Source organism: Thermobia domestica, chromosome 6 (genome assembly GCF_964235325.1).
Source record: "Thermobia domestica chromosome 6, izTheDome1.hap1.1, whole genome shotgun sequence".
NCBI lineage: Eukaryota > Metazoa > Arthropoda > Insecta > Zygentoma > Lepismatidae > Thermobia > Thermobia domestica.
The window spans coordinates 122,409,956-122,919,255 of NC_137459.1; the positions used below are offsets into that span (position 1 = coordinate 122,409,956).

Below are 509,300 nucleotides of genomic sequence, written 5' to 3' on the forward strand. Positions count from 1 at the left end.
AAATTGAGGCCCGGAGAGAAGGCTCAGGATAGCATGAATGCTGGCTATTTAGTTTAATTTTGAATGCTTGATTCATATTCAGACTGGTGGACGAGTATCGAACCAAAGATAGCAGAAGTGAAGTGTACGGAGTCAGTTCTCTCTCTTGTTCTTCCTGTTTTGAATATATTGAGTCTCTGAATGAAGAGATATAGCTGTTTTACTTTGATAGTATTTAACGAGGCTCTGGAGTAAAGGGCGGATTATATCGAATGGGAGCTAATTACCTTTCAAATCTGAATTTCTTTAAACTTATTTTAGCTAAATTATGATTTTTTAATAGCAAATTTCTTATAATGAAGGAATTAATTTTATAGAGTTGACGGGCCGGGATAAGTCTTCAGTCAAGACATAACATTTAAAGTAAATATAGTGATAGTAGACAATGAAGGGATTTTAACGTTGCTGAATCACATTTAAAAATATTATGGTTCCTAACACAATCAATTTACCTCAATCATAACCTTAAATTAAAAAAAAAATAAAGTTGAGAAATTGAAGCATAGAAACTTAAAAACACTGTAGAGAAGCCAAACTTACTACAGCAGTTATTAATTAATATGAGAATTTTAGACAATAAAAGGATTACTGTGCAGTGTTAATTCTGGAATTTTCTTTCCTGTAAAATTCAAGTTAATTGGTTTAATTTATTATTCCCTAGACTGATTAATTTCCATAGATTTAACTTGATTGAAAATGGCATGACTGCATTCAGTCGGTATATTAATATTTTCATTATCTTTATATTGGGTTAACACCTCAAACACTAAATATCCCTCGTCGAGTGCGCGTAGGCAAAACGGGAATACCCGTCTTACTTAAAGATAAGGTGAGATTGAGTTAATGATATAAGTTACTAGAAGGTCTGTAGGCGAAAGGGGAATAGGCCAAACGGGAAGACACCGGCTGAACTATCTCAATTGGAAAATACAAATCCTTCCATTTCAGGTTTTCATGTCTGGAGTTTTTTTTTTTTTTTTTTTTTTTCAGCTTAAATCAAAGAATACATTTGCATGAATTCCGGTTGATCAGGGTTTAGATGAGATATTAAATAAAGATGCACGGACAGCAGGTGGGTCAAAAGAATACAGTTTAAAACTTGGAGCAGTCAGTAAATACTACTTAACCGCAAAATATCGAGCTTCAGCCCTTGGGAAGATGCGAGAATTTGTAGAAATTATTCCAGGCAAGAAATACCAGCATCTAGATCTTCAGAAGACTCGTATTTATAAAGACGAAGAACAAGTCTTGGCCTTAGTTGAGCTTCTGCAGAATGAGTGAACCAATCCTTTCGATAAAAATTCCCGAAACATGTGTACATTTCAGCAGGCTTAGAAGCGACGACAGAAGTTCAAAATGATTTATTATTGGCAAGACAGGAACGGAGGAAAAGCTTACGAAGACTTCAAACATGATTGTTTTGAAAAGAACAAAAGTTTCTTTGACCCTCTTTAAAAATTCAGTTGTAAACATTCAAAAATAACCAAGAGACTAGGCTTAACCAAAAAAGAAATAATTTTAAAGACAGACAGAAATATTTTCGGAAATATGATTTTGATAGCAGAAAACTGTAATCTAAACATGAAGAAAGTTTTCAGTCATCCTATGGGTCCTTTGTCATGGAGACTAGCGAATCCTCCTGATGTTACCTTAAGGAAAACTAATAAAGCCGCACTAGCAAACTTTCTTGAGGGTATAATTTTATCTACTAACCATCCGCAATGTAAATCTGGACCAGTTATTTAGACAATGGAGCTTATTCGTAAGTTACATGGAGAAAAATGCACTTTTGATGAAATATCTCATTTAATACTGCTAGAAGTTTTGAGAGACCGAATAGATGTAGTTTTTGATACTTATATAGAGAAATCAATGAAGTCTACTGAAATAATTTTCAGAGGTGCTGAAGAAAGAATATAATTTCATTTTTTGAAGAGTACACATAAAGTACAAAACTGGAATCGACTCTAAAAAAGTAATGACAGGAAGAATAAGCTAACGAGATTCCTAGCAGAAAGTTGGCAGCAAAAGAAAAAATAAATGGATTTGAAAAAAAAAAAAAAAAAAAAAAAGTGTTCGTAACGTATGGGAGCAAGTGTTTAAAAATTACAGCAGATGTCAATGAAGTGCCAGAATTGTCATCTTCAAGAAGAAACTGATACGTGAATAATATTACAAATATTAAACATGCCTCACAAGAGTTTTCAAATGTCATATGTAAATCAAATGACACGGATGTGTTCGTTCTGTATGCATATGCGTCTGTGCACATTGAATATGAAAGTAATATTTACATTAAAATTGGAACAAACAACCGAAATCGACTTATTGATGTAAGGAAACTTGTCTCAATTTTGGGATCTCTTTTAGTGTCTGCTTTACCTTTCCTTCACACAATGACTGATTGTGATTCAGTTAGTGTTATGTATAGTCAAGGAAAATTAAAGGCAATTAAACTGTTGCGAAATTATTATGAATTTATATATTTATTTTTTTCCTTTGGAAGAGACTGGAATATAAATAGTAAATTTTTCAGCCAACTACAAAAGTTTGTTCACTTCCTGTATTTGACATATAAGCGTATTGATCAAGTAAATGAAAACGCGACCAATTATTTCGAAGCAAACGAGATGTAACCAATTCTGTTCAACTTCCTCTCTGCGAAGATAACCTCTATCAGCATGCTCTTAGAGCAACTTACCAATCTGCAACTTAGAAACGATGCCTGGAGAACTTTCCTGAAATTATCGAGCCTGATTATGGTTGGACAATTGACGAGATTCGACGTTTATCTGTTCAGTGGATGCCCGAATTACCAGCTCCGAAACCTGTCTATAGCCTTTTGATTGCCCTTGTTCTCATTCCTGTATGCTACCTAGCTGTTTTTGTTTTTTTAATAGACCCTAACATAAAGTGCACACCTGCTTGTAAGCTTGCCGAGTTTGACAACCTACCTCAAGCTGATCCTGAGGAGTATACAGTTAACGAAGTGATTGTGTTTTCAGATACTGAAGAGAACAACTAAAATTTGCAAGGTAAGTTTACATTTTAAGAGAGTAAAATAATATAAAATGTAGTTCATGTTACGTGCTTTTTGCAGAAGATAAATTTTGTTTTAATACTTAGATTTTTATTTGAGTTTCCTGATAGCCGCAGACCTTTGAACATGCAAGTGTTGATATTTCCGGCTGTATTATTGTTAGAATGTTCATAAATATATCAAACGAAAGCTAATTTTTCTTTTACCCAAAGCATTTTTTTCATAAAATCTTTTGTTGTCACGATTAATATAGATTAAATTAAACTTAAAGCGCTTCGAAATTCATTTTTTATTATTTTCCTCACATATCGTCAAGGATACGGCGAGAATGATGAGAACAATATTTGTTGCAAATATAATGATCTATCGAAAAAAGAGCGTTAAAGTCCGATAATCAGGAGCCGAGATATTGTCAATTTTATAAATAGACTCGGGCGCCAGTTTGATTCGATGCTATCTTGAAAAGCTACCGTTCCGAGACGGCCATCATAGATTTTCGTGGTCCTCAAGTACGAACATAATTGTGGTTTGAAGGAAATTTGGTACTCCCAAATTATACTCGAATCTTGTCTGGCGCATAGTCTCCTATCAGCACTGAGGATCTTCTGCCAACGTTGTGGAAGACCATGGATTCCATCGCGCTAGAACTTGGTGGACCCCGAAGAGAAGAAGGTATCAATTGCAGTTTGCACCTCTACTAGATTTGAACTGGCATCCTCTAGAATGATTGTCCAAGAAATGAAACAGGTGATCATCGGACGGTACAATGTCCAGGGAGTATGGTGGATGCAATAGTGTTCGCCATTCAAGCGTAGAATGGTGTCCCGGGTCATCCTAGCCACGTAGGGTTTCGCGTTCTCCTGTAACAGGACGACCCCTTTCGGATTCAGAATTTTGAGTTTTTCTCGAACACGTGATTATTTTGAATAGTGTCATTCTATATGCAACGAATTGATGTACACTTCTCCAAATCTTAATTACATGCGTGAATTTTTGTGAGTTTCTTTAAATAGAACGTTTGGCAGCAACTAATTCGAAGGGGAAACTTGTAGGAAACAAAAATCGAGACATCCGAACATAGCTTACAGTTCGCTGATTGAAATACTCAGGTCTCCTCTTGTTGCTTAATGCAATGTTACTTTCAGGGGAAAAAAAAAGTACTTAGCCAAAAAAGAAATCTTTGTTGAAATTAAAGAACACAAACACGCTTTTCTACTACATCGTATTAAAATATATTTTAAAGAAACAGTCATTAGGGAGTTCGTTAGCTACCAATATGATTGAAGGAAAACTCTACAGTTGTTTCAATAGCCATGGGTATTAAATTGTTTCTTTGTGTTGGGATTCAATACTTTTATATCTGGTTCGAATCCCACTGTGTGATCTTATTTTTTTTTCTATATTTTCTGTTATTCTTGCTTTCTTTTATTGTATGTATTACACAGGGATAATTGAGCACTTTCCAACCTAACCAAATATAAAAAGTCGCACAAGCGTGAAATCTTTTCTACATTTCCCAACGTAATTTCTTCTTAGTGCAAGTCCCTCCTTAGTGACCCATAAGATCTTCTTAAGCCTGAAAAAAATCCGGAGTTGTAGTATTCAGGAAGTCACTATCAGCTATAATAACTCCTTCATCACTAAAGAGCGTAATTATTATTATTATTATTAAACTAGGAGTAGAAAAATGTTTGTGGGTACTAAATTTGGTGATGCAACATTTTATTTCTTCGAAGTTTGCTGTTACATCGATAGCCTTTTTCTTTGTTGTCTTAAGTGTATCAAAGCGATTTAAAATAGCTTTTCATGGATACATTGCTATTTTTTTTTTTAAACTTAAACGCCTCTATATAAAGTAAGTTAAAAGCATTGAGGCTTTTGTACACGAGACTGCGTTAGTGTCCTAAATTTCAGAATATATAAGTCACAACGGGTAAAACCTAATGTCATTTGACATCTGACAATTAAAGCTAGCAGGTGTGCAAAAAGTGTTGGAATTCTTATAATTAAAAGTATTGCGCCGTGAAGGTGAGTGAAATTTCTGCAAAATTGCACTACATTTCACAATTGTATTTCGATAAAAGCACAAATGCTCCGCAGACCAGTGAAGAAATTTGTGCTGTTTATGGGCAACACACGTGATCGAAAGCAACAGCCAAAAGATGTTCAGTCGCTTTCATTCAGGAAATATCGATGTCCAAGATCCTCATCACAGTAGATAAATAATGACAGCAAAAGTGGATGATATTCTGGCTAAAGTCAAGCAAAACGGTGGGTAAGCAGTCATGATATTACAATTGGCCCAAACACTCATCACTAAACAGTGTTAAACCATTTGAAGAAAGCTGGTTTCAAAAAGATCGATGTTTGGGTGCTACAAGATTTGACTCAAAAACATTGGCTCAATCAAATTCAAATCTGCGAATCTCTACTGAAATATAACGAACTCAAACCATTCTGACGCATTTGATCATGGATGATAAAAAGTGGATAGCTTACAACAACGGTGTGCAAAAAAGATCGTGATCGAAGTAAGAAGTAGTTCCACAGTCTGTGGCAAAGTTCACACTGATGCCTAGAAAGGCTATGCTGTGCGTTTAGTGAGATTCAAAGGGCATCGTGCACCACAAGCCATTGCCGCTGGGCAGAACAATAGATTCGGATCTGTACTGTCGTCATTTAGTGTGAATGCACCTAGCAAATCAAAACAGGCCGAAACTGGTCAATAGAAAAGGTGTCGTATATTACACTGACAACGCCAGACCGCATATATCCTTAATGAGCACTCAGAAATTGAGAAAACTTGGCTGGGATATTTTAACCCACTGTCCGTGTAGCACAGACCTGGGGCCGTACAGACTATTATTTGTTTTGGTTTCTGCAGGATTTTCTGAATGTTGAAAAGTTAGTTTGAAAACAAACATGTCAAAATAAGCGTCATAATTTTTTAAATTAGAAATCACAGAAGTTCTACAGTGACGGAATTATGGTGTTGCCGAAAAAAATGTCAGAAATCATCAAACAAAATGGCGCATTGTGTGTGTTTCAGAATTTTATTTTCAACAATACATCACAATAGATATTTTCAATCTTGACCTCCAAACGGTCAAAACTCTTTAAACAACCTGATAGTTTGCAATCGTGTATTTCACTCACCGCAGTACCGTTTGATAGAGAATCCATCCAAAAAATTCGTTCACAGTTAAAAAAAAAAAAAAAAAAAAAAAAGAAAAAAGAAAAAAAAAGAAATCACTTTACCCAGAATGGTCTTACGTGAAGTATTTTGGGAGTGTGGATGAGATTTATTTTTATCTGCTTTGAAACCTCCCTGTATTCTCTTTATAAAGCTAAACGACGTGCTAATAAGCGAGTACTCCTGTCATCTTCCAGAAAAGTTAATAAATCCAAACGTGTTTGGGCTGTACTGGAGGAATAGTTGATGTATCTTAGCTTCGGCTGAGAGCGATTGGTAAACTCTGGGAAGTATACCTGTAAAAAAGCATTGCACTCGCTGCTGGCTATGTCCAGTATTTAGAACTTTGGGAACCTGTCTGGCCGATACTTTCCTCATGCTCAGCCACAGATGTGCGCTCAGAACTTCGCCAATGTATGTTGTAACGTCTTACATATAATGCAAATAGTTCCTCTAATAGAACTAGCACAGATACCAATGAGGAGGCTATTGGAGCTAATCGAAAACGGAGGGACAGAAAAATACCATGTGGCAATATACGTAGATATAAGGGAGGTTTTGCCAAGCTATGGTGGCAATCACTATTCAAACAATTTAAAGAATGGGAGTACCAAATACCTTGCATGAATTAATGATAGATTACTGTACTGACAGAAACAACATAAAAAGCTCCAAATAAAAATATAATTACATACAATATAAAGAGATGCACACAAGGATCCAATGTGAACCAACAATGTGGAATATGGTAACAGATCCATGCTTGAAATGTCTCGAACAACTTGAAGAAACAGAGGGAGTGATACTGTATGCTGATGACATCGCAGTGTTTTCAACATCAAGGCGAGAAATAAAAAGAAAAGGGATTTAATATTCGAAAAACCACAAATATGGTTCTTTACAAATAACTTAACTCTTTCAGAAACAAATACGAAATATACAATCTTGACTTCTTCGTATCGTAGGCTAAAGAATTCTTTCGTTACGGAATACAATCGCTGGCTGAGCAATAGCACACGGCGACTATTTTGATTAACTAGATATTGTAGTTTTCATTCCTGGCCTTTGGAGATGATAACTTGATCGAACACTTCATTCGCACCAAGCTAATAACACTATTATATTTCTGTTTTGCGTAGTATTATTATTGAAAATAATTATAGCAGAGTTCAAGGGCATCATCCCCAATCGGTTTGCATGATGGCAACACTAAATTTGCAGTTTAGTTTGCGACATTCGATATGACACCTAGATTTTGCGATATGACGTCAGTGAAGCAAATTTTTTGTTGTGGAATCATCTAGCCCTCGTATATATATTTCCAATATACTCATCACCATAATACCTTAACGCATAATTTACATTGCGCTGTGATCAGTTACTTTTGTGATTACTGATACGGAATGAGGCCCCAAGTTAAATTTACTTCGAAGAATTTTTTTGGTTGACTACAAAACGAGTTAAGGATAAGGAAAAAAAATAATAACAATATTTCATTCAACAACACCATAATATTTTATTACTTTACATTAATGTACAAAATTTAACCCCCTAACCTTTAAAAAAAATTAACAGGGGGTTAGGTGCTTCTAAGTTAGTTCTCGTCTATTCTGCTAATTTAAATAAACTCATATTCAATTAAAACACCTCCCCACGACTAGAATGTTCCTAACCTACAGGACCAAGCTCGGTTCCTTTCTAGGTAACTGGCACCGACAGCTTAGCATGACTGCTGAAGCCTTCTTCTACCTTCCCAGAATTCTTTGCTAATAATAGTTGTGGCACTGTACAATTTCATCCACAAAAGTACTTTCCGAACATATAAAATCAAAACATCCAAATTTTAAATTTTAATAATTCTGTATAAAAGAAAATCTCTATATAAGCCTTTTTACACAATTTTTTTTTCACTTGATTTTTTTTTCTCTGAAAATGAGATGAAATGTAAAATACATTTAAATATAAGTTTACATAACTAATAGAGATGATGTAAAATTTAAAATATGTATATTTGTATCGTTAAAAATTGAAATGTTTTTAATTCACTTCGAAGTACTGGGAAAATTTAGATGAAACTAAAGTGACAGAAGTATAAATTCATATTCATTTTCTTGTAAGTGCGAAAATGTCATTTCATTGAAAAGGAAGATAAAAAGCAAGTATAAGGATTTTCAAATACAGCATTATATTGTTCTGTGAGAACTGGAAGAACTGGTACTTTCTAAAAGCAGTGCAATCATACTCTACAATGGCATTTTTTTAAATATATCAAAACATGAATCTCATATATTTTTCTCACACTGCATTTTTTCCCTTTAGCATACACATTTAAACACAATGAATCCACATTCATATATTTTATTTGTATTTGAAAAAGCCTCAGTCAGTCCAATTTTTACTCAAATTTTACCCAAGGAACATATGGAATGAAAGAAAGAAACAAAATAGTGCCACACTAAAAATCCACTGAAACGATAACCTGTTTGTCTTCTAACGTATTTATTTAAACACTCAAACAGTCTGCGGCTGTCCTGGTGAATTAAAAGGAAGAAAAAAAATAAAACAATATAGCGCTTTTAGTGGTCAACAGTCCATAAAACTCAATTTACGGAAAGAAGACAAACACAATGTCAGCAAAGTCATAATGAAAGAGAAAAAAAGGAGCTTCTATAACATTAACACGTCTAAAAAAAGTAATAACATTATAAAATAATAACTGATTTTAAACATTTTTGTAATATGGCAAATTATTTGAGCATATAGTACACTGGCATACTTCAAAACATCCATAATTCATTCTCTCATACAACACATAGTACAAACAATGTACATGACCAGATACTGATCATACAATAATAATAATGAACACGTGAAATCTGTATTCAGGGAGGCCCATGAACACGCACTCATTTAGACATTATCTTTCATGATCTATGCAAAAGAAAATTATATTACAATTAACTCATTAAACAGAATATAAAATTTCATTTCATCAGAACATAAAATTTCAAAATGTCTTTGTGTGTGCACGTAAATGCATTTTGTGTGTGTGTGTGTGTGTGTGTGTGTAATATGAATATTCAAAGTTCTGCGTTACAGTATGGTGAAAGGTTTTTTTTTTTTTTTTTTTTTTTTTTTATGTAGTGTGAGAAACTCAGTTTCTCTTGTAATTAATTCATTAAATCTGGAATGTTCATGCATATAATAGGCCAAATTTGAATTCTGTATAATACAGTAAAAGGTTGTCCTCTATTGTAAAACAAGATGTTAATAATGTTAATTTAACGAACCTTTGATAAGAACAAACTTATTTGTATATCAGTAACAAGTGACAAATGCATACTAATTAATAATTCGAAAATGATTCGGACTTTCACTATGATAAAGGTGTCACTCACCGCAATATTTAAATGACAGAGGTATGTTTACATTAAAATATTATCTATAAAAGTACACGTAACATAAATGGTTACTGTTGTGTAAAATACACATGGGTATTCCAGAATTCCTGCTACAACGTTAAAAAGGCGATTATGCCAAAACCAAAATGTTTACATGAAGAAAACTTACTGACCACTCAATGTTACAAGTCTTACAATACCTAGGAAAATAAACTCTGATTTTATTTTTTTTAGTTTAAGTCTCATAATTATGCTCCAAGGATAAAGGAGACTGTGACGATGACTGGAGAAAGTGGGAGGAAACTGAAAAATCCAGAGAAAACCTCCTTGCACCTTCTTTGTCCACCAAAACCCAACTTGGGGGGTGGGGCTTAAATCGCACCAGGGACCACACAAACCAGAGGAGAGCGCTCTATCTCAAGCCACCGCGACCCCCTAACGCATTTGGTGTTTCTGGTATATAGAGAAAGCAGTTTAGAAAATCTTAAAATCACACTTTGAACTAGTCGATAGTGTCTAATTCTGAACACTGTAAGAGAAATTGTTCATATTGATAGCTGTATGTGGGAGATGATTTGAGATTCTCTACCTCCTCTGAAACTCATCACACACTGTTCTGCATCCCCCAAGAGTCTATAAATTCGTTTGCAAGGATTATTAACTCCGAAACAAAGCTGCTTTTCTACTTCTCACATTTTTTTTTTCCTCTGTGTGAGAAAGAAAGAACAGAATCACCTTCCATACAGTACAAGAGGAATCTCGAAATATCCCGGTATATTTTTCATTACAAATTTTTGCATTTCAATATGGTATCTAACAATTTTTGATGTAAAATATACGAAAATTTATTTTTATTTATTTATTTATTATTTATTTTTCTTTCTTTTTTTGTGACCGATGTACAATTTGTCCTTTATTTATATGTATGAAAGTAAACTGACATTTTGTTCTATCTAAGCCTAGAAGACTTATGATCAAAGAATTTTTAATTGGGGAATGCATTAACTAAAGAATACGCGATTCCTAAATTTGTTATTAATAATATAACTCTGGGTAGCAGTGAAAAGCCGACTATTATCAGTGATAAACAAATCAAATGATCAAAAAACAATTGTATCCAATGATCAACGAACTAAAACTGTTCAATAATAGGCGTGTTCTTAAGGTGTTGAAACCTCCATAAGTCATTTAAAAACGCAAGACAATAAAGATAATTCATGGAATAATAAGAACGCTAGAAAATCACCTTATTGGATTGCTATATAGAACAATCAACACACAACAAAACAGTGTTCTTTACACGTAACGAAAACGAACGAAACTAAATGTTGACCAAAGTGGAAATTAAAAGTTCTCGAGAGAGGTCAACTTGAACAAAGGCAGTCTCACACATTCACACATCGTAAATTCATATAACACTATATTCATATCCATGTGGTAACTGATGAACGAACTGGCAGCATCACAAAGTAATTATATCAAGGTGTCAACTTGGTTCCACATCTTTCTATAAAAAAGCATATAAGTTTTCTTTCTGCCTTTGCTTTTTCACACACAAATCAGCATTCTAACACATGAATTCCGAAATCACAACTCAGATGTCCCTGTCAGTGCTGAAAGTGCCGGATACAGAACTAAAACCACACACATCATTATTAACATTAATGGTATGGCACTGCAGATTATAACCTGCCAGAGAGAGAAAAAGTTATTACACAGTGACATCACACATAAAACACATATATACAATTCACTATGAATATTACATGTGTTTTACCTCAGCTAACTTTCTTTTAGTAAATCTGCAAACAGTCAAAGTGTACTACGTGATAAATAGTAACTATATGTTCACACAGATTATTACATTAACGTTGAAAAAAATCAATTAACTATCATAAAGTAGGTGCATATGCATAAATAAACTTTTAAAGAGAAGCAAGCACAGGATATTTAGCTAAAGCAGTGAAAACTTACAACTTACAAAAAACAGAACACTAGTTACGAACTCAAAATTACACTAGTAAAAACAATAGTAAAAGTTCAAGAATTCACGTTTACATTGCTACAAGTTGTACTTTAAATTAGGAAATAAGTCTGGGAAAAGATTGACCATTGGATGGATGAAAATATCCAAGTCAATAATACCGTATTATATTTCTGAAACACTTACCAATTAGTATTCTCTAATACAATTAAAGAAATTTCAAGATTTGCACCATGACATACAGTAGCTCTGTCAACTACAGTAAATATATTAAATACTGTAGTGAATAAGTACGCAAAGCTTTGACACGTAATTCGAAGAACGGAACCTCTTTCGAAAATCAAGGGGAAGGGCAATTGCTTCCCTCCTGCCCACCGCTAGGGGTACCCATGTATGGAAGCATGCACCAATATATTGTATATATATATATATAAGCTTTATAGTAATACATTCGTCTAAAAACACCTTAACATTAAAATATAAGTTAATCGCCAACATAGAAAGTACTTTAACTTACAACATGAAAATATACTAAATGCGTCAAATTACATCTTACAGTGTTGTCAGCGCGCACGTCAACTCGAGAACGTTAAACTGTCGATTTTAGTCATTCGAATTAGGATTTAAAAACTATCCCGTGTTTGTTCAACTACCTCCGTTTCTATTGCTACTCTAATAATAAAAATACTTTAAAACATTATTTAGGTGGTTTTATCATCAATGTTTTTTGATAAGAGTCTTAATCGAGAAATTAATGATTGGAATATTAATACAGCTTTGCTTGGAAAACAACTGAATCCAATTTACAGTTTTATAAAGTCATATATCTTTTGATCAATTGGAACCAACGTTTAACTTCATACTAAAATTTATGTTTAGGTATCCTCATACGTATATATATACTTATAAAAAAATAAATAAATCTAAGTTTGCGTTGGTTATTAAAACTTTACCATGTGAAATCACAAGAACTAATATGTCAGTGTTATTGCTTTTCACTGACTTTAAAGATGACCTCTGACAGATAGCTGCATGTGTTGGAAACGAGACGAAAAGCACGGTGGTTCTCCAACCACTGCAGTATTCTTTCACGCTGTTTCTAGGCAACCACGGTCACATGACCGCGCTGTTGCCGGTTGAAAATTTGTCAAACAGTTGTTTCTGTTATGATATAGTAGGGTCTGTCTAATAGATGTTTGAGTATGTGCTGATTTTAGTGTTCTTTCCGAATTATTAGTAATAGTTGATTGTGAATAAGTTTCTGTGTTTACAAAAGAAAGATAAATATAAAGACTGAAATTACTGAAATAACATAAAATATAAAAAAAAATGCTTCAACAAGCAGAAGTCAGTCACAGAAACGAACGGTGCTATTTCGAGACGAGAAAGGAAACAAAGGTACCCTTTTCCTCGTAAAACAGTTGATCATGCACATCTCGAATGTTTTGAATGTCAGTGAAAGAACTATTACAATATCCTCGTCACCGCCGGAAACCTCGGAGGTACAAACAATAATTATCTTTCGGTATCACAACACCTGGTACAAAAAGGTCACGAGCAAGTCTAAATTCAACTCTAGATGAGTTCACGAAGAATGCAATTCGATGTTAGCTTATAATTAAAAACTTTAAAATCTTTCCTTAATTCGTTGCAGAAAGATAGTTTATTCACAGGTGGGAACACAACTCTGCACAAAGTACTTAAAAGATAGGGTTTCAAGACAAGAAATTTTTAGGAAGGAAGTTTTTATAGAGGGAGGATATAGTTGTTATGCGGTTTCGTTTTTTGAAGGAGATGGCAAATACTGAACCTGAGAGAATAGTATGGTTTGACGAAACATGAGTAAAAACTTATTACTCCAACAGCAAATACGACTGATTTCACGCATACCAGTTCGAATTGGCAAATGTTTTTTTTTTTTTTTTTTTCAAACATGCAGACAGGTGAGAGGTTTCATATCGAATTGTCTTGTCCTGTTTTATATGATGTAAGAGAACAGAAATTCCGGATTTTGTGTAAACTCAAAGTAAAACCAAGTTTATTGATCTATTATTTATTTTTCCTCTAGATTCATGAACGGAGGGAGGGATTCAAAGCACTCAATCTCATCCTTTCAGAATATGTGTGATTTTTATATATTTACATTAATACAGTAAATGTTTATTTTTCCATACTGTTTTGCTCTAGGGGGTTAAATCCCGAAACCCACCCCTAGCATACGGCATTGTTTTGAGAACTATTGTTGGTTTTATTTGGAAATCATCCTTCCTATCAAATTACTACTATTTTAGAATTATGACTTGTTAACCGTCCTAAGTTTGCCGTAGGAGCTGCTACCTCTCTGGATGCAGAGCCGTTAGCAACAACGTCTTCAATACACCACGTGCTTTCTCGAACTGTCAGAAGCCAGCAGCTTTTGTTAACTCGAGAGTAGCAAATGCAAAAAACTTACCAAACTGCGTTGTCATTTATAAATTAGAACTACGAAGCTAAAAACAACACACAAATTTGAAATGTTATTAATTAACCTAAGAGACTGATTACAATTTAGCAATTACTGGTGCATAAAATCCGACAAAGGTAATACATTCTCCATTACTGACAAGAGGGATTACAAATAAATTCATATCTAAAGTTAAGAGTACTGATTATGTTTTTCCATCAATCCACTCAACAGGGAATGTCATTAATTTATTACGTGAATCGTGGTTGACTACTGACTAATTAGCAAAATGCCACGCATTGATGCTCCCTCAACTTCCGGTCAGATTCGACTTACAAAAGGTTCACAAAGTTGGCGTTCCGCTCACGCCCATCATATTAGGCAGAAGACACTAAACATGTGACACAGAAAGTAAAGTCACTAATAAGTTCAAATATTCGATCAACAATAGCCAGGACTTACAAACAAAACTGTGCACTTTGGTCAATAGATCAATTGAAAACAGCCTTAACAGATGTAGTCGACATATTTAATTTTATACCTATAAACTTGGCAATAGAATGCACCCAAAGGTGTTAGAAATATTATTTCAATGATTTTTAGATGTTTATGAAATTACAAACCTTAGAATTATGCTTCTTCACCAACTGTTTTACTTTTGAAACAAAATCTACAAACGGCTGAAAGTTCGACCATAGACAAACAGTTCCCTTCTCTAATAGCTAACAGTTATGGACAAATTCGAAAACATAATCCTACAAAACATTAGTATAAACACAGTACGTCACATATTATACATATGGGTGATACCGCTTCACATGCACAAAATGGATTAAGAAGATTTACAGAATCTACAAGGGAGATTCAACAAAATCCACCCGAACAGTATAAATTTGTGTCTGAGCTAGAAAGCAACAGTGTTTTTTATTTATTTATTTATTTATTTATTTGACGATTACCATGCACAACAACAAATTCATCACAAAATTCTGAAGAAAAGCTAACGCATGCGACTGTCTTTCATTCATTACAAATCAGACCATTCAAAACTTGAGCGAACATTGGATTAACTTCTTCTTGAAGATTTACAGAGTAGTTTCACATGAATAAGATCTTCAAGACGAAATTAGTTTTGGTTTTGAATAAAGAACGGGTATAAAACTGAAACATTTCAGAACTTCAAGAAACAGGCCTCTACTATTTTCATGAACAACCGAAGAAAACCTAACGTAAGAACAACTTTATAAATGGATATAATTTCCCTTTGGTAAGGGTTGGCTTATAGACTTCGAGAAATACTGTAGAACATAAATTAGGATTTATAGTTCCCATTAAATCTCTCAAAAGTTTGGACAAATCATTCACAGATTATGAGAACTATTTTGTTGACAATCTGACTCACTCGGGAGTTAACCACGCCTGTTGCGAATCCGATGTCATTTACATAGCTACGACTAAAAGAAATGTTGAGACGAGGATTAAGGAATGTGTTAGGAACGTTCAAGAGGAAAAAGCTGCGGAATAAGAACTATCGAAAAATCCCAGCGTGTTTTTAGCACAGGATTAAGAAGTAAAAATCATTCACAAAACTGATTCGTTGGTTAAATTTAAACAAACAAAATCTGGATAAACACTAGGATTACTATTCAACAATTTCAACAGCAAGTTTTAAGAACATATAATTTACCTATATAAATATTTTACAAGAATTAGAACGTAGGTCATAAAATGTTACGTACTACAATAATAGAATATCTAGAAAATTCTATATACATTATCTACAAATTCGTGGCAGTTTTACCTTAAAAATTGCACAACGAAAATTGCAATTTTCTGGTTATTCAGCAAATACCTTCTTAATGTTGAATCTGGCAATGATGACTTCCTATGCATATCTGTGGTTATTTTGTGACCAGTATAGATATCAAAATTCACCTTACTTTTTTTTTTTTTTTTTTTTTTTTTTTTTGTGCGAGTATGTGTGTGCGCGCGCTTTTTGACCTATATTATATTTAGAGAAAAATTATCGGCTTGTTGTTCTAACAACAAACGAGTATTTTAATAAATGAATTCGAAAGACTAGAATGGTTCATTAACTTTAATACACATCATTTACAGCAGGAAAGTGAATATACTTTGTAAATGAAATGACGACAATGATATATATATATATATATATATATATATATATATATATGCATGCTTTAGGGATGTAAGTACTTTTTGCGAGAACATTTGCTGACTGATGAAGTTGGTAGCGTCCATCGAAACTGCTTTAGCAGTAATTTAAAAACCGGTGCAGTGTGATAAGCTCTATTTTTGTTTTCTCTTTCTTAATTTAGCAGCATGTGCCAGTTGCGTACTTCAACTTATTAATCAAACCATGTAAAGCTTGCTTCAAGTAGTCCAGCAAATAACATTCTAACTGCAATTTGTAGTTCTTTTTCGAAGGTCCTCAGACAAATGTTACAACTGATGGCGTTTAATGAGAAGGATGTATGTATGTAAGTTGGTTGGTTGAATTCGGGTGTAATGTTCCCCTTTCAGCACCGACACTATAAGACATGGACCTAGTTTAACGTAATCCGAACCACATAAGCTCCCACTGGCAATGGAACCCGGTATGCTATTCACACATTAATGAGGAAACTCTGAGTGTATATCATAACTAATAAGTGGGAGAGTACACTACAGAATGTTGTTAAGCATATACAACTTCAGATTGTACAACATCAGTCTGTACTAAATATGGTGTACAATTTATTTATTTATTTTTCAAAGACATTGTATTTCAAATAACTAGTTTCAAATATTATCAAACATAAATAGCTAACTCGGCAAACACATACGACCTCCAAGCCACACTCACACGACCAGTCACAAAAATGTGTAACAAATTAACACTTCCAAATTCATCAGAAAGTATGCAATACTTATAAAAACTTGGTACTTGTGGCTACTAATTTCAAAGTTTTTAGTAAGTGTTGGATGTGAATGCAACATCCAACTGGTGTTATTATATTGATTAATTTTATGTTTTTATATTACCAAATTTTCATTGTAGTGTTGCAAAATCTGAAGATAAGAAGACTGAACAACTTGAATACATTCATTCATTCATTTTCATACACAAACTACTGCTTCCTATACATCTATAAGGTAACTACTCCATGTGATAAGATTGTATGAGGTATTCGAGGCAGTAAGGGTGAAATCAACAGAAGTTACATGCAAACTGAATGCTCGGAAATTACATTTGAGGTGTTACAAAATGTAATGAGGTGTTACAAGTAGTAATACAAAAGTGCTCCATTGCAGCCTGTTCTCGTGTCTAATATGTATAGTTTACAGGAGTCGTTCCTTTTTCCCCTTAGAAAATACAGTCGCAAAATACTTGGTCCGTTCAGAGTGATTTTTCAGGAAACAATTGTTTGTTGACTTCACCCTTACTACCCGGAATGCCTATGATTCAAAATGGTACTTTAGAAAATCAATTACATCAAATTTTATAAAAATGAGTACATTCAAACGCTAAAGTGCAAAAAACCTTTAAACGCAGTATATTACGTCCGTCATTAACACTGAGAATCCTATTCTTGTAATACACGTATTTCTGAATACACAGTAGTATGTATTACAAATTTCGTAGAACTTGAAAAAGAAAACCGAGGCAAGACGTTACAAATACATCTAGAGCAATCCAAAGAAATCATAACTGACAGTTACAAACTACAGCTTTTAATATGGAAGTGTGTGTATCAATGGATGAGTCAAGCAATTTTGTAAACAACGAATATAAAATGTTCCAAACTTGCATTTATGATTCCAAACACAATGGTTCCTTGTTAAAGAAAGTTTCTCTACCTTTGATCGAGTTATTCTTTAACGTTTTTTGTTTCGGCTATTTAGACAAAACTTCCAATTCTTTCTTACATTATTATAACATTTATCAGTCAATGAAAAAAAAAAAAAAGAAGAAGAAGAAGAAGACTGCAAGTCCCATACGTAACACATTTGTTTGAAACCTAGCAGAAACAATTGATGGCGGAAAGGTATCATGCTTGACCCATCCATTATGAATATTAACTATTTCGAGTTGATTAATATAAATATGTTCTGAACAATTATCAAGTGAAAATACTACATTACTACTGTGGAAATGACTGATGTCAGTGAAGAAAAGAATAAAACGTGCACATGCCGAGACAAAAAGAACAATCTCCGAACAAACTTAGTGATACATCTTGATGAAGCATGCTCTGAAACTTAGAGTACATGAACACATAAGAAAAATGAGTACATATGTACTGAGTAAATGAGTACTTAGAGTACATGAGCGTAAACACATAGGAAAAACATAGTCAAAGAAACATTAATCTTTGTAAGTTAAAAATGGAGATTATCAACTACATACAGATAAAGCGATTTACGAATTCAATGAAGCGGGAGCTTATACAGAGACACGACCGGTTAAACATCTCTTAATTGTATTAATATGGCTTTCCAGAGGAGTACTACAAATTCAAGGAGCTTTCTTCCAATCATACATGGTGGGTAGTCAATACGGATATTCCCTTCTCTTAAGAAAATGAAAACTCAAGCCTACTTACTGTGGAGGGTGTGAGTGATCAGTTGAAGGAAACTCTGTGACACAATTCCCCAAACATATAGTCAGTATCAACGGGATTGGTTTCTGCCTTATCTACTCGACAAGACAATAGAAATGTGAAATACAGTGTGGAACAAGTGAAACCTGAACTCAACTACGACTATAACGAAAATCCATTTTGTTTAGGTAAAATAACACTGGGACTTTCTTTAAAAATAATTCAATAAGCCATTATTTAATAATAATAATAATAATAATAATAATAATAATAATAATAATAATAATAATCTCTTGTAAATTCTGCTAAAATTTATACTTTACCTAAACTTGTAAATTGTTTAATAATGTGTAAAGCCATTAATTTAGCAGTGTATAAATTAAAAGTATACATTGAAAAAATAACAAATTTCAGCTTCGTTTACATGAATAATCCAAGTATGCATTTACATTTTCTGTAAAATATCAGTTTATATTTATTGTATTTTATTTTGAAGAAAGTGAATACAAATGCTCCTCTTGATTGAAAAACAGGTAAACACATAGCCGTTCCACCTCCACATGAAATGGATATCACAGTATTTGCGATAATAAAAGTGATTCATGTAGGTTTCAGATCCCTGAACTGGAGGCAAGTAATACAAATGTTTTTATACATACTTCTAATGAAAAAGTTACGAAAACAATTAGATGCCAATAATATCTGAACTCCAAACTTCCACCAAACCACACTTTAACTGGTTGCCACTTGAAATTTACAAAACTAGATTACCTCAAATTGTAAAATGTATATGAGGGTGGCAGGCAAGTTTAAGTTACACAATGATATGTAAACAACTTCTTTTATACTTCTATTAATTTCTACGTGTGGTCTGAGAATAGTAATGGCTTGTTGCTAAAATAATTACCGCATTTAAAAAAAAATAGAAGACACCAATTAGTAACATTCTTTTATTCAGATTAGTGATCTAATATTTAGAAACATTTCTAACTTATTCCTGAATTTTCGTTAATTTTTCTCTCAGAGAATACTTTTAATTTTTTGTTATATATACAGGGTGCTAATGAACTATACCGACAAACTGTAAGAGGTGATTCCTCACATCGAAATAAATCAAAAAGTTCCTATGGATCTGTGGGGAAAAGTCCATAGTTTCAGAGCTAGGGCTGTCCAAAATCGCGAAAAAGCCGAATATCAAGAGGTCCTATTTCGAATTCGAGAAATGGTGGAGTTATGGTCCTTATCAGCGTAAAGGAAGTCACGCACACACAATCCAAAAATGCATATTTCATTAATGTTCAATGGGTGTGCAGAGTATTCCCTGCCCGGTGAAATTCCCAGCCATGCCATCAAACGAATCTTGAAATATGCTCTGACTTTATGATTGGTCCAAAGTAGGCAAACGATATGCCTTCACAGCAGTGAACACGGAATCCTTTGGCACGATGTCGGAAGTGTTACGGATCGTCAACAGCACGGTCTCTCGTACTCGGGAAAAAGCATGCTGCGGTGTTTTCTTTCACGCTTGTAAGTAAAGAAACCGTGAAATATACCGCGACGAAATACATCGCATCACATGTTATTCCGAACACACGCACAAAAAAACACCATGGAGCTGCCGGTTCCTAACACTTCCGACTTCCCTCCGAAGTACTGGATGTCAATTGTTGTCAAGGCTTACATCCTGCCTACTTTGGACCCTTCTTGAAATCAGGATATATCTGAAAACTTTATTGAGAGCATATTTGATAATTATACCCTGTACAGAATACCCTTCGCACACATTGCACATTAATGCAATATGCATTTTTGAATTGTATATGCGTGACTTTCTTTACGATGAAAAGACCAACATCCACAGTTTCTGGAATTCGAAATAAGGCCTGTTGAAATTTAGCTTTTTCGCGATTTTGGACAGCCCTAGCACTGAAACTATGCACTTTTCGCAATAGATTCATATGAACTTTTTCTTTTATTTTGATGTGAGGAATCATCTCTTACAGTGTGTCGGTATAGTTCATTAGCATCCTGTATATATATAAGAAAATTGTATTTCTTGACATTATATCTCACAAAATCACATGAAAGCAGCGAAACGTAAAACTCAGTGATAAAGTCACCGCTCATCTCACGCACAGTTGCAGACTCGACCTTACGGCATGTCAACTCGTGGCAGTTTTCTTCCACTATATTATTTATTATTTTCATTACCATCACCTATTAACTGCACTTTCCAGCCTTAATTTAATTTTTATTCTCAAAATTAAGTTTGTTTAGCTAGTTATTACGGACCTCGTATATGGAAGCAAATATATAGGGTGTTTCAAAACAACACCGACAACGTTTGGGAGGTGATTCCTGACACCAAGATAAGACGAAGAGTATAGAGGAACCTGAGTGCACAAATGCTTCCTTTCGGAGTTATAGGCTTCCGAAAACATGAGAAAATGAACTTTTTAAGGTCCATAGCTCCAAAACTATGGGACCTACTGTAGTCAGGTCAAGACTTCACTTAGAAACTAGGACGTACCTTATCCAAATATCCAAGTTTCGAAATCCTGCGATACTTACGCAATAATTTTTATAGAGGGAGTTGGTGAGTACTTTAGGATTCTGAAATATGTATTTTTGGATAGTCCACAAACTAGTTCCTTAGTGAAGTCTTGACCCGACTAGGAGCTAAGGACCTTTAAATTTCGGTTTTTCATGTTTTCGGCAGCCTATAACTCCGAAAGGAAATATTTGTACACCTAAGTTGGTCTATACTTTTTGTCTTGTCTTGGTATCAGGAATTACCTCCCAAACGTTGTCGGTGTTGTTTTGAAACACACTGTACTTAAATGTGTATATTCGTTTCCAGCTTCACTTATGTAATAGGAATCACCAGACATGGCAAAAATTAATTTAATTAATTTAAATGTACACTCCTCTTATATATATGCTAGTTACTAATGTAATGTTAGTTACTTCAAACACACTCATTACCCAGTCAGCTGATTTCGAGTTAAGTCCGACTACCACACCAATGAAGACTTGTATTATGATTCTTTTACATTTTATCTGCTTATAATGCTTGTTTAATTATTATGGTAATTATATATATTATTTTCTTATTACAGCCTTACAAAATTCCTACGTTTGTTTACAATTTTGTAAACATGATAAACTGAACTACATCCAGAGAAGAAAAATTCTTCATCCAAAAATCAACAACAGAAGTCTAAGCAAACGACTTCACGTTGACTTTTCATTTAGAGTAAGGTAAATCTCCTGGGTTTACAAACTAGAGCTTTCTCCAACAATTTTACTAGATTCCTATGTAGCAAGTTTTACATTTAGCGTGAAATATAAAAAAGGCTTTTAGTGATTGCACGTTGACAACAGCTTATATCTAGAGGTGTGCGAACACCGACTATCCTTTTCGAGATGAATCAAATTACTGCTCTCGGATCATGACTGTACATTTGTGTTCAAAAAACACTGTTACCTCTTTTTGACAAGCCTGTATCATGCAAAATGGAATTGAAACAAACAAGCGTAAATCGTTTCGGGCTAACTGAGCCTAAATATTCCAGCCTAAATATTAAAATCTTCCACGTGCGATTGCGGGAATATGGCCTTTAACGAATTTAAGAATGAGTGTCCAGGATGTTCATCTTTTCCGATAATAATATGAACTATACATGATATTGTGATTTTAATTTTTTCTCCTTTTTTTTATTTGATTTAAGTTTAGTGTTTCTTTCAGCAGCGAGACTACATGAGACGTCAGCCTACAGCTTAACCTGTGATACGAACCACATGAGCTCCTGCTGAAATCGAACCCTGGTCTCCCACCCAAAGGCGCATATGCTAACTGATTAGCCATGAGGGATATATATATATTTTAAATGACGAAGGATAAAGTCACCGTGAATATTTTAGTCAATAGGAGTAATGGTTTAGATGGAACGGAGAGCATACAAAACATTTTTTCTGTTAGTTTGGCTTGGTATTTACGCTACGAGAATTATTAGGTATACTGTTTCTCGTCCATTTTTGCCTGGGGTCAGTAAGTTTTTACCTGCAGGAAAACGGAAGAATTCAACGTCAGAAATAAAACAGCTTTTAAATAGTTTCCCAGTTATCATCATCCCAGAACTCCGATAGTCCAGTGGCAGGGTGCTCATTTTCGTAGTACAGATTCCCTTACTGAAACTTTGGTTGTTAAGTGACTTTCTCGGGGTAATCAATCTTATTCCACTTTATTACTTCACAAATTGTTTCTTTATTTATTTGCCTTATTATTGTTTCTGTTTGCTTGAAGGCTATACAAGTGGATCAAGAGTCTTCAGAAGATATTATTCTAACCGTTAGCACTCTGAATTGACAAAAATTATGTGTGGTTGTTATAGCATTATGATTTATTTTAATAACTTGTAATAGTGAGAAACCTAATATGAAATTCTACAACTCGATAATTCATTAGGTTTTAAAAATGCAGAAACTGCGTTCTTTTTATTATATACCGACTAAAAAACCAGAGAACTTAATAGCTATAATAATGCCTGATAAACATAAGCAACGGTCTAAAAGCTATGAAAATCAGCATTTTTCATTCCGACGTGACAGTATTTCTAGTTTCAAAGGGACCACGTAAATTAGCCCCTCCCTTCCCTCTCCAAAAAAAATTGTCTTTTAAAACACTGCGTCATTTAAAGAAAAGATTCGAATGGATCTGAAATATAAGGCATTAAGATTCTATTATTTAGAGCGATAAGCAGTGGCTACCGACCGTAGCCATAACTGGCAGATACTACACGCACGCCGTGAAGCATTTCATCAGAACGAGCGAAAGCAAGGCGATATATTAATAAATTAGTTCGTCTTTCTAACTCTTGATTCGCGCTGTTCACACACCTCTATATGCAGCAAAATTTAGCTATGTACTACAGCGATAAATTATTTGGCTGTACATTACAAAAGAACACAGAACAGTATTTAATGTGTGAAGGAAATATTACTAAGCAGCAGAAAGTGCACGTAAAGGCGATATATTGTACTGCATAGTTACATGCAAGCCATCAGTTTGTATCGCCAATGAACGAATGAAAAGAACAAAGAAAGGGTTGTTATTGTTACCAATCTCGATTACGAATCCTGTTGTGTAAGCCCACTATGATTACTAGCGACAGGTTGGAAGCAGCTCAATTTGTTGAACGTTTCAATGTTACCTTCATTTCGCAATCCCTCCCTATCCTGCAAAAGGTGAATTATACGTGCGTATGCACAATTGTTTGAGGAAAGTGTCATGCTGCTCATATATGAAGCAGTTACTGTTTCCTTCACATTACACTGACAAAAGTGAAGTAGAATTAACTCTACCACAATTAATGTCAATAGCTATTTCTTCCATGAATTTCCGACGAACAACTAGCAAATCGTAAGTGATAGATAAGAAAGAAAGAAAAAATGAAATGTACTTATTCATGAAGAATAAAAGTAATGAAAATAACATCAAATATGAATGGAGAATGCAGGGTAATATAGGACATGTCTGTAAGAAGTTCCAGTTGAATAAATCAGAGAATACACCATAGATGGCATTGTACAATGTAACATGAAGTAGTTGGAAAAATTAACGGAGTAATAAAGGGTTCGCGTGTGACTGTATATGCACGAAAACTTGGATTTTTCTCGCTATGTTACGTCCATGTCAAATGGAAGTTGTACGAGTAATTCCACACATTCTCCAAATCGAGAAGAATGCCCAATGAAGAAAGTTGAAGCAGACGATCAAGATATTCCAAACAACCCAGATATCCAAAATGGCTGCTATGCCATTACCTTTCCTTTCTCAAGTTTAACGTCCCACGACTATTCACCGAATCTTAGAGACACAGTGATGATGAGATGGAAAATAATGGTGGAATGACCAAAGCGAGAGAACCCCAAGGAAACACATGTACACTGAATTTGTCCATTACAAATCCCACTTAGCGGGAGTTGCGGTCGAGTATGTCATTACTCGTATAACTTCTATTTACTCTGGTCACTATAGTGACCTACCCTCTAATGACAGAAATTTGTGAAAATAGTACTGGGAGAGGCTCGATAGCTTTCTGAAGGTAAGAAGCAAACACATCAGGTTACATAGCAGTGTGATTTATTGTTTTTTCTTGAGCTGAAAGTAGTTAAAATATCTTGATAATTATATTACAATACTCACAACCTGCAACCTTTGACCTACTAGTGTTGATGTTGGCTAACCTGTGTCATGGAACTTTTCTAACTGCTCTATCTTCCATTTTTTTTATTTTTTTTTTTATTTTGTTAAAGTTAGGTTGTAAATCCAGAGTTGCAAGACGTATGGTAATCTACTGAGAATACTACTTTATTTCAGCAAATGGATCAGCAGGATTACGCATACTATTCGGCTTAATGGCACAACTTCCATTTAGACACGAGGACGTGCAAATTCACTGAACTGCACATTTACACGGTATGTAAATGCCTTCACCTAGACACAAAAAAAAATTGTGTCTGATTAAAATAAAATTATTGATTGACAACTATCTAATATGGCAAAATTCCCCCTTCTGAAAATTCAAAGTCCCATGACTGAGAACGAATTTGGACTTGAATTCCTAACCATGAAAGTTTTCAGTCTTCAACGAATAACACATAAATATAGTCTTGCCTCCTTTACAATGTCTACTTTATATTTACAAAGTCTCAATGTCTGTTTCTGTATATCTAAGCATTACATATACAGGGGGTAGACAAAACATCTAAAAACACTTCATACAGGACACGTAAGTTTGGCCCTCCACTGTACAACACGTGTTGTGGTTGCCGATCGTTTTTTGTTTTCAGTGCGTCATGTAGACCTTCCTCTTCCGTCAGCAGTAACCAGTTCACCTGTGTGTGTCGTGGTGCGGCAACATGGGCGACTTGACAAACTTCCAAAGAGGCATGATCGTTGGTGACCGTCTGGTTGGAGCTTCAGTGGTAACAGTGGCGAACATTGTGGGGGTATCGAAAGGCACTGTGTCCAATGTCACGAGGGCATACACAATTCATGGGCAAACGACGTCTGCAAAGCACAACAGTGGTCGAAAGACAACCCTGTCAGATAGGGACCGGAGGGCATTAAAACGGATTGTAGCAGTTAAAAAGAAGACCACTGCAATGAAAATTGCGTCTGAACTCAATTCCGGCCTACATAGCCCGGTCTCATCGAAAACAGTGCGACGGGAACTTCATAAAATGAAAATTCATGGCAGGATCGGTAGCGCCAAACCCCTGGTCACAGCAGTAAATGCGACTAGGCGTATCCAGTGGTGCAAGGACCACAAGGCGTGAACTCATGAGCAGTGGAAACACGTAATGTGGTCCGATGAATTGACGTTCACCTTGTTTCCAACAACCGGTCGTGTTTACGTATGGAGCACACCGTCCCAGGCCTATGATACAGACTGTCTGCAGCTCCCAACTGTAAAGCACGGGAGTAGTTCTGTTACAGTATGGGCAGTGATATCGTGGTTTTTCGCAGGTCCCATCATAGACCTGCATGGAATGACGAATGCTAAGGCGTATGAGGCCATTTTGGGGAGACCAGGTTCTACTCATGGTCCAAATACTGTTCCCTGATGGTGATGGCATCTACCAAGATGATTTGGCACCCTTTCACGCTGCAAAAACGGTAAAAGCATGGTTTGAGGAACATGACCAGGAGCTATCACACCTCCCCTGGGTCCCACAATCACCAGATCTGAACATCATTGAGCCATTGTGGTCTGAGTTCGAAAGGCGTGTTTGGTCTCATTACCCTCCACCAGCATCTCTTAAGGAACTGGAGCATGTTTTGGAGGAACAATGGTACAAAATTCCACATACCACGATTCAGGAGCTGTATACGTCCATTCCACGTCGGATCCAAGCTGTTTTGGACGCAAAAGAAGGCACCACACTAAGTATGATTTTCACACTTTTGCAAACGTTTTAGATTTTTTTTTTTTTTGTCCAACCCCTGTAGGTCATTGCTTTAGTGTGTAGCGACCTTCAGTAATCTACACATAAATTCACAGTAATCCAACACCGTTCTTCCCTCTCAAAGGCATTCAGTGAAAAACAGTGTTCTTCGATCAGAAAACGTTACCAACTTTTTCCAATAATAAATTTATCAAACTGAACATTGTTTTTCACTGAATGTATACTTTTGTTTCTATACTGGAAATCGCATTATGTTCATGTTAAACTTCTCCATCTTCTTCAGTCTGCTTTATTCTTTTAAATATAAAACGTGTTAGTACTAATTATGACTAATGAATTTTGAATCACTATATAAAGTAAGTCTTTTGTGTTCCTTGTATCATCCTATAATTACAGTTCTCGTAGATTCGAACCCTTAATATCCTGGATAAATTCGTGTTCGGTTCCTGCAGACCATAGTAATATTTTTAAGGATTCCTGGTGACGCCTTGCGTGTTTTATTCATTTCTTTTATGGTAATGAGAATCGAGTTTGGACCAATAAGGTCCAAAATTTCTGCAGTTCATCGCAATTGAATCTACTTTGGATTTTCAGCTTTTGGAGACTCCAGTTGAAATGGCGTCATATGTCAACCTCCGCTAAATGCCTAATAGACAGCATCTCGGTAGTTATGGATTCGATCCGCGAACATCCTTTAATATTTGTGTTGACCAGTGATTTCTAATACGTTTAAGCGAATTGAGTGCAAATTATATTGGTGTTAGAGGAAGGAAGAAAATATACGCAATATGGTGATTATTACGAAAGTTCTAAGCCTAACTAAAAAATGTTATAACTAGACATTTAAAACCTTTAGCACATATTGAATAGTCCTGGGATATACAAAATTCGGTGATATGACCAAATAGAGGAACTGAAGGCAAGAGTTGTTACTGAATATCTTCATAAGGAGAGTTTAACGCCCCAAGATATCCAAACCATAGTTACTACATTAGGTTATAATGCCCTTCGTACGCTGCAATGAGGAAATGAACAGCTGAGTTTAGGAGGGGAAGGACCAGCATTTAACATGACCCTCGACCAGGAAGGCCCAATGAAGAAAGCATTGGAAAAGTCCATAAGCCGAGCAAATTTAGATTCCTTCTTATTAGATACATAACAGTTTGATTGGACGTGAATTCACAATTACCAACAAAAATCACTACAAAGTTCCAAGCAGTGGAAGCGGCCCTCATTCCCACCCCCAATGGCCAAGTCAGTCCTTTAGAAAGAAAGGTGATGATACCAGATTACTATCTTCCAAAGGGTTTCGGAAACTCATTTTTGTGACTAGCAAAGATTTCCATAGAATGGGTCGAATCTAAGTTTTCGGATGTGAGGAAGTTATTTAACTAAATCTGATCATAACAAAAGGGATTTATGCTATTATTACTATTATAATAATTAAAGTAGAAGACAATAGTGTGGTTGTTGAGTGCGTGAAATTTCCTTTTGGAGGGAGAGACAACTAACGATTTTCCCTAATGATTTGCATTAAAATGTGAATCTATGATTGTTGGGTACGAAAATTAATTTAAATAGTTCTCGATGCTGAGAAAAGGAATTTAGGGGCGCTTTGCAAGAGGTTTATGGAACTCTATTGAATTCAAACTTGCGTTAATAAGCTGAAATTGGAAGTTTGTTTAGGTTCCATTTTTCATTAAGCTATTTTCGATCTTCCTGTACAAGAATTGGGGCACTTTTGTTTATGCTAAATAACGACATTGTGCACCATCTACGGTGCAGATCCACACAGCTGCAAGTGTACATAAAGAAACAGTGCATGCTATATATATCCTTTGTTTCCTAATGTGAAACTTACTCCAAGACTGACGACAATGTATTAGTTATCTGAATATGCAAAGTATACTTATTGCTATCTCCAGAAAAGAAATAAATGATTTCGATCGACGATCTGATATAATAGTTAAGCTACTAACAAACGCCTACAGATGACCACGATATCTTTGTTTGCTCCATTGATTGCTCCTTCGAAGAAAGACAAATGCAAGAACTGGTTACGTCATACGTGGTCTGACAAAAGTTTACAAGAATACAGTGAAGCTCACAGGCTCTTCTTGGTTCCCTAAGTTAACAAAATATAAGATATAAATGATGCTGATTGGTCGCTCAAAAGTTTGAGCAGACTTTTGTAAATTTTACTTTACTTTTATTAATTTATTATTACTATCATTTTGCATCAAGTACTGTAAGTTGCAGAGATGTATGCCAAGTTTGAGGTGATAAAGCGCAGAACGCAGTGTATATTCGCTGCCCTCTCACAACTGTCACTGTTGAAAAATGATACTTTTTGTGTTTGCATAAGGATGCCAACTGGAGCGTACTTTGTAAAGTTAACCTAATAAAAGTATCTGAAAGTCACTCCGAACCTTTGTGGTACAGAAGAGGACCACTGTGGTTGACTACATAAAAGAGATTGATAATAGAGTATACAGTAGTACGCTACCTTGCTAACGTCCTCGTCTTTGGTGTGACTGGACCCGCGTTCGATTCCCGGACAGGGAGGACAGTCAGTCGAAAAAGTATAAAAGCTTTTTCAGGTCAGCCATTCCAGGTAAGGTTTTTCCTGGGTTTTCCTCATTCACACTACGCGAATGCCGGGATGGTACCTAACGTAGAAGTTCCAGGTCATTTTGTTCTTTCCATATTTCTCTTCAGGTGGTGTAATCGCCGAGGGACGTCATCCCTCATATGTGACGTGCTAAATGACCATTGATGCCGAAAGCCCATAAAATATAATTTTCCTAAATTCCACAGCAGTATCCAATCAGGTATTCTTTAAGAAAAGTTCGTCAGGGAGGGAGCAAAATCAAAATATGGGGATGGGAGGTCTGCACTAAAACTATATTAAAGAACGTACCCTGGGCACAATTTCATAACTAAAAAGAAATGGAAGTCTTGCTGTGAGGGTTTTACTCCGTTTTGTTCTTTGCAAAGCCAGTCAAATGTGCTCTAATAAAAATTCTAGTTGTTCAGTTGTCAAGCGAAAGCATTTTTTTGATTTTAAAATTTAAATAAATTGACACCGTAGATCATCATTCTGACTTTTTGCGGAATGTCACCCACACTTGATGAATATATTAACCAATAAAACATTTCATAAATTACAATGGCTTTACTCAGTCATTCAAGCAAAGCGAAACTTCTCTTTACAAAATACGACGACACAACTTTGCACTCTTGCTCTGCCCTTCTCAATTTTAAGATGATGATGGAACATATATTAGAAATTTTTGAAAAACCTTTGCAAGCTTCCGCTTTGCACTTTTTCCTTGCAGAATTTATTTCTCTTGGAATCGAAGCCTTGCTGCAAGCAAGGCGCAACGTGAAAATTTACAAACTTTAATTATGAAATAGGTCCCTAGTCTTGCTTAAGGGCACAAAGCCAAAGAGAACGAAATAGATGTAGCGTCCCTTTCCAGAACTGAGACTATGGTACACGAACCTTCATTTTAGAGTGGAATTCTAACCACTGACATGCGTTCAAATTTCAATGCTCTCTCACCGAGAAGCGAAGTCAAGAATAGGTACACCACAAACACTTGATCGCCCTTAGACCAGTGGGGAAGACCAACAGAACTTACTATTACTAGTTGTTCCCCCAATCTTTTGTCTCGCTGTACACTACAGGTTAAAATCGTCCTTAATTAAAAGTTGTAACTGTTTGCATTTCACTTTTTTTAAGTTTGTCCAACAACTAAGTTGCAGTTACACAAATATTAATGCTCAAATATTAATATGGTTACAGACCTTGTTTTAATAATAAACAAGAAAGCACGTCCATGTTCAGCATCATCACTATTCATTTTCAAATAATTAAACTGAAACAATACAGTTTAAGTTGCACTTAAGTCGTTATAATGCATTATTGTAGAAATCTTATATATATATATATATATATATATATATATATATATATATATATATATATGTATATATATAATGGATTATTTATATATGTATGTTCCATCAAAACTCTGGAATGACTGGAGCAATTTTAACTAGACTTGATACCCATATTATTTGCAGTCTGGAAAAGAGTAATGTTGTGGTAAGACCTTCTGTAACACCTGGGAGGGAAGCGGGGAGAGACATATAAATGATCAAAAACAACCGAAATTAGTATTAGATCCATAGTTTTTGGGATCACTAAGTTGATTGGTGAAAATTTCGACGACCATCAAGTTCAAGTTCAGTCTCCAGTAAGGGTAAAATCTCCTAGTGCACCTAGAGAGAGTGGAAGGGCTTAATAGTATAGAGTTCCTATTTTTGGGGTAGGTGAGATGAACAGTGACATTCCCAATGACGTTTAAGTCCTAGTTTAGCCCCGGTTAGTACTCCTGTTTGGGAGGGGGAGGGGGGAGTGGTTACATGCAAAAAAAAAATCGAAGGCAATCGATATTAAATATCTAATCCGTAGTTTTCGGGGTCCTTTAGTTGATTGGTGACATTCTCTATAGCATTTAAGTCTAAGTTTAACCCCTATTAGCACCCCTATGGCGGTGGAAAGGGTTTGACATACAAAAACAATCGAAAACGACCTATATTAAGTCTAATCCATAGTTCTCGGTGTCGTTGAGTTTAATAATTACACTCCCGATAATATTAAAGTTCAAGTTCAGCCCCTATCAATATGAGGGTGAGAATAGCAGAAAAATAAAATGTCTCAAATGACTGAGATTAATGTCGAATCCACAGTTTGGTTTGTCATGCTATTAGGTAAGAATCGCGATGGCATTTAATCCCAAGTTTAGGCATGAACGAGGATGTCAGCTGGATTGGGAATATACAGAGGCAGCGCCAAACGCGTTGCGCGCACGCACACATACACACACACACACATATTATATATATATATATGGGTGTATGTGTATGAATGTACAGGCAGTGGACACTGAAACTGAAACAACTGCTAGAAAGCCATAATTTGTGTTTAATAAGATGTTGGGGCACCTTTGGCGACCAGTACAGCAGCAACAGGACTTGGTTCTGCACAGAGGAATTTTCAGTTATTCCTCTTGAGCGAAGTGACTAGTTCAGCACATGCACGCGGTGGAGGGAAACACTCGATCCTCTAACAAACCCCATACAGGGTCAATCATGATGAGATCTGGCGATTGAGCTGGCCATAGCAGATGTTCAACCTCACTGTCTTGCGCATCGAGCCACTCAGTGACAAGTTTAGCAGTGTGAATGGGGCAGCTGGAACACTGTACCACCGTCCGGGAAGAGTGTTCGAACCATAGGGTGTAAATGGTCCTTCATAATGGTCCTATAGTCCTTGGAAGTGACATGACCCTCTAGAACAATTAGGAGGCCTAGAGTCTGCCATGATATTGCACCCAAACTATCACAGATCCGACTCCATGTTTGACTCTAGATACCAAGCAGTCTGAGATGTATGAATCAGAGGGGCTTCTCCCAATGCACCCTCTCCCTGTTGTTTGGAAAATAGTGTAGTTGGACTCATCCGAGAATATGACACGTTTTGAATTTGTGCTACTGACAAAAGGTTTCGGTATCGAAATCCTGTCATAGATATTGGCCTTATGTAGGTATCGATGGACTGTTTTCGCGCACACAGGTTTTGTGAGGTGTGTGTTCACTTTCGCGGTAACTGCCGATGCGGTAGTTTTCCCTTTTCGTGCAACAATCCAAGTCAATGTCCTGGCATCCCTTTCAGACAACTTCAATTTTCCCTTGCAGTTGTTCCTGGATATAGTGCGTCCTGTTCATATGCACACACCACCCTGGGTATTGCAGCTCGTGAGACGTCACTAAGAGTTGCAGTTTTGTACACAAATGCATTTGCTCTACCTGCCTCTATAATGTGACTGAAGATGCAGCATCTTGGAGACCAAGTTGATTTCAGATGGCCATTTCTAAGATAGTGACTATTTTGAAGTCGGTTATGTTCCCGCTTTACACACAGGATTTGACGTTCAATGATGAACCTCTTCTACTGGAGTGACTACCAAGGACCCACATACGTGACTCATTGCCCAAGAGTACGATATAAACTACCAGATGGCTCTAGTGAGCCCCGCGAACATCCTATGCTATTTGTGCACGTCTTCCAGTTTTAATGTCCACTACCTGTATACTTTAGCATAACCCCGAATAGCTGGAGGAATTTTAATCAAACATGGCAGACAAATAGCGTTCAACCTGGAAAAAATACTGTGGGAATGAGAGATCCTACCGGATGGGAGTTGGAAGAAGTGACATGTAAAAATAATGAAAAACGACTGACAGTGTGCAATTAATAGTTTTGGAGGTCGCTGAAATGAACAGTGACGCTTGTAATGTTTAACTCCAAGTTCATCTCCATCGGCAGAGGGGTGTAGGTGAAAACTAAAATGTCAAAAATGACTTAGATTTGTTACGAATTTATAGTTTTTGGGGCGAGAAAACGTTTGACCAGTTTGAAATGACTTTTGTAAGATACGTAATACCTACTTAAAGTTGGGATTTTTATTCATATGAATTTGATTAAAGGCGTATACTGTGAGGGTAGGTTACTTCATTATTTATGCCAAAATTAGAGTATCTTCTGTATTTTTAGCATTACACTTTTATAGAAATTAGTGTTACTCACAGACTGAGACGTTTCCCTTTTAATAGTAAAGATTAATTACACTAAAGAAGTTTGCCTAAAAAAAGTGAATTCAGCTAATGGAAAAAATAATTTTGGAAAGAGCTATCTCCAACTTCAGATAAAAAAAAGTCGTTTACGTATGACTTACATCTACAGGATGGTCCAAACGTGTGGAAACACCCTAATAAGTGGTAAATGCTCTAAAATATAACCAAAGTAAGAAATAGGTGGGGAAAGATTGGGGAAAATGTTTGAAGAAACATCACAGTGACGCCCGTCATCTTGAATTTCACGCAATTATCTTAAATGGAAACCATAGTATGATGTCATTTTAATAGAAAATTTTCCTAGAAACTGAAGACACTACTATTTTTTTTGCTCTAGCGTAGACCATTACGAAGTTATGACTGTTTCTTTATTTGTATCGTCGCAGGTCGCCATACTAGCAGAGGATGACCTTGACGCAGGCAGAGTGCATAGTTCGTCCTTCTTGTTCATATGCGCACATCACCCAGAATACTGTAGTAAGTTCAACTAAAAAGTCAAGTGCTTGCTAAATTTATGGTACAATTTACACCTTTTTTTGAATCAAAAGTGTTCCGAACTCAATGAAGCAGTTAGTTTCAATTCAGAGTTAATCTAATCTATATACACTTTCATTAAATAAATAAATAAATAAATAAATAAAAAAGGTCAATATGGCTAGATGAGAGCGCTAATTTTATTACGGTTTATCAGATGAAAAATGTAACTGAACTTTCAAGAAAACAACACCGATTGTACGAATAAAATTTTTGTTATCACATCATACGTTATTATATAACAAAGAATTCAACCTGGTATTATCACCTGAAAAGTACATTGTTAATCAAATTGTACCTAATTTATTAAGTGAAAAACACACAACTTCGGATTTTTAATTTCAAAGGGTAAGGAAGTTATTCAACATCACTACAAATCAGTACTCGTCAGTAAAGACTAATAATTACGAAATTAATATAGGTTTATCTTTTTTCTGTTTTAGTAGTTAAATTTGTTATTCGTATGTTAACAACTTTTGTTACACAACTTACAATGTCTTTTGCATGAATACTGTAGAAACTTCAAACTATCGGTTGAAAAACAGAATTATTCAGTCTCACTAGTTGATGTGAGCTGCCAATATAAAGATGACGTCACAAAATTCACTGACTTTGCTGAGATCGTAACATTTCACGTTTATATGTTGTAATAAACCAGAACTGCTATGAAGGCAAAAACAAGTGGAACAATAAAGCGAAGAGGCACCTGAAAAAGTGATAGGTAGATAACAAGTGCAACATTAAATAAAGAATAATAGTACACAGTCAACTAAAGAGCACACTAGCAATACTTCAAGCAAGACAAGAAAAGAATATACTTAAGCAAAGAAAAACTACTAAAACACTAATATATGCAATATAAAGAACTACTGTAACTCAATTACTTAAGATATCACAAACAACACTAACAGAGAAAAATAAGAAGTACTACATATGCAGCATATCAACATCAAGTTTGTTCCACTTTAAAGTCTTTCTAACGCATACTTTTACTCATAAACTACGTAAGATGATCGCAAAAAGTTTTCCTTCGAGGAAATAGCTTTAAGGTTCTGAAGCCAGTAAAGAAATCTTCATATATTTCCCTTCAGACATAATTTTTAAAATTACGAAATAAAACTGTTTTGATTTAATCTAGCTGCAACTAATATAGAAAATAACAAGCGGCTAGAGTTCAAAGCAAAGCATGCCACAACTAACGAACACAGTTAACTCTACTATTAATCTTCTTTTGGTATCTTTATTTTTTCCCCCGTAAAGTTAAATTACGAAAGACCTATAATGGTTGCAATGTTGCTTACCTTAATATTGAGCCCTCGCAACTAATCCAGTGTCTCGCGCGCGACCTTTGGTGCACGAAGTCTCGGATTTGATTCCACCTTAAACTGTATGTACATGTTTCATATAGCCTCAGTGCTGAAAAGGACGCTAAGCCTCAACAACCCATCAATTTAATCTTGCTATACGTATTGAGTGAATATAAAATGTCACGTAGGGTATCTTATTTCCTACATACTGTAACACGAAATAAGAACCTAAGCAACAATTATAAATGAACAAAACGCTGAAAAATTGAAACACGAAAACTTAAATCGTATTTTTGTTATTAGAAATTACGGTCAATTCGTTATCTTCTCACTACTATATTGAAGATACGTATTTACCTGAAACTAAAGTGAAAATTTAAGAACTCAGTATTACTTCACATTGTGAAATCCAAGTAAATGCGCACATTCATAGTTACGACGGCATACCACAATAGGAATAAAACAAATACGAATCTATTTTTGAATTCTGTTACTTGACTTTTTTTTTTTTTTTTTTTTTTTTTTTTTTTTTTTGCCTGTTAGTCATCCGCTCTCTTTCACACACTACCAATGGAACAAGCACTGGGATTGCCGATTACATTAAATTATTTCATTTTTATTTATTTATTTTTTGCTTTGAATACTCTCTCACAGTATCATTTCACGTTGATTTCATCCTAATTATTTTTAAAATATATTTTTAATTTACGTTTTAAAGAAGTGAAATATTACTTTGGTGTGGGAATCTTTGGTTCGATTCCCGGATATATTCCGACCTTGCTTTATAAAAACTTTAGATTTCACACAGCCTAAGTTATAGAAAGGCTCATCGAGAGGGAGGAGTATCAGATTTTTCCAAGTATCTCATTAAATGATAATAATAATAATAAAATCTCCTTTGCTACATATACAAAAGGGAACAGGGCCATAGAGAGGAGAGAATACTTCTACGTTCTTATCTAACTTAATTATTCAAAGAATTTACCGGAGAAGCGGAAAGAAAGAAAAAAATAAAATTTTACTTAGCTCATGCAGTAATATCATCTTTCTGCATGCAAGAAGATAACTGAAAATACATGCTTACTAATACTAGCGTGTCAGATAGCTTGACAAGAGCATGTTGTGATCAGATCTCACATTTTCTGTTGAATGGGAAAGGAAGTAAGAAATTACTTGTACACTGGTCTTACACTACTCAAAGATTTTCCAGAATTATTAAAATAGTTTGGTATTTCTGTGGTTAATCGATCACTTGAACGAGTATCTTGGAACAAACTGCATAACACAACAGACAGGATTTCTCATTGTTTTCTCTTAAATCTATCATTTTTCAAAGTCCTGCACTTATATCCTAGAGGATAAAAGCTATCATCGTGTCATATTGACGACGATGTGTAATATGGAGATACCTCATTACAGCCGTCGTGCACTGCATAACATGGTATTTTGAATTGAGAACATGCTTGTTCAAATTGTTGTACAATTTTCACCGGTTTTTAGATCTGGGGAAAAGAGTGGTCAAGTACATGGAAGTCTAACATAAAATTTCGTTTAAAATATTACATTGAGAATATATTTTTAAAAAATTATTTACTGCAGTAGTCAACTGAAATATGGCCGAAGTTGCAGCAACCACTTACAGTACAATAGCATAAGACCTTTAAAGTATATTTCAGATTGGCTGCAAATGAAAGACTACATTTATATCATGTTCGTATTCAATCATGTGACTTATATAGACAAACGATTGTTTTCGAGTTTAACATCTCTTTCCAGCACTGAGGCCAGAGAAGACGGACCCTACTGCTGCTGAAAACAGAGTCTGAATCATAACGGTTTGTACGCCCGACGAGGATTGAACCCTGGACCACGCGCATTAGAAACTTGACCATAAAGGGGCACTTTATAAAGAGGGCTAAGAGCTCGGGTAGTCATGTTACAGCCCAATCAACTCGCTACAAGATGATCATTACAGCGTGGATATTGTTGCACAATGCAGTGAGTTCGCAAAGCGATCAGGACGAAATGTGAAAGACAATCTGGTTCGAGAGTTGTGGTTAATGACTGTACCGGTTTATACGACTCGAATTAAACTATTCCTTTGTTAAACAAATTCCGTTAGGAGTAGAACAGACCTTCAATTATGTGACAATTATCTGTCCGTTACACTTAGAAAGAACATTTGACGGGTCAACTTGCTTCGTTCGCACACTGAGGTGTACAACAGTGTTACGGATTGGTTTCTCTCATAGCCTCAAGATCTTGAATGAAAGCGAACATCAGGCTTTGAACCAGAGAGATCTGTGAGTCCAGTCTTACGAATGAAACGTCTGTATTGACCCAACACGTTCACAAATTTTTCATTTAAAAATACCAAATATTTAATACTACAAACATAACGTAAACTAAATGTATATCGGTGGTTGATCGATACCTTCGTATTTTACATGTAACACAGCTTATTAAATATTCAAATCTAATCTAATATAAATAAATAAAGAGTTTGTTTGTGTGTTTGTCTTTCTGTGTGCGGCCTGGGGACCAGGCAAGTGGACCGAGAGTTACCAAATTTTGGTCAGGGGTACCTTGGCTCAGGCCCCAGATCAAGTCGAAGTCCTTTTTTCAAATTTCGAACCAGGGGGGTCTCAGGGGTCGTTTACCGGAACCGGCTTGGAAACCAGACAAATTGACCGAGAGTTACCAAATTTTAGTCACGAATACCTTGGTCCAAGCTCCAGACCAGAGTTAAACGTTTTTGTCAAAATTCAAACCAGGGTGAAAATGAAATGAAATCGTTGAGTTTTACGTCCCACGGTTATGCCGGTTAGGCTAAAAGAGACAGTGATTATGAGAAATGAATGAAGTGGTGGAATGAAGAAAGTGGGAGGAAACGGGAGAACCCCGAGAAAACCCACGCACACTCGAACCAGAGGGGTCTCAAGGCGGCGTTTATCGGGACATGTAAAAGTAGTAGAAAATGACCGATATTAGTGTCGAATTCATAGTTTTCGCGGTCGCTGAGATCAATGGTGAAACTCCGATCGCATTAACTTCCAAATTCACCCTATTCGGCTGCGGGCCGGGGGTCACTGGGGGGAAACCGAGACATGTTAAATTAATCCAAAATGACTAATATTAGTGTCAAATCCATAGTTTTCGCGGTCGTTGAGATCAATGGTGACACTTCCATTAGCGATGGCTTGCAAATTCAGCTACCATTGGCTGCGGGCCGCGGTCAGCGGGGGGGGGGGATACTGAGATATTTAAAAATAGCCCAAAATGACCGATATTAGTGTAAAATCCATAGTTTTCGCGGTCGCTGAAATGAATGGTGATACTCCCACAGGCGTTGACTTCCAAATGCAGCCCCCATGCGAAGAATGGGTATATTCAGCTAGTAAATAAATAAATAAGAACTGTAACTGATTATTTCACTGACTAAAAATATTCCTTCAAATAAACGTATATTCTTTTAGTTCGATTTTGTCTGCAACTGTTTCGAAACTGTTAACAGGAATCGCCTGTGAGACCTATTTCAATTACTTTGCAATTTTAGGAAAACCTGGTACATTAGGAATATTAAATCACCACGATTCATATAGACTTTAGAACTGACACTAGTGAAGAAACGAAAGAACAAGCGGACGATGGAAGGAATACGACGAATTTTGATCGATATCAATAATTTGTCTTTCCACCAAACGTTCAAAATATTCTTAAAACAAACGAAAGAATCAATATTCTCCGGATCCATTAAATCCACAGGATTGAGGGAAGTTCAAATTTTGTGATCATTGCACAATTGGGTTACAAAAATCAGTTCTTTCCACCCATTTCTCAGATGTTCCAGCCATATAGAGAATTATAGTATTTAAAAAAAGCTCATCAAAATTTTATGTTTCTGTATCGCATAACTGCTTTTTGGTACTGGAATTTTATAAGATCTATTGGGAGTAGTATTTTCTGTACATAACTAGGTACTTCAAATTAATTCCTCCACTCAATTTTCAATTTTCACCTTCAAGTATTATTTAAACTTGACATTTATTACTGTATGACGTGTTCGTCACTAAGCAACCTTTTGAAGTCCATCAACAACATCCTTAGGTTGAATACCTATGGTTACCTACAAAGATATTAATCATATATTCAAGATACAAAATATACCCGAAGTGATCTGGAGTACAAATTTCATCCTCTGCAACTGTTAGCGAACACGTATTGGATTCAGAGTTTTCTAAAATAAGCCTCAAATCTGTTGGGGGTGAACCTCGTAAGCAGTCCACGTCTGGTTGTGAAACTTTAAAACGTTGTTCGATTACAAATCAAAATCTGAAAGGGATTACTTCATAATAAATTTACGGAAGTTTTGTAAGTTTACACTTACATCATGATATAGCAAATATTCTTGCTGAATGTTCGAGCTCTACCGATTAAGGTACTACGAATAGTTCATACAGGGCTATTCACAAGAAACGTGAGATATTGCAAATGGAGAAATTATCTTATTACACGATACCTGAGATTAAGAAAATCGCAGTCATTGTTTTTCATGTTAGTGGAACTGAAAAGGAACGATTTTGAATCCATCTACTCAAATTGCATTGCAAACGAAAGTAAAGTTCGACTTGGTCTAACTAGCGGTCAAGGTTTTTAGGTAAGATGAATATAAATAATAATTAATTCCGAATTAGGCTAGGGGGCCGCGGTGGCTCAGTGGTAGAGCGTTTACCTCTGGTGTTTGGGGTCCCAGGTTCGATCTCAGTCTAAGCCAAGTGAACTTTGTGGTGGATAAACACCGTGTGCGCGGGTTTCCTCGGGATTCTCCCGTTTCCTCTCACTTTCTTCATTCCATCATTTCATTCATTACTCATCATTACCGTCTCCTTTAACCTAACCGGCATAACAGTGGGACGTAAAACTCAAAGATTTCATTTCATTTTTTCCGAATGAAGGTGGTATGGCATATTCAGTACAACGAATCCACAAACCGATCCAAAAGTTAATACTTCGAATAGTCATTTGCCTACGAAACTTTTTTTTAACACATTAAGATTTTAATATTTACTAGACAAATTCAAAATGTATTTAATCAATACAATCAATAGATTGCGCTAGTTTTTGGTTCAATATTCAAGACAAAAACATACTAAAATTTTAATCTTAGACAGCAAACCACAATTCATTCTTTCTTCTTCCTTTTTCCTTCTTTTTAAATACGTTATTATCTACAAGGATTCGCAGTATATGGACATAAACCAGTTTATTTAATATTTCGAAGAAAGGCGATCACTACATTATAATGGTCTCAGCAACATGAAGTTCAAGAACTTTTCAGCTCTACATTTTTTTTTTTTTTTTAACAATTTACATACTTTCTTTATCTATACAATTTTGATACTGTAAACAGTATTCATATAAGAATGTGTAACACTAACTGGACTGTTACATTTCAAAAATATATTAATGAAACGTGCTAAGCATCACAAACGAACACTTTTCTCGAATAATTTGAACTGCATTACAAGCTTGAATGATACGTGTCCTTTAGATAATTGTAAAACTACGATTGTAAAGAATAAGGTTGTAACATTTCAAACCATAACTGGAAATATATATTAATAATATAGTACTGAAATATACATACTGCGTATGCCTGGTCTTTCAAAGTTCTGAAATCCTCCTTTAACGACTCGAACTCTCGAGCAATAACCTTCTTTTCGTCATGGCAAGCTGCGTACTTCAATTTTATAGTTACTAATTCCTCCTCCAGTTCGCCCAACTGTAAACACAACACACCCAAATGAGTTAGTTCTACAAGATTTTAAATTTGAAAAGCAAGTTGTATTGTTCAAGTAAAACATCTAAAATTGTTTGACAACCTTCTACCACAATTTTTACTAGAACCATACAAAATCGTATTTCTCTGTATTACAAGTAAGCTCCTCTGTTTTATCCCTATCAATAAGATATCAAGTGCCAATAAGATAATTTATAAACAAAGAGATTCGCTGTATTTCAATAGCAGAATTATTTTATTCATTTATTTATACACATTTCTGGCTATTAGCGGCATCTACGGCCTTAAGACTGTCATGTATAACAAATGACGTCCCTCGGCGAGCACACTATCCGGGTAAGGAAGGTAACACCCTGGATGTTGTATGTTAGGTACCATCCCGGCATTTTCCTGGTGTGAATAAAAAAAAAAAAAAAAAAAAAAAAGGAAAAGCTCACTCAGGATGGCTGGCCTGAAAAAGCTGCTATATCTTTTCGACCGAGTGTCCCCATTGGGAGTCGGATCCGGAACCGCTCACACTAGAATTACTTGAGAAAACAATATAATTATCATTACCATTATAAGTAAATTGGAACTATAATCATGTATAATAGGAAGAATTTTTTGAAAGAAATTTGACTAGGGCATCTCTCTCACATATGAATATACAGAGTGTCCGTAAAGTTACTGTGCACTATGAACGCATGATTCTATGTAAGTAGCCTAAGACCTGTAAGCCAAGTTGAATTTGTTCATATCCTAAGAAAGATCTTCGCTACAATAACATGCAGAAATGTAAGCAAACATAATTGTACGTCCGAAAAGATCCCTTTTCTGAAAATCTTTTATGTAAATCATTTCAAAGTGATGTTACTTTCAGTGTACTATTTTCCGATTGGGTTCGTGAAATTAAAATGTTCGCCTGACGTGTGTCACTTTCAAAAGCCACAAGAAAACACCCAGCTCCAGTTAATTTCATAATAAAATGATGCCTTGGCTGATGAAGAAAATTTGGTTCGTTTTTTTTTTTTTTTTTTTTTTTAATCAATGCGTATTGTCAACAGTTCTATCACAATCAAGATATTAAGCGACTGACGCCATATAATATTTTTTACAATATCTCTGTTAATTTTTCCAACATAGTTTTGACCATTTCAGACATTTATTTTGAAGGTATATTTCGCCTAATGGCATCCATATTAATTTGGCATGACCAATTAGTGTTGACAAAAATATGAATACATTGACTCATAAAATAATATACAAATCATATTTTCTTTTATAAATTACAAGAAGGAATAACAAATGTTAAATGAACCTACCTGCTGTGCGGCACTGAATAATTACGGAGACGTTGAAAAGGTCCGGGTCCCATGTGCAGAACGGTGATGTCAGAAATCGGGCCCTGGACCCGAGACCCCAGAAATTGAATCTTGAAGTTTTGGGCTCGGCTTTCTTCTATTCGCTTATTAAACATGAAGTTCTTGGTCGTCGATGGTGAGTTGGAAATGTCTGAGTCCCCTTTGCATATTATCGGTGATGTCAGAAATGGGAACCTCGGACCCGGGAACCGAAGTCCCAGAAATGGGGTTCCGAAACTTTTAGTTCGGGTCTCTTCAACATGGAGCTGTTAGATGTGGGCGGTGGTGTTGTAAAGGTCCAGGTCGTCTGAGCACAGCTGTAATGTCAGAAATCACGTCCTGGTCTTGAAGCTCCAGAAATGGGGTCCTGAAGTTTTGGGCTCGGGCCCCGTCCTTTCCGTTTTTAAACAAGGAGCTGTTGGACACGGGTGGTGGCATTGGAGAGATCCCGGTCGTTTGAGCACAGCCGTAATGTCAGAAATCACACCCTGGCTTTGAATCCCCAGAAATGGGTCTAGAAATTTTGGGTTCGAGCCCCTTCTGTTTCTCTTTTAAACATGAAGTTGTTGGATTCAGGTTGTGACGTTATAAAGGTTCGGGTATCCTGAGTACAGCAGTGGTCAGAAATTGGGCCTGGGCCCCGTGGCCCACAAATGGGAATCCGAAAGTTTGTACTCGTCTCTCTTTTATTCGCCTATTAAGCGAAGTTGTTGGACGGAGAGGGTGGCGTTGGAAAGGTACAAGTCGTCTGAGCACAGCCGTAATGTCAAACATCGGACCTGAGCGCGAGGCCCCAGAAATGAGGACTCGAAGTAGTTTTTTTTTTTCTCTTCCTCGGATCCGTTCTATTCGCCCATTAACCATGGAGTTTTGAACGCGGCTGAGGCGTTGCGAAGGTCCGCGTACTTAAGTACAGCAGTGATGTCTGAAATCGGGCCTGAAACCCGAGACGCCATGAATGGGGTTCAAAGTTTTAGGGTCGGGTCTCTTCTATTTGCCTATTAAACATGAAGATTTAGGACGCGGGTGGTGGCGTTGGAAAGGGCCGGATCTCTTGAGCACAGCGGTGTTGTCAGAAATTGGGTCGGGGCCTCGAGGATCAAGAAATGGATCTCGAAGTTTTAGGTTGGAGTCCCTTCTATTCGCCTATTAAACATGGATTTGTTCGACGCGGGTGGTGGTGTTTGAAAGGTCCGGGTCTCCTGAGCAGAATGGTAATATCAGTAATCGGGCCCGCGACCGGAGGTGCCAGAAAAGTATCATGATTTTTGCTCGGCTAGCATCAACTGTGGACAAAACAATTCGAGGTAGCAAGGATGATTCAATAATGTCGAAATGAGCAAGTGGACACCCAGCCACGGCAGCACTTACTAAATTAGATATCAATTATAAAGTATTACTTATGCCACTAGTTGCTTTGTAACATGTGCAAACGCCGCAGCAATAATAATAATAATAATAATAATAATAATAATAATAATAATCATTGTGTCTATTTTAACAAAAAAGGACTTTACTTTCTTTGCTCTGTTCTCTGCAGTAGCATCAACAGCCATTTCATTTGACTTACGACGACGTACCCAATTATGCTGAGTGATATTGAAGACAAAACAATTAATGGTCTAGCCTGAGGTCCTCAAAGGAACCGATTTAATGAAGGTGGCGAAACATATCCACATGTTTACATGGGCGATGTCAGATTTTGATATTGTGGTACAGATACCAAAATACTGTCATGATATTTGTACAACATCCGGGAGTCCTTGCACCACTGCCACAATTACACCAAATACTTGACCACTCTATCAATTGTAGCCAGGCTGATGTCCGAATGGAACAGCAGAAAAATCTTTCGTGGTTTGTTTTCGAGAAAATCGAAAACAGAATTAATTTTATGTTGCTAAAAAGTATATCGTTCGTTGTCAATAATTATTGGCAGTTTTTATTCTGCTAGAAACATTGTTTATTTACTCATGCACTGTCTACATAAAAAATGCATTGTTAACGAGCAGATTGTGTCTATTGTTGGGTACCCTAATGCTGATGTGTTCCTAACAGTGATGCAGATATGTCTTATAGTTACGCACATACTACTATAATTTTTCATTTTTATACAACATATTCAAAATGTGTAAAAAAAAAAAAAAAAAAAAAAAAAAATAAAATGTCGAGTTTCGACTTGTTAATTCGAAAGGTTAATATTAATTGAAGCTAAAGAAACAACATATACCATCTATTATATATTCTTACCCTCAGACTTGTGTTTTGTTCTAGTTCATCTTGGATATTTTTTAGTGCGTCGATACTGCCATCAGTTTTTGGCGACGCTAGTTGTGCTTTCAACAACTTCAATTCCTTTTCCGCCTCCTGTAAATGTTTGTTGTCTTCCTGAAGTACACAGTAGTCGGCTTTCAGCCTAGTCACATAAAGAAAGACCAAACCAATTCAGAAACACCTTTTATTATTCATTTCTGTCTATGAAATACCAATGAAAAATCAATATCCGAAACAAAGGATTACCCTTAGCAGAATGGAAAATTTAAACGTATTTTTACTGTTCATTTAATGATAATAAGCTAATAATTAACAGATGGTTTATGAGGCGACTACTTGAGACAAATCTTAAATTTATTTAATACTAGCATATATCACCCGCTTGGCTGGGTTGAAATAAATAATTTAAATGCACATTGATATTGCTAATTTTCGATCATTTTAATGTATGTGACCCCTCCTCATCCGCAAGGACTATAGATTCAACGCTAATATCGGTCAGTTTTGACCATATTATATATATATATAGTTTCCCCTCACCCATGTTGCGGGTCATGGCATCGGAAGTGTCACCGTTCATCTCAACGACCCCAAAAAATGTGGATTCAGCACTAATAACGGTAATTTTCTATGATTTTTAAATATTCTTTTCTCCCCTCCCCCAAACTGCGGGTTTGAATTTGAATTTAAACGAGGTCGAAAGTATCACTGTCCATCTAAGGGACCCAGTAAACTACAAATTCGACACTGATAGTGGCCATTTTCGATCATTTTTATATATAAATCTCTTTATCCCCCTCCCCCAAGTGGCGGAGCTGATTTTGTATTTAAACTGGATCAGAAATGTCACTGTTCATCTGAATGATCCTGAAAACTATAGATTAGATACTAATATTAGTCATTTTTGGTCATTATTATATATAGGTCACCCTCCCCCACCTCAGTGCTGCGGCAAACGGCATTAGAATCGTCACTGTTAATCTCAGCTACTCCTAAAACTATGGATTCGACACTAATTTAGTCATTTTCGATCCTTTTTAAATGTTCATCCTCCTCCCCTACGTTGTACCCCCCCCCCAACTATCAGACCCGAACTTGGATTGAAACAGCATCAGAAGTGTCGCTGTTTCTCTCATCGACACCGCAAACTATGGATTTAACACTAATATTGGTCATTTTTCATCATTTTAAAATTTTCTCTCCCCCTCCCCTTCGTTGCATCGTCAAAGTGAATAGTCTAAAGTAATTCCTGCCCCTAAACTCGTGTATGTTGAAAATTTGATTGAGATCGGTCGGGTGCTTCAAGAGTGATGAAGTCACAAAGACAGTCATTTTGATTTTGACTATTTACATATATTTCATCCCCCCCCCCTCCTCTACGTTCGCGTGTCAAAGTGAAACGATAAAAACAATCAAGGCCCGACCCTCATCTATGTTGAAAATTCGATTGGGATCGGTTGGGTGGTTCAAGAGTTATTAGGTTTTATATATTTTTATATATCTGTCCCCTCTCCTCCCCCTTCCATAAGGTCTTCCATCAAAGTGATATGGTAAAAACCAGCCCAGGTCCAAACTTCATCCATATTGAAATTTTTTTAAACATCGGTCGGGTTGTTTAAGCGTGGTGAAGTCACAAAGACGGTCACCTTAGTTTTTATTCTTTTTACACACACACACACACATTATATATATATATATATATATATATATATCCCTCTTCTAGGTTGCACCGTAAAAGTGAAATAACGAAAACATCCCTGGCCCGAACCTTATCTATGATTAAAGTTTGATCGAGATCGGTCGGGTGGTTCAAGAGTTATTAAATTTATTTATTTCTATAGATTTATCCCCTGCCCTGCCCCTCCCCTAAGTTCTACAGTTAAAATGATATGATAAAAACCACCTCACGTCCGAACCTCATCTATGTTGAAATTTTTTTAAAGATCGGTCGGGTGGTTTAAACGTGATGAAGTCACAAAGACAGTAATTTTTTTTACTTTTTTGACACACACACACACACACACACACACACACACACACACACATATATATATATATATATATATATATATATATATATATATATATATATATATATATATATATATATATATATCCCTAACCCTTCCCCTTGATTGCACTGTAAATGTGAAATGAAGAAAACATCCCAGGGCCGAACCTTATCTATGCTGAAAGTTTGATCGAGATCGGTCGGGTGGTTCAAGAGTTATTAAGTTTTATTTATTTTTTTCTGTCCCCCTCCCCTAAATTCTACCGTCAAAGTAAATAGCTAAAAACACTCCCAGGCCAGAACCGCATCTACGTTGAAAATTTGATCGAGATCTGTCGGGCGGTTCAAGAGATTAAGAGTCACAAACATAGTTACTTTCAATTTAGATTATATTGAAAGAGAAAGAGTGCCTATAAATTCAATTCAATAATAATTTTTAAGTTTGTGCATTTTCACGTATATTTTAAAAGTAGCTGGATGCTCAAGATACAATTTGGCGCAGATGATATAAGCTGAAAGCAAACCTTGATTTTGATGTCTCACTATTATACTCTTATAGGAAAAGAATACTGTAATTAATGCAAGTGAATGACAGTTAGAGAACTGGTAGAATGATGACAAGGTGCTGAAAAAGTCCGGAGCCTCTGGATAAATCTCACTGTCTGAGATCAAAAACACAAACACCCCTCTGCATCGGCGTTAAGTTCTTCTTTTCCATGGTCATCAAACGTTTCAAGTTAATTTAAAGGTAATTTTAATAATGAACTTACATAACTTCCCAAGTACAAGTGGCGAGAAGAACTGACAATTCTATACTGAAAAATCCTTGAACTGTACATGTAAGTTAAGTCAGTTCTTCCTTTCAGTTTTCATTACAAGTAAACTTCGTACTGCACTATCTTTACCAAATAACTGGCTTTAATATCAGTAAACATCACTATCTAAAACTAGTAAACAGAACAGTAGAATAAAAGGAGTACATCCTTTCCCTTGCTGATTTTCCCTTTTATACCTTCTCTACGTTAGCTTTCCTTCCTGAAAAAATATAGCGAACTACATAGCATATACAACAGATGAATATTCAGATAAATATTTCTAGTTCGTAAGTTATTTAATTCGATTTTACTAAAGTAGAATGTATACAATTAATGATATTCTGTGTTTCCATCATTTCATGTATATTTTTCAAAATATTTTACAAATAATAATAATAAAAAAATATTCGCAATAGATATTTGCACTAGATTTTTATTTATTTATTTATCATGCAAAGGAATCCTTTAGGCTACAGAAAACACTTCATTTTAACTAAACAAATTTTGGAACTGGATTTTGATCTCTTACTCTGCGTTTAAAACAGTAACTACCATATTTATGTCATCGGTCTGTTAGAGAAAAGCTGTTAGCTACTTAAGAGGTAAACAGATTATAGAAAGCTATTATGAATATTTTTCAAGTGTGTCTGGCATTGCTAATAAAATGAAGTATAAAAAATAAATAAAAATTAGAAACCAAGTATTTAATAATATATTGAAGTGTTACTCGGTAATAACTCAAGGTTCTGCATTTACTAGACTATTTATAAATAACAAGAGTTACTTTATTTAGCGATACATCTCAATGAGTGCAAACAAACATCTAAGTTTTGAAAATCTTTTCAAATGCATAATATACTACTCATTTAGATACAGAAAAACGGTTGTAATTGCAATATTATTTAGTGCCTTGTTAACGTAAATGGGTTCTTTCCACTGCGAGTAAATGCACTGAAAAACGCCCTCATGTTTCTGTCACCACCGACCTTCTGAAGTAATTATTCATGGTTTTAAAGAAAAAGCTACACAGTATTTTGATAGTAGAAGGCTAATTTCTGAAGTGAAAGATCTTCGTAGATTCAGTAAGAACCACAACAAATGATCCGAATTCCCCATTGAATTCGTTACTGGAACACAAACTTAAAACGACAATTATGGTTGCGGGTATTCTGGGTATCTCTAGTACGTTATCGAAGCATGTTTATATTGTATCAATAATTATTTCATCATTTCTCGTGCTTATCGCAGTCCCTTTTAGCAAATAGAGCATATCGTGGACTATTTCTGGACTATTCTACTCATATGTTTCGTCTATCAGTGAAATTATGTAACTGACAACGAACTTACACATTTCTTCATTCATGTTTCTAAAAGAAAACAGTAAGGGAAAAATAATACAGATAACTTAAAATAATTGATAAAGTTCGATAAGTGGTAGTCCATCTGATAGTTTACAGATTGAAGCGTTTTGAACATGTAAGTTACCATAGAAATCATCAAAAAATAAACTGAAAGGTTAATACAGTAATGATACCAAACTAATTCTAATTTGCTTATTACTGGAAGAGCACAAATGTTTGTCTCATGCCATGAAGCGTAACATACGTAATATTCTGTTCTAACGAAGAAAGCAATGTAAAGGAAACTAATCACACTAACGAAACCTAACGAAGTAACTTTTAAAAAATCTGGGTTTATGGAAACGTTTTCCTTTTGAATCTCAGGAAACATATGAAACGCAAAATTTTTCCAGTGTAACCTTTCGCAAATATACCTCTACCTGCCAATCATTACACAATTAACGACCACACTCACGGATGATTAGAGAAAAATTATAAATATATAGGTATGCTCAGAACACTATCGGGTACCGTTGTTGAAATGAAAACGAAGTCCCAAATAACACATTTAATACATAGTGCAGTATTTTTGCTAAATCAACTGTAACATGCTCATTCTCATTCGGTGGACTAATCCTCTGCTCCTTGGCTGCCTTAGTTCGCTTTCTCTCTACCCGCAGCTCCACCCCGGACTTCCTGGTGAATTAAGAAAAGCAATTCCGTTTCGAATTACAGTAACACTGTGAAGTTGTTAATATAATACGAGTTCTTAAGGTATTAAGAAACGAATTATGCACAAAAAAATCAATATTTAATACAATGATGTGTACTGACTCATTGCAAATAAGTACAGTAAATAGTACAAAGATTGTAAAGGAGCTAGCAGAATATGAGTTTTTAATGCATTAAGACATTTTGTGTGCTGAAAATCTGTAATCACAGGATATTATACCATAATATATATGCCGACAAATTTTCAATGTATACGGTAAAGAGTATAAAAGTACTAGATGTGCGTTTCAATCTGGGCATTATTTTTTAATTTGAATTGATATAGCAGATAGTCCTCATGTTTCTAGTTTAATAAAATAACTGTTGGTGTATCTAAAAATTCTTATTATAAAAGTAAGACGTCTCAGTCTGTCAGTCACGATCCTAATAGTTTAGTCAGGCCAATAGCTGTTGCTAGCTGTGCTACCTCCGACCTGACGCAAATATATGACGTTAGCGTGCAAGTGATTTGCAGATGAGCCGAAGGCTCGGGGGAAAAACTAGTAGTTCTAGTGATAGAACACAACAAGACATGTTATTGAATCTTCTATTTTACTAAACATGTCTGTAGTATCAAACGAAATCTTTCAGTTTAACATACCACGATTATGCCATTTAAACTAAGGAAGATGGATGATTACGGCAAGTGAATGATGATGAAACAATTGGCGGAATGAGAATGTGAGAGGAAATGAGACAGTTTCGAGAAAACTGACGGACACGTTGCTGTCCCCTACAAACTTACTTGGCCGGAAATCAAACCAGGGACCCAACACATCAGAAATAAGCGCTTTACCACTGAGTCACAATGCCCCCAGCAGTAGTGTCAAATTCACGGCCACCGTAACTTCTGTAGAAATACATTAAATAAGAGGGAAGTGCTGTTCACATGAAGAAAAATGAAAGAAAAAGTTAACTCTAACAAATAGTAATGAACACTGATACTTTAAACAAAAGACTGATGATATAACATGAGTTTGGAATAAATAAATAAATTAAAAAAAAAAAAAACTATACAAAACAGTTAACACTATCTTTGTTGATAGATGATTCACACATCACTCATTCTCTGAACCGCTACTGCTGAGGTCATTTGGCGACGAATCATCTGACGGAGTTCAATGTTTGTTGGAAGTGTGCAAAGAAGGCTTCTTCAACAAATCGAATACCTCTCTTTCGATACGACTATGTTTTGTTTTCGAGGGAAATCAGAAACTTCCAATGACTGGATCAGAGGTAATTAGAAAAAAAAAAGTGTTTACTTCTGGCCTCTGCTGGTTTCTCCGAGAGATGGCTAATAGGGAGAATACAATAAAATATAGTATGTACACTAACACCATTGGGTACCAAGAGTGTTTCTTCAGATTCAGATTCCTCGTGATCTGCGCATATTGCTCAAATTTGCCAGTATTAGTCTGGAATCCAGAGCTTAATACTTCCAAGTTGACATAAAAATGTTTGATGATAGCAATATCAACATCAGTTATTTATGCAGATAACCCTCATTTCTGGTAAATTTTGGAGTTGGATTGCCGTCATTGGTGTTTCCTGTTTGCTGTCTTGGGAAGTCAACAAGTAAACCGAGCTCTCTTCTAAAATTGTTTTTGAAAAAAAAAAAAAAAGTATTTTTCTCTGGACCTCCTGCCTGCCAACTTGCCTGTAGGTCAAGTCTGTAAGAAATGTGAAAGATGCATTCAAAGAAACGTAACGAGACAGGTTAAACGGAAGTTCTTATTTACGGCCTCGTTTGCAACTGAGCACAAATCACTTATTTCACTCGGCCTAGTCCCACACAAATAGCAAGTCTGAGTAAAAAGCACATATTGAAACTGCGTTGCAAACTTTACCGTGTATCATGCACAAAATTCGTGTAGGCTTCATAAAAACATAATTTCGCAGTTTGATCCTGTATTTTTCCTACTTCTGCAGTTACTACTTCGACTGCCTCATTTACAAAGACGAACTTTATAGGTTGGCAGAGTCATCCTGATAAGGGCGCAGGGTTATTCCATAACACTTTGCTATCTTCTGTACGCAATTGGATGGGAACCATGGCAAAAGAAAAAAGGCTTTTGTCAGTTTGGCATTCTTCGGAAAATTTTTGTCTGTATCTGGTTTCTTCAGATACATCACAACCCCACTTCACTACAAGTTCTAGTACACTGGTCAGAAGTAAATTTGCATGTACTAAAACGTCTTTCTGTATATCTACTAATCTTTTGGTAATGTTCTTACGGTGATTGTACAGAAACTTCTGTAGACACGTCTATAACAAGTTTTCCTCATGGATAACATTTCTTTTTGGAAGTTTTTACTTTATTATATGAGGATACAGCCTATTCATCATCATTTTGGCCTGGTCACGAATAATATTGTACGAGTGAGTTTGAGAGATTTGCGTCCACTATTAAAGGAACAGCTTGCCCTAGAGGAAGTTTAGGTGACCTTACGATTCGGACGACCAAATGACGAGACTTCTTCACCCTAGTTTCTCTCCTGAGAGAGGCAATTAAAAGTTCATTCATAATTGAAGCAGAATTCCTCTTTCCTTCTTGTCTCATGGCTTGTTTCTTCAACCAGACCATTCACTTTACTGTTTTTTTTTTTAATGTATTTACTTATTTATTTTTGTTTGCTCCCAGTTATAGTCATTAATGGAATGGTTAACTTTTTACCATCATCTTGGGGGGATTTACTAGGCTGCGATGTCATAACGTCAGGAAATTAAGGATTTCCTTCAAGCCAGGAGGAATTATTTTGCAGAAAATGTTCCCGATGTCTTCATGTTATCTTCCACCTCAATTCAAGGTTGTGACTAAGTCTTAAGTGATGCCTTAGTGAAAGATAAAGCATCGTTAGGAATAATGGGCGGTGGCCAACTGATTTTTTTAACATGCGTCACTAAGGCATAAAAGCAAAAGTCCTTTAAGATCGCAAATTTGCGCAATAACACTTTTCAGTTTCAAAGTCTGATATCCCATCTGAGACTTGTGTAAAATGTAACTCTGGAATAATGCAAAATAATGTACTAACACTCACAGTTTCTTTTTACAATAAAATTTAATGTGTTTAATACTCACAATTTTACGTACCTCCTTTCAGGACAAACAGAATGTTATGAAACAAAACACTACAGTACAGAAGAGACGTAATACAACCACCACTACATGCTCACTTTCAACTGCCATTACACGACTCGTGCGATCTACACTGGGCAAACGAAATTACGTCACTGATTTCCGAGCGCGCACTGCCGAACCACTGACCATGTGTTCTGACAAGTTTGAGCTTGTCTCTACACTAGGTTAGACAACAGAATTGGAAACAAGTATTACTTGGATTAACTGTGGTTATCCTACTCTTGGAATCACGGGTAGTTGTCGGTATATTGATCATTCAACAAAATGGATTTTGTCCTAGAATGTCAAAATCTCGCACTGTTTGGTAGTTACGGGCACTAGAGATTATAAAGACGAGAGCGGTAAGCGATGTTTTGGGCCGCAGCTTCTGGCTACGCAAGATTGTAGGCAGCAGGGTTTTGGCCACGCGCAATTTTGGCTAGACGAGATCTCGGTCCGTGAGATTTCTGGCGGCGAGTTTATGCCCTACAGGATTTTGAGCGGCGAAGTTTCGTACTATTAGGCTGGAATCGGTGCCGGGAGTCGCCAAGAAGATTTCATATACTGTCTTTCATTTATTTGCACACTAAATGTACCGCTAAATTTCACTTACTTTTGTGTTCTTATAGGATACCTGACAATACATCATATTCAAAAACTAAACTTCAATGCTAAGTTCAACACCAAATAGAGTCGGAGGATATCTGTTCTTGATATCTATTTGGTAGGCCATTTTGTTTTCAAATTATTTAATTTTTATGAAAAAGGCATAGAATAAAGGTTGAAAGAACTGACATTATTCGGAAGATCTCAAGGCGTTCTGCTATCACAGAAGAAAATTAAGCCTCGTACACAACCAGATTCTCAAAGGAAAAAATCCAATCATATTGATGTTTGCTTACCCCCACAGTTTGAACTACGCAATATATATAAAAACAGACATATATGAAAAGCACATATTATTTATGACCTCCCACTCTCCGCAATGTGCGGACTGCGTGGATGTCCGGCACGACCCTGGTCATAATTAATTTGAAGACTTCTGAAACATCTCTAAATAGTAGTCAGTCGTAAGCATACATGATGACTACAAAGCAAATCTTATTGACAGAAAACAAAATATAAATTAATTTCTTTATATTTATCCTACCATAAATCGGTACATATGCTGACATTACGACCACCACTGAATCTTAAATATCACAACAATAACCAACATATTTATCATTTTGAGTTGATGCCAAATATATCAAATCCAACTCAACATTTATAAATAAGATCATTGTTTGAATTGCACTTTAACTATATCTTGTTTGGCTTGGCCAGCTTACATTTCAAGCCTTATTGTCATCCATTCTATTGTTGACTACATGTATTCTACATAAATACGAGGACTTATAAAAAAAATCACACGTCTGGTAACAATAAACATTACATACAATACTTTACATTTGTATACTTTAAGGGCATAGATAAACTTTTCTCCCGGCATTTAAATTCCTGATTATTACACAAATCTGATTGCAAGAAAACTGAAAACTACTTTCAAAGCGTACAACTAAGCACACTTCGTTTGTTTTTTTTGAATTATTACATCAGTCTAACGGTCGGATTTCCACTATTCGCCTTACAAAAAATAAATTAAAAAAATCATGTTTCCACGGTGTTTTCCAAGGTGCTTACAATCTTAACACAACCATTTTCGGCTTTTCGTTACATGTCCGTTTATTTGATTTTATTTTATTTTATTTTATTCTGTGATCGCCTCTCACCTGTTCTCAACAACCTTTTATCAGCTACAAGAAAATCATGGTAGCTCAGTGGTAAATCACTCATCCCTAGCACAAGGGCTCTCAGATTTGATTCCAGGTGAAGTGATTTGATGAAAATAAAATTTCTGGTTTTACGTCCCACGTTATGTCCAGTAGGCTAGAGACGGATGATCAATGAATGATTATAAAATAACTGGTACAGTGAGAATGTGGGAAGAAACAGGAGAACCCACGAAGATATACTACACACACACACACACACACACACACACACACATCCACAAACTTACATGGGCGGGGATCGAACCAGGGGCCCCTCAGAACAAAGGTGAGCAGTACCACTGAGCCACTGCTCCCCTCCAGTGAGTTGATGTATAATATCGTGTCAGTGGGTTCTTAGGGTACTTCTTTCTTCTACACTTTCATTGCACTAAATTTCCCATAATTATAATAATTTATTTTTATTAACCACTTGTCTTTTTTAGTCCACAGAGCGTAACGTACTACGTTAAACTTACGATTTTGTTTACTATGTCAGCTGCAGTCACTCCCTACTGTACTTGTAGTATGCGACCACGCAGAACATGCAAATAAATATCGTTATCTTGATTTTATTCGAGATATCAACGCTCTCCACCTTTCCTAACGGAATATCCAGAATTCCCTTGAGTTGTCATTAAATGACCCTGAATCCTACATATTTTTTTTTTTTTTTTTGATAAAACAAATTACAATTCTAGAAAGATAGCATGTTGCGTTACTTATTGCAGCTAACAGTTTTGTAGATATTCAGTTTCGAAGTTCATTTCTCTACGCTTTCGGAAGCCTGTATCACTGAAACAGAGCAATTCCGAGCAAATGTATACTCGATTTCTTGTTTCTAAGAAGAATCATTTCCTCAGTGTTGTAAACAATCCTTCGAAACACCTATAGAAAGAAACCGAGGTATTTTCGAAAAGAACGTCAGTTACAGTATGCGCGATTTTTTCTATATGGCTATACATTGCCAGAATGAACAAAACTTGAACCTGAGATAATCTTATCAAGGCCTAGTAGCAACTACATAAACAACCCTAAGCGTAGTTCTATGCCAGTTTTATATAGTTTCACAGTTACTACAAAACATAACAGTTTATTATATACTATATTGTTAGATTTAGTAACATATGAATGTCAGAAAAAAAAAAAGAATTGTAAAATTATTACGAAACATTTTACTTACTTCTTCATATCGGCTTCCATAACGTTGATCCACGATTGAAGAGAATTACATTCCATTTGTAACCTCTCGATTTCTTCCTGACTCTTATTGTCATCCCGTTGTGTTACTGCTGACGACCGATTTGTAGCTTCGATTTCATTTTGAAGAGCTTTCACTTTATCCTTCATTTGTTCAGCCTCATTTTTACACTGTTTCGCTTGTTGCTGAGCTTCCATTAGCTGTTCTGCAAATACCATAAAGGATATAAAATCTAAATATAAAGCAAGCACCCAAAAATATATCTTTAGCATTAACGGAAAGATATGTGCATCGATAGTGATTTATTCAATATTGATTCAAAATATGTCGATACTAAATACAACCAGAATTTGCACAAATGCACCTAGCCCAAAAAATTTAAATTCAAAACCACTGGACTTTTGAGTTTCTGATTAGTATAACGTTAGTACAACCAAGCTGTAACACATTGCGAAAACTTTTTAAGAGATCTGTGGACAGTTTGGACGAATTAGGCACTTTCCCATGTTATTATGGTACACTACAACACATAATAAATAGCAAGACTATTCTAAGGCTATCGTGAAATTCTGAATCTACTGAATTAACATAATTAATATACAGATTATATTTGAAATAACCTACGTAATTTTTCATTTAAACAAACAAACGAACAAGAACTAAGAGAAAGGGTGTAACAAAAATTCGAGAATATAGGAAATTATCGATTTGAACTATTCTTGACACAAAATTAAATCTGAAAATAGTTCTTTGTGTGTGTGTATTTTGATGTGGTGAACAGAGGATGAACGATAGAGGGGCCCGAAATTCGAGCTCAGCATCAGGCAAAAAAAGTTCTGATCAATTTATGGCATTTTTGTCACAAGGCTAATCTTTCAACTTTATAAAATTTATATTTATTTTGGCGCAAGGGAGGGTGACAAAGAGGTGTGTCTTTGTGTGTGGCAACAATCATAATGATATAAGTATTCATTTCGGTGTGAGAAACAAAGGTGGCAGGCGGTTAATGATCAAAATTCAAATTTAACAATATCATGCAAAACTGTTGGTCCAATTTTGAGCACTCTTAGCACACGGGAGATCTCTGTATTGGAAAAATTCGTAGGCGTATATATATATTCACGTTACAATCCAAAGGAATCATAAGGGTACAAAAAACACCCTCAAAATTCAATTCAGCATCATCACATAAAACCCATTTGGGCTATATCTGGAACAAGAACAGATCTTCGACGTTGGAAGATTTATGTATTATCAATTTTAGCAGAGTCAAAAGATATATATATATATATAAAATTCAGTATTCTCCCGTTTCCTTAGACTTTTTTAATTCCACCATTTCATTCCTTCTCAGCACCACCGTCTCCTTTAGCCTTCACAGTATAGTCGTGCACGTAAAACTGAAAGATTTAATTTCACTTCCATTATGAAGAGGTCTTTATTTAGATGTGCAGTTATCTTGATCTGGAGGTGTCTTTTTAATATTTTAGCTCCAAAGTAAATGAGTCCAAAAAATAATAAATAAGTGTTTTTTTTTTTTTTTTTTTTTCAAATTCTAAACACAACCCTCTCACATGATAATAGATCGCAGATAAAAATCACGCGTACAATCGATCAAGTGACAACACAAACGAATTGCCAGCTAAATGGGGAACAGTAATATTCTCCATTATAGCAGCTTAGCCTTTTATATGTAATTAAATACTAAACTAATTGCTGAGTTGGCGAAACTGTCACAAGTTATTAGTTTTACAATAAAATTAGTTTGCTTTGCTCAGCGATTAGTTTATTATCTAATCAGGAACAGTATTTCAAATGAAAGAAAAAAACCCTGGGAAAACGTACGAAAAGAAAATATAGGTTTTGACTATGGGTGAAATAATAGTTATGAACTAAAAAGGACAAACTAAAAATAAAACAATCAGGAAAATGAAATTACAGTTAGTACATAATAATAAGAAACGAACTAGAGAAATTACTGTGACGGATAAAATTAGGTAACACGTTATTTAATCAAGGTTTGCACTCTAAGGAAGGCATGGAAATTCGAGATCTTTAAAGAAGCAGGTGCAAGCTCTATCAAAGACGAACATTATGACGGGTCGTGTGTTCGAGCAAGGGAAGATGGCGAATTTGGAAATTACACGTGTTGTAGTGATCCATAGTACGTTTAAAAGACAATTTAAATTTTACCAATTTAGACAGGGCAGAAGTTAGAAAAAAAGGTTGGAGGAGTTGTAAATGTCTAAGTAATAAAATAGTGTTTTGTTCGTTCATGATGTTTAAAAATAAAAATTAGCATCACCAGAAAACATTTAAGTATCTGGCTAACTTGGAAATCGAAAGTATTAATAAATTTTGTTCTCATTAGTGGGCTTTACAAAGTAGATGTTTCTCAGCAAATAATATTCTAATGTAGACATTAATGAAAGAGGAAACAACCAATTTTTTAACACATCATATCCTCTTTAGATGTGAATTCAATAACGTACAAAGAGTGAAAAAGTGACCGACTGAACCGGGACTCGAACCGGTCACTTTTTCACTCTTTGTACGTTATTGAATTCACATCTAAAGAGGATATGGTGTTAAAAAAAAAAAAAAAAATCTTTCCTCCTTTCATTAATGTCTATATGAAATCACAACCGTCATAGGTGCTCAATATGTGGACACAGGGATTGTCCAATCACAGCAGGGGGCTGTGGTACAAACCACGTGGTCCGAGTGGAGAGAGCACCGACCTCGAGAGTGAGTGGCTGTTCTAGGAAGCGGACTGGGTGGCATAGTAGTTAAGTCATCGGCACGATATGCCGGAGATCCCGGGATCGAGTCCCAGTCTAGTCGGTCACTTTTTCACTCTTTGTAGACACGGCGCACAACAACTCTGCACTTGAGTGACGTAATGCTGTTCGCGATTTGGCTCCCATCTGACCGTGATTTAGGAGGCAGAAAAGTGAACTTATCAGCGTTGCCAACTGAAATAAATATTCGCCATGAATCTAGAAATGTGAGGTATTATTCATAACTCGTGCGTTGTACCTTTTCATCTATGTATATCTAAATCATTACTATTAATAGTAGATGTTGGATTCCATAAATAAAAATGAAATGTCAAATATTTTTCATCTACCTGTATGCCTACATTTCTTTTATTTCGGATAAGTCACCGTCAGTATCCTCTTCTGAATCACTGTTGCTATCACTATCGACACAACCGAGACTGATAACGACCTCTCACTAATTTCATCCATAATTCCTTCTGCTTCCCAGTACTGAGTTTCAATTTGTTTCACGTGATTACAAACTGATATCCATTCGTTCCTCCCGATTTGCCCGAACCTAATTTCACATTATTATTTTTTTTTTTGAATATCATTAATTTTGAAAGTTGTGTTTCATGACGTAACCCATCCTTGGGATCTTTTTGTGCTTCACTTTGGGGTTTATAACATTTATAGTCACGTTAAATTTACTACAACACACACCGAGACACCTACAAACTATTACACTAGCCTATCCACACTACACTGGACTGGAATACGATAATAACACCCTCGTAACAACAAACACCTTATTTTCTATCTACCAGCATACTACACGAAACCCAGCCAAAGAACAAAACCTCGATCAGCATAGGAAATATCTAATTTCGAGGGGTGAGTGAGCCATGTCTCTTGTTTTAGACCAGTGGTGTCCAATTAAAATGAGCCTGAGGGCCATAACCGTCTTTACTAGTAAAGTGGAGGGCCGCAGCAAAATAATAATAATAATAATAATAATAATAATAATAATAATAATAATAATAATAATAATAATAATAATAATAATAATAATGAAAGAGGAGTATAGTATAATATATAGAGGAGTAATAATATAAAAAATAACATAGTATTTTTTAAATTATTATTATTATTATTATTACGCTACAAAAGAAAAATATAAAAAAGTTATTTGAAATATTACCTATTCAATCTGTGACAAATGAGTGACTAGCAGCCTTTACAAAGGCTGGGATATCTACATCCATTCCTATTGTTGCGAGAAGCAGGAGATGTAAAAGAGAAGAATCTCCAAGGCAGTTTCTGAAGCGATTCTTCACAATTTTCATGGTGGTAAATGCACTTTCACACAAATAAGTATCAAACACTGACCCTCTTTTCCGACCAAACTCACAGTTTTTAGGGAAAGCTGTTGCCGTGGATGCTCGCGCCCTTTTTGTTGTACAGAAGCGCTAAATGGATGAGTTATTTCAAAAGAAGAGTGGAAACATTAAACGATTGAATAAATATAAATGAAAATACTATCAGTAGTAAAAATTGTGAATCGTTAAAGTTTTGTGGGCTGTAGAAAACGGTTTGGCGGGCCGCCATTTGGACAGCGCTGTTTTAGACCCTAAGTGATTGACCACCATATGTGTGGGAGGTTTCCATTTTCTTTTTTCTTTTCTTTTCTTTTTTCTTTTTTTCTTGGTGAGGTCAAAATAAGAAGGGTGAAAGAATGTTTTCCACCCAGCATTACTTAGCATTGTGTTATAGTGGTAATAAAAATCTAAATTTTTGTGTTTTGTAGAACTAAAATACTATGTGTATATATTCTTTTGTGTGGATATATTTGTATGAGTTCTTTACGCTTTTTTTATGCCGGCACCTTCAGGTGTTTGATACATTCAGTTATTCTTAATTTTAATAATTGATTTCAAATTTTCTTATACTTTGGTTAATTAACGCTATGATATGGAAGATAAAAGATCTTTTTTTAAAAATTCGGGAGCAGCACTACGATCAGAAGTCTTAAATAGGGAAATGATATATAATGTCAGAGATTACTTTGAGAAAGGAAGAGCAAACGATGGTCTATTGTCAATTGTACCAATTGCAAAAATAGTAAAGAGGATGTGTGATGCTTTACAAAGAGGCAAACATTCAGTAATAAACAAACTAGTTTTTTTTTTTTTTTTTTTTTTTTTTTTGTAAACGATTTAGAATCTACTACTGAGAAGTTTGGATAATCGCGGTTGGCATCTTGCGCATGCGTAGTATCAACCATTTCCTCTCATTTTCATCTCAGTCGCTCGGGAAGTAACGGTTTCAAAGTGCAAAGTTAGCTTGCGCCGTGTCTACGTTAATATTCTAATGTGTTGGACTGGAAAGGAAAGGAAATGAAATGAAATCTGTAAGTTTTACGTCCCACGTTTATGCCGGTTAGGCTAAAGGAGACGGTGATGATGAGAGATGAGTGAAATAGTGGAATGAAGAAAGTGGAAGGAAACGGGAGAATCCCGAGAAAACCCACGAGCACGGTGTTTGTCCACCACAAAGTCCACACGGCGCGAGCTGGGATCGAACCAGGGACGCCAAGCACCGGAGGTGAACGCTCTACCACTGAGCCACCGCGCCTCCTGATGATGAGAAATGAATGCAATGGCGGAATAAAGAAAGTGGGAAAAAACGGGAGAACCCCGAGAAAACCTATGCACACGGTGTTGTGTTGGACTGGAAAGTCTTTTAGGTTTTGAATAGGACAGTAAGTATATGATATTCACTTCTACATAAAAATCAGAATGTAATCTTTAAAATAATGTCCTGGATCACAGAATCGAGTGAAGGATCCTTCATATTAATGCCAAGCAGTATGCCACTAAGCCGACGGGCGCTCCTGTACAAAATTATGTAAACAATGTGAAACGAAAGGCAAGACTGCAATTTAGATTCAACCGAGGACTAAAATTTTTACTGGTGGTGGTACAAAGAAACAACAACAGCACAAGAGAAGAAGACGTAGTGATCAAGCCCAGTAGTTGCAAGAGCTGTTATGAAGTCACTATGCATTTTTAACATTTTTCTGTAATTTTCAACAAATAACTTCCTTATTTTACTTTTATTACTGTGGAAAGTAACATGTTACCATGCAATACCCGTGCAGTTGTCAATGTGGAATCCTATCGACTGTGTTGTCATAACATGCGCACTTACCTTCTGGGCTACAAAACTAGTTTCAAAATGACTACTTACAGGAACTGTAATGACAAATAATGGGAACGCTGAAAAGAGCCTTGGACACCATACATTCACAAACGTAACACAAATGTACATTAATTTGCTATAAAGGAAAATCCAAGATAACAATACATACTTCTTAAAGTTTCAGCTTCTTCGGCGCTATTTTTACTTCGTTCCTGTTCTTCATGTAGTCTTTCCTCAAGCTCTAAAAGCTGTGCCTTCAGTCCATCTGCCGATATTTCTAGCCTCTGGGTTACTTCCTGTAGTTTGTTGGCAACACTTTCAGTGTTTTCTCTCATTTGATTTTGGGCAATCTGGAGAGAGAAAACAAAGAGCTTAATTTTATGTCCAATAGAACAAACATTTTAGTTCAATTTTTATGCACTTATGGCTCTATAGACAGTCTCAAGTACAACCTTCGGTGAAAACAAAATTAAAATAGAATATGTAAAGGAAATTAAATTATCTATACAGAACATGAATAAGGAATGAAAGAAATAAAGACAAAGTAATGCAGACGATTCTTTGCACAAAATCAAGAAAACAAACTAATAAACCGGCAGGTCTTAAAATGCACATTGTTACAGGCCAGACATACGAAAAGGGCCTGTGACACATCCATAAGGTGTCTGGGCCACAACAACCGATTTTGATGAAGCTTGGCAGATTGCAAAACTCATGTAACTAGCAGGAATTCGTCGAAAAAGCTGTAGTTTCTGAGATACAGTCGATTCATTAAATATGACATTTGTCGTGATATCTCGGAAACGGCTCCACCGAGATCAAGCTAACTTTGCAAGCCATGGTAGATACATAGCTTTAAAACGAATTATCTGCACCTGCGTAAATAATTGTGCGCATGCGCATATCTCGAAAACGTGAAGACCGATAATTTTTTCTCTTTCTTAGTTTAAACTACATGACGAGTATAACATAATGCAAGAAAAAAACTTGACTCATAAGTGAGCGTTTTCAAGCAACTGAGGTGAGAAGATGTTGAGGGTGGTCTGTCCCCGGATACCCCTTCTAGTTACGGAACTCTGTCTGGCTTCTCAGTCATACATTTCAATTATACCTCTGTAAAAGTCATATAGTTAACGTTAATAGTCGCAATATTCGGGTCGTAGTGATATCAAGGAATCAATGTTGCACAACAGTAACACAGTATTAAGAGAGTAAGGATAAACTATTAGGTTTATGGTCGGGGTCTATTGGAACACATCAGTGTGATGTAGACATCTATGCTTCAAAGAAACTTGCAAAATCATAAGCCACTGGGTTACCTATATATAGTTATTGTCGTCATGAGACGAGACCTTTGGGGTTGTCTCATCTCGTCGCAAAAAGTATAGCCTGGTTCCAATTAGGGATGGCCAAAACTGTTTTTATAAAAAACGGAATCCGAAAAACCGAAATTTCGGTTCTCAAAAAACCGGTCCGGTTTTTCACCTAAACCCGTTTCGTTTTCTCCAAAATCGGTTCTTTTCTTCACCGAAATCGGGTTCGTTTTCTCCAAAACAGGTTCGGTTTTTTCACCGAAACCGAACCTGTTTCGATTTTCTCCAAAAACCGGTTCGATTCTTCACCAAAACTGCTTTCTGTGAAAACTTTTGGAAAACATAAAACTATTTCTGTAGAAACGGAATCGATATCCGCATAACAACGCTATTCTGGTCAGAAATAGAACCAATTTTGAAAAAAAAAAAAAAAAAAAAAAGGTTTGAAGAAAACCGAAACCGGATCCGGTAAAAAAGTCAATCTGCTTTGGAGAAAACGGATAACCGGTTTCGGTAAAAACCGAACCGATTTCGGTAAAAACCGGTTTCGGTGAAAAATCTGTTTTTTGAAACTTCTCAAAACACGAATTCGTTTTTCCTAAAAACCGAAAAACCGGTTTTTGTGCCTACCACTAGTTCCAATAGATCGCGACTACAGGCCTCATAGTTTATCCTTATCCTCTGTCTTAATACTGTGTTACTGTTGTGCAACATTGATGACTTACAGTACTTGATATCACTACGACTCGAATATTGTGACTATTAACTTTATGACTTTTACAGAGGTGTAATTGAAATGTATGACCGAGAAGCAAGACAGAGTGCCGTAACTAGAAGGGGTATCCGGGGACAGGCCACCCTCAACATCATCTCACCTCAGTTGCTTGAAAACGCTCACCTATGAGTCTAGTTTTTTTCTTGCATTATATATACTCGTCATGTAGTTCAAACTAAGCAAGAGAAAAATATATCGCAGTCTTCAGGTTTTCGAGATACGCGCACAATTATTTGCGCATTATGCGCAGTTCTGCGCAGGTGCAAATAATTCGTTTTAATTTCGTTTTAAAGCTATCATCTATCCATCTGGCTTGCAAAGTTTGCTTGATCTCGGTGGAGCTGTTCCCGAGATATCACGACAAATGTAATATTTAATGAATCGACTTTATCTCAGAAACTACAGCTTTTTCGACAAATTCCTGCTAGTTACATTAGTTTTGCAAGGTGCCTTATTAGTCTGCCAAGTTTCATCAAAATCGGTTGTTGTGGACCAGATACCTTATGGATGTGTCACAGGCCCTTTACACAAGAATTTCCAGAAAGCTGTAACGTACACATATTAGTGTACTAATAGCTGGTAAATGTCAGATACGACAGAAAAAAAAAAAAAAAGATCCACATACTTCACTGAAAGTACATACACGCTTCTTAATAACGTAGACCTGATTCCCGAAAGGATAGGAAATCTTTCATTCTTTCCTTCGTCAAGTTAACAAATTTAAAGCCTCTTGACGATTGGTGCGAACCAATATCATGCAAGTGGGATGTTGTCATATCGCGCTTCTCTGTAGGGTAAACACAGATACACTCCAGTATGCCACAACTTTAACACGTGATATAATCTATTATATAAAAGAGAAAGTCATATTGGTATGATCGAATCACGGAAAACGGCTGAACTGATTGAAATGGCTTTTTGTATATAGCTGTCAACTACGTCAAGCTGGGTTTTTATTGTTACTTTGATTTTCCTAAGGCGTAAGCGGGAGTTCATAATTTATACGAAAAGTTGAGTATCTTACGAACTCGTCAAATTAGGAAGATGAAACTCTGTATATAAACTCTTCATTAAAAATATAGGAATACGTGTCCCAGTGCTATTGAAAATTGCCGTTTTAAGATGTGGGGAGGAGGGCATTTTCTATATAATTAAGAATGAAATGAAAGAACGTTTGACGGCCAACTCCTCCTACATTACTGCACCGAATTTGATGACTTTTGATACATAGTCTAGCATATGTTCTCACATCATTGGCATGAAGGAGAGAAGGGGTGATGGGTGTCATATAAAAATAATCGAAAACGACAGATATTTACGTACAATCTTTAGTTTTCGGGGTCGCTCAGAGGAACAGTGATATTTCCGATGTCGTTTAAGTTCAAATTCATTCTCTAACGGTATGCGGGGCGAGAAGAGGTGACATTACGAATATTTAACTTTTCGATGAAATGCGTATGCTAAGAGGGGAAACAGGATTCAAATACTTTCCACAAATCTATTCTCCCTGTGCTAAGAACGGGTATCTCAGTAGTCTAATAAAATAGATATGCTAACATTTTTGCGTAGAATTACGTTTTCTTTTTTTTCATGTGCTAAAAAAAGTAATATCTCATCCTAAACATACCTGGAATCTTTGTATCACGTAAACTTTTTTGCACGCAAATAACTTATTCGTCAAGGTTTTAAGTGTGGAACATAAATGCTTTTATTAGGAAATAGAGCACGCCTACTATTGACCATGTCCAAGGTGACCACTCCTTAAACATCGAGAAGCTTGAGTACTACTACACGCTGAAGTCTATTTCACAGTGTCAATACACTGAAAATCTTTAAGCAAACGTACTCTGAGAATAAGATTTCGTATAAACAATACATTTGTTACTTTTCAAGACAAAATGCTGGAAGTTTATAGTTCTGAATACAGTAAACTATTAAGCAAGGTTAGTACTTAAGCTTTTACAAGTGAGATATAATACTGAGGTACGGGAATATTCAATATCCACAAAGCATCATGTCATTGAAGAAACTCCCTACCCTTTACAATTAATTTGAAATTGGTGATCATTAGATCCAGAATTAAGTTTTTAAAATCTATTTTACGGTAGAATTAACTCCCTCAAAATTTTATACCGAAAATAATAAAAAACAAAAAAAATTCTGTTCATGTATCTACGAAAACAAACAAACGAATACCTACCTGAAATTGCTGTTTCAATAAGTTTAATTCATCTGCTGTCTTTTTTGCATTGGCTTTTGCATAATCAAGCTCTAGCTGATACTGTGAAACCTGCGCCTCGGCAACTTTCTTCTTATCTCGAGCTTCTTCCAACAATTCTGAAGAAAAATAAGTTAGTGTAACTAGATGTAATTTATAAGAAAATTTTCAGAATTCATAAGAAATCCTTTTCCCTTATCGATGACCCTCAGAAATCCTAATGGAGACAAAGAAACCGAAAAGGAATTTACCTCATGTAACGAAACATGAACGTGAAGTTAAAAATAGTTTATTTGTCGGTGTATTCCTCAATGAGTTCTCATTCAATAATATAGACAATGATCTAATGTATGAAGATCTTTTTAACATGTAAGCAACGACCTTCTAAGGGTACAATCAATTACCATGACCAAAAGTTGATGGCTAATTTTCGCAACGAGCATACCTAACAAATTAAAATTATTCTGTGTTTTGGGAGAGAAGTATGATTTAAAATAAATAAAACTTCAAAAACAATATATAAGCTACTTTACATCTGATATTATAAATACAACAATCAGTGCAAAATCAGAAGCAACTTTCCGCTACACACGACATGTATGATTACCTCACACAAATGACTGCTACAAGCAACAACTTCGCAAAACAATACAGATAATTGAAATATTATATATATATATATATATATATATATATATATATCGAGATCTGGTTAAAGAAAACTATTGACAACAGTGTTGTCAGAGAGTTTTTAAAACTGAAAATTAAACTTAAAGCACACGAATTTATAAAAGTATTTACATCATTCAGCACAAGAGAACAAATAAACAAAATGCAAAATAATATAAGCAAATATTTTTAATCAGCAAAATTCGTATTAAGCAAAGAAAAGGAAGGAAACAAATAGTAAAGAGACTGTTTTCAGTTGGTAAATATAATGAGATAAGTAGTATGATGAGAAATATAGAAATAAGTAGATTTAATATGAACAAGTTCTACACGAAGTTAAACATTGAGCATTCACATTATTCTATAGAAGTACCTCTCGAAGACTATATTATTTTATCAAGTTTGAAGAGGATATGCTCATACAATATAAGTACAGTATAGCCCATCTTTTGCTCGGTAAGACATAAGATTAACCCCTTAACGCCGGAATTACGCAATGAAACCAATATTCAGTTAAACATTCTACATGAATTAAGGTTACTAAAGTTGGATCAACTGAAAAATATGCGAAAAGTTTTTTACTACTATCTATTTTCATTACATTGCGAAAAAGTGACTAACCACATTACTGTACTATCTCGAGAAACGTTTGGTCCAAAATGGGCAGCAAGTCCCAGAACGATAGGAACGATCATAAATGTCTGTAATTTGTTTATATGCTAAGCACTGATTTCCAATAAAATGATATATGAAACAAGTAAAAAAACACGTTCTGTTGCCGCCAAAATTCTAATGCGCACAGAAGTAAACAAAAATCGTCAATAGATAGCAGAGTAAGCAAGGATGCGTTGAATGGATACGTCTCGATTTTGTTGCAATCGGCATCTGCAGCCACCACTACACACCGGCTCGTAGATGCACGCGTAAATAGTATGTCGCGAATTCGCGACAGTCAGTCAAAAATGAGTTTATATATATATATGAACGATATCCAAACTCCTTTAGAATAGAAAGCTACTTGACGCAGGTCCGCATTCACTGGAGCTTCGGACTCCAGTTCAAAATCGCATCTAAATCAATTTAACCAAAAATGGAGTAATAGCTTAATTGGTTTCTTGTGCCCGAAAACGGCAGGCAGATTTATCACATTTGATGAGAACTGTTAGACTGTTCTAAAAATAAGCTTTAATGGAAATGCGTTCCCAAAGTACATTTTTTCCGAAGCCTAGTTTAGCTACATCGGTTTCTCATAACTAGAAACGGTTGATTTACTCCATTTTATGGAAATCGTTACAGAAAGTCAGCTAATTCACTCAAGTTTCACTGATATCAATATATTTATACCTTCGCTTCCTTTAAATATCGATATATTTCAAGTGATGATTCATATATCTTTGTAACAAGATCATAGGTATCAAGTTCTGTGGTGTTGAGCCCAGTGGTTCAAAAATTATGTCCGAAAGATCAAAAGAGAAGCCCCCGCCTATAATTAAAATCAGGTAAATGAATGACAAATTCATATACTCTGATACGAAATGCTTCCAAATATCCAATTTCGTGCCACTAAATCAGGTGGTTGAAAAGTTTTGTCAGCGGGTCAATATTAATTCTCAACCGTCTTACAGGTTGAGTGTTTTAAAATATTTTCTCAGCGAGTACCTATAATCAACAATACAGTCAGTTGATTGGTTGATTTGTATTTACGACCTTTGTCAACAATGAGGCTATATGGACGAGACCACAATTTAAAGTGGATCTGAATCATTGTAATGCGTTCGATACTCCTGCATCGGAATCGAACTCGGGACCTCGTGCAACAAAGGCATATGCAGTACCTACTAGATCACTGGGGGAGGGCAACAACACTGACAAATTTAATTTCATTTGGTCACGATACAATGATGAGTCAGCCAGTCAGTGGATTTCGTATATATATATATATATATATATATATATATATATATATATATAACCGGACAAACAACAAAGTTTCTCCAACTGATGAAAGACTGAAAAACATACAACACGCTTCGTATAAGAAGTTGCAATGTATGTATAAAACAGTGTACTTATCTATAGCTGCAGAATGAATTACATGGCCAACTAACTGCAAGATCAACATATTTCTAAGTACGAGGAGCGTCCGCAAAGTAAGTTTTCCTAGGGCAGTAAACACAAAGATGATACGGTGAACTTGAAACATTTATTACCATAGATACGTCATAGGTGACACTAGTTTTTGACATATTTATAACCGGAATTCAGACACTTCTCATACTGTGGGATCAAGTTTTGTATTCCGGTGTTGTAACAGCCAATCACTTGACAGCTGTCTGCACTTGTTCATCACTATCAAAATCTGACAGGACGTTCTTGAGGTGTAAGAAGATATCAAAACCAAATATGAGAAATATTCGGGCTATATGGTGGGTGGCCAACACGGCTCTGTGGAATGGCTGCAGAAGATACGTTGTCACCTGCCGTATAGCTTGGTCTTGCTCCAAGGAATTTTCATGTCTTCTTACACCTCAAGACATTCCAGTTCGGCATGCACATTGTTAGTGATGAACAACTGTAGACGATTAGCATACACTGATTCCACTAGCAGGTAGCTGACTTTTACGACATCAGAACACAAAAGTTTACTCACGGTATGACAATGTCTGAATTTCGGTGGTGAATATATTGAAAAGTAGTGTTACTTGTCCTGTATATGTGGTAATAAATGTTTCAAGATCACCGTGTCTTCCTTGTGTTTACTGCCCTAGGGAAACTTACTTTCTGGATGCATTTCGTAAGTATTTATCCTTCATTGCCTTGAACTGAGTTTATATGAACCTATCAAAAAAATTCCAAACCAGTGATTTCAGTAAGTTGCATTCTTGTAAATACCTATTTTAAGAAATGACGTCATTTGTTTTTGATCTGCTAGTGGAACGTAAAACCGAACAATTATCTTTTTCAAACAACCCATACCAATCAATCAATCAATCAATCAATTAATCTATCTATATATCTATATCTATTTATATATATGTGTATGTGCATTTGTGTAGTTTGTTTTCTGATGGTTTAGCAAATTAAGGATACATTATTCAGACCTTGATGGTACATATTTTGAAATTAGTGATGCCGTAAATTGATACCTTAAGTAATTATCCATAAATTTAATAATACATATAGTTCAGAATCATAAAATGATCTCATGCTGGTACTTCGACGCTTCACACAAATGCAGTTTACTTATTTCAGTGTGTATGTCATCTTAAACTTTTCATTCCATGAATTATTCTTCATGGTCCAAAAAGCCTCGTCATCTCCCCCGTCCCAAAGAAAAAGTACTACTAATACAAAAATCACCATCAAATCACCAAACGAAATTCGGATTATCGAAGTCACGACGGAAGAATACGTTAACGTAGCAACAACAGGAGTTACACGATCGACCGATTCACGCAAAAAGGATGTGCATTCATTTGAATTCACACTACGCAATTAATGATCACCTATTGGGAGTCCTGTTAAGAGACTTTCCCTATTAAGAGAGTCTCTAGGAGATCATTCAAAAATGAAGTTCGCTATGTAAGAAATACAACATAAATTTGCGAAGCAGCATAGCGTAATGAAGACTCCACAAGGCACACCAAATATTAGGCGCAAAGCAAAAAACAACTGAAACCGAAATCAAACCTTTTAGTATTACCACCATGCACGCATACTGCTCAACATTCAATTCCAACATATGGCGCTCTTCTAAAAAAACAGACACAAAACATTAGTAAAACTAACAAACAAAACGAATAAGCATCTAACATTTAACTTTCCACCACAGACTACATTACATAAGTGCATGTTCAACTCATGCAATGCTTCATCTATTGCATCTATTGCTTATTTAAGTGTAATAACTATATAAAAAACAATAACAAACTAGCAAACGCTTGCAACAAGATAAATAATGAAAGGCAACTTAAACCACAAAGCACACTAATAATCCTCAATTGCCAAAATGGTATGCTTTTTACTATAAATTCCATTACTCCCCGGTTTTAATTATTTTTGAAGTACAATTCAAAGGTGGAACACAATTAGACATAAAGGGAAAATGATTGCTTGTGCAATAATAATAATAAACAACCTCTCGGTGCAACTTGATATTTTCACGAATTAAGCACTGACAATAGATCGATGAAAAGAGCATCTCTTTCTTTTCTTTCTCTCCTTCTTGTAACTCTTATTGAAAGAATGGTCATTTCATGATATCCTAATGTTTCATCTTTTTTTTTTTTTTTTTTTTTTCGATTTAAAGATGTATGGATTCTTAAAATGACAGTCTCTTATTCTAATTATCTTTTATTTAACTTTGCTTTCAGAAATATCAAACTCTGACTCATCTTTCGGTTAGAAGGACGGTAGTTTTCTGGCAAAAGCATTTTCATGTTAGACGAATCAGGAGAATTAACAAAGGAATTTGTCTCATGCGATTACTAGGATCTTTAGTTAGGAGGCTGTCTGAGTAGAACTCAAACCCACTCAAGCCTTTCCACTGCCGAACATAAATTATAAAGCAGCAACATTAATCAGCAGACCACACAAAACAGGAAACAATATTTAATTATTAATTATCTCTTAATACAGTATTAATGATCATATGTAACATTCGTTACTGGTAGCTAATCAATAAATATATCGTACATTGCCTTATCACCATGCTTTGCAAAAATCAATTAATGAAGTGTTACAATATTAGTTCAATGACACTAACTCGCAATAAATCAATGAAATATAACGTTTTCATATTCGCCAAAACTGAAATGTAGTTCGAATAATTATATATATATATATATATATATAAAAAAAAAAAAAATCCAGTATGAATAACACAACTGTTAAATTTTTATGAACTGCAACCATACGGTTAACCGTCAATCCCTCATGCTTAAAAGAAAATCATGCACAAATTTCCAAAATAAACGTACATAATGTTAATGCTACACCATCAAGTCTAACTTGTTTCCTTTTTAATTCATACGACTACCACCACCTTCAATTGTTAACAGCCTACCGCGGTACACAGGCAGTACCTTTAAGTTTGTTGATCTCTGCTTTCAACTTGTTTTCGTAGGTTACTCCTTGCTGTACAGGCGTCACAGTACTAGATTGAACAGGAACCTAAAATTGAAATTCATTTGTTATTTTACATTCAAAAAGATTCAATGTTACAGAGACTAATAATAACGCATAGCTATTTCATTAAAAACATTTATTGCTATCCTGATTTATATAGACATACTCTCAATTTAGTGCCCATTTTTATCCGAACATTTTTGTGTCAATTGTTATCAGAGTTAACTCCCGAAATTACGCATCACTTTCTACTTCCTAGCTTATGAGCTCCTACAAAAAGCTAAAAAGAGGCCATTACACTCGCACCCACAAGTTTTTTTTTTTTTTTTTTTAAATACGTTTTATGTCCCACGGTTATGCCGGCTAGGCTAAAGAATACGGTGATGATGAGAAAATGAATGAAATTGTGGAATGAAGAAAGTGGGAGAACTCCGAGAAAACCCACGCACACGGTGTTTGTCCACCACAAAGATCACTTGGCGCAAGCTGGGGTCGAATCAAGGACTCCATGCACCAGAGGTGAACGCTCTATCACTGAGCCACCACGACCCGATCCACAAATTAAGGAAATCACAAAGACAATGTTACATTTGCATATACTGGCTACTACAATAACTGGTGTGTCTACGATGATTGATTTTTATTCTTTCTGTCTTTATTCAATATCGCAGTTACGAAGGACGCTACCGGTAGAAGCAGACTCAGGGACTAACGTATTAACACAAAGTGTTTTGTCTGCTATACAAGACCGTCTTGCATTCAAGGATAGCTACTATATGTATTCTCCTAACAATCAAAAGTATATACGCCCGCTAAGTATGGTTTAAGAAATATAGCACTTGGACATCACTGGAATGGGATTGCACTCTGTTTACTAAGGAGTCTCGTTACAATCAGAACAATGATTTCAGGGCGGCCCAAGAATCTTACAGCACAGTTACTACTGTAGAAGAAGATCGAAATAAAGATTACGGAATTTTGTATGGGGTGGAATTATGTAGGACTCCGTTCTGCATTTAGACCTGAATTCCATCTAATGGACCACACTGCAGGTCCGCATACGATACTATGGTGAAAGGATACCTGGAAACCGAGGACATAACAGATCTTGATTTGATCTCTTGATCAACTCTCTATATACAATGTCTGAGTATAGAGTTGCAACAAATTATCCTTAACTACAGACAACCGTCGAGCTCAGAATGACACTAGTTCAAAAACAGAGTTCCTTTTACTTGGAAATACTCAATAACATTCTTAACTGAATGAATAACCGCTTCGCAGAATAAGCAAGAGAAAATCACGCTCGGTATCACAACAGGCAAGGTCATATGACAGGCGAGGTCCTGCCGGACAACTCTTCTCGGAAAATGGTGTTGTTTCCTGATGTGTGAACTCTGATGATTTTACCTGTTACCTTCGTCCTCTACACTGCTTCACATTACCATATAACATAGGCTATCCAATCTGGCAATTCACTTAACTTACCGGTAAATGCAAACCTGATTTAAGTAGAAAGGTTTCAGTTACAAAACCACGAAATAACATGTAACTGACAAGTATTTGTAAGAATCGGCGAACGAATTCTAATATATTTCTTTCATGTTTGACAGATTAAATCAGCGTACTTTTTAGTGATCATTATTCTTACTCAGTCTGAAATCAGATCTAACACACTTACGGCTTATCCAATTAAAAATTTGCTTTCCTACACTCTTCACGCTGAAACTTGGTACTTTGTGAACTATACGGAAGGAAGTTTTCCCAAATATTTTTAATAAGTTCCTATCTTTGCATTCATCTTATATCTGACTGAGGAAAAAACCTAACTATTATCACTATTGATGCACGAAAGTGTAGATCAGAAGAGAGCATTATCACTTTCCAATCATAAAGTTGTAATTACACTTCATATACCTATATACTGTTCCTCAAAATCTGTGTTAATACCATATACTAAATAAATGGAAAATGGTTTATTTATTTCGTTCATACACTAATTAACATTTTCTCAACATTTACTTGCAGTAAATTTAATAAACGCAGTTGATATCTCGATTTAATGTTTCCGAGTTAAATTTTCACACTGAAGTGCAGTGTAAGACGAGCACGATTCATACCTGCAAATTAACTCCAATAATAGTTAATTAGCACAAGCAAGTGAAAAACACATTACAAGCCTTAGAACGCTACATTGCATTTCCATATAAATACTTTTTTAGCTATGTCGGGTGCTCAAAGCCAACCGGACTTGTAATTTCATAACCACAAGAAGGAATGCAATAGTGATGACTTACGAACAGTGGTAAGTGACATATACATCTCATATCACTGCTAGATAGCTGCTATTATCTGTCAAGAATCGGCAGACATTTACAGAAGACTTCAAAAACAATACAGTAGTAAGACAAAGAACGGAAAAGCATCACCTGAATGTTGTGAACAGTTACCGATGGCTAACTTTTATTAGTGAAGATTCCAACTGTGGTGGCTGCAAATTCACATCAGTCATTCTCGCGACCACTCGGCGCAGAGAGCACATCACCTGAACAGTATAACATGTCATAATCTTAGAACAGAAATAAATTTTACAATGGGGACTATTAGTATATTCACTCAGGGAGCTCGGTATTTCTGGTAGCCTATCCACACTGAATACGGAAAGAGTTGAGGGTACATTTTGATATACAGTTTGAACCTCACTCCAAGTGATTTCCACCTTTCTGAATCTTTAAAAGAACTTTGCATTTTAACAGGACGATAACGTGAAATAGTAAAAGCAATCACTCCGAATAGACACTTTTTTTTCTATGTTGATGGTACCCAACCATAAATTAAACGTTGGAGAAAGTTCACGAGGTCAACAATGAGTTATATCGTGAAACAAATGAAGTTTCCACTCGCTAAACATGTTCTTTGACTCCCACACAGTTCATGTTTAAAGCACTCACTTTCGTTGCGCGTGCACACATAGACTACAGTAAAACGCGAGCAAATTAGTTAGCTTTAACTAACGACTTTCACGATACGGAAGAGCCTACTGTTTTCAGGTACGGCAAAACGATTTTCTGGCCTCGACTTTGGTACAACCCAATCAAAGGCAAATTCGTGAAAATTCATTCCGGGGGCTGGAGATATTTCCTAGTGACTTCCATGCAATGGAAAAAAAATACTGTTCTTCGGACGGCAAAAAAAGATTTAGCTACCTATCGATCGAGACTGGGTAAAAGTCATTTAAGGTGATTTTGAGAAGGTTAATTCCAAGATAAATGGCTAAGAACTTCGAGTTCAATTTCGTTTCAGGGTAAAAAGAAAGCACTTTAACTAGATTTCAATTTTAAGAGAACCCTTTTAAGGAGTTTCTGCTCTTGCCAACCATGGCGATTGATTACTCATGGTCTCTACGTGTTTTGTGCCGAACTGTAAGAAGGGGTAGTAGGAAGAAAGTATCAAGACACTTGGTGACTTTCCAATTTCAAAATACTGGGGAAACCATCAATCTCACCACTGAAGATACTCATCTTGCAAGATCTACAGGAGACTGAATATTCTCAAACCCGAGTAGCTATTAATTATGGACTTGAGATTTCATATGTTAGAAAGGGTGTAAAATAAAAACTTACCATCAGCTACACCACTACTTGCGAATTGTTATCAACCTTATTTTTGCTGATTTCCTTATACGTCACTTTCATTCAACATTAACTTGAATTGTGACTCTCACTTATTATCAGTGACTTTGATAATGAGGACGAATGAGCTTGAGTTCGGGGTTTATGTAAATTGTATTGCTTCTGATACTCCATTTGCCACTCTGCTTGCGATACTTTATTTTAACCCATGATGAAGACTGATCCGCTATTATTATTATGTCAGCATGGAAGTTCGAGCAAAGAATTTAGCGTAGAGGCTAATGTCGGTACTTCAAATTTGCCTTGAATCAGTAATGTCGGTACTTCAAATTCGGTATAGTTCGATATTTTGGTACTGATCCAACATTTCGGTATATTGGTATTTTTGACAGTACTAATACATAAATGTACGTCTTTTAGGAGTACGTTTAGGAGTACAACCTATTAGATACAGCTGCGAGTATCGGTTCAGGTGCCACTTCAACAGTAGGTATTATCTTTCATGATCTCTCTAATATGTAAGAATTCAAAGCAACAATTTCTCACACACAACATATGCGCATTCCAAAAGCCTTAATTCAATTAATCGCCCCTCGAACTTGTCAAACGTAACAAACTCCCTACCATTAATTACCTCGTGAATTGTAACTCAGAAATATAACGACACAAAGACTTGACAATTGACATCATCTGCTTGGGCCTTCCCACGCATCCACTACGCAAAAATGACATCTTGGACTAAATGCGAAAGAACTAACGAACCTTCAAGCTGATATTTGTTTGCATTTCCCTAGAATTATGGAACACGAATAAGGATTTACGGATTCAAATATTAAAATTCATTTGATCATTACGTAAGTTATATTTTTCTTCAGCTTACTTGTTCGTGATTATAGTCCATATTGTTTTTCACATTTGAAGACCACTCCTGTTCGCTAGCCTCTTGTATCTTATGAAGTTCATTCTCCAGTCCATTGATTCGCTCCTCTAGCTGCCTGGTTAATTCCGAGGTACTGTCTTCTTGAGACCTAGAGTCTTCCAATTGCTCTGCAAACACAACACAAGTTCACAGCCTCAAACACAATTCAAATAGTGACACAGTGACACATTTACGTAAACACGAATTTATGTCTTGAACACGGACAGCACACTAGGCAGTAACATTCATAATAAAGCAATACACACTGTTTTTGTCTAAGATCATTTCTAGCATCAGAATCAAAAGTGGCCTTGAAAAGAAAAATAAACAAACCTATTCTTATCAAACAATATAAAAGTGTACATTACTACAAGGAAGCAATAACTTTAATGTACTATACATAGACGGAGTTTCCATGAGCTTGGGTAAGACTTGGAGGAATAATGGACAATGACAAAAGAACCACTTGAGATACGGAATCACGTCCGGCGAGAAGTCAGTTGCAAGGTGTAAACTGTAGAAAATTAGTTGGAACGCTACAAAAATGTTTATAACTGGATAAGGAGTTGTTTTATAAATCTATAAAAATAAATAAAATTTAACTCTTGAACCACCCAACCGATCTCGATCAAATTTTCAACGTAGATGACGTTCCGGCTTGGGATATTTTTTATTATTTAACTTTGACGGTGCAACGTAGGGGAGGAGGACGGGGAGATATATGTAAAAAAAAAAAAAAAAAATAATAATAATAATAATAATAAATAAAAATAAAACTGATTGTCTATGTAACTTCACTCTCGAACCACCTGACCGATCTCGATTAAATTTTCAACATAGATGACGTTCGGGCCTGGGATGGTACTAATCTATTCTCTTTTACGATAGAACTTAGGGGAGGAAGTAGGAGGGGAAGATATATAAAAATAAGTAAAACTTAATAACTCTTGAACCACCGGACCGATCTCAATCTAATTTTCAACGTAGATGAAGTTCGAACATGAGATAATTTTTGTCATATCACTTTGACCATGTTAACTTAAAGGAGGGGAAAGGCATTTACAAATGATCGAAAATGACCGATATTAGTGTCGAGTCTATCGTTTTTGAGGACGCTGAGATGAACAGTGACACTTCTAATACCGTGGCTCGCAGCATGGGGAGGAGAGGGGATATATAAAAATCATTGAAAATGACCAATATCAAGGAGCGCGTTAGTAATAGTAAAAAGTGTGACTGACTAACGAAACATATTACTATTTTTTCTTAATTTAACCCAGCGAAGCGGGTAATTGATGCTAGTATTGTATAAATGTTTTCCTTGCACTATAGACTGTAATTAAGAGAGCACTTATTGATATACGGTCCCCGAGGTAAGGGCGGGGCTTGGACGATTTTTTGCCGTTCGTCAGTTCTCCAAACCTATTAGTTGTAGAATCTTGAAATTTTGGATTAATGTCCTCATTCCATCTTGTGATTTTTTTTTTTTTTAATTCGGCCCTTAAGAAATAATAAAGATGTTTGAATTATTTTTTTCCGTGAGTCATATCTCCGAAACCATTAAGCGTAGAATCTTGAAATTTTTCACAAATATTTTCCTTCCTCTCAAGGTTGTAGATACTATGTGATTGTTTGAAATGCGGTCCCTAAAGAAGTGTAAGGGGATTGAATGATTTTTTTTGACATTCGCAAGATCTCTGAAAATATTACGCACAGAACTTTGGAAATTTGTACAAATGATGTTCTTGCACTTTAAGTTGAACACGATACGGGACTTTTCGAAATCAAGCCCTTCATTAGTGATAAGGGAGTTTAATGGACGTAAGGAGAGAAAGGGATCAAAAATATTGTACGCAATATGCTAGTTGTAATATAATTTATCCTCATTGAATTTGGACCTCTCCCGAGATAAATTCCTGCATATGTGCCTGTGTAGGACCATCCCAACTTTGATCCCAATCGGATGAGTTTGGTTGAACTGGTATGATATATAGTGCCCTTGATTTTTCAGGGAAGAATCAAATGAAGGACGTAAAGTGAAAACACTTTCACACTGCACTAAGAAAATACTACGTGATAATATTTTTACTACTTTCTGGCAATGTAGTTCGTTATATATTAAAAATACGTGTATCAGAAAAGTAGGAGAATTATTGCATATTTTCTTACACACGTTACTGTTTCAGAAATAAGGTTGGTTCTGGATTATGAAAAAGAAAAAACTACTTACCATGCAATTCATCTACTAATGCACACTTTTCTTTCAGCTGATCTTCGGATTTCTTTAGCTGAACTCGAAGGTTTTCTATCTGTTCCTGAGATAATTGTAATGCTTCCTTAACATTTTCTTCAATATCCGGGTCAATCCTCTCCAATATAATATCTACTTGAGTACCTAAAGCATTAGGAAAAGTCTGCATCAACCACAATTAACGAGCTGCGAAAATCATTAACATTTACAGTTTACTTAACAGGTTACTCAAGTTCATTATCACTGGTACAAATTTTATACTACAAAACAACCAATGGATTGCACTGAACTATACTTTCACTATAGGCAAAAGTAGCTGACTTTTAAGGAAAGAATCAATGTGCTTAAGACGATTGTTCAATGGACCCCACAAGTACACCAATCCTTTCATTGTAAGGATAAGTTAATTGAACTAAAATAAAGAAGAAGAAGAAAAAAACAGTTGGATTTTTTTTTTTTTAATGCTCAGCGTAGTATAATGACTGAACAGTTAGGCTTTAGATCACAAGTTATGTGAGCCCGAGTTCGAATCCCAGAAGGATTGAATGGGTTGTTGTCAGGCTTCTACAAAATCAAACTAATGAAAATTAAGAACTAATACAAACTAAAAGTTACACTTAACTAACACTCATCTTTTAGGCGCCCTGGAAATCCTAATCGAATATTGTTTTAGCATCAAATTATGTTGTCTTCGACAGCTGAACATTAAGTAAAGAGCATCGGTTTCACAAATACTTTTACATGTTTAACTCAGTGCTTTTCCTAAGAAAACACTAAAATTGGCAGTAACTTTCTAAAACGTCAATCACTACACACACTAGTTTACAACTTCGTGGCACTAATATAAAAACAATCAAACAAGGAGGAAGCAAACTTCGGTAAATGAACTTCGAGGCTATCGTTTTGCGAGGTAGTAGTGCACATTTAGTGGTAATATTACAAACTAGGAGAGCGCAATAGCCAGAAATAGCCTAGAAAAAGCGTCTTAAAGTTTCTGACTCGCCGCATATATGATACGACGCGTAAAATTATCAAGTGACGGTGTGGCAGAGTGGGAACCATCTATGGCTCACATGCAACGGGTTTCGGGTTCAATTCCCGCTCGAGTCAGCTTTTTTTTTCTTTTACCAATAAAGAAGCCATTTGTAACTACAAGTAAAATATTAATTCACCATATGTTTATAATGCGTAAAACAATAGAGATGTTCATATCAGTTGTAAAAACCTTCAATGTTCCATGTTAACCAGCAACAGAATGTAACCTACTCCGTAAATATATTGATATCACGAGTTATATTACAGTTACCACAGTCGTTATGTAAAAAATATTCTTGACGCTTCGTGTCTATATCTGTGGACAGTGTGCGAATTACAAGGGAGATGAGGGGGAAATCCCCTTTGGGAATACTGGATGTATACTATAGCCAGCTTTTTCTTTCTTTTCTATTGGCATTCTAATAAGACAGTAAAATGGGAAGTAATGGCAGTAGCCCGAGGAAACCTGCTTTCATTCTAATAATCTTTTCTGTTTGGTGTCAAGATAAAATAACTTTCATATCCATTAAAAGAATTTCAAATACATATATAATTTAATGGTTATACATTTTCTATTAAACTGTACTCTTTACATGCATATCGGGTGTTGTATAAATGGCATCCACCGACAACAGAATGCTATTCTACAGGCCAAAGTAGAGCGAAATGATATATAATGGTACACCCTCCGGGGCCTCCTTCAACTGCTATGGGGAATGAAAGATTTCACTAAGTGGCAATGTCGTAGATTAACTTGGAACCATTAGCACTGATCTGCGAATCCATCAAACAGTTTCATCGATTGTTACGATAACAAGTGGTACTAGTGTCAACGTCTATTGACTTTAACTGCCATCTGGAGAGAATCACTGTAACTATTTGATTGATTGGTATATTTATTCTATGATTCTTTCTGTGTAATGTTGCCACATAGTGCAACTTGCATCTTCAGATGAGGACCCAAAAGGTATACAATTATATGTATTTTTCATATTATTTTGAGTTGTAAAATAGTGCTCTATAGTCCATAAGTGTCATTTTTAGAACACCTTATATATATAAATAGCTTACTCCAAAATGATGGCATCCGCACGACTTTTTTTAAAAAACTCGTACTCTTAAGGACGAAATATTTGATCCTGAACCAAATGAATTTTTAGGCTTTTCGCTAAGGTCAACCCCACTTTCCTGAAATTTAGTGAATAATTTAATGACAATAATATCATCAAAAATACAGAAAGTGTGCCAGGTAGAAACTACAAAATGCTATTAAATAAACCAATAACCGTTTCCAGACCTTTTGTTACAGATCAGAAATTCGAGTGCGCAGTTTATGATATCATAATTGTTGAGCACCCAAATTTATACTCTATACGGAAGATGCTCAAAACAATCATTAGTTTATAGGACATCGTTTTGTAGACACTATTTGGCTCACTTTCTACATTTTTGATATTCTTAACTATATTTAAGTTGTTCACTGAGTTCAAACAAGTTGGGGGTGAGCTTAGGGAAGAGGCTGGAAGTTTGAAACAAAACTTCGTATCGTCCAGTCCTACTACTAGAGCTTTAAAAAAGTTGAAAACCATATACCTCGATTTTTATTTCGCTTTGAACCTACTTTTATTGGCTTATTAGGTTTAATTGAATCATATTCCAATAACTATTCATACTGCCCTTGTTGTTATCCAGTCCGCTTGCTGAACAACCACTAACTCCTTCCTTTTGATATTGGTGCTCATTCTTCCACGCTATATAGACTGTATCAACTTCTATTATGCTTGGACATCCCAGTGTCTACATCAGTGCAAACATGACGGTTGAACTCTGCATTATATAAGGAGTTCATATAGACAGAGATGTGCAGGCACAACAGAAGCTAAGGTACATTCCATGGGGTCTGAAAGCACGAGCAGCAATATGACGATGGAGGAGAGAGTGGTTATTCACGGAACGGATTGAGTAGCTAAGTGGTTTGCGTACAAGCACATTTTAGATTCCCGGCTGAATCCTGCACTTTTCCACTCTGAATTTTCATCGAATCCACACCAATAAAGAATGTGGTGTAAGAAAAAATAGTTAATCCATCTCCCACCTAATTTCTGGATCAAAAGATACAACATATTTCTATCAAAAATTTTCTTGAACGCCTTATATCTGAAGAATTACATACAGTGTAGTCAAACCCAAGTGCTTATTCCGTAGAAAATACGGAAACTCGATTTAGGGGTCGTTCAAAAAACTAATTATTGGCCAAGATCGCAATCTTTTGATGCATTTTTCGGATCATTCCTAAAAGTATTGTCCAAGATTGCAATCTTTTGATCCTTTTTTTTTTTTTTTTAAATCATTCCTACACTTCTTGTTTCAATAATATATGTCTAGCGCAAGTACAACAGAATGTAAAGCAAGAGTACCATAGGCAATTACCGGCACGAAGGAGCACAGTTCAGTGAGTAAAGAGAGATACAGTGTTACTACAGTTTGTAATTCTACAAATTTAAAAAGACGTCCCCGTTGTCTTTCCATCCACTGGTCTTTGTAGTTCAGAAATGGTTTAAACCAACATTTGTTTCATTCCACTATATTACTTTTTATCATTTATTAAAGTTTATTATTACTATTATTATTACATTTCATCAAGGACTAGAATATCGTACACAAAACGAAGATGATATAAATCACCACAGTCTTTGAAACAGCGTTTACCAGAATATGACAATAGTTTATTGAGGAGAAAGATATTTTAAAATATACTGGTTTCTTTCTTTCTTTCTTTTTTTGAAAGTTTTCTGAAATATAATAGTTTATAGAACACCATTTGCTCTATGTACGCTATTCATGTCAGTGGCAATACAATGATGCATATCTCCTTGAACGACTATTGTTTCTTTTTCTTTCTTTCTTCCTTTCTTATCTTCACAAATATTCCCCTTAGAAGATAGTTCTTGTATTTTTATTCTACAAATAAAATTCTCTAGCAACAGAAGTACTTTCGACGCGCTAACTAACGGGCCACGATTAAAAGGATGAACATTCACAAGGCAGAGGGATAAAAAGATAAGAATCAAATGATACATAGGGAAATAGGCTCATAAAATTATTGAATAAAATAAAAGAAAATAGGAAAATTAATAAAAAGGTTTTTTTTTTTATAAAGAAAGAATATTATTTTGGAAGAACAGAACAGCAGTAATTAAGAAGAGTTGTCTCATATTGGATTTTGTTATACTCTGGATACAATAAAAAATTATCAGCTTCTGGATATCCGTACTGCACAGCTCTTTAGAAATGGCATTATTCAAGTTCCGCGTGTTTGTTCGCTAATTAAAGGGTTAATTTAAACATAAATAAAAATGACGAAACGATGAAAAATGGAGTACATCAAGAAAAAACACAAACAGATTCATTCATAACACTGCACAACCAGGACTCGAACTCAATACCTAATTCTGATATATGAATAATCTCAATCACTGAGCTTTTATGGCCCCCTAAGGCCTCATTCTGTACCAGTTTACATTAACACAACTTATAATTTGCGTTTCAGTTTCCGACAGTCGGCATATTTGCGTTGTGTTATGAACAGTATTTTTTGCCAACACCGTTATGGAATGGGGCTTTTAATCTCTTTAATTGACTTGAAACTTCATACAAGTTGAGCGAATATATGATTTGCGATTTAAATAAAGCAAACCACTGCTAATAAGTGGATCGAAACGTATAGAAGGAAAATCACCTGTGGAGTCCATCTCTGTAATTTTCATATTTCCTCCTAGGTCGTAATATTTCTCTGTCTCACCGTGTCGTTCCTGAAGTTCTCGCAGATGTGCCTGAAGAGAGGACAATTTTCTTTGGGTTATATCACTCTCAGCCTGCAATGCCTCCACTCTCGCTTGCAAAGCCATTTCCGCCTGGAGATGTTCCTCAAGGCGAGCTTGCAGCTCTTGCTTCTCCTGCTCAAGTCTTTCACGAACTTCACGATGCTGCTCTTCGGTCTCCTGCAACAACAACAGAAATCAGTTTAACATACAGTTGAAAACAGTTTAAGGATAATCAGTACAATTAATAACACACTAGAGAGACAAAAGAAATTACTCAAAATCTTAGTTTCTTAAATTTCTAGTTTATAAATGACTTTGCCTAAATGTCAGGTCCACTCTGAAACAAGGATTTCAAAAATTAACAGAAAATTAGTTAATTAAATAATAATAATAAATAAAACGTGGCACTATTTACAAGTAATGTCGGTAGCAAACGAAAGTACACAATCCTGAGCATTACCTTTGGACATATTTGGAACAAATCAGCTTATTTGAGCTTAGTTTCGGTAGCGTTACTGGAATTGCTTTCTCTTGTGTTACAGAAAACTGATTCTTCCATTTGAAAGTTATTAACAATACAACACATATAATAAAGGTATGTGCTTTTGTTGGTAACTGTGTAATATACGGCAACAGCTGGCTATTCGCAATAGATGAAGGTTTTCCTCGCAGCGTGACTATTGCACACTTTAATATTTCCTTTGACATTGGCAAGATATCCTTATAGTGTTAGCTCTTCTCCAGTGAACTCTTTCCATTTTACATTTCCGAACACGTTTCTATTTAATGTTTCTCTTTTTGCTATCCGTGTTAGATTCTAGGTTTGGCAAGAACAATATTCAAAACGAAGAATGAGAGTTGACTATAAATAAATACGTAATGTATATCAGTAACTTAAGTTTCATTCCATTAACAGACATTCTGTTGTTGGTTATGCGTGCATCAATTTTAAATTTCTTACCTCTCTACAACATTCCTAAATGATAATATACCGGCAAAATTTCTTTGAGACATCCTGGAAAATACTTTTGTGAAAAGTATGAAACTTCTGCTGCTAACTGTACAGAGTTCCAACAAGATTTAGGAAAAACCTTTTTTCTTGACTTATTTCAGAAACATGTAAGTAAACTTTATTTAAAAAAAAAAAAAATTAAAAGAACTTAAGACTATTAACAAAATACGAGGGTCACCGCAGGTCATGTTATTATTATTATTTTACGAAAATAGGAACGAAGCAAGAAATCTATATTATAAAATTGAAAGTGACTATGTTTGTGACTCTCAATCTCTTGAACCGCAGGACAGATCTCGATCAAATTTTTGACGTAGATGCGGTTCTGGCCTGGGAGTGTTTTTAGCTATTTTCTTTGACGGTAGAATTTAAGGGAGGGGGACATAGAAAAAAATAAATAAAACTTAATAACTCTTGAACCACCCGACCGATCTTGATCAAATTTTCAATGTAGATGAGGTTTGAGACTGGGATAATTTTTATCATTTCACTTTGACGGAGTAACGTAGGGGAGAGGGAGGGGGAAATGTATAAAAATAAAAGTGAGTATGTTTGTGAATTAATAACTCTTGAACCACACGATCGATCTCAATCAAATTTTCACCATATTTGAAGTTCAAACCTGGAAAATTTTCTATCATTTCATTTAGGCAGTAGATTTTAGGGAAGGGGGAGGGGAGGAGAAGTATATGAAAATGAATAAAACTTAACTCTTGAACCACCCGACCGATCTTGATCAAACTTTCAACATTGGTAAGGTTTGGGCCTGGAATGTTTTCATCATTTCATTTTCACGGTACAACCTAGGGGAGGGAGAGGGGGGAGATATATGTAAAAAGAATAAAAATAAAAGTTACTGTCTTTGTGACTTCATCACGCTTTAACCACTTGGCCGATCTTAATCAGATTTTCAATATGGATCATGTTCGAGTCTGGAGTGGTTTTTATCATATTTTAACTGTAGAACTTAGGGGAGGGGGAGGGCAGGGGATAAATCTATAAAAATAAATGAAACTTAATTATTCTTGAGCTACCAGACGTATCTTGATCAAACTTGAATCATAGATAAGGTTCGGGCGTGGGATGTTTTCGTTATTTCACTTTTACGGTGCAACCTTCGGGAGGAGGAGATATATATGTAAAAAGACTAAAAACAAAGGTGACCGTCTTTGTGACTTCATCACGCTTAAACAACCCGACCGATCTTTAAAAAAATTTCAATATGGATGAAGTTTGGACCTGGGGCGGTTTTTACCATATCACTTTGACGGTAGTAGACCTTATGGTAGGGGGAGGAGAGGGGACAGATATATAAAACCTAAAAACTCTTGAAGCACCCGACCGATCTCAATCGAATTTTCAACATACATGAGAATAGGGGCAGGGATTACTTTAGGCTATTCAATTTGACGATGCAATGTAGGGGAGGGGGAGAAAAATTTTAAAACTGATGAAAAATGACCAATAGTGTCGAATCATAGTTTTCGGGGTCGATGAGAGAAGCAGTGACACTTCTGATGCTGTTTCAATCCAAGTTCGGGTCTAATAGTTGGGAAGGTGGAGAGTATAACGTAGGGGAGGGGGATGAACATTTAAAAATGATCGAAAATGACTAAATTAGTGTCGAATCCATAGTTTTAGGAGCAGCTGAGATTAACAGTGACGATTCTGATGCCGTGTGCCGCAGCACGGAGGTGGGGGAGGGGGACATATATATATATATATATAATAATGATCGAAAATGACCAATATTAGTGTCTAATCCATAGTTTTCGGGATCATTCAAATGAACAGTGACATTTCCGATCCAGTTTAGATACAAAATCAGCTCCGTCACTTGGGGGAGGGGGAGGGGGAGAAAGAGATTTATATATAAAAATGATCGAAAATGGCCACTATCAGTGTCGAATTTATAGTTTTCTGGGTCCCTTAGATGAACAGTGATACTATCGACCCCGTTTAAATTCAAATTCAGACCCGCAATTTAGGGGAGGGGAGAAAGAGATATTTAAAAATCCTAGAAAATGACCGTTATTAGTGCTGAATCCACATTTTTTGGGGTCGCTGAGATGAACGGTGACACTTCGGATGCCATGGCCCGCAACATGGGGGAGAGGGAACTATATATATATATATATATATATATATATATGTATATGGTCAAAACTGACAGATATTAGTGTTGAATCTATAGTTCTTGCGGATGAGGAGGGGGGACATACATTAAAATGATCAAAAATTTTAAATTATTTATTTCAACCCAGCGAAGAGGGTAATATGTGCTAGTTCGAAATATGCAAACGGAAGGTTAGTTCATATGTAAACATTACATGTAGGGAAATAGATGAACATGCATATCCCTCAGGATAGAACACAAGAAAAATAGGTACCAACGAATCGTTCATTTCATGAGTGTTTTACCTCGGTTTACAACATTAGAAATCATTACAAGTACAATTACAATTGCGCGTAAAACGAACATACACATATCCGTGGTATCTAGAGTCCTTCGAAGTAGTCTCACAAAGAAGAACACTACATTGCAGGATCATGACGCCACAGGGCTATGTCCTATGATCCACAACTGAAATGCCACGTACAGAATGGCGTTCTGCAGGCTCGCCCCGCACACAAGTTTTGTCGCAGTCTCTCCCACATCAAGTTAATGGTCATTGTAGGGGGAGATTTTGTGCCATTTCGTCCCATGGCCGAACTGTGAATGCACTATACTACTTCCTCATTTTCTTGAAATGACACCTACGTCGGGCTATTCGGGAGAAACGCTCTGATCGTCTTCAGGATGCACTTATCCTTCATAACAGCGTGACAGCCCATATGGCGGCATTTGTGCAGAATCTTCTCGCGCGATGGGGACGGGAAGTACTCGAGCACCTTCGCCAGACTTATCACCTTATGATATCGATCTTATACCATCGCTACAGGAGCCACGGCGGGGAACACGCTTTCCAACACCTAAAGACATTGCCACAACAGTGAGCCGTGAAATCAGAAGATTCACTCATGGTGAGGCCACCGATATTCGGAACCTTCCATATCCTTGGCAGTGTATGTGCTGGATTCCTTGAAAGACTACTCAGGAGGACTTTAGATGTTAGAGGTATGCGACTCTGGGTGTTGCGCATGATTGTAATTGTACTTGTGATGGCTTTTAACGTTGTAATTCTAGATAAAATACGTATAAAACGAATGATTAGTTTTACTAATTGTTTTCGTGATATCAACTGATAGGGATGTTCTCAGGGTTGGAAAAACCATGTTTTTTATTGAAAAAAACAAGAAACCAGGTTTTTTTGGTTTAAACTGTTTGTTTTTTAAAACAGGTTTTTTTGGTTTAAATAATTTGCTCTGTGTATTTATATCACATATGGACAGAAATAAGTTTGTTATTATGCAACAACCAGGTTATGCTGGAAGGAGTCAAATACGTTTAAAGCGGAATCCAAACGGCTTTTCCGCTTACATCCGAGAGAAATTGTCCTCCATTTGAACTCGAAACCGGGAATAATTGGGAATAAATGCGATACGTCTGCCAACTCACTCATGAAGGACTCCTGATAAAAAATACGGTGTACTGATCTTTACATACTTGTTAATATAATTATGAAGAGTCATTTCAGGACAAAAAATAAACAGTTGCAGAAGTGAATCCAGTATACAGAATTATATATGGACAATTTCAAACTACTGCTGAGTACAGAAGAACTAATTTAGTCCAAGTTAGTTCACTACGACTTTTATTACTCCAAGTTAAAGAAATACGATGACTTAATTTGTATATCAGTATGAAAAGTGAATAAACATACGAATTATTTGAGTCCACTTTGGCTCTGACCCATTTATACATAAATAGATACCAAAGATACTTCTGATTTCAATAAATGCCTCTCGTGAGGTTTATATGACCCCTTCCCCCAAAAAAGTACGGCATTTCGATGTATTTTATCAACAGTAAACATTATTAAAACGAAACAATATTTAGAATTTTTCTTTGATTGCAATTGCATAACAATAACAACAAACTATAAAAAAATCACAAAAGAAACGTTCATAAACTTATAAAAAAAAACAAATGTTGCTTTTGTAGTTTAATATCTTTGAGTAATGAAGGGGAAATTTAGGTCTGAATATAATACTATAATATACGGGAGTGAAACGTGATAACTCACAAATATGTCTTCATAAAGATTTTGCGAACACTTACCCTTTTACGAACATTTTTCGTTTTTTGGTTTAAACCTTTTTTTTTTTTTTTTTTTTTTTGTGAAAAAACCAGCTTGTTTCAACTACCTTGGTTTAAACCAACCAACCCTGGGTCTTCTTCCAACTCCTTACACGTAACCTTTACATATGTACTAATAGTCCATTTGCATATTTCACAATTTCTTGCTTCCTTCTCACTTTCAAAAGTTGCCATGACTTTTGTGGTAACCCTCATATTCTTGTGTTTTAGTTAAAATCCATTACTGGTCAGCACTTCTACCAATGCTTATATACAATCGTAGACTACTCATTACGTTACCGTTACTTTTTTATTTATTTATTCATTATTTTTGTTTTAATTTTATTTATTTATTTTTTGTAGCGGTGATTCTGTAATAGGCAATAAATCCAATTCATAATGCAGTTTCTACATACCTTTCTATGGCTGATTTAGAAGAAGATATAAAACGAATGTGTTTTATAATGCTTTTTTATACGTACTATCTTATGTTGCTACTTTTTTGTACTGAAAGTAATGCCCGCTGATCCGTAAAATCTGCAACATTAATAAATTGACTTTAATTAATTTGAAATTGTTATGACCACACCTTCATACAGAATTTGCAGTTGTTTATTTCAGATCACTCGATAAATGAATAGTAAGCTCGACAATGGGCAGTCATCGAGGTTTAGTCCAAAGAGGGTTTAGAGCTGCAAATATCCGCGGTCAACTCCGGGTGCGTGGAGAAACCATATTAAACGAAAGCAATGTACAAAGGTGATTGAGTAAGGTTAAGATAGGTGAAACGTCATTAGAGGACAAAACATATTGTAATGACTTTGGTAGAGTCAATAATGGACCGAGATTTTTCACGTCACCAATTTGTTATAAAATTGAGTCTTTTGTGTTTGCAAAAGTTCTAACAATAAAGTGTCTCTTTAATGACCTAGGTATACAGGTAATAGCGTTCTGTACGGGTAACCCCTTAGCTTCATAGTAGCCTCTGGGATTTTCAAGGATTTGGTTCTAGGTAACCTTCGCTCATAGCAGCCCTCACGAGGTATGGTCTTTAAGGTGATCCCCTTAGCTTCATAGCAGCCTCCAGGGTTTAGGATAGGTTACGATCAGTTGGTCGACTGATGATGGGGCCCTCGGTAGTCGGGCTTCTATCTGTCCTCTTCGGTTCCTTCCGTGAGGTCCGTCTTCTTTCGGAGTTCCTCGGTGTCTTTCGTGTCGGCTTCTCTTCTGCTACGCTCTTTGCAATCAATAGCACGTGTTGTGTTGACATGTGCTTTTGTCGTGACGTGGGGATCCTTACAATATTGAGAAGCCTGCGTGTGTAGTGAGTGATGACAACCATCAGTGAATTAATGATATGATTTTGCAGATCGCAGAATCACGGTCCGCTACGACCTTGGTCAAGGATTATGAAGAACCTTGGCTTATAGAAGAGTGTGTACTTCATTAGTTAACACCTACTTTGAAGGACGGAAGGGCAGAAGTATGGTCAAAACTCCTCTCCATGTTTAACGCCGATAAACAGAGCTTTTCTTCGATCTTGTCACTGAAGATTATGTTTGGGTAGAGCAATACGAAGCCGAGATTACGAGGCAATCTATGAAATGGCGACAAGGCAAACCACCCAGGCCTAAAAAGTTCAAACGTAAGATATCCTCCGCCAAGGTCAAGATTCTTGTTTTCTGGGACAGCAAAGGAGTCATCCTTATCGATTTTGTACAGTAGGGCTCGAACGCTATATCAAACTGAAGAAACCCCACACTACCATTTGACGAGAAAGCTGGAGAAGAATGCTGATGCCATCATAATGCATCATGATAATGTTAGATCTCGCACCACCTCCGCCACAAAACAATGCCTTGCCAAAATGAGATGAACAATACCCCTTTACAGGTCTGATTAGCACCATATGGTTTTTCATTTCTTTAGTGCACACAGGGTTGGTCTTTGTTGCCGAAGTTTCAGTGATTTACCCCATATTAAGAAGGCCGCTACGACTCGGTTAAGAAAGTGTCTCACAGAGTTTTTCCAACGTGCGTTTCAGGCTTGTGTTCAATGATGGACCTAATATGTTGTGTGTAATTGAGACTATTTCGAATAGTGCTATTTTGTAGGTAAAGAAGTAGTGTACATATGAGTGTAGTTTGACAGATCAAGTCCTGTTAATGGAAACATAAAAAAGTAACAGGCATTACTTTCAGTATAACCTTAGTAAGTAATTAGTACCTATTTTCCAGTGTATCATTAGAAAAAAAAGGCATTTCGTACTTGTAGTTTTGTCGATAACTCTTCCACTTTTTGAAGTTGAGCACTATACTTCTGCGCCAGTTCTTGGAGATCTAATTGGCTTCGTTCACATAAATCTTTCAAATTTGTACATTCGTCTTCCGTATTGCTTAATTGTCTGTAACACGAAAATAAATAAATAAATAAAATAAAAAAATAAATAAACAAATAAATAAATTAGACTCAAGTTTAATTTCATTCACATCACTTACCTTAAATATTGATTCAAACTTAATTCTACTACTGACTTTAAAGCTGCAAGTGTACAATACATGGTGTTATAGTTTGCGTGCAAAAATGCTCTTGAACTAATATGAAACGAAGTTATTATGTCTGCTTTCTAATCTTCACTTACAAACACTACAGTTTATTCTACTTAAACTAACAATCAAAACAAAACTACTCTAGTTCCACTACCTTCACTTTGCTATTGCAAAAAGGGGAAACACGTCAGTGATCATGTCAGGCAGGGAAACTGTTTTAAGATACAGTATCGTGTCAAATCTAAATTTCCATCCCGTTACTTTTTTTTTTTTTTTTTTTAAGCCACTACCAACACTATTAAACTTTTCATTCTGAAAGTAGTAATGATTATTATTTATATATTAAATATCTTATTCTAGTTGTGTTTTATATAGAATTACTAGATATTAAAACTCAATCATCAAGAAGTTAATTTCAATAATTCTTTCATTTAAGAGTGGGAAGGTTGTAAAGCAAACCAATCCAGACAAGATTCTACCTTTATTTCAAATTTCAATGGAAATCTTCTATACGATTAGATAATCGAATATACAGAATACTGAAACGTGCAAAATATAATGTAGATTTTGTATGTGTAATATTACACAGCGTATTGTGCGTAATTAGTACGAGTACATTTGAAACAAACTGTGGTATATATTCATTTGCAGAATTCTTTATATGTAGTCTTTGCGAAGTGTAGTCTTTCATAGTGTCTTACAGTTTAACAAACATGTTAATGTGAAAATTTTAGTTTATTGGAGGGTCCCACGAGATTATTTCATTTGAAATTTAAACATTATCATGTTGACACTTCGATACCACCCAAAACATATACAGATTGTATTTGCTTTGAATTGCATTATATTACCGTATGAATAAAGAAAGTACTCTTTCAATTTCCAACTCGGTCATCGCTTGCCATTCCAACATTACCTCACAATCTTGCCTACCAAATGAATAAATACAAGTTCAATCAAATTTACAGTTATAGTAAAGATGACTACTTATCTGACTAATATAGATGTGATACAGTGTTTTAAAATATGTAGTGCTAATACGAATTAATTCTTTAGAAATATTTGGACAATTGCATATTTCCGTATGCGGGGATTGACGGTCGAAAGAACACAGACAGATCAAGCATATTAGACAACGTGCGTGAGTTGGTTGGGATAAAATTTGTTTTGATCACCTATCAGCTTATCAGAAATGAGTCAATTAGCCCTCCCGCTGGTCTAGTGACTAGCGCGCACACCTTTGATGCACGGGTTTGATTTCAATTGTAAGTCCACATCTCATAGCTTCGATGCTCAAAAGGGAGGTTAAACAACGACATAAACTTACTTTGGTCATTAAGTGTGATTTTTCAAACAATGCACGTGAAGGTAAAACAAAATAAAGACAAAGCACATACAACATGATGTGGTTAAAATGAATGAAAAAGAAATGCAGAAGGAAATGAAAATGTGAGCCTCCTTGTTAAGACAACTGAAAATGTTAATTAGCCTCCACGTCCAGAACAAATGTCAATAAGATTGAATGTGCATTTCGATATTAACTGTTAGGAAGTATCTGGAGGTTAATGCCAACGCAAATGCTGATAGTGTTGTCTGTGGTTGGAAAGATGAACTGGGTGACGAATTATAAACGTAGCTGGGTGTTCCATATGGGCATTAAAGTATCTGGCTGCTTAGTTGGTAGAATTTCTGCAAGTTTCTTCTTAAGATGAACTGAAAATGACTTTGGAAGGAAAGCTGTGATGATAATATTTATGTATGAGTTGATAACGATTTCTAAAACGATTCAAGAATTTGAGAGAAGTGATGTTACTGTAGTTAGGACTAAGCGATTAAATCTATTTGAGTAGCCTGTAAAAGAATGTAGTAATATCGGATATTTAAAGTTTAAAATTGTTAGTTTTTAACTTAAGAGAAACTTCGTGCTCTTTTATTTCTTTCCGAATTGAGTTTTTTGAGTATGATGCTCAATAAAAGGAAACTACTTATTACCCAGTATCCATACCTGACTTAAAATTTGGGATTTAATAAGAATCTTTCCCATTTCTGTGTCATTCTTACGTTTTGTTTAATATTCTTGTCTTAGTTACTCTATGTTCGACTCTCTTATGTGCTTGGAGAAAGAAAAAAAAAAGTTAATTATGGAATTTAAAAATTGTAGTTTTATCGCGATGGTTGAAATGTTCAGCGGTGTTATCTGTTATGTAATGCGGACAAGAGAGTTGTTCAAGTACAACAGGAGTTATGGTACAATCCACATGGGCTGAGCACAGAACTCAAGAGAGCAACAGAATGTAAGGCTGTTCAGGGAGCGAGACTGTGCAGTGTAGGGTTAATGCATAGCCACCGTAAGCCGAAGACTCGAGTTCGATTCCTGATTCAGTCGGTTTTTCCATCTTTCTGTATCACTGAATTTGACCTATGTCACGGAATTGGTGAGAGAGAAAAGTAGCTATTTGAATTACTTCATTTATCATATATAAATCGAATCAGACTACAGAGCTAATAACAGTGTTTTAAAGTCCATAGTTTACTAAAAATATTATTTTATATCTACGTATATTACTGAAAAATTCAAGCAAAATAATACCAATTTTACATTACTTACCTTTGCAGATCCTGTAATTTTTGAATAGCTTCAAGTTTTTCTTGAAGTATTTTTCTGAGAGATTCTTTTGCCGTTCCCTGATAATGTCCTTTGTCTTCCTGCAGCTTTCTTAACTCTTCGCGGAGTTTGTCTTCAGGAAAATTCTACACACAGAAAAGTATTAAACATGAATTTTATATATATATATATATATATATATATATATATATATATATATATATATATATATATATATATATATATATCGACATATATAATTTATTTTCATTTTCTTGTTAAGAATGATTACACAAGAATTACATACACACTCCTAAAAATGTTTGGAATATTGTGATATTAAGCACTACATAAGACATAATGTTCTACTTTCTGTCGTTCTGAATTTGTTACCAAATTCATGAGACATAAATAGCTGTCTCGTGACTGAATGGGAAATCATGGAAAAGAATTAATTTGTGTTTGTGAAATAATTAACACGTATGGAAGATGGTAGTTTCCATTGTAAATAACCTTCACTAATACATAACACTTTGCTTATGCTACCTGGTAAAATCTGGAGGTTCGTCGCAGGGATTACTATCAACAGTGACGTAAAACTAGCTCTGGGCCCCCCCCCCCCCCCCGCAGAACTAGAAACTATCGCTATGCAAATTGAATTTCAATATCCTGAGCGACCATTCCCATGCCCCGCAGGATCTACGGGGCCTTTATCGCCGGGACTGAGTATCAATTAACTTATTATCAATTTCACTGCTGATCCGTGGTGATAAATTTTACACATAAGTCAAGATCAACTTTACCCTGTGAAAAGGGGAAGCGGTGCTAAAGCACAATGCAAACGCGAAAATCATCTTCCCACGGTGTCACCACAACTACTGTTTCTTTATTGGTCTTTATTATATGACAACCAAACATGTTTTTCCATGCTAATAATACATACTCCTAGCTAAATTTCTGTACGATACGAATTAAATCTGCATATCATTTCATGCTTTGCTCAAAATATTCCAAACTTCGTTTGGTAGTATCTGTGTGCTATCATTTCTAGGCAAAAGTATGATATTTTGCGATCACGAAAATACTAAATTTAATAATGCACAACTGAAACTACAAAAATTGAAAAGAGTACATTTTTTTTTCACACAATTTTACATCTTTAAACTTGGAATTCTGTAACTATTCTTAACCACTGTTTCTTCCAAACGAGTGAATAGTGATCATTTTTACGTAATATTTAAAAGAGCATATTCCTTTCAAGAGGTCTATGAATAGTTGGTTGTTTTATTTGCTTAAAATATTAAAAAATATACATTATTTCTCCCTAGCGTTACAAAAGTATTAATTTCTCACCTTTGAGTATGTTTGTAACTGATTTTCAAGGATTTCCACCCTCGTTAAAAGTCGATCTTCGTCGATTAGAGCCTTCCATCCAACTTCCGATGCTTCTCTCGTACTTTCCACAAGGCGCTGAAGAGTTGCCAATTTGTTCTCTACAAGCTGTTCACGTTGAAGAGCTTCCTACAATAATTTAAACATACCCAATTCAAGTACGGATATAAGAGAGATACACCAGTTACAAATATGTAATCCACAATAAGACAGTCCTAATCAAACGTTTACCATGACAAATTAGCTCATGGCGAAGTATTCACTTCTTAATCGATGAACCACTAGGCTCGATTCCAGGTTGTGTGTGTATGGTAAACAACTTTTTCTTTCTTTCTTTTCTTATTCTTTTTTTGCAACAACATACAATTTAGAAAACAATACAAAGTTTCAGAAATGTGTCTTTCAAACTTAGCTCTGAATAAAATCTAGATAACATTGCTTAACTAAATAATGGTTTATAGGTGTTAGAACAATACTTCGTTTCCTCCACTTTGCACACAATACCCATATTAACCTCAACATCCTACTATAGAAATGCAAAATCTCGAAAAAATTGGTTTTTCTTAAAGAAAGAAAAAAGAAGAAGTTTTTCATATCTTTGTCGGTTAAGAAATTTTTATGATTTACCAACATTAAGTTTCGCCTTTCTATTTCCATTATAAGACAAAGAAAGATTTAATTACTATACTGTGAAGAAAGGAAAAACATGAAAAAGTTAAACAACAATCCAAGAAAATCGGTCATTTGACAGGAAAGAAAAAGCCAAATCAGTAAATGCAGTGCGTTTTCTATTTTCAACAAATGCTTGTTGAAGTATTAATATTCAGCGACAAAAATGTTTTAATAGAACAGACTACTCAAGTTAGCAATAACTGGATCTGAATATGTTATCGTTAGGTTTTATTCCACGAAATTATCATTTATAAGTTATGAATAAGCTAAAACTTCAGCTAGTACCATGTACTGGGAGCTAAGGATATTTTATGTTGGAGCGTACGACTAAGTATATCTATATATCGAGCAATCTAGTACTCATTGAAGCAGTTGAAATTCGAAGAGGAGAAAGCTAAATGCGAGATTTGCAAAATTCCTATTTCAAACACACTGACACGATATGACAACAAATAAACTTAAAGAGGAACATTGGAAATATTTCCATGTATGGGTATGGATAACCACCGTTAACGTCGCCATTATTTGTTATTAGGCTAACATATTGACTCCATTAATGAACTCGGCCGAGATAATAGCTCTAGCTATCTATTAAAAAAAAAAAAAAAAAAAAAAAAACAACTTACATTCAAGAGTTATCGTAAGGAGTAACGGACGGATGTACTAACAACACAATCTTAAAAGTCTCACTGTGTGATCCTAATAAAGAATAGTTTCTGTGAATACTGAACTTTTAATATCGTGTTAAACTAAGGTAATACCAAAAATAGCAGTTTACTGCTTCAATTTTATAAACTAAACTCGTACTAGGTATTTATTTATTTATTTTTTATCTGAGTTCACAGTAGTTTTCTCGTCACAAAGTGTGAGCGAAATTTTATACTGAAACAAAAATTATTTTGCGTCTGTTTCTAGGTTTGCGGTATTGTTTTCTTGCTAGCCAGATTAAATTTAGCCAATCCGTAAAACATACTGAAAAAATGTATAACTTGCTGGGACTAATAAAGCGATTAGACAACCAAAACGACACATGCAGTATGTTGGGATGTATATCTTACATTTGCTCGCAGCCGATGCAATGCCAGTTTGAAAGCTAATCAAGATAGTCAGGCTCAGAGTGAACACCGAACTCACATATACTGAATGTTGTAAAGACACTTCTTTAATTCTAGAACATATTACCGGAAACCAAATGCCGTATTTGAGTACGGAAATTAGATTTCATGTATTGTCTGAAAAGGTATTTATCCCCACGTCAAAACCATTATAGATCAGTATTTTATAGTCAAGATTACGTAACGAACCTCTTGTTTGTCATTGGCTTGTATTTTTAGCGCCGTAATGTCCCAACCCTATACAGAGGCATAATACCCAATAGGATTTTAAAAAATGATTAATAACTTATTTTCAAAAACTGCACTTCACACTATACATAATTGTATAAAATTGATCCTTATAGTTTTAGTCATTACGAAACTTTTAATTTTTTTCTTCACAAAATATAGTCGTCTAACGACTTCGAATATAAGAAACAATTTTATACAATCATCGAGAAAGAGAAAATAGCAGTGTTTTTAAAGATTATATATATATATATATATATATTCTCTAGTCGTATACTATACAAACACAAGGAGTTATGAGAACATGCCACTGCAATTTCTTAACTGTATATTAAATTTAAAGATCGTGGCAAGTTTTACACAAAGTCATGCATTTTTCTTTATATATCCAATATTGTGTTGTTTTATTAGTCAAGAGATACGTACTTCTTTAATTTTTGAAGCTTCTCTTTGTGTTTGTTAGTAAACGACCAATTCCTAAAGAATAGCTGCTGCTTAGTAGACATTGTATTCATTTCTTGTGTTTTACAACAGAAATATTTCGACACATAGAAATTCATTCACAATAACTTACTATGTAAGAACAATACAGGGAGCACAACATAATGAAGAAGTAATATAGAGTGATGCCTCTTACAGTAAGGTGAAATTTTCTTCTTTCTTTTCTTTCTTTATTCCCCTTTTCTCCCTATTCTCTCCCAATTTCCCTCATGTTATTTCCTTTCATCGTTCAACAACAAAGTTTTAGTGTATCTGTCAAAAACTCGTATCAAGGTTTCCTTCGTACATCAGGACTCCTAATCTAAGAAACTAAACACAAATCGATTACCAAAAAGCTCAAGCTTTCTAAATATCGTATTTACTCGCGTAATTTTCGCACTTTTTTAGACGAAAAAAGTTGTTTTGAAACAGAGGTGCCTAAATTATGCGGAAAAAAAAAAATAGCCACATCAGTGAACATCATCTAATTTTTTTCCCCAGTCAAAATAACACGAAAATACCGGTACACATTTTCTTTGTAGCAAGAATTGACAACAAACAACTAATTCTAAATTTGTAGAAAAATAACTAAAAAATTGATTAAGAAGTCGTGTGGTTTCTTACCTTAGAAATCACTGTCAAATTCTCGCGTGCGCAAATTACGCGAGGAGAATAAAATATACAGAAAATGGCCTTCATAATTGGGATGTGAAAGTTATGCGAGGGCGAAAATTACGCGCGTATTTACGGTAGTTATTGCCATTGTCTTGTGACTACATTTTGTCCGTGACAACTTAACAAAACAACATTAAGGAAGTATTTCGAAACCAAAAAGTAGTATGAATACATACATCACTGACCTGTAAATATTGATTTAATTGGTACATATCTTCTAACGGAACCACACCAACAGAACTTACTACAGACGTGGAAGGGCTGTAATAAAAAACAGTATTACTTACTCAAGAACAAAAAATTCAACAGTGATACAACACTATTATGCTATATACAGTGTTACTTCGTAAAACAGTGGATGAAATAGTAATGAAACTCAAATAAGCTTCCGCATTGCTAAATAGATGAACTGAAACTCTATTATCTATTTATATTACAGCATGTTTACGGTCAATTTTAGAAGATATCCCTGCAATTTCACTGCTGATCCGTGGTGATAAATTTTAACGATTTTATATTAAAAAAATAAAATAAATAAATAAATTTAAAAAAAAAATTAAAAAAAGCTTCGAAGCTATTCGTTACTCCGACAACTATTCTTCAAAGCAACATTTTTGAACACAGGAATTGAGTGATCTAAGATAGTACCTTCCTTCAGAAATGTAAATTTCTTCCTACGTGATACACCAGATATAACGTTTCTCCTACATATCCCATATACCGTGTTCCAACAAAGGACAAGCTGCAGCTTCAATCAACTGATATTTCCCACTAATTTTTACTATTCTCATTGCTGTTCCTTGATTTTAACGAAATGCTTTCACTTCACTCCGCAGTTCTCATATATTTACCTCGAGTTCTGTAATCTACAAAATTCTCCTAGCTAATTACTTAAAAACAGCAGTCATCAGCAACCTATGTTAAAGACACCTCAGGCGCCGGGCTGAAGTGTTATGGTCTCTCAACAGTTTTTCTCGTGCAACTCAACCGTATGTGTCCATGTCTTGTTACACGTGGCGGATTGTGATTTGTGACATAGGCTGTGGGAGGTGCTGCATGTGTTTCTCCGTCTCTTGAATCGCAGACACACGACGGTTCTGAGTGACGTCTGTTTTAATGCTCGGCGGGACCTGTCACTGAAGGTTTTTTTTTTTTTCGATCACTTTCTCAAACCATGGACAATATCCCTCACGACGCACCCAACACATTTGCACTTTCTTCACGCTCGGCCACATAACCGAACACCAATCATTTACCCTTTCTGGAAATCAAAGAGATCCCCTGGTTTACACTATCACTGTCTGCTCAGTTCGCTGCACACAGCTGTTCTACTACTCCTCACGTACGAAGTTTGCTCTAACATACTAACATCACCAGCTCGGTGCTGTGGTCGTCACCTGACCATTGTCAACCCAGACATCTAAAATATTTAACTAAATTGATAAGCATCTGCATATACATAGATATTGTGAGGGGGGAAGGCTTGATGTATATAGTGAGATCGTCCCATCATAATTGAGAGTTTAAAAATACCTAACATCGTATTGGTATATAATTTCCAAATGTATATAATTTCATAATTACATAGGTGCTGATACATCAAGTATATTACGAACTCATTGCCCAGGACGATTTAAACTGTTTTCGGTTTCTGATGATGAGTGTTCATGAAAAATACTCGAAATGCTGAAATAACATTGGCTTGCAAAGGAATATAAAAAGGTCAGTACAATTCTGTATAATGCAATTTTAGAAGTATAGTATTGAATTGAGTACAAAAAAGTAATATTGCAAAGGTGCTAAGTAAACATACATTTTAAAAAGTGCAGAGAAAATGACACTTCGAACTGTTACTAATAAAACACACATACATATACCCAAATAGCTACAATGATTCCTTTTGGTCTTCCTTTCTCGAGTAATCAGCTTCCATAGATTTACGACGAAAAAAAAAGAAAGAAATAAAAAAGAAAATGAAAAACAATCCCGTTGTAATCAACTTTAAATTTACAATAAAGTACATGCTTGTTGGAGTTGCTCCTTACCTAGCTTTCGCTTCTTTTCCATCAGGTAAATATAGCTTCAACGTCGCTACAATACAACCATGTGTGACTGGAAGGAAAGTAAGTGAAATAGAACACTATTAAGGTACAAACTACGTTCTTAAGCTAAGAAAATTATTATTAACTTTTAATCTCATCACAGGTTTGTATTTATATAACGTCGTGTGAGAACCAGAGGAACATAACTCCATTTTCATAGATTTACAGGAGACAGGAAAAAGTTTATTTTACTTTTTTACACAAATGTTGTTTTAATAAGATGGAACAACTGTATTGTATAGCAGACAAGGCATGACAAATGAGATTCAACGACACTCAAGTGACACCAAGTGGGGTTTCAGAATTTTGTACACTCATGTCCAAAATTATTGTCGCATGTCTATAAATATGTTGTTGTAGGAATATAATTTGATAACGAATTCGTCCGGTATTTTTATAATGTTAATATGTGTATAATCGGTAAAGACATATATGTGGCAAATTTCATGTCAAAAGAGCAGTAAATAAGAAGAATAAAACGAAAACAAAACTCTCTTGTCCATTTAGCGACATTTTGTTTTACTCATTCCAATTTTCGTAAATATAATTTTTTCCTATGAAATTTACCACAAATATACACTTCCCGATTATACACATAGAATCAGTATTAAAAGTACTCTGCAAAATCATTATCAAATTATATTCTTACAAGAAGACAGTTATAGATATGCGACAATCATTTTGGACATGAGTGTACACTCCGCATCAAAAAACATTGCGACAGTTAACGCCGTGCACTTAGGCCACCCAATATACACCTTCTTATCCCATAATCGTGTCAGGTAAAGAACCTCTCTCTCTCCTCCTTTCTTCTCTCCTATACTAAAATTAGCTAACAACATGAGCGCAATTCTTATTTCAAACTACACATGTATTAGTTTCGATAAAAGGAAATAACAAAACCGAGACGAAACAAGATTCATAGGTTGATGTAGGGAGAAACTGAAACACCCACAATGAAAAACTGAAACCAATGAATGTCTATTACACAGACATTCAGAAATGAGGCAGAGAGAGACAAGAGGAGAGAAGAAGAAAAACAAAAGGGAGAACAGGTAAAACTGTGGAATTGATAGTAGTAAGAAAAGAACCTAACACTATAAAGTTCCGTTTCCAGAAATGCAACAGTAATATAGAAATAACGTTTGTTTTTACATATTTTTTCAAAACTATTCGAATATATTGAGAATGCTTTCAACATTCATTATGTCCCTTTCATAATGGATAGCATACTCAATTTCAAGTAGAATTGTAGATCTCCGAGACACATCTAGGATAATGTCAAAAGTTTAACACACATGCTTTCTTTCCGCGTGGTCCGATTGCAAATTCGGTAGATTTTCATTGGACGTACTGTTCTAAAATACACTCGAATAAACTCAGTAGATAGCGTCGGTCATATCCTCCATTTCAGACTACTAATGCAAACTAAACAAACGAAAAAAAAAAAAAAAAGAAAACGAAAAGAGAAAGAAAGAAGGAGAAAATAGAAGAGTTCTATTTTACTGCTAAATTTCTATCAGGAATACCCTATATTAAACGTCCAAAGTGTATCGTAATGAAAAGTAACAAATATTGGAAAGGAAAAGTTTAGGTTCCTCATAGATGTAGCATGTTTCAAATTTCAACGTGAAAAAAAAAAAAAAATTGAATTATAGGATGGGAATAAATTTTGTGTCGAAATAGTATAAATAAAATTTTGTTTTAAAATAGCCAAAGAGGTTACCATTTTCTAGTCTTTTCCGAAGATTTATCTGTTCCGAAATCCAGCATTGATTTCATCTCTTCCGGATATAACGTAATTTGCACAGATAGAATGAACACGTTGAGAGCTCAAACGGATCATCGTGTCAGTCGGATGATGTTGATTAGGTTATAGACCATCACTGGGTCGAGAATTCAAATCCATAGTAACTCGGTTATTCGACGGAGACTCGGCAACTCAGGGGATAAAAAAGATATTTTACTTATTCCCTTGCGTTTAAACAGTTTCTGACAGAGATGACGAGGACTGGAGATGTTATCCCCAGAGCACGAAAAACACGACGCCTAAGTTTACAGTTAATTAAATTCTCCAGACCAGATATATCGGACTCTTGCTGCGTTTTAACTTTCGAACATGAAGTGCGTGTGTGTGAGAGAGGGAGAGAGGGGGAGAAGTGAAAGATCCAAAGGCAGCCTAGGGAAAGGTCAAGAAAGAGGGAAAGGGAAACGAATATAAATATGAAACGTACTTATCACTGCAGTGTATGGTGTAGAACGCACACACTGTTTACTCGAACTATCGCCAGTGATGCCTTGTAAGTTCTCCATCAGAAGATAAATCTCTGCAGCGATTATTTTATGCGAAAAAATCATTCTACCGGATGGGGAATCGAACTAAGATTTTCCATTTGAAAGTCTGGTACGTTACCACTACACCACAGATTGCTTTAGCCAAACTTTGTTTAACAAATGGTGTAGTGTTTCTTTCTGAGAACGATAACATGAAAAGTGTATACTGCAGATCAATGTCGTCTTTGGAATGTCCTGGTAATTCCCTTGCCCTTTCCCAACCAGCATTCGTATATCGTCTCTATCGTGATGCAGGTGTTTGCTTTCACATTGTTATGTATTGCTTGTCGAGTATGATAAATCGATTCTTCACAATCACTTTGTATAAAAATTAACTTTGGCGTAAACAGGACTTCAACCTACGTTCGATCGCTGTATTATTCATAAGGCCATTACGTTACCCCTACACTATCATGCCATCTGAACTTACAACCCAAATATTACTTACTTCGGGCCTGATCTTTGGAACGAACCGACTTCTTCCTGTAACGTTATTTGCACCAGAGTGGACAACGAAATGTATTTATTCGACGGCCTACAGAGAAATTTGTGTCCACTGATAAAGGAAAAACATACAATCGAGGGAAAGATAGAGAAATAAAACATATTTTGCAGTAATTTCGCCATGCAAGGTCAAAAGTACGCAAATAATAATAATATTAATAATAATAATAATAATAACAACCTATATTATAATATTGAAAGTAACTACGTTTGTGACTTCTAATCTCTTGAACCACCCGACCGATCTCGATTAAATTTTCAACATTGATAAGGTTCGGGTCTGGGAAGCTTTTTTTATCATTTCATTTTAACGGTACAACTTAGAAGAAAGAGGAGGGGAGGAGGGTTGATATATAAAAAATAATTAAACGTAATAACTCTTGAACCACCAGACCGAACTCTATCAAACTTTCAACATATATAATTCAGTTTGACTGTGCAACGTAGGGTCCGGAGAAAGGAAGATATATATGAAGAAAAAAATGAAAATGGAATTAACTGTTTTTGTGACTTCATCACTCTTGAATCACCCGACCGATCTCTATTAAATTTTCAACATAGATGAAGTTCGGGCCTAAGATGGTATTTATCTATTTACTCTGACGATATAGCTTAGGGTTGAGGAGAGGGAGGGGTTAAAAAATAAATAAAACTTGATAACTCGTGAAACAAAGGATCAATCACGATCAAATTCTTAACATAGGTGAGATTCGGGCCTGAGATGATTATCGTTTCACTTTCACGGGAGAACTTGAGGAGAAGAATGGGAGAGGGAGATATATAAAACTAAATAAAACTTAATGACTCTTGAACCACCAAACCAATCTCGATCAAATTTTCAACCTAGATGAAGTTCGAACCTGAGATGGTGTCTGTCATATCACTTTGACGGTGTAAGTTAAGAGATGGGTAAAGGGAGCGAGGCAGTTGCCGTGCCCCACAACATAGGGTGGGGAGGGGATATATAAAACACATCGAAAATGACCGATATCAAAGAGCGCTTTAGTAATCCTAAACAGTGACTGAGTAACGGAACATATAACTATTTTTTCTCAATTTAACTCAACGAAGATGTTAATAATAATAGATGGTAATAGATGTTAATATTAATAATAATAGTAATAACAATAATAATAGACTCCTGTACTGTGAACGTGAACATTTATTATTATTATTATTATATTATTATTATTATTATTATTATTATTATTATTATTATTATTATTCACATACTTTTGAACTTGCAGGACGAAATTACTGCAAAATATGTCTTATTTCTGAAACTTTTATTGGATTTTATGTTTTTCCTTTATTAGTGGGCACTAATTTCTCTCTAGGCCGTCGAATAAGTCAATATCGTAGTGTACTTTGGTTCGTTCCAAAGATCAGGGCCAAAGTAAGTAATATTTGGCTAGCAATTTCAGATGGCCTGATAGTGTAGGGGTAACGTAATGGCCTTATGAATAATACAGCGATCGAACGTAGGTTGAAGTCCTGTTCACGCCAAAGTTATTATTATTTTTTTTTTTTTTTACAAAGTGATTGTGAAGAATAGACTTATTGTACCGGACAAGCAATACATAACAATGTGGAAGCAAACACCTGTATCATGATAGAGACGATTTACGAATGCTTGTTGGGAAAGGGCAAGGGAATTACCAGGACATTCCAAAGACATCATTGATCTGCAGTATACACTTTTCATGCTATCGTTCTTAGAAAGAAACACTACACCATTTGTTAAACAAAGTTTGGCTAAAGCAATCGGTGGTGTAGTGGTAACGTGCCAGACTTTCAAATGGGAAATCTTGGTTCGATTTCCCATCAGGTAGAATGATTTTTTCGCATAAAATAATCGCTGCAAAGATTTCTCTTCTGATGGAGAACTTACAAGGCATCACTGGCGATAGTTCGAGTAAACAGTGTGTGCGTTCAGTGTGTGCATTCTACACCATACATTGCAATAAGTATGTTTCATATTTATATTCGTCTTCCTTTCTCTCTTTCTTGACGTTTCCCTTTCCTGTCTTTGCGTCTTTCGCTTCTCCCCCTCTCTCACACACAAGCACTTCATGTTCCAAAGTTAAAACGGAGCAAGAGTCCGATATACCTGGTCTGGAGAATTTAATTAACTGTTAACTTAGGCGTCGTGTTTTAAGTGCTCTGGGATAACATCTTTAGTCCTCGTCATCTCTGTCAGAAATACTGCTTAAACTCAAGGGAATAAGTAAAATATCTTTTTTTTTCCCTGGGTTACCGAGTAGCAGTCGAATAACCGGGTCACTATGGATCTGAATCCTCGACCCAGTGGTGGTCTATAACCTAACCAACATCATCCGACTTACACGATGATCCGTTTGAGCTCTTAACGTGTTCATTCTATCTGTGCAAATTACGTTATATCCGGAAGAGATGAAATCAATGCTGGATTTCGGAACAGATAAATCTTCGGAAAAGACTAGAAAATGGTAACCTCTTTGGTTATTTTAAAACAAAATTATATTTATACTAGTTCGACACAAAATTTGTTCCCATCCTATAATTCAATTTGTTTTTTCACGTTGAAATTTGAAACATGCTACATCTATGAAGAACATAAACTTTTCCTTTCCAATATTTGTTACTTTTCATTACGATATACTTTGAACTTTTAATATAGGGTATTCCTGATAGAAATTTAGCAGTAAAATAGAACTCTTCTATTTTCTCTTTCCGTTTCTTTTTTGTTTGTTTGTTCAGTTTGCATTAGTAGTCTGAAATGGAGGATATGACCAAAGCTATCTACTGGGTTTATGTCCAATGAAAATCTACCGAATTTGCAATCGGACCACGCGGAAAGAAAGCATGTGTGTTAAACTTTTGACATTATCCTAGATGTGTCTCGGAGATCTACAGTTCTACTTGAAATTGAGTATGTTATATATTATGAAAGGGACATAATGAATGTTTAAAGCATCCTCTATATATTCGAATAGTTCTGAGAAAAATATAAAAAGATGAAGCCCTTTAATTCATATTTATAACTACATCTTAACCGTCATCTTCACTCTTCCCTCCGACCCCCTCGTCTCACCGCGGCAGCTGGCACGAATTTCGCCGAATCTCACTACACCTTAACTGCTTCAAACACTAATTAATAAACAAAAGCAAATACTGCGACCAATTATATCTAGTTATTTACCCTCAAGGCCAACAACAATTAGCTTCTTATCCAAAAGGTACATGTGTAACTAGATAAATAAGGGAAGAAAATCCAGGATAATACTTTATCATTAATTTATAATGCTAAAATAAATAACCATTAATTACATCCTTAACTTTAATTGATAGGAATTAGTATTAAATGAACCCTGTTTCTCCCTTGTTTAGGATACAATTTTGTTTTTTCCCCCTCCAAACAAAGTTGTATCCTATATAAGTATATTTATTCTCCATTGGTTTCATTTTTTCATTGTGTGTGTTTCAGTTTCTCCCTACATCAACCTATGAATCTTGTTTCATCTCGGTTTTCTTATTTCATTTTGTCGAAACTAATACATGTGTAGTTTGAAATAAGAATTGCGCTCATGTTGCTAGCTAATTTTAGTATAGGAGAGAAGAAAGAAAGAGAGAGAAGAGAGGTCTCTTTACCTGACACGATTATGGGATAAGAAGGTGTATATTGTGTGGCCTAACTGCACGGCGGTAGCTGTCGCAATTTTTTTGATGCGGAGTGTACATAATCCAAGAAAAAAAATCCCATTTCTGGAGCTATTGCTTTGGTTCTCATATGACGATACGTCCAAATACAAAATTATGGGCGAAATATGACTGTATATGAAGAAATTTCTAAATTACAAATTAACAGTATAAAAACAATAACAGTTTTAGTAAGAAACTGAAACTGAACAAAGCACAAGAAATAAAAAGACACACATTGAACTTCGTTTTAGGAATTACATTTACATACTTGATACTTACTAGACTCAAAACAAAAACATTACGTCGATCGATACATATGAAAGCAAGAACGTTCTTTAAGAATAACAACCACGCATACAGCAACGATCCTTACAATACAATTCCTTATTAGAAAATGAATTCAAGGTAAACTAATTAAAAGAATAACATATTTGTCTGCAGAAAGAATCTTACCTTTTCTCGAATTTTCCATAACATCAACACCGAATTGAACAATGTCTCCTGAGCACACTTCTCGAGGAGGTGATTCTTCTGAGCCTTTACTAAGTCTCTGATTGTTAACAAATGTCCCATTACTACTCTTAGTATCCTGCAAATAAAACTATAGAAAAAACGTTTATGCTGATGTAACCAACGATATATCTGTCTTAATATCTAAACAGCTATATAACCGTGAAAACAAACTTAAAATACGTTCGAACAGAGCAAATTATTAGATCAGATAACACATAAAGAGAGAGGATAATGTAGTTGTTTTACAGACTCTGAAGATTAAAACATACGAAAGATGAATATGACAAGATTTGACAGTTTACAAGAGCTATAAGCCACGCACATCTACTCTAATTTAGGCACATGAACAACAAAGTACTTAGTAGTTTCCTTCAAAATTAAGGAGAAAAAAATAGCAGAATAAACATATTTTATTCTATTATTTATTCTATATTTTATTCTAAACATATATATATTCTATTGTCTTTCTTTTCTTCTTCTCTCATGCCAGAACTCGACAACCGAAATGTACTCAATTTATTAGTGTCATACATGGTGCGTGAGGTATTTGACAATATGTGTGTACGTCTGCAGTTATATGCTAATTAACAGTTGTTATATCTTTTCAGACCATCAGAAGGTATCATGACACCATAATTCTTTTCACAGTCTTCTGGTGAATGTTACTGGCTGAACTAAAGTTCTGGAAACAGTGTCTAACCCTGGACAGACATCGTATGCAATGAAAGGCCGTACGTGTTTTTAGCAGTATTCTGCACTTGAACATACAGCTGTAATGACCCAGGATTGGATAGCAACGAATCTCCATGATCAAGTCACCTTAACTTGTGACCACTCACCAGACCTAACTTGAAACTCACGGAGCTAAATCCCCTAGATTATTGCGTGTGGGGCCTTATTGGACGGACCACTAATAAACACTTACAAAATACGACTGATTTTCTAAAAGCTATCTTCACCTAAACCACCTTTACTTCCAGATAAGGCATTGTAGTGAAACTGCTTCTAGTGTACTTTTATTTCCTCCTCCTTTTTTGAGTTTAACTTCCCACGTGTATGCACCGAAGCTGAGAGAGAATTGTAATGTAATGGATGAAGAATGTGAAAAGAAACTGGAGAACCAGGAAAAAACTCACGCACAGTATGTCCACCACAAAGCCTAATTGACGGGAGCTGCGATCGAACTATTGACCTCGCAAACTACAGGTGAGCTCTCTACCACTAAGCCATTGCAGCCCCTTGTATTTATTTACTGTGTTATCATGTTTACACTATTTTCTGGTAATTAATTTTCTATCCCTGCTTCCTATTTTAGAACTATATATGTATAAAGAAATCACGTTTAAAAATCACAGATATGACGAAAGTAACAATTTAAACTGTAACTTCCATTCATAAGAGGCCACATTTTGAGTCCGAAAAAGAAGGAAACAAAGAAAAATGCGAAAAAGACAGAAGGACAATAGTTTACATACTAGTTTCATAAATAAATAAATAAAAGGAAAAAAAGCGGGGGGAGATGTATAAAGCTACTCTTATAGTTTAATTTTTAAATTTATTTCACATTTTTTTTTATCTTTCTCTTTTCTATCTTATGATGAAATCCTGTGATGATTAAACGTTTCCTGTGCTTTGCTAGGTCTATTTACGTGGTAATCATGGTACTCAAGGTAACCATGTAAATTATAATTATCACAGTCTATTATGTAATATAATATTGTAATAACCAATTCTTTTCACAGGTATGTTACTACACTATGATTTCTAAGAAAAGAAAATAAACACACATACTGTTGAATTTTCTGATAGGTGTCTAACATACACAGGTGAATTTAACATTAACAGAAAGGATAACGCTGCTCCAATGGAGCAAAATTACGAGGTAGACAGGTGGGCATGTTAACAGTATATAAGTATCATTCTACTCAATAATGTTTTTTATGAGAGAGACACATTCCGAATGGTACATTTACCTCGAAAACTATTTCATGACATCTATTCAGCTATTTCGATCCCTGCTTTCATTACCAACACATAACGAAATAAACTTTATTTCTTAAGAACTGCAAAAACGTACCTTTCCTGTTTCATACCAGAGCAAAGCATGATTTCGTGACAACACCTTGCAATCAAATATGGCATTGTTGGGAGCTGGCCGGGCACGAGCTACTGAGCGGCCAATCTTCACCGGCTGGTCCAATATTAGGGTCCGCTCCTGTTAAGAGAACAAGAAACATTAAATCACAACATATATGCCCACATCCATATTGGGAGCTACTTTCAACATAGAACCATAAATACATCTTATACACGTGTGCGTGTTCCAGCATAACTCTGGAATGCATGGAGTATTTTTGATTTCATTTCAGTTTAGCATCTCTTTCAGCAGCGAGGCTATATGAGACTTAGACCTACAGTTTAACGAGGGTTCCGAACCATATGAGCTCCCACAGGGATTCCCACGCCAAAGACGCGTACGCTTACAGCTTAGCCACGAGAAGGCTCGGAATGCCTGGAGTAATTTTAACCAAACTTGGTATACATATTACTTACAGTCTGGAAGAAAGCACTGTGAGGGTACGAACCCCCAAGCAACCTAGGGGAAAGTGGGAGTGGGTGACACATAAAAATCATAAAAAGATCGATAATAGTGTCGAATCCGTAGTTTTTGGGGTCGCTTAGATAAATAGTGACACTTCAGACGTTTAAGTTCGCCCCAACTAGCAGCCTGGAGGGAGGATGAAATGGTGACATATAAAAGTAACAGAAAACAACTGATACTAGTACCAAATCCATAGTTTTTGGTGTCCCTAAGTTGATTGGCGAGAGTTCTAGTGTCTTCAGTTTCCAGTGGGGCTAAGACTCCCTAGCACTCCTAGGGGGGTAGGAGGAGCTACTTATAACAATCATAAAAATTTATAGATATTATATGTCAGAATTTCTGAAGTTGCTAACATGAATCGTGACGCTTCCCGATGCCGCTCAATTCCAAATTCAACCTCCATCAGCACGCCTGAGAAAAGGAAAATAATCGAAAATGACTGATACTAGTTTCTAATCAATCGTTTTCGGAATGGCTAAGTTAATTGGTAACAGTCCAGATGCCGTTTAAGACCAAGTTCAGCTTCCAGTGTGGGTAAGACCCCTTACTGCCCTTAGGGGGTGTGAGAAGTAGGAACGTGTAAAAGAATGACTGATATTAATGTTTAATCCATAGGTTTTTGGAGTCACTGAATGAGTAGTGACACTTCCGATGTCGTGTAAGTTCACGTCCAGCCCCAATAAGCACCCCTAAAAGTGGAAAGGGAGTGATATGCAAAAATAATACAAAATGACAGGCAGTAGTGTTAAATCCAAAATTCCTTTTTGGGTCGCTGAGATGAATAGTCACACTCCAGCTATCATTAAAGTGAAAATTCAATCTTTGTCGGTACGGATGGGGAGGGGGGGGGGCGGGCATTTAAGCCCAAGCATAGGCAAGAATGCCCATGTTAGTTGGATCGGGAAACTACAGGAGCAACGACGAAGGTGTTGCTCATATTTTATTTATATATATAAAGGTGATTCAAAACAACAACGTTTGGGAGACACCAAGATAAGACGAAAAGTATAGACCAACCTGGGTGCACAAATGCTTCCTTTCGGAGTTATAGGCTGCCGAAAACATGAAAAATTGGATTTTGAAGGTCCATAGCTCCAAACCTATTGAACCTACCGCAGTCGGGTGAAGACTTCACTTAGGAAATAGTATGTGTTGTATCCAAAAATCCACGTTTCAGAATCCTGCGGTACTTCCGCAATAATTTTTATAGAAGTAGTTGGTGACTACTTCAAATTATATGCCCGTGGCCAAACTCTAATTGCAAAAATGAATATTATGGTACGTATGTCTCTTAACTTTGTGACCTCAAATATTTCCGAAATGACAAAAAATGTGAAAAATCTAGTTACGTAAGAATGTTCCCATGTCAGGGGCCTATAAAATTCTGTAAACAGCAAGTGTCCTAGGGGTTCCATCATAGGGGCCAACTTGAAAATTTCAAATAGAAACCCCCTATTTTTATTGCAGATTCTGATTCTGCGATCAAAACTAAGCAACTTTTACTTGAAGCACTTTTTCGATTTTCTAATAGATGGCACTGTAATTGCAAAAAATGAATATCATCGTACGTATGTCTCCTAACTTTGCGACCTCAAATATTTCCGAAATGACAAAAAATGTAACAAATTAGTTCCGTAGGAATGTACTCATGTCAGGGGCCTATAAAATTCTGTAAACTACAAGTGCCCCAGGGTCCCATCATAGGGCCGCAGGGACCAACTTGAAAATTCCAAATTGTAACTCTCTACATTAATGCAGACTCGGATACTGCGACCTAAAATACGCAACTTTTAGTTTATGTATTTTTTTCGTTGTCCTCCTAGAGACTGGCGCAAATCACGGGGGGAGGGGATATGTCCCATCCAATCTTTGAACTTGGGGGGACTGTCCCCCTCAATAATGCGATTTGAAATCTGCTTTTTGCGGAGAAATGTGATTATTTGTATCCGATTGCCAGAAAGGAAAGTGAGGTGAAATTGATTTCTCCCAGAATAAGCCTCAAATCTGTCCGTCTTCCAATATTGAAGACAACTCTGCTCCCCTGATCCTCCACAGCATTGTATTTCAACTTCATAAATATTTTGAACATCATTAAAAAAAATAATAAAAAAAAAAGATTATGGGAACCCGTCCCCCTCCCCCCAATGTTGAAGACAGATTTGCGCCGCTGCTCCTAGATAACACATAAATCGCAATAATAATAATAATACCATTGTATGTCACCTGAGGTTAATAAATGAAAACCTGGTTCAAGAACTGGACATGCTGTGCGATGTTTGTGCTAAGACTTGCAAACAAATAAAGTTATGAACATGTTTGTAACAATATTCTTCAAGAACTGAGATTTTTTCTGTGACCTTGTGGACACTATGAAAGTTGGTTAACTCTAACTTTCCGTTAGGACATGAAGTTTCAACTGATAATCGGACATAGTGTCAAAAGAGAATTATGTTATTAATTTTTGTCATGTTTATGCAGATATGTATAAACCTGAGAGGCAAAAGTGAAAGTGAAAATGCAAGGATGATCGGTGGGTCTATTAAAGTTTAAAAGGACATTATCATTTTGTTGTTATGGTGAAGTAGATGTCCATAATTACGATTTGATTTGAAACTGCATGTAATTCCATCTGAGAAGTGAAAGTAAATATGAAGATGTAAAGTTGATCCGCACATCTAAGAGAGCAAAATGTGCTCTTATAAACTTAGTGGAATAAATAACGTATCATGTTCTGTCAATTCCAATATGTCATGTTCTGTAAATTCTTATGGTTGATTGTACATTACGGTCTAGCAACGTACAAGCCATTAGATACTGGTAGCAGTAAGCATTATTACAGAAAACCTCTGAACACTCAAGTTACATTTCAACTGATTTGTGTTAGAGCTCTCAAAGTAAAGTTCTAACGCTCTCGATGATACGAGGATGGAGCAATCACCTAAGGTCATGTGCTGAAGTAAGGGCAATATTTAACGGAAAAAATCGCGTTCCACACAATCCCATTTCGAGATCTACTGTTAAGTGCATCGTAAGTTATTTGTTGAAAATACTCAACTTAGCACTCATAAAGCTGCTGAGCAACATGATATTAGTCACATTTCTGCGAAAATCATGAAGAAAATGAAGTTCCACCCATACAAAGTTCATCTGATACACCTGCTGGATTAATGTTTTTGATCGGGATGTAGAATTTTGTGAAGATATGATGAAATAAATCAATGATGATCCTAGTTTTCTTTCCAGCAATGTGTTCTCTGATGAAGTCACGTTCCACCTAACCGGTTACATTAACAAAGGTTATTGCAGGTTTTGATTTGGCAGCAATCTCATTGATCTTTTCAAACACATTCTACATCTTGAAAAGTTTAATATCTGGGCGGTAGTGCTAAATATACAATAATTGGTCCCTTTTTTATTAATAACAATTTGACTTCTGAACCGTGTGAGGAGATGCTTCGAAATGAAATAGTTTCAACAATAAGAGACACTGCAGAAGACAATTTTGCCCACAGATGGTTTCAGCGAGATGTGCGGACCGCACAACCGTGTAAATATGCGGCAATTTCTTAACACGGAATTTCCTAAATAACGGATTTGCAGAAGAGGTTATATTGGGTAACCCGTTGGTTCGCTGTTCCCCTGATTTATCGCCAGTAGACTACTTTTTCTGGATTTATCTAAAAACCCGAGTATATCAATCTTCGTCAAGGGGTTATTGATGATTTTGCCCTTATTGAACTGGGCGTCATCAGGAATGCACTATTTGTGTTTTACCATCGAATTGCTCACTGTCATACCAAGAAAGGTGCGCAGTTTGATCACACGCTGTAAAACATCAGTTAAACTTTTTCATCTGCTAATTTTAGACAACCGAGTCGTGAGAGGCAAGGAGACTCATGATAACCAAGTTCTTTTTTTTTTTTTTAAAAAAAAAGAAACCGGGGAGAGACTACGTGGCTAGTAAAGGTGGTGTGTAGTTACGCATTCCGTAACAAGGGTAACAGTAAATCTAGATACCAGGAAACGAAGACAGTACAATTTTTTTTTTTATTCTCTACATTCATGTGAAATGGAATTTTCAACGAAGTTAGGGTTATGTTAAATCCAGGTGTATCAGTCGCCCATCCCTAACAATTAAACTGAACTTTGAGAATGCATTTAAGAAGCAGATGGATCTCCTACCTGTGGAATGTAAAAAAGAAATGAAATAAAATCTTTAAGTTTTACGTCCCACGGTTATGCCGGTGAGGCTAAAGGAGACGGTGATGATGAGAGATGAGTGAAATGGTGGAATGAAGAAAGTGGGAGGAAACGGGAGAACCCCGAGAAAACCCACGAGCAAGTGTGCCAAGAATTAGATTATCAAACTGATGTATTTTGAATTACAAACGGCACTCATCTTGAGTAACTTTGACAAGAAACATAACAAGCATGTATTTATAAACAAAAAATAATTTTGAGTTTTCTGTCACAACATAAGCAGCATGTCATTGTTACTAAACACACGTGAGTTATTAACCTTTGAAATCGGGAGGATCATTTACAATAGCCCTGCATATCAATTAACTTTCTTTGCGATTTATCCGGTTTTCTAAATTTGTTCTTCTGTGAAATCTCCTTTACGTACTAGTGTGAAATAATGATTTTACTTAATCTGTCCGTGTCACGTGATATTTAACAAACATATTTGTCTACTTGACCTTTACAATTCTAGGGAAGATGTTTCTTGTTGCAATACACAAAAACTCTCCTTTCCGTATCTTATCGGTCTACCACGCTCGCATTGAAATGTAAATAAAGGCAATTCTATTTTATGCTAAGCCTTTTTAAAAAAAATTGGACACATATTTCGTGCTTTTTAATTGCAAGTGTATTTCTGGAGATATTTAGTTTATTATCCATCGAAGGTAGCGTACGATGATATTTCTTTGTGTGTGTGTGTGATTATAGCGTGATCTAGGCGGATAACGAAAAGTACTTCAAGTAAAATTTGCGTATTTTCGGTCGCAGAATCAGAATCTGCAACAAAAATAGGGAATTTCCATTTAGAACTTTCAAGTTGGCCCCTGGGACCCTATGACGGAACCCCAGGCGGAACATGATGTTTACAGAATTTTATAGGCCCCTAACATGTGTACATTCTTACGTAACTAGATTTGTCCCATCTTTTGTCATTTCGGAAATATTTGAGGACGCAAAGTTAGAAGACATACGTACGATGATATTCATTTTTTTTTGCGACTACAGCGCCATTTATTAGAATAACGAAAGAGTGTTTCGAGTAAAAGTTGCTTAGTTTTGATTGCAGAATCTGAATCTGCAATAAAAATAGTGGATCTCCACTTGAAATTTTCAAGTTGGCACCTGGGCCCCTATGATGGGACCCCTGGGGGCCCTTGTTGTTTACAGAATTTTATGGGCTCCTGACATGGGTACATTCTTACGTAATTAGATTTTCTACATTTTTTGTCATTTGATAAATATTTGAGGTCGCAAAGTTAGATGAGACAGCCTGTGTATATATACAGATGGTGATCAGAAAAATGGAAACACCTGTAGTTGGCAACACGTCAGATGTATGGGTTGGCAGTGGTGTCGTGGCGCCCGCAGCGCCGAACCGCTGGTGGTGGTGTGTTAGGTCGGTCTCCATACTACGTCAGGCGCAGTGGAACAGCAGTGTCCAGTGGCTGCAGCAGACGGAGCTAGTGTAAAATGGGAGACCTCTCCGATTTTCAAAGAGGGAAAATTGCTGGTGCGCGGTTATGTGGAGTGAGTGTGACGGCAGTGGCTACTGTGTTAGGTGTGTCGCGTGGGACAGTGTCGAAGGTGATGACGGCCTACAAAACACACGGTAAAACCACATCGGGGAAGCGGAACAGTGGGCGGAAGAAAATCATGAGTGACAGGTCACGCCGGGTATTAAAGCGCATTGTCACGCAGAACCGTCGTGCCACTGCGCAGCAAGTGACGGAGGAACTCAATCAGCACCTCCCCCCTTGTTTCGACAATCACAGTCCGCCGCGAATTACATGACATGAACTTACGGGGTCGTGTTGCACGGGCCAAACAGCTCATCAGGGACCACAACGCTTTCGCACCCCGCAAATGGTGCCGCGACCATGCAACTTGTACCGTTGAGGACGGGAAACGTGTGATATGGTCGGATGTGTCATTCTTCACCCTATTCCCAACCACGGGCCGTGTTTGTGTGTGGAGAACGTCCAAAGAAGCTTATGATCTGCAGTGTCTCCGCCCAACTGTGAAACATGGCGGAGGCTCGGTGATGCTGTGGGCCGCCATATCATGGTATTCATTGGGTCCTGTGGTCACACTTAGCGGACGAATCACTGCCAACGATTATGTCGCAATTTTAGGAGACCACTTGCATCCTATGGTGCGGATGTTGTTCCCGAACAATGACGCCATCTTCCAGGATGATAATGCACCCATTCACACAGCTGGCGTTGTTGGAGCGTGGTTTGAGGAACATCGGGATGAAGTTCAACACCTCCCCTGGCCCGTCTAATCCCCAGATCTCAACATAATCTCCACATCTGTGGTCCGTCTTGGAAACACGACTCCGGCGACGATTTCCGCCTCCATCCTCTCTCACAGAACTGGCCGATGCCCTGCACGAGGAATGGTGTAAAATTCCACCTACCATTCACGACCTCTATGCCTCCATCCCACGTCGCATCAAGGCTGTTCTGAAGGCGAAAGGTGGCCGGACACCATATTAATCTGGTAAGTTGCAACTTCGTTCAGGTGTTTCCATTTTTCTGATCACCATCTATCTATCTATCTATCTATCTATCTATCTATAAACTGTTAGTATGTATGTTTCACCATAGCTCTGAAAACGTATGGAGTTTTTTCAACCAAACTTGGTACATGTATGATTCACAATTTGACAAAAATTGCTGTGGAGTAAGACATTCTTAACTTTATTAGAAATGAAGTAGATAGGGGTGACGTAGAAATAATCCAAAACGACAGATGTTAATGACGAATAAATAAAGTCTGGGGTCATTGATACGAATATTGACATTCCGATGCCGTTAAGTCTAAGTTCAGCAACCCAGTGTGGGTAAGACACCCGTAGCACTCCCTGGGTGGTTGGAAAGAGGTGACATGTAAAAAATATTTGAAAACTATATATGGGTGCCGAATTCATATTTTTTGGAATCACTGAGATGAATACCGAGACTTCCGATGATGTTTAAGTTCACGTTCAGCCCCCATCGGCACGATAGGTGAGAAAGAGTGAAAAATAAAATATCCAAAATGACTGAGAATGATGTCAAATCCATAGTTTTCGGGGTTGGGAAAACGGCTGGTTCGTTTGATACAACTTTTGAAATATATCTACACGGTTTTTATAAAAAGTAATGAGACCACATTCAGGTAATAAAATGTATTGAAGATATCGCTGAAAAGCATTAAAATGCTTCAAAATAGGATCCTTGAGCGTTGACACAGTTCTGCCAAGTTTTCCAAGCTTTGAACGTGTCTTAGAAGTTCTATTCCGGAATATCCTTCAAGCAGTGCGTCGAAGCCCTTTGACCTCTGCTACAGCTCCATGGTGGTTTCCTTTGTGGATTGTCTTCACTCGGAGGAACAGGAAAAAGTACGCTGGGGCTAGATCGGGACTGTAGGAAGGCGGGGGAAGCGTTGCAAAGCCGTTCCGGGCCAGGTAGTCGTTGTCCACGAAGCAGGTGTGACTTGGAGAATTGTCGTGATGCAGCTTCCAGTCCGTAGCAATCTTTGCCTTCACTCGGTTGACCCATCGCATTTAAGCACTTCCACAAAGGTGCATCCATTACGGTCTCTTTCAGAGGTACAAATTCATGGTGGACTACACTCTTGGCGTCAAAGAAGGTAATGAGCATGGGTTTGTGCTTCGACCTACTCATTTGAGCTTTTTTATTGGCGAGCGGATGCTGCTGGGTGCCATTCGGCACTTCGGCGTTTTGTCTGTGGGTCGTACTCAAACACCTATATTTCGTCAAGGGTTACCACAATGTTCAGAACTCAGGGTCCATTTGAACGCGCTGCAAAAGATCTTCGCAAACAAACACACAGTTTTGCCTTTGGTCGTATGTCCAAACCTTCGGGACGAGCTTGCCACAGATTTTTTTCTTCTGCAAATCCTCGTCAATGGTAGTGTGCACAATCATTTTATCAATTCCTACACGGTCTGCGATCACTCGAATACTTAACCGCCGGTTTGAGTTCAACACATCATACACACGTTGCATATTGTCCTTAGGTTTGCTCGAGGACGGACGTCCTCCGCGGGGTACGTTTTTCACGCTCTCTCAACCGTCTTTGAAGCACTTGTTGGATCATGACCAAGTCTCCATGGCCGATTTTCCGAGTCCCATACATAATTTAATGACGTAGTATTGTTCGATAGAACGTTGTATTTTTAAACTTCGAGCTTATAGACAGGATCCACTTGAACCCAGTGGTGTTATTCAGCCGGTACACACTGGTTCGCTAGAACCGGTTGTTAAAATATTTCGAGTTCGCAGAACCGTTTGTTACTTATATACTCAGATATAACAATGAATTTTACTCAGTTATACCCAGGAACAGAAAATTTTAGTTTAACTATCTTTGTTTTTAGAAGTTCTTACAGCTACAGGGTTAAACACATGATATCTCACAACACGGTATAAGCGTTTATTTCTTAATCTCAAATGCTCCGATATCACATATCAAGAATGAGAACTGGGTTCACATTCAAATTCATAGTTCACATGAATCTCGAGGTGAAGATTATTCACTGTATATTGGAAACGCAGAACCGTGACCATACATATCTTTATCAAGAATTGTCGATCCATTGCTGGATTAAGTTCTTTCCAATACTTTTTGACAACCATCTATCTGGGATAATTCGTTTCCAAGATATTAGCAGTGCTACCTAATTTCATCACACCATTTTGCATTAGGATTCTGTGTACGTTCCTACTTGTCACCTGTGTTACCCAGTAAAAGATTTGTTTTTGTCTACCTTGTATGGTTTGTTTCCTCAGAGAGTTATATCTATCTACCTATCCATCTACTCGAAACAGAGAGAGAGAGAGAGAGAGAGAGAGAGAGAGAGAGAGAGAGAGAGAGAGAGAAAACCGGTTGTTAAAAAATTAGAATGGCACCACCGCTTAATCCATAATACGAACCGTATAGAAGCTCGTAACAAATGCTAGGTATGTTTTTAAACTTATTTCCTCCTCCACCGAACCTGCCTGGAGCAAGTGCGCTGTGACGTGCAGTTGTCAGAAAAAATGACATTATTTTTTATACTGACCCTGTACATCAATGTGGGTTTTTAAGGTGTTATTTCGATTACAGTTTGTATTCTATGGGGTAGGATGCTTCAAAATTTATGCCGAAAATAAAGTATCTTATGGATTATTAACATTATACTTTTAAGAAAATGCGTACCCTAAGAGGTAAAGGGGTTCAAATATTTCCAATACAATTATTCTCTCCGTGCGAAGAACGGGATTAAAGCTAGTAAATAAATAAAGTACAAAAAAGTACAATATTCCTTCAAGGCCTGAAGACGGATTTCATAGTATGACTAACATTGGGTATGAACTGCCAATTGTTAATGAATTGTAAGAATGTAATACAACGGATTGAGTTACATGACTCCAGCATTTTTCCAACTAACAAACAACTGAGAGACACAACCATCAACTTACGACCGTTTGAATTCGAATCTGGAACCACATGAGGCAAAGGCAAATAAAAAAATACATTCGTTGTTTTATGTAAATACATAAATTGTTTTGTGAATGTGACTGTAAATTACAGCAGGGTTCAAACGTTATGCCAGAGATCTAGTATTTTACAAATCTCTTAAGATAAAACTCTGTGTATTAACTCATTAAAAATATAGGAACACGTATGATAGCATTTTCGATAATTTCCTGTTTCGCTGTATATGCTGGAGGGTACTGCGGATGTGGACAGACAGGAATATTTTTTTCCGGTCAAACTAGCAGATAAAAAGCGAGGTGTGGGGAATGAATTTCCGACAGTCTTCTCATCTGCAAGTCGGCTCTTAAAGTGCATTGCGAGGACCCGTATGAGATTTTTTTTTAGTTCTTCGGAAAGCTCTTAAACAGTCATTTGCCTGATTGAACGAATCATTTGTGCCACTTTTTAGTACGTTTTCATCTGTTTTAAACGTCGAAGAATGTCTTGATCGTTGCTCGTCTTCAACCGACTCATTGCTCCTGTTGAATCGCTCATACCACTTTTAATGTCTTCAATGTCGCTGCTTCATCGTCGTACACAGATTTTAACATTTCGTAAGCTTCTTTGGTACTTTTTATTAAAAAAGCTTAAAACTTAATGTTGATGCACGACAGACACTTAACACGTCCTCACTCTCCTGCCTCTGGAAGCCAACTGCCTTGTTACAATTCGTTCAAACTTGACACTGTCCCAAAGATTCACTAGCTGAAATAGATAAAACGTCGATATGTGGCGCTGTGCAACTACATTCACTGTAGTTTTTGATCATACCTCGTAATAGAGCCCGTTCTTAATAACTTTGGACGCAAAACACAAGACTTCAAATTCCGTCTACGATTATGTTGAATACGCACACTACACTGAAGGCAAATATTAGAAACATAAATTACAACGTAACCCATGGAAGTACCTGGGAGACGTTAGTTCTACATCACGGATACATTCACTTTCTTTGAGGGAAAATGTGTAGCATCTACACAACAAATGTTCCAATTTGGCAACGGGATGGAACATATTCAGGCACATTTCTGTTCTTTCGTTCTACGAGTATGTTGCACTTCATTCTCCTCCATTTACTGCTTTGTAATGTTTCTACTGCTTATGTAATGAAAATGAACAACTTATATCGAAAACTTTGACACATGATATCAAAAAATTTAAAAATTATCAACTAGATATCTGCTCTTTGTGGTTTAAGGGTTCTACATTCGAAATTGACCAAGAACAATAGCTTGAATACAATCTTGAAAAACTAAATAATATAGCTCCGTCTAAATTATTATAACTCTCTATCATTCAATAACGGTGCAATAAATTTTATAAAATACGTCGTAATATATCAGCATAGTTTTAATTACATATTACGTATCCTCAATCATTACTTGGAGTGACAATAGAAGAGAAGAAATGGTGATCGGAAAAAAAGTTGAATTCGACATTTCAACAAATTAACGCGTTTGATGGCCCCCTACAAAGCAAACAAGTACCGATGTGGGTACAGTTCGAAACATAGAAAATGTTACAAAAAGGAACAAACTCTTGCGCCGTGTGCTTATGCATTCCGAAATACACTTCTACATTTATTTCAAAATTGAGTTTCTCGATTGCACAGTATGAGCGTAGCTAAAAGAAAAAGTCAATAAGAATGGTCGGGATTCGAACCTAAGACCATCCATGTAGGAATCCCTTACATTAAACATTCATGTAACAGGCAACGACGCAAAGTATTTTGGACTATTTAATCATACAGTTCTATCAAATATAACTTAATGAACAAAATACGAATAAATTTTACTGAATTAAAAAGTGTTCCTGAACAAGGGGAAGTTCATTATACACCCTATAACTAAGCTACAAGAGGTCTGCGTCCCACCTGAACGGCGCATCCACCGAGTCAACGTTTGGAATATCCCATTCTAGTAGGTAAAGGAAAAGTATGTGACAGGCTACGTAGAGTTCTCCGTGCCTGAGTGGATAAAGTCATGGATCGATAACTAAAAGGTTCGTGGTTCGAAACCCGGCTCGGAAGCTAAAGATTTTTTAAATGCTTAATTCTCCAGATCTTAAGATCTTTCTCTCCCGTCGTAATCATCTGATGCTTAATTCAACAACTGACTAATGTGATCTTCGCTGTTCGGAATCTTTCCTTCTTCTGTTTCACAAAGTCACAATTTTCATCATAATACGCATGCTGTCCGATCATGATTTCTCCAATTCTAAACTTGTATATGTAAATCATTCCTTTCTGTCTCCATATTTCTATCTCTCTCTCAATGTCGTCCATGAACTGTTATGGCTTGGGATCAAACCTTCGACTCTTGAAACCAAACGTACACGCTCTAGCAATTGCTATCGTAACTATATAGGTTGGTTGTTAAAACCAGCGTCATTTTACATGTTGCCCGGGTCCGGAGGTGGGAGAGGAAGGCGGAGATTCTCCGCCGACATAATACAGGGTGTCAAATATACAATGCAACCCGGAGTTTGGGATAGAACTTTTGAACCGAAAGCGATACATAAATAATGGTTATACCAAAATGAAGCCTTGTTCATGCATATATTTTTAAACTAGGAAGCAACGATTCAAGTAAACTAGGAACCACACAGTGTTACCAGATGTAACTAAAGGTGTAAATCTTTTTTTTTCTTTTTTTTTTACAAAACACGTAAATTGACTCATAACTCATACGTATGGATGTTCTGTCGTTCATTTTCATTTGAATAGTTGAAGTAGCTTGGAAACTATGGGATGGAAAAAAGAATTTTTCATTTCCACTGGTAACTAATCGGATGAGGCCTCTGTAAGGGGTTACTAGGGAAAACGTGATTTTCATAAATTAACATTCTGAATTGGCAACAGTGGTGATGTATCAGCGCATCAAAAGGTGTGTTAAGGATCTGTCTACATTATGCAATTCCTGAAAACAATGAAAAACAAACTTTGAAATTAACATGATAAAACTTTTACTTACATGCACCCGGCAACATTGCTATTAATCACGAACTGAATTGTCAGTTCTCAGGCAGATTCTGAAAGTGTCCCCGTTTTTATTCAATGAATAGAAACTATAAAACGTACAATTATGAAATTTTGTGTAAATATTTTCCTTGCAATCTAAGGTGTAGATAACACAAGACTTTTCGAAATGCAGACTTTGAGGATGATAATGGAGTTTGAATGATTTTTTCTGTTCACCAGATCTTCGTAACTATTAGGCGTAGAATCTTGAAATCTTTATTATAAAATTGAAAGTGACTATGTTTGTGATTCTCAATCTCTTGAATCGCCCGACCGATCTCGATCAAGTTTTTGACGTAGATGCGGTTCTAGCCTGGGAGTGTTTTTAGCTATTTACTTTGACAGTAGAACTTAGGGGAGGGGGAGGAGGGGGAAATATATAAAAATCAATAAATACAAAAATAAAAGCGACTATGTTTGTGAATTAATAACTCTTGAACCACCCGATTGATCTCAATCAAATTTTCAACATATATGAAGTTCAAACCTGGGAAGTATTCTATTATTTCATTTAGACAGTATAATTTAGGGGAGGGGGAGGGGAGAAGGGGAAGTATATAAAAATAAAACAACTCTTGAACCACCCGACCGATTTCGATCAAACTTTCAACATAGATAAGGTTCGGGCCTGGGATATTTTCTTCATATCACTTTTACAATGCAACGACGGGGAGGGGGAGATATATATGTCAAAAAAGGTAAAAATGAAGTGACTGTCTTTGTGACTTCATCACGTTTAAACCAGCCGACCGATCTTTAAGAAAATCAACATAGATGAGGTTCGGACCTGAGGTGGTTTTTATCATATCACTTTAACGGTAGAACTTAGGGGAGGGGGAGGAGGTGAGAAGTCTATAAAAATAAATAAAACTTAATAACTCTCGAACCACACGACCGATCTCGATCAAACTTTCAACACAGATAAAGTTCGGGCATGGGATATTATCTTCACTTGACTTTTACAGTGTAACGAAGGGGAGGGGAGGGGAAGATATATATGTAAAAAAAAGTAAAAATAAATTTACTGTCGGGGTGGTGCTGTTTTGAATCCAAGTTCAGCCCTGATAGTTTGGGGGAGGGGGATAATCATTTAAAAATAATCGAAAATGACTAATATTAGTGTCGAATCCATAGTTTTAGGATTAGCTGAGATTAAACGTGACAATTCTGATGCCGTGTGTCGCAGCAAGGAGGAGGGGAAGGGGGAGCTATATATAATAATGATCGAAAATGACAATATTAGTGTCTAATCCGTAGTTTTCGGGATTATTCAGATGAACAGTGACATTTCCGACCCGGTTTAAATCTAAAAATCAGCCTCGCTACTTAGTGGAGAGGGAGGAAGAGATATTTAAAAATCACAAAAAATAACCGATATTGGTCCTGAATCCACATTTTTTGAGGTCGCTGAGATGAACGGTGACACTTCCGATGCCATGGCCCGCAACATGGGGGTGGGGGAAATATATTATATATATAAATGGTCAAAATGAAGGATAGTACTGTTGAATCTATAGTTCTTGCGGTCGCCGAAATGAACAGTGACACTTCTGATGCTGTTTAAGTCTACTTTCAGCCTTGACACTTGGGGGATGAGGAGGGATAACATACATAAAAATGATCCAAAATGAGCAATATCAGTGTGTATTTAAATTATTTATTTCAACCCAGCGAAGCGGGTAATATATGCTAGTAATTTCTAATTTAAGAATTCAGGAGGGATAATATATTTTGGGGGGTTATTTTTTTCCGTCTGATTTTCACAATACGACCCATTCGATTCTGTTAATGATTCATTAGTATCTCTAAAATATGTTATCTTTCATTTTTAAAATTCAGAAAGGGTGCTTTACTCATGGGAGTGTTTATTTTTCGCACGGAATTTTCAAAAAGAAAAACAAAGAAAGAAAAACTGCCATGATTCTTGTTCATGTTTTGTAAATAAATGTATCGGTGATTGGAAACTAATTTTTAAACTCTTTTTCAATTGCTTAGGGGTAAGAAAACTTTGTGTATTTAAAGGACCAAAGTCAAACATGCCACGACGTAAACACAGCGTTAAATTACAGGTTAAATGAAGAAACGTCTGCAGTCCTGTAGTCAAGTTGTTTCCCACGATGCACTACCTCATGACCACCAGAAATATAATCCTTGTGTTACTCAGTGATGCCAAGCTGTGGAAAAAATCACTTCGTGAGATTTTGTAACATTACCTTAGCTGAAAATGCGCTCTGTCCAACAGCGCATCATTCACATATGAGCATGAATCTGCTTGTCATTCCTCACAACATCTGTACATGCACCATCTTCACAGACACAAGTGAAAGACTTCTTCATAAAAATCGGCAAGGGATACCATAAACGGAAGATTTTTTCAATATCTTGCATCGTTTGCAAGATTGAGCCTACTTCCGGTTGGAGCTTCTAATTCATGTATGATCAGTATTTTTTTTCTTCTTGCATGGAGTATGTAATAACATATTACACACACAATTAACTATAATGTCAGTGAAATGCGATGTTCATTGGGCAAAACACTTCACACAATAAAGATTCATCTTAGCCTGGAGAAAGGGTTATTCTTTGTTTTTCATTATAATTTGGCCCTGAAGCAAACTCCTTAGAGATATACAACCCCTGTATACAACTAAGTTGTGTTGCGCTTTGTAGCGTGGACACCCGCTATTTTGAAAGAAAAAGGCCGCCATTTTGAAATTTTAAGTTGGTATGCCGCCAAAATCTATACAGGAAATTTAGTGTGCCTCGTGCTTATACCCTGAAAATTTAAACTTAAAAGACCGAAAGTTGTACTCTGTAATGTGTGTGTAATACAGGAAGACAAAGGAACAAATGTAGGTCGAGTCATCTCAGGAGTCTTAGTAACGTACGCCAAATATATTAATTTAAAATAAAGATATAATTCAAGTGTTATAAAATAAATGTTCCAAAATGTTTTATATGGCAAATATTTTCCAACCTAAAATAAATGGTTTTATTGTTGAAGTTCACTTCCGATACTTTGTGCGTTCAATTACGGGAATTTCCCTAGCACTAGCAAGATGGTTCTTTCCCGGAAATGAATTTAAAACAATTAACAAAGACATAATTCATATTTTATAAAGTGAATGTTTCAAAATATCTTAAATGAAATTAAATATTATCCAGCGTAAGATTAATAGTTTTATTGTTGAACGAGAATTTCAATTTTGAGAACAACCTCTCCGCAGAACTAACAGAGCCAGGGATCGTCAAAAACAACAAATACGCTGTAATAAGTTCTGAAAATCTAGATGCCAATGACTTATATTCACAACTATAAGCCTAGTTAGGTCAAACACAAAATTCTGAACACTTATTTCAGATTTCAGCTGTTACCCAAAATAAATTACTTCCATTGGAAACTAAGAATCAATATCACAAGTGTAAGTTGTTTGAAGCATTTGTGCCTTCTTCGAATTTCATCAGTGAGATTAATTATATTGGCAGGAAAGAAAAAGGAAAATTTTGAATACTGTATCACGCAAAGATGCAAAATGACTATATAACTGTAAATTTAGCATGTGAAATAGTTTAGAATATCTATATTAAAGTTTGATTCACTGTCACTGAGACGACTATCTTCACACAACTCATCAAAATAACGTTTGACCTTTTTGAATCGTTTGGATCTAAATGAAGTCTGAACATTCTATTTTTCACACAGTTTAATTGCTTCTTCCTTTAGATTACTCTAGTCATTCCTTTTCTCTTGTAAGTTGCTTACATACTTTTCAAGAGCCGACACTTCTATTTCAAGATCACAAAACTTTCCCTGAAGTAATTTAGATACTATATTTACTTCCAACAACACCGCGGACATTATCACTATAAGAAATACAAATTCAAAATCATCTATTGATTCTATCAAGCAGTTAGCTTTACTTCTGTCATTTGCAATCTTACTGGCTAGAGGCTAAAGTGAAGGGCCCACTTGGAAGTGTTGCCCTTCCCCCTGCACTGCGCGGTTACGCGCCGTAGTGGTTAAGCCCCTGACTGTACATCGACACTTACACTAGTATGGAACTTCAAATTCAGCACTTGAAATAGTAGCGTTACATAGTCTTCGGAATTCCGAGCATTAAGCTTCTTAAATTTGATAAGAATTTTTACGATATTGCTGGTGTTGATTCTACAGAATGCTTATTTGAAGAGTAGCCACTAATGACTGAACTAAACTACTGTTGTTGGAAAATAAAATTTTACTGAAGAATACTTGTGATACCATCAAATGTATGAAATAATGCTAACAGTTTTACTGATGTATTTACATATTTACTTGTGGTACAGGCACTCATGGTCAGTGGCGTAGCAAAAGGGTAGGCAGGATAGGCATTGCCTACGGGCGCAGGCCGTTTCTGTTTATTAGGGTGCGTCCCAGGTTTTTAATAAAAAAAGGAAGCAAATTATATAAATGGAGCCCCAAGTTTTTCGCGGTCTTCATTTCCGAACATTGCAAGAATAAAAATTTCTGCTCACTTCGCTCGTAGTTTATTACATTTGCATATCATATAATTGGCATTACTGTAAACTTGTCAAGGATATTGCACTTAGGCATGGGCGCGAGACGCGAGAAGTCTCGTCTCGTCTCGCAAACGAGACGAGACCTGATATCTTTTGCGAGACGAGACTTCAGCAAGTCTCGCGCGAGAAGTCTCGCGAGACGTTTCGCGGTCTCGCATAGTTTACTTTTGTGATATTGATATGGTATTCTTTTGCAAGTACCATCATACATATTGAAGAGAAGATAGTTAATAGGGCCTAATGTCAGGATCGAGTTTTGTAATAAACATGGGTGTACCGACAGTAGAGTACCAGCAAAGAGAGTGATGGCAAAAGAGCGACGACCAGGAGAGCATTAGCCAAGAGATCGACGGGTCAAAAGGCGACGCACAAAGAAAGCGACAGCCAGGAGAGCGACGGCCCAAAAGGGCGACGCACAGAGATCGATAAACTAGGATCAAATGCTTGAAACGTGGTCATAATTCAAAATCAGTAAAAATGGACAAAAAATTGCTATAATGAGGCTTTTGATCTTGTTAATTATCAATTTGACATCAAATAAAAAAAATGGAGGACCAAATTTGGAAAAAGTAAAATTGGCGAACTGGACTTGGTACATTGGTGCATTTGACTTTGTTGATTACAAACTTACTAATTTGACATTAAAATTTAAAAATTCAAAATGGCGGATCCATATAGCGGACTGCGTCTGAAAAAGTTTGAGATTCGAGAGGGAAAGATACTTTGTCTACTTCAATAGCTAGGACAGAGTCAATCTACCAGTCATTTATTAATTAAAATATAACTTAATGAAGTCATTTTAATTTTTCAGTTAAACAATTGTTCTTCTTCCCCTTATTTTTCGAAAGCTTAGTCCTCAACATATAGAGTCATTCCACCTGAAAGCGAAAAATCGAGCAAGACGGTCGATTATGTGAATGATAATAACCAGAAATATATATAAAGTTCTAAACCGTGTGGAACAAAAAGGCACAGTGGAATACTAACAATATTTTGATTCCAGCAAGAAATATGCTTCCTCCACAAGTGGTGAAAATTTCAATTTGTATTTCGACTTACTTCTGTCCCGGCATGTGTTTACGTGGCTGCACGTTCCTTAGCAGCTGTAAAATTCCACAAAAACATTCTTGTAAACAAAGTCCGGGTGTAAAAAGAAATGCAATCACAAACGAGACTCGTGTTTTTTCTGTTTTCACTCCTTTTAGTAGACTCAGTTCACGATTGTTTGTAATGGCTTGCAAAATTTTATTTTGTTTGTAGCGGTTTCAGACCCTGGAATGCAGACAACACAACAATCTTGATGTAGCGTTGGAGCTTCAAAAGACTGTAATGGTCACATCTGTTTTGGAGATTGATATGTATTGCTTTCTTTTATTTATTTATTTATTTCTCTCTCTCTCTTTCTTTCTTTCTTTCTTTCTTTCTTCTTCTTTTTTTGAATTTTGGACCAACAACAACAATATAAAGTGACATGAAAACAGATATTTTAGTGAGGCTCAGAAACACAAATTAGAACGTTTTAGTCATTTCCGATCAGAAGTTAGAGGGGGCATAGCTCAGCATCCGTTCATTATGCACTATATACTTTATACCACTAGCACTAATAGGAATTAGAAACACAAAATATGATTTTTTTTCTATAGAAAGTACAGATGATACTTATTATTCTCTCAAAATTACGTTCCCTTTGACACGACAAATTTTTCAATATTTCTTCCGAAAATATAATTTTGGTTTAATTCATCGACTTGGACTAAAAAGATTCAAATATTTCATAACCCAAAATGTGTATTTGCGTCACTACTACGTGGTAAAAAAAAAAAAAAAAAAAGGACTGTCCACATATCTATAGTGCAATTTTGAATTTATTTATTTATTTATTTTTTTCATTTTCGATAGAGCTCCAAGAAAATGAACATAACTTAAGATTCAACTATGGCCGTATCTTCAACATGAATGGCGTGCATTACAAACCATTCCATTTTCCTTCCTATCACATATTGATAAGTGTTCAGACAAACACTCAAATCTCGAATGCGACCGCACGAAGATTTTGGCATAATTTGTCGTTTCCACATGGAATAACTCTATAGGTATTGTCTACATGTTCAGCCGAATCTCCATGGAAGTTACTCCCTTCATCACCTTCGTTTGAGTCGTCTAAATTTTTGTCAACTTCCGTGTTGGAAATAATTAAAAGGTTTACAGCTTCAGATGACAAATTCTTCTTTTTCTTATGAAATGATTTGCCCAAAGAAGAAATGAAAGGATCTGTTGTTGCCAAAAGTCTTCGGAACTTACCATCCATGTTTTCAATACGAAAAAAGTTTCGAGAGAAATTCTGACAAGCTGACAAGAATTCAGACGGTTCAGACGATGAATTCGATAAAGATTCGGCTGAACGTGTAGACACTTATATGGTTGAGGATGAAGCTTTCGCAAAAGAAGGAGAACAACAATTGTTTCACTGAAAATATCTTCAGTAAATTGTCCACTGATTTCGCGTGTTTATTCTTTATATAACTCCTCCTGTACCATTACCACGCTAAATAAACACCAAAAATGAATTGAATTCAGGCCTGGTCATACCGAAAGTGAAAATGTTTACTATTTGCCTTAACAAACAGCTAAATTTCCGTATTTTGTTTTGTTTAATCTTGTTTTTGAGGCGAGATATAGAGACTGGGCGAGACAAAATCAAATCTGTCTCGCCTCGTGATCAGGACTGGTGATATTCAAGAAACAAAATGAAAATGAAATCTTTGAGTTTTACGTCCCACGCTTATGCCGGTTAGGCTAAAGGAGACGGTGATGATGAGTGATTAATGAAATGGTGGAATGAAAAAAGTGGGAGGAAACGGGAGAACCCCGAGAAAACCCACACACACGGTGTTTGTCCACCACAAAGTTCACTTGGCGGGGGCTGGGATCGAACCCGGGACCCCAAGCACCAGAGGTGAACGCTCTACCACCGAGCCACCGCGGCCCCATTATTCAAGAAACAGTTCACATTTGTTTCGAGATAATACATTAACGACATCTCAATATAGACTAATTTTTCCTCTTGTCGCATCTCGTGAGCATCACTAGTTAATATAAAAACTACTAATACTATAGAATTAAACTCGTTTGGACCCGACACTACTCGAAACTTGAGCAAATATCGAGTCGAATTGGAGATTTTTTGAACCGAGTTCTCGAGTGGATATAAAATATTTTTATTTCGAGTGAAGCCAAATTTAAAGAACATTTGTTTGAACTTGCTCGTCCCCAACCCTCGAACAGAATGGGTCCAGAAAAGGTAAATCAATATTGTGCGTTCGTGCTGCGCTTTGCAGTAAGGAACAATGCTGTCATAATTATGAACTCCCCAAAGATGTTAATGTTCTACAAAATTGATACCTTAGAAGTGCATGGTTCTCATCGAAACATCCCTTCCACACAACATCATCACCTGAAATCGTAGAGACAATCGCAGACGAAGGCAAGCCAGTAACTAATAGTTTATTTCTAAACTTTTGGGCTAGCATTTATTTGAACAATTACTATAAATTATGTCGACTAGTGGAAATAAAAAAAATACAATTTTCCTTTGTATTATGAAATTTGTATTGTTTTTTTTTTATGTTTTACTGTTATTTTGGTAGTTTCAAAGTATCTAGTTAACGGGGTAAGTGTTGTGACTTTTCGGCAACACTGATAGTTGCTTAGTTAGCTGTTCTTGTTTCTTGAAATGGTTTGATCAGGTTGTCACAATTACTGATTTCATGATAGGTTTAAGTTAACAAGGTTAATCAAAATCTAGTTATTTTAGGAGATTTCCTCATGACAAAAGATTCAAGAAATAAAGATTTTGTTAGTGTTTCTTTGTCACTACTTTCCCAAAATGCAATAAAATAGATTCTTCCACTTCTACACTGTTTTCTTTATTTTCTCTTTGGGGTCGTGAGCCAAGATCTTTGGTCATAAAGTTCTTGAGGAGGGGGAGGCAAATAGGGGGGAAAAACGACACGTTTTGTCTTGTGTATCCACCCTCCTCCTGATGATGAGACAACATCTTGACAAATCATAAAAGCAGAATAGCAAACACCAGTACAATACATTTTTTTTTTTTATTTCTTTATTGAGGACATATTTGGAAGCTGTCTTTTCGGAAAATTTTGTAGACGGAAACAATGAACTTAGGTAACATTGCATATTCGCGGCTGCGGTTTCCGGTCTTCTGTTATTGCACCCTCGGTAAAAATATCCTAATTCAAAAATATACGGCTCGCTTTGATTTTTCCTTCAGTGCAGAAATTCGAGGCGTCGGTCAGAGGATACCATATCTTCTCTCTCTCTGATTCTGTCTGTCTCTGACACTCTGACTTTCTTCTTCCTATTTTCAATACATTATATATATGGGGGAAAAAGACGCGTGTTTAGTTCCAATGTGATGTAAAGCCTCTGGGTTTAGAACAGATTTGTTCTCTCTGCCCACCAAATTGTTTTCTTACGGTAACTTGTTTTATGAAGGCAGAAAAAGGGCCTATTGGCTTCTTTAAGAAGGAAAATTTTTTAGTCAAAATAAAGCAGCTGTTTCTTTCGTAAACATAAATTTAGGATAAATGGATTTATGGCTGCAAGACGGATCCTCTCACCAAAACCAGAACTGATATCTGCTTAGCTTTTATTCGTCAGAAAAGGAGGAGGAGAAAAATGCTGTCGGTACTCCACTACTTTTTTATGGGTTTGTTTTGATTTTGAGGAAAAAGCTAGTGTTTCAGATTGCAAACAGTTTGAAGCATTGTAAATCGGAATGAGTGGATAAGCATTGTGTAACAATGCAACTATGAAACAAAACTATGTAAACTTTGAGTATACATTATTTTAAAAGGGTCGAATGAAGACTACATTATTCCAGTATTGATTTGCGAGACCGCGAGACCAACACGAGAAGTCTCGCGCGAGACCGCGAGACGAGACTTCCAAAATTTTGCGAGACGCGAGACGAGAACTTAGGTCTGCGAGACGAGACGCGAGACGAGAACAGCTTTTGATTTTGCGAGACGAGACGAGACTTGTTTCAGTTCTCGTCTCGTTTGGTCTCGCGCTCATGCCTAATTGCACTGTCTGATTAAGAAATCAATCCTCCTGTATTAATACGATATCAGTCCTATATTACATGTGGGGCCTACTGAGCTTACTAACTTTAAATAAAATTCCCCTGTGCAACAGGCTTTTAACAATACTTACAAATTCTATGGCCTATAAGATCTGGATTAAAACGAGTTAAAAAGTTGCCATGATTATGAGTCACAGCACAATTGCCAGATACCGCGGCTACACAGAACCAAGCACATACACCAAGGGTCGGGCAAACCGGGCAACTGCCTGGGGCGCTAACGTCACGGGACGCCTAAACGAGAACCCCAAAATAAATTTTCGAGCGTATTTTCTAATATCACTGTAATAAAATGTAAAATATAAGAAAGGATTAGGTGGCAGGGGGCGCCAAAAAAGACACCTTTTCTTCATTTCCCACAGTTCGGAATTGTAGAAAGCTTCTTTGGATTTTATGATATGGACGAATACTACAGAAAATTATTAAAATTTAATAATAAAAGTCACATTAGAAAATGACATTAAGAAGTGCAGAGGGCAAGGCTACGATTGAGCAGTAGAGATCGTACTCCTGGCTTGCAAACGCGGACTCTAAAACATGCCAAGAATGCCATATATGTTCACTGCACAGCACATGGTCTGAACCTCGTGTTATCGGATGCTGCAGAAGTTAACACAGAAGCTGTTAATTTCTTTGCCACTATACAAGATATATGCAACTAATTTGGTAGCAGCGGGAAACGCTGGAAGGCATTATAAGACTGTATTCCCAAGGATACATCTCCGGAAAATGAAACGACACTTAAGAAACTCTCTCAAATACGCTGGGATTCAAGTCATAATGCCGTGTTCACACTAAGAAAGAGCTATGCAGACGTTATGAAATCTCTTAATGTAATGTGCCTTACTGCAACAGAAAAAGAACGGACAGAAGCAGGAAACAAACAAGAATTTTAGGAATGATAAGAAAAAAAAGATCAAAAGATTGCGATCTTGGCCAATAATTAGATGTTGGGTCAGAAGCCACAAAATTTTTGAACGGCCTCTAGATAAATAAGAGTTTCCGTATATTTTACGGAATAAGCACATCAAACTGAGTTAAGTGGTAGTTTTGGTTTGGATACAGTATATGTAGTTATCCAGATATAAGGCCTACAAAAAAATTTCTGTCTGAAATATATTGGATCTTTTGATCCAAAAACAAGAAATGTAAACAAAAAATGGAAAGGTTCGATTTCATGGTAAAGCTTGTAGGAAAACGTTCTAAGAAGCATTAATATTATATATATATATATATATATATATATATATATATATATATATATATATACCGTAGATGCGGGCTACTTGGACCCAATATTGCAATAAATTCGTTCTTTCGGTGTGTTTTCATCCACGAAAACTTGAAAGTTATTGTTATAACCCATATTAAGTGGAACTGCAGGCTTTATTGTACATATCGAGGACAGTTTTAGTTACATATATTGAAAACAAAGCACAGACGATTATTGTAAAAAAATGGGTCCAAGTAAGACTCGCGCTCGGTCTACTTGAACCCACCCCCATATTTTCCTACAGAAAACCATCGAAATCTGCTCTGAGACTAAGTACGACGTAGGTGTTCGAAGAACAAAACCTTTTATTTACTGCAAACCACAAAGAGAACATGTTAAGAGGTGCTATCAAATATAATGACTGTAATAGCTGATTACGTTTTCTTCTACAGCTGCACAAGCCCTATCTATATTAGCAGCGAATCTAGTCGTTGACTGGAGGTGCAGTTTCTAAAATAACTTTACCCAATCTCGACTGGGAAGATTGTCTTTGAAAGCAATGACAGTTCTCCCATGCATGGCTAAATAGGACTTCACAATAAATCTGAAATCAAGTTAATCAACGAGGAATCCGAAATCACAAACTTTATCAAGAGCTTCTGTTTCTTTATGCGACATATTTCCCGACTGAATTGCTGCTAAACATTCTTCAAGCTGTTATGAAAAATCAGCATATTTTCGACCTCCAGGCAATCTTTTATATTGATGTACCATTTTGTACTGGTATCTTTAAGGAAATAATGAAAAGTCCTTACTTGTGTGACACGTGACAACAAACGTATATTTTTCATTGATAAAAATAACAAAGGATGGGGTGGGACAAAATATCCATGTTTTCCAGGATGTACAAAATATCATGTGTACATACTTCATAAATAGCGCAATTACACACATATCTTACTGTATATGAGAAAGTTTACCATGTCAGTTTCATTAACCTATTTGTAACTACTTATGTGTTTACTTAGCATTGGTTCCACTTCCTTGCAAATAGTGTCCACACATAAAAGTTTGGCGGTCAATAAATACACTCTTTTCGTCAACGACCTTTCTCACCAATGCTGCTCCTTCGTAGCCTACCAAAGAACTAGTTTCAATGTTTGTACGCCTGCATTATGATCCCATCTAATGGATCTAACTCTGAACTCACGTATATTGCATTGCATATGGGACTTTAAACGAGTTTTTGGTATGGGTCCAAGTAGCCCGCAATTACGGTATATATATATATATATACAGATGGTGATCAGAAAAATGGAAACACCTGTAGTTGGCAACACGTTAGATGTATGGGTTGGCAGTGGTGTCGTGGCGCCCGCAGCGCCGAACCGCTGGTGGTGGTGTTGTTAGGTCGGTCTCCATACTACGTCAGGCGCAGTGGAACAGCAGTGTCCAGTGGCTGCAGCAGACGGAGGTAGTGTAAAATGGGAGACTTCTCAGATTTTCAAAGAGGGCAAATTGTTGGTGGGCGGTTATATGGAGTGAGTGTGACGGCAGTGGCTACTGTGTTAGGTGTGTCGCGTGGGACAGTGTCGAAGGTGATGACGGCCTACAAAACACACGGGAAAACCACATCGGGGAAGCGGAACAGTGCGCGGAAAAAAATCATGAGTGACAGGTCACGCCGGGTATTAAAGCGCATTGTCACGCAGAACCGTCGTGCCACTGCGGAGCAAGTGACGGAGGAACTCAATCAGCACCTCCTTCACCCTGTTTCGACAATCACAGTCCGCCGCGAATTACATGACATGAACTTGCGGGATCGTGTTGCACGGGCCAAACCGCTCATCAGGGACCATAACGCTTTCGCACGCCGCAAATGGTGCCGCGACCATGCAACTTGGACCGTTGAGGACTGGAAACGTGTGATATGGTCGGATGAGTCATCCTTCTCTCTATTCCCAACCACGGGCTGTGTTTATGTGTGGAGAACGCCCAAAGAAGCTTATGATCTGCAGTGTCTCCGCCCAACTGTGAAACATGGCGGCGGCTCGGTGATGCTGTAGGCCGCCATATCATGGTTTTCATTGGGTCCTGTGGTCACACTTAGCGGACGAATCACTGCCAACGATTATGTCGCAATTTTAGGAGACCACTTGCATCCTATGGTCCGGATGTTGTTCCCGGACAATGACGCCATCTTTCAGGATGATAATGCACCCATTCACACAGCTGGCGTTGTTGGAGCGTGGTTTGAGGAACATCGGGATGAAGTTCAACACCTCCCCTAGCCCGCCCAATCCCCAGATCTCAACATAATTGCACATCTGTGGTCCGTCTTGGAAACACGACTCCGGCGACGATTTCCACCTCCATCCTCTCTCACAGAACTGGCCGATGCCCCGCACGAGGAATGATGTAAAATTCCACTTGCTACCATTCACGACGTCTATGCCTCCATCCCACGTCGCATTAAGGCTTGTTCTGAAGGCGAAAGGTGGCCCGACACCATATTAATCTGGTAAGTTGCAATTTCGTTCAGGTGTTTCCATTTTTCTGATCACCATCTGTATATATATATATATATATATATATATATATATATATATATATATATATATATATATATATATATATATATATAACTTGCAGAGAACTAGTATGGGCTTGTCAGTGTCAACGAAAACTTTAAAAAATGCTATACAGTGTCGCAAGATCTTAGAAATAATGTGCCTCAAATATTCGAGGAACTCAGTGTTTGTGCGCACAGATTTGATGTTTCAGATAAGTTTTAAAGAAGGAAGCCAGTGCCGAAAATATTCTTTGATGAATTGGTGCAAAATACGCGATTTACTGACCCTGTCAAAGAATTCGAGATCCAAGCGCTATTGTTTATCCTCGATTCCGCAATAGTAAGCATAAGGGTGCGCTTCCAAGAATGAGGGAACTTTCTGAAAGATTTTCGTTCTTATGCGCGTCAATGTTACGAACCTTTCCTGAAGAAGAGGTCACCAAGCAGTCATATGACTTTGCGCTTCTGTATGGAGACAATTTATCCAGTGACTTTCCAAGAAAGTGCTGACTTTCAGAGACGCTTTTCAAGACAGACTTTCAAATCTTTCAACTCACGAAGAGATTCTTCATTTTATTACCAAATCTGACCTCAGCTCAGCATATCCAAAACCTGATGACTGCGCTTTGTATATATGTAACGCTTCCTGTTACAGTTGCAAGTGCTGAGCTATCATTCTCTAAGTGAAAATTAAAGAAATATCTCAGAAACAGTATGACCCAAGAAGGCCATTGGGGTGTGGCCATTCTGACTATTGAGCAAAAATGAGCTCACGAATTGGACATCTCTTATGCGATAAAAGGAGTTTGCAGAAGCAAAAATGAGAAAGAAACTCTTCTTTTGTATATAATTCGTAGATTAAAAAAAAAAATGAAAATAGAAAAATGCTTAGCAAGCGGTTTCAAAAGATTTATTATCTACTGTATAATTATGTAAAATCCTAACATTCTATATTATATATATATATATATATATATATATATATATATATATATATATATATATATATATATATATATAAAATTTGAAAACCTTTTAGTAATACTGATTGATACATTACTCTTTATTTACACTTCCACTGAAAAAAGTCCGAATTTTACATGAGTATACTTTTAATGAACAGGGAACTCTGTCCAGTTTACTTTTAAGACATACTACAAGAATATAAAAAGGAAAACGGTCAATACCTCCCACTGATAATTTTCGGTTTATGGCCGTTTTTGCGCATACGCATAAGTTATAGATTATGCATGCGGCCTATTCGATGAGTGGGGGGCACCACTAGGGATTTTGCCTAGGGCGCCAAAGGTAATTGTTACGCCACTGCTCATGGCCTTAAACTCGTCAGAGGTATGAGGAATAACGTCCCCCGGCATGGCGTCGCCGAGTTGGCGAGCACACTATTCACGGAAAGTATTTCTTTTAAATATAAAATTGCATATTTTACTTCAAATAGGCAATTCATACATTAATTTGTTCTATAATTATCTCAAGCTAACGTAAGATTTTTTTTTATTCATTCAGAACTTCATATAGGTCTATCGTTAACATGAAAGCATCTAATTCTCCCAATGGAAGTCCAAAATCTGATAAAAATCACTTTCAATGTAATCACCTTAGTTATACCAATAATATACTAACAAAAAGTTCAAAAACCCAGGCAGGTTTCAAAATTTTTTTTCAGGTAGGTCCAACCCGAAAAAAAACGGCGTGCTTTTTGCACTGTGCCCACTTGGGCAAACCCTGTCTACAAGCGACGTTCTCTTCATCGCCTCCATGGCCAAGTCGGAAAAGCTCGCGGCTAGTAATTCAAAGGTTGGTGGTTCGCGCCCCTCTGGGGTACATTTTTTTCTACTTCTGTAAAGTGTTTTTCTTAGACTCACCTTAATGTAAATACATCACGCATATAGGCGATTTAACATATTTTGGGGGAGTAATTTTGTGGTTCATTGACGCTTACGGCATGGGAACATATCTAGAACATACTAGGCATATTTCCTAGGTACATGTCAGGCATGTGCTAGGGGTGCAGATAGACTGTGACTATCACTTGCCATCCATGTGATTTCTCTCTCAGAGGTGCATAAGGCACATACTGGACACATTCCTATGTACCTGAGGGAACATGCTAGTTATACGCCTGCTATGTAATTATGCTGATAGGATCTAGATATTTAACGAGACATAGCTCTGGAACCGTAAGTTGCAAAGAGATGATATTGATGTTGATCAATACCTAAGAGGATGGTAAATATTTTGGTACCAAATAGTAACCAGTGGCCACTGTCCAATTGGCCACTGGTTTGGCAATGGCCACCTATTATTATCGGTACCAAAATATTTACCATATTCTTAGGTATTAACACCAAAATTATCTCTCTATGACTTACCGTTCCTGTTATATTGGCCAAAAAAGGCTAATTTCTAGATATGTAAGTACAACGATACTTGTATTTCATCACTCTTTTATTATATCTTTATTTGTATTTTGTGGGCTGAAAATACTTTTAATTTATGCACAAGCTATTCAAGAAAAGGAATAATATATGAAAAAAATGATATATAGATATAATTTCTTTGCAGTTGTTATACGTTGCTATTTTGTTAATATAGTAATTCGACGACGTGAAATTGGTTGTAGTAGCAACAAAAGATAAATAGATATAATTTCGGATCCATCTTGTGTAAGCTACATGCCCATTTTAAGGAGTGAAGTTATTTTATTTGTGATGTGCCATAATAAAAGGTAATATTTAAATACCGTGCGTAAAATGTTTTATGGTGATTTTCCATAGCCTTGCTTATATAAATACACAAACTGAGGACCGTTGAGTAACGACGTTATATATATATATATATATATATATATATATATATATATATATATATATATATATATATATATATATATATGTGTGTGTGTGTGTGTGTGTGTGAACTGTGATTTCGTCTTATATAATTTGGTGGTCCTCGCCGCAGGATTTGTCGTTATATAAGGAGCCATAAGTTGTAGAGAGATGATATTGATATTGATCAATATCTAACAGGATGGTAAATATTTGATATGGATACTAAATAGTAACCGGTGGCCACTGGCCAATCCAGTGGCCAATTGGATAGTGGTCATCAATTAATGTCGGTAACAAAATGTTTAACATTCTATTAGGGATTAACACTAATATGATCTCTCTGTGACTTACCGTTCCCGTGATATTGGCAAAAAGTGGCCAATTTCTAGATATTTAAGGAGCCGTAGCTCGAGAACCATAAGTTGTAGAGAGATAATATTGCTGTTGATCAATATCTAACAGCATGGTAAATATTTTGGTACTGTCCAACTGGCCACTGGTTTGGCCAGTGGCCATCGATTAATATCGGTACGAAAATGTTTAACATTTTATTAGGGATTAATTAACACCAATATCATTTCTCTATGATTTACGGTTCCCGTGATACTGACCAAAAAATCATGCCGATTTCGGGAGATTTAAGGAGCCAAATCCGTCAACCGTAAGTCTCACAGAGGTCATATTGGTGTTGATCAATACCTAAGAGGATGGTGAACATCTTTGTACCACATAGTAACCGGTGGCCTCTGATTAACTGCCTACTGGCCAATTGACCAAACAAGTTCGAATTTCTAGATATTTAAGCAGCCATATCTCGAGAAATCTAAGTCATAGATAAATGATATTTTGCTAATTTTTGAGAAATAGAAGGTGCGGGTAAAATTATTTTAGATGTAGGAACAATGACAGTTATCCTTCCCTCTCCATTTCTTTTAAAGTTCGTTCTGGCAATGCTCTTGGAGCATTCTCAACTGGTTTTCTAATAAATCAATATCCGTCCGAGTACGCCTCATTGCGTCTCTTGAGGTCTTTGAAGTTGCCAGCATGCAATAGGTTTTGCCATTCAGATTTACGCAAAACGCCTGCAATGTCCATCCACCCGCCATACGTAACTTCTCTACTGGTTGCCTAACATCGTAGTGTCGGCCTGCAATAATGTTAATCTTATGGACTCAAAACGGCCCTTAAATTTTTGAATAGAACAATAACGATATTTTGTTTTGAAAATTTGAATAAAAGCTGGATAATCTACAAAAAATTTGGAATCGACCAGTGAAAACGGCACGTTTCTAACACTTGTGGTTTTCGAGATCTCACTGTCGAAAGGATTGGGGACAAACATATAAACTAATATATAGACTAGCTGAACCTGCGCTCTCTACACAGCGCATCATTCACACATGAGCATGAATCTCCTTGTTATTCCTCACATCTGTACACGTTCCTTTACAGCAGTGATTTATCCAGAATTTTGAACTTAGGGGGATGTTCAAAAAATCTGGGGGGGGGGGTGCAACCTTGCATTAAGGTCGTATACTAGTATCGTCTTTTAATTAGTTTTTTTTTTTAAAACTAACTAAAATTCGTTGATGCAACGAACGATTGCATTGGATTTCCTTCCTCAGCCAGAGACAATTAGTGTCGACTTTCTCATGTTTGGAGTAACGTCGAGATGAAATTGTTGGCAATCGGTTGATCAAACGTTGAGACGATCACAGTCGTGTAAAAGTTGATTTCCATTCAATCTTGTGTTGCGTGCTTTACTTGAAAATGTATCGTGTTGAAAGTGTTTTATTCTATTGGCACTTAAAAACAAGAATTCAAAATCTTTTAAAAACCAAAATAGCAAGATTTTTAATGATGTCTTCCCGTTCTGCTTAATCTTTCGAGACGAGGAATTATGTCCAGGGGGACTTCTACAAGTTATGTTTTCTTTTGTAATTGTATCAGATTCTGTAAGAAGAATAACTATTTCTTTAAGTTTTATCATAAATTTTAGATGTTATTCTACTTGTTCTTCCCGGAAAAATGACTAGATATAGTTCTGTTATTAGCAGTGTTATTCACATCTACTTCAGTAAAAATAAATGAGATCTTTTTAAAAAAAAGTTACCTACAGAGAAATTGAAAAACTGATTGACCCAGCTGCAAGAAAGCCGTTTGACACTGTAGCTGAAACGAACATAAAACAAACTTACCTCGATCTAGTATCAAGTCATTTCACAACAAAATTTTATTCAGTTTTCCAGTAGTTCACCTCCAACATGCTAAGGCTCGCAGTCAGGGGCGGCTTCAGGATTTTAATTTTGGGTAGGCCTGCTCCCTCGCGTATGGATACATATGCACATTGATTGATTAATGACAATAGGGAATTACTTTTACAATAGTGGTTGATGCTGTTTATTAAATAATTTACCATTAATGTAAAAAGTGGAAAATAAATGAACTCTTTATTGTATCTTTTAGTGTTTATATATTTTTCAAAATTTTTGGGTTGGCCCGTGCCTACCCGCTAAAACCATCACTGCTTGCAGTACGTAAAATGTGCCACAGTTCACATCCTCAAGACAGGTTTGGCCATATATTAAGCAAACAATGCAAAAGGATGCGTAAGACGGCTCTTATCCCTGATTATCTGACCTTTTTATTTGATTGAAACACCAAATACATACAAGTCTTCCAATATTGATATTGGTATACTCCGCAGCAAAAATCATTTTGTGTTCTCGAGTTTGCGAAGTGCAATTCCGTGATTTACAATGGAAAGACGTTTCAGGTTGAGGTACCAAATTGATCCTCCGAATGGGTGGAACATTCGCAGATGGTATCGACAGTTTGTAGATACAGGATGTGTATGTAAAGGAATGAGTCCTGGCCGCCCTCGTGTTCCTGAAGAAAATGTTGCACGAATTCAAACTGCTTTCCAACGTAGTCCTTCAAAATCACTCGTCGTACCAGTCGGGTGTTACAAGTGCCGACAACAACAATTTGGCGTGTTTTGAGACGTCGGTTGGTTATGATGCCGTACAAGTTACAGCTGTTACAAGCTCTGCGTCCTGATGACAAACGCAAACGTGTGGCATTTTGTAACGAGATTCTGGATGCTATTGACAATGATAACACTCTTGCACAACGCATCATGTTCAGTGATGAAGCGACTTTCCTTGTTAGTGGTCAGGTAAACAAACAAAATGTTCGAATTTGGGGCCTACAGAACCTACATGCAGTCATTGAACATTTACAAGATTAGCCAAAAATCAGTGTGTTTTGTGCGAAATCCCGATCATCTGTTTACGGCTCATTCTTCTTTAATGGAAACACGTTTAACAGTCAGCAATATGTTACAAAACTGGTTGTTTCCGAGGCTGTACGAAGACAACTTCATTTTTCAACAAGACGGGGCACCCCTAACTGGAGTCGCCAAATGCGTGAATATCTGAATGGAACTCTTATCAAACCGTTGAATTGGTCGTCAAGGAGCTGGCGACTTAGCATCTCAGCTGGCCTCCAGGGTCACCGGATTTGATATCTGACTACTTCCTGTGGGGTTTCGTTAAAGGCAACGTTTATGTACCACCACTCCCACAGAACCTGGACGAGTTGAAGAGCCGGATCCGTACTGCCATAACATCAGTATGGGAGGAATCTGTAATTTGAACTTGAGAGGTTTGTAAATATGGGCGTAAAATTTCATATTCGTATCTCTTAAAGTTTAATAAATATATACATTCGAAATACGTATATTCTTTTTGAAACAGGGTGTATATTTGATACTATTGCATACAGTATAGAATTATGTATATAAGACCAAATCAGTCGATAGGGTGATGCCGAAAAAGGAGTTGTGATGTAGAACACTAACATTCTTTCTTAAGAGTTGCCTTATGCATCCTCTTGCATTGTTTACTTAATATATGGCCAAACATGTCTTGAGGATGTGAACTGTGGCACCTTTTACATACTGCGACTCTTAGCATGTTAGAGATGAACTACTGAAAAAGTGAATAAAACCTTGATGTGAAACAATCTGATATTATACCGAATTAAGTTTATTTTATGTTTGTTTCAGTTACAATGTCAAACGGCTTTCTTGCAACTGAGACAATCAATTTTCCATTTGCCAGCAGTTTTTTTTTTTTTTTTTTTTTTTTTTTTTGGTAATCACATTCATCTTTACCAAAGTAGAAGTGAATAGCACTGCTGATAAAAACTCTATCCCCGTCATTTTTTCGAGAAGAACAAGAAGAATAACATCTAAAATTTATAATGAAACTTGAAGAAATAGTTATTCTTCTTACAGCCTGTGTTAGAATTACCAAACAGATTATTACGAATGCAGGACAAAATTCAAGAGGACAAACCTCAAGAAAAATTCGGACAAAACGGACTAAATTCAAGTGACAGAATCAAAGGTGCAGATTAATAATAGAATGATTATTTTTTCCTCGAACTGTTATTCATCTAAAATGTTACCTGAAATTCTTCACCTTACGGAAATAACGCTTTTTTTAAAAAAAAAATACTGAAAACTAATAAAAGACGTAAGACTGTTACTGTATATATTTCACATTTTGATCTTTGTTTAAAAAAAGAAAAAAAACAATCTTGATCAGTATTTCAAAATTAAAATAAATATTTATACATTACTCAATAAAACATTGCTATATGCTATCACACAAGAACGACTTTTTAAAAATCAAATAGCATCACAGTTACTTTTCGTAATTAAAATTAATGGTCTTACTGTAATATGCTAAATGTATTTCAAATGTATTAAAGGTATAATAAACAGGAATACCCCTAACTTTTCATATGGGTATGCGTGAAAGTAATTAAAGCTAATCTGCCCTTTTATTATAACATTTTTATGTTTTATTGAGTTTTCAGCATTTTAAAACAAAGGAAAAGTTATTTCAGAGAAAGAAAAAATACAGATAACATTTTAGAATATATGACAATTGAAGGGAAAAATAATCATATAAGGTTTGCAGTGGTACATCCAATATATACTCCTGTGATTTTTTCCCTTGGATTTTTTTCCTCGTCAGAATTTTCCTTGCATTTTGACTGCTTGGATTTAGTTCCCGCCCTCGTTACTACAGCCATTTTACACATGAGTTGCGATCTGCATACAAACACGCTAGGAGTCAAGCTTTTCGATCAAGCTTTTCGAGATTTTTTCTATTACTTTTTCAATATCTCGCACCGTTTGCAAGATTTGTGCCTACTTCCAGTTGGAGTTAATTCATATATGATTAGTGTTTTATTTCTTCTTGCATGCAGTATGTAATGATCAAATACATTACACACACAATTAATTATAATGTCAGTGATATATGGTGTTCATTGGACAAAACACTCCAAACAATAAAGATTCAACTTAAACTGGAGAAATAGTTATCCTTCGTCTTTCATTATTAATTGGTCATGAACCAAACGCCTGAGAGGTATGCAACCCCCTTATACAATTATATGGTGTTGGATTGTATAATGCGTAGGATACGATGTTTTAGTTTTTTTTTTTAATTTCTACACTTCCAGTGTACCCGTAAAAATGTAATAAAGAAATAATGGTGATTTTTTTAAAATATTCAATTAGAACTGGACAATCTACATAAAATTTGCAATCGAAAACGGCATCTTTCTAGAGCCTTTGGTTTCCGAGATCTCATTGTCGAAAGTATTGGCCACAAACACACAAACGTATAGTTTTAAAAAACTCCAAAGATGGCAACATAATTCATTTGCATTGATTTTGGAAAAGGCTTATTAAAGTACAAAGGTTGTCTTTTTTAAACGTGAAATCAGAAATAACCGTAAACCAGTTTGAAATCCAAAATTATAGGTTTTAGCTCAGGCACTTTTCTTGCTTTTGTAGCATTTAAATAGATAGATATTTCGGACAGGAATAAAGGATTTTTTTTTTTTTTTTTTTTACCGGAATCGGCAACGTACATGGAATTTCCCATAAATACATAATAATCCATGGCAACAAAAAATTTTAGATGCAGGAGGTAAACATAATGACTCATCAATAAGAGTGAAATCAAATGTTAATTATCAAATTTTGGCTCAAAATCTTTTTGTTGCACAAAAAGTTCATGATAGTACGGAACTGGTTTATGGAGTGACTTAATAATGTATGATTCTCAAACATGAAACGCCAAGAGATTATAATCTAGTATTTAAGAAAAGAAAAAATAAACAAATGAAGCAATGACAATGTAGAAACGAAGTGAAACGCCAAACGAGAATCATTCAATTTCCAAAAAGACGCATAGGAAACACGTGGATAACAATTTTTTTCTATATACAATGTTGTTAGGCTGAATATAAGGTGATGGTACAAAGATGTGATGGAGAGACTATTTCTGTTAACAAAATATAATTTCCGATTAAGGAAAATACTTATTCCTAAACTATTTTACAAACATGGAACATTGAAATGCACGCACATCTCACTCAAGTATTGAAAAGAGTAACCATACAGTAGCTTCATTTTCGTGTTAATAATAATATTTTGTAATTATTGTGGGAAATTCAAACGTAAAATTGGACTTTTCTGTCCCTCGAGATGGGGTTTTACAATTCAAGTTGGTATCAGTGGTATTTTGTCATCATATACTACTAGCAAGATGTATCTTGATTGTAGTAGTGACACTGAAATTAGATGACAACCTTGACAGTCAAACAAGAATCAAGCGTAAATAAAAAGTAACAACATATTACTGAACAAACAATAAACGCAACAAAATTAAAACTGCAATGTTCGCTTAAATAAAAGGATACGAATTCACAAACTAGGCTGGAAAGATTCTCCAATTCAAAATAACTGGACCACCGTGCAAATGGCCACTCGATTGTTTTAAAACTTTCACTGCAAGCAGGGGTAAAAGTGCGAGAGAACACTGGGGTCGCCGTACCCTCACCTCCAAAAAATATGTACGGCGTCGTCCCAGTTCCTAAGAAATTACAATGGGCAAAGATAGGCAGGAGGACGGCGTGACGTCATGCCGCCACCTACCGTCACCCCTGACTGCAAGTTACTTGTATTAAGCACATCATTAGACATCTCTACAAAGAAACAACAGAATTAATATCTATAGGGCAGTGGTCGAAGTGAGACGGTGTGCGGTGGTATGCCATACCGCCTCTGGTTTTTCAGTAATGACATACCGTCTCTGGTTTTTCAGTGATCAAGACAATATTTAAGTAGCCGGTATGATGAGTCAAAATCGTAGCAAAACATACCGCCTCTGCTTTCTTTCCACTTCGAACACTGCTATAGGGAATACAGAATCTGTTCGAACTGCTCGAAAGATCTGAACCAAGAATCTGTAAATCACTGCTCCTATCGGTAACAAAATAAATTATGAAAAATACAAATTATTATCCTGTGACTTCCAACATTGCAGTCAGCAGTAGTATGTAAAATACTTAGATCTTTCTAAGTATTTTACATACTACTGCTGACTGCAATGTTGGAAGCCACAGGATAATAATTTGTATTTTTCATAATTTATTTTGTTACCGATAGGAGCAGTGATTTACAGATTCTTGGTTCAGGGTAAAATTTCTATTAACGGACGCAGAATGAACAAAAGTTCTAATACCCTTCCAGCTTTAGAGGTTGTGTTGGTTCATGAGCTTAAGTCAAACTTTTCTATAAGAGAGAGCCATTACTCGAAAAAAGACGTGCTACATAGGTTTAGAATTGAACGTGAAAATAATACACTTAAAAAGATTTTCACATTTGCATTAAATATGAATACTGCAATAAAATTTTCAAAGATTACCATGACTTATGCTTTGCGTCCCACAAATTGATATATGTTGCTGTTGTGGAAAACTAGGAATCAAAATTAAGCCTATTTAGATAATCTTTGCTTATTAACGAGAAGAAAATATATTCAGCTACATGTGTGTCAGAAACCTCTGAAAATGAAGAATTCTGGAATCATATCTCTGGAAAACTGTGAAGTAAAGTGGGATAAGTGCAGTATTTAGAGGAGGATTACAGTTTTGCTGAAATACTATTTGCTACATTTGAATTGTAATATGTGAACATTAGCATATATCAGGGAAAACGTTAAATTATCTTTCATAAAGTTACACAGATAGCAGTGCTTCCATCTATTTTCTTTATCTGTTATTCTTGTGTCTTAGTATGTATGAACAGAAGATGGCGTAACTGTTGCCTATGTAACTGTTGTCAGACGATTCACAGGTTTACAACAATATTATTGTGACCGATTACAGAAAACATAGAACATTATTCGTTACTTGGCATAAGTGCCAATATATTTCTCAAAGCTTTGTTTATATTAAACGATAAATACCAATGCAAATTATCTCAGATAGTAACGAGTTATTTGTGATATGCTTGAAAAGCGACGTGCTTGGTGCTGAATTAACACACAAGTAACACGCTAAAGTGGTAGTCATTTTGTGTTGTTTCAAAATCTCATCCTTTATAGTGTATGCTTATGCATAGTACAGTTTCTGAGCCTTAACAACTAAAATGAATGGATAATAATTTAAGAAATACAGAAAATAGTCCCCTTCTCCCGTTACAATGAAAAATTTTCAAAAACGCTGGAGCATCTTCCATTTGTTCATGTACCTACCTTACGCAGCTCGTGAGATAATGCTTTCGCATAAAAATTGACAGTCCTTAAGATATGCTTTCGATTCAAAGTGGCATGATATGAGCCTAGCTCGAAGTAGGTAGTAAATATGTTACAAAGTTGATATCAAACTGTTCAGCCGTTGCTGCGTGATGGGATCACAAACAGAAAACGTTGCTTTCAATGTGGCTAAAGATATTTTTAAAATGCCCCCTTGCTCCCTTAAAACGAGGATTTTCAAAAATACTGGGACACGTGTCCATTTGTTTTTAATGAGGAGTCTATATACCGACTTTTATCTTCCTAACTTGACGCGCGCGAGGTACTCTATTTCTCACATAAATTATGACTCCAAATTCTCCCTTACGATGCGCATTGAAATCAAAGTGTCAGTATAACAACCCAGTTCGAGGTAGTTGATAACTGTATCCAAAAGAATAATTTCAATCGGTTTAGTCGTTTTCCCGTGATTCGGTCACACACAAGCTCACTTTCATTTTTTATATGTTAGACTAGCTGAAATGTCCGTTTTTTGCACAAGAGTAATAGATTTATGGAAAATATTTGAACTCCTTCCCAATTTAGAAAAGCATTTCAACAATATACTCCATTTTTGTCTTAAATTTTGAAACCCGTACCCCTTAAGACACATTTTTAATCGAAATGATTTTTAAAAACTCTGCTCCAAATAGGGACTATGCTTTAAAATTCATTTCAAACAGGTCGCGATCAGAAACAATACACAACATCGATTTCAATGTGGCAATATATATTATACAGAGTGGGCATTTAAAACTTTTTGGGAATATCTGGAAAACTACAAATTGGATTTTTTTTTAAAAAAAAGTTATAACTAAAATTGTTCGTCTCGAAGGGGGACATCCAATGATACCACAGTCGACCCCTGTCCCCAACCCGGGGGCGGGAAGGGGTCAACTTACAAATCTTAAATAGGAACCCTTATTTTTTACTGCATATTCTGATTCTCCGTGAAAAAATAAGTAACTTTGTATTGAACATTTTTTTCGTTGCGTGATAGATGGTGCTGTAATCGACAAAAATCAAAATAGGTTACAAACAGTTGAAGAGTAATATTTCAAGAAATATACATCAGATTAGGAAAATTAATACCATTTGCGAAGATATCAAAAGTATCAAATGACACCATAGTCGATCTCCCAACTACCATCTGTAATGAGAAACTTGTGTTTTATAGCAAAAACACTTGATTCTTCAGAACTTAATACATTACTTTGTCTATATTGTTGGTGTAATTTCTGCCACAGATGTCGCTGAAACGGACAGCAGTTGGAAACATTCATGGTTTGTTTTATCAATGAATTAAAATCTAGTTTTAGCGTTCCCCAGGAACAAGGCCGTCACTTCGGGATGTTTTTTTTTTTTTTTTTTTTTTTTTTTTAATGTGAGTCCCCTTGCTTCTCACCATCGTGGTGCTTGTTTTAGGAGAGCCTCCCTGCTTCTCACACATCTCCATTCTTTACTGAAACAAATGTTCGAAATGGTGCCTGTTTTCTGCAATATACATTGCAAGTGTTACATATATAGCGAGAATCTAGCCATCGATTGCGACGCATGATCGCAGCCCTTGCTTCATAGACGGTAATTTGAATGATAAAGAATGTATCGCAGAAAAGTCAACATTTCGAACATTTTCTTATCATTTGTCAACGGATTTAGGGATGGGCAGGATCGAGTTTTCTTTGAAACTCGACTCCAATTCGGGTCGAGTCGAACCAAATCCTGTGTGTAGTTTCAAGTACTCTCTTGAAGTATCCTACATAGACAATATAATTATTATCAATGATACTACATATTATTATTATTATTATTATTATTATTATTATTATTATTATTATTATTATTATTATTATTATTATTATTATACCGTGTATAAACATGAAAGATAGGCGGCTTTTTATTTCAATACTAGAAGTTAGTTGTTTGACAATCTCACTGTCAACAGTCGTGAAGCCTAGGAGGCAAGGACATCGTTCACAAGGTTCTAGGTTTGAGTTCCGGAGGAGGAAGTATTCCGGTTCGAGCCAAAAACTGTTAAAAGTAATAAGGCGCCGGCCAAACATGTTCAAAACTGCTCGGCCCGGGTTTAGAGTTTTCAACGTTTCGAGCAGATCAGCTCTCAGTTCATTCACCAACTCGGCATGGCACTTTCGCTTTGCAGTCTAATCAGGCCATGATTTCAAAACGAGTTAAAACGAGCTGAACGAGCGAGTCATTTATTGAACTCGACTTCAAAAACAGTGACTCGGCTCGGAACTCGTCACTCGATTCGTGCCCATTGCCAACGGTGTTTACCCATTTTGATTTTTATCGATTACAGTGTCAACTATCACGCAACGAAAAGAGTGATCAACATAAAAGTTAGACATTTTTCATGGAGAATCTGAATCCGGAATTAAAAAATGGAGGTTCCTTATTTCAAGATTTCAACGCCCGCAGGGGTGGGGAAGTGGTCGAGTGGATGTCCCCATTCGAGACGAACAACTTTTTTTTTTTTTTTTTAATCCGATTTGTAGCTTTCCAGATATTTCCAAAAACAGTTTTAAATGCCCTACCCGGTATGTATAGATATACCGAGTCCCCTTTTCCATTAAAACAAGAATTCTGGAAAGTGTTGAGGAATTTTTCTTCTTATGAGGACGTGGTTATATACCAGTTTGAAAGCTCGTGAGATGATGTGCTTTTCGCATATAATTTGGAATCTCTCTAGCGCTTTAATCATACTGGAGGATGATACTATGTTCCAAAATTCATTTCAAACTGTTCAGCCGTTAACCTGTAATGCGATCACAAACAACAGAGAATGTCGCTTCCAATGTGTGGAAAATATTATAGAAAATTCCTCTTCCCTTGTCGCTTCCAATGTGCGGAAAATATTATAGAAAATTCCTCTTCCCTTCCTTCAAACACAATTTACACAAAGTAACAAGAATTTTAGGAATGATCAAAAAAAAAAAAAAAAAAAGGATCAAAAGATTGCGATCTTCGCCAATAATTTGATGATGGGTCAGGAGCCACAAAATTTTTGAACGGCCTCTAAATCGAGTTTCCGTATATTTTACGGAATAAGCACATCATACTGAGTTAAGTGGTAGTTTTGGTTTGAATACACTATATGCAGTTCTCCAGATATAAGACGTACAAGAAAACGTTTGGTTGAATGAAATATATTGAATTTTTTGGATCAGGGGTCTCAAAAATTTTCAATGACCCCTAAATTGAGATTTTGTATTTTTTACGGAATAAGGACATCATACTGAGTTAAGTGGTAGTTTTGGTTTGACTGCACTATATGTAGTTCTCCAGATATAAGGCCTACAAGAAAATTTCTGTCTGAAATATATTGGATCTGGTTGTTTTTGTAGGTCAATATTCATTTTTTGTTTACTATCTTGAATAACGTTTAAAAGGCGTGGAAACTAAGAATTTTGTTGTATACTTTTGGAGTTAAAGATTAGTTTTTCAATAGGATTAACCTGGCGCAATTCCCGTTTCTGTATCACTATATGAACAGTGACATGAGACAAAAAATCTACTTTTTTAGGAAATTTCCCGAAAAATCCCTCTAGAATTTCCCTCTTATAAAAATGGCGGACATGGTGTATACATCATTGTAAAGTATGTATCATTACAAATCCAATGAAGTATAAACCTTGCTTATATTGTAATTCCCGTGGAAGTTACATGTGATTTTTCTGCACCTATTGTATATGGTAAAATGGACAGTACACATAGCATATATTTATAGAAATATATTTATTTCTCAATGAAGAATGATACGACTCAGATGAAACTTACAGGGTTTAATAAGTATAAATCAAGCTAACCTATAATATAATTTGTATGTTTATATGCCTAAGGGTACCCGAGCTAGAGGTACAAAAATGAAGAAAAAGGGAAATTTGGGGGGAAATTTCCCGAAAATCCCTCTGTCACGGGAAAACTGTGCGTGATAGAGAAAAACGGATTGCAGATTCGAATTCAGCGGCCAAAGTTCCTTAAAGATCAGCATTCTTCTTTCATGTGCAAAAACCTTGTTGACTAGTGTTAATTACTGCATCAAAAGATCCAATATATTTCAGACAGAAATTTTCTTGTAGGTCTTATATCTCGAGAACTACATATAGTGTAACCAAAACAAAACTAACAATTTACTTAGTATGATGTGCTTATTCCGTAAAAAATACAAAAATTTGATTTAGGGACCGTTCAAAAATTTTGTGACACCTCATTCAAAAAATTCAGTATATTTCATAGAATCAAACATTTTCTTGTACGTTTTATATTTGGAGAACTACATATAGTGTAGCCAAAATAAAACAAATAATTTACTCAGTATGACGTGCTTATTCTGTGAAAAATACGAAAACTCAATTTAAGAGCCATTCCAAAATTTTGTGGTCCCTGATCCAAAAACTAATTATTTTCCAAGATCGCAATCTTTTGATGCATTTTTTCGATCATTCCTAAAATTCTTTTTTACGAAATAAGCTCATCATACTGAGTTAAGTGGTAGTTTTGGTTCGGCTACAGTATATCTAGTTTTCGAGATATAAGGTGTACAAGAAGATTTGTAATTGAATCAAATATATTGGATTTTTTGGATCAGGGACCACAAAAAATTTGGATGGACCCTAAATCGAGTTTTCGTATTTTTTACGGAATAAGCACATCATACTGAGTTAAGTAGTAGTTTTGGTTTGGCCACACTATATGTAGTTCTCCAAATATAAGGCCTACAAGAAAATTTCTGTCTGAAATATATTGGACCTTTTGATCCAAAGAGATAAAAACCCAGTTCGAGGTAGATGATCACTGATTCAATTGAAACAAGTCAGCTGTTTTTCCATTATCCTATCTCTCACCAAGATCAGCTCTATTTTTATATATTACATTTGTGTCACTATCTGACTTATCTCAAACTAGGTGTAACCTTAATAAACCATATTCAGTGAGGAAAATGCTAAAGATTCTTGTCCTAACAACATTATCAGCTATTTAATATGCATATTATACCACATTAGAAAATAACCTCAAACGCATAACAATCTGAATGTTTTCTTAAAAAGAATTAGTACTTTTTTGGGATCGCATCCAACTGCTATATCTGAACACAGAGTCGTGTAAAAACGAGATAAAGGAAAACTATTCAGATCACTTTCCACAAGTTTCTAGTGTCACGAAGCAGAGAGCTTACCTCTGGTGTGTGGGGTCCCTGGTTAAATTCCAGGGCGTCCCAATTGGGCTTTATGGTGGAGAAACACCGTGAGTGTAGGTATTCCCACTTATCCAGTTTCCTCTTACTTCCCTCATTATTCCATTTCATTGATTACCACCAGCAATGACTGCCTTAATCTCGGTGCATAATTATGGCACGTTAAACTAAAACAAAAAACTACACTAATCATTCGAATTGCTAATTTTGAACTACTTAGCAGCGTAAACATCTGGAGGAAAGATTTCCCTCGCTGTCAGTTCTTAAAAATAACCTCAAGTTTCATTTCCAGCTAATTACAAGAGAATGAGATATAGGAATCACAGTTGAGTTTTGTATAATAGTAATCCTTATATGCAAATTCTAGATTAATTTCATTATTAGAAATAAAGAGAAAAACTCAGTCTCTTTCACAAGACTCATACCGACATGATTTTTATACGAGTGGATATATTGGTAATGTTTCTTCTACTGGTATCTAAATGCAAAGTAAAAACTGAACAATTAAGACTGTTCATTAGTGCTGTTTGGTCGCTGTTTCAAACCACGATCCACAATTTCAAAATAATATTCCATTTCCGAATTTCATAATTTTCCGATTTTACTTTTTTTGGCAGCAGGATTTTAATATCATTTGATTTTGAGTTTAGCGTCGCTTTCAGCAGCGAGGCTATATGAGATATGGACCTACCGTAGTGCTTAATGTGGGATCCGAATCACACGAGCTCTCGCCAGGAATCGAACCGGAGTCCCTCACGTAAAAGGCGCGTACGTTAACCACTTAGTCACGAGAGAGCCTTCTGATAATTAAATACTTTTCGACTTCGCCTTCCTAACTGGTGATGCGACAGATATATAACTTTAGTACATATTTTAAAAAAATGCGAACTATCTCACAACACGGTTTACAAACTTACATTCATTTGTGAAATAGAAAACATATGTAACACGAAAGCATGACCGCTCTCGAACTCTCAGGCCTGGAATAAGAGATAATCTTCCTTCTTCAGTTGTAACATCCTTCAAAATGTCGAAGGATTTATTTGTATAACAATCAAATTCGACTGACTGGTTTTCATAATTAATGAAAGAATAAAAATAATACATCACAACTAGTACAAAACTAAAACTAATTACTCTAGGCGAATGACATACTAATGTACAATACACACACATACATATATCCTGTTCAGATTATTACTGCTTGGCATCACCGAATGGCCAACTGTGCTGTTATAGTTCCCCTTCCAGATGACGTCACAGAAATGCCTTACAACTTCCTTACGGTTATAACAAGGCCGGTCTCAATCCAAGAAACCTACAAGCGTGCTTTTTAACTTTCTCTTAGCACGCACTGTCCATTAACAAAGCTTGTTATTTTGGGAATATTGCATCTGTATTTTTTCCCCACTTTTTTTTTTTTAAAATTATTCTCAAGGTCTCCCGATTCTCTTTCTTTCATAACGTTCGCAAATATCCTGCTTGCATAAACTTACGACAGACGTTTTTTATATATTTCTTTTTGTAACAATACTAAGTACGTCCTTCTCGCTTCCCTTCCTTTCTACACAATTACGAGAACAGCTGGGCAACACGGAAATAGGGCTTGCTAACATTTCTCTGAAATGTTGATCAGTAAATTACATAAAAACGATCAGCTGATACTTTAACGCAGTTTTAAATATAGCAACCAGCGAACATACATACTGAACTGAAGCGATGGACGTAAAGAAAATATTTTACGTCACAGTCGTCAGAATTACGAACGGTACGACACGAAGCAAATGATCAACCAAAATTTTAGTAGCCATGACACAAGAGAAATGTGGCACAAGACCAAGTCTTTCCAAAAGGGAAATGAGCCAAGATATATTTAGATTAGAAAAGATTTGCAAGTAACTGGCAGTAAAATTTACACTTATGTTCAATTGAACGGAAATTCAGGTAACAATCACAACTCATTACTGTTTTAGATATTCTACTAATATAATTATTCGTTCAATGTATGGGAGAAAGGCTGGCTGCACGAGTCTAATACAAAGCTGAGTCATAAATCTTGTAAATTGTGGAAAACAGCATGCCTGTATTATTACAGTACAATGAAAGCAAGTTAACATTTCAAAGTATAGCCTTTCATGTTGGAATGTCTGCAACTATATTCCTCCTACCTCTTCAATTCCACGTGTCCTGAGAAGCAAAAAGGTCCGTCACCGCTGTTTCCATTCCTTGGTGCTTGGTGAACCATTGTTATTTCAAAAAGTGTGCCATGGACCGAAACAGGAAGTAATCCGAAGGAACAAGATCAGGACTATATGCCGCATGTGGTATCAGTTCGATACCATCAAGATCATGAATCTTTTGTTTGCGTTTTTTTTTCTCCGACGAATGTGATTTTGCGTAATCGTGATGCAGCACTGCGCGCATCCGGTTTACTAATGCCGGATATTTTTATCGTAATGCAGCACACATCCGCTATAACTGTTCAGAATAAAGGTCGGCACTAATGGTGCGATATTCAGGAACAAAATCGAAGTGAACAAACCCCTTGTAGTTCCACTATACACACAGCATTACGTTATACTTGAAACAGCCCTCTTTGTCAATTGGTTTTGGAAGTTGGCCCTTGCTCAAACACTGCTTTTGCACTTTCGGATTTCAGAAATACACCCATCTTCGTTGCATGTAACAATTCATTTCAGGACACTCACATCAAGCGAATTTTGCAGCAGCTGTCGGTACACAACTGCTCTCTTCTGTGCCTGAGCTGAGTCAACTTATGTTGCACAATGCGACAGCTCCAGATGAATTTTAGAGCTCGTGAAGGTGACACACTGCAGTGAACTGGGATATGTCAAGTTGGTTTGCAATCGTCGTGTGCTGCTAGATAGGTTTTCCTCAGTTCATGTCAAGTTGCATGTCAAAGGCCTCAAAATCTGTTACCATGGAAGGCTGGACCTTGGCTGCCTCCGGCATTTTTACAACCTGTACGAAAATTCTGGAACCAACAAGTTGCTATGCTGTGGTTCACTGTATCTCCTCCTTTTGCATAATAAATATTTTGGGTTGATGCCACAGTGTTATGCCCGAATTCGAGCTCATAATGTACCACTTCACGTATCAGACGTTGTTGAGGATTCATCGTCATTGCCACTAAAAATTGACAAAGATACTGATGGAGTGCCGGCCTCCGTGTTAAATAGTCTGCTTGTTACATTACCTCTTCAGTGAGTTTGACCTTGCAATTAGGGTCGATCATGGCGTGTACACGCGTCTGCTACTTGAGGTTTGAAAACATTGCAGGACTTACGATTCATCGTTGTAATAATGAAAAAATTACGAAAATTATCACGGAGTACTGCTCATGACTTTTATATTAAATTCCTAGTTAAGTGCCGGTACTGATCGTTTGATGTACTAACTTATTTTGTTGGAGTTTGACGTCCCTTCTTAGCAGTGAGACTATATGACAATTGAAGCATGGTGTAGACTCTCAGCTATAATCTAGGTCTCCCGGAATAACGGTTGTAACGCTAATCATTTAGCCCACGAGAAGCCAGCAAGTATTCAACGTTGTAGATAGTATGTAATGACTATTATCTCGACACAACACAGTGGGAGAGCATTAAAAATCCGGAAGCATTACAGTTCCCCGAATTTCAACTTACAAACTGTAGGTCCACGTCTCGTACAGCTTCGGTGCTAGAAAAAGACGCTAAAATTCAATAAACAAAACCTGAAAACTTAACAATGTTAATAACAAGAGTTGCCTTTAGAGGCTATATGGAAGACACTTTTCAGGTATAATCTTTCTGAAACCAATTGGAGTGCCTACAGAAGCCACACGTTTGTGCTGAGAGGGACACACAATTAGGAAAAATACCGAAGGCGACAAACTGGCGGTGCAAAGAGCGTAATATTAGTTTGTATGATGCAATAAAAAGAACATGCATATATAGAACAGGGAGCTCTGTTTCTTTCGCATATTTAAAGTACAATTCTATCAGGTCCACACTGTTAAATTTCCTTTTAGTTCAGTATTACACTGTAATTCTAAGTTTCATTTACATGTTGATTGCGAGAGAATATCTGAAACATGTTGGTATGTGGCCGGAGATCTAGAAATTTTGTGGCGAATTCCGACACTTACGTTGGGACAGCTTTAGCGATTTCTTATTGCCTCTAACCGTCTGTGACAGTGCTGTAAAATGTGTGAGATCATATTTTTTAAGCTGATTCTCCAACAAGCTTAGTTTGGATTCCAACGCTTTCACATGATCATAGATATGGGTTACTATATTGTTCTTCTCTTGCAGTTTGAAACTCATAGCTGAGGTGCATTGTAATGTCTATAAGATAAGCAAAATCAGTCGTCCACTACATATAATCGAACTGTTCATTTCTGTCACCTTTACTAGCCATGAATTCGCTTACCTCATCCTTAAAGTCAAAAACTCTTTTAAGTGCTTTACCTGCAATAAGCCAATCCATATCTATAAGGTAGAGCATGTCACTGTATTCTGCCTCCATATCATTTAAGAGCTTGGGACTCTTAAGTAGTTCAGTTCTTGGAACCTTATGAAGTTGACGGTGTCTTTGAATTTTTGAAATCCACACCCCTGACACACAAACTTTCATGGTGCAGAATGCAGTGATAGAGTATCATTTGTTTAATTCCAGTAGAGTCACGTTCAGAATTCTCTCCAATAAATGTGAATTGTTAGGTTCCTAGTTTCTTCTTTTAATCTGCAAATATTTCCAGACGAAATTGTGTTTCTGCAAATTGGGATGTGTGTTCCGTTTTGTAATGTCTCTTAACATTCAATTCCTTCATACAAGTCAATGATTTATTACAAATTAAACACACAGGTTTATCTTTCACCTTCACAAAAAATACACGTTCGTCCATTTTAAAAAATGCTACATTTGTCTGTAATCGACATGTGTTTCTTTCAATGTTTTGCGTTTTTATTAATTCATTGTTTCATTTTGTGTTTCAGCGGACCACAAAGTTTGGGTCAGCAGGCCGCGGGTTGAATACCACTGACCTAGAATGTAATTTAAGAAGTTTGCTAGTGATTGTGTGTGAGTATCTATTATTATTATTATTTTTTTTTTTTTAAATAAGTCACCTCTTACAACGGAAACAGGCAGATCATATATCATTTCACAAAACATTTCTGAAAAAATAAGCATGCATCTTTTAAGTCATTGAAATCAGCAAAATTGTCACGTATTTTTTAAATTTATAACAGATTAATAGGTTACTATCTTATTAATATATACATAGGGTGGATCATTTATCTCGATAAGGCCTTGAAACTTAAAACAAAACATACAAAACGCTGAAATTCATACCATGCATATCAACAAGGGGATATTGTTTGACATATTCTTTAATACCGCCAGATTAACAGTGTTGGTATTTATATTTACATTTACATTTATTTAAATGGCACTACGGCAGATTATCACGTATTTCAAATCTGAATGTAAAATGAGAACTTACAATTCCACAGTTATTATACACTGTAGCAAACTATGGGCGCCACAGTGTGACAACATAGGGAAATAACCAAATTTAGGAGGCTTCAACAATAGTAATTAAGCAAGTATCACGGACAGGGTAACACACATTTAAAGTAACTTAGTGTCGAAACTAAAGAGGGTTATGCTCACTTCCGGACCACCCTGTACACTCTTTATGTGCGCAATGTAAAATAACAATGTAACGTTGCCATTTAGCTGGACCTGGACCTTAATAAGTGAATTAATTTACTGTACTTTATGCTAATGTATCAATACCCAGCCCACATTTCAAACAGTAACTTCATTTACTTATGATGTGGGTCCAGGTAAATGGCAACGACGCATTTTTATTTAACATTGGGCGCATAAAAAGTTTACAGCCCAAACAGTTCGTCCGATTTAAAAAATCCTTTAACTTTAGATTGAAAACATATTTGGAGACTGTTTCCCCTCTTACATTTTGTTGTAACTCTTTTAATAACAGAGTTGGCCTTTGTAAGGGAACTTTTAAGACACCCTGTAAATATATACAGGGTGATAAGACACTATTTAAACAAACTACAGAAGCTGATTCTTGACACCGAAACAATCAAAAAAGTCCTCTGGAACTTTGGTGAGTGAGGGATAGAAAGAGTGAGAAAAATGAACTTCAGAGGGCTGTAATTCTAAAACAACGCAACGTAGAGAGTGCGGTTTAGAACATGACACTCGAAGTCATACCCTGCTCGATTGAAAAATGTATGCTTCAAATCTCCGCAAGATGTGTGTGAGAGATTCTCCAAAGAAATGTAGAGATTACTTGCCAGGTTATAGGAGATCCCTACGTTCCTTTAGGGAATCCATATTATATATATATATATATATATATATATATATATATATATATACAGGATGGTAGGTAACTCCACCGACAAACTTTGGGAGGTGATTCCTTATACGAAATGAAAGAAAAAAAGTTCTAATAAACATGGGCCGAAAAATGCCTCCTTTCAGAGTTATGATCCATTGAAAATTCGAAAAATCATTTTTCAAAATTCCCTAACTTAGAAACTATAGGACCTATCCCAAGCGGTTTAAGGAATTACACAGGAACTATGTAATTCCATGTTCTCTATGTAAATATCCATGTTTTACCATCCTCCGTTATGGGTGAAAGAAACTGTAAAAAGGAAGTTGAAGTATAGGAATACTACTTTAAGTACTAGTAGTGCGTTCGTTTCGCTGGTACCGGTGAATTCTGAAACATCGATATTTAGATAGAGCGTATACCAGTTCCTGTGTAATTCCTTCAACCACTTGGGATAGGTCCTATAGTTAGGGAGTTTTGAAAAATGATTTTTCGAATTTTCAATGGATCATAACTCTGAAAGGAGGCATTTTTCGGCTCATGTTTATTAGAACTTTTTTCTTTCATTTCGTATAAGGAATCGCCTTCCAAAGTTTGTCGGTGGAGTTACCTACCTCCCTGTATATATACAGGGTGGCCCATTTTAATATTTCCACGGAAATATCTCAAAAACGGTTAACATAAATGAACCAAACAAAAATCTCAAATAGGAAATGCCAAGGGGCACATCGAATGATATTGTCGCGATGTCCCTCAGAGCCGCCATTCTTGGGAGCCCATGGATCAACTTTAAAATTTTAAAAGGAAACATGAGTCGAGTGATACTTCGTTCGATAGATATTTAAATACCAAAAAGTGTTATGGCAAAACATTTTTCATATGGGTCACCGTTTTCAAAATGGCCGCCAAGACATGGTCCCTGTATCAGATAAAACGTCCAGTACCTCTAATATGAAAAAGATTGGAGAGAAATGAACAGAACAAAAAGTAAAACAGGAAAGTGGCATGGGACACGTTGAATGATGATGTCGCGGTGACCCTCAGGGCAGCCTTTCATGGGGAGCTAGGGCCCAACTTCGAAATTTTAAATGGAAGCATGAGTCCAGTGTTACCTCGTTCGATAGATCTTTAAACACTAAACAACGTTGTGGCAAAAGATCTTTCATGTTTTCAAAATGGCCACCAAGACATGGTGTCTGTATCAGATAAAACGTCCAATACCAACTGTTGAAATAAATAACTAAATAAAAACTCAAATAGGAAATGCCATGGGGCACACCGAATGGTATTGTCGAGGTGCCACCAGGGAAGCACTTCATGGGCGCCCAGGGCCCAACTTCAAATTTTAAATGGAAACACGGGGCGAGTGACTCCTCGTTCGATAGATCTTTAAAAACTAAAGAGCGCTGTAGCAAGGGGTCACCGTTTTTAAAATGACCAAAAATACATGGTACCTGTATCAGATAAAACGTCCAGTGCCCATAAAATGAAAACGGTGTTTGAAGATCTATCGAACGAGGTATCACTCGCAACATGTTTCCATTTACATTTTTGAAGTTGGGCCCTGGACCCCCATGAATGACGGCTTTGGGAGGCACCGCAACAATACCACTTGATGTACCCCACTGCATTTCCTATTGGAGTTTCTGTTCGGTTCATTTATGTTCAACCGCTTTCAAGATATGTCCGTGGAAAGATTAAAATGGGCCACCCTGTATATATATATATATATATATAGTATGGCGCTAAATTCGTTCTACAAAAGGAGAGGAATGATTCCTGAGATTAAAACAAACAAAAAAATTCCAATAAACATAGGGCGAAAAATGCGTCGTTTACGTGTTATAGGCTGCCGAAAGCGTGGGAAAATAAACTTTAGAGTTAAATATTGTACAAACTACTGACCGTAGACATGATGTAGCATGCTATCGTTAAAGGATCCTAACCTGCTCTATTCCAAATTTGCAGTTTTCAGATTTGTACAATGGCGTCGCAAGGGATTCCCGGATATTTTATAATGTAAATTGAGTGGACAAGAGCATGTAAAGGACGTCTCACTGTCTCGGAATAATAAATACTACGTGGCACGTCAGAACTCATACACGCAGATTAAAAGATAGCGGATGAGGTAATAACTGTGCGTGTTTGCATACCCCCTCAAAAAGTATGAGTAAAAACTTTGTATACACGACTCCAAAAGTGCATTACCACCTGCAATTCTCGTTTTCCTGCAATAGCAGGCAACCCAAAAAGCTCGGCGGTTGGGTTGGTTCCGAATTCGAAAGGCGCTGGACCAAACCTCAATTTTGTAATAAATATATCAGTGTGGCAGACTGCAAATGAGGGAATAAAACAAGTTGTTAAAAATGACAATAATATTATCATGACGGAGATGGATGACATCAAAAGTTACAAAATGATCTTACTTAAGCAGTTCAAAAAAGATGAATGGCAAAAGACACATATCAGAGGAAAACATTTCTCTCCTCATCTCCCAAAAAAGAATCTCATAAAAAAGAAAAAGTTACATAAAGTTACGTAAGTTTTAATATAAAAGCACCACTCTATATTGTGAAAGTTGACACCCGAAAGGCACGAACAACTGAACCAAAGTCAATAAAATTGTGCACAGATATTGTAGACGTAAAAGGAGGGAATACGAGTTTCGTATTTTCCTGGAAAAAACGGTTGGGTGGGGCACGGACCCCTCCAAATCTTTTATCACGAAATATCAAAAATGCTAGTAACGGTATGTCAGAAGTGTGTAAAAGACATGAATAATTGCAACGGAACATTTTGTATTGAAAATACGCAAAAACAAAAGGAATACGGCCTTTTTAAATTTTCTGCGGAAAAACGGATTTAGGGGCAAAAGCTCCCACCCAAAATTTTGAAACTTGATGTCCGAAAGGCAAGAAGTGAACCGAAGTGAACGAAATTAAGCGCAGATATTGCAAACGTAACATGAGGATACGAGTTCCGTATTTTCCTCGAAAAAACGGTTAGGTGGGGCACGGAACGTGGCACGGAAAATCAAATGTGCTGGTAACAGCATGTCAGATGTGTGTAAAGGACATGAAAAATTTAATCAAACTGCGTCTATGGACAATACGCAAAAAATAAAGGAAAGCATTTATTTAAATTTTCTTTTAACAAAAGAGAAACTGACCAAAGCTTAAAACTTTACTTTATTTTAAATTATAATTTGTAACTGTTTCGGATATCTAGCATATCCTTCTTCAGACACGATCGAAATTAATGAAAATACAGACATATATATAAATGTTGTTATAACAGAGTTTAAATTCTTTAACCGTCATATATATATTCATTGTTATAAAAAATTTAAATTCTTTTAACAGTCATATATAGAGTCATTGTTGTACTTTTTTATTTTTATTTATTTATTTATTTTTCTTATTTACTGAGGCCTTCTCCTTGTTTTATTATCCGAAACAGTTACAAATTATAATTTAAAATAAAGTAAAGTTTTAAGCTTTGGTCAGTGTCTCTTTTGTTAAAACAATTAATCCAAAGCCATGAATAGTCTTACTATTAAATTTTCTGTGAAAAAAACAGTTTTAAGGGAAAAAAGCTCAAACTCAAAATTTTGAAAGTTGATGCCCGAAAGGCAAAAGGAAGTGAACCGAAGTGAATGAAATTGTGCACAGATATTGTTGATATAAAATGGGGGAATACGGTTTTAGTATTTTTCTGGAAGTAACGGTTCGGTGGGGCACTAACCCCTCCAAACCTTTGATCACGAAATATCAAAAGTGCTAGTAACCGTATCTGAGATGTGTGTAAAGGACATGAAGAATTGCAACGAAACTTTATGTGTGGACAAAAAAATAAATGAATATTGTTTTTTTTTTATTTTCCGCGGAAAAACGGTTTTAGAGGGAAAAATTCCCACACAAAATTTTCGAAGTTGATGCCCGAAAGGCAGAAGAAAATGAAATCTTTCAGTTTTACGTCTCAAGGTTATGCCGGTTAGGCTAAAGGAGACAGACGTTGATGATGAGTAATGAATGAAATGGTGGAATGAAGAAAGTGGGAGGAAACGGAGAACCCCTAGAAAACCCACGCACACGGTGTTTGTCCACCACAAAGTTCACTTGGCGGGGGCTGGGATCGAACCCAGTACCCCAAGCACCAGAGGTGAATGCTCTACCACTGAGCCACGGCGGCCCCTGAAAAGCAGAAGTAAACCGAAGTGAATAAAATTTTTCACAGATATTGAATACGTAAAATGAGAATACGAATGTCGTATTTCCCTGGAAAAAACGGCCGCGTGGGGCACGGACCCCTCCAAACATTTGACCACGAAAAATAAAAGTTCTTGTAACAATATGTCAAATGTGTGTATAGGACATGAAGAATTGCAACGAAACTGTGTATGAACAATAGGCAAAAAATGAAAGAATACGTTTTCTTAATGTTCTGCAGGAAAACGGTTTTAGGGGGGCAAATGAACCCACCCCAAAAGTTTGAAATTTGACGCCGAAAAAGCAAGAAGAAGTGAACCGAAGTGAATGAAATTTTTCACACATATTGTGAAAATAAAATGTGGGAATTCTAGTTCCGTATTTCCTGAAAAAACTGTTAGGTGGGGCACGGACCACTCCAAACATTTGCTCAGGAAATGTCAAAAGTGTTAGTAACAGTATATCAGATTTGTGTAAAGGACATGAAGAATTCCAATGAAACTTTATGTACGGGCAATAGGCAAAAAAAAAAAAAAAATGGAGAAGGGTTTTTCTGCGGAAAAACGGTTTTAGGGGCAAAAGCTCTCACACAAAATTATGAAAGTTGACGCCGTGGAGGCAAAAAGAAGTGAACCGAAGTGAATCAAATTGTGCACGGACATTGTAGACATAAAATGAGGGAATATGGGATTGCTATTTTCCTGGAAAAAAGGAGTGGGTGCGGCACGGACCCTCCCTAACGTTTGATTACAAAATATCAAAAGTGCTAGTATGTCAGATGTGTGTCAAGGACATGGAAAATTGCAACATAACTTTGTGTATGGACAATACGCAAAAAGTAAACGAATACGGGTTTTTCTAAGTTCTGCGGGAGAACGGTTTTAGGGGGCAAAAGCTCCCACCCTAAATTTTGAAAGTTGAACTCGAAAGGCAAATAGAAGTGAATCGAAAAAAAAATGAAATGAAATCTTTAAGTTTTACGTCCCACGGTTATGCCGGTTAGGCTAAAGGAGACGGTGATGATGAGTAATGAATGAAATGGTGGAATGAAGAAAGTGGGAGGAAACGGGAGAACCCCGAGAAAACCCACGCACACGGTGTTTGTCCACCACAAAGTTCACTTGGCGGGGGCTGGGATCGAACCCGGGACCCCAAGCACCAGAGGTGAACGCTCTACCACTGAGCCACCGCGGCCCCAAGAAGTGAATCGAAGTGAGTGCAAATGTGAACATATATTGTAGACATAAAATAAGGATACGGGTTTCATATTTTCCTGGAGAAAATAGTCGTGTGGGGCACAGACCCCTCCAAACCTTTGATCACAAAAAATTAAAATGCTAATAACAGTATGTAGAAAGTGTATAAGGGACATGAGGAATTGCAATGAAACTTTTTGTATGGATAATACGCCAGAAATAAAGCAATACGGGTTCTTTTAGGTTCTGTTGAAAAATGGTATTAGGGGTCAAAAGCTCCCACACAAAATTTTGAATGTTGACTCCCGAAAGGCAAAAAGAAGTGAACCGAAGTGAATGAATTTCTACACAGATATTGTAGACGTAAAATGAGGGAATACGGTTTTCTATTTTCCTGGAAAACAGGGTTGGGTGCTGCATGGACCCTTCCAAACCTGTGGTCACGAAATATTAAAAGTGCTACCAACAGTATGTCAGATGTGTGCAAACAACTTGAAGAATTCCAACATAACTTTGTGTATTAACAATACGCAGAAAAATAAATACTTTTTTTGTTCTGCGGAAAAACGGTCTCAGGGGCAAAAGCCACCACCCGAAATTTTGAAAGTTGACGTCCGAAAGCCAAGAAGAAGTGAGCCGAAGTGAATGAAATTGTGCACAGATATTGCAGACGTGAAATGAGGGTACGAGTTTCGTACTTTCCTGGGAAAAACAGTAGGGTGGTGCACAGACCCCTCCAAAGCTTTGATCCTGAAAAATCAAAAGTAATAATAACAGTATGTCAGATGTGTGTAAAGGAAATAAAGAATTGCAACACAACTTTGTGTATGGACAATACGCAGAAAGTAAATGAATTAGGGTTTTGTTATGTTCTGCGGGAAAACGGTTTTTGGGGGGCAAAACCTCCCAAACAAAATTTTGAATGTTGACTCCCGAAAGGCAAAAAGAAGTGAACCGAAGGGAGTGAATTTGTGTACAGATATTGTAGACATAAAGTGAGTGAATACGGGTTTCGTATTTTCCTTTAGAAATCGGTTGGGTGGGGTACCGACCCCTCCAAAGCTTTGATCACAAAAAATGAAAAATGCTAGTAACAATATGTTAGATGTGTGTAAAAGACATGAAGAATTCCAACAAAACTTTCTGTGGACAAAAAATAAAGAATATGTTTTTCTTTTTTACGGAAAGACGGTTTTAGGGGCAAAAGAACCCAAAACCAAAATTTTGAAAGTTGACGCGCGAAAGGTAAGAAGAATTGAACTGAAGTGAATGAAATATGGACAGATATTGTAGACACAAAATTAGGGAATGAGTTTCCTTATTTTCCTGGAAAAAACGACCAGGTGGAGCATGGATCCCTCCAAACCCTTCATCACGAAATATCAAAATATCTAGTAACAGTATATCAGATGCGTGTAACGGACATGAAGAATTGCATCAAACTGCGTGTATGGGTTGAGTTGAGTTGATTTTAGTTTAGCGTCCCTTTCAGCAGCGAGGCTATATGAGACGTGGAGCTACTGATTAACGTGGAATCCGAACCACATAAACTCCCGCCGGGAATCGAACCCGGGTCTCCCACGCCAAAGGCGCGTACGCTAACCGCTTAGCCACGGAGGAGCTCTGCGAGTATGGGCAATACGCAAAAAATAAACGAATACATTTTTTAATTTTTGTTAAAAACGGTTTTGGTTGGCAAAAGCCCCAGTCTACAATTTTGGAATTTGACCCCAAAAGACAAGAAGAAGTGGACCGAAGTGAATGAAATGTCCACTAATATTGTAGAGGTAAGGTGAGGGAATACGTGTTTCGTATTTTCCTAAAAGAAAAAAATGTGAGTGAACCGAGGCGTTGAGTCGCGGGAGAAGTGGACCGAAGCGAAAGCAATTGTATGTAGATATTGGATATGTAAAATATGGCCACTCGTGTTTCACAAGTGTCGTGTCTTCATCCTATAATCTTCAAATTTGGCAGATCAAGTAACAGCAAACACAAACAGTATAGCGTATTTTATAGTATTTCAGGAGGCACCTTTAACCCTCGCAATGTTTTTTGAGCATAAAGAAAAACACGTGTCGATTTATTTCCAGTTTGCTATTGGTATGCCAAATTTGAAGCAAAACGGATAGGAACACTTGAGAAACACGAGAGCCCTTATTTCACATATAATGTCTACACACAATTTGATTTGCTTGGGTCCACTCCTTTCTGAGCTATTACGGTAATATTTCCTTTTTTTTTGGGATGGGACCTAGGCCCCAACACTGTTTTTCCGCAAAAATTAAAACACGTTTCATATAATGTTTTGCAAATAGTCCCTTTACGAAGTTTCGTTCCAATTCTCCATATTCTTTAGGAACTTTTGCGTATGCTTATTTGCACTTTTGATATTCCGTAATCAACGGTTTAGAAGGTCCGTGCCTCAATCAACCGCTTTTCCCAGGAAAATACGAAACCCAATTATCTCGTTTTTCGTCTACAATATCTGCGCACAATTTCATTTAATTCGGTGCACTTCTTCTTGCATTTTGGACCTCAAATTTCAAAATTTGGGATGGGGGCTTTTGCCCCCTAAAACCGTTTTTCCGCAGAAAATAAAAGAAAAACCGTATTCGTTTATTTTTTGCGTATTGTCCCTACACAATGTGTCTTTGCAATTCGTCATGTCCTTCAAACACTTCTGTTATTAGCAGTTTTGATATTTCATGATCAACGTTCTGGAGGTGTGTGTGTCCCACCTAAACGGTTTTCTCTTTTTTTCTCAGGAAAATGAGAAAAACGTATTCCCTCATTTTATGTCGACAATATCTGTGCACAATTTCATTCAGTTCGGTTCACTTCCTCTGGCCTTCCGGGCCTTAACTTTCAAAATTTTGGGTGATAGCTTTTGCCCCCTGAAATCGTTTCTCAGCACAAAATAAAAAAACCGTTTGCCTTTATTTTTTGGTATGTTGTTCATACACAAAGTTTCGTTGCAATTCTTTGTGTCCTTTACACACATTTGTCATATTGCTATTATCACTTTCGATATTTCGTGATGAAAGTTTTAGAGGGATCCGGTCCCCACCTAACCGTTTTTTCCAGGAAAATACGAAACACGTGTTCCCTCATTTTATATCTGCAATATGTGTGTAAAATTTCGTTTACTTCGGTTTCCTTGGTTTTTGCCTTTGGGGCGCCAACTTTCAAAATTGTGGGTGGGGTCTCTTGCCCCTTAAAACCCTTTTCTCCGCAGAAAATAAGAAACACGTATTCGTTTATTTCATGTATAGTATCTACCTTCCAAATTTTATCAAGATCGGAGTGTTACACTTCAGAAGTGTTGCTTGTTAATAATAATATTTCTCTAAAATTTTATGAACAAATAGAGGGAATTAAAGCGAAAAATTGGGATCAATTGGAACTTCGGCTCCTACCAACATTGAAAGAAATGACAACACAAGTATTTAGATGCAAGGTAGACATAAAATTTAGAACTGAGATTTAACTATATTTCTCTCATGATTTTAATGCAGACTTCGAAGTTCTTAAATGCTAATTAAGTCAGGATTTCACATCCAAATTAAGTTGCAACATAATAATTCTTGTTAGAAAACCCGAATCGGCAATGCGAATTTAAGATTAGCCGATACTTTAGATAGCATGGGAAAAAGGTGAAGAGTGTAACCTAAGTGTGCTGCCAAGTGAGGCGGTTTAATAAATTGGATGTCTTCTACTCGGCAGAGTAAACTTCAACCGTTTAATTTTGTTTTAAAACAAAACATTTTTGTCATGAGTTACATTTAGGGATGCGCACGAGACGAATCGAGACAGGATTTTCCTGACAAAATTCGAGTCGAGACATGGCACTTCCAATAGAGAAATATACATTTTTCGAGTCGAGACCTCACTTTTACAGCACATTTTCGAGACGAGACAGCCACAAATCTTGTATCGTGCGCATCCCTAGTTATATTAGTACACACTACATGAGTGACAATTTATATTATGATAGAATATACTATGAGCTTTAATAGAAAAAGTGTAGACACTCGATAATTATTTTATGTAGTAAGATTTCAATAGATTCAGTGCTTGATCGTGCCGTGTATGAAGTTATGAAATATGAATTGGTTTCAACAGGCGCGGATCCAAGAGGAATTTTATAGGGGATAGGGATACAGCCCCCCCCATGACGCTCAGGTGTACACTGGATAGAGTGGGTTTCAATCCTACTTTATTTACACTGGGTAAAGTTGGAAACTATGGTTTAGTCCAGCATTTCCCAACCTTTTTCAACTTGCGGCACACTTCAGAGTAACTTGAATTCTCGCGGCACACATATTATTATTATTATTATTATTATTATTATTATTATTATTATTATTATTATTATTATTTGAAAATATAAAATACTGTAGTATTTTTTTTCTGATTACTGACATCCTTCTCACAGAGAAGAAAGCTAGACCACTGTTTTTTCTCCGTGGTAAATCATTATGCTTATTTTTCATTTTAATTTAAAAATAGAAAACAATTACAATCAGATATAGGGCTCAAGTTGTTAAAAATACACTTTTTTTTTTCGAAAACTGTATCCAACCTTTCATTAAGAAGGAGGATCACTAAATAACGAGCGAACAAACGAATCTCTTTTACTTTTAAAACACAAATATAGGTAATTCGTATGCATGTTTACTTTGCCGGAAGGATTGAATAATATTTTAAAATTTCAAGTTACGAAATAGTCTGCAACAATAAAGAAGCAATAATGGTCATAACAATGATAACAAATACTTTTTTTTTTCAAAATTAGAAATGTACAGAAAAATGTTCTACAGAAAAGTAACACAGTATGAAACTTTAAATTTTAGATTCATAGTAGTAATTTGAAATACAAATATACCTTTTTCTGTATGTCTTGCAATTTGATTGCTATAGAATTAATAATTTTGTTCCGATTTCCTCGCGGCACACCAGCGAAAATTCGCGGCAAACCACTGTGCCGCGGCACACCGGTTGGAAAACGCTGGTTTAGTCCATCCCTTGATCATATTCTGGTTCTGCGGTGTTAATATCTGGTCAGAACTTGCTGTTCTAGAAGCCTTAAGTTAATACGCGATAAAATAGTATTTCCGCATTATGCACCTTTTTAAACTATTTTCAATATTTGTATGTATCTTCAGATAAACCCTCCGTGAAAAGTTTTATTTATTGGATACTGTATTTCTGACGATGCTTCCATTATCAAATAGTGTATGTAGTTTTATTTAACATAGAATTGCATACGACAAAACAGTAGAAAACATTCTCATTGTTTTAACTTTTTTTGAGTTGATTTTGAACTTAACGTCCCTTTCAGCAGCGAAGCTATATAAAACGTGGACCTACTAATTAACGTCGAATCCGAATCACATGAACTCCCACCGGGAATCGAACCTGGGTCTTCCATGCGTTAACTTTACTTGAATTTGGACTCGAACGCTCTGCAGCAGATTTAAAACGGTGGACTTGCCACCTCTGAGTTTTTCAATGAATGTATTTCTTAGTAATTATTTTAATTTTACTTTTGAAAAGGTGTAAGCATTTTGCTTTAAAAAAAATCCTTGAATTATACGTAGTCAGTGTTAAATACAGGTTTCATTTTTGTACGTGGCAATAGTAACTTCCCTGGTCCCCTCTCTTCTACCTCCAGACACAGAAATTTTGTTTTTAATAACGCCAAATTACGATTTTTATCAATAAAGAGTGGCTGTCCTACTAACTCTTGTATCGATTTCCTTCTAAGCAAAGATAAAGTGAATCTGAAAAGGTAGGGGAACGGTAGGTAGCGGCATGACATCACGCCGTCCCCCATGCCTATCTTTGCCCATTGTAATTTCTTAGGAACTGGGGGGACGCCGTACACATTTTTTGGAGGTGGGGGACGGCGTCCCCTGCATTCCCAAGCACTTTTACCTCTGTTGCTAAGTATTAATTGCTGTAAGGACTAACGAAAAATATTATGTGGTAATTCTACTACTACTACTTCTACTACTACTACTACTACTACTACTACTACTACTACTACTACTAATAATAATAATAATAATAATAATAATAATAATAATAATAATAAATGATCTGAATGATAAAGATATTTTTTAACTTTCTAATACAATCTCTGTGGGCTTTCGCGAATCTGGATATATTGTTTTTATGAGGAATAAAGAGGCTTCAAACAACGACGATTTGTATAAAAGTCTTATCAGGTGTCTGACAGCTGAACTTGTGTTTTTTTTAACACAATGTTACAAGGCACAGAAGCGTGCGGGCATTATGCTTTGTTTTTGCCTGAGTGTAGTTTGAGTACTAAAATCAAGACTTTCGTTCTGTCGTTGGCACGTGTCGAAGCAGCTTGTTTGCTGTGCGATGTTTTGCCTTCAGGCGATCGACTAGATCGAAGAGTCAAGAAAGAAAGAAATAAACAAAACGATATGCTTGTTTCATGGAGATATGCTTGCTTCTTGGCATTAGTGTTTGAAAACCAAAACTGTTCTGAGTATCCATTTTGTTATGTCCATAATAAGTACAAAGGGAAATGTTAATTCTCATATATAGTAGGGGTAAAACTGAGGGGGAACGCGAGGGTAACGTTATATATATTAGGGATGGCCGGATCCGGATCTGGCCTTATTCGAAGATCCAGATCTGGGTCCGGATCTCGAATCTCGGATCTGGATTCGAAATTCGGATCTGGGTTCGAAATTCGGATCTCAGATCTTGATTCTTATCCAAACCCACATCCCACCCAAATTGTGATAAACTTGAATATCAAAAATTCGCCGAAAGAAATTTCACGAAGTCCTGACAGTGAAGAGGAAAACAGAAAATTAAGAAGAATACTGGCAAGTCTATATGTCTCCTTCAATCTACACTAACGATTAAATGCTTGCCTAACTAAAAAATAATCTGATTTTATCCGGATGAGAGTTCGAATGTCGAATCTAAGTCCACCCGGTTGCAGGACCGAGATGAAATACATACATATTTATATTTGAAACACGAATATTTACAAATACGAATATATACAAAACACGAATATTTAAAATTCCTCAATACACCTATTTCATTGACAGTTAAGAAAACATAAACAGTTAAGATAAGTATTGACTAGTTTTTACGTATATTTATCTTGCTCAGTCTGCTCAAAATATCAAATGTATAACTTACAATTAGATTTAATAATTATTTAATAAATCACAATATGAGCACCGAGAATAAACTATGAATTTTGGTGCCCCTTATCTAGATTTGAAATTTCGGATTCATACATAGAATCAGGCTGAAAGATAAATATTTGAGATCTGGAAACCGAAACAAGTGCTAGTACCAAGATCGTAGCCGTTTGTACCTAAGTAGTGCGAGCGGAAGGCACTTGCACTAATTCCGGGTGTACTTTGGGGAACACGAGAAACTAAAAACAGATATATATTCTTTTTCAGGGGCAAGTCGCGCTTTAACATGACTTTTCATGAGTGTTGTGTTTAAATACGAAAACTGTAATGGCGACTTGTTTGAAATAAATGCAATCTTTTTTAGCAATAAAGTTAGGTACTTTCACATTGAATAAAAATTACCAAAGCACATTTCACTGATGAGAGTGCTGGTTCTTATGGAAGCTTTCACACTGAACCGAAGATTTCCTCATGTGGGTATTGGATTGCCACAATTCACCTTTCTGAAAGACGTGGTTTATCAGGAGGTCGGCCAAGATTCTTTTGGACTTAGCGTGTAGACTGCTTCTGGTCTCAATTATTCAAATATAGTAAGACTAACCGTATATAAAGTTGGTTCGAAATGATTTAAAATGAAGGGTGCGGTGGCTCCGTGGTAGAGCGTTCACCTCCGGTGATTGGGGTTCCTGGTTCGATCACAGCACGCGCCGTGTGGACTTTGTGGTGGACAAACATCGTGCTCGTGGGTATTCTCGGGGTCCTCCCGTTTCCTCCCACTTCCTTCATTCCACCATTTCACTCATTTCTCATTATCACCGTCTCCTTTAGCCTAACCGGCATAACCGCGGGACGTTAAACTTAAAGATTTCATTTCATTTCATGATTTAAAATATCACTAATTGATCTTAAGGGTATAATTGCGATTTAAATATTCGTAAATTAGAAGAGATGTAAAAATTAAGCGTTAAAATAAATCCGATAATTCCTAATGCAACCTAATAATAGCAATAACACTCCTTATGTAACAATTTCAAAGCTAAGATTAACAGTTATGTTCTTGAAGAGGGTTTATGGCAACATAGATTATAAATCCAATTATCATAAGTAGTACCTCAGACAGGCCCGCATTTCACATCACCATCGCCCTTCATCCTGACAATTCCGGACATCCGGGCAATTCACTTACCCACAATGACTTTTTAGGCGTTCCAGTGACATCAATATCTCAGTTTGCGTTTGGGTTCATGCTTCGGTGAACCTTGACTATCACCATCAGCAGCTATTAGAGAATCAGAACTTATTTATGTATTAGATAATGTGGGTAACGATAGCTTTTCGTCTATAGAAGACTGAAAGCCTGCCTTCGGTGCCCGTGGTCATGGGTTCAATTTCCGGAGAGGCACTCAACAATTTCGATGTTGACCCAGCATCATGGGGGAGTAAGAGGTAGCGAACTCCAGTCTAGAAAGCCGGCATAAGGACTTCGGGTGTCGATGCGTTGACTACACATCCCCACTTTGAACGTAAGGCCGCTGGTAGGAACCAAAGGACTGTCGTGCCAAGAATTTAGTTTGTTTTAATTATCATAAATGCCTTCTTTATTATTAAATTTTATCCAATATTTTCTTTTCAACTAGTTTGCGAAACTCGGAGCTAGCTACTTGTTTTCTTTTTAATTCATGTTCATAGTTAGAAGAACTAATCACTAAGGAAAAACAATCTTTTCAATAAAATTCGTCTCGCGTCTTTCGTAGCTCTAAGTTTAGTTATTTTTAGTTTTTTTTAAGTTGAAGGGCGGTTTATCATTTCCCCTCGCTTTCCCTATTTTTTTCTAGTTTTACCTATATTTCTTTGCACGGACATTGCACCTATACCCACGTGCTTAGTGTGTTCGTTTACAAAAGCGGGCCATTTTCCTGCCACTATAGAAAGTAAGAGTGCACTGTATCAGAGAAATATTAATTGACGTATGTAAGCGAATATATCTGTGACGAAGTCATAATTACTCAGTTTTTGCATCGTACATAGTTTCCTCATCCTCATTAATCTCTTTACCCCCGCTTCCTGAATTTCACTTCTAGTATTCTTTCTTGATAGCGGACTGATGTCTCATGTAGACTTATTAACTATAACATCAGCAATAAATAAAGTAGGTTTAATTTGCACTAATTTTAAAACATTACATTAATTAAATAATAATAATAATAATACGGAGCGAGCTCAGGCTACTTGTTATGATTCTTGCTTCGCAATTGGATAATACCGGATTCGAATTCGGAGACCAGCCATCCTGACTGAGGATTTTCCAGGGTTGTTTCTCAGTTATGCTGGGCAAATGCTAGGTTAGTACCTTGATCTAAGGCTCTGGAGACCTTCCTTCCATTCCTTTTCCAATGTTTTCATCTGTTGATTACTACAGTGTAAAGTAGCCTCTGAGGATGTATCTGGTAGCTTATAGTGAAAAAACAATAACGACGTAATATATCTTCACGAACCGTGTGGGTTAATTTAACTACAGCCTTACAGTCCTAATATATAGCTAAAGTTTTAATATCAATTTCCTGACTTTTAAATACTATTTTCATATTGTTTCGGCTTTCAATTTTCTCATGTATGTTCTTACCGAGAATTGAACCTGAGATCACATGAACAAATGCGAATATGTTAAATATTTTTGAACACTTTAATATTCAAAACACAAAACGCTTCAATGATGCGACGCATGGATATGTTTTGGTTACCTCCTGCAATGTATGTTTAAAGAAACAGGGAGGGTGAAGAAAAAATAATAGAAATCTCTTTTAGATTTACTCCTTCAACAAACGACCGACCTCAGAAGGGCAAGCCATAAGTTAGGTAATAAAGTCATACAACGAACACAACCATATCGCTCTCCTGAAATTCTCACGCCAACCAGTCTATATTTTTTGGTGTATATACCTTCGAAGTGAAAGATATTCATTATTACATTTGTTGATGGTTGGACTCTAGTGAGTCAGAAACTACTATTAATAAAGAGTTTGTTTTGTCAAGTATTCCTGCGATTAAAAGGGCCTTATCTAAAAGATATTTCATTTGTATCTGAGAAAAGGAGAAAGTTTATTTTCTAAGAATAAAATAAATATTATCAATGTGAAGTTAACATTAAGTTTCGAAGAGGAGCTAAACAGAAGAATTTCTTACCATTTACATCAGTTTTCAGACAGTTCACTATACTCTGAAATGGGAAGAAATCAAACTTAGAAACATTTTACTAAAGCGACTTCGACAGAAAGTGCAACATGTAAATATTGCAAGGTTAAAATAAAATAAAGAACAATGGTAGCACAAACGTGTTACGGAAACATTTAAAAGCACAGCAACCTACTATATCAATGAATCCGAAAAAAGTTTTAACGAATTTTAGATATCCAATTTTATAAGATCACAATTTCAGATGTAGGTTTGGATACAAATCAAGATCTGAGATTCGAATTTCGGATCCAGATCCGAGATCCGGATCCGGATCCGGATCCGAAAATTTTTGGCCATCCTAATATATATAATAACATAGCATATTTCTTTCCAAAATTTTATAAAAACTATTTATTTTATAGAGTTCAAAATTCGGCCAAATGTTTATTAGTATTAATATTGCATGTTCACTTTTACTTTTTCTTGCTAAGGTAATATTATAGCGCACTAATTAAAAATTAATTTTCTTCCATTTAAAAGCTCTTTAAGATATTGGCTGCATTTTGCAACAGTGCAGAACAGCAGATAGGAATCTAACCAGGTAGATTTCTTTCTCTCTCTTCCCTCGCTAGGTCACGTGCGTGAACTTAGGACTGTCCGCGGAGAAAAAGAAACCGATGGAATGCAGATTGACAGCAAATAAGAACAAAGTCTGTTTTCTTTCTCTTCATAGATCGTAAAGATTTCCTTGATTCTATGTAAACATCTCCGCGAATAATTACCTGTACAGGAATATTGCAGCTAACAACGTACGAAAGTTTCAGAAAATCTGTCTATGTTGTTTTCAAGTGTGGGGAGTCTGTTCATCTTATAAAATCAGTTTCGAAATGTAGAGCGTAGAACAAACTCACTTATTTTTTGCATCAACTGACAAAAGTTTACATACAGATCAAAGAGAAGTCTTAGTGCGTTTGCACACAGCAACGATAATATCGGTGGAAGCATCAATAATGTCGGCGGTGAAATCGACTTCAATGTACTCAAATCGTAGCTTACACACGCCACCGATATTATCGGCCGATCCTCCGACACGCAGATGCTGTCGGCCAAGCCCCAGATAATGTCGGCGGTATCGCCGACACCGATTTTGTTGGTGGCAATGTTTTCTTATGATTGGATGCACATGTGGCCGATAATGTCGGCCGGCCAGTGGGTTAGATGAAGAGAGTGAGTGACAAGGCGCTGTATATTTTTGTTTCGTTTCTTGTCTTTGGAATTTTGTTGTTTCCATTTTTTTCTATTATAATTGTATAATAATATTATTATTATCTTGTCCTATAAACAACTTCGGAACAGCTTATTATTTTTTTACAGTCTCTGTTTTGGAGTAGCTAATTCCCTTTGTTAAATAAGTATAAAATGTGGGAAGTTTGAAGAGTACTGGTTTCCCTCTAAATAGCTATTACCAAATAGAATATAGAAAATTTAGATAACCAAGTTCTCGATTATTTTCCACTAATTTTTAATTTTTGTTCTTTCTCTCTCTGTCTCTCTCTCTCTCACACACACACACACACTCTTTGATGGTATATTTTTTAATCTATTAATGCATTTAAATTTCAATACATTCTGGAAATTAATTTAAGCGTAATTTTCAAATTTTGATACACTGTGAACATAAGCATATGGAAAAAATCCTGATTATTATTACTTCCTTTTATTTTCATTAGAATTGTGTGCAGATCACTTTTCCCGGTTCCACTCAATAAGCAGTGATTGAATACAATATTTTTTGACAAGTCAAAGTAGAATTATTATTTTGAAACGAAACCAACACAATCAAACACTCTTTCCCAAGCTCCAAGGACAAGTTACTCACTTGGCATTTTCTTGATTGTGATCTCAACAATAGTGATGTGACTTCATGCTTCACTTGTTACAGATTTTTTCTCTCACTTCCAAAACTATCCCAAATTTCCCATTTAAAAAAATAATGTGTAGAATGGCAATTGAAAACAAAGACCAAAGCTATGTATCCAAGTTTTCACTCTCCCCTTTGTACCAGGATCGACCCCCTGATAGAGTTCTGCATTTTAGCTACAGTGACTGGATCAAAAGGTTGTGTATTATTGCATTCTTACCTTTCTAGTTTGCTTAGATTTTTAGAGATGGCAGGAATTTTTCCATTCGTTATCTTAACCGTTATTGAACTTGTGGCATGTAGACTTTGCATATGGGATAAGATAACAGACTGTTTCAAGGACAGGATTGAAAAGCAAAAAGCACGGCGAGAAATTTATGCAAGCCTTGTCCAGGATTTTGAGTTCATGGACAAAAAGAAACGAGAAACGACAGGTATGTATGCAACAGCGCAAATCTGTCTTCAACATTAGGGGAGGGGGTGGACGGGTAAGATCGTTCCCACATTATATAAATACATATATAGCGATGTTCAAAATATTTCTGTAGCCGAGAAACAATGCTGTAGAGGAACAGGGGAGCAGAATTGTCTTCAACATTGGGAGGCGGGCAGATTTGAGGCTTATTCTGAGTGGACATTAATTTCATCTCACTTTCCTTTCTAGCGATCGGACACAAATAATCAAATTTCTCTCCCAAAAACACATTCCAAATCGGATTATTGGGGAGGACAATCTCCCCAGTTCCAAGATTGGAGGGGACATGTCCCCTTCATCCCCCCGGGATTTGCTCCAGTGTATGTATGGAGCAATGTAAAACAGAATTACTAATTCGAATTTTATCATTTAATCTACTATGACATTAATGTTAACTACATGGAAAACAAAATAATATATATACATGTATTTTCATTGGGAAGGCCGATGGGGGATGAATTTGAACGTAAACACTATCGGGGTTGTCACTATACATCTGAGCAATCCCGATAAATATGGATTCGACACAAATATTGGTCATTTTCTACTACTTTTACATGTCCCGGTAAACGCCCCCTGAGACCCCCTTGGTTCGAATTGTGAAAAAATCGCCTCTGGGCTCCAGCCGATACCGCGAAAACTATGAATGTGACACTAAAATCTGCCATTTTCTACTACTTTTACATATTCCGATAAAAGCCTCTATGATCCTCTGGTTCCAATTTTGAAAAAAAAAACCATGCCTCTGGCCAGCAGCCGATGGGGGCAGTATTTGGAAGTCAACGCCTGTGTGAGTATCACCATTCATCTCAGCGACAGTGAAAACTATTGATTTGAGACTAATATCGGTCATTTTCCATTATTTTTACATGTCTCGCAATTCTCCACCCCGGTGACTCCGGCCCACATACAATGGTGGCTGAATTAGAAAATCATCGCTAATGAAAGTATCACCATTGATCTCAGCGACCGCGAAAACTATGAAATCGACACTAATATCGGTCATTTTCTACTTCTTTTACATGTCTGGGTTAACGCCCTCCTGAGACCCCCCTGGTTCGAATTTAGTCAAAAACTTTTGAACCACCCAACCAATCTCGATCTAATTTTCAACAAATATGAGGGTCGGGCCTTGGGTGTTTTTTTTTATCATTTCACTTTGACGAGCCAACGTAGGGGAGGGAGAGGGGGCAGATATATGTGAAAAAAATAAAAATAAAAATGCCTGTCTCTGTGACTTCATCACTCTTGAACCACCCGACTGATCTAAATCAAATTTTCAATATACATGAGTATAGGGGCAGGGATTACTTTAGGCTATTTACTTTGACGAAACAACGTAGGGGAGGGCGAGAGGGAGAGAAATTTAAAAATGATCAAAAATGACCGATATTAATGTTGAATCCATAGTTTTAGGGCCCGATGAGACAACAGTAACACTTCTGATGCTGTTTCAATCCAAGTTCAGCCCTAATAGTTGGGAAGGTGGAGGGTACAATGGAGGAGAGGGGGATAAACGTTTAAAATGATCGAAACTGAGTAATATTAGTGTCGAATCAATAGTTTTAGGAGTAGCTGAGATTAACAGTGACAATTCTGATTTCGTGTGCCGCAGCACGGGGGAGGGGGAGCTATTTATAATAATAATAATCGAAAATAACCAATATTAGTGCCTAATCCATTGTTTTCGGGATCATTCTGATGAACTGTGACATCTTCGATCCGGTTTAAATGCAAAATCAGCTCCGCCACTTGCGGGAAGGGGAGAAAGTGATATATAAAATGATCGATAATGGCCACTATCAGTGTCAATTTTATAGTTTTCTGGGTCGCTTAGATGAGCAGTGGTACTTTCGATCATGTTTAAATTCAAATTCAACTCCACAACTTGGGGGAAAGGGAGGAAGAGATATTTAAAGATAATGGAAAATGACCGTTAATTAGTGCTGAATCCACATTTGTGGGGGGGGTCGCTGAGATGAACAGTGACACTTTCGTTGCCATGGCCCGCAACATAGGGGAGGAGGAAATATATATGTAAATGACCGAAAATGACCATTATTGGTGTCGAATCCATGATTTTTGGGGTCGCCGAGTTGATCAATGATCTTTCCGATGCTCTTTAAATCGATGCCATTAAAAACGAAAACAGCATATTTCACGGGTACTAAACACATGAAATACGTAGTTGTGCTTTAAAATTTTCATTTTAACTTAGCAAAGCGGGTTGAGTTGATTTTAGTTTAGCGTCCCTTTCAGCAGCGAGGCTATATGAGACGTGGACCTACTGATTAACGTGGAATCCGAACCACATGAGCTCCCGCCGGGAATCGAACCCGGGTCTCCCACGCCAAATGCGCGTACGCTAACCGCTTAGCCACGGAGGAGCTCAACTTAGCAAAGCGGGTAATATATACTAGTAATACTAATAAAGCTCAGGTACTGTCCTTTCTCTATTTCAAAACCACCTATTTTTTAAATCTCTTTGCTATAATATCTATTACTGGAGCTATCAGTATATTTTTGTTTTTTGTCTTTATACAACACCAAGGTTATAAAGGAAGGTCTTTTATATGTGGGTTCGGAACTTGAATCTGATAGGTCGTTCCCAACCATACTATCTCGCCTCCAGAAAAACTGGATTACAGGGCAGAGTCTAAAGCAAGAAATTTCTCTCTCTTTTGCTAAAAAAAAACTTTAGTTCGCATACTAGTCATAGCACATGTTTAGAGGTTTTTCAACGAATCTGTATGAGACGAGACCTGCAAATGACACAATACTGAAAGTTGAGCTTACACCAGGAGTCGAATCTGGTATCATCCCAAAACAAAAAAATCCTAATGGCTGACTACTTTAATGCTCATAAAGCATTCTAATGTAAAAATTTTTGGTGAGCCCGGCCCCCTAGACTCCCCGTGGATACGAGCCTGTGTGACCCCCCACCCTCGAACACAATTTTCTGGAAGAAAGCCTCTATTCTTCCTTTTGTCTGTCTAGTTTACTGAAAACATGAAAAGCAAACTAGATCACAGAGCATAGAGTTGGAAATGATGGACACGTTGCATTGCAGACATATTTCGTACCGTTGGTGATTTTGGGAGGTTTTCCAGGGACAAAATTCACCTCGGAGTTATATCTCCTATGGTGCTCAATATGAGTTGAGTTGATTTTGTCGTCCCTTTCAGCAGCGAGGCTATATAAGACGGGACCTACTGATTAATTGACAAACCCGAACTACATGAGCTCTCACCGGAATCGAACCCGGGTCTCTCACGCCAAAGGCACGTACGCTAACCACTTAGACACGAAGAAGCTCGAAGCTCATATTAGAAAAGAAGAAAGCACATTATGGGAATTTCAATGCAGACAACTAAGTACGACGACTGTTAAAAGAATATTTTTCATCATGAATATATTGTAATAATGGTCAATCTTATTCGATAATGTCATTTTTTAAAAAATAGCATTCTCTTTTCTGTAACTTACACAGTGTGCAAATTATGGAAATTTCACACAGTGTGCAAAAGAGGGGAGGGATTACAACGTACGATGGGCTTCGTTCGCTTCCTATCCGATGGACAAAACCTTTCTTGTAAAATTCAGCGTTTCAAAGAACCTGTGTGGTTGCTGATAGCTACACATAAATTGACAGAATTTTAGTACTGTCTGCCTGAAGCAAAGTCTTAATTTTTGTACTGAAGCTGCCTGAGGCAAAAAAGCAAGCACACCGCAGGCGTGGTGGATTCTGTGCCTCGTATCATTGTGTTTAAAAAAACAGACACAAGGCCACTTGTCAGTTCTTGCAACTGATAAGGCTTTTTTTCTTTTATACAAATCATGTTGTTTGAAGCTTCTTTATTCCTTTCAAAAACAATATAACCAGATTCATGGGAACCCACAGCAATTGTAATAAAAGTTGAAAAATATCTGTATCATTCAGATATTTTATTATTATTATTATTATTATTATTATTATTATTATTATTATTATTATTATTATTATTATTATTATCACGTAATATTTTTCGTTAGTCCTCACAGCAATTAATACTTAGCAGCAGGGGTTAAAGTGCGTGGGAACGCGGGGGACCCTATCCCCACCTCCAAAAAAACTGTGTACGGCGTCCTCCCACTTCCTAAGCAATTACAATGGGCAAAGATAGGCATGGGGGACGGCGTGACGTCATGCCGCTACCTACCGTACTCCTACCTTTTCAGATGATTCCATCCCATCTAGCCTAATCCCACCTTGCCTAACGATTTATCAGCCACTTATATCTCCAAAATAAGAATGTCTACCATTTTAGGCGAGATGGGAATTTCCATCTTGCTTAATTCCATCTCGCCTAAAATGGCGGGAGGATGCAAGGAGGGAATTTCTGTACTGAAGAGGGAATTCCTCTAATAGAATTTTAACCAGATATTTTAATCAATATTGGCAATCTCTGTCAATTACAATATAAATATATAATAAGTACTATACAAGAAGAAAGCATAGGGGGAAGGCGATTTAGTGAATTTAGTTCACTTTTGGTTTATTTTGGGAATACTGGAAATTGATTGCCAAAGAGAAGCTAATCAGAAACAGGATAGAAATATAGAGGGTGTTTCAAAACAACACTTACAACGTTTGAGAGCTCATTCCTGACACCGTGATAAGACAACCTGGGTGCACAGTGCTTCCTTTTGGCGCTATGACCAGCCAAAAACCAGTCGGAAAAAATGCCCAAAACAGCCGTAACTCGAGAACAAAATGTCGGATCGAAGTCGGGGGAAACGAAATGTATATTATTTTTAACCATGGCTTCCATTAATGCACAACCCGATATGGTACAGAGGCAGCACAAAGGTCACCTCAAATAAATTGAAGAATTATGGGGATATTTTATGAAAGGGGGTTATAGCCCCACACAAGTTACTGGCACATGCAAGGAGCATTAGAATATTAATTCTGTGACATTTGTGAAAAATCTGACGCTCACTGGCATTTCCGGAACAAAATTTTGAATTTTTATAAAGGTACATCATCTAATGCTTCGTCCCCTGTGCCCCCCTAAGGCAATGCGTTACCAAAATAGCATTCCATATTTAAAAAATGCATACTCTTTTGCTACAATGACGCCAAATTTCAGACTAATTAACAAAAACACCTTCTTCTCGTATGTCCCTACTAAGGATATTTCTGATGATTTTCTTACTTTTGAAAGGGGACTGTAGCCCCATTATCAGTCACTCTTACATGTAAGGAGCATTGGAGCATTAATTATGTGACATTCGTGATTAATCTGACGTTTACTGGCACTCCGAAAATAAATTTTGGGATTTGGTAACACATCACCCACCAGCTTTTTACGGCCCTTGCCCCCCGAAGGGGGGCCTTCCCAAAATAATGTTTGAGACGGCTTTACTAGCTTTGTGAATGAGTGTTTTTGCATTTCGTAACAAATACAACTCATTTGCCCCAAAATCTTTACGAATAATTATTGGAGAAAACTGCTTCCAAAATTTAACATTGAACCTCCCATAAGGTAAATGAACTTCTGTGTTTACACTTCCAAAAGGGGGGCTAAACATTAATTTTCTTCTATTTCCTTTAGAAATTCGAAAAATTCAGATATTTCTTAATAAGAGTGCCAAATTTTATATTAATGGTGTGAAAACTTCATCTTCTCCCAGTGCTGTAGAAAATTACACGAATTGTATAACAGTCTGTATATATATATATATATATATATATATATATATATATATATATATATATATATATATAGATATAGATATAGATATATATAATTCAAAATCACGTTTTCAGTCAAAAAAATATTTCATTTGTTTACCTTTGGAATACCAATATCTAATCTAAATGATCTAGACCCTCAAAAGTATTGTAATATTTATTTTGTATATTACTGTTACGCACACGCCTAAAATGCCATGATTGTTCTTTCATTTTAGTAGATATTTCTTTTAAAGTTATGTTTTTTAAGTAACATTCCGTATTTTGGAATGCAAAATATTGATGATAATGCTTCTACAATAACTTTGTTTTCCTTCTGTCGTATCTTCCTTTCTCACCTTGCAAAAGTCGATTTATGGTCAAAAATGGTTGGAAAATGAAAATAGGGATATTTCACCCTGTTTGACAAGTCTTGTTATAAAATACTGTAGTTAGAAGGTAAATTCTGTACCACCAGACATGTCAACTCTGACGCGAAATCGTAGCAGTTGTAGTAGTATTAAGTGTGGTCGTAGTAGTAATAATAGAAGTAGTAGTAATATTAGTAGTATTACAGTACTTTGCAGTCTTGAATAAAGAGTCAGTTTCCCAAACACACTACGATTAACATAGACTGACAGTAAGACCGTACGAACACGGCAAAGGCAGGGGTAGTGGAGGACATTTAAGGGAAAAAATGACAACATTAGTTTCCAATCCGTCCTTGAGTGCCCGGTTCCAACCCGGAAATACGTGCGCCCGGTTCGGCCCTATAGCATTTGTGTCCGGGCCGAACAGGACACGCCCAGCCCGTGAAGGGCAGAGCCCTGCAAACCCAGGCCCGAAGACGGCCCGGCCCGACCCGACCCGAATGGATCTGAATTCTGTGCCCGGCTCGACCCGGCCCGGCCCGGCCCGAATCTCGAGCCGGGCTCTAACCGGGCCGGGCACATTTCGGGCCGAGCCGGGCCGAAACGGGCCGGGCACAAATCGGGCCGAAACGGGCCGAGCACAAATCGGGCCGAAACGGGCCGAGCACAAATCGGGCCGAGCCGGGCCGGCGCGACTCGGCCCGACTCGGCCTGAACACTGTGAAAGACGGATCGGAAACTAATGTTGGCAGCCTGTGTTAATCGTAATGTGTTTGGCATGGGCGGCGATTACAGGGGGCAAAGGGGGTTGTTGCCCCCGCACTTTTTTTAAGTAACCAATTAATGTATATAGTTTTATTTGGAAATGTAACGATTTTGTATGTGTTACTGATTAATAGGAAAAAATGCTGCCATATAATATTTGCTGTTGCGTGAATACGTATTGGTTGTCTTCCGGTGGAGTAAAGAAAGCTACAGTAATTGCGTTTTAATCGCTACAGAAAATAACCCCCAAAAATAACCTATTGGAGCACAATTTCAGCATACTTTCATTTCTTCTTATAAGGGCTCGATATGTTAGTGAGCCGCTTTGAAGCTAATCGAAAGAACATTATGCAAAAAAGTAGGGCCTATTTCACAAGTTATTCTTTAATTGCACAAAAATTGACAGTTCCTAAAATGTCTTTTCTTCTTTCTAAAGTAAGGAATATCGATTAAAAAGAGCGTGATAAGAAACAACTTCTACCTTTTCCATTGTTTTGTAGTGTAATATACGAGTGAAGTGTTGTGTTTAAGAATGTACGAGTGTATATACAATAAAATTTAGTAAATTGAACATAATTCTAGGTTTTAAGTTTATTTTGTATAACTGAAGTGTGGATTGTAAGTATTGTTGTGTTTTGATGTGTTCCAAGAAAGTGAAATCTGCACCTAATGGCAACGAACATATTTCAAGAAGTTGCAAAAGCAAATATTTCTTTAAATGTCGTAGCATATGCTTGTAGTATTTACTGTCTTTCATTTTCTAAGAGTAATAACATACATTTAATATCATGTGTGGAATTAAATATTAAGTTTTTCATTAATCCTCAGTTTCAATATAACTTTTGCAAAACAAGCATCATTATTCATTACTATGATTAATATTATCCTTTCTATTTATTTGTTTTGCAAATTTATTAAATAATCTGATCACACAATTTTCCAGACAGAATTTTAAGATGTTCATGAGCAAGGAATCAAATCTCTTCTTACACTTTCGTTGTTTAAGAGTACAAAGGGCTAGTATCTACTTGCGTTGTTCTTCTCAATTTACTTAATAAACTATTATATACGATATACGGTATTTTAACTGAAAATATAGTATCCTATTAGTTATACAACCTTTCGTCAAACAAAATGTTAGAAACAACCAGGAAAACTAACATTTATATACAAATATTCAGATCATGTCTTGCCCCCTCATTTTTAACGTCCAACCGCCGCCACTGGTGTTTGGGAAATTAACTCTTTATTCAAGACTGTAAAGTACTGTACTTCTACTACTCTTATTACTACTACTACTACTACTACTGCTATTATTATTATTATTATTATTATTATTATTATTATTATTATTATTATTACTTCTACTACTACAACTGCTACGAGCGTCAGAGTTGACATGTCTGGTGGTACATACTTTACAATCTAAGTACAGAAAAAATCGAAGAAATACTAGTTATTATGGCCAGTCTGCGTAGTCTGGCCAGTAGAATGCATTCACATCTGGTGCTAGAGGTCGTCGGATCGATCCCTCCTCGTGTTATGTGAGCTTTGTTGTGGACAAAAATCGTGAGCGTGGGAGTTTTTGGATTAGACCGTTTTCGTCCACTGTCTTCATTCCACCAATTCATCCATCATCATTCATACGTCTTGAGCCGTAATTGCCTAAAGAACATATGAGAAAGTCAAGTCCTTGACCTACTAATTAGAATTTGTTCCGCTACATTAGACCACGGAGGCCGAAACCATGAACTGGCGTGTTCATAAGATTAGCGCAATTTGTAGTAATGTTGAATTAGCACGGCAGATTCCAAATCATATTACATGTTCCTGTATTCTTTATAATTCGATGCTACAATAATAATAACAAAAAACAATGATCAAATAAATCACCCAGATCCCAGGATCGATGAAGTGTTCCTGGAACGGTGCGTAACAAGTAAATAACAGAGCTATATGACGGAATGCGAGGCAGTAAATCAAAACAAAATCCACACATATCATTGTTGATCAAAAAATACCTCAAAAGTCCCCTGAATGAAAAATGTATAGATATTAGCTATCAAAAATGCCTCTTAACATCACATATAATAGAAGGGATAGTTGATATTAAGAAAATGAAAATATAAGGTTTCCTAAGAAACCAATAGTGCAAAATGAACATCGCTTTACTGTATGTCCTTGTACGCATCGAATAGCACGGAAACAGATTCAACAGTTTCAGGCTTTAGAGCATTTCTCCGTTTCTGAGTACTAAAATCTCTTTCAGTAGACGCACTAGAAGCAGGGATGACGAGATACTGACGCGTTAATTTACACAATTTTGGTAATGTTTGTTCGTGTTGCTTCCACCACTGCAGTATATCTAGTTCTCTTATACATGATGACATGTTGAGGTAGATGTCTACTTCATCATCAAATTCACCAGAGACTGAATGTCTATCTTCCCAATCCATTAGTTTATTCTTCTTGGTAGGTGGTTCCAAGTTATGCCAACTAGCCTAAAGGAGACGATGGTGAGAAATAAATGAAATAGTGGAGTAAATAAAGTGGAAGGAAACAGGAGAACGCCGCGAACCCCCCACACGGTGTTTGTCCACCACAAAGTTCACTTGGCGAGAGCTCGGATCAAACCAGGGACCCCATACACCAGAGGTGAACGCTCAACCGCTGAGCCACCGTTCCAGGAACACCTAATCGACCCTGGCGATTTGGTGATTTATTTGATCATTATATTTTGTTATATTTGTAGCATCATACTATAAACAATACATGAACATGTGACACCATTCGATATTTGCCTTGCTAATTGAACATTACTACAAATTGCACTGATCTTATGAGCACGCCAGTTTATGGTTTTGCCTTCCGTGGTCCAATGGTAGCGTACCAAATTCTACTTACTAGGTCAAGTACTTGACTTTACCATACGTTCTTTAGGTAACTACGGCTCAGGCTGAATGGATGATGATGGGATGAATTGGTGGAAAGAAAACAGTAGGAGGAAGCGGGACCAACCCAGAAAATCCCATGCACACGATGTTTGTCCACAACAAAGCTCACATAGCATGAGCAGGGATTGATCCGACGACCTCTAGCACCAGATGTGAGTGTTTTTTCTATTGAGCCACTATTCTCCCTCGTAGATCAAGCATCGGTTCACATTCTACGCAGACCGGCCATAATAACTAGCATTTCTCAATTTTATTCTGTACTTAGAAGGTACATTCGGTACCATCAGACATGTCAACTCTGACGCGAAGTCGTAGCACTTGTAGTAGTATTAGCAGTGGTCGTAGTAGTAATAGTAGAAGTAGTAATAGTAGTAGTAGAAGTAGTAATAGTAATAGTATTACCAGTACATCACAGTCTTGAATAAAGAGTCAGTTTCCCAAACACATTACGATTAACATAGGCTGACAGTAAGACCGTACGAACACGGCAAAAATAGAGGTAGTGGAGGACATTAAAAAAACAAGTAGGCTGACAACATTAGTTTCCGAACCGTCTTTCAGACTATAGGGCCGAGCCGGGACGGCCCGGTTCGGCCCGATATGTGCTCGACCCGGTTCGGCCCGAAATGTGCCCGGCCCGGTTCGGCCCGAAATGTGCCCGGCCCGGTTCAGCCCGAAATGTGCCCGGCCCGGTTAGGGTCCGGTCCAGTTTGATATTACTTGAAACGGGTCGGGCCGGGCCGGGCACCGGGCCGAATCGGGCGCGCCCGGCCCGTGCAGCTCTCTGGTGCAGGGCTCTGATTCATATCCACTGCAAACGCTGTTTTTGTTCCATTTTGACTTTTATTTTAGTACTCAGACGAGAATTGTGTTCTATGTCTTAATTTTCTGCATTCTTTCGCATATGGAAAGATTCGTTTACGTATCTAAATGTTTCATTACGTATGGAGAGCTAAATGACAAACAGGCATGTGCTGATATTAATACAAAGTTTCGAAATATTGAATTATTAAGTATTTCAATCAATGTTGCTTTTTTTATACAATTAATAACAAGTCTTATTATATTTAAAAGAAGAAAAACACATCTGCAAAATTTCTCCGAATTCCAAAGGTTGACTTCGAGGTTCGAACCTGGTTTACTTTTTCCCGAAGATACCCGAAGCTAGACTTAGAAAATTTTTTCCTTAAAATAGCAAAAAAGAATGCCCTCGACCTTTGAGACAACATGTACCTTTCGGGAGTCAACTTTCAAAAGTTTGGTGTGGGTTCTTTTGCCCCATAAAACTGTTTTTCTGCAGAAAATAAAAAAGCATTCCTTTATTTTTTTGCGTATTTGTCCATACAAAAAGTTTCGTTGGAATTCTTCGTGGCCTTTACACACATATGACATACTGTTACCAGCATTTTTTATATTTCGTGATCAAAGGTTTGGAGGGGTCCGAGCCCCCTAACCGTTTTTCTCAGAAAAATACGAAACCCGTTTGCCCTCAATTTAAACCTACAATATCTGTGCAATATTTGATTCAATTTGGTTCACTTCTTCGCGTCTTTCGGGCGTCAACTTTTAAAATTTTGGGTGGGTCTCTTGCCGCCTAAAACCGTTTTCCCGCAGATCATAAAAAACCCGTATTCCTTTATTTTTTGCGTATTGTCCATACAAAAGGTTGTGTTGCAATTCTTCATGTCCTTTACACAGATCTGACATACTAGCACTTTTCATATTTCGTGATCAAAGGTTTGGAGGGGTCGGCGCCCCACGCTTCCGTTTTCCCCAGGAAAATACGAAACTCGTATTCCCTCATTTTATGTCTACAATATCTGTGCACAATTTAATTCACTTCGTCTCACTTCTTCTTGCTTTTCGGGCATGAACTTTCAATACTTTGGGTGGGTTCTTTTGCCCCCTACAACTGTTTCTCCGCAGAAAATAAAAAAAACGTATTCCTTTATTTTTTGCGTATTGTCCATACAGAAAGTTTCTTTGGAATTCTTGGTGGGCTTCACACACCTGACAATCTGTTACTAGCACTCTTGATATTTCGTGATCAAAGGTTCAGAAGATTCCGGGCCCCAACTAACCGTTTTTTTAGGTAAATACGAAACTCGTATTCCCTCGTTTCATGTCTACAATATTTGTGCAAAATTTCATTCACTTCCGTTTGCTTTTTCTTACTTTTTGGCGTCAAATTTCAAAATTTTGGGATGGGGTCTTTTGCCCCATAAAACCGTTTTTCCGCAAAAATAAAAACCCGTATTCCTTTGTTTTCAGTGCATTGTCCATACAAAAGTTTCGGTGCAATTCTTCATGTCCTATACACACATTTGACATACTGTTAGTAGCACTTTTGATATGTATGATCAAAGGTTTGGAGGGGTCGGTGCCTCACCCAACCTTTTTCTTCAGCAAAATACGAAACTCATATCCTCATTTTACGTCTGTAATATCTGTGCAGAATTTCATTTACCTCGGCTAATGTCTTTTTACCTTTCGGGCGTCAACTTTTAAAATTTTGGGTGGGGTCTTTTGCCCCTAAAACCGTTTCTCGCAGAACATTAGAAACTCATATTCCTATATTTTTTGCGTATTGTCCATACAAAAAGTTATGTTGCAATTCTTCCTGTCCTTTACACATATCTCAAATACTGTTACTAGTACTTTGGTATTTCGTGATTAAAATGTTTGAAGGAGTCCGTGCCTCACCCAACCCCTTTTTCCAGAAAAATACGAAACCCGTATTCCCTCGTTTTAAGCCTTCAATATCTGTGCAATATTTCACTCACTTCGGTTCACTTGTTCTGACGTTTCCAGCTTCAAATTTAAAATTTTGGGGTGGGTTGTTTTGCCCCATAAAACAGTCTTTCCGCAGAAAATAATAAACCCGTATTCCTTTATTTTTTGCGTATTGTCCATACAAAAAGATATGTTGCAATTCTTCATGTCCTTTACACACATCTCAGATACTGTTACTAGTACTTTTGATATTTGGTGATCAAAGGTTTGGAGGGGTTGGCGCACTACGGAACCGTTTTCCCCAGGACAATACGAAACCCGTATCCTCATTTTACGTCTGCAGTATCTGTGCACAATTTAATTCACTTCGGCTCACTTCTTCTTGCCTTTCGAGCTTCAACTTTCAAAAGTTTGGGTGGGGCTATAGCCTTTAAAACCGTTTTCCCGCAGAACATAAAAAACCCGTATTCCTTTATTTTTTGCGTATTGTCGATACGAAATGTTTCTTTGGAATTCTTCATGTCCTTTACAAACATCTAATATACTATTAATAGTACTTTCGATATTTCGTGATCAAAGGTTTGGAGGGGTCGGCACCCCACGCTTCCGTTTTCTCAAGGAAAATACGAAACCCATACTCCCCCATTTTATGCCTACTATATCTGTGCACAATTTCGTTCACTTCGGCTCAATTCTTCTTATCTTTCGGGCATCAACTTTCAAAATTTTGGGGTGGGTTCTTTTGCCCACAAAATAATTTTTCCGCATAAAATAAGAAACAAGAATTCATTTTCTTTTTGTGTATTCTCCATACACAATGTTTCGTTGCAATTCTTCATGTCCTTTATAGACATCTGACATACTGTTACTAGCGCTTATGAAATTTCGTGATCAAAGATTCGGAGGAGTCCGTGCCACACTTAACCGGTTTTTTTTTAGGTAAATGCGAAACCCGTATACCCTCATTTTGTATCTACAATATCTGCGCAAAATTTTATTCACTTCGGTTCACTTTTTCTTCCCTTTCGGTGCCAAATTTCAAAATTTTGGGGTGGGGCCTTTTGCCCCATAAAACCATTTTTCCGCAAAAATGAAAAACCCGTATTTTTTTGTTTTCAGCACATTTCCCACACAAAAGGTTTCGTTGAAAGTCTTCATTTCCTTTACACACATCTCACATACTATTAATATTATTTTTGATTTTTTGTTATCAAACGTTTGGGAGGGTCGGCGCCCTACCTAACTGTTTTCTCTAAGAAAATATAAAACCCTTATCCTCATTTTACGTCTGCAGTACTTGTGCAAATTTCATTCACTTCGGCTCATTTCTTCTTGTCTTTCGGGTGTCAACTTTCAAAATTTTGGGTAGGAGCCTTTGACCCCTAAAACAGTTTTTCCGCAGGAAATAAGAAACTCGTATTGATTTATTTTATGGTTATTTTCCATACAAAATGTTCCGTTGCAATTCTTCATTTCCTTTACACACACCTCACTGTTACTAGTACTTTTGATATTTCGTGATCAAAACTTTGGAAGGGTTCATCCCCTTTCTAACAGTTTTTTCCAGGAAAATACGAAACCCGTATTCACTCATTTTACGTTTACAATATGTGTGCACAAGTTCACTCATTTCGATTCACTTGTCCTTGCTTTTCGTTCGTCAACTTTCAAAATTTTGGGTGGGTGCTTTTCCCCGTAAAACCATTTTTTACGCAGGAAATAAAAAAAAACAGTATTCGTATGTTTTTCGCATATTATCCATACATTAAGTTTCGTTGCAATTCTTCATGTTCTTTAGACACATCTCACATACTGTTTACTAGCACTTTTGATATTTCGTGATCAAATGTTTGGAGGGGTCCGTGCCTCACCGAACCTTTTTTTGCAGGAAAATACGAAACCCGTATTTCCTCATTTTAAACCTACGACATCTTTGCAATATTTCACTCATTTCGGTTCACTTCTTCTTATCTTTCTCGCGTCAACTTTAAAATTTTGGGGTGGGTTCTTTTACCCTATAAAACTCTTTCCGCAGAAAATAAAAAAACGTATTCCTTTATTTTCTGCGTATTGTCCATACAAAAAGTTTCGTTGTAATTCTTCATGTCCTTTACACCCATCTGACATTTGTTACTAGTAATTTTGATATTTCATGATCAAATATTTGGAGGAGTCCACGCCCTACCCAGCCGTTTTTTAAAGGAAAATAAGAAACCCGTATTCCCTCATTTTATGTTTATAATATATATGCAGAATTTCATTCAGTTCGGTTCACTTCTTCTTACCTTTCGGACGTCAAATTTCAAAATTTTTCGTGGGGGCTTTTGCCCCCTAAAACTGTTTTCCGCAGAACATTAAAACCTCGTATTCCTTTATTTTTTACGTGTTGTCCATAGAAAAAGTTTCGTTACAATTCTTCATGTCCTTTACACACATCTGACATACTGTTACAAGCATTTTTGATATCTCGTGATCAAGGGTTTGGAGGGGTCCGTGCCCCACCCTACCGTTTTTTTTCAGGAAAATATGAAGCCTGTATTCCCACATTTTACGTCTGCAATATCTGTGCACAATTTTATTCACTTGGGTTCAGTTATTCTTCCCTTTCGCGTGTCAATTTTCAAAATTTTGGGTGAGTCTTTTATATTAAACCTTTACTTTATGTAACTTTTTCTTTTTTAAAATTCTTTTTTTTGGGGGGAGAAGGAGAGAAATGTTTTTTCTGATATGTGTCTTTTGCCATTCATCTTTTTTGAACTGCTTAAGTAAGATCGTTTTGTAACTTTTGATGTCATCCAACTCCGTCACGATAATAAAATTGTCATTCTTAACAATTTGTTTTATTTCCTTATTTTTCAGTTTGCCACACTGATATATTTTTAACAAAATTGAGGTTTGGTCCAACGCCTTTCGAATTCGGAACCAACCCAACCGCCGAGCTTTTTGGGTTGCCTGCTATTGCAGGAAAACGAGAATTGCAGGTGGTAATGCACTTTTGGAGTCGTGTATACAAGAGTTCACTGGAAACGTCACGTCGGTACAATGTAAAAATACGTACAACACAAGCCAATAGGTAACAGAAAATAAATTCCGTTTGCTGATCTGCTCATATTAACGATATCGCAACCATTTTGAGAACGCGTCTACGTTTTCTACTACAGGAATTGATCAAGAACTACTATTAAAAGATAAATAAAGAACGATTATTATTATTATTATTATTATTATTATTATTATTATTATACACACAAAACCACACGGAATGTCAACACGTTTACATCAGGAACGGATTTCTGTGAATGTATAGACAGGAACTGTTGATAATTATCTCATCGGACCTTACCTGCTATCACAACGCTTGACCTGGTGGGAGTATCGCATATTTTTGGAATAATTTCTGCCTCAACTATTAGAAATTGTGCCACTGGCTGTTTGTCGAAACATGTGGTTTATGCACGATGGTTCTCCATCACATTTCGCTGCGGAGGTGCGAAATTCTCTCAAGGCATCCTTTCCGAACAAATGGGTCGGCAGAGAAGGACCAGTAGCTCACCAGACCTTAACCCCTTCCTTTTTTTGGGGTCATATGAATCGACTAGTCTATCCGAGGCCTGTACAATCAGAAGAGGATTTGGTTGCTCGAATTGCTGCTGCTGCCTGGAGCATTAGGGAAACGCCTACAGTGTTTCAACGCATTCTCCGGTCCCTTCGCCGCCACTGTAACCTTTGCATCGAAGTGTAGGGTCGAAACTTTGAACATCTTCTGTAGTGACAGTTCTCACAACAATCCTTTTTTCATTTCAACAAAGACTCTATTCTGTACCTTGCTCACTACAACTCTCTTCGGTATGCAGTCCCGTTATACAATTTGGGACCAGAAAAATCAGCCCTTGTCACAACAAACATGGCAACTGGATTGAATGTTTTGTTTCACGTCCGTCAATTTAGGACATTGATTGAAAAGAAGAACGTACTGTAGTCGCATTTATGTGATGTACTGATCGAAATGAATGTGCTCAGTTATGTGTATTATTATTATTATTATTATTATTATGCGTTCTTTATTTGTCTTTTAATAGTAGTTCTTGTTCAATTCCTGTAGTAGTAAAATTAGACGCGTTTTCAAAATGGTTCCGATATCATTAATATGAGCAGATCAGCAAACAGAATTTATTTTCTGTTATCTATCCGCTTGTGTTGTACGTATTTTTACATTGTACCGACGTGACGTTTCCAGTGAATTCTTGTACAAAGTCTTTACTCATACTTTTTGACGGGGTATGCAACCACGCACAGTTATTATTACCTCATCCGCCATCTTTTAATCTGTGTGTATGAGTTCTGACCTGCCAAGTAGTATTATTCCGAGACAGTGAGACGTCCTTTACATGCTCCTGTCCACTCAATTTACATCATAAAATGTCCGGGAATCCCTAACGTCCTTTGGGGAATCCCTTGCGACGCCAATGCACAAATCTGAAAACTGAAAATTTGGATAGAGCAGGTTAGGGTCCTTTAACGGTACCATGCTGCATCATGTCTACGGTCAGTAGTTTGTACAATATTATAACTATAAGTTTGGTTTCCCACGCTTTCGGCAGCCTATAACGCGTAAACGACGCGTTTTTCGCCCTATGTTTATTGGAATTTTTTTTGCTTGTTTTAATCTCAGGAATCATTCCTCTCCTTTTGTAGAACGAATTTAGCGGCATAATATATATATATATATATATATATATATATATATATATATATATATGTGTGTGTGTGTGTGTGTGTGTGTGTGTGTGTGTAAATAAAAAATCCATATTCCACCCACAGATATCATTCTTCAAACTTTGCAAAAATTATAAATTCTAATTTTAAAAAATGTTGGGAGCAAATATCAGTGATGTTACTCTAGCTATGGTGAGTGAATATAGCCCTACCACATTAATTTACATTTTTTTTTTAATCAACATTGATATTTCACACCTTCATTATAAACTTTAGATCTAAAAGGCAGAATTTGTTCACTTTCAATACTTAACTCATGGAGTGATTTCCACCTATTAGGGTTCAATTAGGACTTTTCATGTTACGAAGCAAGATTAAAGACCAGAAAGTGCTGAAGAAAAATGGCGCTTGTTGCAGTGTTTTCAAATAATCCAGCCCTAAGATATACAAATAGCGCTAACATCCTTCAAGTCGCTATCATGCGCTACTGAACAAAATTGGCCGCTATCACAAAGGGGTTGGGATTAAATTTTTAAAAACTGGTCTTGTGTTGTCAAGTATATTAAAAAATTAATATGGTCAAGCAAATTATTATTATTATTATTATTATTATTATTATTATTATTATTATTATTATTATTATTATTACTTGAGATGGATTGACCCATAAGCGTAAAATAATATATCGCACCACACGTTGTTCTGAACATGAGGAAAAGTGGACCTGGTGTATGCCAACACTTCAGACTTTCCGTCGACGCATTCCTTTGCCTATTTTTCATTCCTTTGCCTTAATCACTGCTTAATTCATTCTTTTGCCTACTTCGGACCCATCTTTAAGTCAAAGCATATCTGAGAATCCTCTTGGGAGTATGCCTGGGAATTATGCCCTGTAGAGAACTCCTTGCGCACACACTGCACATCGCTGAAATATGCTTTTTGGGGACTTTTTTCAAATTGATATGGTTACCCACTCTGTGATTTCTCGTATTCGAAATAATGCTTGTTGTAATGTAGCTTTTCTACACTTTGGGCAGCCCTAGCTGTTGAACTACGCATTTTCCCCCCACAGTTGATATGAAATTCATTTTCTTATCTTGTGTAAATCACCTCCCAAACGCTGTCGGTGTTGTTTTGAAACCCCCTGTATATATGAGTTAAACCGTATAACTAATAGAAATCACCTTAAGCCTAGATCACGCCCTCCCCAAGACGTAAAGCAGAAATACAAACAGCAGTTTTTTGAAGCAGCACAGATTTCAAAAAGAAAAAAAAAAAGAGAGAGAGAGAGAGAGAGAGAGAGAAACGGCAATGACATTTGGAGATCTCCTTTTGTTCTAGTACAGTATGTCCAGCAAATATATAAGTTTATATTTTGGACACAATCTCATGGGTATATTTCACATGGGGCAGAAACATTACATTCTGACATTAATGCCGCACATATTGCAGTGTTCACCGCGTATACGTGAAGATCACTGATTCTCAGGAGATGACACTGTAGGTTGTAGTGAAACGCTTTGCATGTTAGTGTCGCATGCGTATCCTAACACGGAGAAAGTCTTGACATAACATATTAATTAATAAGCGCCTTCGTAAGTGACAAAAAAAAAAAAAAAAAAAAAAGAAACTAAAAATCTGAGGAGTAAGAGGTGAGCCGGTTAATATTGGATCCACCTCGTTTGGCACACACACACACACACACATCTGCTTCATTCAGAACTAGCGTAAGAAAAGGCGGAACATCTGAATTCCCGCTAATCAAAATACATACAAATACAAAACGACGTACATAACTGGGAATAGTTACTAGAATAATAATAATATAAAGTGTATTTGGGATAATTACGAACTCAATGAGTAACACAAGCTTATGTTCTTGTAATGATCACCTACCTGGAACGGATGAGAGTTGGGCCGGCAGATGAGAACTGCCCGCGCAGTCATCTTTGGCTCTGTCTTGTCTCGACAATGTTCACTCACCAACTCGCTGGAGAATGATACGGTCCTGCCATAGGGTAACCAAGGAGCATCATTCACCACCACCATCGATGCTGAATTGGAAATCTGAAGAAGAGATTACATGAAATTACAGTTCAGTAACTGATTACTTTATTATATGATTTTATAACTATGCAATACACAAAATTTAAACTACCTAGCTGAGTTTTCATTTTGATTCGCTCTTATTTCTCTACCGCAACAGGATATTTTCTTCCTCGAACGGGAAGTTAGGCTTTGCAGCAGCATGTCCTTCATACCATATGCACAATTTGAACTTGGCTGTTCTGAAAATACTCCTTAGTCTGGCCAGCGCGTGCCAGAAAGGGTACTTTGCATGGTCACGTCACATATACAGAGCGGGCGGGCAAATTTCCAACAGAAGAGAATTTTCAGTTAAGAAAAAGCGAGAGAGAAAAGAACGTTAAAAAATCTCAGATGGTGGACAAACCTCTCGAAGAAACTGACGTAAGGATGGGATTCTTGTTGCGCAGTTACTTATTCGCTGGTTTAGTACCTACCAATACTGCTACAAAGAATATTTTTGTTTTGTTAAAAGGCTAATTACCTTGATTTTTACATATACGTACACCCCAACGAGAGGGAGGAAAAAAGAAAGACTCCCATTATTCAAGATTGATTTACAATGTTATTGAATCAAGTTGAGTGCTTTCGGCGTATTGGTTATTATTAAGGAGCATTTTTCCACAGCAATTGATAAAGCAACACTACAAAACGAAACAACTTCTTAGCATTAAAAGAATCAAAATTATCTTGTTTCGAATTACTAAAAATAAATAAATAAATAAATAAATAAATAAATAAATAAAATAAATAATAATAATAATAATAATAATAATAATAATAATAATAATGCAAATTTATTTTTGGCCTATCATGACAAATGAATCGATTTCTGTTAAAATGGCGTATGTAACTTTTTTTTTACGATTTTCACTTTTTGTTATAATTGAGTATTTTAGAGGTAGATGCAACGATTTGTGTTAAAAGGAAACCATTGAATTACATTGTTATAATATTATACTATGATATATTAATGTGCCCAGTTGGTTGGTCTATCAGCTGTACTGGAATCTGGACAAACGCTCTGGATTAAAAATACAAATTCTACAATTAAAATAATATTTTCTTATGTAATGCTACTTCCTTGCATTCCCAATTATGTCTCGTCAGACAACATAAATAAAATCCATCTAAATTTATAATTGCCTGCTTTGGCGTTACATCAGGTGAAGATCGGTCTCAACTTTGTACCCACAGTTTCAGATCCCGTAAAAGATACCGTGAGAAAATCTTACTTTTTATTCTGGCACAATAAGGTTTGCAGGATTTTTATTTAGGATGTAGATGGCCAACGTATATTCCAGCATTAACCTCAGTATTTCCCGATATGGATTCAAAGTACTTTACAAGCCGGAGTAAGGGAAACAATGACGACAAATGTTGATCCATAGCTTATCCTGACAGAGATTATTTTTGTATTTAAAAAATTGTAATTTTTGGGAGAAAAATGTTTGCTTTCAAATTATTATTATTACTAATTACTATTATTAGTATCTCTGTCTTTCATTAAGATACTACCAATGTAACAGTGTCTAAAATTTTAGATATATTTCAGGAAGAAAAACATGGTTTCACATTTTGTCACCATGTTTTCTGTTAAAAGGGCGTGTGTGTCCAAAGTTTAATATTTTTTGTAGGTTAAACCATAATACACAGTTACATCCTATATTGCTAATAAACAATCAGTAACCATGTACGTACATTTACACATATTTTTCTTTTTTTCATTAACCAAACCGACTCGTGAAAAAACAGGTTTTTGTCATTTTCCGAAAATTATGTTTACTGTACATACGCCCTTTTAACATAAATCGATTCAAGTACCGTTGTTCTTACAAGGGAACATCCCGATTTGGTGAATTCAATTGCTGAAAATGATTGCTAGCACTGGATTCAGCACCAAAAGAAACAGAAAAAGAAGGTGTTTAGTGGAGACCGTATACAGGATGGGAGATAAGTAAGGGCAAAGTGTGAATATAGAACGTAGAAAATGCCTTGAAATGCCATTTTAATTTTGAAAAGCGGAAAAGAAATTGAGGTCAAATGTTGGGTATAAGGAATGCATGTAGAGCTGCTCTGAATAGACGTAACGTGAATCATGGGGGACATCTGAAAAGCCGTCATGTTGGAAATAGCGCAAGAATATACGGGAAAGGGGTCATGTAGCATGCGTCTCTTAACGCACACAGTCTATTGAAATCAATAGTGACCAAACAGTTTGAGAGCTTCGTAAGAGGAGGCGTTCCACGCTATGTCAATGTAGCAATACTGTTGTAAAGATAGCGTAAAACTACCACAAACTTGAATGAGGCCACTTTGAAGCCAACGAAAGTCTCGATCCACCTTATATGCGTCCATATGCGGTAAAAGTGCAAATATGACCAAGGCCAACCTGATAGAGTTCATGACTGACGTTTTCTGGCCTTCTATAGAGCAGATAAAACTGCTGCTCCTAGCTGATTCATGAAGAACCAATAAAAATGAACAGTTGATGCAGAAACCAGACATTGTTGGACTTACCCGATGGCTGCACATCACTCATATAACCGTCGGGTGTTATTCTTCCGACCGTATACGAATTTCGTAAAATATATAACAGACACCGTTTTTCTGTCATCTGACTTCAAAACATTACTTCATTAACTTGCATTCACTCAACCACTTCCAGTTTACAGCACCAAGGTTCCAAGCTATGGTTAGATATGCTTTCACAAAACTGGATATTTGCAAACAGCACCTGGCACATTCATGACACCTGTCGACTACTGCTTCAATTTCAATACCGGAGACAGTTGTGACGAGCCCGATTGTTCATCTTTATCGTGTTTCAAATGTACCACTCTTGCATGTAAATTCCATTTTTGTATAATTCTTACGGTTTATAACAGTTGCAATTAAACAGAGGTCTCAAACTGCACTGGCCACTATTGATTTCAATAGACTGTGTGCGTCAAGAGCCATGTATCGCATAACCCCTTTCTCGTATATTCTTATTCTGCTAATTCCAACATGACGGGTTTTCAGATGTCTCCCATGATGCACATTACGTCTATTCAGTGGAGATCTACTGCATTTCACATTTCCAACATTTGATCTCAATCCCTCTACTCGTTCCAAAATCAACATGGCATTTCTAGACATTTTCTACGTTCTATCTTCGCACTTTGCCCTCACTTATCTCCCACCCTGTATACGGTCTGCCACTAAACGCCCTCTTTTTTTCTGTTTCTTTTGGAGCTGAATCCAGTGCTAGCAATCATTTTCAGCAATTCACCAAATTGGAATGTTCCCTTGTTAGTACAATTTTTCAACGAGAACTTAAATAATGACTACACAATTGAAATTCTAATGCGATAGAACCGACGCATTTACAGGAAGTCCTTTATTTACTTACAAGTAAGTCATCTATTGCACATTAACGGTCGTTATAGTACAAAAATAAACTACAGAATGGCTACATACATTCAGGTTTCTAACTGTACCAGTATGAAAATAACTCCCTGGAAACCAAAATGAGAGGTTATTAGGTTTTCTTTTCCCTTAAGAAGACATATCAATTGCATCGCGTTACTATTTTTTCAAGATAACCAATACAGAAGACTAATAAGAAACCTCAGCACTATGGATTGTCAAAATATTGCGATAACGAACATCAGATATACGAATCACAGTCAGATAACGGATACTGGATCATATCCAAAAGACGATTTGTTATCCAGTTCTCTATCTATCTCATCTGGATGTGACACTTTTACTCTGTAATAATTAAAAAAAAAACACGCAAAGAAATAATGAAATTTATCATTACTATTACAAAATAAAATAGCGCAGGGGTCTCAAAAAGTTGTGTGTCATACTGCACTTATATCTACAACAACCACAAAAATTTCATTTCATTTTTTTTAAAGTTAAATTTAGTACCCTTTTGCAGTATCAACGTTAAACGAAACGCGGACCTACACTTTAACATAAAGTCCTAACTACAAGAGTTCCCACCGTGAAGTAACCTGCATCTTCCACACAAAAAAGTGAAGACGTTAAATATTTCGCTATGACAAAGGTTCTGGGCTTTAACATGATCATGCAATTCATTCAATAGTAATAATACTCATTGTTGAATAATCGTACGTATGCATTATACGATATATACATTGTTTATTTGTATTCGATTTAAATTAATTTCCGAAACGAAAACTGCAAAGCTAAGCTTGCCAAATCTATATATACATTTTCAGGAAATTTATTTCGAGCAAATTAAGGCCTTCTTGGACTACGAAAAGGTAAATCACTTCACCAGCAGCTGTTAACCTGTTAGAGGTCTTGATGTTGCGAATTCACATCGTTCTTCACAATTACACTACAAGTCAACATAAAGAAAACAAAAGTCAACACATACACTTTCAACCCGTTCCACCAACAATCGTTAAAATTTGCATACTGTTAATATCACTTAACGTCCCCATTAAGACAGTTGACTTTCCACTGTTATATAATTGGATCATCCGTCTAGATTTTGAGTTTTTCAAACGTTTGAGAGCTGTTCGTTAAACCTGTGATTCCAACGTTTTTTCTTTGTTTTGTTTTGTTTTGTTTTCCTGACGATACAGTTTGCTGAACGCCTACAACATTACGATATATTTAAGTTAGGCACTGTATTGTATATACAGGGTGGCCCATTTTAATCTTTTCACGGAAATGTCTCGAAAATGGTTGAAGATAAATGACCTGAACAATAACTTATATAGGAAATGTCATTGGGCACGTCGAATAGTATTGTCGCGATGCCCCTCAGGGCCCTCAGGCCCAGGATGCAACTTCAAAAATGTAAATGGAAACATGGGGCGAGTGATATCTCATTCGATAGATCTTTGAAAACTAAAGAGCACTGTGGCAAATAATAATAATAATATCGGTCACCGTTTTCAAAATGGTGTCTATATCAGATAAAACGTCCAGTACCACTAATATAAAAACGGTTGGAGATAAATGAACTGAACAAAACTCGTATAGGAAATCACAGAGGGTATTTATCATTCCACGGCGAGAGAATTATGCAACAGAGAAAAATATATTAAAGTAAAAGTGACATAATGCAAAGGAGGAAATCTAATTCTTAGAAAATTATCTTCCTGACTTCCCTCCATAAGCAGGTGAAGCGGGAATCAATGGTAAAATCTCACATTAGAACCCCAATTTTATTTGCAATAGGTATGATTTGTGTGAAACATTGTGTAGAAATGACTGGTACTGTAATTAATAAAAATTAGGTGAAATTCGGTTTGAAGGTTAACGCCAGTTAGTATTGCAAAATGTGATTTGATGGAAGAAAAGAAGCAAATGAAATGAGAAGTTTCAATAATATATTCTGTTAATTATTACGCTGGTTATGTTTATTATTAATTTTCATATTAGTGGTACTGGACGTCGTTTCATCTGATACAGGTACCATGTCTTGGCGGCCATTTTGAAAATGGTGACGGATATGAAAAATCTTTTGCCACAGTGTTCTTTAGTTTTTAAAGATCTATCGAACGAAATATCACTCGACCCATGTTTCTATTTAAGCTTTTGAAGGTGGGTCCAGGGACCCCATGAAAGACGTCCCTGAGGGAACAAATACAAAATCATTCGACGTACCCTATGTCATTTTCCTGTTTCACTTTTTGTTCTGTTCGTTTATCTTCAACCGTTTTTATATAAGTGGTACTAGACGTTTTATCTGATATTGGCACCATGTCTTGGCTGCCATTTTAAAAACGGTGACCGATATGAAAAATCTTTAGCCAGAGCGCTCTTTTAGTTTTGAAAGATCTATCGAAAGATATGTCACTCACCCCATGTTTCTATTTAAACTTTTGAAGTTGGAACCTGCGCCCCTTTGAAGGGCGGCCCTGGAGGACACCGCCACAATACCATTCGATATGCCCCATGACATTTCTGATTTGAGTTTTTGTTCGATTCATTTATCTTCAACCATTTTTTGAGATATTTCCGTGGAAAGATTAAAATGGGTCACCTTGTATTTACAGAGTGTATCAGATAAAACATCAATGCTTATAAATTACACTATAAACAGCTGAAGAGAAAAAGATAAAAGAAAAAGTGAGATAGGGAAACATTACAGGGCGGATTGAATGGAGAGTACCTGCTTTTTCAACAAGACCTCCTATAATAAGGAACTAGGGAGTCACTCGAAAATTTTAAATAGGAAGGTATGTTCCTTGATATATTGTTTAAAATATGACAAAAGAAACTATTTTTGTAGGAAAAATATTTTGGGTGGGGTACAGTTACCGAAACGGCCACCAGGTAGCTGAGAGTCCCCGTTCATGAAATTTTTACATATCAGGAAACCAAATTTACATTCCATTGTTCACCATCAATTGGGTTATTATTCAGTTAAAAAGACATCAATCAAAAGGAAAGAGTGAGTCCACATGCTGGTGGACAAGGCGCAACATAACGCCAGTTGAGGACTACCGAAAGGTGGATAACAAAATCTCAAGTGCAAGACTGCCGAGGTGGCACGACACGTGAGCCGGATTTCAGACGTCCGACATCTATATCAATTAAACTATATAGAAGAGGTACAAGACATAAACGCTTGCTTGCCACAGCCAATATTGTTAAGTGAAAACAGTAGGCAACAAACATGAAGTAGCACGATGTTAAATTTGGCGTCAGGTAATTTTCTCTGAGAGTCCACGGATCTGAAGACAACCCGTTTGAGAATTTCACTTTGGACCACTTACAGCCAACAGTCAAACATGGAGGGCTTCTTTCATTCATAGTGTGGGGAGCCATTTGGAGTTCTAGACGTTCCGAGTTGCTGGAATGTGTTGACACGCTTAACAGCATATGATGCACTGACATTTCGGAGAAGAGTCTGCCACCAATATTTTCGACTGGGTTACTTCCCCAAAAAAAAAACTCTGTTTACGGAAGATGGCGCTCCTTGCCATACTACCAAAATAACCCAAACCGGCAGACACAAAGTGGCACCAAAAAACTGCCATGGCCAGTCAATCCTTGAATATAAACCCAACCGAATAAGTCTGGACCATTAAGATCGTGTCATCACACATCGTTTCAAAACACCCGCTTCCAATGAAGAACTTCTCCAATGTTTGCATGAAAATGAGCAAAAATCCTACAGGCCTAAAGCTCATTAATTCCATGCCCCAATGGATTAAGACTATGCTTCAAGCTAAAGGTCGATCAACAAGATATAATTATGTATCCCTTGGTTACATAGATAGACATATATATAGAACTGAAAAGTCTCAAAATTTATTAAATGCATCGTGGTAGAAATAAAATGTGTAGTTTACAGTCTAGATTTATAGGCACCCAGTACGGCATAAAATTCCTACTAAAGGTATAAATTTTAACATGGAATTAAGTAGGGAAAAAAGTATGAAAATTTAAAGAAAGGGTCTAATTTTGGTCGAAAATTTTATTTTAAGCAGGTGCAAATTTTATGTCCCAATACAAATGTACTGCGAGATTCATCATCATAGATATTCTGCCATTATTTGCAAGTCACTTGTTGCAACTGAGGAGCTTCCATAATCCACGGTCTTCCAGTACCCTCTTCGTCTTCAGTACGATTTCTCTGTTTTGATATCGTCCATTAATTGTAGTCTCCCTCTCCCTCTCTTCCCTTCCACCATACGCTCTAGCACGCCCTTCATGATACAATTCCTTCTTAGTCAATGTCCCAACTAGTTTCTCTTTCTCTTTTTAATAATATCTAGAACTGTTCATATCCCCCGACCATTTCTAACACTCTCTCATTCGTTTTCCACTCGACCCAGCTAATTCTTTCCATTCGTTCTTCCACATTTCGAAAGAATCCAATCGTTTTTCATCAATTTTGTGTAATATCCATGTCTCCGACCCATACAGCACAATACTCCACACGAAGCATTTTATAAGTCCTTTTCTCAACTCTTTATTCGAGGTCCCACAAAATAGTATTTTCTTCCTCCTAAAGGCTTCTTTCGTCATTCCTATTCTTGCTTTTATTTCTCGTTCCCACTTCATGTCATTAATAATAATATTACTCAGATATTGAAAACTAGTCGCCTGTTCTATTTTCTCCTTTCCTACTTCTATATTCGACATTGGCCCCTTCGTTCCAATCACACTGGATTTTGTCTTTCTAACATTTATTTTCATCCCATATTCTTCACAATTCTTCCTCACGTTTTCTAACATCTTACTGATTTTCTCTTCAGATTCTACAACATGCGCCATATTATCTGCAAACCGTGTATACATTATCATTCTACCTCCAACTGAAATGCGGTCTTTATTTTGTAGGCTCTTTTTAACTATCTCTTCTACACAGATATTAAGTAACGTAAGCGAGAGATAGCATCTCTGTCGAACTCCCCTTGTAACTGCACTCTCCTCTGTAAATTCAGCGCCTACTTTAACACTTACTTGTTGGTTCATATATAAGTTTCTTATGAGTCTTCGATATTTCTATTCCAACCCAACCTTCTTCAGAACTTCCTACAACACTTCCCAATTCACGCAGTCAAAAGCCTTTTCTAGGTCAATAAATACAACATACACCTCTTTCCCTTTTCTCATAAACTTTTCAATGATCACCCTTTATAATCCAACTGCATTTCTTGTGCCCCTACCTCTCATGAACCCGAACTGTTCCTCTTCAACTTCAATCGTTCTTCCATACAATTTTCCGTTCAAAATTTGAAGAAAATTTCTTGCTGTATGAGATGAAACTATTAGTTCTATAATACTCACTCCTCATTGGATTCGATTTATTAGCCATCGGTATCTTGATCGTCTTCAGAAAGTCTTTTGGTCACTCTTTTGTTTCATATATTTCACTGCACAGTCGGAACAATTCTTTCTTGCCCTTTTCTCCATATTATTAAATACAAAATTCACTCATGCGAAGCGGTGGATCTGCTCAAAAGTAGGACTTCTTAAATTTTACATGCCACACTTAGGAAGTCGAAAGATGTCAAATTTGTCACATAGTCTGCAGGAAAAGTGTGCAGACAAGAAAACAGAGATGGCTACATTAGAGCAACTTTGTTCACAAGACTCACAATGCCAAAATTCGATTTTAAAAAATCTGAAATTAAGACAACGTCCTAGACTAAATTAACATAATTTAGCATATCTTAATTGGTAGAATAGTTGGGTAGGGTGTGGGTGGAACTCGAATTGCAGCTACCTCCTCGTGGTGAGTTCTGGCCCGTTTCATCAAAAAGAAAAGAAAAAAAAACGTTGAGAAATGGGGAAGAGCTGCAAAATCTTTCTGAAAATAAAATGTATAAAATCACTCACATTAACGAATTACTCACAAACATGATCTCACACAACTAAAATAAAATACCTGGACGCTAAAGAAATGAAAAAAAAAAGTAATTTATATATTCCTTGCGTAAAGGTAAATTTTGGCTTTTTTTTTTGGTCATTTTTTAAAAACTTTAGGCCTCTGCGCGAACTGAAGATCCAGATTGATTTCTTTATATTTTTCCATTCATTAGCACGCGAATACAAAACTTTTGAGCCCTGTTAATTTCGAAACTCGAAAAATCCGATTGTTTCGCGTGAAGTTAAATTGTGGTGTTTGTAACTTTTTCAAATATTTAGGCCGTTTAAACTAACTGAAGATCCAAACTGATTTTCACGTTACTTTTTCATTGATTAACACGCGAATACGCAACTTTTGGTGTTTTTATGATTTCCTCAAATTGTAGGCTGTTTGCGCGAACTGAAGATTTCAAAGTGTGATTTTTTTTTTAAATCTATTGATTAAGACACGGATACGCAACTTTTGAGCCCAATTAGAACTGATTTTTTTCGCTCCACCCTAATACATAACCGGTTACTAAACATTAGAACATCATCACTGGGTGTAGAAAATAAGTATTTTTTTTTTCTAAAATGATTGAATGTATAGCCAGAAAACTAGGTATTTGGGAGCTTTCTCGATACATAATAAACTAACTTTTTCGACTCCGAAGGTATGAGAGCTGGTCTGTAGCCAGTCCAAAAATATAGGGCAGAAGTTAGGGGAACACGATCCAACTATATTTTAGTTCATTTGCAAGCCTACCGTGAAAATTTTAGGATCCAAAAAGTAAGATACTTTTGTTTCAATATTTCTTCCCTAAAAGGTTTAGAGCACTTTTCTCTCCTTTTTGTCCTTAAAATGATATTTAAAATGTGTAGAAAAATAAGCCTTAAAAACATTACTCGTTCATTCATTTTACAGTTGAAGAAGTAAATTATCTTAAAATATTAAATACTATGATAACTAGAGAGAGAATGTTTAGGCATTGAGAACATGAAAAATACTAATAGGCACTAAAATTTAACCTGCGGCAATGAAGGTAAACATCCAATGACATGTAAAAGATGAAATTAAATGATGTGTAGTGATCAAACAATTTAGAAAACTACCTGATAAATTACCACCATGTCTACCATGTCTCACAGATAAATTATTTATTACATTTTATCACTTCACACAGGAGTCGAAAATTTTACAGCATTCAACACACAACAGTCCGAAGAAAGAACTTGTCACTTTCGATTGGACACTATTGATTTGGAGTGTAGCGTTCTATTTAACGCTGAGATTATATGAAACTAGAACTACAGGTTAATCTGAGATTCATACCAAATGGGCTCCATCTGGAACTTCAGGCAATATACGCTAACCATACAATCATGAGGAAGCTCCTACTGCCACTTTCAGAATAGAAGACAAATAATTAGATTTTGATAGTTTTTCATAACAATAATTAATTGCAATTTCACATGATAACAAGGTATTTTATAGGGTGTCAATTGATAAGTATGTCTTCGATGGTATTATTACTAAGGACTGTTATTACTAAGGATCAAATTGATAAAAAGGAACAAGTAGATGTAATTTATACAGGTTTCTCCAAGGTGTTTGACGCAATTAATCATGATATACTTCTCAGCAAACTTGAGACATTCAATTTTAAACAAAATCTTCAACAACTTATAGCGTCCTATCTCTACCAACGCAAACATCGCGTTCGATACAAGAATATTTTAACTAAGAAATATGTCGTAGACTCTAGTGTGCCTCAGGGATCGAACTTAGGATCTATATTTTTTATACTATTTGCTACCGATTTACCACATGTAATAACATCTTCCCACAAAGTATTGTTTGCTGACGATCTAAAAATTTATCGCAGTATCTCCACGGAACTAGACGCAATTTCTTTGCAAAATGACATTAATGCTATTTCCCAATGGAGTGAATCAAACAAGTTGCAACAAAATATTAAAAAAATGTAAAGTAGTAACATACACCAGGAAAATAAACTATGTACGCAATGTGTATACTATTAATCAAACGCCAATTGAGAGAGTGGATTATGTTACTGATCTTGGAGTCACCCTGCAGTCAAAAATATCATTCGATATTCATGTCAACAGAGTAGTTGGTGAGGCCTTTAGGAATCCTGGCTTTGTGATGACATCAGGAGGTGATTTTTCTAACACTAATGTCCTCGAAACATTATACACTGCCTATGTATGGTCTAAGGTGGAAATATGCAGCGATAATATGGGATTCTAATATAGTAAGAAATATATAAACAAAACCGAAAAAATTCAAAATAAATTTGTGAGCTTTTTGACATAAAGAAACAAGGATATATCCAAAATTTGAGAACTACGAAGGTCTTCAAAACAAATATTTATTACAATCACTTGAAAGCAGGAGAATTAATTTCATTTTATCTTCTTACATAAAATAATTCATAGGGCAAAAGATTCAGAATATCTTTTATCAGAAATCAAAATTCATGTCCCACATGGAGCAACGAGACAATATAATGGTACATCCCATCTCTCAGCGCAAAGGACTAATGCATTGGATGTATCGCCTGTCCTAAAAATGTGTTTATTATATAATAAGATGTCACAAGGGCGCCCAAATATAGATATTTTTAGTTATAAACAAAATTTTCATTCTATATAATTTTCTTGTATCCTGGATATCGTGCTAAGTGTATTTTAACATACAAAACGTATATTTTGCTATCATATTATTATGTTATTATATATCTATTTTAAAGTGTATTACGATACAATTGAGATCATATTATTACGTTATCAGTAGCGTACGCAGGACTTTATTTCGGGAGGGGTTCAAACTCAATATGAGGGGCATTTTATATTAAAATTCCTAAAATTAGGCTAAATTTACACAAAATTAGAAATTTCGGGGGGAAGGTCGCGACCCCCATGACCCATCCCCTGCGTACGTCCCTGGTTGTTATAGTATATGTATTTTAAACTGTATTACCATACAATGATGGAAAACTGTAATTAGACATTTTCCTGTTATTTTTTTGAAATAAATTAAATTAAATAAGTATTCTGCCATTTGGCAAGTCCTGGGACTAATGAGATTTTTTTTTATTTTTTTCTTAATTACACTTTTAAAAAAATATAAAGCGCGAAAGAACGTGTATCAAACTATTTTCACTTTCGAACAATCATTCGTCCAAGCTCTTATTAACCACAATCACTTGCTTTCTTGAAACAGATATTATATATATATATATATATATATATATATATATATATATATATATATATATAGGGTGTCCCAGGAGGAAGGGGCAATATTTTGGGAAATGGTAGGTTGAGTGATTCTAAGCAAAAAAAGTTCATTTGAACATAGGTCCTAATCTCAACGGTTTGAGAGCTACAGGTTGTAAACCATTTTTACTTTTTATTGGGTATTGCTCACAATATAGTTATTCTACAGAGGTGACACACAGCGGATTTGAAAGGTGATGAAATGACCTTTTCAAATACAGTGAAACCTCTACTAACGGACACCTCTGTAAAGCGGACACCTCTCATAATGGACATATTTTGTAATCCCCAAACACTGTAATAGGAAGAAAACATGTTGACAAACCTCTCTAAAGCGGACACTTTCTAGTACGGACACGGACAGTCTTTTCTGTATCTTATAGGTATTATTTACCTCCTTATTACGGACACTTTCTCTAGAAACAAGTTGAAAAGTACAGAAAAAATACATTTTCAGAAATGCATACGTGTATCACCAAGGAAGCATTGTAATAACATTTTTCCTCGTCAACTGGCTGTTCAGAAACTCAGATGAAGCGTCTTTGTTGAACAACACCCTCATATCCTTTGCTTGCATTCCATTCCCACTCAACCTGTTTTAGAATCAAAAGTGATTGACAGTTGCCTGCCATTTGGGATGTCACGTCAAGCTACTGTTCCGCTGGAATCAAGCAGAAGAAATGTTTGGTATTTTTTTTGTCCGCGTATTCGCATATTGTCTTAGTGTCTCTATTTGTAGACGGAAATCTTTTTAAGTCATTCTGCATCGAATAAGCAATAAGGTGTAAGTTGTTGTGAGCTTTCGAAATGCCACGAGAAGCGCTAATGTTAAAATCGAATTGATTGAATTTTCGAAGAATATTGAGGTGTGCGAAGGATAGCTGAAAATTTTTGTATAGGAAAAACACAAGTACTTGAGATAATATAAAACCAAGACAAGTTAATAAAGTTGTGGTGTGAAAATGACAATGAAAATAGTGTCTCACTGCTTTGAACAAAGTTGGTGTGCAAGTGAATGCTTTTATAGAGTGCGTAATGAAAAAAAATTCTGTGTTAGGGTCGATGCTAAAAGCTAAGAATTTGGAGGTAGCAACAGAAATGAATGTTTCAGATTTCAAGGTCTCGAACGAGGGTTAGAGAAGTTTTGGATTAGACACAAAATTTGTTTCAAAGCGATTTGTGGAGAATCCGCAGATGTCGACATGCCCACAGTCATAGAACGGTTTGATAAATTACCTTCAATAGTTTGTAATTACATATCACCTTATGTACTAATTTACGTAAGAAAATATCGAAACCTCTCTAAGACGGACACCTCTCTATAGCGGACAATTTTTGATTCCCCACGGCTGTCCGCTTTAGAGAGGTTTCACTGTATATGCAATATGCGACAGTGGTATCTTAGGAAGAGAAGTTATTGAGGAATATTCGGAATCAGTGTTGCCATCCAATTTCTTTAAATAACCTTAACTTTCTCAAATTTCCATAATATATATATATATATATATATATATATATATATATATATATATATATATATATATATATATATATATTAGGGATGGCCAATTCCGGAATTTTCACTTTCCGGAAAGTAAAATCGGAAAATTCCAATTTCGGAAAACTATTTTCCGTTTTGTAATCGTAAGAATGTATGATGCAAGTTAAGCTGAAACTTACATCCTAAAGTAGCCCTATACACTACTCAATCTTTCCATGATTAATGAGATGTAGCCCAAAAGTACGATGTACTCCTAATATTTATTTTTTGTTTTACTGTGTTATTGTCCAGAGATAAGACATATATCAAAATAAACAAAATGACATAATGAAGATAAGTTATCTGAAGTTTTCAAGAAAATCGTGAGAAACGAATTTTTATGAAGTTAAAATATGCGTCGCTTGTTGTCAATGTGATGCACTTGATAACTTTTATGCTGGATTATTATTATTATTAGTTTGTAAAATAAAAGTATGAACCGTTAAGTAGTAGATTTTATCTATTGTTTTTTATATCTTCTAACAGTAATGCACATACTACTTGTAAATACGCAATGACTATCAAGGACAAGGGCATATTAATGTAAGGAATACTCTGCAGACTAGCTCACCTCTGGTGCTTGGGGTCGCGGGTTCGATCCCAGCCCCCGCCAAGTGAACTTTGTGGTGGACAAACACCGTGCTCGTGGGTTTTCTCGAGGTTCTCCCGTTTCCTCCCACTTTATTAATTCCATCATTTCACTCATTTCTCATTATCACCGTCTCCTTTAGCCTAACCGGCATAACCGTGGGACGTTAAACTTAAAGATTTCATTTCATTTTTTTCTGCAGATTTGCAATAAATAACAGGTAAACAATAGTTGTAAATAAAAGTAACTAACTTGGGCACGTCAGGCAGCACATCCACTTTGCGCATTATGTTTGCGAGAATATAGGGACGTATTGAGACTAACAAAGACCGTGGTGTTACCATGTTCGTTTGGCTAATTTTAATAAGGTGAGCCTGATGTATAAAGTTATTAAAGTCATATTATTACTCCAAGAGCTGTACGATGGAGGCATTAACGTTAATATTAATGGCACTAATGAGCACTTACATTGCTCTAATGGCAATGGCGGCCGATGGATTGTGGTTTCGGGTGTTGCAGTACGAACGATAAGAGACAGAAGATGTAAAGTTGACTCATTCACTAATCAGCATAACTTTAGATGCAAATGCTATGTGATATGTTAAATTAAATAAAATTCTGTTTTTAAAAAATAATAAAATGCAGAACATTTTAACCGATTAATCACCTTAATTAATTAGTAAGTTCATTATCCTCTCTTTGATTGGAGCAAATCTGTCTAATACATGCTGGTTGAACTCTGGTATTCTTATTGTCAGGTCTTTTTCTACGGAAAGCATAACCAATGGTGATAACCTTTCTTGGGACATTCAATTCCTTGAAAGTGTCAATTCTTTCTCATGTGGAAAAAAAAAAAAAAACTTTTCGTCTTTTGCTGACGCCATAGGTACAGTTAATATTAATTTCAGAAGTTTTGTAGATTCACTAAATATTTTTTCTAGATTATTGCGAACGATTCATTCTAGCAAGCTCAGTCCCTGACAGTGATCCCAATTCCTCTTCAGCGTTGACTGAAGAGAGTTCGTAGCAGAGATTAGTGTTATAAAAAATGTACATTGAACACACTTTATTCACAGTTTATCCAGGAAACTTTAAAATAAATTGAGGAAATGTATCTGGTGCAAACAACACTACTGCCATAAGATATCCTGTAAATTTAAACTGGATTTTTTTTTCGAACACTCTCCTGAATTGCCCTTTGCTTGTTTTGTCTAGGCCTTAATTGCAAATTTTTTCTCAGTTGAAGTCATGGTATACAATTAATTCAGAATTTGTAGGTTATTTACAGAATTAAAACACACATAATAAAATTAAACCTAATAATTAAAAACCAAAACAGCTTATACAAAAGAGGTACTGGTATATGAATTCCGAATGTTACATATTCATACATCAACACTCACACATGTGCGTAAAAGAAAAAAACTACACTCCAAATCATCCGTCTTGGTTGTTACGCAATGCACGATGAATACAATATACTTCCACATGAGTCGAAACAACGCTTACCAATGTAATATGTTCTGGAAAGGAAACCTCGAAACCCGCCAGATGAAGGATCAGCATGTAACAGAAGCATAAAATCAAAGAACATCAAAACAAATAGCACTGCCAGTTCTACACCCAGAAATGTTAACTGGGAGGGTTCCAAAGTATTTGAGGAAGTCCAATACGTCTACATAATATGGAACCTCTCTTATACTGCACCCGAAAAGACGATAAGTAAGTCTTACTTACTGTATTTTTAGTAAAAATGGTAGAACGATTATTTCTATAAGAAAAGAGAGAGTACATGATGAGGCGTAAAATAAAATATTTAGCGTACATCAATCGTTTCTTTGTTAAACAAGTATAGTTCGTTAAGAAAGTCTACAAATATCAGTCAAGTTTCGAAATTTTTGGGAGGTCCGGACCCGGTGGACCCCCTCGTGGCTACGCTCCTGAACATTGCTAACTAGTCCCAAATTAAATGTGGCGTTCCCCATCATACAGTTTTATGTGGAAATTATAAAGTGTATAAAATATACTTATTTTATAGAAGAAATATGTTTATACTAAAATACTATCCACAGAGGGAGGGAGCGATTCTACATACTGACTTATTAATATTTGATTCACAAATTACTGTAGAAGAAGCCTTCATATAAATATAAGCTAAGAATTAACTTGTAAATGCAGGTCTACTTTCATTTGTTTTGTCCTCGATTAGATATTTTCTTTTTTATTTTGTAATTCTGCAATCACCATTTTTTTAATTGCCATTATATTGATTTCCTTCAGTATGGCCCCGTACTTTAAAAATATGAATGCATAAAAACAAATTCCATTTGTTAATTGCTAGTGAAAGAAAATTATTCAGAAATCTTATTTAGCGCGAAAAACCTTCTCATTCACTGTAAACCGTGCTGTGTTGCAGAAGCACTGCAACGACCAGTCCCTTTAACTTCTGAGATAGGGGAAAGGAGACTTAACATTTGCTCCAATTGCTGCGCTGAAGGAATCTGGTCGTTGTATGCTCGCTGCAACACAATATAAATTAGAGACTCTGTAACGGATTATTTTTCGCTTTTTAAAAAGGATTAACGGAACGGGCAGTTACAGAAGTAAAAAAAAAAAAAAAAAAGTTATTTAAAGTGTATATATGCGAGTATTAAAAAGTACTTTTTCTGTTCTTTACTACTATTGATGATAATATTTTTTTCTTGAAATACTTTGGTCGTTGCGCAGCGCTGCAACACTAACATTAGCCGCCACTGTCTAATGGTTAACCTCATTTTTGAGATGATTCTTATACGTGGGCCTGTTGGCATGCAGTTAGAAGACCCATACTCATTATTTAAAAAGTACACGTTATCTGTGGAGTACTAACGATTTGCGTCACTGTCGAACACTAACGTACCACTAGCGACGTGCAAAGCCGAAATTGGGGTCTGACATAAGTAGCTTGTCAACTTCTTGGACATTATATTTTCCTTATTCATACAGGGTTTATGTCACCCGAGGCAAACATGAAATTCGGCGCCCTCTAATTTATATGTACATTCAAGGGTAAAAGTGCGTAAGAACACAGGGGGACGGCATCCCCTCACCTCCAAAAAATATGTACGGCGTCTCCCATTCTTAAAAAATTACAATGGGCAAAGATAGGCAGGGGGGATGGCGTGACTTCATGCCGCTACCTACCGCCCCCCACCTTTTCAAATCCACTTTTATCCCTGTATACATCTATCTATCTATTGTCCTTTTAGGCGCCCCTCCAACCACACGCCCGGGGCACGTTTCTTCCCCCTTAGTAGCGGCCTGTATTCATATTTAAAAAAAAAAATCCTGACTGAGTGAGTGTCTGACTGGACTGATCAACGTTCAGGCCAAACAGCTTAAGCTAGAAACTTGAAATTTGGACAAGACATACAGTAGGTACCACTAGGAAAGGAGGTTCGACGGGGCAGAAGCAGAAGAGGGATGGCAATTACTTTCTTAAAATGTCATATTAGTGTTACCACGAGACGAGACGTGAAAAAAATAATGTCTCATTTTTTGTAAAAGTCTCGCCTCGACTTCCAGACGGTTTTCTATCGTCTTAAATCGATTCTAGGCAGACCTTTTTCGTCTCCCTTCGAAAATTTCTCATCTCATGTGTCGTAAATGTATATACAGTAGAATATCGGCTATCCGGTCTAACGTTGCAGAAGAGTAAGCCGGATAACAAACATTGGAGTACGATGATCAGTACTATGTTGTTCCACACATATCATAAAAAACACACTTTTTACATCACATTCCGTCTTATTAATATTACATGAATACTTAGTACAGACAAGTAATTTATAAATATTTATTAGTATTGTAACATAGCGTTTAAACGGTATTACACGAAAAGGAAGTCAAAAAGAATAAAAGCAGTGTACATATTTTAAAATAAATTTATTGTCTAATTTAGTTGCAGGAAACATGAAAAAAAATGCAAATCAGGAGTTCTCAACTTTTGCACTGGCGTACTGTCATAAGTAGTACGGATCACCCTTAGCGCGTCGCGATCAAAATTAACTAGGCCTAAAAGAGTCAAAATATATAGTATCTAGTTTCAGAAAATGTTCTTGGTCGATGACTGTTTCTTCTTGGCACAGTCGTGTTTTTATGAAAACGTTACAAGTTCAGTAGATCGTTTACAAAACATTTCTCATTTTATTACGAACTTTTCTCTTTTTCTTTCTTTTTCTGTCTCTTAACTAGGCCAGATAGTGCTGAGTCTACTGTACTTGACTTTTGGAAATAACGCAAACAGTAGTCTTTGTGGAATAATTTATTAATATGACCAGTGGCGGCTCGTTTCTGAACCCAGCATGATATGCGCAAAATGAAGTAGCAATCTGCTTTAAAGCTATCTAGACAGTGGCGGCGATTGGACGTTAAAAGTGGGGAGGCAAGACATGATCTGAATATTTGTATATCAATGTTGGTTTTCCTGGTTGATGCTAGCACTTCGTTTGACGAAAGGTTGTATAACTAATAGGATACTATCTTCTTCAGTTAAAATACTGTATATCGTATTTCATATTTTATTAAGTAAATTCACAAGAGAAACGCAAGTAGGTACTAGCCCTTTGTACTCTTATACAACGAAGGTGTAAGAAGAAATTTGATTCATTGCTTATGAACATCTTAAAATTCTGTCTGGAAAATTGTATGATCTAATTATATAATAACAAATTTGCAAAACAAGTAAATATAAAGTATAACATAATTCATAATAATGAACAATGAGCCTTGTTTTGCAAAAGTTATTTTGAAACTGGGAATTAATGATCATCTTATATTTTTAATTCTACACATGCTGTTAAATGTATGTTATTACTCTTAGAAAGACAGTAAATACTACAAGCATATGCTATGACATTTAAAGAAATACATTTGCAGCTTCCCGAAACATGTTCATGGCCATTAGGTGCAGTTTTCACTTTCTTCGAATACATCAAAACTCAACAATCTTAGAATTACTCCACATTCCAATTACACAAAATAATCCTAGAATCTAGAATTCTGTTGAATTCACTAAATTTAGTTGTATATACACTTGTACGCCCTTAAACACACGACTTCACTAGTATATTACACTGCAAAACAATACAAAAGGTAGAAGTTGTTTCTTGTTATTCTCTTTTTAATCAATATTCCTTACTATTAGAAAGAAGAAAAGACATTTCAGGAACTGTCAATTTTTGTGCAATTAAAGAATAACTTGTGAAAAACTTCATTTCTTTCTTTCTTTTTTTTTTTCGAAATGTTATCTCAATTAGTTTCAAAGTGGCTGACTAACATATCGAGCCCTTGTAAGAAGAAATGAAAGTACGCTGGAATTGTGGAGCTAATATATGTTAATTTTGGACAATTTTCCGTGGCAATTAAAACATAATTTGTGCAGCTTTCATAACTCCACGGGAAGACAACCAATACGTACTCACGTAACGGCAAATATTATATGGCATTATTTTTTCTATGAACCAGTAATACATACAATAACTTTATATTTCCAAATGATTTACATTAATGGGTCACTTCAAAAAAGTGAGGGGGCAACTGCCCCCCTTTGTCCCCCCTAATCGCCGCCCATGTATCTAGATGCAATATTCTGATGAACTTTCGGATATCCCCGTGTTCTATTCGCATGGTTTGTACAAAATTAATGTAGGAATTCTGAAACTTTTATTTAGACACATTTCAGTAATAATAAAATATGCTTTGGCCCCGCGTGGTGTAGTCGCTAACACTCTCGTCTTTGGTGCGAGCGGTCCCGGGTTCTATTCCCGGTGGGGACACTCGGTCGAAAAAGTGTAAAAGCTTTTTCAGGCCAGCCATTTTGAGTCAGGTTTTTCCTGGGTTTCCCTCATTCACAGTAGGGAAATGCCGGGATGGAACCTAACATACATGTTCCAGGCCGCTTCCTTCCCTCCCTTCCCGGATAGTGTGCTCACCGAGGGACGTCACCCTCATACGTAACGGGGTAAATGGCCATAGATGCCGACAGTTCAGAAATCTAATCCCTAATACCTACTAAAATATACTGGTTGTATCCCTTGCTAACATCTTCTGAAAGCTCATGTTTAGCAGATTCTAGAAATATGTGTCATAGGAAATATATATGTGTATTCATCTATTTTCATGCCTGAGGCGATAGGAAGAAAAAATATTATACAATTTTCCAAACTCTAATGCAGCGTATCTATTTAAATTCGGTCGCGGAGGACCCAAAACAAATTGAAAGATTAATGAAAGTGAGATATAAATTATGGTAATGTAAGCGAATATACAATAGAAGGTTGGTTATATATATATATATATATATATATATATATATATATATATATATATATATATATATATATATAAATTGTTATACTCTTGGAGGATAGGGAAGATCACTAACGTTGTTCGGTTGTTGGACACTACGAATTGAAGCTGATTCCCGAATCAGTTCTGCGGAAAACAACACGAGAAGTTGCGAAGAAACTACGCGTTGTTCATTCGATTGTAGTATGGCATTTTGAGAAACTAGAAAAGGTGAAAAGATGAATGAATTGATCGATAACCAAATAAATCGATGATTTACATCTGCTCTACATTGCTGCTACTTATGAGCGACGAAAGCGATACATTTCTCGAACATATTCCCACAGTCAAGGAAAACTAAATATTGTACCGTAAGAGATATCTCCTATCCATGTTTTAAGTTATGTGACTAGTCAACCTTCACCTCAGTGTTGTTAAAATCCATCATATATCAATAGATATAATAAGTCACATCTAGGCTTAAACAATGCATACGCATCGAAGATTGAGATATCGCTAAATTTAGTAAACTTTGTTATAAAGAAATATTTGTTTTCAAATTGAAGCATGCTCAAGCAAGAGTTTTGAATTTTGGTTTCTAACTATATAAATTTCAAAACATTGAGATAATGATTACATATTTAACATCTTAACAACCTACACTACTTGACTCATAACAGGTCAAGTAATCAAACCTATACTACTTGATTCGTGTTTTAAGCTGGATCGCTACTCACCTTTAGGGTAAAACTTTCTCACTAGATGGCAGAGCTCATTGCGATACATGCGATGTTGCCAAATGAGTTACGCATAGAAAAGTGTTTAGACACGGCCGCATTTTATACATGATTTACAACAAAGAGAAATGAGAGCTTTTATTTCCATTTCAATACTGCCTGCTTTAAAATATGAATTAATTATATTCTTTGATCAAAGGTGATTTTTAACTTATGAAACGTTATGTGGATATCTCAAACTAGATGTCTTTACAGTGCAGATTAAGAATGCCTATACTCAGGGGTGTCCATCCCCCCAAAGCTGATGGCGCACTCCCCCCCAAAACTAATAATCTCTTCCCTCCTCAAAACTCAAGTCCTCTAAAAATAATTGCCCAGTGTAGCAGTAGTTTTAGTTGTTGTTTTTATTTTTTATAGTAGTATTATAGAATGCTTGTAGTAGTAGTAGGGGCAGTAGTAATTATAAAAATGGCATTACTTTTATTAGTAATCTTGGTAGTGTACAATACTAAATATGTTCTATAAGGATATTGAAGGGTATAAAAACTTCGACACACTGTGTATGGCACAGGTATTCTTTTTTTACAATTAGTAGTATTATTGTTTTCTTAACAAAATATTGATATAATTCCCTTGTACATGAAAAGTAAGACGCAAGTTACAAGTTATTGAGTTTGATACCAAAAGAAAATGTTATCCTCGAAATTAGCCTACAAAAAGAAGCGATATCCAACAAAAAACATTCCTGTAAAAGAGCCAAGTACGAGTGGCCTTTAAAAGAATTGAAATCACAAAAATAGGCGCCAAGTTCTGGTGGACAACAGTTACAAACACTCACTGCCTCACTTCAAATTTAGATTTGAAACTTGGCTGTTGTCTGTATGGTTACCACTAGCTCTCAATTATGTCAAACTACTTTATAATTTTCAACAGACAACATAGGCAAGTTTCAAATCTAAATTTGATAGTGATTCCTTGAGTGTTTGTAACTGTTGTTCACCAGAACTTGGCGCCATCCTAGCAACTTGCGCAGTACTTCATTCATCGAGTTTCTAAGCAGGGGGTAGGGGGATTCATTCTCGAGATTTAAAAAAAAATCGCATCGTGTTCCAATGTTATTCTGACGACAGCAAAATTACTTATTCGACATTAGAATAAAATTCTTCCCTAATTTTTTATTCCCCCCATTTTTTTTCTTGATGGCACAACTTGCGCCATTCATCCCTCCTGTGGGCGGCCCTTCTCTCTTAAAACGAACCAACCTTTCCTTTCATACGGCTACTTGCGCTGTACTTCATTCATCGAGTATCGAAGCGGGGGTTAGGGGTTTCACCCCGGAAAATTTTTGAAAATTAGCTTCTCAAAATTATGTTTTAATGCTATTCCGACAGTAAAATTGCTAGTTCGAAAGTAGAGTAAAATCCCCCCCCCAAAATTTTTCTCAATGGCGCAGCTTGCGCCATACATCCCCCCTGTGGGCGGCCCTGCCTATACTAATACAAAATCATTACATAAATTTCATCTTTTGGACAAAACAGACTCTCAGTACGCTCAAAAATGGTGTTTTATACACCTAGTTGTAATCCTTGGTGTAAAACTTATCTCTACTTTAGAGATTTAATATATCATGGCTAAAATCCCCTTGTTTTTTGGTCAAAGAGCAACTCAATTTGCATTTAGGGGGAAATTATATCATTCCTATGGTAGTAGTTTCTTAGAAAACGGCAGTTAAACGTTATACATTTATTTATAATTAGATGCCTCTACGATGCAGATTAAGGATACGTGTACAAATACAAAATCATTACCTAGGTAGATAGGACAAAACATATTCTTAGTAGGTTCAAAAATGTTATTTTATAGACGAAGTTGCAATCCTTGGAGCAGCTTTACTTTAGGGGCTTAAATATCATGGCTAACATTCCAGCCTTTTTTGGGCAAAATTCGACTCAAACTGCATTTAGGGGTAACGAAAACTAATTGCATGGTAAAATTTTCTTTGCAAATTACAAAGATATACGTTTATGTATAACTAGATGTCTCAAAGGTGCAAATTAAAAATAAGTATCCAAATACAAAACCATTAAACAAATCCGATCATTTCAACAAAACAGACTCAGTTCCTTCAAGCGTGGTATTTTGTCAGTTGTATTCCCGTGCAGGTATTTTGTAAGTTGTGTTCCCCAGTGCATATATTTTGTAAGTTGAATGTCTTAGTGAACCTTTACTTTAGATGGCATAATCATCAGGCCCGTATTCAGGGGGGTCTAGGCGGGCCGGGCCCCCTAAAATTTCACCGTAGGCCTGCAAATGAACTATAATATTGTTGGATCGAGCCCCCTCTAACTTCAGCCGAGCCCCCCTAAAATTTTGGAGTGGCTACCGGGATGATATTCATTATGGCTAAAATTCCAGCGTTTTCTGGACCCAAACATGGCTACGTTAAATGAAAACTATCACCAACTTTTACTAGGTTCCTTACTTACATACAGATTTGTTCCACAATCCAGGTGGAATAAGGAAACTAAGATAGGGCTTTATGCAGAGTCGTTTTGACGTATGATTAGCGTCATACTAAAAGCCTGACTACTGCAGGAAACATATATTAGTCGAACTCTTTAGTAATCACGCGTCAGAATGACTCTGCATAAATTCTCGCAGCGAGTAAAACTACGCGATTAGCACGGGTGTTAGGGTGCCGAAGGCGCTATTTCAAATTTTCTAGTTTAATATTCCACGATTCTAGTCTGAATCTAAAAGAAGCAGTGATGATGATTATCGAAATGGTGAACTGAAAGAAGTGGGGGAAAATCCGAGAAAATCCACGCACACTATGGGTCCTACAGAAAGTCTTCCTGGCGAAAAGTGGGATCGAACCAGTGATCTCGTGCGCCAGAGGTGTTCTACCTACCAAGCTATTTACAGCTAATTTTATTAAAATCTACTAGTATATTTAATCTACTTCATTTCTCCATGTGTTTTGCAAATATTTGCTTTTGAACCTTGATTGATGTACTTCATATATAACACGATCTTCAACAATAATAAGCTCAAGTATGAATTCTGTGATTCTTGTTTATAGTGGCATATATTCAAAACAATTTCACGCTATATTTTAGTACTGATTCATATTTGATACTATGTACACCTGAAGATAATAACAGTTCCGAATAAGAACACTTTTATCCAGAAACACCCGCAGGATTTTCCCAAGGCCGGGGAAGGGGCAAAAGCCCGACATACATTGATGCGCATAACGCATGATGCAAAACAGATATTATTCAGGCATATTGTATATCTTTGTGGACTACATTAAATAGGTCTATGTTAAATATTATAGTAGGTGTAACGAAATATGTTCCTTCATGTGTGTTTCTGGGTAAAAGCGTTTTGAAACAACCAAACACCTTTCAAAAATGCAGGGTAAAGCGATTGTCCCCTTGCCTCCACTGCGTACACTCAGTCTGATCGTTGACAGAGCATACGGGTCTATTGTTTTACTCAATGGCGTCATTCACCTAGTTCGTCCGAACCAGTTATTAAAATTTCTCCGGTTCTTGGAACCGGTTGTTAAAATCGTATCTCCACTTCCATATTCGGTACTTACGGAAACAACAATTTTCTAGTGTTACGAGGTGTCAAAAAGCCTTTAAAACTTAAAAAAGGAAAATATTGAGAGAGCATGAAAAACATGAATTTCATTTTTCTACATAATCCACTCTACGCTCAATATAAGTTTCCCATTACTTCCAAAGTGCCAAAGTGTCCTAATGCCTTTAAAGATCTTTTTTTTTTTTTTTTTTTTTTGATTGGATACGCAAAGTAGGAGCACAAAGAGAAACTCTGAGAAAATCCACACACACACATGGTGTGTATCTACCAAAAAGCTCACCTGGCTAAGCTGGGATCGAACCAGTGACCCCACATACAAGATGTCAATGTTCTACCACGGGGTCACTGTAGCTCCGGAGTAGAAAAAGGATTTCTACATGAGTGGTTGCGTTTCTCAAATGAAGCTATAGGGTCTGAATACTTTCTTTTCATTATAGAAAAAAAAAATCAAGTTTTACGAATTTATGAATTTTTAAGTACTAACTAGAGAAGGTCGCGGGATATTTCTCTGACTTCGTTTCGATATTATGCTCAGTCAACGCCTTTTTACATATTAAACAGTTAGGCAACCGGAGAAATCCTCGATCGCAAGCGTATTCGAATTATGAGCGTTACTAACTAACTAACTCACTCTATGGCCTATGGAACCCGCAGGTTCAGTGCCGCGTTCACAAAAGCTCTCCACTGACTTCTATCCTTAGCTAATTGCATCCAGTTTCTACTTTGTATTCCTATCTCTGCGAGATCCATCTTAATATTATCCTCCCATCTGCGCCTAGGTCTTCCTAATGGTCGTTTTCCTATGGGTCTTCCAGTCAAGACTTTGAAAGCGTTTCTACTTTCTTCCATTCTAGCTACATGACCTGCCCACCTAAGCCTCCTAGACTTGACGACCCTAACAATGTTGGGTAAACCGTATAAACTATGTAGTTCCTCGTTGTGACGTTTCCGCCATTCCCCAATCTCGTTCCTCTTGGGTCCGAATATTCTTCTCAGGATCCTGTTCTCAAATACTTTCAGTCTATGTTCTTCCCTCAGAGTAAGTGACCATGTTTCGCAACCATACAAAACAACAGGCATGATTATCGTTTTATATATTTTAAGCTTCAAATTCTTCGACAGAATTCGCGACGACAAGAGATTTTGAACCGAATAGTAACACGAATTCCCTGCTTTTAGTCGACATTTAATTTCTTCGTGAATATGATTTTCATCTGTTAATATTGATCCTAAATATTTGAAAGTATCCACTTTATCAAAAGTATTATTTAATATTTTAACGCCCCCACAATTTGCCGTATTACGGTCCCGACGCACTTCCATGTATTTAGTTTTCTCTGCATTTACTTCTAAACCCATGTCCCTGCAAGCATTTAATAAGATCTCTGCATTTATTTCTACTGTTCTCCTATCATCCCCTATTAAATTTACATCATCAGCATATGCCATCACCTGGTGAATACCGTTCAACTGTAGGCCCTGGTTGCTATCTTTGATTTTCCTTATAGCGTATTCCAGCACAAAGTTAAATAATAATGGCGACAACGCATCTCCTTGTTTCAGGCCATTTTGGGCGTGAAAGCTCGTGGACAAAAATTTTCCTACCCGGACTTTACTTTGGGATTCACTTAAGCATATCTTAATTAATCCAATTAGCTTTCTCGGTATTCCAAGTTCTGTAAGAACGTTGTACAATGTTTCTCTCCTAACCGAGTCGTAAGCCTTTCTAAAATCAATAAATAGTTGATGTACCGGGATATTGTATTCCCACTTTTTTTCGAGTATTTGGCGAATGGTAAATATTTGGTCGATAGTTGATCGATTTCGTCTAAATCCGCACTGATAATCTCCAATAATTTCATCTGCGTATGGGGTCAGTCTTGCTAATAGAATATTTGAAAGGATTTTATAGGATGTTGACAGAAGAGAAATGCCTCGATAATTATTACAGTCAGTTTTGTCGCCTTTCTTGTGAATTGGAACAATGATTGATTCTTTCCACTCTTGTGGCAATTCTTCCTTGTTCCAGATAAGGAGAATGAGTTTGTGTATCTTGTTCCACAATTTTTCGCCTCCAGCTAAAATTAACTCAGCCGGAATTTCATCCACACCCGGAGATTTGTGTTTCTTTAATTTCTTTATAGCGGCTTCTACTTCTATTCGATTGAGTTCTGGAATATACGGTTCTGCGGTGTGTATCTCCTTTTCTCCACGCGCATTAGTTTTTGGCTGCGTGTTCAGCAAATCGTCAAAGAAATCTTTCCATCTATTTAAGAGGCTATCCGTATCAGTGAGAACTGTTCCGTCAGGCTTCTTCAATATATATGCACGAGGTTGTTTAACGATAATCTCTCCCGTATTATCGCTACTACCAGGTAGTGATCAGTGTCACAATCAGCCCCTCTAAACGACCGGACGTCAATTATGCTAGATTGTCTTCTTCTATCTACTAAAACGTGATCAATTTGATTATGCGTTTTTCCGTCTGGTGATGTCCAAGTGTATTTATGAACGTCGCGATGTGGGAATTTTGTACTCTTCACGATTAGGTTTTTGGATGTTGCAAAGTTCACGAGTCTAACACCGTTGTCATTACTTTCCTTATGCAAACTTTCGTTCCCTATAATCGGTTTGAAAATATCCTCTCGTCCTACCTTCGCATTGAAATCCCCTAATAGAATCTTCATATGGTATCGCGGGAGTTGGTCAGCGTTAAAAGTTCAAAATTGAACAGATTTTGCAGAAAGTTTGAAGAACCATTTCTTGAGATAGACGCTTCAGTTTTGATATCAGGGAGTTCTCCTGGATAGCCAACACAGTAGTAAGTTCAAAACGTATGCATTTGCAAGTTGTAAGACGCCATTACCCTTCATCCCTTCCCCAATAAGTTCCCTTATCTTGCAAAATGCGTACGTTTTGACCTCACCATTCCGTCGAGTATCCAAGAAAACACCTCAGTACCAAAAATGAAGCGCGTATCTCAAAAAAATGGTTTCTTCAAACTTTTTTCAAAATCTGTTCAATTTTGAAATTTTAACGTCCATAATTCGAACAAGCTTGCGATCGAGGATTTCTCCTAATTGTTTCATGCATATTGTTTGGGCCATTCTGTTCCTTGCCAATTAATTATTATTAATTTTGTCTATGACAGCCTTATATTAAATTTTTGACAGTGTCATTCTGCATGTAGTGCCAATTTTTGTGTACAGATGGCTCTTGGGGTGACTTTTTCTCTACCCCGAAGTTTCGCATACTGGTTCCTTTCCTCCCATTGTTCAAAATTTACAGTTAGGCCGCGTCCAAGCATCTTTTGTCAGTGTGTGGGAGTGAAAGCTTTATGTGTGTAACGCGCTACCGCGATCGTGCTTGGAGGACCAAATTACATTCCTTTTCAATTGGAATAACTATTAATCTTCGGTGTACTAAATACAGTCCATTAAATTGTGTAATCCTTATTATGTGTTACTATTAAATATATGTTAAAACAACAAACCGTTGTTTGGATAAACATATTACATGGTCCTCTTTTCGGGCCGGATTCGTAACCGTTGTGAGCAGTTTTAAACGAACAGTGTGAACATTCTATTCTGGTTTTAAAGTGTTTTGTGTTTATTATTAAGATGGAGACATTTGCTGTGAAGAAACGGACCCTAAAGTCGAAAATCACAAGAGCTGAAAAAGCCGTTGAGCTTTTGACAACAAGTGAAGTGAACGCCATTCTTGTTCACAAAGAAAAAGTGGCGGATCTTGAACGAGAATGCTCAGCGTTGTTGGAAGATTGTGCTTCGGTGGCAACAGATGAAGAATACACAAGGGAAGAAGTGGACATTGCGGAGATGGACAACAGGATAGTGAAACTGCGGGTGTCATTAATTGGATTACAAGTGTCCCAACCCCCTCCCCCAAACCCTGTGTCTGAAGTACAACAAGTGAGTGACATTAGGTTACCCAAACTCCAGCTTCCAGTGTTTTCAGGAAATCTCTTCGAGTGGCTTTCGTTCCATGACTTATTCGTGGCCTCTGTGCATAATAACGAGAAACTGACAGGTGCTCAAAAAATGCAGTATTTAAAAACATCGTTGCAAGGGGAACCGGCACAGCTTTTACAAGCTATGCAGATAACGGACAGTAATTATAAGGAAGCATGGGTCATGTTAAACGCGCGCTATCATAATAAGCGAGAAATAGTAAACTCGATTTTGAAACGGTTAGTTACACAACCTTCCATTAAACAGGAATCAGCAGCCGCGTTAAGAAAATTGATAGACACCACCATGGAGTGTACGCGTTCTCTTAAGGTGTTGGAACAACCAATCGAACATTGGGATGCGCTTTTAGTGTACCATACAGCGGATAAATTAGATAACGAGACACGTAGACAATGGGAGCTTTCTTTGAACTCAAGTGAGCAGCCATCTTTTGAGCAACTCGCGGTATTTTTGAACAACAGAGCCCGCGCTCTTGCTGTTGCGGCCAATGACAAGCCGAGACAACCACCCGCCACTAGTGACCCAATGAAAGGCCGCGAAAAGAAATCAGCGTGCTCTTATGTCAGTACCGCTCAACGAACTCAAACTCAATGTGAAATGTGTAGTTCTGACCACCCTCTTTACAAATGTGCCGAATTTACCAAACGGACAGTAGAAGATCGTGTCTCGTTCGTGAAGGAGAGAAAACTATGCTTTAATTGCATGCGCAAAGCATGTTGGAAGGACAAATGCTCATCCAGTAAATGTCGAAAGTGTGATAAGAAACATCATACATTATTACATTTTAATAGAAGTGAGTCGACGTCGAACCCAGTACAATCTCAGGAAACAAGTGTTGCCTCTCATGTGACTTCCGAAGTCAGTGTTCCTCATGTCCTATTGTGTACTGCTATCGTGAAAATATTAGGGAAGGATGGTGTGCCATATCCATTCCGATGTATGCTCGATTGCGCATCAGAGTGCAGTTTTGTCACTGAAAATTGCGTGCAGAAACTTGGTCTTCGAAAAATCAGATCCAGTGTGATGATTTCCGGTATAACGGGAGCAGGGGTAGGAACTGCTAGTTGTAACCCACCCAAGTTTCATAATAAAATGAAACGTTGTAAAGGAAAATTTTTGTGAGATGAAACTCCAGTTTACTGTTAAGTTGGTTCTTTCTCTTGGAGTTGGAAGCACTGCTTAACCTTCGGTTGGATTTGCGCGAGTCGTCGATCGGGATGACGTCACGTTGCAGCCGAGGTTCTGGCTTTAAGCCTGAAGCGCTTTGCAGTGTATAAAATGAGGTAAGAGTGTTAGGTCCTCTGAATGAAAAAAAATGGGTCGTTAAAATTAATATTCTTTCCGTATAATCGTATAGTTTAGTTAATTTCTTTTGAAATCTATAACAATTCCTGACTATGGTTATTATTTAGAAGACATTATTATTATTCAATATATTTTGGAAGCACTTATTTCTAAAACATTGCGAAAGGAAAAGTAAGAAAGTAAAATAGTTAATTGAATAGTTCATGTTACTGGTTTTGTGTAGGCAGAATTAAGCCTTGAGTTAAAACATGTTGATTCTTGTTTTTCCTTGATAAAACTAAAGAAAAGTCGCCAGTCAGGAAGTTTAATATATTGAAATTACGGAAAATATTAAGGCTAGTGGAGACTTCAAATGAATGATTTATGTCTTTGGTCCGCTTTGAAAAGGAAAGAAAAAAAATAAGAGGAATCTATAGAGTTACAGATGAGCTGATGCTCGTAACTCATGTATTTTGACCCATATTTAAGGAATCTTTTCCTCCCACATTTTAATTCCAAAGAAAGCCACTTTGCAGTAACTTCGAGTTCCATACATTTTTGATTATATTGTTATATAGGTTTCTAAATTCTATATTTTGGATTTACGATTGGTTATAGTATTTACTTCAGAAATTTTGTTACTTGGAAAAAAAAAAAAATCCTTTTGAGAAAAATGTTACTTGCTAACGGCGATTTCTATTAATGATATTATTACTTGTTAAAATTGTTGAATGTTTTCTATATTACTATTTATATAACACGTTTCGGATTTGTTATAATAAAATTTTCCATTTTGTTAGAAAACTTTTTCCATTTTCAAGTAGTTGTAGACAAATTCCTGATTATCTTAATAGTGATATTTTTGCATATAGTATAAGCCTTTTCCAGTATTGAACCTCACTCTTCACGTCGTCATTATTCTCAGCCGTGGGGGAGTGGAATTCTCCTTTCTCTCTCCTTTTAAAATTCTTATATTCTAAAGGGGGAAGTGGGGTGACGTCCGTTCTCGCAGGACTGTGGGTAGTGGGGGCTATTTAAAGATTATATGTGTATCGTTCATCCGTTACATATATAATTTTTGAATAAAAATAAATTTTATACACTGCCCTGGAAAGGCAAATTTATGCTGGCTTCGAGGTCCGGTTCGGGGAGGTCCAGCAAAAGTGTTCCCCTTTATATTCTAAAATTTATGTGTATTTCTTTGGTCAAATTAACCTCTAAATTAAATAACATATTTTCATTATACTATGCCTTTCTTGTTGAGTAATATAAATGTTGTATATGAATGTTAATGTAAAATACTTAATACAGTGTTGCCGGGGTCGGATACAAAATTTATGGTTTAGTAGGTCATTGTGTAATAAGCAGATAATTATTGATAAAGGTTGTAAAAATAGTAGTAATTATTCTTTTGGTTTCTTTGTGCTTAATATTTTGTGGTGTGCTTGTAAGGATGGCACAGTCAAAGGAGACGCATGTAAAGTATAGATTTTCGGATTCTTCAAGTTCTAGTGGGGATGAATTTCTTGGATATTCTTATGAATTTAGTAATCCTATGTTTGATCATTTAAGGCCTTCAGCCCATATTCAAGTGAATCCTCACGAACCTTTACTAGGTGGTCAAAGTAGACCATTTCAGAATCAAAATTTTAACGTGGATCCACAAAGTAATGTGGGACACAGTACACAGTTTGCGAATTCCTCGCCTAATTTAAGAGCAGGAGGGAGTCTGAGCTTTCAAAATAAATATAGAGATCGACCATTTAATATGGCAGCTTCATTAAATTTAAATTTTGAGAAATTTGCTTCGGAAGGAATCTATAAATCTTTGTTGCATGATATTAATAGTCTACCTATAATAGATGGTACCAATACTGAGTCTACATTTCAGTTTTTATTAAAACTTGATAGTATTGTCAGAGGTAAGGGTTTGCCTTTAGATCTTGTGTTAGTAGCTTGTCTTTCTCGTACAAAAGGAGAAATGCAAGAAGTTATACAATCGTTTATTGGGGACGCTTCCCCTTGGCAAACAGTTTGTAGACATTTAGTGGTGCGATTTATTTCCACTATTGGTAGAACACAATTCATGCGACTATTTTTCTACGTTCCCATGCGGGAGGATCATTCATTATATGAGTTCGTAGATAATAAATTATCGATTATTCACGTACTTGATATGTCCTTTGATGAAGCCACCATTTGTAGTTTAATTACTAATATGGTAACGCCTTCTGCCCATCAATTTCTAGCTGAAAGAGGTATGCCTATCGATTTAAATCAATTGTATTTAGCTGCAGAACATTATGACGCTTTGCATAGATATAGGAAAGATTATTATCGATTACGTAATCAAGGTAGTAGCGTACGGGACTTGGTACCACCCCGTAAATCATCTTCCTTTATCGGAGCGAAAAACACAAAACAGCAAGTAGTGTTGCAATCTCGTGAACCAATAAATTTACATAAAACTTTAGTTTCTCCAGCTATGTATTCTTTACCATCTAACTATAAAAATTTTGATAAGGCGGAATTTTCTCATAATCATAATTTAGAATCTCAGTACTTAACTCAAAATAACTTAGACTTAAAACAAAATGGTAGTAAATTGGAAAATTTATTAGCGATTCCTGTTTACATTACGGGCATGCGTTTTAAGTGCTTAATTGATACTGGGAGTACGAACTCTTATTTGGCTCGACATCTTTATGATGAACTTAGAAAAAAATGTAAAATAAGAGCAGAAAAGGTGAATGTTCAGACTATAGGCTTAGGAAATGTACAAGTAACAGTGGATATGAGAGTAAGACTATATTTTAAAATTGGAAGACACCAATTTAGTGAAATTTTCTTCATCGTGGACTCTAATGAGTTTGATCTTCTGCTTGGAAATGACTTTCATACAAAATACAATTCCGTGATAGACATTGCTGGTAATTTATATAATATAAAAGCTCGGAAGTTAGTGGTTCCTATGATCCGAGCTGATGAACTTTTGTGTGCCCAGACTTCTCTCGCTTCTGCATATACTTCTAGGAATGGGGTGAGTGGAAAGCAGCCGCTATGCGACCTTGGTTGTCCGAAAGCAACACCTCAGCCTAGATCTTTTGGTAATTTCAATCAGAGTTTGACTCCATCGACATCAGTAACCAGAGACAGCGGAGTTAATACCACGTTTGACCCAGGAGTGGAATTCGTTTTTGATCAGTCCATATTGCATCCACCGGAGAATAAACCGGAGGAATCTCAAGGTAATTATACGGTTCCTGATCAATTATTATTATGTGATTCTAATTTACAGGAATATGTTAATAACTTGTTAACTTCATATTCTGATGTTATTGGAAACAAAATTGGTAGAGTAAAAAATTTCACTTACAAAATTGAACTTGCCGATAAAACTCCCATTCGATTGCAACCTTATCAGCTTCCAACGCATAAGCAAAAGGAATTAGATTCTTTTATTGCCCAGCTTTTAAAAGACGATATTATAGAGGAAGTAGATTATTCTCCCTATACGTCACCCTGCTTTCTAGTAACAACTTCAGACGGAAGCAGGCGGCTTGTAATTTCATACGGAGAGGTGAACAAAAAGGTGATGGTAAACAGCTATCCTTCTCCTAACATGGAGAATGTAATATCTAGTATTTCGGACAACAATATCTTTTCAAAACTTGATTGTAAATCTTGTTTTCATCAAATTCCTCTGTCTGAAGAGAGTAGAAATATTACTGCTTTTGTGACAAAAAACAAAATCTATCGATATAAATCGGTACCAATGGGATTAGTATTATCACCTTTTGTTTTAAGTAATTTGATGTCAAAAGTCTTTGAAGGGTTAATTGGTAAGAATTTAGAGATATATTTTGATGACATAATTTTATTTAGCAAAGATATTGAGAGTCATAAAGCTCTATTAGAGGAGGTATTATCTCGACTAAGAAATTGGGGAATTACTATTTCAGAAAAGAAGTCCTGTCTATTTCAAACTAGTATTAAATATTTAGGGTTTCGTTTTGAAAATGGCAACATGTCAATAGACCCTGAGAGAATTAAAGCTATCCAGGAGATACCAAAACCAAAGAATAGAAAAGGAGTGAACAGAATATGTTCATTTTTCTCGTTCTATTCTAAATTTATTTATGGGTATTCAGAGTTAATTGCTCCCCTTCAAGAATTAAGATCTGTAAAAAAGCCTTTTAAATGGACTAAAGTTCATGATGAAGCCCTACAAAAATTAAAGGATGCCTTTTGTAGTCAGGTTATTTTAAAAGTCCCAGATATGAATTCCAACTTCGTAATACATTGTGATAGCTCTTTGCGTCATTTTTCTGGGGTTCTCAGCCAATATGATTCGGAAGGGAATCTTAGACCTGTATCTATGTTTAGTCGGGCAATTCCACAATCTGATTGGAGTAAAAATATATACGAGTTAGAACTTAAGGCTCTTTCTTTATCTTTGGAAAAATTTGAGTATTACTTGGCAAATCCCTTTGTAGTATATACTGATAGTAAGAGTTTAACTTGGTTACTTAATAACCATAAAAGACAAAGGAGATATGGAACCATGTTAGAGAAAATCTCGAGGTTTAAATTTCGTATAGTCCATGTAAGATCAAAAATAAATAGTATAGCCGATTTCCTTTCAAGGGTTGGAAACCATCTAGAATTCTATACAAAAGATGAAAATACAATGGAAGTCGTAAAAGATCATAATAAAACAGTAAATTTGTCTTTCATTAATTTTTGGCAAAATCCTGTGTTTAATGTGCCTCTTACAGATCACCAGAGGAAGGATCCTGAATTAAGAGAGATTATCAATAGGTTAGAGCAAAAGGAAGAAGTTCCTCCGTATGTATTAAGAAATAAGATCTTGTTAAAAAAGACTAAAGGTAAAGGGAATAATGGATTTAGAATTGTAATACCTAATTCTTTAATTCAGTCGATCATTGAGTATTCTCATTGTCCAATAATTCATGGTGGGCATATGGGATATCGAAAAACCATTGTTAAGGTTGCTGAAAAATATACCTGGCCTACTTTATATCCTGACATTAAGAATTTTATACAATCTTGTCATTTGTGCCAAACCTGTAAAGATTCTAATCGAAAACCTATGGGTCAATATTTTACAAAAAAGGTAATGCACCCAAATTATACTTGGTTTATTGATATTGCAGGGAAATTGCCTAGTAGTTCTGGATTTGAATATATTTTAATTGTCACTGACGCCTATAGTCGTTTTGTCTTTTTAGAACCTTTAAGACGACTAACCTCAAAAATCATCTGTAATAAGTTACAGGAATTATTTCTTCGATACGGCTTTCCTGGTAAAGTCCTAAGTGATGGCGCTTCTTATTTCGTGAGTGATTACTTCTTGAAATTCTTGTATAGCTATGGTATACAGAGTGTAAAATTCTCCCCATATAACCCACAATCGAACAGAGCCGAACGCACGGTGAGATCGGTTAAAAATTTAATTCGTATTTATGTTGATAAGTCTCAACAGAATTGGGCCCAATTACTATCTAAAATTGCTTTTACTATTAACATAAGTATGAATGAAACTACTGGGACCAGTCCATGTGAACTTTATACGGGACGGAAATTTTACCATCCATTAGATGTTAAATGGTTGATGGATTTAGATCTTTTAGACGATGACCAGGATAAAGAGCAAAAATTAGTCAATATAAATAATAACATTGAACGCGCTTGGAAACATAGTGCGAAGGTATATAGTCAAAAACATAGTCCTGTTAATTTAAATATTGATGATTTAGTATTGGTTAAAAGGTTCATGAAAATTTCAGCAGAGAAACATTTCAATCCAAAAATCGCCCCTCAGTGGGAAGGCCCATATCGCCTTATTTCTAAACCTACACCAAATACAGTTTGGCTAGAAAATATTGAAAGACCATATGTACATATAAAACGCCATGTTCGTTTTTGTAAGAAATATTTTCCACCGAGACAAGTTAATCAACCTAACCCGTAAGGTAACACAGAAAAAAATGATTTGATGTGAGAATTGAGGTTAACTAAATTATTAATATTGTACTTATTTATATATTTTAGGATGTTTGTTCGAACAAATTTTGTGTTTTGTATATTTTTTTTTATTCCTGCAGGAATGCCTCGTCCGAGAAAGTGAGAGGTCAACCCTTTTCATTTTGTAAATACCTCATCATCATCCTTTGTGTATGTTATGTAAGGAATTGGAAAATTTACTGTAGAAGTTTGTAAAGAAGGCGTTAGCATTTGAATATTTATGGAAGATTTGGTAATGTATTGAAATTATTTTATTATTCAACTTGGGATTTGTTATGGTTAGGAATTTTTTTTTGACCGACCCTCGGATATTATGTAACCCACCCAAGTTTCATAATAAAATGAAACGTTGTAAAGGAAAATTTTTGTGAGATGAAACTCCAGTTTACTGTTAAGTTGGTTCTTTCTCTTGGAGTTGGAAGCACTGCTTAACCTTCGGTTGGATTTGCGCGAGTCGTCGATCGGGATGACGTCACGTTGCAGCCGAGGTTCTGGCTTTAAGCCTGAAGCGCTTTGCAGTGTATAAAATGAGGTAAGAGTGTTAGGTCCTCTGAATGAAAAAAAAATGGGTCGTTAAAATTAATATTCTTTCCGTATAATCGTATAGTTTAGTTAATTTCTTTTGAAATCTATAACAATTCCTGACTATGGTTATTATTTAGAAGACATTATTATTATTCAATATATTTTGGAAGCACTTATTTCTAAAACATTGCGAAAGGAAAAGTAAGAAAGTAAAATAGTTAATTGAATAGTTCATGTTACTGGTTTTGTGTAGGCAGAATTAAGCCTTGAGTTAAAACATGTTGATTCTTGTTTTTCCTTGATAAAACTAAAGAAAAGTCGCCAGTCAGGAAGTTTAATATATTGAAATTACGGAAAATATTAAGGCTAGTGGAGACTTCAAATGAATGATTTATGTCTTTGGTCCGCTTTGAAAAGGAAAGAAAAAAAATAAGAGGAATCTATAGAGTTACAGATGAGCTGATGCTCGTAACTCATGTATTTTGACCCATATTTAAGGAATCTTTTCCTCCCACATTTTCATTCCAAAGAAAGCCACTTTGCAGTAACTTCGAGTTCCATACATTTTTGATTATATTGTTATATAGGTTTCTAAATTCTATATTTTGGATTTACGATTGGTTATAGTATTTACTTCAGAAATTTTGTTACTTGGAAAAAAAAAATCCTTTTGAGAAAAATGTTACTTGCTAACGGCGATTTCTATTAATGATATTATTACTTGTTAAAATTGTTGAATGTTTTCTATATTACTATTTATATAACACGTTTCGGATTTGTTATAATAAAATTTTCCATTTTGTTAGAAAACTTTTTCCATTTTCAAGTAGTTGTAGACAAATTCCTGATTATCTTAATAGTGATATTTTTGCATATAGTATAAGCCTTTTCCAGTATTGAACCTCACTCTTCACGTCGTCATTATTCTCAGCCGTGGGGGAGTGGAATTCTCCTTTCTCTCTCCTTTTAAAATTCTTATATTCTAAAGGGGGAAGTGGGGTGACGTCCGTTCTCGCAGGACTGTGGGTAGTGGGGGCTATTTAAAGATTATATGTGTATCGTTCATCCGTTACATAGTGCTATGGTGAATTTGAAGTTTCAGCCTCTAGGCGGAAGTTGTGAAACATTCGAAACCAAGGCTGTTGTAGTGTCCAAGGTGACCTCAAATCTACCAAAACAGCCATGTTCCGAAGCAACGTGCTGGCCACATTTGACAGGCTTAAGGTTGGCGGACCCCACTTTTAATGAGGTGGGCCCCATTGACATACTTCTCGGTGCTGACGTGTTTCCGTCTCTCATGCTCGGGGGAAAGCGGGTCGGGCCCCCAGGCTCACCTATTGCTCTTGAAACGACACTGGGATGGGTGTTATCCGGAAGTGTAGGCTCTAAAGCCAGCAACGTGACAGTGACATCATGCCGTGTATCATGTGAAATAGATTCTGCCCTTCAAAGGTTCTGGGAACTAGAAGAGCTGCCTCAGCAAACGCACTTATCCAAAGAAGAAAAGGATTGTGAGGAACATTTTCTGAAAACCCACCACCGTGACTCACAGGGACGTTATGTGGTAAGACTACCTTTCAGGGGTAGCGCGCCAGCACTAGGAGAATCACGCGAGATCGCGATTAAGAGATTATTGAACATGAAACGCAAATTAGTGAAACAACCTGTGTTACAGCGTCAGTATCGTGAGTTCATGCACGAATATCTTGAGTTGGGATATATGGAGCTTATCCCCGCAAGTGAGAAAAATGTGCCCCCCGAAAAAAGTTGCTACCTGCCGCATCACGCGGTCTTAAAACCTACTAGCTCTACCACGAAAGTACGAGTGGTTTTCGATGGAAGTGCGGAAACAACTTTTGGGGTGTCCTTAAATCAAAGGCTCATGGTGGGCCCGAAGTTACAGGAAGACATTTTTCCTATTCTAGTTCGCTTTCGCGAACATCGTGTGCCATTATGTGCTGATATTAAACAGATGTATCGTGCTATACGAGTGAACAAGGACGATGTGGACTATCAAAGGATTGTTTGGAGAAACTCGCCAAGTGAAACTATACAGGACTATCGCCTACTCACCGTCACTTATGGTACCGCTCCTGCTAGCTTCCTTGCCACGAGATGCCTACTCCAGGCGGTCGAAGATGAAGGGGAGAAATACCCGCTAGCAGCCGAAGCCGTGAAACGGGATTTTTTCATAGACGACTACCTCGGAGGTGCGAGCAGTGTGAGGGACGCAATTGAGTTACAGCAGCAGCTAATTCAACTGTTACGGGAATGCGGTTTTGAGCTTCGAAAATGGTTATCTAGTGAACCAGAAGTGCTTGAGGCCGTTCCCCCCCACTTGCGCGAAATGGATGTGCCCTTCAATTTCAGTGAAGAAAGCAACTTTAAGACTCTCGGGGTGCAGTGGTCACCTGTAAGTGACGAATTTGGTTTCAGTGTATCCATCCCTCCTCCTCCCGCTGTGTGGACAAAACGGAAGGTACTATCGGAAGTGGCCAAAATCTTCGATCCTCTTGGTCTTTTTTCCCCAGTGACTATAAAGGCTAAGATACTATTGCAATCCTTATGGAAGGAAAACTTAGGTTGGGATGAACCCCTTTCTCTTGAAACCAGTGCAGTGTGGCAAGCCTACTGTGACTCATTATTTTTGTTACGTGAGGTGAAGGTAGCGCGATGCATCATGCCATCTGACGCTGTCAGCTGTCAGCTGATAGGTCATTGTGATGCTAGCGAACGAGCTTATTGTGCAGTGGCCTACCTACGATTAGAATGTGCAGACGGGGGTGTGGGCGTAAGCCTCATTGCGGCTAAGACTAAGGTTGCGCCCATCAAAGCTGTGTCCCTCCCCCGCTTGGAGTTGTGTGCGGCATTACTGTTGGCTAAGCTACTAAAAACAATTGCTAGTGCAATTAATCTCGATGTGAAAGAAGCTAGAGCCTTTACGGATTCTATGGTCGTGTTATCGTGGTTAGCTCAGTCACCGGACAAATGGCGAACCTTCGTTGCTAACAGAGTAGCGAAAATTCAGAATATTCTGCCTGCCTCCCAGTGGGGGCATGTCGAGAGTAAGGACAATCCAGCGGACTGTGCTACGCGGGGGGTCATACCCCAGGAGCTCTTAAGTCACCCTCTGTGGTGGGAGGGTCCTTCGTGGATGCGCGAAGCAGTGTTGCCAGCGTCATTTTGTACTCCGGCTGCCTCAAGTGTAGTTGAGGAAGAAAGAAGAAAGTGTGTCACAGTCTTTGAAAAGCCGAAAATGACACAAACACCGAAAATGAAAATGACACAAACACCGAAAATGACCTTGCGAACCGCTACTCCTCCCTGTCAAAGTTGAAAAGAGTGGTGAGCTGGTGTCGGAGGTTTATTTACAATTGCAGAAACCCAAAACAGAAGCTTCGTGGTTCATTGACCGCGAGAGAATTAGAAGAAAGTCTTTTGTGCCTGGTCAAGGTAGTGCAACAAGGTGCTTTTTCCACAGAGGTGAAGTGTCTGCAGAATGAACAGCCCCTCCCCCGCAAAAGCAGTTTGTTATGTTTAACTCCCTTTATTGACAGTGATGGAATTTACGTGTTGGTGGAAGGTTGCAGAATGCCGAGATGTCCGTGGATAGGAAACACCCTATTTTGATGCCCAAAAGGCATAAACTTACTCGTCTATTGGTGGAATGTGAGCATGCAAACTCTTTGCATGGTGGGCCTCAATTAGTGCTGGCTACCCTGCGAACAAAGTTTTGGGTGCTGGGGGCCAGAAGTTTAGTGCGTGATGTCATTCACAAATGTGTACGGTGTCAGCGTTTCAATGCAAAAACCCAGACTCAAATTATGGGTTCACTGCCAGCATCCCGGGTTAATCCCGGCAAGTGCTTTTCCAAAACTGGTGTGGACTACGCTGGGCCATATGTTCTGAAAAACAGTTATGGAAGAAGTCGTATTAAGGGTAAGGGCTACATTGTTCTGTTTGTGTGTCTCGCTACCAAGGCCCTACACCTTGAATTGGTATCTGACGCCAGCACCAATTCATTTCTAGCCGCTTTGAAGCGATTTATAGCCCGCAGGGGTGTTCCAAGTGATTTTTATAGTGACTGTGGTCGAAATTTTGTGGGCGCTAGTAAAGAATTAAATCAGCTGTTGAAGGCCAGTGCGCATTCCAAGGAAAATAACCTGACCACATCATTTCTCTCCGAAAGGGGAATAACATGGCATTTTAATCCCCCATCTTCCCCTCACTTTGGTGGTTTATGGGAGGCCGGCGTGAAGAGTGTAAAGCACCATTTAAAAAGAATAATGGGAAATGTAACATTGTGCTACGAAGAGATGTGCACCGTGCTGGCACAAATAGAAGCTATTCTGAACTCGCGTCCTATCACACCGTTGTCAGAGAATCCTAATGATCTCTCCTGTCTTACCCCTGCTCACTTCTTAGTTGGGGAATCCCTCTTGGCCCTCCCAGAGAAGGACTGCTCGTCCCCTAACCTCTCTCACCTTAGAAGATGGCAGCTCGTGCGGGTTACATGCGTAGGATCGACACTGCGTAGCATCGAAACTGCGTACGATCGAAACTGCGTACGACCGAAACTGCGTACGACCGAAACTGCATACGATCGAAACTGCGTACGATCGAAACTAAAACCGGCGTAGGATCGAAAACAGATAAGGTCATATGATCGAACAATAAAAAAACAATTATTTTATAATCACAGAATATTAAGTAATAGTATTTTTTTGAAGTTATATAGGGAAAAACGGGAGTAGGATCAAAACTGTATACGACCGAAACTGTGTAGCGTCGAAACTGCGTAGGATCGAAACTGCGTAGGATCGAAACTGCGTACGGTCGAAACTGCGTAGCGTCGAAACTGCGTAGGATCGAAACTGCGTACGATCGAAACTGCGTACGATCGAAACTGTATAGAAACGAAACTGACAAATAAAATAGTGACAAATATAATTAAATAATCATACAGGGGTGTACCCAGGAAGTTTTTCTTGGGGGACTATGACTTATTCAGGAGGACCAAAAAAACTAAGTCTTGTCTCAGCAGGGAGAAAGGAGAAGCCTCCCCCCAAAAGCCACTACTTCTGATCAAGTTTTCAAATTCCTTGTTCAGAAGATTGCCATTAAGTTCAATTGACTTAGCTTAACATTTTCTTAGTTACCTAGTTGCTGTGAATTGTCACTTCTTTTATAGACTTTGCAGGTGGCACAATCGAAGGTTCATGTAATTAGTTCAAGTTTTTGCTAGTTTGGGCTTCGTCCCAAATTTACTAACTTCCAGGGTTGTTTTGTTTAAAACAAAATATTTAAAACAAATGATTAAAACTTTTTTTAAAACAATTGATTTTGTTTAAAACAAATTTTGTTTATGTTTTAAACATTTTGTTTTAAACACGTGTATTTTGAAGACTTGTCTTAAACATATGTTTATTTGCATTTTATTTTATGTTCGTAAAAAAAAAAAAAAAAAAAAAAATCTTTCAGAGCAAGAGAACTGTCCAAAAGTGCTCCCCAATCAGAAGACTATTTTCTTCCCATGTGAATGGTTTGATTTCTCGTGGCTACAGCAGGTCAATGTGGTGATCTACAATTTATTTTGTCTCTTTTCCCCCTTATTTTTAACGTATATTGTATTATTTAAATGCTTCTCAGTTAACTTGCGAGAAAGTGTCGTAGTCGAAGGTTGGACTACTTATAGAACTGATATTAAAAAATAAATAAAATAATTATCACGGAAACAAACTGTTGTGTTGTATTCATTGCGACGTTGAGGTTCTGAAATTAAAATATCGCAAGCATTCGTTTGTACAGTACATGTTAGTTCTGTCTCCGTACAACATGGAATCGTTTAACATGGGTTATACGTGAAGAAAAGAAGGACATGATTTGGTACAAATTTATTAGAGTAACTCAAACTCAATCAGGTAAGTAAACGATCAAACGAGTTTGTTGCAAAACGTGTGAGAAAGAAATGGGCGGTTTAGTTCCAAGAACGAAAATCATTATGAAAAATGCAATGCTTGGTAAAAATGGAAACCCAAATAAATGGTAAAAATGTTGATCCGAAAATTGCTTCTGATGAATCTAACGTCAGTGGTGTGGCTGAGATGCAACTGGAAACTTCAGGTAACAATTAATTTTGTATCGACAATATCTTTTTCATTATATTATGAAAATTTTATTTCGTACCTCTTCCCCACCACAGTTCTAAATTTTCTTTGAAACTTAACAACTTGGCATAGCTTGTATGAAGAGACCAGGTGAGAAACGCAAGGTATGGCAGTCGATCGTGTAACTAACCAAGTGTGATACTTATAACGTTAGTGTTGAACGTCAAGGTCTGGGACAATTTGATCTCAATTTATTTGTTTGTATGTATGTACCACGCTACAGGGTGCAATATTCAGTCTTTTAACATTAATTTTTGATAATAGAGACACGAGGCTTCGGAATTTGCTGTATAGATTTTGACTGCGATCCCACGTAAAATTTCAAAATTAGTGGGTCAGATCCCACTTTAAACAAAAAGCCCTGTCTCATATAGCCTTGCTACTGATGCAAGTTGTAATCAATCAAACTAAACAAACTAATTTTATATGTTTCGAACAAACTTGGGTTGCAGGATAAATTTGGCTTCAAGTCAACATTTAGAGCACAAGGGACCCAAGTTCATTTTCAGAAAGGTTCACTTTTGCTCAGCAAACGTAATATCTTCGTAGCATAGGGTATGAAATAAATGAAACAAAAACCAAGGGAAAGCGTGTGGAATAGACTTTCATAGGACAACCGCTAGACAAGGGCGTTGACGGAATGGGGAGGAGGGCTAATTTTCCCTTCCCCCTCCTTGCTCATACATTTAAGATATTAACATTATACTTGTATTGTGTATGTTGCAGCGTTGGAATGATTAACAAGTCAAGCTCCGAATGTCATAGTCAATGATGCATAATTACGTTACATAAATGCAGGATGTGTCCAAAAGAATACATCGACGTAAAATGTCATATTTTCACAACCACGAATCCGAGATGAAAGAAAGAAAAACTACCTGAAAAAAGGAATCTAGAATTTTGTATGATTGCCGCTAGATAGGGGCGTTCGTTTAGAAGTCATCCGTCTTCTACCCTGAATTTCAGATTTTTGGGGCAGTAATGCAGATTTAGAAACATTTTGCTTAGCAAAGTCCAACATTTAAAAATTGAAGTCCTTGCACCGAATAAATATGGATTTGAACATTGGCCGTAAGGAGCTATAGGCTTATATTGCTTTCTTGTATATTTTTTTTTTACCCAAGGATTTCAAAGGTGGCTCTACTTTCGAGTTTCGGGCCTGCTTAAAATTCAGGAAATTGGACCTAAGCAACTTCCCAGTTTTAATCATCTGTATGTTCTTCGTATTTATTCGGTGTAATTACCTCAGGCTTATTCTGTTGGACTTTGCTTATCAAAAGATTTCTAAAACTGTCTTACCGTCCCCAAAATCTGAAATGCAGGGTGCGGATGAGGGTGGTTGCCCTCCTGTTCCACTGACGCCCCTACTAGCGGCTGTCATATGAAACTATCCCACGCCTTTTCGCATGGTTTTAGTTACATTTGTTTTGGATTCTTGACTGCGAAGTATTATTTTTTGAAATAGAATTCATTTGCTGAGGAAAACTGAAGTTTATTAAAAATGGATTTGGTTCTATTGTGCTCTGAACGCCCCAAATATTACCTTTCGTCAATAAATTTTTGACTCAGAAAACAACCAATTACATAGACTTGCAGAAAATATAAAGTTAGCACAATATGAAGTGTGCTTCAAACATTACTTTTCGGAAACGTAGCCCTATTATTATAAAATAATTTTATTAGCACCAGTGTTATGAAATAGTAATCAAATTTTGCAACAAAAATCTCACCCGCCTCCACGAAACGCTAGCTTAGCCCCTAAAGGCATAACTACAAAACTTTTAGAAGCGGTAACTCGAAATGATTTTCTTTATGGTTAAAATAACCGCACAACAGCATTTCTGGTAAAATTCTAGCCCTCATGTAACATGACACCATTTGCATTTGAAATTTCTAATACTAAGCACAGATGTTCGCCATGATGCTTGATAGCACCATCTGATGTGTCAGACCACTTCCAAGTTTCATCATTCTCTCTCAACCCGTTCTCAACGCACAAAGATGGTGAGGACTTTTGTTTTGCCATGTATATTGATAGATTGTGTGAAACCTCTATAGTTGGTAAATTTTAAAATCTACCTTAAAAGCTTACTATATCCAAGAAAATACTTACTGTATGAGAGTCACTGGCAAGAGGGTGTAATAAAAGGGGTCGTTATATGAAATAAGTTGAGAATTACTAATCTATACGGAAATGTTCTGTACCCAACACTGTGTAGTCTTAAAGAGAATAAAATAAATGAAAAGATCGGTTGAAAGAGCAAAAAGTCTTAATAAATACGTGATTACACGATTTTGAAATATGTTTAAAATCATATTTTAAACTGTTCAAAATGTTTAAAACATGTACTTTTTCGTGTGTGTTTTAAAACATCTTTAAAACATTTTAAACACTTTTTTCATGTTTTAAACACGCGTTTTGTTCTTTTTTTTAAAACTGTATTTTTTCCAACCCTGCTAACTTTTGACCAAGTTGGAAAATTAGAATGCGTTGTTGCCAATATTTACTTAAAAGACTTCCGTTTCTTTCAATTGACATTTGGATTAGCATTTTCTTACTTACCCAGTTGCTGGATTTTCAATTTCTTTATGAACTTGGCAATTGGCACAATTGAATGTTTATATAATCAGTTTAGTTTTAAGTAGGTGGGAATTTGTCGCCAGATACAAAATTTCTCATCCTACGGCCTCGCGCCTCAGAAACCTACTAACATACCAAAATTCCTAGTTTTTATTCCGATTTCAATTACGGTACCTAAAATATGAGATTTTGTACATCCAAAAAGTCTATTTAAATTACACAGTTTTTTGTCTCTTTAAAGCTGCTAAAAATGGAAAATATTCACTTTTGGAAATTTTCTATATAGTTCCAGGAGGCTAAAAACTTTGCCAAATTTAATCGTTGTAGTTCTACTGGAAGTGCCTATACTGTAAAAAATCGTTGTATTATTTCAACGACATGTCTATGTGTTAGCACGATTGTGTTAAAATATAACACAAACAAGTGGTTAGAACAACTCACTCTCCGTTTGGAGTTGTGTGTCAAATGCCGCTAGTTGAAATGACACAGCCTGTGTGTTAAATTAACACAAGTGTAGAATCTTCGGTTTTTTTTTCTGCGTGATTGCCAAATATGTTGGGTATCTAATTATAAAGGCTTATGAACTGAAGCTACAGGCAAACACAGTAGAAAGAAATACTTAAACAAATCCAAGTATACGCAAAATTTCAAAATACGAACCGCGCGATGTGTTTTCAATTGTTTTACAAAATGTTTCTGAAGAAACCATAACAGCACAAGATGTGCTAGGCATGTACCATTTAGGTGTTCTAAATTCATCTCCCACATTTGATGCATTTATTGCTTCTTTTTCAAAGCGGTTGTGTACTAGAAGCAACAAACGCATCAACTTTATTAGATGGCAACTGGCGCCGATCATTTGAAAGTGAATATGGAAGAACTATAAAATGAAGTAAATAGACAGTCGTCATTTTGTTATAAAATTAGGTCTACAAGGCGAGCAGATTTTATCCCGAACTGTTATCGTCGAATATACGCGGGTTAAAGGAGCACTCTGATTAGCCAAATTCAAAAGACCTTAAGAATTTATCCCTCTACAAGCGACGGTTTCTTCATCGCATCCGTGGCCAAGTCGGAAGAGCACGCGGCTAGTAATTGAAAGGTTGGTGGTTCCTGCCCCTCCCTTCTACAATTTTTCGGTGGCTTGGTGAATTCAGAAGAGGCCGGACATAGCTTAAAGATGAAGAGAGAGCTGGACGTCCGGGAACAGCTGTGTCAGATGAAAACATTGCCGATGTGAAACAAATGATTCGAGAAAATCCTCGAACAACTTTCAAGGATATTGAATCTACAGTGAACGTTGGATCGCCAGCCAGAACAAAAATTCTTCATGATCATCTTCGGCTCAGGAAGGTTTCATCTCGTTGGGTGCCTCACACTTTGACTGAACAGCAGAAATGCATGCGTGTGGAATGGTGTGAAGAAATGCTTGCAAGATTTGATGGAGGCAATTCTCGACACGTCTCTGACATTGTTACTGGTGATGAGACTTGGATCTATCAATTTCACCCTGAAAATATACGCCAGTCTACAGTTTGGATATTTCCAGACGAAAATCCACCCACGAAAGTGAAGCGACCGCGATGTGGGGGAAGAAGATGGTCGCAACTTTCTTCTCCAAATCTGGCCATGTTGCAACTGTTCCACTTGAAGAACAAAGGACTGTTACTGTTCAGTGGCACACCACTGTTTGCCTAACAAAAGTGTCTAAGAACTTCCATCCAGAAGCTTCCAGAAGCTTCGGGAACGGCGTCCAAGAACTGGATTGCGTGGGATCCTGCTTCATCATGACAACGCGTCCGCACACACGGCCAACATCACAATTCAGTTTTTAGAATCTACGGAGGTCAAACTTATGACTCATCCGCCGTATAGCTTTGACCTCGCCCCGTGTGATTTTTTTATGTTCCCCAGGATCAAAGATCGCATGCGTGGGAAGATATTTTGCAGCCCTGAAGAAGCTGTAGTGGCTTACGAGAATGAACTTTCAAAACTTGAAGAAAAATACTGTCAACACTGCTTCCAAGAATGGTTTTCAAGGATGCAAAAGTGTATACAGTGTAATGGTGAATACTTTGAGAAAATGTAAGTGTTAAATTGATTTTAAGTATGTAAGTTATTTCACATCTCAAAACTTTCGTAGTGACCTTCATATATTAGGGTGGGCCGAAAAAATATTTTTTTCTTTGTTTGAAACGGTATACTGCGGAAAAGTTGCCCCTATGGTAGATAAATAAAATGCAAAAGAAATATGTCTTTTTTTTTTACGTCTGGCGGTAGCGTAACAACCCTAAACCTTGAAAAAAATACACGATTTTCGTAACTTTTCCAATACATGGAGAAAATTCAGATAGCTTCTATAACAAGTTCCTATAGTCATATTTCAATAGAGAAAATTATAGAAAAGATAAATAAATGTATAAGGAATACATTTTACAATTTATTAGCAGTGTATTACACTTATAAAAACACTTAAAAAAGACAAATTTCCATTGAAATAGACATTTTTCCTGATTGTGTAATACTTAAGTTTGTAATGAAATACAGTCTTTTACTTGTCTTTAGTTTCTTTTGTTAGTTTGAAAAATGATTTGCTTGAAAACTTGGCATTAAATATCTTAAATATCTTATAAAACCATCCCTGGAATTGAAACCGACAACTTTTTGTGACGCCTCAGTTACCAGCTACACGTATCGTTCTAATGCTTCGGTGTGACACGGGAATTTATCAAAGTTCCACTCAGCCGCTGTTTCACCTGATTGGACCTTAGACCAAATATCGTGATCGGTAAATTTCCGCAGCAAAGGCTGAGGTGAAAGTGTAACAGTGTTCCAGTGAATCATTTCGGTGTAGTCTCTAGCTAGGAAATTGATCTTAGGTAGTTGGAAACTCCTTATTGACTTCCTCTTAGAAGTTAAGTTTCTAGCCTTTGTAATTCTTCTGAACCCTAAGTCTGTTATCCCTTACGTGATCCGGGTTTTGTGGGGTATTTTTTAGACTTTCAGTCAAGCAGCTACTGCATCGTCTCTATTTATCCTAGGATCATGGTTCATACCCAATTCTCTTCAGAATGAAGCTGGCTTTCAAATGCTACCACTTGCATGCCCATATCATATACCAGAAGAGGGAAAATTGATGCGAAAGGGAAAATTTCGGAGGGAGAATTTTTTCACACTTTGGGCCCCTCTGGAGCGGCCCTGTGTGAACGTAGAGATCTCAAAAAAAATCTGATAAATAGTACTTGGTAGACTGAATGTGTGTGCCAAATTTCAAGTTTCTATCTTGAATACTAAGGGTGGGAGAAATTTTATCAAGAATCCCCACAATGCCCCAAATTACCGCAAAAGACCATGATCTCAGGTAAAAAATTTCCTGAGACATTCCTAATTACCCTAGGGTCATCTTTCGCCCATCATTCTCTTCAGAATAGAACTGCCTTTTAGACGGTATGACTCACATGTCTCCATCGTGTATCTAAGGCGAAAAAATCCCGAAGAAAGGGATTTTTTGGTCTAATTATCCCTTTTTTCAACTTTTAGCCCCTCTTAACCCCCGTGTTTTAACGCAGAATTCTGAAAAAATCTGGTAAATACTATTCGGTGGGCTGAATGTTTGTGTACAATTTCAATCTTCTACGTGCAAAAATAACCACGCCAAAAAAAAATACCGAAAATGTCCAATATTCCTTTATACAGAAGTATATTTTTACAAAAATTCCCTGAGACATCCCTAATTACCCTAGAGTCATATTTCGCTCATCATTCTCTTCAGAATAGAACTGCCTTTCAGACGGTATGAAGCACGTGTCTCCATCATGTATCTAAAGCGGGAAAATCCCGAAGAAAGGGATTTTCCGGTAAAATATCCCTTTTTTCAACTCTTTGCCCCTCTGGATCCCCCTGTTTTAACGCAGAAATCTGAAAAAAAATCTGATAAATACTACTCGGTGGACTGAATGTTTGTGCAAAATTTCAATCTTCTACGTGCAAAAATAAGCCCGCCACAAATAATGAACATAGGCTTAATAAGAGAAAATATATATTTTAAAATTATGACGTCATCTCCTCCTATGTCTGGACGCAGGAAGGTGTGAAACTATACGTAAGGTCTTCTACAATGCCCCAGGACTTGAAAAACAAAACAAAAATTGGCAACGTCTTGAGCGGTCGTTCACCTACCTCCTCTTCAATAAGGAAAAATGTGACAATAAGCCTATACCAGGTTCAGTTGGTAAGTGCTACTCTGCAACAGGCTCGCAAACATAGGGGGGTAAAGAGGGACTGGCCCCCCTAAATTTTTCATGTCCCCTCCAAACCTCAATACAAAATGTACAATTTAGATATTTGTAAGAGAATATTTAATGACTTAGCCCCTCCTAACATATTCATGGACCCCAAAGCTCTGTGGCTGGTCTCGAGCCTGCTCTGCAAGTGGTGTATCAACGGGCGGACGTTAGAAGGGTGTAGTCAAAACGTTTTTAGAAATGAAGAGATCGATCGAAATAAGAATTATACATTTTTTAGACTGAGTCTAGTGTTATGCAGGAACGCATTTGGCGCTAGCTTAATTTTTGTAAAGTATATTTTTATTTACGTAAATTCATTGAGCGGAACAGGGCTCATAGCGAGTCACTTTTTTAAACTAAAATTTACTTTTTTTCAAGTTCCTCACTAAAAGTTACTTTTTTTTTTAAAATTTGTCACTAAAAGTTACTTTTTTGAGAGGTAAAGTGACTTTTTCGTGTGATTTATGTTTCGCATTGGCAGTTTTCTAAGAAAAAAATATATAAACAAATGGAAAAAGGCAGAAACTTGTTACTCATTACTCTTCTGAAAGCTTCAGTACTTGCTGCCACATGTGAAACAGTCAGTTTTTTTTTCACCTCAGCTTCTATTCTTTCTAAAGCACAGTGGACGGTTGGTGAATGCTTAAGCTCTCAAAGTGAGGTTGAGAGCTCTTCTGTGTCTACTCTTCCTTCTACCATAATAATCTCTTAGTTTTCTCTCGTAATAGTTAATGCCCCATTCAACGTTGTGCGTGTGTGTTTGTGTGGTTCATCATGTTCGTCTTGTGCTATGCTTCTTGTATGTTCTTCTTAAGAGTAGGTGATGAATTCGAATATTTCACGTTTTTGAGAACTCTTAATGCGAAGTTAAATATAATGTCTGGGATGAACGAATTCGGAAATAGGCCAGAACTGGTTTCACTTACTTAGAAGCCTTTTACATCTGCTAAGTCTGCTTACCGTAACTACAAAGCATACTTTGAAAACCTAAGAAAGGAGGAAGCTCAAAAAGAAGAAGTAAAGAAACAAAAGAACAAACAAAGAGAGAGGTGTTGGAGAAATTGACAAAGGAAAAAGAGGCATGATGAGATTTTAGTCACTTTTTCGTGTGCTTTTGGCCATTTTTGGTCACTTTTCAACTATTTACAAGAGATCAGACCACTATGAGCCCTGGCATTATTAAAATTAGGGTATATTAAAGAAGACGAAACAAACAGATACAACATATTTGTAAATTGAAAAACTGAATTTCTGGAAAATAACTAAATCAATGAATAATTGCTTATGAAAGATATTCAGAGCCAATAACGTAGCTAGGAAGGGGCAGGAACAGAGATTAAGAGATCAAATAATATTACAACAATTAACGTTAATAACAGGGTTAGAATATTAAAATAATGAAATTGGAACTATGTACAGTATTAATTACTAAACGAATGTGATATGTGCATGGGAAGAGGAAATTTTTTCTCAATATTTAAAAAAAATCACCCACTAAAACTTGCTGGGGTGAATAAATTGAAACAATAGCAGAATTTTGCAAAATAATTAGACTACAATAATTCGTATGTAATGAATTCACATGTAACTACTGGGTAAAATAGTGGAGGTTAATTCCTAATACAGTGAAACCTCTTAACGGGCATCTCTCAATAGTGGACATCTTCGTAAGAGGACAAACTTTCTTATTCTTCCATGCCATAAATATGTGTGGTGTTGTGTTATAAAAAAGAGAGAACCCTTCCTTTTAGGGGCACCTCTCATTTACGGACAAATAATCGGTTCCATCGGTGTCCGTTTTGAGAGGTTTCACTGTATTACTTAGTTTAATAATAATAATAATAAATGCTCAAATGTGTGAACTTACTTTATTGAACCTACCACTGCGAAGAGCTGATATTATTATTATTATTATTATTAGTAGTAGTAGTAGTAGTAGTAGTAGTAGTAGTAGTAGTAGTAATAGCAGTAGTAGTAGTAGTAGTAGTAGTATTGCAATAGTTGCGTAACAAAATATACTGTTTTCTTGTTTGAGTTTGTTTAAAAGTTATATCACTATTCTGAGAGCACACCCCCTTTTATTTTGAACACCCCCCCAAGTAAACATTTCTGGCGTACTTACTGTCTTCAGGCAAATCACTGCCTACCTCTTTTGACAGGAGAGTTTCTGCATTTGTATATTTTGAACAAGATGGCTGTGAAAATAAATTAACATTGGACTGAGTTCTTTTATGTTCAACCAACTTCCTTTCATGTCTTTGGGTAATCTCTTTTGTACCGTTACACTTCCAATATTACCTGTGCCAATATTTCTTTCGGGGTACAAGAATTTAATTCAATGATGGGCATTTTTTTTTTCAGTTTTTCACAGTTATAGATAATGGACACAGGGAATTCACAGACCTCAGTATTAGTGACCTTTTGGCTATTGCAGTCAAATGTTATTATGCACTTACATGCAAAGACAGCAAACAGTAAAAAACATTTTCTTTTGAAATGTTCAACTCTCCTTTTGAACCTTTCCCTATCCCGCTTAAACTACTTCATAAAATTATGATAACTTACCTGGTATGCATTTATTAACTGAACAGTTCTGTAAGACGTTGCTGTTGGTATTGAAGCTTTATCAAACACAGATTCAACTTGTCTGCCACAATATTCGAAACTTAAGTAAAACTAACTGACCTGCTGTTTGTTTTCACTACTAAGTTGTAATGTTAATGAAAGAAAACGCTTAAGAAGATCTTCATAAGTTGGAGGTTTATTCAATGATAACTCTTTTGGGTTGCCAAATAATGGGCAGTAAAACTGGCTGCGAGTAATTTTCTTGTAAACAGCCACGACACAGTGGTTAATATAATGAAATCACTAAACAGTTTGTAGGTTTCAATCAGTCATATATTTCAAAATGTCATTTTTTTGTATATAAAAAGTGCTTTTATAAGTGTAATACGCTACTAATAAATTGTGAAATGTATTCCTTTTCCATTTATTTATCTTTTCTATAATTTTCTCTATTGATATATTACTATAGGTACTTGTTACAGAAGTTATTTGGATTTTCTCAATGTATTCAAAAAGTTATGAAAATCGTATATTTTTCAAAGTTTAGGGTCGTTGCGTACCGTCATACGTAAACAAGAAAATATATTTCTTTTGCATTTTATTTATCTACCATAGAGGCAAGTTTTCCGCAGTGTAGCGTTTAAAAGAAAAAATATTTTTTTCGGTGCACCCATATATATATACAGTATGGCACTAAATTCATTGTACAAAAGCAGAGGAGTTATTCCTGAGAGTAAAACAAACAAAAACGTTCCAATAAACATAGGGCGAAAACCCCATTGTTTACGTGTTATAGGCTGCTAGATTCTTCCGTCCGAGTCCAGATACATCCTTTGTTAGTAAAATTAATTTTCAAGCTTATAAGAGTAAATGGTACTTAAGATGCATTAAAGTGCTTTTTTCGTGATTTTTTGGTGATGCAGCGATGTGGATAAATATTTTTTGTACGATGCCCCTGGTGTGCCATCTTTATATTTGTCATGTCGGTGCTACTATATTGGACTTGTAAAATGTTTTTTTTTTTTTTTTAATAAATTGAAGAGGGGGTATTTTGAGATATTCAAGGTCAAAGGTTAAGGCGTTGATGAAACTTGATATATAAGCTCCTTTCTATTAACTTTATTAAAGATATCGTAGTCTGGAAGAAAACGTAGACTATATAGTATTTTTGGTGCGCATCTTGCGGGGAGGGGAGAAAGAGGGGAAGGAAAAGGTTAAAAACGGAAAAGGGGGTAAGAAGTAATGAAAAATTATATTATCTTACGAGGTGGGGTGATGTATAGAATACTGTCTCTTTCAGCAGCGACTCTATGTAAGACGTGGATCTACCCCACCGGAGATCGAACTCGGGAGAATATCTGTCGAGACACTTATGTTACGAAGATTAAACTTAATATATAAGTTCCTTCTAGGTAAATTCATCAAGGACATAATAGTCTGGAAAAGACTGTAGTAGGCCTATATTTAATTTTATTGGGTGCGGATCCTAGGGCGGGGTTCAATGGGGAGTGGTTTAAACTTTGTCAAAAATAAAATATTTCAGGAAGGAGAAATTAAGTTCAAGTATACCTTGAGACCTTCCTATAAGTATATTTCCCTGTGCACACCGGGCATTTCAGCTAGTATTTCATAAATGAATGTCAATCCTGACATGCGTTTAGTTTAAATATTACCATTCAATATTGGTGCTGACTTTTTTTTTTTTCTGGTTCAATGCCGTGTACAGGCCTGCCGAATAAAGTTTCGTTCCATTTTGTTATGTCTCATGATGGAGACATATTTCTGAGCCTACATTTACTTACCTAATAATGGCCTAACCACAATTTGTAAATAGAAAATGCACTAGAGAGAGTTTGCGAAAAGATCTTTTCTATTACTCAACACATCCCGTTTAAATATGTCATATACCTAGGCAGTGGCGTACCGAAGAGGGGGGTTTGTAACCCCTCCCATTGAGTCCTTCATATACTACAGGTCAGTTCACCCAAGGTGGTTTACAGAGCTGATAACGAGCACAGCGTAGGAGAAGGAACCAGAAGTCAGTAGCCCGTAAATCCAGTAGTGAATCACGTACATCGCCGTGGAAGTTGTTGTGGTGAGCAGCTAGTATTTCTGTTAAAGTGACACCTTATTGCGAAGGTCACATATGTGCACTTCCCGATGCAAAATGCAATGAGTCAGTGATTGTGAAAATGTATGCGGCAATCAGCAACAACATCATCAAGCGTGCAGTAGGAAGGGTAATAGCGCTGTAAAAGCACCGGCCCTAAATGTCAAGATCAAGTCGTGAGAGTGAAGAAGAAAAGAGTCCAGCCAGGAAACCACGCGTTGTGAGATACATCAGGGCAGCAGTTGTGAAGAAGAACCCACCCACCCAAAGCAAACGTGCCATCTCATGCAGGAAGTCTCAGAGCAGAATGTGACAATTTGCAAATTAAAAAAATACGACATAAGGCGATGGGCCATAAGTTATCACCAAGGTACATTCAAGAGAGATTCAATAAAGTTGTATGAACAGTACCTCTCAGATGACAAATGGTAGTGGGTTGTCACTCTGGATGAAGCCTGGATCTACCTTGATGACACCAATAAGCCCAGGGCCATTTTTTATTCACCACATGATGCGAAGAGCCGCCGCGAGTCCGTCCGTGAAAGTCGCGAGAAGTTTTCGAATTGCTTCATGATGGTGGCAGGTTTCTGCGCCAGTGGGAAGTTGCCAATGCATCGTGTGAATTTCGAGGGCAAGGTAAATGCAGACTACTTTCAAACGAACATCATGAAACCCTTATACAGAAAGCACATCCCACAGTTGTATGGCAGGGACACCCAGAAGGTGTGGATCCACATGGTCAAAGCATCCAGTCATAATGTTCGCAGTTCTGTCGCGCATTATTGGTGTATGGCCACGGAGACTGATGTGTATGTTATACCCTTCTCGTTTAAACTTGTGAAGTCACCAGATGCGTAGCCAATGGATTTCTGCGCCTTTGGCCTTCTGAAACAAGGACTCACACAAAGGCGTCCCACTACCATAGAGGGCTTTGGAAAGCTTGTCAAGCGGTGTGATCTACAATTCCCCTCACACACCTTCTACGCTCAATGCTTCAGTAGCAATTGCGTTGCAGGGCGATAGTACCGGCTCGTGGCCGCCACATCGAGCACAACCGTTGGTGGAGGAAGGAATTGTCTGAGCAGGTGAGCGCACAAACTTTGGACATCTTAGGTGAATTGAATTCTGTATGGAAATGGAAAACATTTCAGTTTTATTTAAATCTTGGAAAAGAAACATTCTCTGTGTGCAAGAGGTTAATCTATACATATGACGATACATCACTCCAAATGTTTAGAAAATATTAACTGGCAGAGTATATAGTTATCCTGGGGGCAAGAAAACAAAGGGATTTTTACTGAAATTTAAAATCGTAGTACGGTGGTACGTACCCTACGCATGAATTTACTTCGGAGGAGGGGCCCAAATTCAATGCGAAGATAAATTATTTTCAGATTTGTCAATTTTCGAAGTTTATGTTTATAATTCCGTACCTATACGTCCGAGCGCAAGTGAACTACGTCAGTCAAACATCGGTCCTTACTGAACAAACTTGGGCACAGATCGTTGCAATTGCGTAATTAGGAGGCGCACCATAAATTCGTATTTAGGTTCCAAACATCGTGTGTGTGGGTTTTATCGGGGTTCTCCCGTTTCCTTCCACTTTCTTCATTCCACCATTTCATTCATTTCTCATCATCAGCGTCTACTTTAGCCTAACCGGCATAACCGTAGGACGTGAAACTCAAAGATTTCATTGGTTTTTCTCACTTTTATATTTACCATAATCTATTAATTTTTAATTACTAGCTTCGTTTATTCAATATCGACATGATACTTTCAGGATATATTAGTGGTGGGCTAAGGTTTATTTTTAGATAGTTGCATCTGTCTCTTAGCAGTATTTCCAGCCATAGAACTATTTATTTCCAGACTTTTTTTGGTAAAAAATTCCCTTTTTTCCCTTCTAAAATTTGCCTCTTATTTCCTTCTCTTCTATTGGCTACATTGGAACGAACATACCAGATTCTGGAAGCCTCATCCTTGACTTACACAACGCACTATAAAAAGTTTCACTTGGATAATTGGGGACACTACAATTCCGGTCTTACAGTATACCATATTACATAATTGTAAGGATAATAGTGACTTTCTAGGAAAAATGATATATTTTTTAAAATTACATGCTCAATTTGAGAGATATCATCATGATACTAGCTGAATATATTATTAGTGGGCCAAAGATTACTTTAAAATTGTTTGCTTCTGACTGGTAGCAATGTTGCCAGCTACAGAAAATGTTAATTGTAATTGTTTGTGAAAAATTTGGGAAATTTATCCTTTCCCCCTATTATTTCAGTGTCCTTGGTTATATTCAAACCGACGTACAACTGTCTGGAATCATTCTTGGCCTACAAAACGCACCATAGAGGAGCACGATTGGATAATTAGAGAAGCCGGTGAACCACCATGTATGCTGATTTTTGCTTCTGACGCGTAAGAAGTGCCAAAATTTCATGTGTATTATGAGAGAGTTTTTTCCTTTCTCTCTTTGTATGGCAGCCAGCGACTTCAGGTTTTTACTTACCTTGTCAACATACCAGAAAATTTTTTTTAGGTGACTTGAACCCATGTGGCTTCGGTGTTGCCAGCTAGAAAAAATCATGAAATTCGGCTAGGGAATTAAAAAAAAAATTCACTCCTACATTTTTTCAATAATCCCTCCCGTTAGCAACACTGCAATCTAACTTACACCAAAAAATAGCCATGTCTTTCTTCTAAAATACAAGATGTAAACGATATGAATCGGGCTAACAGTGTTTGGGCAATAAATCATTAACTGAAAGTCTACCAAAAACCCCAAAATCGATTTTGTCCCGAAAGGGTAAATGAGATATGCGCGCCAAAGATTTTGGGCTCTAATTTAACGTGAGCCTTCCCCCCAAGTTTCTGGGCTGGTCCAGAGAATGAATGGCCTACATAGTACTGTCTACGGGCTGGATGGGCTACCAAATTTCATCTTTCGTTCTCCCATAGTTAATGTGATATAGGCGCCGAAAATTTGGGGGCTAACTTCACCAGAGCCTCCCAACTTTCTGGGCTAATCGAGATAAAGATCGATGGGCTAACAAATTTCATCTTTTGGGCCAATATAGTTAATAAGGTATGAAAACCAAAGTTTTGGGGCGTTAACTTAACGTGAGCCCTTAACTTTTTGGGCAAGTTGAGATAATGGGTGTACCAGGTACTAAACTTCATGGGCCTTCCAACCCATTATTATTTAGCATTTGGGGCACTCAAGGACCACAGATACAGGGTCTCCAATTAAGTTTTATGTCCGACTGTCATCCTGGGTAGACTCAAGGAGACGCAGATGATGAGAATAAATGGAATGGTGAAATGAAAGAGTTGTGGGAAAGGGAAACTCCGAGAAAACCCTCACACACGGTGTTTGTTCACCACAAACCCCACTTTGCGCAAGTTGGTATAGAACCAGGGCCCCGCATCATGTGTGAACCCTCTGCCACTAAGCCACTGCGGCCCAGAAGTCCTCGAGACGAGACACATAGGTGTATACCTAACGTGTAATTTGTTCGTAGCGGGAATTTCTGTTATGATATAGTTAATTACATACAATGAAAAACCGAAAATGTGATGTGGACAATCGCGACCGAAAATGTAATGTGGACAATCTCGAACAAGCAATAAACAATCTGCGTGATTTGTTTTAGATTTCGGAAAATAGGTTCTGCCAGATTTACGCTTATCGACTGCAATCGTTTATTTATTTATTTATTTATTTATTTATTTGGGAGGGAAGCAAAGTATAGTACATTTCAGTCATTACACATGCAAGGAGATGTTTTATGGTAATTGTTTTTTGCTGAAATATAACTTCGGTATCTTTTATACGTGTTTAGGAGCTGAAAGGAAGATACAAGTTTTTTTTTTTTTTTTTTTTTTTTTTTTTTTTTTTTTTTTTTTTTTTTAGGAAGATACAAGGTTTTCACCTTCGTACAACAATTCATGTTTAATAGGCGTATAGAAGAGGCTCATGCCCAAAACATTGGGACTCCATTTCTGGGACCCCATGGTGGGGGCCCGGTTCCTGACCACCACTGTGCTGAGGGGAATCGGATCTTTCCAACGTCACCATCTGTATGCAACAACTCCATGCTTAAACGAGAAATAGAGTGGACTCGAGCCCAACATTTCGGAACCACATTTTCTGGAGCTTCGAGGCCAGGTCCCAATTTCTGACATTACCGCTTTCGTTAATCGACCCTGACCTTTCAAACGCTAACACTATAGTACAACACCATGTTAAATAGGCAAATAAAAGAGACCTGAACCCAAACTTTTCGGATCTCATTTCTGGAATCTCAGGTCCCGGAGCTTTCCAACACCACAATATGTATACAATAATTCCATGCTTAAAAGAAAAATATAATGAAGCCAAGCTCAAAATTTCCGGACACCATTTTTGGACCTTTGAGACAAGGGCCCAATTTCTGACGTTAACACTGTGCTCAGACGACCCGAACATTTCCAACTTCACCACCCACATACAATTCCATGTTTAATAGGCGTATAGAAAGAACCCGCGCCCAAAACTTCGGGACCCCATTTTTCTGGAGCCTCATGGTTGGGGCCCAGTTTCTGATATCACCACTGTGCTCGGGAGACCCGGACTTTTCCAATGCCACCATCTGCATCCACTAACTCCATGTCTAATACGGCTTCCCCATTGTAGGAGGACTTTGATGAATTTTCTCCAGGTTCTTTACAACTATTTACAACGTTTCAAACTATTCATAAGAAATGAAATTTCAATACATTAGAAACTATGTTCTTTTAAAATGTTCAAAATGGATGACAGCATTGATTTTCAGTAATAATTGTAAACTTTCGTAATTTTATTCTCTATTTGAATAGTAGTTTAATTTCGAATCTTTTACGGTTAAAAATATTTTTGTGAAATGTAACGGAATACATTGAAATGCTCCTACTCCCACGGGTACGTGTTCCAATTATAAATCGATTTGAGGTTCAGTGTACACATGAAAAACTCCCAAAGCGAAGTACAATATTGTAACGTTGTTGACATACATATGAATAACTGGTGATTAGGTCATTAAGCTGTACATAAAATCATATAAATTTTCATTCATATTACGCAGACAAGTACACACAGAACAGCATATGAATCTTTATCTGACTTTTGTTATTCTTATCCTTCAATATTCATCATACATCATAATCTTCATTACTTTAAATTCTTCATATTACATAACTATTTTACATTATATTCCGTCGAAGCTGTTTCAAAGTTAGTATTACACTTCTGACATAGTCATCATTACAAACCATAATTGATTCTCAATCCATACGCCTGTAACTTGTCCATCCTACCTGCAGTGTAGATCCTACGCAGTTTCGATCGTACGCAGTTTCGATCGTACGCAGTTTCGACCGTACGCAGTTTCGATCCTACGCAGTTTCGACCGTACGCAGTTTCGATCCTACGCAGTTTCGACCGTACGCAGTTTCGATCCTACGCAGCTTAGGTCGTGTGGAGTCCATGAATATAACCCTAATTTATAGCTGCACAGTTTAAACAAATTAAAGAGAGAGAGAAAAAAAATATATTTTTTGAGCGCATGATTAAAACTTAAATTATTTCAGGGCAACTGCGTAGGATCGAAACTGCGTACGGTCGAAACTGCGTAGCGTCGAAACTGCGTAGCGTCGAAACTGCGTAGGATCGAAACTGCGTACGATCGAAACTGCGTACGATCGAAACAGGTTTTGAGCTGAATTTTTCGATCGTACGCAGTTTCGATGCTACGCAGTTTCGATCCTACGCCGCATTCCCGCTCGTGCAACAGCTTGTAAAGCATTTCTGGCGTCCCTGGTCATTAGAGTATTTGTCCTGCCTCCAGCAAAAGGCAAAGTGGTTCACACTACACGATAACCTGAAGGTGGGCGACATGGTGATAATAAAGGAATCCAACCTCCCCCCACTACAATGGAAGCTTGGGAGAGTCAAGGAAGTTCACTCAGCCCGCGATGGAGCAGTGCGTGTAGTTACAATTAAAACAGCCCAGGGCGAACTGAAACGTCCTATTGTGAAACTGTGTTTGATCCCGTTCAATTCCCAAAACAAATAGGCCATGGCAGTGGTGTTGTGACAAGTGCATTAGCTGTTCTCCTATAATTTGTAAATAGTGTTTTCATGTTTCAGCGTATTAATATTCATCAGTCTTATGCAGTGTATGTGATTTGTGTGATTCAAGGCTTGCGAAGTTACGATTTTCTTTGAAACTTGAGCGTTTCAAGGTGGGGGCTATGTTTGGGCCATTCTGTTCCTTGCCAATTAATTATTATTAATTTTGTCTATGACAGCCTTATATTAAATTTTTGACAGTGTCATTCTGCATGTAGTGCCAATTTTTGTGTACAGATGGCTCTTGGGGTGACTTTTTCTCTACCCCGAAGTTTCGCATACTGGTTCCTTTCCTCCCATTGTTCAAAATTTACAGTTAGGCCGCGTCCAAGCATCTTTTGTCAGTGTGTGGGAGTGAAAGCTTTATGTGTGTAACGCGCTACCGCGATCGTGCTTGGAGGACCAAATTACATTCCTTTTCAATTGGAATAACTATTAATCTTCGGTGTACTAAATACAGTCCATTAAATTGTGTAATCCTTATTATGTGTTACTATTAAATATATGTTAAAACAACAAACCGTTGTTTGGATAAACACATATTATCAAAATGAACTCAGAGTAACACCCCACGACTTCCCTAGTAAGTGTAATTAATTACTATTTTCCACTAACGGGCTCAGACACTAACGGGTATGTATGAAAGCTCAAAAACATATATAAATTATTTTCAAGAAGATATAATATTTTACCTAAGCAAAATGAGTTTCAGAAAAAAGAGAAAAGAAAAGAAAATGAAAGAACACATATTACATATTTAACGTTCAAAATGATCGTCAAAATAAACTATCTTCGTATTACACGTGTGTATGATATTTACGTGGAAACAAACAGTTAAAAATTGAAAAGCGCTTAGCTGTTTCTTCGAATTATTCTCCCTTTCTCTTCGCTTCCCTTGGCTCTTCGATCTTTTACTTTGAGTTGGATTCTTCTTTTTTGTGTATGATTCCTTCCATTTTCTCATTTTAAACTTTTATTATTTGTAATAGTTTTTTCACAGTTCACAGGTTCCGCCTCTGGACTACAAACGCTAACAAGGAATTGCCCTACTACTGTGACTGCAACAGTACACATGTAAGTTTGGCAACGAAGCATTATGGCGTCCTGCGTAAGCATGAGATTCAGCCGCTAAAACTATTTCCGTAAACACAAAATAATATTTGGATAAAATGTAAAACATAACACGAAAAACGGTAATATAATATTCATGTTCCGTAATGAGACAACTACTTGTAAAATAATTTATGCTTGTAACTAAAAATTTCGTAAAACTGAGCACAGGAGTAGCAAAATCTAACAGCAAGCGCCATCTTGCGTACTCATCTTAAAACTGATCAAGTTTTCCTCTTATATTTTACTTTTTTAGCTAACAGAATCAGGGTGTCTACTAAATGTTCAATTTCAAATTCCAGGTTCTATCAAGGTTTTCAAGGTTTATTTATCCTTTTTTCCAGGTCTATTCAATAGAATGACATTTATTTTAACACGTGTAAGTTAATGCAATTTTATATAGTTCTTAACAAAAACTGGTTATAATTAGAGAATGCATATGGCAAGTGATAGTTTCTTTAAGTGACAAGATGAAAAGAAAACACTGACTGAAATCCAGGTTGTCAAAACATTTTACACAAGAAAATGTTTAATTAAAATATCCCCTACCAGAAGGCCGGTTGAGAAAAATGTGCAGTAGCTTTAAATATCCTAATGTAGGAATACTATACGGGGGAGAACTTTAATTAAACCGACAAACTTCGGGAAATGATTCTCGGCACCCAAACAAGAAAAAAAAAAATACTCTCACTCTTCTCCAGGGCGCATAGTTTCCGAGCTAAACGGTGCCGAAAGTGTGGAAAAATGAACTTCCGACGCCTATATTTCCAAAATTATCCAAAGTAGAGAGTGCTGCTTAAAATCTCACAAAGGAAATCATATGTTCAGAACAGATAAGACTTCCTTATAGAGATATTAAGCAGCACTCTCTACGTTGGATAGGTTTGGAAATATAGGCCTCGAAAGTTCATTTTTCCACACTTTCGGCACCTTGTAGCTCCAAAACTATGTACCGTGGAGAAAAGAGAATTTTTTTCTTGTTTCGGGCTCGGAAATCACCGCCCGAAGTTTATCGGTTTAGTTAAGGTTCACCCTGTATAATAGTAAATTTCCGTCAAAAACATTACTTCAAATAAACTAATATTATAGTAGTAGCACGCGAGTGTTGATGAACAATGACAAAAATGGCGGGAAAATAGCTTACTCACCGCTAAGTTATGGGATAAAATACCACAAGAGTATTTTACTACAAGCACTTCCCTTTAAAATACTCTTATGGTATTTTAAGCTAAATACTGGTAGGACTTAGCGGTAAGTAAGCTATTTTCCCGCCATTTTTGTCAAACTAGTATTAGTTTATAAGTAAAAAGAAAATGATCATACATAATACAAATTCTTAACGCAAAGTAGTCCATATTGTTAAACGTTACAGCACATTCTTCTTGGATGGGGACTGGCCATCAGTTATATTTTATTTAAAAATGTATTGTAACGTGAAAGTTTAAAAAACTGAAAATATTATGGAACCACGCACATTGTATGAACAAATATAGAAAACAACTTTCACAGGGAACAGTTTTTGACATTTAACTTCTAGAGTTCAACATCCCTTTTAATTTTTTCGCCTGTTCTTCCAACGCATCTACTTCTGCTTCGGCGTCAGTTAGTATTCTTTTCTTCTTTAATTCCAACACTTTTATTTTCTTCTTCATACCTTTCTTTTCTCGAGCTGCTCTGTCTTCTTTTTCACCGCGGTCTTTCAGATATTCATTTCTTCTGCTTGATGCATTTTTCATACTGGATCATACTCTTTGTGATATTCATATTACGTATGTCACCAGCAACACGCACAGCATCCAACACACTTCTCTGGGCAATCAAGCACTCCTCTTGGAGATTTTCAACAATCACTCTTTGTTAATGGAGAAACTCCTTTCCACTGCTGTGTTGCTATGGAAAAGTACACCCTCTTATGCATGAATGTTTTAAACGCATTAGAGACACCTTCTTTACTTAACAAATCATGGAGAAAAACGTCTATTCTGTCATTTTTGTAACTGAAATTTGACAGTTTTCGTGCTTGTCTTGGTCTGAGCAAAATTTTAAATATCCCCGTTTCACCATATCAGCATTTACAGGTGTTATTTGCTCCTTCTCGACTAATGTCTCCAGAGCAAGTGTAATACGTGATTCACGAAGGGTTTCGTTGGCCATAGTTTCTGGAGACAAGCAATTTGCGGCTCTTGTTACACTGTATTTTAAAGGACATTTTAGCATAAGTTTTTTACACAGTTCTTGCAAGAATCTTCTGCATTCTTTCTTAAAGTTCAATATATCAACATCCTTCACTCCTTTAAGCGATGTAACCGCAGAAAATCAAACATCAACTAGATTAAGTGGTTTTAAGATGTCCTTATCAAAAACATCTATTGCGGTCAGTTTTTTGAAGTTTTAGCTACTTTTAAGACACCATCTTTCACGAAGCGGCTTAACAAACTACGAATCAATGTGTTTAGGTCATTCCATAGAAACGGTAGTAATGGACTGTCTGTCTGGTACTTAGTGATGAATTCTTCTAGTTCTACGGATAAGGCTGAAGGAACCCTAATCTAGCAGGCAACAGTACATCAGAGATGTGGGCTTTTACTTTAGAGAAGTTTGATGTTTCAGGAGGTTTTGTTTTCACTGCATCAACATAAACTTTTAAGGTAGGAATCATAGTTATGGCACGGTTGATAACTTTAGAATTCTCCACCCACCTAATAGAACAAAATTTGAGAGAGAAAACTGCTGTTCCAGATGCTGCCATGAAATCTGCTCTTCTTGAAGGGAAGTCCTTGAATAAATAGTACAACGCTCTCAAAAACTCTGTCACATTCCAACCAGCTCTGGTATGCGCAGTCTTGAAAGCCCCATTAACAACAAGTAAAGAGCACGTTCCTGTCTCCAAAAGCTGTGGACCTTCACCATTTTCTTCACTCAGATAGGCCTTCAAACCACTCAGAAATTTCAAATTAACGTTGAGGCCATCAAGAGAAACCTGAAGTAACTTACAAAAATCGAGACCCTTGTCCTTAAAAGTATTTATAAATGCACCTAACAAATCCTGGGCAGTAGCATGTCCGAGGAATACTGATGTTAAATAACGTGTTAAAACTTTATTTTCGTCACTGTGCCAAAAACGAACTACTAAGTCCATTTGATTTTTCTGTGAGATAGTGTTTAGGCTTTCGTCGAACGATACTGCAAAAAATTCACAATTTTGTAGTTCACGAAGTAACGTCTGTTGGAAATATGGACCCAATCCTAACGTGATGACATAACCTATTTTGTCTTTGTGTAACTGCATAGTTTTAGCGACTTTACACTCAGGAAACATTAAAGGAAACAAATCTGTTGCACTCGCTTGGCTTCTGGCCGATGCATGACTTGTAACTTTCTGTAATGTCCAGATTATTTCTGCTTTCGTCACTTGATCTTTGATAAGATAACTCTTTATTACACCACAAGTTTATGCTGGGCTTTCATTTTTCTCATGAACAACTGGAGTAGATGATGTGCCAGTCACTGAACTGTAAGATGCTGTAGAATTTTTTGTACAGGAAGGCTCCTTGTTAACATTGCTTGAGAACTTTACGATCGAACATTGTGCATTAAGAGCTTTAACAGCTATTTGATGTTTCTTTCCTTTTTCATGAGATTTTTCCAGCTCCCATATTTGAAATGTCAAAATCAGTTCTGCAGAGTTTACAACCTGCTTTAAATGGATCGTTGGACCTAATAACCCATTTCCACTGGCCTTCCCATGAGTCCTGGAATTTAGTTTTACTTTTCCCTATTTTAATGGCTGAAAAATAAAATGTTAATTGTTAGTGTGTAACAGGATTTATTGCAAGACTAGTAAAATGTTAACTTAAATACAAAAAGTGTTTCCGTTAAGATGTGGACAATTTTACTTTTTCTGGTGATACACCTTTCGGCCACCGGGAATAATGTTCACTGCGACATCCGCGGGCTTGGACTCCTGTTAAAAAGCTTCAGCATAGGAGTATAAGCGGAATGTTGTTCCAGACTTGTCTACTACTCTTGCTACAGAAACATGTAAACCAATGTCTTCACAAAGCAGCAAATAAGCTTGATTCATACTATGCAAATAAGCAGCAACTACAGAGAAAGCTTCTGGCTTGTATGCCAGTATCTCCTCAGTGTAAGACACAAACTTAATAGATCATGAAATTTAACTTTTTCAATTACCTTACTCTTATCATCGGGGACTAATTTAGCTCTTTTTGTAGTCACTGTTATTCACAACGACCATGCCAAACAAATAAAATCTTATTCAGTTTCTTCTTATACCCTCAACATACTTTCCAAAAACATTCATCGCCTGCACTCTGCTCACGTCTGTCTGTCTTTCTGAACTACGTCTCCACTGAATAAGCTATTATTGGCTTTTAACTTATGCTGTAGTATATAACTTTCTTGCATTTTACAAAAATATACTTATTCCATACCAATCTCAAAAACAATATTTTAAAAACAATTTTAAAACTTCCAGGTTCCTCGTCCAATTCCAGGCTATTTCCAGGTTTTCCAGGTCCAAAAGTAAATTCCAGGCTAATTCCCGGTTTTCAAGGTTTTCCAGGTCAGTAGACACCCTGAGAATACATAAGCACAGAAAATAGTATCTCAAGTTGTAGCTGACGCATAACTCTATTTTATAGTGTAATATTTATAATATGTGCCATTTCTTTACGCGTTGGTTAAGGCAATAAACTAATGCTTATACTGACTTCCGGGTAGTGATCCACCTTAATACCATCCATCAACTGTAGCCCCTTCCTTCGCTTCCTGCCACGTTCTTCATGACGCAGTTCCTTTTAAGGTAATGTTCCAATCAGTTTCTCTTCCTCGTTTCTATTACACATAAAATTGTTTTCTTTCCTACTATTTCTAACACTTTGTCATTTGTTTCCCGTTTGACCCAGCTAATTCTCTACATTCTTTACCAAACACATTTTCTAAAGCGGAAAATGCTCCCTAAATATCTAAGCTCATTATTTTCAGCAGATGCACAAATTGGGTAACATTCTATCTACATGAATATTATATATGTCGATTACAAGAAACCGCTTCTCGCTACATATTACCATATCTAGTGTATAGTGATTAACGTTAAAACCGGAAATAGTTGATTTGTACCGCTTCCGGTTTGAATATTACATTCATCAGGGAACTCGATTCTTAACTATTGACTCTGTACATCATGGCCAAAATTGATGGTAATCCATCAGATAGTTCTTGAGACTGTTTGTTTCACTGACGGACAGAATGAATATAGGGCTGTAGAGTTTTGGTAAACTAAATTCGTTAATAAGTGATGATGGAAGAAATACAAGAAAGGGAACCAAGATAATCACGGGAAAATTTGCAAACACAATATTCGCCATCGAAAACCCATATGACCTGGGTTAGATTATCGTAGATGAAAACTCTACCACTGAGTCATCAATCATCCGCTTACTAGTTTTATTAGTTATTATGTTAATATAAATTAATGAATGCCTGTTTATGTTAATTATTGAGCAATTACATTGTATACTTCGCAAAGTCAAAAATTGTAAATTTGTATTTACTGTACGTAGGTATGTTGACAATAAGCGAATGTTATCAGAATGGTTGTTGAAGGTTTACTTGAAGATTTTTATTTTTATTTTTGTCTGATTAGGAAATAGTTTGCAGTGCTCTGGAACAGGTGCAGGTGGGAAAGCGATAATGTTTGAGACATATTGGCGACCTTTCTGTGTGAAAATAACACCTTCCCCATAAAGAAGCAAATAACTGCAATAGCAGTTCTCTGCCTAAGTGATAAGACATATCTAACTACAAGAAACTAATACAATTTCGGGACAGGACGTTTGGGCGCCACCATTTGGGCGCGGACGTTTCGACGCTGCCGTTTGGGCGCCAGGTACATAGTAAAAATCTCAATTTACGACATATAAAGTAAGCTAGGCACTGAAAACTAAGCGCGAATCAAGATATATACATTTCCTACACTTCTGTTTTTATCTCACCTCATTTATCTGTATATTTTCTAAATTAAATAGTTTAATGCGTTTGTGGCTTTGTTGCCTAACCTCGTCATGGACTGATTTTTCGCTTGTTCACTATTCTTGTAATTCTGGTCTAATGATCTAATATTTGTATTATATAAGAAAGCTAGAAGATGAAGGAATCAGACGAACTGTTAATAATGCCGGGGTGGTATCTAATTTCTAGGTCCAGGTCGCTTCCTTCCTTCCCTTTCCCCGGATAGTGTGCTCCCTCAAACGTGACGGGTTAAATGGCCTTAGATGCCGAGAGCCCAGAAATCTAAAAATCCTAAATCCTAATCGAGTTGAGGGAAAGATGTTAATACAGGGTGACTAAGACATTGAGTTTAGGAACTGCAGTATGCCGTATTTCAGGTATCACTTTTTTTATATTAACATTCCAATATAAAAATCAAAACTTAACACACTTTTTTTCGTCCCATTGTAAGCATTTAATCTGCATTAAAGAAAGTGGCGAAAGGAAAAAAAGAAAGATTTCAAAGTGAAAAATATTGTTAAGTGTACATATATTGGTCATTTAGCCACTAGAAATGTGTTTGACATTCACACTTATTGCATAACTACAGTAGAAGGCCTGTTTAAATTTTTTAATGGAATAGGCTCACTATGTATGTAATGCAGTCAATCATATCTAATCTGGTCTACTTACCTTTGGTTTGAAAAGTTATCAAATAAAAAGCATACTTAACTTTGGCTGAAACTTAAATTTACAAAATTTAATTGCTAATCAAGTTTTTAGAATTTTGAAATTACAGTATTTCTACTATGTAAAACAAAATCCAGTATAATTCAAGGACTTCCACTACACTAGACACCTTGTGATATCTTGATTGGAACTTAGTACTCAGCGCCTAACATAATGACTTTTTAATTTAACTCGCGCCCAAACGTCCTGTACCGTACAATTTGCAGTATATATTCATTGTTTTTTTTTTTAACAACTACTCTAGGGATCTCTATTTCCAGAATTTTTACTTTTCGGAATCCGGAAAGTTAAATAAATAATTCCGGATTTCGGAAAAATTCCGAAATTGTGAAAAAAATCCGGAATTCGGAAAAATTCCGGAATTTTTCCAAAATTCGGAAAGTAAGCTTTCCGATTCCAGAAAACAAATTTTCAGGAATCCGGATAATTTTGGCCATCCTTAATATTATATATATATATATATATATATATATATATATATATATATAGTGGCCCATTTTAATCTTTCCACAGAAATATCTCAAAAACTGTTGAACATAAACGAACTGAACAAAAACTCAAATGGAAAATACCATGGGGTAAATCGAATTGTGGTGCCCCCAGGGTCGCTCTTCAAGGGGGCCCGGGGGCCAACTTTAAAATTTTAAATGGAAACATGCGGCGTGTGACACATCGCTCGATAGACCTTTAAAAACTAAAATGCGATATGGCAGAAGATTTTTCATATGGATCACCGTATTCAAAATGGCCGCCAAGATATGTTACCTGTATCAGATAAACGTCCAGTACAACTCATATGAAAACGGTTGAACATAAAGGAACCAAACAAAAACTCAAATAGGAAAGCCATGGGGCAAATCGAATGATGTTGTAGCGGTGCCCTACAGGGCTGCCTTTCATGGGGGCCCAGGCCCAACTTAGAAATTTTAACGAAAAATGAAATGAAATCTTTGAGTTTTACGTCCCACGGTTATGCCGGTTAGGCTAAAGGAGACGGTGATTATGAGAAATGAATGAAATGGTGGAATGAAGAAAGTGGGAGGAAACGGGAGAACCCCGAGAAAACCCACGCACACGGTGTTTGTCCACCACAAAGTTCACTTGGCGGGAGCAGGGTTTGAACCCGGGACCCCATGCACCAGAGGTGAACACTCTACCACTGAGCCATCGCGGCCCCGAAATTTTAAACGAAAATATGGGTCAAGTGATACTTCGTTCGATAGATCTTCATACACTAAACAGTGTTGTGGCAAAAGATTTTTCATATGGGTCACCGTTTTCAAAATGGCCTCCAAGACATGGTGCCTGTATCAGATAAAACGTCCTGTACCACTAATATGAAAATTGTTGGAGATAAATGAACAGGATAAAACTCGTATATAGGAAATCACAGGAGGTATTTATCATTTCACGCCTAGAGAATAATCCAACGAAGGAAAAGATTATTAAAGTATAAGTGACATAATGCTAAAGAGGAAATCTAATTCTTAGAAAATTACCTTTCCGATCTCCCTCCGTAAGTGGGTGAAGCGGGAGTGAATGGTAAAATCTCAAATGAGAACCCCACTTTTACTTGCAATAGGAATGGTTTGTCTGAAACACTTGGGTGTACAAGTGACTAGTACTGTAATGCACCAATATTGTACAGACGACTTTTGAGCAAAACCAACGTTTGTACACATTGTTCTAAAATTGCATTGTTCGACAAATTGGTTTCGCATTGCAATTGTTTCATTTCTGCACAAATCATTGTCTGTAATCAGAATGGAAGGTACCATTTAACAAGAATTTCACCTACTTTTTTTTTTATTACAGACATCTATCTCTTATAAAAACACATTTCAGATAATTTTGTTGTGTACATACAATTTGAAAAAACTAAGGTTTTCATTTGCAATTTCACCGTTCCTTCCCGTCCCGCTTCATCCACTTACGGAGAACGTTGGAACGATGATTTCTAGGAATTAGATTTCCTTCTTTGTACTATGGCACTTTTACTCTAATCATCATCTCCTCTGTTGCAACATTTGGAAAAATAAATATACCCTGTGATTTCCCAAAGGAGTTTTATTCTGTTCATCTGTTATTATCTTCAACCGCTTTCATATTAGTGGTCAACGGTGACCCATATGAAAAATCTTTTGCCACAACGTTGTTTAGTGTATGAAGATTTATCAAACGATGTATCACGTGACGCATATTTTCGTTTAAAAAATTCTAAGTTGGGCCTGGGCCCCCATGGAAGGCGGCCCTGGGCGCACCGCGACAACATTATTCGATTTGCCCCATGACTTTCCTATTTGAGTTTTTGTTTGGTTCATTTATATTCAACCGTTTTCATATTAGTGGTACTGGACGTTTATTTGATACAGGTAACATATCTTGGCGGTCATTTTGAATACGGTGACCGATATGAAAAATCTTTTGCCACATCGCTTTGTAGTTTTTAAAGATTTACGAATGGGATGTCACTCGCCCCATGTTTCCATTTAAAATTTTAAAGCTGGGCTTCGGGCCTCCTTGAAGAGCGGCCCTGGGGGGCATAGCGATATCACCATTCGATTTGCACAATGGTATTTCCCATTTGAGTTTTCGTTCAGTTCAGTTCATATATATGTGTGTGTGTGTGTGTGTGTGTGAAGAGAGAGAGAGAGAGAGAGAGAGAGAGAGAGAGAGAGAGAGAGAGAGAGAGAGAGAGAGAGATCGCAATGAAGAACTGATTTTCAAGAAAATGCAAATAGGTAATATTCGGTTTAAGTAATGATACAAGTATTTTATGGCAAAAAGGTGAAATATTGCTAAAATTGAAGTGGAGATCCACGAAATGAACTTCGGCGTGTTCATTTTTTTTAAATCGTAAGTTCAATGTTAAGAAATATGCATTTTGCTTAACATTCATTCTCCAGTGATAACTAAATCCTGAGTGCTCTATTATACTAAATGATGAAATTGTCAACTACCATAACGTATCAAATGTACTTAGTTCGAATTTTCTAAATAGATTGTGATAATTGTTGATTCACATTCGGAGTGCACACAAGGAAACAAGGAACAACTTTTCCACCATGTTTCATTTCACCAATAAAATGACAATAAAAATGTATTCTTTATGTAAAGCTCTTCTCGTCTCTGCTAATGCATTTCGAAGGTAAAATTCCTGCTTTCCAGAAAAGGTAACTGAAAAAAAAAATTCTTTTCAGTGCGTCCACTTCGAATCTTGATCAAAACCTATCATTTTTCAATTAGTGTGTAGCCTTTTGAAATTATTTTTCTGTACTTACACTCTAAGTACTCTCAGTGAAGTAATGAATGTTTTAATTACTCTAAGTACTCTCCTTAAAGTAATTTGTAACTGAACTTTTATCTGAAACTAGCTGAAATACCCATTCTTCGCATGGGGGTTTGATTTTGGAAGTCAAAGCCTGTGGGAGTATCACCATTTATCTCAGCGACCGCGAAAACTATGGATTTGACACTAATATCGGTCATTTTGGATTATTTATACTTGTCTCTCCACCCCCCACCCCCCGAGACCCTCTGAATCGAATTTTGAAAAAAAAGTTCGTCTTGGTCTGGGGCCTGGACAAAGGTAGTCCTGACCAAAATTTAGTAACTTTAGGTCCACTTGTCTGCTCCTCAGGTCGGTCCCGGTGAACGCCCCCCCCCCGTCTGAGATCCCCGATTCGAATTTAAAAAAAAAAATGCTTCGTCTTGGTCTGAAGCCTGTACCGAGGTACCAAAATTTGGTAACTCTCGGTCCACTTGTCTGGTCCCCAGGTCGCACACAAACAGACACACAAACAAACTCTCTATTTTATTTATTTAAAACATTACGGCTTGTTTTAATGGAAATAGTTCTCTAATATATGTACTCTTCATTATATTCGGAGAAAAGGAACCCCGACGAAATTTACTCATATAGACTTCATTCAACAGCAGGCACCGCGCTGCAACAAAATATACACCCACTGTAATTATTTATGTTTATGACATTTTCTTTGACGTGAATGTGAATGTAATGTACAGAAAATGAGATAATAATTATTTTATTTAATAATGAATGAAAAATACTATTATTGTGTAGAAGAATTACTAGTAATAAATTTCATGTAATAGCAAATATCTACACTAACTATCGGATATGTTTTTTTTTTTTTTTTTTTAATAGAAAGACGTAGACAGGATTATTGACAGTTTTGTCTTGGATGAATTAATTTATATATGATAAAAACTAACAGCAACTTCTGCACGTGTGTGTATACACTATGCTGAAAAATCAAAATGAATCACGTATGCGAAAGAGAATATCTGTGATAATTTACTTGATAGAATGAAAATGCCGGGCATCAATTGTTTTGTGGCACGCAGCGTGAAAATTTAACTAGACAAAAACTCGTAATGAATGTTATAGAAAACAATAAATAAAATCGGAACAGTAATACATTAGAACATGGAAGAAAACCTCTGTTCTTGTTCTGTTCAGTAACGAAATGTCATGAACGGAGGGTGACACGCACGAGTTCGCTAATTTTTAGAGAACAAATCTTGATGTCGGAAACGATCAAACTGGATTTTCATACAGAAAATTTGAAAACTATTATTACATAATTACACATATAAATAGAACTGAAGACCTTTTTTTTCAAAATAGTCTACCGTTTCATTTTGGAACAGACCAATGATGATCTAGAAAGAAAATTATAGGAAAATTGGAGAAAAAGAAGATTGCATTGTAAGTATTTTTCGTTCTTCTGAAACATAATCGTTCTTGTTTGTGTTGTCTGTGTGTATGTATGATTTTGTAGCTCAATGATTACCTTATAGTTTTAAGGCTCTTGATTTTGAGTCTGATTCCGTGTAATGTAGAGAATTAAATTGTAGATATTGTATCAGTATTGTGGGATAACTGTTTAGAGCCTCTTAAATTAAGGGTTAGCAATTTCTAGTATGAAAAGCAAGAAATGATGAACGCCTGTTACATAAACTAAAAGTTGTATAGTTAACTATGGGATATTTTAGGACAAAGTAAATTGATCGTAATTCTTTACAGACTGTAAGTTTGTCAGTCTTGTATTAGAAGAACATCAATTATCCTGTGGTTTTTACACTTACATTCTTCAAAGTAGAGCAAATGAACTGGCTAACCTACACCTTCTTTTGAATCACTGTTTGACTTCTTTTTTTTATCTTCGGTGTTATTAGCTTAACATGAGTTTTATTTTAAATGATCCGTAATATTTTTAACCGCTAACATATGTCAGTGGTTCCTAACCTTTTTCATTTTGAGGTGCACTTTGAGGAATGTTTTTAAATGAAGGAACGGGATTAGTCTTTGTGATGTTCATTTTAGAAATTGCGATTAGAAATTTAGAAATTTTCTTATCGTTGCTTCAAAGACAAATATTCATATTTGAAACCGATATGTGAACTAAAATACAGTATATACATAATTTTTGGTAAACTTCATGTTTTATTTTATATGTTGACTTCGTGATCTACCTTAGTCATAAACCAATAGTTAGGATTCTTGTGAATACTTCAGACGAAGTGTCTTCTATGGGGATGCAAAAGGCCTGGTAGCATTGGGTCGTGCTTTATAACGTTGCTAGCTTCCAATGCAAAATATGAAGGATGGAGAGGCATTGATTTGAAGAGGAATAAAATAGTAAAGCATCACCCAATGAGGGCGCTGAGTAAAAGATAGCCCATGCGCTTCAACATACAAGCTAGGAATAGGGCTGGTACGGAATGCACATGTCGCCAAACGTATGCCAAGATTAAACACTGTTCAGTTGGTGTAACGTAGTAAGTCTAGGAGATACATGTCCAACTTTGACAGGATTAGGGTACGACACAATCGGAAGGACAATGCGATCAACACCGCAAGAAATATGGGCCAACGCTTTTAGAGGATTGAGTGCTAGTAGACAACAATATTTTAGTTCTCGTACAGTCACGAAAGAAAGTATTCTTCAGTTGACAATTCTTTTTTTCTATTCACTTAAGAATAAATTAATCTATTAGAGTACCAATTTTGGCAACTTCTCAAATTATAACTATTCTAAGGATAACGACAAAAAGACCCAGATTAATTCATTTGTTCCCGAGTTATTGGGGAAAAGAAAATATGTCAACTGCAGAATACTTTCCTTTCCGTGTGTACATGGACTGCCCAAGAATGTGGACGCAAACACCTGTTTCATGATAGAGACGAATTACGAATGTTGGTTGGGAAAGGGCAAGGGAATTACCAGGACATTCCAAAGACATCATTGATCTGCAGCATACACTTTTCGTATTATCGTTCTCAGAAAGAAACTCTAGACCATTTGTTAAACAAAGTTTGGCTAAAGCAATACCTGGTTATACCTAGTCTGGAGAATCTAATTAAGTGGGGACTTTGGCGTCGTGTTTCTCGTGCTCTAGGGATAACATCTCCAGTCCTGGTCATCTCTGATAGAAATACTGTTTAAACGCAAGGGAATAAGTAAAACCTCTTTTTATCATCTGGGTTACCGGGTCTCAGTCGAATTATTGGGTCACTACGGATTTGAATCCTCGACCCAATGGTGGTCTACATCATCCGACTGACACGATGATCTGTTTGAGCTCTTAGCGTGTTCATTCTATCTGTGCAAATTACGTTATATCCGGAAGAGACTAGAAAATGGTAACCTCTTTGGTTATTTAAAAACAGAATTTTATTTATACTAGTTCGACACAAAATTTGTTTCCATCCTGTAATTCAATGTGTTTTATTCACGTTGAAATTTGGAGCATGCTACATGTAAGAGAAACAAACTTTTGCTTTTGAACATTTGTAACTTTTCATTACGATACAGTTTGGACTTTTAATACAGGGTATTTCTGATAGAAATTTAGCAGTGAAATAGCACTCTTCAATTTTCTCTTTCTTTCTTTCTTTTTCTTTTCTTTTCTTTTTTTCTTTTCTTTTTTTTGTTTGTTCAGTTTGCATTAGTAGTCTGAAATGGAGGATATGACCAACGCTATCTACTGGGTATATTAGAATGTTTTTGGATCAGTACGTCCAATGGACACTACCGAATTTGCAATCGAACCACGCGGAAACAAAGCATGTATCTTAAACTTTTGATATTATCCTAGATCTGTCTCGGAGATATACAGTTCTACTGAAAATTAAGTATGCTATCCACTATGTAAGTGACATAATGAATGTTTAAACCATCTTCTATATATTCGAATAGTTCTGAAAAATATGTGAAAACAAACGTTATTTCTATATTACTGTTGGATTTCTGTAAACGGAACTTTATCATGTTAGATTCTTTTCTTACTACGTTTGAACTCCAGAGTTTTATGTGTTCTCTCTTTTTCCCTTCTTCTTCTTTTCTCTCTCTGTCTGCTTCATTTTTGAATCTCCGTGTAATAGATATCCATTGGTTTCAACTTTTTATTGTGTGTGTTTCAGTTTCTCCCTACATCAACTTATGAATCTTGTTTCGTCTCGGTTTGGTTATTTCATTTTATCGAAACTAGTACGTACATGTGTAGTTTGAAACCAGAATTGCGCTCATGTTGTTAGCTAATTTTAGTATAGGAGAGAAGAAATAAGGAGAGAGAGGGTGTCTCTTTACCTGACATGATTATGGGATAAGGTGTATATTGGGTGGCCTAACTGCACGGCGTTAGCTGTTGCAATTTTTTTATGCGGAGTGTACATTAGGTAAGTTTTCTTCTCTTAAATTGAAGTCACATGTTTTTTTTACTGATGTGACTCCCCTCAAGAGCCGCAACTGCGCTAAACGATAAAAAAAAGACTGGAAGCGTTTGAAATATGGGAATCGAAAAGAATAGAGAGAATATGCTGTGTCAATCAGAAAATGAAAGAAAGGGTGTTGCGGAGAAAAGAGCATTTTTAGAACTAATTGAAAAGATGAAGAGAAACGGTTTGGACATTGCCTGAAAAGGAGCTGTATCATAAGAGACGTACTAGAGGGTATAGTGGCAGGAAAGAGAGGGAGGGGTGAAGGAGCTACAATTTATGGACGGTTATCGAAAAAGAACTAAGAGGTTAGCTCAAGATAGTGGAGCTGGGAAGTTTCTCAGTTGCAGCAAGTAAAATGCCAACAATGGCAAAATATCTGTGATGACGATTATGATTAGAAATCAAAGATGGGGCAGAATTAGTTTATTTCCTCACGAGTACCCTTAAAGTGATTATTAAACTTGACACTTCTAATTATATACTTTACAAAAATAAATTATCAATAATAAATGCAGACCACGAAGCAACAATGACCTAACGAACAATTTCTCCTTCTTTCACTCTTTGCTTAAAATAAAATATTTGGAACACATTTTCATATTAAATGTACCATTGCAAACTTGTTATGACGAAAGACGTAGGAATCTGGAACTATACTAAAGATACAGAAAATAAGCGAAAACTAGGCCTTCATTTGCTCGTACAATTTATACTACTAAAACTTATTATTGCTCTCAGATCGTCAGAAATTTAAAAGGAATACCTTACTCTGAAAGAACTATATGTAACTACGCTTGTTTAAATTAGCGTGAAAGCTAGATGAGTCACGATCGATTTACACGTCTAAAATTAACAGTTGATCTAAAAAATCTAGTTCTACCCGGATTTAAACTAGGGACGAAAAACAAGCATGATACCCAGATAGCATCCTAACGACTGAATAAGAATTCACGTTAGCTGGTCATGCTAAACAAATGTTTGGTTGACGCTGCTTTGAACAAGTGAGCCGTCAGTCGGAAAGGATTTCTATAGGCTCTAACGAATATGTTTCTCTATGCAGTACCAATGATAGTACCCCTTAAATCATAAAAAATGAAATGAAATCTTTGAGTTTTACGTCCCACGGTTAGGCTAAAGGAGACGGTGATGATGAGAAATGAATGTAATGGTGGAATGAAGAAAGTGGGAGGAAACGGGAGAACCGCGAGAAAACCCACGCACACGGTGTTTGTCCACCACAAAGTTTACTTGGCGGGAGCAGGGTTTGAGCCCGGGACCCCATGCACCAGAGGTGAACGCTCTACCACTGAGCCACCGCGCCCCCCTTAAATCATTATCGTCGCCTTTGTGACTGTTGCGATGAATCTCTACATATAAAATCTCTCTCACTCACATACACACATTACATGTATATAATCGTACACAACTACTTACAATAATACAGATGAAGTCAACACTTTAGGTCCCCTTGTGGAAAACATTATCATTACATTGATAAAACATGTAACGACCACTCGATCATGATAATTCTGTGACGATGCCTTATTTTCATCCGAAACCAGATTGCGGTTACGTTGTATTACACCTGCACCGAATGCTTCTGGATGTTTTACACCGGGAAAGAAAACTTTAACGGAAGAGCTTAAAGCTGATCCTCCATTCCCCAGTACGTTAACAACCTCCATGAAAGAATGCCTTCATACGACCAATGCATCTTAGAAACGACAAGATTAATGAACAGCAATTCTTACGGACTCCCACTCCCCCTATCACATGGTATCATATGAACTCCACACTTTACAACTTCCGTCATCTCATTTAAAATTACAGTGACTCATAACTTTATTATACTGTATAAGTATTCAGTGTTAACAATTTCTTCCCATTTCAAACTATCTTCTAAAATAACCATTTTAGACAAGGAGCTAAAATATCTGCTATTTATGCTAAGAGAAATGAATAATCTTTAGTGATAATTGTGAAGCAACTTATTTATTTTTAATATCATTATTATTTCATACTTCGGTTTGTCTTAGATTGACCACACGAACTTAGAAAAGTATTCCTTTCAGAAATAGGTGAAAACACTATATTAATGTATTTAATACTATTGATGCTGTGCATTGTTGAAACGAGCGATCCTCCTCCTTACTAATTTCAATCCCAAGATATAGGAGTCTCTTATTTTCGACAAAACACGCATTATGTTCTATACAAATCTGAATGTGATTAATAAATACACAAGATTGTTTGCTATATAGCCGACCATTTTCGATTCAGGATTGCCACTTGGCGTATCATGTTCGAACTATGGGTTTGCTGGCGCGATCAGTGTTGTGTCTGACCTTGTAGGTGTTAGTAAATGGCGCTGAAATCCACTGGTATTGGGAGGGTTACGTAATGGCCCTTTTCCATGCTAAGTTTTCATACGTACGCATTATGAAGGTGTCGAAAGAATGGCTTAACACTCGGGGTGACTACTGCGAAATGTATTGTGGCCCGTTACACACACAACAGGCTCCCCTTGCGAAACATTCACCCACGAAAACCAAAAGGAGAAGGGCTGCAAGCAAAGTGACAACCGTGGTGCTAAGGGGGATCTGTCGATTGGTGTGCCAAGAAAATCCCCCGACGCAACGTGATATGGTCCCCAGATTTCACTTGGCACCGTGGAATCGTGAACTGTGAACAAAACAATTCGCAAGCACCTCAGATTGAAGTGTGTGCGGAAGGCCTGTTGTACACCACCTGGTACCGAGTCACATTACGGAACGTAAGATGAACTGCAGGAACCTGTATGAAAAGTACCTGGCGGGTTTAAAATGGAAGAAAGTTGTTGTCACAATGGATGAATCATACGTCCATCTCACCGCTAATGGTCACATTCGGGCGATCACATACCATGACATTGAGGGCAAGAGGTGCAGCAACTTTGTTCGTCAGCGCTGGAAAAGTTTTCCTCGTGGCTTTATGGTTATTAGTGAATGCCAGATACTTCCAAGAATCCATTCTGACACCTATCTATCGGAGAGCCATCCGACCATTGCATGGAATGGACGCGAACCACTTGATGATCCATATGGACAAGACTTCAGGTCATACCGCCAGAACATCACGACATTTTTATCAGAAAATGGCAGAAAAATTAGGAATTCGTGTCATTTCGTTTGAAGATATTCCTGTGAAAAGCCCAGATGCCAGACTAGTGGATTTTTGCGCAATTGGACGGTTAAAATGATGACTTCAACATCACCGCCCATGCACATTAAATGGTTTACGGAAAGCTTGCAGGGAGGAGTGGAACAGAATTCCCATACCTGTCCTGCGCCGGAGCTTGCTGCAACGGAAACTGTGAAGCCGTGTGATAGTCCACAATGTGGAGTCCAACAGAACATGATCTGTGGTTGCGGCGCGGTACATCTTAAGGTGAGTACCGTCAAAAATGCTCAGATGTAAACCGAACAACCTTCTGTATTTAGAAAAGTATTATATATAAAATTAGCTCAAATGCTCGTTCTTTGTACGGGGAGAGAAGGTTTATGGGAAATATCTGAATCTTCTCCCTCTTCAGGATATTAATTTCAATGAAAGTAAAAATACAGAATAAACTACTTTTGGCATAAACACCCTGCCTCACAGAATACATCTTTAATCAAATTGATATGGTTAAATAACAAAGCTTTAAGTGGGTACTAACCATCTTCCAAAAGCCATTTCAAACGGATTAGACGTTCTTCAACCCTCAAAACTATAAACTCGACACAAGTCTATGCCATTTTTGACATTTTGCTTTTCACCTACTCCCCCATGCTCTGCCGATAAGAATGAACCTGGGCTTAAACGACATTGTAAGCATCACTATTTATTTGTGTCCCGAAAACTATTGACTGCACACTAATATCAGTAGTTTTATTTTATTTTTACTTGACACTTCTTCTAACTCCCACCCTTTGGGGTAACTTACTCCTATTTTTTTTTTTTTTTTTTTTTTTAAGATTAAAAGTCATATGTCTTTTAAGTTAGGTTGAAATTTCTCCAGACATTCCGAAGTTACTCAAGAATACTCATTCAATACATACACATCGAAATATATATAGAAGTACGAGGAACGCCTTTCTAATCCAAATGGCATGCCAGTTCACGACCAAACTGAGGATTAAATGTCATCGCGGTTGTAATCTAATAGCTTAGCGAACCCGAAACCATGGATTCGACAATAATCCCGGTCATTTGAGGTATTCTATTTTTCATCCCTTCTCACCCTCCATGCCGATGAAGCTGAACTTGGGCTTTATCGCTATCACGAGTGTGGTTACTAACCTCAGCGACATCAAGAACTATGGATTCCATATTAATATCGGTCGTTTTCGTTTATTTTTATATGTCAACCCTATCTCAGCATAGCATCTCACCATAGTCAGCTAATGGAAGTTAAATGTAGATTTAAATGGTATAGGGACTGTCGCCAATCAATTTAGGGACGCCGAAAACTATGAAATCGACACTAATATTGGTAATTTTTTAATTATTTTTACATGTCACCATTCATCCCCTAGGAGTACTTCTTGTAGGGAGGCTAATTTTGGATTTAATGGGGGCTGAGTTTGGATTTAGAAAACATCAGAAGTGTCACTCTTCATCTCAGCGACTCAGAAAATACGAATTCGACACAAATATCGTCTGTTTTCGATCATTTTCATTTCACCCCTCCTACTCCATCTACTGGAAGGCTACTTTCCCTTACTGAAGAACTGACTTTGTACTTAGAGTGCATCAGAACTGTCACCAATCACGTCATGGACCACGAAATCTATTGATTTGACACTATTATCAGTCATTTTTGTCTATCTTTCCCACTTCTTTCTATTAGAAGGTGTGCGAGGGGGGTCTTACGCCAACGGTACTCTTTTCCATATTATGAGTAATATATGTACCAAATATGATTCAAATGTTCCAGATATTCCAGAGTTATGTTGGAACATAAACACAGACACACACACACACACTGTATATATAAATAGATAGATAGATATAGATATAGCTGTTAATTAACTATACCGACAAACTGTAAGAGGTGATTCCTCACATCCAAATAAGAGAAAAAGTTTATATGAACCAATGGCAAAAAGTGCATAGTTTCAGAGTTAGACCTGTTAGGCCGTGTTTGTGTGGCGACGCCCACAGAATCTTATGGTCCGCAGTGTCTCTGTCCGAAATATCCTGTTTTTCAGTGGATCCTGTGCTGACGCTTACCGGTTGCATCGCTGCCCATGATTATGTAGCAATATTAAAGGACGATGTGCATCTCTATGGTCCAGGTGTTGCTTCCGGGTAATGACGCCATATTCCAGATTCCAAGCCCAATCATACAGCTAGAGCTGTTGCGGAGTGGTTTGAGAAATTGGGATCAAGTTGAACACCTTCCCTAGTAGCCTCAACTCCCGGACTTTATCCGGTTCGGAAACATGAATCCGGCACATATTTCCGCCTCTATTCTCTCTCACGGGGCTAAGTGATGAACTGAACGAGTAAAGGTGTAATATTCCACTTGCCACCATTCATGAATTCTATGACTCCATCCCACATCAGAACTGTACTGAGAGAGAGAATGTGGTCCAACGCCATATTGCTGTAAGTACGTTACACTTTACTTTCCAGTGACGAAAAGAGTGAAGTATGGTGATCATGAAAAGAACCAAATTCGAAATTTCAACCGATTTACACGTTTCATGGCTCACACATACCGAAAAAGTAATTTTTCGACACATGCCCGTCAGTTCATTTAATAAACTGATAATATGGCATAACTCATTTGTCCTGAAAAATCGACGAGAGGTAGTTTATTTTTAAACGGTTACTTTTTTTAAACAAGTTTCTCAACAACTCAGGCGATTTTCTTCATATTCCATAAATACCTTGACAATACTGCATAGCTTATTTGTCCTGAAAAAAACAGCAAGGGGTAGTTTGTTGTTGAGAGTGTTTTTTTTTTTTTTTTTTTCAGACGAATTTGTTCATATTTCATTAATAACCTAACAATATAGTATAACACATTTGCTCTGAAATATTTACGAGTAGTAGTTTATTCTTGTATTTGCTGGACGACAAACTAGAAGGTGCATTAAGGACGCATATTTTATACAGTCATGGAACCCAGCTCAAAAGTTCGCATGGTTATCTTTCAAGAGTGTTGTCGTAGGTTTTTGTAGGGAATAAGAAAAGCTGAAGACAATGAAAAACTGCTGCGTGATCTGATATAAAATTGTTAAGTATTAGGCTGTAGAATGTCCTTGAAAGTTCAATTTCTACTCTTGCACCTTAATTTATTCCTCGAGAACTTACGAGCAGTCAGTGATAAACAAGGCAAAGTGTTTGATCAAGAGACCTCACAAATAGAACAACGTTACAAAGGTAGATGGGAGATCCTGTCACGATGGAGGCCTATTGTTGATTACTTCAGAGATAGATCAAAGCAGTGTACAAGAGGAAATCTCAATTCTCAAATAAATCTTCGGGCAACGTAAAATCTGTAAATTTACAACTGTGACGAAATTCGTCATAAATCTCTCTTATACTTGAACACTAGTAAAAGTTTCATAACGATGTTAGGTTTAAATCAGTAAATATTTCCAACTGCACTTTTCTCAATCTTCGTAGTATTATCTGCATTATATCTACATTATATATAGTAATATATTTGTAATATGTCTATTTGTATAGTAATATATTTGTAACTACGATGCTCTTCATATTTATATCATTTGTAAGACTCATTTCATTTATTTAAAGAAATCAAGCTTAAAACCCATTCTGCAATTTCCGGCTTTCACTGTAGTGCACAATTTTTAAACTCTTTGCTTTTGTGACCTCTAGAACACCCTGTCTAACGTAATCACTTATCATCTCTTATTCCGTAAGCGATAAGAGTTACATTAAGATAGTGTTCTTCAACTAAATAGCTGTATTAAGAAAAGTATAAAATATATATATGTATTTTTAAAATTTAGTTTTATTGAGATTTGGTTTTTAATCAATCACTAGAAAGCTGACAATATCCTTAAATGACCTTACATATGCTTAATTTTCACTTAAATTTTGTAACCAGCACATTTTGATTCAAAATAACTCCTCCTAAACACCAAATGTCGGGATAAATATCAAATATATTATGTTACTTCATTTTTGAGGCACCCTGTAAATAAAAGAGCGACGTGATGGGAAGAATTTTACTTGATTTTTAGATTTAGATTATTTAGGGATAGCCATCTCGGTGACTTCTAGAGAAAAAAAAATGTTGGATAGCGTTATAACAAAGTACAGAATAATTATAAAATAAAGGAAGTTAAAACTACACCTGAAAGATGCCACGTGAAACAAATCTGCAAGCTTGGCATTTCAGATGTACACGAGACAGAAAATGAAAAGCGTTGCATTAATTCAACTCAAAGATTTCCTGTTTGTATGATATCTTCAGAATGAATGCTTACCAACCTAAAAGTATCACATAATAAATTGTGAAATATTAAAAACTCCTGTTTGTTTCTAAGTGACCACATTAAACTAGCTGCGGAAAATTAAACTTCGATTTGCAATGTATAGCAATTTCAAAAACGATAGAAATAAATACTAGCATTTATGAATGTATAGTGTGAACACGAAATCATACCGCACATTTTTCTTCGAAAAAGAAAGTGGTAATCAATTGTACGAGTATTTGGTAATAATGTTGCAGGAAAAAGCACTTTTCGCATAAATATTTTATTCCATAAATCATTTTATATTAATACCTAAATAAACTGAAACAATGTAGCGGACCTCTACACGGAGTCCGGAAATTCTACTTTGAGACACTGTATTAACGAATGTCTATCTGCACAGTAAAGAATGCATGATTTCACTAAAAGAGTACATACTTTTGGACAAACTTAAAGGATTTGTTCCCCAACTACCCCTCCTATTCATCCCTACAACCCTTGGCTAGTATTCAGGGGCATGTGACCTGTCATCTTTCTCAGTATTTTGTTCTATTTATAAAGATACTGTCACGCAGTACGCTTTCTTATGAAAACTGAACTAAACATAGTATTCTTGAAAAACAAGAAGAGAAAAAAAGAGACCAGAAGGAAATTAATCGAAGTACCATTGGTTTTCAAGCAAGCAGGCATAACAAATCTTTGCCACGTATCGCAAAGTCTAGCAGGGGAAAGTTTCGAGTAACTCCACAATTCCTAAAAATAAAAGCTATGTAGCCATGAACTGTGTATTGTAATTATATATATATATATATATATATATATATATATATATATAGGGGTTCTACAAAAAATCTAAAACGTTTGCAAAAGTGTGAAAATCATACCTAGTATGGTGTGGGGCCTCCTTTTGCGTCCAAAACAGCTTAGATCCGACGTGGAATGGAGGTATACAGCTCCTGAATCGTGGTGTGTGGAATTTTGTACCCTTGTTCCTACAAAACATGCTCCAGTTCCTTAAGGGATGCTGGTGGAGGGTAATGAGACCAAACAAGCCTTTCGAACTCAGACCACAATGGCTCAATGATGTTCAGATCTGGTGATTGTGGGACCCAGAGGAGGTATGATAGCTCCTGGTCATGCTCCTCAAACCATGATTTCACCGTTCTTGCAGCGTGACAGGGTGCCAAATCATCTTGGTAGATGCCATCACCATTAGGGAACAATATTTGGGCCATGGGTAGAACCTGGTCCCCCAAAATGGCCTCATACGCCTTAGCATTCATCATTTCATGCAGGGCTATGATGGGACCTGCGGAAAACCACGATATCACTGAACATACTGTAACACAACCACCTCCATGCTTTACAGTTGGGAGCAGACAGTTTGTATCATAGGCCTGCGACGGTGTTCTCCATACGTAAACACAACCGGTTGTTAGAAACAAGGTGAAAGTCGATTCATCGGACCACATTACGTGCTTCCACTGCTCACGCCTTGTGGTCCTTGCATCACTGGATACGCCTCTTCGCATTTACTGCTGTGACCAGGGGTTTGGCGATACCGATCCTGCCATGAATTTTCATTTTATGAAGTTCCCGTCGCACTGTTTTCGATGAAACCAAGTTCTGTAGGCAGGAATTGAGTTCAGACCTATTTTTCATTGCAGTGGTTTTCTTTTTAGCTGCTACAATCAGTTTTAATGCCCTCCAGTCCCTATCTGACAGGGTTGTCTTTCGGCCACTGTTGTGCTTTGCAGACGTCGTTTGCCTATGAATTGTGTATGTCCTCGTGACATTGGACACAGTGCCTTTCGACATCCTCACAATGTTCGCCACTAAAGCTCCAACCAGACGGGCACCAAAGATCATGCCTCTTTGGAAATCTGTCAGGTCGCCCATTTTACCGCACCACTTTCACACTACGACACTCAAAGGTGAACTGGTTACTGCTGACGGAAGAGAAAGGTCCACATGACACATTAAAAATCGGCAACCGCAACACGCGTTGTACTGTGGAGGGTTAAACTTACGTGTCATGTATGAAGTGTATTTAGATTTTTTTGTCCAACCCCTCTCTCTCTATATATATATATACAGGGTGTTAATGAACTATACCGACAAACTGTAAGAGGTGATTCCTTACATCAAAATAAGAGGAAAAGTTCATATGGAGCTATGGTGAAACGTGCATAGTTTCAGAGCTAGGACTGCCCAAAATCGCGAAAAAAACAAATTTCAATAGGTCCTATTTCGAATTCCAGAAACTGTGAATGGTGGTCCTTATCAGCGTAAAGGAAGTCACGCATACGCAATTCAAAAATACATATTTCATTGATTTTCAGTGGGTGTACAGAGTATTCCATGCAGGGTGAAATTCGCAGGCATGGCATCAACCGAATTATAAGATATGCTCTCAATTTGTGATTGGTCCAATGTAGGCAAACAATAAGCCTTGACAGCAGTGAACATGGAATCATTTGGTGCGATGTCGGAAGTGTTAAGGATCGTCAGCAGCACGGTTTCTCGTACTCGCGAAAACGCATTTTGCAATATTTTCTTTCATGATTATAAGTGAAGGAAACGCGGAATATAGCGTGACGACATAAATTGCATACAGATTATTCCGAACACCAAAAAACATGGAGCTGCCGGTTCCTAACACTTTTGACTTTCCTCCGAAGCATTGGATGTCCATTGTTGTCAAGGCTTACCTTCTGCCTACTTTGGACCCTCCCTGAAATCAGGATGTGTCTGAAAACTCTATTTAGAGCATATTTGAGAATTACACCCTGTAGGGAATACCCTGTATATCTATTAAAAATTAACAACTACCATCCACAGTTTCTGGAATTCGAAATAAGGCCTGTTGAAATCTGGCTTTTTCGCGATTTTGGACAGCCCTAGCTCTGAAACTATGCACTTTTCGCCATAGGTCCATATAAAGTTTTTCTCTTCTTTTGATGTCAGGAATCACCTCTTACAGTTTGTCGGTATAGTTCATTAACACCCTGTATATACATGGTGTTTCAAAACAACACCGACAACGTTTGGGAGGTGATTCCTGACACCAAGATAAGGCAAAAAGTATAGACAAACCTGGGTGCACAAATGCTTCGTTTCGGAGTTATTGGCTCCCAAAAAGATGAAAAAATGAACTTTAAAAGTCCATAGCTCCAATAATATGGGCTCTATAGTAATCGGGTCAAGACTTCACATAGGAACTAGTATGTGCCCTATCCAAATATCCATGTTCCAGAATCCTGCGGTACTTACGCAACTTTTTATTTTTTATTTATTTATTTATTTTGTAGTTGGTGAGTACTTCAAATTATATGCCTGTAGCCAAACTCTCTCTATAAAAATTGTTGCGTATCTTAGGATTCTGAAACATGGACTTTTGGATTCTGAAACATGGACTACAGTTGGGCCCATAGTATTGGAGCTATGGACCTTTAAATTTCATTTTTTCATGTTTTCGGCAGCCTCTAACTTCGAAAGGAAACATTTGTGCATCCAAGTTGGTCTATACTTTTTGTCCTATCTTGGTGCCAGGAATCACCTCCCAAATGTTGTTGTTGTTTTGAAACACCCTGTATATACATATATACAGGGGTGCCCATCCCCCCCAAAGCCGATGGCGCACTCCCCCCCAAAACTAATAATCTCTTCCCTCCTCAAAACTCAAGTCCTCTAAAAACAATTGCCCAGTGTAGCAGTAGTTTTTATAGTACTAGTAATTGTTATTTTTGTTGTTTTTATTTCCTGTAGTAGTATTATAGAATGCTTGTAGTAGTAGTAGGGGCAGTAGTAATTATAAAAATGGCATTACTTTTATTAGTAGTCTGCTGAAACATTCTCTCTCCACTTTAAGTCATAGAGATAAATACTATACAGAGTGCGTGCTGAGGTCGTTTTATTGATGTCATTTCACGCAGTATAAAATTATATGAGAGAACCGCAGTACCAGGCTATTTTAATCAATCTATTGTTCGGTTACGTTTACATTTATTTATTTATTTATTTATTATGGACGACATATAATACGTAACAATATTCTGTTACTACTTGATGTATGATGAATGATCATATTTTCTATAGTTTTCTATGTGTGTGAATGTGTGATTACATTTTCCAGGATCTGCGAAAAACGAACAGCTGCCTAGCTGGCTTCACTCTACAATACATGGAGCTGAATATATAGAATACTACTGGAGCGATCTCTCACGGAAAGTCTCTATTGTACACACTGATGCCACTTTTGAGCTGGTTTTCAGTTTACCGCAGGCCCTGGAAAATGTAATCGCACAAACAGAAAACTATACAAAATATTATCATTAATTCATTTATTATACATCATGTAGCAATTGAACAGCATTACTTATTGAGTGTCGTACATGGTATAAATAAGAAATAAATAAATGCTCCCAGCAGAAAATGGGTAAATTACCTACACAAAGCGATAAACCGACCAGTCCATCCTTTCATATAGCAACTTGCGCGGTACTTCATTCATAGAGTTTCTAAGCAGGGGGTAGGGGGATTCATTCTCGAGATTAAAAAAAAAATCGCATCGTGTTCCAATGGTATTCTGACGACAGCAAAATTACTTATTCGACATTAGAGTAAAATTCTTCCCCAATTTTTTATTCCCCTCAATTTTTTTTCTCTATGGCACAACTTGCGCCATTCATCCCTCCTGTGGGCGGCCCTTCTCTCTTAAAACGAACCAACCTTTCCTTTCATACGGCTACTTGCGCGGTACTTCATTCATCGAGTATCGAAGCAGGGGGTACGGGGGTTCACCCCGCAAAATTTTTGAAAATTAGCTTCTCAAAATCGTGTTTTAATGCTATTCCGACAGTAAAATTGCTAGTTCGAAAGTAGAGTAAAATCCCCCCCAAACTTTTTCTCAATGGCGCAGCTTGCGCCATACATCCCCCCTGTGGGCGGCCCTGCATATATATAAGATCAAAAAACTAAATATAATTAATAATACTTCTGTAACAGAATAGCAACTTAAATATGCATACGAAGTGAAAGGAGCACACTCCCACACTTCTCAGACTTGATCAAGTTTTCCCTTTACTTTTTACATCTATCTAGACAAAATGTGAATTTCTAATTAGGTGCAAGATTTATTTTTATTAAAATAAGGTGGTTGTCACAAACTTTTCCTTACAATTCACACACCTGTTCTGAATTTTGACACCTGCTCATCTCTAGCGTTATTTACATTTTTAGCTCTTTCCTTTCTATTTTGTCCAGCACTGCATTCCACAACTGACGAATCGCAAGTTCACTCGTCTTATTCATCAATACATCTTTCCCATGTTTCTTAATCCACTAAGCTTTTTTCCACCTCCATATCATATTTCTCTTTTCTATCTTCAGTAATTCGATTCTTTCCCAGTTTATTTCATGTCCTGTTTCTTTAACATACTGATACAATGCATTGTTCTATCTTCTTAATCTGCCATGTTTCTATGGTCTTATTCTTTCTTCTAATCTCTCTTTTTCCCTATGTATTTCATATTACACTCTTTACAGGTAAGTGCATGTATTACCTTCCACTTCTTCTGTCTTTATCTCTTTTTCTTTCTTTGCTCTCTTGCTAAGTCTAAAATTCTCCTCCATCCTTTCTTACATGTTTTGACTCCTTGTTCACTCAGTAACGTCTTACGACACACTGCTTTATCACCTAAGCTCTCAATTCCAAACCATCTCCTCCTTTCTTTTTCTGCTTTTTCTTTCCTCCTGTCTCTTCTTCTTTTAAATCTTTTCTTCTGTGTCAATTTCCTATTAGTAATTCGTATACTTTTTCCATGTCCACTTTTCACCTTCCATCGTCACTATTCATCATTTCTATCCTTCTTTGCGTGTTCCTGATTAAGTTCCTCTTGAACCCTACATTACGACATTCCTTTTGTGGCAGTATATTACGTCACAGCATTCTCTTCTGTACCACCCTGTCCGGAATTTTCCACCGACTTTGTCTATCGTCATATTCATAAATTTATCTCATTCTCCTCTTCCAGTTCCAACTTTATTCCTTTTTCTTTATCCTTAATTCTTTTAACAGATTTCTCCTATTGCCTCCTAGTCCCCTTCCATATTCCAGGACAATCATCTATATATCCTCCCGTTGGGGAAATTATGTGACAAGCACTTAATTACAATTTTACATTTTGAACCTAATTAAATATTTACGGCTTTTACAGATAGATATAAAAAGTGAGGGAAAAACATGATTGGCTATTCAAAGTGTGTGGGCGTGACTTCCTTTCGCTTTCAGTGGATATTTATTATTATTTCTGGATTGATCGTAACGTGTATGAAGGCGATGCTACTTTGCTGAAACTGTTACACAAGTACTATTAATACATATTTGGTGCTTTGGTCAGGTTTGTTTTATTAATACTGTGGATATTTCCAGAGCTATAATGTACAATGTACGGGTGTATGTGTATGTTCCAGCATAATTCTGGATCGCTGGAGAAATTTTACCGAACTTGGTATACACATTACTCACAGTCTGAAAAAAAGAGTATTGTTGGGGTAAGACACCCCTTAGCACACCTCGGAGAGAATGGGAGACACCTATAGAAAAATATCAAGAAAGACCGATATTAGTGTCAAATACATAGTTTCGGGGTCCATGAGCTGATTGGTAAAGATTACCTGTCAGGTTATATCGGATCCCTACGTTCCTTCGTGAAATCCCTCACACACATCTTGCGGAGGTTTGAAATACATTTTTCAATCAAGCAGGTATGACTTCGAGTGTAATGTTCTAAACCGCACTCTGTACGTTGCGTTGTTTTTGAATTACAGCCCTCTGAAGTTCATTTTCCCACGCTTTCGGCACCTTATGTCCCCGAAACTATCCCTCACTGCCCAAAGTTCCAGTGGACTTTTTTGCTTGTTTCGGTGTCAGGAATCAGCTCCCGTAGTTTGTTTAAATAATGTCTTACCCCCCTGTATATATATATATATATGCGTGTTTGTGTGTGTGTGGTAGCGAGTGCATCAAAAATGTGTACAAACTTTGAACAGTCGTAGAATGTAATAGTTATCACGTACCTGGAACTGTTAATTCATCTCACGATTGAGTACATTTAAATTGAGTAACTCACGACCTGTCAACATAGGAAGAGAACTCGGTATACAAACTCCTAATTAAAAATAAGTGGACACATGTTTCAGCGTTTTTGAAAATTTTTGTTTTACGGAGGAGGCAGGAGTTCTATAATTCCTTTCTTCACATTGAAAGCTACGTTACTTGTTTCTTGTGATAGCATCACGGGGAAACAATTGAGTAGTTTGAAATGCTTTTTGAGAAAGAGTACCTACTTTGAGCTTTTCTTTTTTAATATTATCTTGATGAAAGGACATAATATATAAGGGAGAAAGGTGTTCAAAATCTTATGAAGGTTTTATATTTACATTTTCATTTATGGTATTTGCTTAACCGGTAAGTACTCGCACCCCTTTTGTGACACTACTACTCGCGCGGGGATCCAGTAGACCCCCAAATTGATATTTGTTTTATTACAATAAAAATATATATATTTTAATCATTAAGACAATGTAGCGTAACTCTAGACATGCTTTTAAAAGTATTTGCTGCAACCAGATTTTTTGAACTTGTTTTGAGACATTTTTTAATATTTTTTCATCAGGATTTCTGGCTAGCAACACAAAAGTTACCTGGTTAGGGGTCTATGAAAAACCCGCACGAGTACTTAAGAGTTAACCTAAGGGGGAGAGGAGGCTCAAATATATTCCGTGAAGCTAATTTCCGTCATGCAAAGAACACGCATACCAGATAGTCTAGAATAAAAAGTAATAAAAGTACACTCGCTTTGTTCCCGTAGTACGTATTAGCACAAAATAAATAACTAAATAATTTTTTTAAAAAAAATTCTCCGTGTCAATTAGTTACAAATCAAAAACTCTTCACTTGAAAAAAAAAAAAATCACAAATATACACCTATATCTTCTCAAAACTAACAGCAATCAGATCGCGAAACTCCGGAATTCTTGGGTATCTGGTAGAGTATATGACGTATAGTACAATTAACGTACGTTACAAAGGCCCTTTCATCTGTGGTTAACTTGTTCTAAACACTCACTAGTACTACCCATTTTCTTTCTATAGTAACAACCATTCGTTGCCATAAGAAAACCTTAACTTTTATAAATTGTATTTCGGACTTCCATTCCAATTATCACCAGTCGAGCAGGTCCGGATATCATGCTTGGAAGCAGATTCACAGCATTTAACAAACATAACAATAGTCATATAGATTCCAAATCTCAGTTCCAAAATATTAATGTTTATTTCAATTACTAGGATACAAGAACTATATTACAGCTATCTGCTTTTAAACGATCCGGATTATAGGATACACCAGTTATCTTAGCACCACTTTACTTCCTACAGCCAGTACATATATTATTTCAATTAATATCAAGACTTCGACGTATATACTTTATTCGTTTCTAACATTTTAATTCATTCCTTACTTTAAGACAGCGACATATTTGCACATGACTGCGGAGCTTTATAAAACAATGGCTAAGAATACACATCAGAAAGCACCGTAACATCCATCTCGTGTTAGTACATAAGCTGTATTATCAGCTTTCTAGATTCTGGAAACTCCATATTGTTTAATAAAATAGTTATTGTATACAATCTAAATTAATAATTTAACATTGGGAATTATCTGGGATACGAAAGTAGGCGGGGCTAAGCTCTTAGCAACTCATATTATGGTACACCTCAACGATATTCCACAAACACGTCTTACCGTTTATATTTATTTACTGCACAAAATAATATAATTTTCAATATTTTATGGCAGTTTGATTAAATAACACTTAAAAATTGTTTTAAATGTCAAATTAATTCGATTTTACATTTATCAACTTTCACTGTTTATTTTTGTATATTCATCAATCGATCAATAATAAGAAAAAGATAAAAATGCATGTATACAAAATTTAAAGCACTTTCCGCCCAGTGATTCATTTAGCATTCCAGAAAACTATAATTTATCGACTCATTTTAATAAAACTTGAGTTGAAAATTGATAACATTTTAAAATTAGTAACAGCAAATCTTAAAATGAAATGAACAAGTATTTACAATAAAATAAAACAATCAAATAATGACAATGTAGACCAAACAAATCAGATTTGTAGCGATCGTTTTCCAGATTGTTACACATCGTAAAATCAATTGGGAAACAAAAAGCAAATTGACAATTGGAAATGAGGATTTAAAAAAAAAAAAAAACAAATCCATTTCCAACATTTTAGTTCTTCAAAAAAGACATTTTAAAAAAGAAAACAATATCCACTTAATACAGCCGTTTTTTAGTTGTGGCTCCTGAACTAGAGGCACTATCCCAGTATCTGTCTGGCGTGTTTGGAGGGGAACTAAACAAATCTTCAGTCACACGACTGGCTCCAATTGTATTGAAATTTTTTTTTTCCTATTCTGAATTACATACAATTACCCACCTCCTTATTCCTCTACAAAATTGTGCATTTCCTTCTTTCTAGAAAGCAAAATATAAGCGCCAATGGTCCAAAATGTATCCCACGAACTAAAAAAAAACAGTTCAATCTCTCAATATTGCGAACAGAGACTTAGGCAAACATTGATGATGGCAGCATAACAAACGTGCAAGGAAACGGAACCCCGATAAAAAAAAAAAAAAAAAGTGCATCCCATGCTCTATCACAAAACCCACTTGACCGGAGCTGCGATCGAACCAGGAACCCGCGCTAGAAGTGACCCATCGCAATCACAACGGAATTCTGTAGTTTCATGTGTACAATAGAACAAGGATGCTTAAATGGTATCCAAAAAAATCCAATTCTGCAAAATAAATAAATAAAATAAAAATAAAACCAACTGGGAGCGGCTTCTTTAAAATAAAAACCTGAGTTTTTCACAACCCTGACACAAAGGTCGATCGGGGAGACCTGGCACAGCTAAAAGTGCTGAATCCTCAGTTGCAGCAGTGTACGGGAAATGTTTCAGCGTTCACCACAGACATCTTCAACACAAGGGTCACGTGAGAGTAGAGTAAGTCCTAGTAGTGTGCTACGCATACTGAAGGGAGGTAAGTTACGTGTGAACATTCCAGAGCTGTTGCAGTACCTAAGTGACGATTACCCAGATCGTATGATACAATTTTATGAATGGGTTATTGGGATGGTTACACGTGAACCGGGATTTATGGCCAGCATTGTCTGGTCGGATGAAGCACAATTCAAACTTAATGGAACTTAATAGGTATAACTGTGCACCCTGGGATAAAGATAATTCCCACATTATGTGTGGGACTCATTGGGCCTTTTCGTTTCGACGGCACTGAAACTGGAAATGCTTACTGATTCCATTTTCCCTGTCGATTGCGTAGTATACAGTAATGGAAAGTTTTATTATTAACAAGACAGCGCCCGCAGGATGGTGGCCCTCTGGACCTTTATTGCAGCTTCTCTTCGACTTGTGGCCTATACACTGTAATTTTGAACACTGAAATTCTACACACTGAAAACTTTTTCATTAATCTACAGGATTCGTCAGTGTCTATTTGCTGCGTAACACATAAGCAAGCGCTTTGTTTTCATGAATATATTTGTAAGGAACTCTCTTTTGAGTCGCTTGTATGTAGTCCGAGATCACCATTTAACACTAGAGTTGTGAAAAACCCAGCTTAAAAAAAAAAAAAAAAAAAAAAAAAAAGGCCAGTGGGTTTTATTGGGCTTTATTAAAACCATATTCCTACTTAATATACCATTTAAGCATATATATTCTACTGTACACATCAAACTATGGAATTTCTTTGTGGGACCGCGGTAGTTCACGTCTGGCGCGGGTGACTTGTTCCATCCCAGCTTCCGCCAAATGCGTTTTGTGGTGGACAAACATGGTGTGCATGGGTTTTCTCGGGGTTCTCCCGTTTACTACCTTTTGTAATGCCACCATTATTATCCATATCACAGTCTGCCTTAGCCCTGGAGCATAATCATGAGACATTGAACTAAACTTAGAAATAACAAATAATAATAATAATAATGGACAAGGAATCTGTGAAATCCCATATGCGTTTCGTGAGACACACACTGCGCCACTGACACTCGATTATATTTTTGATTTCTGGACAGAAAGGAGTATACAATTTTCTAGAGTAACAAAGAGGTGGATAATTTTATCTAATACAGAATAGCAATAAAATCCCCTCTTACACTTATGATTCAAATCCCTGAGCCAGTCGTCCTGCGTTTCACTTAAAACACGCCAGGCAAATACTGGGATAGTACCTCAAGTTCAGGAACCGGAGACAAAAAATGGCTTTATTGAATGAATTTTATTTCTGACAAAAATTTTTAACCCCCTTGTCCCTTAGGAAAGTTACCACCCCCTTCCCCTATGCCCTTCAAGGAAAGTTACATGATAATACCCGAGCTTGAGGTGCGTACTATGTTCTAAAACTCATTTCAAGCTATTCAACAATTTTCCGTGACAATCACAAACAACTGACATTAAATATAAAGAAAGAAATTATAGAAAACACTCTTTCTTCACTTAAAATTGAAATTTTGAAGAAAAAAAAACCGAAGTGAAGTATCCCCTTATTTTTAGTGAGGTATTTATATATAGAATTTCATCTTCCTAACTTGATGTGCTCACGAGATACTGTAATTTTGGCTGAAATTTTGAACCCCTTTTCCTTCCATTACGATGTGGCCTTTAATTAAGATAATAATAATGAACTGTTCCAAAATTCATTTCAAACCGTTCAACCGTTTCACCGTGATGCGATCACAAACAACAGACAACACCGCTTTCAATGTGAACAAAGGAAACATGAAAAATAAACCCATGTCCTTAAAACGAAAATTTTCGAAAACGCTGCAACCCATGTCCTTATTTTTAATGAGGAGCTTATATGCAAAGTTTCATCTTCCTACATTGGTGGGCTCGTAACACACTGTTTTTCATTAAAATAATAATAATAATAATAATTTTGAACTTCCTTTACTTCTCCTAGGATGCGCCTTGAATCAAAGTAATATAAAAATCCCAGCTCAGGATAGGTACTAACTACTGTATGTTTAAAAATTAATTTCAAACTGCTTAACCGTTTCCCCGTGTGATGCGATCAGAAAGAACAGATAACATCGCTTTGAAATTATAGAAAATGCTTCCCTTCCCCACTTAAAATCGAAACTCTCAAAAACACTAGGACTTACTTTTAATGGGAAGTTTTGGTATTCTGTCTAGTGGTAAATATATATAATTTCAAGCCAATTTTGAAACTAGACATACATTAAGAAGTACAAATAAATGAAGTTATTACAATCGTTTTAAGATTATTATTTCAATCCAAGTTTTCAAGTATACTTTTTTGAGGTTTTTTTGGGGGTTTTATTGAGGGTTTTACCCCTCCCCCCCCCCAAAAAAAAAACACTGGGGAATTTCGGGCTGGAGAAAATTCCAACAACCAGTTTAACACGCAAGACAGACATTCTGGAGCTTCTGCTCACATGAACTGCCACTGCTTTAACCAATTTTAGAATCCGTATAGTGCGTGACCGTTCTTGCCGGTGTGAAGGGCGGTCATTCACAATTCCAATCTCGATGAATCATTGAATAGTGCGACACAGAAACTTCTTGGAAATTTTCAACTCTTGGAACACTATGAAAATCGCACCTGCTGCCTTGCCTACCTTATGTAACATTATGGCAGCTACAACATGTTTGCAGTCACTCCATTTATCGTAAAAGCTATTACAAAACACTTGTTTCATATTTTGACTAGCAAATACTTGTGTCTCACATATGCCTGAGGAATGAACAGTTACATCAAACTTATATATATATATATATATATATATATATATATATATATATATATATATATATGTGTGTGTGTGTGTGTGTGTATGTATATGTATGTACCGGTACTTTAATATTTCAATTGCTTCTATTGCTGTACATTTTTTTAAATAGGTAAACATACGTTTTAAAAATCTGTTTTTAATGGAGAACAATAAACAATAAAAAATTGTTTCCCTCTTTTAAAAAATGGTACAGTTCGCGGCATACAAGTAGAAATCATTACAAAAGTCCTAAGTCCAAACCAATACCAAACTCTTGCCCTGTTTGCTTATGAATTCAGAAACACGCCTCGATCGAGTGCCTCCTTCTGGTATTCAATCCAACTAACCCCCCCCTCCTCCACCTCTCGTTGTCTAAAGCAGTGTGTGACGTAATATACTCTTTCCATTCACACGGGAAGAAAACAAACCAGGTTTACAAGGCTTATAGCTCTAAAAAGTCTCTTTCATTCGTTTGTTTTGAAATATCATTTCAGAACCTGAATTTAAAAAGTCACAAAATGTTTGCATAGCTTCATAAACCTTCTTATTTGCATTCTTTTCCTCCTTCAAAGAATATATACCACATCAAGGCAGGAAGATGCTCCCTGTGAAATTTATGGAAATTGTCACTCACGGCAGTAGGTTTTGTGCTTCTCAAAGTCTATAATCCGGGCGCAGAGCTCTAAAAAACTATTGACAGAAATGAGTTTATTCAATGATTAATTTCATTCTTTTTCCAGCAATTCCAAGCAAACGTCCTAGGTACGTCAATTGGCCAGGACAGGAGGGTGTAATTCCCCCCTCCCTTGAATTCCATAAACACACATTGTTTGATCAAGCGTATAGTAATACAAAAATAAAAAAGGGAAAATCTTATCGGCAGAGTCCCCTCCCCCCCCCACACACACACAGTCAAAACCTAAAACGACACACCTTTTAGTAACAAAGCTATAGAGTTAAGATAGCATATTGCCAGAGCGCTTACATTTGGTTTCAAGAGTCGGAGGTTTGATGTCAAGTTATGTTCTTTCATAGTGGACAACACTGAGAGAGAAAGATTCAAATATGGAGAGAGAGCGCGCGAGTGAGAGCGAGAGATGGTTCACATATGCAAGTTTCGAATTGGAGAAAGAAATGATCGAAATGATTGGACAGCATCCATATTATGACGAAAGCTGTGATTTTGTGAAAGAGAAGAAGGAAAGTTTGCAAACTGCGAGCATCACATCAAACAGTTGTTGAATTTAGGTGGAAAGCTCTTTTTAGAGCATCAGATAATTACGAAGGGAGGGAAAGATCTTAAAATCTGGGGAATTAAGATACTAAAACAATTTAGCTTCCGAGAAGGGTTTCGAACTACCAACCTTCTAGCTAGCGAACTATGACTTTATCAATCCAGCCACGGAGAACCTTACGCAATTATTCATATACGTTGCCTTTAGCTACGTCGAAAAACTATAGTACGGCCGCTACGTCTCTGGCTCTGACAGTTCTGCACGTGAACGAAACAATGTTGCCAATTTGTCCTTTATACACTATTTTCCTTGGCTTCGGTTTTGAAGAACTAGCCATTGTCACCAAATAACAACAGTTTTTAACAGCACAACCAAACACACACAAAGAAAAAAATGCAATAACCAAACACGATCTCAAAGTACTTTTCACTGAACTATGCACAAACAAAAGGAAGAATACGGAGCGGCAACAACGTCCGGTTTCCATGCCAGCGCGGTGACAGTTCGGTCACTCATTGGGCCTTATGGGGGTGTGTCAATGTAGTATCCACTCTCGCTTCTTTTTCGCATAGCTGTCAGAGCGAGAGATACAAGGTTTGTACTATAATAGAATGAATGAAATATTCCAAAAGTTGACTCGGCGGATGCGCCGCTTACATCCCTTTTAGCTTAGTTACAGGGTGCATAATGAACTTCCCGTTGTTCAGGAACACCTTTTAAGGCAGTAAAAGTTTGTTACTACTGTGTTAATTGAGTTATATTTGATAGAACCGTCTGTTAAAGTAGTAGAGATGCAAGGGCTCGGGGAAAAAACTGGCTTTTTTGAAAGAAAAAAAAAAAATCAGTTTTTTCTGCTTCGCCTTTTTGCTTGGGAAATTTTGGGCTTTTTTCAAATTGATAGAGCAGATTTTGTTTCGCTTCTCTATAACACAAAAAGTCATTTAATTAGTGGTTGACGCCGATAATAATATAAAACCTCGAAAATAAACCATGAATTTCGAAAAGATATTTTAAACAATTTTACTTCTCAACATATTTACATTATGAATTCCAAAGGATTAACCACTGTATATAATAAGATTTATTTTAACCTCCTATTTACAAAAGTAAGCAGGGTTGGCAAGAACCATGGTTGTTTTCGAAAATGCCAAAAACCCATTTTGGGAGGGGGGGGGAGAGTTTAAACTAGTTTTTTTTTTTTTTAACCAGGTCTTTTGGGTTTAGATATTTTGCTTATGCATTTATATTACATATTGACAGAAATAAGTTTGTTTCGCCTTGGTGTTATTATGCAACAACGGGGTTATGCTGGAAGAGGTCACATTAGCTTAATGAAGTCCGGTCAGTAAATTTTTTAAATTGAGAAACTCCCACCCTAGCCATCGGGAAAATTTCGTCATTACTTTAAATGTAAAACAATAACGGAAAAATCCTGTTATTGCTTTGCATGTAAAATTTAAAGGTCAAAGTATCATAATCAGTACGCTAAAACTGAGGTATTAAATTACAAATTTAGTACCGGTACGTAGATATCATTGAAAGTCCAATCCAAGCTAATGTTGGAAGCTACGTAGGCAATCGATAAATTTTGCCAATTTCTATCAATATATTTAAGCAACCTTGTCTTCTTTATAAAACAACAGGCATTCAGGCATGCAGAAATATACAATTTGGTTTCGTTTCGTATGATCAGGCTTAACATCCTTACGTAATACCGAGGTTATCAAGGAGAAGACTTTCGCTTAAAGTTACATCTGAACCGCTACTTTGTTTACGCATGAAAACGGTTGTGGTTCGACCGAGAATTGAACATGGGAAAACTTGATTAAAAGGTGAAAAGGAAATAAAATGGTTTGATGTGTGGAAATGTCACCATGAAGTTCACACGATTCGCATTTTCTGTTCTTTTTATTTTTTGGTTTAAACCAGTTGTTTATTTTTTTAAAAAAAAAGAAAGAAACAGCTGGTGTAATCCAGCCAACCCTAAAAGTAAATGCTTCTTTTAAAAAAATACACAAATAACTAGAAAAAATCTATGTAGTATTTTTACTTCAAAATATTCCATCCCCTCTTTTTGGAATAAAATAAAATAAAACATAAGAGAAATACTTAGATTTATATGATACACTTAAGGGCTGCACATCTAGAGCTTTTGGTTCTGTATATTCTTGAAATTGTACATTTTTATGTAACCACCCTCACGGTTTACTCAGTCCTGAAGTTTTCTGAATTTTTAACAAGAGGGATTCAACATATAAAGGGTGTCAGGCAAGAACATGGTAACCCACAATTTTACTATTTTAAGAAATTAGAGATTTTCTGCTGCACAATCCATTTTGAAAGTCGGAAAGCTGATTTTTCACATATGACTATATATGAAGGATTAAACGAAGCGGAATGCGTTGCTGTCTATCTGGTGCTACATAACTCAGCAATTGAAAATTTGTTTGTTACCATGTTCTTGGCTCACACCCTTCATATCATTACTGAACTCTCTCCACCCCACCACCACCATAAAAGAAGAACTACGGAATATATTTAAGTTAAGATAAATACTATATTTAAGTTAAGATAAATACAACTGCACAACATGACTGAGTGAAGCTTTTGCGCTTCTATCGGGAAGTCCAGGATTCAACCCAGCATTCGACCATTCTTACAAAGCTTTTCTTCATGCCATCTGTGAAGTAGAAATAGTGCGTGTACTGTGAGTTGGCCGACTTCCCTTCTTATAGTTTTTAAATCGTTATTATTAATAATTACCAGCCGTGACTGTTTTGCGAAGGTTAGGAGGTCGGTCTTTCCGACTGAAGCCCGTTCCCCAAAATTACGGAATGTCTAAAACAAACGAAATATCTATTAGTTATGCCTTTACTCATAAACTTTAAGCTCCCGTCAAATAAAAATTACGAATGTTTAGAAAAACTAAACATTAATAAGAAAAACCCCTCCCAAAATACTTTTCTAAATCCGCCACTGATTTTCAGTATAAAATGATCTTCAAGGTTGTGTCCGGAAGATTATCGCTAAATATATAAACGAAACGAAACATTAGTTATGCCTGTACTCATAAACGTCACGCTCCTCCCAAAGTACTTTTCTAAATCCGCTATTGATTATTTTTATAAATTAGTATTCAAGGTTGTATCCGGAGAATTATTGCTGCATCGTTGCAGAGCTACAGTATAACAGAAATGCGGAAGTACGATTTGACAGATATATTGAAAAACGTACGCTTTGAAGGAATATAGAAATGATATATAGAAAAACATAAGTTTAACTTTTCGCTAGAAGCTAGAGTACCGGTACTAAACTCTTAGAAACGAAGCACGGATGACAAACTAAAATGATCTAGAGAAGAAAAAAATGTCGATAACTCAAAAGTTAAAATAAAGTTAAATAGCCTCTAAAATTGCCCTCAAATACTAAATTCTTCATGTTAGCTTTAGTTCGTAACACATGTGCTCCATCCATCTTGATGGTGAATTTCAGAGCGAAACATGGCATTTAGGTCATGGAATTCTTATCTAACTATAGAATATACTATAAGAAAGGTATTTAAATAGAAAAATCATGAAAATGAAAAAAAAGGCAAAATTTCCAAAATTCTCGTTTTTTCCCCCCAAAACTGTTTTTTTATCTGAAAAAAACGATTGATTCAAAAAACCCGGCTTTTTTGCATCTCTATAAAGTATCGGTAGTGCCAAATAATCAGACGAAGGCCTAAATAATCTTTTCGAAGCACTAGTGGAAAATTAAATAAATAATCGTAACATGTTAGACTTTTGAAAAGGAAAAATTTACAAAAAAAAAAAAAAAGAAAAAAAAAAAAAGAAAAAAAATGCATAACATTGTCACTTGGGTGCGAACCTATAACCTATACAAAAATGAAAATAGCACGTTTTCGTGATTATGTGTTACGTGAATGGTTAGTGTAAAGAAATTCTATATGGATGGCCCTAGATTCGAATCGAGTCCCGACTATTCTTATTGTTTTTATCTTTTCTTTGCCCTTTTAGTTACGCTCATACTGTGCATTCCAAATAATCCTTTTTAAATTAAATGAAGTCACAGCTAGTTAAAGCCTAAATTATTTTCAAATATAAAATTTGTTATTACATGTTTTTCTATCACTTGCGACGTTTTCGACTTGGATATTAAATCTTGAAACCTTAATTTAACTCATTTCCCTACGTCATATAATGAAGTTTTGCACAGCAGCACCAGTCGGGCGGTAATACAATATTCCATTCTTACTGTAATATATTTATACATCTTTAGAAACTTTTGACTCTGCAAACAACGTACGATGCAACATGGATTTCTGGAGTAATTTCAAACGAATTTAGTATACGTGTAAATTACCATCTGATAAATATAATGTGGGTGGGGGTAAGACACACTTATTCCTAGGAGGGGAAGGGGTGACATGTAAAACTAATACAATACGAAAGATATTGGTATCTAAATTCATAGTTTTTGGGATGGAAGAGATGAATAGTGACGGGCAAATCGAATCGAAAGAATAACTTTTTAGTAATTCTATAGAGTTTGTGTTTCGTCACCTTGTTCGTGTTAAAACAATATTCAATATAAACGTTAGTTTTATTGTTTATTCATTGATTGGTATTGTTTCCCTCACTTCACTAAGAGTGTTTTTAACTCAAGTCAACAACACGTACTATGAGGGTGTGTTTTGTCTTGGTTGACAGTGCGTTGGTGACGTTATCACTCTTCTGTGATGATTAGTTTAAAGCATTGTAATTGGTTAGAGACGCACTGTTGTTATCTAGTTTGTTTGTGTGCCGTGGTAGTTGTGTGCGTTATTCGGTTACGGGACACGGTTAGCATGTGTTTTTTTTTTCTTTAAATTCTTGTCCGAGCTGGATGTTATAAGTCAGTGGGTCATTTTTTTAAACATTTTTGTTGTTTTACTTACAGGATGTATATGCTCAAGTACGTTATTTTGATATTGAAGTAGCAGTATTTTAATTGTTACTTCGGAAAGAAGATCGACGAAAATGAAATTAGGAAAAGTTACGTCATATCCGTGTAACAAACTCTTGCGTTGCGGCACTTGCAATGAGTTAGTTTCTTTTCTAAAAATTTCTTTACTTTCTACTTTTAATTTTCGCGATTTTCTTTCAGAAATATAATTAAATCATAACTGTTTCAGCATTCAAATAATTGCCTGAAATTATTTTAGCAAGATAACAGAGCGAACTTGACTCCATTACTTGGTTCAATTTAGACCATCAGCATAACTTGTTTCCGAAAAGCAATGTTACTACACAGGAACATGGTATGAGCAAAGCGGTAACAGTCTTGTCTAAACGTTCTGCCCAATACAACTCACTCATCTAACATAACTAGTGAGGTCACGAAGCCAGTAAAGCAATGATAAAGAGTAACTTCCTCTCCTCCTTGATTTAAGGTACATGGGAAATTGAAAATTAAAAAGAAAAAGGAGGAATACTTTGATCAGATAAGATTTTAGTTGAAAACCTCGATTACAGACAGGGTTAACAAAAACCATATTTTTTATTGAAAAAACAAAAAAAAAAAATTATTTTTGGTTTAAACCTTTTTTTTTTTTTTTTTTGGTTTATACCAGGTTCTTTCGATTTAAAAAATTTTCTCTATGTATTTATATTACATATGGACAGAAACAAGTTTGTTTCACCTTGGTATTATTATGCAACAACCAGACTATGATGGAAGAGGTCACCCGCTTCTCGTGTTACATCCTAGAGAAACTATCCTCCATTTGAACTCGAAACTGGGACTAATTGGCCATAAATGCGATACGTCTGCCGACTCACTCGCGAAGGACTCCTGATAAAAATACGTTGTACTAATCTTTACGTACTTGTCAATATAATTGTCAAGAGTCACTACAAAGGACAACTGTTGCACAAGTGAAACCATTATATAGAATTACATATGGACAATTTCAAAATACAGCAGAGCAGGGTTGGCTGGTTTAACCCTCCCCCCCCCCAAAAAAAAAGGGGACGAAAAATGCTTTAAATCGTGTGAACTTCATGGTGACGTTTCCACATATCAGACCATCTCCGCTAGTTTTATCTCCTTTTCACCTTTTATTCAAGGCATTCCATGTTCAATTCTCGGTCGCTTTGAAGTGTAAATCAATAGTGGTTGGGATCTCACTTTACGCGAGTCTTCTTGATAACCTCGGTATTACGTAAGGATGTTAAGCCTAAACATACGAAACGAAACCAAATTGTATATTTCTGCTTGCCTGAATGCCTGTTTTATAAAGAAGCCAAGGTTGCTTACATATATTGATAGAAATTGGCAAAATTTATCGGCTGCCTACGTAGCTTCAAACATTAGCTTGGACTGGATTTGTTTTAATTTTATTGAATGACGTCTACATACTAAATTTGTAATTTAATACCTCAGTTTTAGTATACTGATTATGATACGTTGACGTTAAAATTTTACATGCAAAGCAATAACGGGATGCTTTGCATTTAAAGTAGCAACAGGATTTTCCCAATGGCCAAGGCGGGAGTTTCCCGATTTATATATAATTCTGTACAGTGTTTTCACTGTGTAACTTTATCTTTTTGTCCTTCTGAAATTACTCTTAACAATTATATTAACAAGTATGTAAAGATTAGTACAACGTATTTTTATCAGGAGTCCTTCGTGAGTGAGTCGGCAGACCCATCGCATTTGTGGCCAATTAGTCCCCGTTTCGAGTTCAAATGGAGGACAGTTTCTCTTGGATGTAAGCCAAGGAGCGGTTTTGATTCCGCTTTAAGCTTATGTGACCCCTTCCAGCATAACCCTGTTGTTGCACAATAACATCAAGGTGAAACAAACTTATTTCTGTCCATATGTAATATAAATACATAGAGAAAATTATTTAGACCAAAAAAACTGGTTTAAACAATTTTTTTTTGTTTTCTTTTTAATAAAAACCATGGTTTTTGCCAACCCTGCTGCAGAGTACAGAAGAATTAATTTAGTCCAAGTTAAAGAAATACGACTTAATTTGCGTACCAGCAAGAAAAGTGAATAAAGATAAGAATTATTTCAATCCACTTTGGCTCTGACCCATTTATACATAAATACATAAAAAAGATAACTCTGATTTCAATAAATACCTCTCGTGATGTTTGTACGACCTCCCCCCACCCAAAAAAAAGTACGGGATTTCGATGTATTTTATCAATAGTAAACATTATTAAAGTGAAACAATATTTAGAATATCTTTGATTGCAATTGCATAACAACAATAACAAACTATAAGCTTGGTTTAAACCAGCCAACCCTGATTACAGATTTCACCACTATAAGAACTGAGTGACTATGATACACACAAGTAAAATGAAAACCACTAACAAAACTAAATTACATTAAACAGTATATATATATATATATATATATATATATATATATATATATATATATATATATATATATATATATATATATATATATACGTCTAGATTGAGTTTTCTCGGCTATTAGGTTAGATTAGCTCAGCTTTGTTAAATAGTTTACAACTGAAGAACTATTCATCCATGCAGACAATTTAACCTATAATAGAGAAGTACTATTTCGCAAAACTGCACAAATTTCCAAGTGTTAATAATTTATTATTACCACAATTATCTTTCCATCGCTGCCAGATCACGTGTCGCAAGTTTACAGGGTTCTGTCAATTAGGGTACCATGCTAATTCACCGTAATTATTATTGTAAGAATCATTGGGAAATTAAATAATGCACTTCAAAACGAACCCTTTCTCTGATTTACAACTGTCCTGTCGTTTTATACTATAACACATCTATTAAAAACGCATTCTCAGCTACATTATAGAATACCAGTCATCTAGAAGTTATTTACTATCTACATTTTACTGACCTATATTAATGAAATGAAATGAAATCTAAGTTTTACGTCCCACAGTTATGTCGGTTAGGCTAAAGGAGAAAGTAATGACGAGAAATGAATGACATGGTGGAATTAAGAAAGTGAGATAAAACGGGGAACCCCGAGGAAATCCACGCACATTCACTTTGTCCACCACAAAGTTCACTTGGCGCGACCTGGGATCGAACCAGTGATCTATATAAATCTGAACATTACTCTACATATTTCTGCATGAGAACCACCTTATCTCTAAGTTACCTATATTCAAAAATAAAAATAAATACGAACAAACCCTTGTACACTACGAAACCTGTAACATAAATCTACGATCAAAAAACTGAACTCTTGCTTTGCAATTGCTAACGAACGCTTCGCTAAATTGCCATTTTTGCTCTCTTCGAGTATCATACTGTCATATAATGTAACTGGTGAAAATAAAATTTGTTCCCACAGAGATTTCAGGAATTTACGTACTACGCAAACCACCCTTATAATCAAATTACAGAACTGACATTACAAATAAAATCTATATATGCTTCATTGTTTTCTATGACGGTAAGCATCTATTATAACGATGTTTATATACTTCTATATGTAAGAAGACTACTACTTCTCCCATACATAATCTTTCGCTCTTTTCTAATAATATTATGTTAGAAGTAGAACAATTTTTACATTTTTACAAGTATTAACTTTACAATACAATCTTCAAAAGATATCTACTTACGTTTACCACGCTCCTTCACTACATATCGCTTGTGCTAAACAATGTTAGTAATGCAAGAATTCTTCCATATCGATAAATACATAACAGTAAGTACCACAATACGATAAAACATTTACACTAAATTTACAACTACATTCGAGTATTTACAATTTTCACTACCACTGTAAGTTGACGGCCATGTTGCGACCATAGACTGAACAGCCACTAGACAGAACAGCTGGTGAAATATTGAGATTCCACAGAAGTTGCTACACTATCATAGACCAAAGAGGAGCATTATGATCTTCTACCAAACAGGCACTTTTCCAAACGGTTTGCGTCAAAACAATGCAAAGTTTGCGATTTAGGCTGCGACAGTTGCCAAAGCAGTTACAATAACTTTTTGCAGTTTTGCATTTCGTTGCTGTAAATTTTGCGAAGACTGGTACAAAATGACCCCCATGAACGTTATTCAGTAGCGGCTTGCACCAAAGCAAAGTATTTTTTTTTTTTTGGCTTGCGATAATCGCGGTAGAAATAAATAACTAGTTGTTGCGTTGTGCTCCGTTGTGATCCCACAATTTTGAGGAGATGTTTACAAAATATGCCTTGTAACAACCTCCACAAAATTTTTGGTATAGCAACACAATGTAAAATCTGCAGAAAACAATTGTGACTCCAATGGCGATTAGAGAAAGACAAAACGCAAATTTTACATTGCGTTGGCACAAGTGCATACGGAGATAGGCCCAATCTCCCGTTCCGGGCCTCATTCTGTAGCGGTTTAAAATGAAATTAAATCTTTAAGTTTTACGTTCCACGGTTATGCCTGCTAGGCTAAAGGAGACGGTGATGATGAGAAATGAATTCAAATGGTGGAATGAAGGATGTAGAAGGAAACGGGAGACCCGGAGAAAACACACACACACGGAGTTTGTCCACCACAAAGTTCTCTAGGCGCAAGCTGGAATCGAACCAATGTACCAGAGGTGAATGCTCTTTCACTGAGCCACTGCGGCCCTGTAGCTGTTTGAATCGATGTAAAATTAGTGTTTTAGTTTCTGACATTCGCAATAGTGATTACTATTGCTCATGGATATATTTGTGTTGTGATCCTCAAATCTTGCGAGGATCGAATCCCAACGAGGCCCTCGGTGTAGCATAAGAATAGAGCTCTCAAAATGAACAGAATGAACAGCTTAATATTATTATATCAGAATGAAAGACCAGTTTGTGCAGGGATACTATTCCGTAGAAGTTTTCCCAAAAATTGCAGAGCATGACACAGCGCGAAACATGCAGACATCTGCTATTACTGCTATGGCTATTATTGCTAACTAAAACACAGATTTTACATTCCGTTTACGCAAAATGTTACGAGATGTGCTTCTAAATTAACAAGTGAATATCCAAAGTACGGTAAATTTCCAAATTATGGCAATTGAATACCCAAACTTGAATAATTACACCTATAACTACTGGCTGCAATAAATTAGATGAAAGATAGCATTTGTTACTCCAATGCTGAATTCACATCAATATGTCATTAGTCACTATGCCTTACTGTTTCTATTCTATGGCTATAAATATTGAAACCGGAAATTGTTAATTTCAACCACATCGGGTTTGAATAGGGTGTTAACGGAAAAGGTAGAACTTATTCACGACAAGCTGAATCGATTAAAAAAAACGCAGCTAATTATTTCAACGGTTTTGCTCTATAGAAATCAATATACATATCTGACTTAGTAGTAAATTTCAACCACTTCTGGTTTTGGTAGAGGTTTGCCGGTTGTGATAGTATGTTCACTATATATATATATTACCATTTTTGTTCTACGGTTATAAAAGGTAAAACCATAAGTTGCTAATTTCATATACTTTCGGTTTGAAAATGAAATGAAGTGACACCTTTCAATGTTACGTCCCACGGTAATACCGGCTAGGCCACTAGCGTCTCCAGTGGCGTATTTTGTGAGCTTCTTGCCGTACCGGCGGTAGCCCTAGAATATTATAAAATAAAGTTATTATAATATAAATTTACTTGGTATATTAATAATTTAATATCTCAGTATTTTCTTTCAATAATACAATTTTCTGAGAACTTTATAAATTTAGAAACATCTATATGGTTCATTGCGTGGAGTCTGTTTCGCATTCTTGAGATCTTCGACATTTGAACAGAGCAAAAACCTCTACTCGTTATTCCTTCAGCAAGAATCGTGTAGCTATGAGCGTATTTCCCTTCGCTCCACCTACACCCGCAGCGTATGAACGGCTGCCAGGTAGGACCAGTTGCCTCAAAAGAAATCCATTTCTTGGGCGTGAACGAAGAGTGAAGGAAAGTTATACGAGTAATTCAGCGCATTTTGGGGTCTCTGGGAACGAGAAACATATTGAACCTCGTTCCGTAGCGGTTTACGTCAACACTTTTCAAACCATAAGCCTTGACGTAGCATATTGTTTACAATAAGTGTTCAAGTTTATATATATATATATATATACTATAACTAAGTAGAAACATACTGGTTTTCCTTCCATTTGGAATGATACACCCTATACTAAATTACGGCATTATTTTCTGGAGCAAATCCTCAAGCAGCAAAGCAGTTTTCATGAAACAGAAGCAAGCAATACTGATAATATTTGGTCTATACATGAGAACATAATGCAATGATAAATTTAAACAGCACCACATCTTTACCCTACTATCTATGTATGTATACAAAACTGCAATCTATGCAGCAAAACTGAAAGACGGAACTCAAATTATTCACGTTTATAATACCAGAAAGCAAAATGAAAGAAGACAATATTTGACAAAACTAACATTAGTACAGGAAGACCCAAGCCATATGGAGTACAAATTTACAATAAGCTGCCCAGAGAAATAAAAAATGAAGAAAATATAAATGTTTTTAAAAAGAAACTCAAGAGATTCCTGGTGGATAAAGCATATTACAGCGTAGCAGATTATCTTTGCAATAATGTGTATTAAATAATGTAACATATTTCCTTTTTTTTAAAGTGTATTAGAAACAAGAAAGACGACTGTCTGAACCCTCCAAATACCAAATGTATCTTGGCTTCAAATGGAGTAAATAAGTACAAATACAAATACAGAAACTGCAAGGTTTTCGGACAATACAGCAAATCTCCATTAAAAACAATGAAAGAAAATGATTAAATTCACTACAGACGACTATATTACAAGGTACTAGATCGAGTGTATGCAAAAATTAATGATAAGTTTTCTGACTATGCTTTAATTCAAACATCTTTTGGACTCTCAAAATTTCTTAGTAGGCTAAAGGAAATTTACCAAAAAAGGCATTAAATATATTATTAAAGTCTTACGCTAATCATTTTGATCACGTCCGACTGAAAAATGAGTTAAATGTAATATATTAAGTAGCCTTTGATTCCTCGAACAAACCAGTTCATGGAATATTGTCAACTATTTAACACAAAAAGTTAAATCAAGTGATACCTAAAGTTAAGTTAGCTGCCTTAATTGTGACAATAATTGTGATTTCTTCGTCAGCATCCGTAGAAAGATCGTTTCTTGCGCTGAAGAGGATAACATCTTATTGTCGACACAGGAACATTTATTTGGTTTAGCGCTAATGCCGATTAAAAAAACATTTCTTCAGAAACTTCGGAAGCAGTCCAACTATATCCTTAACGATGAAGTCATCAAGGCATTTTTGTACCAAACAAGACCCCTAGAAATCAAATATTAATAGGTAAGTAATTGATTTATAGCAGTATTATTTGCAAACTACTACGTATTTTTATGTATTATTATTTGTTGTTTGTTTCTTTGTTTCTTTGTTCGATAGAAGTGTCCCTTTGCAGCACTGATGCTACACGAGATATGGACCAACAAGCTAACCAATATAATGCATTCAATACTCTCCCCCGAGAATTGAACAAGGGATCCTGTCCATCAAAATCACGGGCGCTAGCGACTAGACCAGCAGGGAGAGAATAGGCGTAACAAGAGGGTAACTAGGCTTTCTAGCAATTACTCATTACTGCAGAGAAAGAGCTATTACTATTATTATTAATGCACAGGAGTTATAAAGTTAGGAATTAGTCCTAGAAGCGACAGTCCTATTAGCGACAGGAACTGTTATCTGTACTATGAGCGACCGATTCATTTACATTGAGATGATGGAAGATTATATGATTCAATCCCGTAAAATATGCTTACCTCTAGTGTTATTAGTGTCCAAACAATCTTGCTATGAAAAATGTACGTCAAATATATTTTGCTTTTACTGTGAGTGCAAATAAAACTTATGTTAATTTTGAGTTAGATTTGACATAAAACATAACAAATAACTTAATTAGACAACAGGCATATTTCTATGAGAAGTATATTCCTGTGTAATTAATTATTAAAAATCCAATTGTAATACCCCTTTCTTTAAAAGTTCTGGTTTCTGTACTTAATTTAATTCAAATCTAATTACTCACTAAGCGAAGCAATTTATTTTATTATGGAAAACTTAAACGTGGAACAGTTTCTCCAACTATCTACATTTTAGACTTCCTAAGACTCTATGAACAAAATAAAAACTGCTTACTGTAAGTTGACAATTTTGACAAGGAAAGGAAGTGGCATATGTGTATGTAGAAGTGGTTTTCACAGAGGACTGCTCCGTATAAGTTCCTAAGTATGATAAAGACAGTTGTTCATATATGTGTATATTAGATAATTTATTTATTCTGACAAATCCTGCTCTCTGCATCGTTTAGACAAGCCAACACTATGACCAATATATTGCTAGTCCCAAGCCTGGATAAAGTGTGAGGAGTAATTAAGGAAAAATATGCATCATATTCCGTAATAGTTTGTTATTAATACTTGTATGCAATGCTTATTAAAGAACTCTTTATGCTTATGAATGTAAGGATAATGTTATATCTGACATTTATTATTAAGCAAGAAGAATGCTATGGGTGTATGTTCCTTGGCTGGAAGAAAGGCTGGAAGAAATGAAACCTCTGGAACGTAAATTTTTCATAGTACATTATATTAGGTTCTAAATCACACTAGCGTGAAACAAGTGAAAGAAGAGGGAAACTTATCTTCTTCCATTATCTTAGTATGAAAAAATCGGTGATTCATTGGCCAGTTAACAGATCGAATCGGTCGCTCATAGGACAGTTAACAGTTCCTGTCGTACATAAGATTGTCACAAGTAGGACGACACACAAGTTAGTGGTAGCCCAAGCCACCAAACTAGTAGACCCATTGGGCGTCTCTGGCATGTAAAATTTCGAGGGTGGGGGACATCAAAGAAAGTGATTTAAATGGTAATCCCTATCCCAACCTGTTTATTATCTTCGATTCCATTTGTTACCTTTTTGCTTACCTGCACGGACCTCCTGAGACATATCAAGAACTTTGTTATAATCGTTTCAGAGCCTGAATAATATATATCGTAAGACGGGGTTACTTTGGACAAGATTTAAGCAATTTTAAAGAAAATCGCATGTAACTTACAAACGTAATGATTTAGAACACTCTATTTTGAACATATAATAGCTAGATAAATAAGGAAAACATTTGTGCAAGTAAATTAGTAAACATTCAATATCACCATAGATATTGAAATACAATATAAACTTTGGTGCAAAGTAACATCATAGGTGGGGTTACTTTGCACAACATACAAGAAAGTATGTTTAACATGGTATGTTTAACACACGAACATAAAGTTTCTATGCAATGTTTTCCCTTCAGTACTTATACATTTCACTTCCTACAGAAAACTGCATAAAGTCTACAAATATTGAAAAAAATGAAAATGAAATGAAATCTTTGAGTTTTACGTCCCACGGTTATGCCGGTTAGACTAAAAGAGACGGTGATGATGAGTAATGAATGAAATGGTGGAATGAAGAAAGTGGGAGGAAACGGGAGAACCCCGAGAAAACCCACGCACACGATGTTTGTCCACCACAAAGTTCACTTGGCGGGGACTGGGATCGAACCCGGGACCCCAAGCACCAGAAGTGAATGCTCTATCGCTGAGCCACCGCGGCCCCCTACAAATATTGATATTAGAATGATGGTGCCGGTATCAGTGCTTAGTAGGAAATACCGATACTTGTAAAGAAAAATATGTATTTTCTGCTACCGGCACAGGAACCACACCCTAACTTCACAAAATGTGCTAGGCATGAGCCATTTAGGTGTCCCAGCTACTTTTTAGGTACCCGACACTTGGAACATATGATATTCAAGTTCAAAGTATGTACTTCAGCTACCTACAGCTATAGGTATTATCTGTCAGAAAAGTAAATGTACACCTATTTTTCGAGCCTGGTATTCCTGCGCTCCATCCGTGGAGAGTATGAGAATTAAATCAATCAAATGTTTACTGAGGGGCAAGAAGAAAAGTCTAATCCACATAAGACATTGCAGAGGGCACCAGCTGTGAATACGAATAGTGCATAGTGTAAATAAAGGACGACACCCAAAGAGAAAGCCAGAAACAGCTGCTAAACGAAAAAAAAGAGTAAAAATTGTCGAAGTGAGAACAAAAAACACAAACACAACAAATACGCTGACAACTTAAGGTTTACCACGCCATGGTCTTGGTGTAGAGGTTAAGGTGCTGGCTTACAAATGCAAAGGACGCCAGTTCGAATCCCCGGCAAGGACATATTTAAAATTTTTTGTTAATAATACATATAGCTCATAAGAGATGGTAAAAGAGGTCGTATTTAGTCTTTCGTAGCAATTATTATTGGTAATGTTTAGTACTGATAATACTGGTTAATACGTTTTGAAAAGAGGCCTAGTTTACCTCTGACGCAGCACAGGTGCGAGAAGCGAGCAAAACACTTTTTCTCTCTCCTTCTCTGTGTCTATTTATCTATCTATCTGTATATATATAACGCTATTTGAGAATGCCATAACCACCCTAATTTTCAGCGGATTGAGACGAAACTTGGCACAAACATTAATTGTTGAAATATCTTGATGAGTTCGTTAACCAGAATAATCAGATGAAAATGTTCAAAATGGCGGCCCTTCAAACTCTTAAAAAGTTCCAAGGGAACCAAATTTCACCCATGAATAGGTATTCAAAAAGTTTGAGTAACTTTTCCTCTTTTACTGAAATATTTGTGTGCAGGGACCTATTGAAATATTGGACCCGATTAATCGCCTAAAGAAGGTTCACGCCCTTTCGCTACGGTCAGGCTTTCTTTTGCAGGAGGGGGGATATTTTCCTATCGGAACAATATGATTGTTAGTGATGATATGAAATTACACATTGAAAGTGAAGTAACTTGTGAAACGTGTTATTTGAAAGAATAATATAATAAATGTGCTTTCCCCTAACACAGTGAACTGTAAATCATGTATTTCGAGTTCGGGAACGTGAATGGCGAGGAGTGTTATTTGATTTGCTTTTTAGTAACACATTGCATTGCAAATAAAGGTAGGCAACATTAGTGGTAAGTAGAACAACAACAACAACAACAACAACAATAATAATAATAATAATAATAATAATAATAATAATAATAATAATAATAATAATAATAATAATAATAATAATAGGTGTTGTTTGTGGCAAGGCAATATCTTCCTCAATTCTTCTTCAAACGTAATGATTGTAACGCCATATCTCCCTTACAAACAAAATATTAGCAATTTATATAGAGAACGGGAAATTGTATAGTGATGGGAGCAACGTTGGACAGTATGCAGTCATAGTACTCAGAAAAATAAGCGATTTCGACGCAAAATGAACGAAGAGTCATGTCATGGGGAGTCATGGAGCCACGGCAGAGCCCTCTTTAGGCAAAATGTCGATAACTTATATCGAAAGACAGGAGATGATAGTGGGATGGGACTAGCGTTGGACACCGTGGACCCATAAGGCGCATCGAAAAAATTAGGGGGAGCGCTAGCCAGCCTTACTTATTTCCACATAATAATATAAAATTATATTGTAGAAATACACACACGAGTCCTGTGTCGTTAGGGATTTCGACCACTGTATTGCCAGCTATCACTTCTGTGGGTTCTATACTATGATCACATGTTCCTTCTTTGCTGGAAGAGTTAAACCTACATTCTATGTAATACATGAGGTATTTAGACCTACATGCTCTTCATATAATGTAATAAAAGGGTCATGCTGGGAATAAGGAAAAGAACATTGCTTGGACAAAACGGAAACTATTGGCAGCAGAAATATTTATCTACGAGGCATGCGCAGTAGTATAATTCAGAATAGTTGCTGTTTAGTTCAGTAAACGTAGAAAGGGGTATAAAAAAGCAAATATGTCGCGATCAACGAGATCGACCAGAGTTGACAGAGGCGGAAGCAGATGTGTAGTAATACAACAACTTGGTTAAATTGATAATTCGTTCTGTATCATGTAGTAGATCGTATCACAACTTTACGGGAGAACAGAGAAAGATTTACTAACGCTATGATATAATAAGCTTTAGTAACAAGATCATATAGACACAAATGGATGAAACTGTGAGTACCACAACTTGGATTTAACGAAAGCCGTTTAGATATTCAGTGGTTTGCAGAGTTGTATAAGACACAAAAAGACAAGACACAATACAATTCTTCATACCTCAGCTTCCAATAGCTAGATACATGCAATTTCTGGTTAGATACTGAAACCCCTGTCGGATTTTAATACATGAAGTATTGCAGGATACAAAATGCTTTTCATTACTTGTTTGTTTGTAGACAGCTACTTGCTTATTGTTCTGAAAGGTTGTGTATAAACTAGGGATGGCCAATTCCGGAATTTTTACTTTCCGGACTCCCGAAAGTAAAACTGGACAAATTCCAGAATTCGGAAAATTCCGATTTTGGAATAATTCCGGAGTTCAGAAAAATCCGGAATTTAGAAATTTGTGATTTCGTTGACATTCCGGAATTCGAAATCCGGAGGTTTTCTCAATTCCGGAATTTTCTACATTCCGTATTCTTTCCGAGTTCCGGAATTCTTCTGAATTCCGAAGTTTAACTGAATTCTATAATTTTCCGAAATCCGGAAAGTGAAAAATCCGCTTCCGAAAAATGAATTTATTTTGGTTAATATGAATCATGGCGGAAATAAGTCTTTGACCAGGTAATGGCGACTGCTTTGAAAGAAATGGAGGGTATGAGTATTCAATCTGTCACATCTGTAGTTTCGTGTGGAGTAAAAAAAAACAACTTGTGAACCAACGGTTTAAGAACAACTCAAGTTATTAATGTAAACTTTGCCGACATCATGAAAGAAATACGAAAGAAATTTTGAATCGAAGAAATATAACATACAAGTTTGCAAGCGGAGACAAAGAAACCTAACGTAATCAGACTAAAGACGAATCGTTTACCGCGTAGCGATCGCGGTTCAGTGGTCAAGGTGCTTGTGCGAATCCACGTAGCATTTTTTTTTTTTACTTTAGGGTTTTTGATGGCGATTGATCGGCGATGACATACGTTTTAGTAAATTCAGATATTTGAATACTCGGATGTTTCAATACTTGCACTATCAAATCTTCAGTAATAATAATTGTAATAATTATAAACTAATAATAATTATTATTATCTCATAGAAGATTAAAAGCTAGGAGCTAATTATCGCTCAGGTCATACCGTTACAAGCAGAAACGTGACATTTGGAAAGAATATTTCGGTTTGGTTTAATGTTGCCCACGAGAAGAGGAATTTCTCATCTCGTTTATAAAACAAACAAAATAACATGAGAATTAACATTTTACATTCTAGACGGGACAAGGCTAACTCAAAATTTTCATCTCGCTTTAGAGATGAGAATCCAGACGAGACGAAAAGTATCGTAAACATTTCCCGTCTTGTCTCGATTCCCGAAATAGTGTATGTTCATTCTTTAAGTAACAATTGTAGACTGAATCGCATAGGCTATTTCGTTGCATTGTATTTCAGAGCTCATTGAATTATGGTCCGTGTAGGTATTTTTGTAGCAAAGCTTTTATATTTACCTCTGCATATCCTAAAATTTAGTATATTATATGCCTTACTGTTGCGTGATATTCAGTTATTTTTATTACAGTTATTTTCCTTAAAACATACAGTAGAATACTTTCTACATGAGACTTCAGTGGAATGCTCTAGTTTAAAATTTTGGTAGTTGCAGAGGTGTGTCTTGAAGGTACAGAACTCTTTTCCCGGAATCTCTAATTTAAGTAAGTTTTGCCAAATTTTAGGGAAACGTTTAAACTTTTAAACTTTTAATATTATTATTATTATTATTATTATTATTATTATTATTATTATTATTATTATATCAACACCGTGTATAATCTTTTAAGGATATGTAGTTTGTATCTGAATAGTAAAAACTAATTGACTGTCGATATCGGTCGTCGAGAAGTCTTAAGGAGGCAAGGACATAGGTCATGTTCTGGATTTGAGTTCCAAAGGGGCAAGTATTCGGGCTCGAGCCAAAAATTTTAAGTTATAGGCTTCAGCCAAACATATTCAAAACAACTGGGACCGGGTTTAGGCTCCCCAACGGCTCGAGCGGCTCGGCTTATAGCTCACTCACTACCGAACCGAACCGAGAAGTGAGCCGAGCCAACAGCTCACCCAACTGAGCCGATTTGAGCCATCGGCTTAGTTGAGCTGAGTCGAACCGTGCCGATGAACTAGTTTCAACTTAGCTGGCTCCAAGCGGTTCATATGAGCCGAGTAAGTGACCCATCCCAACCGAGAAAGTTCGAGCCATCTTCTCAACTGTGCCGAGTCGATGGCTCGTTCCAACTGAGCCTGCTCAGGTCATCGGCTTAATTGGGCCGAGCCGACGGCTCATCCCAACCGAGCCACTGGAGCTGTTCGCTCAGTTGATACGAGCCGAGCCAGTTGATATCACTACCCGGGTTGGTCTTCTGCTTGGGCTCAAGAATTCGGTCGTGCATGTCTGAGTTGATTTTAAGAACTACAGTATATACTTATATTGGTGATTACGACATTTGAAGCTGTCTCGTAATAATAATAATATAAAAAACTCTTGTCCTCTCGTTATCTAGACGAGACGAGATACACTAAAAGTGCCCCACGAGATGCACTAAAATTACGAGACGAGATGTCGTGAGCAACACTAAAAGTATTCCACATTACTGCTTATATTTCTCATGGCTTTCGCTTTCCAGACTAATCAGGCCATTATTTCAAAACGAGCTAAAACGAGTTAAAACTAGCTGAACGAGCTAGCGAGCCATTATCAAACTCTACTCAACTCGAAACTCGACCTCGAAAACAGCGACTTTCGAGTTGAGTAGAGTTTGATAATGGCTCGCTAGCTCGTTCAGCTAGTTTTAACTCGTCTCGAAACTCAACTCAAGAAAAATACCTTTGACTCGAACGAAATTGAGGGGACCGCGGTGGCTCAATGGTAGAGCGTTCATTTCTGTTGCTTGGGGTCCCGGGTTCGATCCCAGCCTCCGCCAAGTGAACTTTGTTGTGGACAAACACCGTGTGCGTGGGTTTTCTCGGGGTTCTCCCGTTTCCTCCCACTTTCTTCATTCCACCATTTCATTCATTACTCATCATCACCGTCTCCTTTAGCCTAACCGGCATAACCGTGGGACGTAAAACTCACAGATTTCATTTCATTTCATTTTCGACTCGAATTGAGTTCGAGTCGAGTCGAATTTTTGCTCGACTCGTGCTCATCCGTATTCGTATTTGTATTTTGTTTCCACTTCAACAATTTCTACTCTTTTTTCTCCGTTTACCTGCTGTCTCTGGATTTCTCTGTCGGTGTCGTCCTTTATTTACACCATGCACTATCCTTATTCCCAGCTTGTGACCCGCTTCAATGTCTTATTCAGTTTAGGTTTTGCTCCTTACCTTGACTACACATGTGATTGATTTAATTCTCACTTTCCGCGGAGGACCGATGAAAAATTATTATTATTATTATTATTATTATTATTATTATTATTATTATTATTATTATTATTATTATTATTATTATTATTATTATTATTATTATTATACTATTGAACTTGCACGGCGAAATTACTGTATAATACGATATCATTTCTGTAATTTTACTCCATTGTATATTATTTAGTTTATTAATGGGCACTAAATTGTCTCCAGACAGTGTTGCCAATTTAGCGACTTTGTCGCTAGAACTAACGACTTTTGGAAGTGCGCCTAGCGCCTAGCGCCTAGCGACAAATCTAGCGACATTTAGGAATTCAAATATTTTGTTCTATATTTATATTAAAGTTTCCAAAATTTTGCAGTTTGTGATACTAATAAATACTTTTACGCACACGGTTGCACTACTGCTATGAGCAACTTACTTCGTTGGATTCATCGCTGCTATGAGGATTATGCCCTTCTTCACTGCGGTTCGGAAATCCGGGAATTTCCCGTATCTAACTAGTTGCGTAATAGCTGGTAACCTCTTGCATTGCACAGTGCGTACAGTGACAGTGACGTTGGAAAACGTTGTACTTTTTTGGTTCAGTGTAGTGCGTGTGATTTATATATTAATTTAACTGCGGTTGTTCTTAATATAAATTATACAGAAATGTCGTGGGGTGAGTTCGGTGAATTGTTCCAATACGAAAGCAACATGAATTTCCCAACCACTCCAAAACATATAATCGTACTCTATAAGAAGGAAAGGGAAAAAGTGATCCAAAATTTTAAGTATTTGCAAACTTTTAATGCTATATTTATTAATTTTGTATTCTTGAAAGCGCATAATGCAGTGCTTTTGTCAAGATTGTCATTTTTTTAAAGAAAAAATACTCGAGTCTTCCATTGTACATGAAAAATATTTAAATTATTTAAATTCCTTTGTAAAATTATATAGCGACTTTTTTTAGCGACTTGGCAGGAGGCGTTTAGCGACTTCTAGCGACTTTAGAGTACTAAACTAGCGACATTTCACACTGGCGAATTGGGAACAGTGTCTCCAGATCATCTAATAAATTAACTTCGGCATGCACTTTGGTGGAAATATCATTACAGGAAGATTACCGGTTCGTTCCAAACATCAGGCCTGAACTTAGCAATATTCAGCTTATGATGTTGCATGAGAATATAATGTAGGGGTGAAGTGCTGGACTTGTGAGTAATACAGCTAATCAATATAGCTTCAAATCCTTTTCAAGTTATTTTATTTTCAAAACAATTGTGAAGAATCAAAGTGACTTCTCATACTAAATGAGCAATCCTTAAGAAAGTGGACGCAAACACTTGTATCATGATAGAGACGATTTACGCATGTTAATTGGGAAAGGGCAAGGAAATTACTAGGACATTCGAAACACTTCGTTCATCTGCAGTATGCACTTTTTAAATTATAGTTCTAAGGAAAAAACACTACACCATTTGTTATTGTTAAACTAACTTTGGCTAGCACAATCGGTGGAATATGATGGTCTCTGTAATAGTCACATTTTTGAAGAAATTTGCCTATTGCAGAGACTCACATGTGTGAAATTCGGAAAAATTTCGTTGTATCGATCACCGCCCTCTGATTCATAACCCTGATTAGATATACTTGCTTCCTCATTTTCATTGTATCACTTCTCTAATAAATGTCAGTGGAATTTTTACCAAGTTTTCACTTAATTTCTCAAACGGGTAATACGCTCTCTTTTACCACCTCTCACGTGCTGTATGCATTATTAAAAAATCATTCTATTTGTAGTGGATTCGAACTTACGTCCTTTGTATTTTCAATCTAGCGTCTTAGCCACTACAGCCCTGCGTTCTAACCATCTAGAATATGAGAATAAAATCAATACAGAGAAAGCGGAGAAAAAGAAAGTAGAAAATGTCGAAGTGGGAACATAAAATACAAATGCTAACACATATTGCAACAACTAAACATTTACCAAGCAACGATCTTCGTGTAGTGGTTAAGGCGCTAGATTACAAATCCAAAGGACGGCCGTTCGAATTGCTCCAAGGAGTATATATTTTTTTAGGTTTTAAAAATAATGCATAGAGCACGTGAGAGGTGGTGAAAGAGAACGTATTATCCGTTTAATACGTTAAGTAAAAACGAGTTGAAAATTTCGGTGAAATTTATTAGAGAAGTAAAACAATGAAAACGAGGAAGCAAGTATATTTAATCAGGGGTATGTATCAGAAGGTGGTAATCTCAAAAACTGCAAATTTTCCCGAATTTCGCACATGTGAGTCCCTACGATAGGCAAATTTCTTCAGAAATGTGCCTATCGCAGAGACCATCTTGCCAGAAATGCCGTAAAATTTCTATGCAATTTTGCCCTTTTGTCTATCATCACCTCTGAAACGGAAAGAGAGAGAGAGAGAGAGAGAAAGAAAGAGAGAGAAAGAGAGAGATGTTCCCGGAACTGAGAGTGAGGTGCTTCCATTCAAATCAACGAGTTGACAAATAGACGCTTACATAATGAGAATGCGGAATACAAACAGCTATAAAATATCAAAGTGATAATTGCAAGCATTATCACCTAAAGTTCCGGAACCGTGACGGTGAGTGAAACATGATCCGATGTCGGACGTCGAGAAATAATTTGATAATGAAATGAAAACAGAAGTTTAGAAAAGAAATTATTATGATGCACTAGATACAACATGATTGCCTGTTTCTTCTCCTCATGTTAAATTGTCTAATTTTAGCGATGCGAGACGAAGCCTCTGTCTCGTCTCGTGGCTATCCCAGTGTCATCTCGTGTTTCCGAAACGAGACAAATTGTTATCTCGTCTCCTTTCCTCTAATTTTCTTTCGTAAACCTCATAACAGTAGAAGTAAAATTGGAAGCCATATCACTTCGAAATGTAACGAAGTTTACAAGTTAGAATTGATAATCGGACAAGAGAGGGCTATGGAATGCTTTCAAGACATTTAGAACGCGACGAGTCCAGACAAGGATCTATCACGTCTCGTCTAGGAAAACGAGACGAGACAGACGCTTTGTCTCATCTCGTCTCGGATTTAACAAAACCTATATTGTCTCGCCCATGCTGAATTGGAAACCTCTCACCAGAATTGAAATGGGTCTTGTGTCAAGTGAGACATGTGGGTCAAGATGTGTAAGTCGGTTAGTGGGTCGTGGGTCAACAAGATGTGACCCACTGCAATCCATCACCCATCGTGACCCACCATAAACCAGCGATCCACCATAACCTACAGAGTCACTACGACCCAACGACACACTCTGCTTAGTGCATTGTATATGGCATCCACTGAACAGTGGTGAATATGTCTACATTTTACTTTTAGGGTCTCTATTTTCTTTTTTTTCTTTTTTGGCATTTGTTTCTATTTACTTACCTGAGATAACTATATCTTACAAGGAAAAAGCAGACTTTGTTAAATAAACTTTCGCGAGGTAGTAGTGCATATTTAAAGTGTTAATATTACAAACTGGGAGAGCGCAATAACCAGAAATAGCCTAGAAAATGCGTCTTAAAGTTTCGACTCGCCGTATATATGATACAACGCCTAAAATTCCCAAGTGACGGTGTGGCAGAGAGTGGAGCATTCACGATTCATGCGTAACGGATCGCGAGTTCGATTCCCGCTCGAGTCAACTTGTTTCTGCTTTTACCAATAAAGTAGTCATTTATAACTACAAGTAAAATATTAATTCACCATATGTTTATAATGCATGAAACAATAGGAATTCTTAAATCAGTTGTAAAACTTTTCAATGTTTCATGTGAACTAGATACAAATATAACCTATTTCGTAAAGTCGTTAAATGAAAAGTTTTCTTGACGATTCGTGTCTATATCTGTGGACAGAGTGCGAATTGCAAGGGGGAATATTCAGAAATCCCCTTTGGCTATAGCATACATCCAGTATTCCCTAGTGGATTTCCCCCTCATCCCCCTTGCAATTCGCACACTGTCCACAGATATAGACACGAAACTTCGGACACAACGACTGTGGTAACCGTAATACAGCTAGTGATATCAATATATGTATGAATTAGGTTATATTTTGTGTCTAGTTCACATAAAACATTGAAAAGTTTTACAACTGATTTGAAAATTCTTATCGTTTAGAATATATGAACATATAGTGAATTAATATTTTACTTATAGTTATAAATGATTACTTTATTGGTAAAAAGCAAAAGCAAGTTGACTCGAGCGGGAATCGAACGCTGGGTCCTTTACACGAGAGTCGTAAATGCTCCACACTATGCCACCCCGCCACTTGACAATTTTAGGCGTCATACCATATATACGGCGAGTCGAAACTTTGAGACGCTTTTTCTAAGCTATTTCTGGCTATTGCGCTCTCCCAGTTTAAATGTGCACTACTACCTCGCGAAAGATGGCCCCTAAGTTCATTTAACAAAGTCTGCGTTGTCCTTGTTAGATATACTCATATCAGGTAAGTAAACAGAAACAAATGCAAAAGAAGAAGAGAATGGAGATCCTAAAACTAAAATTGAGACAAATTCACCACTCCTCAGAGGATGCTATATACAATGCACTAAGCAGAGTGTGTTGGTGGGTCGTAGTGGGTATGTAGGTTATGGTGGGTCACGGCGGATGGTGGGTTGTAATGGGTCACGTCCTGTTGACCCACGGCCCACGATCTACTTCATCTCTGGTGAGAGGTTTCCAATTCAGCATGGGCGAGACAATATAGGTTTTGTTAAATCCGAGACGAGATGAGACAAAGCGTCTGTCTCGTCTCGTTTTCCTAGACGAGACGTGACAGGTCCTTGTCTGGACTCGTCGCGTTTTAAATGTCTTGAAAGCATTCCATAGCCCTCTCTTGTCCGATTATCAATTCTAACTTGTAAACTTCGTTACATTTCGAAGCCGCATGGCTTCCAATTTTACTTCTATTATTATGAGGTTTACGAAAGAAAATTAGAGGAAAGGAGACGAGATAACAATTTGTCTCGTTTCGGAAACACGAGATGACACCGGGATAGCCGCGAAACCAGTGGCGGATCTAGAAGGTAAAAACTGGGGGGGCTGCTTGAATTTAGACTATGATAAGTATATCATGACCTTACTATAAATTTTCAAAACTATATAAATAATAGCTTAAATTATTTTCGTCAATCTGAAATTGGAGGTCCTAGGCCCCTCGCCCCCGAGCTATATCCGCCACTGCAAAGACGAAACAGAGGCTTTTTCTCGCCTCTCTAAAACGAGGCATTTTCACATGACGAGACGAAACAGGCAGCCATGTTGTGTCTAGCGCATCATAACCATTCCTTTTATAAAATTCTGTTTTCATCTCATTATCAAGTTATTTCTCGATATCCGACCTCGGATCATCTTCCTTTCATTGACTGTCATTGTTTCCTTCACTAACTTGTGTTCATAATTGTAATTTAAAAAAAAATCATTCTATTTTCTACGGTTTTCATTCCACGGTCAGTCTACGGTTTTCATTCTACCATTTGTGAAGTGGAATTAACATAAGATAGGTTATAATGGTGTTGTGAATGTTTGTTATGTCTAATTGTTTGAAACTAGTGTATATTTAGACAATCGATATTATGCGGGGTTAATTGCATTCATCTATTACTACTTAACTGTCTATGTATGGTATATCTATAAGTGTAGTGTTCTACGTTTTCATTCGTAGAACAAAGTTGTTTGAAGGCCCTGGAAAAGTGTAATGGAACTGTATAATAGTCTAGGCATGTAACGTTGATGGGGAAATGGAAGTTAAAACTACAGCATGAGGTGTGGAAAGAGGGATCTTTCTTTTTTTCTCTTGAAATGTCTGTAATGCATTGCTTGTTCCGTTTACTGTATCGCTATCCTCGCTGCTTCCTTCAGGCGTTATTCAGCATGCCTCCGTGGCTAGCCTCTGCATAGTAAAATCACGAGTGTAATATGCATGACTCACTGTGTAACGCAGTGTTGCAATAACTTCGCTTTGTCGTTAACAAATATAGTGCTTTTGCTATCTTGAATATCAATAAAACTGGTTGTGGAAAAAATAACTGAATACGAATCTGCTAAAAGTCTACTTATATAGTTTAATATTGTAGTCTCAATATGGTCCCTCATCCCAAAACTTGTTTGTTTCCACAGGACACATTAGGGGAGAGGAGGAGTTGTGTAAGTCACAATATTTTGGCATTCGGGATATTAGTGATATGTTGTTCGGATCTTGGAACCTTAGGTGATAACGCTTGCAATTATTACTTTGATGTTTTATGACTGTTTGTATTCGGCATTCTTATTATGTAAGCGTCTATCTATCATCTCGTTGATTTGAATGGAAGCAGCACACTCTCAGTTCCGGAAGCATCTCTCTCTCTCTGCAATAGGCACATTTCTGAAGAAATTTGTCTATCGTAGAGCCTCACATGGGCGAAATTCGGGAAAATCTCTAGTTTTTCCGGTCACCACCCTCTGATACAACCCCTGATTAAATATACTTGCTTCCTCATTTTCATTTTCTCACTTCTCTAATAAATTTCACCGAAATTTTTAACTCGTTTTTACTTAACATATAAAAGGGGTAATACGCTCTCTTTTACCACCTTTCATGTGCTGTATGCATTATTTAAAAGAAATATATACTACTTGGAGCAGATTCGAACCGCCGTTCTTTGGATTTGTAATCTAGCGTCTTAACCACTATACCAAGTTCGTTGTTTGTTAAACGCTTAGTTGTTGGCATATTTGTTGTATTTGTATTTTATGTTCCCACTTCGGCAATTTTTATTCTATTTTCTACGTTTAGCACCTGTTTCTGGCTTTCTCTTTCGGTGTCGTCCTTTATTTACACTATGCACTATTCGTATTCAAAACTTGTGCCCCTCTGCAATGTCTTATTCACAATAGACTTTTCTTCTTGTCTCTCAGTAAACATTTGATTGATTAAATTCTCATACTCTCCATGGATGGAGCGCAGGAATGCCAGACTCAAAAAACAGGTGTACATTTACTTTCCTGACAGATAATACTTGTTACACCTAATTGATATTTGCAACTATGTATCACAAATAGCATTTATATACCTGCCTCAGTTTCGCACTCCAACAGTCATTTGTTTTATGTCGTCACTTGGGACATACAAGTGTCATGTACTAGGTACGTTCTTCAGGTATCGTGGAGGACTTAAGTCTTTGACCAGGTAATGGCGACTGCTTTGAAACAAATGCAGAGTATGAGAATTAAATCTGTCATATCTGTAATTTCGTGTGGAGAAGAAACAAATTTGTGAATCAAAGGTTTAAGAACAACTCATGTTATTAATATAAACTTTGCCAAAGATTATTAACTTATATAACCATAAAAGAAATACGAAAGCCTTTTTGAAACGAAGAAAAATTACACACAACTTTGCAAGTGGAGGCAAAGAAACCTAACGTAACCAGACTAAAGACGAATCATTTACAGTGTAGTGATCGTAGTTCAGTAGTCAATGCGCTTGGCCAGTAATCTAGAGGTTCTTGAAAGGAATCCACGTCGGGCAATTTTTTTTTACTTTAGACATTTTGATGGCGATTGATCGGCGATAACACACGTTTTATTATAATAAGATATTTGAATACTCGTATGTTTCAATACTTGAACTATCAAATCTTCAGGAATAATAATAATTATTATCTCATAGAAGATTAAAAATTAGAAAGTTATTATCGCTCAGGTCATACCATTACAAGCAAAAACGAGACATTTGGCAAAAAATATTTCGGTTTTGTTTAATTTTGCGCATGAGAAGAGGAATTTCACATCTCGATTCTAAAACAAAACACAAAATCGGGATCAGAATTAACATTTTACATTTCAGACGGGACAAGGCTAACTCAAATTATAGTCTCACTTCGGAGATAAGAATCGAGGCGAGGCCAATAGTGTCGTAAACATTTCTCATCTTGTCTCGATTCTCGAAATAGTGTATGCCACTCTTTAAGTAACAATTGCTCTGTAGACTGAATCTTATACGTTATTTTGTTACTTTGTATTTCAGAGCTCACTGAATTATGGTCTGTGTATATATTTTTGTAGTAAAGATTTTATAATTATATCTGCATATTCTACAAGTTAGTTTATTATATACCTTACTGTTCAATGATATTCAGTTATTTTTATTACAGTTATTTTCCTTAAAACATACAGTAGAATACTTTCTACATGAAACTTTATTGAAATACTTTCGTTTAAATTTAGGTAGTTGCAGAGGTGTGTCTTGAAGATACGGAACCCCTTCCCGAAATCCCTACGTTTAAGTAAGTTTTGCCAAATTTTAGGGAAACGTTTAAACTTTTAAACTTTTAATACTATTATTATTATTATTATTATTATTATTATTATTATTATTATTATTATTATTATTATTATTATTATTATTATTATTATTATTACTGAAGTGTTGTTAATTTACTGGTTCACCCTGTTCCACCCAGCTCCCGCCTAGTGGACATTGTGCTGAACAAACACCCTGTGCGTGGGTTTTCTCCGGATTCCGCTTCCTCCCACTTTCTTTAATCCAATATTTCTTTCATTCTCATCATCGACGTCTTCTGTAGCGTAGCCGGCATAGCCATCAGTTAAAAACAAATTTTCTTACGGCTCTTGTGAGTTCTGTATCCCAACTTTCTACATGAAATTTGCCTCGAAACTTTCCGTTTAACATTTAGCTAGTTGTAGGGACGTATGCAGAGGGTATATCCTGATGGTCCTTACAATTGTCTCCAATCCCGACTATTTTCTAACTTTTGCCTAACGTTAGGGGTGATTTTACAGATTTTAATACAATCTGTGCTCATACGGAATTTGTCTTCTATATTATTATTATTATTATTATTATTATTATTATTATTATTATTATTATTATTATTATTATTATTATTATTACTATTATTATTATTATTATTATTACTGAATATTTTGGACCTCAATATTGCGTCCTATTCCAGTGTAAATATACATAGCCTGAAGTTAAGAAAAATGAAAAGAAATTTTTGGACCCTCTATAAGGATGAATTGCCTTAACTCGACAAGTTTCAAACCAATATGCGCAGATCGCTGCGGAGCACTTCGTATTCCACCACCCTCCCCACTACTCTTCCATCCACTGATCTGGCCTTGAAAGTACCAGTGATACTAACTCAGCAAACTTATGCTACAACAAATATCACCTGCTAAAATAAATGACAAATATTACCGTGTGGCGTTATACCTACAGTATCGACTCGTAATTCTCATATCAGTGGTCCATTTCATTTAATCCCGCTTTCGAAAATGCGTTGCAGTGGTAGCTCTTCGTATTCTACGGTAGTATATTCTGCGTATGTTCGTTATTAAGCTTTAAAACGAAGAGAAACCAAAAGGCGAATGGCTTAATTTTCTGGATTCCACATTAAAGACTGAACTGACAGCCGAGCCTACTAGAACATTACGATACTGAACCAGGGGCCAATACAGAACGGGGGGGCGCACCTTTCTGAAAGGGAAATATTTCCGTCTTACTTCAATGAGACGAGTTGACAAAAGTATTTTTGTCAATATAAGACAACAAATAAGCTGCTTTCAGTCTATTGTTAGTACAAACTATGTCTCAAGTGTTATAATGTTTAATATTTTGCGCCCCCCCCCATCCTTCTGAGTAAGAATGAATAATTATTCAACTTCCAAGGCCGAAGATACAACTTGTGTAAATATATATATATATATATATATATATATATATATATATATATATATATATATATATATATATATATATATATATATATATATATATATATATATATAACAACTTATAACTAGTAGAGAAATCTTCGTTCAACGATTTCTTTTATTTCAGCTAGTTCCTCTTCCAGAAGTGCGGATCAAAATATTTGGTATAGTTGCAATTAAAATATTTGATTTAATTATCACCCTAGTTATATGTTCGAGGTCCCAAAGGTCATGTAGGCCCCCTATTGTATTTATGAATATACATTATTTGGCATAATTTGAATGCAATTTGCTTTAAAATCCTCATGTATATACCTTCTGCATCTGAATGCCCCCAACTTTACAGAGAAATCGGCGCCCTTAGGTCGGGCCTAAATGCTAACTCGAGTCGGGCCTCACATTATTAATTCACGGGCCCGGCCTGAGATGAAACCTACATTCACGCATCACATTCAGTACTGGCGTGTTGGCAAAGTAAGAGTGAAATAGGTGCAACAGAAACTGTTGGAAAAGGGCCACGTCTTATTATGGTCCATGCAGGAGGGGAATTTGGGTTTGTTGATAATGCTCTATTATTGTCCAAATCTAAGCAGAAAAAGTGGAGATTATCATGATGAGATGAACAGTAGAAATTTTTCAAAATGGATCGATGAAAAACTACTTCCTAATCTTCCCGAAAACAGCGTTGTTGTCGTTGATAATGCCAGTTATCACAATGTTCAAATCAATAAAAGACTATCTATGTCTTCACTTAAAAGTGACATGATACAGTGGCTATCAGCGACAGACAAACCTATAAACGAAACCGAAATTGAAGCGGAGAATAGAGTAAATACATTGTGGAGAATGAACAAACGACAATTTTTCTTAAGAATTCAAAATGTACCTTATGTGAAACAATACGCGATTGACAAGAAATTTATAAACGCGAGGCACGACTTCCACCTTACCACGCAGACTTAAATCCTATTGAACTTGTGTGTGTGGGGGGGGGAAGGGGGAATAAAGAGCAAAGCAAGGCAATGCATTTCCGATTCACTGGATGAAAAGAAAGAATTACTGGGAAAGTTATTTAATGAACATTCACCACAGAAATGGGTAAAATGTTCTGAACACGTGAAAAAAATTGAAGATTCTTACTTTGAAAGTGACGGACTTATGGATGAGCGTGTAGATGAACTGATAACTAGATTTGGTGAAACCGATTCAGACTCAGATTCATCGGCCGATACAGATTCAGATGAGTGGGAGAGTGAAACTGAAGGAAAAATGGAAAATATTTAGAAGGTGATTTCTGTTATCATTTATTTATTTATTTTTCATTAAGATTCATTGCGAACTTTTCCACCTTTTAATTCATATATTACGTTGGTAAGGAATACCCCTAATCCTACTTAATTCATTTAATATTCAAAGAGAAAATATTAAAATGCATTAAAAATTTAGTGCAATCAATATACAGCATTTACACTCAAATGTCGTAGAAAATCCTCAGACCATTCTGCTCCCTCCAGATTGCAACACTGCAAAACATCATCGTCGCGGAGAAGGGAGTGGGGAAATGTAGGATTAGATGCGCAACAACTAGGCTGCAGCGTTCTGTTTACAAACTTTTTATAAGAGATACTTTAGAAGGGAAAGAAGGAGAAAAGAAGGTGTCAGTTACTTGACAATGTGAAAATCGAACCTTCGGATGCCTTAACAGAAACTAAGTAGGATAGTGATGAGCACAAGAGACTTGGGGCCTTATGCAGAGTCATTTTGTCGCGTGATTAGTGTCATACTAAAGAGTTCGACTAACATATGTTTCTTACAGTAGTGAGACCTTTAGTATGACCCTAATCATATGTCAAAACAACTCTGCATAAGGCCTTTGGTCTTGCAGTTTTTGCAAGAGTCTTGCATGCAAGACCAAGAACAAGACCAAGACCATACCTGCAAGACCAAGACCAAGACTCTTGCGCAAGCGTCTTGCACAGGTACCGGTACTACTTGAATTTTTCTATATAATGTAAAAAAGAAGGAGATTAAATTTTTGGCTTCAGTAAAAATGCTGCTGGAGTGAATGTGTTTATGCAATCCGTGTGAGTCGATCTGCACCTGTAGCTTATAGCAACAGTATGACGTTTCCTGAGTTGGTTGTTCGCGTTTTCTGTAGATATTACTCGTTTTCAAGCCACACAGGTGTCATCTCACACCATGTGAGCTTTTTGGTGGACAAACACTGTGTGCGTGGGGATTCTCGGTATTTTATCGTTTCCTCCTAGTTTCTTCATTCCACCATTTCAGTCATATCTCATCATCACTGTCTCCCATAGCCTTGGTGCACAATCGTGGGATGTTAAACTAGATACTTCATTTCATTTCAAAGCATATTAGTGGTATTCTTCTTCCAAAACTAAAGAGAAATGTAGTATTCAACATCGGCAATACCGTACACCATAGGTGTCGACTACATTGGTATGGTCTTGGCTCCGAGACTCAAGCATCCGTTGGAAATTTTCAATGTGTACTCTTAAAACTAATATCGAAATAACATTTTCATGACATTGACAAAAACTTAGTACATGTGACCGCAAGTTTGATTTCATGGGCGGATGGTTATACATTGAATAATTGTTTATCAATACAACCTTTAGCCTCCTTAGGTGTACGGCACATCGAGGATTGAACGATATAACATTATACTACAATAATAAATTTATATTATAAAGTTGAAAGTGACTATTTTTGTGACTTCTAATCTCTTGAACCAGCCGACCGAACTCAATCAAATTTTCAACATTGATGTGATTTGGGTCTGAGAGTTTTCTTCATTTCACTTTGACAGTAAAACTTATGGGTGGGGAAAGGGGGAGTTATAAAATAATAAATAAAACTTAATTACTCTTGAACCAAACGACCAATCTCTACCAAATTTTTAACATAGATGAGGTTCAAGCCTGGAATGTTATTTGTCAGTTTACTTTGACGGTGCAACGCGCGCGCGTGTGTGTGTATGTGTGTGTGTGTAAAAAATTAAAAATATAAGTTCTGTCTTTGTGATTTCATCACTCTTGAACCAGACAATCGATCTCAATCAAATTTTCAACATAGATGAGGATCGAACCTGAGGTGGTTTCTGTTATATCACTTTGACAGTGCAGTTTAGGGGGGGGGGGATGAAAGATATTTAAAAATGATTGAAAATGACCGATATTAAAATGGAGTCTAGTTTTAGGGGTCACTGAGATAAACAGTGACACTGCAGATGCTATTTAAGTACAAGTTCAGCCCCGTAGCTTGGCGGAGGGAAAAGAAGATATGTGAAAACGATCGAAAATGACAAATATTATTGTCGAATCCATAGTTTTCCAGTTTGCTGAGTTGAATACTGCCACTTCCGATACCGTTTAGACCAAATTCAGCCTCGTAACTTGGGGAGAGGGAGATACATAATAATGATCAAAAATGACCAAATATTAGTGTCGAATCATTTTTTTTCGGCGTCGCTAAGGTGAACAGTGATACTTCCGATCCCGTTTAAATGCAAATTCAGCACCGCAACTTGGGGGTGGAACAAGAGATATAAAATTATCAAAAATTACCATTATCAATGTCGAACTCATGGTTTTCGAGATCATTGAGATGAACAATGACACTTCCGATGCCGTCCACATGGCGATGAAGGAGAAATAAGGTTAAGTGCCCGATATCCGTCCCCGTGCCTAAATCTGCCCCGCACTCTATTTCCGGTAGAAGGTGCTGCTGTCAAGTGGAAGTTAGTGCAACATATGAGTCACAACGTCATTACCTGGGTGTGTGTTGTGAAAAAGCGAGTAACGTCAACTATGTTGAAATTGTAGTGCTTTATCATTTTAGTCGATCCGAAATCAATTCTTGGTGGTAACTTTACACGTTGATAGCTTCACTCAAGGTATGTTGTTTTCTATCAATTATGGCATTCTCCGTAGATTATAGTATTATGTATAAGTTAGAAACCACTGATGCATTGTAGTGGTGGTCATTGTCAGGAATAATGCCACCATGTTCACAGTGTATGTATGCCTAAATTCCGTCCCCTTATTATGTTCCGAATACCGTCCCGGGGACGATATTAGGACCTATATGTTCTCTTGCATTTTTCAGATGGGGAACCGCAAGAAAAGGAAAAAAGAGGATATGCTTGTTGCTATTAAGGCTATAATGGATCCTACGATTCCCATGGGCTACAAGCAGGCATTTAAAGTGCTTTAAGTTCTCTGAGCTACTCTTAAAGATTACGTTAAATCGGAACAAGTGAATGAGCATTGTGTTGAAAGAAAATTAGGACGAAAGACAGTTCTTTGTGATGAAATTGAGAAAAGTCTTGTTGCATATTGTGTTGAAATAGAAACTCACTACTATGGATTAACTATTTCAGATCTAAACAGGAATGGCTTACGAATTGACAATCAAAAACAATATGCCTCATCCTTGGCATATCTGCCGTGCAGCATAAGTCGTCTGAAGTTGTTACAACAAAAGGAAAGAAGCAAGTTAGTATTGGCGGATAAAGGGGCAATAATAACAGCTGTAACATGCATATCAGCAACTGGTCAGTTTGTGCCACCTCTCTTGATATTTCCACAAAAGAAGTGGCAGGAGGAAATTTTGGAACAAACATGTGCTACTAATATCCGTGAAATCATCAGTCCCGAAGCTATTAGGGCAGTCCCCATGATCATTCCCCTAACGTAAAAAAGGGCTGGAGGTGCATTGTTGGTCACTGGTTCACCACACACACACACACACAAAAAAAAAAAAACAATCATGGAATCAGATAAGAAGAAAAAGAAACAGCAATCAATCCAACTAAGCAGTGTTCAGTCTGCATTGCGTAGGAAACGCCATTTTCAAGAAACGCAGGTACTGCTGCTAGACCATCTACATCTGGAACACAGAAGCAAAGGAAAACTTCGAAGGAGAATATTGGTCCGAGGCAAAGGATGAGAAGGCTTTTGTCAAGCTCATCAAATGAAAGTGATACTGAAGCTACAGCAGTGCAATGTGTTTCCGCTGGTGAGGAAGACAGCAACAATGATGAAACCCAATGTGTGGAAAGCTCTTTTCACGAGGATGAGGTGGCAACAAAGTAGATTAGGTGCATTAAGTGTTTTGTGTGGTGTCACTAAGCGTGTTCTTCATGGAAATAACGTAAAAAAATATCTGTGATATCTGTTTGTACGGATAAATGTGATTCTCAATCTCTATTATGAACGTGGCACCAAAATTAACATTATTTTAAACATAACTTTTCCATTTTTCTTTCTATTTTCAATACAAACAGTTTTCAGACTTCAGTTCGCTTATTAAACTGAAGCATCGTTTTATGCGCTAGCAAAATAAGACTAATAGGAAACTACATAAACGTTTTCATGTTTTATTTCACTGTTTTTCGCCTCATTTTACTTGTGCATGTAAAGAAAACAGGGGGACGGTATTTGGACACTTTTTTAAAAAATTGGAAATTTGCAGTTTTTTTCATTTTTTATTAACAATTTAAGTAAATATAGTTTTTTCACATTGTATTGAACACTTGTCTAAAAGAAATGTTCATACTAACTATAGGTGGTACAGTCCGCGGCATAAAATTTGTTACAAACATTCTAAGTCCAAATGAATAACAAACTCTTGCCCAGTTTTCTTATGCATTCCCGCAATACATGTATCAATAGATTAGTTGCTTCTAGTATTTATTCCAACTCCTCCCCGTCCTCCACCTCTCCTTGTCTAAAGCAGTGTGTGTGACGTAGTACACTCTTTCCATTCAGCTGAAAAAGAAACAGGAATCAAGTTTACAACGTTATAGCTTTAAAACAGTCTTTTCCATTCGTTTATTCTGAAATATTTTTAAGAGCCTAAATTAAAGGAAAGTCACACAATCTTCCCAGAGCTTCATAAATATCTTTAGTTTCATTCTTTTCTTTCTTTAAAGAGTGCAAGCTTGTAAGATGCTCCCTAAGAAATCTATGGAAATTGCCAAGAGCTCTAAAATATCTACGGACAGAAACGAGTTTTATTTAATGATTCATTGAATTTCTTTTCAGTAAGTGCAAGCAAATGTTTCAGGGGCGTCATTTGGGCAGGACAGGAGGGTGTAATTCCCCCTCTCTTGAGATTCATAAATACGTATTTTTTGATCAAATGTATAGTAATACACTAATAAAAAGTGAAAATCTTATGTCGCCGGAGAATCTCTTCCTCCCCCCCCCCCCCGAATAAAGTCTAAAAGACGCTGGTTTTGACAACAAACCTATAGAGCTACGATAGCACATTACTAAAGAGCTTACATTTGGTTTCAAGAGTCGAAGGTTTGATCTCAAGCCATATGACTTCCTGGGTGACATTGAGAGAGAGAGAGAGAGAGATAGAGAGAGGGATTCAAGTATGGAGACAGAGAGGGATGATTTGTATACACAGATTTAGAATTGGGGAAAAAATGATCGGACAGCATTCGTATTATGACGAAAATTCTGATTTTGTGAAAGATAAAAAGGGAAGTTTTCGAACTGCGAGGATCACATTAGGCAGTTGTCGAATTAATGTGGAGAACTCTTTTTAGAGCATTAGATGATTACGAAAGGAGAGAAAGATCTTCAGAACTGAGGAATTAAGATTTTAAAAAATCTGATTTCGGCGATGGGTTTCGAACTACTAACCTTGTGGTTATCGAACCATGACTTTATCCATTCTGCTACGGAGAATTCTATTAGTGGTTCACATACGTTTCCCTTAGCTGCGTTGAAAGCTACCTTAAGGGGATATTCCAAAATTTGACTCGGTGGATGCGCCGTTCAGTTAGGACGTAAACCTCTTGTAACTTAGTTACAATGTGCAAAATGAACTTCCTCTTCTTCAGGACACTTTTTAAAGCTTTAAAATTTGTTACTATTGTTTTAATTAAGTTACATTTGATAGAAACATCTGATAAAGTAGTGCCAAGCCCTGTGCGTCATTGTCTGTTAGGTGAATGGTTAATGTAAGTTACTCCTAGGTGGATGGTCCGAGCTTCCAATCAAGACCATTCTTATTGATTATTTTATTTGAGCTACGCTCATACTGTATATTCCACAAGTTCAAGTTTGAAGTAATGTAGTCACAGCTAGTTTAATTCGAAATAATTTTCCAATATTATATTTGTTACTAAATTTACGTGGCACTCCTCACTGTTTGTAGCCCTGCATAAATGCAAAATTGTTTTAAAAGTATATTTTACTTTCAAGTTTTAATGTTTTTTTAACTGTCCTTCAACTTTATTTTATAATTATTTTCTATTTCTTAATTATAACATATGTTCTATTTATATTGTATTCTATGTTACACGTTTATTATTTACATTTTATGTCTTACCTTTGAAGAGGAGCTTTTGAAAATTCAGAGCAGCAGGGACATACACAGGATGCAGACCTTTGCAATCAAGAGCTTTTGCCCCCACGAAATCACTACTTTTTTGTTTGTAAATTATATCTAATTTTAGAGATGATGATAGCAGGGGCGGATTCAGGGGAGTGCGTTCGGGCGATCACATCCCCCAGAATAGGGAACTTTTTATACTTTTTATTTTAAAAATAAAACATATCCTAAGTATTTTTCATCTTTGTATTATAAACTTAAATTAAAACCTAAAGTAGATAGGCCTTACTTTCTTAAGAAAGTTAATTCTGCAGAAGAGCTACTTCTCCTTTTCTAAATTTGTTTTTTTTCTTTTCTTTCTTTCTTTCTTTTTTCTTTTCTTTTTTTGCAATCCGCTCTTACCTTGATTTGACTTGGAACGACCGCCCCTCTCAAACAATCATCCCGGATCCGCCCCTGGATGATAGACATTTTAGTAAAATATGCCCTCAATCGCTGAAATAAATTCCTGTCAAGCTTTCGATCGCTGAAATAAATTTCTGTCTATGGCCCTGCAAAACAGTGACGATTTTAGGGAGTGATCAGTTAGTAATGCCTCCCTGGAGCAATGACACTTCCCCAGAAGTCATATCTCCGATAATTCAGAATGTGATTTGTGCATTATCACTTTTCACTCTCAGTGTCTTGAAACGCACCAAAAAGGAACTGTTCTGAAGTATTTACTGGTTCTCCCTATGACCCCATTTCAATATTGCCAACCTTGGACATATACACATCTGAAATATCACCTTTTATGTCAGTGATCCCGAAAACTATCCATTCGACACAAATATAGGATATTTTCGATTCTTTATTCCTGTCACCCTCCCATTGTCAACTCGAAGCCAACCAAGGCTTATTTTGGACTTACGCAGCATCCACAGTGTCACTTTTCATCTTTCCACATGAATTCGACACTAATTTCGTTCGTATTTGACTACTTTTACATGTCACTTTCACCTCTTGGTAGGGATTTTTTCAGTATCTCGCCCCCACAACTTTGGGGAAATTTCAACCAACTAAGTATAATTATAAATTATCATCTGAAACACAACAGTACGGGTGATCTTTTTCGCAGAGGAATTCGTTTACTACTGTTTCAATATCAATGTATTGTCTTTTTTTGCTCTGCATGCTGGAGATTGCCAAAGAGCTAAACTTCCTTCTGTACTATTGTGCTATGAATATAGTGGTTTAATTCACTGAATACTCGCTTAGATGATGCTCTCGTCACAGGAAAAGTGAGATACAGTTATAAAAGAAAAACGAAACGAAATATTTAAGTTTTACGTCCCACGTTATGCCGACTACGCTAATGGAGACAGTGATTGTGAGAAACGAATGAAATCGTTTAATGAAGAAAGTGGGAGGAAACTGGAGAAACCCGAGGACACTCATGCACACTGTGTTTGTCCATAATAAAGTTCATTCAGCGCGAGCTGGGATCTAACCAACAACTCCATGCACCATAGGTAAAGTTATAAAAGAATAGGCGTCTAAACAAATACGGAACACTACTATCAATGAGAGTTGTATAAGATTAGATTTTTAGTTATTTCATTCTAAGTTGAAATTTCAATCAATCTTGATCTTCATTACTGTTCGAAATCCGGACCAACCAGTATTCCCTACTAGGGTAAAGATTAATTGATCGCCAACAGAAATCCAAAATCCTCTGTATAACCCCACGTTCCATTATTCCATATACACAATTAAGAGTCCAGCGTAACCTACTAGTTAATAAGTTTTCTTCTTCTTCTTCTTATTATTATTATTTTAACACCTCAAAAATATAGGCTCATAATTGAATCACTGATTGGAAAAAGGGAATAAGTACATAAAAATATTTTTTTCACTTTTAAGCTTTTCTCACAAATTGCAGTGCTACAATACAAGATTCTTCTTCTTGTCTTAGAGTTTGTCAGTTCTTTTGCTACAATTAATCAGTTATACACGTGTTGAAACAAATACAAATATGGGAAGGTTTTTTAGCGTTTCTGAAAACTTAGGTCTGATGTACTTATTCCCTTTTGCTGGAAATAGTTGCTGCAAATAGTTGCTGCAAGGACGTGATAAATCTTTTCGGTAGACTTCACAGTCTATAGCTCCTTCACAACTTCCTTTTCATCTAGGGCTAAGTAGTTACATTTTAGACATTGAGAAAAAAGTGTGAAATTAATTAAAACCCTTCAAAGTGGAGTTACGAATCTTTAATGGACCCCATTTTGCTGTTGGCCTCGCTCAACGCACCAACGCACTCCCGTCACTGTTCAGGGTGCACGATGGAGTTTCTCCCTTTTAGGAATACTTTCTAAGACAGTACTAGTTGTTTTTTTTTACAGCTGTTTCAATTGAGTTGTATTTGCTAGAACTGCCGGTTAAAGGAAACAAAAGATCCTATACTCAAACACAAATCATCTCTCTAGAAGCTCTAGTGGAAAACGAAACGAATCGTCGTAAACATGTTACGTTCTTGAAGAGGAAAACAGCAAAACATTGATTGCACAAACGTATAATGGTATCATTTGCTTGCAAATTTAAAACTTATAGAAGTTGATGGCTTGTTAGGTGAGGGGTTAGTGAACAGGATTTTTGTACTGGTGGTCCAGGGTTCGAATCTCGTCCGTTCTTCTTACGTTTTGTTTCTTTAAGCTACACTGAGTTTGTTCATTCCAATTCTTTAAGCTTGAATTAAATCTAATACCAGTTAGTGAATTAAAAGTAGCTAACATTATTTTCAAATACGAGACGTTATTACATGCTTGTCACTAGCTCACAATACTCAACTTTGATATAAACTCTTGCAGTCTTCATTTAACTCATTTCTTGCCGTGTTTTGTTACAAAACTCATGAATCGTGGCGAACAAAATTGCTTTACCAGATAATGGTGACTGCTTTGAAACCAAATGACAATTATGAGAATTAAACGTATCATATCTGTAGTTTGGTGTGGAGAAGAAACCAAATAGCGAACGAAAGGTTTAAGAACAACCACGTTATTAATATAAACTATGCCAAAGATTATTGACTTATATGATTAAAAAAATCGAAAGAAATTTTGAAAGAACGAATAATACTAACTTAGAATTTTGTAACTGGAGGCAAGGAAATCTAATTTAAATATACTAAAACATACCATTTAGCGCATATAGAGCGTGGATCTGTGCTCAAGGCGCTAGCTAATAATCTGGAGGTTCTCAAGTCGGAACCATGTGTGAATATTTTGTTTAAATTTAGAATTTTTGGTGATCATTAGTCGGCGATGACACACGTTTAATTGTCTTAAGGTGTTTGAATGTTTTGATCTTTCAATATTTGAATGGTCAAATCTTCAATACTACTACTACTACTACTACTACTACTAATAATAATAATAATAATAATAATAATAATAGTTATTATTATTATTATTATTATTATTATCAAAGTAATTCAATAACACGTTAATATCTTTAATTATTTCTCGATAACTACTCGAACTTAAGACGTCCTCGAATCTAAGTCGCACCCCGATTTCGCTGGGCTAAATTAAAGGAAAATATTAATATGTTATGGTTTTACTATTACTAAAGCACTCTTTGATATTGGTCATTTTCGATGATTTATGTATCCCTCTCCCCTCTCCATGTTGGGGGCACCGGGCACGGTATGACAAAAATTATCCCAGGCCCGAATGTCATGTACGTTGAAAATTTGATCGAAATCTGTTGGATGGTTCAAGAGTTGTTCTATTTATTTTTATATATTAATCTCCATTTCTCTTATCCTCTCCTATGTTCTACCGTCAAAGTGAAAATATTAAAACAAAAGTTTCTAGGCCCGAACGTCGTCTATGTTGAAAATTAGATCGAGATCGGTCAGGTGGTTCAAGAGTTGTTAAGTTTTACTCATTTTTATAGATATCTCCCCTTCCCTCCTCCTACCCTACGTTCTACCATCAAAGGGATATGATAAAAACCACCCCAGGTCCGAACCTCATCTATGTTGATAATTTGATTAAGATCAGTTCGGTGGTTTAAGCGTGATGAAGTCACCAAGACAGCATTTTTATTTTTATTTTTTTACATAGTCCCCCCTTCCCCTCCCCTACATTGTGCCGTCAAGGCAAAAAATGAAAACATCCCAGGTCCGAACCTTATCTATATCGAATGTTTGATTGATTGGGATCAGTCGGATTGTTCAAGAGTTATTAAGTTTTATTCATTTTGATATATTTACCCTCCCCTCCTCTTCCGCAAGTTCTAATATCAAAATGAAATAATAAAAAGCTTCCCAGGTTCGAATTTCATTTATGTTCAAAATGTGATTGAGAACGATCGGGTAGTTCAAGAGTTATTCACCACCGAACATTGTCACTTTTATTTTTATATTTATAGCTGTTATGTATCTTCCCCCTCCTCTCCATCCTCTACGTTATTCCGTCAAAGTGAAATGATAAAATCCATCCCTCGCGTTAATCGAGACGGGGACATATAGCCTCATTGCTGACGTCCCCATTAATCCCCCTACTCATACCCTTTAGTGTGTTTAAGTTAGTTTTTTTTTTTTGCCTTCAGTTGCAAATTTCTAAGTTATTTTTCTTTGTTTCAAAATTCTCGCATTTCTTGTATGATGATACAAGTTAATAATCTTTGACTTGTTTTATATTATTAATCTGAGTTGTTCTTAAACCTTTGGTTTCCAATTTTGTTTTGTCTCTACACAAAACTACAGATATGACAAATTTAATTCTCATACTTTACATTTGATTTCAAAACGGTCGCCATGAACTGCTTGAAAGCACTTTTTACGTCACGAAACACAAAGCAGAGGGCGTACGATATCGTCTACAGCAATGAGAGGAAACTCCGCCTTGTTACGTGACGTCACATGAAGCACGTTCCGTTCAAACACCTAAGCAAAGCTATCATTTTGCTTCTGGTGTGAAAATGGCTCACTACGAAGCTTCTGTTAAAAGCAGCGTGATTGCTTTAATTGAGCATGCGGGCATGAACTATAGCGAGGCAGGCGCGAGATATGGCGTTAACCGTGCTACAGCACGGAGGTGGTGGAGCAGATATGAGGAAACAGGACATGTAAGACGTAAAAGAGGAAGTGGGCGACAAAAAGTTTCCTCTGCCGAAGAAGACCAGAGTGTAATTGCCCAATGCCGTGAGCACCCTTTCATGTCTGCCCGACAGTTACGAGAGGAAACCAATTTCCCTGGAGAGGAACATCTGGATGAAACGCTTCCGGAAATAAAAGCTCATGTAGGTGACGGCATATTATATTTGCAACAGGACAATAGCTCGATTCATAATTCAAATGTGGTTCAGACATGTTGTAAATGTGGCTCTGCAAATGTTCATTGTATTACACCGGAAGATGAATTAAATAAAGACTGGAAAATTTGATATAAAAATTGATACGTAATAAGTTAAAGACAAAATATATAATTATAATGTCATATTTGAAACTAATTTCGTCTACAATTAATTCTCTACCTGCTTTCATAAATAATCCAAACCAAACTTCGAGGTTTGGAATGCACAAACTAAGTGTAGCTAAGAGAAAAAAGTAACAAGAAGAGCAGAGATTCGAACCCGCGACCACCAGCGTAAGAATTCCTTTTACTAACCCTTCATCTATCAAACCATGACGTAAACATGACTTTTGTAAGTTATAAATTTGTATCCAAGAAACACCATTAAGCGTATGTGCAACTACTGCTTTGCTCTTTTTCTCTTCAAAAGCGTAACATGTTTAGGACGATTCGTTTTGTTTTCCATTAGAGTTTCGAAAGAGATTATTTGTGTTCGAGTGTAGGATCTTTAGTTTCCTTTAACCGACAGTTCTAGCAAATACAACTTAATTCCACACAGCAGTTAAAAAAAAGCTCGTACTGCCTTAGAAAGTATTCCTAAAAGCAGAAGCTGCATCATGCATCCTGAACAGTGACGTAACTAACGGCAGTGCGTTCAGGGAGCCCAGAGTAAAACGGGGCCCATTGAAAATTCGTAATTCCACTATTTTTCCTCGATGTCTAAAATGAGACTACTTTAGCCTTACATGAAAAAGAAGTTGTGGAGGGGACTGCGACGTCTACTGAAAAGATTTATCACGTTCTTGCAGCAACAACTTTAAGTTTTCGAACATTAATGAAGAACAAGATTGATTGAAATTTTAACTTAGAATGAAATAACTAAAAATCTAATCGTATATAACTCTCATTGATAGTAGTGTTCCGTATTTGTTTAGACGCCTATTCTTTTATAACTTTACCAATGGTGCATGGGGTCCTTGGTTCGATCCCAGCTCACGCCGAATGAACTTTATTATGGACAAACACCGTGTGCATGAGTGTCCTCGGGTTTCTCCAGTTTCCTCCCACGTTTTTCATTAAACAATTTCATTTATTTCTCACCATTACTCTCTCCATTAGCATAGTCGGCATAAACGTGGGACGTAAAAATTAGATATTTCATTTCATTTTTCTTTTATAACTGTATATCACTTTTTCTGTGACGAGAGCAACATCTAAGCGAGTATTCAGTAAATTAAACCTATATTCATTGCACAATAGTGCAGATGAAATTTAGCCCTTTGGCATTCTTCAGCATGGACAGCAAAAAAAGCCAATACATTGATATTGAACAGTAGTTAACGAATTCCTCTGCGAAGAAGATCACCCGTACTGTTGTGTTTCAGATGATAATTTATAATTATACTTAGTTGGTTGAAATTTCTCCATAGTTGTGGGGGCGAGATATTGAAAAAATCCCTACCAAGAGGTGAAAGTGACATGTAAAAGTAGTCAAATACGAACGAAATTAGTGTCGAATTCATGTGGAAAGATGAAAAGTGACACTGTGGATGCTGCGTAAGTCCAAAATAAGCCTTGGTTGGCTTCGAGTTGACAATGGGAGGGTGACAGGAATAAAGAATCGAAAATATCCTATATTTGTGTCGAATGGATAGTTTTCGGGATCACTGACATAAAAGGTGATATTTCAGATGTGTATATGTCCAAGGTTGGCAATATTGAAATGGGGTCATAGGGAGAACCAGTAAATACTTCAGAACAGTTCCTTTTTGGTGCGTTTCAAGACACTGAGAGTGAAAAGTGATAATGCACAAATCACATTCTGAATTATCGGAGATATGACTTCTGGGGAAGTGTCATTGCTCCAGGGAGGCATTACTAACTGATCACTCCCTAAAATCGTCACTGTTTTGCAGGGCCATAGACAGAAATTTATTTCAGCGATCGAAAGCTTGACAGGAATTTATTTCAGCGATTGAGGGCATATTTTACTAAAATGTCTATCATCCAGGGGCGGATCCAGGATGATTGTTTGAGAGGGGCGGTCGTTCCAAGTCAAATCAAGGTAAGAGCGGATTGCAAAAAAAGAAAAGAAAAAAGAAAGAAAGAAAGAAAACAAAAAAAAACAAATTTAGAAAAGGAGAAGTAGCTCTTCTGCAGAATTAACTTTCTTAAGAAAGTAAGGCCTATCTACTTTAGGTTTTAATTTAAGTTTATAATACAAAGATGAAAAATACTTAGGATATGTTTTATTTTTAAAATAAAAAGTATAAAAAGTTCCCTATTCTGGGGGATGCGATCACCCCAAACACACTCCCCTGGATCCGCCCCTGCTATCACCATCTATAAAATTAGATATATATACAAAAAAAAAAAAAAAAAAACAGTAGTGATTTCGTGGGGGCAAAAGCTCTTGATTGCAAAGGCCTGCATCCTGTGTATGTCCCTGCTGCTCTGAATTGTCAAAAGCTCCTCTTCAAAGGTAAGACATAAAATGTAAATAACAAACGTGTAACATAGAATACAATATAAATAGAAAATATGTTATAATTAAGAAATAGAAAATAATTATAAAATAAATCTGAAGGACATTTTAAAAAAATCAATAATACTTGAAAGTAAAATATACTTTTAAAACAATTTTGCATTTATGCAGGGCTACAAACAAGTGAGGAGTGCCATGTAAATTTAGTAACAAATGTAATATTGGAAAATAATTTCGAATTAAACTAGCTGTGACTACATTACTTCAAACTTGAACTTGTGGAATATACAGTATGAGCGTAGCTCAAATAAAATAATCAATAAGAATGGTCTTGATTGGAAGCTCGGACCATCCACCTAGGAGTAACTTACATTAACCATTCACCTAACAGACAATGACGCACAGGGCTTGGCACTACTTTATCAGATGTTTCTATCAAATGTAACTTAATTAAAACAATAGTAACAAATTTTAAAGCTTTAAAAAGTGTCCTGAAGAAGAGGAAGTTCATTTTGCACATTGTAACTAAGTTACAAGAGGTTTACGTCCTAACTGAACGGCGCATCCACCGAGTCAAATTTTGGAATATCCCCTTAAGGTAGCTTTCAACGCAGCTAAGGGAAACGTATGTGAACCACTAATAGAATTCTCCGTAGCAGAATGGATAAAGTCATGGATCGATAACCACAAGGTTCGTAGTTCGAAACCCATCGCCGAAATCAGATTTTTTAAAATCTTAATTCCTCAGTTCTGAAGATCTTTCTCTCCTTTCGTAATCATCTGATGCTCTAAAAAGAGTTCTCCACATTAATTCGACAACTGCCTAATGTGATCCTCGCAGTTCGAAAACTTCCCTTTTTATCTTTCACAAAATCAGAATTTTCGTCATAATACGAATGCTGTCCGATCATTTTTTCCCCAATTCTAAATCTGTGTATACAAATCATCCCTCTCTGTCTCCATACTTGAATCCCTCTCCCTCTCTCTCTCTCTCTCTCTCTCTCTCTCTCTCTCTCAATGTCACCCAGGAAGTCATATGGCTTGAGATCAAACCTTCGACTCTTGAAACCAAATGTAAGCGCTTTAGCAATGTGCTATCGTAGCTCTATAGGTTTGTTGTTAAAACCAGTGTCTTTTAGACTTTATTCGGGGGGGGGGGAGGAAGAGATTCTCCGGCGACATAAGATTTTCACTTTTTATTAGTGTATTACTATACATTTGATCAAAAAATAAGTATTTATGAATCTCAAGAGAGGGGGAATTACACCCTCCTGTCCTGCCCAAATGACGCCCCTGAAACATTTGCTTGCACTTACTGAAAAGAAATTCAATGAATCATTAAATAAAACTCGTTTCTGTCCGTAGATATTTTAGAGCTCTTGGCAATTTCCATAGATTTCTTAGGGAGCATCTTACAAGCTTGCACTCTTTAAAGAAAGAAAAGAATGAAACTAAAGATATTTATGAAGCTCTGGGAAGATTGTGTGACTTTCCTTTAATTTAGGCTCTTAAAAATATTTCAGAATAAACGAATGGAAAAGACTGTTTTAAAGCTATAACGTTGTAAACTTGATTCCTGTTTCTTTTTCAGCTGAATGGAAAGAGTGTACTACGTCACACACACTGCTTTAGACAAGGAGAGGTGGAGGACGGGGAGGAGTTGGAATAAATACTAGAAGCAACTAATCTATTGATACATGTATTGCGGGAATGCATAAGAAAACTGGGCAAGAGTTTGTTATTCATTTTGACTTAGAATTTTTGTAACAAATTTTATGCCGCGGACTGTACCAGTGCAAGACCAAGACCAAGACTGGATGTGCAAGACCAAGACCACTCCGGTCTTGGTCTTTGTCTTGCATTTGCTCATCACTAAAGTAGGATTTGTCTACATCACGATACATAGTAACGCCTTTTCTTTGGGTAAAAGACATTGGATTATGTGTGCGTTATATTGATATTTTAACAAAATATACATACAAATATAAAAAAGGAATAGTTCCTATTTACCAATTTTGGTTGAGCGAATATATGGAATGTGTTGAAAATGGCGAACGAAAATATTATTATTTGTAGTAAGAGTGGAAGAACTTAGAAACAATTCCACAATGACGTTTCAGACAAATTTATGACTCATACTAGGCCTTAAGGACGACCTCTTTGTATTCATGAATTGTTTCCGAAATACACTAAGTTCTCGGACAGTAGGAATTGAGATTGTAGACTGTGACGTCTTGTTGTTAGTTTTCCCCTTTTGAAGTAAGTCGTTTCAACAATAACTTGTAAGAACGAGAGAAATTGACTATTTTTCATTTTATTATACATCAGAAATATCAACATCGCAAATTATATTTAAAAAAAAATTCTCGGACAGAATCGAACCGCGGACCCCTAATTCACGAAGCGAATGCTGAAGTCACTACCCTCAGACTGCTCTTTTAAGTAAGAGTTCAGAAACACTTGTGTATGTATCAAATTGCAAACGTTTACGATTCCAATATTTTGTTAACGATGAAACACTGATTTGGGTCATGATAAAATACTATAGTCCAGAGAATTCAAGTTTAAATTTAAAAAAGGACCGAAAGTTTCTCCATAACTTATCTCTATTAAATTCGGTTATTCTCATTTTACAGTAACCTTGAACGACAGGGACACGAACACAGATACATCGAGGACATTTAACATTTCAAAGGCTCTCCCACCGGGAATCGAAACTGAGACCCCGCCTACTAAACTATCTGATGGGTGGGGTACCTGGTTCGTTCCCAAGGCAAGTAAGCTTTAGACGGACACATCGTGCTCGTGGGTCTTCTCGGGACACTCCCACTTTCTCATCCCACCAATTCGTCCATCATAATTCACTTGTTTTAATCAGTCTTCCTCAAGCTAACACGCATAATCGTTGGACATTAAGCGTAAAGATTTCATTTTCAAGCTGTAAGCCCAAACCAATCCGAATCGAAAAGCAGTTGTATTTTCTATTGCCCATTAACGTGTTTTCACTATATATATATATATATATATATATATATATATATATATATATATATATATATATATATATATATATATATATAGAGAGAGAGAGAGAGAGAGAGAGAAAACATGGGGAATCGTAATTCCATTCAAAAGTGAAACAACAGACTCATAATACCTTAACCTGAAACGAAACTATTACTTATCGTTTGGAACTTTTCCAAAATATGTACGGATATTCTGAAAAGTACCAATCAGAGTTGGAGTGGGTCAATGAGTCGGTGGGTCAGTGGGTTAAGTGGGTCGAGTTTTGTAAGTGTCAGTGGGTCGTGGATCAACAGAATGTGATCCACTGCGACCCGCCGCCCATCGTGACCACCTCCGACCCACCACCCACTATGACCCACTGCGACCCACCACCCACCGACCCACTCTGCTCACTGCATTGTAGACAGCATCTTCTGAACAGCATATTTTTTAACACTCAACCCTAGCCATAGAAAGTAAAAACACGTTTCTGATATTTTGCAGTTTGCGATTGTCTAAACCAGGCCCTGAACCAGAGGGGGGCTAAGGGGCTTCCCCCCTAAACTTTTCGTGGCCTCTCCAGACCTAAGCACGGAAAATGCAGTTTAGATATATGTAAGATAATTTTTAATCACTTGTCCTCCCCTAACATATTCATGGCCCCTCAAAACCTCTATGGCTCGTTGCGGGCCTGGTCAAAACCTTCTGGTGTATGTATTGTGCATTATGGTTGTAATAGATAAAAATTGTTACTTGGTTGGAATTGAAGAAGCAATTGAGGTTAAGTTTATATCATGGCATTCAAGGTGGAACAAAACGAGCCCTGCGGGGCTTCTAATCCATTCCTCCTCCTCCTCCTGCTGCTACTACTACTACTACTACTACTAGTAGTAGTAGTAGTAGTAGTACTGCTGCTGCTGCTACTTATACAGTGGAATCGTATACCAAAACTGCACACGTTACGTAAGTAAATCACTTTTCTTATTTTTTTAAAAATAAAAAAAATTCCTTGGCCCGGGTTTGAACCCACGCCAAAAGCAATAATAATTCGTAGCGCATTGCGCTAATACGCTCGGACAAGAAGACCGCCAGTAACAGACATTTGATTTCTACTGTATTTATATATGTTACGTGCCGAGAATCTGATAACTTCACCTAACCAGAACCGCGTATTTAGCTTTTATGAGTAGTGTCAAGCGTGAGTTAAAAATATGCTTCTGAACACTGGTGAATTTGTCTACGTTTTACTTTCAAGGCGTCCATTTCCCTTTCTCATTTGTTTCTATTTACTTTCCTGAGATGAGTATCTCTAAGTGAAAATAGAACTTGAGGCATTTTTAGATATTGATATTTGTAATTGTAATAGCAATAGGCTTTCGAGGCCTGTGGGTTTTTAAAGGAGATAACTACAGGAAAAAATACATTTTTGAATCACTGTAATATATAAATTATTATATTAAAAAATGAAGTAAATATTTGTGCCTAATCATTACGGGCAAATTGCAGTCAAATGAAATGAATTTTGGTATATAGTTAGGCGTTAATCCGAACTTGGATGTTATCATATCGCTTTCATTATAAAAATATCCTAACCTCCTGAGACCCTGCGTATTGCATGCAATAAAATTTTTAAATGCCTTTCTTTATTAAGAAAATTGTTGGAAATGTTAGATTCCGTGTTATTGTTTTCAGCTATGTAAGCCTGCTATGTACTGAACACAATATCACGGAATCTGACCTTTCCAACGATTTTCTTAATAAAGAAAGACATTTAAAATTATATTGCATGCAATATGCAGGGTCTCAGAAGGCTAAGAGATAGTAGCGATGCGAATTTTTGCGAAAAAATAATGAGTATCTTACAAGACGTTCAACTTACGGAGCTGAAATTCAGTATATTAACTCATTATTGAAAATGAACAGAACGTCTCCTAGCATTTTTTAAACTTCTCCTTTATGTGGAGGGACAGCACTTTCTATATATGGTAAATTGATAGTGTGTTAGTTTGTAAAAATAATTGAAAACGATCGATATTAGTTGAGAAACAAACAATACAGTGCTTCACATCATATATCCATATATGTTTACCATCAGGGGCGGATCCAGGACGCACTTTTGTGGGGCGATGGGTTGTAATACTGCTACTTAGAACTACTTTTAAGAGCTCCGACCTCTGGGCTTTATTTATATATAAAATAAGAAAGTTTGATCTTTTGGAGGCGATCGCAACATCTGGATCCGCCCCTGCTTACCATGCAATTTCTACTATAATAATTGCTGAAGCTTGTTTATTATGGAGCGCTTAGAGCACAGGGCAATCAACCCATAAAGTTGTGAGAAAAATAGTCATAAAATTTGTAATGTAACCTTCTGTACGTTGGTCTACTTATGATATCTTGATTTGGGACTTCATAAATTCATCCGTTTATCCACTGAAAAGTATCGATAATTTAACAAGGAAGTAATTAGAACATGATAATTTAATTGAAATTCATCGTAATTTTACCCATGTCAAACACTTTACCATTTTATATCGAAAACGTCAGATCCATCGTTATTGCAACGGAGCGGTGCTTGAGCGATTGACCGTAGAAATTCAAACTCCGACTAGTTAGAATTTCACAACCTGGTTGTATGACAAGTGTAAACTCGTTAGTCTGTAGAGAAGAGGCCGTGAATCATGTTTCAGAGTTGATGATAATGTGCTTCATGGTGGATGGGAGTGGGTCATAGTGGGTGATGGGTCAGAGTGAGTCACGGTGGGTGGTGGGTCAGTGGGTCGTAGGTCAAGGTGGATGATGGGTCAGTGGGTTGTTGGGCAAGTTTTCACTGACCCACGCTATATCTGGGTTAACTGGTTTGTGTTCGGTTTAAACTTGAAACAGAATGTGTCCGTTCAGGAAACGAACCGTAATTTGTTCAGTTTTGTTTGAAAACAGAACTGTATTGCCACTTTTCAGAACATCCGTACATATTTTGGAAAAGTTCCAAACGATATATAATGGTTTCGTTTCAGGTTAAAGTATTATGACTCTGCTGTTTCACTTTTGAATGGAATTACGATTACCCATGTTTCTCTCTCTCTCTCTCTCTCTCTCTCTATATATATATATATATATATATATATATATATATATATATATATATATATATATATATATATATATTGTGAAAACACGTTAATGAGCAATAGGAAATACAATTTTTCGGTTCGGATTGGTTTGGGTTAACAGCCTAAAAATGAAATATTTACGTTTAATGTCCAACGATTATGCCTGTTAGGTTGAGAAAGATTATGATTGAAGCATGTAAATTATGATGGACAAATTGGTGGAATGAGAAAGTGGGAGTGTCCCAAGAAAACCCACGAACACGATGTTGTCTCTCTGAAGCTTACTTGCCTTGGGAACGAACTAGGTACCCCACCCATCAGATAGTTTAGTAGGAGGGGTCTCAGTTTCGATTCCCGGTGGGAGAGCCTTTGAAATATTAAATATGTCATCGATGTATCTGTGTTCGTGTCCCTGTCGTTCAAGGTTACTGTAAAACGAGAATAACCGAATTTAATAGAGATAAGTTATGGAGAAACTTTCGGTCCTTTTTTAAATTTAAACTTGAATTCTCTGGACTATAGTATTTTATCATGACCCAAATCAGTGTTTCATCGTTAATAAAATATTGGAATCGTAAACGTTTGCAATTTGCTACATACACGAGTGTTTCTGAACTCTTACTTAAAAGAGCAGTCTGAGGGTAGTGACTTCAGCATTCGCCACGTGAGTTAGGGGTTCGCGGTTCGATTCTGCCCGAGAATTTTTTTAAAAAATATAATTTACGATGTTGATATTTCTGATGTATAATAACATGAAAAATAGTCAATTGCTCTCGTTGTTACAAGTTATTGTTGAAACGACTTACTTCAAAGGGGGAAAACTAACAATATGACGTCACAGTCTACAATCTCGATTCCTACTTTCCGAAAACTTAGTGTGTTTCGGAAACAATTCATGAATACAAAAAGGTCCTCCTTAAGACCTAGTATGAGCCATAAATTTGTCTGAAACGTCATTGTGGAATTGTTTCTAAGTTCTTCCACTCTTACTACAAATAATAATATTTTCGTTCGCCATTTTCAACACGTTCCATATATTCGCTCAACCAAAATTGGTAAATAGGAACTATTCCTTTTTTATATATTTGTATGTATATTTTGTTAAAATATCAATATAACGCATACATAATCCAACGTCTTTTATCCAAAGAAAGGGTGGTAGTATGTATCGTGATGTAGACAAATCCCACTTAGTTTCTCTTAAGGTATACGAAGGTTCGATTTTCACTTTGTCAAGTAACTGTCACATTCTTTTCCTCTTCTTTTGCTTCCAGAGTATCTCTTATAAGGCAATCCATCCTTATAGAGGGTCCAAAAATTTGTTTTCATTTTTCTTAACTTCAGTATGCTTATTTGCATTGGAATAGGACATAATATTGAGGTTCCGTATGAAGACAAATTATATTAAAATTTCTAAAATCGTCCCTAGCGTTAGGCAAAAGTTACAAAATAGTCGGGATTATAGAGAAGTGTCAGGACCATCAGGACATACCCTCTGCATACGTCCCTACAACTAGATAAATGTTATGAGAATATGATCGATGATTGTCGTAGATTAAAAAAATTACCTAATCAGCCAAATCCAGGTATCATCCTAAAATTTGTTAAGCGTTCAGACAAGGATAAGTTTATTAAACAAAGGAAAGTCAAAAGAAATTTATCCTGTAAGGATCTCGGTTTATTGGAGGTCCTGTCTATATTAACCATAGTCTAACATTGCATAGGCGAATAGGCTTTAGTGAAGCGAGAAAAGTTAAGAGAGAGAAAAATTATGACTACTTGTGGATAGACTATGCTGGTAATATCCGACTAAAGAAGAAAGCTGATGATACTTTTGTATATACACTTAACACAGTTGAGGAAGTAAGACATCTGACATAGATACATGAGTGAAAGACATAATTTGATACATTTAAATTATCAGAATGTTAGAGGTATACGTAGTAAACTCACAGAATTATATACAAATATCGCAGCTTCAAGCTTTGACATAATATTACTAACTGAAACTTGGCTGTGTGAGGGTATATACAATGGTGAATTTATTGACCAAAGGTATAATGTTTATCGGTGCGATAGAACTCATAAAAATGGCGGTGGTGTTCTCATAGCTATTTTAAGAGATTATTGTGTTTCTGAGGTATCCATAACAGTAAATTGTATTGAAGTTCTTTGTCTAAAAGTTACAATATCTAGAAGAAGTTTTTATATAGTGTTGGCATATTTTCCACCGAAGAGTCAAATAGGAACCTATAATGATTTCTTTCAAAAATTAGAGGAAATCGATGACATATATGATCAAAGTTTGCTTGTTGTTGGTGATTTTAATATATCATCAATTACGGATGCTGATTTTGATTTATTGCAGGGTGGGGCTGTTTGTAATATGTTGGCGAATTTCATTTCTTTACATAATTTAACATCGCATAATTTAATAAGAAATATATAGGGAAAACCTTGGATTTGGTTTTGTCTAATTTTGGAGATGATATTAATCTAACTAGAAATGTGTTTCCATTATTGACAGAAGATAATCATCACCCATCTCTTAATTTTAATATTAATCTTGGAAATTTCACACCAGGCATAAAACATAGCTCAAGTACATTGTTTATTTTAGTAAGGCCAATTTTTATAACCTTTATAAACAACTTGACCTACAAAATTGGATGCATCTATATAATATAAATGATGTTGATAAAGCTGTCAATTATTTTTACGATATTCTTAATAGTATTATTGAAAGAAATGTGCCAAAAAGGAAAATATCTAAGAAACATCAATATCTATGTTGGTTTACATTAGAAATTATTAATACATTGAAAGAAAAGTATTATTATAGGAAACACATAAAAACTTCCGACTATAATTTAAATAAATTTAAGGAATTGCGTAGAAAATCAAAAACGTTGATTAATAGGGCTTATGCTTTATATATAAATCAGTCAGAAATGGCATTAAAGGATAATCCTAAACATTTTTGGAATTATTTTAAAAATAAGAAGAATTAAAGTTTAGAAATAAGTCATATGACTTTTAAAGGTAAAGCAGTTACAACAGATGCGGACATAGCTTACAACTTTGCTCAATATTTCAAAAGTGTTTATTCTCCTCAGCCTTCTGATTACGATATTATCTCCCACACCAAGTCAATAATACCGTATTGTTTGACGGTGAACTCCATTTTGGAATGTGAACTTAAAGAGGCTATTAAAAAGTTAAAATCTTCTAAATCAAGTGGGCCCGATCTATTGCCAACTTATTTATTAAAAGGATGTGGAGAAGTTTTAATAAAACCATTAAATTACATTTATAATCTGATATTAAAGACTTCAATATTTCCAGAAGTATGGAAAATTAGTAAAATTCGTCCAATACATAACAAAGGAGGTGCCAAGAGTATTGAAAATTATAGACCTATATCTCTAATTTCCTCGGTAGCTAAATATTTGAGCATATTCTCTATAATAGAATATTGCATCATGTCAAACCTTATATATCTAATTTTCAACATGGATTTTATCCACGGAGATCGACTGTTACTAATTTATGTATATTTATACAGTCTATTGCGGATTCCCTTAATAATGGTTTTTCTGTGGATGTAATTTATACAGATTTTGCGAAGGCCTTTGATAAGCTTGATCATGCTGTATTACTTGCAAAATTATCTAATTATGGCTTTTCAAAGCAACTACTATTATTAATTTCTACTTACTTAAATGGTCGAAAACAATATGTTGTGTATAATAATCACAGTTCTCTATTGTTTGATGTTAATTCGGGTATACCACAAGGCTTTAATCTTGGAGATCCTTTCTTTCTACTATTTGTTAATGATTTACCATCTGTACTTGAACATTCACACTGTTTATTATATGCGGATGATATGAAATTATACAGGGAAGTAAGAGAACTTGACGATGTTCTAAAACTTCAGAGGGATTTGAATAACTGCTATTTATGGAGTGTTGAAAATAGGTTACATTTTAATATAAATAAATGTAATGTAATCACATTTTTTAAAAATAGAAACCATATACATTATAATTATACCTTAACAAACACTATTCTTAACAGAGTTTAGGAAGTAAGTGATTTGGGTGTCATTGTAAATACCAAATTGTGTTTTAATGCACATATAGAAAAGGTTGTCAATGAAGCTTTCAAATCTCTAGGTTTTGTGATAAGAAGTACTAAAGATTTTGATAATCCATATGTCATCATTATGTTATTCAATTTTCTAGTACGAAGCAAACTTGATTATGCAAGTATAGTTTGGACACCATATTATAAGCAGTACATTGCAAAAATTGAACGGATTCAGAATAAGTTTCTGAGATACTTATATTACAAAACTTATAGAATAAACTCTTATGAAAATAAAATATCGAATGCCATTTGATGTTGAAACATTATCTGCTAGACGAAGGTATTTTCAACTTATATTTCTTTTTAAGTTAGTAAATGGAATTGTTGATAGTCCTGAGTGTTTGCATTTATTAAATTTTAATATTACACATAACTGTCTGAGGACAAGATTACCATTTATTTGTAAAAGATCCAAAACCACTGCACATTTGAATACACCCTTAATAAGTATGTGTAGATTATTTAACAATTTAATATAAAATAACATTGAAGTTGATTTTGCTATGCCACGTATTGCCTACATAAGATCGCTTATAACAATTTTACCACGTTTAGATGATCTATAGTATTGATATTTCTATACCTATTTATTATATAAGCCAATTTAATTGTAACATGATAATAATGTAAGTCTTTAATATTTGAACAATCCTTTTATTGTTACTAGTTTGAATTTACTTAGTAACAATATTGTATCTATTAAAAATTGCTTTAATTAAGTTAGTTTATGGACTATGTTATGCTTCTTCACTAAAAGATGGATTTATGAAAGTACTTTAGAAGTATCTCACTGTTCCTGTACTCATAAAATTATTATATCTGACTTCTAATGTATTTTCTATTGTTTTTTGGTCGTATGTGTTTTGGTAGTTTATTTATCTTCTCTTTCTGGCATTTTATTCACATCTTGCTTTCTCCCTATGCATTTAGCATTTTGCCATTATATGTTCTTATGTTTTCTTGTGGATATTTTTTATTTATTTTTATTCTTCTATTTTTATTTTTTCTATTGTTCATTTGTAGATATAATATTAATTTTGTAAGCCTGTTGTAACTGGGATAAACTCCTGCAACAGGCAACAATAATAAATAAATAAATAACTGAAAGTTTCCAGGCAAATTTCATGTAGAAAGTAGAGATATAGAATCCACAAGAGCCATAAGAAAATTTGTTTTTAAGTAATGGTTATGCCGGCTAAGCTACAGAGGACGTCGATGATGAGAATGATAAAAATATTGGAATAAAGAAAGTGGGGGAAGCGGAACCCGGAGAAAACCTACACACAAAGTGTTTGTTCAGTTCAATGCTCACTAGGCCGGAGCTGGGTGGAACAGAGTGAACCATTTAATTAACAACACTTCAGTAACAATATTAATATTAATAATAATAATAATAATAATAATAATAATAATAATAATAATAATAATAATAATAATAAAAGTTGCCTTAAAATTTGGCAAAACTTACTTAAACGTAGAGATTGCGGGGAAGGGGTCCCGTACCTTCAAGACACACCTCTGCAACTACCTAAATTTAAACGAAAGTATCCCACTAAAGTTTCCTGTAGAAAGTATTCTACTGTACGCTTTAGGGAAATAACTGTAATAAAAATAACTGAATATCATTGAGCAGTAAGGCATATAATAAACTAACTTGTAGAATAAGCAGATATAATTATAAAAGCTTTGCTACAAAAATATATACACAGACCATAATTCAACGAGCTCTGAAATACAAAGTAACAAAATAACGTATAAGATTCAGTCTACAGAGCAATTGTTACTTAAAGAGTGACATACACTATTTCGAGAATCGAGATAAGACGAGAAATGTTTACGACACTTTTCGCCTCGTCTCGATTCTCATCTCCAAAATGAGACGATAATTTGAGTTAGCCTTGTCCCGTCTCGAATTTTAAAATGTTAATTCTCATCCCGGTTTTGTTGGTTCTGTTTTAGAATCGAGATGAGAAATTCCTCTTCTCATGGGCAACATTAAATAAAACCGAAATATTTTTTTGCCAAATGTCACGTTTCTGCTTGTGATGGTATGACCTGAGCGATAATAAGTTTCTAATTTTTAATCTTCTACGAGATGTTAATAATAATTATTACTATTATTAGTCCTAAAGATTTGATAGTTCAAGTATTGAAACATCCGGGTATTCAAATATCTGAATACAATAAAACGTGTGTTATCGCCGATCAATCGCCATCAAAATTCCTAAAGTAAAAAAATGCCGGACGTGGATTCGGTCCAAGAACCTCTAGATTACTGGCCAAGCGCCTTGACCACTGAACTACGATCACTACACTGCAAATGATTCGTCTTTAGTCTGGTTATGTTAGGTTTCTTTGCCTCTGCTTTAAGTTGTATGTTATTTTTCTTCGTTTCAAAAAGGTTTTCGTATTTCTTTTATGATTATATAAGTTAATAATCTTTGGCAAAGTTTATATTAATAATATGAGTTGTTCTTAAGCCTTTGATTCACAAATTTGTTTCTTCTCCACACGAAACTACAGATATGACAGATTTAATTCTCATACTCTGCATTTGTTTCAAAGCAGACACCATTACCTGGTCTAAGACTTATGTCCGCCACGATACATACTGTCTCAGATACCCTAACAGCACAAGATGTGCTAGGCATGCGCCATTTAGGTGTTCTAAGTTTATCTCCCAAATTTGATGTATTTGTTGCTTCGTTTTCTAAGCGATTGTGTACTAAAAGCAACAAACGCATCAACTTTATTAGACGGCAACTGTCGCCGATCATTTAAAAGTGTATATTTAAGAACCATGAAATAAAGTCAATAGACACTCGTCATTTTGTTATAGAATTACATGGCGACCAGACTTTATCTGATTCCAAACGGCTATCGTCGAACATACGCGGGTAAAGGAGCACTCTAATTAGCGAAATTCAAAAGACCTAAACAATTTATCCCTCTACAAGCGACGTTCTCTTCATCACCTTCGTGGCCAAGTCGGAAGGGATTCGAGTGCTTGCCGTCTTACTGTGCGGACGTGTGGAAGTGCTCTGCCAGTGTGTTCTACAGAGTGTGTTGTTTAGCGAGCTATTTGCTCGAGAACGTATCGTTCTCTGTTGGTGTTTTGGTTTGTCAGTGAATGATGAATACCATACGTAAAAATACCGTCAAATTTGAGTTTGATAAGAGTTTACGCCGTTTACGACCGACGCCACTTGAGGTTCATACCTGGCTTGCCGATAGAGTAAAGCTCACCTTGGACCAAGTTGAAGCCATTCAATTGCACAACAAACATTATTGTCTTTATGTTAAGTTTAGTGTCCCTACTACTTATGATAATTTTTTGCGTATAACACCTGGAAAGCTGATATTTACTCATTCCAATGGGGCAGAAAGTTTCGTCCATATTTCCAGCGGAAGTGAAGATGTCACATGAGTGCGGGTTTTAGAGTTGCCCATTGAACTCACTCCTGAAATGATTCACGCAACACTAAGCCCTTATGGATCTATTTCTAAAGTAATCCATGAACAATGGTCTGAAAAATTACATTTTCCCGTTTCTAGTGGAGTTCGTGTTGACTCTAAAAAGGCATATATAATCTAAGGTGACATTTCAAGGTCATCATGCTACAGTTGTGTATCCTGGTCAGCCCTCTACTTGCTTCTATTGCAGAAGTAGTACGCATGCTTATAGTCATTGTAATAAACGTCAGCCTCGTAATCTACCTGCCGACATTCGTCTGGTACTTTAAGATGATTGAGTTGTTCGTCGGACCTTTACCCCAAACTCCTCAGTATTCAAGCTCTACTGCGTCTGCTCCCACCAGAAGCTGTGGATATGGCCGAACATGAACCAGGTATCCCTAACATACAAAATGTGTAACTTTTCCCCTCCTTACGACAACCTAATTCACAAGCGTTAATCCCTGTTATTACTAGTGCTGTCATTCCACGTTCAGATATTCATACCGGTGTCACTCCCCCAGAAATTTCGGAGAGTTCCCTGCCTGCTCCTGTGCCTCCCCTCCCTGTTACTTAATCAAGTCTACCCCTCAATAGTTGTGATGTGTCTGCTAACTCAAGTGCTTTCCTTGACAACTCTATAAGTGAAAATTGTGCTGATAAGCTATTGCAGCCTACCGCCGAAGACACAGGTGGTGGAAACAAAAAACGAAAAGTGTCGACAACCAAGCAACCGTCACGTGATCCTCGTGTCCTTACTTCAGACGGTGTAAAGTCTTCAGAAGCACCAAGTGAAGATCAATTGCCTCTCAAGGTAACGTCAGCAGTTCCTATTCAACCATATTGTTTACGTTTTTGGTGTTTCGTTTTCGTATTTATACGAGTGACTTCCCTGTTCCTCGTTCCCCAAGATGTTGTTTACATACTGATGCTTGTGCATTCCCCTAGTTTTTTTTTAATTTCCGTATCTTATGTTTGCCTTTCATTTTGAAACACTTAACCTTAACAAATCTATCAGTGTTCTTAAATTTACTGCTTTACAGGACTTTTTACGTTGTCATTCCACTGATGTTTGCTGCTCACTGGAAGTTGGTACTGCATCCTTTGTGAATATTCAAGGCTACAATGTTTATAATAATTTCACTTACAACGCTACAGGTACAGCCATTCTTGTTCGTCAAGGTATACAGCTTGACAATGTTTCTTACCATCCACCTGGTTGCTTAACTAGTGGTGTGATAGGAGATGTCAAAATTTGAACTTGCACTCACCTTCGGGAAATAATCAAAGGGCTGCCCGCAAGGAGTTTTTCGAAACAGTGGTTGCCCAGGAATGTGCCGGAAATTATGCTGGTCTCATTATCGGGGGTGATTTTAATTGTGTCATACATCAATCAGAGCAAATTCCGTGCTACAACTATTGTGCTACTCTGCACAGGTTGGTAACCGGCCTTGGTTTAAAAGACTGTTGGCTTACGTTACATCCGGCTTCCCCAGAGTTTACCTTTTTCACGCCTATAAGCTCGTCCAGGATAGATTGCTTTTTTTGTTTCTCAACCTCTGCTTCGGGGGTTACTTCATATGCAAATTTTCCCCACATGTGCTTCTGATCACTTTGTACCACATTTAAGTATTATGTTAAACCTTAACAAAATACCAAGAGGCAGAAGTCTCTGGTATCTCAATACATCTATTATAGTGGAACAATTATATCTACAAGAGTTTACCGACTCCTGGCACCGCCTGTTTAGCGGCGTTCTCCTCGTAAAACTATTGATGAGTATTGGGAATACAATGTTAAACGCACGCTTCGTTATACTCGTATGTCTATTTCCTATTGAAAAGAGAAGGTGCAGGTTTCAATCAAATGTATAATTTTTATTATGGTGTTCTACATAATTTATGTGCTCTGGCTCTTCAAAGTGACAAACGAGTAGCATCCATTAAAGAGGTGAAGGCAAAACTATTACAAATCCATCGTCGTCAGCGAGCGGGAATTCACATTCGTAGTAAAACTCTATCAATGGATCCCGATGAGTGTGTGTCTGTATATCAAGTATTGCGTGAGCGTCAGTGTTCTAGGTCTCAACTTATAGAAAGTATCACTGATGATCATGGGGAATCCGTCACTAAGTTTTCTGATATACAAGCTATTATCCTTCGTTACTACCAAGAATTATTCAGTTTGCAGGATGTTGTTGCAGCATCCCCCACTGACTACTTCGCCCATCTGCCGCATATATTAACGGCGGAAAAAACGACAAGCGCTCATTCAACCATTTTCCCAGGAGGTAGTGAAGCAAGCCGTCCTCACAGCTCAGAATTCTAAAACGCCTGGCATAGATGGACTAGGTGTGGAGTTATATAAGATCTTTTTTTCATTTAATGGGGCCCCATGCTTACTGAATGGGTGAATTATGTACTGCAAGTAGGTATTTTGGGAGAATTCTTTCGGACTGCTGTAATTGTGTTAATTCCGAAGAAGATTCATCCTCATACAGTGGAGGATTATAGACCTATATCTTTACTCACCTGCGATTATAAAATTATTAGTCGATGTATTAGTGCCCGATTACAAACTGCTATTGCCCACCTTGTTGGGCCTATCCAACATGGTGGCCTACCACATAAACGTGCTCAAGATATTCTTGCTGCTATACGCGACGTCATCACCTACCATCAAAATATTGACCAGTGCGATGCGGCCTTAGTTGCCTTGGACTATTCTAATGCTTTTGACAGAGTGAACCATACATATTAATTTTCTTGTCTTCAAGCTTATGGATTTGGCGATAACTTCTGTCATTGGATTAAGCTGTTATATTGTAATTGGACAATTAAACTCAAAATTAATGGATACCCCAGTTCCGCCTTTCGCATTAGTAATGGCATCCAGCAGGGAGGTCCCTTGAGCAGTCAGCTTTTTATTCTAAGTTTAGGGCCATTTCTATATAATGTACGACATGCCCTTCATGGTGTCACTATATGTGATACTTCTGTGCGAGTTTACTCATTCATGGACGATGTTACCTGTTCTACGACTGGTCACGCCGACTTCCACGTTTTACTACAGCAAGTACGGCTCTACGAATCAATATCCGGCGCCAAGCTTAACCCTAATAAAACGTGCGTAATGGTCAACCAATATTACTACTACTTCCATTGGTCGGCTCCAACAGTCAGTCAAAATCTTTGGAGTGACTTTCAATTCTAGTGTGGTGGCCATTATTACTCATAATGTTGGCCTTACAGTCAAGCGGCTAACTTATGTTCTTGACCAACATCATTTTTCCCCCCGAGAACTAAATATCAAGCTGCTAATTGGTAGATTGGCAACACTGTTTTATATTTGTTAGCAGAAACTCTGAAACTTGTTCATACTTCCTATATTATGTTTTTATATGCCCAGCTAAACCAAATTCCTTTTGCCATACGCAATAGGTTATAACAAATATAGCACAAGTACATAGCAGGCATATGTCTATCATGTTCCCTCAGGTACAGTACATGGGAATATGCCCAGTATGTGTCTTATGTACCTATGAGAGAGAAATCACATGGATGGCAAGTGATAGTCACAATCTATGTACGCCCCTAGGCACATGACTAACATTTACCTGGGGAACGTGCCTAGCATGTTCTACGTATGTTCCCCATGCCGTAAGCGTCAATGAACCACAAAATTACTCCCCCAAAATATGTTAAATCGCCTATATGCGTAATGTGTTTACATTAAGGCGAGTCTAAAAAACACTTTAAATAAGTGAAAAAATTTGCCCCAGGGTAGAGTAGACGTGTACCAAAACCTTCGGATTACCAACCGCGTGCTCTTCCGACTTGGCCACGGAGGGGATTTAAAAACAGTCGCTTGTAGAGGGATAAATTGTTGAGGTCTTTTGAATATGACTAATCAGAGTGCTCCTTTAACCGCGTATATTCGATTATAACCGTTTGGGATCATATAAAATCTGATCGCCACGTAATACTATAACAAAATGACGAGTGTCTATTAACTTTATTCCATGGTTCTTCCATATTTACTATCATATGATCGGCGACAGATACCATCTAATAAAGTTGATGCGTTTGTTGCTTCTAGTACACAATCACTTAGAAAAAGAAGCAACAAATGCATCAAATGTAGGAGATAAATTTAGAACACCTAAATATAGCATGCCTAGCACATCCTGTGCTGTTAGGCTATCTTAAACAGTATGTACCTAAAGGACGTACCTAGAACATTACAGATATACGTCCCAAGTGATGACATAAAAACAAATGACTATTATAGTGCGAAACTAGGCCAGGTATATAAGCCTAAATGCTATAATTGTGTTACATAGTTGCAAATATCAATTAGGTGTAACAAGTACCTAAAATGGTAGGTAGCTGAAGTATTGTCTGTGAAACAAATAAATACATGTTTTCTGCGGGATAGCATTTTTCCCCTTGCTGCTATGAAAATAAAGTACTACACATTACCCCATATCATTTCGCCAGTAGATTTCTATTTGCTGATCAGTTAAAACAGTATTGCTGGGCATCGTGGCAAAAATGTATTTGCTTTTTCGTGCATTGTATGAAAAACACAGAGTGAACTCAATAAAAACGAAACAATCAAAAATAATACAATGCGATGTAAAGTGCTTGGACTCTTTCGAAAAATCACTCAATGTAGGGCTTTCCTTGCAAGCAGGTCTTGATGGTGTAGTCGGTAACACTGTGGGCACAAGTTCACGGGGTCCTAAGATCGGTTCCTCCTAAAGATTTACTTTTTATCTCCTTTACAACAATAGAAGTTTTTTTTAGTTATCCAGTCACCCCAGAAAAGGAAATTGTGTAGAAACACAACATTTCACTTTTGTATTCACATTATCAAGAAGAAATATGAACATTTATTCTAGTTCAAACCGTAGACAATAAGTTAGTGAATAACGCTTTTCGGTCCTTTTATAAACACTGTCCAGAGTTGTCGCCGACAGAGCTCTACACTGTAGATCTTAAAGTAGCAAGTTTCCAACGGAAAGAGTTTCCATTTCTAATAATAATAATAATAATAATAATAATAATAATAATAATAATAATAATAATTATTATTATTATTATTATTATTATTATTATTATTATTATTATTATTATTATTATTATTATTATTATTACAATGACAAAAGAATGAAAAGAAAAGAGACATATTCGAAACTATTGAGGGGAACAGAAGAAATATACTTTGTCAGATTCTTTTTAGGTTTTTGAGCTCCTCCGTGGCTAAGCGGTTAGCGTACGCGCCTTTGGCGTGGGAGATCCGGGTTCGGTCCCGGCGGGAGGTCATGTGGTTCGGATTCCACGTTAATCAGTAGGTCCACGTCTCATATAGCCTCACTGCTGAACGGGACGTTAAACTCAAAAATCAACTCATCTTTTTAGGTTTACATATAAACGTAATAATATCTTATTATTACATTTATGGATTGACAGATATAATTATTATTTTTTGAGAACAAGAAATGGAGTATAAATATTTGTTAGCTGGTAGCAGTAATGAATTTTGTTTCGCCCTTCTTCTAGATAGGGTGACTTGTTTTTGAGTTTAACGTCCCTTTCAGCAGCAAGGTTACATGACACGTTACCTACTGATTAACGTAGAATCTGAAACACATGAGCTCCTGCCGGGAATCGAATCCGGGTCTTTTTCTCGATAGGAAGGTGAGGTGACACCCTGAATAGAATCGTTCTTGTAACTAGAATTGTAAGTTCGATTACTATTTGTAATTTGTTTTATTCCTTCAATGCTTTATCTACGGTGCATGTAGCGTTAAATTTAATAATAACTTGTTGCCGAAATCACGTGTAAAATTTGAAGACCGAGTTAGTTGTGTAAATTCGCACACAGATCGAGGTAACGAAGCCAGAGTAATGTGCGTATGTCTCTTGAACAAAGAAATCAGTTTCTCTGCTCCGACCATCCTGCCTCGTAGAGTATTCGATAGCAAGGTGGTCTGAAGAACTTGTAATCCACATATCGATTCATGCGTAGAAACATTTTAATTCTTGAGCACAAGTAGAAAAGGCAAAAAAGAAAAAGAAACGAATCGAGACGCATGAAATTTAGAGCCAACAAGTAAGACAGAACCAAAGGGAAGGGGCATTACGTGATTTGTTTAAAAACAATAAAATGGAGGAAAGTTGGTTTGTCTGTGTCTAGAAATGGAGTATAAATAAAAGAAGAAACCACACTTCTGTCCACAATTTCTGTCGTGTGTCTTTCAAAAAAGATATAAATAGAAATAACTCTCTTTCTTATGATAGAAAATGTTAAATGTCTTCTTAGAAATATGCAGACAAAGGAAACCACATTTTTTCAAAAAATGTTCTGTAAGGAATAAAGAAGTTATAATTAATAAAAGAAATCTCCGAAATTCATCGTCAAATTCTAAGTTCCATTTTCGTACACGTGGCAATCGCGCGGCGAAATTTAGGGAGACAGAGTGAATTTTATGCTCTATTAGAAATACAACGTAAATCTTTCATAATGTTAGTTACTATACATATTGCATAGCTCTAATAATAATAGATATTACACATTTTATACTTAAAGAAACAAAGAAATGGGTATAAACGACAAAATATGGGAAGCGATCGAACAGTTTGTGGTAGTGATTTTCTAATATGCGTTTACTAATAGAATGAACCTTAACATACCATCGTAGAGTAGACGATGATCGCACGCTCCCCGAATATTTTGTTTTTATCCACGATTATCAGTTCGAATTCCATACCGTACGCCGCCCTCTTTAAAAGAAAATCTTGATTCTGTCAATTTCCTAGAAAGCAATGTTTTCTTCTAAAAATGTTGCTTAGTATTATCGTCTTCATTCTATTTATTTGAATATTTTCAAATAGTCCAGAATTACGTCCTTTAAATAAAGTATTACAATTATGAAGAATTTTATAAACAGAGGAAACTTAATTTCTAATCATTATCCTAGTGGGAAGGGGAAACTTACGAATATTTGAAATCGTAATTAACATATGACTAAACTTTAATGAAACACTACTAAAATAAAACATTTACTCCGAATAGTCTCAGCAAGTAATTTGTAGAAAACGGACAGAAATAGTGAACATAAACTCTTAGTTGTCAATTAAAAGTGTAGTAGCGATAGCTCTAAACCCAAGTAGAATATTCACTCTTTGCTTCATGAAAATAATAAACATTTTACAAAAATAATGTTCTTTTGCCTGTACGCAAATAATTTAGTAAATAAAGAAATAAGTAAAATACATATTATGAATAATTTAACCACCGTGTCTCGATAGGTGATTGCGAGGGTGAAGATAATGAATATTACTACAAACCGTTACAAAGCTAGGACCTGAGTGGCCCAGTGGAAGCCGGTGGGTGTAGCTGAATAGCCTGAGGTGTTAGACTGTAGTGTTACCAACGGCTTGATCGGCTCGGCTTACGGCTCAGTAATCACCGTGCCGAACCGAGAAGTGAGCCGAGCCCACACTTCACCCTACCAAGCCGGCTTCAGTCTTCAGCTCAGTTGGACGAAAGCGAGCCGAGCCAATGTCTCTCTCCAGCTGAGCCGTCTCCAGTCGACGGCTCAACTGAACCGAACCGAGCCGGTCGCTCATTGCAATCGAGCCGGCTCGAGTCAATGGCTCACTTAAGCTGAGCCGAACGTAGCCGGCTCGAGCTGTTGGCTCAGTTGAACCGAGCCGAGCGGGTTGGCATCATTATTATACTGATGGTCATGAGATTTTCGAGTCCCTCTGTAGTAGGAAGGGGAGAATTTTAATTGTCCTTGATGTTTCTGAATTCGTGGCCCTGTCGATTCTAGAAGTCCTGAAATGTGATTGAAATAGAGAATAAGTCAGGATGTTATAACAAATGTATAGCGGTCACCTCTGGCGCATAGAGTCCCTGGTTCGATCCCAGCTCGCGTCAAGAAAACTATGTAGTAGACACAGCATGTGTATAGGAGGATTCTCGGGGTTCTCCTGTTTTTCCTCACTTTCTTTATTCCTCCATTTCATTTGTTTCTCATAACTACCGCCTCCTTTATCTTAGTCGGCTTAACTATGGGACCTAAAACTTAGATTGCTTTTTGTTTTAGTTGTTAAAGGTAAATGACTGTAAGTAAAGTACTGTAAATAATTGTGAATAGAATTTTGTATCCTCGTATAAAATATTAACTTCCAACCCTTCCCGTTGGTCTAGCAAGTTGCACGTGTGCCTTTGGTGTATGCGGTTCCGGGTTCTATTTCCGTTCGAACACAAAAATAATTACGTTTTCATTTACTCTTATTAATTGTCTATCATTTTTAACCTGAAGAGCATAAACGCGAAACATTAAACTAAATAATTCCGTTTCAATATCGTCCAGTGATTGCGTTGTGTCGGTCATCAGTTGTAGTGATCGTGCTATATACTACCATATGTATACAATTGGCGTGTCGCAGCTGATCTTAATTTGAATGTGATCTTTTTGTTGTTGTTCAAAGATGCAATGCTTCTTTGTGTTAATTCTTCACTACTGCTATGGCAAGCTGTCTTTCCTTTAGACAGTTACCTGCGCGATATTATCTAACCACTAGCTTTAGCTCGTGCCTACGTGTTCTGTGTTCTGCTGAGCAGGGTAGTCTTAATACGAATAAAGCAATATTTTCCTTTCTACATGAAATCTATCACACAAATCAAATATAGGTGAATGTATTTAGGAACGACAAAGTTTTCACACGTCATTCACTACAGACGAACTTCTATTATCCAGTTTTGATTGGTGGCAGAAGCTAGTGTTTTATACTGAAAATTGGTATTAGGTTCACATTCGGTATGATACTTCATAACAATGCTATTCATAGGTATCTAAAGACTTATAGAACAGCTATGTCCGTCCGTTCGTCCATCTGTCGACATGTATCATAGGAAAAACGGTAAAAGATAAAGAGATAACGGATCTTGCAATCAATTCACCGTCCCAAGGATAGGTTTCATATCCTCTGTTTACTCTCTGTTGAAATCAGAAATTGTTTAAGTTAATCATTTCCTGTTTCAACGTTTATCTACATAAAACAAAATGGTTATTAGATAACAACAAGCGTTTTTTTGCAAACGATTCAGCCTTTCAAAGCAACTTATCATGACAATGGTGAACACTCTACCAAAACAGGGAATGGTTTAAATGTACTACTACTTACGGTTTCAATACCGATTTCCGTAGAGCAAGACGGTAAGAGATGTCGATATATAGTATTATGTAATCGATTCAGCTTCCCAACAGTACGTTCTATCTTCCCTTTAACCATCTATTCAAGCTGAACACGATTCAAATTAACAATTTCCGATTTCAATCTTTAGCACCATAGAAAAAAACAATAACGAATAGCGAGTAATGGCTTTCTGATATGGATTCAGTGACCAAGGAACAGATTCTATCTCTCATCTTACTAATCTGTTGTAATCATTATTTATAAATATCCCCATGCCGGAAGCGTAGTGGACCACCGATGTGCAACTAGCGACATTTTGCCAAAAATTGGCGGCCCCGCAGCGACGATACGGGGTGGCCCCACTTTCGTTTTGTAAATTATACCACTAGCGGCCCACCAGCGGCAGAGACGCGACGAAACGCTAATCAACCACAAGATTATTTCGTGAATATATGTTAAACCAGCTGTATGCGTGATTTTGCTGTATTAAGGTGAGTCTAAAAACACTAAAGGAGAATTCTACACTAAAGGGTAGTGTTTGTTTAAAGGAGAAACCAACACTACCCTTGGATGGGGGCGAACAACTAACTCTATGATTACTAATCGTGAATTCTTACGATTTGGAACAGAGGCAATGCAGAAAAGCTGGCTTGTAGAGGGATAAATTTTTGAGATCTTTTTAATTTTGCTAATACGAGTGCTTCTTTCACCTTGTATATTAGACGATAATTGTTTGGAATCATATAAAATGCGTTCGCCATATAATTTATAACGAAATGATGCTCGTACATTTACTTTATTTCAGAGTTCTCCCGTATGAACTTTCTAATCATCGGGAAGAGGTTTATTTGAGAAATATTTGGAAGACTCATTTAAACCTCCTTCCTCCCCGTAGAATGCGTATTTCAATTCAAGTGAACTGATGAAAACTAATAGGGGGAAAGCAGATTTTGGTTAACGAACTTAGAGGCCATCTTTCGCGAGGTAGTAGTGCACATTTAAAGTGTTAATATTACAAACTAGGAGCGTAATAGCCAGTGATAGAAGATAAAAAGGGTCTTAAAGTTTTGACTCGCAGCATATACGATACAACGCGTTAAGTTATCAAATGACCCCGAGAACCCCGAGAAAACCCCCCCACACACGCCGTGTCCACCACAAAGTTCATTTGGCGCGAGCTGGGATCGAACCACGGACTCTATGCACCAGAGGTGAAAGCTATATATTTTTTAACTTCCAGATATATTCTAACTCGTATAATCGACAGGGACACGAATTCAGATACATCGAGGATAATTAAAATTCTTCCCTTCCTACTCAGAGGGACTCGAGAACCTCACGATCGTCAGTCTAATAATGATGTCAACCCGCTCGGCTCAAGCTCCGGCTCGGCTCGGCTCAACTGAGAAAACAGCTCGAGCCGGCTCCGTTCGGCTCAGCTTAAGTGAGGCATGGGCTTGAGCCGGTTCGGTTGGGATGAGCCTTCGGCTCGACTCAGGTGAGCCATTGGCTCTGTTCGGCTCGGCTCAGGTGAGCCATTGGCTCGAGCCGGCTCGGTTGGAATAAGCTATTGGCTTCGTTCGGTTCGGCTCAGGTGAGATGATGGCTCGAGGCGGCTACGTTGGGGTGAGTCATTGGTTAGGCTCGGTTTGGTCCAACTGAGCCGAGGACTCGAGCCACCTCGGTAGGGTGAGGTGTGGGCTCGGCTCACTTCTCGGGTCGGCTCGGTGGTGACTGAGCCGTGAGCCGAGCCATTCGAGCCTTTGACAACACAACAGTCTAACACCTCAGGCTGCTCACCTACACTCACCGGCTTCCACAGGGTCACTTGCGGCCTCTAGTTTTGTAACAGTTCGTAGTAATATTCATTATCTTCACCCTCGCAATCAGCTATTGAATCATGATGATTAAATGATACATAATATGTATTTTACTTATTTCTTTATTTACTAAAAGATTTACGATACAGCCAAAAGATCATTATTTTTGTAAAATGTTTATTTTCATGAAGCAGAGAGTGAATATTCTACTTGGGTTTAGAGCTATCGCTACTACACTTTTAATTGACAACTAAGAGTTTATATTCACTATTTTGTAGATTTTATACAAATTACTTGCAGCGACTATTCGGAGTAAATGTTTTATTTTAGTAATGTTTCATTGAAGTTTGGTCATATGTTAAATACTATTTCAAATATTTATAAGTTTCCCCTTCCCACTAGGATAATGATTAGAAATTAAGTTTCCTCTTTTTTATAAAATTCTTCATAATTGTAATACTTTATTTAAAGGACGTAATTCTGGACTATTTGAAAATATTCAAATAAATAGAATGAAGACGATAATACTAAGCAACATTTTTAGAAGAAAACATTGCTTTCTAGGAAATTGACAGAATCAAGATTTTCTTTTAAAAAGGGCAGCGTAGGGTATGGGATTCGAACAGATGATCGTGGATAAAAACAAAATATTCGGGGAGCGTGCGATTACCGTCTACTCTACGAAGGTATGTTAAGGTTCACTCTCTTAGTAAACGCATACTAGAAAATCACTACCCTAAACCGCCGGATCGCTTCGCATATTTTGTCGTTTATATCATTTCATTTGTTCGTTTACGTATAAAATGTGTAATATCTATTATTATTAGAGCTATGCAATATGTATATTAACTAACATTATCAAAGATTTACGTTGTATTTCTCACGAAGCATAAAATCCCTCTCTCTACCTAAATTTCGCCGCGTGTTGGCCACGCGTACGAAGACGAAACTTAGAATTTGGCGATGAATTTCGGAGATTTCTTTTATTAATTATAACTTCTTTATTTTTTAATTTTTTACAGAAAATTTTTTGGAAATATTTGGTTTCCTTTGTCTGCATATTTCTAAGAAGACATTTAACATTTTCTATCATAAGAAAGAGAGTTATTTCTATTTATATATTTTTTGAAAGACACGCGACAGAAATTGTGGACAGAAGTGTGGTTTCTTCTTTTATTTATACTCCATTTCTAGACACAGACAAAACCACTTTTCTCCATTTTATTGTTCTTGAACAAATCACGTAATTCCCCTTCCCTTTGGTTCTGTCTTACTTGTTGGCTCTAAATTTCATGCGTCTCGATTCGTTTCTTTTTCTTTTTTGCCTTTTCTACTTGTGCTCAAGAATTAAAATGGTTCTACGCGGGAATCGATCTGTAAACTACAAGTTCTTCAGACCACCTTGCTATCGAATACTCTACGAGGCAGGATGGTCGGAGCAGAGAAACTGATTTCTTTGTTCAAGAGACATACGCACATTACTCTGGCTTCGTTACCTCGATCTGTGTGCGAATTTACACAACTAACTCGGTCTTCAAATTTTACACGTGATTTCGGCAACAAGTTATTATTAAATTTAACGCTATATGCAACGTAGATAAAGCATTAAAGGAATAAAACAAATAACAAATAGTAATCGAACTTACACAATTCTAGTTACAAGAACGATTCTATTCGGGGTGTCACCTCACCTTCCTCTCGAGAAAAAGACCCGGATTCGATTCCCGGCAGGAGCTCATGTGTTTCAGATTCTACGTTAATCAGTAGGTAACGTGTCATGTAACCTCGCTGCTGAAAGGGACGTTAAACTCAAAAACAAGTCAACCTATCTAGAAGAAGGGCGAAACAAAATTCATTACTGCTACCAGCTAACAAATATTTATACTCCATTTCTTGTTCTCATAAAATAATAATTATATCTATGAATCCATAAATGTAATAATAAGATATTATTACGTTTATATGTAAACCTAAAAAGAATCTGACAAAGTATATTTCTTCTGTTCCCATCAATAGTTTCGACTATGTGTCTTTTCTTTTCATTCTTTTGTCATTGTAATAATAATAATAATAATAATAATAATAATAATAATAATAATAATAATAATAATAATAATAATAATAATAATAAATGGTCATTGTTTTCCTCAGAAACTTGCGACTTTAAGTTGTACAGTGAAGAGCTCTGCCGAAGACAAAACACTGGACATTGTTTATAAAAAGACCGAAAAACATTATTCACTAACTTATTGTCTACGGATTGAACTAGAAGAAATGATCATATTTCTTCTTGAAAATGTGAATGCAAAAGTGAAATGTTGTGTTTCTACAAAATTTCCTTTTCTGGGATGACTGGACAACTAAAAGAAAACTTGTATTTTTGTAAAGAAAATAAAAAGTAAATCTTCAGGAGGAACCGATCTTAGTACCCCGTGAACTTGAGCCCACAGTGTTACCGATTACACCATCAAGACTTGCTTGCAAGGAAAGCGCCACATTGAATGATTTGTCGATAGAGTCCGAGCACTTTACATCACATTGCATTTTTTCTCTTGTTTCGTTTTTATTGCGTTCACTCTGTGTTTTTCATACAATGCACGAAAAAGCAAATACATTTTTGCCACGATGCCCAGGAATACTGTTTTAACTGACCAGCAAATAGAAAGCTACTGGGGAAGTAATATGGGTTATTGTGTAGTATTTCATTTACATAGCAGCAAGAGGCAAAATACTGTCCAGTAAAAAACATGCATTTATTTGTTTTGCAAACAATACATACTTAGCACATGAATATGATAAGTGCGAAGTGTCGGGTAGCTAAAAAGTAGCTCGGACACCTAGATGGCACTTGGTAGCACATCTTGTGGTGTTAGGGAGGAGGTTCCAGTAGTAAATTTCCTAACTAAGCGGTATTTTGGACCGGTGCAAAGTATCCTCGAGTAGAGGGTAAAACCGCTTTCTCCCAGTTGTATTTTTGGATCAAAAGAACCAATATATTTGAGGCAAAAATTTTCTTATATCTCGAAAACTGCATATGGAGAGCCAAACCAAAACTGACAATTTACTCCGTACGATGCCCTAACAGCACAATTATATAGCACGCATATGCCTATCATGTTCCCTCAGGTACATGGGAATGTGTCCAGTATGTATCCTCGTCGCCAAAAGTGCCTTTACATCGCCGTGACGGGTATGTGACTGCGCAATACTCTAAGGAAGGGATGGTTGCATAAGAATTTGTGATTAATTTTGAAGAGTTTTTATTTTGACTAGGGAAATAAGGTAGGTATAGAGAGTAAAGGCACAGATTTCAAGCATCAGTGCGCTGTCATCTCTGTTTTTCAATTTATTGCCTTATATGTTAAGTTAAACACCACAACATCTATCATTTATAGCGTAAATCATCTTACTTTTTAAAATTGGCACTTTAACTTATTTGTCCAAACACTAATCTCCAGACATGATGTAGAGAGACGAGAAAGAAAGAGATACAACATCTGTATGATTTATGTAATGCACTAAGGCACTATAGGGACTGACTGAGCTAATTACTGCTACTAGCGCTTTTCACTCTTCAAGAATTTACTACGACAGGTTACCTAAGTCCTAAATCTGTGCATGAATTATATCATTCGGCTCACTGTAATTATTTGGAAATGGAAACTGATTACGCTGAACGTGAATATGTTTCGCTGTCGTAAAGCAAGGACCGTAATAAATGTAAATAAGGCTCTCATCATTATATAAAACACAGAAGTATTTATTCCGTGTATAAAACACTATAATACAGTAACTGAGAAACAATATAATCACTAACGCCCGCGGAATTTTTTTCAACGGGGGGGGGGGGCAAAAGATCCATATAGAAAAATCTTTGAGTTTTACGTCCCACGATTATGCCGGTTAAGCTAAAAGAGACGGTGATGATGATTAATGAATGAAATGGTGGAACGAAGAAAGTGGGAGGAAACAGGAAAACACCGAGAAAACCCACGCACACGGTGCTTGTCTAACACAAAGTTCAATTGGCGTGGGCTGGATTTGAACCCAGGACCCAAAGCAGCAGAGGTGAACGCTGTACTAATGAGCCACCGCCTCCCCTAACTCAAACGGCCCCGCGTCAAAAGGGCCCGAGTCAAAAAGCCCCTCATAAAAAGAGCACGGGTCAAAAGGGTTCTACGACAAAGTGACCCAAGTCAAAAGACCCTGCGTCAAACGAGTCCGGGTGAAAACCCACGCAACGGTGTTTGTCCACCACAAATTCAATTGGTGTGGGCTGGGATCGAACCCGGGATCCCAAGCAGCAAAGGTGAACGCTCTACCACTGAGCCACCGCGGCCTGTGAGTCAAACGGCACCGCTTCAAAGAGACTGGGTCAAATGGTATCCGCAACAAAAGAGCAAGAGTGAAGTCCCGAATCAAAACGCCCCTCATCAAACGGGCCCAGATCAAAAGGAGCCGAATCAAAATGCCCCTCATAAAAAGAGCCCGGCTTAAAGGGTTCCTCGATAAAATGACCCAAGTCAAAAGGCCCTGCGTCAAACTAGCCTAGAAGAAAAGGGGCCCGCTGCAAAGGGGCCCGAGTCAAACGGCCCCAGATTAAAAAGGCCCGAATCGGAAGGAGCCAAATCAATACGCCGCTCATAAATAGATCCCGGTCAAACGGGTCCCACGACAAAATAACCCAAGTCAAAAGGCCCTGCGTCAAACGAGCCCGGGTGAAAACCCACCCCCACAAAGTTCAATTGGCGTGGGCTGGAAACGAACCCGTGATCCCAAGTAGCAGAAGTGAACACTAGCACTGAGCCACCGCGGCCCCTGACTCAAACGGCACCGCGTCAAAGAGCCCGGGTCAAATGGTCTCCGCAATAAAAGGGCGCGAGTGAAGTCCCGAATCAAAACTCCCCTCATCAAACGGGCCCAGGTCAAAAGGAGCCTAATCAAAATGCCTTTCATAAAAAGAGCCCGTGTTAAAGGATACCTCGATAAAATGACCCAAGTCAAAAGGCCCTGCGTCGAACGGGCCCAGGAGGAAAAGAGGCCTGCTACAAAAGGGCCCGAGTAAAACGGCCCCTGGATTAAAAGGGCCCGAACCGAATCAAAATGCCCCTCATAAAGAAAGCCCGTGTTAAAGGGTCCCTCGATAAAATGACCTAAGTCAAAAGGCCCTGCATCAAACGGGCCCAGGCAAAAAATGGGCCTGATGCAAAAGAGCCCGAGTCAAACGGCCCCAGATTAAAAGATCCCGAATCGAAAGGAAACAAATCAAAACGCCCCTCATAAATAGATCCCGGTCAAACGGGTCCCACGACAAAATGACCCAAGTCAAAAGGCCCTGCGTCAAACGAGCCCGGGTGAAAACCCACGCAACGGTGTATGTCCACCACAAAGTTCAATTGGCGTGGGCTGGGATCGAACCCGGGATCCCAAGCAACAGAGGTGAACGCTCTACCACTGAGCCACCGCGGACCCTGAGTCAAATGGCACCGCCTCAAAGAGCTGGGTCAAATGGTCTCCGCAGCAAAAGGGCGCGAGTGAAGTCCCGAATCAAAACGCCCCTCATCAAACGGGCCCTGGTCAAAAGGAGCCGAATCAAAATGCCCCTCATAAAAAGAGCCCGGGTTAAAGGATACCTCGATAAAATGACCCAAGTAAAAAGGCCCTGCGTCAAACGGGCCTAGAAGAAAAGGGGTCCCCTGCAAAAGAGCCTATGTCAAACGGCCCCGGATTAAAAGATCCCGAATCGAAAGGAACCGAATCAAAGCGCCCCTAATAAATAGATCCCGGTCAAACTGGTCCCACGACAAAATGACCCAAGTCAAACGGGCCCAGGATAAATGGGTCACGCTACAAAGGTCCCAAGTCAAACGGGCCCGAGTCAAAAGGCCCCTCATAAAAAGTGCCCGGGACAAATGGGTTCCACGACAAAATGACCCAAGTCAAAAGGCCCTGCGTCATACTAGCCCGGGTGAAAACCCACGCAACGGTGTTTGTCCACCACAAAGTTCAATTGGCGTGGGCTGGGGTCGAACCCGGGATCCCAAGCAGCAGAGGTGAACGCTCTACCACTGAGCCACCGCGGACCCTGAGTCAAACGGCACCGCATCAAAAAGCCCGGGTCAAATGGTCTCCGCAATAAAAGGGCGCGAGTGAAGTCCCGAATCAAAACGCCCCTCATCAAACGGTCACTCGTCAAAAGGAGCCGAATCAAAATGCCTTTCATAAAAAGAGCCCGGGTTAAAGGATACCTCAATAAAATGACCCAAGTCAAAAGGCCATGCGTCAAACGGGCCCAGAACTTAAAGGGGCCTGCTAGAAAAAGGCCCGAGTTAAACGGCCTCGGATTAAAAGGGCCCGAATCGAAAGGAACCGAATCAAAGTGCCCCTCATAAATAGATCCCGGTCAAACGGGTCCCACGACAAAATGACCCAAGTCAAACGGGCCCAGGATAAATTGGTCCCGCTACAAAAGGTCCCGAGTCAAACGGGCACGAATCAAAGTGCCCCTCATAAAAAGAGCACGGGTCAAAAGGGTTCTACGACAAAATTACCCAAGTCAAAAGGCCCTGCGTCAAACAAGCTCGGGAGAAAACCCACGCAACAGGGTTCGCAACCACAAAGTTCAATTGGCGTAGGCTGGAAACGAATCCGTCATCCCAAGCATCAGAGGTGAACTCTCTCCCACTCAGTCACCGCGGACCCTGAGTCAAATGGCACCGCGTCAAAGTGCCCGGGTCAAATGGTCTCCGCAACAAAAGGGCACCAGTGAAGTCCCGAATCAAAACGCCCTTCATCAAACGGGCCCTGGTCAAAAGGAGCAGAATCAAAATGCCCCTCATAAAAAGAGCCCGGGTTAAAGGATACCTCGATAAAATGACCCAAGTCAAAAGGCCCTGCGTCAAACGGGCCTAGAAGAAAAGGGGCCCGCTGCAATAGAGCCCAAGTCCAACGGCCCCGGATTAAAAGATCCCGAATCGAAAGGAACCGAATCAACACGCCCCTCATAAATAGATCCCGGTCAAACGGGTCCCACGACAAAATGATCCAAGTCAAAAGGCCCTGCGTCAATCGAGCCTGGGTGAAAACTACGCGACGGTGTTTGTCCACCACAAACTTCAATTGGCGTGGGCTGGGATAGAACCCGGGATCCCAAGCAGCAGAGGTGAACGCTCTACCACTGAGCCACCCCGGACCCTGACTCAAATGGCACCGCCTCAAAGAGCCCGGGTCAAATGGTCTCCGCAACAAAAGGGCGCGAGTGAAGTCCCGAATCAAAACGCCCCTCATCAAACGGGCCCTGGTCAAAAGGAGCCGAATCAAAATGCACCTCACAAAAAGAGCCCCGGTTTAAAGGATACCTCAATAAAATGACCTAAGTCAAAAGGCCATACGTCAAACGGGCCTAGAAGAAAAGGGGCCCGCTGCAATAAAGCCTAAATCAAACGGCCCCGGATTAAAATATCCCGAATCGAAAGGAACCGAATCAAAACGCCCCTCATAAATAGATCCCGGTCAAAAGGGTTCCACGACAAAATGATCCAAGTCAAAAGGCCCTGCGTCAAACGAGCCCGGGTGAGAACCTACACAACGGTGATTGTCCACCACAAAGTTCAATTGGCGTGGGCTGGAATCGAACCCGGGATTCCAAGCAGCAGAGGTGAACAGTCTACCACTGAACCACCGCGGCCCCTGTGCCAAATGGCACCGCGTCTAAGAGACCGGGTCAAATGGTCTCCGCGACGTTTTACAAATCTAATCCACGAGAACTGCGCAAGTGTATGGAGGAATTTCATTTACGGTGGAAAACATTAATGGTCTCAAAACAAACGTTCAAAAAAGAAAAAAAACACAACCACTTTTTGTTCATTGTTATGCAAATTTAATGATTATTATTATTATTATTATTATTATTATTATTATTATTATTATTATTATTACTTTTTCTATTATCATCACTAATAATAATAATAATATACAAGGTCAGTGGTAGCCCATGCTTTCAAACCAGTATACGCCACTGCTCGAAACTATTAACTTTATATTAACATCGGTCGTCTTTCGATCATTTTATGTTACTCCGTCCCACTCCCCAAGGTATGCAAGGGTGCCTTCTTAATCCTTGCCCCAAGGGAAGAAAAGCAAACAATATTTTCGAAAACAGCCAGGCTTAGAGAGGGAGTGACTCAGAACGCACACAGCTCGCTGTATAGCTGCAAGAGACCCATGGGTAATTAGTTGCCCTCTTGTTACAAGACGTTTAGTCAGTGCCTATCAAGGTCAGTTTCAGCAGCAACAACTAGTCCCTTCTGTTTACTTTTCACGAATATTTTTCACCTTCATGCGTACAGGTCACGTATTGCGTAGATTAAATAACATGTGTCAAATATATATTCCCAAAAAGATATGAGTACTCAAAAGGCAAAAACATGTAGCTATTTTTGTTTTCCCCTTTTCTATTAGCCAGTGGAAGTGTGTATGGTTGTTTCACATCCCTCTTGTAGTTTGCTTACTATTCTTCTTCTTTTTAGTTGAGCTTTTGGCTATGAATACCACCGCGACAAGTCGTGGTTCTTATGATAGTGGCGTATTTTCGCCCCGAGAAATTACGGAAATAATAAATAATGTAGACTACGATGCTTTTGAAACGGACGATGAACGTAGTTTGTAGGAAGATTCTAGCATCAATTTGTGACACACATGCCTTTTTTCATATAGCCTCACTGCTGAACGGGACGTTAAACCAGTGGCGGAGTAGACACACACATTATATATACAGGGTGGCCCATTTTAATCTTTCCACGGAAATATCTCGAAAATGTTTGACCATAAATAAACTGACCAAAAACTCAAATAGGAAATACCATGAGGCAAATCGAACGGCGATGTCAAGATGCCCCCCAAGCCGCTTTTCAAGCGGGCCCGGGGCTAAATTAAAAATATTAAATGGAAACATGGGGCGAGTGAGACTTCATTTGATAGATCTTTAAAAACTAAGAAGCGATGTGGCAAAAGATTTTTCATATCGGTCACCGTGTTCAAAATGGCCGCCAAAGTATGTTACCTGTATCACATAAACGTCCAGTAGCATTAATATGGAAACGATTGAACATAAATCAACCAAACAAAAACTCAAATAGGAAAGTCGTGTGGCAAATCGAATAATATTTTCGCGGTGCCCCCAGGGCCGCCTTTCATCTTAGCCCAGGCTCAACTTAAAAATTTTATATGAAAATATGGGTCACGTGATACCTCATTCGATAGGTCTTCATACACTAAACAACGTTGTGACAAAAGATTGTTCATATGGACCACCGAATTCAAAATGGCCGCCAAGACATCTTGCCTGTATCAGATAAAACGGCCAGTACCACTAATAAGAAAACGGTTGAAAGTAATGACGGATGAACAGAATAAAACTCCTATAGGAAATCACAGAGGGTATTTATCATTCCACCGCTCGAAAATGTTGCAACGGAGGAGCAGATGATTAGAGTAAAGGTGCCATAATGCAAAGAAGGAAATCTAATTCCTAGAAAACGGTCCAACGATAAGTAGGTGAAGGGGATGAGGAGGAACGGTGAAATTCCAAACGAGAACCTTAGTTTTTGCAAATTGTATCTACACAACAAAATTATCTGATACATGTTTTTTATGAGATATATGTCCGAGTGATCCAGGCCCCAGACCAAGACAAAAAGGTTTCTCTTCTTCAAAATTCGAATCGGGGGGGGGGGCATTTACCGGGACATGTAAAAGTACTGGTCACTCTCGCGAAAAATATAAAAGTGATAGAATTGCCAATACATCTAAACTTTTCGTTAGGGAGTCTTCTTTTTTTAAATTCTGATGTTGGAGACATATAGGGACAATATATATATATATATATATATACAGTTCTTCAAGGATACAACAATTTAACATTTTATAGAAGGAGCTCGAAAGATGGTTTAAAATAAGAACAAATAAGAAGAAATAGCGGTCTGTTTCTGTCACTTACAAATCCAGCTTAAAATGAAGATAGGTAGCACTGTAAACGTAGACAGAATAGCAACTGTCTTTTCGCAAGTACTACAGTGAAACCTCTATCAACGGACATTTCCCGTAACGGATATATTTTGTAATCCCCAAACACTATAATAGGAAAAAACATATTGATAAACATTTCTAAAGCGGACACTTTCTAGTACGGACACGGACAGTCTTTCCTGTCTTTTATAGGTATTATTAACCTCCGTATTACGGACACTTTCTCTAGAAACAAGTTGGAAAGTGCAGTAAAAATACATTTTTAGTAATTCATACATGTGTCATCAAGGAAGCATTGTGACATTTTGCCTCCTCAACTGGCTGCTCAGTAACCCAGACAAAGTCTCTGTTTAACAACACTCTCATGTCCTTTGCTCACATCCACTCCCACCCAAACTGCTTTAGACAGAAAAGTGTTTGAGAGTGACCCACAATTTGGGATGACACGTTATAGCAGCGTTTCCCAACCGGTGTGCCGCGGCACACTGGTGTGCCGTGAATGGGACGCTGGTGTGCCGCGACGAATCGAAATAATATTATTAATTTTATAGCACTCAAATTTCAAAACGTAGGGAAAGATGTATATTTGTATTTCACATTACTATGAACCTCTACTATGAATCTACAATTCTAAGTCTCATACCGGGTTACTGTTCTGTACATTTCTAATGTTGAAAAAAGTAGACATATTTGTTTTCATTGTTATGATCATTATTGCTTCTTTATTGTTGCAGACTATTACGTAACTTGAAAATTTAAAATACCATGCAATCCTTTCGACAAATTACCTATTTGTATTTTAAAAGTAAAAGAGATTTGTTTGTTCGTTCGTTATTTAGTGATCTTCCTTCTTAGTAAAAAGTTGGATAAAGTTTTTAAAAAGAGAGCGTCTTTTTAAAAACCTGAGTCCAATATTTCATTGAAATTGTTTTCTGTTTTAAAATTAGAATGAAAAATAAGCATAATGACTTACCATGGGGGGATATTAGTGATTGGGCTTTCTTCTCTGTGAGAAGGAGATCAATAGTCACAGAAAAATACCACTGTGTTTTATATTTACAAATGATAATACCTATAAGTGTGCCGCGAGAATCCAAGTAACATCGGTAGTGTGCCGCAAGTTACAAAAGGTTGGGAAACGCTGCGTTATAGTACTGTTCCGCTAGAATCTGTAAGCAAGCAGAAGACAAGTTTGGTATTTTTGGCCCGCGGGTACACATATTGTCAGAAAAAGGACACTACTGGACTGCAATTAACTCACAAATTAAAACAATATACCGAAAATGTAGTAAGTAGTAGCAAATGTAAAGAGCAGAGAACTATATCATCTTATTTCCATGTTGTGCCTCGAACATAGAGTATTGGGTGGCGCAGGATAATTCAGGCATTTTTGAAATATTCGCAAATACATGATTCATGCAAAAATATTTGCTTTCTAATTGTGTATTACCTTGTTTACTAATTTACGTCATAAAATATTGAAACCTCTCTAAGGCGGACACCTCTCTATAGCGGATAATTTTTGATTCCCCATGGCTGTCCGCTTTAGAGAGGTTTCACTGTACTACATAGCACGAGTTTTTGGACTTCGCACGTGGTTGTTTGTCTCTCCTACGCCTCTATAGGAATAATGTTCAAGGTTTCTAGGGGTTTCGAGAAAATGTTGTCTCGACTCGTGTCTCGACTCGAAAATATGTTTCTGTCTCGACTCGTGTCTCGACTCGACAGTCTCTGTCTCGACTCGACTCGAATTCGAGTCGAGACGTCTCGAAATTCGAGTCGAGACAAAATGTACGAGTTAAAATATACGCACACATCAGCCAGACCATCATGACTACCTACGTAATTGTCAGTATGTCGACTTTTGGCATGGATAAAAACGGCGAGACGTCTTGGCATACACGCAATGATCCTTGATAGGTCGCTGTAGAGAGCTGGCACCACATGTTCTCACTCAGGTCACCTAATTCCCGTAAATTCCGGGAAGGGGGGCGATGTGTTCTGACGTCACGTTCAATCACATCCCACAAGGGACATCACTCAAATGTCCGGCTCCAATTTCAATGAAACTTTTTTTGCTGATAGAAGGCATGTATGCATAATTACTTGTGATGACAAATTTTTGCCATGGTGCATGTTTCTATTTTTTTAAATAAGTTTTAAGAGTTGTGATGTGGTTATTAGAGATTACCACAGAAGTCCCTTACTACCCTTTGTAAACGGAGCGTTAATGAAGAAAAGTGAAGAAAAACCATGTGGATACACATAAGTCCTGGGGGGAAGTCGTATGGTAGATATGACCTTGATGGCAGCCAACTTGAAATCCGCCATTTTGAATTAAGGTCAAGTTTTCAAAATGGGAATAGGGTAATATGATACATAATTTCGGGCTAGAATTTAATTAGAAAAATAATGGTGAGGTTAGTTTTAAGATACACCCATTTGGGGGAAAGTTACCGGCATATTAATTGTTTTTACTTACTGTGTGCGTAAGTCCCTTCTTACTTTCGTCTCAAGACCTGTAAATCGATCACAACGGCAGAGCCCGGTTTCGCACTAGTGTTTAGAAATCTTTAAACTCACTTGAGGCAATATTTGTGGATTATTGTCTTGTATTTTGCCTTTAATTAAATTTGAACCCACTTCATGATCTTGTGTAAAGTATCACTAAAAGATAATTTCTGTTTTTATGGAGAACGTAAGCATAGCAATTATAAAAGGCGAGTAAGGTGCGTATGTATTTATAAGAAAGTTTATTTTACGAGTCTTTTGTGATTCCGCCAACCTATTCTTTAGTTGTTTTTTTTAAATACTCATATCTCATAAATAAAAGAGCTATTATAAAATCTCTTACCACTATTCTTTAATACTTATAAAATTTTATTTATTTTAAAAGCACTGGCGAGATATTTCTTATCGCCCACTAAAATTATGGTGGAGCTCCTTCGTGGCTAACGGTTAGCATACTTGCCTTTGGCGTGGGAAACCTGGGCTTGATTCCCAGTGGGAGTTCATGAGGTTCTGATTCCACGTTAATCAGTAGGTCCACGTCTCACATAGCCTCGCTGCTGAACGGGACGTTAAACTCAGAATCAATTCAACTCAAAATTAGGGTTTTGACTTTATTATGATGTCATTAGTTTAAACGCCCAACTGCCCAGTAATTATAAACATTGACTACATTATAAAATTGTAATTTGTGACGACTAAAATATCAGAAATTAAAGATTATTCTTTGGGTTTTGGAACATTTTGAAAAACGTGAAAAACTGGTACTGCACCGATACAACACACCTTTTGGACTTGTCATTGTGTAAAGTGATACAAACTAAAGAAGAATTACAACTTTATGAAATTGTATTAGGACTTATTATTTAGAAATAAACACGAAATAAGTGTAATAGTTCATATCCGTATCAAATACCAAGTTTATGATGAATCAACTACACAAAGTGGGATCCAAAAACGCTCATTGCAATTTGTTCCATCCTTCAGTCGAACCAGGAACTGAAACATAAACAGTGACATTTTCTTTTTAAAGATACTTTGTCCAGCTAAGTATTGTGGAGGTTTAAGTCAGTAGAAGGAATTGCATTCCATTATACAAGCGCAATTTCACAACTTTATGTACACATTACTAAATATCGAACACCCTTGTCCATATGATTAGCGTACGCGTCTTTGGTGCGGGAGACCTAGGTTCGATTTCCGATGGGAACTCCTGTGGTTCTGAACCCACGTTAATTTGTAAGTTCACGTCTCATATAGCCTTGGTGCTGAAAGGGACACTAAACTCTAATCTAATACTAAATACAAATATTTAAAGAAAAATGATGACGCACCAAGATGACGTGAATTTGGCTATCAAATCCATTTTGTGTTTTCAGTTATTTTCTAGTAGTATTTTTTCTAGGCATCCTTTCAAAAGACAGTGATGCAAATTTCGTAACTGCGAATTCCTGTTAGAAGCCATGAAATTATCCGATTAGATGCAAAATTTCCCGTCCACTAAAATAGATACCGTGAATTTACAATATCTAACAATAAATAATTTTGAAAGATATCGCTTTCGAAGGAAAAAATGAAGTGAAATCTTTGAGTTTTACGTCCCACGGTTATGCCGGTTAGGCTAAAGGAGAAGGGTGATGATGAGAAATTAGTGAAATCGTGGAATGAAGAAAGTGGGAGGAACGGAAGAACCCCGAGGAAACCCACACACACGGTGTTTGTCCACCACAAAGTTCACTTGGTGCGAGCTGGGATCGAACCAGGGTCCCCAAGCACCAGAGGTGAACGCTCTACCACTGAGCCACCGCGGCCCCGCTTTAGAGGGGCCATGACGTATAGTTGAACTCATTCTCATAGTATGAAAGGCATTATTTATAATTATGCATGATAGGATCACAAACAAAGTTTAAAAATATTATGTGCACTTTCTTTTAACAAACATTATATTGTCTTTTATGGTGTGGAAGGGAATGTTATGTTCGAAAAAAATAAAGTCCTTAACACGATTCTTGTTGCTACACACTGCATGTTCCTAGCCACAGAAAAGATGCAGCGATAGGTAGACTATTTTTTAATTTCTTTACATTAGCTTGATGTTTCAAGTCTTTTGTGTGTTTCTGAAGTTCACTTTTACCACAAAAGAGCTCAATATTAACATGTCTTACATAGCTTTGGTTCGATTCTCAACACGGACTGCAACTACCCATTAAATTGTGCATCCGAAAGGCACTCTTTGTTAAACCTCGCTTATCACCGCTCATCTTAATAATATATATAACTTCACCGCGAAGCAAATGTTGCATTTCTCTCTTTCATCCTAACACAAAACAAAACTAACCACAGCTGTGACACGAAGGAGCTATTTCAAAAAGAAACAAGCTGTGCTTCATAGAGATGTGTACCAAATGATAGAAGTATAAAGTATTGTTTTCTTTCCTGTTTATTGATATCAGTTGGTGTTCTTAATGAGTTTACTCATTAGTTTAGAAAGAGCATATATGGAATTTGGACATATGTTGTACGTATTCTCCTGAGAAATTGATGAGACCAGAAAAATTATAAGGACAGATGGAATAGGTTTAAGCGCATCTACGTGACTTTATCAAATATTTACAAATCAACACTCGCAAAAGCTTACAAATACAAAAGACTGCGCTTCAAAGAAAGTTTAGACACAGATGTTTCAATTTTCTTTTAGCATCTTTCTTCAGCAAAAGAGTCGGTTCATTGTATTCGAAAAAGGGAAGGGAGAAAGGGTGAATTTATATTTTATGTGGGGGTAACGTTCTAAGTATTATAAACAATACATACCGCTTCCGACTCTGTACTGAAGCACTTCCTTTAGCGGTATATCACTAGATCTATCCTGACCCTCATCCCACCTCAAGTTGTAAAGTAGAAAGGGACAGAAGTATTCAACATGACTGCGCACTTGAGTTTCAGTTCACAATACTAAAACCAGTGAACAAGTAAACAGTCTCGTGTTTTACTTCTTGAATTTATTTTTGAACATTTCTGTGAATTCAACAACAGAACGCAGTAGAAATACGGACTAGTTTTTACTCCAACCATTACTTTCGCTTCAACCCAGGGATGCCACATTTATGATTTCGTACTAGATTTAGTGATTTTACTATTGAACTAGTGATCTAGCGCGTACTTTGGGTAAATAGGCACATTCTAGTGATTTTTTTGCATTTTTTTCTGATGCAGACAAATGAGAAGGAAATGGTTCTTAAAATAAAAGGAAGAAGTATATTGCAGTTCAAAACAAATGTAGAAACCTTAAATTATTTTTTATTTTCCCTCTGGCTGAATGAAACTCCTGCTGTGTAACGACCTTAGGTAAACAACGGCTATCTTTGGTCCGCTACCTCCTTTTGTTAGCCGACATGAGATGGGTTACTTTTTTTTCTGGAAGAAAGTGAAGAAATAATTATCTAGTACATTTACGTTTTGTCAGGCACACAGGCGCAGTCTGTACTTGTTTCCTAACGAATTTTAGCAACATAACATAAATGAAACATATGTACCAGAAAATAGAGGCAGTACAAACGGAAATTTTCATCTGTGACACATTTGATGAGAAATATAGTTAGATGTCACGTGCAAGCACTCTAAACATGTTCTATCCTGTAATTCTATTCGTATGTTTATGTAGGTGAGACTGAGAAATCAAGAAACAATAATAACTGGTTTTCTTCCAGGGGAAAAATCTAAATGTGAAGGGGTGTTACACTGGGACTTTAATTGCGTCCTTTGTACAAGATTAACAAGTAATAGCAATTTTTTTAATTTATTTTAGTTCTTGGGGAGACGAAGATGGAAGCGAACCCTCGTAAGGACCTCTGCATAGTCAGGGTTTTCATTCTGCAGGAGAGGGGGATAGTAATACCTGACGAACATTTTCTATTCTCAGAGTGTTGCAATGATAGCATTTCCTCCATTATAACTTGGCCAAGCTAGTTGCATTATATGTAAGGATTAAGTTAGCCTAAAAAGCTTAAATTTCTATGGCTGTTTTACTCTGTACCCATGTTTCTCATTTTCGGTCTACGGGACTCTGTGTCCGGAAATTTTCGATGACTTCCAAGTCGGAAAACAAGTGTATCAAAGGCATATATTTTATATCTATGGTTATATGAGGCATGGATCTACAGTTTAAAGTGGGATACCGGTAACAATTTCATGAGCTTCCACCGTAAATCGAACCAGAGTCTCCCGCGATCAAGGCGTATGTGTTAACCATACAGCCACGAGGAAATTCACATAAGCACACACACATATATATTGTTGAGTTGATTTTGACTTTACCGTCTCTTTCAGCAGCGAGGATATATGAAATGTAGACCTACTGATTAACGTGGAATCCGAACTACATGAGCTCGCGCCGGGAATTGAACCCGAGTCTTCCACGGAAAAGACGCATACACTAGCCGCGGAGTTCACACACACACACAGAATCAGAGTCCTCACACACCAAGGGTGAGAGCTGTGCCACTGAGTCACAGCGGCCACGGGGCTAGGTCGAGTCCACTTTACGTTCATAGTTTCTTAGCACATAAATGTTACGATTATGAAATAGATTTTCCTTAATGAGCTGCATAAAAGCAAAAGCTTTCGAAATGCATTAAACAATTAGCTCGATTTGAGTGTGAACTTAAAGCTATATCAGAGTGTAAATACGGATACGCACCAAAGCTCTAAAACTTAATACACTATTTCTCCTATATAGTCAGCATGTATCAAGCAATCGTTCAGCTTTCATTTGAGAGGATGGAAATCGAAGGCCCCTGAACGACTATGTTACTAATGTGCGGAATGTATTTACCTTACAGTGAACTGCTTTGATGCCAAGTGGCCTAACTCCAAAATTGAAATTTTCCAGGAGTGAAAGTTGAAGTTCAATATCTCATGAACAATCCATATTTCTTTTATGTTGGGAACCAAAACCATAACTACTGTATGTAGTTCATTGCTTTATAACTTAGTGTTTACAAAAATCCTTTAAAAAAATACCTATTCATAGAAGTGGATGGTACTTATCTGTACTAGTTCTTGGCATCCAAGCAGTCCATTTATTGTAATACTAGCTTAATATACCCATTCTTCGCATGGGGGCTGTATTTGGAAGTCAACACCTGTGGAAGTATCACCATTCATTTCAGTGACCGCGAAAACTATGGATTTGACACTAGTATCAATCAATATGGGCTATTTATACATGTCTCGCTATTCCTCACCCGCTGACACCCGGCCCGCATACAGTAGTAGCTGAATTTGCAAGTCATCGCTGATGGAAGTGTCACCATTGATCTCAGCGACCGTAAAAACTATGGATTTGACACTAATGTCGATCAATTTGGATTACTTTTACTACATGTCTCGCTAAACGCCCCCCTGAGACCCCCTGGTTCCAATTTTGACAAAAACGCTTCGCCTTAGACTGCGACCTGGACCAAGGTATCCGTGACCAAAATTTGGTAACTCTCGGTCAACTTGTCTGGTCCCCAGGTCGGTCCCAGTAAACGTCCCCCCCGAGACCCCCCTGATTCGAAATTTAAAAAAAACGCTTCGTCCTGATCTGGGGCCTGGACTAAGGTACCCGTGACCAAATTTTGGGAAGTATCGGTCCACTCGTCTGGTCCCCAGGTCGCACAGACAGACAGACAAACACACAAACAAACTCTTTATTTTATTTATATTAGATAAGATATACTATGTAAAATAGTCTCGTATCATAATATGTGATGTACAACAAATGTTACATTATATATTATCCGTAGCTCGTGATATGCTGCAACATATTAAAGCCTCAGAATAGTTGGGCAAGCGAATAATCCAGAAGTTACATAACCCTATTGCGTTCATGGGAACGAAAACACAATAATTATAACTATGCAAAATTACTATATACTACCAACTGCTCATTCAGAGAATTTATGAAGTTCACTCTATCGCAATAGTTTTATACAAACTAGATTTAGACTACGGATAATAGTTTTATACAAACTAGAAAATCAATTATTATTATTATTATCATTATATTTGCAGTACAACCAAATACAACGACATTAACTATTAGTTCTAATTAACTGAATTGAGCTGAAAATTAAATCTTGATCTTTAAAGATTAACTATTAATTTTATGCGTTCTGTACCTTTCTAAACGAATAAAAGCTGGAATTGGTTTCAAGGCTGTTTCTGAGTGAATACTTTCTTCAAAATAATATTAAAAATTATAGAAAGATTTTCGAGACATTCGAGTCGAGTCGAGATTTTTAAGAGCCGTCTCGACTCGACTCGTGTCTCGACTCGAAAATTCGAGTCGAGAAATACGTTTGTCTCGACTCGTCTCGAATTTTACAAAGTGTGTCTCGACTCGAGCGCATCCCTAAAGATCCATTGCTTTCTGTCTTTCATACGCAAGCATTAAAAAAAGCTCAGAATAAATTATAGGAAATTTTAAGTTCAGAATCTAAATTGCAAAATTTTAAGTTAGTAATTTAGGCTTAATGGCTTAATACATATAACATTCTAAAGGGTAGACGCTGTCTACCCTGTCTCCCCTCAGGCCTTGCCACTGCGTTAAACTCAAAATCAAAACTCAACACATATCTCTTTTTATTTAAAAATATTGTGTGGTATACAATATGCGGAATTCAAGATGGCTACTATGATGTATACTAAATCATTTAACGCAGTTTCTACACCAATACCAAATTGTAACATTTGCTTTTCTTCCGTCTATGCATCTCTTTGTTACTGCCCTATCATGATACGTTTTTTCTATTAGATACATATGTCAAACATAGCACACTCTGTCTCAAACAAAAGATGTGTAATAAATGAGTTCACATTCTAATTTGTGGGAATATTCAAGCCTAAGTTGAAGTGTAAAATCATAACCTTTTACATTTAAAACAATATTGTGTGATATGCAATATGGCGGAATTCAAGATGCCTCCCATGGTGACCACACTCCAAATCAATGCAGGTTTTGCAATAATACCATTTGTAACATTTATTTTTCTTCCGTCCGCGCATGTCGTTATTATTGTTCTGTCCCAATACTTTTTACTAACCCTGTATGCAGATCCACATATGTATTCTCACACTAAAATTAAACTAAACTTTTCCACAGAATATTTTTCATACTATACTTTGATCCAGGGGTAGAAATGGAATTTTACAAGTAAGGAGAAAATCAGCAATAGATAAAGTTTGATTAGGCTATGTCACGAGAATACAAACTCAGAAAGACAGGAGACAGGGGCAGACTGGCCAGAGCCGTTAGGCTGCAATCGCGGCCTAGGCCCTCTCAGAAAAAAATATGAAACAATAAAGAAAGAAAGAGAGAGAGAGAAAAGCTAAAACAGAAGAAAGCTAAATAATTCGGTAGATCACTGTTATTATGCTGCCAACACACACTCATTCTTCATCCTTTCATCAATCAGTAAGTTATCTTTTTAAATAAGGTCCTTTTGTTACTGGATTTTTGTCTAGGTCCATCTTTCACTATGGTCTTTTGTTATAAGAAACTGTGATTTAGTTTTTCCTGGGGCCTTGGACCCTTCTTTCAATGTATTGGACAGTTGGGACCTTCTTACATTACATTGAGCAGTTGTGGCCCTGAGTCCTTTATTCATTATATTGGGCAGTTGGGGACCTTCTTTCATTTCATTGAGCAGTTGGGCTCCTAGGCACTTTCTTCATCATGTTGAGCTGTTGGGACCTGGAACTTTATTCATTATGTTGGGCAGATGGGGTCCTTTCACCGTTGAAGACTGGGGTCTGGTTTATAGCGAAGTCCATATTTAACCACAGGCTGATTGGTCCTTTATGGATGTTAATACATCTTGTAGGTCTATATTTGATAACTCAAAAATGGAAAAACGGCGTATTTTTAAAAAATTATTTTCTATCAAAAACGTTTAGAAAATTGCAGGAGAAAACAGTGGAAGACGGCAAGAAAGCGGGCATTTTCAGCATAATGGTTGATTCTATTTAAGATGTTTCAGTGCTGAATCAGCTTACTATAGCAATTCTCTGCGTTATAAGCGGTCAAGTATTTGGGCGGCTGTTAGCAGTTGTCGTAAAGAGTGACACAATAAGACAAGTAACTTAAAATGAAAACAAAAGAGTACTTTGTGCCAACAATGTTTTGATCTCTGATATTGAAAGTTGCTCTTTTGATGGAGCTTCTAACTTGAGTGGATGCTATAAAGGATAATCCTGAAATTATTTACACCCAATGCATGGCTCATGCTCTTAATTTGGCTATGACAAATTTGACTGAGTAGATCCCTGAAGCTGCAAACTTATTTGGTGTGGTTGAAACCAGTACCGTGTTCTGTCTGAATACTACAAAAGAAAGAATGTTTGGAAGAAAATGATTGATGCAAGCCACGAGGAACATGACAAACTACGAAAAGTTCAACAAGTTGGTGCAACACGATTGTGGAGCAAAAACAAGGCACTGAATGCGGTAGTCGACACTAACGAGTTTCGCTACGAAACATGAAGCCAAGACGAGACGACTATCTATCATCATCAAGATTTCTTTAATTTTTATTGTTCCTCATTCGTGATGTACAGGACAGGAGTTTTAATGCGAAATCAACATTTCAAGCTAAACTTCGCTGAATAAATTGACAGAATTTAACACTGTAATGATGTGCTCTGTGTTTCAAGACTTGTTTACAGAAACGAAGCATGTTTCAAAATACCTGCAGTCTCACGGATTGGACTATCGTACAACCTAGAGACTTGTAGACAACTTGCTGCAGTAGCTTCAGAAGAAAATAGAGGCAAAAGATGTCTGTTAAGCTTTACGAAAATACAAAAATATTTTGTGTGAAAAAATAACAGCTTCTGCAATCTGGTGTAGAGATAGCAATGGAAAAAGACTTTCCGCCCAGAAGAATCTTAAAGAAGAAGAAAATGTCACGAGAGCTTGCGGCAGTTGAACTGGGAAAGAACTTAAATATAAGTGAAAATGATTTATTCAGAATAAAAAACTTCAACGAAAATTCTGAATACAGCTGTTACATGTGTCAGTGATAGATTTCAGCAGCCAAATGAAGTCCAAATGCTGGATCCAAGCACTTTTCGGAAATCGGGAAGAATGGTGTGTCTGCAGGAGCTTTCAGAGTTCTTGCGAAGAAACTAAATATAAAATATGAGGAAATATACAAAGATCTCCATCACTTCTTTGTCGTGTATTATGTCACAAAACGTTCTGGTTTTTGATGATCCTAAAGAGAATGATGCCCCTGAATCCGTGAAAGATGATGATGATTATGCATCTGAGCATGCTATGGGAGATGGAACATTTTGGATGGGATTTACGGCAAGAGTTATAATGATGCTGCAAGCACATAGTGTAAAAATTTTTTGTCATGTGGAGGGAAAATTTTGTACCAATATCTGTCAGTCTAGTTGTTTTAATAATTTATACATTGTATACAAACATGCGTTGTCTCTACCATGCACACAAGTGACATGTGAAAGGTGCTTCTCAAAGTTAAAGTTAGAGAGTAAACAAATCTCAGAGCTAATTTGTGTGAAGACATTTTGGACACATTTTTACTAATGAAAATGGAAAGAGATATGTTAAATTTAGTGTCTGTGAACGAAGTTATTTAGGAACTCTGCCATTCATAATCTGAACTGAAAAGAATCTTAACGATTTAAAATTATTAGTTTTTTAGTTGTTCAGCAGTGTTTTTCATTTTCAGTAAAACGTCGTGTTCATTCCAAAGTCAAAAGTTATTATTGGTTGTTTGTTACAATTTTCAGTAAGCTGTTCTGTTTTTTCCATAGTAAAAAGCTATTGGCTACTATTTGTTTAATGTTTCAGCTACTATACAGAGTGTGTCTAAAATGTCCCATGACATAAGGTAACTCTCTTATTATCAGAGTTATAACAAAATATAGAAGGGGAAACCGTCTCCAAATATAATGTTTTCAATCTAAAGTGCAAGAATTTTTCAAATCGGACAAGCCGTTTGGGCTGTACGCTCTATATGCGCATAATGTTACATGAAAATGCAACGTTACTATTTACCTGGACCCAGAACACAAATGAATGAAGTTACTGTCTATTAAAAAACTTTATTTGAAGACGGTATCTCCTCTTACATTTTGTTGTAACTCTGATAATAACAGTTATGCTAAGTCAAGGGAACTTTTTAGACACCCCGTTTTCTCTGTGTATTTCTCTTTCGATAGTGCTTTGACTTAATTCAATATTCATTTATGCATTGATCTATTTTGAAATTTCACCGAAATTTATCTGTAGCGCGGCTGTATAAGATAGACCAGGTTTGTTTCGGGGAGGCATGAGCCCCCGAGCTCATAGCTGGTTGCGCCACTGATTGTACGATATTTTAGAAATTGATATTATAGTCTGAGCGCCCTCCATGGTAACCGCGGCCTAGGCCCTAATACACCCAATCCGCCTATGACGGGAGTGCAAGCAAACTTTCATGGAGAACGACTTAACTCTCATGAAGCGATTGTTGCAAACCAATCAACAAGCAAACAAAACTAATATCACCATTCAAATTTCCTTTTTGTTACTAATAACCACAGATATATTTCCTTCTTTTGCACAAACACTTCAATTTACTAAGAAAACACAAATCCCTTGTGCATGCTTGATCTCCAATCTTGCTTTGATCTAAAGCTTTTTACCCGTGAAACAGTATTTATCGGGCCCTTTTTACGCGGGACCTTCCGGACTTGTGCCACTTTGACGCGACGCCCTTTTGACTCAGGCCCGCCTGACGCCTGGCCGTTTTAACCCGTGCCCTTTTGTAGCGGTGCCCCTTTGATCAGGGCCCATTTGACGTAGTTCCCTGTTGACTCGGGCCATTTTGTCGCAGAACCCTTTTGACATATGCTCTTTTGACGCAGCGCCCTTATGACTCGGGCCCTTTTTTGCGGAGACCTTTTGCCTGGGCCCTTTCGACGTGGGGTTGTTTTGACTCAGAAATTTTGTAGCGGGACCACTTTTGACCCGGGTCCGTTTGACGCAGGGCCCTTTTGACTCGGACCCTTTTTTCGTGGGACTCTTTTGACCGAGGCCCTTTTGATGAGTGGCGTTTTGATTCGGCCCCTTTTGACTCGGGCCGTTTTGTTGCGTAGACATTTGGCCCAGGCTCTTTTGACACCGGGCCGTTTGACTTGGGCTTTTGTACTGGAGTCCCATTTCACCTGGGCCCGTTTTACTCTGAGCCCTGGGACTCTTTTGACCCGGGCTCTCTTGATGAGGGGCGTTTTGATTCGGGCCTTTTGACTAAGACCCTTTTGTTTCGAGGACATTTAATCGGCCTATTTGACGCAGGTCCGTTTGACCTTTTGTAGCGGGACCCCTTTTTGACACGGGCCTGTTTGACGCAGGGCCTTGTGACTCGCGTCCTTTTGTCGTGGAACCATTTTCACTCGACCCCTTTTTATGAAGGGCTTTCTGATTTGGGCCCTTTTGACTCAGGCCCTTTCGTTGCCGAGATCTTTTGACCCGGGACCGTTATGACTCGAGTTCTTTTGTAGCGGGACCCCTTTTGACCCGAACTCGTTTGACGCAGGTCCCTTTTGACTCGGGCTCTTTTGCCGTGAGACCCTTTTGACCCCTCTGTTTTGATGAGGGTGGTTTTGATTCGGGCATTTTTGACTCCTGCTTTTTTGTTGCTGAGATGCTTGACCGAGCCCCTTTGACTCCTGCCGTTTTGTTTCTGAGACCTTAGACCCGAGCCCTTTTGTCGCGGGTCCCTTTTGACTTGTGCCCTTTTCTTGCGGAGACCTTTTGACCAGGATCCTTTTGACGTGGGGCCGTTTTGACTCGGGTCTTTTGTAGCGCGGCAATTTTGACCAGGGTCCCTTTGACGCAAGGCCCATTTGTCGCGGACTCTTTGGACCCGGGTCCTTTTGATGAAAGGTGATATGACTCGGGCCATTTTTTTGCGGAGACCTTTTGAACCGCGCCCTTTTGATGCGGGGCCTTTTGACTGGGCCCTTTTGTAGCCATGACCATTTTTGACCCGGGCCCGTTGGACACAGGACCTTTTGACTTGGGTCCTTTTGTTGTGGGAACCTTTTGGCCAGAGAGTTTTTACAAGGGGCGTTTTGATTCGGGCCCGTTTGACTGGGCCGGTTTTGTAGCGACACCCATTTTTGACCCGGGTCCGTTTGACAGAGGACCTTTTGACTCGGGCCTTTTTTGTGGGACCCTTGTGGCCAGAGCCCTTTTTATAAGGGGCGTTTTGATTCGAGCCTGTTTGACTCAGGCCCTTTTGTTGCAGAGGCCTTTTCACCCGGGCACTTTTGACGCGGGGCCGTTTTGACTCGGGCTCTATTGTAGCGTGGCCCCGTTCACCCGGGCTTGTTTGAGGCAGTTCCCTTTTTACTAGAACTCTTTTGTCTTGGGACCCTTTTGACCCGGCCCTTTAGATATGGGTCGTATTGATTCGACCCCTTTTGTCTCGGGCCCTTTTGTTGCGGTTACCTTCTAACTCGGTCCCTTTTGATGCATGGCTCACTCGGATCCTTTTGTAGCGGGGTCCCTTTTTGACACGGACCCTTTTGACGCAGAGCTTTTTGACTCGGGTTTTTTTTGCGTGATCTTTTGGCCAGGGCCCTTTTTATGAGGGACGTTTTAATTCGGGTCCTTTTGACTCAGGCCATTTTGTTGCGGAGACCTTTTCACCCGGGCACTTTTGACGCGGGGCCTTTTTAGTCTGGCCCTTTTGTAGCGGGTCCCTTTTGTCGCGGCCGTTTTGACTAGGGCCTTTCTGTGTTTGCCCTTTTGTCTGCCCTTCTGACATGGAACCCTATATATAAGGCAGCAGCTGAAATACCTGGGACAGGGGGCCTGGTGGAGTATGAGTAAATCAATGATCGATCGATCCAGGACGCAGTAAAATTAATTACACCACTGTTCATGTCTCTTTCTTTCTATTCTCTCAACATCATATCTGGAGATGAATGTTCTGACTAATGGGCTACAGCGGTGAAAGACGATATACCCTATCAATATTAATGTTATGGATTTTAACTTAACATATATAGGGCAATAAAATGAAAAACTCTAAATCGGTATTCCCCCCCCCTTCGTTGGAAAAATCCTGCGGGCGTTAGTGATTATGATGTTTCCTAGTTACTGTATTATATTGTTCTATATACGGAATAAATACTTCTGTGTTTTGTATAATAATAAGAACCTTATCTACATTTATTACGGTCCTTGCTTTACGACAGCGAAACATATTCATGTTCAACGTAATCAGTTTCCATTCTCAAATAATTGCAGTGAAAGGAATGAAATAATTCACGCACACATTTGGGACTTAGAAAAGTGTCCTGCGAACATGTCGTAGTAAAGTCATGAAGAGTGAAAAGCTCTAGTAGCAGTTGTTAGCAGTTATTAACTTAACATATAAGACAGTAAATTGAAAAACTGAGAATACGAATATTTTCAGAGAGGACAGTGCGGTGATGCTTCTAATCTATGCCTTTAGTTCCTATACCTACGTTATTTCCCTAGTCAAAATAAAAGCTCTTCAAAATTAATCACAATTTCTTATGCAACCATCCCTTCCTTAGAGTAGTGCGCGGTCACATACCCGTCACGGCGATGTAAAGGCACTTTTGGCGACGAGGATACCTTATGTACCTCTGACAGAGAAATATCATGGATGGTAAGTGATAGTCACGGTCTATGTGCGCCCCTAGGTACATGACTGACATGTACCTGGGGAACGTGCCTAGCATGTTCTACGTATGTTCCCCATGCCGTAAGCGTCAATGAACCACAACATTACTCCCCCAAAATATGTTAAATCGCCTATATGCGTAATGTGTTTACATTAAAGTTAGTCTAAAGAACACTTTAAACAAGTAAAAAGAATTACTCCAGGCTGAGCGCGAACCACCAACCGTTGGATTACTAACCGCGTGCTCTTCCAACTTTTGCACGGAGGCGATGAAAAAATGAAATGAAATGAAATCTTTGAGTTTTACGTCCCACGGGGAGGCGATGAAGAAAACGCCGCTTGTAGAGGGATAAATTGTTTAGGTCTTTTGAATTTGGCTAATCAGAGTGCTCCTTTAACCGCGTATATTCGACGATAACCATTTATGATCAGATAAAGTCTTCTCACCATGTAATTCTATAACAAAATGACGAGTGTCTATTTACTTTGTTTAATGATTCTTCCATATTCACTTTTAAATGATCGGTGACAGTTTCCATCTAATAAAGTTGATGCGTTTGTTGCTTCTAGTACACAATTGCTTAGAAAGAGAAGCAACATAGCATTAAATGTGGGAGGTGAATTTAGAAAACCTAAATGGCGCATACCTAGCACATACCATTCGGGTGTCTGAAACAGTATGTACCTAAAGGAAGTACCTAGAGTATGACAGATATATGTCCCAAGTGACGACATAAAACAAATGGCTGTTAGAGTGTGAAACTGAGCCAGGTATATAAATGCTATATTTGTGGTACACAGTTGCAAATATCAATTAGGTGTAACAAGTACCTAAACCTGTAGGTAGCTGAAGTACATACTTGTTGTGTGTTTCAAATGTAAAGCATCAAGGGCAGTAGCCAATAGTGCGCGATATTCCGCGCGGAGTTGCCGGATTGAGGACTCCCCTTTCCCTTCTCGCTCTTCCTCCAGTTGAGATTATGATATACATTGTTAACATTATTCACAATGTAAATGCACTATTCCAGCAAACTCAAGAATTTTGACTGTACATCCAAGAAGTATATATAGAAACTAAATTACTTACATATTGATTTTTGCAGTGGAAATGCTGAACACTCGTTTTCAACACTAAACACGGCGCAAGCTAACTTTGCACTTTGAAACCGTTACTTCCCGAGCGAGTGAGATGAAAATGAGAGGAAATGGTTGATACTACGCATGCGCAAGATATGTTGCCAACCGCGATTATCCAAACTTCTCAGTAGTAGATCCTAAATCGTGTATTTAAAAAAAAAATGCCCCTTTGCAAAGCATTACACATCCTCTCCACTATTTTTGCAGTTGATACAATTGATAACAATAGACCATCGTTTGCTCTTTCTTTCTCAAAGCAAGCTCTGACATTATATATCATTTTCCTACTTAGGCTTCTGATCGTAGTACTGCTCCCGAATATAAAAAAATCTTTTATCTTCCATATCATGGCATTAATTAACCAAAGTATAAGAGAATTTGAAATCAATTATTAAAATTAAGAATAACTGAATGTATCAAACACCTGAACGTGCTGGCATAAAAAAAAGGGTAAAGAACTCATAGAAATATATCCACACAATCTCAGATATTAACACACAAAAGAATAGATACACATAGTATTTTAGTTCTACAAAACACAAAAATTCAAATTTTTATACACCACTATAACACAATGCTAAGTAATACTGAGTGGAAAACATTCTTTCACCCTTCTTATTTTGACCTTTGGGTTACAAAAAAATGTAAGCCTCCCACACATCTGTTGGTCAATTGCTTAGGGTCTAAAACAAGAGACATGGCTCACTCACCCCTCGAAATTAGATATTTCCTATGCTGGACGAGGTTTGTTCTTTGGCTGGGTTTTGTGTAGTGTGCTGGTATATTGAAAATAAAGTGTTCGTTGTTACGAGGGTGTTATTATCGTATTCCGGGCCAGTGTAGTGTGGATATGCTAGTGTAATAGTTTGTAGGTGTCTCAGTGTGTGTTGTAGTGAATTAGCGTGACTATGAATGTTATAAACCCCAAGTTTAGCACAAAAAAAATCCCAAGAATGAGTTGCGTCATGAAACACAACTTTCAAAATTAATGATGTTCAAAAACTCTGTGAAATTAGGTTCGGGCAAATCGGGAGGAACGAATGGATATCAGTTTGTAATCACGTGAAGCAAATTGAAACTCAGAATTGGGAAGCAGAAGGAATTATGGATGAAATTACTGAGAGGGTCGTTATCAGTCTCGGTGGTGTCGATAGTGATAGCAACAGTGATTGAGAAGAGGATACTGACGGTGACTTATCCGGAATGGAAGAAATGTAGGTGAATGTTTCCTTTATGTACGCATACATATAGAGTAAAAATATTTGACATTTCATTTTTATTTGTGGAATACAACGTCTATTATTAATAGTAATGATCTAGATATACAGAGATGACAAGGTACAACGTACGAGTAATGAATAATACCTTACATTTCTAGATTCATGGCGAACATTTATTTCGGTTGGCAACGCTGATAAGCTCACTTTTCTGCCTCCTAAATCACGGTCAGATGGGAACCAAATCGCAAACAGCATTACATCGCTCAAGTACAGAGTTGTTGTGCTCCGTGTCTACTCTCACTATCGTCTATGACAGTTAATATTTTGTTATTGTCTGAAGCTGAATCTTGTAAATTTATTATTATGGGCTAAAATATTTAAATACAAAATATAATTCTTCGAGCCTGATTTGTAGCACTTTTTAAAAAAAAATAAAAAAAAACTCCGCACTTGTACTCGGTTTGCTTAAAAGCGTTGTCAACTATAATTTTGGAGAACAAACGAACTACCATGAAAGAAAGCAACCAAGACCCTTATGAATTCAGTTTATGCTAGAAGAGAAGTTACGTTCTCACACAACTAGCCCCTTTGTTTCCTTATAAGTTTTCATAAGAAGTAAAACTCTTGGGCTTGATGTACTTATCACAAAAGCAATCCGTCTGATTCCTATGGCACATAGAGTCCCTGGTTCGATCCCAGCTCGCGCTCTTGTTCTCATAAAATACGGTAATAATTCTATCTATCAATCCATAAATGAAAAAATAAGGTATTATTACGTTCATGTGTAAATCTAAAAAGAATCTGACAAAAAGTATATTTCTTCTGTTCCTATCAATAGCTTCAACTATGTGTCTTCTTCTTTCCTTCTTTTGTAATTCTAATAATAATAATAATAATAATAATAATAATAATAATAATAATAATAATAATAATAATAATAATAATAATAATAATAATAATAAATGGACATTGTTTTCCTCAGAAACTTGCGACTTTAAATTCTACAGTGTGGAGCTCTGCCGACAACAACACACTGGATATTGTTTATAAAAAGACCGAAAAACATTATTCACTAATTTATTGTCTACAGTTTGAACTACTACAAGAAATGATCATATTTCTTCTTGATAATGTGAATACAAAAGTGAAATGTTATGTTTCAACACAATTTCCTTTTCTGGGATGACTGGATATTTTTTTAAAAAATAAAAAAAAACTTCTATTGTTGTAAAGAAAACTAGCTGAACCTGTGCTCTCTACACAGCACATCATTCGCATATGAGCATAAATCTCCTTCTCATTCCTTACAACATCTGTACATGTCCCTTTACACACACAAGTGAAAGACGTATTGACTAAAAAAAGCCAAGGGGTATCATAAAGGGGAGACTTTTTTCGATTTTTTTTCTCCATATCTCGCACCGTTTGCAAGATTTGAGCCTGCTTCCGGTTTGAGTTTCTGATTCATGTATGACCAGTGTTTTCTTTCTTCTTGAATACAGTATGAAATAAGCAAATACATTACATACACAATTAACTATAATGTCAGTTATATATGATGTTCATTGGGCAAAACACTCCCCAATAAAAAGGTTCATCTTAGACTGGGAAAATGGTTATCCTTTCTTTTCTAGGGATGCGCACGAGTCGAGTCGAGTCGAGATTTAAGCCTGTCTCGACTCGTCTCGAGAAAATGTTGTCTCAACTCGAGTCTCGACTCGAAAATATGTTTCTGTCTCGACTCGTGTCTTGACTCGACAGTCTCTGTCTCGACTCTACTCGAATTCGAATCGAGACAAAATACACGGGTCAAAATATACGCACACAACAGCCAGACCATTATGACTACCTACCTAATTATCAGTATGTCGACCTTTGGAACGGATAACAACGGCGACGTGTCTTGGCATGGACGCAATGATCCTTGGTAGGTCGCCGGAGAGAGTTACACCACATATGCACGCACAGGTCACCTAATTCCCGTAAATGCCGGGGAGGGGGGATGCGCCGTGACGTCACGTTCAATCACATTCCAGATGCGTTCGATTGGGTTCATATCCGGCAAGTCGGGGGACCAGCACATCACTTGGAACTCGCTCCTGTGTTCCTAGAACCACTCCATCACATTCCTGGCCTTGTAACATGGTGCATTACCTTGTCGAAAAATCCTACTACCGTTGGGAAACATGATCATCATGAAGGGGTGTCCGTAGTCTGCAAGCAGTGTGCGATACGCTTCGGCCGTCATGGTGCCTTGCTCGAACTCCACTAGACGCATGGATGCTCACGTGAATGTTTCCCAGATAATAATTAAGCCGCAGCCTGCTTGTCTCCGTCTCGCAGTACAAGTGTCAAGGAGCTGTTCCTTTGGAATACGACGGATTCGCATCCTCCTATCGTCATGATGAAGAAGTTATCGAGTTATCGGGATTCATCAGATAATGCAACGCTCTGCCACTGTGCCAAGGTCCAGTGGCGATGGTCAGGTTGTTCATTTCAGTCGTAGTTGCCGATGTCGTGGTGTTAACATTCGCATATGAATGGGTCATCGACTGCGGACGTCCATCGTTAGGAGTGATCGGTGCAATGTATGTTCAGAGTAGTGTAGTGAAGGCCTGGGGAAAAAAAATGGAAATTTTGGATTTAAAAGAACGATTTTTTTTACGGTTCTACCGAGCTTGGAAAAAAACCGAAAATTTGGGATAAATTGAAATTTTCGAATATTTTATTATATTATGCTTTCAAAATTAAAAGTGTTTTGTATTTACTAGTTTCTAGTTAATATGTTAAATCAGACATATTTTATAGAGATAGGTTCTATGTAAAATTTCCGGAAATTTTGAATCCATTAGAAAAAATAATTTGTTTGGAAATATTAGCAAAACCAGGAAAATATAGTTTAAAACTATTTTTTGGCCTGATGCTAGTAATCTTAATGCTGTAACATGTCTGCAGCATATACAGTAGGAAGTCGAAAATCTTAACTAATTGGGACCGCATGTAGTTCGCATTTTCTAAAATGACAAAAAATGCCATTTAGGCTTACATATACTGTACGGTATGTTCTTCTATCGATACAGTGGTTATTCAGTACATACAGTAATTACAATACAGTACGAAAGGCTACTTACATTTAATGTTTCTGAAGAACCTGCTCGTACACTAAATTACACTGATCTTGTAAGTCACACTTAAAACTTATAGGCCTAAGAGAAAATAAAAATAAAAATATGTATGACAAACAATTACATATGAATGAATTTTTGTAAAAACACTGACTTCACACAACGTCGACGGACACATTATTGTTTGTTTATCGCTAGCGTTAAGACAAAATGCAGAAAGCTTCTAGGGACCGGGTTCAGATTTTTGGCGTTCGGATTATCAACGTCCTACTGTATATACAATGTATTTCGCTAACCGAAAAATACTTAAAGCAACAGGTTTAAATTCTACTTTTTAGTTTTCTGATTTCTGGTAAAATTCCTCTTTATTCTTTGTATATTTATCGAAAAACTCAAAAAGAGAGAGGATTTTATTTACACATACACACATATACCGCACAAGAGAGTGAATTTGAGCAGCAAGAAATATATTAAAGGGTTGAGTATGTGAAACTTCCGTTCGTCATTATTACAGACTAGCAGAATACCCGTTCATCGCACGGGAAGAATACGTTTCATTTTGGACAGAAAGGGCACAAAACTGTCACCAATGAACTTATGAATTCGACATTAATATCCGTAATTTTCAATTATCTTTACATGTCACCATCCCCCCTTAGAGTACTAATGGGACTGAATTTCGACTTAGGCGGCCGGAAGTGTCACTGTTCATCTCAGCGACCCCGAAAACTATGATTCGACACCAGTGTTGGGAAGTAACGTAACGCAAGTAACGTTTCCTAGTAACGCGTTACATTTTTCCCAAAGTAACTGTAACGATAACGCGTTACAAATTTTTAAGTAACGGACCTAGTTTGCGTTACTTTTTTCGCGTTACACTTCGGATGAGTAACTACAATATATGTATATTTTTTTCGGAAACAAATGTTTCTTTCTTGTAAGTGAATTTCTCAGAATGAAACAATCGAGCATGAACTACGTATGTCAGTGACCGACAGTCACAGACACACAGAGAAACAGATAAGTTCGTAGTGCCACTTGCTGCTTTTTGAAGATGAGGACAGCCTTAGGGAAATCACGTGTACTGATTGCAAGCACCTGGAAGATTTTGTCGTAGATTTTGACAGCTCCAAATCAATACATTCAGTGAGTGAACTAGGAGTGCAATGATACCGGTAGTCTATTTTACTTTGATTGGTGTTGTTTTTATAAAGATGGAGAACGAAAATATTTTACCGTTCGAACATTTGAAATAATACTTTTTTCTTAAGATTTGAGGATGATGGTGGACAGAATTTAAAAGTAAAGTGTCTCCAATTCGAGTCGAGTTGGAGGATATATTTCGAGTCGAGTTCGCGGGACGAGCTCAAAGATGTCTGTTTCTAGTCGAATCGAGCGTCAAAGAAAACTCGCTCGAACTCTCTCGTGTCTATCCCTACGAGTAACGCAGTATGGCATTTTATCAATGTTACATTATATGAAAATGTTCATATATCAGGTAAAAATTTGTCCTTGCATTCACATAAAGCGATTCAGAACGTGCAATAATAATAATAATAATAATAATAATAATAATAATAATAATAATAATAATAATAATAATAATAATAATAATAATAATAATAATAATAATAATAATAGCGGTAGTAATAGTACTACGGAAAATTGAAGTCATATTTTTTTCACATTTTTAAAGTTTCGGACCTCAAAGTAACGCGTTAGTAACGCGTTACTAACGCGTTACATTTCAAGAGAAAGTAAAGTAACTTGTAACGCGTTACATTTTTACAAGTAACTTACCCAACACTGTTCGACACTAATATCGGTCATTTTCAATAATTTTTATATATCTTCTCCCTCCTCCAAGTTGTGGGGTCGAATTTTGATTTAAAGGGCATCAAAAGTGTCATTGTTCATATCAGCGACCCCGAAAATTATGGATTCGACACTAATATCTGTCATTTCCCCCTCCCTTTCCCTCAAGTTGCATCTTCGAGGTGAAATAATAAAAGCATCCCGAAAATAAAAGCATCATTTATATTGAAAATGTTATCAAGGTCGGTAAAATTTCCAAAAATTTTGAACCTATTAATTAAAAAATATGTTCGGGAATATTAGCAAGAACCGGAAAATATAATTTAAAAACTATTTCTTCGTCTGATGCTAGTAATCTTATTTGCTGTAACATGTTTCCAGCATATATAAAATGTATTTTGCTAACAGGAAAAATACTTAAAGCAACAGGTTTTAATTTTACTTTTTAGTTTCCTAATTTCTGGTAAAATCTTCCCTCTTTATTATTTGTGTGTTTTTCGAATAACTTAAAAAAAGAAATGAACTTATTTACACATATACACATATACCGCACAAGTGAGTAAATTTGAGCAGCGAAAAAAATTTTAAAGGGTTGAATATGTGAAACTTCCGTTCTTTATTATTACAGACTAGCCGAATACTTTGCATGGGGAGAATACGTTTCATTTTAGACATAAAGGGCACCAAAACTGTCACCAACGAGCCCAAAATTATGAATTCGACACCACTGTCGGTTCCCTTTCGCCCTTAGGAGTACTAATGGGGCTGAATTTGTGGATTTAAACAGCATCTTCTGTTCATCTCAGGGACCCCGAAAAGTATGGATTCGACGGCCATTTTCGATCATGTATCTCTCTCTCTCTCTCTTTCTATATATATATATATATATATATATATATATATATATATATATATATATATATATATATATATATATATATATATATATATGAATTTGGATTTAAACGGCCGGAAGAGTCACTGTTCATCTCTGCGACCCCGAAAACTATGGATTCGACACTAATATCGGTCATTTTCAATAATTTTATATATCTTCTCCCTCCTCCAAGTTGTGGGGCCAAATTTTGATTTAAACGGTATCGGAAGTGTCATTGTTCATTTCAGCGACTCCGAAAATTATGGATTCGACACTAATATCTGCCATTTTCCCCTCTCCCCTTCCCTCAAGTTGCACCTTGAAAGTGAAATGATAAAAATCATTCCGAACATCATCTATGTTGAAAATTTTATCGAGGTCGGTCTGATGATTCAGGAGTTATTAAGTTAGAAACGTTAATACTCACTTTCATTTTGCTTGTAATAGATAATCTGTCGCACTAGAAAACATGTGTTTGTTTACATACAGGTAGAGGTCTGCGTGATACAAAATATTGCATCCGCATCCGTACCGCATCCGCAGCATCTCTATCCGCATCCGCAACATCTCTATCCGCACCCGCATCGGCAAATACATATTCTATAATACACGTAGTTTTCTGAATCAAACGAAACAATATGTTATATCAGTTTCCTCGTGATCAAATACCAACTACGATAAATAAAATGCAATATACACCGTGCAGATACAAATTAGTGCTGTCGAAATCGGTTTTTGAAAAAAACCGAAAACCGGTTTTTGAAAAAAGTGAAATTTCATAAAACCGAAATGTCGGTTTTGAAAACCGCATTTGCGGTTTCGGTTTTGAAAACCGCATTTGCAGTTTCGGTTTTGAAAACCGATTTTCTCAAAAACCGAAAAATGCAGAAGTCACAAAAATTCGAGAGCACTATTATCAAGTAACGACGAGGAAACAGCAAAGAATCTTTCCCATCTTTGGCTCACAGTTGCCAGATGGAGGGAAATTTCCCCCGGCGTAGGGAAAAAATGCTCAAAATTTGCAGAGGTGAAAGAAGATATTTTTTCTTAAAATGTCTTAACGTGTAGGGAAATTCTTGTTTAGTATTCTTTTACAATTGGCAGAATAAAAAAATAAGTTGCAGTTTCTCACAAAGAGGCACGGCTATCGTTATTGGGAAGTAAAAAGATATAGAATAAAATATGGTCGGTGTTCCCTTCACGTATGAACTATTGCAGGTGTCTGGGACTTGCGATAAGAAACCAGTCAACACATGCAAAACCACAACATTCACATTTATCGGAGTGGCAACAAATCAACAATAAAATTGTGTATTGCGATCTAAATTTTTTCTTTTCTTTTTTTTAAAGAAAGGGAGGTGGTGTTTTTTGTTAACAAAAGAAAGAGTGGCAGTACTATTTAGAAACAAAGTGAAAGAGTAATGATAATGTAAAAGATCTCAGTCTAAGTGGATGAGATTTCAAATTGGATTTCATGGGTTGCAGGTGTAGTGATCTTAAATAGGGATATACCTTATTTTCTATTTAGCTTAGTGTTGTCATATTACCCGATTTTTGCAGGTACCACCCGATTGTCAGGTTCTATATTCGTCCCTCGCTATCTTAATCACGAAAAACCACCCGCTTTTTGGGATTGGAGAAAAATCGGGAACTGCTACCGGCTGGTCAGAGCAGAACATTAATGCAACTGTCTACTATTAGCAGTTGAGCCGTGTTCAAGAAAAACTCAAAACCCTGGAGCCAGCACTTCTCAATCGCTAAGGGGTTCTACCGTTACGGGACAACGCTAAGCACCACATGATTAGAGTGACCCGGGACACCATCCTACGCCTTAAATGGGAAACACTATTGCAACCGCCATACTCCCTGGACAATGCACCGTCCAATTATCCCTGAACCATTTCTTGGACACTCACATTAGAGAACTAAAGTCCAACTCCGTAGTAAAGGTGCAAAATGCACTTGATACCTTCTTTCCTTCACGGCAAACCAAGTTCTACCGCGAAGGAATCCATGCCCATCCCGAACGTTTTCAGAAGGTCGTTGATACTGATGGGTACTATTTTTGATCTTCCAGGTACGTCTTAGGCAGGGGTGTAGCCACGGGGCCAGGCTCCCCAAATGATTTCCTGGCCCCCCTAATGACCAGATGTTAAAACATCATCGTGAGATTACTTCGCTTCAGTCATTTAAAAATAACAATGTTTACATATAATTAATAATTTACGGTAAAATAGTATGGAAAAATAGTATTTTACCATACCGATCACAAAATAGTATGGCATTTCTTCCTTATAGTGATCCGAAAATAGTATAATATACTTTTTGTGACAGTAGATTACACAATTTACGGCGATTTGTATTTGACAGTTTGAAGACAAACGTTTTGACAAGGTACTATAAATTCTATGAAATGAAATGAAATCTTTGAGTTTAACGTCCCACGCCTATGCCGGTTAGGCCAAAGGAGACGGTGATTACGAGAAATGAATGAAATGGTGGAATGAAGAAAGTGGGAGGAAACGGAACCCCGAGAAAACCCATGAGCACGGTTGTTTGTCCACCACAAAGTCCACACGCCTCGAGCTGGGATCGAACCAGGGACCCCAAACACCGGAGGTGAACGCTCTACCACTGAGCCACCGCGCCCCCCACTATAAATTCTATCATAAAACAATGGTACTATACTAAATCGTAAGTACATTATATTATTTATATGCTGTAATTAGTGTTTCAAGAAAACTTTTTATCAGATGGAAAACTTGGTGAAAAGCAACGTTTTTATTCAGTTTTTCAGTTTGGATTTCATTCGCTTTTTAAAATGCTATTTCGTGTAAAACAGGAAGTGAGATATAGCTGTTAATAAAATAATTATGTCTTTTTAGTCAAGAATAATAAATAAACATTTTTTCAGAAAATCTTAAAATAAATTAAGTGCAATTTCAAAGAAAATCAGTCTTATGTATAAAAGTAACCAAGAAAGTTCTGTCGCTTTTTGCGTAGGTCTGCGATAGTTGGCCCTAACTGGCGGCCGGGTTTCGTCGAGTCGAAACATATATCTCGCGTCGGGGTGTTGAAGTACCACCGCGTAGCAGCGACCAGCGAGAACTTCGTCTTGGTCCGCACTTCTTAAATTCTTCGCGGAGAATCGTGAAGGGACCAACACGAACTGTCGCCAGTCATGTGCATGCGGTTATTATTATATATTATTTTTTGCTGACGAATTGTTCCTCAAGTGAGCTCCGAGGGTCAAGAATAACCTCTGCCTCAACATCATGACGTAAAAAATCTTGAGATAAGTGCGATAATTGTATGAATTTAGATGACAACTGTCGTCGATCATTAGAAAGTGAGTATGCGAGAACTATGAAATAAAGTAAATAGACACGTGTCATTTTGTTACAAAATTACATGGCGAACACATTTTATCTAATTCCAAACAGTTATCGTCGAATATACACGGTTAAAGGAGCACTGTGATTGACCAAATTAAAAAGATCTTAACGATTTATCCCTTTACAAGCAACGTTTCCTTCATCGCCATCGTAGCGAAGTAGGAAGAACACTTGCCTAGTAATCATAAGGTGGGTGGTTTGAGTCCCCTTCGGGGTAATTTTTTGGTACTTTTTAAAAGTGTTTTCTAGACTCACCTTAATGTAACTAAATCACACATATAGCCGATTTAACATTTTGGGGGAGTAATTTTGTGGTTCATTGGCGTTTTGTCGCATCTCTGCCGCTGGTGGCATAATTTTCAAAACGGTAGAGGGGCCACCGGGGATCGTCGCTGCGGCGCCGCCAATGTTTGGCGTGATGTCGCTAATTGCCCATTTGTGGTCCACCGACGCTTACGGCATGGGGACAATTCAGTGTGAGTGGCGAAACCATTCAGCAGCACCTTCAACTGAGGAAACACTAGAAGTTGGGTCGATGGGTCCCACATAACTTGATTCCGGGTCAAAAGGCAACGCAAGCAGACACCTGTGTTTCTTTGCTGTCTCGTCTGAGGAAGGAGCCATTTCTGGACAAGGTGTTGTCATGTGATGAGAAATGGGTCCTGTACGAAGTTCCACGGCGCCGTCATAATTGGTTAGCATCCCATGAACGGTTCCAAGACAGCCGAAACCAGTACTACACCAGAAGAAAGTCCTCCTGTCTGTTGATGAACTGCTCGTGGCATCGTGCATCGGGAACTGCTACCAGTTGGTCATCGCATCAATCCAACTGTGTACTGTCAGCAGTTGAGCCGTGTTCAAGAGAAACTCAAAACTCCCATAGGGGTCCTTATGTTACAGGACAACGCTAAGCCCCGCGTGGCTAGGATGACCCGGGGCACCATTTTACGCCGTGGATAGGAAACACTATTGCATCCGCCATACTCCCTGGACATTGCACTGTCCGATTATCATCTGTTCCCTTCCTTGGACAATCACTTTAAAGGATGCCAGCTCAAATCCCAAGTAGAGGTGCAAAATGCACTTGATAACTTCTTCACTTCACGGAACACCAACCTCTACCGCGATGAAATAAATGGCCTTCCAGAACGTTTGCAGAAGGTTGTCGATCTATTCTTGATCTTCCAGATACGTGTTAGGTGACATATGAATGTCCGGAGGTGGTGAGTAAGAAAGCGATAGAACTTTCTTGTTTACCTATATAGATCGGTTCTGTGTATTGAAATAGTTATGCACAAAGGTATAATGTTTGGTCGGGGGCAGTAGTTCTTGGTGAAACATAATACAAACTATCTGTAATATAATTTATGAAATTACTATTATTATTATTATTATTATTATTATTATTATTATTATTATTATTATTATTATTATCATTAATAATAATAATAATAATAATAATAATAATAATAATAATAATAATAATAATAATAATAATAATAATAATAATAATAATAATAAGCTAAAAGAGCGTTTTTAGTTTTCCGGAAGGAAACCAAAATTTTCCAGTTTTTTTCAGGCTTCAAAAACACTAGCTGTAACATATTTTTTTTTAGACTGTAGCTGCCCCCCTTCAAAAACGACGGGCCCCTCCTACAGAAACCTGCTGGCTACACCCCTGGTCTTAGGTGACATATCGATTTTCTAAGGTGATAGGTCAAAAAGCGACAGAACTTTCTTCGTTAATTTTATACATACTATGTAAAACTACTGTATAAGCTCTAGTATCTCGAGTTCGGGAAGTCGGAATGTCAAAATTCCTTAAGATTCGTGTTCCTCGTGCTCTACTTTACAAAATATATAAAAATTAGGTGGGGTCCAGTTTGCTTCCCTGCAACCGAAAAGTACCTTGGAAGTGTCATCAAAGAAGTAACTAAAAAAAAAGTGCAAATGATCTCAGGTAAGTATTTGTAACACATAAGTTCACATCAGTACTTACGGAGTTCTAAACCGTAAGAAAGTGGGAGGAAACGGGAGCAAATAAAAAAAAGTTGAAACACAGACATAAATCAATACAATTGTCTCGATCGATAGATGCTTTCACAATTGTTAAAAGGTGTAATTAAAAACATTGGTTTCGGTTTTGAAAAACGCATTTGCGGTTTCGGTTTTGAAAACCGCTTTTGCGGTTTCGATTTTGAAAACCGCTTCTGCGGTTTCGATTTTGAAAACCGCTTTTGCGGTTTCAGTTTTGAAAACCGCTTTTGCGGTTTCGGGTTTGAAAACCGCATTTGCGGTTTCGGTTTTGAAAACCGCTTTTGCGGTTTCGGTTTTGAAAACCGCTTTTGCGGTTTCGGTTTTGAAAACCGCATTTGCGGTTTCGGTTTTGAATACCGCATTTGCGGTTTCGGTTTTTAAAACAGCAATTGCGGTTTTCGGTTTTCAGAAAACCGGTTTTCTCAAAAACCGAAAACCGCAAATGTCACAAAAATTCAACAGCACTAATACAAATTAGAAATTAATGAACGATTTATGTACTTACCCAAGATCTTCAAATGCAGATATTGGACCAAAATAATGCCACGTAGGTAATATCCCCTCAATCGACTAATTTTAGAGCACGTCACTAAGTTTTTAAACTTGATCATTACTCATAAAAAAGGGGCATTTGTTCTAAACACAAAGGGGAAATAGAAATAATCGTTATTAAGAAGTAAAAATTAATCAAGGACTGCAAACACATCCACATATCCCCGAACTGACACTGGCACCAGTAATTGCACGATTTTTTTAAAAAAATAAGTGATGAAACTAACAACGCAATTCAATGCATGCTTTCACGACCAAGCTCCTTCGTGGCTAAGCGGTTAGCGTACACGCCTTTGGCGTGGGAGACTCGGGTTCAATTCGGAGCGGGAGCTCATGTGGTTCGGATTCCACGTTAATCGGTAGGTCTACGTATCATATAGCCTCGCTGCTGAACGGGACGTTAAACTCAAAATCAACTCAAGCTTTCACGACCAAGCTTTTACTGAAACTAGAAGTGAAAATAACTTCGAATACAAATAGGAAGTCTATACCGTTAATTTCGGAAAGAGGCAATAGAGAAGTTTAGAATTTACTGCTTTTCTTTGCAGCCCCCACTCATTGTTGGACACATTTAGGGTAGGAGAAACAACGAATTGGTTGTTCTTTCTTTCTTCACCAGAGGCCCAGAACATACATACATATACATATACACACAAGAAGAAAGAGAGAGAGAAAACAATTGATGTTATAAAACTCCATTCCCTCGGAATGTTCGATGAGGTCCGTGGCACCTCTCCGAAGAGAGAAATCTGTGGGATCGCAAACGTGCATTCAGTATCTGCTTGTACTTCAAAGGAAACAGTGAAGAAGATTTTTTTCCTTTTTTTTAAGAGAGAGGGAGAGAGAAAGGTGAGCGTATGATTTGATTTGTTTACTATTTCGGCGACCTACGCGCTTCTCCAGTTTGTCACAAAAGGCAAAGATAATTCTGCCGACCAGTTTTCAGTTTATGGAAGGGGATGCGGTGTTTTAAATTAGGGTTTTGGTTCCTGACCTCTCAGGCTAGAAAAACTTTATTTGAAAACATTTCTTCCTCTTCAAGGCGAATGGTCTGAAAATTTTCAACTTTATCAGAGGGGCTTTGGCGGCAATTATTTTTCTTGTTTACAGTAAATAGCGGTACTTGAGGATTAGCGATGGGGCCTGTCGTTTCTTTCTGTTTAGGTCAGAGATGTCATTCACCTACAAAACGGCTGCTAAAAATATTGAAAGGAAAACTCTCTCGTGTCATTTTTTGTCCTTTTGCTGTCACTGAGTCACATTTTTTATTATTATTTTAGTATTTTCAACTGGTTTTAAAACTTTTAATTCAAAACGAACGTTTCTAATGCTCTTTCCACCATTATCAGAAAATTCACAGCATTTTTTTTTTTTGATACAAAAAATGTAGGAAACATTATCCGCAATTTTATACGCTATCCGCACAGAAAAGAGATATATATCCGCATCCGCGCAGACCTCTACATACAGGATTTTGTACATAAAGTTTATATAAGAGTCTATATTAAAATATTAAATAATAGTAATTATATGTTTTAGTGCATGAGTATTAGTGAAGTTTGCCTACTGCTCTTTCTCTTAAGAAGTGATTTGGTTAAAATTAACAAATTTCACTAGATCAAAGAGCATATTAAGAACTCAGTTTCATTCAAGAGACCTATTTGTTTCAACAGAAGCACTTCATGTTGGTAGGCTTGTATGTAACTGTAAAAGTTCTGTAATTAATGCACATCCACGAATAAATGGCATAATAGAAATAAATGCAGACTATTAATTTTCAACTAGCTGAACCTGCGCTCTCTACACAGCGCACCATTCACATATGAGCACGAATCTCCTTGTCAATCCTCATTTCTGTACCTGTCCCTTTACAGATACAAGTGAACTACGCCTTCATAAAAATCGGCAAGGGGTATCATAAACGAGAAATTTTTTCGATTATTTTTTTTTTCAATATTTCGCACCGTTTGCAAGATTTGAGCCCACTTGTAGTTGAAATTTCTAATTCATATATGACCAGTGTTTCCTTTCTTTTTGCATGCATTATGTAATACATAAATAAATTACACACATAATTAATTATGTCAGAGATATACGGAGTTCATTGTGAAAAAACTCCCCAAACAATGAAGATTCATCTTAGACTGGAGAAATGGTTATCCTTCGTTTTCTTATACTTTGGCCATTAAACAAACCCCTGAGAGATATACAACCCCTATATACAACAATGCGATGTTGGAATATATAACTCATAGAGTATGATGCTTTACTTTTACAAAAAAATTCAGTACTTCTACTGTACCCCTAAAAATGTAATAAAGAACTAATGGCCATGTTGTTTTTGTTTTTAAATATTCAATTAGAACTGGACAATTTACACAAAATTTTGGAATCGAGCAATGAAAACGGCACGTTTCTAGCACTTGTGGGTTCAAGATCTCATTGGCGAAAGGACTGGAGACAAACATATAAACTTTTCTGTGGGGACAAATATATACGCGTAAATCTAGTATTTTAATATATAGATAATGATTGGAATAGTTTTATTTTCGATTGCTATTTTTTAATATTGGCAATATTGAAATTTTTGAACTTACGCGTTTGAAGAAAAAGATATGATTACTAGTAAAATTAATCTAATACAAATATTTTTATTTTTTCAATTTTTCCAATTTTTCAAGAAAGAAATAAAAAAAAAGTTTTTTACCAACATGTTCAAAATTTCCGGAAATTTCACAACACTAGTTCAACACACTTGTACTTTGCCCAGCATTAATTAAACTCTGATGTTGGTTCCGACGCAGTTCGCTGCCTGTTCTGTTTTACCAGTCTGCCCAGCCTACGACGTCGGACAAGTGTAATGAGGTGGGGGCGCTCAACCCCTCGATGTTTGGACGTCGTTTCCCCATAGTTTCGGCACTTGTTGAAGACACTCACCACAACACTCCTCGAACACCTGACAAGTCCTGCAGTTTCCGAAATTCTCGTGACGAGTGTTTCTGAATGAGTACTTTCTTCAAAATAATATTAAAAGTTATAGAAAGATTTTCGAGACATTCGAGTCGAGTCGAGATTTTTAGAAGCGGTCTCGACTCGAAAATTCGAGTCGAGAAATACGTTTGTCTCGACTCGTCTCGAATTTTACAAAGTGTGTCTCAACTTGAATCTCGACTCGAATTCGAGTCGAGTCGAGTCGAGATTCGAGACATGTCTCGACTCGTGTGCATCCCTATTCTTTTCCATTATTATTTGGCCATGAAGCAAACGCCTGAGACATATACAACCCCTATATACAACAGTGTGGTGTTGGAATGTATAATACTTAGGATGTGATGCTTTAATTTTTTTTAAATTTCAACACTTCCAATGTACCCGTAAAAATGTAATAAAGAAATAGTGCCCATGTTTTTTAAATATTAAATTAGAACTGGACAATCTACATGAAATTTGCAATCGATCAGTGAAAACGTCATCTTTCTAGAGCCTGTAGTTTCCCAGGTCTCATTGTCAAAAGGATTGGCCACAAACATATAAAAGTAGTTTAAAAGAGCTCCAAAGATGGCAGCACCAATCGTTTGCAGTTATTCTGGAGAAGACTTATTAAAGGCAAAGGCCTTTGAACAATAATTTAAAATGTTAAACTTTGTGACAAATATTTCTTTAAGTAATTTATTTAAAGTACACTATTTTAAAAATATTTGTCTTTGTTATAAACGGGAAATCACAAATAACCGTAAATCGAAGGTTTGAAAGCTAAGGTTATAGGTTAGAGCTCGGTCGCTCTTATTTGGTACTGTAGCATTTTAATAGATAGATAAAAGGTATGTCTTCAGGGGGAATCGATCTGGGGACTCCGTGAACTTGAGCCCACAGTGTCACCGATTACACCATCAAGACCTGCTTGCAAGGAAAGCGCTACATTGAGTGATTTCTCGAAAGAGTCCAAGCACGTTACATCGCATTGTATTTTTTTATTGTCTCCTTTTTATTGCATTCACTATTTTTCGTACAATGCACGAAAAAGCAAATACATTTTTTGCCACGATGCCCAGGAATACTGTTTTAACTGATCAGCAAATAGAAATCTACTGGCGAAATGATATGGAGTAATGTGTAGTATCTTATTTTCATAGCAGCAAGGGGCAAGATACTATCTCGCAGAAAACATGCATTTATTTGTTTGTCAGACAATACATGAATATCATATGTGGCAAGTGTCGCGTACCTAAAAAGTAGCTGGGAAACCTAAATGGCACATGCCTAGCACATCTTGTGCTGTTAGTGTGTGATAATTCCGTAAAAAAAAAAAAAAAATGAAAACTTGATTTATGGACCGTTCAAAAATTTTATGGCACCTGATCCACAAAATTCAATATATTTCATACAATCAAACATTTTCTTGTACGCTTCATATTTTAAGAATCCAAACCAAAACTAACAATTTACTCCGTATGATGTGCTTATTTTGCAGAAAATACGAAAACTCGATTTATGGACCGTCCGAAAATTTTGTGGCCCCTGATCCACAAAATTCAATATATTTTATACAATCAAACATTTTCTTGTACGCCCCATATTTTAAGAACTAGGGGAAGGCGTTGTACCTGTGAACACTTTTAGAGTCTTCAAAATTTTGGTGCTAATATTCAGCACTTTTTCCCCAATTGTTGTCGTATATTTGAAATGCCATCTCTTCGCTATCAGATAAAATGATTTTTAAACGTGTTACATAATTACAGTAGCTTTTATAGGATATAATAACAACACATTCGTTTTGTTCACAGGTACATTATGGTCATGTACCATTGAACAGACCCTCTTGTACCTTTGAAAAAATGATAATTACGACGTTTCTGCGGCAATAATATAAAAAGAAGCCACAAATATTAATAGTTATAAATTGTAATAAAAGGTTTGCCTATAAAAAGTCCCCAGAATTGAAATGTTATTAATTAAATTAAAAATTGAAGAGAAGTTCTAACAAAAACGTGTGAACAATAAACTAAAGCATATACAACTCTTAACATAACCTTAAATGTTATACAATAAGCGAAAATTTAGAATCTACTTAAAATTATAATTAATAACTTTATATCCTAACCTAACCTATATAAAATATATCAATTGTTAACTATTTGCCTCGCGTATCTTTAAACAGTGTTATTTATCGTTCAAAGGTACACGATGCATTAATGTTCATAGGTACAAGAGGGTCATTATTACGAAAAAAAGTTCTCCACTAGCTTAAATATTTCACAGAAGTTAAAACTAAAAATATTAATCTATTTACCAATGATTCTACTCCGAGTTTGGACAAATAAATATCCTCAGTTTCGAAAACCGAAGAGCACAAAACTCAAAAGGTAACTACAAAAAATCTTTGTTTTGGGGGTGAAAAAATTAAAAGGAACATTTCTCGGCACAACGCTCAGTAAAGAACATCCAATCGCGTTTGTAGTGCTTTTTTTATTTACTCTTTCAAACGAATTTTAATCACTGTACCTAGATAGCTCTGAATTCGAGAAAAGCACAGGTGTTCAAAGGTATCCTCGTCGCTAAAAGTGCCTTTACATCGCCGTGACGGGTATGTGACCCCGCAGTACTCTAAGGAAGGGATGGTTGCATAAGAAATTTTGATTAATTTTGAAGAGTTTTTATTTTGACTAGGGAAATAACGTAGGTATAGGAACTAAAGGCATAGATTAGAAGCATCACCGCACTGTCCTCTCTGAAAATATTCGTATTCTCAGTTTTTCAATTTACTGTCTTATATGTTAAGCTAATAACTGCTAACAACTGCTACTAGAGCTTTTCACTCTTCAGGACTTTACTACGACATGTTCGCAGGGCACTTTTCTAAGTCCTAAATGTGTGCAAGAATTATTTCATTCCTGCCACTGTAACTATTTGAGAATGGAAACTGATTACGCTGAACGTGAATATTTTTCGCTATCGTAAAGCAAGGACCGTAATAAATGTAGATAAGGTTCTTATTATTATACAAAACACAGAAGTATTTATTCCGTATATAGAACAATATAATACAATAACTAGGAAACATCATAATCACTAACGCCCGCAGGATTTTTCCAACAAGGGGGGGGGAATACCGATTTAGAGTTTTTCATTTTATTGCCCTATATATGTTAAGTTAAAATCCATAACATTAATATTGATAGCGTATATCGTCTTTCGCCGCTGTAGCCCATTAGTCAGAACATTCATCTCCAGACATGATGTTGAGAGAATAGAAAGAAAGAGATATGAACAGTGCTGTAATTAATTTTATTGCGTCCTGGATCCATCGATCATTGATTTACTCATACTCCACCAGGCCCCCTGTCCCAGGTATTTCAGCTGCTGCCTTATATATAGGGTTCCATGTCAGAAGGGCAGACAAAAGGGCAAACACAGAAAGGCCCGAGTCAAAAGGGCCCGCGACAAAAGGGACCCGCTACAAAAGCACCAGACCAAAAAGGCCCCGCGTCAAAAGTGTCCGGGTGAAAAGGTCTCCGCAACAAAATGTCCTGAGTCAAAAGGACCCGAATTAAAACGTCCCTCATAAAAAGGGCCCTGGCCAAAAGGATCACACAAAAACCCGAGTCAAAAAGCACTGCGTCAAAAGGGCCCGTGTCAAAAAGGGGCCAGCTACAAAAGAGTCCGAGTGAGCCATGTATCAAAAGGGACCGAGTTAAAAGGTAACCGCAACAAAAGGGCCCGAGTCAAAAGGGGTCGAATCAAAACGACCCATATCTAAAGGGCCGGGTCAAAAGTGTCCCAAAACAAAAGGGTCCTAGTAAAAAGGGAACTGCCTCAAACAAGCCCTGGTAAAGGGGATCACGCTACAAAATGGCCCGAGTCAAAACGGCACCGCGTCAAAATTTCGCGGGTGAAAAGGCCTCTGCAACAAAAGGGCCTGAGTCATACGGGCCCGAAACAAAATGCCCCTTATAAAAAGGGATCTGGCCACAAGGGTCCCACAACAAAGAGACCCGAGTCAAAAGGTGCTGTGTCAAACGGGCCAGGGTCAAAAATGGGCGTCGCTACAAAAAGGCTCAGTCAAACAGGCCCGAATCAAAACGCCCCTTGTAAAAAGTCTCTGACCAAAAGCTTCCCCCAACAAAAGAACCCAAGTCGAAAGATCCTATGTCCAACGGACCCGGGTCAAAAATGATCGTGGCTACAAAAGGGCCCAGTCTAACGGCCGGACATCAAAAGGGCGCGGTTCAAAAGATCTCCGCAAAAAGGGCCCGTGTCATATCACCTTTCATCAAAAGAACCCGGGTCAAAAGGGTCCGCGACAAATGGGCCTTGCGTCAAACGGGCCCTGGTCAAAATTGCCCTGCTACAGAAGACCCGAGTCAAAACGGCTCCACGTCAAAAGGGTCCGGGTCGAAAGGTCTCCGCAACGAAAGGGCACAAGTCAAAAGGGACCAACGACAAAAGGGCTCGGGTCAAAAGTCTCAACAACAAAACGGCAGGACTCAAAAGGGCTCGGTCAAGCATCTCAGGAACAAAAGGACAGGAGTCAAGAATGACCGAATCAAAACGACCCTCATCAAAACAGAAGGGTCAAAAGGGTCTCACGACAAAAGAGCCCGGGGTCAAAAGGGACCTGCCTCAAACGAGTTCGGATCAAAAGTGGTCCCGCTACAAAAGAACTCGAGTCAAAACGGTCCCGGGTCAAAAGATCTCGGCAACGAAAGGGCCTGAGTCAAAAGGGCCCAAATCAGAACGCCCTTCATAAAAAGGGGTCGAGTTAAAATGGTTCCATGACAAAAGGACCCGAGTCAAAAGACTCTGCGTCAAAGAGGCCCGTGTCAAAAAGGGGTCCCGCTACAAAAAGGCAAGAGTCAAACGGATCTGCGTCAAATGGGCCGATTACATGTCCTCGCAACAAAAGGGCCTTAGTCAAAAGGCCCGAATCAAAACTCCCCTCATCAAAAGAGCCCGGGTCAAAAGAGTCCCACGACAAAAGGTCTCGAATCGCAAAGGCTCAGCGTAAAACGGACCCAGGTGAAATGGGGCTCCACTACAAAAAGCCCAAGTCAAACGGCCCGGTGTCAAAAGGGCCTGGGCCAAATGTCTACGCAACAAAAGGGCCCGAGTCAGAAGGTTCCGAATCAAAACACCCCTCATCAAAAGAGCCTCGGTCAAAAGAGTCCCACGGCAAAAGAGTCCGAGTCAAAAAGGCCCTGCGTCAAACGGACCCGGGTCAAATGTGGTCCCGCTGCAAAATGTCAGAGTCAAAACAACTCCACGTCGAAATGGCCCAGGTAAAAGGTCTCCGCGAAAAAAGGACCCGAGTCATAAGGGCGCTGCGTCAAAAGAGCCTGGGTCAAAAGGGTTCTGCGACAAAATGGCCCGAGTCAACAGGGAACTACGTCAAACGGGCCCTGGTCAAAGGGGCACCGCTACAAAAGGGCACGGGTTAAAACGGCCTGGCGTCAGCCGGGCCTGAGTCAAAAGGGCCCGGTAAATACTGTTTCACGTGTAAAAAGCTTTAGATCAAAGCAAGATTGGAGATCAAGCATGAACAAGGGGTTTGTGTCCTCTTAGTAAATTGAAGTGTTTGTGCAAAGAAGGAAGTATATCTGTGAGTATTATTAACAAAAAGGAAATTTGAATGGTGATATTAGTTTTGTTTGCTTGTTGATTGGTTTGCAACAATCGCTTCATGAAAGTTAAGTCGTTCTCCATGAAAGTTTGCTTGCACTCCCGTCATAGGCAGACTGGTGTATTGGGGCCTAGGCCGCGGTTACCATGGAGGGCTCTCAGACTGTAATATCAATTTCTACAATATCATACAATCAGTGGCGCAACCAGCTATGAGCTCGGGGGCTCATGCCTCCCCGAAACAAACCTGGTCTATCATATACAGCCGTGCTGCAGACAAATTTCCGTGAAATTTCAGAATAGATCAATGCATAAATGAATATTGAATTAAGTCAAAGCACTGTCGAAAGAGAAATACACAGAGAAAACGGGGTGTCTAAAAAGTCCCCTTGACTTAGGATAACTGTTATTATCAGAGTTACAACAAAATGTAAGAAAAGATACCGTCTTCAAATAAAGTTTTTAATAGACAGTAACTTCATTCGTTTGTGTTCTGGGTCCAGGTAAATAGTAACGTTGCATTTTCATGTAACATTATGCGCATATAGAGCGTACAGCCCAAACGGTTTGTCCGATTTGAAAAATTCTTGCACTTTAGATTGAAAACATTATATTTGGAGACGGTTTCCCCTCCTACATTTTGTTGTAACTCTAATAATAAGAGATTTACCGTATGTCATGGGACTTTTTAGACACACTCTGTATAGTAGCCGAAACACTAAACAAATAGTAGCCAATAATTTTTTACTATGGAAAAAACAGAACAGCTTACTGAAAATTGTAACAAACAACTAATAATAACTTTTGACTTTGGAATGAACACGACGTTTTACTAAAAATGAAAAACACTGCTGAACAACTAAAAAAACTAATAATTTTAAAACGTTAAGATTCTTTTCAGTTTAGATTATGAATGGTAAAGTTCCTGAATAACTTTGTTCACAGACACTAAATTTAACATATCTCTTTCCATTGTCATTAGTAAAAATGTGTCCAAAATGTTTTCACACATATTAGCTCTGAGATTTGTTTACTCTCTAACTTTAACTTTGAGAAGCACCTTTCACATGTCACTTGTGTGCATGATAGAGACAACGCATGTTTGTATGCAATGTATAAATTATTAAAAGAACTAGACTGACAGAAATTGGTACAAAATTTTCCCTGCACATGACAAAAAATTTTTACACAATGTGTTTGCAGCATCATTATAACTCTTGCCGTGAATCCCATCCAAAATGTTCCACATCCCATAGCATGCTCAGATGCATAATCATCATCATCTTCCACGGATTCAGGAGCATCATTCTCTTTAGGATCATCAAAAACCAGAACGTTTTGTGACATAATACACGACAAAGAACTGATGGAGCTTTTTGTATATTTTCTCATATTTTATATTTAGTTTTCTCGCAAGAACTCTGAAAGCTCCTGCAGACACACCATTCTTCCCGATTTCCGAAAAGTGCTTGGATCCAGCATTTGGAGTTCATTTGGCTGCTGAAATCTATCACTGACACATGTAACAGCTGTATTCAGAATTTTCGTTAAAGTTTTTTATTCTGAATAAATCATTTTCACTTATATTTAAGTTGTTTCCCAGTTCAACTGCCGCAAGCTCTCCTGACATTTTCTTCTTCTTTAAGATTCTTCTGGGCGGAAAGTCTTTTTCCATTGCTATCTCTACACCAGATTGCACAAGCTGTTGTTTTTTCACACAAAATATTTTTGTATTTTCGTAAAGCTTAACAGACATCTTTTGCCTCTATTTTCTTCTGAAGCTACTGCAGCAAGTTGTCTACAAGTCTCTAGATTGTACGATAGTCCAATCAGTGAGACTGCAGGTATTTTGAAACATGCTTCGTTTCTGTAAACAAGTCCTGAAACACAGAGCACATCATTACAGTGTTAAATTCTGTCAATTTATTCGGCAAAGTTTAGCTTGAAATGTTGATTTCACATTAAAACTCCTGTCCTGTACATCATCATTGAGGAACAATAAAAATGAAAGAAATCTCGATGATGATAGACAGTCGTCTCGTCTTGGCTTCATGTTTCGTAGCGAAACTCGTTAGTGTCGACTACCGCATTCAGTGCCTTGTTTTTGCTCCACAATCGTGTTGCACCAACTTCTTGAACTTTTCGTAGTTTGTCATGTTCCTCGTGGCTTGCATCAATCATTTTCTTCCAAACATTCTTTCTTTTGTAGTATTCAGACAGAACACTGTACTGGTTTCAACCACACCAAATATGTTTGCAGCTTCAGGGATCTACTCAGTCACATTTGTCATAGCCAAATTAAGAGCATGAGCCATGCATTGGGTGTAAATGATTTCAGGATTATCCTTCTCCAGTAATGCTTTAACTCCTTTATATCATCCACTCAAGTTAGCAGCTCCATCAAAAGAGCAACTTACAATATCAGAGATCAAAACATTGTTGGCACAAAGTACTCTTTTGTTTTCATTTTAAGTTACTTGTCTTGTAGTGTCACTCTTTACGACAACTGTTAACAGCCGCCCAAATACTTGACCGCTTATAATGCAGAGAATTGCTATAGTAAGCTGATTCAGCACTGAAACATCTTAAATAGAATCAACCATTATGCTAAAAATGTCCGCTTTCTTGCCATCTTCCACTGTTTTCTCCTGCAATTTTGTAAACGTTTTTGATAGAAAATATATTTTTTTAAATGCGCCGTTTTTCCATTTTTGAGTTATCAAATATAGGCCTACAAGATGTATTAACATCCATAAAGGACTAATCAGGCTGAGGTTAAATATGGACCCCGCTACAAAACAGACCCCAGTCTTCAACGGTGAAAGGGCCCCATCTGCCCAACATAATGAATAAAGTTCTAGGTCCCAACAGCTCAACATGATGAAGAAAGTGCCTAGGAGCCCAACTGCTCAATGAAATGAAAGAAGGTCCCCAACTGCCCGATATAATGAATAAAGGACTCAGGGCCACAACTGCTCAATGTAATGTAAGAAGGACCCAACTGTCCAATATATTGAAAGAAGGTATATTGTTTTAATTTGTGAGTTAATTGCAGTCCAGTAGTGTCTTTTTTCTGACAATATGTTTACCCGCGGGCCAAAAATACCAAACTTGTCTTCTGCTTGCTTACAGATTCTAGCGGAACAGTACTATAACGTGTCATCCCAAATTGTGGGTCACTGTCAAACACTTTTCTATCTAAAGCAGTTTGAGTGGGAGTGGATGTGAGCAAAGGACATGAGAGTGTTGTTAAACAGAGCCTTCGTCTGGGTTACTGAGCAGCTAGTTGAGGAGGCAAAATGTCACAATGCTTCCTTGACGACACAAGTATGAATTACTAAAAATGTATTTTTACTGCACTTTCCAACTTGTTTCTAGAGAAAGTGTCCGTAATACGGAGGTAAATAATACCTATAAAAGACAGGAAAGACTGCCCGTGTCCGTACTAGAAAGTGTCCGCTTTAGAGAGGTTTATCAATATGTTTTTTCATATTACAGTGTTTGGGGATTACAAAATATATCCGTTACGGGAAATGTCCGTTGATAGAGGTTTCACTGTAGTACTTGCGAAAAGACAGTTGCTATTCTGTCTACGTTTACAGTGCTACCTATCTTCATTTTAAGCTGGATTTGTAAGTGACAGAAACAGACCGCTATTTCTTCTTATTTGTTTTTATTTTAAACCATCTTTCGAGCTCCTCTATAAAATGTTAACTTGTAACATACCCTTGAAGAACATTAGTATATATATATTGTCCCTATATGTCTGCAACACCAGAATAAAAAAAAAAGAAGACTCTCTAACGAAAAGTTTAGATGTATTGGCAATTCTATCACTTTTATGTTTTTCGCGAGAGTGACAAGTACTTTTACATGTCCCGGTAAATGCCCCCGCGGTTCGAATTTTGAAAAAGAGAAACCTTTTTTTCTTGTCTGGGGCCTGGATCAAGGTACCCGTGACCAAATTTTGGTAACTCGGTCCACTCGTCTGCTCCGCTGGCGCACACAGACACAAAGATATTTAGATAGACACACAAACAAACTCTACTTTATTAGATTCTTCGCTCAATAATTGTGCAAGATGAAAGATTTGAAAAATACAAAAGTCTGGTCATTAAAGAACTAATAAATTATAGAATATTTAGTATGCATCAACAAAGTATTGCATACGGCAAACTGAATGACTTGATATGCACCTTTCCTAATACTTTTTACTCCGATCAGCTTCAGAATGAACTTATCAACTTATGTTCCGATACAACAAACACATTTCTCTTCCTGAATACTTGAAATATATTCTCAGTAATGAACCTCAAAGCATATATCAGAAAATAACGAAGCTGCTAAATATGGTATTGAGCATTCCATCAACTCCAGTTTTTTGTAAACATTCAATGAATGCCCTGGAAAGAGTTTAACTTACTTAACAAAGAGCATGACAAAATTTCTGAATTACGGACACTTACAATAAAGAACTTGGTATGGAAGCTTTGTAGGATATTTGAATTCAAAGAAAGAGCTATTAATATTTTCGCCGAAATAAAGAATAAGGTATGGAGCTCATTTACAAGAGTGTAAGGTATTAATTAGGTAAGGTATTTGGTATTAGGTATTAAGTTAGGAGTTGTAAGGTGTTGGGTTTTTTACTTCTATCTTTTTTTTTTACTTTACAGTTCATTTCGAAGGTATTTAGAAATGACTATCCCTAAGGAGTGTATGGGGAAGTAATGCCCCCATTTCTTGCAAATGAGGTACCATTCAGAAATCTATGCTTCGAAAAAAAAACTATTCACCAAATTTCACTAATTATAAAATTTTATACTTAAATGAAGAGAGTAAACATATGCCTTACAAATACTATATATATATGTACAGCGAAACCTGTCTATACTGGCCAACATTGGTTCCATTGAAAAGTGGCCAACTTACAGAAAATAAGTGTGATTCGTGTAGTTTTAGAATAGGATTTCTAGTATTACTTGGTTGTTAATAAGCAATGGCACGGCAGCTACCTTAAAATAATGTATATAGATTAATCATTTAACTACTTTTTGTTAATGAGCTACAAGTGTTTTCTTCGGAGCAAAATATGTTTTGAGAAATGTTAAGGGAATTCATATTTCAAAACCTCCACTACCTTTTCACAAGAAGTCATGTGCCAATAGTTGAGAATTGAGATGGTTAGCTTTAGCCTTGATAATTTTCCAAAATTACTAAAGCTTCCCACTGATGATCGGAGCTGATAGGCTAAAGCTAATGATTTTACCAAAACAGATAGGGTAAACATATACGTGCAATCATTTCAGGAATTCCTGTACGTGCTTTTTCTTATTCAAGTCTTCCTTCTCCAACCCTTTATCAGGGTAGTATTGTGTCCTTTGACTTCCAAGAACAAATCGTGGAAATGTATGCTTCTTTGTCTCCACTTACAAATACAGAACATCTGCTTCGCGTATGGGAATACGAAACAGTTAAGAAAAACAACAAAATGGTACTTTGCGTGCCCAAGATATGCAGGTAAATTTATCATTATCATCATAGGGTAAACATTGTTTCAATGTCGCCAACTTCCAAGATAGAAAGGTGGCCAAGTTGACAGGTTTTACTATATATATATATATATATATATTGTGGCCCATTTTAATCTTTCCACGGAAATATCTCAAGAACGGTTGAACATAAATAAACTGAACAAAAACTCAAATAAGAAACACCATGGGGCAAATCGAATGATGATATCGGGGTGCCCCCAGGGCCGCTCTTCAAGTGGGCCCGAGGCCAACTTAAAAATTTTAAATGGAAACATGGGGCGAGTGACACTTCATTCGATAGATCTTTAAAAACTAAAAAACGATGTGGCAAACAGTTTTTCATATAGGTCACCGTTTGAAAATGACCGCCAAAATATGTTACCTATATCAGATAAACGTCCAGTATCACTAATATGAAAACGGTTGAAAATAATAGCGGATGAACAGAATAGAACTCCTATAGGAAATCACAGAGGGTATTATTCATTCCACGCCTCGAGAATGATCCTATGGAGAAAAAGATTATTAAAGTATAAGTGATAATGCTAAAGAAGAACTCTAATTCTTAGAAAATTATATTTCCGATCTCCTTCCGTAAGGGGTGAAGAGGAAATGAATGGTAAAATTTCAAATGAGAACCCCCACATTTACTTGCAATAGGTATGGTTTATCTGGAACACTTGCTTGAGTTGATTTTGGGTTTAATGTCTCATTCAGCAGCGAGGCTATATAAGACGTGGGCCTACTGATTAACGTGTAATCCGAACTACACTTGCTCCCGTCGGGAATCGAACCCGGGTCTCCCACGCCAAAGGCACGTACGCTAACCGCTTAGCCAGGGAGGAGCTCCTGAAAGACTTGGGGTGTACAAGTGACTGGTACTGTAATGAACCAATATTCTGCAGACGACTTTTGAGGAAACCAACGTTTCTTCACATTGTTCTAAAATTACATTGTTCGACAAATTGGTTTCGCATTTCAGTTGATTCATTTTGCACAAATTATTTCCTGCAATCAAAATGGAAGGTACCGTTTAACAAGAATTTTACCTACTTTTTTCCATTACAGACATATATCTCATAAAAAACATGTATCAGATAATTTTGTTGTGTAGATACAATTTGCAAAAACTAAGGTTCTCGTTTGGAATTTCACCGTTCCTTCCCGCCCCCTTCACCCACTTATCGTTGGACCGTTTTCTAGGAATTAGATTTCCTCCTTTGCATTATGGCACCTTTACTCTAATAATCTTCTCCTCCGTTGCAACATTTTCGAGCCGTGGAATGATAAATACCCTCTGTGATTTCCTATAGGAGTTTTGATCTGTTCTTTCGTCATTATCTTCAACCGTTTTCATATTAGTGGTACTGGCCGTTTTATCTGATACAGGCAAGATGTTTTGGCGGCCATTTTGAAAACGGTGGCCCATATGAACAATCTTTTGTCACAACGTTGTTTAGTGTATGAAGACCTATCGAACGAGGTATCACGTGACCCATATTTTCATATAAAATTTTTAAGTTGAGCCTGGGCTAAGATGAAAGGCGGCCCTGGGGGCACCTTGAAAACATTATTCGATTTGCCCCACGACTTTCCTATTTGAGTTTTTGTTTGGTTCATTTATGTTCAACCGTTTCCATATTAATGCTACTGGACGTTTATGTGATACAGGCAACATATTTTGGCGGCCATTTTGAACACGGTGACCGATATGAAAAATCTTTTGCCACATCGCTTCTTAGTTTTTAAAGATCTATCGAATGAAGTGTCACTCGCCACATGTTTCCATTTAATATTTTTAATTTAGCCTCTGGCCCGCTTGAAAAGCGGCTTTGGGGGCATCTCGACATCGCCGTTCGATTTGCCTCATGGTATTTCCTATTTGAGTTTTTGTTCAGTTTATTTATGCTCAAACATTTTTGAGATATTTCCGTGGAAAGATTAAAATGGGCCACCCTGTATATATAATGTGTGTGTCTACTCCGTCACTGGTTTAACGTCCCGTTCAGCAGCGAAGCTATATGAGAAAAGGCATGTGTCACAAATTGATGATAGAATCTTCCTACAAACTACGTTCATCGTCCGTTTCAAAAGCATCGTAGTCTACATTATTTATTATTTCCGTAATTTCTCGGGGCGAAAATACGCCACTACCATAAGAACCACGACTTGTCGCGGTGGTATTCATAGCCAAAAGCTCAACTAAAAAGAAGAAGGAATAGTAAGCAAACTACAAGAGGGATGTGAAACAACCATACACACTTCCACTGGCTAATAGAAAAGGGGAAAACAAAAATAGCTACATGTTTTTGCCTTTTGAGTACTCATATCTTTTTGGGAATATATATTTGACACATGTTATTTAATCTACGCAATACGTGACCTGTACGCATGAAGGTGAAAAATATTCGTGAAAAGTAAACAGAAGAGACTAGTTGTTGCTGCTGAAACTGACCTTGATAGGCACTGACTAAACGTCTTGTAACAAGAGGGCAACTAATTACCCATGGGTCTCTTGCAGCTATACAGCGAGCTGTGTGCGTTGTGAGTCACTCCCTGTGTTTGCGAAAATATTGTTTGCTTTTCTTGCCTTGGGGCAAGGATTAAGAAGGCACCCTTGCACACCTTGGGGAGTGGGACGGAGTAACATAAAATGATCGAAAGACGACCGATGTTAATATAAAGTTAATAGTTTCAAGCAGTGGCGTATACTGGTTTCAAGGCATGGGCTACCACTGACTTTGTATATTATTGTTATTATTATTATTATTATTATTATTATTATTATTATTGTTGTTATTAATGATGATAATAGAAAAAGTAATAATAATAATAATAATAATAATAATAATAATAATAATAATAATAATAATAATAATCATCATCATCATTAAATTTGCAAAACAATGAACAAAAAGTGGTCTTTTTTTTTCATTTTTTGAACGTTTGTTTTGAGACCATTAATGTTTTCCACCGTAAATGAAATTCCACCATGCATTTGCGCAGTTCTCGTGGATTACATTCGTAAAACGTTAATTTTTAAAATTGTTCAAAAGTCGCCTCTGTTACTGACGTTGGTTGTCATTCCTTAACAGTCTTGGCAAAAATTCTGAGTATAGTAACGTAATGCAAAAATGCAGACAGTCATTATAATTGTTATGTTTATTATCTCTACATAAATCACAATATTTTGCGTTAACAAACTATTCTCGTCCCCTTTTGTTGGGGAGATCTTTTGACTGGGACCCTTTATATGAGGGGCGTTTTATTCGGGCCTTTTGACTCGGGCCCTCTTGTTGTGGAGACATTTTTACGCGGGGCCGTTTGACTTGGTCCCTTTTATAGCGGGCCCATTTTCGACAAAGGGCCGTCTGACGCAGGTCCTTTTCATTGGGGTCATTTAGTCGTGAGACCCCTTCGACCGGGCTCTATTTATGAGGGGCGCTTTGATTTGGCTCCTTTTGATTCGAGCCCTATTAATCCGGGGCCATTTGACTCGGGCCCTTTTGCAGCGGGCTCTTTTTTCTCCTGGGCCCGTTTGACGCAGGGCCTTTTGACTTGGATCATTTTATCGAGTGACCCTTTAACCCGGGCTCTTTTTATGAGTGGCATTTTGATTCGGCTCCCTTTGACAAGGGCCCGTTTGATGAGGGGCGTTTTGATTCGGGCTTCACTTGCGCCCTTTTGTTGCGGAGACCATTTGACCCGGGCTCTTTCACACGGTGCCGTTTGACTCATGGGCCGCGGTGGCTCAGTGGTAGAGCGTTGACCTCTGCTGTTTGGGATCCCGGGTTCGATCACAGCCCACGCCGATTGAACTTTGTTTGGGACAAACACCGTTGCGTGGGTTTTCACCCGGGCTCGTTTGACGCAGGGCCTTTTGACTTGGGTTATTTTGTCGTGGAACCCTTTTGACCCGGGCTCTTTTTATGAGGGGCCTCTCGACTCGGGCCCGTTTGACTCGGGATCTTTTGTAGCGGGACCCATTTATCCTGGCACGTTTAACTTGGGTCATTTTGTCGTGGGACCCGTTTGACCGGGCTCTATTTATGAGGGGCGTTTTGATTCGGTTCCTTTCGATTCGGGATCTTTTAGTCCGGGGTCGTGTGACTCGGGCTCTTTTGCAGCGGGCCCCTCTTCTTCTAGGTCCGTTTGACGCAGGACCTTTTGACTTGGGTCATTGTATCGAGGGACCCTTTAACCCGGGCTCTTTTTATGAGGGGCATTTTGATTCGGCTCCTTTTGACCAGGGCCCGTTTGATGAGGGGCGTATTGATTCGGGACCTCACTCGCGCCCTTTTGTTGCGGAGACCATTTGACCCGGCTCTTTGACGCGGTGCCATTTGACTCAGGGGCCGCGGTGGCTCAGTGGTAGACCGTTCACCTCTGCTGCTTGGGATCCCGGGTTCGATCCCAGCTCACGCCAATTGAACTTCGTGGTGGACAAACACCGTTGCGTGGGTTTTCACCCTGCCTCGTTTGACGCAGGGCCTTTTGACTTGGGTCAATTTGTCGTGGAACCCTTTTGACCCGGGCTCTATTTATGAGGGGCATTTTGATTCGTTTCCTTTCGATTCGGGCCCTTTTAATCCGGTGCCGTTTGATTTGGTCCCTTTTGTAGCTGGCTCATTTTTTCCCTGGGCCCGATTGACGCATGGCCTTTTGACTTGGGTCATTTTATCGAGGGACCCTTTAATCCGGGCTCTTTTTATGAGACGCATTTTGATTCGGCTGCTTTTGACCAGGGCCCGTTTGATGAGGGACCTTTTGATTCGGGGCTTCACTCGCGCCCATTTGTTGCGGAGACCATTTGACCCGGGCTCTTTGACGTGGTGTCATTTGACTCAGGGGCCGCGGTGGCTCAGTTGTAGAGCGTTCACCTCTGCTGCTTGGGATCCCGGGTTCGATCCCAGCCCACGCCAGTTGAACTTTGTGGTTGACAAACACCGTTGCGTTGGTTTTCAACCAAGCTCGTTTGACGCAGGGCCTTTTGACTTGGGTCATTTTGTCGTAGAACCCTTTTGACCCGGGCTCTTTTTATGAGGGGCCTTTCGACTCGGGCCCGTTTGACTCGGGATCTTTTGTAGCGGGACCCATTTATCCTGGCACGTTTGACTTGGGTCATTTTGTCGTGGGACCCGTTTGACCGGGCTCTATTTCTGAGGGGTGTTTTGATTCGGTTCCTTTGGATTCGGGATCTTTTAGTCCGGGGTCGTGTGACTCGGGCTCTTTTGCAGCGGGCCCCTTTTCTTCTAGGCCCGTTTGACGCAGGGCCTTTCGACTTGGGTCATTTTATCGAGGGACCCTTTAACCCGGGCTCTTTTTATGAAGGGCATTTTGATTCGGCTCCTTTTGACCAGGGCCCGTTTGATGAGGGGCGTTTTGATTCGGGACCTCACTCGCGCCCTTTTGTTGCGGAGACCATTTGACCCGGCTCTTTGACGCGGTGCCATTTGACTCAGGGGCCGCTGTGCCTCAGTGGTAGAGCGTTCACTTCTGCTGCTTGGGATCCCGGGTTCGATCCCAGCCCACGCCAATTGAACTTCGTGGTGGACAAACACCGTTGCGTAAGTTTTCACCCGGGCTCGTTTAACGCAGGGCCTTTTGACTTGGGTCATTTTGTCGTGGAACCCTTTTGACCCTGGCTCTATTTATGAGGGGCATTTTGATTCGTTCCCTTTCGATTCGGGCCCTTTTAATCCGGTGCCGTTTGACTCGGTCCCTTTTGTAGCAGGCTCCTTTTTTCCCTGCGCCAGTTTGACGCATGGCATTTTGACTTAGTTCATTTTATCGAGGGACCCTTTAACCCGGGCTCTTTTTATGAAAGGCATTTTGATTCGCCTTCTTTTGACCAGGGCCCGTTTGATGAGGGGCGTTTTGATTCGGGACTTCACTCGCGCCCTTTTATTGGGGAGACCATTTGACCCGGGCTCTTTGACGCGGTGCCGTTTGACTCAAGGGCCGCGGTGGCTCAGTGGTAGAGCGTTCACCTCTGCTGCTTGGGATCCCGGGTTCGATCACAGGCCACGGCAATTGAACTTTGTGGGGGACAAACACCGTTGCGTGAGTTTTCACCCGGGCTCGTTTAACGCAGGGCCTTTTGACTTGGGTCATTTTGTCGTGGAACCCTTTTGACCCTGGCTCTATTTATGAGGGGCATTTTGATTCGTTCCCTTTCGATTCGGGCCCTTTTAATCCGGTACCGTTTGACTCGGTCCCTTTTGTAGCAGGCTCCTTTTTTCCCTGGGCCCGTTTGACGCATGGCCTTTTGACTTGGGTCATTTTATCGAGGGACCCTTTAACCCGGGCTCTTTTTATGAAAGGCATTTTGATTCGGCTTCTTTTGACCAGGGCCCGTTTGATGAGGGGCGCTTTGATTTGGGACTTCACTCGCGCCCTTTTATTGGGGAGACCATTTGACCCGGGCTCTTTGACGCGGTGCCGTTTGACTCAAGGGCCGCGGTGGCTCAGTGGTAGAGCGTTCACCTCTGCTGCTTGGGATCCCGGGTTCGATCACAGGCCACGGCAATTGAACTTTGTGGGGGACAAACACCGTTGCGTGGGTTTTCACCCGGGCTCGTTTGACGCAGGACCTTTTGACTTGGGTCATTTTGTCGTGGGACACGTTTGACCCGGGCTCTTTTAGTGAGGGGCGTTTTGATTTGTCTCCTATCGACTCGGGCCCTTTTAACCGGGATACATTTGACACAGGGCCGTTTGACTCGGGTCCTTTTGTAACGGACCCCTTTCCTCCGGGCCCGTTTTACGCATGGCCTTTTGACTTGGGTCATTTTGTCGTGGACCCTTTTGGCCCGGGCTCTATTTACAAGGGGCGTTTTGATTCGGCCTCTTTCGACCCGGACCCTTTTGCTGAATTGCATTTCGATTCGGGACTTTTCTCGCATCCTTTTGTTGCGGAGACCTTTTGAATCGGGCCCTTTTGACGCGGGGCCGTTTGAGTCAGGGGAGGCAATGGCTCATTGGTACAGCGTTCACTTCTGCTGTTTGGGGTCCCGGGTTCGACCCCAGCCCACGCCAATTGAACTTTGTGTTAGACAAACACCGTGTGCGTGGGTTTTCTCCGGGTTGTCCCGTTTCCTCCCACTTTCTTCATTTCACCATTTCACTCATTACTCATCATCACCGTCTCCCTTAGGTTAACCGGCATAATCGTGGGACGTAAAACTCAAAGATTTTTCTATATGGGTCTTTTGCCCCTTCCCCCCCGTTGGAAAATAATTCTGCGGGCGTTAGTGATTATGATGTTGCTTAGTTACTGTATTATAGTGTTTTATACACTTCTGTGTTTTATATAATAATGAGAGCCTTATTTACATTTATTACGGTCCTTGCTTTACGACAGCGAAACATATTCACGTTCAGCGGTAATCAGTTTCCATTTCCAAATAATTACAGTGAGCCGAATGATATAATTCATACACAGATTTAGGACTTAGGAAACATGTCGCAGTAAATTCCTGAAGAGTGAAAAGCGATAGTAGCAGCAATTAGCTCAGTCAGTCCCTATAGTTCCTTAGTAAATTACATAAATCTTACTGATGTTGTATCTCTTTCTTTCTCTTCTCTCTACATCATGTCTGGAGATTAGTGTTTGGACAAATAAGCTAAAGTGGCAATTTTGAAAAGTAAGATGATCTACGCTATAAGTGACAGATGTTGCGGTGTTTAACTTAACATATAAGGCAATAAATTGAAAAACAGAGATGACAGCGCACTGATGCTTGAAATCTGTTCCTTTATTTTCTATACCTACGTTATTTCCCTAGTCAAAATAAAAACTCTTCAAAATTAATCACAAATTCTTATGCAACCATCTCTTCCTTAGAGTACTGCGCAGTCACATACCCGTCACGGCGATGTAAAGGCACTTTTGGCGACGAGGATACATTGTTTCAAAGGTACAAAGCCTTCCCCTACATATAGTGGAGCGAAACCAAAACTAACAATTTACTCAGTATGATGTGCTTATTCCGTAGAAAATACAAAAACTTGATTTAGGGTTCGGTCAAAAATTTTGTGGACCCTGAACCAGAAAATTCAATATATTTCATACAATCAAACATTTTCTTGTAGGGTCTACGCTCCAAATTTTGAGAACTACATATAGTGTGGAAAAACCAAATGTTACAATTTACTCAGTATGATGTGCTTATTTAGTAAAATAATAATAATAATTGGAAAATTCGATTTAGCGGCCGTTCCAATCTTTTGTGGCGCCTGATCCAAAACCCAATTATTGGCCAAGATCGCGACCTTTTGATGCATTTTTGGATCATTCCTAAAATTCTTGGCCAATATTGGAATCTTTTGATCCATTTTTTTGGGATCATTCATAAAATTCTTGTTTATGACTTTAAAACGTTTGACATTTCAATTTCAAACATTACATCAGTCCCATTATACGCAGAGGTATTCTACGTACCTGACTTAACTTTGACGGAAATTCTTGTAGGTGATATCTTTCAAATTTTGACGACCTTGACAATGACTGATTTCCATACCTCTACAACAACGAACCCTCCCGGTAATTAGAACTGATGTTACCCGCCAACATTATACCAAAAATGCAGTTTGATCTTGTATCTTACGATGGCATTTGAAACTTTCTCTTTACTGTTCATGGTTTCGCCGACAGAGGACTGTGAAACTCTTTTCTTTCTGAGAAATGAATACAATAGTGGAATGAATAGAGTGAAAAGAAACGAGACAACTTCTTAGGAAACCACGAATACGGTGCTTTCCCTCCACAAAGCCCACTTAAGGCGACCTGGGATCAGTGGCGTAGGCTGATAGTTTCAACAGGGTAGGCCCAATGTTATACTACTACTACTACTACTACTACTACTACTACTACTACTACTAATACTAATACTACTACTAATAATAGTAATAATAACAATAATGTTTATTTCTGGGCCATGAAGAGCCTAACGGCAAAAATACAGCACTTTATCAGAAAAGATAAACATAATATTACATACAATGTAAGCTACATACTTAAACAATAAAACATAATGATAAAATAAAGAAAAATAATATCGGATTAAAAATTCCTTGTCAAATTAACACCAAATATTTATTTTAGTCTCAAAATAGTCGTCATAAATACTAAAAATAATATTTGTCAAGCTCTAAAATTCATGCTTTTATACTGATAAAAAATAAATTAAACTAAATTAAAAGAATTAATTAATCATCTTAAAATTACAAATTTCGGATTCAAAGGAACTAATGTTGATCTATTTCTTGTATTATGCATTGGTACCCTTATACACTGAGAAAAAAAAATGTAGGTGACATACTTAAAAACGTAGGTTACATTCGTAATTCCTGTAGTTTCCGGACTTAACGTACAACCGTATATAACATCCTGCAGCAAACGTATAGCTGAAAAAGTATGTATTATACGTACTGTCTACATAAGTGCAATGACGTCATTCGTGTGACGTCATCTACAGTAACAAGTATATACGGAGGTAATATCTAGCTTTGTGACGTCAGGATCGTATGTAGCATGTGGGTTAATAATGACGACACTCACTGACTATCGGGACGGAGCGTACTTTCAAGAAGTATGCAATATACGTTCTGTACGTGTGTTTCTTGCGTTCAACCCCGAGACAGCATCTATATTGTACTTGTGCCCCGTACGTACGACTAGATACAGTGTACGTATTGTACCTATGTATTATACAGATTTTCCTTATGTCGCACACAGCTTGTCCCGATACAGCATACAGAATATCCGTATGCACCATACAGAGTGCACATATGCAGCTTACAGACTGTCTGCATGCGGCATATAGATTACACGTATGTCGCGTACAGGCTGGCCATATGTAATGTATGGACTGGATGTATGTAGCTTGTAGATTGTCCATATGAAATATACGGATTTTACCTGTATCGCATACGTATTGCCTTGTTGTAATATATGAATTGGACATATTCAGGATCTAGATTGTACGTATAGTGCACCATTATTGAAGTGCTGCAACATACTGAGAAATGCATGATACATTCTTACTGTAATGTTGCCACATATTGTTTTTCTCTGTATGGAAACAAAAATAGCTTAAAATATGGTTGATCTTCTTTGTGCCAATAATAATAAAATTAAAAATACTACACTTTTCAAATCTTAGTTTGGAGCAGTGAAACTGTCCAGAGAAATGTATTTATCTGCAGGGTGTAAGTTTGGACTTCCTGCTAATTCTTTGGAAAGCTACTGCAAAGCCAAGTGTTGAAAAGTGGCACAAGAGTTAATTTTAAAATTATTGGCACAAAGGAGGGTAACCATATGTTAAACTATTTTAGTTTTCATACAGATTAAATCAATATGTGACAATATTACTGTAAGAATTTATCATACCTTTTGCAATAACTTAGTTGCAGCACTTAAATAATAATGCAAAATGCACAGCCATGTACAATCCTATGTTCAAACTCAAAAAAGACTTACGTACAGTCATTTATTAAGCCATTATCATCCATTGCTTGTACAGTCACGAAAGAAAATATTCTTCAGTTGACAAAATTTGTTTTCCTAAAAACTCAACAATAAATTCACCTATCAGAGTACCGACTTTGGCAGGTTGTCAAGTTATAACTATTCGAAGAATAACAACAAAAAGATCCATATTAATTAATTTGTTGCCGAGCTATTGGCAAAAGAAAATTTGTCAACTTTCAAATACTTTCTTTTCCGTGTGTACTATATAAAGACGACTTTACCTCATTCTTTTCCTTAATAATATTCTCTTCCAAAATGCAGAAGTTGTTACCATAAGAGGCGTGAATAGGATTTTCCAGAAATAACTTCTCTGCACATTTTAATTAACAGATAAGTTATTTTTTAAATGACGCTATAATTAAAAACATGGTGTCAGCTGAAAACGTTTTCCCTCACAAGATGATTCCTAAACAGTACTCCCCGTTAAAAATGCAACTTCAAGGAGACTGGGTAGCTACGCCAAAGTTCCCAAGCCGATATCTAATAGTAAGTGTCGAATATGCTTAACCCTTAACATACCAAGCGGGGTACTCTAGGGACCCCAGAGAGTGATATTTGGTGATACTGCCGCAATTATAAGAATCAATTTATTCTCGATTTTTATATGTATCCTGCAACCCTTTGAGATATCAATTACATGATTAGATCAAAGATGCGTTTCTTTAAAAAATACAAAAAATAAAAACACACTTCAAAATGTAAAAACTCCATTGTTAAACCTGTGTTTCAGATTTACGAACACAAAAGTATGAAATTGTATGAAGAACTGAATAGTGTTCAAATATACATAATATTTGACGTCAACAATGTTCATTTAACTTAAGTATGCTTCTAGACATCCAAAAAATAATAGTTGGAGTAACCCTCTGCAATACTATGTTAAGAAATTAAAATAATACTTGGGGTCCCCAGAAGACTCCAGCTTGGTAAACAACTTTGACGACTTAGGCTTGCTACGTTAAGGGTTAAACTTACCGCTGTATTCGCTGTGTGACAACGTGGTGATAGCAGAGCAGAACTGACCCAACATTGACAACCAGAACGACTGTAACACAGCGAGACATCGAGAGGATGTTCTCTTCTGGTATGGTAAGCCATGCGTCTTACGATCCAATGCCACAGCTGGCGGAGTTCACAGGTATGAGAAGCTGTGCAGCCATCGACCAAACATATTTATCCTTCCCTGCTCTATACATTCTGCAAATTTGGACTTTCCTGGATGTATCCTTCTTAGTTCAACATTTTAAGTAACGAGCAGTGTAATGGTCTCATACATTATTTAAAGAAAGAGCGATGATTCTCAGAATTACTCGGAAGTTTCTAGTTTACAATTATATACATATATAGATAGATAGATAGATAGATATAGCTATATAGATAGATAGATGTACAATAATTTAAAACGGTTATATCAAAGTTTGCATTCAGAGCACAAAAAGAAGTATAGCTCTCGGAACATTGATTTTAGCCAGATAATACCACTAGTAAACTCAACCACACTCAGTACCGTTAGTTGCTTGGTATTGTCTATGAGGCAAAGATCATCGTATCTCATTGCATGTAGATTTTTGTATTTGTTTAACACTAAAAATTGTTTGTCGCTAATCGAACCCAGTAACATATATATACCGACAGGACGTACATTAGTCACAAGGTTACATGAGTGAAACACTAAATTATTCGATTGACACTTGCGGCCTTCTCAACACTAGTGAAAGGTACAAAGTGATTAAATAAATACGAAACATAGTACATACAAAATATAGCGATGTATGAAGTCTCCTTTTCATACGATTTGGAGAAAGGATACATCTGTAGAGAGCAACATAAATGATTTCTCTGGATAATTTGGATTAGTCAGGAATTCGAACAAAAATAATTTTGAAATTCATTAAGTCCAACATTTTTTCTTTCTTTCTCCGGATTCTCAATAAAGTTTACTACTGAAAAGCTGAGTTACAGATTTTATGTTAAAACATATTCACTATACCATTGCCTTATTCACAGAACAATACATTAGTTATTAATGTATGACTGAAATAATAGTGCTTCGTGCAGATTTACTTTATAAAATCGGAATTGCAAAATGATAAAAAAAAAGTTGCAAGGTATAATGTTCTTATTTACAGAGAAAAAGAGTTGAAAGGACTTGATGCTAACAAACATTTTCTTTAAACAGACATACATTTATTCTAATTTATGGAAGAAAGAAATAATTTGCGGAGCAGTATATTTATTAAGGTTACATATTTGTACAAAAGAATGTAAATACAATCGGGTCTGTCTTCAGAAAGGACGTGCTTTTAGCCACAAATTACACTGCTTCTTTTCGCTGTCTTTCATGCAGAATCCTGGTTTTGTTTTGATGCATGAAATACCTGAAACAAAAATCCAAAAATATTTAAAATGTTACATTTTAAAATATTTAACATTTTTTAGATTAAATGGACAAAATCTGTTCGGTCAGGTATGGACTTTTGGGTTTCTGGTAGAAAAATGATGAATTAAAAAAAAAGTGTTTGTTGATGCTGAACAACTCGAAATGTATTACTATGCAAAAGTAAGTGGGTATCCACTGGCGTTCGAGGTACCATGGGGTACCTAATATGTCTGCATTTTTAGATATGTGGAAATATATGTCTCTAAAATGTAAAGAACTGATATCTGTTTAGTACAGAAAACCGCAACTCGGTAAGCCTTATGGATACCGAGGTATGGGAAAATAAAGGACAACACCATAGAAGTGTGAGTTTTGCGTACTAGATTGTGCAGTTTCGAAAACGTAATTACTGAGGGCTAACAACAACCTCAAAAGTAGTTTCAATTCAATACACTACACACACGTCTTTATGGGGGTTTTCGGGTACTATGGCATTCGCAGACCTCCCATTTCTAAACATTCTAAAATATATCTTAATAAACTTATAAAGAACGTTACAGGTGTGTGTTTACCGAAACCGCAAGTCGGTATGTTTAACAGTTACCGAAATATGGTGAAATAAATAGGAACACCATAGGTATGTGGGGCTTCCATAATTGACAGTAGTTTAGAAAATTAATGAAAATATGACTAATGGCTATCAAGATATTGTCAAATAAAGGGAGGACCCACACAGTTATGGGGTTTTCGTGTTAGGTGGTAAAATTTCCGAAACCGATCATGAAATCTGAATAAGCACCAGTAGCAATTTCATCCTAAAGTAACTGGGTATTTCCATGGGGTTTTAGAACATCATGGGTCTAAAAAGATTAAGTTTTAAAAGCTTTGGAAAATATAATTTGACATTTGTAAAGAGTATTAGAAAAGAGAATAGAGTTACCCAAAACTTCCAGCCAGTACATCTTACAGCTAGAGAGACACCGTGAAATAAAAGAGTATTAGATCTTGAAATTTCATAAAACAACTTTTGATCTTAATAAAAGTTAAATAAGATGGTACTTATATGGGTTAAGTGAGTACCTCACACTCGTCAGAGCAATTGCGATCGAAAGATTAATTCAGCTCGAAGTTTTCTTCGGGTAAATCCAAGCGTGATAATTCCTAGCGTCCAAAAAGAATGAAAATTCTTTGTCAATATCAAATATAGCAACCAAGATATAAGTAATTATGTATTTTACGACGTCGTAAAAATGGAGACCCACATGGATTTGTACTGTTGAGTCTTTGCTGTAAGAAGAAGAAATTTCAGAAAACTACCGTATATACCTTAATAGACAACTAAATGGGTGGAGGCACGGTGGCTTAGTGGTAGAGTGCGTACCTTTGGTGTATTGGGTCCCTGGTTTGATCCGTGTGCAAGTCAGTTTGTAGTCGACATTGTATTCGTGGGTATTCTCGGGGTACTCCCGTTTCCTCCCACCTTTACACTCCATCAATTCTATCATCAACATTCACTTGCCTTAATTTCATTTTAAAATTAAATGGGCAGTTAAGTGTGATCGTATCTCTGTGGATTAAGAGAATACTCCAGTGTAGTTTCTGCAAAACATACTAGGTACACACCCCACCACTAAGTTACTGTGTCCTCACTGATTTAATTGCATATTAAGGTATATACAGTAGGTTTTTGAATTTCTTTCTTATAGCAAAGACCCAGAAGTACAAATCCTTAAAGATCTCTATTTTTACGTCATAAAATAAATGACTCGTTATATTTTGGTTACTATATTAGATATTCACAGGGAATTTTCACTCTTTTACACAGCTGAATGAACCTTTGGAACTGCCTGAAGAAAACCTAGAACTAATCTTTCCATCGAAATTGTACTGAGGTACTCACTTAACCCATAGAAATACCATCTTATTTAATTTTGTTGGGACCAATAATTTTTCCGAAGTTTCAACATCTCATACTCTTTTATTTCACGGTGTTTCTCTATATGTCAGATGTACTAACTGCAAGTTTTAGGTAAATACATATTTCTAATACTCTTTACAAATGTCAAGTTATATTTTCAAAAGCTTTTAAAATTTAATCTTGGTAGACTGTAAGATGTTCTAACACCCCATGGAAATATCTAATTACTTGAAGATGGAATTGCTACTGGTGTTTATTAACTTTCCATGACCGGTTTCGGAAATTTTATCATCTAATTCGAAAATCCCATACCTGTATTGGTCCTCTCTTTATTTGACAATATCTTGATAGCCGTTAGTCATATTTGAATTCATTTTCCAAATTGTACCTTCAAGTATGCAAGACCCACATACATATCGTGTCGCTCTTTATTTTCCCATGTCTCGGTATCCGTAAGGCTTACCGACTTGCAGTTTTCGGTAAACAAATATCAGTTCTTTACATTTTACACACATGTATTTCCATATATCTAAAATGCAGAAATTAGGTACCGCATAGTACCCCTCTACCCCATTGGGGTACCCACTTACTTTTGCATACCAGGGCAAAAACACCAGTGGTCGTTACTTTAAGGTTGAAAACATACTCTTTTGTCTCTTCTGTGAGCACCGTGAATCGGTCGGAGCTGTACCATAGTTGGAAAGAGACACTGATCCTTCCTATATATGACCATGTAGTCAGAATTGAAAATCAAATAGCCGTTGAAGGAAAAACAATATTTTAAAATCCCTTGTATTGCACCGGTAGTAGTCATCTCAAAATCGAAATGTTCCAGTGGTAGTTAGGGTTTTGTACCAGTGTTCGTCACTCAAATAACTTGACATAATTTATTCAGAAACGCACTGTTTATCAGTTTAAAATTAAGAATAGAGTATAAAGTACTAATCTTAATAACTGTGCATCACTTTTGGCACTCAAGAAAGAAAATAAAAAAGTTTTTACATACTTTTTAAAGCAATTTCAGTAAGAAAAATGTTAACTGAATTCAAAAGTTAACTATATATTATTTTAACGTTAAGAGTACAATATTAATTACTATGTTTAATAACTATAGTGACTTTAAGCACTCAAGAATGAAAATAAACATGTTTGTACAATCCGCGGCAAAAAACCTGCAACATGAGCATATAAGTTTATTGTGAAATGACGAAGTCTTTTGTTACAAAGTAAGTGTGCACGGGAGGAGGCCGAGGTTTATCGTGGCGTGATTCGTTCCACTTAGATGTTATGTTCGTTCCCTGTGCTGTTAGGCGTAGTTTCACAATAAACTTACATCCTCATGTTGCAGTTTTTTTTTTTTTTTTTTGCCGCGAATTGTACATACATTTTTAATACAATTTGAGAAACAAAATAAGTTAACCGAATTCAAAACTTAATTATATATCACCTTAAGATTAAGAATGGACTATAAAATACTGAGGTTAATAATAATGCATTACTGAAGAATGAAAACAAAAATGTTTTTAACTACCTATATTGTATTTATATGTTGTTATTTCTCATTAACATGCTTTTTGATAACGCACGATATGGGCTAGGGGTACGCACGAGAAATGATTTGAGACTGTCACCTCTCGCAAAGGTGTCGCGAAAGTTGTCTCGTCTCGAAAACTGTATCTGTTTCTATTGGAAGAGCTATGTCTCGTCTCGAATTTCGTAACAAAAATTCGTTACACATGCAGTTTTGTGTAAAAAGTGAAATGTATAAATACAGGAGAGAAAACATTGCAAACAAACATTATGTTAGTATGTTGAACATACTTTTTTGTATGTGGTGCAAAACATCTTCATCTATGGGGTTACTTTGCACCAAAGTTTATATGAAATGAAATCTTTGAGTTTTACGTTCCACGCTTTTGCCGGGTATGCTAAAGGAGACTATAATCATGAGAATGAATGAAATAGTAGAATGAAAACTGTGAGAGAAAACGGGAAAACCCCGAGAAAACCACACACAGTGTTCGTCCAACACAAAGCCCATTTGGCACGTGCTGGGATCGATCCAGGAACTCCACGCAGGAGAGGTGAACGCTCCATCACTGAGCTACCACGTCCCCAAAAACACAACCTCAGAATATACTTCATATAGAGTAGAAATGAAATGAAATCTTTGAGTTTTACGTCCCACGATTATGCCGGTTAGGCTAAAGGAGACGGTTATGATGAGTAATGAATGAAATGGTGGAATGAAGAAAGTGGGAGGAAACGGGACAACCCCGAGAAAACCCACGCACACGGTGTTTGTCCACCACAAAGTTCACTTGGCGGGGACTGGGATCGAACCCAGGACCCCAAGCACCAGAGGTGAACGCTCCACCACTGAGCCACCGCGACCCCTCATATAGAGTAGAAGTAACAAGATGTAAAAAAAAAAAAATGGCCCGTCTGGAGGACATGTAAGCTAAACACCAATACAATTGTTACAGATTTATTTACTTGCACTGTTTAGGCTGAACATCGCAACACCAATATCATTATGTCACATCCTTTCAAAACTATGCTAACTGCAACGTAGACCTGCTTTGCTTCGTAATGTCCAAATAGTTGATTACTGTGCTCGAAAGCAGGCAAGTAGCATACAAATTTATGATGTTGAAGGCGTTATTTTTCACAGCTATGGAGAAAAGACATGAAAACGAAAAATAAAAAGAAATCTTTGTTTTGCGTCCTACGGTTATGCTATGTATGCTGACAGTCACAAATGAGTATTGAAAATTGATGATCTTGGAATACGATTTGGTGGAATAATGAGGGGGGGGGAATAGACATTGATTAAATATAAAATTGAAAAGAAATAAGGGCCTGACGCTCAAATATTTATCTATCTGGCAGCCATCTTGATCCCTCTAAAATATCATGAAGTACTTGATTGATTCTAAACCCAATAATAGTAATAGTAATTATAACAATAAACACAGAATATACCTAGATATAATTTACGCACCTTAAAGTGTAGAAAGTAATGATTGTAATCCTCAGCATTCCAATAGACCTTTGATTTCTCCAAATGAAGATTCGGATATCTTGTTTCTTCTCAAGCAATAATGGGGTACAATAATCAGTTGAAGTCCAAAGCAAAGTCACTAAGTTAAGCATGAATATAAAAGATTTTGTGTTAAATATTTCAATGTAAATTTCATGAAATAGAATTCATTAGTTAGTTACATACAAACTCTTACGCATTTAAGTCAGAATCTACTTGTAATAACTTGTAAATTTAAACAAACTAAATTATACCACAGTTATAGGGACATCAAACATATATTCCATAAGATATATAGGGTGTCTCAAAAGTCCCCTGACATAAAGTAACTCGATTATTATCAGAGTTACAACAAAATGTAATTGGGAAACCGTCTCCAAATATGTTGTTTCCAATGTAAGTTGAAGGAATTTTCAAAATCGGATGAGCTGTTTGGCTGTACACTCTTTATGCGTCCAATGTTAAATGAAAATGCAACGTTGCCATTTACCTGGACCCACAACATAAGTGAATGAAGTTACTGATTTTTATGCTAACATGTCGATGGCTAGCCCCCATTTCAAACAGTAACTTCATTCACATATGTTGTGGGTCCAGGTAAATGGTAACATTGCATTTTCATTCCACATTGGGCGCATAAAGAGTACAGCCCAAACGGCTCCTCCGATTTAAAAAGTGTTCACTTTAGATTGAAAACAACATATTTAGAAATGGTTTTTCCTCTTACGTTTTGTTGTAACTCTAACTGTCAGAGGACTTTCGAAACACCCTGTATACATCATACGAAGTTCCTTTCTAAATTCTACACGGGTGTAGTTTAATTGAATGTGAGATGGGTGATACACATTAGGCCGTTTGGGAATACTCTCACAGACGGCCGCCATTTTGGATTAAATTTGTTTGTTATAAACTGGTGGGTAATGTGATATATATATGGCCACGGGCTAGAATTTTCTCAGTATGTCAAATATGCAATCAGATTCCATGGAGCTTAATTTGGTGAAAAGTTATTGCCAATTGAATGTTGTATTTACCTATTTTTTCTAGATGTAGAACCATACCGTTAGCACGTGAGGAATGCATCGAAATATTCAAACTGTGGAGCGGGAGGAGTGCCTGTACAGTGGTTACCGATTGCAAACAGAATCATCCACAATGTGACTGTGTTACATGTTGCAGTGTCACAGTAATTAACTAAATTTGAGGAGACGGGCACATTCGTGGACATACGTCGTAGCGGACGATCGTAGACAGCTACAGATGAAGCAACGCCTACGGCAGTGCTGACTTCTTTCTCGATGTGGCCCCAGAGGAGCACACGTCATTTATTAATGCAATGTGGGTTGAGTCATAGGGTCTGCGCGTGTATAAGTGCATCCGTACAAGGTGCAAATGAAGCAACATCTCCACGAGAACGATGTTGATCGCCAAGTGCAGTGAGTAATTATGGTTAACATTTTTATGCAAATACTCTTTTCAGATGAAGCTGACCTCTACGTAAATGGGAAGGTTAATAGGCAGAACATGCACAATCGGTCACCTGACAACCCCGCGTGCAAGACCCCTCCAACATGACCAGCGCAAAGAAAATTAATTATGGTGTTGGCAGACAAATGAGGAATACGTCTAATCAGTCACTTTTTCATTCCATAAAATTAACTGCGGAATAATACCTCACGCTCGTACAGGGATAGATATTGCGAGCTGCGATGCCCGAGGATGGTACATTCTCGCAGTTTTTTCAACACCATGGCGCTTTCTTCATTATGGATTCGTATTGCGTCACTACTTGAACAATTCTCTAGAACATGGGTTGATCGACGAGAGGCAGTTGAATGGCTGCTCGATCACCGGACCTAACGCTGTTCAATTTCTAGCTAAGTGGAAAAGTTAAGGCTATGGTTTGTGCAGTAAATATTCATAATTTTTATCATCTAGAACAAAGTATCGCCATCGTATGTGCACAAATTTGACCCTATATCCTACTTTGTGTCCACAGCAATTGGAAGAAGCTTCTGCAAATGTTTATTGCTCAGTAGGAACATGTGGAACATATACTATAACCAGGGGTAAAAGTGGACCTGAAAAGGTGGGGGGACGGTAGGTAGCGGCATCATTCCACGCCGTTCCTCCTGCCTATCTCTGCCCATTGTACCATTTTAGGATCTGGGGGACGCCCTACATATTTTTCGAGGTGGGGAACTGCGTCCCCCGCGTTCCCCCTCGCTTTTACCCCTGACTATAACAGGGAAATGTGTTCGAAGTGGGAAAAATCAGAGGCGGTGTGTTTTATTACGATTTTGACTCGACATATAGGCTATCTAAATGTTCAAATGCAGTGAGGTGTGAAGCCTACAAGATTGCATTTCTATTTACATAATGTCTGAAAACCACTGGAAAGCTTCTTTTAGTTACGGAGGAAAAACGGAGAGACTGATCCATCCATCGTGAACAATTTTCTGGAAAAAAATAAATAAAAATAGCCCTTACCTTGTATCAGAGAATTATACACGAAAGTGCTCAAAAACCAACTTTTAATATTAACAATTTCCAGCGGGAAAACTCCTGGACCACACACTCGAATGAGGGGTATTTCAAACTAACGTAAGATCTGCCCCCACAGCAATCCCCTAAATCCGCCCATGCTCAAAACACGACGCTTATAAGAATTCAGATAAGACGACACATACATACATACGAAAGAAACAATTCAATACGGCACATCAAAATATAAACTAGATGAACTTCTTTGAAAACACCTCATTTTACAAACAAAAGGTAGAAAAAGGTAAAAATGTCAGTATTGTCAACTTAGAATCTATATAAGAAATAAAATCTTTTTATGTGCAAAGCTATTCGTCAATACGTATAAAAAATGGATTTATTAATGGTATTTAGCATTTATTCTTCCGTGAAGGTATATCTTGATCACTAAAAAAAACAGAAACGGTATGTCTCTATCACTGGGAAAAAAAAACAGAAAGGTATGACATACCACTACATATAGTCTCACTTGGTTCACTGCCAATATCATTTCACCAGAATAAGTTACATGATATCTGATTGCATATTTGACATCCTCAGAACATTTTAGTGCATGGCCATGTATCACACTACCCACTTATCGTCCGTATTACAATTTCGAATCTAAGATGGCGACCGTCCGCGTGATGTAATCCGAAAGTATCCCTCTGGGCCTAATGTGTATCTCTTATCTCGCAATCAATGAAACTACATCCCTGTAGTTTTCAGAAAGGATGACAAGGGACTTCTGATGCATCCTGTATATAATAGTTGTATCAATAATGACGGGTATACCGGCTAGGCTAAAGGAGACGCTGATGATGATATAATGAATGAAATGGTGGAATGAAGAAAGTGGGAGGAAACGGGAGAACCCCGAGAAAACCCACTCACACGGTGTTTGTCCACCACAAAGTTTACTTGGCGCGAGCTGGGATCAAACCAATGACCCCAAACACCAGAGGTGAACGCTCTACCACTGAGCCATCGAGGCCCGACAGGAATATTTGTTGAAGTCTACTGTCTTCTTCAGTACCAAGGTTACACAAAAATGAGCCTATGGTTTTGATGGAATTCGAACCAACATTATATGTATACTCTCTCAGCGAGAATCAAAGCTGGCACCAAGTTTACATATGCGCGCGCATTGTATTTTACTTATATAGCTCACAGAGCTATGGGCGAGCAAGCAAGGCACGTGCCCCGGGCGTGTGGTTGGAGGGGCTACTAAAAGAGAGGTTATATATTAGTACTTTTCCATTTTGGTGTTTAATACTTTTCATCAGAGTGCGAAATCATGAAATCAAAGTGGGGGGAGACTGAAGGACTGAAGAGAGCGAGAGAGAGGGAAAAAAAAGCTGGGCAGTCTTACACTTCAAAGAATTGTAGTGAAATGAGAAGGTCAGAATTCAAGATGACATTCGGATGCTTGGCACGAAGAAAAACATTGCAAGCGATTTTGAAAAAAAAAAAAAAAGAAAGAAAGAAAGAAAGAAAGAAAGAAAACTTAAATAATGTGATATATTTTGTAGGCTTTGGATATGTATGTTTTAGTTGGCATCAACAATTATTGGTGTGTTTTGTCACAATTGACAGTTTAGCGAGAGACTAGGCTAACTGACAATTTTAACTTTCTGAAAGAAAAGGAAACAAATGAAAACAGCACGTTACAAAGGATACGTCTGATATTCATAGTTTGGCTTAGTATACAACAGGGGTGGATCCAGGATGGACTACTGGGGGGCGGTGGGTTGTAATGCCACTACTTACAAGCTATCGCTACTTTTAAGAGATTCAACTCTGGGTGGGTTTTATTTTATATTAAAATACACAAAGTTTCCTCTTCTTGGGGGAGATAGACCCTCCCTGGATCCGCCCCTGTCTCAGGACAAGCCACACAGACAAGTGGTTGAGGCAAAGGTCAATTAATGACATTAGTATGCTGTTCCGTCAAAATCTCAATCTTGACCTGGATGTAAGTTAGCCTGGTCTCTCACTGAACCCCTCAATTGAATGTTTAATATGTAAATTAGACACTTCTACATCACAAACAGTAAATATAATCTACCTTATTCTACGTTTTTAAATGCATTTCTACAACTGATTGTAACTTTAAAGGTTCTCGTGAAGATTAGCTGGCGGAGGTTACCTAACATAGCCATGAGTTATCAAATTAACAGTTGTGCATCGTGGGTGATAATAATGATCCTGAGGTTAGATGTTAAATTGTACTCGAGAGCGGAAGAAGGGCTGATCTTATTCGGTCTCAGACGGGGCATGGAATGGAACGAATATGAAAATAAGGTTGCTGTAATAGTTTTTCATAGGGTTTGTAAGATTTTCGAAACACTTGGCAATTTTTTTTTATCAAGACTTGACATTTTTTTAAGAAAAAAAATCAAGACTTGGCAATTTCAAGTTTCATCCCCTTCCCAATCTTATAATGCTCGCTACGCCGCTGTAAGCAATACATATTTTCGACAATATTCGTTGTTCATCTGTTTCCGCTGGGTTACAACGTGGTGAGCTGCATATGGGACTTTTAATAGTGTTATTATAATGAGAAAGAATTGCAAATTATGTTCATGTTCCTAAAAGAGGGAAATTGAAAGAGAAATTAAATTAAAAATAAATAAGGGAGAGAAAAGTAATTACTTGAAAATAAAAATAAAGTCTTTGAGTTTAATGTCCCACGATTATGCTGTTAGGCTAAGGGAGTCGGTGATTAAAGCAAGTTAATGATTATGGAATATTTGGTGAAATGAGAAAGTGGGAGGAAACCAAGTCCCCGAGAAAACCTACGAGCACGTATATGAAAATGAAGTAAAACATACACTGGCCTATGCTTTCTTTGTCTAGCAGAGTCATAGTTTGGAATCGAAAATGTGTTTTGAATCCTTGTATTTAGAGACTGAGAGTGTAAGTAACGAAATCACTTAATACATCCATTAAGATTTCGGAAAGCGAAATCTAAATTTAGGTAAGCTAACTCCATGTATTAACTGCTTGCATCCGCTTCGTACATTGTTCGAAGGGTCACGAAACAAATCACCTCATTTAGTCTACACATACGGTACTAGCGTTATTACCTGCTTCGTTGGGTGAAAATAAGAAAATCAGTAATATGTTACGTTAGTCAGTCACTTTTTTTACTATTACGAAACGCTCTCTCATATCGGTTATTTTCGATCATTTGTAAGATCCGTCTCCCCTCTTTCCCTCCCCAAGTTGCTTGGCTGAATTTTGATTTAAATAGTATCGGAAGTGTCACTGTCCATTTCTGCGCCCCCGAAAACAATGGATTTAGATTAGGATTAGTTCACTTAACTTAGTAAGCCTACACAGCTTTGGCGCGGCTCGACTTGTTGGAAAGCAATCCAAAATCTAAACAAATATATCGATGTCACTGGGGTTTAGTAAAGTGTATCGTAAGTCAAGAAGATTGAGAATCACTGCCTCGATTATTCACTTCAATTAATCATCAAACTCCTTTAACCTGAAGTACATAATCGTGGAATGTTTAATTAAAATTATAATTTTATGGCATCTAGAAAATGCACATATCGTACATTACGTTACATTACCATTCAATCGCAATAGGTTATTACAGACATGTTGTTGGCTTGAAGCTTAGCGTCCTATTCAGCGCCAAGACTGTGTACTACCTACACCTACAGCATAATATGTATCCTACTCGCATGATCTTCGATCAAGATTTGAATCAACGGGAGGATGAAGATTTTCCCTCTCGTCAAGTAATTTCCCCAACTCGCCAAAGAATTTCTCCCTTGCCGGGAAAATATTTTCCCTCATTTCATATTTTACATATTATATACTATATATTACATCTTGCATCACTGAGAAATAAAATGCTTGGATTGTATATCTGAAAAGTCGCCCCCTCCCCGCAGGCACGTAGCCACGATTTCGCAATACGGGAGGTCCGTGACGAAATACTGTGGTTATCACACCAGGGGTTCGATCAATCTAAACTATTTTACTGACAACATATCCATATTGATTTGTTAGGACAATAAAATGAGGATATGTTTGTAAATATTTTAATTAAAGAATTATGAAGAAATCTTGCGTAAAAGAATAGAAAAAAGTATTGACAAAGACATAGTCTTCCGAGGTCATTCGAACTCGGTTCTTCTCGTCTTCTTTCTATTTCTCTTATCTTAGTTCAATGCCGTCAAGAATAGCAACGAGATCTCTTTCGGGAGTAAAGACATCCTATAAAATGGATTAGTGTTGCCGCGAAATTCAAAATGGTTCATATTATTGGCAATTCTGGGCATTGCTTAAGTTCTGACAGGCTATCTGAAAGAACCGGTTTATCGATCGTCATTTGTAGTCCATAGGGTTACTGGCGCAAATCCCGGGGGGATGAGGATATGTCCCCTCCAATCTTAGAAGTGGGGGGACTTTCCCCTCAATAATCCGATTTGAAATGCGTTTTTTGGAGAGAAATGTGATGATTTGTGTCCGATTGCCACAAAGGAAAGTAAGATGAAATTGATGTTCCCACCCCAGAATAAGCCTTAAATCTGCCCGCCTCACAATTTTGAAGACAACTCTGATCCTCCGCAGCATTGTTTTTCAACTTCATAAATATTTTGAACATCCTTAAAAAAAATTATGAGAACTGTCTTAGCCGTCCCTCCCAATGTTAAAGACAGATTTGCGCCGCTGCATACGGTTAACATGGAGCTAGATGGAATTTGGAATGTTCCATTACAATAATATCCAATTTCAACTTGATCCGCCTCCCCCCCCTCCTCCCGTTTCCTCCACACAAAGCTCCTCGTAAGAAAGAGTAACCAAAACGCTTATTGTAGCTTTCTATTTTTGAGGCTGATTCATCTGTTTCTTTCTGTTTCATCTTTCCTTAATATTTTTCATTTCTGGATCCGAAGGGGGGGGGGGGTCTGGACCCACCCCTTGGATACGTGCCTACTTCCAGTAAAAAGCTTCATTCGAACCCTGAATCAAACAACTCCATCCGTAAAGCAGTGCTGAGTTGATTTTAATATCCTTTTCTGCAACGAGGCTGTATGAGACGTGGACTTACTGATTAACATGGACTCCGAACCACTCCCGCCGGGAATCGAACGCGGGTCTCCCACACAAAAGGCGCGTACGCTAACCGCTTAGCCATGAAGGAGCTCATATCTAAAGCAGTGTAAGCAACAACAACAACAACAAAAAGAAACACACACACATACTAGAAGTTTGCGCAATTGGGGATCAAAACATTCTCAATGAAGTATGAGAAATAGTAAAAGTCAATCAAAGTGGGCTTCTGCTTATTCTTTACTTCGTTAATACTTAATTCCTTCTAGAAATAGTGAAACAATACTATGAAGACACAGTACTTAAACATAATCGAAAGAATAAGACAAGGAAACAGAGTAATTTCCGACTAATTAAACTAGTCATATATACTATATCTAACTGTTACATTGTATTTCTTACCATATTACGAAAGCGATATAACTTTTTTACCAGCCATAGAAGCTGGACGCAATCCAATACTGCAATTTAGACGCTGTAACGAAAGCTGCAAGTCAAACGCCTGACACTCAGCCTGCCTGAAACTCTTCAAATAACTGTGTAATAGCTGTTTCAAGCGGCCTACAACTTATGACCTTGAAACTATGTGCTAGTAACCAAATTAATGCCAAGGTACGATAAAACACCCCAACTTGCCACAATGACGTCAACACAAGGAAAAAAAGAAAAACATCTAATTTTTGGTTCGAAAATTATGAAACAATAATAATAATAATGTAATTCTCAGGAACTCAAACATTAGTTAACTAGAGAACATAACAAGCAAAACAAAACAAAACAAAACAAAACAAAAAGAATCTTAAACGTGAGCTCTCCCTGACTGCTGTTTTTAAATTTCAGTGAGGCTGTAAAATATGTTTTGTTTTATTGTTAAAAAACAAAAAGAAAAAGAAAAATAAAGAAAGAAAGGAAATAAATTTTGTTGCAGATATCCTAGTAAAAATAGGTTTCCTAGACACAAGTGGCTCCGCGTAGCGTAGTTGTAACGCTCTCGCCTTCGGTACGAGCGGACCCAGGTTCGATTCCGGTAGGGGCACTCGGTCGAAAAAGTATCAAAAGCTTTTAAGTCCAGACATCCTGAATGAGGCTTTCTTGGATTTTCCTCATTTCATACCAGGCAAATGCCGGGTGGTACCCAACATATAGGTCCCAGGCCGTTTGCTTCCTTCCCTTTCCCCGGATAGTGTGCTCACCGAGGGACGTCATAACTCACATGTGACGGGCTAACAAGGTCATTGATGCCGAAAGCCCAGAAATCTAAATCCTAAATCTTCACTACACAAGAAAATGTTCGCGCTGAAAACGGTTTCTTAGCAATTATGTTAAGCAGTCCTGTAGTAAATCTCCATCAAGTAATAAACCGTCACATATAAAAAGGAAAGAATAAACACATAACATTCATTTTGCGTACCTTGAAATGTAAAAAGTTACAAAACATTAATATTCAAAGATTTCTCAAAATTCAGATTAACCCATTTCTTTCTCCTCAGCCATTAACGAGAGTAGTACTCCCCCCCGTATATTGCGCCGAGTCAGCAAAAATTTTTGTGACGTCATAGGTCAAAGGTCAATGACCTTGGCCCGGGGTCAATGACCTAGGGGTACCTAGGATCACCCCCTTTAAATTTTGGCAGGGGTACCTTGGCCCACCCCCTAAATTTTGGCAGGGGTACATAGGACCACCCCCCTTAAATTTTGGAAATTGCCAAATCTAAAAATTTGGTATGGTAGCCTAGGACCATAGTATGTACCTCTATCAGTATTGGGTGTCTATGTCGTTCCCTTTCATGGGTAAAAAATTGCCAAAAATTCAAATTTCGGAGGTTTTTGACCTAATTTATCCCCTTTGATGAGGTGTTATTACCCTATATAGTTATATGGGTGTATACAGGGGTCCATTACCTTTCATAACATATGGGTATATTAATGCACCCCTTTAAATTTTTGGGAGGGGTACCTTGGCCCACCCCTTAAATTTTGGAAATTGCCCAATTTAAACATTGGGTATTATAGTATAGGACCCTAATATGTATCGTGATAAATTTGGTCGGTCCACTTTGTTTCCTTCTAGGGGTACAAAATTGCCAAAATATAAACGTAAGCAATACGTTATACCACGTGTTTGGTTTTCGACCTAATTTATCTCCTTGGATGAGGTCCTATTACCTTATATAGTTATATGGTCATGTATAGGGGTCCATTATCTATCATAAGACATGGGTACATTGGTGCACCCCTTGAAAAATTTGGGAAGAGTACCTTGGCCCACCCCTTAAATTTTGGAAATTGCCAAATCTAAAAATTTGGTGTGGTAGCCTAGGACCATAGTATGTACCTCTATCAGTATTGGGTGTCTATGTCGTTCCCTTTCATGGGTAAAAAATTGCCAAAAATTTAAATTTCGGGGGTTTTTGACCTAATTTATCCCCTTTGATGAGGTGTTATTACCCTATATAGTTATATGAGCGTATACAGGAGTCTATTATCTTTCATAAGATATGGGTACATTGGTGCACCCCTTTAAAAATTTGGGAGGGGTACCTTGGCCCACCCCTTAAATTTTGGAAATTGCCCAATTTAAACATTTGGTATTATAGTACAGGACCCTAATATGTATTATGATAAATTTGGATGGTCCACCTCGTTCCCTTTTAGGGGGTACAAAATTGCCAAAATATAAACGTAAGCAATACGTAGTACCACGTGTTTGGATTTTGGTCGATTTTATCCCCGTTGATGAGGTCCTATTACCTTATATGGTTATATGGGCGTATACAGGTGTCCATTACCTTTCATAAGACATGGGTACATTAATGCACCCCTTGAAAAATTTGGGAGGGGTACCTTGGCCCACCCCTTAAATTTTGGAAATTGACCAATTTAAACATTGGGTATTATAGTATAGGACCCTAATATGTATTATGATAAATTTGGATGGTCCACCTCGTTCCCTTTTAGGGGTATAAAATTGTCAAAAATATAAACGTAAGCAATACGTTGTACCACGTGTTTGTTCTTTTGGCCCATTTATCCCCTTGGATGAGGTCCTACTACATTATATAGTTATATGGTTATGTATAGGGGTCTATTTCCTATCATAAGACATGGGTATATTGGTGCACCCCTTGAAAAATTTGGGAGGGGTACCTTGCCCCACCCCTTCATTTTTAGAAATTGCCCATTTTACACATTTGGTATAATAGTATAGGACCCTAATATATATTACTATAAATTTGGGTGGTCCACCTTGTTCTCTTTTAGGGGTACCAAATTGCCAAAATTTTAGTACAACCACGTGTTTGGACTTTTGACCTAATTTATCGCCTTTGATGAGGTGTTATTATCCTATATGGTTATATGGGCGTATACAGGGTTCATTACCTTTCATAAAACATGGGTATATTAATGCACCCCGGGAGAGGTACCTTGGCCCACCCCTTAAATTTTGGAAATTGCCCAATTTAAACATTTGGTATAATAGTATAGGACCCTAATATATATTACTATAAACTCGTTCCCGTTTAGGGGTACAAAATTGCCAAAATATAAACGTAAGCAATACGTTGTACCACGTGTTTCGTTTTTTTTTACCTAATTTATTCCATTGGATGAAGTCCTATTACCTTATATCGTTATATGGTCACGTATGGGGATTCATTTCCTATCATAAGACATAGGTACATTTGTGCACCCTGGAGGGGTACTTTGGCCCACCCTTTAATTTTGGAAATTGCCCCTTTTACATGTTTGGTATTATAGTATAGGACCCTAACATGTATTATGATAAATTTGGGTAGTTCACCTTGTTCCCTTTCATGCGTAAAAAAAATTGCCAAATTTTACTACAACCACGTGTTTGGTATTTTGGTTCACCCCTTGGATGAGGTCCTATTACCTTATATGATTATATGGTTATGTATATTGGTCCATTCCCTATTATAAGACGGGTATATTGATGCACCCTTTAAAAAATTTGGGAGGGGTATCTTGACTATCCACTCAGTTTTAGAAATTGATTAATATAAGCATTTGGTATCTTCGTACAGGTCTTCAATATGTACCACTATAAATTTGGATGGTCCACATCGTTCCCTTTCATGGGTAAAGAACTACCAAAAATCAAATTTCGGATGTTATTGACCCCTATTTAATACGTTATATGGTTTATTACCTCTATATGTTTATGTTCTCTTTTAAATTTGGGAATTATCAAATAACAAAATTCGGTAAACGTTTTCTAGGACCCATTGGTATTCCTCTTATGGCCAAATATTCAAAATTTAAAGGTTATTGACCGGCTTTATTATTGAATAAGTACAGGATTTATTACTTTTTCATAAGACACAGGTGTATTTGTGTACCAATCTTAAATTTTGGGAGGGGTACATTTCTTATTGTCATATCAATAATTGGTAATTGTTCTTTGGGTAAATCATTGTGATCACGTGATCAGTTATTGACCTATGATGGGATTAGGAGTCCAGGACATTGGTACATTGAAATTTTGTAGGATAATTTGAGAATGCGTCATTGGTATTGATTATTACAGCCAAATATAAACGTAAGCAAGACGTTGTACCACGTGATTGACCTTGATGAGGTAGTGTACAGGGATACATAGCTAACCTTATTGAAACTTATGACTCATAGTCTTAAGGGAATACATGCTACAACACTGGCAAAGTTATTGTTGATGCAATTTGATTGGCTGATCACTATCTTTCGTGCAATCTGATTGGTTGATCACTATCTTTCGTGCAATCTGATTGGTTGATCACTATCTTTCGTGCAATCTGATTGGTTGATGAGTTTTAAATCTTTGCTGTATTCAGTTTTAAGTTTTGTTTTACATTTAAAAATCTTGTTTTCGTTCAACATTTTGCACTCAATGATAAATATGATCAAAACCGTTTATTTGTTAATCGAATAGTTAAAAACCGGATAAAGTTTGACGGTTAACCGTGAAACGTAAAAATTTTTTAGTTTGAAAATTTTTTGTTTGAAATTTTTTGTTTGAATTTTTTGTTTGAGAATTTTGTTTGAAATTTTTTTTGACAACTTTTGTTTCAAAATTTTTTGTTTAAAATTTTTTTTGTTTGAAATTTTTTTCGTTTCAAAATTTTGTTTGAGATTTTTTCGTTTGAAATTTTTGTTTGAAATTTTTTTCGTTTGAAATTTTTTGTTTGCAAATTTTTGTTCGAAAATTTTGTTTAAATTTTTTTGTTTAAAATTTTTCGTTTCCAAATTTTTTGTTTCAAAATTTTGTTTGAAATTTTTTTCGCTTCAATTTTTTTGTTTAAAATTTTTTGTTTGAATTTTTTTTTCGTTTCAAAATTTTGTTTCAAAGATTTTTGTTTGAAATTTTTGTTTCAAAGTTTGAGTTGACATTTTTAAAAGTTTGTGCACTTATTAGTAAAGAACTGGAACTGTTTAGAACAAAAACCTTTGACAACATTGTGGTGCAATAGTACACGTCAGAACCTGGGGTTGTACTTGAAATGAAAAAACACAATTCATTGAAATGGATCATTTTATTACACTCCACATACATCCATACCAGATAGTGGTTCTGGATATTGTCGATACAATGTATTTTGAACTTCTTGCACTAGTTTGTCTTTAGCATATAATTTTAATTCCAGTTGAAGTCTTTTAAGGTTTGAAATGAAAAAACACAATTCATTGAAATGGATCATTTTATTACACTCCACATACATCCATACCAGATAGTGGTTCTGGATATTGTCGATACAATGTATTTTGAACTTCTTGCACTAGTTTGTCTTTAGCATATAATTTTAATTCCAGTTGAAGTCTTTTAAGGTCTAATGCAATATCAATTGGTGGAAACTCAATGTCCATTTGATCACAAATAAACTGTTTATCAATACAGGTATGCACTAGCCGGAACTGTTTAGAACTAAAACCTCTGGCAACGTTGTGGTGCACGTCAGAACATGATCATGCAACGTCATCAGTTTTGCATCATCGTTCGAGTTAGTATTCATGATAACGTCATCATGGCTACTTGTCTGCAGTTTCTAAACACACGTGATGTGATGAAATCATTTACCAAAATTACCGATTTACAACAAAATGTACCTTATAGAATCTTAGCTAGCCAAATGATCCCTACAAAGTTTGGAGTAAGAATCGTAGTGAAGCTTGAAAATGATAAGAATATAATTTTACCAGCAAGATATTTACCCATGGAACCGTCAAAACAAGAAGAACTGCTGCGTTTCTTAAATACTGGATCTGTATCTTTATGTTACAAAGGATTCTTGGGTCGAAGTCATCAACTTGAATTTAGTACACAGCCGGATTCGTCAGCCATTGTGATGAAATCATGAATCAGCACATTTCTTTCCAATGACGTCAGCTGTAGTTGTATGAATTTGGTTGGTCGGCATGACGTCAGTAACTGTGATGAAATCATGAATCAGCACATTCCTTACCAATGACGTCAGCAATAACTATAAACCAGCAAATACAGTGGCATCCCACGAAATCATTTGAGCAAGTGCTTTTCAGGAGGAAAGATGTGTACTTCTAACGATAAAGAGTTCATCTTCGCAAGCTATTATCCAATAAACAAAACATGTGATGATTGGTATCAGTGCTAGAACATTTGAACCTGTGATTCGATTGGGCAAAGCAGAACAATTTGGTGTACAACTGACCTGTGAAGAATGGCACGAATCGACCAAATGAACGATGAGCTAAATGTGACCATAGGCAAATCATTAGGCTCAAATCATGAAGTGGTCCTCGAAGAGAAGATGGTGCTGTTACGTAAAAAGAGTACATTCCATGTCCCTCGCAATATGGTGTATCTAACACAAACGGAATGGAACAAATTCATCAGCGTATTTCAGTGTGTGAAACATGCAGTGGAAGTGTGCAACAAAACTAGTATATTCCTGAAAAAGTACTATTTTGAAAAATGTGTTATGCATATTGTACAACATGTATCTAGATATTGTGATGGTTGTCAACATCGTTCGTGGGTGCATACCTGTATTGATAAACAGTTTATTTGTGATCAAATGGACATTGAGTTTCCACCAATTGATATTGCATTAGACCTTAAAAGACTTCAATTGGAATTAAAATTATATGCTAAAGACAAACTAGTGCAAGAAGTTCAAAATACATTGTATCGACAATATCCAGAACCACTATCTGGTATGGATGTATGTGGAGTGTAATAAAATGATCCATTTCAATGAATTGTGTTTTTTCATTTCAAGTACAACCCCAGGTTCTGACGTGTACTATTGCACCACAATGTTGTCAAAGGTTTTTGTTCTAAACAGTTCCAGTTCTTTACTAATAAGTGCACAAACTTTTAAAAATGTCAACTCAAACTTTGAAACAAAAATTTCAAACAAAAATCTTTGAAACAAAATTTTGAAACGAAAAAAAAATTCAAACAAAAAATTTTAAACAAAAAAATTGAAGCGGAAAAAATTTCAAACAAAATTTTGAAACAAAAAATTTGGAAACGAAAAATTTTAAACAAAAAAATTTAAACAAAATTTTCGAACAAAAATTTGCAAACAAAAAATTTCAAACGAAAAAAATTTCAAACAAAAATTTCAAACGAAAAAATCTCAAACAAAATTTTGAAACGAAAAAAATTTCAAACAAAAAAAATTTTAAACAAAAAATTTTGAAACAAAAGTTGTCAAAAAAAAATTTCAAACAAAATTCTCAAACAAAAAATTCAAACAAAAAATTTCAAACAAAAAATTTTCAAACTAAAAAATTTTTACGTTTCACGGTTAACCGTCAAACTTTATCCGGTTTTTAACTATTCGATTAACAAATAAACGGTTTTGATCATATTTATCATTGAGTGCAAAATGTTGAACGAAAACAAGATTTTTAAATGTAAAACAAAACTTAAAACTGAATACAGCAAAGATTTAAAACTCATCAACCAATCAGATTGCACGAAAGATAGTGATCAACCAATCAGATTGCACGAAAGATAGTGATCAACCAATCAGATTGCACGAAAGATAGTGATCAGCCAATCAAATTGCATCAACAATAACTTTGCCAGTGTTGTAGCATGTATTCCCTTAAGACTATGAGTCATAAGTTTCAATAAGGTTAGCTATGTATCCCTGTACACTACCTCATCAAGGTCAATCACGTGGTACAACGTCTTGCTTACGTTTATATTTGGCTGTTATAATCAATACCAATGACGCATTCTCAAATTATCCTACAAAATTTCAATGTACCAATGTCCTGGACTCCTAATCCCATCATAGGTCAATAACTGATCACGTGATCACAATGATTTACCCAAAGAACAATTACCAATTATTGATATGACAATAAGAAATGTACCCCTCCCAAAATTTAAGATTGGTACACAAATACACCTGTGTCTTATGAAAAAGTAATAAATCCTGTACTTATTCAATAATAAAGCCGGTCAATAACCTTTAAATTTTGAATATTTGGCCATAAGAGGAATACCAATGGGTCCTAGAAAACGTTTACCGAATTTTGTTATTTGATAATTCCCAAATTTAAAAGAGAACATAAACATATAGAGGTAATAAACCATATAACGTATTAAATAGGGGTCAATAACATCCGAAATTTGATTTTTGGTAGTTCTTTACCCATGAAAGGGAACGATGTGGACCATCCAAATTTATAGTGGTACATATTGAAGACCTGTACGAAGATACCAAATGCTTATATTAATCAATTTCTAAAACTGAGTGGATAGTCAAGATACCCCTCCCAAATTTTTTAAAGGGTGCATCAATATACCCGTCTTATAATAGGGAATGGACCAATATACATAACCATATAATCATATAAGGTAATAGGACCTCATCCAAGGGGTGAACCAAAATACCAAACACGTGGTTGTAGTAAAATTTGGCAATTTTTTTTACGCATGAAAGGGAACAAGGTGAACTACCCAAATTTATCATAATACATGTTAGGGTCCTATACTATAATACCAAACATGTAAAAGGGGCAATTTCCAAAATTAAAGGGTGGGCCAAAGTACCCCTCCAGGGTGCACAAATGTACCTATGTCTTATGATAGGAAATGAATCCCCATACGTGACCATATAACGATATAAGGTAATAGGACTTCATCCAATGGAATAAATTAGGTAAAAAAAACGAAACACGTGGTACAACGTATTGCTTACGTTTATATTTTGGCAATTTTGTACCCCTAAACGGGAACGAGTTTATAGTAATATATATTAGGGTCCTATACTATTATACCAAATGTTTAAATTGGGCAATTTCCAAAATTTAAGGGGTGGGCCAAGGTACCACTCCCGGGGTGCATTAATATACCCATGTTTTATGAAAGGTAATGAACCCTGTATACGCCCATATAACCATATAGGATAATAACACCTCATCAAAGGCGATAAATTAGGTCAAAAGTCCAAACACGTGGTTGTACTAAAATTTTGGCAATTTGGTACCCCTAAAAGAGAACGAGGTGGACCACCCAAATATATAGTAATATATATTAGGGTCCTATACTATTATACCAAATGTGTAAAATGGGCAATTTCTAAAAATGAAGGGGTGTGGCAAGGTACCCCTCCCAAATTTTTCAAGGGGTGCACCAATATACCCATGTCTTATGATAGGAAATAGACCCCTATACATAACCATATAACTATATAATGTAGTAGGACCTCATCCAAGGGGATAAATGGGCCAAAAGAACAAACACGTGGTACAACGTATTGCTTACGTTTATATTTTTGACAATTTTATACCCCTAAAAGGGAACGAGGTGGACCATCCAAATTTATCATAATACATATTAGGGTCCTATACTATAATACCCAATGTTTAAATTGGTCAATTTCCAAAATTTAAGGGGTGGGCCAAGGTACCCCTCCCAAATTTTTCAAGGGGTGCATTAATGTACCCATGTCTTATGAAAGGTAATGGACACCTGTATACGCCCATATAACCATATAAGGTAATAGGACCTCATCAACGGGGATAAAATCGACCAAAATCCAAACACGTGGTACTACGTATTGCTTACGTTTATATTTTGGCAATTTTGTACCCCCTAAAAGGGAACGAGGTGGACCATCCAAATTTATCATAATACATATTAGGGTCCTGTACTATAATACCAAATGTTTAAATTGGGCAATTTCCAAAATTTAAGGGGTGGGCCAAGGTACCCCTCCCAAATTTTTAAAGGGGTGCACCAATGTACCCATATCTTATGAAAGATAATAGACTCCTGTATACGCTCATATAACTATATAGGGTAATAACACCTCATCAAAGGGGATAAATTACGTCAAAAACCCCCGAAATTTGAATTTTTGGCAATTTTTTACCCATGAAAGGGAACGACATAGACACCCAATACTGATAGAGGTACATACTATGGTCCTAGGCTACCACACCAAATTTTTAGATTTGGCAATTTCCAAAATTTAAGGGGTGGGCCAAGGTACTCTTCCCAAATTTTTCAAGGGGTGCACCAATGTACCCATGTCTTATGATAGATAATGGACCCCTATACATGACCATATAACTATATAAGGTAATAGGACCTCATCCAAGGAGATAAATTAGGTCGAAAACCAAACACGTGGTATAACGTATTGCTTACGTTTATATTTTGGCAATTTTGTACCCCTAGAAGGAAACAAAGTGGACCGACCAAATTTATCACGATACATATTAGGGTCCTATACTATAATACCCAATGTTTAAATTGGGCAATTTCCAAAATTTAAGGGGTGGGCCAAGGTACCCCTCCCAAAAATTTAAAGGGGTGCATTAATATACCCATATGTTATGAAAGGTAATGGACCCCTGTATACGCCCATATAACTATATAGGGTAATAACACCTCATCAAAGGGGATAAATTAGGTCAAAAACCTCCGAAATTTGAATTTTTGGCAATTTTTTACCCATGAAAGGGAACGACATAGACACCCAATACTGATAGAGGTACATACTATGGTCCTAGGCTACCATACCAAATTTTTAGATTTGGCAATTTCCAAAATTTAAGGGGGGTGGTCCTATGTACCCCTGCCAAAATTTAGGGGGTGGGCCAAGGTACCCCTGCCAAAATTTAGAGGGGGTGATCCTAGGTACCCCTAGGTCATTGACCCCGGGCCAAGGTCATTGACCTTTGACCTATGACGTCACAAAAATTTTTGCTGACTCGGCGCAATATACGGGGGGGAGTACTACTACGAGTTACAATAGTAAGAATTGTAGTCATAAATCACATTACTTTTTTAGTACTATATTAAAGCAAGTTATACTAAAGGAATATATAATTAATGGAATATTTAACTAAAGTGATAGTTTACTATTGCACTTACCCAGGCTTTTGCTTCCGCTCTTCTTTTCCGTTTGTAAACAACCTCGTTTATAAACCAACTCGCAAGCAAACGACTGTTCTTTCATGACGTCATCTATGGTGCAAGAAAGAGGTGTCTATAGGCGGTCAGGACCTCACACACAGATGGACGTATATAACATATAGCTGAAGTATTTAACATACGTATACGTATGTAAAATACAGAAGATTGTTAGATATCAGACATCCTGCAGCGACATGATGTAATATCTAAGCGGGTAAAAGGCAATACCTGTGTAGCATATGGATAAAGTACGCTCCGTACAGATTTCCTTAGTAAACATAACGAATCCTTGTATTTGTACAATATACCGCTGTCCGGATAATGGATTTTTCTCAGTGTACCTATATTATGCAAGCAATATTCACTATGATAGGTATTGTCTAGCAGTTTCTTAATAAAATCTCTTTCAATAAGTTTTCTCCTGTCGCTTAATGCCTGCAATCCCCAAAATTGACATCAGTATTCACAACTACGTGAGTAGTAATCTCTATTCATTTTATGGCAGAGTAACCTGATAAAACATTTTTGTACTGAATCAATTGTGTTTGCCAATGTTATACCTATACTATTCCAAATAATAATAATAAACCAAACCAAACCAAACTCTATTACTACAATAATAATAATAATAATAATAATAATAATAATAATAATAATAATAATAATAATAATAATACCTGCATTACTTATATCATTTTGTAAATTAATTCCAAGTGCCAGTTTTTCTTCTCATCAAATATATCAATTACTTTCTTCTTGAAAGCTGTATCGTTGACTAATAATTTCTGTAGCGATTGAAGCTAACACACTAAGTCTGTTGTTACTCATTATATTCCTCTGGAATGTTTTGATTTTCTTCGGGGCATCTATGCGCTTGTCTTACATGGTATTGTAGTAACTGGAATACTTGTGTACACATGTAACAAACGATGTCAATATAGGTACACTTCTTGCAGGCCGTTTGATGAGATGTATTGAACAAAATTATCAGGTCGAAGATAGTGCTTTCCGTCGTAAAAGATGACTGTCAGTTCATTCCGCAGCTGATTACCGTCGAAAGTGGGACACAGTTTAAGAAGATTCTCTAGTTTCGTCCTAGCAAAAATCACTATTGTAATCCTGAAACTGTTCACAGTCAAGTAGTTCTGAAGATTCCAAAGAGAATAAATCACATCCACCCGAGCTTCAAGTTTATCCAAAATTTCGGCGAAAATATTTTACTACAGAAACACAAGACAAATTCACATGAATTTAACATAATTGTAGACCATCGACAGCACCTATTCGTTCCGGATCTCAATTTTCGTAATGAAATTCACGTATGTGACTCATAGCTTATCTTAATTCGCCGTAGTGCAATTTAATTGTTGCAGTTGGGTGTGATCGAGTGGGGAAGATGGACTATCACATTACCTGAGTTTCACAAGGAACACATGCTGTTTCGTATACTTGTACTGAAACATACTCTGCTTGTAAAATTTCGTCTTTAATTATATTGTTCAAAACACATGACAAACACATGCAAACACTCAATCAAGTCATTTTGTATGTAACTTACAATATCTCAGAAACACACACACTCTCTAGTCAATTCTAATAAATTCAACGAGTTTGGTATCGTATGGGTATGCGTCAACGTAACGGAATAAAGGAGGATTAGTTTGTGATAATAGGCGTAGCACCTTTACAATCGCATGTAACAGCTTTTGCGTTGCGTTAGAGTCCGCAAACTTAAGTAAAATTATTACGGAATGGGGCCCACATTCTCTTGGTCTTTATTTGTTTTACATATCGAATCGAAATCGAAGATCTCGAGAGAAATGCTTTATGTAGAAAAGAATGCCGATAAGCGCTGAGGCCGGTCTCTTTCGCAGCTTAATACCAACACGTTTTGTCGCGGGATTTTCTGAGTAGTTTGGCAGTCGTTCTACTGTCGCTTGAGCAATTCTATCTGTCCAGGTGACATTAGCTTGAGACACTGCTCGCTGAGCCTCCCAGCAGTGGTGCTAACAACAATTTCTTTATCGGACAAAAATATTTTCTCAACTTTAAAAATTATCATACATTCTGTGCAAGGAAAATGAATTAATTATAAATCATAATTTCTGAAAGTAAATGGGTAGGCCGGGCCTCAGAGCCTCTTACGATCCTTCGCTACTGCCTGGGATCCAACCAGAGACCCCACACATCAGATGTGACACTTTGATTTGAGTTGAGTTGAATTTCAGTTTAGCGTCCCTTTCAGCAGCGAGGCTATATGAGACGTGGACCTACTGATTAACGTGGAATCCGAACCACATGAGCTCCCGCTTTGATTTGAATAGATTGTTACGGGAGGAGAAGAAACCTACTCTGAGGACGCTGAACCAATTGCAAAATCCGGATCTCAATACCTCTTACAGCGTTTGCACACGTTACCGACAATACCGGATCCAGTTCCGAGAATGCCGATGATAAAATCGGCGGCAATGTAATCAAATGGTAGGTTGCACACGCTTTCTGACCCGGCTAAAAAACCGGTGGAACTCCCTGGACCGGCAAATGCAGTCGGACTAGCCGCCGACAATGTCGATGACGACTCCGTCTCCGGTTTTGTCGCCGGCAATGCTTTCTTATGCGTGGATGCACACACAGCCGGTAATGCCGGAGGCGGCTTGCTGATAGGTTTCTTCAATCTAGCTACAGTGAGTGAGTGGCAAGGCGTTGTGTATTCTGTTTCATTTCCTATATTTGGATTTTTTTGTTTGCTTCAGTTTTTTCTGTTATTTTCTTTTTTTTCACATCACTTCAATACATAATGAAGAATGAAATAATCAAAATAGCTGTGAGGTACCACAAATATAGCGGCTTGCTATTTACATAAATTCTCAGCAAGGGAAATTCAGATCTTGTTTGAATTACCCAACTACGGCAACGCAGAAAGTGAGTTTTACATATGTAGGTATGTATATTAATTTGCTATCTTCTACAGCCGAAAATTAAAGTAAATGAAAACTGAAACACAACTAGAGAAAGAACTTAAAAACACAAGGGGGCGCGGTGGCTCAGTGGCAGAGTGTTCACCTCCAGTGCTTGGGGTCCCTTGTTCGATCCCAGCTCGCGCCGTGTGGACTTTGTGGTTGACAAACACCGTGATCGTGGCTTTTATCGGGGTTCTCCCCTTTCCTCCCACTTCCTTCATTCCATCATTTCATTCATTTCTCATCATCACCGTCACCTTTAGGCTAACCCGCATAACCGTGGGACGTAAACCTTAAAGATTTCATCTCATTTTTGAAAAAGCACATACAGAACAAGAAAATTTTTAGTCTTGTGGTTGCATTCTGCATATTATAATAAAAATATTTATGTACTCTGTGTCTAGTCTAGCATTTGTTCCATAGAACGATTGTGGATTGAGTGAGATATCGTTTGTTTATTGCTGGACTCATGTTCCCTCCTTCACGTTCAAACTCAAACTACTTCTCGGCACCGGCACGAACGGGATTTGTGTGCAAAGCAGTCGGAGGTGGATTGCCGGAGCCGGCACCGGTTTTACCGGCCGCGTGTGCAAAGCAGCCCCGGTTCCGATTTCAGCATTGTCGGTGTCGTGGCCGGCATTGCCGGGGACGTGTGCAAACGCTATTACAGCTGTTGCTTTATGAAAATCAGTATTGAAACCGTAAGTAGTAGTAAATTTCGACTTTTCTGGTTTTGGTAGTGTTGTGGGATGTGACGATGTGCTCTCTTCAGACACGGTATCAATCACAGAAAAGCGCTTGCCGCTATCTACTATTCTTTTGACAATGAATGCATTCCAAAGATCCATATCTTTTTATCTCTTACCGTTTTAGCTCTGATACCTGACAGAGGAATGGACGGACGGACATAGCCGTTTTATAAGACTCCCGATATTTATGCATAAGATTTTAGGATTTATGATTTGGATTTCTGGGCTCTCGGCATCGTATGGCCATTTAGCCCGTCACGTTTGAGGGATGACGTCCCTCGGCGAGTACACTATCCGGGGAAAGGGAAGGAAGAAAGGATTGGGGAAGAAAGGAAGCGGCCTGGGACGAAGAAGATTAATGTTCATGCGCAATATTTGAAAACAAAGAACTGAGTAGAAAAATAATGACTAGCAACACCACTGGTGTTGCCCTATCCATTCCCGGTCCATCTTATATTGACTTCGTAAGAAAATGAAGAAATGAATAGAATAAATAACAATCAATGAGTCAATTCCATGGCAAGCAGATATTCACGTTTTTCACTAAGTTGGGACTGAATGTCATCAGAACTGTCACCAATCAGCTTAGCAACACCGAAAACTGTGGATTCGGCACAGATCTCTATCATTTGGACATTTTATTCTTACCTGTTTTCACTCCCATCCCGACGGGGCTTCAACTTGGACTTAGGACGGCATCAAGTGTATCCTATATTTTATATATATATATATATATATATATATATATATATATATATATATATATATATATATATATATAGATAGATAGATAGATAGATAGATATCTTAATGATTCCGAAAACTATGGATTCAACACTAATATCGGTTGTTTCAGATCATTTTTACATGCGTCCCCTTCCCAGACGTCCTAGGTGTCCTACGAGAGCTTTATTCATAATATTTCTTTTCGGATTGTAGGTAATATGTGTACAATGCGCCACATAAACTCTTGACGTACAAAATCCGCGAGTTAGGCTACCCAAGTAATGACTGCTCCAAGATTAATTACACCTGATAGAGTAGCTAAAACAGCAGCATAATGTTGGCCCCATATGTTAAAAGAACAAATCGTAAAATGTGTTTTTGTGCAGGAGTGAAGCGAAACGCTGGCTGACGAAATGACAAAAGGGAGTCTTTGCATACTTGTACTCATAGTACGCAGAGCAGTACCAGAAAAAAAAATATACGGATACCAGAGGCGCCGATGAGAAGATAGCAGTCGGGGGACCGAAATAATCTTATAATTAACTCAAATGATGGCACTAGCGGATCCAGAAGGATCGTTTGGGGGGGGCGGTTCGCTCCCTGGAAGATGAGCGTAGCCTCAAGGTGACCAGAATTTTACTTTGAAAAAATCGGACGCATATGAATGCGGGACTTGAGGGGGGGTATCTAAACCTGATTTAGCTAAATCTGATTCCCTGATTCCATTTTGAGACCCGAATTTGTAAGTTTTTTTTTTTTTTTTTTTTTTTTTTTTTTTAATGAAAGTATTCTGAAGATTTAAATTAAATACGCACTTTCATTTCGGAGACATGGCGGCGTCATGATTTACTAGTCAACGCAGTATATCAGATGCGCTGTCTTGTACAATACTTGCACAAAAGAAAATACTGTATTGACTATGGCATTCATTTTAGCGGAAAAATGTACAATTTGCTCTAATTGTTTATATTTTGAATAACAATTGCGGAACAGCAGTTGAAAAAAAAAAAAAAAAAAAAAACGACAGATTCGGTGTACGCAAAAATCAATATCAAATGTATACATGCATAAAGAATAATACAAAATGTCAACAAATAACAAAATACATTATGATATTTCTGTATACGTTTCTTGGTAGCTTAAAAAATATATTAATTATAAAGTTTATAATTAATGTTTAATAGTATATGGCACACAGTGTTCAAATGGGCCAAAATATAGGGGAGCAATCTTTACATATTGCTTTCATTTCTGTTTATATCAGATATAATTCAGCAAATCGAAAATTGAAAAAGAAGAAATATAATATTCAAACTGAATTCCAAGAATGTTTAGTGGCTCCGTGATTATTCCTCGTAGTATCTAGTGATTGCCCGAACTTGAATTTCGTAGCTTTCCCCTGAAATAAGGATGTTATGGTTTTTGCCTTAAAAGAACTATGGGCTGCGCATTCAAGGGCACAGATCAAGTACAGGAGAATGAAATGGATACACTTTCTAATACATAATACTAATCATAGCTGCATTTAAGCACTGTACTGTACTACTAACAGGAATCCAGAGCGACGATTTGAAGTTAACCTACAGCATTAACATACAAAGAAATGAATTGTGAAGATAAATCCTACATAAATATAATATATTGCGGTACTCCTTAACCATATAAATCATTACGAAGGTAAACGCACAATTTATTCAGTAAAATACTGCAAATAATGTAATAATAAAAATATCATTACTAAACTTTCTCTTGCGCAAACTCAACAGAAATTTTGTCGGATCTAGCACGAAATGTGTATAAATTTTACACGAATTAAAATTATATAGAATTACAATATAAGCTATTATAATGTAAAACTAGTAAAAAAAAAAAAAAACTCTGAAAGATTAGCAAAGTCTACAACAAAATGAACGAAAGAAGATCAGAAATGTAAAACCAAAGTGATGTTTCCGTTCACTACAGCACACACTATATTTCCTAAAACATACCGACTGGCGATATTATTTGACAATATCACATATTTTTTTAAAATGCAAATTAAAATTTAATTTTGAAAAAAATTATCACCTTTAAACGAAATTACCAATAGAGAATAATGTACGTATAACTTGTTTTTCTTTCATCTCAGATATAATATGGACCCCGTTTGGTCTAAAGGCTAACACGCTTGCCTTTTGTGCGCGATCCCGGATTCGATTCCCGGTGGGGATACAGTTAAACGAAAAAGTGGTTCGGATTCCACCATAATCAGTAGGTAAACGTTTCCTTTAGCCGTTCTGGCACACACGTGGGATGTTACACAAACAAATATCATATGTATAATATATAACTGTTTATTAAAAATATAATATAGCCTATATACCGGTACACATCTTTTACGATTGTGATTGTGCCCTTTTGTTTCAGTTAAAGATTTTAACAAAGCCATTTCAGAAAATTTTTCGAGTTCGTTTGCGATTCAGATACGTCCAAGGAGTTCAACTTATACTCACGCTCATGATTTTTGTGGAGTACCCACGAGTTGAAAATAATTACGACCAAACACCACGACGGGCGAAAATCAAATAACAGCCTTAGTCACCTTGCAGTCCACCTCTGGGAAAGTTACAGCACAAACTCAAATCTACGCTCTATCTTGTTCGTGGCAAATCTGCCGATGACACAAGCGTAATCTACGTTTGTCTTGGTGCGTATATAGTATTGCCAGGTCGCTAAGTCGATCTGCACCCATCCAGAACCGTAGCCATGTCTTCAACCTCTTTAGTGTTGAAATGTTCTTTCGGTTGATGCTTTGTATAGGGTATTTTGTACGAATACACCCCCTCTTTTGCAGCGATATAATTAAATATGTAAAGAAAGAAAAGCATTATACCAGACTAGGAATACGGGGTTGGAAATTGGCTCTATTAGGTAATTTCTTAAATGCAGTTGTTAGAAACATAATATAATTATAGCTATGCTTACAACAATAAAATTATATTATACTAGCCTTCACCTAGGTAGGGCTTCGCCCCCAGACTCCCAATTTGCTCTGCATACGGCCTCACACAGTATAGTAAATGCTCCTATGTTTTACCGTGGCACAATTTTCGCTTTCTTCCTTCTACGTATCTCTTTCATATAGCATTGCATTAAACTAAATCTTTGTCTCGAAATTCAAACACCTCGTAAGGCATTTTAGTGAAAAACCCCCACCTCTTTTCCTTCTCTTCTACGTTAAGTGGCAAAAAACGCTCAAATATGTTTAATTATTTTAAATGAAAAATTAAACTACCAACTTTCATGCCTCTAACCGTAAAGGATCCCGAGATATGAGCATCCTATAATAATAATAATAATAATAATAATAATAATAATAATAATAACAATAATAATATCAATTATAATAATATTAATAATAATAATAATAACCGTCCCTTTTCTTTCCTTCTAGGTAAAATATCAAAAACGCTGAAATACATATTGTATTATTTTGAATGAGAAGTCCATACACCAAATTTCATGTTTCTAACCTTCGAAGATTCTTAGATATTGATATCTTATTTTTATAACTAGCAGCGTTCACCCCGCTTCGCTGCGGTCACCCCGGAACGCAATAAACTTTGTTACTTAGATAATTTTTACTTTTTCGCTTTCAAGTGATATGATAAAAACCATAGAAGATTGCAGTAAATCTTAACATTATATCGCCTGTCATTTATGTTAACCCGCCCCGCTTCGCTGCGGTCATCCCGGTGCTGGCATATTGTAAAAGTGTCTGTAAAAATAAGCAAATCAATTAAAAAATTTTAAACAGAAGATTCAAGCTATTTTCAGCTGTATATCGCCTGTCATTTATGTTAACCCGCCGAGTGACACGGTCATGCGGGTTGCATATAAATACGTTTATTTTTACCTATGATGAACTAATAACAAAGGATTTGTACGTTATGGACACTTGAATGGTCAATTATCTCAAGACACTGGTAATTAAAAATTAAAGTGATATGATAAAAACCATCTAGGGTCCAAATCCTAATAACCCCCCAAAAATGAAAGAAATTGGTTCAGCCGTATTAGCGTGATGAGCGGACAAAGGATTTTGTACGTTCTCTTTTATATATATAGATTGCAAACCACGCCCCCTTTTCTTCCCCACCCTTTTTTCCACATTTTATTAAAGATCAAAAAACGTTGAAACGCGTGTCAAATTATTTAAAATGAGAAATCCATGGCCACCCCTTCCCTTCGAATTTCCAAGAAATCCTTCCTTAGTGATACCCTACGCCAGAAATCTTACCTACAGTCCGAATTCCAAGTTTCTAGCTTGAGCGGTTTGGCCTGTGCGATCAGTTACTCACTCAGGACTTCTTTTATATAACAGCTTGTGTTATTTCCCAAGAAGAGATGAAAGTCAGAAATGCCTTTAAAAGTCACAATAAATCCCTGGTCCCTTCCTAATGTTTCCGTGTTTGAACCCCAAAAGTCACGGCTCTCTTCGTTAATCTAGTAGCTAGCGAATGTATCTTTGATGCATGAGGATCTGTGATTTGAATCCCGGTGAATGAGCATAGAACGCACTATAGTGGTTCAGATCCAACTTTAAACTCTAGTTCTCGTTCTGTAAAGCATCGCTTTTAACAAACGAAGTAAATACATATCAATCAATCAACCAACCGAAAAGTCTCAGATTCAGAGTGAGTAGTAGGGGCCGGCGTATATTGAGCCGAGTCAGCAAAAATTTTTGTGACGTCATAGGTCAAAGGTCAATGACCTTGGCCCGGGGTCAATGACCTAGGGGTACCTAGGACCACCCCCTCTAAATTTTGGCAGGGGTACCTTGGCCCACCCCCTAAATTTTGGCAGGGGTACCTAGGACCACCCCCCTTAAATTTTGGAAATTGCCAAATTTGAAAATTGGGTATGGTAGCCTAGGACCATAGTATGTACCTCTATCAGTATTGGGTGTCTATGTCGTTCCCTTTCATGGGTAAAAAATTGCCAAAAATTTAAATTTCGGGGGTTTTTGACCTAATTTATCCCCTTTGATGAGGTGTTATTACCCTATATAGTTATATGGGCGTATACAGGGGTCCATTACCTTTCACAAGACATGGGTATATTAATGCACCCCTTGAAAAATTTGGGAGGGGTACCTTGGCCCACCCCTTAAATTTTGGAAATTGACCAATTTAAACATTGGGTATTATAGTACAGGACCCTAATATGTATTATGATAAATTTGGGTGGTCCACCTCGTTCCCTTTTAGGGGTACAAAATTGCCAAAATATAAACGTAAGCAATACGTAGTACCACGTGTTTGGTTTTTGGTCGATTTTATCCCCTTTGATGACGTGTTATTATCCTATATAGTTATATGGTCATGTATAGGGGTCCATTACCTTTCATAAGATATGGGTATATTTGTGCACTCCTTTAAAAATTTGGGAGGGGTACTTTGGCCCACCCCTTAAATTTTGGAAATTGCTCATTTTATATATTTGGTATTATAGTACTGGACCATAACATGTATTATAATAAATTTGGGTGGTCCACTTCGTTCCCTTTTAGGGGTACAAAATTGCCAAAATATAAACGTAAGCAATACGTTGTACCACGTGTTTGGTTTCGACCCAAGTTATCCCCTTGGATGAGGTCCTATTACCTTATATGGTTATATGGTCATGTATAGGGGTCCATTCCCTTTCATAACATATGGGTATATTGGTGCACCCCTTTAAAAATTTGGGAGGGGTACATTGGCCCACCCCTTAAATTTTAGAAATTGACCATTTTACATATTTGGTATAATAGTATAGGACCCTAATATATATATATATTACTATAAATTTGGGTGGTCCACCTCGTTCCCTTTCATGGGTACGAAATTGCCAAATTGTTAGTACAACCACGTGTTTCGTTTTTGACCTAATTTATTCCCTTGGATGAGGTCCTATTACCTTATATGGTTATATGGTCATGTATAGGGGTCTATTACCTATCATAAGACATAGGTACATTTGTGCACCCCTTTAAAAATTTGGGAGGGGTACCTTGGCCCACCCCTTTAATTTTGGAAATTACCCATTTAATATATTTGGTATTATAGTATAGGACCCTAATAGAGATTACTATAAATTTGGTTGGTCCACCTCGTTCCCTTCTAGGGGTACAAAATTGCCAAAATATAAACGTAAGCAATACGTTATACCACGTGTTTGGTTTTTGGTTGATTTTATTCTCTTTGATGAGGTGTTATTACCTTATATGTTCACATGAGCGTATACAGGAGTCTATTACCTTTTATAAGACATGGGTATATTGATGCACCCCGGGAGGGGTACCTTGGCCCAACCCTTTAATTTTGGAAATTGTTTAATTTCATCATGTGGTGTCATAGTACTGGATCCTAATATGTATCATGATAAATTTGGATGGTCCACCTCGTTCCCTTTTAGGGGTACAAAATTGTCAAATTTTAGTACAACCACGTGTTTGATTTTTGACCTAATTTATCTCCTTGATGAGGTCCTATTACATCATATAGTTATATGGTCATGTATAGGGGTCCATTCCCTATCATAAGACATAGGTACATTTGTGCACCCCCGGGAGGGGTACAATGGCCCACCTCTTTAATTTGGAAATTGCTCAATTAAACATTTGGTATTACAGTATAGGACCCTAATATGGATCACTATAAATTTGGGTGGTCCACCTCGTTCCCTTTTAGGGGTACGAAATTGTCAAATTTAGGTACAACCACGTGTTTGGTTTTGACCTAATTTATTTCTTTGGATGAGGTACTATTACCTTATATGGTAATGTATAGGTGTTCATTCCCTATCATAAGACATAGGTACATTGATGCACCCCGGGAGGGGATTCGGTATCATAGTACAGGCCTCAACATGTATCATGATAAATTTGGGTGGTCCATCTTGTTCCCTTTCATGGGTAAAAATTGCTAAAATATAAACATAAGCAATATGTTGTACCATGTGTTTGGTTTTTGGCCCAATTTCTCCCCCTTTGATGAGGTTCTATTACCTTATATGGTTATATGGTCATGTATATAGGTTCATTTCCTATCATAAGATATGGGTACGTTGATGCATCCTTTAAAAATTTGGGAGGGGTATCTTGGCACATCCACTCGGTTTTAGAAATTGTTTAATATAAGCATTTGGTATCATAGTACAGGTCTTCAATATGTACCACTATAAATTTGGATGGTCCACATCGTTCCCTTTTCATAGGTAAAGAACTACCAAAAATCAAATTTCGGAGGTTATTGACCCCTATTTAGCACATTATATGGGTATGTACAGAGGTTTATTACCTTTATATGTTTATGTTCCCTTTTAAATTTGGGAATTATCAAATAACAAAATTCGGTAAACGTTTTCTAGGACCCGTTGGTATTCCTCTTATGGCCAAATATTCAAAATTTAAAGGTTATTGACCGGCTTTATTATTGAATAAGTACAGGATTTATTACTTTTTTCATAAGACACAGGTGTATTTGTGTACCAATCTTAAATTTTGGAAGGGGGTACATTTCTTATTGTCATATCAATAATTGGTAATTGGATAGTATCTCATTCATTGGGTAAATCATTGTCAAATATGAGTATGACCACGTGATCGGTTATTGACCTATGATGGGATTAGGAGTCCAGGACATTGGTACATTGAAACTTTGTAGGATAATTTGAGAATTACGTCATTGGTTTTGATTATTCCCGCCAAATATAAACGTAAGCAAGACGTTGTACCACGTGATTGTCCTTGATGAGGTAGTGTACAGGGATTCATTTCCTTTGTTGTGGTACTTCTTAAGTTTGAGTACATTAAACAGTTGGTTCTACTCAGGTAAACAATTGACGGACATTATTGACCTTATTGAACATATAATGATATGATTAATTCTAAGACTTAGGTATATCAAGAGAAGTATTCTTTAAATTTGGGAATGGTGATAAACAGAATTTTAACATAAGGTGCGAAATTTGAAACAATACATTGAACTTTAGTCACAGCTCATAGTCTAAGATCATTGGTGGTGATTCATTTGACCTTGAGCTTTAGAAATCTGATAGCTAACCTTATTGAATCTTATGACTCATAGACGAAAGGCAATACATGCTACAACACTGGCAAACTTATTGTTAATGCAATTTGATTGGTTGATCACTATCTTTCCTGCAATCTGATTGGTTGATCACTATCTTTCGTGCAATCTGATTGGTTGATGATTTTCAAATCTTTGCTGTATTCAGTTTTAAGTTTTGTTTAACATTTAAAAATCTTGGTTTCGTTCAACATTTTGCACTCACTGATAAATATGATGAAAACCGTTTATTTGTTAATCGAATAGTTAAAAACCGGATAAAGTTTGACGGTTAACCGTGAAACGTAAAATTTTTTTTAGTTTGAAATTTTTTTGCTTGAAATTTTTTGTTTGAAAATTTTTTCGTTTCCAAATTTTTTTTGTTTCAAAATTTTGTTTGAGATTTTTTCGTTTGAAATTTTTGTTTGAAATTTTTTTCGTTTGAAATTTTTTGTTTGAAAATTTTTGTTCGAAAATTTTGTTTAAAATTTTTTGTTTAAAATTTTTCGTTTCCAAATTTTTTGTTTGAAATTTTTTGTTTCAAAATTTTGTTTGAAATTTTTTTCGCTTCAAAATTTTGTTTGAAAATTTTTGTTCTCGAAATTTTTGTTTCAAAGTTTGAGTTGACATTTTTAAAAGTTTGTGCACTTATTAGTAAAGAACCGGAACTGTTTAGAACAGAAACCTTTGACAACATTGTGGTGCAATAGTACACGTCAGAACCTGGGGTTGTACTTGAAATGAAAAAACACAATTCATTGAAATGGATCATTTTATTACACTCCACATACATCCATACCAGATAGTGGTTCTGGATATTGTCGATACAATGTATTTTGAACTTCTTGCACTAGTTTGTCTTTAGCATATAATTTTAATTCCAGTTGAAGTCTTTTAAGGTCTAGTGCAATATCAATTGGTGGAAACTCAATGTCCATTTGATCACAAATAAACTGTTTATCAATACAGGTATGCACTAGCCGGAACTGTTTAGAACAAAAACATCTGGCAACGTTGTGGTGCAATAGTACACGTCAGAACATGATAATGCAACGTCATCAGTTTTGCATCATCGTTCGAGTTAGTATTCATGATAACATCATCATGGCTACTTGTCTGCAGTTTCTAAACACACGTGATGTGATGAAATCATTTACCAAGATTACTGATTTACAACAAAGTGTACCTTATAGAATCTTAGCTAGCCAAATGATCCCTACAAAGTTTGGATTAAGAATCGTAGTGAAGCTTGAAAATGATAAGAATATAATTTTACCAGCAAGATATTTACCCATGGAACCATCAAAACAAGAAGAACTGCTGCGTTTCTTAAATACTGGATCTGTATCTTTATGTTACAAAGGATTCTTGGGTCGAAGTCATCAACTTGAATTTAGTACACAGCCAGATTCGTCAGCCATTGTGATGAAATCATGAATCAGCACATTTCTTTCCAATGACGTCAGCTGTAGTTGTATGAATTTGGTTGGTCGGCATGACGTCAGTAACTGTGATGAAATCATGAATCAGCACATTCCTTACCAATGACGTCAGCAATAACTATAAATCAACCAATACAGTGTCATCCCACGAAATCATTTGAGCAAGTGCTTTTCAGGAGGAAAGAAGTGTACTTCTAACGATAAAGAGTTCATCTTCGCAAGCTATTATCCAATAAATATATTTCAAACAAAACATGTGATGATTGGTATCAGTGCTAGAACATTTGAACCAGTGATTCGATTGGGCAAAGCAGAACAATTTGGTGTACAACTGACCTGTGAAGAATGGCACGAATCGACCAAATGAACGATTATTTTCATGATGAGCTAAATGTGACCATAGTCAAATCATTAGGCTCAAATCATGAAGTGGTGCTGCGTACAGTCCTCGAAGAGAAGATGGTGCTGTTACGTAAAAAGAGTACATTCCATGTCCCTCGCAACATGGTGTATCTAACACAAACGGAATGGAACAAATTCATCAGCGTATTTCAGTGTGTGAAACATGCAGTGGAAGTGTGTAACAAAACAAGTATATTCCTGAAAAAGTACTATTTTGAAAAATGTGTTATGCATATTGTACAACATGTATCTAGATATTGTGATGGTTGTCAACATCGTTCGTGGGTGCATACCTGTATTGATAAACAGTTTATTTGTGATCAAATGGACATTGAGTTTCCACCAATTGATATTGCACTAGACCTTAAAAGACTTCAACTGGAATTAAAATTATATGCTAAAGACAAACTAGTGCAAGAAGTTCAAAATACATTGTATCGACAATATCCAGAACCACTATCTGGTATGGATGTATGTGGAGTGTAATAAAATGATCCATTTCAATGAATTGTGTTTTTTCATTTCAAGTACAACCCCAGGTTCTGACGTGTACTATTGCACCACAATGTTGTCAAAGGTTTCTGTTCTAAACAGTTCCGGTTCTTTACTAATAAGTGCACAAACTTTTAAAAATGTCAACTCAAACTTTGAAACAAAAATTTCGAGAACAAAAATTTTCAAACAAAATTTTGAAGCGAAAAAAATTTCAAACAAAATTTTGAAACAAAAAATTTCAAACAAAAAATTTTGAAACGAAAAATTTTAAACAAAAAATTTTAAACAAAATTTTCGAACAAAAATTTTCAAACAAAAAATTTCAAACGAAAAAAATTTCAAACAAAAATTTCAAACGAAAAAATCTCAAACAAAATTTTGAAACAAAAAAAATTTGGAAACGAAAAAATTTTCAAACAAAAAATTTCAAGCAAAAAAATTTCAAACTAAAAAAAATTTTACGTTTCACGGTTAACCGTCAAACTTTATCCGGTTTTTAACTATTCGATTAACAAATAAACGGTTTTCATCATATTTATCAGTGAGTGCAAAATGTTGAACGAAACCAAGATTTTTAAATGTTAAACAAAACTTAAAACTGAATACAGCAAAGATTTGAAAATCATCAACCAATCAGATTGCACGAAAGATAGTGATCAACCAATCAGATTGCAGGAAAGATAGTGATCAACCAATCAAATTGCATTAACAATAAGTTTGCCAGTGTTGTAGCATGTATTGCCTTTCGTCTATGAGTCATAAGATTCAATAAGGTTAGCTATCAGATTTCTAAAGCTCAAGGTCAAATGAATCACCACCAATGATCTTAGACTATGAGCTGTGACTAAAGTTCAATGTATTGTTTCAAATTTCGCACCTTATGTTAAAATTCTGTTTATCACCATTCCCAAATTTAAAGAATACTTCTCTTGATATACCTAAGTCTTAGAATTAATCATATCATTATATGTTCAATAAGGTCAATAATGTCCGTCAATTGTTTACCTGAGTAGAACCAACTGTTTAATGTACTCAAACTTAAGAAGTACCACAACAAAGGAAATGAATCCCTGTACACTACCTCATCAAGGACAATCACGTGGTACAACGTCTTGCTTACGTTTATATTTGGCGGGAATAATCAAAACCAATGACGTAATTCTCAAATTATCCTACAAAGTTTCAATGTACCAATGTCCTGGACTCCTAATCCCATCATAGGTCAATAACCGATCACGTGGTCATACTCATATTTGACAATGATTTACCCAATGAATGAGATACTATCCAATTACCAATTATTGATATGACAATAAGAAATGTACCCCCTTCCAAAATTTAAGATTGGTACACAAATACACCTGTGTCTTATGAAAAAAGTAATAAATCCTGTACTTATTCAATAATAAAGCCGGTCAATAACCTTTAAATTTTGAATATTTGGCCATAAGAGGAATACCAACGGGTCCTAGAAAACGTTTACCGAATTTTGTTATTTGATAATTCCCAAATTTAAAAGGGAACATAAACATATAAAGGTAATAAACCTCTGTACATACCCATATAATGTGCTAAATAGGGGTCAATAACCTCCGAAATTTGATTTTTGGTAGTTCTTTACCTATGAAAAGGGAACGATGTGGACCATCCAAATTTATAGTGGTACATATTGAAGACCTGTACTATGATACCAAATGCTTATATTAAACAATTTCTAAAACCGAGTGGATGTGCCAAGATACCCCTCCCAAATTTTTAAAGGATGCATCAACGTACCCATATCTTATGATAGGAAATGAACCTATATACATGACCATATAACCATATAAGGTAATAGAACCTCATCAAAGGGGGAGAAATTGGGCCAAAAACCAAACACATGGTACAACATATTGCTTATGTTTATATTTTAGCAATTTTTACCCATGAAAGGGAACAAGATGGACCACCCAAATTTATCATGATACATGTTGAGGCCTGTACTATGATACCGAATCCCCTCCCGGGGTGCATCAATGTACCTATGTCTTATGATAGGGAATGAACACCTATACATTACCATATAAGGTAATAGTACCTCATCCAAAGAAATAAATTAGGTCAAAACCAAACACGTGGTTGTACCTAAATTTGACAATTTCGTACCCCTAAAAGGGAACGAGGTGGACCACCCAAATTTATAGTGATCCATATTAGGGTCCTATACTGTAATACCAAATGTTTAATTGAGCAATTTCCAAATTAAAGAGGTGGGCCATTGTACCCCTCCCGGGGGTGCACAAATGTACCTATGTCTTATGATAGGGAATGGACCCCTATACATGACCATATAACTATATGATGTAATAGGACCTCATCAAGGAGATAAATTAGGTCAAAAATCAAACACGTGGTTGTACTAAAATTTGACAATTTTGTACCCCTAAAAGGGAACGAGGTGGACCATCCAAATTTATCATGATACATATTAGGATCCAGTACTATGACACCACATGATGAAATTAAACAATTTCCAAAATTAAAGGGTTGGGCCAAGGTACCCGTCCCGGGGTGCATCAATATACCCATGTCTTATAAAAGGTAATAGACTCCTGTATACGCTCATGTGAACATATAAGGTAATAACACCTCATCAAAGAGAATAAAATCAACCAAAAACCAAACACGTGGTATAACGTATTGCTTACGTTTATATTTTGGCAATTTTGTACCCCTAGAAGGGAACGAGGTGGACCAACCAAATTTATAGTAATCTCTATTAGGGTCCTATACTATAATACCAAATATATTAAATGGGTAATTTCCAAAATTAAAGGGGTGGGCCAAGGTACCCCTCCCAAATTTTTAAAGGGGTGCACAAATGTACCTATGTCTTATGATAGGTAATAGACCCCTATACATGACCATATAACCATATAAGGTAATAGGACCTCATCCAAGGGAATAAATTAGGTCAAAAACGAAACACGTGGTTGTACTAACAATTTGGCAATTTCGTACCCATGAAAGGGAACGAGGTGGACCACCCAAATTTATAGTAATATATATATATATTAGGGTCCTATACTATTATACCAAATATGTAAAATGGTCAATTTCTAAAATTTAAGGGGTGGGCCAATGTACCCCTCCCAAATTTTTAAAGGGGTGCACCAATATACCCATATGTTATGAAAGGGAATGGACCCCTATACATGACCATATAACCATATAAGGTAATAGGACCTCATCCAAGGGGATAACTTGGGTCGAAACCAAACACGTGGTACAACGTATTGCTTACGTTTATATTTTGGCAATTTTGTACCCCTAAAAGGGAACGAAGTGGACCACCCAAATTTATTATAATACATGTTATGGTCCAGTACTATAATACCAAATATATAAAATGAGCAATTTCCAAAATTTAAGGGGTGGGCCAAAGTACCCCTCCCAAATTTTTAAAGGAGTGCACAAATATACCCATATCTTATGAAAGGTAATGGACCCCTATACATGACCATATAACTATATAGGATAATAACACGTCATCAAAGGGGATAAAATCGACCAAAAACCAAACACGTGGTACTACGTATTGCTTACGTTTATATTTTGGCAATTTTGTACCCCTAAAAGGGAACGAGGTGGACCACCCAAATTTATCATAATACATATTAGGGTCCTGTACTATAATACCCAATGTTTAAATTGGTCAATTTCCAAAATTTAAGGGGTGGGCCAAGGTACCCCTCCCAAATTTTTCAAGGGGTGCATTAATATACCCATGTCTTGTGAAAGGTAATGGACCCCTGTATACGCCCATATAACTATATAGGGTAATAACACCTCATCAAAGGGGATAAATTAGGTCAAAAACCCCCGAAATTTAAATTTTTGGCAATTTTTTACCCATGAAAGGGAACGACATAGACACCCAATACTGATAGAGGTACATACTATGGTCCTAGGCTACCATACCCAATTTTCAAATTTGGCAATTTCCAAAATTTAAGGGGGGTGGTCCTAGGTACCCCTGCCAAAATTTAGGGGGTGGGCCAAGGTACCCCTGCCAAAATTTAGAGGGGGTGGTCCTAGGTACCCCTAGGTCATTGACCCCGGGCCAAGGTCATTGACCTTTGACCTATGACGTCACAAAAATTTTTGCTGACTCGGCTCAATATACGCCGGCCCCTACTACTGAGTGCTTTTAGGTAAGATTCTACATTTCTCTTTATTAAAGGTACAGGTACTTGAAGTTTCGGGATACGAATTCCATTTCCATATCCTTTTTCTAGGACACAATTTTAAAATATCTTTTTAGTTCAAAGAGTGAGGCGTCTTACCCTCCTTCCTACAGCTGCAGGTCCAACGAATGAATCATATTCTCACTCCTTTGGGGCTTATAGTGACCGCCTCAAGGAACTAGGGACATAAGTATTCACACTTCAAATTTGTCTGTATTAAGTACTACTAAGTACCACACATTTTGATTACTCTGCTAGGCTTGTCACACAGATTGAATCGGTCGGGAAAAGACCATATTTGTATTTTTCAACGATAAATGCTGGAAGTAAAATCCAGACCTTTGGGGGGGGCGGTGGCCCCCTCCGCCCCCCCCCCCCCTTGGATCCGCCAGTGAATGATGGATTATATAAACTATTTAACTTACTTGAAACGACTATACACATATGTGTGTCAAATAATAAACAGATAGATTATGCGGTATATGAAGTAGATTATTTTTTAAGTAAACACAAAGTCTTGCGCTGAGTTTGAAAACTATTAACAGTAGTCCTACCTGCAAACTAATTAAAGTACGGATGGAACATTCGGGGGAAGAACCCTGCCCCTAGTGAAAATTTACGGGGTCTAACAGGGCCTGAGCTTCTAGGTTCCGGTGCCACTGATTGATCCGTAATAACGGAGAGTACCCAAAATCGCACTACTTTTTACATAAATGGTTTTAATTCGAAACTTTTGAAGAAATTTAAAATGATTTTTTGATCGTATTGAACTTTATAGTTTTCCGATTCTTTCACAGTGATTCCATGACGATATCTTATCATTATCATGATAACAATGATGATATTTTAGAAGCCTGTGATTGGTGCGATTTACGAAACAGGTTTCCCAAATCGCACTATGTGAAGCCAAAATCGCACCGCTAATTGAATATATTAAAATTTTACAGTAATGCATATAGGTAAAACAAATTATCGTTTCCATGGAATATCGCATTATTTTGTTTATGTTATTTTAAGATGAGGTATAATACATCTTTAAAGAGAAAAAAATACTGCGATGTAAATAACCGAGCACAGAAATAACACCTTAGATATAACCTAAGTAGAAATGCAAACTAGAAGTAAAACAAATTAATATTTCTATGATATATCACATTTTTTTTTATCTCAGTGTTATTAATACGAGGAAGAACATATAATTAAAGAAAAAATAGCCATATACTTGATCAAATGAGCAATATTGTTCATAATCCTATGAAGCGTAGAAAATGTATATTTATGGAAAACAGACAGCTACACCTTATGTGCACAAAACTCATTGGAATGAACGTTCATCTCCTGACACACTGCACAAGACTCATGTATCCAGACTTTACACAAAAGACTCTGTACCATATCTTCGACTAAATTTTGTTGACAAAGGACGCAAAACCAATCTTGTTCATTGATTTCAAAAGCCACATTTGAAACACGGCAATATGTTGCTCGGAGCATCGTGATTTGGATGTTGGATACTTCTCGATTACTCTTTTTGGTTTTAAGGTTTGCTGAAGTACATGCAGACCTAGCTGACGGTTCAAAAAGATTAGATCTCGCCATACGTTTGGATACTGTTGATTGCCTTTGAACTTATTCTACAAAATGTTTTTTTTAAGGACTTGATGAGAGTACTTCTGTTCTTTGTGGTTGCATGTTGGTAGTTCTGTTTCCTCCTGCTATTGGGGTGGGTAGCTCACTTTATTTTCCATGTATTTTTTCAAAGCACGCTTCATAGACAGCGGAGACCATTTTCCATATTGCCATGTGCCCACCTTGTGTGAATTGTAACGAGAAAGAAACCAGGAAAAACAATTCATCACGGGAGCCAAAATCGCACTGGTGCGATTTTGGACACACGGTAATAGTGGGATTTGGGAAACTATACCATCTAGAAAAAATATTCTTTACATACCTCACAAATTAAAAAAAATAATAACTTGAGTTTGTCATTATAATATTAATGGTATTTTGTTTATTATTACTTATTGAAACATAAAAGCTAATTCTCTTACCTTAATCCCTATTCTACTGTGAAATACCCCGAAAATTAGTAAGTAATGCTCCAATTATATTGTATTGCAACTACACACACACACAACTTACTGAAGGTCGTCATTTTACTCTGTAATTATGGAAATATGTTTAAGTGCTTATTTAACTACCAGATGGCTTGTTAGAGCTACGGTTCTTTTTAAATTAGGAGTGGTGCAATATAGAACCCGGTGAGATATCGGGAACTCTCCTCTAGTACTTTGAAAAAAGAGCTTGTCCGTTTTCATTAAATGACTTTTGAAAATGCTAAATATTGGTATGCAGTAATTTATTTGTAAATTTTAAAAATGCAGCATTCGATAACACTCAAACGAGTTGAAGAACTTATCCGTACTAAGCGTATTTCCCCTTAGGTTGCAAATATAACTGAGGGTTCCTGATTTGTATAATAGTTGTAAAAATTTACACATTGAGACATAAGGAGAAAAGATGAGAATATAGTGTCAATAAACAACAGCTTAAAAATGCGCGAAATAAGCGGTTAATATCAAATATAGTACCATTAACAGAACTGCCTCTGTAACTCGTTTTCTCCATTTTTTCTTCCTTTATTTTCAGGATCACATCATCACTGAATTTATCCACTGGAGATTATCTTTCATTTAGCAGCATCCAACTGGATCTCAGCCTTGTAAATTAAACATTTTTAAAAAAATAAATGGCGAGGGAGAGAAACGAACCCTGAACGCGGAATTAGTAAACAACAACGCTAACCCTTTTTCATTGTATTTATTTAGAGCAATATAGAATACATTCTGTGGTACAGATGCATGAGAGACGTATACAGAGACATATTTATATGGATAGGCTTAAACCTAAAGACTAATATGAGCATCTAAAATATATGTACAAGGAGAATATACAATACGAACAACATTATAGTTTAAGAGTAAACATCGAGAGTCACCTGGAGAAATCGAGCGAACAATCTTTGCTCGTCTAGGTGAGTAAACTCTTTCTTTCCGAACTCGGTTGAAGTATGCCGACATAGATATAGGTCACAGAAGGGTCGGTAGTTGTCTATAAATAAAATAGTAGAGCAGATGAGCCAGGTAACTGCTCGTTGTTTGGTAGGCAGGAGCCATTGAAATTCCGGAAATAAAAGGAGATCAAAGATGAAATATCTCCCTGAACAGCGACAAATCAGCCCAAGAAAGGAACTCAGATCTTGCCACGCAGGTCGCGTAACCTTGCATCGTGTATATCGGTGTTCTAAAGTGTCCACCTGCGGACAGAAGCCACATATGTCGGACGTACTCCTACCAATCTGTAACAGTCTGGCTTTTGTGACAGTTAAGTTGTTTACTAAATGATACCAGGCTTCTCTCATTGAGGATGTAAGATATGGCGCTTGAATGGTACGCAAAATAGACAAATTATGGTGCGATTCTCTGACTTGACATAGGGGGGTGACATTTATCAATTCACATTGCAAGGGTCCAAGACGTGGAAGGATTTTCACTCGGAACCATCGACCAGGCCAGGATGAACTGTAACATGTATGTTGGACACGATTCAGGAAAAGGAACGTGGGCAGGATTGTTCCCTGGCCAAAGACGATCTACCCAGCATTGGAACCATTGCGCAGTATCGGAGGAGGCATGTTCCAGATGATGTAGGGCGGTGAGCATGTAAAGTGCTCGACATTTGTGACACACACTGATTAGATTTAAACCACCACGTGCAGTCGGAAGATATAAAATGCGTCGTTGCACGCGAAACATGTAGCCTTTCCATATGAACCAACCAAATAATGAATCAATTTGACGCGCATATTTGTCGGGCAGTGGAAAAAGACGCGGTAGAAACCAGAGTTTGGAACTAATGTAAATATTAAGATAGTGAATGCGTTGAGCTAGAGTAAAAGTTCTTGAGCGGCACGTTGCTACGTTCGTACGCAGCACCTGGAGTAATGGCTGCCAAATATGGTCATAAGCCGTGCGGCATACGACTTGAAAACGGACACCTAAAATGACTGATTCTGTCTAAGTCACAGAGGCTAATATGTCCCTGGGAAGCAAGGTCTGAAAGTTATTGACCGTCAAAAGACTTGTTTTGTGTAGTTTAAGTTGCAAACTACTCGCTAGGGATAAGCTTTCGACTTTTCGTAAAGCTGAGACAACTTGAGCAGTGGTAGCACAGAGGAATGTTAAATCATCCATATACGAAATGGCTGTCAATTGATGAAAACTGTGAAGAGCCGAACATGGGTAGTGCTGGAAATGATGAAGGAGAGGATCTAGTGCAATGTAAAACAATATTCCCGAGAGAGCGCAACCTTGTCTGATACATTTATGAATCCCAAATGGGGGAAGAAGATGGCTATTAAGTTGTAACTGGGAAATAGCAATGTGATAAAGCTGGTGCTGAATGGTAAGTATCTGAGGAGGGAAGTGATACTGTTGTAGGACTTCAAACAAACAAGAGTAGTTTAGGATGTAAAAGGGTTTTCGAAAATCGCATGCAAGAACTCCTACGGGAAGAGATTGAAATTGGTCATAAGCCAGGAAGTCGCGAATGGTCGCAAGTGCGGTATGAATATTGTGTGAGGGGTGTAACGCCATTTGAGCGGGGCAGATGTACGGAAGGATAACTTGCTTAATACGAGTGGCTAAAAGCTTAGTAAAAAGTTAGTAATCTGCGTTTAAAAGTGTAATCGAGCGATAGTCCGCCACGATTGTCGGATTGCCGGCTTTGGGTAGTAGAATGATAAAGCCTGCATGTTGATACACCGGTCCACCTTGCAACAGAAAATTAAATAATTCACAGACTATTGTATTGATTAGTGTAAAAAAGCTTGAGTAAAAGCGGTACCCGACCCCATCGCTGCCCGGAGATGTACTCCGTTTAACTTGGGAGAGGGTTGTCTCTATTTCGGAAACAGTGATGGGCGCAAGTAAAGAGGCACGATGGGATCTTGGTAAGGAAAAGGGGAGGTACTGTATTAACGTCGGGTAATGCGTACAATGACGTGTAATATTCCTGAAAATGCTCGTACAAGGCGTCTTTAATAGTGAGTTTTGCCCATCAGAGGTGGACATATGAGAGATAAACTGATGTTGTTGGCGATTGAGGCGTTTAATATAATGATACAAAGATGAAGGTTCAGAAACAAGTCTATCTGCCGTCCCGTCGTCGATGTGAACGCTCAGAGATTGGATATGTTGCGCCTGTTTCAATTGGTGCTTAACACGCATGATCGCCGCCATATTAGAAACGCTACTTGGTTGGTTCCACAGTTTGCATAGGACACTGTATAAGAATTCGTGCATCTCGCGATAGTTTTGACGATGTAATTTCCCCATGCTTTGAAAGAAAGTTCGAATTTGCGTTTAATGTAGCGACACCACCACATATTAATATTAGGATAGATTGTACGAGCTCGTAGCCATCGTGTCCAACTAGCATGAAATAAACACCGGACGTGGTCGATGGTTAAAAGTTGATTGTTTAATTTCCAATAACTACGACCGTACAATTTGGGAAGTGGCGTCGGAAAGCGTAATACCAGCTTAATACCTATATGGTCTGTAAAGCAAGCCTCATATTGCTGTATATCAAATACTCTGCTTAGGAGGCTTGCCGGGAGATAGCATCGGTCCAAGCGTGAGGCCTTGTTTCACAAGTAAAGCAGTGTCCAATCATGGGGCGCAATATTGACAATGACAGTGTAATTAGACACAAAGGATAGGTCGAAATACTTTACCTCCTGCAAACAATAAATATCAGCATCGTGAAGCGTTATGAAGTGCGATAATAGCTGTTTATTCGGTATGCTGCTTATAGAATTAAAGTTTAAAGTTAAATACGAACAGGAGTTGACCCCAGCGTTCATTAAGTAAAACACAAGAAGCGTACTCACAAGATGAATGTGTACCTTAAGGCCGTAAAAATATCCAGGACACATACCTACAAGTGTACCTCGATCGCGGAACTATACATACACTGAATAAATCTGCTAAACACCATACATATTGTTGACCACACAGAAAAATGAAAGAATAAGCTCTGAATTGTAAACACAAAACCATGAACTTCTCAAAAATAGTTAATATCGTTGCTATACACAAGCAGGAAAAAACCAAATTGACATAGCTTTACCACATAACGCAAGTAACACAAGCAGGAAGCAAAACACCTGAACATCATATAGCTGGTGACGACGAGACGAAGCAAAGAAACCAGTGAAGTCCTACCACAGTTGCTATTCCACAAGATCAGGCGTTTGGAGGTCACTCACACTTTCTCGTATATTCGGTTTACGTTTTCCCATGTGGTTTTACTGATAATATAGGCGAAAAACAGTTTGTATCATCACTAAAGACGTCAGCGGGCAGAGGTAACGCTGGACGAAACACTAAATCCTGGGTCATGCCATGCTTAGCAGAAGGAAGACCTGTTGCTGGATCATGAAGTACTACTGTCGCATATGAAGCGAGAGATGAGGGTGGTGTACCTGGGGGGCCTCGGGGGAGCATGGCACTCCGTCATCCGGAACTGAGGGTTGCTTAGCTGTTAATGTGGAAGCGGATGAGTCAATTGATGTCAATTGAGGGAAATCAATTTCTGAAGTAGGCAGCGGTGTTGACACCTGTTGGGACGTAGCGTCGGAATTTGTAGCACTAACAAAGGATGTCAAGGGCACAGGTCGTTCGGGTCCATGACGTGTAAATATTGTATCATTAAGTAGTTCAATCAATGTTGCTTTTTTATATAATTGGTAACGAGTCTTATTATATTTGAAAGAAGAAAAATACATCTGTAAGATTTTTTCCCGATTGCAAAGGTTGGCTTCGAGGTTCGAACCTGGTTTACTCTTTTCCGAAGATACCCGAAGTTGGACTTAGAAAATTTTTGCCTCGAAACAGCAATAAAGAATGCGCTCAACCCTTTTGAGACGAGCGTTCACCTCTGGTGCTTGGGGTCCCGGGTTCGATCCCAGCCCCAGCCAAGTGAAGTTTGTGGTGGACAAACACCGTGTGTGTGGGTTTTCTCGGGGTTCTTCCGTTTCTCCCCACTTCTTCATTCCACAATTTCATTCATTACTCATCATCACCGTCTCCTTTAGCCTAACCGGCATAAGCGTAAGACGTAAAACTCAAAGATTTCATTTCATTTCATTTTTTTGAGACAAGGTGTACATGTAATATTGTTGTACAGTAGTGGACACTTATTTAACAACCTAGGTAGATCGTCTAACCGAACGAAATCCGCACCACAGAATGTGGGTCTATAAAGAGCATTCTATTAGTAGTTGGGAGGTCGTCGGATAACAACGGGTATAGTTGTGTGTGGACCAGATCATGTTTGGAATGACACGATGATACCAATGACTGAGCAATAATGTGACTTCGAGTGTGACATACAGGCGGCGGCCTCAAAATTGCCGCTCGCGTAGGTTGCATGAAGAAGAGGGCTCCGCATCACATATCCGTGGAGCGCACTGCGAAGCAACTGGACAGAAGAGTCGTTTGAGCCTGTCTTTCTAGCAGGATGACAACCACCAGTGTAGATAGTCATCGTGGCCCTATATGAGAGCACGAACGCTGCGCAATCGACGACTGGTTCACGTTCCCGCGCCCCTCTCGCATTATTACACTAGGGACCTACTCAGCATCGAGTACATCCTCAGCGATCCAAGGATAGTAGTAGTTGTCGAGGCGAATTCAAGGCAATGAGAATAGTTTATGTATGTGACAGTCACAGCCGTGTGCGTGTTTGTAGACATGTAGGTGAGAACACTCGTCATACAGGACTAGTAGTGGATAAAAAATATTTTTCCAATAAAAAACGTTCTTTTCATTTTAGAAAATATTTGGTTTATTTAATGTACTCTCATGCGCAATAAAAATTGCGCGTATACTGTAACTCACGATTTTTCGCATTTATTCCATTTTCCTTACGTTTATGGGTAAAATTCAGTTATTAGTATGTAGAGATAGTAGAAAGCAATCCATCTAAGGAAGTATTTCCAAAAAAATATAATAAAATAATAAAAATACAAGCAAAAAACAAAATTATGCTCGGTTTTGTGTATACTGGTAATCATGATTTCTAGGGATTTTTTTCAGTAGCAGAGCACGATTGCGGAGGGAATTCAGTAGGGGAATCGAGGAGTTGGATCAAGGAACTGGATAGTGGAGTAAAATGTTGCAGTTATTGGCTAAAACCTAGTCTGTAGATTGTCTGCCAAATATAAAGTAGCTTCTGTAACCAAGATATCGTACGGAAATATAGAAACAAAGAGGAAATCTATCTTGAAGTTTGCAAGTGACATGCGCTATGGACATTAGCATTTATTTGTTAAGAAAAAGAGAACAAGCAAAACGTAGTTTCCGTGGTTAGGTGGGTAGCGTGGTGGATTAGTAGTCCTTACACTATGTTGACATTAGATCGAATCGAATCGAACCCCATCTCTACTTTTTTTGTTTATACAAAACATTATAATTTTCATGTAAATAAGAACCGAAGCAATATAATAAGGACATAACTTATTGATATTTTGCTGTAATGACATATTTATCCAGTATTAGAGTACTATTGGTAATAGATATTGTTTTCAGTTCATGCTGTTGTATAGCTTCTCTTATCCTGTTTCCTTGGGAAAAGAAAAAAATTGTCTCCAACAAAGTGTGAAGGATATATACGGACAGAAAAAGACATCTTAGTACCAAACGTAATTAATCGTGATGAAATGGACTAGTTTGTCATTATTTAAAAAAAACTAAGTAAATTATTGAAGTTGGCTTCTCTTTAGCTTTTAGCTAAAATTTTTTTTTCTTTATAAGACTATACTTTATAAGACAAGGTGTGTAATCATACCCACAAATTTAGCTAGGGAGTGAAACATAATTGCTTATACAAACATTTTACAGGTTTAGGTGCGTAAAACACCAATACACCACGGTCTCGCTTACCTGACCTTCCTTTGTTCCACATACCGTATGATCCGACATATCATTGCAGATAACACCAATCGGCAAGAAGAACTGCAAGTTGCTGTCTTAATCTATTTTTCATGATCTGGAGGCTATCGCCTAGCGCGCCCGTCTACACCTTGACTCATATGTCTATCATTCAGTGCAGACACGTGTCCAGGTCTTCTATTCGGAGGAAGCCCAACACGAATCCTCGTAAGCACATAATTCTAATGTTTTAAAAATATCAATAATAATAATAATAACAAAGCAACAGTTCTGTATTTCTCTTAAACTTTTTCCTACTTTTCATTTATAAACCGGTTTACTTTGGAAACTGCATTATAGCACAAACAAAATGAACATATTTTTGAGAGAAATGTAGCTAAAGAAAACTGTCTGCTACGTATATCACATAACAAAAATAGCAAGAAGGCATTGAGTGTATCGTTCTAATATATTAAAGTTAAAAACAGAACGGAAACGAAATGTTAATACCATTTAAGACTGTTCTTTAATTCCACCTGGTATAATGGCATTATAGTATGTTCTTAGAATTATAACAAGACAACAGCACATTGCCCAAAGTTTGGACACTCACTCCAAGTAAACTGATATAAAAGAACCTCAAAAGGATAAAAGCAAGTTTATTAAAAAGTTCTTGAGTTTTGGAGGGGAACAGCCCTCAGGCCCTCACGCTGGATACGTTCCTGATTCAGTGCAGTGCATTTATTTGTTATGAAACATGATTATTAGCTGCGTAATATGTAAAATTATATCATAAGTTTTACTTTTAATAGGTGTTTTCTTAACACATCCATATTATCCGGCATTCTGCCTGCCTGTTTATATCAGATAAGCGAAACTCTACTGTATTTCCAAAGCTAGCATATACATGAACTAGAATTGTATCGTCCTAGAACAGACAATAGTGTGAAATGCTTATATTAAAAGGCTGGAATAAAAAAAAACATAAGTACTGTTTTGGTAGAGTGAGAACAAACTAAAAGCAATTCAATATATTTCCTAGGTATCGGATTATCATCTTATTGTGTCGATGTGAATTCTTTTTTAAACATAGTTTTAAAAATCATACCATTCGCAATATTCCTAAGGAAATGAAAGAAAAACTCCTATGTGCCTCTTGTGGCAAAGAGGCTTATGTGCATGGTCCGAAACCGATTTCCACGTTAAGGTATAGATAGAGTTCCCATATTTCAAAAATGCAAATCCGGGACGCTACTAAATTACGAGAATCTTTGAAATGCTTAAAATTGAAAGAAGTGTTGAATACTAATTTACTTTCCTCCATTAGATAGAGTTGTTCAAACATTACGTTATCACATTTTTATTCATTTCACTAGACCTTCTTCCAAGGGCGCCGATTTCTCTGTAAATTTGGGGGGGCATTCAAATGCAGAAGATATATATATAAGAGGATTTTAAGACAAATTGCACTCAAATTATGCCAAATATTGTATATTCATAAATACAAAGAAGGCCCACATGAGCTTTGAGGGGCCCTGCTCCCCAGGATCGGCGCCCTTGCCTTCTTCCTAGTTAAGCAAACGTAAGCAGATGATTTACTCCTTCCCCCTGGTAACCAAAAAAAGTTTTCCCCCTCAAGATCTGTTGTGTTTCGTGAAATAACAGCAGCAATTTCCTGATTATTTAACCATCTAAATGAATGTTTTCACTTACTAGGGATGATTGCATACCGGGACCAAGTACCTGGGGAAAACCTACATATTGCCTGAAAGATCTTGTCATGAGAAGTACGAAACCGTTTTCAAATCACGGGCAAACCCGCAACTTGACCCTATAAGGGACCGATTTGTTGGTGTTTGTGACCCTATGTATGGCATATTCGATAGAATAGAAATGAATGTTAAGATGTATCACGCGTAAGCGCCTGAGCCCATCATGTTCTTTTTCAGCTCATTGCTAGAACGTGACTTGGGCAAGGGTTTGATAATATCACTTTAAACCCTGACATACCCATTTGGTCAGTGTTGTCAACGAATTGTAAATATAATGTGGAAGATGGTTTCTGCACCAAAGGATGTATATCCATGAAACGTGGCATAAACATGGTAGTCATTGAGGAAAATATACTGTGGACGTATTCTTCTCCCAAGTACCCCAGTTTGTCAGTGTTGCCAACCAATTATAAAAATGAGGAGTTGTAAAACAGGTTCCGTAGGATGAGACGTTTATACACCAAGCTTGGCAAAAACATCACACGACACTATAGCAAAAAGACATTGCCGTCTCCCAACCATCCTAGGTTATCAGTGTTTTCAACCATTCTCAAATACATTTTCTCGAAAGGTTGCCTCACCATGTCATAATGAAGCTCCTATGACCGGATGTAGCCTATGCATGACTCATCCAACCCTTTTTTCTACACGAGCTCCTAACTGGTATCGTTTGTTTGCTGCTGAATTGTCAGCAGTCATGTTCCATGATATATGTTCAGCCACATGTTCATATTATTAGACATTATAAAAATACCGCCAAGCTCGTATACAGCTATTTGAAGAACTTTCATATTGAAAACATTAGCATTACTGACAGACAGATGCTTGGGAATGGTACCAACCACAGTATGTTTGCTGTTGTGTCGAATGATGTTTATTTCAAGTTTTGTCTTTATACATGCAATGGTCAGGCACCCTTTTGAGAAAATTTATTTTAGAATGGTTGAAAACACTGACACTAACATACTACAAACCAGGGGCGGCTTGCCTATAAGTGCTGCAGAGCTGCAGAACTACCAGCTATTTTAGTGGTATAAATGTATTTTCAATTGAGTTGAATTGTGTTTAATTTAATCAAGGTAATAACATGTAATGATGATATTTGGTCTAACGGTGTCCTGAAATTGTACTGCTGGATATGCTACATATCGTAGTATTACTGGAAACACCTTCTGAAGCTTAATAATATTGCAAGAGCTGTGCACGGATTGCCCTATGCTTTAGCATTGAAACCAAAATCTTCACCAGCCGCACTGTATTACGTTTTCCTTGTCTCTTAGATAGGATTTACTAGAGCTGCACTCCCAGCAGCTCAGAACTCACGAATACTTCCGAAGAAGCCGAAGACACACGACGTGATGTACGTACATGAGGCTCCCTTCTCTTGTTTTTGATAACGGTGTTCAGTGTAATTGCTGTGCGCTTTGAAAGTAATAGTATTCCATGTTCAAGTTTGTGCAAATTTTCTGAACAAACACAATTTGTGTGACAATTTTAAGGAAACCGTAAACCTTTTGGAAATTCTTCAATTACCCCAACGACAATAGCTGAAGCAGAACGTTACTTCTCTATTTAAAATAGTTAAAACATTTTCGGGAAGCACAATATGTCAGGAAAGAATCAATGCTTTGGCTGCCTTATCAATCGAGCGTGATTTCATATCCATCATGCCGAACTTTAATGATAGAGTAATAGGACATTTTGTACAGCAGAAGACACATCGGATAAACTATTTACAAACGATAAAATATTTATAATCCAGCAGTATTAATACAATTCTACCTGTAGACATTATGTGAATCCGAAATTGTTATGGTATCTGTAAACAGTGTTTCTTACGATATGGGTATGGTATTTTTAAAGTTTGTTACACACAACGGTGTCGTATTTAGAGAGGAGCTATAAGGCTCAAGATCCCCCGAAATTCATTTAAACTTGTAGGCATCCCAAAGGAAAAATTAAGTGCTTATTCATATGCTGTGCAATGCTCCTCCCGGAACAAAATCCTAAATACGCCACTGACACCCAATAAGCAAAACAATAGTGTTTTGGTTGCGAGACAGTAAAGTTGTATATATATTTGTTAATTTCAATTATAATTGTCATTTACTATAACGATTAGAGTTCTAAAAGATATGCGGTTCGTGTAGATTTTATAATTAATTACTGCAAACGGGAAATTTAATATACAAAAAAACACACTGTGCAGAACTACCTCAGATTATGGTATCGAGCCGCTACTGCTACAAACTAGTATTGGTTGCAGTCTAATTATGTCCTCCAATGCTGTCGCAGTGTTTCTTTCAGAAAAAAATCTCCGAGGGGGTATTTTCAGAATCGGGGGGGGTAACGTTGGAAACCAAAAGTTCAATGATTTCGCAATGCAAAGTACTCTCAATTGAAAATGTATTCACAAAGGAGTGGTGGAGCGTGGAGATGGATGGACGATTTAAAGATAGAATTTTCCTATGAAGAAAATAACAGACACGTATAGAATACTCAGTTAGTACTTGATTGAAGAATTAGATTCGTACTCGTAAATCTACTTTATAGCACATTTATGATTCTAATGATTATAATAACATGCGATTTTTTTTAAGAATTTGTAGTCCTACCTGTTACGTTCCTCAAAGCTAACCTGCCGACAAAGCTGAGATGGACATCATTGTTTGCACTTCAATCACTAACACTTCATAATATCCACATAATTATGTAATACTAAAAAACTGAGCGGTGAAGCACGTAAGTCAAACTGTAAGACAATTCTTCCTCCCGAATACACGCATCCACAGCCACATCACAAAATAACTTCATTCTCACGTAAAAAAAAAAAAAAAAAAAAAAGCAGGCAATTGGTATTAGTTATTTTAAAAGTACTTTTCACTTAACGTAAACGTATTCTTCTTTGCTTTTTGGTTGCATAACGTTCCATAACTTTGCAGAGGAATTCTTCACTAAGAACTTCTCCTTCAATGGAAATTCTCATGCAATGGTCCAAGGATTCCTCAACGGTGTCATTATTCTGTTCATGGCACTGAAAGATCTTTCAACGGTGGCTGTTGATATTGGCACTGTTAGAATTTTTACACTGGCTTTTTTAAGATCATTGTATCCAAAAGAAGATGTTAAAATGTATTTTAATGGCGATATTTTGTCATTCACATTTGGTGCCAGAAATTTGAATGATTGAAGATCTGCGTATAAGTGATATTCATCTATGCCGGACAGAATGCTACAGAGACTTTTCACATCTGATTCTTTGATATGTTGAATAGAATCAAATGATTGAAAAAATGAACACGCTGAAATCAAATCAACAGCTTACTTATTAAACCTTCTGCCCATTTCAGTGGCTACAGCATCAGCGAATTTAGCAAGCATTCCCATACATTTCTTTTCTTCAGGTGGATCTGACTTGATTGTTCGGATTCCTGAAAGTTTAACTTTCATTTCGTCGTAAGTAGTAAAAATGGTACTAGACTCTTGTTTTGCTGCTTTATTTGCATCTTCAGGAATTGACTTCAGGTGAGCCTCAGTACAGAACTAACAGTCTTCATTTTGCAGGTACTTACTTTGGTTTGACACGGATTCCAATATCTCTACCAACAAGCACAATGTTAGAAGAAAGGTCGAGTTTTCCACTTCAATTAATATTCCACCTGCCAAGGAACAAAAATCTACACCTTTTTTATATAAGTGCTCTAACGTCATCATTATTGATCCACAACATTTCTTAATGGTTTGAATGGTTTTGTGATGACTGAGCCAACGTACATCCATGGGTTCTGGAATTTTCAAAGTAGGGTCCTGTAACATTTTTTGAACATCGTGAAGAGCAGCTTCTCTTTTCGGAGATTGGCGGAATATCTTGCAAATGTCCCTCACAACGCAAAAAAATATTTTTACACATGGAAACAAATTTTTTTGCACTTGTCACTGAAAGGGCCAAAACATGCGCTCTACAATGTATGTACGGGACATTTCTCTTTACCTTTTCTGAAATTCTCTTCTGCACCCCAGAAACACTACCAGAGAAATTAGAACCGCCATCGAATCCAAATGCCACAAGATTATCAAATGACAAATTTCGTTTGGTTATTTCATTTTCAATAGAATTTGTAATAGTTTCGGCGGTAGTGTCCTGAAGCGTAGTTATGCATAGGACTCTCCCCCTCACTACGCAGCTGTCAGTAATATATCTCACACAGACAGAAAGCTCTGATTTATTCGCTGTGTTAGTTGATTCGTCAGCCATTAACGCAAAAGGTTTCTCTAAGTTCAGCAGCAAACTCCTCATCTAACACTTCTCCCATACACTCCAACATCTCACAAGCTGTGTCTTTGCTGCAGTATGTTGCACGCTCACTCTTTATCTGAAGCCAGCCGCTTAAACTTTGAATACACGGAGCCATCAAATTTCTTACAATATGCTCATATTTACTCGTATGAGCCAATTCTTTTTTCACAAGAAAATATACTGTAAACTACGCAAGATAATTTTTACAGCTGGTTTGTTTTCTTCGATTTCAGTGCTGCTTTGTTGCTGTAAAATTGAATGAATAGGTTTATTTTAATGTAAAATTCGAAGATTTTCTTTCACCATCGCACTTTTGTGATATTCAGAGGAATCATGCTTGTGGAATTTCCCTGTAGTACCAGTTGCTTTCCTGAAATTTGTGAACGGAACTGTAATGAATACGCCTTTAGTTTTCTGTGCTACATTTAAATCATTTTGATAATATCTTGAACACACACTACAAAACGCACCTCCCCAATTTTCGTCATAAACTAATCACTTGTATTTATCTGTCCAAGAAGTCATGAAACGATATTCATGCTTCGATCTTCCCTGTACAGCAGAACATCCGGTGTTAGAAGAAGTTGAACGAAGAGGTTCCTTTGGGTGAGATGAGGAAATAGTGGGACTGCCTTCTGGTACTCTTGAACTCTCTTCGAGCGATGACCCATGCTTTATTTTTTGGTAAAGTATGACAGTAAAGTACCTGCTTTTCGTATTGTGCTCATCACTGTGATTTTCAATCTGTCACTTCAAGTAAAATAAATAAATAAATCAATAAATAAAAAATAAAAAGAACATAAAAAATGTCATTTGAAAGTTAATTGTTGCAGCACGCAAAATCGATAGGGATGCGCACGAGTCGAGTCGAGTCGAGATTTAAGCCTGTCTCGACTCGACTCGGGAAAATGTTGTCTCGACTCGTGTCTCGACTCGAAAATATGTTTCTGTCTCGACTCGTGTCTCGACTCGACAGTCTCTGTCTCGACTCGACTCGAATTCGAGTCGAGACGTCTCGAAATTCGAGTCGAGACAAAATGTACGAGTTAAAATATACATACGCACATATCACCCAGACCATTATGACTACCTACCTAATTGTCAGTATGTCGACTTTTGGCATGGATAAAAACGGCGACACCTCTTGGCATACACGCAATGATCCTTGATTGGTCGCTGGAGAGAGTTGACACCACATGTGCACACTCAGGTCACCTAATTCCCGTAAATTCCGGGAAGGGGGGCGATGCGTTCTGATGTCACGTTCAATCACATCCCACAAGGGACATCACTCAAATGTCCGGCTCCAATTTCAATGAAACTTTTTTTGCTGATAGAAGGCATATATGCATTACTTGTGATGACAATTTTTTTGCCATGGTGCATGTTTTCTATTTTTTTTTAAATAACTTTTAAGAGTTGTGATGTGGTTATTAGAGATTACTACAGAAGTCCCTTACTACCCTTTGCAAACGGAGCGTTAATGAAGAAAAGTGAAGAACAACCATGTGGATACATATAAGTCCTGGGGGGAAGTCGTATGGTAGGTATGACCTTGACGGCAGCCATCTTGAAATCCGCCATTTTGAATTAAGGTCAAGTTTTCAAAATGGGAATAGGGTAATATGATACATAATTTCGGGCTAGAATTTAATTAGGAAAACAATGGTGAGGTTAGTTTTAAGATACACGCAGAGAAAGTTACAGGCATATTAATTGTTTTTACTTACTATATGCGTAAATCCCTTCTTACTTTCGTCTCAAGACCTGCAAATCGATCGCAACGACAGAGCCCGGTTTCGCACTAATGTTTAGAAATTTTTAAACTCACTTGAGGCAATATTTGTGGATTATTGTATTGTATTTTGCCTTTAATTAAATTGGAATCCACTTCGTGATCTTGTGTAAAGTATCACTAAAAGAGAATTTCTGTTTTTATGGAGAACGTAAGCATAGCAATTATAAAAGGCGAGTAAGGTGCGTATGTATTTATAAGAAAGTTTATTTTACGAGTCTTTTGTGGTTCCGCCAACCTATTCTTTAGTTTTTTTTAAATACTCATATCTCATAAATAAAAGAGCTATTATAAAATCTCTTACCACTATTCTTTAATACTTATAAAATTTTATTTATTTTAAAAGCACTGGCGAGATATTTCTTATCGCCCACTAAATTTATGGTGGAGATCCTTCGTGGCTAACGGTTAGCATACTTGCCTTTGGCGTGGGAAACCTGGGCTTGATTCCCAGTGGGAGTTCATGAGGTTCTGATTCCACGTTAATCAGTAGGTCCACGTCTCACATAGCCTCGGTGCTGAACGGGACGTTAAACTCAGAATCAATTCAACTCAAAATTAGGGTTTTGACTTTATTATGATGTCATTAGTTTAAACGCCCAACTGCCCAGTAATTATAAACATTGACTACATTTTAAAATTGTAATTTGTGACGACTAAAATATCAGAAATTAATTTTTTTTTCTTTGGGTTTTGGAAAATTTTGAAAAACGTGAAAAACTTGTACTGCGCCGATACAACACACTTTTTGGATTTGTCATTGTGTAAAGTGATACAAACTAAAGAAGAATTACAACATTATAAAATTGTATTAGGAATTATTATTTAGAAATAAACACCAAATAAGTGTAATTGAATTGTTTACAAAACTAATCATGATGAGAAAACTCTTGAATACTATTATACAAACAATTATTCTCTTTTGTTTAACACTGTAATGTAAAGATCCAATAGTCAGAGAAATAATTATTATAATAATTGTGTTTGAACATAATTCACGGTCGTTTTCTACAATCCTAAAACAAGATTGTCTAGTTTGTTCAGCATTGTTTATTAAAAGAATACTTAAGAGCCTGACCCTAAATGATGTCTGTCCGACCAAATCTTCAAGCCTGATTACGGCCATGGGTGTCAATATGTTTCCCATACTAAAAGAATAAGCCTTCAATTTAATTATGATTTAATTTTTTTTTTAATGAAATGAAATCTTTGAGTTTAACGTCCCAGGATTATGCCTGTTAGGCTAAGGGAGATTATGATTAAAGTAAGTGAGTGATGATGGAAGAATTGTTGGAATGAAATTGTGGGAGGAAACGGGAGTACCCCGAGAAAACCCACGAGCACGATGTTGTCCACTACAAAACTACTTTGCCGGGAATCGAACCACAGCCCCACGCACCAGAGGTAAGCGCTCTACCACTGAGCCATAGTGATCCATCTAATTTGTTTAGATAATAAACTAAGTAGTAACAAAGACTATTTCAAAACCACTGGTTATTTACTAAGTAGTATTTTGTGTTCGCAAATATGATGTACGCAAATGTTACCACCAGGTCTCAAAGGGTTAAACATGCATTTCGCGGTCTGCAACCCGATTTCCAATAGTGATTCTGGACAAACATTCATCTACTAAGAGATAGAAACACGCAATGAACCCAGGAACATTGTCGAACATGATCGTTTTGGTGTACAGGTGTTCTTGTGTGTGCGATTAAAAAAAGAAAGAAAGAAAAGAAAAGAAAATGAGTTCGTGGCTTCTATTGCTACTAGTGTCGCATTTAAAATAACATATAGTAAATAACTATTAGTCTTGTAATATTTTCTTTAACTGTAAAAATTTGAACTGCCCGGTAAGTTTGTCTAGGGTAATTAACAAGCACAGAGTAATACATACCACATGTTTAGGGAAACTTTGATAAATAAAGCATTTCCACAGTCCATACAGGATATTTTGGTGCTTAAGAATGGTGTTCTGATTTGAGAAGAATTTCCTCTAAGTTAACTGTCATGAAATAAAAGACCAACTTTTGAGTCCGGAGAAGAAGTCGCCTACTTAAGCCTTCATGAAACTATAACTTCAAATCGATTTTCTTTAAAGCAGCTAAGCTGTGCTTTAATCATGAGAGAGCAGAACATGTGTTTTCTTACATCATACTGCCTCACATCTAAAAGACAATTTCAATAATCAGAAAGCTGTCTGGCCTAAAGTCCTAAACATGGAATAGTCTATAAACAGACTCTCCATCAAAAAGGCTAATTCTGTTACTTATAGGATTGAGTTGGTTGAATATAAGATAATTCCTCTCACCAGAGAAATGAAGCGCCTTCAGCAGAATCTTCGTTTGAGGTTAGGTTCGCATTGAGAACTAGTCCAGTATTCTTTAAGTTCACACTCAGTTGAATACAGTCAGACTGTGGTTTAAAAACAGTCTTTGAACCTCGTAAACAAGCATCCTTCTTCTCACAATTCAAATAAGGCTCTCACTCTAAAATCCCTACGACTTGCTCCGTTACTATGGAAACCAGGTATTGCTAGCAATCTTAAATATACGTGGAAATGTCAATATCCATAAAAAGACACTGTCTCCCGTGAAAATGTTAGATGTTCCCTACTAAGAAATAGCAAGAGTAATCTATTTCTCTATCCGGGGATTTATTTACCTTGCCTTAACTAGAAACAAGTCGAACTGCCTCAAAATAGTTCTGAATTCCACTCATATACTCAGAAATAACTTATTTCAACAGATATGCTGCCTGCTTCAAAGCTTGTTATAGAGAATACTGCTCCAACTCGAGTTGTATATCTGATATATCCCAGAGAATCCATTATTCTCGAAGCGAAACCTTTAAGTCAGAGTTGCCACTCTTGAGACAATCGATGATGCCAAACACGGGCCTGAATTACCATATATTTTTCTAAATTATGCCAGATTCTTTACTAATCTTTCCACACTAGTTTTAAAGACCAACCACCACTTATTTTCATTAAGAGGAGCTAACTGTATTCATGAACTTGTATTAAAGAAATAAGATGACTCTTTCACGAACGATATATATATATATATTCATATTCAATTTTTGTTTAAAGGTATTTGAATGACTTAAATTTATATTTGTACGTTTTTAGTTCATACCCGTATCAAATACCAAGTTTATGATGAATCAACTACACAATGTAGGATCCAAAAACGCTCATTGCAATTTGTTCCATCCTTCAGTCGAACCAGGAACTGAAACATAAAGAGTGACATTTTCTTTTTAAAGATACTTTGTCCAGCTGAGTATTGTGAAGGTTTATGTCAGTGGAAGGAATTGCATTCCATTATACAAGCGCAATTTCACAACTTTATGTACACATTACTAAATATTGAACACCCTTGTCCATATGATTAGCGTACGCGTCTTTGGTGCGGGAGACCTAGGTTCGATTTCCGATGGGAACTCGTGTGCTTCTGAACCCACGTTAATTTGTAAGTTCACGTCTCATATAGTCTTGATGCTGAAAGGGATACTAAACTCTAATCTAATACTAAATACAAATATTTAAAGAAAAATGATGACGCACCAAGATGACGTAAATTTGGCTATCAAATCCATTTTGTGTTTTCAGTTATTTTCTAGCAGTATTTTTTCTAGGTATCCTTTCAAAAGACAGTGATGCAAATTTCGTAACTGCGAATTCCTGTTAAAAGCCACAAAATTATCCGATTAGATGCAAAATTTCCCGTCCATTAAAATAGATACCGTAAATTTACAATATCTAACAATAAATAATTTTGAAAAATATCGCTTTCGAGGGAAAAAAATGAAGTGAAATCTTTGAGTTTTACATCCCACGGTTATGCCGGTTAGGCTAAAGGAGAGGGGTGATGATGAGAAATTAGTCAAATCGTGGAATGAAGAAAGTGGGAGGAAACGGGAGAACCCCGAGAAAACCCACGAGCACGGTGTTTGTCCACCACAAAGTTCACACGGCGCGAGCTGGGATCGAACCAGGGACCCCAAGCACCGGAGGTGAACGCTCTACCACTGAGCCACCGCGCCCCCCGTTTTATAATTTAGTGTTTACCAAAATCCTTTAAAAAAATACCTATTCACAGAAGTGAAAGGTACTTATCTGTACTAGTTCTTGGCATCCAAGCAGTCCATTTATTGTAATAATAGCTTAATATACCCATTCTTCGCATGGGGGCTGTATTTGGAAGTCAACACCTGTGGAAGTATCACCATTCATTTCAGCGACGGCGAAAACTATGGATTTGACACTAGTATCAATCAATATGGGCTATTTATACATGTCTCGGTATTCCTCACCCGCTGACACCCAGCCCGCATACAGTGGTAGCTGAATTTGCAAGTCATCGCTGATGGAAGTGTCACCATTGATCTCAGCGACCGTGAAAACTATGGATTTGACACTAATGTCGATCAATTTGGATTACTTTTATTACATGTCTCGGTAAACGCCCCCCTGAGACCTCCCTGGTTCCCATTTTGACAAAAACGCTTCGTCTTGATCTGGGGCCTGGACCAAGGTACCCGTGACCAAATTTTGGGAACTCTCGGTTCACATGTCTGGTCCCCAGATCGCACACAAACAGACATACAAACACACAAACAAACTCTTTATTTTATTTATATTAGATAAGATATTCTATGTAAAATAGTCTCGTATCACAATATGTGATGTACAACAAATGTTACATTATATATTATCCGTAGCTCGTGATATGCTGCAACATATTAAAGCCTCAAAATAGTTGGGCAAGCGAATAATCCAGATGTTACGTAACCCTCTTGCGTTCATGGGAACGAAAACACAATAATTATAACTATGCTAAATTACTATAGACTACCAACTGCTCATTCAGAGAATTTATGAAGTTCACTTTATCGCAATAGTTTTATACAAACTAGATTTAGACTACGGATAATAGTTTTATACAAACTAGATAATCAAGTATTATTATTATCATTATATTTGCAGTACAACCAAATACAACGACATTAACTATTAGTTCTAATTAACTGAATTGAGCTGAAAATTAAATCTTGATCTTTAAAGATTAACTATTAATTTTATGCGTTCTGTACCTTTCTGAAGGAATAAAAGCTGGAATTGGTTTCAAGGCTGTTTCTGAGTGAATACTTTCTTCAAAATAATATTAAAATTATAGAAAGATTTTCGAGACATTCGAGTCGAGTCGAGATTTTTAAGAGCCGTCTCGACTCGACTCGTGTCTCGACTCGACTCGTGTCTCGACTCGAAAATTCGAGTCGAGAAATACGTTTGTCTCGACTCATCTCGAATTTTACAAAGTGTGTCTCGACTCGAATTCGAGTCGAGATTCGAGACATGTCTCGACTCGAGCGCATCCCTAAAAATCGAACAATCTCGCAATAAACACTATTGTCTCTACCGTCTTCCCCCGCGCAGATTTTCCAGGTTTTACAAGAACAACAGAAAATTGAAGTTTTCTTGTGGAATTGTCAAACAGTCTGCATTCAAAGTTTTGAAGTAAGCCACACAACACTTCACACGCCAACAGTAGGTTGCAGTTATAGAGTTGTCTCAAAATTGTCCACAGCGAAAGACGCCAGCCAAGTTCTGTCCGAACCCACTTCTCTCTCTTATAGTAATAAAATGCATTTAAAATAAATATAGAAAGATAAACAGGCAGGGAAAGAGGCATGTTTTTTAGTATATATTTCCACAGAGGTGCATTTAAGGGCTGGGGTTAGAGGAGGGATAAAGCGAACCGTCTATTCCAGCTACGAGCCGATTGCCACCAAGCAACAATCACTACCGCCATACGATCTAACTTCATTGTTTCTGCCCAATAAAATTTTGCAAAAGGACAGCTTACAACCGTTGTCTCCATTATATATATATATATATATATATATATATATATATATATATATATATATTATATATTATATATTATATTTACACTGGAGTTTATCTTCCTTCTTTTGTGATCTACGGTCAAGATTTCTCTTTTTATTCAGCACCAAGGTTTTTGAATTGTAGGGAGAGGTAAGCTGCCTTTAAAACTATCGTCTCTTTCTCATACCATGTTTTCCAAAAAGGTGTCGTTTGTTTTATACCCTATGTACCTCACTCCCTCAGGAACCTTACGAGCCAAAAAGATAATTGAGAGGTTGGAAGTGTCCCTCCCTTGAACACCCTCAATGTTTACGGGAGTTTGGTTTAAAGGACAAAACCTGTTAACCGGTCCACCCCCGCGTCTTTAGCAGCAAAGGAAGGAAAATGTTATGTGTATTTGGTGCTTGCTCTGTTGGGGGTGACCGCCAATGCAATGAAACTGCTTTCTTAGTTTCCGCGACAAGAAATGAAGTTCTTGTGTAAGCTGAAGAGTAATATATCTGATGGTTATACATTTTGGTCTCTTTCTCGTTCGCAAACGTACTAAAGCCAAAATTTGTGTCATTTCTTTTTCCGAGTACAGAAATATATAGGTTTCTTAACATTCTTATATTCTTTGAGAATGCGCCGGGGGTAGTCTTCAAGTTCCGAGGGGGTAATACCCCCGGCTCACCCCATGAAAGAATCACTGTGCTGTCGACTTCATATGAAAGTCTTGAACGTTCGCATTGGTTGGCAACACTGCCAAATGTTTTTTTTTTTTATGACGGAGACATTCATCCACACTATGTTTTCCATTGTCCAATATTGCATCTGTCACATTTGTTCTATATTCGTTCAATGACACATCGTTTGCAACATTATGATGTTTACACTTGGTTGGCAACACTGACAACCTAGGATGGTTGCGAGACGGTAATACTCAACGCCTTTTTGCTATAGTGTCGTGTGATGTTTCTGCCAAGCTTGGCGTATAAACGTTTCATTGTACGGAACCTGTTTTACAACTTCTCATTTTTACAAAAATTGGTTGGCAACACTGACAAACTGGAGTACTTGGGAGAGGGATACGTCCACAATATATTTTCTCCAATGGCAAATGATGTTTATGCTACGTTTCATGGATATACATCCAGTGGTACAGAAACCATATTCCACATTATATTTACAATTCGTTGACAACACTGACCAAATGTGTATGTCAGGGTTTAAAGTGATATTATCAAACCCTTGCCCAAGTCACGTTCTAGCAATGAGCTGAAAAAGAACATGATGTGCCCAGGCGCTTTTGCGTGATACATCTAAACATTCATTTTTATTCTGTCGAATATGCCATACATAGGATCACAAAAACCAACAAATCGGTCCCTTATAGGGTCAAATTGCGGGTTTGCCCGTGATTTGAAAACGGTTTCGTACTTCTCATGACAAGAGCTTTCAGACGATATATAGGCTTCCTCTAGGTACTTAGTCCCGGTATGGAATCATCCCTAGTTAGGGCCATCCAGTCGATTCGCGTTGCCTAGGACTAAAATAAATTAAGGGTCAATAATGAAGATGAGACTTCCATATCAAACATGAAGGGACATGTGGATCGGAGATCTTTCTTTGTTCGCACTTAGATTTTTTCAAATCCATGATGGGAAATTATATTACGAGTACAATTTTCGAAAATAATATTATACAATCGTAAAAATATCTTACAAAACGATGGTTTATTGCAAAATACTTTGACTCAAAGAATGAATTACAAGTAATAAACTTGTTACTTTTTCTGAAGAGTCTAAGTCTTGAATGAGACGGAGGGTGTCGAGCGTAGTGCTCCGAACGATTGCCTCACTTGTTCTACCTTCCCGTGGGGCAGCTTTAATTCCACTTGATCCTAAACGGATTATTCAGAAGTCGAAGTCGGAAGATGTTCCCCATTTTTGCAAAACACTCTTGGTCGATTGCAATCTGCCTCACTTGTGAGGGGACAATCCCATGCCGTAAGCGTCGGTGGACCACCGTTAGGCAACTAGCGACATGTCCCCAAAATTTGGCGGTCCCGCAGCGACGATCGGCGGTGGTCTCACTTCCGTTTTGAAAATTGTACCACCAGCGGCAGAGAAGGCCCGAAACGCAAACGAACCACAAAACTATTCCCCTAAAATACGTTAAATCGCCTATATGCGTAATTTGTTTGCATTAAGGTGAGTCTAAAAACATTTTTTTAAAAAGGAAAAAAGTGCCCTGAGGTGACCGCGAACCACCAACCTTAGGGTTACTAGTTAGTGTACTTCCGAGTTCGCCACTGTGGCGATAAAACCAGCACACCTTGTAGAGTGCTAAATCGTTGAAGTCTTTTTAATATTTCTAATCAGAGTGCTCCTTTAACTGTGTATATTTGACGATAACTGTTTGGAATCAGATCAAATGCACTTGCCATGTAATTTTATAACCAAATGGCAAGCGTCTATTTACTTTTTTCATAGTTATCCCATATTCACTTGCTAGTGATCGGCGACAGGTGCCATCTAAATTCATACAATTGTACGCATCTATCTCAAGATTTTTCACTTCATGATGTAAAGGCAGATGTTACTCTTGACCCCCGGAGCTCAAGTATTGTCCTTATAATAACAATTCGTCAGGGAAAAATAATATAAAATAATAACCGCATGCACATGACTGGCGATAGTTTGTGTTGGTCCCTTTGCTTTTCTCCGTGACAAATAGAAGGAGCGCGGATCAAAATGAAGTCGCTGTTACGTGTGGTAACTTCAATACCCCCGATTCTAGATATCTGCTTCGACTCGACGAATCCCTGCCACTAGTGGCACACTAGCGACAATCCTTCGACGCGTCGCTATATCGACGATCGCCATTTACCGGCAAGTGGCCCACGAGGTGTTGGCGACGTTTACGGCATGGGGAAGCTAATAAGCAAACAAACCAATAAATAAATCTAAAGCCTTATAAAAAAGTTTTCCCAAAATTTACATCTAGCAAAATCATTTGTTGGTATTCCAGAACTGTAAATCCACCTTTATTCATAATTTACTTGTATCATAGTTTTGATATGAGAATGATATGTTTGAAACTGTAACACAGGTCATTAGTACTTTTTTTTTTTTTTTTTTTTTTTTGCTTTAGTCAGATTTAGCAGTTTTACTTAACAGTCAGTCAATTTGGATCTGTGATTTCAGAGTTTTAGAGATTTCCTTAATTTTTTTATTTCTACAATAGTTTGCAACTAACACCATTATCGTGTCTCTTTCGATATTTCCATAGGTAATGGCTTGGTCACTCCCAGTATATTTCAAACAATAAACTATTTACGGTGTCTTACTCCATTAATGCGAACTACATTTAATATCAAACAACTCGGTGCATTTTTCCTTAAATCTGCAAACTTTTTACTAGGTTAAAACTGAGCATTTTCTATTTGCTCCCTTTCTTGCTAAAACAAAAGCGTTCTTTGGACAACCTAGAAATGATGACTCTATACTACATTATGTTGCATAGGGCATTTTATGTAGCATATCATTTGACAGTTGGACACTCTTCGTATATTGAAAGCAACAGATATTAAGTCCTTCTACACTTACATGAGAAGTAAACAAATTCTTTTTAATTCGTGGAATTGTGCCAATGCACTAGGTCCAGAGAGTTTTTAAGATTATTATTATTATTATTATTATTATTAACTTAGGTTTTCCTCAATATTAAGCAATGTTTCACAAAAAGCTGGTATTTTTAAACAAATGTGTTCGATATCAAGTTTTCATAAAGTAGTCACTCTCTCCTATAAATAATTTCAGAGAGGCCGCGGTGGCTCAGTGATAAAGTGTTCACCTTGGTGCATGGGATCCTTGGTTCGATCCCAGCTCTCACCAAATGAATTTTGTGGTGGACAAACACCATGTGCATGGGTTTTCTCGCGGTTCTCCCGTTTTCTCCCACTTTCTTCATTCCACCATTTCATTCATTTCTCATCATCACCGACTCCTTTAGCCTAGTTGGTATAGACGTGGATCGTAACGCTTAAAGATTCGATTTCAAATAATTGCAACCCAAACAGTTGCAGGAAGTGTGTCATTTCGAATAAAACAAACTACTCTATAAAATTCTGAGTATTATTATTTTTTATATATACAATTCTAGCGGACCTTATTTCTAAATCGAAGGGTAAGAAGACTAAATTGACTCTTATTATTGTAGATTCATTTCAATTGAAGCAGTTAAAATAGTTGAAAAAAAATAGAAAGCCATACCCTATATTCCAGTGTGCCACAACCGGATAACACGGCACACTGGCGTACCCAGCAAAATTAACAGTGTGACGCAAACTTTTACCTATTATTTACAAGAATATTTGTCGAGTTTATTTTATTTATTATTATCAGCGATTCTTCCACGGATCAGTTGTCTGTATACAGTTAAACAAGTATCACATTGAGGGAATTAGTGTAATTATTTACTTTAATAGTAATAGAAAGTTATATTTTCATCTCTCAGGTCGATAGCGATATCGACCAAATCAGCTGTGACGTACCAAACGTCAGTACGGCTGCTTTTTGTAATCCTGTCCACGATCCTGGGACTTGCTCTGCAGATATTCGCTGAGCAACAGCTATCAGACTTATCTCAGCCAAGGATAGCTCGTTGCGACACGATTAGACTGGGGCATTTCCTCACCTAGACCACTATCCCAATGGGTGGTCTTCAGCCTATTACCTGATACCTATATTTGTAGTATCATCTTTGTGTTAGGCTTTCACAAGCTATGTCTTCTACAGGAAAAACACCGATTCCGGCTCATCCGTTAAACGGAAGGAACGCCGTGCTAAACACCAACCTAGTCCTGAACGCTCACGATCGCCTCGTTCTAAAGAGGATCCTCAGTCAAAATCACCAAGAGCTAAACGTCCTCATACTCTTAGTGAATCATCATCATCTGCTACTACTTCAGGTCATTTCGACATGGACAAAGACTTTCCATCTTTACCTCCTTCATAGAATCCGCCTATAGTCAGCAATCATCAGTCTCCAGTAGTATCTTCGTTTCTACTTACCAATTACGACCCAAAATATCAGGATCTAAAACAGCTCTACCTTCGACTCACCAAATACGTTCCACGTGCAAACATCAGTCAAATAGTCTCAACTCGTAAAGGCATCATCATCAAAAGTCCCGACTCCAACCTGGCTGCTACACTGTTAAATACATATTCTTATGAAATCTTTGGCAAGAATGCTCATCTTTCTAAACTCCCTGCTTCTAATACGAAACAACCTCCACCACCTCGTCGATCACCAGCACTTTCAGTTGTTATTCGAGGAGTACCACCTGGCTATACCGATGAAGAGATTGCCGAGGAACTCAAACTTGGCGGACACACTATCCTTAAGTGTATCCGCATCAAAAACGCCTCTGGGAACACATACATAGTCCGTGTGCTTACCAATTCCTCATCAACAATCGACAATCTTCTTTCGCATGGCGCTTACATCTATCGCAAAAAACATAGAGTAGAACCCTCTAAATTACCGGCACCCCTCCCCGTCCGTTGTGAGATCTGCCAAGTCTACAACTCACATCACACTTCTCAATGCCCGAATACAAGCAAATGTGGTTTCTGCTCCGGATGTCACACTACCTTAACATGCACAAATCTTACGCAACCTCCACTCTGCAGTACCTGTGGTTCTAATCACACCCCCCCCGCCTATAGCTACACATGCAAAGCCCGACCAACCGCCGAACCTTTCAAACCAGAACTTGTTGTTCCTCTCCGTCCTCACGGGACTCAAGTTATCACTGTTCCTCCGCCATCATCCGTATATCAACCAATCACCATCAATCAATTCTTGTCTTTCATCACTGTTACTCTTCAGAATATCCATCCTTTCCTTCATCATCACATCTTACAACAGGTTCAACAGACAGCAAAAGCCATCCTTCACGTCGACTTTCAAGCCACATATTCTGGTCCTACTGTTTATTTTCACTCCGATGTGCTCCAAACAGCAGTGTGACTCTTCAATATCTCTCACATAAACTAACTTTCGCTGTAGCTTTCATTATGGAACTGAACTTTCTGTTTTTGAACATTCGTTCCCTCTTACAACATCAACCTCTTTTTGAGCAACTACTCCGGGAAGAACATGTCACTACGTTTCTTTTAAACAAAACGTATCTGACCCCGCGTCTCCATCCACGTATCTCTGGTTATCAGTTAGTTCGACATGATAATGCTCTTCCAGCACGTCGTGCTAATGGTGGAATCGCCATCGGATTTCCACCCAGTGTTCCTTATCGCCAGCATCTCTCTACTGTTCCTAATCCTCCTGAACATCTCCTTCTTACGCTTTATTTTAAACATCTATCTGTCACTGTTGCTACTCTTTATATTCGTCTCGGACATCCCATTCCGCAAGACTTCTTTCACTACATCTCTTCTCATTTCCGCTCTTTCATTATTATGGCCGATCTGAACTTTCATAGCCGCTCAGCACACCAGAAACTAGACTTTCAAACATATATCACTACTCAGACTACTGGGTTCATTCATATTCTTCCCAAACCAACTCGTCCGGAAAGTAACTCCACCCCGGACGTGGTAATAACATCCGCCAATCTCTCCCCACGCTGTGCGATCACGGTCTTGGACCCCCTTGGGAGCGACCATGTCCCAGTAAAACTTACCATCCCTCTCCGGCAATCCCGTTCTAATATCCAGTCTTTTCCAGTTCGTACCACTCCTCGTTTCGATAAAGCTGACTGGGTTCGTTACCGCTCCTACATCTCTGAAAAACCTCTCTGATGTTTCGCCTCCAACTACAGAAATAGAACTCTATAAGACTCTTTACACTGTCACAAACACCATTCACTCAGCGTCGCAGAAATACATCCCACAATCTGTAATCAGACCACACCAACCGCCACTCCCACCCCATTATCTCTCGCTCATCACACGCTCCCGCCAGTTATATCGAGATTTTACCCGTACTGGAAATCCTGAATCCCTTCGCCTCCACCACCAGTACCAACGTACAGTCCATAATTATCTCGTGGCTTACAAGCGCCGCAGCTGGATTAAAACGTGCAACACTCTTGCTGACACCTCTCATCCCACCAAGTTCTGGAAGCGTATCCATCAACTCACCGGCAAAAGTACCCGTACCCCCTACCCACTTCTCGATGGCGATCATCCTCTTTCAGACGATACTACCAAAGCCAACGCCTTTGCAACACATCTTCAAGGTATTTTCACCCCAAATGCGCCTGATCCACATATTTGCCACCACCCTACTGATCATCTAAACCTTTCCTCACCGAACTTACCTCACCCCGATCATGAGCTTCCTCTAAACAATCCACTCACTGTCCCGGAAATCTGTCAAACCGTCTCTCGAAAAAAGAACACTGCCCCCGGCATAGATAAAATCACATATTGTCATATCAAGGAAGGTCCTTATATCTTACATTACCTCCTTTCCGTTATTTTTACCTTCATCCTTCGCACTGGCTTTTATCCCATTCCCTGGAAAACCTCTACCACATTAATGTTTCTTAAACCCAACAAACCAGCGCACTCAGTTTCCTCTTATCGGCCCATCCAACTCACAATAGTATTTAACAAAATTCTTGAACGTATCCTTGTCACCCGTCTCCACACCCATCTCACTGCCTATAATTTACTCCCTCTTCATCAAGCTGGTTTCCGCCCTTCCTTTAGCATCTCATATCAACTTCTCCGCCCCACTACTTTCATCACCAACCAGTTCAACACTTCCAAACCATCCTGTCTTCTGTTATTTGATCTCGAAAAAGCTTTCGACAAGGTATGGCATTTGGGCCTTCTCTATACTTTCACTTCAATCTACCCTATTGTTACATTCGTATTATCTATCACTTTCTAACCTGTCGCCTTAGCTATGTATCCATTAACAATCATCTCTCTCATCCCATTTTCCTTCACTCAGGTGTTCCACAAGGCTCGGCTCTCTCTCCCCTTCTCTATCTTCTTTATGTCGCAAATTTTCCTACTCTACCCGCCAATGTAACCCTTTTTCAATATGCCGATGACACAGCCTATCTTGCTACTGGAAATACGATCTCTCGCCTTAATCTCTTACTCCAACCCGCCATCGATTCCTTCCTTTCTTGGTGCCACACGTGGCAACTTATCATCAATGCTACAAAAACTCAGGCGATCATCTTCTTACCACCTGGCCAACGGTCTCTTGTATATCGTAACCCCCCCAACCTCCATCTTCAAATTTCGCACACTCCTATTACCATCAGTAAAACAGTCACCTACTTAGGCGTTATTTTTGATCACCACCTCAAATGGACTCCCTATCTCAAGTATATCTGTCAGAAGGCCTATTCTCGCCTTAATCATCTTCGTCACCTGACCGGTACCACGTGGGGTCTTTCTGCTACCACACTTCTGAATACCTATAAAGCTTTCCTCCGACCAGTCCTCGCTTATGGCTTGGGTTGATGCTCCTCCCTCCTTCTACAAACGCCTCCAAGTTCTGGAACGCCATGCACTCCGGCTTGCTTTCCGAATCCGTCTTCCTACCCCCCCCCGTGATTTATACGCCCGTACACCATTTCCCCATATTCTCTATCATCTTGAAACTCTCCGCTTACGATACATCTCTCAGCGCTTCCAGAACCACCATCCGCTTCTCTTCGACACTATGCACTTCGACGCCACCTTCGGTAAAACGACATTACTTCGCCATACTCCCTTATCTTTACTCTATACTCTACTACTACTCCCTACCGCCAGATAGTTTTCACCTTCCTCTCGTAGCCGATTTCATCACACATCTTGATTCATCTTTCATTTTTCCATCTACTGCACAGTAGTCCTACTGTTTCACTAGGCCTCCCACTGTCTACATCACGATCCAGATTAGCCCTGGATCAGAAGATAACATGCGTGTGTCCACTCTAACCATCTCCCTGTTGTTGTGATGTCTACTGCACCTCATTCTCATCTCATCCCACCCTAATTGAATGATTATGGTCAAAGGCCATAATGTCCTTGCAGCTCAAAGACAGTCCCGCTGCTGCGAATTGATGCTTCCCTCCACATTGTTTATTGATTTTATACAGAAATAGAGAAATAAATAAAAACTGGTTTCTAACCATCCACCATTTACCTACCACCGTTCAAGTTTCCTTTCCTCCCTCATCCCTCAATAAAGGGTGTGACCCTTTGGGTGGGTGCTAGTCGTAAGCGGCTAGCAAAAAAAAAAGTATATTTTCTTGTATTTTCTATCGGGAATAACTGCATCCGGTCTAGAAAGCTGGGACTAACAACAAAGGAACCCGATGAGCCAACCACACACCACCCTATAGTCGTACTGCCACAAGTCCTTTTTTACGTCTTGGCACCCTAAGGATTGTTGCCTTCAAAGAGAGAGAAAGAGCAATAACTTAAGTCCATTGCACATACATGCTTAAATAAATAATGTAAATAACTTTCGTTTTCTGTTTATTATTGTTGTTGTTATTATTATAAATTTCTTAGGAAGTTGACTGCTATATGTATGCACACGGCTCTCCCGTGCAGTGCCTCGTGTATGATTTTCCATACACAAACTATATGTAACAAGTTTGTTGTGTTCGTTCTATAGGTGTATTTGTAATTAGATGCATATGGCGTAGAAGTCAAAATTTAATGTCCACGCTATGCATATGCACAACCATAGATAAATAAATTTATGAACAAAGACATTTATGGCGCTAAAACAAAGGGCAAAAATAAAGAATTACTGGCGGATTGTTGCTCATAGTGCACAGGTGATAACGGTTAACAGTGTTAATTTTAAACAAATAGTTTTAATTAAGCACGAATTTAACTTATAGTGTACAGTGGGGAAGGCTCAGGAATTTGCTAGGATCGTTACAATATCAAACCCCGTGAAATGCACTGCAAACCTGTCCGCAAGCCCCCCGTAATGTTCAACAGATATTGTGTATTAATGCTCATTTCAGTTCAAACCTATATAGGTCTACGCACTTCAATACCCAACAAAGGTGCAGACTATTCATGAGTTGCAGTATTAAACTCTCTCATCCACTGTATTCTCCTAACATATCTCCCAGCGATTACAACATTTTTTGGTATCTCAATCACTTCCTAGTACGATAGCTTTACCTAGAGACCACTGATGGTATTGGATGTTTCACTTTCTTACCTTTGGAGTTGACAGTTATCCGTTGGACATTTGACATGCAAAAATCTAATAGTAACAACGTTTCTTCTATAATTTCGTAATATTGTACTATTATTTCTTTGTATTATTCATTAGCTTCGTTAG

The 509,300-nt window shown here is 37.0% G+C and overlaps 2 protein-coding genes across 8 annotated transcripts; one reads left to right on the top strand and one right to left on the bottom strand.

The window, feature by feature from the left end:
• Window positions 1-7,763: 7,763 nt before the first annotated feature.
• LOC145688174 (uncharacterized) lies at window positions 7,764-304,371 on the bottom strand. Of its 7 annotated transcripts, XM_081762025.1 has the most exons (20): window positions 304,084-304,296; window positions 196,863-197,033; window positions 109,615-109,752; window positions 107,478-107,625; window positions 100,449-100,515; window positions 98,589-98,664; window positions 95,195-95,362; window positions 93,845-93,987; window positions 90,956-91,091; window positions 83,351-83,612; window positions 78,556-78,720; window positions 76,287-76,453; window positions 71,732-71,819; window positions 65,961-66,097; window positions 61,842-62,022; window positions 55,692-55,914; window positions 44,618-44,783; window positions 40,875-41,009; window positions 34,413-34,626; window positions 7,764-11,362 (listed from the first exon to the last, which is right to left on the bottom strand). In XM_081762025.1, exons 2-19 carry the CDS (start codon window positions 197,013-197,015, stop codon window positions 34,558-34,560), a joined length of 2,622 nt encoding a protein of 873 aa, XP_081618151.1. In that variant the 5' UTR covers window positions 197,016-197,033; window positions 304,084-304,296; the 3' UTR covers window positions 7,764-11,362; window positions 34,413-34,557. The 7 variants fall into 7 exon arrangements, with proteins under 7 accessions (XP_081618151.1, XP_081618148.1, XP_081618147.1 ...); XM_081762022.1 differs by lacking the exon at window positions 34,413-34,626 and having other exon boundaries at window positions 304,243-304,371; XM_081762021.1 differs by lacking the exon at window positions 34,413-34,626 and having other exon boundaries at window positions 304,231-304,369.
• Window positions 226,116-237,678, top strand: LOC145687294 (uncharacterized). Its single transcript, XM_081760763.1, has 4 exons — window positions 226,116-227,421; window positions 230,690-231,016; window positions 232,547-232,616; window positions 235,419-237,678. The coding sequence occupies exons 1-4, from the start codon at window positions 226,116-226,118 to the stop codon at window positions 237,676-237,678; spliced, it is 3,963 nt and encodes a 1,320-aa protein (XP_081616889.1).
• Window positions 304,372-509,300: the final 204,929 nt, after the last annotated feature.

Excerpts from the sequence above, each read along its gene's own strand:
- LOC145688174 (XM_081762022.1), bottom strand. The coding sequence starts at position 197,015 with ATGGTGGTGGTGAATGATGCTCCTTGGTTACCCTATGGCAGGACCGTA. Across the intron at positions 44,784-55,691 it reads ATGGAAGCCGATATGAAGAA|GCTGAAAGCCGACTACTGTG; the intron begins GTAAGTAAAATG and ends TTATGTGACTAG. Across the intron at positions 41,010-44,617 it reads AACAAAACACAAGTCTGAGG|TTGGGCGAACTGGAGGAGGA; the intron begins GTAAGAATATAT and ends TTGTGTTTACAG.
- LOC145687294 (XM_081760763.1), top strand. The coding sequence starts at position 226,116 with ATGGAGACATTTGCTGTGAAGAAACGGACCCTAAAGTCGAAAATCACA. Across the intron at positions 227,422-230,689 it reads TGTGCCATATCCATTCCGAT|ACATTGCTGGTAATTTATAT; the intron begins GTATGCTCGATT and ends ATTCCGTGATAG. Across the intron at positions 231,017-232,546 it reads TAAACCGGAGGAATCTCAAG|ATCACCAGAGGAAGGATCCT; the intron begins GTAATTATACGG and ends TGCCTCTTACAG.